The 522228-nt window shown below is 39.0% G+C and overlaps 1 protein-coding gene and 1 long non-coding RNA gene across 2 annotated transcripts; one reads left to right on the top strand and one right to left on the bottom strand.

Moving 5' to 3' along the window:
• Positions 1 to 43457: 43457 nt before the first annotated feature.
• Positions 43458 to 262835, bottom strand: LOC128657164 (alpha-1,4-N-acetylglucosaminyltransferase-like). The gene is made up of 2 exons (XM_053711405.1): positions 262404 to 262835; positions 43458 to 44045 (listed from the first exon to the last, which is right to left on the bottom strand). The coding sequence occupies exons 1-2, from the start codon at positions 262833 to 262835 to the stop codon at positions 43458 to 43460; spliced, it is 1020 nt and encodes a 339-aa protein (XP_053567380.1).
• On the top strand, positions 54925 to 56056 carry LOC128656089 (uncharacterized). Its single transcript, XR_008401970.1, has 2 exons — positions 54925 to 55849; positions 55941 to 56056. It is a non-coding gene; the product is annotated as an uncharacterized LOC128656089 (long non-coding RNA).
• Positions 262836 to 522228: the final 259393 nt, after the last annotated feature.

The raw sequence follows: 522228 nt of genomic DNA, 5'->3' as shown, positions 1-522228 counted from the left end.
GAGCGCAACAGAGAGGGGGAGAGAGAGCGTAAAAGAGAAGGGTGAGAGAGAGCGCAAAAGAGAGGAGGAGAGAGAGGGCAAAAGAGAGGAGGAGAGAGCGCGCAAAAGAGAGGGGGATAGAGAGAGTGCAAAAGAGGGGGGCAGAGAGCGCAAAAGAGGGGTGGAGAGAGAGAGCGCAAAAGAGGGGGGAGAGAGAGCGCAAAAGTGGGGGGGAGAGAGCGCAAAAGAGGGGGGAGAGAGAGCGCAAAAGAGAGGAGGAGAGAGAGAGCAAAAGAGAGGAGGAGAGAGCGCGCAAAAGAGAGGGGGAGAGAGAGAGTGCAAAAGAGGGGGGCAGAGAGCGCAAAAGAGGGGGGAGAGAGAGCACAAAAGAGGGGGGGGAGAGAGAGAGGGCAAAAGAGGGGGAGAGAGAGCACAAAAGAGGGGGGAGAGGGAGCGCAAAAGAGAGGGGGGAGAGAGAGAGCTCAAAAGAGAGGGGGAGAGAGAGAGTTTAAAAGAGAGGTGGAGAGAGAGAGCTCAAAAGAGTGGTGGAGAGAGAGAGCTCAAAAGAGAGGGGGAAAGAAAGCGCAAAAGAGAGGAGGAGAGGGAGAGAGCGCAAAAGAGGGGGGGAGAGAGAGAGAGCGCAAAAGGGGGGAGAGAAAGTGCAAAAGAGAGGGGGAGAGAGAGAGCTCAAAAGAGAGGGGGAGAGAAAGCGCAAAAGAGAGGGGGGAGAGAGAGCAAAAGAGAGGGGGAGGGAGAGAGCACAAGGGGTTGGACCGCTGTACCCTGCAAAAAATGGCCCATGTGAACGGGCTTTAGGACTTGTAATATATAATTGCATCTTAAAGGGACACTCAATCAAAATTAAACTTTCATTATTCAGATAGAGCATGCCATTTTTAACAACTTTCCAATGTACTTCCATTAACAAAATGTGCACAGTATTTTTATATTTAAACTTTTTGAGTCACCAGCTCCTATTGAGCATGTGCAAGAATAAGTGTGTATGCATTTGTGAATGGCTGATGGCTGTCACATGGTACGTGTATGCATTTGTGATTGGCTGATGACTGTCACATGGTACCGGGGGAGTGGAAAAAGACATAACTTTTAAAATTGTCAGAAAAAAATCTACTACTTATTTGAAGTTCAGACTAAGTGCTATTGCATTGTCTTGTTATCTTGCATTTGTTGATTATGCAAATCTACTGTGTTGACTGGTCCTTTAATATTAAAATAATTGTAAACAGAATAATAATAACATATTTTTGATGTTCCGGATGCCCTGCCCAAAAGAGAGCACAAAAGAGAGAAGGAGAGAGAGTGCAAAAGAGAGGAGGAGAGAGAGCGCAAAAGAGAGGGGGAGAGAGAGAGTGCAAAAGAGGGGGGCAGAGAGCGCAAAAGAGGGGGGAGAGAGAGAGCCAAAAAGAGGGGGGAGAGAGAGTGCAAAAGTGGGGGGGAGAGAGAGCGCAAAAGAGGGGGGAGAGAGAGCACAAAAGAGAGGATGAGAGAGAGCGCAAAAGAGAGGAGGAGAGAGCGCGCAAAAGAGAGGGGGAGAGAGAGTGCAAAAGAGGGGGGCAGAGAGCGCAAAAGAGGGCGGAGAGAGAGCGCAAAAGAGGGGGGGGAGAGCGCAAAAGAGGGGGGAGAGAGAGCGCAAAAGAGGGGGGAGAGAGAGCGCAAAAGAGAGGGGGAGAGAGAGAGCTCAAAAGAGAGGTGGAGAGAGAGAGCTCAAAATAGAGGTGGAGAGAGAGAGCTCAAAATAGAGGTGGAGAGAGAGAGCTCAAAAGAGAGGTGGAGAGAGAGAGCTCAAAAGAGAGGGGGAAAGAAAGCGCAAAAGAAAGGGGGAGAGGGAGAGAGCGCAAAAGAGGGGGGACAGAGAGAGCGCAAAAGGGGGGAGAGAGAGCGCAAAAGAGAGGGGGAGAGAGAGAGCTCAAAAGAGAGGTGGAGAGAGAGAGCTCAAAAGAGAGGGGGAAAGAAAGCGCAAAAGAGAGGGGGAGAGGGAGAAAGCGCAAAAGAGGGGGGGAGAGAGAGCGCAAAAGAGAGGGGGAGAGAGAAAGCTCAAAAGAGAGGGGGAGAGAATGCGCAAAAGAGAGGGGGGAGAGAGAGCAAAAGAGAGGGGGAGGGAGAGAGCACAAGGGGTGGGACCGCTGTACCCTGCAAAAAATGGCCCGTGTGAACGGGCTTTAGGACTTGTAATATATAATTGCATCTTACTATTAAAATAATTGTAAACAGAATAATAACAACATATTTTTGATGTTCCAGATGCCCCGCCCAAAACTTAGCTGATTGATGCTCATGTACTTCAAACATTGAGAATTAATGAAAACTCACGAAGTTCATGTCAGAGTGTGCAACCCGAACGGGCACACACGTGAGGGCACACGTCATTGCGAGTGGTTGCATTTTTCCCTATTTTTTACAAATCACAAAATCCATGCGAGTGAAGCAGCGGAAGGTGAAATTAATATTTCATGTTGGTTTTGCACATTTGAGAAAATTATCAAGTTTCTGCTAGAGAAGGGTGTTAGTTTTTTTTTCTCTCACTTTTTAAACTCCAATGAAGTCTATGGAGGAGTACATTAACGCTGTCGCAATATTCCAATTTCTGCTTTTTGCACACTTCTGGTTAGCGCTTGTGCAAACCTATTTACTTTCAACTTGTAATATGCATGCAAAAAGCTTACTTCTAGCAGAGTTAATGCATGAGCAGAAGCGATAAATAGTGCTTCACTCTAAATCCAGCCCTGAATGTGTATACAGTTTGGTAGAATTGTTCTAGCTTCCGCATTTGATAACTTTTAATTTTCTTCTGTGTCTGTGTACCAATTAATGTTCAAATCTAGATCTTAGTGTATTGCTTTATCACAAGAAGGAGTCTGACTCAGAAAAGAGCCAAATGCCTTGAGGAGCCAACTTCCGCATTCGGATCATCACTAATGATCAGGAATGCACATGCCTACTAATTAAGACTGCTTAAAGGGACATGAAACCCAAAATTTTTCTTTCATGATTTAGAAAGAGCATGTCATTTTAAACAATTTTCTAATTTACTTCTATTATATAATTTGCTCTATTCTCTTGATATCCTTTGCTTGAAAGCATATCTATATAGGCTCAGTAGCTGCTGATTGGTGGCTGCACATAGATGCCTCGTGTGATTGGCTCACTCATGTGCATTGCTATTTCTTCAACCAAGGATATCTAAAGAATGAATCAATTTAGATAATAGAAGTAAATTGAAATGTTGTTTAAAATTGTATTCTCTACCTGAATCCTGAAAGAAAAAATTTGGGTTTAGTGTCCCTTTAAGTGCTGCACGGGTCACACACTAAACTTTCTTTTTGTGCACCTGTTTTGTACGTTTGGTAAGTCTGAAGTCATAACCAGTTGTTCAGAAAAATTTCTGTAACCTAAATTATACCTCCCAACATTTATGGCTGAGAATGAGGGACACAGGAAGTTGATAGGAGCCCATCACCATTTTGTTGGTGGAGTTATGTTAGGAGAGGAGGGATCATGGATGGTTAGGGGGTGGAATTGTGGATGTTTTTAAGGGGTCTGTGGGCTAAGGGAAAATCTTTAAAGAGGGACATATGGCTGTCTCAGAGGGACAGAACTCAGAATCAGGGACTGCTCCTCTCAACTAGGGACAGTTGGGAGGTCTGAAAAGTGTTTCAATTGGTTTGTATTTCTATTTATGTTTAGATTATTTGTATCATTATCTTTGGATGCTGTATGTTTAAAAGTCCAAATTAATATTTCATGATTCAGATAGAGCATGCAATTTTTCAACAACTTTCCAATTTACTTCTGTTTTCAAATTTGCTTAATTCTCGTGCTATCCTTTATTGAAGAGTAAAACTAAGTAGTCTCTTAAGAGCTCAGTAGTGTGCATGTGTCTTTAGTTCTCTATGGCAGCAGTGTTTTGCAACATTATTTGTAGCTTTGTTATACATTGTTGCAAAACACTGTTGGCATGGCAGTTTAGTGATTATTAGAGTAGGGGCTTATGGTTATTCTAGTTAGCGCGAGAGTAGGTGATTTATTTTAACTTTTTTTGCTACACTGACTTCTATGGAGCAGTATGGTATTGCGCTAGCAATAAGTCATTTTTGCGAGTCGGGTTAGAACTAGAGCAATCATTTTTTACTTTCAACTTGTAATACCAGCACAATCGGACTTGCGAAAATGACTTAGCGGTAGTTACCGGTCTACTTTTGTGGTGCCTATTATACACAATTATTCATTTTAATATCAGTTTAAAATGTTTTTACTTTCCCTGCAAGCAAAAATATTATCAAATTATAATTGTTGTGAGCTCCAAATTGCCCCTTTATCTTGACTAATTTTGATAACAGGCCCAGAGGTAGAAAAAGTGTAATTCACTGGTTGAGACACCTTTAGCCTTTGTGGGGCCCTGGGAAAGACAAATTTGTGTGGCCTTATAGCCCAACACTCTTATTCCCCTCCCCCTGTATGCCCTGCCCTCTGTCCCAACATTCAGTTTTACCTTTGTATATATTAAACCTCCTTATACCATAAGCACTCCTTCATTAACTTAATACAGGATATACAGTTAACCTTCTCATACACTCACCCCTGAAAGTGTTGAGCCCCTCCAAAGTGGGGGGCCCTGGGCGGATGCCCCCCTCGCCCTGCCCGAGAAGCAGGTCTGTTCACTGGTCTAAAGCATTGGCAATTGTCATCAAATGTCTGCCCCATGTGTTTATAAAAAAAAAATCAAGAGAAACAACTGCATCTCATATATTTTGTTTCTGTCTATAAAGTCTGATTTTACTATATTCATGTTTTGAATGGTTTTCCCAAACTAGATCACTGAATAACCCGAAATGTCGCTATAGTGTACTTTGGATCCTATTTCTTCATAAAAAAAATTTTTTATTCTCTACATACAGTCAACATTATTATGTTGAAAATTACTTTCATAATGCGTTTTTTTCCTGAGAAATATAAGAATTATAATTTGTACTGTTTACATTAGAAACCACATGAAGACGTGTACAGCCACATTTCACTGTGATTACTAAAACCACTCAGTAAGTAAACATTATAACAAAAGACATCAGTGTCACATTCTATTTAATAGTTTAGTCAACCAAAGCAAACAGACTATAACCTGACCTCCGGGATTATTTGTTTTGCTTTCATATTTTTTTATTTCTATTTTTCACTTTGGTTAAAATAGGTCTCGTGAACAAAACTGAAAATAAAAATAACTTAGAGAATGAAATAAAAATAATATTCATATAAATAATTCAATTCAAGTATTTATTGTTTGTTTTGTTTATTTATGCTATATGTGAAAACAATTACTAGAAGCCAGGCTTTTATTTCTTAATGGACCAACAGTGATACAGGTTAAAAGACAGGGGTAGATAGATAGATAGATAGATAGATTGATAGATAGATAGATAGATAGATAGATAGATAGATGATAGATAGATAGATGGATAGATGGATAGATAGATAGATAGGTAGAGGCTGGGGGGCAACTTGAGGTATAGTTGATGTTTGCAGCGGTCGCCAGGGCAGCGACTTTAAGATAGCATATTAGTCTCTTCTAGGAGAAACCAGCATGAACCATGAGCTTTTACTGTGGTGCACTATGGAACATAAATAGCCTAAATGTGTCAGACAGAACATTTTCCTACTAATCTTGGGGTCTGACTGTATTGTCATTATTCCTAATTGTTTTAAATAACCCCCTAGTCTTGAGCAGCAGTTAAAGCTTGAAGATTACATTTTCTTCTAGAAAGAAGAAAGTTAACAGTATTCACACCCATTTATTCCTACCATACGGCTAGATTACGAGTTTTGCGTTATGAGTGAAAAAGCAGTGTTATGGGTTATAACGCTGCTTTTTCACTACCGCTGCTATTACGAGTCTTGTAGGTATAGCTGTACCACACACTTTTTTGGCCGTACCGCAAATTAACTTACGCTTTTTTCAGTGGGACTTCCATAGCGCCAATATTACAAGTGTTACGGTTACCCTTAGTCTCGCTGAGAGATGGACCGCTTAGTAGCCTGGATCCCTATTGCTAAAGAGGGGAGAAGCTGCTTTCCATAGTATTCTATATGAGTCTCGCAAATATAGAATAATCTCCCTTAGCTGTAGTACAGCTAGGATACCCTTCTGCCCACAAAAACGAGTCAACGCTGCGATTGAGGGTCAAACAAGAACTCAGGACTGGGATGCCCAGCCTGCTTTTTATTAAGGTTACATGCACACAGGGCACTCCCAGGGGGAGAGGGGGGGGGGAAGCACAAAATCCCCCATCACACATTTAGATAGAGAGCACTGTCCTTTGACAGGCCACAATAGGATTACAGTACTTAAGATAACAAGTTTACAAGTTCATCTTATCAATTAGCAGTCTGGCTCCAGAGGTCATTAGACAATGGGATTGGTTATCCCTAAACTTAGAGCTGAGGCCAGCAAAAATGTGTATTTAGGCAATAGTTTCTAAAAGCTGAAAAAAAAGAGTTAACTCTTTATGAAATGATACTTGTTACGGTTTTCTTGGAGCCCTTCTTAGGCGCTGGCTTGCTGGTTCAGGCATTGCTGCTGGGAAATAAGCTCTTCACAACAAAATAACTAATGCTTCTGTAACAGTGCTCCCTTTCTGTGGAACACTCTGGCAGACACGGTCTGACCCCTTTTCGGGGCAGACTAAGGCTGTCCAGACCGCTGGTTATGCGGGGCTGAGGTCTGTTTGTCTGGACAACCCGTCGGCGTTGCCATTCTGTTTCCCAGGTCTGTAAGTAATGGTGAAATTGAAGGGTTGCAACGATAAGCTCCAACGTAATAGCCTGCCGTTATCTCCAGAGACCCGGTTCAGCCACACCAACGGGTTATGGTCGGTGACCAGAGTGAACTCCTGACCATATAAATAGGGAGTCAATTTCTTTAATGCCCACACCAAAGCCAAACACTCCTTTTCGACCGCTGCATAGCTGACTTCGCGGGGCAGGAGCTTCCGGCTCATGTAGGCAACTGGATGCTCCCCTCCATCTTCGCCTACTTGGCTGAGGACAGCTCCCAGCCCGAACATGGAAGCGTCTGTATGGACGATAAAACGTTTGTTAAGGGCTGGGGCCGCCAAGACAGGAGCGTTAATTAGAGCATTTTTGAGAGCCTGGAAAGCCGTTTCACAGTGGGGAGACCACAGGACCTGTCGAGGTAAGTTCTTCTTGGTCAAGTCAGTCAGGGGTTTGGCAAGTGTGCTGTAGTCTGGTACGAACCGTCTATAGTACCCTGCCGTGCCCAGGAAGGCTAGGACCTGAGTCTTAGTGATGGGGGTGGGCCAATTGGCGACAGCTTCTATTTTGGCCGGCTCTGGTCGCTGCTTTCCACACCCCACCCGGTGACCCAGGTACTGTACCTCGGCCATCCCAAAGTGGCATTTTTCTGGCTTCAGAGTCAGGCCAGCAGCCCGGATCTGATCCAGAACCATTCCCACATGAGCTAAGTGGTCCTCCCAGGACTCACTGTGGATCGCTATGTCGTCCAGGTAGGCGCAAGCAAAACTCTGGAAGCCATCCAGGAGCCTATCCACCAAGCGCTGGAATGTAGCTGGGGCATTCTTCATCCCAAACGGCATTACCCTAAACTGATATAAGCCGAATGGGGTGACGAATGCCGACTTGGGGATAGCCTCCGGGGCCAGGGGAATCTGCCAGTAACCTTTGCAGAGGTCAATAGTGGTCAGGTAATTTCCCCTGGCTATACGATCGAGTAGCTCGTCTACCCTGGGCATAGGGTAAGCGTCCGTCACGGTATTTTCATTGAGCCTCCGATAGTCTACACAGAACCGGGTGGTCCCATCTTTCTTGGGCACCAAGACAACTGGGGAGGCCCATGGACTATCGGAGGGCTCAATTACCCTGAGCTGGAGCATCTCATCGATCTCCTTCTTCATTCCTGTCCTAACTGCTTCGGGGATTCGGTACGGAGCCTGGCGCAAGGGAGCTTGTCCCGGAGTATCTACCTGGTGGGTGGTTAAAGTAGTGTACCCTGGCTTCGGGGAGAAGGTGAGGTGTTTGGACTGGAGGAGTTGGTTGAGCTGCTCCCTTTCAGTGGGGCTAAGTCGGTCCCCTATCTGAACCTGCGCCACTATACCTGTGGGGAGACTCTTTTCTAATAGGTCTGGAATGGGTAAACTGTCGGGGTCTTCCTGAGGGGAACAACATACGGCCGTCACGTTCTCTGGTCGCTCAAAATATTCCTTGAGCATGTTTACATGGAATGTCTTTCTAAGATTGTTGTCATGGCAGCTAGCTATCACATAAGTGGTGTCTCCCCTTTTCTCTACGATCTGGTAGGGACCCTGCCAGGACGCCTGCAATTTGTCTGTCTTCACCGGCTTAAGTACTAACACCTTTTGTCCTATGGTGAAGATTCTCTTTCGGGCCCCCCGATCGTACCATACTTTCTGTCTTCTCTGGGCCAACTGGAGATTAGCCCGCACGGATTTGGCTAATTGCTCCATTCGGTCCCTGAGTTCCAGCACGTATGGCACAATGGGGACACCGTCAGCCTCCATCTCTCCCTCCCAGTGCTCCCGGATCAGGTTTAGGGGTCCCCGTACCTTTCTTCCGTAGAGCAACTCGAAGGGAGAGAACCCTGTCGTTTCCTGGGGCACCTCCCGATAAGCAAATAGGAGGTGTGGCAGGAAGCGTTCCCAGTCTCGGTATTCCTGAGTGAACGTCTTGAGCATTTGCTTGAGGGTCCCATTGAACCTCTCACACAGCCCGTTCGTCTGGGGGTGGTATGGGGAGCTCAGGAGGGACTTAATTTTGCAAACCTGCCAGAGTTGTTGGGTTAATTCAGCCGTAAATTGGGTGCCTCTGTCGGATAGGATTTCTTTTGGAAATCCTACCCGGGAGAACACCTGTACTAGTGCATTCGCTAGGTTGAGTTCGTGGGCTCGAGTCTCTCGTATATCCTCGTCCGCCTCCGCCATCAACTGCTGTACCAATTCCATGGAGGGGTTCGGCCCGTATAATGAGAGCCTTTCCCGAACAATCCTGGTTTTTTCGTCACTAATCGTGGTCGGTGTTTCCGCCATTGTGAAGCTCTGATCCAGTTCGTTCAATTCTGCGATCAGCTCTCTCCTCGGCCGGTTGCTGGCGTACCCCCCTCTGCTTTCAAGTATATCCTTTAGGGTTGTACGCTTCAATTTTTCGTAAGCGCTCTCCATCCGTTCTGTACCTCTCCTAGGAAATCCAGGAAAATCCCGCCGCTGCCGCCAAATGTTACGGTTACCCTTAGTCTCGCTGAGAGATGGACCGCTTAGTAGCCTGGATCCCTATTGCTAAAGAGGGGAGAAGCTGCTTTCCATAGTATTCTATATGAGTCTCGCAAATATAGAATAATCTCCCTTAGCTGTAGTACAGCTAGGATACCCTTCTGCCCACAAAAACGAGTCAACGCTGCGATTGAGGGTCAAACAAGAACTCAGGACTGGGATGCCCAGCCTGCTTTTTATTAAGGTTACATGCACACAGGGCACTCCCAGGGGGAGAGGGGGGGGGGAAGCACAAAATCCCCCATCACACATTTAGATAGAGAGCACTGTCCTTTGACAGGCCACAATAGGATTACAGTACTTAAGATAACAAGTTTACAAGTTCATCTTATCAATTAGCAGTCTGGCTCCAGAGGTCATTAGACAATGGGATTGGTTATCCCTAAACTTAGAGCTGAGGCCAGCAAAAATGTGTATTTAGGCAATAGTTTCTAAAAGCTGAAAAAAAAGAGTTAACTCTTTATGAAATGATACTTGTTACGGTTTTCTTGGAGCCCTTCTTAGGCGCTGGCTTGCTGGTTCAGGCATTGCTGCTGGGAAATAAGCTCTTCACAACAAAATAACTAATGCTTCTGTAACAACAAGCTTTTACTGGGAGGCCAAAAAGTGAGTGGTACAGCCTATCCCGCAAGATTTGTAACGCAATCTAAAGTCAGTAGTTATGAGTTTTACGCTACAAAGCTGTAAAATAAAACTCATAACTAAAGTGCTAAAAAGTACATTAACACCCATAAACTACCTATTAACCCCTAAACCGAGGCCCTCCCGCATCACAAACACTAAAATAAAATTATTAACCCCTAATCTGCCGTTCCGGACATTGCCGCCACTATAATAAACATATTAACCCCTAAGCCGCCATACTCCCACATTGCAAACACTAGTTAAATATTATTAACCCCTAATCTGCCGCCCCTAACATCACCGCCACTTTGCCTACATTTATTAACCCCTAATCTACTGCCCCCAAAGTCGCCATCACGATACTGAATTTATTAACCCCTAAACCTAAGTCTAACACTAACCCTAACACCCCCTAACATAAATATAATTAAAATAAATCTAAATAAAACCTACTGTCATTACCTAAATAATTCATATTTAAAACAAAATACTTACCTATAAAATAAACCCTAAGCTAGCTACAATATAACTAATAGTTACATTGTATCTATCTTAGGTTTTATTTTTTATTTCACAGGTAACTTTGTATTTATTTTAACTAGGTAGACTAGTTACTAAATAGTTATTAACTATTTACTAACTACCTAGCTAAAATAAATACAAATTTACCTGTAAAATAAAACCTAACCTGAGTTACACTAACATCTAACCTTACACTACAATTAAATAAATTACCTAAATTAAATAAAATTACCTAAATTACAAAAAAAACAAAACACTAAATTACACAAAATAAAAAAGAAATTATCAGATATTTAAACTAATTACACCTAATCTAATAGCCCTATCAAAATAAAAAAGCCCCCCCAAAATAAAAAAAAACCTTAGCCTAAACTAAACTACCAATAGCCATTAAAAGGGCCTTTTGCAGGGCATTGCCCCAAAGAAATCAGCTCTTTTACCTGTAAAAAAAATACAAACAACCCCCCAACAGTAAAACCCACCACCCACACAACCAACCCCCAAATAAAATCCTAACTAAAAAACCTAAGCTACCCACTGCACTGAAAAGGGCATTGCCTTTAAAATGGCATTTAGCTCTTTTTCAAAAGCCCAAACCCTAATCTAAAAATAAAACCCACAAAATAAACCCTTAAAAAAACCTAACACTATCCCCTGAAGATCCACTTACAGTTTTGAAGACCAGACATTCATCGTCAATGAAGCCGGGAGAAGTGTTCAACCAAGCAGCAAGAAGTCCTCAACGAAGCCGGGAGAAGTCTTCATCCAAGCCAGATGAAGTGGTCCTCCAAATGGGCAGATGCCAGATGGCATCTTCTATCTTCATCCATCCGGCGCGAAGTGGCTCCATCTTCAAGACATCTGGCGCGGAGCATCCACTTCCATCGACGTCTTCTTCCAGAATGAAGGTACCTTTAAATGACGTCATCCAAGATGGCGTCCCTTGAATTCCGATTGGCTAATAGAATTCTATCAGCCAATCAGAATTAAAGGTGAAAAAATCCTATTGGCTGATGCAATCAACCAATAGGATTGAGCTTCAATCCTATTGACTGATCCAATCAGCCAATAGATTTGAGCTCGCATTCTATTGGCTGTTCCAAGGTTTTATTTTACAGGTAAATTTGTATTTATTTTAGCTACGTAGTTAGTAAATAGTTAATAACTATTTAGTAACGATTCTACCTAGTTAAAATAAATACAAACTTGCCTGTAAAATAAATATAAACCCTAAGCTAGCTACAATGTAACTATTAGTTATATTGTAGCTAGCTTACGGCTAGATTACGAGTTGTGTGTTAGGCTGAAAAAGCAGCGTTAACAGGACCTAACGCTACTTTTTCCATACCGCTGCTATTACGAGTCTTGCAGGTTTAGGGGCACCGCACACTTCTTTGGCCTTACCGCAAAATGACTTACGTAAACTTCTTAAAGTCTTTTTTCTATGGGACTTCCATAGCACTGATATTACGACTCTGTCCTGGGAGGCCAAAAAGTGAGCGGTACACCCCCTCTACTTCCAAGATCCCTAACGCATTTAAAAGTCAGTAGTTAAGAGTTTTATGGTACAACGCCGTAACATAAAACTCATAACTAAAGTGCTAAAAATTACACTAACACTCATAAACTACCTATTAACCCCTAAACCGAGGCCCTCCCGCATTGCAAACACTAAAATAAAATGTTTAACCCCTAATCTGCCGCTCCGGACATCGCCACAACTATAATAAACATATTATTATGTTATTATTATCCCCTAATCTGCCGTCCGTAACATCACCGCCACTTACCTACATTTATTAACCCCTAATCTACCACCCCCAACGTCGCCGCCACTATATTAAATGTATTAACCCCTAAACCTAAGTCTAACCCTAACACCCCCTAACTTAAATATAATTACAATTAATCTAAATAAAAATGAATATTATTACCTAAATAATTCCTATTTAAAACTAAATACTTACCTATAAAATAAACCCTAAGCTAGCTACAATATAACTAATAGTTACATTGTATCTAGCTTAGGGTTTATTTTTATTTTACAGGCAAGTTTATATTTATTTTAACTAGGTAGAATAGTTATTAAATAGTTATTAACTATTTAATAACTACCTAGCTAAAATAAATACAAAAGTACCTGTAAAATAAAACCTAACCTAAGTTACAATAACACCTAACCTAACCCTACAATTAAATAAATGAACTAAATTAAAAACAATTAAATAAATTAAATTAAATTAGCTAAAGTACAAAACAAACAAACACTAAATTACAGAAAATAATAAACAAATGACATATATTTAAACTAATTACACCTAATCTAATATCCCTATAAAAAAAAAGCCCCCCCCAAAAAAAACAAAAAACCTAGCCTTAACTAAACAATCAATAGCCCTTAAAAGGGCCTTTTGCGGGGCATTGCCCCAATGAAATCAGCTCTTTTACCTTTACAAAAAAATACAAACAACTCCCACAACAGTAAAACCCACCACCCACACAACCATCCCCCCAAATAAAATACTATCTAAAAAAAAAACTAAGCTCCCCATTGCCCTGAAAAGGGCATTTGGATGGGCATTGCCCTTAAAATTTCAGTTAGCTCTTTTGCGGCCCAAACCATAATCTAAAAAATAAAACCCACCCAATACACCCTTAAAAAAACCTAACACTAACCCCCTGAAGATCGACTTACTGTTCTAAAGACCAGACATCCATCCTCAAGAAAGCGGCAGAAGTCTTCATCCAACCGGGCCGAAGTCCTCAACGAAGCCTGGAGAAGTCTTCATCACAGCCGGGCGAAGTGGTCCTCCAGACGGGCAGAAGTCTTCATCCAGACTTCATCTTCTATCTTCATCCATCCGACGCGGAGCGGGTCCATCTTCAAGACATTCGACGCAGAGCATCCTATTCAAACAAAGTCTTCTTACTGAATGACGGTTCCTTTAAGTGACGTCATCCAAGATGGCGTCCCTTAGATTCCGATTGGCTGATAGAATTCTATCAGCCAATCTTAATTAAGGTAGAAAAAATCCTATTGTCTGATGCAATCAGCCAATAGGATTGAAGTTCTGATTGGAACAGCCAATAGAATGCGAGCTCAATCCTATTGGCTGATTGGTTATATTGTAGCTAGCTTAGGGTTTATTTTACAGGTAAGTATTTAGTTTTAAATAGGAATTATTTAGTTAATAATATTATTTTTTTATTTAGATTTATTTTAATTATATTTAAGTTAGGGAGTGTTAGGGTTAGGGTTAATACATATAATATAGTGGCAGCGATGTTGGGGGCGGCAGATTAGGGGTTAATAAATTTAGGTAGGTGGCGGCGATGTTAGGAACGGCAGATTAGGGTTAATAATATTTTACTAATATTTGCAAGGCGGGAGTGCGGCAGTTTAGGGGTTAATATGTTTATTATAGTGGCGGCGATGTGGGAGCGGCAGATTAGGGGTTAATAAGTGTAGGTAGGTGGCAGCGACATTGGGGGTGGGAGATTAGGGGTTAATATATATAATGTAGGTGTCGGTGATGTTGGGGGCAGCAGATTAGGGGTTAATATTTATAATGTAGGTGGCGGTGATGTCCGGAGCAGCAGATTAGGGGTTAATAAGTATAATGTAGGTGTCGGCGATGTCGGGGGCAGCAGATTAGGGGTTAATAAGTGTAAGATTAAGGGTGTTTAGACTCGGGGTTCATGTTAGGGTGTTAGGTGTAAACATAAATTTTATTTCTCCATTAATTCAATCAATGGGGCTGCATTACTGAGTTTTACGCTGCTTTTTTTGCAGGTGTTAGACTTTTTCTCAGCCGGCTCTCCCCGTTGATTCCTATGGGGAAATCGTGCACGAGCATGTACAACCAGCTCACCGCTGACTTAAGCAGCGCTGGTATTGGAGTGCCGTAAGGAGCACAATTTTGCTCAACGCTCACTTCTTGCCTTTTAACGCCGGGTTTGCAAAAATCTATAATACCAGAGCTGTAGGTATGTGAGCGGTGAGAGAAAACTGCTTGTTAGCACCGCATAGCCTCTAACGCAAAACTCGTAATCTAGCCGTTAGCGTTTATTTTATAGATAAGTATTTAGTTTTAAATAGGAATTATTTAGGTAATGATAGTAAGTTTTATTTAGATTTATTTTAATTATGTTTAAGTTAGGGGGTGTTAAGGTTAGGGTTAGATTTAGGATTAGGGGTTAATAAATTTAGTATAGTGGCGGCGATGTTGGGGCGGCAGATTAGAGGTTAATAAATGTAGGTAGGTGGCGGCAATGTTATGGGCAGCAGATTAGGGGTAAATAGTATATAACTAGTGTTTGTGATGCGGGAGTGCGGCGGTTTAGGGGTTAATATGTTTATTATAGTGGTGGTGACGTTGGGGGTGGCAGATTAGTGGTTAATAAGTGTAGGTAGGTTGCGGCGACATTGGGGACGGGAGATTAGGGGTTAATAAGTATAATGTAGGTGTCGGCGATGTTGGGGGCAGCAGATTAGGGTTTAATAAGTGTAATGTAGGTGTCGGCGATGTAGGGGGCGGCAGATAAAGGGTTAATAAATATAATGTAGGTGTCGGCGATGTCGGGGACGGCAGATTAGGGGTTAATAAGTGTAAGATTAGGGGTGTTTAGACTCGGGGTTCATGTTAGGGTGTTAGGTGTAAACATAAATTTTGTTTCCCCATAGGAATCAATGGGGCTGCGTTACGGAGCTTTACACTGCTTTTTTGCAGGTGTTCGGCTTTTTTTCAGCCGGCTCTCCCCATTGATGTCTATGGGGAAATTGTGCACAAGCACGTAAAACTAGATCACTGCGGCTTTCAGCAGCGCTGGTATTGGAGTGCGGTATGGAGCACAATTTTGCTCTATGCTCACTTCTTGCCTAATAAAGCCGGGTTTATGAAAATCTGTAATACCAGCGCTGTAGGGAAGTGAGCTGTGACAATAACGTGCATGTTATTACCGCACAGCTCTTACCGCAAAACTCGTAATCTAGCCGATCGGCTGTAATATGCTTCTCAAAGCTTCCAAGCACAAGTGCCTAACCTACATGACACCAGATCTCCTGAGGGAAGTTGATGATATGGTGGAGGTGGGAAAGATGCACAATTAGTGTGCATTTCTGCTCCTCCTAACTTTGAATAGATGTAAAAGCCTGTGGATTATAGTATCTTCTAAGAGGAAGTAGATGGTCAGGAACCCATATTGCAATTGAGTAATACAAAATAATACCTGTACTCACATTTTCTATCATGCAAAAGTAAAAAAATAAATATATATTTTTAGTAGTCTAGAAACATATCTCTTAAACACATTTATCGTATTCCTTTTGCTGTGGCCAATCATGGTCAAATAAGGACAGCTAAATAAACTCCTGCACAGCTCAAGCAATCTGTATGTTATAAGTAGCAGGATGGTGGTTTGAATCTTGTAGGATGCATTCTCTCTGGGGTAGCAGAGTATCCAAAATTGAAAGTGTTACATTATAAAAAGCATGCAAAATAATGAGACATTACAAAAATATTATGGTGAATACATTTTAAATTTATGGTCACTTCAATATTGTAAAAATAAAAAGTGGATACACTTAAACACGAAGGCCCTGACATTCAAAGCATCCACTGACAGTTAGGAAACTGCTTCACTGACCTTGCATTCGGACAGTCCTTAACAAGATATTTTAAGAAAAGGGGCATGTCCTAGCAAAACCGGCAAGCAGCGATGTCTCTCCCATAGAAGTCAATGGGATTGTGATGGTCACCACCCGCATCGCTTACATTGCCGCTCGTCTGCATTTTGCTGCAGCCCTATTTGAAGTGCACCTACACGGCTCAGACACTGAGGCCCATTTATCAAGCTCAGTATGGAGCTTGAAGGGCCTTGTTTCTGGCGTGTCTGAAGAAGACTGCTGCTCCATAACCCTGTCCGCCTGCTCTGATGAGGCGGACAGGAATCACTGCAATTCAACCCGATCGAATATGATCGGGTTGATTGACACCTCCCTGCTGGCTGCCGATTGGCTGCGAGACAGCAGGGGGCGGCGTTGCACCAGCAGCTCTTGTGAGTTGCTGGTGCAATGCTGAAAATGGAGAGCGTATTGCTCTCCGCATTCAGTGAGGTCTTGAGGACCTGATCCGTACTGTCGGATCAGGTCCGCAAGAACTTTCACAAATCGGCCTTATTGTGCAAACTGAAACTAAAAATATTACAAATATTGCCACGGGGATCTAAATTTTACAACACCTACTCTAACTAGCTCAGGTGATGTAGTCTTGACAGCTGATAGCTGATGAGAAAATCATTGTGAATACCCTCCTCGCAATCTGTACTTTGCTGCTTCGAACATGTCGATCTTGTGTCGATGTGTCCGAATCAAAGTTTAGGCTACTCCCACTAGCACAAACCGCTAACTTCCCCTGAATGCCTCTAACTTTGGAGGGCCGGCAAAATCTCACCGGCCTAGCCGGGCTCCTTGAACTCAGTCCCGGGCCGGAATTGAGCCCCAGTCTGACACTTCTTAAAAGAGGTGCCTATCAAGCGGGGTACAGGGGATCAAGTTGCCCTTTTATTATGATGTCAGCACTTTGAGGAGGAACCTAGGGATACCACTTAGTTGGGGATCTACATACACACAGAGAGAAGCGCTCTCACATGAACGGACAACCAGCTTAATACAATTGTTAGCCTGTTCTATGGCAATTTACCACCTGGGTGCAGTTTCTTTTTAGCCCAGTAATGCTTTTCACTGAGTAGAACTTTCCTGTAGAATATCAGTCTGATCCCGCCTTTTACAGTCAGTCCAGCACCGGAATACCAATTTCTCTCTAAACAAGAAACACAGCAACCCCAGAGGATTGTTTCAGCCTTTATTGGGCCTCGTCAGTGAGGTGTAGCCATATTCCTCTAAGCACACGGAGGAATGAGTCAATGTCTAGTTGCCCACATACACAGAGAGAGAAGCACACTCACAGGAATGAAAAAACAGTTCAATATCATTTTTTGCCTGTTCTATGGTGATTTATCACCTTGGTGCAGCTTTTTTTTAGCCCAGTAATGCTATTCACAGAGTATAACTTTTCTGTAGTATATCAGAATGATCCTGCCTATTACAGTCAGCCCAGCGCCAAAATACCAGGCCATTCCTCTCTGAACAAGGAACTCAGCAACCCCAGACAATCGAAGGTAGCCCCCCAAACAAGTGGTATCCGTAGGAGCCTCATCAACTTGCAGACAACATACTATTAGGGTGACTTGATCTCCTGCACCCTAACTGACTGACACCCCTTTTAAGAAGCATTGGAAGGGGGCTCGATTCTGGTTCTGCGCTGAGTTCAAGGCATCCAGCTAGGCCGGGTGAAGTTTTGCCAGCCCTCCGGCAGTAACCACATCTCCTTGATAAAATATGCATTGTCATGTACAATGTCAATTATTTAAAGTATTGTAGATTACTTAAAATGGATTTAATAGCTGCATGCTATTATTTAAAACATAAATATGTATTTGAAAATATATGCTTTAAACAATGCAAACCTCATTTTCCTATAGGGTAATATAATAGTATGCAATATGTGTTAGTATATGAATGGTTTGGGTAGCTCAGCAGACAAGAGCTGCTCTGAATTGGGGGAGGGAGTTGGGGGGGGGAGCATGCGGTAATATGTGTAAATACTTAAAGAAGAGGCCAGTATTGAGCACACTTTGAAATCTATAGCCTGGATCCCTAAAGAGATGAGTAATGTGCCTATCTAATCAGAGTAAGTGCCGTGGGCATAATCAGCGCTTAAGTTTCATGTATAGTGCAGGTTATTATATATATTACAATACAAAGTACCCATCATTATTTGTAATAAAACATCTTTAACCTAGCTGAACAATATGCATGGTACATGTGAGTTTACTCCACATGAGGTCCCGGCTATAAGTTTATAAGAGGTGTATATCCATTGGTAATAAGAATACGTCTCACTTTTGCCTCAGTTCTGAGACAAAAGGTGCCAGGGTAATAATAAGTAAAGTACACAGTAATACCGTTAATTCAGGTAGGTTGTGGTTGAGTATAAAGCAATTATGCTAGTGAGTCTTAGCTTAAGGTTTATATGAGTGTCTCAAATATGCAAATAAATCTTAGCTTATGGATTATATGAGTAACATTATAACAAGTATAACATCAGGGACATGCAAAGCTTAGACACCTTTATCTCTGAGATTAAATGAGCATGTACTGTAAACCCAAGGGCCTTAGCATAAGAAAAATATAACCTGTCTGAAGATAATACATGGTACATGTGAGGGCAGATATATTTTTATAGATCTTCGCTTAAGGGTTATATGAGTAGTGCCAAATACATCAACAGAGATGTGTACTGTCTTCAGTAAGCTCAATGCTGGTTTGAGTCATATGGTATTGTAGGCTATGACACCAGTATAACCTATTGTTATATAGGCTATTATATAGTATTAAACAGATCAGATCTCCCAGCCTCTTAAGGATTAAACCATATTTAACCTGCCTGGAAATTGTGCATGAAACATATGATGAGATCTCAACTGCAAGCTTTTTACAGGTGCGTATCAGGGTACTAAGAAAAAGGCTATGTCTCACACTATCTCAGGTCGAAAATAATAGGTGTCAGGGTTGGATTAGGTATAGTACAATACTGTTACATCAGTTAGGTTGTGATAAAATAGAAAAGCAAATATGCTAATAAATCTTAGCTTAAGGGTCACATAAATAGTACTAAAAGCTTAAGGGTCACATAAATATTACTAAATATATCATCAGAAATATACAATATCTTCATAGAGCTCAGTATTAGTTTAAGACCCTTTATCTTGAAGTATTAGTAACCCTTATCTCTAAATTTAAATGAGCAGGTACAGGGGACACAAGGACATCAACTTTGAAACCCAGTTATCCTGCCTGAAAATTATACATAATACATGTGAGGATATAATAAGTGGGGTCTCATTTATATGCTTTCACAAGATGTATATCAGGACCCTGATAAGAAAAGATATGTCTCTCTGCATCTCAGTCCTAGGATAATAGGTGTTAAGGTAACATTATGTGAAATATAGCGCAACACTGTGACATCAAGTGAGTTATTGTAAAATAGAGGAACATATATGCAGTAAATCTTTATTTTAGATAAATGTGAGTGGACCAACGTATAACACCACAAATATGTAATAACTACTTTAGGATCCGTACTAGGTTGAGTCATGCGGAATGGTGTACTTTGAAATCCAAGTCTCTCAGTTGAAGTGAGTAGATACCGTAGACAAGAGGGAATGTTGTATTGGTAGGTAATACAGTCTCTGTCATTCCCATCCTCAATTTAGAAGATTAGCCGATACCAGTTCTCATGATGTGCTTGCAGAGGAGATCAAAGAGGAACCCACCCGGTGACCAGCAAGTTTCAGAATGTGGAGATCCGGACACATTTGCCGCAAGGAAGAAAGCAGTACTTACAGAACTATGACCTATCCCTCTCATGAAGCCTTCCATCCCGACAGGATCAGCAGGGCGCCTTGATGGAGCAATGTTCACTGTATTGAAATTGGCAGTTCCATAGAGCACAAGGACGGATGTATCGCTGGATGAAGATATGGTAACGGGTATGTCAGCTTCAAGCCCCGCCCCAATCGGCCGATTCAGAGCAAGGCCCGAGGTAGTAGCAATAATGTCGGGGACAGGATCAGGAGAGCTCTTTGGTCTAGGAACGGTGTCACTGTGAAAGTCTGTGCTGGTAGGCCACACCGCCATTTTTGGTGGGCCGTCATGTAAGTAGGGACGCGGGAGGGTCTCCTGTGAGCAAGTAACGGAGAAAGGCGGACTCCCAATACTGCACTCTGAGGTGAGTGCGCTATCCTCCTGGTCTAGGGATATGCAGTGGCAAAGTGTGTTAAAATAGGCATCCATTCGGGTCTCCAAAGCAGCAAGTGCGTCCAATATCTCCATGTCTATCTGCTTTAATTACCGGCTCAGGGGCTTGATTCTATTGTGAGTAATGGAGTTATTAATCACCTCAGCGAAGTGAGATCCACGTAGCTCGGGCAACCTGAGGAGGCCACCGTCTGAGTTCAATGTTAGGCAGATCAGGTTCCAGTGGTTCCAATGAGATTAGTTTGACATCTTTTGTATTTGCTAGCATTATAGTAGTTGGTATTTTTAAGGTTGGATGTCAGGGTATCATATAGATATTCGATAGATTAGTATAAAAATACCAGAAGCTTCAGATTTTACAACTTGTCATGGCCGAATCTTAGCCATGCCCCCCATTAATGTATTTTAAATGACTTGTTATACCAACTGCAGAGTATAAAATATTTGAGAAATTCCATTTTCATGCTTATTTGTTTATATGAAGTAGCTGATTTTGTGCTTTGAAACCACAGCCTATTACAATGGGTTGAACCTAAAGGTGATATCAGATCTCATTATGTTCTAAGTTTGTGTAAACAGTCTTGCTTCCTTATCTTTTATTTGGCTAGAACACCAAAGCTCAATACATAGAGAGAACAATGGAAAATTATCATTTTATTACTTAACTATCCTGCATCCCACTGAGAGTGTAATCTCTTCTGCTGGCTGCGTATACTTAAGCTATTCAATAGCCTATACTCCAGTATTAATTTGTTCAGTATAGGTGGCGATACCACAGGCTAAATCAGCTATTTCAAATGCTGAAATAGGAGTAAAGGAGCTACTTGTAACCAATGTAATACACTCTAGCAGGTTAAAAGGATCATTGGGAATAATTTAAAGGGGAGAACATTTTTGGGTGAACTGTCCATTTTTAAGGAGAAACCTGTAAGAGACAGAACAACATACTGGTTGTGAGTTGCCTAAAATAAAATGGGGCCTAAAAGTTTTACAATTTGCCTAATGTTTTGTTGGTGGTGGGTGGATTATCTTTCCAGCTTTCATTTTGTTATACTAACTACTGTTTAGTAATGGCTCAGTGGAGCAAGGATTCTGCTTTGTATATTTCTGTTTAAACACGAATGCTGCAAACTGCAAATGTCTGAAAGATACACAGACCAAAGCTTTTAAATCTAAACGAGTGTGAAGTTTTCTTATGCTTTGCAAAACCCTGTGTACTTTAAAGGACACTAAACCCTCTGAGATTGTTACTTTTCAGCTTTCTTAAAATTGTATACAACTACACTAATTTTAAAAATATGTCTGTATATTAATCTCAGGCTAATCTTTGCTTTGATGCATCATTATGTATAATTTAGTGTAAAAAGTAACATAAATCAGGTATGTTTGTGTTACAATTATGTGTCCAATAAGGGAGCATGGAAAATAAAGGGCCAGATTACAAATGGAGCATAAAGGTTTGCGCGAAAGTGATATTGAGTTTTTGCAATCGTTTGCGTGCAAGTTAAATTGTGCTGGTATTACTAGTTGAAAGGAAATGCGATCGCTTGAGCGTAATTCAAGTTAATGCTCGTTAAGGCTGTGACACACTGCAAGCGATTTGCGCGAGAGGCGAAGCAGCTGCTTTGCTTCGCGTCGCATTGCTTCTGAAGTTCAGGTATTTCATCTCTGATCGCTCAGCTACGCGACCTGACGCAGCAGAATGCTCAGAGATGAAATGGCAGGACACACTGAGCAAGCACAGTCGCATCTACATGCTGCGCGCCGCTCCGCTCCGCTTGCAGTGTGTCACAGCCTTTAGAGCATCCTCAGAGCTGGGGTTAACTCTTTCATGAAACAAAAAAGTGTCACAAAACACATAAAAATACATTACAAAGTAAAGATACACTAATAACAACACCATCTAATAAAAAATATTTTAAAAAAATTCACACAAAAGTTATATGGGCTCAAAGATATGATGTTTCAGTTGTTAGAAAAAACATCCGACTGTGACTGTAACCTCAGCAAAGTCTTGCAGTCTGCTAAATCTATTTTGGACCTAATAAATAAACAGCAGCAAAAAATCCTCTGCAAAGCATGCATGATCCAACTGCACCCCTTTAATAGCTACAGCAGTTCAAGGGCAAACTAAATCACCATTTAAAAAGGTCTCATGGAAAGCTAGAATGAATGCTACATTAAACAGGGAAACTTAATAGTCAGGCACACAAACTGCCTCAAACTCTGGCCAGCCTCTGTGCTGTGATGGGTTCACAGACATCCTGAACCTTAAAGGTCCATAATACCCAAATGCTTAAACACTTGAAAGTGATGCAGCATAGCTGTAAAAAGCTGACTAGAAAATATCACCTGAACATCTCTATGTAAAAAAGAAAGATATTTTTTATTATTTATTTTTATTTTTATTAGTATGTCTGTCCTAGGACAGCTGAAGGGATGAGCCTCGTGCACTCTTATATTATTTCACCAATCAGGTAAAGGAAGTTTACAATGAAATCTCATGAGAGTCAAGTCAAATCTCATGAGATCACAGTAAAAGTTCATGACCTCAGCACTGCTGATGCTGATTGGCTGCTGTTCATTTCTTCATTTTTATTTTTTTTTACCTGCAGTTGGGAGTAGGTGAGTATAACTTTTTACACAGAACTTACTCTGTGAGGTAAAATATCTTCCTTTTTTACATAGAGATGCACAGGTGATATTTTCTTGTCAGCTTTTTACAGTTATACTGCATCAGTTTCAAGTGATTTAGCATATGAGTATTATGTCCCTTTAACTTTAGATCTACCCCAGCCCTGGAGTGTTTATCTAACCACAAAGTGATTCGTTTTAGCAGACAAGCCATGCAACTTATAAAAGATGGATAAAGCACCTATGTGAGAATGAACAGCAAATTTTCTCAGCCCTCTAGAATGTCTAACTAATCAAGCAACTTTAGTTGAAATTATTTTTATTGCAAATCATATAAAAAGATTACATCACAGATTCGTCATATAGGTACAATCTCTTGCCCATCCCACCACTTCAAGAAGAGATTTTCAGTTCCTTGCTTAGTAGGCTTGAGTTCATGTGATGCCAGAATGAAAAGAAAAGAAAATAGAATTTTCACTTAGATTCAATCAAAATAGTCTGTATTCCTATATGTCCATAGATATCATTGTAGCGTTCAACAGAAAAGAGGAGTGGGTAACTTCTAAGAAGAAAAAATATAGACTTTGTGACAATACCACTATCCTCCTCTCCCATTAGCTCTCAGATACATAGATTGAATCCCTTTTCTCCCAACTACAACTAATAACAATAAATACTAAACAACCAAACAAAAATAAACATAAACTTTAACTGTAACTTGCCTGTCTCAGCCGTCCACCTGCTGCAAATCCAGGGGGGAAGCCCCCCCCATGTTGTACATGGGTCTTTCATAAACAGTCGGTGTCTTATGTCCCCTTGTAGCTGTTATTTACTTTCTAAGTTCAATAATGTTTGTGTACTATTGCCCTTCTACTGTTGTATATTAATATCCTTTCAGAATCCAGTAATTCCATATCTTTAAGAACTGGTCATGGTTCCCTTGTATAAAAGAGGCTGATTCAGCCATCTTATGTGTAGCTTTGATTTTCTCTAATATTTCTCCCCATGTGGGGGTCCCAGTCTTCCAGTATCTGGCCATACATATCCTGGTGGCTGTGCATAAGGTGCGTATGAATGTGTTTATAGCTTTGTTAAAGGGTTTGATGTATTCATTTAAAAGTGCTTGGGACATTGTCAAGTGTATATTTTCTGACAGGACCTCACTCAATAATGTAGATAGCTTGTACCATATCTGCTGTATCTGTGGGCACTCCCACCACATATGTATATATGTCCCCGTCGCTGTACACCCTCTATAGCAATGCTTGTTGCCCCTCTGATTATAGTGTGATGTGATTATTGGGGTGAGATACCACCTGAAGGTGGTCTTAATGCAGTTCTCTTTGAAATCTGCGCTAATCAGCCCCTTCCCTGCTGTATAAAAGGTTTCTTCCCATTCCTCTTTGGTCTGGACCTTGTTCGTGTCTATTTCCCATTTCTCCATTAACGAAGTCTTAGAACTGTTTGTAGCCGTCTGTATAGATATATATATGTGAGAAATAAGTTTTTTGTGTCTAATACTCGAACTGGAATAACGTTCTAGTATTGTCGGATTTTGAGTGGTAATGCGAGACATAGTTTTGGTAGTGGCTGATGCTACTTGTAAGTATAGAAACCAGTGCAGCTTTTCTGGGAGTATTTTCTCCTGTATTTGTTGAAACGTAGCTATTTTGCCTTTATAATCAAGCAACTTTAAAGGGACATTCCGGTCAAAATTGAAATGCGCATAGATGAATTACATCTTTGGATAGAAACATATTTGCAATATACCTGTATTTGCAAAAATGCTTCTAGTAAAAGTTATTACTGTTAACATTTTTCTCTGCACATGCATGTGAAGCATTGTTAGATAGCACCAGCATTTTAAATACTCCAACTGCTAAGGATGCCAGTGGGACTTGTATGATGTCAGCAATTAACAAATTGAGTCATTATTAGATGGTACAAGCAACTTAGGCTCTTTGAGCAAGTGATGTATATAAAATGCTGGTGCACAGTGCATACTTAAATACTCATTTGAAACAGCTATAACATGTATTAGAAGCATTTTTGCTAATACAAGTATATTACAAAAATGTTTTTATTCAAAACTGAAATGCATCCATGTGGATTCCAATTTAGCCTGAAATGTCCCTTTAACTGAGAGTTACCTACAAGCTTCTTCCCCCCTTGAAGTACACTCCATACCCTTGTAACCTTTCCACATCAATGAATAAATGAAGCAACTAGCTCAACAGTGGCTGGGACCTCCATGCCAGGACATAGATAAACTTCTGCATAAACCTCTACCATATTTTTAAGTCTGCTTACATCTCCTCTGTGATAAGGCATCTGCAAACATGCACTCTTTTAAATGACCCTTCAAACTCCAAATATACAACTGGCCCATGGGTATTACTCTACAGACAAAGTTTGACAGGCCCAACAGTGACTGGAGCTTGCACAATATCAACCAGCAGCTTCTGGAGACTATCCTCATGCAGGTTATTTAGAATCTTGACTGTATCTATCGCTATGCCCAGGAAAGTAAATTTAGTTCCACAACTGTAACTCCGAACACCCAAACTGGAGCTCTGAACCCCCGAATGAGGGAATGCATCACATTAGGAGCTATCAGCAGAAAGTCATCTAAGTAATGTACCACCATCATACTACCCGTCTCTGTGGTAGATTATGAGTGGTGTTCTAATTGTTGAGCACATGTGATAGGGGGTTTATTGCTGCTCTTTGCATGCATCGGAAGTAGCGTGCGTATTATAAGTTGAAAGTAAATGCGTTTGCTCAAGCAAATTAATTAATTAATTAATTTTTCACAATAAGTAACCAGCCATTAAAGGTGGCTGGTTATTGCTAACATGAGCTTGTGGTAGCAATTAGTGCTTATAAAATTAACCAGAGATACGATCTCTGGTTAATTTTATAAATGTCCACCAAATGCCCCCAAAATCAAGTATAATATACTTTATTTGAAAATAAAGAAAGTAGCATTTTTGTTTTTTAATAAAACAACTGCAAAAAATGAGGGTTTAACCCCTTAACGACCGAGGACATGCAGGGTACGTCCTCTAAAAGATGTTAGTTAACGACCGAGGACGTACCCTGCACGTCCTTGGTCTGGAAAGCAGCTGGAAGCGATCCTGCTCGCTTCCAGCTGCTTTACGGTTATTGCAGTGATGCCTCGATATCGAGGCATCCTGAAATAACACTTTCTGGCCATCCGATGCAGAGAGAGCCACTCTGTGGCCCTCTCTGCACCGGACATCGATGGCCGGTATCGTTGGTGGGTGGGAGCCGACTTGGGAGGCGGGTGGGCGGCCATCGATGGGTCCTGTAATGTGGAGGGGGGGGCGGGATCGGGGGCGGGGCTGATAGGTGTGCGCACGGGCGCACGCGCGTGCATGGGGGGGCGGCAGGCAGGCGCGTGCATGGGGCGGGAGTGGGCGGGAACCGCTACACTACAGAAAAAAAGTTAAGAGAAAAGTAAAAAAAAAAGTTTGTTTAGTTTTTTTTTTCAAAACATCTAAGGGATCTGGAAGGGGTAGGGGGTTGGTCTTGGGGGGGGGGGGGAAGCTACACTACAGAAAAGGGCCATTTAAAAAAAAAAAAAAAAGCTGCCAGTACCCAAGATGGCGCACATTAAGGCAGAGGGGGAGGGTTAGAGAGCTGTTTGGTGGGGGATCAGTGAGGTTGGGGGCTAAGGGGGGATCCTACACAGAAGCATATGGAAATATGCTAAAAAAACAACACAAAAAAGCCCAAATATACCTTTAATTTTAGTACTGTCAGAGTTTCTGCCAGTACTTAAGATGGCAGGGACATTTGTGGAGTAAGGGAGGGAAGAGAGCTGTTTTGGAGGGATCAGGGGGTCTGATGTTTCAGGTGGGAGGCTGATCTCTACACTAAAGCTAAAATTAACCCTGCAAGCTCCCTACAAGCTACCTAATTAACCCCTTCACTGCTAGCCTTAATACACGTGTGATGCGCAGCGGCATTTAGCAGCCTTCTAATTACCAAAAAGCAACGCCAAAGCCATATATGTCTGCTATTTCTGAACAAAGGGGATCCCAGAGAAGCATTTACAACCATTTGTGCGATAATGGCACAAGCTGTTTGTAAATAATTTCAGTGAGAAACCTAAAGTTTGTGAAAAAGGGAACATTTTTTTTTATTTGATCGCATTTGGCGGTGAAATGGTGGCATGAAATATACCAAAATGGGCCTAGATCAATACTTTGGGTTGTCTACTACACAACACTAAAGCTAAAATTAACCCTACAAGCTCCCTACAAGCTCCCTAATTAACCCCTTCACTGCTAGGCATAATACACGTGGGTGCGCAGTGGCATTTAGCGGCCCTCTAATTACCAAAAAGCAACGCCAAAGCCATATATGTCTGCTATTTCTGAACAAAGGGAATCCCAGAGAAGAATTTACAACCATTTATGCCATAATTGCAAAAGCTGTTTGTAAATAATTTCAGTGAGAAACTAAAAGTTTGTGAAAAAATGTGTGAAAAAGTGAGTGATTTTTTGTATTTGATCGCATTTGGCGGTGAAATGGTTGCATGAAATATACTAAAATGGGCCTAGATCAATACTTTGGGATGTCTTCTAAAAAAAATATATACATGTCAATGGATATTCAGGGATTTCTGAAAGATATTAGTGTTCGAATGTAACTAGCGTTAATTTAAAAAAAAAAAAAATGGTTTGGAAATAGCAAAGTGCTAATTGTATTTATGGCCCTATAACTTACAAAAAAAGCAAAGAACATTTAAACATTGGGTATTTCTAAACTCAGGACAAAATTTAGAAACTATTTAGCATGGGTGTTTTATGGTGGTTGTAGATGTGTAACAGATTTTGGGGGTCAAAGTTAGAAAAGTGTGGGTTTTTTTCCATTTTTCGTTATATTTTATAATTTTTTTATAGTAAATGATAAGATATGATGAAAATAATGATATCTTTAGAAAGTCCATTTAATAGCGAGAAAAATGGTATATAATATGTGTGGGTACAGTAAATGAGTTAAAGGAAAATAACAGCTAAACACAAACACTGCAAAAATGTAAAAATAGCCTTGGTCCCAAACGGACAGAAAATGGAAAAGTGCTGTGGTCATTAGGGGGTTAAAGTTGGCGGGTGTGGGGTGTTAGAAAAAAAACGGCATTAAAAAACATAATTTATGCTTACCTGATAAATTTATTTCTCTTGTGGTGTATCCAGTCCACGGATCATCCATTACTTGTGGGATATTCTCCTTCCCAACAGGAAGTTGCAAGAGGATCACCCACAGCAGAGCTGCTATATAGCTCCTCTCCTAACTGCCATATCCAGTCATTCGACCGAAACTAGCCGAGAAAGGAGAAACCATAGGGTGCAGTGGTGACTGTAGTTTAAAATTTAGACCTGCCTTAAAAGGACAGGGCGGGCCGTGGACTGGATACACCACAAGAGAAATAAATTTATCAAGTAAGCATAAATTATGTTTTCTCTTGTTAGGTGTATCCAGTCCACGGATCATCCATTACTTGTGGGATACCAATACCAAAGCTAAAGTACACGGATGAAGGGAGGGACAAGGCAGGTAATTAAACGGAAGGGACCACTGCCTGTAGAACCTTTCTCCCAAAAATAGCCTCTGAAGAAGCAAAAGTATCAAATTTGTAAAATTTTGAAAAGGTATGAAGCGAAGACCAAGTCGCCGCTTTGCAAATCTGTTCAACAGAAGCCTCATTTTTAAAGGCCCAGGTGGAAGCCACAGCTCTAGTAGAATGAGCTGTAATCCTTTCAGGGGGCTGCTGTCCAGCAGTCTCATAGGCTAAGCGTATCATGCTCCGAAGCCAAAAAGAAAGAGAGGTTGCCGAAGCCTTTTTACCTCTCCTCTGTCCAGAGTAAACAACAAACAGGGAAGATGTTTGACGAAAATCTTTAGTCGCTTGTAAGTAAAACTTTAAAGCATGGACTACGTCCAAATTATGTAAAAGACGTTCCTTCTTTGAAGAAGGATTAGGACACAATGATGGAACAACAATCTCTTGATTGATATTCTTGTTGGAAACTACCTTAGGTAAAAACCCAGGTTTTGTACGCAGAACTACTTTATCTGTATGGAAAATCAGATAAGGAGAATCACATTGTAAAGCTGATAACTCAGAGACTCTACGAGCCGAGGAAATAGCCATCAAAAACAGAACTTTCCAAGATAAAAGTTTGATATCAATGGAATGAAGGGGTTCAAACGGAACTCCTTGAAGAACCTTAAGAACCAAGTTTAAGCTCGATGGAGGAGCAACCGGTTTAAACACAGGCTTAATTCTAACCAAAGTCTGACAAAATGCCTGGACGTCTGGAACCTCTGCCAGACGCTTGTGCAAAAGGATAGACAGAGCATAAATCTGTCCCTTTAAAGAACTAGCTGATAATCCTTTATCCAAACCCTCTTGGAGAAAGGACAATATCCTAGGAATCCTAACTTTACTCCATGAGTAATTCTTGGATTCACACTAATGAAGATATTTGCTCCATATCTTATGGTAGATTTTCCTGGTTACAGGCTTTCGTGCCTGTATTAAGGTATCAATGACTGACTCGGAGAAGCCACGCCTTGATAAAATCAAGCGTTCAATCTCCAGGCAGTCAGTCTCAGATAAATTAGATTTGGATGATTGAAAGGACCTTGTAGTAGAAGGTCTTGTCTCAGAGGCAGAGGCCAAGGTGGAAAGGATGACATGTCCACCAGGTCTGCATACCAGGTCCTGCGTGGCCACGCAGGCGCGATCAAGATCACTGATGCTCTCTCCTGTTTGATTTTGGCAATCAGTCGAGGGAGCAGAGGAAATGGTGGAAACACATAAGCCAGGTTGAAGAACCACGGTGCTGCTAGAGCATCTATCAGCTTCGCTTCTGGGTCCCTGGACCTGGATCCGTAACAAGGAAGCTTGGCGTTCTGGCGAGACACCATGAGATCCAATTCTGGTGTGCCCCAATGATGAACCAATTGAGCAAACACCTCCGGATGGAGTTCCCACTCCCCCGGATGAAAAGTCTGACGACTTAGAAAATCCGCCTCCCAGTTCTCTACACCTGGGATATGGATCGCTGATAGATGGCAAGAGTGAGTCTCTGCCCAGCGAATTATCTTGGAGACTTCTAACATCGCTAGGGAGCTCCTGGTCCCCCCTTGATGGTTGATGTAAGCCACAGTCGTGATGTTGTCCGACTGAAATCTGATGAACCTCAGGGTTGCTAACTGAGGCCAAGCTAGAAGAGCAATGAATATTGCTCTTAACTCCAGAATATTTATTGGGAGGAGTTTCTCCTCCTGAGTCCACGATCCCTGAGCCTTCAGGGAATTCCAGACTGCACCCCAACCTAGAAGGCTGCCATCTGTTGTTACAATTGTCCAATCTGGCCTGCGAAAGGTCATACCTTTGGACAGATGGACCCGAGATAGCCACCAGAGAAGAGAATCTCTGGTCTATTGATCCAGATTTAGCAGAGGGGACAAATCTGTGTAATCCCCATTCCACTGACTGAGCATGCATAATTGCAGCGGTCTGAGATGTAGGCGCGCAAATGGCACTATGTCCATCGCCGCTACCATTAAGCCGATCACTTCCATGCACTGAGCCACCGAAGGGCGCGGAATGTAGTGAAGAACACGGCAGGAATTTAGAAGCTTTGATAACCTGGACTCCGTCAGGTAAATTTTCATTTCTACAGAATCTATCAGAGTTCCTAGGAAGGAAACCCTTGTGAGGGGTGATAGAGAACTCTTTCCCTCGTTCACTTTCCACCCATGCGACCTCAGAAATGCCAACACTATGTCCGTATGAGATTTGGCAATTTGGAAGTTTGACGCCTGTATCAGGATGTAGTCTAGATAAGGGGCCACTGCTATGCCCCGTGGTCTTAGGACCACCAGAAGAGACCCCAGAACCTTTGTAAAAATTCTTGGGGCTGTAGCTAACCTGAAGGGAAGAGCCACAAACTGGTAATGCCTGTCTAGAAAGGCAAACCTTAGGAAATGATGATGATCTTTGTGAATCGGTATGTGAAGGTAAGCATCCTTCAAATCCACTGTGGTCATGTACTGACCCTCCTGGATCATAGGTAGGATTGTCCGAATAGTTTCCATTTTGAACGATGGAACTCTGAGGAATTTGTTTAAGATCTTTAGATCCAAAATTGGTCTGAAGGTTCCCTCTTTTTTGGGAACCACAAACAGATTTGAATAAAATCCCTGTCCTTGTTCCATCTGTGGAACTGGATGGATCACTTCCATTATTAGGAGGTCTTGCACACAGCGTAAGAATGCCTCTTTCTTTATCTGGTTTACAGATAATCTCGAAAGGTGAAATCTCCCTTGTGGGGGGGGGAAGCTTTGAAGTCCAGAAGATATCCCTGCGATATGATCTCCAACGCCCAGGGATCCTGAACATCTCTTGCCCACGCCTGGGCGAAGAGAGAAAGTCTGCCCCCTACTAGATCCGTTGCCGGATAGGGGGCCATTCCTTCATGCTGTCTTAGAGGCAGCAGCAGGCTTTCTGGCCTGCTTGCCTTTGCTCCAGGTCTGGTTAGATTTCCAGGCCGGCTTGGATTGCGCAAAAGTTCCCTCTTGTTTTGTAGCAGAGGAAGTTGATGCTGCACCTGCCTTGAAGTTTCGAAAGGCACGAAAATTAGACTGTTTGGCCCTTGATTTGGCCCTGTCCTGAGGAAGGGTATGACCCTTACCTCCAGTAATGTCAGCAATAATTTCCTTCAAACCAGGCCCGAATAGGGTCTGCCCCTTGAAGGGAATGTTAAGTAATTTAGACTTTGAAGTCACGTCAGCTGACCAAGATTTAAGCCATAGCGCCCTACGCGCCTGGATGGCGAATCCAGAAATCTTAGCCGTTAGTTTAGTCAAATGAACAATGGCATCAGAAACAAAAGAATTAGCTAGCTTAAGTGTTCTAAGCTTGTCAAGTATTTCAGTCAATGGAGTAGCTGTCTGAAAGGCCTCTTCCAGAGACTGAAACCAGAACGCCGCAGTGACAGTCGCAATGCATGTAAGGGGCTGCAGAATAAAACGTTGTTGAATAAACATTTTCTTAAGGTAACCTTCTAATTTTTTATCCATTGGATCTGAAAAAGCACAACTGTCCTTGACAGGGATAGTGGTATGCTTTGCTAAAGTAGAAACTGCTCCCTCCACCTTAGGGACCGTCTGCCATAAGTCCCGTGTGGTGGAGTCTATTGGAAACATTTTTCTAAAAATAGGAGGGGGGGAAAACGGCACACTGGGTCTGTCCCATTCCTTAGTAATAATTTCTGTTACCCTTTTAGGTATTGGAAAAAACTTCAGTACACACCGGCACCGCATAATATTTATCCAGTCTACACAATTTCTCTGGCACTGCAATTGTGTCACAGTCATTCAGAGCAGCTAAAACCTCTCCAAGCAACACCCGGAGGTTCTCAAGCTTAAATTTAAAAGTAGACATATCTGAATCAGGTTTCCCTGAGTCAGAGACGTCACCCACAGACTGAAGCTCTTCCTCAGCTTCTGCATATTGTGACGCAGTATCAGACATGGGCCTTAAAACATCTGCGCGCTCTGTATTACGTCTAACCCCAGAGCTATCGCGCTTTCCTCTGAATTCAGGCAGTCTGGCTAATACCGCTGACAGGGTATTATCCATGATTGCCGCCATGTCCTGCAAAGTAATCGCTATGGGCGTCTTTGATGTACTTGGCGCCATTTTAGCGTGAGTCCCTTGAGCGGGAGTCAAAGGGTCCGACACGTGGGGAGAGTTAGTCGGCATAACTTCCCCCTCGTCAGAATCAGAATCCTCTGGTGATAATTCTTTTAAAGATAACAGCTGATCTTTATTGTTTAAAGTGAAATCAATACATTTAGGCCTAGATTTGGAGTTCGGCGGTAAAAGGGCTGTTAACGCTACGCAGGTTTTTTTCTGGCCGCACCATAAAATTAACTCTGGTATCGAGAGTTCAAACAAATGCTGCGTTAGGCTCCAAAAAAGGAGCGTAGAGCATATTTACCGCAAATGCAACTCTCGATACCAGAGTTGCTTACGGACGCGGCCGGCATCAAAAACGTGCTCGTGCACGATTCCCCCATAGAAAACAATGGGGCTGTTTGAGCTGAAAAAAAACCTAACACCTGCAAAAAAGCAGCGTTCAGCTCCTAACGCAGCCCCATTGTTTCCTATGGGGAAACACTTCCTACGTCTGCACCTAACACTCTAACATGTACCCCGAGTCTAAACACCCCTAACCTTACACTTATTAACCCCTAATCTGCCGCCCCCGCTATCGCTGACCCCTGCATTACACTTTTAACCCCTAATCTGCCGCTCCGTAAACCGCCGCCACCTACGTTATCCCTATGTACCCCTAATCTGCTGCCCTAACATCGCCGACCCCTATGTTATATTTATTAACCCCTAATCTGCCCCCCACAACGTCGCCGACACCTGCCTACACTTATTAACCCCTAATCTGCCGAGCGGACCTGAGCGCTACTATAATAAAGTTATTAACCCCTAATCCGCCTCACTAACCCTATCATAAATAGTATTAACCCCTAATCTGCCCTCCCTAACATCGCCGACACCTACCTTCAATTATTAACCCCTAATCTGCCGACCGGAGCTCACCGCTATTCTAATAAATGTATTAACCCCTAAAGCTAAGTCTAACCCTAACACTAACACCCCCCTAAGTTAAATATAATTTTTATCTAACGAAATAAATTAACTCTTATTAAATAAATGATTCCTATTTAAAGCTAAATACTTACCTGTAAAATAAATCCTAATATAGCTACAATATAAATTATAATTATATTATAGCTATTTTAGGATTAATATTTATTTTACAGGCAACTTTGTAATTATTTTAACCAGGTACAATAGCTATTAAATAGTTAAGAACTATTTAATAGTTACCTAGTTAAAATAATAACAAATTTACCTGTAAAATAAATCCTAACCTAAGATATAATTAAACCTAACACTACCCTATCAATAAAATAATTAAATAAACTACCTACAATTACCTACAATTAACCTAACACTACACTATCAATAAATTAATTAAACACAATTGCTACAAATAAATAAAATTAAATAAACTATCTAAAGTACAAAAAATAAAAAAGAACTAAGTTACAGAAAATAATAAAATATTTACAAACATAAGAAAAATATTACAACAATTTTAAACTAATTACACCTACTCTAAGCCCCCTAATAAAATAACAAAGCCCCCCAAAATAAAAAATTCCCTACCCTATTCTAAAATACAAATATTACAAGCTCTTTTACCTTACCAGCCCTGAACAGGGCCCTTTGCGGGGCATGCCCCAAGAATTTCAGCTCTTTTGCCTGTAAAAAAAAACATACAATACCCCCCCCCCAACATTACAACCCACCACCCACATACCCCTAATCTAACCCAAACCCCCCTTAAATAAACCTAACACTACCCCCCTGATGATCTTCCTACCTTGTCTTCACCATGCCAGGTTCACCGATCCGTCCTGGCTCCAAGATCTTCATCCAACCCAAGCGGGGGCTAGACATCCACTGAAGAAGTCCAGAAGAGGGTCCAAAGTCTTCCTCCTATCCGGCAAGAAGAGGACATCCGGACCGGCAAACATCTTCTCCAAGCGGCATCTTCTATCTTCTTCCATCCGATGACGACCGGCTCCATCTTGAAGACCTCCAGCGCGGATCCATCCTCTTCTTCCGACGACTAGACAACGAATGACGGTTCCTTTAAGGGACGTCATCCAAGATGGCGTCCCTCGAATTCCGATTGGCTGATAGGATTCTATCAGCCAATCGGAATTAAGGTAGGAATTTTCTGATTGGCTGATGGAATCAGCCAATCAGAATATAGTTCAATCCGATTGGCTGATCCAATCAGCCAATCAGATTGAGCTCGCATTCTATTGGCTGATCGGAACAGCCAATAGAATGTGAGCTCAATCTGATTGGCTGATTGGATCAGCCAATCGGATTGAACTATATTCTGATTGGCTGATTCCATCAGCCAATCAGAAAATTCCTACCTTAATTCCGATTGGCTGATAGAATCCTATCAGCCAATCGGAATTCGAGGGACGCCATCTTGGATGACGTCCCTTAAAGGAACCGTCATTCGTCGTCTAGTCGTCGGAAGAAGAGGATGGATCCGCGCTGGAGGTCTTCAAGATGGAGCCGGTCGTCATCGGATGGAAGAAGATAGAAGATGCCGCTTGGAGAAGATGTTTGCCGGTCCGGATGTCCTCTTCTTGCCGGATAGGAGGAAGACTTTGGACCCTCTTCTGGACTTCTTCAGTGGATGTCTAGCCCCCGCTTGGGTTGGATGAAGATCTTGGAGCCAGGACGGATCGGTGAACCTGGCATGGTGAAGACAAGGTAGGAAGATCATCAGGGGGGTAGTGTTAGGTTTATTTAAGGGGGGTTTGGGTTAGATTAGGGGTATGTGGGTGGTGGGTTGTAATGTTGGGGGGGGTATTGTATGTTTTTTTTTACAGGCAAAAGAGCTGAAATTCTTGGGGCATGCCCCGCAAAGGGCCCTGTTCAGGGCTGGTAAGGTAAAAGAGCTTGTAATATTTGTATTTTAGAATAGGGTAGGGAATTTTTTATTTTGGGGGGCTTTGTTATTTTATTAGGGGGCTTAGAGTAGGTGTAATTAGTTTAAAATTGTTGTAATATTTTTCTTATGTTTGTAAATATTTTATTATTTTCTGTAACTTAGTTCTTTTTTATTTTTTGTACTTTAGATAGTTTATTTAATTTTATTTATTTGTAGCAATTGTGTTTAATTAATTTATTGATAGTGTAGTGTTAGGTTAATTGTAGGTAATTGTAGGTAGTTTATTTAATTATTTTATTGATAGGGTAGTGTTAGGTTTAATTATATCTTAGGTTAGGATTTATTTTACAGGTAAATTTGTTATTATTTTAACTAGGTAACTATTAAATAGTTCTTAACTATTTAATAGCTATTGTACCTGGTTAAAATAATTACAAAGTTGCCTGTAAAATAAATATTAATCCTAAAATAGCTATAATATAATTATAATTTATATTTTAGCTATATTAGGATGTATTTTACAGGTAAGTATTTAGCTTTAAATAGGAATTATTTATTTAATAAGAGTTAATTTATTTCGTTAGATAAAAATTATATTTAACTTAGGGGGGTGTTAGTGTTAGGGTTAGACTTAGCTTTAGGGGTTAATACATTTATTAGAATAGCGGTGAGCTCCGGTCGGCAGATTAGGGGTTAATAATTGAAGGTAGGTGTCGGCGATGTTAGGGAGGGCAGATTAGGGGTTAATACTATTTATGATAGGGTTAGTGAGGCGGATTAGGGGTTAATAACTTTATTATAGTAGCGCTCAGGTCCGCTCGGCAGATTAGGGGTTAATAAGTGTAGGTAGGTGTCGGCGACGTTGTGGGGGGCAGATTAGGGGTTAATAAATATAACATAGGGGTCGGCGATGTTAGGGGTAGCAGATTAGGGGTACATAGGGATAACGTAGGTGGCGGCGATTTGCGGTCGGAAGATTAGTGGTTAATTATTTTAAGTAGCTTGCGGCGACGTTGTGGGGGGCAAGTTAGGGGTTAATAGATATAATACAGGGGTCGGCGGTGTTAGGGGCAGCAGATTAGGGGTACATAAGTATAACGTAGGTGGCGGTCGGCAGATTAGGGGTTAAAAAAAATTTAATCGAGTGGCGGCGATGTGGGGGGACCTCGGTTTAGGGGTACATAGGTAGTTTATGGGTGTTAGTGTACTTTAGGGTACAGTAGTTAAGAGCTTTATAAACCGGCGTTAGCCAGAAAGCTCTTAACTCCTGCTATTTTCAGGCGGCTGGAATTTTGTCGTTAGAGCTCTAACGCTCACTGCAGAAACGACTCTAAATACCGGCGTTAGGAAGATCCCATTGAAAAGATAGGCTACGCAAATGGCGTAGGGGGATCTGCGGTATGGAAAAGTCGCGGCTGTAAAGTGAGCGTTAGACCCTTTAATCACTGACTCCAAATACCAGCGGGCGGCCAAAACCAGCGTTAGGAGCCTCTAACGCTGGTTTTGACGGCTACCGCCGAACTCTAAATCTAGGCCTTAGTACACATTCTCCTATGGGGTTCCACCATGGCTTTTAAACATAATGAACAAGGAGTTTCCTCTATGTCAGACATGTTTATACAGACTAGCAATGAGACTAGAAAGCTTGGAAAACACTTTAAATCAAGTTAACAAGCAATATAAAACAATGTTACTGTGCCTTTAAGAGAAACAAATTTTGCCAAAATTTGAAATAACAGTGAAAAAAGGCAGTTAAACTAACGAAATTTTTACAGTGTATGTAACAAGTTAGCAGAGCATTGCACCCACTTGCAAATGGATGATTAACCCCTTAATACAAAAAACAGATTAATAAAACGAAAAATATGTTTTTTAAACAGTCATAACAACTGCCACAGCTCCTACTTTTGAAGCCTTTTGAGCCCTTCAGAGATGTCCTATAGCATGCAGGGGACTGCTGAGGGAAGCTGAATGTCACAGTTTGTAATTTTAACTGCACCAACTGTAACTTTTATACTATAACAGTGGAAAGCCTCAGGAAACTGTTTCTAAGCAAAAATAAAGCCAGCCATGTGGAAAAAACTAGGCCCCAATAAGTTTTATCACCAAAGCATATATAAAAATGATTAAACATGCCAGCAAACGTTTTATATTGCACATTAATCAGAGTATATACCTCTGATAGCAAGCCTGATACTAGTCGCTATTAAATCACTGTATTTAGGCTTTAGCTTACATTAATCCGGTATCAGCAGCATTTTCTAGCAAATTCCATCCCTAGAAAAACTTAACTGCACATACCTTATTGCAGGATACCCTGCACGCCATTCTCCCTCTGAAGTTACCTCACTCCTCAGACATATGTGAGAACGGCAGTGGATCTTAGTTACGTCTGCTAAGATCATAGAAAAACGCAGGCAGATTGTTCTTCTAAATGCTGCCTGAGATAAAATAGTACACTCCGGTACCATTTAAAAACAATAAACTTTTGATTGAAGAAAAAACTAACTATATTTTACCACTTTCCTCTAACTACCTCCAGCTATGTTGAGAGCTTGCAAGAGAATGACTGGATATGGCAGTTAGAGGAGGAGCTATATAGCAGCTCTGCTGTGGGTGATCCTCTTGCAACTTCCTGTTGGGAAGGAGAATATCCCACAAGTAATGGATGATCCGTGGACTGGATACACCTAACAAGAGAAAGTGCCTTTATATTGCGATCAATGCAGTGGCGTGACTAGGGTCGGTGTCACCCGGTGCGGTAACTTATGGTGTCACCCCCCGAGCATGACAACTGGGTACATACACAAACATACACATACACACACATACATTCAGACATACACACACATACAGACATACACACACATACAGACATACACACACATATATACAGACATATAATAACACAAGCCTGGAATTTATATAACATATTAAACACATTTATATATTAATCAAGTTAAAAAAAACATATTTTTTTAATGCTGAATGGATTGATATATTTTTTTAAAAGCTAAGCACACACTGACTGCCCTCAAAAAAGTAATTTTGAATTGAAAGCCATTTAAAAAGATAAAATTCAGTTTCCTATGGTCCTACCTTGAAAAACAACTTTTGACTGTCTGTGAGTGAGTGCACAGAGACTGTGACAGTCAGTGAGACATTGATTTCTTTTTAACTGTTAGTTCTTACTGTTAGTTCTTTCGTCGATGATGTCACTTTCTCTCTCTCACTCTGATCCACACGACCACTGTCAGTCACCAGCCGCCTGTTGTTTCTGCTCTCTGAATTTCCGCAGAACAGTTGCACAGCCGCAGTGTTCCTGCTCCTCCCTCCTAGCCTATTCGATCATCTCCGGTCACGTTCCTCACATGGTGGTGGTGTGCTACACCAGCAGTCTCAGCAATAGTTAAGCCTGTGAGGAACATAACTGGTCAACTAGAGGGGAGGGACAGACTGGTCTGGGAGGTGTGGGAGGCGTGCACTGGCGATCAATGGCTCATGTCATGGCTGGGATCTCAGATCTCTGAGATGGTGGGTGGTGCCAGACCAGTGGTAAGGGCCATGTCTGAAGAGAGTAGAGACTGTGCGTGAGCCAGCCAGCAGCTGCCAATCTGCCATGTGTGAGTGGGGGGCGGTGCTGTGCACAATATTTTAATAATAGTTAGTTTAGAAATGGAATAGATAACGAACGATTACAAATAAAAGTATATAATATTACTAAATATAGTAAAATACAACTTGATGGTGTGTGGTGTGGTGTTACCCTCTTAGTGGTGTCACCCGGGTACGGGCCGCACCCCCCCTAGTGACACCACTGGGTCTATGGGAACTTTGTGTTCCCTGTAAATATGTATGCATATGCTTATATACATATATATTTATGTGTTAATATGTGTACATATACAATTTACATGTACAAAGTCAAATACATATATATATTTACAATTTGCATGAGAATGAGGTTCCTATTGGAGCCTATGGAAGCACGCTATTGTGAGCGCAATGCTTCCCAGCAATACGAACCCGAGGTTGCATTTGCATTGCGCTCAACTTGTAATATCAGCTCATATTAGGGTGTGCTGGAATTACTCAGTGGAGCGCAAATATAGATTTTGCTAAATCAATATTTAGCGCTCCACTTATAATCTGGACCTGTATCAGCATATATGCATTTGTATTTAGAACATGCACATATTTGATTGCACATACACTAAAGACACAAGATACACTTTCACACAAATATAATCTTTCATGGAAGGGGAGGGAGAGAGAGAATGGTGAGGAGATGTAAGGAGAGAGATAGATTTAAGAATGAAAATAGAATTGAGAGGAAACAAAAAGGAGATATGATGAGGTGAAAATACTGAGAAGAGAGCGCATAGAGAGCTCCTAACTTCATTGAGTTTGACAGTATTTAAAATTCCTATAGATCCCCATAACATACTAAAATACTGCAGTATTTGTTTTAAAAGTTTATGGTGTTTAAAGGGACACTGACCCCAAATTTTCTTTCATGATTCAGATAGAGCGTTCAATTTTAAGCAACTTTCTAATTTACTCCTATTATCAATTTGTCTTCATTCTCTTGCTATCTTTATTTGAAAAGCAATAATGTAAGTTTAGAAGCCGGACCATTTTTGGTTCACAATCTGGGTTGTTCTTGCTGATTGGTGGATACATGCTTCCCAGGGTACTGAACCAAAAAGTGTCTGGCTCCTTAGCTTAGATGCCTTCTTTTTAAAAAAAATATAGCAAGAGAACAAAGAAAAATTGATAATAGGAGTAAATTAGACTGCTGCCTCTTAACTCTTGTTTCTGGTGAGCCAGAAACATCGGGGGTAGATTGCAGCATCTGCTGCTTGGTTAATCTAAGCCTATGATTGCTTTATAAATCTCCCGCTTGGTAGCAAATTAAAACTGGAACAAAGTATACACCCACAGCACATTACTCTTTAATAAGAAAGAGGATTTATTCCCAATACATTTTCTCATTGCTTCAATGTTCAGCTTAGTTAAACTTCAGCATGGACGTTTCTGGATTTTTAAATAGAAATATATATTTATGCTTTAGAAATATTTTTTGTTCTACCAGCATACTGTAATATGCATAAATATCAGGTTATAAGCTGTATTCAATATTTGAGTGACAGTTATACTGTTGAAGAAAGTGTAGTACCTATAATGGAATATTTAGACATGAAACATATCTGGAAAATAAACAAGTTGATGTGGCAAGGTCTTTGTTTTTGTTTTTTGTCCTATTTAGTGGTAGTATAAATAGCAAAATCATTTTAGGTCTTGAGAGCTTTTGACCTCAAAGCTAATGGAATGACATTCTTAATTATCTCTAAAAGACAATATAAACCTCATGGTACTCAAACAATATGGGGTTCAATAACAATCATTAGAAGAAAAAAAAATCTAATGAATTTTCTACAAAATGTACTATTAATGTTTATGGGGATTTCTATAAATAGGTCATTATCATTTGTTACATTTTTCTATTGGGTTGTAATCAACCCTTATATTGTAGAAAATGTATAATCTGGCAGATGAGCAAAAGACACACTACTAGTTTTTAGATTGCTTAGACCTTGCATGGGAGAAGCCTGGTTCTGCACAGAAGTTTATCCATAGAATCTCTGTACAAGTTTGCTAATATGTTTTTCAGATTCTATTTCACAAGACTTGGGTGTAGAGCAATTACACCTACAGGCTTATAATTTGACAGTTAATGGTATTCTTCATGTGAGGGGGTGTGTTGAATTGATGTATAAGATCATATTATTTTCAGTATATTTACTAAAAACAGAAGTCTCAATAAAGTTTTGTCTACATTATACTGTCACATATACTGTATATACAAATAATAGTTTTACAATAAAAATAAGTTAAAGTTTAATTAAATTGTTGTTGTTGTTCCAACAAGATCTTTGATGTTTTCAAATCATCATCATTTACATGGCATCTATAAAGCACTTTAAAAAAAAAAAAAAAAACATGTTGAAACTTAAGAGAATTGCAATCCAAATAGATTAGGCAAAGCGTCTACTAATCCATCATTATGAGTTCAAGGTGTAACCCAACAGCTTTGCCATATTACACACAGTTAACCTGAAGGTATAATAATGCTGATTGCTTATTATGTTTTAACTTTATGAAGAGTTTTTTATGATTAAAAGTGTATAACTTTACCTTTAAATTTACTTTTTAGATCACTTTTTTTTTACATCAATGTATTACATATTGGGCCAGATTATGAGTGGAGCACAAATTAGCGCTCCTGCTTGATTGCTAATTGCTCTATTAAGTAAGAATTTTGCCCTTGTCGGGTTCAAAGTATAAGTGGAAAGTAAACTGTTTTCACTCTCGCTGTAACTCGACTTGCGCAAAAATACCAAAGTTAGAATGTCACATGTGTTTTCACGTCAAAGAAAAACATAACCCCCCACTCTCGCGCAAACTCTATCGCATATTCTCATTTGCGCTAACACAACACGAAAATATGAATATTTCAAATTCCAATGTCCTTCACCTAACAGAATATGTTTTATGTATTCATAAGTACATATTTCTACATATATCTAATGTTTGTTTGGTATAAATTATATCTATACCTATATATATATATATATATATATATATATATATATATGTATATATATATATATATATATATATATATATATATACCTGATTATATATAGGTATAGGTATAGATATATATAGGTATATCTATTTAGAAATATATAGAACAGATTCTGCAATGTGCAGAACATTTGAATGTGAAATAATTACAGTAAATACATAGTTAAAATCTTTATTAAATATGAATATTGCATAAATATGCTTTTACATGTTTTCATCTACTTAACGACAAAGGGCTCCAATGCACTTATATGTTTGTCTATATATGTGTACATATGTATTTATGTGTTTATATATGTATATATGTCTGTAGATACATATATACACATTTAAATACTTAAATACATATGTAAACACACACATATATACAGTATCTCACAAAAGTGAGTACACCCCTCACATTTTTGTAAATATTTTATTATATCTTTTCATGTGACAACACTGAAGAAATGACACTTTGCTACCCTTTTATTAGTGTAACTGTACTGTGTAATGTATTTTTAATGTGTTTTGTGACTGTTTTATGTTTCATGAAACCGTTAACCAGAGCTCTGAAGTTGTGGTAATCTTTCTAGTGTAAACTGTGATTGAACTCAAGCGATCACATTTACTTTCAACTAGTAATAAGAGCTGTTAGCCCTAAGTTTGCAAATCCTGCAATAAATCCCTTATTGCTCAGGTGCAAACATTTGTACTCCACTCGTAATCTAGCCCATTGTATTTTATATAAATATATTACATATATGGGGCCTTATTTATCAAAGGTCTTGCGAACCTGATCCGACAGTGTGGATCAGGTCCGCAAGACCTTGCTAAATGCAGAGAGCAATACGCTCTCCGCATTTAACATTGCACCAGCAGCTCACAAGAGCTGCTGGTGCAACGCCACCCCTTGCTGACTCGCGGCCAATCGGCCTCCAGCAGGGAGGTATCAATCAACCCGATCGTACTCGATCGGGTTGAATTGCGGCAATCTTTGTCCGCCTGCTCAGAGCAGGCGGACAGGTTATGGAGCAGCGGTCTTTGTGACTGCTGCTTCATAACTGCTGTTTCTGGCGAGCCTGAAGGCTCGCCAGAAACATAGATAGGCCCCATGGGGTCTTACAAACAAATACAAATACATCTTGAGTCAGGCATGAATTACAAAATACACTTCAGATGTCTCGAACCAAAAATCATATTGTGTTTAGATTTGCAGGATAGTGTAAATAAAGGAAATATCTAACTAGTTTTGGTTTTATTTCCCTTAAGAGATTCATAGGTGTTTGGGCAATACTGCTGGTAAAGATGATCCACCAAAGTATTACTTCCTGGAATCACAGACATTTTTCCATGGTTCATATAGTTCCACAAGTGTAAAGCATATGAGTCATTAAATGTTGGCAGTTTTTCCCAGACTGAGTAATACAGTCTCCATGATGGATATGAAATAGGGTAAAAGCGTTGGGGGTTTAAGAAAGAGATGTTTCCACACATGATGTCCTCTAAAGACTTAAAGGCAGGCAAGGTGCAGTATTGTTTCAGAACTCGTGTGAACAGCCCTGGTCCTTGATGTCCCCATGCAGCTCCATTATAGTTCTGGACAAAGTTTTCCATGCTTTTCCAACAGAAGTCATGATCAACTGAAAGGCCAAAGACACCATTGCTAGAATACTGAGAAGACTGAGCAGCCAGAAAATCTTTATCTGGGATTTGTCGAATTGAGATGATGTCAGTGTCCATATAAATACCTCCATGTTTCCATATCAGGGCCAATCTGCACCCATCTGAGCTGACATGGACCCAGTGTCTTTCTAATTTAGGGTCAACCTACAAATATAATGAAAACAGTTAATTTTGTATTCAGAGAAGTAGGCTGTAAATAATTCTCATTTAATATGTAGCCTACAAATTGCATATACATTATTGTATTGAATTTTTTAATCATTTGAGACAAATCAAAAATACAAATCAAAATTTACATTTCATTTCCCAGTAAAGGGCCATTATAGTAAAACAAATTGCATCTTTTAATTTGTTAGAACATGTAATTTTAAGACTAGTGACCCTTTAATACGAAGGGGTAGATTTAACAAGCAGCGGATGCTGCTTTCTACATCCATTGTTTCCAGCTCACCGGAAACATAAGTTAAGAAGCAGCGGTCATAAGACACCTGCTCCTTAACTTGTCTAACACCTTTTAGGTGGCAGACTGCAATCCCCTGATCCAATACGACTGGGATGATTGACTCCCCCGGCCTGCATGGCCGCCAGTGAGCATGGGGCAACATTGCACAAGCATTTTCACTAGAAATGTTTGCGCAATGTTAAATGCTGACAATGTATGCTACAGCAAATCATGTCCGCCCGGCACTTGTTAAATTTACCCCATAGTATTTAACCCCGTCAAAGGAGTCCACTGTCTGACTATTGCTGCCGACTGGATCAGAGACAGTTTCTGATTTTTACCAGCAGTGCCCTTCTGGACTCGAGCAATATTTTCACAATGTTTTAACCCTTTAGCATGGGTTAAACTCATAGGGGCCAATTTATACAGCCTATGCTGTTGGCATTTAGCATTGCACGAGCAGTTCTGGTGAACTGCTTGTGCTATGCAGCCCCCTGCAGATTCACGGCCAATCCACCGCTAGCAGGAGGTGTCAATCAACCTGATCGTATCTGATCGTGTTGATTGCTGTCAGCCCCTCCGAGGTGGCAGACCAGTTAAGGAGCAGCACAGCTTCTTAACTGCTGTTTCCGGTGAGCCTGAAGGCTCGCGCGGAAGCAGATGTATTAGGCACCATACGGTGCTTAATAATTCAGCCCCAGAGTATTAAAGGGATGCTAGTTTTAAAATGACCTGCTCTAAACTCCTTCCATCACTTGCCTTATTTGGAGGAGCAAATCCAGACTTTTTTATTACTATACTAGACAAGGCTTGTTACTCTTATGTTGTTTGCAAAACTTGCATTATTTTGCTGTATGTTATAACTTTTGCTTAGGCAAATTAGGTCCATAAATGTATTCACATTCTGATTTAGGCTTATAAAATCTACAGTGTGCACTTTACAATCTCTGAATTTCAAAACACACAATTTTCCCAGTTAAATTAAAGGAGCAAATTAATTAAAGTATATTGCACTTTTTTAATTTTATTTAATTTTTTATTGAGGTTGCGAAAATGATACAGTATTAATAAAATGCCATGCAATAAAAATAACTGAATAAGTAACATACAGAAGGTAGTTGAATAATACAAAGACAATACATTAGAACTGTGTAGGCATCTACTTTAAACCTCTGTTTTTATATTATTCTCTGTAATGTGATCCTCTATGAATAGGAGGAGTTACTTTTGAACCCCAAAAAGCTTATGAACACAGGTAGAGGATATTGGCTTTTGAAGAGGCCGCTTTTGGGCCTAGTGGTTAGGATAGCAAGATAAGGAAGGTCAGCAGGACAAGGCTGCTTTAAAGAGATGAAAGGGAGGGAAGGGAAAAGGTGTGAAAAGGAAAAAGAAGAATTGGAGGGGGAAATGGGCTCTTGTTAGAGGCATGTATGTTCTAGTGCTGAGGAAGTGTCAGAGGAGTAGTAGTTTGGAGGCGTATTATTAAGAGAGAGAGTTATGAAAGGCACCTCTTATGGTTAATAAGTAGAGGAGTTGTGGTGTACGTGACCATTATAGAGAAGCTATTAGGCTTGTCTAGGGGGTTAGAACTTAAGTAGCTCGGCAAAGAGAGAGGAGTACTTCTTATATGAGTCTAAACAAGTAATACCTTAATTTTTTTTTTTTTTTTTTTTAAATATCTTTTTATTGAAGTTAAAAACCAGTACAGAGTATAAGGTATGTCACAAGACATTCACAAAACAATGTGTACAGAGCAAAATTAGGAGACAATGTATTCTAGTATCACAAACATTTCCGTACGATATGGGTCATCACATAAAGAGACTTCAGTTTTGTTTTAGAGTATAACAGATGTAGTATAAGCAAAAATGATCCTCTCCTAGTTATATACAAATACAAGTAAGGTAGCTAATCAGATGAGGGTAAAACTAGGGAGGGGGCGACTCAATAGTTATATGGGGAAGAGGGATGCAGCGGGCAAGAGCCGCTCAAAATGTAATAGGGGGGAAGGGGGGTGGTGGTGGAGGGCGGAGCCAGTTAGTGTGTTTACGCTAGGGACAAATTTAGGAGAGACCAGGGTGTTATTACTTAATATAAATACAATCACACTCATCTAAACCTTTATATTCCTATAGAGGGGGGCCTAAAGTCATATAATATATTGTCAAATTGAGGGGGGTCGTCAGATTAATTGGAGACTAGGGGGTTTGGGAGACTTCTGGGTGAGCCCCTCTCCTGGGGGAGTGCCACCTCTAGGCGATGTTGGAGAGGGAGAAGGGATATGACCCGCAGGCATAAGTACCGGCGGGAAAGGGAGGAGAGAGGCTCAATCAAGAAAACTATTATGTGCTAGAGATGTGAATAAGAGCTTAGATAAACTAGGAATTACAGTTGTATAGTCACAGAAAATTATAGTCAATAATACATATAAAAATAACACAACACTTAAGTAATAGAGAGATCACGTACACCCATATAGACAACAATAATTATTAAACACATTATAAAGAACCGGAGTAAACTAGGGAGAGTCTAAATTACATGTATTCTCACTGACACTACCACGGATAATATGACACCGTACATACTGTCAATTAGAGCCCAGATACTTTGAACCAATTTAGTTATTTTATCTTATAACTTGTAGCACAACATATGTCTAGCGCCTTGCAGTCAAAGATCACACGCCTTTATGAGTAAGGGATAAAAACTTATATGCTGGACCGTGTTTTCCCAGTAGACACGGCCCAGCAGAATCTATAAACGGACCTTATCATCATCAACCAATATACCCTGCTTACTAATAGGGATATGGGCACCTAACAAGCTGTGAGCTTTACTAGTACTATAGAAGTGATATGGCAGCCTTTGAACATACATATAAAAAGCTTCAGCATGAACATGGAAGGTAGTTAATAACACATGTAAAACAAACCAGGGATAATTCTGAGAGAGAATATAGATTATGAGAGACTTTTATGCTAAAAACTAAGTGGCTTCATGAATAAACAGCCTAAGCCTGGCTGAATATAATAGTAAGAAAAATGTTTTAAGGTCGGAAGAATCTATTATATGGGAGGCATGGGAGGTATTGTCTTTACTAAAGCATTAACAATATGAAAAGAGAAAAACGGCTCTAGCCGTCAAAGTTAAGTTAGAATTATATAGTATGGTATTAACAGTTATTATTAACAATAAATTAAACCTGCCCCTATGTCTAGTGGTGTCCAACCCAGAGAAACATAAGAGTAAGGGAAAAATAATTAGATATATATGTAGTAGTGCTCTTCTGCTCCATATACTTAAGAAGGTGAAATGTCAGTTATGAAAACAACATAAACTAAATAAGACCTAACTAATATTAGGTTATATAATAACCCCATAAACAGTCATGGGACCAAAGATAACAAATACATAACGTGTACTTAATAGCAAGGAAGCAGAAACATATTCCTGTGGGAGATGTACACAATAGGACCAAGCTATTAGTATCAATCAGACACTTGAGAGCAGTTAAGTATACTTACTGACATAGCAAACATAAGGGTTGGACTGCTTAAATAAGTAGTATTAAAGAAAAATAGGGGTAGTTGTATTACATTGCAGGGATTAGATATTTCTCACCTAATCACAACGAAAGTGTGTCTTAGGGCAGCGTGGTTATACTATATATAATGTAAGAGCTATCAGAGAGCATATATTAAGCCATTAAAGGTATATAAAGCATATTTATGCTTAAACAAGTGAGTCATGAGGGTTGCTTACAATACACCATGTATCTCTATACAGGACCTCTACATATATGCAGGCTGCATTGCTTTCTAACAGTTGTAAACCTATTAAGTTAAGGAGAGTCCAGGTGTAGTTCCTCCTATATGAAAAACCCATCAGATCAAATGTTAAGTGAACACTATTAGGATTACAGGAGGGTTAATAAAAAGAAAAAAGAAAAAAAGGAGTATTGATATACATATTACAAACAATACAACTCTGCAAAATCAAACAGGGTATGAGATTAACTCAGCCTATAAACAACTATGAACTTTTAAATTAGCCTGCATGGCCTCTACTATTTGTAGCATAATGGAGGCCTGTATAAACGGTGGAGTTCTTTTGCAGGAGTGGGCTGGCAATCATGGTGACCTCCTCAGCACAAAACTTTATCACGCTAGGGAGTGAGTCCAAAAGTATAAATAATTCAACCCACTCCTGTGTTAGGAACTGCAAGAGAAGGTATAAAATCTATTTGTGGCATGTCCTTGCAAATAAAAGAGCAGCGGATACTTGCTTGCTCAAACAGGCCAAATGTCCAGCCTGTAAGAGACAAAACTTTGCCAGCCGAAATGCGTTCCATGGAATCCGGAATGATAGCCTGTGTATGTGTAGCATCTCCTCTTGGCTAATGTAGGATCTGAGAGTGTAAGAGGTCAAAAATTTATCGGAGCCCAGTCCAGATTCCCTCCGGGTTGAGATGACTTCAGAAATGCTGTGATCAAATACAAATGATCTAATATCAGACAGTCGCCATCTTTCCTCTTCCACTGAACAAACAGCTTCCCCCATTGCATGCGAGATGAATTGTGAAATGGCTACTGGTGTCTGACATGACAGTGCCGGTGCTGCACCTTGTTGCGGATATGCTACAGTCATAGGTAGATGTACATGGGATTGAAGCTCCTCTTGCTTCACCAGTGTCTCAGCGAACGCCATGTTATAATCAGAGCCGCACCTAATGACGTTAGTCAGGCTATTGAAATGACTCATCATGCGGTGTCCCAATTCCACCAAGCAGGCTCTTATTTCAGAGTAGGAATCCCCCATTGTCAGTCGTAGAACTGATGGTCTCAGGCCGGTCAGGCTGACTTGTAAATGTGAGAGCAGCACAACGAATCAAGATGGCATTGATACCGCGTGGCTCCACTTCACTTAGAGGTGTATGGTAACGGCATGTCCGCAAAAATGATATGTTCCTATATGATAAATAGCAATAGGCATGTATCTAGGGTATTCAGCATAGAATAAATAAAGGTTTCAGGGTTTATACTTGTACATTATTCCATAAAAGTGCCTCAAAAGTCAGGAGCTGCATTAGAGCACGTCTTGCTCCAGCGGTGGTTGGCTCCGCCCCCCCCCCTACCTTAATTTTCTCATGTGAGAGAAATAAAAATATAACCCTTTGTGGAGTGGTCCCTTACTAGGTGGCATACAAGATAATGAATATGAGTGCTGAGGGGAATTTCCCCATAACATTGGGATAACACTTAGTGGAGATAAAACTATGCATAAACTCAGGTACAACCATAATACTCTCATTAAACAAGCTGGAGAAATGATTCAGCTCTGTGTGTCTTAACTGTTAACAGATCAAACCGGTGTGGGGTACAGTCTAATTGACCTACTAAATATGTATGTCTCCTCTTCACAGCATATACTAATCAGGCCAAGGAGAAGTACATGAGGAAGGAGCTGTCCCGTTTATCCGATCCCCAATCTGGGGGGCAGAAACATAGCAGCTATTAAAAGTTTCTGACTTAAAGAATTTCTGTCGCAGCTTGAGTGAGGTTTCTGGGGCTGTTGGATACAATCTTCGAGACCCTGCGATCTGTTCATGTACGGGTCATTCTCTCTGCCTTCTATCTTCCCCTGTACTTGAGAAAAGGAATTGGAGTAAGCGAGAGGTCGAGTGTCTGTAGTAAGATCCGGTACATACCAGGGGATGTTGAGCAGTCTGTGCTCGGGACCTAGCGGGAGCAGGGTAGTACAGTGAGACCTCCCTTCCGAAGGCCCAAGTGTTGGCTGCTGCATGATGGCAAGTTGCGGCGGTGTAAGCGGTGGTGCTGCGTCTAATAGAGATCCCTGGTAAGGGCTTGGCTTAGTAGAAGTGGTAGCTTTATCTGGCTGAATGGGGTCTCGAGGACCTGATATGCTGTGCTGGTTGTGCGGCTCAGCTTTCAGTGTCTCCACCGTAATAGTGGCGCTGGAGTTCTCCGGGTGTAAGGAGAGTAGTAGATTTTCGAAGCATCTGTCCATCTGCCGCATAAAGACTGCTAGCCGATCTGTAATTTCTGTGGGCAAAGGGTGTCTCACCATCATGTAAAGGTTACAAAGTCCCTAATGTTGCTGGTTGCGTTCAAAGTTGTTGCCGTAGGATGGCCTGCTCCTCAAAATGGCGCCTGAAATATAAGTACTGTGCTGTCCTCAGCGATGAAATGTCACAGAATATGGCACTGTAGCTGACTCTTATGCCTTTTTAGGTGACTTAGGTGTTTTACCTCTTGTGCTGTTCTCTGTCAGTGTGCAGTTACCTGTTCTGAGCGGTCAATGAAGTATAAATCTATAAGATATAGCCAGAGCTCATGGAGAGTGTGACCGCTCAGATACAGGGCTAACTCCGCCCCCGTATATTGCACTTTTTAATATGCTTCTCTGAATTAAATAGTTTGCATTACAATACTAAAGTCTTTCATAATCCTTTTAAATCATGAAGTAACTTGCTGACAAAATCCGGTGGGTATTGAAATGAATCACCCCCCTTGAAAATAATCACATTTTGTTGCTATGCAGCATGAACTAAAGACAGACACAGTTTTTTGTTTATCCAGTTGTAATTAATCAGTGCAACTTATAACATTTAAGTGAAAGATATAATACCAACATGTCAGGCAAAAATAAAAACAATTCAAAAACATAATCACTAAGTTGGAAAAAGGATCACCCCCTCCTAAAATTACTTGTAAACTCAATCAGGTGTAGCTAATCACCTTCTCAATGGCACACACAAAGCCATTTGACCTTCAACTGTGATCAGCTGTAGGCATATTGATTTTCTCAGCATTAAAAGAGCTTTCCTGGAGCATCTCAATCCCTGGTAGTGCAACTGAAGCAAACAATCAACTATGGGTTAAAAGGCACTGTCAAAAGATCTCTGGAATAATGTTGTGGTCATGCACAAGTCAGGAGATGGATACAAAAAAAATATCAAAGGCTTTATCAATGCCTAGATGCACAGTGAAGTCTATTATTAAGAATTGGAAAGTATTTCGTACAATACAGACCCTCTCTATATCAGGACATGGCTTCAAACTGAATGAAAGAGCCAGGAGGAAACTGGTCAGAGAAGCTACCAAGAGGGCCACCGCAACTCTGAAGCAGCTGCAGGAATTTATGACAAAGAGTAGTCATTGTGTGCATGTGACAACAATATCACAAATTCTCCACAAATGTGGCTTGTATTGGAGGGTTGCAAGAAAACCCCCATGCCTCAAGAAAAGCCACATGCGCTTTGTCAAACACCTAGGAGATTCTGAGGCCACATGGAAAAAGGTGTTATGGTCAAATGAGACTAAGGGGCAGATCTATCAAGGGCCGGATTTATCAAGGGCCCATGATGCCCTTGATAAGACTGCTGCTTCTTAACTGATCTGCTGCCTCTGAGGCTGCGTGCATCAATCCGCCTGATCCTATACGATCGGGTTGATTGACACCCACTACTAGCGGCCAATTGGCCGCAAATCTGCAGGGGGTGGCATTGCACAGTTTACCAGAACTGCTTGTGCAATGTTAAAAAGCGTATGCTGTCAGCATTCAGCGATATCTGCCGGACATTGTACACTACAGCGTATCATGTCGGACAGAGATTGATAAATCGGCCCCTTAAATTTAATTATTTGGCCTCAACACCAAAAGATATCCCTGGAGGAAATCCAATACAGCTTACCATCCAAATAACACCATACCTACAATAAAGCATGGAGGTCTTAATATCCTGTTATGGGGGTGTTTCTCTGCAGCAGGCACTGGAGCACTTGTCTGGATAGAAAGAATAATGGGTGGGCCAAAATACCTTCAAATTCTTGAGGAAAATCTGCTGCCCTCTGCCAGGAAGTTGTCAATGGGAAGAAGATGTACCTTCCAACATGACAATGATCCAAAGCACACAGCAAAAATGACCACACAGTGGTTGAAGGAGAAAATGGAGAATGTCCTTGCATGGCTTAGTCAGAGCCCAGACTTAAACTCCATTGAATATCTGTGGCATGACTTGAAGACTGCAGTCCACAAACGGTCACCATGTAATGGAACTGGAGCAGTTCTGCAAAGGAGAGTGGGCAAATATTGCACAGTCTAGATATGCAAAGTTAGTAGAGACATATCCCAACAGACTAAAGGCTGTAATTAAAGCAAAAGGTGGTTCAACAAAATACTGACACAAGGGGGTGATCCTTTTTTCAACTCAGTGATTCTGTTTTTGGATTGTCTTTATTTTTTTCTGACATGTTGGTGTTATATCTTTCACTTGGATGTTATAAGTTGCAACTGGATAAAGAAAAAATGTGTCTGTCTTTATTTCAGGCTGCATAGCAACAAAATATGATTATTTTTAAGGGGGTGATTCTTTTCAATACCCACTGTATGCTATATTGTATTTGTAATGAAAAGTAGTCCAAGACTAAAACATTTTTAGCTAGATTACGAGTTTTGAGCGCTATAGGGATATTAACGAATGCAAGAAAAGTGGCATTATTTAATCCCCTATAGCGCTGCCATTACAAGTTTTAAAAAAAACAGGCTTGTGTGGGTGATATGGGGTTTTTAAGCTCCATACCGCACCAAAAACAAGTGCTGATTTGACGTGCTCGTGCACGCTTTCCCCATAGACATCAATGGGGAGAGCGGGTCAGAAAAAGTATAACACCTGCGATCGCAGAAAGAAAATCTCCGTAACGCAGCCCCATTGATGTCTATGGGGAAAATAAAAATACTGTTTAAACCTAAAACCCTAACATAAACCCTACGTCTAAACACCCCTAATCTGCTGACCCCAACATCGCTGACGCCTGCCTACAGTTATTAACTCCTAATCTGCCTCTCCTGATATCGCGCCACCTAAATAAAGGTATTAACCCCTAATCTGCCGCTCCCGATATCGCCACCACTACACTAAAGTTATTAACCCCTATTCTGCTGCACCCCAACATCGCCCACACTATAATAAATCTATTAACCCCTATTCCACCGCTCCCCAACATTGCTGCAACGAAATAAAGCTATTAACCCCCAAACCTATGGCCTCCCACATCACTACCACTAAATAAACATATTAACCCCTAAACTGCCAGCCCCCCACATCACAACAACCTAAATTAAATTATTAACCCCTAAACCTAACCCTAACGTAACCCTAACACCACCTAACTTTAACAGAATTAAAATAGATCTAAATTAAACTTACAATTATTAACTAAATAAACCTATTAACTCCTAAACCGCCAGCCCCCCACATTTAAACAACCTAAATTAAACTATTAACCCCTACACCTACCCCTAAAACTAACCCTAACCCTACCCCTAAATCTAACCCTAACCCTAACACTCCCTAACTTTAAAAGGACAGTAAACACCAGAATTGTTGTTGTTTAAAAAGGTAGATAATCCCTTTATTACCCATTCCCCAATTTTGCATAACCAACACAGTTATAATAATATACTTTTTACCTCTGTGATTACCTTGTATCGATGCCTCTGCAAACTGCCCCCTTATTTCAGTTCTTTTGACAGACATGCATTTTTAGCCAATCAGTGCTTGCTCTTAGGAGCTTCACGTGCCGGAGCTCAATGTTATCTATATGAAACACATGAACTAACGCCCTCTAGTGGTGAAAAACTGTAAAAATGCTTTCCGATTAGAGGCAGTCTTCAAGGTCTAAGAAATTAGCACATGAACCTCCTAGATTTAGCTTTCAACTAAGAATACCAAGAGAACAAAGCAAAATTGGTAATAAAAGTAAATTGGAAAGTTGTTTAAAATGACATGCCCTATTTAACCCTTTAAGGACACAGCTTTCAGTTTGCTCAATGGTTTTATGACAGAAAAAATCCGTCATATGTAGGGCTCTATTTATCATCATAATTCTCCTACTTTTGCGCCTATAATTACTCTGTCGGATTTATTCTCCTATTTATCAACACATTTTACGCCCAAAATAAGCTGTAATACGACCTAAAATTACGACCAGTTTTTCGCTCTCGCCAAGGCGCACAGGTGCGCCAAATACAGCCAAAAAACAATGGATTTCAGTCGTATTTTTAGAAATACTCCCAACAAATCGCCGAAAATCATATTTATCATTATTTTGCGCCAAAGGAGAACCTATAATTCTCCTATAAATCCGACCGTGAAAATACTCCATAACCAAGTAGGAGAACTTACAATTTACTCCCAAATTTTATTCATAGAAGATGGAGTTTTTTTTATTTTGGCCGCTATTTCTCTTGCTCAGTCCCATGAAAATCAAGAAAATGATGGAAATATGTTCCGGAGACGGCAAAGAGTTCCTCGATTGTTTTTGCCCCGTTGTGGACTTGAGGCATTATCCGATCGTGAAATTAAGCGCAAATTCAGGATAAACCGAGAAAGCATTTTGAATCTATATTCTCTGATTAAAAATGACATTGATCCCCGAACCAGAAGAACAAGGGCAATACCTGGACTTCTGAAATTACTCGCAGTTTTACATTTTTTGGCAACCGGATCTTTTCAGGCTGTATCCAGTGATGTTGTGGGCATGAGTCAGCCTTCATTTTGCCGCCATTTAACAATTGTTTTAAAAGCAATTCTAAAACATCTTTCTACATTTATTTATGTTCCTAGGAATGTGCATGAATGGCATACAGTGAAGTCCAACTTTTACCAAGTAGCCGGTATGCCCAATGTTCTTGGTGCTATAGATTGCACCCATATTGCTCTTAGACCACCATCCCTAAGGGAGGAGCAATATAGGAACAGGAAAAGCTTTCATTCCCTAAACATACAGGCTGTGTGTGATGCAAACCTTAGAATTTGGGCTGTTCGATCTGGGTTTCCTGGATCATGTCATGATTTCCACATCCTAAAACAATCTGCACTATTTTCTGCTTTTGAACAGGGCAACATGCCACACGGTTGGCTATTAGGTAAATATGAACTTATTTCCATATAATCTAATTATAATGCAATCAGTTCTCTGTATTTTTTGTAAGTTTTTTTCTGATTTGCACTTTATACATGTCATTAATATATATAAGAATTATGATTAATTGTAATGTTTAAATTATTTATAATCTCTAATCAATTTTTCTTTTGAAAAAATAGGTGATAGTGGTTATCCGTGCCGAACTTGGCTGTTGACACCTGTCCCAATGCCACATACCAGAGGAGAAATTAAATTTAATGAATCCCACCGTAGCACAAGAAGTGCTATCGAAAGAACTTTTGGGGTTTTAAAAATGCGTTTCAGAGTTTTGGATAGGTCTGGAGGAGCACTTCAATATTCGCCTGAAAAATGTAATGATATAATTCTTGTTGCATGCATGTTGCACAACATTGCAATTTCCCAAGGCAATTTAGAGGAGGAGTGTCCCAATGATCCCACAGATGACACTTATATCCCTCAAGAAATTATAGGCAGACACACTACAAGGGCAGGTGTACAAAATAGATTGGAAATTATTGAAAGATATTTTTCATGTAAGTAATATTGCAAACTATTTAGAACTGTGTATTATTCTATTAAATTTTATGTATTTGAATTACTAATATTTCTTTTTTTTTTTTTCAGAATACATGTCATCACCCCGAGTTTTAATTATTTTATAAGAAATGTACACAATTCTTTGATATTGAAGTTAACTCCACCCATTTGAAAAAATAAAACTTTTGCTTATTTATCAAAAATGTTTCTTTTATTAAGGGATAAATATCTTTAATGAAAATATAACCAAAACAAACTATATATAAATATGAATAATACAAACTTTAAAACAAACAAAGCAAAAATAAATCTAAATCACAACAAAATTTTAAAAACCAGAAAATATATACACTTAATTTTTTGGATTCTGTGTATCAATTCTGAGATCTCCTATTCATAATTTCTATTTTTTTTTTATAATATTCACTTTTTATTTCTGAATCACGTTTTAGAATATTGTTCCTTTGTTTCTGTAATTCAATGAGTTCCTTAAAAAAAGCACTTTGTTCCTGTCTAAATGAGGATGCCATATCTGTCAGTGCCTGTATGTCATTTGTTCGCTCTGTGATTGGAGGTTGTCTGACTTCTTCTGCTGTTTCATCAATGTCAGATTCGTTGACCATTGGACTTGCAGCAGGTGTATTTAAATCAGGTGGTGTTGGTCCCTCCTGTGTGTGACCATGTATTTGTGTCTCATCATCATCATCATCGTCTTGATTGATGGTGTCCTCGACTAGTGGTTGCAGTGTCAATTCGACCTGTTCTTCTTCAAAAACAAAAATAAAATTAAAAAACAAATTAAATAAAATAAAAACAACCATATCTAACCTTTAAAATTTACCATTTACATACATACCATCATATAATGCAATTGAACTATCTTGCATTGTTTGAAGCAATGCTCTAACACCTGTTGAGAAATAAAAGGGTTAACAAACTATATTTTCAATTTTTGAGATTTCAATGTACACATGCGTTCAGTCAAAAATATTTTAAACATCGAAGAATTTCAATACCCATACAAACATTGTCTGCTTGATTACAAATTAAATTCCGTTACAAGGTTCATTATATTTATATAATTATGTTAAGAATATATATTTTGTTTGGTTATTTATTTGTGCTTAATATTGCTTTTTAATTATGCCCATTCAAAAGGGCAATTTATGGTATTACAGTAGTCACACCCATAGCTCTATACATCACCCACCCCTCTAACCCTATGTTTTGCGATCTCGATCTCCAAATACTGCAAAGTCTCTTTTTTCTCTCTATTTACCATTTTCTTTTTCTCTCCATCACCCACACCTCTCTTTTGACATCTCTATCTCTCTCACCTTCTATCTCTATCCCCTCCTTTCTATCTCTCTTCCCTCCTGTGTTATCCATCTTTCTATCTCAACAGCACTTTTTTGAAAAGCCTCTGACAAACTAACGATATGATATACACATATAATTTATTTTTTATATTGCTTACATGCGCTTTCTTCTCGATCTCTATTTGTTTGGGAAGTTGAAGCTTGAGGTTCCTGAGACGTAGTTTCATGGACAAAAGGTTGGTCCTCCTGTGCATTTACCTCCTCTTCCCCACAGACATCCTCATGTTGTTCTTAAATATAAATAAAAAAATTTCAATTCACAATATACCTACAAATGTAAGAACACCACCCAAAAAAAAAAAAAAAAAATTTTACCTCTAAAGTCCATTGTGTCTCCAGGAACATCCAGGCCGACCACAACTGCATCCCCCATCCTGGCATAGAGAATTTGTTCGAAATCAGTCAATTCCGCCCTGTATCCTGGTCCTCCACCTGTTGCTTTAGCCGATTGTTTTGCTTGGCATACCTTTTTTTTTATGTTCTTTCTAATGTCGTTAACCCTCTTACGACATGCCCTTACATCCTTCGGAAAGCTACCTTCTGAAGACACAGATGCGCTGATTTGGGTCCATATTGCCCGCTTTCTCTGTGGGTTAACAGTTCTTGCCTGGTAGCCGATTATCTCCTCATAATGTTCCACCACTTGTTCCACCAAAATACAATTTTGACGATGGGTGAACATCACACTTCTCCCACTTTTTGTCTTTCCTGCTTGCAATGATGCCATCTTAAAATTGAGTAGTTAAAGTGCGCAAAATGGTATCCACAATGTAACTAAACTTAAATTAAAGTTACAAGCTAATTTAAAGAATTTGTGCATAAAGGTTGCGAGAAAAGGGCGTGAACTTTATTTTTCTGGAAAGATCCCTATGTCGCATTAGTATTTATAAATAAAAATAAAATGAATAACGGTCATGTGTTTGGTTATGTGTAAATATTGTAATTTGAATAATATTTATATAAATTCTTATTACATGTTAGTTTAGTCTGTTAAAGTAACAATTGTTATATTTGATGGATACTAGCATAAAAAAATACATTTGTTGCAATACAGTAAAAAGTTAAGGTTTGCTTAGAAACTATTAGAGACAATTGATACAATAAAGATTATAAAGCTTCGGATGTAACTAAAAGTTAATAAATGTTTATAATACATATTGAAACATAGATTGAAACTTATAGAAATACCAATCTATATCAATATTGATTTAAAATATTGGATTATTTTATTACTTGTAATTGCGCATTTTTAAATAGAAATTAGTTCCGTTACTTGGCTACACCCTAGAAATAGAAATCAGCACAGCAAGATGGCAAGATCTAGGAAATTCTCTATAGGTGAACTATTGATAATTTCCTATACAATGGAAAAATATTTTCCAAAAAAAAGAAGGGGAATTTACACCTTGGACCAGGATAGGAGAAATAATATTCTCTGTGAAATGGTAAGAAGAGTGAGGCGTATATCTGGACAGAGGAGGACGAGAAAGCAATGCCTAAAACGCTACAATGATTTGTACAGGAGACAATCTAAATTGAGGACACTTATCCGGTGTTACCTGCGCAAATGTAAGACTTTGACATAATCAATATTTAATTTTTAGAATGTATGTTCGTCAGAAATGTATATATAACATTTTTTTTTTTTCAATTTCATAACATGTGCACTGGAAAACACATTTATTTTATAAAACTATCAAATTTAATTGTGTTATATAATTTTATTGTATCTCTAGAAATCACTTAGAGAAAAGAAATTCTAGATATGCTCAGAGTCTGGTGATTTATGGCTGCACATTTGTCTATTGTGATTGGCTAACACATTTTAATAGAATTTTACTTTCACAGTTATCTTGAGTGTTGTTTCTAAAGTTAATTAACTTACATTGTTTGTGTTCTCTACTTTACAAGTTTAAAAAGAGATAGTGATGTAAATCTTTGGATTCAACAGTAGACACTGTCTCCCTTGAAGAATGACACGGTTTTTATAATATGTCTGATTCTTTCTTTTATCTATTTATACTGAATTATAAGCCAACTTTGTTTTGATGTTTGTAAAATAAAAGAATGTGTGAAAGTATGTTGTGCACATACTAGTATTAAGGCGATTAGATAAAATAAAATAAAATTTTAGAAAGATTATCTAATCTATTTCTAACATTTGAAATATGGTCTTTTTCAAAAAGATATGTACAAATTAATAATTTTTCTTTTCTATTAAATTGTAGATTACATATGATTTTACATAAAAGTGCAACTAATTTGTTTACATTTTTAAATAGTTAAAAACCGTAGAGCACCGAGATATCTCTGTCCAATTGATGACAATTCCTCAAGTTCTGGTGGAGAATCTGACCCCTTGCCAAGGGTGTTTATGGACAGGGAGGGAAATGATATTCCAGGTATTTATAAATTGTAATAATTTATATATTTATAGATCCATACAATGTTGGCAATAAAATGAACATTTTTTGTGTTTAAGTAATAAGAAGGCAACAATGTAGGGCAAGGCCTATTATTGAAAATGAGTCAAATGAGGAAGAAGAACTTCAGAATCAGAATTTGGAAGGTTAAATTAATTTTATTACTTTTTATTGCATTTATAATAAAAAAATAATTTTATTTGAAATGTAAACCATTGTTTTGTTATACATAGATGATGCAGAAATTCAGGTTGAGAATTACCGTCAAGATGGAGAGGCAAATAATGAGGAGAGAGAAGAAGTGGTACAAGATTCTGAAATAGAACAAGTGCTTGTGCAGGAAGACGATTTCGAAGATAGTAAGTAATAATATATTAGAAAAATTCTAGTGATAACAGAATATTGTACTAACGAATATATATATATATATATATATATATATATATATATATATATATATATATATATATATGCAGCCAAAAGAAAATGCACTCTCAGGACTTTCAAAAACAAGTTACTTTTATTTCTGTAACGTTTTCGGAGCTCTTGCCTCCTTCATCAGCATGCTGATGAAGGAGGCAAGACCTCTGAAAACGTTACAGAAATAAAAGTAACTTGTTTTTGAAAGTCCTGAGAGTGCATTTTCTTTTGGCTGCATATCTTCTACAAATTTGCACCCAGGTAGTTTTCCTTTGTGGGCGAGTTCTGGTGTTTGGGATACCTATATATATATATATATATATATATATATATATATATATATATATATATATATATATATATATATATATATATATATATATAATAGAGAGAGAGAGATAGAGAGATAGATAGATAGATAGATAGATAGATAGATAGATAGAGAGAGAGAGAAATAAATAAAAAAAAAAAGGATAATGAATTATTTTTAATATATACAAGTGGAGTAAAATCTAAAATTTCATTTTATACAGTGATGCAAGAAGAAGAGGTGGACAGACAGGTGCATGATGAAAATAGTTCAAATGAATCCTCTGATACCATTAATTATGACTGGGGTGAGTATATCAGACATGTGTTTATATATGGATTTAAAAATACATAAGAATAACCTTATTCTTTATTTTATACAGTACCTGAAGATCAAAACATATTGATTAACAAGAAACAGTTATTGGAGATATTAAAGAAAGCTGAAAAAGGACTGAAAGAAAACTATTCAAGTTTGCATGGCATGCGCCTTAAAATAGAAAAAATGTAACAATACAATTTGATTTATCATAATTTATTTTTATTTTTGTGATAAAAAATAAATATTTATGTTTAACCGTGTATTGGTGTCCTTATAAATTATTATAAACATAACACGGAAATCAATATAACAATGTATGAGATTGAATAAGGGACAGTCTACAATCTTTTTTTTTATTTTTTGTAAAAGATTGATATTCACTTTATTTGTGAGTTTAATGTTTAGCATTAACAACTCATTTATATTAATACACTTTTTTTTTTTTATCTGTGGTTACCTTGGACTTCTTCCAGCTCACTGATGAAATGACTATCACTGATTATTATCTATTCTCTTGCATTAGCATTGTGTAGTAACCCCAGTGCCTGAACAGAGTGTTATCTATATGGCCAACGTGTAATTTCAAACTATTTTGAAAAGATATTTCAAAAGCCTGTGATAAGAGGCAGCCATGAAATTTGCATATGAAGTATGTTTAGTTTAAAATAAGATTATTTACAAAAAAGACATTTCACCAGAAAAGAAATGTGAAATTGTATTAATATTAATAAAGGTAGAATGGCAATAGTTTACTGTCCATAGAAACACTTTAGAAATAGTCATGTGGGTCATGCCAAGGGGGCTTGGATCATGTCAGCTATGAACTAAAAAAATATACATTCATATATATATATATATTTAAAAAATCAATATTTTACAAACACAATCTTGAATATTTGTCAATTCAAATAAATATTGAGGAAGTAAAATTGATGTAATGCAAGGCAGATTATATTAAAATGGATTTAAAATTTATAAAAAAAAAATAATAATAATCAAATGGATTAAAAAATTTAGAAAAGTATTATATTAGTTATTAAAAAAAAAAGGATAAAAATAAAATAAAAATAAATGATATTAACATTATTGGCTCGAAATAATCGACATTGAAAGCTGTTTTAATGATAAATAAGGCGCATTTTAAAAAATTGTGGCGAGATTTATCAATAATCCGCCGCATCTCGACAATGGAAATCAGCGATAAAATACTACTGGTTTAATGATAAATATTGGCGCACATGTGCGCCTTTGCAAGGGCGAGATGCGGCGAGTTCATAGGAGAATTGAAAGTCGTAATTCTAAAATGAATGATAAATAGAGCCCTAAGAGGTTAAATGATGAAAGATTTTTTTTTACTTTACTGTCCCTTTAACATAATTAAAATAGATCTAAATTAAATTTACAATTATTAACTAAATAATACCTATTTAAAACTAAATACATACTTACCTGTGGAATAAAACCTAAGCCAGCTACAATATAACTAATAGTTACATTGTAGCTAGCTTAGGTTTTATTTTTATTTCACAGGTAAGTTTGTATTTATTTTATCTAGGTAGACTAGTTAGTAAATAGCTATTAACTATTTACTAACTACCTAGTTAAAATAAATACAAACTTACCTGTGAAATAAAACCTAAGCTACCTTACACTAAAACCTAAAATGAAAAAAATTAAAAAACTACCATTACAAAAAATAAAAAAACTACCATTACAAAAAATAAAAAACCTAATAAACCTAAGAATTAGAGCTGCTTAAATCCTATTGGCTGATTTGAACAGCCAATAGGATTTAAACAGCTCTCATTCTATTGGCTGATTCATCATCCAATAGAATTAGAGCTGCTTAAATCCTATTGGCTGATTTGAACAGCTAATAGGATTTTAGCAGCTCTCATTCTATTGGCTGATTCAAATCTTTCAGCCAATAGGAATGCAAGGGACGCCATTTGGAATCGCGTACCTTGCATTGTAGATTCATTATACGAAGGCGACCATATGAAGAGGATGCTCCACTCCGGATGTCTTCAGGATGGACCCGCTCCACGCCACCAGGATCAAGATAGAAGATGCCACTTGGATGAAGATTGAAGAGGCCGCCTGGATGAAGACTTCTCGCCACTTGGATGAGGACTTCTCCTCCGGGATGAAGATTGAAGAGGCCACCTGAAAATAGACTTCTCGCCGCCTTGATAAGGACTTCTCCACCGGGATGAAGATCCCTCAAGCGGGACTTCAAAAACTGTAAGTGGATCATCGGGGGTTAGTGTTTTTTTTAAGGGTTTTTTGGGTGGGTTTTATTTTAAGATTAGGGTTTGGGCAGTAAAAGAGCTAAATGCTCTTTGGGCAATGCCCATACAAATGCCCTTTTCAGGGCAATGGGTTGCTTAGTTTTTTTATTTTTTTTATTTTGGAGGGATGGTTGAGTGGTGGGTTTTACTGTTGGGGGGTCTTTGCATTTTTTTTTACAGGTAAAAGAGATTATATCTTTGGGGCAATGCCCCACAAAAGGCCCTTTTTATGACCATTGGTAGTTTATTGTAGGCTATGTTTTTTTATTTTGGGTGGGCTTTTTTTTTTTCATAGGGCTATTAGATTAGGTTTAATTCCTTTTTATTTTTGATACTTTCATTTGTTATTTTCCGTAATTTAGTGTGGTTTTTTTTGTAATTTAGTGGAGGTTTTTTTGTAATTATATACTTTGTAATTTTTAGAGTAGTGTTAGGATTTTTTTAATGTGTAGTTTAGTTTATTTAATTGGTAGTTAGTTTAATTTTAGTTTAATAATAATGAGCCAGATTACAAGTTTTGCGTTATGAGTGAAAAAGCATTGTTATAGCAGAATAGCTGTACCGCACACATTTTTGACCGTCACACAATGTCAGTACCGCACTTTTAAAAAAGTCATTTTTCAATGGGACTCCCATAGCGCTGGTATTACGAGTTTTGCGGGGAGGCCAAAAAGTGAGTGGTACAGACTATACCGACAAGATCCGTGCCGCCATCTAAATTCAGTAGTTATGAGTGTTACGCTACAAAGCTGTAACATAACACTCATAACTAAAGTGTTAAAAAGTACACTAACACCCATAAACTACCTATTAACCCCTAAACCAAGGCATTCCTGCATCGCAAACACTAAAATAAAATAATTAACCCCTAATCTGCTGCTCTGGACATCGCAGCCACTTAAAAAATGTATTAGCCCTATTCCGCCATTCCCTGACATCGTTGCCACTATAATAAAATTAATAACCCCTAAACCGCCACCCTCCCGCATCAAAAACACTATTTAAATATAATTAACCCCTATTCTGCCATCCCCTCACTCCGCCGTTATAATAAACCTATTAACCACTAAACCTAACCGTTACCCTAACACCCCCTAACTTTAATATAATTAAAATAATTCTAAATAAAACTTACTATTAATAACTAAATAATTCCTATTTAAAACTAAATACTTACCTGTAAAATAAACCCTAAGCTAACTACAATATAACTAATAGTTACATTGTAGCTAGCTTAGGTTTAATTTTTATTTCACAGGTAAGTTTGTATTTATTTTAACTAGGTAGACTAGTTAATAAATAGTTAACTATTTACTAACTAGTTAAAAAAATACAAATTTACCTGTAAAATAAAACCTAACCTACCTTACACTAAAAACTAACATTACAATACAATTAAATAAATTAAATTAACAAAATACGTTTATCTAATGCGAGTTCAATCATATTGGCTGATCCAATTAGCCAATAGGATGAAAGCTCAATCCTAGTGGCTGATTGCAACAGCCAATAGGATTTTTCCCCCTTAATTAATTCCTATTTGCTGATAGAATTCAATCAGCCAACTGGAATGTAAGGGATGCCATCTTGGATGACGTCATTTAAAGGGAAACTTCATTCTTCAGCAGCCATCGGAAGAAGAGGATGCTCCATGCCGGATGTCGTGAAGATGGACCCGCTCCGCGCCGGATGGATGAAGATAGAAGATGCCGTCTGGATGAAGACTTCTTCCCGCTTGGATGAAGACTTCTGCCGGCTTTGATGAGGACTTCTGCCACCTGGATGAGAATGGATGTCCGGTCTTCAAAAACTGTAAGTGGATCGTCGGGGGTTAGTATTAAGTTTTTTTAAAGGTTTATTGGGTGGGTTTTGTTATGGAGTTATTATGCAAATACTGTGACTGTGTTTGTTTATGGTAATATTGCATTGCCTTATACTTCCTGTTTCCTGTTCCTAACTCTGACCTGGATGTAGTTCAACATGATTCCTCACACTAACAGCTTATAGTGTCTTTATTTCTATACATGAAACATGGTGTGAGAAGTAACTAGAACCAGGACTGAGCCTCTTGCTTGGAGCACAGCAGCTTTTGGATACAGCACAACTTTGTGAGTTACAGCCTTAAACGTTTTTTTTTTTTTTTTTCTTCTGATATCTGAGAGCTTAGAGACTTAAAGACAATATGACTGCCATGAATTGCATACCTCCCCCAGAGTGAATGAAAATCAGTGGGGATTGCAGCAGCAATTGGGAAACTTTCAGAGCTGAATTTGAAGAATATTCCTTGGCTACAGGGTTTAATGAGAAATCTGCAGCAGTGCAGGCAACAACTCTGAGAAGAGTCATGGGCAGTGAATGCAGGCATGTGTATAAGCATAATCTGAACCTCACAGCAAAGCAGGAAGAAAATGTTACAGCCATTTTAGATGCACTGGAAGCTTATTTTAAACCTGCTAAAAATGTCATTTATGAAAGATATCTGTTCAGATGCTGCAAACAAGAAGAGAGAGAATCTCTTGATAACTTTGTTACACGCTTGAGAAAAAAGGCAGCAACTTGTGAATATGGTACTCTAAGGGATGGATTAATAAGGGACACAATTGTTCTCAGTGTAGCTAGTGAGAACACACGCAGGTGACTACTAAGAGAACATGACTTAACTTTAAACACAGCCATTGAAATGTGCCATACAGCAGAGCTCACTGGCAGACGTCTGAAAGTTATGGAACAGGACAGACAGCAGACCTACAGCATAAACATTGCAATGCAGCAACAACACATAAGCAAACCGCAGCAACAACGCCGCCTGTTTAGCACAAATGCTGCAAACCCTAAAGCATGAAAATATTGTGGGACTGTGCATCAAAGAATTAAAGAGCAATGTCTAGCTTATGGGGAGTCTTGTAGGTCTTGAGGAAGAACAAATCACTTTGCTAACGTTTGTTTGTCAAGTAAAAGACAGCCATCACTAGGAAAGTTGCACATCATTGAGAACACATCTGCATATGAGGAATAGCCACACACCGCTGAAGTGATATACAGTAGTAAATTGATCAGCACTGTGCAAGCCAGAGGAAAGAAATGGTTTGTCACTTTAAATTTAAATAATAAGCCCCAATCTTGCCAGCTCGATTCAGGAGCAACATGTGATGTAATGTGCTTGAGAGACAAAATGATGTTAGCAGTGCACCAGAAGTACGTCTACTGCAAAGTGACACCAAACTAAAGTTATACTCAGGTGAGATTATGAAATCTCTAGGACTCTTCAGGACAGAATGTGTCATACGTGGAAGAACACACAAGCTAGAGTTTGAAATTGTGGAAGCCTGCCAAAAGCCACTATTATGTGGCTCAACCTGTGAACGTCTAGTGCTGATGCATTTCTATATCCCCACAGAGCTCAACATGATGGTCAATCAATTCAAAGGGCCCTTGACAAAACATTTGCAATTAAAAGAATTTAGTGATGTTTTTACTGGGCCAGTAGAAGTTAATTTTGACCTTGACATGAGTGTCCCTCTAGTACAATGCACTCCACACAATGTGCCAGTGTCCATAAAAAAGGCAGCTAAGTTGCAGTTTGACCAGTATGAGGCTGATGGACATTTAGCAACAGTGACTGAACCAACTGATTAGATAAGTAACATGGTGATTTTAAAGAAGCCTGATGAGCTAAGAATATGCATAGATACCAAATTCTTGAATCAGGCACTGAGGCGATATAACTACATCATGCCAACTCTTAAGGATGTTTTGTACAAGCTACCTAAGGCACATCTGTGCATGCTTGTTGATGCATTTTTACAATGTAAGTTGGATAATGCAAGTAGCTACATGACAACCTTCTGGACTCCCTGGGGCAGAAAAAGATGGCTCAAGTTGCCTTTTGGAGTATCAGGTGCACCAGAGGTGTATCAACGTAAACAACATAAACTATTGGCTGGACTCAGTGGTATTGAACCAATAGCTGATGACATCCTTGCGGTTGGCTGTGGGGATACAGATAGGGAAGCAGAGAAAGATCATGATGGCAAACTATTGGAACTAATGAATCGTTGTAGGCAGGTGAAACTAAGACTTGGCATGAAAAAACTGCAATTCAAGGTCAAAGAGGTCCGCTTCCATGGACACATATTATCCTTTGAGGGTTTAAAGGCTGACCCAGAAAAAATCAGAGCTATACTGGATATGCCACAGCCGGCGAATGTGAAATCCTTGCAGCGCTTCATAGGATTTGTTACCTACCTATCAAAATTCCTACCACACCTCTCAGAGGTTTGTGAGCCGTTGAGAAGGCTTCTGGACATGGATGCAGTTTGGCATTGGCTTCCTAAGCATGATAATGTGGTGCAGGACATCAAACGTTTGGTCACACATACAACTGTCCTGAAGTACTGTCCTGAAGGTGGACTAGGGTGTTGCCTATTGCAAGCTGACCAGCCTATTGCTTTTGCTTCAAGGGCACTGACCCTTACTGAGCAAAACTATGCACAAAAGGAATGCCTGAGTATTGTGTTTGCCTGCCAGCACTTTCATCACTACTTCTATGGTCGTGACGAGATCATGGCAGAAACTGACCATAAGCCTCTGATATCTATTTTCAAGAAACTACTTGTGTGCACCAAACATCTACAGAGCATGTTGCTCACGTTACACAATTATTGCCTAAATGTTGTCTATAAACCTGGACCTGAAATGTACATTAGTGACACTCTTAGCAGAGCTACAGCAGCAAGTGGTACACCTGAGAGTGTACAACACACAGTTTGCAATGTTCAACAGGACCTGGATGTCCTGTCGCAGATTAATCATTCAGACTAATTAAACGTCACAGACCAACGATTGCTTCAGATAAGACAGCACACAGAAATTGACGAGAGTTTGCAAGCACTTAAGTATGTTGTTCTGAATGGTTGGCCATTAATTGTAAGAGAATATTGGACTTTCCGAGATGAAATCGGCATTCAGGATAGTATACTGTACAAGGGGTCAAGGGTCATCATTCCTAATTCATTAAGATCGGAGATGCTGACGCGTATTCATGCCAGTCACATTGGTGGAGAAGCATGTTATAGAAAGGGACAAGATACCCTATATTGGCCTAACATGCAAAATGAGATTAGAGACTTTGTTAGCTGTTGTTCAGCATGCAATGAATATGCACAGGCACAACAGAAAGAACCCATGATGTCACATGGCAAATTGTAAGCATGGATTTACTGAATTATGCTGGGCAAGATTTTCTACTAATCGTTGATCATTGTTCTGACTTTTGGGAGATTGAGCTCCTTCCCGACCTGTCTGCTAAAACTACAATCAAGCGTTGTAAAGCACTGTTTGCATGTCATGGACAGCCAGACAGGGTAATCTCAGATAATTGACCGCAGTTTGCATTTGAGTAATTCAGACGGTTCTCTACAGATTGGGGGTTTGAGCATCTTACCTCTTCCCTGCGGCACCCTCAAGCTAATGGCAAAGCGGAATCAACTGTAAAAATAGTGAAGAATCTTTGCAAAAACGCCAAGTATGAAGGTAATGATCCATGGAAAGCCATTCTACATTGGAGGAACACCCCAACTGAAGGCATGGACAGCAGTCCTGCCCAGCGCTTGATGTATAGGAGGCTTAAGACTTCATTGCCAGTGGCAAATAAATTACTTGAACCTTGTGTGGTAACAAGGGTACTGGAGAAGCTGTAAAGGAAGAAACAGATCTCCAAACTGACATACGATGTGTCTGCCAAAGACTTACCTGAACTACGCATTGGAGAGCCATTCCGTATGAAGCCACTCCCTGGTGACAGGACTGGTCACTGGAGACTGGGTACCTGTGTTCAGAGAGTTGCTACTCGCTCATATCTTGTGGATGTGGAAGGCAGTCTCTACCGCCGCAATTGAGTGGACCTTCGAGTGGCAGAACATCTCACCACACAAGCCTATAAGAATCCGACACTTGAGCTTTTTGAGGCTCTCAATGCACCTAGTCCTACTGGACCACATAAGCAAGGAAGAGACAATACTGCTGTCATATCAGAAGGATACAATGAGGATGCCATAATGCAGCCTCTTATACCAGCAAGTTCTTTCGTGACAAACACACCAGCAGGGTAAGAGGGCAGCTCCTTAACACCTTCTAGAGCTGAACAGCTTCACCCAGACAAAATCCCTGTGGCCTTGCGTAGCGGTCGAGTTTCAAGACCACCAGATAGACTCAATCTGTAGTGTATCTACCAGTAATGTAGTATGCTATTTTAAAGACTGTTCAGGATCTGTTTAGGTAAATTGTTAGCAAATTGTGGATTGAATGTAAAAAGGGGAGATGTTATGGAGTTATATGCAAATACTGTGACTCTGTTTGTTTATGGAAATATTGCATTGCCTTATACTTACTGTTTCCTATTCCTACCTCTGACCTGGATTTAGTTCTAAAGTTCAACATGATTCCTCACACTAACAGCTTGTAGTGTCTTTATTTCTATAAATGAAACAGGTTTTATTTTTAGCTTAGGGTTTTGGGCAATGTAAAAGAGCTAAATGCCCTTTTAAGGGCAATGCCTATCCAAATGCCCTATTCAGGGCAATGAGGAGCTTAGGTTTATTTAGAAAGGAATTTATTTGGGGGGGTTGGTTGGTTGAGTGGTGGGTTTTACTGTTGGGGGTGTTTGTATTTTTTTTACAGGTACAAGAGCTCATTTCTTTGGGGCAATGCCCCGCAAAAGGCCCTTTTAAGGGCCATTGGCAGTTTATTGTAGGCTAGGGTTTTTTTATTTTGGGGTGGGGGCTTTTTTTTTTTTGATAAGGCTATTAAATTAGGAGTTATTGGTTTTTATTTTGTGTAATTATATTGTTTATTTTTTTTTGTAATTTAGATAAATGTATTTTGTTAATTTAATTGATTTAATTTTATTGTAATGTTAGGTTTTAATGTAAGGCAGGTTAAGTTTTATTTTACAGCTAAATTTGTATTTATTTTAACTAGGTAGCTATTAAATAGTTAATAACTTTTTATTAACTAGTCTACCTAGTTAAAATAAATACAAACTTACCTGTGAAATAAAAATATAACCTAAGATAAATACAATGGGGGGTAGTTATTAAGCCGTCAACCTCAAATACGCTGGAATTCCGCAGCGTATTTGTGGCGAGGCTGATTCACCTTAGTTATCAAAGGCTCGAGACCGGCAAAAGTAGAATTTTGTGACGTAAACTTCGATCCGCCGGACTCAGTCCGACACAGATCGATTCTTACGTCACTCCAGATGTTCCGCACACAAGTACGGCACAATTTGACTACTTTTGCTAGTTATCAAATGACTAGCAGGTACGCTCGGCACTTTTACGGCCCAGCGTACCTGGTTTTCAAACCGCCACCCCTGGAGGCGGCGGATCCCATAGGAATCAATGGGAGTCTGACCATAGCGAAAGTACAAGTTCGCTGCTGACAGACATCCCATTGATTCCTATGGGAGCTGTCTGCACCTAACACCCTAACATGTACCCCGAGTCTAAACACCCCTAATCTGTCCCCCCTACACCGCCGCAACTAAATAAAGTTATTACCCCCTAAACCACCGCTCCCGGAGCCCACCGCAACTATAATAAATGTATTAACCCCTAAACTGCCGCTCCCTGAACCCGCCGCAACCTATATTAAATGTATTAACCCCTAAACCGCCGCTCCCGGAGCCCACCGCAAGCTACTCTATACATATTAACCCCTAAACCGCCGCTCCCAGAGCCCACCGCAACCTATATTAAATTTATTAACCCCTAATCTGCCCCCCCTACACCGTCGCCATCTATAATACATTTATTAACCCCTATCCTGCCCCCCACTACGCCACCGCCACTGTAATAAAATTATTAACCCCTAAACCTAAGTCTAACACTAACCCTAATGCCCCCCTAACTTAAATATTAATTAAATAAATCTAAATAATATTTCTATTATTAACTAAATTAATCCTATTTAAAACTAAATACTTACCTTTAAAATAAACCCTAAGATAGCTACAATATAAATAATAATTATATTGTAGCTATCTTAGGATTTATATTTATTTTACAGGTAACTTTCAATGTATTTTAACTAGGTACAATAGCTATTAAATAGTTATTAACTATTTAATAGCTTACCTAGCTAAAATAAAGAGAAATTTACTTGTAAAATAAAACCTAACCTAAGTTACAATTACACCTAACACTACACTATACTTTAATAAATTATTCCTATTTAAAACTAAATACTTACCTGTAAAATAAACCCTAAGATAGCTGCAATATAATTAATAATTATATTGTAGCTATCTTAGGATTTATATTTATTTTACAGGTAACTTTGTATTTATTTTAGCTAGTTAGAATAGTTATTAGTTATTAACTATTTAATAACTACCTAGCTAAAAGAAATACAAAATTACCTGTAAAATAAAACCTAACCTGAGCTACACTAACACCTAACCTTACACTACAATTAAATTAATTACATTAATTAAATACAATTACCTAAATTACAAAAAATCCAACACTAAATTACACAAAATAAAAAAATAAATTATCAGATATTTAAACTAATTACACAATCTAATAGCCCTATCAAAATAAAAAAATCCCCCCCAAAATAAAAAAATACAACCCCCCCCCAACATTAAAACCCACCACCCACATACCCCTAATCTAACCCAAACCCCCCTTACAAAAACCTAACACTAATCCCCTGAAGATCATCCTACCTTGAGTCGTCTTCACTCAGCCGAGCAGCGATGGAACCGAAGTGGACATCCGGAGCGGAAGAAGTTAATCCTCCAAGCGGCGCTGAAGAAGTCTTCGATCCGGGCGATGTCATCTTCCAAGAGGCGCTGAAGAGGTCTTCTATCCGGGCGATGTCATCTTCCAAGCCGGGTCTTGAATCTTCCTCCCGCCGACACGGAACATCCTTCTTCACCGACGGACTACGACGAATGAAGGCTCCTTTAAGGGACGTCATCCAAGATGGCGTCCCCTCAATTCCAATTGGCTGATAGGATTCTATCAGCCAATCGGAATTAAGGTAGGAAAAATCTGATTGGCTGATGGAATCAGCCAATCAGATTGAGCTCGCATTCTATTGGCTGTTCCGATCAGCCAATCGGATTGAACTGGAATCTGATTGGCTGATTCCATCAGCCAATCAGATTTTTCCTACCTTAATTCCGATTGGCTGATAGAATCCTATCAGCCAATCGGAATTGAGGGGACGCCATCTTGGATGACGTCCCTTAAAGGAGCCTTCATTCGTAGTAGTCCGTTGGTGAAGAAGGATGTTCCGCGTCGGCGGGAGGAAGATTCAAGACCCGGCTTGGAAGATGACATCGCCCGGATAGAAGACCTCTTCAGCGCCTCTTGGAAGATGACATCGCCTGGATCGAAGACTTCTTCAGCGCCGCCTGGATGATGACTTCATCGGATGGAAGATTTCTTCAGCGCCGCTTGGAGGATTAACTTCTTCCGCTCCGGATGTCCACTTCGGTTCCATCGCTGCTCGGCTGAGTGAAGACGACTCAAGGTAGGATGATCTTCAGGGGATTAGTGTTAGGTTTTTGTAAGGGGGGTTTGGGTTAGATTAGGGGTATGTGGGTGGTGGGTTTTAATGTTGGGGGGGGTTGTATTTTTCTTTTACAGGCAAAAGAGCTGAACTTTTTGGGGCATGCCCCCACAAATGGCCCTTTTAAGGGCTGGTAAGGTAAAAGAGCTTTGAACTTTATTTAATTTAGAATAGGGTAGGGCATTTTTTTATTTTGGGGGGGTTTGTTATTTTATTAGGGGGCTTAGATTAGGTGTAAGTAGCTTAAAATTGTTGTAATATTTTTTAAATGTTTGTAACTTATTTTTTTATTTTTTGTAACTTAGCTTTTTTATTTTTTGTACTTTAGTTAGTTTATGTAATTGTATTTAATTGTAGTTATTTGTAGGTAGTTTATTTAATTAATTTAATGATAGTGTAGTGTTAGGTTTAATTGTAACTTAGGTTAGGATTTATTTTACAGGTAATTTTGTATTTCTTTTAGCTAGGTAGTTATTAAATAGTTAATAACTATTTAATAACTATTCTAACTAGCTAAAATAAATACAAAGTTATCTGTAAAATAAATATAAATCCTAAGATAACTTAGGTTAGTTTTTATTTTACAGGTAAATTTCAGTTTATTTTAGCTAGGTAGCTATTAAATAGTTAATAACTATTTAATAGCTATTGTACCTAGTTAAAATAAATTGAAAGTTACCTGTAAAATAAAAATAAATCCTAAGATAGCTATAATATAATTATTATTTATATTGTAGCTATATTAGGGTTTATTTTATAGGTAAGTATTTAGTTTTAAATAGGATTAACTTAGTTAATAATAGAAATATTATTTAGATGTATTTAATTAATATTTAAGTTAGGGGGGGCGTTAGGGTTAGGGTTAGACTTAGGTTTAGGGGTTAATAATTTTATTACAGTGGCGGCGGTGTAGTGGGGGGCAGGATAGGGGTTAATAAATTTATTATAGGTGGCGGCGGTGTAGTGGGGGGCAGGATAGGGGTTAATAAATTTATTATAGGTGACGACGGTGTAGGGGGGCAGGATAGGGGTTAATAGGTTTAATATAGGTTGCGGCGGGTTCAGGGAGCGGCGGTTTAGGGGTTAAACTATTTATTTAGTTGCGGCGAGGTGCGGGATCAGCAGGATAGGGGTTAATAATTTTATTATAGAGGGCGACGGTATAGGGGGGGCAGGATAGGGGTTACTAGGTATACTGTAGGTGGCAGCGGTGTCCGGGAGCGGCGGTTTAGGGGTTAATACATTTATAAGAGTTGTGGCAGGGTCTAGGAGCGGCGGTTTAGGGGTTAATACATTTATAAGAGTTGCGGCAGGGTCTAGGAGCGGCGGTTTAGGGGTTAATACATTTATAAGACTTGCGGCAGGGTCTAGGAGCGGCGGTTTAGGGGTTAGTAACTTTATTTAGTTGCGGGAGGCTCCGGGGGCGCCGGTATAGGGGGTAGAACAGTGTAGTTAGTGTGAGTGCTTAGTGACAGGCTAGCAATAAAGCTGGGAAAAAGCCGAAGAGCAGCGAGATCGGATGAGTGATAACTCTCACAGTCAGCTTTATTTAATAACTTAGGCGAACGTATTCAAGGTCCGCGGCGGCGAAGGTAGGCGAGCTTAGGCGGGCGTATTGGGCCGGCGAAAGCAGAAAAGTAGACGGCTTGATAACTACCCCCCATCATAACTATTAGTTATATTGTAGCTAGCTTAGGGTTTATTTTACAGATAAGTATTTAGTTTTAAATAGGAATTATTTAGTTATTAATAGTAAGTTTTATTTAGAATTATTTTAATTATATTAAAGTTTGGGGGTGTTAGGGTTACGTTAGGGTTAGGGTTATGTTAGTGGTTAATATATTTATTTAGTGTTAGTGATGTGGGAGGCCAGAGGTTTAGAGGTTAATAACTTTAGTATAGTGGCAGCGGCGACATTGGTGGAGGCAGATTAGGGGTTAATAAGTGTAGGTAGGTTGCGGCGACATTGGGGGCGGCAGATTAGGGGTTAATAAGTGTAATGTAGGTGTCGGTGATGTGGGGGGGCGGCAGATTAGGGGTGTTTAGACTTGGGGTTTATGTTAGGGTGTTAGATTTAAACATACATTTTTTCCCCCATAGACATCAATGGGGCTGCGTTACGGAGCTTTATGCTCAGCGATTGTAGGTGTTAGACTTTTTTTTATCCGGCTCTCCCCATTGATGTCTATGGGGAAATCATTCACAAGCACGTACAAACACAGCTTGTATTTGGGTAAGGTATGGAGCTCAACGTTACCATATCGCCGGCACAAGCTGTTTTTTTGCAAACCTGTAATAGCAGCGCTATGAAAGGTGAGCGGTGAAAATAACTCGCAAGTTATTAGCAAACCAGCCATAACGCAAAACTCGTAATCTGGCTGTATATTAGTTTAATTGTTAGTTTAAGCTTATTTTTTTTAGTATAACAGGTAAGTTTTATTTTAATTTAAGCTAGGGAAATTGTAATTTTAATATAACGTTAGGGGGGCGTTAGGTTTAGAGGTTACAAGTTTAAATTAGTTTATTGCGTTGTGGGGGGCTTCCGGTTTAGGGGTTACTAGTTTAATTTATTATATATTGTTCTGGGGGGCTTTCGGTTTAGGGGTTAATAGGTTTATTATAGTGGCGGCGGTGTAGGGTTTAAAGGGACACTGAACCCAAATTTTTTGTTTTGTGATTCAGATAGAGCATGCAATTTTAAGAAACTTTCTAATTTACTCCTATTATCAAATTTTCTTCATTCTCTTGGTATATTTATTTGAAATGCAAGAATGTTTAGATGCCGGCCCATTTTTGGTGAACAACCTGGGTTGTTCTTGATGATTGGTGGATAAATTCATCCACCAATGAACAAGTGCTTTCCAGGGTTCTCAACCAAACAAATAGCTTAGATGCCTTCTTTTTCAAATAAAGATAGCAAAAGAACGAAGAAAAATTGATAATAAGAGTAAATTAGAAAGTTGCATAAAATTGCATGCTCCATCTGAATCACTAAAGAAACAATTTGGGTTCAGTGTCCCTTTAATAACTTTAGTACAGTGGGGGCGATGTGGGCGGACATCAGAAAAGGGGATAATAATATTTAAATAGTGTTTGCGATGCGGAAGGGTGGTGGTTTAGGGGTTAATAACTTTAGTATAGTGGTGACGATGTTGTGGAGTGGCGAAATAGGGGTTAATTAAAAAAAATAGTTGTGGCGATGTCGGTACCGGCAGATTAGGAGTTAATAAATGCATTATAGTGTTTGCAATACGGGAGGGCCTCGGTTTAGGGGTTAATAGGTAGTTTATTGGTGTTAGTAAACTTTTTAACACATTAGTTATGAGTTTTATGTTACAGCTTTGTAGCGTAAAACTACTGACTTTAGTTGGCATTACAGATCTTGTCGTTTTAGGCTGTAACGCCGTTTTTTTAAGCCAGAAAGAAAAGTTCTGTAACATAGTCCCATTGATTTATATGGGGAAAAAAAACACCCCTAATCTGCCCTCCACCAACATCACCGCCACCTACATAATGTTATTAACCCCTAATCTGCCACCCCCGATATCGCCGGCAGCTAAATAAAACTATTGACCCGTAATCTGCTGCTCCCGATATCGCTGCCACTTTTTTAAAGTTATTAACCCCTATTCCCCTGTACCCCAATATCACCCACACTATAATAAATCTATTTACCCCTATTCCGCTGCTCCCCGACATTGCAGCAACTAAATAAAGCTATTAACCCCTAAACCTCTGGCCTCCCACATAACTACCACTAAATAAATATATTAACCCCTAAACCGCCAGCCCCCACATCGCAAAAATCTAAATTAAACTATTAACCCCTACACCTACCCCTAAACCTAACCCTAAACCTAACCCTAACCCTAACACCACCTAACTTTAACATAATTACAATAGAGATAAAATAAAGTTACAATTATTAACTAAATAATATCTAGTTAAAACTAAATACATAATTACCTGAAATTAAACCCAATGGCTAGATTACGAGTTTTGCGCTAGGCTGAAAAAGCATCTTTTTCACTACCACTGGTATTACGAGTCTTGAAGGTTTAGGGGCACCGCACACTTCCTTGGCCTTACCCCAAAACGACTTACATAAACTTTGTAAAGTCTTTTTTCTATGGGACTTCCATAGCGCTGATATTACAAGTCTATCATGGGAGGCCAAAAAGTGAGCGGTACACCCTACCCTGTCAAGAGTCCTAACGCATTTGAAAGTGAGTAGTTACGAGTCTTATGGTACAACGCCGTAACATAAAACTCATAACTAAAGTGCTAAAAAGTACACTAACACCCATAAACTACCTTTTAACCCCTAAACCGAGGCCCTCCCGCATCGCAAACACTAAAATTAAATTTTTAACCCCTAATCTGCTGCTCTGGACACCGCTGCCACCTACATTATATTTATGAACCCCTAATCTGCTGCCCCCAATATCGCCGACACCTACATTATATTTATTAACCCCTAATCTGCCACCCCCAATGTCGCCTTAACCTACCTACACTTATTAACCCCTAATCTGCTGCCCCCAACGTTGCCGCCACTATAATAAACATATTAACCCCTAAACCGCCGCACTCCCGCTTCACAAACATTAGTTAAATATTATTAACCCCTAATCTGCCGTCCCTAACATCGCCTCCACCTACCTACATTTATTAACCCCTAATATGCCGCCCCCAACGTCGCCGCCACTATACTAAATTTATTAGATGGCATCTTCTATCTTCATGATTGGAAAAGCCAATAGAATGCAAGCTCAATCCTATTGGCTGATTGCATCAGCCAATAGGATTTTTTATACCTTAATTCCGATTGGCTGATATAATTCTATCAGCCAATCGGAATCTAAGGGACGCCATCTTGGATGACGTCACTTAAAGGAACCTTTATTCGTCGGTTAGTCGTCGGATGAAGAGGACGCTCCGCGTCGGATGTCTTGAAAATGGACCCGCTCCGCGTCGGATGGATGAAGATAGAAGATGCCGTCTGGATGAAGACTCTGCCCGTCTGGAGGACCACTTCGCCCGGCTTGGATGAAAACTTCTCCCGGCTTCGTTGAGGACTTCGGCCCGGTTGGATGAAGACTTCTGCCGCTTCCTTGAGGATAGATGTCCGGTTTTCAGAACTACAAGTCGATCTTCAGGGGGTTAGTGTTAGGTTTTTTTTAAGGGTGTATTGGATGGGTTTTATTTTTAGGTTAGGGTTTGGGCCTGCAAAAGAGCTAACTGCCCTTTTAAGGCCAATGCCCATCCAAATGCCCTTGTCAGGGCAATGAGGAGCTTAGGTTTTTTTAGATAGTATTTTATTTGGGGGGTTGGTTGTGTGGGTGGTGGGTTTTACTGTTGGGGGGGTTGTTTGTATTTTTTTACAGGTAAAAGAGCTGATTACTTTGGGGCAATGCCCCGCAAATGGCCCTTTAAGGGCTATTTGGTAGTTTAGGCTAGGTTTTTTTTATTTCGGGGGTCTTTTTTTTATTTTGATAGGGCTATTAGATTAGGTGTAATTAGTTTAAATATATGTCATTTGTTTATTATTTTCTGTAATTTAATGTTTTTTTGTACTTAAGCTAATTTAATTTAATTTAGGTAATTGTATATAATTTACTAAATGTATTTAATTATAGTGTACTGTTAGGTGTTATTGTAACTTAGGTTAGGTTTTATTTTACAGGTACGTTTGTATTTATTTTAGCTAGGTAGATATTAAATAGTTAATAACTATTTAATAACTATTGTACCTGGTTAAAATAAATATAAACTTGCCTGTAAAATAAAAATAAACCCTAAGCTAGCTACACTATATCTATTAGTTATATCGTAGCTACCTTAGGGTTTATTTTATAGGTAAGTATTTAGTTTTAAATACGAATAATGCAGTTAATTATAGTAATTTTATTTTGGTTTATTTAAATTATATTTAAGTTAGGGGGTGTTAGGGTTGGGGTTAGACTTAGGGTTAGGGATTGATAAATTTAGTATAGTGGCGGGGACGTTGGGGGCAGACAGATTAGGGGTTAATAAGTGTAGGTAGGTGGCGGCGACATTGGGGCAGCAGATTAGGGGTTAATAAATATAATGTAGGTGTCGGCGATGTTGGGGGCAGCAGATTAGGGGTTCATAAGTGTAATGTAGGTGGCTGCGGTGTCCGGAGCAGCGGATTAGGGGTTAATAAATATAATGCAGGTGTCAACGATGTCGGGCGCGGCATATTAGGGTTTAATAAGTGTAAGATTAGGGGTGTTTAGACTCGGGGTTCATGTTAGGTGTAAACATAAATTTTATTTCCCTATAGGAATCAATGGGGCTGCGTTAAGGAGTTTTATGCTGCTTTTTTGCAGGTGTTAGACTTTTTCTCAGCCGGCTCTCCTCGTTGATTCCTATGGCGAAATCTTGCATGAGCACGTACGACCAGCTCACCGCTGACTTAAGCAGCGCTGGTATTGGAGTGAGGTAATGAGCAAAATTTTGCTCAACGCTCACTTCTTGTCTTTTAACGACGGGTTTGTAAAAACCTGTAATACCAGCGCTGCAGGTAAGTGAGCGGTGAGAGAAAACTGCTCGTTAGCACCGCATAGCCTCTAACGCAAAACCCGTAATCTAGCCACAATATAGCTACAATATAACTAATAGTTATATTGTAGCTAGCTTAGGTATAATTTTTATTTCACAGGTAAGTATTTAGTTTTAAATAGGAATTATTTAGCTAATAATTGCACATTTTATTTAGATATAATTTAATTATGTTAAAGTTAAGGGGGTGTTAGGGTTAGGTTTAGAGTTAGCGGTTAATATAGTTTAATTTAGGTTTTTGCGATGTGGGGGGCTGGAAGTTTAGGGGTTAATAGGTTTATTTAGTTAATAATTGTAAGTTTAATTTAGCTCTTTTTTAATTATGTTAAAGTTAGGGGGTGTTAGGTTTAGGGTTATGTTAGGGTTAGGGTGCAATTGTTTAATTTAGGTTGTTGAATGTGGGGGGCTGGCAGTTTAGGGGTTAATAGGTTTATATAATGGTAGTGATGTGGGAGGCCAGATGTTTAGGGGTTATTAACTTTAGTATAGTGGCGGCGATATCGGGAGCGGCAGATTAGGGGTTAATAATTTTATTTATGTGGCAGCGATATCGGGAGCGGCAGATTAATAACTGTGGGCAGGCATAAGTAATGTCAGGGGCAGCAGATTAGGAGTGTTTAGACGTGAGGTTTATTTTAGGGTTTAAACTGTATTTTCTTTTGCCCCATAGACATCAATGGGGCTGCGTTACAGAGCTTTTGTTTCCAGATCGCAGGTGTTAGACTTTTTTTTCCCTGTCTCTCCCCATTGATGTCTATGGGGAAAGTGTGCATGAGCACGTCAAAAAAGCGCTTGTTTTTGGTGCGGTATGGAGCTCTAAATCTCCATACCGCCCGCACAAGCCAGGTTTTTTTAAACTTGTAATGGCAGCGCTATGGGGGTAAAATAAGCCAACTTTTGTTGTTTTCTTTACTTTCCCTATAGCGTTCAAAACTCGTAATCTAGGTGATATTTTGTAATTTTTAGAGTAGGGTTAGGATTTTTTTATGTGTAATATAGTTTATTTAATTGATAGTTAGTTTAATTTTAGTTTAATAATTATCCGCTAGATTACAAGTTATGGCTCTTTTTCAGTACCGCTGGTATTACGAGTCTTGCAGGTAGAGCTGTACCACACACTTTTTTGGCCGTAACACAACGTAACTACCGCAGTTTTCCAAAAGTCCTTTTTCAATGGGACTTCCATAGCGCCGGTATTACGAGTTTGCCTGTACGGCCAAAAAGTGAGCGGTGCAGCCTATACCGTCAAGATCTGTGGAGTAAACTGAAAGTCAGTAGTTATGGGTTTTTCGCTACAAAGCTGTAGCATAAAACTCATAACTAAAGTGTTACAACGTACACTAATACCCATAAACTACCTATTAACCCCAAAACTGAGGCCCTCCCGCATCTCAAACACTAAAATAAAATTATTAACCCCTTATTGCCACCACTATAATAAACATATTAACCCCTAAACCACCACACTCCCGCATCGCAAACACTATTCAAATATTATTAACCCCTAATCTGCTGTCCCTAACATCGCCGCAACCTACATTACTGTTATTAACCCCTAATCTACTGTCCCCCAAATCGCCGCCACTATACTAAAGTTATTAACCCCTAAACCTAACCCTAAGTCTAACCCTAACACCCACTAATTTTAATATAATTAAAATAAATCTAAATAAAAATTACTATTATTAACTAAATAATTCCTGTTTAAAACTTAATACTTACCTGTAAAATAAACCCTAAGCTAGCTACAATATAACTAATAGTTACATTGTAGCTATCTTAGGTTTTATTTTTATTTCACAGGCAAGTTTGTATTTATTTTAACTAGGTAGAATAGTTACTAAATAGTTATTAGCTATTTACTAACTAGCTAGTTAAAATAAATGCGAACTTACCTGTAAAATAAAACCTAACCTGTCTTACACTAACACCTAACCTTACACTACAATTAAATAAATTACATTAATTAAACACAATTAACTAAATTACCAAAAAAAAACCCCACCAAATTACACAATATAAAAAGAAATTATCAAATAATTAAACTAATTACACCTAATCTAATAGCCCTATCAAAATAAAAAAGCCTCCCCAAAATAAAAAAACCCTAGCCTAAACTAAACTGCCAATAGCCCTTAAAAGGGCCTTTTGTGGGGCATTGCCCCAAAGAAATAAGCTGTTTTACCTGTAAAAAAATAATACAAACAACCCCCTAACAGTAAAACCCACCACCCACAAAACCAACCCCCCAAATAAAATCCTATCTAAAAAACCTAAGCTCCCCATTGCCCTGAAAATAGAATTTGGATGGGCATTGCCCTTAAAAGGGCACTTAGCTCTTTTTCAGCCCAAACCCTAAGCAAAAAATAAAACCCACCCAATAAACCCTTAAAAAAACCTAACACTAACCCCCGAATATCCACTTACAGTTTTTGAAGAAAGGACATCCATCCTCAGCGAAGCCGGGAGAAGTCTTCATCCAAGCGGCAAGAAGTGGTCCTCCAGACGGGCAGAAGTCTTCATCCAGACGGCATCTTCTATCTTCATCCTTCCAACGTGGAGCGGATCCATCTTCAAGACATCCGGCGCGGAGCATCCTCTTCTTCCAACAGCTCTTCAAGAATGAATTCTCCTTTAAATTGACATCATCCAAGATGGCGTCCCTTGAATTCAGATTGGCTGATAAAATTCTATCAGCCAATCGGAATTAAAGGTGAAAAAATCCTATTGGCTGATGCAATCAGCCAATAGGATTGAGCTTCAATCCTACTGGCTGATCAAATCAGCCAATAGGATTGAGCTTACATTCTATTGGCTGATTGGAACAGCCAATATAATGCTAGCTCAATCCTATTGGCTGATTGCATCAGTCAATAAGATTTTTTCACCTTTAATTCCGATTGGTGGGTGTTACGGTTAGTGGGTGTTAGGGTTAGACTTAAGGTTAGGTTTAGGGGTTAATAACTTTAGTATAGTGGTGGCGACATCGGGGGTGGCAGATTAGGGGTTAATAAGTGTAGGTAGGTGGCAGCGATGTCAGGGGTAGCAGATTAGGGGTTAATAAGTGTAGGTAGATAGCGATGACATTGGGAGTGGCAGATTAGGGGTTAATAAGTGTAATGTAGGGGGTGGGGATGTCGGGGGTGGCAGATTATTGGTTAATAAGTGTAGGTGTGTGGCGGAGATGTTAGGGGCAGCAGATTAGGGGTTAATAAGTGTAGGTAGGTGGCGGCTATGTCAGGGGCAGCAGACTAGGAGTTAATAAGTGTTGGTAGGTGGCGGCGATGTTAGGGGTGGCAGATTAGGGGCTAATAAGTGTAATGTAGGTGCCTGCAATGTCGGGGGTGGCAGGTTATGGGCGTTTAGACTCGGGGTTTATGTTAGGGTGTAAGGTGTAAACATAACTTTTCTTTCCCCATATTAATCAATGGGGCTGCGTTACAGAGCTTTACACTCCTTTATTGCAGGTGTTAGGCTTTTTTTTAGCTGGCTCTCCCCATTGATGTCTATGGGGAAATCGTGCACGAGCACGTAAAACACAAAGCAGCGCTGTTATTTGAGTGTGGTATGGAGCTCAACGCTCACATATTGCCTGCTAACACTGGGTTTATGAAAACCGGTAATAGCAGCGCTATGGGGAGGTGAGCGGTGACAATAACTTGCAAGTTAACACCGAGCCGCTCATAATGCAAAACTCATAATCTAGCCGTATATTAATTTAATTGTTAGTTTAAACTTAGTTTTTTTTAAATTTGACAGGTAAGTTTTAATTTAATTTAAGATATGGAAATTGTAATTTTAATATAAAGTTAGGGGGGCATTAGGTTTAGTGGTTGCTAGTTTAAATTAGTTTATTGCAATGTGGGGGCTTTCAGTTTAGGGGTTAATAGGGGTTAGTATATTTTGTTGTGGGTGGCTTTCGGTTTAGGGATTAATAGGTTTAATATAGTGGTGGCAGTGTAGGGCTTAATAACTTTAGTATAGCTGGGGCGATGTGGGTGGACGGCAGATTAGGGGTTAATAATATTTAACCCCTTAATGACCAAGGACGTACGCCACACGTCCTCAAAAAAAATACAGTTAATGACCGAGGACGTGTGGCGTACGTCCTTGGTCTGGAAAGCAGCTGGAAGCGATCCTGCTCGCTTCCAGCTGCTTTCCGGTTATTGCAGTGATGCCTCGATATGGAGGCATCCTGCAATAACCCCCCTTGGCCATCCGATGCAGAGAGAGCCACTCTGTGGCCCTCTCTGCACCGGACATCGGTGGCCGGTATCGTTGGTGGGTGGGAGCAAGTCTGGGAGGCGGGTGGGCGGCCATCGATGTGATCAATGAAGAGAAGGGGGGCGGGATCGGGGGTGGAAGCATCGGGAGCGCACACGGGAGCGCGCGCGTGCACGGGGGGCGTCGGGGGGGGCGCGTGCATGGGGCGGGAGCGGGAGGGAACCGCTACACTACGGAAAAGTTGTGTGTAAAATAAAAAATAAAAAAAATGCTACAAATAAACATCTAAGGGATCTGGAAGGGGTGGGGGGATGGTCTTGGGGGGGGGAAAGCTACACTACAGAAAAGGGATTTTTTTTTAAAAAAAAAAAAAGGCACATTTGTTACTAAACTGGGTACTGGCAGACAGCTGCCAGTACCCAAGATGGCGCCCATTAAGGCAGAGGGGGAGGGTTAGGGAGCTGTTTGGTGGGGGATCAGTGAGGTTGGGGACTAAGGGGGGATCCTACACAGCAGCATATGTAAATATGCCAAAAAAACCAAAAAAAAAAGCCCAAGTATAGCTTTTATTTTAGTACTGGCAGAGTTTCTGCCAGTACTTAAGATGGCGGGGACAATTGTGGGGTGGGGGAGGGAAGAGAGCTGTTTGGGAGGGATCAGGGGGTCTCATGTTTCAGGTGGGAGGCTGAGCTCTACACTAAAGCTAAAATTAACCCTGCAAGCTACATAATTAACCCCTTCACTGCTAGCCATAATACACGTGTGAAATGCAGCGGCATTTGGCGGCCTTCTAATTACCAAAAAGCAACGCCAAAGCCATATATGTCTGCTATTTCTGAACAAAGGGGATCCCAGAGAAGCATTTACAACCATTTGTGCCATAATTGCACAAGCTGTTTGTAAATGATTTCAGTGAGAAACCTAAAATTGTGAAAAATTTAACGTTTTTTTTAATTTGATCGCATTTGGCGGTGAAATGGTGGCATGAAATATACCAAAATTGGCCTAGATCAATACTTGGGGTTGTCTACTACACTACACTAAAGCTAAAAGTATCCCTAAAAGCTCCCTACATGCTCCATAATTAACCCCTTCACTGCTGGGCATGATACACGTGTAGTGCGCAGTGGCATTTAGCAGCCTTCTAATTACTAAAAAGCAACGCCAAAGCCATATATGTCTGCTATTTCTGAACAAAGGGGATCCCAGAGAAGCATTTACAACCATTTAAGCCATAATTGCACAAGCTGTTTGTAAATAATTTCAGTGAGAAACCAAAAGTTTGTGAAAAAATTAGTAAAAAAGTGAACGATTTTTTGTATTTAATCGCATTTGGCGGTGAAATGGTGGCATGAAATATACCAAAATGGGCCTAGATTAATACTTTGGGATGTCTACTAAAACAAAATATATACATGTCAATGGATATTCAGAGATTCCTGAAAGATATTAGTGTTCTAATGTAACTAGCGCTAATTTTGAAAAATAATGGTTTGGAAATAGCAAAGTGCTACTTGTATTTATGGCCCTATAACTTACAAAAAAAGCAAAGAACATGTAAACATTGGGTATTTCTAAACTCAGGACAAAATGTAGAAACTATTTAGCATGGGTGTTTTTTGGTGGTTGTAGATGTGTAACAGATTTTGGGGGTCAAAGTTAGAAAAAGTGTGTTTTTTTCAATTTTTTCCTCATATTTTATAATTTTTTTTATAGTAAATTATAAGATATGATGAAAATAATGGTATCTTTAGAAAGTCCATTTAATGTCGAGAAAAACGGTATATAATATGTGTGGGTACAGTAAATGAGTAAGAGTAAAATTACAGCTAAACACAAACACCGCAGAAATGTAAAAATAGCCTTGGTCCCAAACGGACAGAAAATGGAAAAGTGCTGTGGTCATTAAGGGGTTAAATAGTGTTTGCGATGCATGCAGGAGGGTGGTGGTTTAGGGGGTTAATAACTTTAGTATAGTGGTGACAATGTTGGGGAGCTGCGGAATAGGGGTTAATAAATGTTATTAGTGGCTGCAATGTAGGGAGCGACAGATTAGGGGTTAATAACTTTAATATAGTATTTGTGATGCGGGAGGGCCTCGGTTTAGGGTTTAATAGGTAGTTTATGGATGTTTAGTGTACTTTGTAGCAGTTTAGTTATGAGTTAACAGTTTTGTTGCGTAAAACTCATAACTACTGCTCTCAGATTGCAAAACGGATCTTGTCATTGTAGGATGGAACGCAAGCTATTTAGCCTCACCGAAAAACTCTTAATGGTAGCGCTATGGGAATCCCATGAAAAAACTTTATTTTTACGTGTGTGGGACTGACGTTGCATTACAGGCTAAAAGGATTGCAGTACAGCTATATCGACAAGACTTGCAATGACTGCGGTGCTGTTATAACGCTGAAATGGCCATTTTTTCAGCATCAAAACACGAACGCAAAACTCGTAATCTAGGTGTAAGTAAATAAATAAAGTTCTAGATCCTAAGCTTTCAACTGAAGCTTAGGCACAATGTTGTCCAGATTTTATCAGAAATTATTTTTCCAATAGCCTCATTAAAACAGCTCAAGTGTATTGCCAAAAACTACTACTTTCTTGACCTCTTCCTACAATATTTATATTTAACTTTACCCTCTCCCCCAGCATTCACCCACCACACAAGAGCCCTCTCTATATGACTGCCAAAAGCAGCGACCATAAAACCCAAGGTCCTACCCACTAACACACAGTGTCTCTTCCCTTGTACACAGAGATCTCTTTATCATTGAATTCATATTTATGCAGTTCCTAGTTGCTAAATACCCCCAAAAATAGCTTTTTTCAAAAAAGATCACTAATCACATGAGTGAGAGGACCCACTATTTTTTTTATATATATATATATATATATATATATATATATATATATATATATGTGTGTGTGTGTGTGTGTGTGTGCGTGCGTAGGTGTGTATATTATGGATAGCTTGAGGACACTCTCAGGTTCTTTTAAATGATTGTTAATTCATGTCATATCAAAACGTTTTCACATTAAAGTTGTCAACATGTTAGCTTTTTTTGTCAAGCCTTTTTCAAGACATCATATAGTACATTTATATCTGTAACAGTAGTGACAAATAACAACATAAATCCCCACACCAACTTTGTTAAACATGGTTAACAGTAATTTTCTAATTAAAATACTTTGGGCGCGATCCGATAAACGGCGTAGTTTGCGGCGCAAGCGAGGGAACCCGCGTCGCCCGCAGTTTCAGCTCGCAACTCGAGCTATCCCATATACGGCGCCGTCAGATGCTAACGTGCCGTAAGTCGGATAAACCAGCGATGTCCAGAAATCTGCGCAAGTACAAATTTCTGGCATCGCCAGTGACTTGCGCCCCGTTAGAAACTGCCGGCGCCTACAAAACCTGACTAAAGTCTAAATCACCCGCACTGTCTAACACGCCTCCCTAACATAGCCCGACACGTCTAACCCTCTATCCGCTATCCCCCCTCACTATCCTAATAATAAAATATGTATTAACCCCTAAACCGCCGCTCCCGGAGCGTGCCGCTACCTAATAAAGTTATTAACCCCTAAACCGCCGCCAGCTATATTAAATCTATAACCCCCTAAAGTGAGCCCCTAACACCGCCGCCATCTACCTTACCTACCCCCTAAAGTGAGCCCCTACCCCGCCGCTATCTATTTTAAAATTATTAACCCCTAATCTAATCCCCCTACCCCGCCGCCATCTATATTAAATTATTTAACCCCTAAAATACTAAACTATCCCTACCACTAAACCTAAGTCTAACCCTACAAATAGCCCTGAAAAGGGCTTTTTGCGTGGCATTGCCCCAAAGTAACAGCTCTTTTGCCAGCCCTTAAAAAGGCTTTTTGCGGGGCATGCCCCAACGAATTCAGCTCTTTTGCCAGCCCTTAAAAGGGCTTTTGGCGGGGCTTTGTCACAAAGTAAACTGCTCTTTTGCCTACAATCTACATCCCCCTACACCGCAGCCACCTATAATAAATGTATTAACCCCTAATCTAATCCCCCTACACCGCCGCCAGCTATATTAACTATATTAACCCTAATTATATTAGGGTTAATATAGTTAATATAGTTATTATATTATATATATTAACTATATTAACCCTAATTATATTAGGGTTAATATAGTTAATATCGTTATTATATTATATATATATAGATATATATTAAGTATAATAACCCTATCTAACTCTAACATCCTAACTAAACTCTTATTAAAATAAATCTAATATTAACATTATTAATTAAAATATTCCTATTTAAATCTAAATACTTACCTATAAAATAAACCCTAAGATAGCTACAATATAATTAATAATTACATTGTAGCTATGTTAGGGTTTATATTTATTTTACAGGTAAATTGTTAATTATTTTAACTAGGTATAATAGCTATTAAATAGTTATGAACTATTTAATAGCTACCTAGTTAAAATAATTACCCAATTACCTGTAAAATAAATCCTAACCTAAGTTACAAATACACCTACACTATCAATAAATTAAATAAACTACAAATATCTATCTAAAAATACAATTAAATAAACTAAACTAAATTACAAAAAAAAAACCCACTAAATTACAAAAAATAAAAAAAAGATTACAAGATTTTTAAGCTAATTACACATATTCTAAGCCCCCTAATAAAATATATTTAACCCCTAATCTGCCCTCCCTAACATCGCCGACACCTAACTTCAAACATTAACCCCTAATCTGCCGACTGGAGCTCACCGCTATTCTAATAAATGTATTAACCCCTAAAGCTAAGTCTAACCCTAACACTAACACCCCCCTAAGTTAAATATAATTTAAATCTAACGAAATTAATTAACTCTTATTAAATAAATTATTCCTATTTAAAGCTAAATACTTACCTGTAAAATACACCCTAATATAGCTACAATATAAATTATAATTATATTATAGCTATTTTAGGATTAATATTTATTTTACAGGTAACTTTGTATTTATTTTAACCAGGTACAATAGCTATTAAATAGTTAAGAACTATTTAATAGCTAAAATAGTTAAAATAATTACAAAATTACCTGTAAAATAAATCCTAACCTAAGTTACAATTAAACCTAACACTACACTATCAATAAATTAATTAAATAAACTACCTACTATTACCTACAATTAACCTAACACTACACTATCAATAAATTAATTAAATACAATTCCTACAAATAAATACAATTAAATAAACTAGCTAAAGTACAAAAAATAAAAAAGAACTAAGTTACAAAAAATAAAAAAATATTTACAAACATAAGAAAAATATTATAACAATTTTAAACTAATTACACCTACTCTAAGCCCCCTAATAAAATAACAAAGCCCCCCAAAATAAAAAAATGCCCTACCCTATTCTAAATTACTAAAGTTCAAAGCTCTTTTACCTTACCAGCCCTGAACAGGGCCCTTTGCGGGGCATGCCCCAAGAAATTCAGCTCTTTTGCCTGTAAAAAAAACATACAATACCCCCCCCAACATTACAACCCACCACCCACATACCCCTAATCTAACCCACACCCCCCTTAAATAAACCTAACACTAAGCCCCTGAAGATCATTCTACCTTGTCTTCACCTCACCGGGTATCACACCGATCCGTCCAGAAGAGCTCCTCCGATGTCCTGATCCAAGCCCAAGCAGGTGGCTGAAGAGGTCCATGATCCATCATCCAAGCGGGGCAGAAGAGGTCTTCCATCCGATTGAAGTCTTCATCCAAGCGGCATCCATCCGAAGCGAAGCGGCAGCATCCTGAAGACCTCCGACGCGGAACATCCATCCTGGCCGACGACTGAACGACGAATGACGGTTCCTTTAAATGACGTCATCCAAGATGGCGTCCCTCGAATTCCGATTGGCTGATAGGATTCTATCAGCCAATCGGAATTAAGGTAGGAATATTCTGATTGGCTGATGGAGTCAGCCAATCAGAATCAAGTTCAATCCGATTGGCTGATCCAATCAGCCAATCAGATTGAGCTCGCATTCTATTGGCTGATCGGAACAGCCAATAGAATGCGAGCTCAATCTGATTGGCTGATTGGATCAGCCAATCGGATTGAACTTGATTCTGATTGGCTGATTCCATCAGCCAATCAGAATATTCCTACCTTAATTCCGATTTGCTGATAGAATCCTATCAGCCAATCGGAATTCGAGGGACGCCATCTTGGATGACGTCATTTAAAGGAACCGTCATTCGTCGTTCAGTCGTCGGCCAGGATGGATGTTCCGCGTCGGAGGTCTTCAGGATGCTGCCGCTTCGCTCCGGATGGATGCCGATTGGATGAAGACTTCAATCGGATGGAAGACCTCTTCTGCCCCACTTGGATGAAGACTTCAGCCGGATCATGGACCTCTTCAGCCCCCCGCTTGGGCTTGGATCAGGACATCGGAGGAGCTCTTCTGGACGGATCGGTGTGATACCCGGTGAGGTGAAGACAAGGTAGGATGATCTTCAGGGGCTTAGTGTTAGGTTTATTTAAGGGGGGTTTGGGTTAGATTAGGGGTATGTGGGTGGTGGGTTGTAATGTTGGGGGGGGTATTGTATGTTTTTTTTTACAGGCAAAAGAGCTGAATTTCTTGGGGCATGCCCCGCAAAGGGCCCTGTTCAGGGCTGGTAAGGTAAAAGAGCTTTGAACTTTAGTAATTTAGAATAGGGTAGGGCATTTTTTTATTTTGGGGGGCTTTGTTATTTTATTAGGGGGCTTAGAGTAGGTGTAATTAGTTTAAAATTGTTGTAATATTTTTCTTATGTTTGTAAATATTTTTTTTATTTTTTGTAACTTAGTTCTTTTTTATTTTTTGTACTTTAGCTAGTTTATTTAATTGTATTTATTTGTAGGAATTGTATTTAATTAATGTATTGATAGTGTAGTGTTAGGTTAATTGTAGGTAATTGTAGGTAGTTTATTTAATTAATTTATTGATAGTGTAGTGTTAGGTTTAATTGTAACTTAGGTTAGGATTTATTTTACAGGTAATTTTGTAATTATTTTAACTATTTTAGCTATTAAATAGTTCTTAACTATTTAATAGCTATTGTACCTGGTTAAAATAAATACAAAGTTACCTGTAAAATAAATATTAATCCTAAAATAGCTATAATATAATTATAATTTATATTGTAGCTATATTAGGATTTATTTTACAGGTAAGTATTTAGCTTTAAATAGGAATAATTTATTTAATAAGAGTTAATTAATTTCGTTAGATTTAAATTATATTTAATTTAGGGGGGTGTTAGTGTTAGGGTTAGACTTAGCTTTAGGGGTTAATACATTTATTAGAATAGCGGTGAGCTCCAGTCGGCAGATTAGGGGTTAATGTTTGAAGTTAGGTGTCGGCGATGTTAGGGAGGGCAGATTAGGGGTTAATACTATTTATTATAGGGTTAGTGAGGCGGATTAGGGGTTAATAACTTTATAATAATAGCGGTGCGGTCCGCTCGGCAGATTAGGGGTTAATAAGTGTAGGCAGGTGGGGGCGACGTTGTGGGCGGCAGATTAGGGGTTAATAAATATAATATAGGGGTCGGCGGTGTTAGGGGCAGCAGATTAGGGGTACATAAGGATAATGTAAGTAGCGGCGGTTTACGGAGCGGCAGATTAGGGGTTAAAAATAAAATTCAGGTGTCAGCGATAGCGGGGGCGGCAGATTAGGGGTTAATAAGTGTAAGGTTATGGGTGTTTAGACTCGGGGTGCATGTTAGAGTGTTAGGTGCAGACGTAGGAAGTGTTTCCGCATAGCAAACAATGGGGCTGCGTTAGGAGCTGAACGCGGCTTTTTTGCAGGTGTTAGGTTTTTTTTCAGCTCAAACAGCCCCATTGTTTTCTATGGGAGAATCGTGCACGAGCACGTTTTTGAGGCTGGCCGCTTGAGTAAGCAACTCTGGTATCGAGAGTTGAAGCTGCGTTAAACATGCTCTACGCTCCTTTTTTGGAGCCTAACGCAGCCTTTATGTGGACTCTCAATACCAGAGTTATTTTTATGGTGCGGCCAGAAAAAAGCCGGCGTTAGATTTTCGGGTCGTTACCGACAAAACTCCAAATCTAGCCGCAAGGGTTTATTTTATAGGTAAGTATTTAGATTTAAATAGGAATATTTTAATTAATAATATGAATTAGATTTATTTAATAAGAATTTAGTTAGGGGTGTTAGGGTTAGATAGAGTTAATAAAGTTAATATAAATACTATAGTAACTATATTAACTATATTAACCCTAATATAATTAGGGTTAATATAGTTAATATATATAATGTAATAACTATATTAACTATAATATACTTAGGGTTAATATAGATAATATAGCTGGCGGCGGGGTAGGTAGATTAAATTAGGGGTTAATAATTTTAATATAGATGATGGCGGTGTAAGGGGCTTACATTAGGGGTTAATACTATTAATATAGGTGGCGGCGGTGTAGGGAGGGCAGGTTATAGGGCAAAATAGCTGTTTACTTTGGGGCAAAGCCCCGCAAAAGGCCCTTTTAACCCCTTAATGACAACTGACGTACGAGGTACGTCATGCATTAACTAACAGTTAATGACAATAGACGTACCTGGTACGTCAGTTGTCTAAGAGAGTGCTGGAAGCGATCGCAATCGCTTCCAGCAGCTCTCAGGGTATTGCAGTGATGCCTCCATATGGAGGCATCCTGCAATACCTTTTCAGAAGACTCCGATGCAGAGAGAGCCACTCTGTGGCCCTCTCTGCACCGGTAGCGATGGTGCCGGTTCGTTGGTGGGTGGGAGCACATCAGGGAGGCGGGTGGGCGGCCCATCGCTACCCGGCATCCGGTTCCTGTAAGTGCTATGTGCACGCCGGGTGCCGGGAGTGTGCGGAGGCGCGCGTGCGCGCGCGCGGGGGGCGCACGGGGGCGCGCGTGCGCGCCCGATTACATGGCCACTGACACCAATGAGAAAGGAAGAGGGGGGGAAAATTAATAAAAAATAAATAAATATATAAGGATCTGGGAGGGGGAGGGGGTTGGGGTATTGTGGGGGGCTGCTACACTACAGAAAACATTAAAAATGGCAAAAAATTGCAAAAAAAAACACTTGTTTTTGGGGCAAATTGGGTACTGGCAGACAGCTGCCAGTACCCAAGATGGCGGCAATTAGGTAGGGGAGAGGGTTAGAGAGCTGTGGGGGGGATCATGGAGGTTGGGGCTAAGACAGGGGTCCATCACAGCTAAAACATTTTAATTTTTTTTATTAAAAAAAAGAAAAACTCGTTTTATTTAGTACTGGCAGACTTTCTGCCAGTACTTAAGATGGCGGGGACAATTGTGGGGTGGGGGAGGGAAGAGAACTGTTTGGGAGGGATCAGGGGATGGGATGTGTCAGGTGGGAGGCTGATCTCTACCCTAAAGCTAAAATTAACCCTGCAAGCTCCCTACAACCTACCTAATTAACCCCTTCACTGCTGGGCATAATTTACGTGTGGTGCGCAGCAGCATTTAGTGGCCTTCTAATTACCAAAAAGCAATGCCAAAGCCATATAAGTCTGCTATTTCTGAACAAAGGGGATCCCAAAGAAGCATTTACAACCATGTGTGCCTTAATTGCACAAGCTGTTTGTAAATAATTTCAGTGGGAAACCTAAAGTTTGTGACAAAATTTGTGAAAAAGTGAACTTTTTTTTTTATTTGATGACATTTGGCGGTGAAATGGTGGCATGAAATATACCAAAATGGGCCTAGATCAATACTTTGGGTTGTCTTCTAAAAAAAAATATATACATGTCAAGGGATATTCAGGTATTCCTGACAGATATCATGGTTCCAATGTAACTAGCGCTAATTTTGAAAAAAAGTTGTTTGGAAATAGCAAAGTGCTACTTGTATTTATGGCCCTATAACTTGCAAAAAAAGCTAAGAACATGTAAACATTGGGTATTTCTAAACTCAGGACAAAATTTAGAAACTATTTAGCATAGGTGTTTTTTGGTGATTGTAGATGTGTAACAGATTTTGGGGGTCAAAGTTAGAAAAAGTGTGTTTTTTTCAATTTTTTCCTCATATTTTATATTTTTTTTATAGGAAATTATAAGATATGATGAAAATAATGGTATCTTTAGAAAGTCCATTTAATGGCGAGAAAAACGGTATATAATATGTGTGGGTACAGTAAACGAGTAAGAGGAAAATTACAGCTAAACACAAACACCGCAGAAATGTAAAAATAGCCATTGTCATTAAGGGTAAGAAAATTGAAAAATGGTCCGGTCATTAAGGGGTTAAGGGCTGGTAATAGAGATAATTATTTTAGGGGGATTAGATTAGGGGTTAATAATATTAATATAGCTGGCGGCGGTGTAGGGGGATTAGATTAGGGGTTAATATTTTTTATATAGGTGGCGGCGGTGTAAGGGGTCAGATTAGGTTATAGATAAGGTAGATGGCGGCGGTGTAAGGGGTTCACATTAGGGGATAGATCAGTTAGATGGTGGCGGTTTTAGGGGTTCACATTAGGGGATAGATCAGTTAGATGGTGGCGGTTTTAGGGGTTCACATTAGGGGATAGATCAGTTAGATGGTGGCGGTTTTAGGGGCTCACAGTAGGGGGTTAGTTTATGTAGATGGCGGCGGTTTAGGGGTTAAATACTTTATTAGGGATTGCGGCGGGAGATCGCGGTTGACAGGTAGATAGACATTGCGCATGCGTTAGGTGTTAGGTTTTATTTAGCAGATCGCGGTTGACAGCTAGATAGACATTGCGCATGCGTTAGGTGTTAGGTTTTATTTAGCAGATCGCGGTTGACAGGTAGATAGACATTGCGCATGCGTTAGGTGTTAGGTTTATTTAGCAGTTAGTTTAGGGAGTTACGGGGCTCCAATAGTCAGCGTAAGGCTTCTTACGGCTGCTTTTTGTGGCGAGGTGAAAATGGAGTAAGATTTCTCCATTTTCGCCACGTAAGTCCTTACGCTGTATATTGGATACCAAACGGCGCTGGTTTGGTATACCTGCCTATGGCCCAAAAAACTACGGGCGACGGCAGAAATATACACGCGTAACTTCTAGGTTACGCCATATATGTGATACCAAACCCGCGCAAATATTGGCGTCGCCGACTTTTGCGGGCGACGATTTTTATCGGATCGACCCCTTTAAGTGTAGAAATCTTGCATCCCCTATGCTGTAAGTATATGGAATGTATGTTAAATTTCAAACATGGTCAAGTTCAAATATTTAACCTGCAATTTTAAATGCAAACACTTGCAACTAGTTTCAGTATCCCCTCTGTTACGTAACAATAATATACTAACCACATCTCAACATTAATTAAACTCAATTGGTTATCGACATTAAAGTTGTCAAACGTTCGGCTTTTTTTGTCAAGCCTTATTAAGCCATTTTAGAGATACTATCTGAATGCAGGACATTTTAGACTTAGTTCAATTAGTTTGGTTGTAGATTTAGGTTGTCTTTAATTTCTTTTTCTGTCCAGGTGATCAGATACTGCCTATACTGCCAGATATAATATGAGGCAAGTCTATGACTGTCAGTGTTTTATCAGCTGTTTTTCTCTCCAAATATGCAGTGTGCTTGGGATCGTTATTATACTGAAAATTAAAACCATTCCCAATAAGGCGCTTTGCCAGAAGGAATGGCATGATGAATTAAAACCTCTCTGTACTTTTCAGTATTCATAATCCCTTCAATTCGGACAATATTGCCAACATCAATGGCAGAAATGCAGCCCCAAACCAGGACAGATCCTCCCTCATGTTTCACTGAAGGCTGCAAGCACTCATTCTTCCATCAACTCTTCTTCTCACATATTGTCGACACTTGTACCCAAAAATTAAAAACTTGGGTTCATCATTCCATAATACTCCTTTCTTTCCTAAGATATGGTGAGTCCATGGCTTGAGTAATTAATGTTGGGAATATCACTCCTGGCCAGGAGGAGGCAAAGAGCACCACCGTTAAACTGTGAAGTATTACTCCCAGTCCCTTACCCACAACCCCCAATTATTCTCTTTGCTTTCAGTGTATGGAAGAGGTTAGGTTTAGGTGTCTGAAGAAAAAATGTGGATTTTATCTACAAGCAAGTTTTGGGGTATAGCCGTATTCCACGTCATTCCTTGCAGTCAGGTAGTGGTGGCTTTAAAGCAGTTTGGAACTTGTAAAGAGGTACTCACTGAGTTTTCTTAACAATTGCTGCCCTAGTTTAGAAAGCCAGAGTTGGCTACTCTGTTCTTTCCTTTTCAGAAGTCTCTGTGAAGAACTGTGTCTTCTCATACCTTGTAACTGTCTACAAGCCAGACGACAGAACAGGTAAGTGCTTTTTCTTCCAGTTGGGGAGACCATGCACTTAAAGAGACAATCTACACCCTATCATGAGTTTTACTTACCTGTCTAATCATATTTAACAAGCGTCCTGCACCAGGTCCTTTGCACAGCTTATTAAAAACATTAGCTGTAATTGTTGAAAACAATTTGTTTGAAAGCAGCCTAAAATGGCCACTAAGCTCCGCCCACCGGTTCTTTCTTGACCAGCTTGCATTTATCCAGGGTGACAGTTTAGTCATGTCATGACAGTTTAGTTGTGCACTTTTTTTAATTTATTTTTTATTTTGCAGTCTGTTACTGCACATGCTCATTGGTTTTTCAACACCTGAATTGCAGAGGACTCCTTTTTTAGACGGACCGTCCTTTAATTATTCAGCTAATGTTGCTTTATTTGATTAATTTGAAATTTTGTTTGCTACTTGCAATGTTTATTTTTACAGCAACACTGTATTCTTATTATATATTAATTAATTATTGAATTATGTTCAAACACAGCATTCACTAGTCTTTGAAATGTCACCAATAGCAGCAAACAAATGGATTATAGGAGTGTCCTATTGTTTCAAATGAAAATCTTATTAAAGTAATAAAATAAGGGCTGGGTTGCTGTGCATGTTTGAAACAATTCTATAAAAAGTCAATATAGACACTGACCAAAAAAATGCACTTGTTAGCACTTTCTTCTCCTAGTTTAAATTATTGCCATATTCTAGAGACTGAGTTCCTTTGTGTTTAAACATAACTTTTATTAAAATCATTTAATTAAAATCAGAAAGTAAATTTTAAAAAAAAAATCAATGCTGCATTGCCAAAAGTAGGGTGTATTTGTCTTTCAAGACTTATGATTTATATATGTTTGCACTGAACATGAGTAGTACTTACATAGCTGATGAGACAATAGTAAATTATTTTGTAACCTAGGATATACTAATACATTGGTGATTACTGCTGAGATAGTCATACATAATTATTGTAATCTAAGATATATAACACGTTGGAGGCACAGCTGATGATCAATGATATTTTTCACAGCGATATTATTTTGTGTAGTAAATTAGTATTTTTAATAACAAAATTATATTGTGCAAACAGGGATTAATAGAAATTAAACAAGCATTTTTATCTTATTAAATACCATACTAAAATAGCTATGTCTTCAACAAAAAGCGACTCTGTACATGATGAAAATATGCCCTCCCCAAGATCCTCTGTTCATGAAATGGTTCAGACAGGAACTCTTAAAATAGAGGCCATGAACCACCTCAGGAACAGGCTTGATATTGGGGATGATGTATACACTTATATCAAGGGGTTTAAAGCTAAGGCCAAAGGTTTAGTTAAAGATATGTGGGTTGAAGATGGTGAATTATACCAAGTTTTACTGAAGCTTAGTCAATGCAAAGAATTAAAAGAGCGCAATGAGATAATTTTCAAAACTTGGCTAATCCTAATGTATTTGAGCTGTCTAGCCAAATGGCAGGACAGAACGTTCAATTGGAACAGCTAAGGGGTGAAAATTATTAATTGCGAGAATTAGAAGAAGACTTTTTTGACAGAAGCTAATAAAAATATTTCTGCCCTAAATTAATATAATAAGAAATTAGTGGCTAAATTAAAAGCTTTAAAAGAGGATTATGAAAAGTGCCAAAATGAAAATAAAACTGTAGGGCTCAAAAAGAACATGAACAGGAAATAAATGAATTAGAGAGACAAATCAGCAAAAATAAGGAGCCTTAAAATAATAACACTAGCGCTGAAATTATTAACTCAATTAAGGACTGGGTCAGAATTGAGTTTCAAAATATAAGGCAGGAGGATAAACAACAATCCTAATTCAGGCCCAGATATAAACTTCCCCCTTAGGCCATTATCTAACTCTAAAGGGCAAGATAAGTATTATGCCTCAGAGGAAGAAGGCAGATACTATAGCGGGTCAGAAGGGGGGGCTAGCTTCTCAGACAGCCCATATCAAAATACACTGATTAAATTTTATCATAGTACAGATAGGACAGATAGAGGACGCTCTAACCCAAACAATAAGGTCCAAATGAAATACGGTAATGTACTTAATAAAGTGTATGTCACCCCTACAATAATTTTTAATTTTTAATTAAGTTCCTAAGTAGAGCAGTACACCCATTTTCCAAAAGGGGGACCACTTCCATAATTGATCAATTAGAGGCTTATGAAAATGCTTTAGCTGTATTAAATATAAATGATGGGCAATCTAAAATTGATTTTTTGCTATGGGTATTCGATGCTAAGCACCATAAATACTTTGCTTCACTCAAAGACATGAATATTAATTCTTGGAGTGAAATAAAGCAACAGTGCAAAAGGGAGTTTGGGCCATATCACACCACAACCGTGGCTAAGAAGGCTGTATACAATTTGAAATTCCTTTCTGCACTAAAAGAAGCTTACAGTATGGCTGAAAATTATCCCAAATTTGAGAGCTCAGAATTTGTTAATTTATTTTATGAAGCCCTGCCCCCTCATATCAAAGTCAATTTGGTTAGAGACTTTGATGAAAACTGTTCATTAGATTGGCTGATTAGGGAAAGTACAAAATTATATGCCATACAGCAAACCAATGACCATGGGGATAAAAGAGAGAAAAAGCGAAACCCTAAAGTAGTGACCGAAACTAGGGTGTCACCTAGCCCCCTCAATTTAGAATCCAAAAAGAAGACTTATGCAGAAGTGGCAATAGAAAACAGGCCTAGCCCACAAAGCTTTGAATCTGCCCCTTTCCCATCAAGGACTGAGGCACAGAGGGAGTATACCCAAAATGGGGGGCATGATCAGATAAATAGGTACCCCAAAAAGGAGAATACCTTCAAGGCAAAAAGTATCTCCATAGAGGTAGATACAATAAGTGGTGCAGATATTCTCAGGATAACCAGTCACCCCAGTTAAATAGTGCACCCCAAGAAAGTAACATGAGACAAGCTGAACCCCAGGGGCAACCATGTCAGGATAGTAAACAGCGGCCCTGATTCTGAGGGGACCCAATGGTCCAGGAATCACTACTATGGGACATCAAGAGATAGGCCCAGGGGTAGGGGTAACTTGTACGATCAAGTAGATCAGCATAGTACCCAGTTAAAATTGGTTGAGCAAACAATTCGCTAATATGAATCAAGCGTTTACGGCTCAGCAACCGAATAATACTATTTTTAGTGGTACAGCCAGTGGTCAACAATAGGCCACAGACACAGTCATAAATACTCAGATATCATCTGAGGGGAGAGAAATACTGAATGAGATAATGAATTTTAAAAATGATACTAATCGACTTCTCTCCCTACAGCCCAGCAATGGAAGGCCTGAATGTGATGACAGGTGTACCCAGTCTGGGAGTATTAATGACTTTCCTATTTTTCAGTTGTCCCTAAGTATTATTCCCACAGTTGGACGTGCAGAACAATCCCCACAGGAGGAAGTATCCCCTAACTGCAGTGCAGTACGCAGGAAACCTGTTACCCCTATTACGGAGGAGGCGGTCGATAAGGATTGTGATGCGTCAGATTATGTAATGAATCCAAGTAAACCGCAGCAAAGTCCACAAGTGTTTAAACATGATAACTTTATGTGTGAAATGGTAGAATCTGAAGGGAGGTATTATGTATTGATAATAGGTATTGATCTTCTTAAGTAACTAAGGCCTAGATTTGGAGTTCGGCGGTAAAAGGGCTGTTAACGCTCCGCGGGCTTTTTTCTGGCCGCACCATAAATTTAACTCTGGTATCGAGAGTTAAAACAAATGCTGCGTTAGGCTCCAAAAAAGGAGCGTAGAGCATTTTTACCGCAAATGCAACTCTCGATACCAGAGTTGCTTACGGACGCGGCCGGCCTCAAAAACGTGCTCGTGCACGATTCTCCCATAGGAAACAATGGGACTGTTTGAGCTGAAAAAAAACCTAACACCTGCAAAAAAGCAGCGTTCAGCTCCTAACGCAGCCCCATTGTTTCCTATGGGGAAACACTTCCTACGTCTGCACCTAACACCCTAACATGTACCCCAAGTCTAAACACCCCTACCCTTACACTTATTAACCCCTAATCTGCCGCCCCCGCTATCGCTGACCCCTGCATTACACTTTTAACCCCTAATCTGCCGCTCCGTAAAACGCCGCCACCTACGTTATCCCTATGTACCCCTAATCTGCTGCCCTAACATCGCCGACCCCTATGTTATATTTATTAACCCCTAATCTGCCCCCCACAACGTCGCCGACACCTACCTACACTTATTAACCCCTAATCTGCCGAGCGGACCTGAGCGCTACTATAATAAAGTTATTAACCCCTAATCCGCCTCACTAACCCTATCATAAATAGTATTAACCCCTAATCTGCCCTCCCTAACATCGCCGACACCTAACTTCAATTATTAACCCCTAATCTGCCGACCGGAGCTCACCGCTATTCTAATAAATGTATTAACCCCTAAAGCTAAGTCTAACCCTAACACTAACACCCCCCTAAGTTAAATATAATTTTTATCTAACGAAATAAATTAACTCTTATTAAATAACTTATTCCTATTTAAAGCTAAATACTTACCTGTAAAATAAATCCTAATATAGCTACAATATAAATTATAATTATATTATAGCTATTTTAGGATTAATATTTATTTTACAGGCAACTTTGTAATTATTTTAACCAGGTACAATAGCTATTAAATAGTTAAGAACTATTTAATAGTTACCTAGTTAAAATAATAACAAATTTACCTGTAAAATAAATCCTAACCTAAGTTATAATTAAACCTAACACTACCCTATCAATAAAATAATTAAATAAACTACCTACAATTACCTACAATTAACCTAACACTACACTATCAATAAATTAATTAAACACAATTCCTACAAATAAATACAATTAAATAAACTAGCTAAAGTACAAAAAATAAAAAAGAACTAAGTTACAGAAAATAAAAAAATATTTACAAACATAAGAAAAATATTACAACAATTTTAAACTAATTACACCTACTCTAAGCCCCCTAATAAAATAACAAAGCCCCCCAAAATAAAAAATTCCCTACCCTATTCTAAATTAAAAAAGTTACAAGCTCTTTTACCTTACCAGCCCTGAACAGGGCCCTTTGCGGGGCATGCCCCAAGAATTTCAGCTCTTTTGCCTGTAAAAAAAACCATACAATACCCCCCCCCAACATTACAACCCACCACCCACATACCCCTAATCTAACCCAAACCCCCCTTAAATAAAGCTAACACTAATCCCCTGAAGATCTTCCTACCTTGTCTTCACCATCCAGGTATCACCGATCCGTCCTGGCTCCAAGATCTTCATCCAACCCAAGCGGGGGTTGGCGATCCATAATCCGGTGCTCCAAAGTCTTCCTCCTATCCGGCAAGAAGAGGACATCCGGACCGGCAAACATCTTCTCCAAGCGGCATCTTCGATCTTCTTCCATCCGGTGCGGAGCGGGTCCATCTTGAAGCAGGCGACGCGGATCCATCCTCTTCTTCCGATGTCTCCCGACTAATGACGGTTCCTTTAAGGGAGGTCATCCAAGATGGCGTCCCTCGAATTCCGATTGGCTGATAGGATTCTATCAGCCAATCGGAATTAAGGTAGGAATTTTCTGATTGGCTGATGGAATCAGCCAATCAGAATCAAGTTCAATCCGATTGGCTGATCCAATCAGCCAATCAGATTGAGCTCGCATTCTATTGGCTGTTCCATTGGCTGTTGAGGGGGGCAGATTAGGGGTTAATAAATATAATATAGGGGTCGGCGATGTTAGGGGCAGCAGATTAGGGGTACATAGGGATAACGTAGGTGGCGGCGATTTGCGGTCGGAAGATTAGGGGTTAATTATTTTAAGTAGCTTGCGGCGACGTTGTGGGGGGCAAGTTAGGGGTTAATAAATATAATATAGGGGTCGGCGATGTTAGGGGCAGCAGATTAGGGGTACATAGGGATAACGTAGGTGGCGGCGATTTGCGGTCGGAAGATTAGGGGTTAATTATTTTAAGTAGCTTGCGGCGACGTTGTGGGGGGCAAGTTAGGGGTTAAGAAATATAATATAGGGGTCGGCGGGGTTAGGGGCAGCAGATTAGGGGTACATAAGTATAACGTAGGTGGCGGTCGGCAGATTAGGGGTTAAAAATTTTAATCGAGTGGCGGCGATGTGGGGGGAGCTCGGTTTAGGGGTACATAGGTAGTTTATGGGTGTTAGTGTACTTTAGGGTACAGTAGTTAAGAGCTTTATAAACCGGCGTTAGCCAGAAAGCTCTTAACTCCTGCTATTTTCAGGCGGCTGGAAACTTGTCGTTAGAGCTCTAACGCTCACTGCAGAAACGACTCTAAATACCAGCGTTAGAAAGATCCCATTGAAAAGATAGGCTACGCAAATGGCGTAGGGGGATCTGCGGTATGGAAAAGTCGCGGCTGAAAAGTGAGCGTTAGACCCTTTAATCACTGACTCCAAATACCAGCGGGCGCCCAAAACCAGCGTTAGGAGCCTCTAACGCTGGTTTTGACGGCTACCGCCAAACTCCAAATCTAGGCCTAAAGTACCATAATTGATTGCATAAATAATGTAATCTGGTCACAAGTCAAAAGACCTATTAATTATGAGTGGTCCAGCATGCCTCACACCAGACATAACTGTCAGGTGGTGAAAGAAAGGAATAACTCCGTACCTGAAGTAACTATCCTGCAGATAGATGATAAGACTTCCCTAAGTGGCTCTGATAATTATACTTTTAAAATTCCACCTGAAAAATAGCCAATATTTCCCTAGATGGCGATGTATTAACCATATCTCTCCAAAAGGGGACCCTAAGTCCCCTAAAGGGGGAGATCACTCTCAATTCCTTGCAGAAATTGAGCAAGTTAAAGATGATCTATTTATCCATATGCAAGTGCATGACCTTGGAAATACCAAGTATGCTAAATTAAACTTAAAACAGGAAGCTAGCTATATAAGCAAAGACTTATTAGCATAGATACCTGAACCTAAAGTAATTACATATCTTTCTCCCCTAAATCACTGGGTCCATGACCTAGATGTATAACATTACAGCTAAGTGTTTATTATCTATCTACATAGGTAATAAATCAGCAAAGCACCTCTTTTTAGTTTTGGATAATCCCCATAATCAAATATATATTGGCAACGATCTCTTCCATAGATATGCCATTCAAATAGATTTGATTAACCTTTGCCTCTGGAGTAGATTGAAAGGGGACCCTGAAATAGTTTAGGATGAAAATGTAGCCCTGAAATCAAATCAGCAATTGGCATATACTATAAATAAGCAGCTATCTAACGGCTAGATTTGGAGTTTTGTCGGTAACGACCCGAAAAACTAACGCCGGCTTTTTTCTGGCCGCACCATAAAAATAACTCTGGTATTGAGAGTCCACATAAAGGCTGCGTTAGGCTCCAAAAAAGGAGCGTAGAGCATTTTTAACGCAGCTTCAACTCTCGATACCAGAGTTGCTTACGCAAGCGGCCAGCCGCAAAAACGTGCTCGTGCACGATTCCCCCATAGGAAACAATGGGGCTGTTTGAGATGAAAAAAAAACCTAACACCTGCAAAAAAGCTGCGTTCAGCTCCTAACGCAGCCCCATTGTTTGCTATGCGGAAACACTTCCTACGTCTGCACCTAACACTCTAACATGTACCCCGAGTCTAAACACCCCTAACCTTACACTTATTAACCCCTAATCTGCCGCCCCCGCTATCGCTGACCCCTGCATATTATTATTAACCCCTAATCTGCCGCTCCGTAAACCGCCGCTACTTACATTATCCCTATGTACCCCTAATCTGCTGCCCCTAACACCGCCAACCCCTATATTATATTTATTAACCCCTAATCTGCCCCCCACAACGTCGCCTCCACCTGCCTACACTTATTAACCCCTAATCTGCCGACCGGACCTGAGCGCTACTATAATAAAGTTATTAACCCCTAATCCGCCTCACTAACCCTATAATAAATAGTATTAACCCATAATCTGCCCTCCCTAACATCGCCGACACCTAACTTCAAACATTAACCCCTAATCTGCCGACTGGAGCTCACCGATATTCTAATAAATGTATTAACCCCTAAAGCTAAGTCTAACCCTAACACTAACACCCCCCCTAAGTTAAATATAATTTAAATCTAACAAAATTAATTAACTCTTATTAAATAACTTATTCCCACTTAAAGCTAAATACTTACCTGTAAAATAAATCCTAATATAGCTACAATATAAATTATAATTATATTATAGCTATTTTAGGATTAATATTTATTTTACAGGCAACTTTGTAATTATTTTAACCAGGTACAATAGCTATTAAATAGTTAAGAACTATTTAATAGCTACCTAGTTAAAATAATTACAAAATTACCTGTAAAATAAATCCTAACCTAAGTTACAATTAAACCTAACACTATACTATCATTAAATTAATTAAATAAAATATCTACAATTACCTACAATTAAACCTAACACTACACTATCAATAAATTAATTAAATACAATTCCTACAAATAAATACAATTAAATAAACTAGCTAAAGTACAAAAAATAAAAAAGAACTAAGTTACAAAAAATAAAAAAAATATTTACAAACATAAGAAAAATATTACAACAATTTTAAACTAATTACACCTACTCTAAGCCCCCTAATAAAATAACAAAGCCCCCCAAAATAAAAAAATGCCCTACCCTATTCTAAATTACTAAAGTTCAAAGCTCTTTTACCTTACCAGCCCTGAACAGGGCCCTTTGCGGGGCATGCCCCAAGAAATTCAGCTCTTTTGCCTGTAAAAAAAAACATACAATACCCCCCCCCAACATTACAACCCACCACCCACATACCCCTAATCTAACCCAAACCCCCCTTAAATAAACCTAACACTAAGCCCCTGAAGATCATTCTACCTTGTCTTCACCTCACCGGGTATCACACCGATCCGTCCAGAAGAGCTCCTCCGATGTCCTGATCCAAGCCCAAGCGGGGGGCTGAAGAGGTCCATGATCCGGCTGAAGTCTTCATCCAAGCGGGGCAGAAGAGGTCTTCCATCCGATTGAAGTCTTCATCCAAGCGGCATCCATCCGGAGCGAAGCGGCAGCATCCTGAAGACCTCCGACGCGGAACATCCATCCTGGCCGACGATTGAACGACGAATGACGGTTCCTTTAAATGACGTCATCCAAGATGGCGTCCCTCGAATTCCGATTGGCTGATAGGATTCTATCAGCCAATCGGAATTAAGGTAGGAATATTCTGATTGGCTGATGGAATCAGCCAATCAGAATCAAGTTCAATCCGATTGGCTGATCCAATCAGCCAATCAGATTGAGCTCGCATTCTATTGGCTGTTCCGATCAGCCAATAGAATGCGAGCTCAATCTGATTGGCTGATTGGATCAGCCAATCGGATTGAACTTGATTCTGATTGGCTGATTCCATCAGCCAATCAGAATATTCCTACCTTAATTCCGATTGGCTGATAGAATCCTATCAGCCAATCGGAATTCGAGGGACGCCATCTTGGATGACGTCCCTTAAAGGAACCGTCATTCGGCTAGTAGGCGTCGGGAGAAGAGGATGTTCCGCGTCGGATGGAAGATGATGGCTCCCGAAGAAAGAAGATTGAAGATGCCGTTGATAGAAGACTTCATCCGGATCATGGACCTCTTCAGCTCCCGCTTGGATGAAGACTTCATCCGGATAATGGACCTCTTCAGCTCCTGCTTGGATGAAGACTTCAGCCGGATCATGGACCTCTTCAGCCCCCTGCTTGGGCTTGGATCAGGACATCGGAGGAGCTCTTCAGGACGGATCGGTGAACCTGGTATGGTGAAGATAAGGTAGAGAGATCTTCACGGGCTTAGTGTTAGGTTTATTTAAGGGGGGTTTGGGTTAGATTAGGGGTATGTGGGTGGTGGGTTGTAATGTTGGGGGGGGGGTATTGTATGTTTTTTACAGGCAAAAGAGCTGAATTCTTTGGGGCATGCCCCGCAAAGGGCCCTGTTCAGGGCTGGTAAGGTAAAAGAGCTTTGAACTTTAGTAATTTAGAATAGGGTAGGGCATTTTTTTATTTTGGGGGGCTTTGTTATTTTATTAGGGGGCTTAGAGTAGGTGTAATTAGTTTAAAATTGTTGTAATATTTTTCTTATGTTTGTAAATATTTTTTTATTTTTTGTAACTTAGTTCTTTTTTATTTTTTGTACTTTAGCTAGTTTATTTAATTATATTTATTTGTAGCAATTGTATTTAATTAATTTATTGATAGTGTAGTGTTAGGTTAATTGTAGGTAATTGTAGGTAGTTTATTTAATTAATTTATTGATAGTGTAGTGTTAGGTTTAATTGTAACTTAGGTTAGGATTTATTTTACAGGTAATTTTGTAATTATTTTAACTATTTTAGCTATTAAATAGTTCTTAACTATTTAATAGCTATTGTACCTGGTTAAAATAAATACAAAGTTACCTGTAAAATAAATATAAATCCTAAAATAGCTATAATATAATTATAATTTATATTGTAGCTATATTAGGGTTTATTTTACAGGTAAGTATTTAGCTTTAAATAGGAATAATTTATTTAATAAGAGTTAATTAATTTTGTTAGATTTAAATTATATTTAACTTAGGGGGGTGTTAGTGTTAGGGTTAGACTTAGCTTTAGGGGTTAATACATTTATTAGAATAGCGGTGAGCTCCAGTCGGCAGATTAGGGGTTAATGTTTGAAGTTAGGTGTCGGCGATGTTAGGGAGGGCAGATTAGGGGTTAATACTATTTATTATAGGGTTAGTGAGGCGGATTAGGGGTTAATAACTTTATTATAGTAGCGCTCAGGTCTGGTCGGCAGATTAGGGGTTAATAAGTGTAGGCAGGTGAAGGCGACGTTGTGGGGGGCAGATTAGGGGTTAATAAATATAATATAGGGGTCGGCGGTGTTAGGGGCAGCAGACTAGGGGTACATAAGGATAACGTAGGTGGCGGCGCTTTGCGGTCGGCAGATTAGGGGTTAATAAATGTAGGTAGGTGGAGGCGACGTTGTGGGGGGCAGGTTAGGGGTTAATAAATATAATATAGGGGTCGGCGGTGTTAGGGGCAGCAGATTAGGGGTACATAAGTATAACGTAGGTGGCGGTCGGCAGATTAGGGGTTAAAAAAAATTAATCGAGTGGCGGCGATGTGGGGGGACCTCGGTTTAGGGGTACATAGGTAGTTTATGGGTGTTAGTGTACTTTAGAGCACAGTAGTTAAGAGCTTTATAAACCGGCGTTAGCCCAGAAAGCTCTTAACTACTGACTTTTTTCCTGCGGCTGGAGTTTTGTCGTTAGATGTCTAACGCTCACTTCAGACACGACTCTAAATACCGGAGTTAGAAAGATCCCATTGAAAAGATAGGATACGCAATTGACGTAAGGGGATCTGTGGTATGGAAAAGTCGCGGCTGAAAAGTGAGCGTTAGACCCTATTTTGAGTGACTCCAAATACCGGAGTTAGCCTAAAACCAGCGTTAGGAGCCTCTAACGCTGGTTTTCACGGCTAACGCCAAACTCCAAATCTAGGCCTAAGAATATTGTAATCCCTGTTGGGGATGATACATTTCTCTTACCCTTACATGTAAAAAGGGGTCAGAAATTAAAAACTTCTGAAACGCTAATAATGCATCTCCCATCAAACGCTAAATCTGGGTATAACAATGACCCATACTTCCATGGTAAATATTGGAAATATTTCAGTACATTGTGCATAACATAACCCTACAGGATATCACCTTATCCACCGGAACTACCATAGGATATGAACTGGAATCTAGTTACTACACTTTTGGATGCCAGAATAATGAAATTGGACTAATACCTGAAAGATACTTAACTGAAGAACAATTAATAGAACAATCCTTTGCATCCATGCCAGAAGGATTGTTTACAATTCAATCTATCCTTTCAGCTCAGAGGAAGGCATTTGTAAAATTGAAGAAGCTACCTGGTATTTGATCAGCCGATCAAAGAACAAGAATACCCCAATACCCAGAACCCTGGGGTAATGCAAACTATAATTAAGGGGAACTCACATCTAGGCTTGAAGAAGCCGATTAGATTGGACAGCCTGAAATCTTTCCAGGATTTCAGCAAATAGTTGATGAGCAAATATCCTTAGCTAATGGTTGTTCCGATGATGGAGAGCGCCAACAGCTACAAGAACTCCTGATGGAATACCAGGACATTTTTGCTAGGGTTTCTTATGACTGTGGGACTACAGACCTGCACATTGCAAGAATCCAAACCAATCCCAATGCACCACCTGTATTTGTTAAACAATACAGACTTCCTTTAGCCTCCTATGATGCTCTTGCAGAAATCATAAGGAACTAAGAAGAAAGGGTATCATCAGACAGGTGCATAGCTCTAATAACAATACTATTCTAGGTATTCATAAGCCCAATGGACAATGGCATTTGTGTGCTGACTTAAGACAGCTAAACAAACAAGTATATATGTCTGGCTGGCCTGTACCATACATTGACCAGTGCCTAGTGCAGATGCAGGGATCTAAAATATTCACTGCCATTGATTGCGCACAGGGATACTGGACCATAAAGGTGTATGAGGAAGACCAGTTTAAGCTTGCATTCTCCTTCCAAAAGGTCCAATATGCATTCCAAAGACTTCCTTTTGGATACATACATTCAGGACATGAATTTGCAGTATTCATGCATTAGGCTATGCCTGATGCACTGGAAAGGGGGATCTTATCTTATGTTAATGATGTGTTAATCAAAAGCACAGACTTTGAAAGACACATCACCGAGCTTAAACATGTCCTCAGCCAACTTAAAAGGGCAAAGGGCAGGTGTCAAATTATCCCTACAAAAAGCCAAATGGTGCCGTAACCTTGTGAAATTCTTGGGACATGAAGTTACTTCTAAGGGTTAAATCCTTCGAAGAAAAAGGTGGAAGCTATAATAAATTCTAAGAACCCAACTAACTTAAAATAATTAATATCATTCCTGGGTATGACAAATTATTCTCACAATGTATAATTATGCAGAAGTAGCTAAACAACTGTTACATCTTCTAAAAAAGGATGTGAAATGGCACTAGAGTGAGACCCAAGAGACAGCCATAAGAGATCAGAAGAGAAAATTAACTTAAGCACCTTCCTTAGCTTACCCTGAAGGTGGTAAAACTTTCTACTTAGAGACAGGTTACACCAATATAAGCATGAGTGCTGTTTTATACTAAAAACAGGATAATTTAAGCAAAGTCATTGCTTATGTGAGCAAAACCTTATCCCCAGTAGAAATAAGATTTAGTGACTGTGAAAAAGCCCTCTTATCTTCTGTATGGGCTCTACAAAATTTCTGCAGCTATATACAGAAAAACGGCCCACCAGTCTTTGCTATATCTGCTAAGTGAGAAAATAAGAGATGGGAACCTGTCCAATAGCCGCATAACAGCTTGGACTCTTTCCTTACAAGGCTAGCTTTTAGAAATTAGCTACAAACAAAATAAAAAGAATACAGTCGCACAGGGGCTTGCTGAGCTCCATAACTGTACTGCTAAGGATAATGGGGAAGAGTTCTTAGAAGATGATGAGGACCAGTGTCAAACATTACCTTGGGTATATGTTGATGGTTGTTCTTGCCATGCCACTATTGACAATGAGTGCAGATTAGTCACTGGCATTGGTATAACTTGGGCAAATGGATTCCCAAATATTTCTGTAGGTTTCAACATTGGACCAAGATCCAGTCAAGTTGCAGAACTCGCTGCTGTTCTATTGGCTATTAAACAAGGTATTCATGAATTTGTGATCATTATTGACTCAAATTATGTGCGTGACAGTTTTGTTGAATACCTGCCAGCTTGGAAAAGAAATGGCTTGCAGAAAACTAACAATAAACTAGTCAAACATGGCAAGTTGTTCTGCAACATTGATAAGCTAGTGGTGTCCAATGGTTTAACCATAAACTGGACAAAGACAAAGGGTCATCCTGATAAGGAAGGCAATTATCTTGCAGATTGATTAGCCAAGCAAGGAACTATAACTGGAGAGCTCCTCAATATTGACCACTTAATAGGTGAAATTCAGGTAGAGGCCATTACGAGAAACCAGGCCAAACAGCAAAATGAGCCTAAACTGGTACAATGGAGTCAGGATTCTCCTAGTGATAATCTGATCACTAGTTAAAGAGAAGACCCCATTATAGGTATTTTCTATAAACATATAGAAGACCCTGAAAACCACCCCATCTCAAAAGATTATTGTCTTAGTAAAGAATATCTTAGAATCTTGATGAAATCCAAATCACAATTCAAGTTACAGGATGGTTTGTTTATGAGAACTTCCAAAGCAGGTTTCCAACAATGGGTGGTACCTACCCAGTTCTGAGGTCTCATGCTTCAACATGCCCATGATGCTCCCACATCTGGTCATCATGGTGCCAAACTCACGTATGAAATATTGCGTGATTACACCTTTTGGCCACATACGTTGATGGATGTCCAAACCTACTGTCAAGGTTGTTTAATCTGTCCACTGTTCCAACCCACTGAAACAACGCATAGAATGCCATTGCAGAGAAGGGGGATGGTAATGCCTTGGTCAGATATACAAATTGATTTTATTAGTCCAGTAATTAGGTCATCAAGAGGTAACAGATACATGTTGACAGTAACATGCCTACCTTGTGTCTCCTATGGAAGACTGTTCCTAAATAAACTTTGTGTATCCACTGCAAGACTCGGCGCTTCTTTTTCCTCATTTAATATTAACTAAATGGGTAGAGTGCATAAGTGCACCTAACAATAGCGCTGAAACATGCGCAGCATTGCTCATCAACCATGTGTTTTCCAGATTTGGTTTAACCCAGAGAATCGAATACGATCGGGGAACCCACTTCACTAGTGAAGTGATGACCAAGATGTGAAAAATACTAGGGGTTAAAAGAAAGCTCCGCATTGCATATAGAGCTGCTTCTAGTGGTGGTGTAGAGTGTTACAACCAGTCCATTGTGAAAATACTCAAGAAGTTTGTGAGTGACTGGGACTGGGATGTAAAATTACCTCTAGTCCTAATGGCATTAAGAGCAACACCAAGTAGTGCTACTAAGATGTCATCTTTAGAATTGATGACTGGTAGAAGAATGGTTCTTCCTCAACATTTACTGTATCGCACCTCAGACCAGAATTTAATAAATGCCGCTACTACACATCAGTATGTTGAAAACTTAAGGAAGCATCTGCAGTATGCTTTTGCATTTGCTCAAAGGAACATAGAGAAGTCCGCAACTGCCGCTAAAACTTATTATGATCTCCAAACTTCCAAAGAGGAATATGAAATTAATGATAAAGTTTATCTTTATAACTTTGGAAGAAATCAGGTTAAGGAGAAGAAGTTTCTTCCATCATGGAAGGGACCTTTTGACATTACTGACAAAATATCTCCAATTGCCTATAAAATAAGGATTCCCACAAATGATAGTTTTATAGATAAATGGGTCCATATTAATCAGTTGCGAGTGTGCCATCCTAGGTCCCAATCACATGTCATAGGTGGATAAAATTATATACCTGTACCACAGTAGCGAAGTGTAGAAGATCCGATAGAAATAAAGTTTCTATCTCAGTGGGTAAAGAATTTAAATTCTTGATGATATGCTTGAAGGAAGAATTCCATATACTCGTCTCAGTTGTCTCTTCCTAGTAAGAACATGATCTGATCCAGATCTGATGATGATGAGAATGAGGCCATCAGAGGAGGAACAGACATTGTGAGCCCTGATTGAATGACTACCTCATGAGCACAGATGAGGACTACGCTTAAATCCAGAAATCTACAGGAAGACAACCCAGGTGACAGCAGGAGCCCACCAGATGACAGCAGGATCCCACCAGATGACAGCAGGATCCCACCAGATGACAGCAGGAACCCACCAGATGATAGCAGTGATCCCACCAGAGATGACCAGAAGAACACCAGATGACAGAGGAGGTCCTGCCAGTGACCAAACTTCAGGAGGAAGGGGATACCACCCCATAAAGAGTCCACAGGTCTGAAGATTGACAAATGCCACGTTTTAAGGCATTCTGATAAACCTCAAGAGAAAGTCAACATGCTTCCAATGGAAACAATAATTAAAGGAGTGCCATGGAATTGCATAAATATTTACCAATCTCAAAGGGGGTTATTATAGGATTACCCGTCCTGCACCAAATACACAATGGAGTTTCACTATCAAGCCTGGAGGTGAACTAAAATCCTAAGCTTGACAGTCATTTATTTGACCTATACCTGGTATGATCAGTTGAGATGAAGACTCAATGCAAATATTTTCAAAATTGTTGTTCTATCCAGATCCGATAACAGGTTGACCACACGCGATCCATCATCACTTACTATTCTACATCCTACTGCCAGTTCCACTATACAATTTCCAAACCTGTCTAGTATCTCAGCCAGAGATTCCTCTCCCCTGATGCTGCAGTGTGGCCAGGAATTGGAGAGGGGTTCCTGACGGAAGATACCAGATGACGAGTATATTGAGCCTGCACATTTAATTGCAAGGAACTAAAAGAACCTTACATCATCTGTTTGACAATAACATTCCTCCACAAATTACCTTGAAACTATGTATATTCCTCTGCATGTCTCTGACATCCAGAGAATTTGAAAAGGGGGAATATGTTACATCACTTGTGGAGAATTTCCTGTATCATAAACATTATTTTATCAAATTATAAGAAGGATTAATTTGATACAGAAAATAAATTTAAAATCATCTTGGATCTGGTATTTTAATTAAACAAACCAAAATGCTTTAAAAAGGAGCACTTGGCTAACATTTACAAAACCTCCATGACTCAAAAGATAACAAAAGCAGGTGACCAAGAGTTATGATTCAACAAGAAGTCACCTGGGGTATTTTATCAACAGAATGGAGACCTATTGTTTGAGAATAACTCAAAATATTGTGAACAGATTACAAACAAATGGGCCCTCAAACATATGCTATATAATAATAATAATAATAATAATAATAATAATTAGCAATTTATATAGTGCTTTTCTCCCTTTGAGACTCAAAGCACTTTACAAACATACCAACATAAAGACATGAAAGTTAGGAGTTTCTGAAGGTCAGATAAGTGGACTGAATTTCTGAATGTCTGTTGGAAGAGGTGGGTCTTTAGCTTTTTTAAAAGTCTGTAAGGACGGTGCCTCTCTGACTGCGCATGGTAAAGAGTTCCAGAAAGTAGGGGCAGCGTGGCCGAATGCTCTAGAGCCTGAGTTTGTCCTTATTCCTGACACTGAGAGAAGGGATGTGTTGGCTGACCTAAGTGAGCGGGATGGGATGTAGGGTGTCAAGAGCTCTTTCAGGTACTGTGGGTCTTGGTTGTTTAAACCTTTGAAGGTCAGCAGGCCAATTTTAAAATATGTTCACCATTTAATTGGAAGCCAATGCAGGGTGTGGAGAACAGGTATTCAGTGGCAGGAGTGAGTTTTATTGGTCAGTATTCTGGCTGCTGCATTTTGTACCATCTGTAGGTGATGGAGTTCTTTTTTGAGAGGCCCAAATAGAGTGCATTGCAGTAATCTAGGATACAAATGCATGGATTAATGTTGGCATATCATCCAGTAGAATAAAGTGTTGTATCCTGGCTATGTTTTTCAGATGAAATAAGCAGTTTTTATTACAGAAGAAATATGCTGTTTAAAAGATAGTCCAGCATCAATCAGCACTCAGAGGTTTCATACCTTTGCTGAACTAACGAGTTCAGAGCCTCCAAGCTCCAGGCCAATAAGCTGATAGTGGGATATTTTTGATACCCGGGGTCCCCTCACCAAGAGTAACTCTGTTTTGTCAGGGTTCACTTTGAGACAGCTAGCATTCATCCATTCTATGATGTCTGTTAAGCAACTGTTTATGCGGCATGCTGGGTCTGCAGTATCTGGATCAAAGGAGAAGAAGAGTTGTGTGTCATCAGCGTAACAATGATACCTTAGGCCATGTCGGTTAATGATGTCCCTCAGTGGTATTAAGTAAATTGTGAATAGCATGGGAGACAGGATGGATCCTTGTGGAACTCCGCAGGCCAGTTCTGTTGGTGCTGATGAGCTTGATCCTAATATTACTCTCTGTAATCTACCAGAGAGGAAAGATTTAAACCAGTTAAGGAATGGAGTAATCAGATTTGTCTCTTGCCATGAGGAGATCATTTAGCACTCAGACTAGCACTGTTTTAGTGCTGTGGCAACATCTGAAGGCTGACTGGAAAGGATCAAATATGTTCAGGCATGATAGATGGGCTTCCAGTTGAGTTGCCACTACTTTTTCAATTATTTTCTCCAGAAATGGGAGGTTGGATACTGGTCTATTAGTCATGCAGTCTGGGTCTAATAAAGGTTTCTTTAGGAATGGTTTTACCACAGCTTCTTTTAGAGGATCTGGGAAGTCTTCTCTTTTAGTGAACACTGCACTATTTTTGTGAGGGCTGGGGCGAGTGTTTCAATGCATCCAGATATGAGCTGAGTTGGAGCAGGGTCTATGTCATACGTAGTAGGGTGCAACTTTTGTATGGAGTTTTTAAACTCCTTTTATATCCACACTTGTAAAAGTGGACCATAAACTGGGGCAATCTGGCATTCCATTGTAGTGGTTCTGGTGTGTAACTGTTTGGCCTGCTGTGATAGCGGTTCGGATTGAGGAAATCTTGTCTCTGAAGAAGTTTGCAAATGCTTCACATTTATCCTGAGAAAGGTTGGTGGGGCATGCATGCTGGTTTGCAGAGCCTTTCTACTGTGCGAAACAGTTGTCTGGGTCTATTGTGGGAGAGTGCAATTTTGCGTGATAAAAATGATTTTTTCTGAGTTATCCTGGATTGATATTTATTTAGATGTTTGGTAAGAGCGGCTTTATCCTCTGGATCATGTGTTCTGTGCCACTTTCTCTCGACTTTACATCCTGTTCTTTTAATTTCTCTGATAGAGCTATCAAACCACGATGCATTGTTGTGGGTTTTGACAGTGTGTATGCGAGTTGGTGCAATGCTTTCTAGGGCTGTCTCTCATGGTTTTGTTGTAGAGTTGGACTAAGGAGCTGGGGTCTTTGCAGGTGCTCATTAGTTCAACAGGAAGGGGGAGACATTTTCATGGTCCTGGGCTTGATCCTTTGGTGCCAAATGTAACTGACTACCCCCAGTTTTAGTTTTAAACATTACTGTGAATCTGCTGGCAAGTGCCAGGTTTTCTGTGTGTTGATAATGTTTGTAATTCTTCACTGAGGACTTGTCACCCAGACTGCTCTGGGGTTAACTGCCTGTGTTGCTGGGAACTTTGCAGCTGTCTGTCAGTGTTCAGGGCTGTGGAGTTTGCTGTGGCTTAGGATGTGTACCCAGTCCAGTCTGTGAGTGCAGTCCATTCCTGTGTTTTCTATTTACATAGGGGAGGTTACAAAAGCCTATGTCATCCTGGGAGGTTCCCAGTTGGTTTATTTGGAAGTATGCATTGTGTGGGGGCTGGTTTAGGGTCCCAGGAAGGGGGAGACATTGTTGTGGTCCTGGGCTTGATCCTTTGGCGCCAAATGTAACTGACTTCCCCCATTTTTGCTTTTAAACATTACTGTGAATCTGCTGGTGAGTGCCAGGTTTTCTGTGAGTTATGTTGATAATGTTTGTAATGCTTCCCTGAGGAGCTGTCACCCAGGCTGCTCTGGTGTTAATTGCCTGGGTTGCTGGGAACTTTGCAGCAGTCTGTCAGTGTTCAAGGCTGTGGAGTTTGCTGTGGCTTAGGATGTGTACCCAGTCCAGTCTGTGAGTGTGGTCCATTCCTGTGTTTTGTATTTACATAGGATAGGTTACAAAAGCCTGTGTCACTGTGGGAGGTTTCCAGTTGGTTTGTTTGGAAGTATGCATTGTGTGGGTGCTGGTTTAGGGTCCCAGGAAGGGGGAGACCTTGTCATGGTCCTGGGCTTGATCCTTTGGCGCCAAATGTAACTGACTTCCCCCAGTTTTGCTTTTAAACATTACTGTGAATCTGCTGGTGAGTGCCAGGTGTTCTGTGTGTTGTGTTGATAATGTTTGTAATGCTTCCCTGAGGACCTGTCACCCAGGCTGCTCTGGGGTTAACTGCCTGGGTTGCTGGGAACTTTGCAGCTGTCTGTCAGTGTTCAGGGCTGTGGAGTTTGCTGTGGCTTAGGATTTGTCCCAGTCCAGTCTGTGAGTGTGGTCCATTCCTGTGTTTTGTATTTACATAGTGGAGGTTACAAAAGCCTGTATCACATTGGAAGGTTGCCAGTTGGTTTGTTTGGAAGTATGTATTGTGTGGGTGCTGGTTTAGGGTCCCAGGAAGGGGGAGACCTTGTCGTGGTCCTGGGCTTGATCCTTTGGCGCCAAATGTAACTGACTTCCCCCAGTTTTGGTTTTAAACATTTCTGTGAATCTGCTGGTGAGTGCAAGGTTTTCTGTGTGTTGTGTTGATAATGTTTGTAATGCTTCCCAAAGGACCTGTCACCCAGGCTGCTCTGGGGTTAACTGCCTGTGTTGTTGGGAACTTTGCAGATGTCTGTCAGTGTTCAGGGCTGTGGAGTTTGCTGTGGCTTATGATGTGTCCCAGTCCAGTCTGTGAGTGTGGTCCATTCCTGTGTTTTGTATTTACATAGGGGAGGTTACAAAAGCCTGTGTCACCCTGGGAGGTTCCCAGATGGTGTGTTTGGAAGTATGCATTGTGTGGGTGCTGGTTTAGGGTCCCAGGAAGGGGGAGACCTTGTCGTGGTCCTGGGCTTGATCCTTTGGCGCCAAATGTAACTGACTTCCCCCGGTTTTGCTTTTAAACATTACTGTGAATCTGCTGGTGAGTGCCAGGTTTTCTGTGTGTTGTGTTGATAATGTTTGTAATGCTTCCCTGAGGACCTGTCACCCAGGCTGTTCTGGGGTTAACTGCCTGGGTTGCTGGGAACTTTGCAGCTGTCTGTCAGTGTTCAGGGCTGTGGAGTTTGCTGTGGCTTAGGAATTGTCCCAGTCCAGTCTGTGAGTGTGGTCCATTCCTGTGTTTTGTATTTACATAGTGGAGGTTACAAAAGCCTGTATCACATTGGAAGGTTGCCAGTTGGTTTGTTTGGAAGTATGTATTGTGTGGGTGCTGGTTTAGGGTCCCAGGAAGGGGGAGACCTTGTTGTGGTCCTGAGCTTGATCCTTTGGCGCCAAATGTAAGTGATTTCCCCCAGTTTTGGTTTTAAACATTACTGTGAATCTGCTGGCGAGTGCAAGGTTTTCTGTGTGTTGTGTTGATAATGTTTGTAATGCTTTCCAAAGGACCTGTCACCCAGGCTGCTCTGGGGTTAACTGCCTGGGTTGCTGGGAACTTTGCAGCTGTCTGTCAGTGTTCAGGACTGTGGAGTTTGCTGTGTCTTAGGATGTGTACCCAGTCCAGTCTGTGAGTGCGGTCCATTCCGGTTTGTTCCGTGAGCTTCCATTGGTGCAACTGACACCATCATCAGCATAAACATCCTCGTAGGTGATCGTATCAGGGACATGGCTAATGAGCATATGTGATGCTGCGTGTGACAGGCTAGGAATCTGGGTATACCCTTATTGAGGACTACAGAGTCAATTAAAAATTAATGTAACAAAAAACTGTACGCAATGGACAAAAAAGAAGAAATATACATATATATATATATATATATATATATATATATATATATATATATATATATATATATATATATATATATATATATATATATATATATATATCAGCATTCAATTAATGCCAAATGTGATATTGTGTATTGTACAGGACAAGAGGGTACACTATTATGTTCCATCAGAGGTACATGATAGGGGAGTTGGCCTCGTCAACTTCGTCAATCCATTTTGTCTCCCAATGTAATAGGCATCTACCATGGTCACCACCTCTGACCAGGGGTGGTATGTGGTGAATAATCATAGTCCTTAGACTGGAGACACTATGTTTCTGCTGGAAAAAGTGGCATGCCACTGGCTGATCTGAGGATCCCTTCTTGATCGCCTCCCTAATGGCATTTCTATGGCTGGCCATCCTTTCACGATAGGTGGTAATGGTTTTCCCCACGTAAAATAGAGAACAAGGACATATTAAGATGTAAACCAGATAAGTACTATTGCAGGACAACCAGTGTTGAATCTTGTAACGTTTATTAGAATGTGGATGCCAAAATGTAGAGCCTATCTGCATCCCGTTGCATGTTATGCAATCCCCACATTTCAAACATTCCTTCTTTGTTAATGTGAGCCATGTGTCTTGATAGGACTCCATAGGGTCCGTCTTGACCAAAATGTCACAGATATTCCTGGCTCGTCTGTAGACCATTCAAGGAGGTTTCTGTCTCCAATTCGACAAGTTTCTGTCGGTCTGTAGTACATCCCATCGTTTATGAACTGCCTGAGTGATACGGGTGTGTTCAGGTGTGAATGTTGTAACAAAATTTAAAGTTGGGTTCAGAGCACTAGTTTGGTCCTTTGTTTTGTTTAACAACGAAACTTAAGAGTGCTTCTAGCCATCTCTATGTCTATCATTGAATAGCCTCTTGCCTGTAATTTCATGCACATGGTGTCTAACTGTTGATATATATATATATATATATATATACTTTGTATATGTATATATATATATATATATATATATATATATATATATATATATATATATATATACAAGGAGTGCAGAATTATTAGGCAAATTAGTATTTTGACCACATTATCCTCTTTATGCATGTTGTCTTACTCCAAGCTGTATAGGCTCGAAAGCCTACTACCAATTAAGCATATTAGGTGATGTGCATCTCTGTAATGAGAAGGGGTGTGGTCTAATGACATCAACACCCTATATCAGGTGTGCATAATTATTAGGCAACTTCCTTTCCTTTGGCAAAATGGGTCAAAAGAAGGACTTGACAGGCTCAGAAAAGTCAAAAATAGTGAGATATCTTGCAGAGGGATGCAGCACTCTTAAAATTGCAAAGCTTCTGAAGCGTGATCATCGAACAATCAAGCGTTTCACTCAAAATAGTCAACAGGGTCGCAAGAAGCGTGTGGAAAAACCAGGGCGCAAAATAACTGCCCATGAACTGAGAAAAGTCAAGCGTGCAGCTGCCAAGATGCCACTTGCCACCAGTTTGGCCATATTTCAGAGCTGCAACATCACTGGAGTGCCCAAAAGCACAAGGTGTGCAATACTCAGAGACATGGCCAAGGTAAGAAAGGCTGAAAGACGACCACCACTGAACAAGACACACAAGCTGAAACGTCAAGACTGGGCCAAGAAATATCTCAAGACTGATTTTTCTAAGGTTTTATGGACTGATGAAATGAAAGTGAGTCTTGATGGGCCAGATGGATGGGCCCGTGGCTGGATTGGTAAAGGGCAGAGAGCTCCAGTCCGACTCAGACGCCAGCAAGGTGGATGTGGAGTACTGGTTTGGGCTGGTATCATCAAAGATGAGCTTGTGGGGCCTTTTCGGGTTGAGGATGGAGTCAAGCTCAACTCCCAGTCCTACTGCCCGTTTCTGGAAGACACCTTCTTCAAGCAGTGGTACAGGAAGAAGTCTGCATCCTTCAAGAAAAACATGATTTTCATGCAGGACAATGCTCCATCACACGCGTCCAAGTACTCCACAGCGTGGCTGGCAAGAAAGGGTATAAAAGAAGAAAATCTAATGACATGGCCTCCTTGTTCACCTGATCTGAACCCCATTGAGAACCTGTGGTCCATCATCAAATGTGAGATTTACAAGGAGGGAAAACAGTACACCTCTCTGAACAGTGTCTGGGAGGCTGTGGTTGCTGCTGCACGCAATGTTGATGGTGAACAGATCAAAACACTGACAGAATCCATGGATGGCAGGCTTTTGAGTGTCCTTGCAAAGAAAGGTGGCTATATTGGTCACTGATTTGTTTTTGTTTTGTTTTTGAATGTCAGAAATGTATATTTGTGAATGTTGAGATGTTATATTGGTTTCACTGGTAAAAATAAATAATTGAAATGGGTATATATTTGTTTTTTGTTAAGTTGCCTAATAATAATGCACAGTAATAGTCACCTGCACACACAGATATCCCCCTAAAATAGCTATAACTAAAAACAAACTAAAAACTACTTCCAAAACTATTCAGCTTTGATATTAATGAGTTTTTTGGGTTCATTGAGAACATGGTTGTTGTTCAATAATAAAATTAATCCTCAAAAATACAACTTGCCTAATAATTCTGCACTCCCTGTATATATATATCAACAGTTAGACACCATGTGCATGAAATTACAGGCAAGAGGCTACAAACAAAAAGAACATCACGGCTGTGTTTAAGATCCCTGCCAAGACAAAGTGTCCCTGTGGAGTCCACTGTAGGTATGCCTGAGCTCAGTGAAAATACGGAAAGCAGAAAAGTTCATCAAGGTAGGTACTCACAAGATACTTAGCAGCTTCAGGAAGGAGGGGTAAGCAAACTGTTACCGGAATCTCAACCCAAACGGCACCGCCACCGCTGCACCTCTGGAAGATCGGTATACTTGAATCATCCACTGCATCTCCTCCTCACGACCCACCGCAACAAAACAGCATATCCGTGCTCGTCTATGATGTAGCTCCACCGCTCGGCCAATCCTTGAGGGGTAACTCCGGAATCAAGGTACAGGGGATATTGGATATTCCAAGGTATGACAACCTTAGGGGTAAAGTTCGTTCACAGACCAGGCTTGTTAAAGGGAAAAAATGGGTAAATGACAGAGCAAAAAAGCCATAATGGTCTTAAAACAAAGTCCAATTTTAATGGTCAATTTAAAAGTATTGACAGTACTCAGTGTGAAAAGTCTGACATGTTTCAGCCAATGGCCTTACTCCTAGAAATAATTTCAAAAGAACTACTGCCAATTTTTAAAAGCAGTACTGAGAATCCATTGGTTGTCATTAATTGTAAACGTTAAACACTTGTGATAGTTTGCCTAACATGAGAGATCTAACAACAGAACTTATAAACATACATATTAATGTTCAAACTGGTTTAAATACACCGTACAGCATCAAAAAAATAATGTTAAATAAGCTATGCATGAAAAACAAGAACCAATCCACAGCAAGTGATACATAGTAAAAAATACTTCAGAGGAAATTTACAATGAAAATACAGAGGTTGTAAATGACAATAAATCAAAATGAAATTATGTTCATTAGAAAACATGTGGTCCTATATCATAATAAGTACATCAACATGTAATATATTTTTACTTTTTACATTTCTTATAGTTTTTATTTTATTTTATACTGAACTTCACTCAAAATATACACACCTAATACTTATTATGAAGATTACCATAGAAACTTGTGTATCTAATTAAATTAAAAAAAGAGTGTAGACTAAAACATGATCTACAGTTAAACACATAGAAAAAGCTGTTTGCGAGAGATACAATTACAATTATCTCTGATATGTTGCTTATCAGACTGAGAGCATGATGGTGTGATCATCCCTTAGGATGATGAAAAGGGCACATGAGAGAAATAAATAAATGAATGAATGATATATTTATTCATTTTAATCATTTTAATTTTAGGGAAAATAATACTGCTTTATCCGAAAAGGAGTGGATAAAAGAGAGATGTCTCAGACATGCTAATTTACATTTGAAGATTACGTTACCCAGATAGTAAATACCTATGTGACTGTATAAACCAATGAAGTATAAAGACCCAAATTCATTATTCCCAAAAGTTTATAATATCATTGATGGAATTGTATCCATTAGGGATGCGTGATTCCAGAGTAAAAATACAGAATTCCTCTTGTTTTAATAGGGCTTTGTTACGATCACCTCCCCTACTGTGTGCCTGTACTTGATCAATGACCATCCATTAAAAAGTAGAATTGCTACTGTCATGTTTCTGAATTAAATGTTTGGCCATATCAGAGACTGGATCGGACCGTTTGATGTCAGATAGATGTTGTCTTATACGTTCTCTCACCTCCCTTGAGGTGCATCCCACGTATTGATTGGGGGTACAAGTACACCAAATAAAATAAACAACATACTTGGTGCAGCAATTGACACAAGTGTGTATCTTATATGTTTTGTTCGTGGTTGCAGAGGAGAAGACATTTCCTTTTTGAATAAAACTACATGGAATACAGGCGCTATATCCACACTTTGACAGTGGAGGGCCCTCTAGTGGGCCTGTAACAACATTAAGGGATTGCCAACTTGAAGTCTGGAGAAATGCTAAGTTGTGTTTGCTACAATGTTGCAAGTGGGGAGGAGGTGTTTGTGCTTACCTTTATAGGGTCCTGCAGCAGTGAGTTTAGCCTCTTTCGGTTTCCAGACTTCAAGGAGAAGGTTTTTTGAAAATGTTGCTGTGATTCCAGAAGTGTAGCATGGAGAGATCCAGGAGAAAATCTGTGCCTCCCAAACGATACAGGGAGGTGGTGGAGATGACTGCAAGGAAGAAAGGACCTGCAAAACAGAGACAGGAGCCTAAATCAGAGGATCTGGTACCCCCACACCCCAGAAATCCCCCCTACTAGGAGGTTTAATAAGGGGAAGGGCAAGGCAGGGGGAAGTTAAGGAGAAGTAGGCCCTAGTTTTGAGTCCCAGGCTGGTGTGGAGTCGGAGGTAGCCCCCAATTTAGGTCAGCAGGCCGGGGGGGCAGGTGCAGCTGTAAGTGGGAGCCAGGTGGGGGCTGTTCGCGGCCCGGAGGCCTTGCAGGGTTTGCCGGTCCCAGCTGACGTTGGGGCTGCTTTAGTGGGGCAATTTGCTGCTTTACCTCCGGCGGCCATGGCAGCGGTCCTGGCCCTAGCGCAGTCACTGTCATGTGTGACGGCCCCTGTGGGCCTTGCGCAGGGCTCGGTTGCTGTTAGGGCGGCCGGAGGTGGGGTGGCAGAGACTAGGCCCAGTGTTGCTGCAGAGTGCGCAGCGGAAAGTGCCCCATCCGATGGTGGCTTGTGCGAGATTTCCTCCTCCGAGAGTTCGGAGGGGGGGGGAGGATCGTGGCCGCCATTTTGGAGACAGACTACAGCAGAGAAGGACAGCCTCACGCGACCGGAGCCCCACAGGTAACTTGGGGAGGCTACCGGTCGCGGGAGGGGCATCGGAGGGGCAGGCAGTGACAGGGAGGGGGATCTTACCCCTTGGTAGCGTGGCGGTCGGTCCGGATGCAGGTCAGCATGTGTGTGGCACAGGAGAATTGCGGGCGGGTAGGCCTGTAACCAGTGCGCATGCACGCCAAGGCGTAGATCCTGGTCAGACAATTGAGACTGCAGACGAGGTGGAGAGAGACGGAGGAGCATCTGGGGGGCCATTGGAGCGGCCTTGCACTAGCGCGCAGGTGCATGCACAAGACCAGTATAGAGTGGGGCAGAGGCCCGCGGCTGGGGTGCTGAGAGTGAGTGAAGCAGCGGATGGACACACAGGTGGAATTGGCATAACGGCTCAGGATGGCATGAGTGCGGATGCTGGAAGGATGAATTGGCACACGGATACGGTAGTAGCTGGCAGGCTTGATGTTAGGCAAAATCATTTTGGGGCACGATCAATGTATGAACCACATAGGGGGTGGGATCATGCGGGGATAACGCATGGCTATGACAGGACAGATCAGTTTGTGTCTGGGGGCCATTTGAGACAAGGTGACAGGATGTGTGAGGAGCAGTATGATAGGTTTCAGACCCAGAAGGGTGTGAATGAGGATATTATTATGAGGGCAGTAGAGGCAGCGCTGCGTGACGTAAATACTGCGAGGCCCCAGTCTGGGTTTAGTGATCACGCCCGGGAAGGGGCATCGCAGGAGGATGTTATCAGAGGTGCTGTTGCAAACGTTTTTGGTATGACTGCTGGGGGGAGACAAGGGGTGAGAGGGAGGGGGCTTCTGTTGATGCACCTCCTGTAGACCGGAGTACTCCCCAAGTTGTTTTGTCCCAGCAGGTTCCTGGAAGGTCAGCAGCAGAGATGGCATCAGGTTCCACGAGTACCTTAGTGGTGGCTGGGCCCAGCAGTAGTCAGAGTGCGGCAGCAACGACAGTTCCTCCAGGAGCAGAGATGCAAGGAGATGGTGAGTGCCATGCAACAGACACAATGCACACTGACACAGGGTCTTCCACGAGTGGGTCAGGTTCTGATAGCAGGGAGGACCTTGGGTTAGTGGGAAAGGGGCAGCGCAGGATGTTTAAGTGGATAAAGAAGATGGTGGCGGCTCAGGCGAAGGACAGGGCAGGCATTAGGAATCAGGCAATTGAGGTGCAGGGGCCACAAGTTTTAGGGGGCGACATGGCCCCGGCGGGCCCAGTGCCGCGCAAAGTAGCGGCGCAAGGGGACACCTACCCCTGTTTGGTACACTCGCTTTACGGCCATCTTAAAATGAAGGTCGTTAAGAATATTCAGGAGGGTAAATACATTAATGTATTCAACCTTTCCCTGGATGCTTATAGGGCGAAGGAAAGGGCTGCTGATGGTTCAGGTCCGAAGAAAGTGCGCAGACCAGAGACGTATGAAGAATGGCTTAAATGCTTTCGGGTTCTGGCTGCGTGCTATGTGGACAGGTGGCCTTTGCAGGGGCACAACCTGTTTAAGTACCAGGATACCATTGAAGATATCCATACTAGGTTTAAGGAAGGCGCATGGCGGGAATATGACATGGCCTTTAGAAGAAAGATGGTGGGTAACCCTCTGTTACATTTCGGGACACAAGATATGCATTTGTGGTCCAAACTGGGTTTGGAGGGCGGTACACCCTCCCCCCTGGCGACGCGCCCGGCACCACCACGTCAGGGTGCACGGCTTGGCAGGCGTGGTAGGGAGTGTTGGAAGTTCCAGGATAAGCAGTGTGACAGGAGGAGCAGCTGCTCCTTTCGTCACATCTGAAAATTCTGTGCAGGGCCACACCCAGGATCAGAGTGCGGAAAGTGGAAGGAGCAAGCCCAGAATAAACTCACTCCTAAGTCGGGAGTTACTATCAAGGGCACCAACTCCGCTTAAGTTGCCGGCCATGTTGATATGGCTGGCAAACTATCCCGACAGGAGGTCAGCTGAGCTGCTCAGGTCGGGGTTGGAATGGGGGTTTTGTATCCCAACTACTGGGAGGGTGGTAGGATCACCGGTGCATCGGAATTTGAAAACGGCCTACGAATTCCCACATGTAGTGAGGGAGAAGTTGGCAAAGGAGGTGGCACTGGGCAGGGTGTCCGGCCCTTTCTTATCATGCCCGATGGAGGAGCTGGTGATCTCACCATTGGGTGTGGTGCCCAAGGAGGAAGGGAAGTTTAGGTTGAAACATCACCTGTCCTTCCCAAAAGGTGGGTCGGTTAATGACGCTATCGATCCAGAACTGAGTTCCGTGCACTATCAATCATTTGATATGGAGATGGACATGGTCAGGGCATGTGGCCCGGGTGCACAGCTATAACGAAGCTAGACATTGAGTCGTCTTTCTGGCTACTTCCGTTACACCCTTCAGCATTCAGGTTAATGGGAATGAAGTTTGAAGGGGCGTATTATGTGGACAGGTGCTTGTCGATGGGATGCTCGCTGTACTGTTCAATGTTTGAGTGTTTCAGCTCGTTCCTTCATTGGGTGGTATATAAGGCTTCAGGTGGGGGAGCGATGGCTCACTACCTGGACAATTTTCTTTTGGTAGGGAGAGATGGTTCCGCAGATTGCGAACAACTCATGGGCGTCATGCAGGATATGATGACGCGTTTTGGGGTTCCGCTGGCGGACGACAAGATTTAGGGTCCATGCACGTGCCTCACTTTCCTGGGGATAGAAATAGACACGGTGCTGGCAGAATGTAGGTTGCCTATGGATAAGGGATAAGGGGACTCGGATGTTGGCTGCAGTACGGAAGCTTAAGGGTGTGGACAAGGTGCCCATCCTGGAGGTGCAGTCGTTGTTGGGTCTGCTGAATTTTGCAGGGCGAGTTATCCCTATGGGAAGGGTTTTTAACCGTCGATTGGAGGGCTTTTTGAAGGGCCCTGTTGGTCATGTGAAATGGGCCCGCATAACATCTGAGGTCAGGGAGGACCTGGCAGTCTGGGAAAATTTCCTGGTGAATTTTAACAGTGTGTGCTTGTGGAGGGGTGATCCAGTAACGAACCAAGCCCTGAACCTGTTTACGGATGCAGCCGGTGGATATGGTTATGGGGCATACCTTGATGGCGAGTGGAGCGCAGCTCCATGGCCGCTAGAGTGGGTTGCTGGGGGTTGGACAAGAAACCTAACTCTGTTGGAACTATTCCCAATAGTGGTGGCCGTCGAAATTTGGGGAGACAGGTTGGCCAATCGTTCGGTGGTATTCTGGACGGACAACCTGAGTGTGGTGTACACCATTAACAGGCTTTCCGCGGCCTCACCTGCCGTCGTGTGTTACTTGAGGCATTTGGTGTTGCGCTGCTTACAGCGCAACATCCATTTCACCGCCAAACATGACCCGGGAGTGCAAAACGTTATTGCTGATGCACTCTCTCGATTTAAATGGGGGCAGTTTAGGGAAGCAGCACCCATGGCGGCGGAGGAGGGTCTAACATGCCCTTCTTCTCTTTGGCAGTTGTTGAAGATTGGGTGAGCATCCGACCCCTGGTTAAGGCATCTTTGGCGCTGAGGACATGCTCAGCGTACAGGAGTCACTGGAACAGCTGGGAGGCTTTCTGTCAACACAGGGGTGTGCAGGTACAAAGGGCTACAAGGGTGCAGGTGTTAGATTGGTTGGCGCAGCTGCGGCATGAAGGGGTCAGTAGGGCCGGTGCAGGCGGACGGCTATCGGCTTTAGCCTTCTTTAATAAAGCGTTGGGTTTCGTGGACCACTCCGGAACCTTCCTGGTGCGGAAGGTGTTGAAGGGGTGGGGTAGGCTGGCTCCCCGTCCGAAAGATCGGAGGGAGCCTATTACGCAGGAAAGACTGCGGTCGCTAGCAGTAGGTGTGGCATCGGTGTGCAAGTCCAAATATGAGCAGCTTCTCTTTAGGACAGCCTTCGCGGTGGCGTTCGCAGGAGCGGTCCGGGTGGGTGAGCTAGTTGCATCGGCTAATGGCTCTGAAGGAGTGCAGTTGGAGCATGTCCGAGTGACGGATGGTTGTCTCCTTTTGTTGGTGCCCAGGTCCAAGATGGACCAGGAGGGAGTAGGGGCATGGTTGCCCCTCGAGAGGCAGGAATGTGAGGCGTATTGTCCGGTGCGTTGTGTGGAACAGTACCTTAAAATAAGGCCGTCTGGGGGTAAACTGTTCCTTATACATGAGGATGGTTCGGCTTTGTCGGCTTTCCAATTCCGCAGGGTGCTTACTAAAACGGCAAAGCAGGCGGGGTTGGATCCGAGCAAGATTGCTCCGCATTCATTCAGGATAGGCGCAGCGACGAGTGCAGCGCAGAAAGGTATGCCGACAGCAGAGATTAAGCGCTTGGGTAGATGGAAGTCAACCCAGTATAAAACATATATTAGACCACCTAAAGGGCAATGTTAGGATGCATACGTTGGTATGGGGAATTGTTGCCGGGGTGGGTCGTTATCTTTAAACTGATCATGTAGTGAGGGGTTGATGCTTCATGATGGTGTACTCTGTTTTACCAGGTATTGTTAATGTGAATGTACCTCCGGTTCGTGTGTGGATTGTAGGGCATTCATACATCCACTGGGCTCACCTCAGGGCTTTGCGGTCGCCGGAAGGACAGCAACTTGGATTCCCAACGTCCAAGGCAAGCTTCCGGTGGTTAGGGCGCAGGGGATTGTTGTGGGCTGATTTGCCAGCGCTCTTGCAGGAGGCGCAAAGAAGGTGGGGAAGGCCTAATATTTTAATGCTGCACCTTGGCGGAAATGATTTGAGGGCTCTGCCCGCATTGGACCTAATCAAAAGAATGGCAGCAGACGTGCATTGGGTGCACACTTGGTTGAAGGATGTGACTTTGGGGTGGTCAAATGTAGTTGCTCGACTGCATTGGAGGCACATTGTCACACAGAGGGCTGCATATAATGTGCGCAAAAAGGTCAACAGGGAGATGGGAAGGACGGTCACGGGCCTGGGGGGCCTGATAAGGCACGAAAATATCACGGCCGACAAAAAGGACCTATTTAGGCCTGACGGATTCCACCTTACGGATGTTGGGCTGGATATGTTCCTAAAGGACGTCAGGGGAGCCTTGTTGAGGGTTATTTAACAAAGTTTGTGTTTGATAATATTTATTCTAATCTGTTCATTGTTATGGTTATGTTGTTTATTTGGTTAATAGGTTCTGGTTGGTTTAGGTGGCGGCAAGAGGTCGCCTGGCTCTTGTGGCGGGTGGTCAATGCCCTGGGGAGCGGGCACAAAGAGAGAAGAGTGACGGTCCTGAAAAAGGGACGGGTTATGCCCGCCAGGCGCCGGCCTGGGGGTCCTCTCCCTCGCGATTGGACCGAAGATCTCTCAACATCACAGCTCTCTCTGCGTGCCATGGGGCGTGACAGCCGGGTGTCACGCTGCAGGTATCGGAAGGGGCCTTGACCATCTGCTAGTAGGGGCTAGGTTAGGGTGAGATGCCGCACTAGTTAAAGCGTTTATTTAATAAACGTGAACCGTGACCGGTTCTTTCTCCCAAACAATTGTGTGTTGTCTTATTTATTTATAGATAATGTTTTAGACAGTAAGGAGGACGGAATAGATGGTTTATACCTTATGACAGTGGAGGGCCCTCTAGTGGGCCTGTAACAACATTAAGGGATTACCAACTTGAAGTCTGGAGAAATGCTAAGTTGTGTTTGCTACAATGTTGCAAGTGGGGAGGAGGTGTTTGTGCTTACCTTTATAGGGTCCTGCAGCAGTGAGCTCAGCCTCTTTCGGTTTCCAGACTTCAAGGAGAAGGTTTTCTCGCCCACCCGTCCCCTGGAAGAAGTGAATGGCGGCAACGATGCGGCTGAGTAGGGTGAGTTGGCTCGGCTGGGGTAGGTTTAATTGAGCTAGCCCTCAGTAAGACCGAGTCTTTAATGTAGCCATCCACCCCTGGCAGTTGGGTTGCACGATTCAGCTGACAGGGGTCGCCTTACTGGGTTGGTTGGATATGCCTCAGCAGGCGGGTGGTCAATGCCCTGGGGAGCGGGCACAAAGAGAGAAGAGTGATGGTCCTGAAAAAGGGAGGGGTTATGCCCGCCAGGCGCCGGCCTGGGGGTCCTCTCCCTCACGATTGGACCGAAGATCTCTCAACATCACAGCTCTCTCTGCGTGCCATGGGGCGTGACAGCCGGGTGTCACGCTGCAGGTATCGGAAGGGGCCTTGACCATCTGCTAGTAGGGGCTAGGTTAGGGTGAGATGCCGCCAATGTTTATGATGAGTACGAACTTGTTGCCAAGTTTAGTGGTTAGGTTGATTAAGTGCCTAAGGGTAATTAGAATAATGCTTAGGCACTAGTTAAAGCGTTTATTTAATAAACGTGAACCATGTCCAGTTCTTTCGCCCAAACAATTGTGTGTTGTCTTATTTATTTATAGATAAGGTTTTAGACAGTAAAGAGGATGGAATAGATGGTTTATACCTTAATGCATTCCCTTAGATTGTAGCCAGGAACTTGTGAGTGTATTTGTTTTGGGTAAAAAACTTGGAGAAATTAAGTTTCCTATAGTACATCCCCTTTTATAGGAGAATCTGCATTCAATTCAATTTGTTCTCCAAATAATATTTAACAGCAAGGATACCCATTGAATGTGGGATGGACGAATATAAAGCTACCACATCCACTGTAAGCCAAGAAAAATTATCTTGCCATGTAAAACCATCAAATATCTGTAATACATGCTTGGTGTCTTTGAGAAAGCTCGGTAATGTGGTAACCAGTGGCTGTAATATACTATCCAACCATTCGGATAAAGGCTCGCAAAGCGAGCCAATGCCAGACACTATAGGTCTGCCTTTAACGTTTTCAATGCTTTTATGAACCATTATCCACTGATAAAAAATCAAAAGTTTTGTCATCAATGTGGCCTTGCATGAGACCATCATCCAAAAGAGAAATGAGGTCTTTTTTGAATTTTTGTACTGGATTATAAGGTAAAACTTTATAGTCATTGGGGCTATTGAGCTGTCTCATAATCTCTCCTTTATAGGACTTAAGGTCCCAAATGACAACACTTCCTCCTTTGTCGGCATTCTTTATCACCAAGTCTGGGTTAGACTTTAATTAAGTTAAGGCAATTCTCTCTTGATTAGTTAGATTGGGCTTGCCCTTTGGATGTTTTTTTGCAAGTTCAGTAAGATCTCTTTCTATTCTTTTCTGAAAAGAAACTAAAATGTCTCCTCTTGATTGGAGGGGATAAAACATGGACTTGGGCTTAAAGCCAATGTGGGCATTTTGTACACCATAGTCTGAGTCAAGGTTCTTTTCATTTAGGCAAACTATCACAAGTGTTTAACTTTTGCAATTAATGACAACCAATGGATTCTCAGTACTGCTTTTAAAAATTGGCGGTAGTTCTTTTGAAATTATGTCTTGTAGTAAGGCCGTTGGCCGAAACATGTCAGACTTTTCACACTGAGTACTGTCAATACTTTTAAATTGACCATTAAAATTGGACTTTGTTTTAAGACCATTATGGCTTTTTTGCTCTGTCATTTATATATATATATATATATATATATATATATATATATATATATATATTGTAACATATATCAGCCTAATGTCACTATCCCTTTAAGACTTCCTTCTCTGACTGCTGCATTTGGGCAGTATTCACATTCAGCTTGCTTGCCTGCCTGATTAATCATTCATGCACCTGTTTACCTCAGCCTCTTTTTAAGCCTTCTCAGGTCTAATGTGCTTTGCATTAACATTGAAGTGTGATCCTGAACAGAGGCTTGTGTCAGTTTTCTGCTTGAACTTACCAACTATTCCAAGATACAGCATTTTCTATTACCTATGCTAAATATCATCAAACCGCAAGTATCAAAAATATCTCCATTCTGTTTCCTGGACACAGCTACTTAACAATCTCTGAACTTTATTATAAATCAACTATGCTTTTGCTTACCATCACTCTAATTACAATAACATCATCTTACTCAGAACTTTATAACTATTTCTGTGCTTCTAGTTGTCATTGCTGAAATAACCTGCAACAAACCTAGTTTGATCAAACAGTAATTAATGCCTGAGACTTGAAACTTAACTTTCACCTGTGCTGCTCTGCTAATTACTGACATACAGCTCTTTATAATATTATATACTGTGAACCTGCAACAAACCAAGTTTGCATCTAAATGCACAAACAGTAATTAATGCCTAAACTTGCAGCTTGTTTAAGTACCTGTGCAGCTGTGCTTAAACTCTGACATACAGCTTTATATAATATTATGTACTGTGAACCTGCAACAAACCTTAGTTTGCATCTAAGTGTCAATCTTTTTACTAGATTACTCTGAAGCCTGAACATTCCACATTGCTATATTTTTCCTCTCATGGAATCCTGCAGTTACTTCTATTAACTAACTATAAGTCACAGTGAAGTCAGAATATATTGTATACAAATGTTGCACTCTCCATTTATTCTACAATAACTTCTAGCAACTATGAATCACAGAATATCGTCTATCCACGTCCAGGATACTCTTCCCCGGGTCAGGGGTCGGTATCTTCAAATCCCTACCACTGCCCCGAGGGTCTGTGTCCTGAGCGCATGTACACCGGATCATGACAGAATGTTAATGCCTAAAAAAGGGATCCGCAGTGGTAGTGGATGCACCGACCCTCAAAGGAAAATAAAAAATTACAACATATCTCAGACCCAAGCAATCCCTAAAGGAAAAACAGAAGATTTTCATACTTTTAAAAATTTAAAGACACAGTACTCCTATTCTAGACTGTCCTCTACTCATGTTCGTGGTTACCATTTTGGTGAAACTGATCCTGAATCTGACTATGAAAATGAAGAGGATTTAACCATAGCTTCAGCAGAAAAAATTCAGATCTTTAAAGATTTAAAGAGACAGAACCACTTTTCTAAAATGTCATCTGTTCCTCATGTTCGTGATTACCATTTTGGTGAAACTGATTCTGAATCTGACTATGAAAATGAAGAGAATGTATCCATCGATTCAGCAGAAAAAATTCAGATCTTTAAAGATTTAAAGAGACAGAACCACTTTTCTAGAATTTCATCTGTTCCTCATGTTCGTGATTTCCATTTTGGTGAAACTGATTCTGAGTCTGACTATGTAACTGAAGAGGATACATTCATAGATTCAGCAGAAAAAATTCAGACCTTTAAAGATTTAAAGAGACAGGACTACTGTTCCAGAATACCATCTACTCCTCCTGTTTGTGATTCCTATCCTGATGATACTGATTCTGAGTCTGAATATGTCAACAAGGAGGATGACTTCACAGATCCAGCTGAATTGGCATTAGACTGGTATGAGCGCAACTTTAATTTGCCACAAACTCAGACAAAACCTCAACCTATTTGCTATAATGACATCCTTGGTTGTTATATTTACAATATGGATGATACAGACAGCTCCCATCATGAAACCTCTCATGGAAATATTGATCTTCCTATTTCTGATATTCCCATGGAATCGTTAGATTGGACAGATTCAGAGCCGGAAGAAAAGACATCTGGTTTACAGACTGCTGTTTGGAGAAAAGGTCCCCTAAACTACTATGCAGATTTATTACATCAGAATTATGCATCCAGTGATGAAGAGGATTTCTGTTCTCAACCTGATAGAAGGTACTACAAGCCACAATGGCAGCAACCTAAGAAGCCTCATAATGGGAAGAAATATCAGTTATCTAAGCTCTCTAAGAAAAAGAAGAATAAGAAGAAAGTCTTTCTGCCTACAGAAAATCAGAAGTGCAAAGAGGAAACTCAGCCTGAATCTCCTGTTTCAGTTTCTGTTGTACCAGACCCTCTCTTGCCTCATGACACTGTCAATACCAAGCTGGATGTTGTCTCTAGTCACCATCTGTCTGTTCTTAAAGCATCTAATGGTATCTCTTCTCAGACTCTACAACAACTACAAAAACTGTTTCCAACTATTGATTTCTTGCATCCCACTCATGCTGCCTCAATGTCTATAAATCCTGTGCTAGAAACAAAAGATAATTTTGTTCCAGATATACAATCTAACAGTTTACCAGAGATAGTCCCTGGAGAATTTAGCTCTGATATTCAAACTCAAATAAGTATGCCTGCTGAAGCCCAGACAACTTCTCAGTCAGAATCTTGTGTCACAATTCCTCTGCATCTACCTGAGTGTGGCATATTTCAGTACACTTCACCTTCTCAAAATTCTTCTGTTACTGCATCTAAGAAATTGTTTCCCTTGGGAGATACTTTGCACCAACCTACATTTTCTACTACATCAGTTTCCTGTACAGGAATTCCTGATACTCAATCCTGTGAGGACAACTTTGAACCAAGTTTGCAAGTGGACATTCTTGAACCTGAAACTTGTACAAAAGTTCTTCAAGAAGATTCCCCTGTGCCCATTCCTGTTCCTGTTTTCCATGATTATACTACTAAACCTGACATCAAGGTGGACTCTCCTGTTTTTGACCCTGGTATGGGTATCCCTTTGTTTAACCCAGAAATGGGTGTAATAATAATTGATCCTGAAGATAGCCATGCCCTCTACTCAGAAGCGAGTATGGTTCTTGGCTGTAAAGTGGGTCTTGTTAATTCTTCGTTTATGAACCCAGAAGAAAGCCTTGCCCTCTGCTCAGAAGAGAGTATGGTTCCTGGCTCTAAAGTGGGTTCTTTTCCTTTCTCTATAGTTGAACCTTGCACTGGCAAGGGCATTCCTTCACCCGATCCTACTGAGGATATTCCTGAACCTTGCCCAGATGTGGGTACTTCTGAACCTTGCCCTGGCATGGGCATTCCTACACTTGATCCTATTGAGGATATTCCTGAACCTTGCCCAGATGTGGGTATTCCTGAACCTGGCCCTGGTGTGGGCATTCATATACCTGTTCTTAGTGAGGACACTTTTGTTTCTGAATCCAGTAAGGAGACATTTCATATTGAATTAGAAGATGGCAAGAACTGGACAAATCTTGCACTCTACACTCCTATCTCCTACTTTGAAGAAAGCCCTGCTATTGCGTTAGAAGTGGCGATAGCTTTTTCTTTTGGAGTATATCTAATCCTCAGCCAAGAGGTTAATTCTGAGGATACTCAAATCTTTGACCCAAAGGTGGTTAATCTGGTTATCAATCCAGAATGCTGCATCTCTATTTCTGAAGCTGAGGAAAGCCTATTCATATATTTAGGACTGGCTGCCATTTCAATGGCTATGTACATGCTCATCTATCATGAAGAACATACGCCTATCTACCCTCAGGATGATTCTGTGGTAGGAACCTCATTGTATGTGGCGTTCATGCATTCTCACTATGACTACAAAAAAGTTGACTTCAAGTTTTGCTCTCATCATTTTCAAGATCTTTTGATACCTGAATTACATGGCCTTTACTTCGTCATTCAACTTTTTCAAGAGATCTCCAACCCTCCTTTCTTGATTTCCGATTGGACTCACTACCTCCATACACCTACTACCGGTTCTCCATATCATTTTTGTTCTCTCTCCTTTTGGATTGTGTTGGGCGCCCGGAGGTCGCCTTTAAGGAGGGCGATCTGTAACATATCTCAGCCTAATGTCACTATCCCTTTAAGACTTCCTTCTCTGACTGCTGCATTTGGGCAGTATTCACATTCAGCTTGCTTGCCTGCCTGATTAATCATTCATGCACCTGTTTACCTCAGCCTCTTTTTAAGCCTTCTCAGGTCTAATGTGCTTTGCATTAACATTGAAGTGTGATCCTGAACAGAGGCTTGTGTCAGTTTTCTGCTTGAACTTACCAACTATTCCAAGATACAGCATTTTCTATTACCTATGCTAAATATCATCAAACCGCAAGTATCAAAAATATCTCCATTCTGTTTCCTGGACACAGCTACTTAACAATCTCTGAACTTTATTATAAATCAACTATGCTTTTGCTTACCATCACTCTAATTACAATAACATCATCTTACTCAGAACTTTATAACTATTTCTGTGCTTCTAGTTGTCATTGCTGAAATAACCTGCAACAAACCTAGTTTGATCAAACAGTAATTAATGCCTGAGACTTGAAACTTAACTTTCACATGTGCTGCTCTGCTAATTACTGACATACAGCTGTTTATAATATTATATACTGTGAACCTGCAACAAACCAAGTTTGCATCTAAATGCACAAACAGTAATTAATGCCTAAACTTGCAGCTTGTCTAAGTACCTGTGCAGCTGTGCTTAAACTCTGACATACAGCTTTATATAATATTATGTACTGTGAACCTGCAACAAACCTTAGTTTGCATCTAAGTGTCAATCTTTTTACTAGATTACTCTGAAGCCTGAACATTCCACATTGCTATATTCTTCCTCTCATGGAATCCTGCAGTTACTTCTATTAACTAACTATAAGTCACAGTGAAGTCAGAATATATTGTATACAAATGTTGCACTCTCCATTTATTCTACAATAACTTCTAGCAACTATGAATCACAGAATATCGTCTATCCACGTCCAGGATACTCTTCCCCGGGTCAGGGGTCGGTGTCTTCAAATCCCTACCACTGCCCTGAGGGTCTGTGTCCTGAGCGCATGTACACCGGATCATGACATATATATATATATATATATATATATATATATATATATATATATATATATATATATATATATATATATATATTATATTCACAAAACCCTTAGTTGTTACATAAAAAAGAAATTATATACTCTAACAGGCTAAGACATACATTGCTTACACACATGAAACCCAAATTAATAATTGTCTTCAAATTACTGGAGAACTGCCCCTTCCAGTAATGCATAAAAAGATATTGATAAATATATTTGCATGCATATAAGCGGACATAGATGTATGTATGCATATGTATGTATGTATATATATATATATATATATATATATATATATATATATATATTCTTCCTTATCCTTCCTACTTAAATTATCTTTTTTAATTCTATAGGTTCTGCAATACTCATCGAACTCCTGACCCACCAGATTTTCAAAAACTGGGATATATTGTCCTTTTGAGGCAAGTGGATAAAAAATTAGAGGGTAATTTTAAGTTTGTAAATTGTTTATAAACTATTTCACCACTATTTTGTTCTATACCTCTTTCAAAGGCGTTCTGGCCACTATTACCCCCCAATTCCTAGAGGACCTGTACAGTTTCTAGGTCCTCTTTTTCAAGAGTAGTTATTTTACTGCTCTCAGCTCTTACTGATTGGTCTTTCTGTATTTTAGCATAATGTCTCTCCAAGGCCCTTTCTAAACAAGTTCAAAGCATTCTCCGAAAACGTTTTGTTAGTCAGATTAAATATTTTGACACTTTTTAGTAGTCCTATTCTATATTCAATCTGTTTCTTGTCCTTGTATTCTCAAGTCATTCCCTATATATTTAGTATGACTTATCTGTTTATTGGGTATCCGGTTGGATGGAATTCTACCCTTATTTGTAGTGGGGATCTTTTTGGGACTATTTTGGACTGCCCCCGATTTATCACTTTTATTTTTATTTTTATTTATGTTTTTAAAGGAAGCATTTTTAGGGTATTCAATGTTTGGATTATTTCCCCATACGGTATCATCTTCTTTATAATCCGGAGAATAAATATCTGTCCAATCCCAATTATATATATATATATATATATACATATATATGAAAAATAAATTCTAAGAAAGATAAAATGTAAGAGATTGTTCACTTTCATGGCACAACTCACAATCGCGATCTTGTGGCCAGTTTGTAAAATAACAACCAGCTATATTTAACATTGGGTGAATTATTCCCAAAAGTTAATTAGTATTCATCCAATCACAGCATTACAGATCTTCACACATCAGTGAATGGCTGTTATAGATGAGGGCAGAGTTATAATTCAGGATAAATTGGGACACTGGACACCCACAAGAGAGCTTACACTAATTGAAAGTGGGCTGGAAGCTTTGTGCAAAAGTTTCCTGAAAGAGAACTTTGAATCCTGGTGGCACCCATCTTATATGTTTGATATCCTTGGAAACTTATTGCCTGTTTTTCCTGTGGACTAAGAGATTTGGTGGGACCAGATACAGTGGGAACATACAGCTTTACTAGAGGCTTGGAGAGCAAATATTTGTGGGGAAGAATAAAAAGTCTTTACTTATATTTAAGCAGTTATTGCATTTAAAGTCTTTATTGAGATAGGCATGATATAAATTATAAGCCCATATATATATATATATATATATATGTATTACCCCTATAGTCTGGTTTATATTGTCTATGAATCTAATTCACATAACAATACAAGAAATCCTTTTATATTCATTTTTAGCTTGTTATAAGGAAAGCTCTGGGCGTTATATTTAAATATCTTTAGTTTAGTATTAATTGCATTGTATTGTTAAGTTATCAAGACATAAATGTAATGGTAATTTTTTGGCTAAGATTGTATTAAATAACCATTGTTAGTAACCCATTCTGCATAGTTGGTTCTCGCTGATGTATTTTACACTGTTTGATCTATACCTACAGGGTTAAAATGAAGTGTAATAGCATATTTTATTTCATAGTGTATCAGAGAGTTTGTTTTGTGTATAATTAAATTGTATATCGCTTGTTAGTATCTTGTTTAATGTTTGATAAATCTGTATATATTTTTCCAAACGGAATCCTCTTTACTCCACAAATATTATTCACCGTGTTTAAAAAGATATCACCTGAATAAAACTATGGAAAAATAATACAAATATATGGGAGGTTATTGATTAGACAATAGTAAATTATTTTGTAAACTAGGATATACTAATACGTTGGTGGTTACTGCTGAGATTGTGATAAATGATCTTGTATTCTAAGATATATAACAGTAATATTTACTTTATGTGCAGCCTTTTAAACTTTATATTTAAAGAAACAAAATAAACTATAATGAACGTATCTCTCCTTGCTGTAGTATATTTACAGATTAAATTCCTGTATAATATTATTAATATTATTTGTAGATCTTTATAGAAATAAAAATATTAAATTACACCACTGGCATTGCTTTACTCATTCAGCTTCATATTCTTTTGTAGTGCTTGTTCTTATATAATTGAACCATATTAAGTTCCAGATTACAAGTGGAATGGTAGAGTGCTTCTGCTAGAGTGCTAATTGCGCTAGAGGTAAACTTTTAAAGGAATAGTTTAGTCAAAATTAAACTTTCATGATTCAGATAGAGCATGCAATTTTAAGCAACTTTCTAATTTACTCCCGATTATCATTTTTTCTTCATTCTCTTGGAATCTTTATTTGAAAAAGCAAGAATTAGAGCCGGGTCAATGTTTGGTTCAGCACCTGGGTAGTGTTTGCTGATTGCCGTCTAAATGTAGCCACAAATAAGCAAGCGCTACCCAGGTGAATAAACAAAAATAGGCCAGCTCTTGTGCTTACATTCTTGCTTTTTCAAATAAAGATAAAGAGAACAATGAAAAATTGATATTAGGAGTAAATTAGAAAGTTCCTTAAAATTGCATGTTCTTTTCAAATCATACAAGTTTCATTTTGACTAGACTATCTCTTTAACGCGAGTCAGGTTGCGCTGGTATTATGATATTATGAATAGAAAGTGGGCAAACAGATTACTTCTAACACAATTAGACTGTCTCGCAAAAAATAATCTCTTCCCCAAAAGAAGTCAATGGAGAAAAAATAGTTGAAAAAAGACCTTACACCCAAGTCGCACGTTAACCTGAAATCATATTCTCATATGCGCTAACCAGACATGAAAATTCCAATGTTCCGCACATAGCATAATATGTTCTATTTATTTAACAACAAATATTCCTATATATATATGATGATATTTTGGTAGAATAAATATTTACACAGCTATAACACAAATTAAATTAGAATTTTAAGTTAGCACATTGATGTTATTGTGAGGGATAAAGGTTGTTAATAACAGCTGTGAGGATTAAAGTATGAAGGAAGCCTCCCAACAGATAATTTATGCTGACTGAAAAATACATTTTAGAACGAGACCACAAGAGATCCCTAACCCATCCACTAGTACCTCTGGTCCCCCCAGCTGCCCTCTGACAGCGAGACTGAGCTATAGGCAAGTGTTTATTCTGTAGTTAATGCACGCTCAGAGGATTCTTTAATTCCTGACCCAGTCTCTGACTCTGATCATCTGCTAAGCCACCGGTCAACCTCAGATCTAAACCACACACTCCTCCGGCAACCAGGATAGGAGAGTGTAGGTTTCTGTATTCTCTGCCCAAAAGGTCCCTACTCACCCTGGCCTCTCACCCTGGTAGAGAGAACAGAAAAAGTGACAGAGTCAAATACTATTGTGGTAGGTAGATGGTCCGGTGTTCTGTCAAGAACTCCAGTTCATCAAAAACTCCAATCTGACGTCACTTCCGGTGACTCTTTTATTTTAATATCTGTTTTGCCTCTGTCTGGGGGGCCACCGCAGACCCTTTGGCATACACCCCAAGTAAACCTTTGGGAATGATGTTTACAAGGGGGGCTTTGCCCCCCTTGAACCCTTCAGGCGGAAGCTAAATAGATAGTGAAGATAGGCGATTACAGGGCCTATCTGATTGGTTGTGAATCTTGTCACTCACAGGACACAGACCAATCAGATGTATGGAAATACCGGAAGTGACGTCAGATTGGAGTTTTCGACAGATTGGAGTTCTCGACACAACACAGGTTCTACCGTCTCTGCAGACTTCCTCCTGCTGCATACTGCTGAGCTGATGAAGCACTCTCCCACCCTACCCCCCAAAAAAATAAAAAATAAACATTCCTGTGTTTTAAATATAAATATGTATTTTTTTTAAAAAAAACATAGATAAAATTATGTAAAATAGCTCTAAACATTTATTTTTATTACCATTAAAAAAAAAAAAAAAAAAACATACCGCACTGCAAATTTAGTGCTATTCTAAGCAGTGCACAGTCAGCAGCTCTTCCGGAACAAAGGTTTAAAATTAAAACCTTAGGGACTGATTAGGCAGCAACACTTATCATAGTTTAACTGCACATCATGTGCAAGCACGAAAATCTTATTTATGAGTCGATCCTTATTAGAGCGTAACACATAGCCAACAATAAACTTAAGAGGTGGGAGGAGCCTGGTGGCCATTTTCTGATGATAAAAAAGAAATGTTTTCAACAATTTCAACTACTAGTTTCAAGCAGCAGTATAAGGACCATTTGCAGGATGCTTATTTTATGTGCTTCAAGAGATAAGTAAAACTTAACATAGGGTGTAGACTGTCCCTTTAACAAATTAAAAGACACTCACCTAGATTGCGAGTTTTGCGTTAGAGGCTGTGCGGTGCTAACGAGCAGTTTATGCTCACTGCTCACTTACAGACAGCGCTGGTATTACAGGTTTTTACAAACCAGACAAGAAGTGAGCGTTGAGCAAAATTTTGCTCATTACCGCACTCCAATACCAGCGCTGCTTACGTTAGCGGTGAGCTGGTGTAACGTGATCATGCACAATTTCCCCATAGGTATCAACGGGGAGAGCCGGCTGAAAAAAAGTCTAACACCTGCCAAAAAGCAGCGTAAATCTCAGTAATGCAGCCCCATTGATTCCTATGGGGGAAATAAAAGTTACGTTTACACTTAACACCCTAACATGAACCCCGAGTCTAAACACCCCTAATCTTACACTTATTAACCCCTAATCTGCCACCCCCCGACATCGCCGACACCTACATTATATTATTGACCCCTAATCTGCCTCTCCGGACACCGCCGCCACCTACATTATAGTTATGAACCCCTAATCTGCTGCCCTCAACATCGCCAACACCTACCTAATATTTATTAACCCCTAATCTGCTGCCCCCAATGTCGCTGCCACCTACCTACACTTATTAACCCCTAATCTGCTGCCCCCAACGTCGCTGCCACTATACTAAAGTTATTAACCCCTAAATCTAAGTCTAACCCTAACCCCCCTAACTTAAATATAATTACAATAAATCTAAATAAAATTCCTATCATTATCTAAATTATTTCTAATTAAAACTAAATACTTACCTATAAAATAAACCCTAAGCTAGCTACAATATAACTAATAGTTACATTGTATCTAGCTTAGGGTTTATTTTTATTTTACAGGCAAGTTTTTATTTATTTTAACTAGGTAGAATAGTTATTAAATAGTTATTAACTATTTAATAACTACCTTGCTAAAATAAATACAAAAGTACCTGTAAAATAAAACCTAATCTAAGTTTCAATTACACCTAACACTACACTATAATTAAATTATTTCCCTAAATTAAATACAATTAAATACAATTAAATAAAATTAGCTAAAGTACAAAAAACCCCCCACTAAATTACAGAAAATAATAAACAAAATACAAGATGTTTACAAAATAAAAAAGCCCCCCTAAAATAAAAAAATCCCTACCCTACACTAAATTACAAATAGCCCTTAAAAGGGCCTTTTGCGGGGCATTGCCCAAAAGTAATCAGCTCTTTTACCTGTAAAAAAAAATACAAATCCCCCCCAACATTAAAACCCACCACCCACACAACCAACCCTACTCTAAAACCCACCCAATCTCCCCTTAAAAAACCTAACCTAACCCCTTGAAGATCACCTTACTGGGAGAAGTCTTCCTCCAACCGGGCCAAAGTCCTTAACGAAGCCGGGAGAAGTGTTCATTCAAGCCGGGAAATTTGTAATTTAGTGTAGGGTAGGGCCTTTTTTTTATTTTGGGGGGGCTTTTTTATTTTGTTAGGGGGATTAGATTAGGTGTAATTAGTTTAAAAATCTTGTATATTGTTTATTATTTTCTGTAATTTAGTGGGTTTTTTTTTGTACTTTATCTAATTTTATTTAATTGTATTTAATTAAGGGAATTAATTTAATTAAAGTTTAGTGTTAGGTGTAATTTTAACTTAGGTTAGGTTTTATTTTACAGGTACTTTTGTATTTATTTTAGCTAGGTAGTTATTAAATAGTTAATAACTATTTAATAACTATTGTACCTAGTTAAAATAAATACAAACTTACCTGTAAAAAAAATAAACCCTAAGCTAGATACAATGTAACTGTTAGTTATATTGTAGCTAGCCTAGGGTTTATTTTATAGGTAAGTATTTAGTTTTAAATAGGAATAATTTAGTTAATGATAGGAATTTTATATAGATTTATTGTAATTATATTTAAGTTAGGGGGGGTTAGGGTTAGGGTTAGACTTAGATTTAGGGGTTAATAACTTTAATATAGTGGCAGCGACGTTTGTGGGCGGCAGATTAGGGGTTAATAAATATAGGTAGGTGACGGTGATGATAGGGACGGCAGATTAGGGGTTAATAATATTTAACTAATGTTTGCGAGGCGGGAGTGCGGCAGTTTAGGGGTTAATATATTTATTATAATGGCAGCGATGTCCGGTTCGGCAGATTAGGGGTTAGAAAATTAATTTTAGTGTTTGCAATGCGGGAGGTAGTTTATTAGTGTTAGTGTACTTTTTAGCACTTTAGTTAAGAGTTTTATGCTATGGCGTTGTACCATAAAACTCTTAACTACTGACTTTAAAATGCGGTACCAGTGTTGACAGGAGAGGGTCTACCGTTCACTTTTTGTCAGACTCGTAATACCGGCCCTATGCAAGTCCCATTGAAAAAATAGGACTCAATGGAGTCACATGCAATGTCCAAAATGCTGCCCAGGTATCTTCAGCGATATCTGCAACATTAGCTGCCTTTCCCAAATTACAGGGAAAATGCAAGAGGAAATCTATAAATTCAGAAAGTAAGGTGACTGTCCTCAGTTCTGCTTCCCAAGTTGCCCTTTCTCATAAATCTGATGAGGAAGATACATCGGGACTTTCTGAAGGTGAAATCTCAGATTCGGACAGTATAATTCCTTCTTCTGAGACTGAGGTGGTATCCTTCAGATTTAAGCTTGAATGCCTTTTTTTATTGTTAAAAGAGGTTTTAGCTACTTTAGATGACTCCGATACCCCTGTCGTTGTCACTCCTAGGAAATCTAGTAAACTTAATAGTTTATTTGATGAAACTTCCACTTCTGAGGATTTTCCTGTGCCGGACCGTGCTAGGGAGATTATCTCACAGGAATGGGAGAAACCAGGGGTGTCTTTTTCCCTGTCTCCTATTTTTTTAAAAATGTTTCCTTTCGAGGACTCCATTAAAGACCCTTGGTATACTGTACCCAAAGTTGAAGGGGCCATTTACACACTGGCTAAGAGAACCACTATTCCTATTGAGGATAGCTGCTCTTTAAAGGATCTGATGGATAAGAAGCTGATGGCTTATTTGAAAAACATAATTTATGCTTACCTGATAAATTTATTTCTCTTGTAGTGTATCCAGTCCACGGATCATCCATTACTTATGGAATATATTCTCCTTCCCAACAGGAAGCTGCAAGAGTCCACCCACAGCAAAGCTGCTATATAGCTCCTCCCCTAACTGCCATATTCAGTCATTCGACCGAAAACATGCAGAGAAAGGAAAAACCATAGGGTGCAGTGGTGACTGTAGTTCAAATGAAAAAATTACCTGCCTTAAAGTGACAGGGCGGGCCGTGGACTGGATACACTACAAGAGAAATAAATTTATCAGGTAAGCATAAATTATGTTTTCTCTTGTTAAGTGTATCCAGTCCACGGATCATCCATTACTTATGGAATACCAATACCAAAGCTAAAGTACACGGATGATGGGAGGGACAAGGCAGGTACTTAAACGGAAGTTACCACTGCCTGTAAAAAACCCTTTCTCCCAAAAATAGCCTCCAAAGAAGCAAGGTATCAAATTTGTTAAATTTGAAAAGTATGAAGCGCAGACCAAGACTCTGTCTTGTAAATCTGTTCAACAGAAGCCACATTTAAAAAAGGCCCAAGTGAAAACCACAGCTCTAGTAGAATGAGCTGTAATCCCTTCAGGAGGCTGCTGTCCAGCAGTCTCATAAGCTAAATGAATTATGCTTTTTAACCAAAAAGACAGAGAGGCTGCTGAAGTCTTTTGACCTCTCCTCTGTCCAGAATAGACAACAAACAAGGTGAACGTTTGATGAAAACTGTAGTAGCTTGTAAGTAAAACTTTAAAGCACAAACCACGTCCAATATTGTGTAATAGACGTTCCTTCTTTGAGGAAGGATTAGGATACAAGCATGGAACAACTATCTCTTGAGTGATGTACTTGTTAGATATCACCTTAGGAAAAAACCCAGGTTGGTACGCAGGACTACCTTATCCGTACGAAGGACCAGATAAGGAGAATCACATTGTAACACAGATAACTTGGAGACTCTACGAGTCGAGGAATTAGCTACCCAAAAGGAACTTTCCAAGATAAAGATTGATATCTATGGAACAAAAAAGGTTCAAACGGAACTTCTTGAAGAACCTTAAAAATCAGGTTTAAGCTCCATGGCGGAGCAACAGTTTTAAACACAGGCTTGGATCTAACCAAAGCCTGACCAAATGCCTGAACGTCTAGAATACCTGCCAGACGCTTGTGCAAAAAATAGACAGAGTAAAAATCTTTCCCCTTTTAAGGAATTAGCTGACAACCCTTTTCTCAAAAACATCTTGGAGAAAAGATAATATCCTGGGAATCCAGACTTTACTCCATGAGTAACCCTTGGATTCATAACAATCAGATATTTACACCATATCTATGTTCAATTTTCCTAGAGACAGGCTTTCATGTCTGTATTAAGGTATCAATGACTGACTCGGAGAAGCCATGCTTTGATAACATCAAGCGTTCAGTCTCCAGGCAGTCCATCTCAGATTGATTCTATTTAGATGGTTGAAAGGACCCTGAGGTAGAGGGACCTGTCTCAGAAGCAGAGACCGTGATGGAAAGGATGACATGTCCACCAGATCTGCATACCAGGTCCTGTGTGGCTACGCAGGCGCTGTCAAAAACACCAAAGCCCTCTCCTGCTTGGTCTTGACCTCCGGAGGAAATCCCACTCCCCCGGAAGAAAAGTCTGACGACTTAGAAAATCCACCTCCCAGTTCTCAACACCTGGGATATGGATAGCTGATAGACAAGAGTGAGTCTCTGTCCAGTGAATTATTGTAAGACTTCTAACATCGCTAGGGAACTTCTGTTCCCCCTTGATGGCTGATGTAAGCCACAGTCGTGTATATTGTCCGACTGAGTATGATGTACCTCAGAGTTGCTAACTGAGGCCAAGTCTGAAGAGCATGGAATATCACTCCCAGTTCCAGAATATTTATTAGAAGGAGGGTCTCCTCCTAAGTCCACTATCCCTGAGCCTTCAGGGAGTTCCAGACTGCATCCCAACCTAAAAGGCTGGCATCTATTGTAACAATTGTCCCATCTGACCTGCGGAAGGTCATACCCTTAGACAGATGGAGCCGACATAGTCACCAGAGAAGAGAATCTCTGGTCTCTTGGTCCAGGTTTAACAGGGGGACAAATCTGTGTAATCCCCGTTCCTCTGACTGAGCATGCATAGTTGCAGCGGTCTGAAATGTAGACGTGCAAACGGTACTATGTCCCTTGCCGCTACCATTAAGCCGATTTCATTCATGTACTGAGCAACCGAAGGGCGCGGATGGGATGAAAAAACACGGCAGAAATTTAGAAACTTTGACAACCTGGACTCCGTCAGGTAAATTTTCATTTCTACAGAATCTATCAGAGTCCCTAGGAGGGAAACCCTTGAGATTGGGGATAGAGAACTCTTTCCTTGTTCACTTTCCACCCATGTGATCTCAGAAATGCCAGTACTACGTCCGTATGAGACTGGGCAATTTGGATGTTTGACGCCTGTATCAGGATGTCATCTAAATAAGGGGCCACTTCTATGCCCCGCGGTCTAAGGACCGCCAAAGCGACCCCAGAACCTCCATAAAGATTCTTGGGGCTGTAGATATCCCAAAGGAAAGAGCTACAAACTGGTAATGCCTGTCTAGAAAGGCAAACCTGAAAAACGATGGTGATCTTTATGCATCACAATGTGAGGATAAGCATCCTTCAAATCCATTGTAGTCCTCTATTGACTCTCCTGGATCATAGTTAAGATGGTACGAATAGTTTCCATCTTAAATGACGGAATTCTGAGGAATTTGTTTAAGATCTTTAGATCCAAAATAGGTCTGAAGGTTCCCTCTCCTTGGGAACCACAAACAGATTTGAGTAAAAACTCTGTCCCTGTTCCTCTCTTGGAACTGGATGGATCTCGTACACAATGTAAGAATGCCTCCTTCTTTATCTGGTTTGCAGATAATTGTGAAAGGCGAAATCTCCCCTTTTTTGGGGGGGGGAATCTTTGAAATCCAGAAGATATCTCTGGGATATAAATTCCAATGCCTAGGGATCCTGGGCATCTCTTGCCCACGCCTGGGCGAAGAATGAAAGTCTGCCCCCTATAGGATCCGTTACCGGATAGGGGTCCGTTCCTTCATGCTGCCTTAGAGGCAGCAGCAGGCTCCTTTGCCTGCTTATCTTTGTTCCAGGTCCGATTGTCTCCAGACCGCCTTGGACTGAGCAAAAATTCCCTCTTGTTTTGCCTTAGAGGAAGAGGATGCCACACCTGCCCTGAAGTTTTTAAAAGGCACGAAAATTAGACTTTTTTTTTTTTTTTTTTTTTGGCCCTTGATTTGGACCTATCCTGAGGAAGGGCATGACCTTTTCCTCCAGTGATATAAGCAATAATCTCCTTCAAACCAGGCCTGAATAGGGTCTGCCCCTTGAAGGGAAGTTAAGTAGCTTATTTATTAAAGTCACGACAGCTGACCATGATATAAGCCATAGCGCTCTGCGCGCCAGTATAGTAAAAAAACAGAATACTTAGCCGTTAGTCTAGTCAAATGAACAAGGCATCAGAAAACAAAGGAATTGGCTAGCATAAGCTTGTCAAATATATTCATCCAATGGAGTCGCTTAACTGTAAAGCCTCATCAAGAGACTCAACCCAGAACGCCGCAGCAGCAGTGACAGAAGCAATGTATGCAAGGGGCTGCAGGATAAAACCCTGTTGAATAAACATTTTTTATCCATTGGATCTAAAAAGCACAACTGTCCTCGTCAGAGGTAGTGGTACGCTTAGCTAGAGTAGAAACTCTTCTCTCCACCTTAGGAACTGTCTGCCAGAAGTCCCGTGTGGTGGTAACTATTAGAAAACATTCTTCTAAAAAATAGGAGGGGAAGAGAACGGCACACCTGGTCTATCCCATTCCTTATTAAAAAATTTTTAGTAAACCTCTTTAGGTATTGGAAAAACATCAGTACACAACGGCACTGCATATTATTTATCCAGTCTACACAATTTCTCTGGCCCTGCGATTGTACACATTCATTCAGAGTAGCCAAAGCCTCCCTGAGCAACAAGTGGAGGTTCTCAAGCATAAATTTTAAATGTAGAAATATCAGAATCAGGTTAAATCATCTTCCCTGAGTCAAAAAAAAAATCACCCACAGACTAAGCATATTGTGAGGTAGTATCATACATGGTTCTTAAAGCGTCTGTATGCTCTGTATCTACCCCCAGAGCTAACTGCTTTCCTTTAATTTCAGGTAGTCTGACTAATACTGCTGCCAGAATATTATTCACCACCTTTGCCATGTCTTGTAAAATAAACGCTATGGGCGCCCTTGATGTACTTGGTGCCATTTGAGCGTGAGTCCCTGAAGCGGGAGTCGAAGGGTCTGACACGTGGGGAGAGTTAGTCGGCATAACTTTCCCCTCGACAGAATCCCCTGGTAAAAGAAACGCTATGGGTGCCCTTGATGTACTTGGCACCATTTGAGCGTGAGTCCCTAAAGCGGGAGTCAAAAGGTCTGACACGTGGGGAGAGTTAGTCGGCATAACTACCCCCACGACAGAATCCTCTGGTGATAATGTTTTTAAAGACAAAAAATGATCTTTATTGTTTAACATGAAATCAGTACATCTGGTACACATTCTAAGATGGGGTTCCACCATGGCTTTAAAACATAATGAACACAGAGCTTCCTCTATGTCAGACATGTTAGAACAGACTAATAATGAGACTAGTAAGCTTGGAAAACACTTTAAATCAAGTTAACAAGCAAATATATAAAACGTTACTGTGCCTTTAAGAGAAACAAATTTTGTCAAAATTTGAAAAACAGTGAAAAAAAGGCAGTAAAACAAACAAAATTTTTACAGTACATGTAATAAGGTAACAGAGCATTGCACCCACTTGCAAATGGATGATTAACCCCTTAATGCAAAAAACAAAAAAAAAGACATAGACGTTTTTAAAAACAGACACAACAAACTGCCACAGCCAACAGTGGGAAGCTTCAGTTAACTGTTTCTATGCAAAATTTAAGCCAGCCATGTGGAAAAAAACTTAGGCCCCAATAAGTTTTATCACCAAACATATGTTAAAAAACGATTAAACATGCCAGCAAACGTTTTAAAACACATTTTTACAAGAGTATGTATCTCTATTAATAAGCCTGATACCAGTCGCTATCGCTGCATTTAAGGCTTTACTTACATTACTTCGGTATCAGCAGTATTTTCTTAGTCAATTCCATTCCTAGAAAAATATTTTACTGCACATACCTTATCTGCAGGAAAACCTGCACGCCATTCCCCCTCTGAAGTACCTCACTCCTCAGAATGTGTGAGAACAGCAAATGGATCTTAGTTACGTCTGCTAAGATCATAGAAAAACGCAGGCAGATTCTTCTTCCAAATACTGCCTGAGATAAACAGCACACTCCGGTGCCATTTAAAAATAACAAACTTTTGATTGAAGAATAAACTAAGTAGAAAGCACCACAGACTCTCACGACCTCCTATCTATGTTGAGGCTTGCAAGAGAATGACTGAATATGGCAGTTAGGGGAGGAGCTATATAGCAGCTTTGCTGTGGGTGGACTCTTGCAGCTTCCTGTTGGGAAGGAGAATATATTCCATAAGTAATGGATGATCCGTGGACTGGATACACTTAACAAGAGAAAAAATTTATGTTCATCAAGGTCTCCAGTGTCAACCTGCTGTATTTATTGCCACAGTGACTAGTGTGGCATCTTAATGGTTTGACTCCTTGTCTAATTCTCTTCAAGTAGAGACTTCCTTGGATGAAATTCAAGATAGGCCAATTCCTTGCAGATGCCATTTTACAAGTTTTTAGACTAGGAGCTAAAACTTCTGTTGTCCTAGACCGCAGGTCGTTAGGGTTGAAATCCTGGTCTGCGGTTGTTTCCTCTAAAGTCAAGCTTCTGGTGATTCTTAAAAGGGCAAAACCCTGTTTGTACCCGATTTGGCAGAAATTATCTCTGATATTACAGGTGGAAAATGTTTTTTTTTTTCCTCAAGATAAGAAGAATAGGCCTAAAGGACATTAGAGTAATTGTCATTCCTTTTGTAACTTCAGCGGAAAGCCTTACCCTTCTTCTTCCAAGCAGGAACAATCCAAATATTCTTGGAAACCCAATCAGTCTTGGAACAAGGGGAAACAATCAAAGAAACCCACAGCTGATTCCAAATCAGCATGAATGGTTTTCCCCCAATCCAGGATCGGATCAGGTGTGGGGGGGGTTTCCCCCAATCCAGGATCGGATCAGGTGGGGGGGGGGCAGACTTTCTCAGTTATCTCAAGCCTGGATATGAGATATCCCAGATCCCTGGACTGTGGACATAGTATCACAGGGTTACAAATTGGAATTCAAGACTTTTCCTCCCAGAGGCAGATTTGTTCTCTCAAGATTATCTGCAAATAAAGAGAGAGGTGTTCTTGAAATGTTTACAATATCTTTCCTCACTGGGAGTGATAGTTCCAGTTTCAGTGCAGGAACAGGGTCTTGGTTTCTACTTCAACCTATTTGTGGTTCCCAAAAAGAGGGAACTTTCCGTCCCATTCTAGACTTGAAGTGTCTAAACAATTTTCTCAAAGTTCCATCCTCCAAGATAGAGACTATACGCTCCATTCTTCCTTTAGTACAAGAGGGTCAGTTCATGACAACCATAGACCTAATGGATGCATATCTTCATGTTCCTATTCACAGGGACCATCACAGATTCCTGAGATTTGCCTTCCTGTACAAACATTTCCAGTTTCGTGGCCCTTCAATTTGGTCTAGTCACGGCTCCCAGAATTTTTTCAAAGGTTCTGGGGTGCTCTTTTGGCAGTGATCTTGTGGAATTGCTGTGGCACCCTACCTGGACGACATATTGGTTCAGACGCCATCTTTTCAACTAGCAAAATCTCACACAGAGATATTGTTGTCTTTTCTTCGTTCCCACTGATGGAATGTGAATCTAGAAAGCAGCTTCTTTTCCCCTGCTACAAGAGTAGTGTTCTTAGGGGCCATAGGGACCATAAAGATTTTTCTGACAGAAGTCAGGAAAAACAATATAATTTGCCTCTCTCTTCAGGCTTCTGCTCATCCTTCAGTGGCTCAATGTATGGAGGTAATCGGTCTGATGGTGACTTCCATGGACATCATTCCTTTTGCTCAATTCCATTTGTGAGCAGTTGTGCATGCTCAGATGATGGAATGGCGACCATGCCGATCTATCTCCGAGAATAGAGTTAGATCAGTCCTCAAGGGATTCTCTCCTATGATAGATTTCTCAGTAACATCTGTCACAGGGCACATGCTTTCGGAGACCTTCCTGGGTGATCATGACCATGGATGCCAGCCTGCTGGGCTGAGGAGCAGCCTTTGGACTTGGGAGGAGTCTGCTCTTCCCATCAACATCTTGGAGTTGAAGGCGATTTACAATGCTCTTTTGGCTTGTCCTCACTCCTCAGCTGTCCTCGGCCAAGTTTATCAGGTTCCAGTCAGACAACATAACCTCTATGGCTTACATCAATCACCAGGAAGGAACTCGGAGTTCCTTAGCCATAAAAGAGGTTACTCGGATTCTTCAGTGGGCAGAGACCCACAATTACTGTCTTTCTGCCATCCACATTCCAGGAGTAATCAACTGGGAAGCGGATTTTCTGAGCAGACAGACTTTTCATCCTGGGGAGTGGGAACTGCATCTGGAAGTGTTTTCCAGCTTAATCCTCAAATGGGGGGGGTGGGTGCCTGAGTTAGATCTGATGGCGTTCCATCAGAACACCAAGCTTCCAAGGTACAGTTCAAGGTCAAGAGATCCTCAGGCCATTCTGATAGATGTTCTGGTGGTTCCTTGGATTTTCAGGTTGGCATACCTGTATACTCTGTTTGCTCTCCTTCCACAAGTCATTGCTCATATCAAACAGGAAAGGGCATCTGTGATTCTAATAGCCCCTGCGTGGGCTCGCAGGATCTGGTTTGCAGACCTAGTGGAGATGTCATCTCTCCCACCTTGGAGAATACCTCTGAGGAAGGATCTCATGATTCAGGGTCCCTTCCTTCATCAAAATCTGGTTTCTCTGAAGCTGTTTGGAGATTGAATGCTTAATTCTGTCTGTTCATTGAGACCATGATTCAGGCTCGCAAGCCAGTTACTAGAAAGATTTACTATAAACTATAGCGTAAATATCTTTATTGGTGTGAATCCAAGGGCTACTCTTGGAGTAGAATTAGAATTTCTAGAATTTTATCTTTTCTTCAGGAAGGCCTGGAGAGGGGATTGTCAGTCAGTACCCTGAAGGGTCAGATTTCTGCTTTAACAGTTTTACTACATAAACAATTGGCGGATGTGCCAGATGTGCAATCTTTATGTCAGGCCTTGGTCAAAATCAGGCCTGTCTTTAAGTCTGTTGCTCCTCCTTGGAGCCTAAACCTTGTTCTTAAAGTTTTACAGCTGGCTCCATTTGAGCCATTGCATTTCATAGACATTAAGTTGTTATCTTGGAAGATTTTGTTTCCTGTTGCTATCTCTTCTGCTGGAAGAGTCTCGGAACTCTTAGCTCTGCAGTGTAATTTCCCTTATCTTATTTTTCATGCTAATAAGGCAGTTATTCGTACTAAGTTAGGTTTCCTTCCTAAGGTTGTTTTTAATAGAAATATCAATCAGGAATTTGTTGTTCCCTCTCTGTGTCCTAATCCTTCTTCTTCTAAAGAACATTTGTTACACAATTTGGTTGTTGTACGTCCTCTGCCTTCTTTGTCTGTTTCTCTGGAAAACGTAAAGGTCAGAAAGCTACTGCTACTACTCTTTCTTTTTGGTTACAAAGTATAATTCATTTGGCTTATGCGACTGCTGGACAGCAGCCTCCTGAGAGAATTACAGCTCATTCTACAGAGCTGTTTCCTCTTCTTGGGCTTTCAAAAATGAAGCTTCTGGGGTACAAATTTGCAAGACTGTAACTTGGTCTTCTCTACATACTTTTATCAAAAGTTTACAAATTTGATACTTTTGCCTCGGCTGAGGCTTCTTTTGGAAAAAAGGTTCTTCAAGTGGTGGTGCCTTCTGTTTAGGACTGCCTGTCTTGTCCCTCCCTAGTTATCCATGTCGTCTAGCTTGAATATTGGTTCCCAACAGTAATTACTCAAGCCATAGACTCACCATATTTCAGAAAAGAAAAACAAAATGTATGCTTAACTGATAAATTTATTTATTTCCGGATATGGTGAGTCAACGGCCCCACCCTTTATTTTAAGACAGTTGTTCTTTTGACTATAATCTCAGGCACCTCTACACCTTGTGTTACTACTTTTTCTCCATTTCTTTTTAGTTGAATGAATGGGGGTTGTGGGTAATGAAGCAATACTTAACAGTTTAGCTGTGGTGCTCTTTGCCTCCTCCTGCGGGCCAGGAGTGATATTCCCAACAGTAATCACTGAAGCCGTTGACTCACCATATTCGGAAATAAATAAATGTATCAGGTAAGCATAAATTTTGTTTTTTAACTTGTTTTCATTCCAATCTTTGTAAGCTTTAGCATGTCAGTCTTTTCACCCTGTCCCCTTCCAAAAAAGTGTTTTTTTGGCTGCTACCTTTCCACAAACATCATTCCTGATCAAGCTTCTTTGTGCTGTAGAAGGGTCAACTTGGCATCCTGATGAAGCTGCTAGATGTCGAGCCAAAAGACACTCTGAAAAACTATTAATAAAATTTTAAAAGTTTTCTTGGCCTTCTAGTCCTTTCTTTATCCCTGTACTCTCATGATTCTTCAAATCTCTTTATAACAGCTTAAATATCACATCTTGAGTATCCAGTTTGTTTGCTGACTTCCCTTTGAGAGTTGCCTTGCTAATGCAAAAGTATGATTTTATGTCTGTCAAAGTCTGTGATCTTTGGCATTTTGAATGGAAGTATTGTCAGTGATAAAATGTCACCACAAGTATGTGATTGAAAATTAGCAAGCTTCCCATGAATTAAACTCATGCCACATGTGTATGTAATGCTCAAGCATGTCTTGCACAAACTTGGTGTAATATACCTTTTTCACAGCAGTCATTTTGACATGAAATAGTAAGACAAATACAGGTGTTAGAAATAACATTAATTAAGGGCCATTTCATTTAGGTATATGAGAGCCAGGTTCCTGCTATTGCTCAAATGTAAGGGCAGGTCACACTAATTTCTTTCCACTTTAGCCTATAGAAGCTCTTTTTATGTTTTGTATTACTGCATACAAATATATATATATATATATATATATATATATATATATATATATATATATATATATATATATATATATAAATATATATATATATATATATATATATATATATATATATATATAGTGGGAAAAAAGTATTTAGTCAGCCACCAATTGTGCAAGTTCTCCCACTTAAGAAGATGAGAGAGGCCTGTAATTTTCATCATAGGTATACCTCCACTATGAGAGACAAAATGTGGAAACAAATTCAGACAATCACATTGTCTGATTTGGAAATAATTTATTTGCATATTATGGTGGAAAATAAGTATTTGGTCACCTACGAACAAGCAAGATTTCTGGCTCTCACAGACCTGTATCTTCTTGATTAAGAGGCTCCTCTGTCCTCCACTAATTACCTGTATTAATAGCACCTGTTTGAACTTATATAACAGTATAAAAGACACCTGTCCACAACCTCAAACAGTCACACTCCAAACTCCACTATGGTGAAGACCAAAAAGCTTTCGAAGGACACCAGAAACAACATTGTAGACCTGCACCAGGCTGGGAAGACTGAATCTGCAATAGGCAAGCGGCTTGGTGTGAAGAAATCAACTGTGGGAGCAATAATTAGAAAATGGAAGACATATAAGTCCACTGAAAAGGGCATTTGTATGGGCATTGCCCTTAAAAGGGCATTTAGCTCTTTTTTCAAAAGCCCAAACCCTAATCTAAAATTAAAACCCACCCAATAAACCCTTAAAAAAAGCCTAACACTAACCCCCGAAGATCCACTTACAGTTTCTGAAGAGCCGACATCCATCCTCAATGAAGCGGCAGAAGTCCTCAGCGAAGCCGGCAGAAGTCTTCATCCAAGTGGCCGAAGTCTTCATCCAAGCCCGCAGAAGTCTTCATCCAAATGGCATCTTCTATCTTCATCCATCCGGCGCGGAGCAGCTCCATCTTCAAGAAATCCGTCACGGAGCATCCTCTTCTTCAGACATCTTCTTCCGAATGAAGGTTCCTTTAAATGGTTCCAATAGGATTGAGCTTTCATACTTTTTCAAAAGCCCAAACCCTAATCTAAAATTAAAACCCACCCAATAAACCCTTAAAAAAAGCCTAACACTAACCCCCGAAGATCCACTTACAGTTTCTGAAGAGCCGACATCCATCCTCAATGAATCGGCAGAAGTCCTCAGCGAAGCCGGCAGAAGTCTTCATCCAAGTGGCCGAAGTCTTCATCCAAGCCCGCAGAAGTCTTCATCCAAATGGCATCTTCTATCTTCATCCATCCGGCGCGGAGCGGCTCCATCTTCAAGAAATCCGTCACGGAGCATCCTCTTCTTAAGACGTCTTCTTCCAAATGAAGGTTCCTTTAAATGGTTCCAATAGGATTGAGCTTTCATCCTATTGGCTGATCCAATCAGCTAAAAGGATTGAGCTTGCATTCTATTGGCTGATTGGATCAGCCAATAGGATGAAAGCTCAATCCTATTGGCTGATTGCAACAGCCAATAGGAGTTTTTCAACCTTAATTCTGATTGGCTGATAGAATTCTATTAGCCAATCGGAATCTAAGGGACGCCATCTTGGATGACATCATTTAAAGGAACCTTCATTCAGAAAAAGACGTCGTAAGAAGAGGATGCTCAACGCCGAATGTCTTGAAGATGGAGCCGCTCCGCGCCGGATGGATGAAGATAGAAAATACCGTCTGGATGAAGACTTCTGCTGGCTTCAATGAGGACTTCTGCCGCTTCGTTGAGGCTGGATGTCGGCTCTTCAGAAACTGTAAGTGGATCTTCGGGGGTTAGTGTTAGACTTTTTTAAGGGTTTATTGGGTGGGTTTTAATTTTAGATTAGGGTTTGGGCTATTGAAAAAGAGCTAAATGCCCTTTTAAGGGCTATGCCCATCCAAATGTCCTTTTCAGGGCAATGGGGAGCTTAGGTTTTTATTTGGGGGGTTTGGTTGTGTGGGTGGTGGGTTTTACTGCTGGGGGGGTATTTGTATTTTTTATTTAAAGGTAAAAGAGCTGATTTCTTTGGGGCAATGCCCCGCAAAAGTCCATTTTAAGGGCCATTGGTAGTTTATTGTAGGCTAGGGTTTTTTTTTTATTTTGGGGGGCTTTTTTATTTCCATAGGGCTCTTAGATTAGGTGTAATTAGTTTAAATATTTGATAATTTATTTTTTATTTTATGTAACTAAGTGTTTATTCTTTTGTAACTTAGTGTTTGTTATTTTTGTAACTTAGTTGTTAGTTCTTTGTAACTTTGTAATTTTTAATTATAGATTTAAATTATTTGAGTAGGGTTAGGTGTTTAAATATGTAATATAGTTAATTTAATTTGTAGTTTAATGTAATTTTAGTATAACAGTTAGGGTAGATTAATTATTAATTTAATATAGTTTAATGCAATTTTAGTATAACAGTTAGGGTAGATTAATTATTAGTTTAATATAGTTTAATGTAATTTTAGTCTAATAGTTAGGTTAGGTTAATTATTAGTTTAATATAGTTTAATTTAAATCTAAAGGTAAGTTTTAATTTAGTATAAGATAGGGATGAGTTAATATTTAATATAAAGTTAGCGGGTTGTTAGGTTTAGGGGTTAATAGGTTAATTTAGTTTATGGCGATGTGGGGGGCTGGTGGTTTAGGGGTTAATAGGTTTAGTAAGTGCTAGTGATGTGGGAGGCCAGAGGTTTAGGGGTTAATACATTTAGTTAGTTGCGGCGGGGTCCGGGAGCGGCAGAATAGGGGTTAATAAGTTTATTAGAGTTGCGGTGGTGTCAGGGAGCAGCAGGATAGGGGTTAATAAATTTATTTAGTTGCGGTGGGCTCCGGGAGCGGAGGGATAGGGGTTAATACATTTAGTTAGTTGCGGCGGTGTCGGAGAGTGGCGGAATAGGGGTTAATACGTTTATTAGAGTTGTAGTGGGCTCCGGGAGTGGAGGGATAGGGTTTAATAACTTTATTAGAGTTGCGGCGGGGTCCGGGAGTGGCGGGATAGGGGTTAAACATTTTAGTATAGTGGCAGTGTTTAGTGACAGTATACAAATAAAGCTGGGAAAAAGCCGAAGAGCAGCGAGATCGATGACTGTTAGTTAACAACAGTCCACTGCTCATCGCACCGCACTTAGTGCGTGGCTTTTTCACAACTTTTTTGTTAAATATGGAGAGCGTACTCAGGTCCACGGCCGCGATGTTAGACGATCTTAGGCGAGCGTATTGGTGCTGTCGAATGCAAGTAAGTTGACGGCTTGATAAGTAGGCCTCTATATGTTGTGATAAATTTAGTTTTTTGTTTTTTATCATCATTTTCTTTATTCCTTTGTCTAGTTTTGTATTTCAATAGTTAATCTCTGGATAGAGTATCTACCTCTGTAGGGCTTTATTTAAGATATTTAAATCATATCCCCTATCCAGTAGACGCTCTGTGATAGTGTCTGCTTGTTTCACATAATTAACCATATTTGTACAATTTATTTTTGCCCTAATGTACTGACCTTTAGGGATACCATGTATAGTATGTCTTGGGTGATTAGAGTTAAATTCCAATATAGTGTTTCCAGAGGTTGGTTTCGTATATAAATCAGTTTCTATCCATCCTATGATCTCATTTCCTGAGATAATTATATCCAAAAAACAGATTTTATTTGCATTTTGCTCACCCACTAATTTGATTCCACTGTTGTTATGGTTCAGATATTCACAAAACTATTCTACGTTATACTCATCATTGTCTATGATAAAAATCAGATCATCAATAAATCTTGCATATAAGATAATCTTATCCTTCAGTGGAACCGCTCCCACCATCCCATAAAGAGATTGGTATAACAGGGCGCAAACTTTGCCCCCATATCGGTTCCACGCCTTTGGAGGTAGAAACCCCCCTCAAACATAAAAAAGTTGTTTGTGAGCAAATATTCAATAGATCTAATAATAAATAGTTTGACTTTTGACTCTGACTTTCAAGAAAAAACTCTACTGCTTGAAGTCCAATATTATGTGAAATAGATGTATACAGAGATGCCACGTCCACTACCAGGAATCTATAACTAGATTTCCACCTTATATTCTGCAATTTTAAAAGTAGATCTGTGGTATCTTGTATAAAACTAGGCAACTTATGGTTGTAAAAAGGTATCAATTAAGTTTGGCAGGGGTTCATTTAAGGAGTTAATGCCCGCTATTATGGGGCATCCTGGAGGGTTTGTCATGTCCTTATGGACCTTCAGAAAATAGTGAAATATCGGGGTGAAAGGATTGTCCGGCACTAGCATCTCTTCTGTTGTTCGTGTAATTACATTGTTGTATCTTGCCATTTTTACTATGTCACAAAAAATCATTTTATACTGCTTAGTGGGGTTTTCTCTTAGTTTAGTATAGACTTCAATATTGTGTAGCTGTCTAGATGCTTCTGTGATATATGCTATTCTATTTAATACTACAACATCGCCCTCCTTGTCAGAGGGCCTCACTACAATCCTGTTATCCTGAGTGATTTTAATCAAAGCTTCCTTTTCCTTGAGTGACATATTATGGGGGGGTTTTTTCCGATTTTTTTTTTTTTGCTTAAAGGGACATGAAACCCATTTTTTTTTGTTCATGATATAGAAAGAGCATGCAATTTTAAACAACTTTCTAGTGTACTCCATTTATCTATTTTGTTTTATTCTCTTGATTTTCTTTGCTGAAAAGCATATCTAGATAGGCTCAGTAGCTGCTGATTGGTTGCTGCAATTTGAAGCCTCATGTGATTGGCTCACCCATGTGCATTGTTTTTTCTTAAACTAAGGATATCTTAAATATGAAGCCAAATTAATAATAGAAGTAAATTGGATTGTTGTTTAAATTTGCATTCTCTTTCTGAATCATGGAAGATTTTTTTTGGGTGTAGTGTCCCTTTAACTCTCTTAATTTATCTTCTATCACTTTCTGAAAAGTTTTCACTGGATGTGTTCTAGAGCTAATGGGGCTAACGGGATAGAAATTACTCTTTTTCCTAAACTTGGTCAAGTCAATATCACTTTCTGTTACTAGATGTTCTACATCACTAACATTTTCATCCATTAGACCTTGTAAGTCTAATATTGAACACATTTCTGAAGATTTTAAATTCCCATCAACCTGAGTCTTATCAGTGATATATATATATACAGGCATACCTTGTTCAATTGCAATTCACTTTACTGCACTTTGCAGTTATTGCTCTTTTTACAAATTGAAGGTTTGTGGCAACCCAGTATACACATATAAACACTTAAAAACAATTGAATACACATATACACACACTAATATATGCACACCACCAGCAAAAATTATTATGATCAAATGAAGGTTCAGATGATGGCGAGCATTTGTTGCAATAAATACTTTTTTAATTAAGGTATGTACATTGATTTTTTAACACATAATGCCACTGCACACTCAATAGACTACAGTATAGTATATACACTGAGAAACAAAAACATTAGTATGACTAACTTTAGTACTATATTTGCTTTATTACGATGGTTTGGAACCAATCCCCCTATATTCAATGCAAGTTATTGAAATATTTATTATAAACTATTCAAAAATATTAATAAAAAATATTTAAAATTGTTATATATACTGTAGAATATTCTAAATAATTCAAAAGAATATAGATAGATTTACAGTATTATAATAATTGTAATTCATTTTTAAAAATATTTTTAATAGTTTATTTTTAATATTTCAATAAAGCGTATTGAAGTTAATAATTCTTCATGTGTAAGTTTCGAACCCTGATGCGCGTTATGCATATTATTCTGACTCAGATAGTTGTAATAATGATCTATCCCTTGCTGAGACCTCTATGCCTGGTCTGTATAAGAAGACACAATCACTGCAGACAATCCTTGTCAGATAGCTGAACTCACCAATACCTTGTTCATCCACAAAGTTGCTTTATTCTGAATATCAGGTTACAGCAGATAATGAATACAGCAGATGAATGAATGGTTAAAGTATTTTGCAGTCAAAAGATGATACTGATCGTAGCTTGCAATGAATTAACATGAGTGCTTTTTACATGAGGCCTGTTAGCTGTGGCCATGACACAGGAAAACATCATAAAACTACAAGGGCGGAGCAGTACACAAAGGAAATGCATAATAAGGTCAGGGGTAAGACATTCTAGAAAACAGGAGCATTACCAAAAAGGGTCAATAGATGGCAGTACAGAACAAACACAGGGAAGCCTAGAAAACAATGGCATAAAAATATATGATTTCTTAACTATAATAACATGAATATAACAGAGGCTATGTAATATTCTATGCCTCATTGAGCAGCACACATATTTACATCCCTATATTCTTTACATAGAAAAAAATGTACTTTTTTATTATTAAATATATATTGCTATATATGTTAGATACAGTTAATATAAAATGCATATCTATACATTTATATCTATAGGAAAAGATATATAGGTATAGGTATATATATATATAGATATATATATATATATATATATATATATATTCACCATAAAAAGTATATTATTCTGTAAGTGCAGAACACTGGAATGTGATTCATACATTTAAGGGACTTTAAGCAGCCAGTCAGGTTGCTTGTCCCAGGAATTGCAAGGGAGTGTTTATCTGGCATGTGCAGGCACAGTCATGTTATTTTCCTATACAGTTTAAGTAAGTTCTATGAAATCTCAAAGAGCTTTTTTCCATACCTAAAAAGTAGAGCAGGCCCCGGTAATGAATAATGGGAGGGGCATTTGACCCCGTAGCAGGGCAAGTGGAAAATTGGGTGTAGGGAGTGGGAGGAGGTTGTTTTAAGGTGTGATCAGGAAGTGCGGATCCTCTCCACATCCGGACCTGACGGTGAGAAGCTCTGTCACTTCTTATCACACCATCAAGTCCGGACGTTCAACTTAAGGGCTTCTTACTCGATATCGCAGATTGCCTAAGACATTCGCTAATTGGTCCAGGGCATTTTTTATATTTGCGAGTGTGATGACTGAGAAGTATGCTGAGCAAAGTTCAGCATTGTTCTGCTATTTGGATTAAATTTCTGCGGCTTATCGAACATATGGGAATATGGCTTGGTGGCAATATGATGAGCAGTTTCGACAGCGGACTACGGTTCGGCCTGACATGAGATGGCACGAGAGATATGGGGATATGGCTGGAGATCTTGACCCCTTTGCGGGGGCAGCCCTTCTGCTTTAGTGGGTCTGCCAGGGAGAAAGCGTTGGAAACGGCGCAGCCTTGGCCATTCGAAAAGGACTTTGCTTCCAGTTCAATGAGGGTCAGTGTCAATTCGGATCTTGTAAGTATAAACACGAATGTTCGGGTTGTGGAGGATTTCATCCATCCGCTAAGTGTTTTAGGAAGGGAAGAGGCAGAGTTAAGCCAGGGGAGGGGGGTGTTATGGGCCCAGATGCCGGTGGACATCAAAAAGATGGTCCCATGGCTAGAGCAGTACGCTAAGGTGATGGGTAAGCAGGGGGACGCAGAGTTGCTTTTAACAGGTTTTAGTTCAGGCTTTTAGATACCTTTTGTCCAACAGGTTGGGGATTCACCCTCTGGGAATTTGAAGTCTGCAAGGGACTTTCCATGGGTCTTGCGGGAAAAGTCGGCTAAGGAGATGAGGTTGGGTCAAATGGTGGGCCCTTTTCAGGAGTTACCAATACCTAACCTTAGGCTGTCCCCCCTTGGGGTGGTTCCCAAAAAGGTGTCAGGTCAGTTCCAGATGATCAATCATTTATCATATCCAAAGTGAGCTTCAGTAAATGATGGGATTGACCCGGACTTGGCTGCGGTGCAAAAGTGCTTCTTTTGATGATGCGGTTGAGTTGTTGAGAAGGGCTGGGCGAGGGGCCTCACTGGCCAACTTTGATATTGAATCCACATTCAGGTTGCTTCCAGTTCACCCGGGTTGTCACCATTTGTTAGGGCGTACGTTTGAGGGGGAGTATTTTGTGGATCTCTGCCTCCCAATGGGCTGTTCTATTTTCTGTTCTTATTTTGAAAAGTTTAATTGCTTTGTTGATTGGGTTATTAGGCAAATTTCTAATGTCAATTCTTTGGTCCATTATTTGGATGATTTTTTGTTTGTTGGTCCTCCAGAGTCTTGGGTTTGTGGGGAACTAATGGGTACTTTCGAAAGGGTGGCAGAGGATTTTGGAATCCCGGTGGCAAGAGACAAGACTGAGGGCCCGACAGTGTCATTGAGTTTCCTGGGTATTCAAATAGATTTGGTCAGGATGGAATGTAGCCTTCCGCTTGAAAAGGTGGTTGATTTGCGGGGGGTGCTTAGGCGGGCCTTGTCTAAGAAGAAGTTAACCTTGAAGGAGATGCAGTCGATTCTTAGTAAGTTGAATTTTGCTTGTAGAATCATCCCATTTGGGAGGGTTTTTTGTTGCAGATTATCTTTGGCGACTGTGGGTGTGACGGAATCATTCCATCAAATCCTTAATTCAGCAGGTAGTTGGGGGTCCTTCGGATCTTCAGCTTTTTACGGATGCTTCAGGGGCCTATGGTTTTGGAGCGTTCATTGCCGGTAAGTGGTATGCAGTTTCTTGGCCTGATATATGGCGGGAGGTGGGTTGACCAAAGAACTTGGTTTTCCTTTAACTGTTTCCATTGTTAGTAACCATGATTATTTGGCCGGTTGACTTACAGGATAAGAAGATTTCTTTAATACATATAGCATGGTAGTGGTAATGGCTATTAACAACCTGACTGCTTCTTCTCCACCAGTGGTTTGTCTCCTACGTTTGTTTTTATTGAAGTGTTTGAGGTGCAATGTGTTGTTTAGGGCGGTGCATATTCTGGGGTAGTTTAATGACATTGCTGACTCTCCCGTTTTCAGTGGGACAGATCTTGGGAGTTGGCACCAGGGGCAGAAGAATTGGGGGCGAGATGCCCGGAGGATCTGTGGAAGGCGGTCTTTCTGGTCTGTTGAGAATGGTGAGGTTGGCATTGTCTGAAAGCATGTGGAGGGCATAATTACAGGTATGTCTTGAGTGATTGGTGGTGGTACGCGGGAATGAGGGGCCTTTCACAGCCCGAGCTTGGCTAGATGTCTTGTTGAAATGGATGTTAGTTTGGGGGCAGGGTAGAGTTTCTAAGGTAATGGTGAGGCGTAGGTTGGCTTCCTTAGCTTTTTTATGCAAGTTTTTGGATTGGGAGGACATTACAAAGTTGTTTGTGGTCAGGATGATGGCTAGATGGCTCTGTAAGGTGGGGGGTTACAGGGATGTAATTTTTTCCTTGTTACAGAAGGTGGTAGAGGCGCTCCCTAGGGTATGTGTGGATGGTTATGAAGTGGTTCTTTTCCATTTGGCATTTGTTCTAGCGTGCTTTTTGAGTGTCAGAGGTGGTAGGTGCTACAAAGCGGGATGTGGTATCCAGGTTTGTTATGTTTGGATCCCGGATGGCAGGCTTTTTATTTGGTTGAAGAAGTCAAAGACGGATTAGGCTGGGGTTGGTAGCATGATACATTTGACTGCTATTGGGGGGGCATGTTGCCCGGTTGGATCTTTCATTAGTTTTATGGAAGTGCATTAGGGTGGTGGGGGACCATTGATGGTTCATGCCAATGGGTACACACTGTCTCGTTTTCAATTTGTGGCCGTGATGAGAAAGGTTCTAACGTTATTGGGGTTGCCTGCTGTCAAATTTTGTTCTCATGCCTTTACGTATTGGTGCTGCAACTGAAGCAAGAATGCTTGGAATGTCTGATGATAGGATTAATGCAATTAGTTGATGGGCTTTGAATAGGTTTAAGACGTATGCTAGACAGGAGCTAGTTTTGTAGGTTGTTATTTGTTTTCTCCATTTAGGTCCAATAGAGTGCTGGATCGTGGGTCATTCTTACATCTTCTGGGCCAGAAGGGCGGCAATAATGAAAGATACTGGAAGTCTGCTGGGCCTAGATAATTACTTGATTCATATCCAGTGGTTTGGTGTACATGGTTTAAGGTGGGATCAAGTGTTGTTTAAAGTTGTTAAGTATGCCAGATTATTCAAGCCTCCCAATATTTTGTTAATCCATGCGAAGGGGACGATTTGGGTTTTATTTCACAAAAAGAGCTGATTGATAGAATAAAGAGGTATCTGTCGAGATTATTAGAGCTGTTTCCAGGCTTAGTTTTAATATGGTCGGAGATAGAGCCTAGGGTGTCATGGAGGGCTGCATGGGATTCAGCTAAACTGGATGCTTCTTGAATAAAAGTGAATCGGATCATCAGTAATTTTGTGAGGGTTAGGTTTGGGGTGACCATACGGCACGTGGAGTTCAAGGGGGAATAGGGCAGTTGCTTTTTTCTGAGGGATGGGGTTCATTTGAATGAGGTGGGCCTCTATCTGTTTAATTTTAACTTAAAGGAAGGGGTTTTAAAGGCCTTGAGGGTTGGCGGTGTCCGGCTGTGAGCCATCCTTGTGGCAGGGGGCTTGCCTTGTTTGGTTGGTGGCTGGTGGCTGGGTACCTCCTGTGGAGACACAGGAGAGGTTAAAAAGTGGTGGTTTATGAATGAGTTAAAATAAAATGGAGAAGTGGAGTGGTAGTTAATTTAATCTAGTTGTATTTCTGATGTTTTTATTTATTGGTTCTGTTAAAATTGTTAATAAACAAGCTGCAGCCTTTATACCCCAAAGATGTTGTATGTGTATTATTTTAGATATAGGAACGTAGTACCTAATTACCTTACAAAGTACACTTACACCCATAAACTACACTATTTATCCCTAAACCGCCATCCCCCCATAAGACAAAAAATAAATAAAACTATTAACACCTAAACCACCATTCCTCAACAACGCAAACACTAAATAAAACTATTAACCCCTAAACCTCCATCCCCACAATGCAAAGTATCTAAGTATAAGTGTGCTATCCATGTAGGTATATGGTATTATCTATGCACATGTTGTACAAATATGTCTCACATTTATTGTAGATGAACGTTCATTTCTGTATATAATAAATGACAATATGAGGTTAAATAAATTTTTGGGAGCCATTTGGTCACATGGTTAGGGCTATCCAATTAGGAAACCGCTACAGGTATATATTTTAGATGTTTTTAATTATGTTTATGTCTATCACTAAGGCCTGACGGCCGAAACATGTCAGGCGATTCTACCTGATAAGCTGCTTAAATGCCATTTTTTAATATGTTTAACTAATAAAGGAACTTCGTTTTTACCACATTTGTGCTGGCTGAACTTCTGGGTTCTGCTTTTATATATATATATATATATATATATATATATATATATATATATATATATATATATATATATATATATGTGTGTGTGTGTATATAAAATAGAACAAAGGAATGCACTCTCTGGATTTGTACAAAATAAGTTCTTTAATGGCACATCAAACAAGTAATGTTTCAGGACTCAATCCCCCCTTCATCAGACCAAGAAGTGCTAAGGAAATGGCACACACCATCTAGTTAATACCCCGGTGCACTTCTAGCAAGCGTATACAAAGTTCTGAAGAGACCCAGGCCTGGCTCCAGCGTATTGAGGTCCAAAAAGCAGGCACAACAGGCAGGGATTTGTAGAAAAATGCCTTTTACGTGAATAAAGAGAAAAGGCCAAAAAAGGAAATAAATTGGCTACAGAGCAACTGTGCAAAAAAAAGTACTTTAATCCATTAAAACACAACAATACAATTCACAAAAGTAAGGGCTCAGCTGATCTTACGCGTTTCACGCCTGTAGGCGCTTACTCATAGATACTGAGCACAAGTAAAACCGTTGCTAAATTTAAGGGCTTAACAACCAATCATATACATTCTATGAATGACGTAAAACTATGTGTTAAACTGATCAATACATGTGCTTTTGTTTACAAACCCTTAAAGAAATAGCAACATCTAAAAACAAATTGACAATAACTTACAAGGATGGCAAAATGGTACATATTATATGATTAATACTAATGTGTTGGCAATTAATACCAATAGTGCAACAATATACTTTATATGATAGAAGTTCCAAAATGATATCTTACTCTACTATCTCTATAATTGCATTTCAATAGATTCAGCTATTTTTATGTATGTAACTTTTATACAGCTATTATTTTTATTTTTATTATAGTATTTGTTACTATCTTACCACTCTTCTATTATACGATGAACATATTTAATTAAAGAATAATATATATATACCCCAATTTTTTTTGTGCTGACCAATACTATTGGTCTAAGGATATTATTACAGGTAACACTCAGGGACTTAGTACTGTATTCAGAGATGTGGCTTATAAGTAACTTGTAATATTGTATAAATCGAAGGACTAATTTATCCTGACTGAGTTATATATAATACTATGCTATTATTGTTATTCTTATTATTCCACATAATACTGCATGTCCCATTCTAAATTCATGCCTAACGGTGATTTGGTTCTTAATTTATAGATCAAAAAAGTTCTTTCTTATAAAGTATTGTAACTAAATCACCTCCTCTCTGTGGGATTCTAGCTAGGTCAATGATTTTTATTTTAAATTAGGAACATTGGTAAAATGGAACAGATTAAAATGCTTAGCTACAGCTGAATCCTTATTGTAATTTTTTATGTCACTCAGATGTTCTCTGGCACGTGATCTAAGGGCCCTGGTTGATTGTCCTACATATTGTGCTCCACAGAGTTGGCAATCCAACAGATACACTATGTGATCCGTGAGACAGGTTTCATAGAAATCAATGTTAAAATTTTCCCCTGTAACTCTACTAAAAAATATACTAGTGAAGTCCATACATGTCTTGAAATTACTAGATCAGAGAGACTGGCACTAAGGGAACTTGCTGAGAACAACAGCATTGTCATTAGGAACTCTGACAAGGGTGGCAATGTTGTTGTTCTCAATAAGATAGATTACCTGACTGAAGCCAACAGACAATTATCGGATAATACTATATATTGCAAATTACAAAGTGATCCCACAATTATATTTACTAAACAGCTCAGTAAATTACTTGATGGAGCCGTCACCTTGGGAATTATGACCATGGAACAATTTAGACAACTTTTACCCACACATGTCCCTATTCCCATTTTTCTTTACCTGCCTAAAACACACAAGAGCCTTGTTTCTCCACCTGAGCAACCAATCGTTTTGGGCATAGGCTCACTTTTGGAGCCTGTATCTGAATGGATTGACAATCTTTTACAACCCATAGTGAAAAACTTATATAGCTATCTGAGAGATTTGAACTATCTGTTAGACATTTTGAAAGATTTTCAATGGCAGGAGGGATATAAATGGGTAGTGGTTGACACTGTTTTACTCTATTCCTCAATACCTCATGTGCATGGGTGTTGGGCCCTGGAGTTTTTTATGACTAACAAAACCTTATTTGGTGATGATATAAAACAACTCATCCTGGATGTGGTGGAGTTCTTACTTACCCACAATTATTTTATTTTTGATTCAGTGTTTTATTTACAAAACCAAGGTACAGCAATGGGGGCGAAATACGTCCCCTCTTATGCAAATTTGTTTGTGGGTGAGTGGGAGCTACGCCACATCTACAACATCGATGAAAACTTCAGGTCTGATATACTTATGTATATTGACAATCTAATTTTTATTGTGAAAGACACCTTTTCATTTGATAATTTTTTAATCTATATCAATAATAATGATATAAATCTTAGATTTACTGGTGAATCACATCATGATGAGGTCAATTTTCTGGATTTAAATCTACAGGGAGATCCCATCACGCATAAGATCATCTCTAGAACTTATAGAAAAAAAAACAGCTGACAACAGTATATTGCACGCCACTTCCTGCCACCTAAAGCACCTAGTCAGGTCATTCCCAAGAAGTCAATTCATTAGACTAAGGCGTAATGCAAGTACATTACAAAACTATATACAGGGGGGTCAAGAACTAATAGGTAGGCTTAAAGCCAGAGGCTATAGTGAGAGTGCTCTACAAATGACCTTTGAGGAAATAAAAGTGTGGGAAACCAAGGATGACACATTTAATAGGGTTAAGGCTAAAAAGTATCTTGATGAAAACAGCATTGTTTTTTCAACAGAATACTCCTTACACTACAACACAATTTGTAATATAATTAAGAAGCATCTATAAAATAAGAACCAAATCAGCGTTAGGCATTAATTTAGAATAGGACATGTGGTATTATGTGGAATAATAAGAATAACAATAATAGCATAGTATTATATATACCTCTGTCAGGATAAATTAGTCCTTCGATTTATACAATATTACAAGTTACTTATAAGCCACATCTCTAAATACAGTACTAAGTCCTTGAGTGTTACCTGTAATAATATTGTTAGACCAATAGTATTGGTCAGCACAAAAAGATTGGGGTATATATGTTATTCCTTAATTAAATATGTTCATCGTATAAGAGAAGAGTGGGAAAGATAGTAACAAATACTATAATAATAATAATAATAATAGCTGTTTACTAGTTACATACATAAAAATTGCTGAATCTATTGATACACAATTATAAAGATGGTAGAGTAAGAAATCATTTTGGAACTTCTATCATATAAAGTATATTGTTGCACTACTGGTATTAATTGCCAACACATTAGTATTAATCATATAATATGTACCATTTTGCCATTCTTGCAAGTAATTGTCACTTTTTTTTTTAGATGTTGCTATTTCTTTAAGGGTTTGTAAACAAAAGCACATGTATTGATCAGTTTCACACATATATTTACGTCATTCATAGAATGTATATGATTGGTTGTTAAGCCCTTAAATTTAGCAACGGTTTTACTTCTGCTCAGTATCTATGAGTAAGCGCCTATAGGCATGAAACGTGTAAGATCAGCTGAGCTCTTCCTTTTGTGAATTGTATTGTTGTGTTTTAATGGATTAAAGTACTTTTTTTGCACAGTAGCTCTATAGCCGACGTATTTCCTTTTTTGCACATTTGCGGATGTCCACCACTATTTTTTGTTGGCTCCACACCGCCCCTGTATATGGCTTGATTGGGACTGATCATCTGAATTTGTTGCTTACACGAGGTTTACTACAGCGGCACTTCCCCTCTTTTCTACAAAAAAAGAAAAGGCCCTTGTTTTCTCTTCTCCAAGTTTGTTTGATTGAGATCTTGCAATTGTATGGATTTATTAGAGACCCAGGTTTTGGGAGAGACCTTAACGTGGTACCTGGGCTTGTCCCATTTGGCCAGATGCCTTAACTAACTTTTCCAGTTTTGCTTTTAATCTTAGCTGAGAGCTTGCAAGTGAGTGCTGGACTTTCTCTGTGTGTGTATATATATATAGTTTTTTTGCTTCAAAATACTGTTTTAACACAGTGATTCGTTTGCATATCTAATTTGCATATCTTACCCAGAATTCTTTTGTGCATTGGTAACATTTTATATGAGGTATTTCTGGGAAAAAGAAAGCAGTGAATCTTGCCTAGATGTGCTAATTTCCTATGCAAATATTTACATTGATTTAATTTTGAGACATGGAGGATTTTAATTTCAGTTTTTTATCTCCCCCCCCCATAATTTTAATGAATTTTATATATATACATACATGCATACATACATATATGTACAGCTTAAATTCAGCACAAGGGTGAAAATGGCTAACAAGTTAAGGGGTTAAAACTCCACAAAGATCTCTTTACCAAGAAATGGTACATCCCTTCACAGACTACAAAAATCATGAAAAACAGAAATGAATGTTACAAATATTTATACAATATCTAGCTCATATACATAATAATGGTGCAAAATATTGTATGTGCCTCATCCTCTTAGGGTGCCTTGAGTACCACTCAAAATATCTTGCAAAATATGCCAAATACTGTATAGAAAAAACTTTTACAAAGTAGACGTGCCCTAGACTGACTGACAAACCCTTTGTTTGAAAGTGCCTATAATTTGATATCATTTCCAAGCCAGATATTACCCTCTTTGATTTATATAGAAGTGTCAAATGTTTCAAATCATCCCATAGCAGCTCATACAGAGCAAGAAGATTTAGATTATATGTCAAAATGGATATCACAAAAAACACTCTACCTCAATTGTTTTCTGTATGAGTCTTAAAGCTTATACATTTCTCTCTTTAGTTCTGGCCTACTGACTACTAGAGGCCGATTTTTCCATATGGAGCTTGATGCCCCTGTTTTCGCTCGAGCATTCAGACTCACCGGAAACAGAAGTATAAAGCAGCGGTCTAAAGCTCCATAACCTGTCCACCTGTTCTTAAGCCACGGACAGAAATCAACCCAATTGAATACGATCGGGTTGATTGACACCCCCTGCTAGTGGACTTGACTGTGGGTGAATTTGATAACATACAGGGAGCAATTTGTCACGAACAGTGCCTCATCACTAACTTATTTGTGTGTCAGTTATACCGAGCGCAAGTCCTTGAGACCACAGAGGGGAATTTTGTTTGGATTAGCATTGAGAATTTTGCATTACATCTCTCTGGGACTCGGACAGTTACTTTCCCCAGTGTACTTTTATCCATATGTTTGGCACATTCACTATAACTTTGTGTCCAATTAATGTTAAAATGGCAACAGGGTTGTTTTCACTGAAATCAATTTCCGATTTGGATTCAGAAAGATTAACCCTTGAGGATACTTTTGTCAAACAAACTGAACTATTATCCATTAGTGATGTATTTCTGGCTATGGAGCGCACCTTAATCAAAGAGTATAGGATATGGTGGGACCAAAGAGCATTGGAGAAATATTTGACCCTGGATTTGATTCCCAGAGGACTGAGGATGCATAAATTTCCCACTTTCCAGGTTGATGACCCTGACTTTTTGCAAGAATGGAACGACATTCTAAGTGACTGTTCTAAGAGACTTATGCAATTAATCATAAAATTTAAATAATGTCAATTGATTAAAATCAGGGAAGAATTGAATAAGATACAGGTGCAGTTAAATGAATTTTTAGAGCACCCCAAATATAAAGATTTTGACAAATTGTTAGGCGAAACCATTGTCAAGTTTAGAGGTGAAATTGATAACTTTAAACTAAGGAAATTTGTGAGGGATAACAATGATTATATCAGTAACAAAGTTTATACCTGGCAGATTAAATCTGGCTCTAGGACAAACAGGCCCAAGTTTAGGAGGAATAGGAGTACCCCTAAAATGGGATCAGGAGGGGAAGGTAAAAGAGTGACCTTTTCAGATAAAGACAGTACAGATGAGGATAATGAATACAAGTCAGATGAATATGGTGCAGGTGATTCTAGTGGGAACTCAGGTGATGAAGTGCAGGCATCAGTACCTAAGAGTGCCTTAAAGAGGACAGAGTCAGCACATGGCTTAGGCCAAAACAAGGCTGGTAATGATGGTAGGGTATATAGTACTAAGAAAAATAACAAAAGTATGAATGAGAGACAACAGGAGTTCCTCAGTGATAGTGAGGGGGATGTTAGACCATCAACATTCATACCCCAGACCATGGAGAATAGCCAGCAACAGGTTTTTCGGTTAGATCCGAAAGGAATAGAAGGAGGCGGAGACATAGATCAAGGAGGAAAGGGAAGGGCCAGGGCACAGCCAAAAAGAAATGCACGCAACAAATACAAAATATGACTGTCATTAATTTATCTGAAATTGTATTAACAGACCCACAGATTGAAGTACTCAGCCTGGGCTTGGGCTTTGTTCCAACCAATAAATTTGATTTATTTGAAACTATTGTTGACATAAATAGACTGGTTAGGGACTTGACCCTAAAAAAATTCTTTTGGGGATCTAGTAACCAAGAGGAAGGTTTGGAAAATCAAACTAGTAATGACTCACAGGTAACTAATGAGGCTCTCCCTAATATAACTGACATCATAGATTTCAAAGAAGGGATTGATTATTTGACCTTACATGAGTTAGGAGCTTCCAGTTCCCACTCAGAGTTCCCTGTTAAGAGGGAACATATAGGGTTTAGGCCCCAATCTATCTTTTACCCCACCAGAACCAGAGGACCCTTTATTGAAGCCTTCCATCGCAGGGTTGAGGAGGATCTGGTTAAACTCTCAGAACAGAGTAATAAGATAACACATAACCTGAGTCCAACCCAGAGAGTGGCATTAGAACAGCTAGGGAAGACTGAAGATATAGTCATCAAACAAGCGGACAAGGGGGTCTGCATAGTGGTGATGGGGAGGGATAAGTATGTTGAAGAGGCCTTGAGGCAGTTGACAGACACCCTGGTTTATAAAGAACTTAGCTTTAACCCAACGGAAAGATTTGGGATTGAATTGAGACATCTTTTGGATGATGGCTTGATGAGGGGGCATATTGACCAAGAGGCATTTGATTATTTGATGTTACTTAAACCTGTTATCCCTATTTTTCATCACCTCCCCAAGGTCCATAAGACCTTGGAGGAGGTGAAGGGTAGACCAATTGTCTCAGGCATAGGGTCACTTTTTGAAAGACTTTCAGGTTGGATTGAGTCCCTTTTGCAACCAGTCATTCACTTCTTGCCATCTTATCTGAAAGACACCACGCATCTCATAAATGCAATGGATAGTGTCGTATGGGAGAAAAATTGTACATGGTTAACAGTTGATGTGGTTGGCCTCTATTCAGCCATTCCCCATGAATTCGGCATTGAAGCCGTGAGGTATATGCTGCAGAATTTCAGCAATTACCATGAGGATTTAATCGAATTTATAGTTGAGGCCCTCACCTTTCTCCTGACACATAATTATTTTAAGTTTGAGCATACTTTTTATCTCCAAAGACGTGGGACAGCGATGGGAGCTAAATTTGCCCCATCATATGCCAACCTATTTATGGGTTGGTGGGAACTGTCCCACGTCTTTGGAGATAATAACCCATTCAGAGATAGGATTAGATCCTATAAACGTTTTATAGATGATCTCCTTTTTATCTGGGTGGGGGAGATTGCTGAGATGCAAGACTTTTTGATTTATCTCAATTCCAACAGAGTGGGCTTGGAATTCACTGCCCAAACAGGGAATAGTACTATACCATATCTTGATGTAGTACTTAGGGGGGATCCTTCAAATGGTAAGGTCTCTACATCCCTATATCGTAAGCCTATTACCTCAAACTCCTTGCTTCATGCGAGGAGTAATCATCCCCGTCACACGGGGTTTGGGGTGGCCAAGGGGCAGTTCATGAGACTTAAACGGAACTGCTCCTTGGAGGAAGACTTTGCAAAGGAGAGTGAGACACTAAGTTGTCTCCTCTCAGAGAGAGGTTACTCACGCAAAGTCATTAATAGAGCCCATTTGGAGGTAACTAGGATGAGTAGAAGTGAGATATTAAGGGGGAACACCAGGAAAAGGAATGGTTATGATTTAACCAGACCAACTCTGGTTACTACCTATAGCCCGCAGTTCAAGGACATTACCAGTATTGTCAGCAAACATCTACCTATACTGACAGCTGAGGACAGCTTAAGGGACTATGTGTCCAAAGGGTGCAATTTTGTCTCTAAGAGAGCATGCACAATTGGTAATTTAGTGGCACCAAGTGTACTAAGGGATAAAGAGAGGGCCAGCAGTAGTTGGCTAAGTGTGAAAGGGCATTTTAAATGCCACTTCTCTAAATGTATAGCCTGTAAGTACAGCAGAGTGACATCCACTTTCCAATCAGCAACAACTAATAGGATTTTCAATTTGTCAAATTGTACAAATTGTAGAACCCCTTTTGTAGTATATTTGGTAGATTGCTCCCAGCGTAACGGACAGTACATAGGGTGCACCACAAGGGAGGTGCGCTCCAGGATCAGAGAGCATCTAAATGATATCTCTCATGATAAAGACACCTCAGGCCTCTCACAACACTTTATCTCTGTGCATGGGGGTGATGTTACGTCACTCTCATGGCAGGTTATAGAATGTGTACGAACACCACCTAGAGGGGGGGACAGAGCAGCACGCCTAATGTTGCGTGAAGCCTTTTGGATCTTCAAAATGAAGACAAGAAGACCACAGGGCTTCAATATAGAGGGGGATATAATAAATTTTTGGAGGAGATAGTAGTTCTCCCTATTCCTTTATCAAAATTATAGGGTCCCCTATTTGATCAGTACAGTAGTGATTGCCATCTCACACAACAAATACATATATATAAATATGGTGCATAAACATGAAATCTTAGGATATTAGATACTAGAAATGTATATATTGCTAGTCAGGAAGGATAATTGATTTAGAATTATATATTAGTTGAAATAGGACAAATAAGTATTCAACAATGGGCTAATTATTATTAGCTCTTATGTTTTTTCAATTATACACAAAATTCAGAACTAGCAGAGAAAATATGCAACAGAGCACTATTTGTATATATCTATGTGTATTAAATAGATTCCTTTATTTAAACCAATTAATGGGATAGAGCAGACACATAAATAACAAGTAACTGACCTACTAGGGGTTAATCTCATTAGACTGAGGTACCAATAGGAGATTACCATCAGATTTAAAAGGCAGGAAGGAAGGGTAACAGGTCATGTTCATGATTAAGGGACTAACCGAAACATGTAGGACAGACCAGTTCCTGAAAATGTTCTGCCTATTTTTTTGATTTTAACTTCACTGTTGCCTATCAAGATATTTTTATCTACACTTGGATATTAAAAATAGTATGCTTACTTTGGAGGATCGCAGTGTATTTCTTTTTGCTTGAACCCCCTGCTAATGGCCAATTGGCCGCAAATCTGCAGGGGGCAGCATTGCACAGCAGTTCACCAGATATATGCAGACAGCGTATTCTGTCGGCATTAATCAATGTGCAGCAGACATGATACGCTACATCGTATCATGTCCGCTCGCATTTAGATAAATATACCCCCTAGACTCCACCTAATGTGCCTCCTATAGCCCTACAGTTTGCTCTTTTTAACTGTCCCATACTGTCTGGGTCATATACACACCTATCCACTCTCATTGTCACTGTCTGTGTAACACTTGACAAGAGCCTCAAAAAGTTATCACCTTGCTATTCTACAAAACTGCATAGAATTTTCTAACATATCAATTTTTATATGTTTTTTTTGTAGTGCTGTAATAAGTACAGTAGGTGTCAGGTGAGAAACTAACATATAGCAAAATGAAGGAACGGAGCACCAGCAATGGGAGATAAAAGTTCAATTAATTCAAACAAATTTAAAATCGAATATCAATGGTATACGAAGTTATAGCGGTCAAAACAAAATAGGACATCAGCCAGATGCAGCTGAAGCGTTTCGGCTCCAGGCCGTAATCAAAGCTGTTAAATCTTAAAATGTAGAAACACCATTTAAAGGTACAAACAGATGCCTATTGGATGACTAATTTCAATTAATTAACGACAAATGTTATACACAGACAGTTTAAACCTCAAACTGCTAGAAGGATAAATACATACAGGATTAAATAAATAGCCTCTGGAGGTAATATTATATATACACATGAGAACATATTGACAAACAAAGAGCCAGTCATAAATAATTATACTATATTTAAAAGGCTATCTTAACCATGACCTGTAAGCATTATTAACAAGTGCTAGTACTTTTCAAAATGAGACCTTTGATTTACATGCCTTGAATCAAGCAAAACCTATTTATATCTACTTGTATAAAAGGCAATACGTGGTACTGAACCTAGAGCCTACTGTTGTCATTATGTGAATACACCAACTATATATAATCAACAATATCTTCAGTTGACAGAATTCAAAGACATTTATATCTGATAGACTAAACTAATAGGGATTGGTTATACAGAAAGAAACTACTGCCAGAAATGTATCAGATCGTAGTCTGAATTTAGACCCTCTAGACATCTGGTCTTAAATTTAAAAATCCAGAACACCTCTTGTCTGGCCAGTAGTCTCTCCCTGTCACCTCCTCTATGTGGAAGCATTATCTTCTCAATGCACGTCCATCTTAGAGGCTCTGAGCTTTTCCAATGTAGTTGATTAAAATGTTGCACCAAGGGGGTACTTGCAGTGCCACTCTTTATACTGGACAGGTGTTCCCTAACCCTTGTTCTCACTTCACGTGTAGTTAGGCCCATGTACGGTTTGTCACATAATATACAAGTTAAAAGATAAATGACAAATGTGGACCTGCAATTCAAACATGATTGTTTTTGGAAAACCTGTCCTGTTACTGTAGATCGAAAACTATCGCCCATCTCTACTTTTTCACAGGCAACACAAGAAAAATTGTGACATTTGTACATGCCTCTAGATGATTCCCTATGAGATTTTGTGGGAAGCTTAGTGGGGGCTACTACATTTCCTATAGTTTTTTGTCGTTTGTAGGCAAAACGGCAATTTTTTTGTGGTCAATTACATTAATTTATCATTAACCCTTAAGGCAGGGAGATTTTTTTATCATGTCACAAATTTGGTTGTATTGATCAGAATAGTCAGTGATAAACAGAATATCATTTTTATCAATCTTCCTATTTTTTGGATCTTTAGTCTTTAGTAAATCAATTCTATTTAATTTTCTAACACACTTGGCCTTAACCCCTTTCCTCAAAACGTTTGGTTAGCTTTCTTGACTCCTCCTGAAATTTTGTCTCATCTGAGCAGTTACGCTTAATGTAAGAGTATAAGGCTTTTATATCCACAGCTAGCCATTTAAATTCCTCTTTCCATTCCACATTTGAAACCAGGCTTAAGTTATGTTTTGAATCCCTGACATAACTCCATAAATCTGCCACCATTGGTTGTAGAATAAAAATCCAACCATTCCAACAAATGTTAAGTAAAGACCCAATACCGCTAACGATTGGTCTCGCCATTATGTTAACCATAGATTTATGGACTTTGGGGAGGTGGTTAAATACTGGTATTATAGGATAAGTCGGGATAAGGTAAGTACCTGTATCATTTTCAATAAGGCCACAGTATATACCATCATCCACCAGGTCTTTTAACTTTTTTGCAAAAAAGGTTAGTGGGATCAGAGTTGAGAACCTTATAGTCATGTGTATTGGATAGTTAGTTGTCTTAATGCTTCTTCTACAAAGCTGGCTCTATCCATCACAACCACTTATCCGCCCTTGTCAGCGGTGCAGATTACAAGTTCTGTATTAGAGCCAAGTTTGTTTAAGGCTTCCCTTTCCTTTTTGTTGAAATTATTTTTACTTCTCTTTTGTTTGTAAAACAAATTAGTGAGATCTTTCTCTACCCTTTCCCAGAATTTTTTGATATGTGAACCCCTGCTCTGTATAGGGTAAAATTGGGATGGACACTTTAATTTGGGTGTCTGATATTGTATCGTTTGTTGAACATCTTCACCCTCCCTTTACAATGATTCCAATATAGCCAGGTTACAATGATCCTTGAAATCCAAGATAGTTGTATTCTGAAAAGTAGTTTCCATAGTAACCATATTTTCAATATGGGCTGTATTGGTTTTAATGGCAGTGCTGGAGAAATGTTTTTTTAACAGTTTTTCTAATAAACTTGTTCACATCCAGAAGGGTGTTAAATACGTTAAACAAACTAGTAGGTACAAAGCCTAAGCCTAAATTAAGGACCCTCAACTCGGTAGCGCTTAATTGATAACGTGGCCATCATCATCACTGGTTCCCCAGAGCTACCGTTTGGAGCAAGGAGAGGGAGAGGGGGTGGAGTTCGATAACCCATGGAGGCCAGGATACACAGAGCAGCGGGACAATGCACTCACCAAAGGGGATGGATTGATATAGGACCGGGATCCATAAGGTGCTTTCTATCCATTGAGCCTTGTGAGTTCCTCATATCGTTACCTCCTAGTATCAGGTGAGAAGCTTTGTTTATATCCCTGTGTTAGCCTTGAAAGTGGGTCTCTTCTATTTGTGACTATTAAGTTTTGCATGGCCCGTTCAGCTTTATAGTACGTAGTGACTTTCTAGTACTATATCTGGTCCATAACCATTCAATATTTGTACACCCCAGGACTGTTTGTGTTGCATTGGTATATTTATATACGGAGGTGTGGGTCAAGCCTCTATCCTTTGGTGGAATATAATTGGATGGTAATTTTGGATCAGGATCTTTTTTAAGGGAATATGGATATGGAGGATATCACAGCTGCTAGACCCTCAACTCATCATTACTTTTCTTTAAGAAATGCCCAAGAAAGGGATGTGTTTAATCAGGATGTGGACAATGTATTCACTTTGGACGAATCTAAGTTTGCACTTTCAGCTCTTTTTGATGAAATGGAAGAACTGATATTAAAAGAGAACAAACTCAAATGGGATATCTGGATATTAGAAAACTATTTGAAATTAAAACTAATTCCTAGGGGACTAAGATTAAATAAGTTTCCTACATTTACCACTGAGGACAAAATGTTTATTAATGCTTGGAATTGGAGTTCAAGATGTCACAGACACAGGAAGTTTCTTCCAAAATTATACTAGTACAGGAGGACTATCCAATATTTTATAAATTATTACATGATGCTATTACTGAGGCCAAAAAATTACTTCTAGAAATTAAAAACAATAAATTTGTAAGATACCAATCAGATAATACTAATAACACCATTTACATTTGGAATAGAAAAGAGAGATATCAGAAAAGAAAATAGTATAACCAAACAAATGAGAATGAGAGATGAGGGAGGGGGTTCAGGGCTAGATGGAGGGGAAGAGGTTGAGGGAGAAAGAATAGGAGAATACGTTTCTCCAAAAGTGAAGCTTACTCAACAGGAGACAGCTCAGTGTCAGGTGATGAAGAACCATTAAGAACAACATTAGACACACAAACCTACACTACAAAAGAAAAAGTTCCTAACCAAGTAACACAGGTTGTAAGACCAAAAGAAACCTCCACAGCCCCAGTTTCAATTATAAAGCCCCCTCCCCCTCTATCTAGATATGATAATCAAACTGTGACAAACCAACATTATAAATTAAAGAGACACCAAACAATTTTGAGCATCAGGAATTAAATCAAGTTTATTCCCTTCCCCCCGACAAGAGACGGCAGGAGGGGTCAAGGTGGAAAAGAAGTATACAAAGGGGGTTATCCACTAAGGACATGACAGACACGATACCAATGAATAATATCATTAATCTATCAAGTTATCAATTAAGCACCACCGAGTTGAGGGTCCTTAATTTAGGCTTAGGCTTTGTACCTACTAGTTTGTTTAACCTGTTTAACACCCTTCTGAAATCTGAATGTGAACAAGTTGATTAGAGAAATTACGTTAAAAAAAAACATTTCTCCAGCACTGCCATTGAAACCAATACAGCCCATATTGAAAATATGGTTACTATGGAAACTGCTTTTCAGAAAACAACTATCTTGGATTTCCAGGATCATTTTAACCTCGCTGTATTGAATCATTGGAAAGGGAGGGTGAAGATGATCAACACGTGATACAATATTAGCACCCAAATTAAAGTGTCCATCCCAATTTTACCCTATACAGAACAGGGGTTCACATATCGAAAAATTCCAGGAAAGGGTATAGAAAGATCTCACTAAATTGTTTTACAAACAAAAGAGAAGTAAAAATAATCTTAACAAAAAGGAAAGGGAAGCCTTAAACAAACTTGGCTCTAATACAGAACTTGTAATCCGTGCCACTGACAAGGGCGGATCAGTGGTCGTGATGGATATAGCCAACTTTGTAGAAGAAGCATTAAGACAACTATCCAATACACATGACTATAGGGTTCTCAACTCTGATCCCACTAAACTTTTTTGCAAAAAGTTAAATTCCCTGGTTGATGATGGTATATACTGTGGCCTTATTGACAATTATTCAGGTACTTACCTTATCCCGACTTACCCTATAATACCAGTATTTAACCACCTCCCCAAAGTCTATAAATCTTTGGTTAACGTAATGGGGAGACCGATCGTTATCGGTACTGGGTCTTTACTTGAACATTTGTCGGAATGGTTGGATTTGATTCTACAACCAATAGTGGCAGATTTATGGAGTTATGTCAGGGATTCAAAACATAACTTAAGCCTGGTTTCAAATGTGGAATGTAAAGAGGAATTTAAATGGCTAACTGTGGATGTAAAAGCCTTATACTCTTCCATACCACACGAAAAGGGCTTTTGGCCATGGCATGGATATGTACCATGGACAAAATATTGAACTTTGTGACTTTGTACTTAGAGAAACAGAATTCTTGCTGAAACATAATTACTTTGAATTTGAGGGGGTTTTCTATCTCCAGACTTGTGGGACTGCTATGGGGGCCAAGTTTTCCCCCTCCTATGCCAAACTTTTTATGGGTTGGTGGGAGCAGTCCCACATCTTTGGGGATGGAAACCCCTTTAGTTCGGAGGTGGTCATCTATAGGAGATTTATAGATGACCTTCTGTTCATTTGGAGGGGAGATGAAATAGGTATCCACCAGTTTCTTCAGTATTTAAATGCAAACAATGTGGGCATTGAGTTCACCTTTGAGTGGAACTAAAGTAATATCAATTATCTAGATCTTACCCTGATTGGTAAAAATGGTGAGACTATCTCAAGTACAGTATACAAAAAGCCCATCTCTGGCAATGCCCTTTTGCACGCTTCAAGCTGCCATCCCAGAAGTGTGTTCAAGGGCATAGCAAAAGGACAGTTCATACGCATTAAGCGTAACTGTTCAGATGAGACAAAATTTCAGGAGGAGTCAAGAAAGCTAACCAAACGTCTTGAGGAAAGGGGTTACCATAAAAAAAACTTAGACACGGCGGCCAAGTGTGTTAGCAAATTAAATAGAATTGATTTACTAAAGACTAAATATCCAAAATTGGGGAATAGGAAGATTGATAAAAATGATATTCTGTTTATCACTGACTATTCTGATCAATACAACCAAATTGGAAAGATGATAAAAAAACATCTCCCTGCCTTAAGGGCTGATGATAAATGAATGGAATTGACCACAAAAAAATTGTTGTTTTGCCTACAAATGACAAAAAACTATAGGGAATGTAGTAGCCCCCATTAAGCTTCCCACAAAATATCATAGGGAATAATCTTGGCTAACAGTCAAAGGCATGTACAAATGTCACAATATTTCTTGTGTTGCCTGTGAAAAAGTAGAGATGGGCGATAGTTTTCGATCTACAGTAACAGGACAGGTTTTTCCAAAAACAATCATGTTTGAATTGCAGGTCCACATTTGTCATTTATCTTTTAACTTGTATATTATGTGACAAACAGTACGTGGGCCTAACTACACGTGAAGTGAGAACAAGGGTAAGGGAACACCTGTCCAGTATAAAGAGTGGCACTGCAAGTACCCCCTTGGTGCAACATTTTAATCAACTACATGGGAAATGCTCAGAGTCTCTAAGATGGACGTGCATTGAGACGATAATGATTCCACATAGAAGAGGTGACAGGGAGAGACTACTGGCCAGACAAGAGGTGTTCTGGATTTTTAAATTGAAGACCAGATGTCCAGAGGGTCTAAATTCAGACTACGATCTGATAAATTTCTGGCAGTAGTTTCTTCCTGTATAACCAATCCCGATTAATTTAGTCTATCAGACATAAATGTCTTTAAATTGTGTCAACTGAAGATATTGTTGATTATTTATAGTTGGTGTATTCACATAATGACAACAGTAGGCTCTAGGTTCAGTAACATTGCATTCATTGCCTTTTTTACAAGTAGATATAAATAGGTTTTGCTTGATTCAAGGCATACAAATCAAAGGTCTCATTTTGAAAAGTACTAGCACTTGTTAATAATGCTTACAGGTCATGGTTAAGATAGCCTTTTAAATATAGTATAATTATTTATGACTGGCTCTTTGTTTGTCAATATGTTCTCATGTGTATATATAATATTAACCGCAGAGGCTACTGAATCCTGTATGTATTTATCCTTTTAGCAGTTTGAGGGTTAAACTGTATGTGTATAACATTTGTCATTAATTAATTGAAATTAGTCATCCAATAGGCATCTGTTTGTACCTTTAAATGGTGTTTCCACATTTTAAGATTTAACAGTTTCTATTACGGCATGGAGCCGAAATGCATCAGCTGCATTTGGCTGATGTCCTATTTTGTTTTGACCACTATAACTTTGTATACCATTGATATTAAATTTTAAATTTGTTTGAATAAATTGAACTTTTATCTCCCATTGCTGGTGCTCGGTTCCTTAATTTTGCTACATGCCTGGTTTGACCCTCTACAGTGTAGCAGGGCAATTAGGAGCATAAACTACTTGTTTCCCGAATTCAGCTCCAGAAAATTATTTCCAGGAGCCGATCCAGCAACGGACCAATTCACTGAGGAGCCGACTCCAGAACCTCTCCCCCCCCCCCCCCCGCTGATGCCGCTTGCATGTTTGCATCTATTTTCTGAAAGCCATTTGCCCTGGCTGACGTCATCACTGGTTCCCCAGAGCTACCTGTTGGAGCAAGGAGAGGGAGAGGGGGTGGAGTTTGATAACCCAAGGAGGCCAGGATACACAGAGCAGCGGGACAATGCACTCACCAAAGGAGATGGATTGAGATATGCCGAGGACCGGGATCCATAAGGTGCTTTCTATCCATTGAGCCTTGTGAGTTCCTCATATTGTACCTCCTAGTATCAGGTGAGAAGCTTTGTTTATATCCCTGTGTTAGCCTTGACAGTGGGTCTCTTCTATTTGTGACTACTAAGTTTTGCATGGACCATTTAGCTTTATAGTACGTAGTGACTTTCTAGTACTATATCTGGTCCATAACCATTCAATATTTGTACACCCCAGGACTGTTTGTGACTAACATAGTCAACATAAATTTCTGACACAGATATTTTAACATATTTTTGTTTATTAATTTTTTATGTATGGGTACTCTTACTATGTTTAAAGTTTTTTGATGTGTTTGATGTGTTTTAGTTTTTTTAATGTAGAACAAGAATTTGTTTGTGTCAAACAGCCCAAAATCCAGAATAAATGTTGGAAAAATGTTTTATGATTGATTAGAATAAAACTGCATATTAATCTTCATGCAAAATATTTTGAGCTATTACATGTAGAAAAGCCAAATCCTCAACTTTGTAAAGCCATAGAAATCCTATTTTTCTTAACAACCTTTTCTTACAGTTTTTGTGAAATAGAAAAGACTTACAATTTTGGAGACTTTCTCTAGCCTCACAGCTGACCGATTTTCATGGATATTGTAAGTCTTCACCAGGAGCTGAAATAAATACAAATGGTCTGCTTCTAGGCTGTTCAACATATGAGTTTAATGAACATCAAGAAAAATGTTTGTAGATTATCTATCATACTTTTATAGTCTACTTGTTCCTAATCATTTTCTCTTTATTTTTATCTCTTTCACAATACTTGCACTCAATTTCAAGTATAGCTAAGCACAGTTCATACTGGCAAATGTAATTTATCCCCCACAGCTTGGAAATATAGAATTTGTACATGTCACATTATACATGAGCATCTTATTAGTATATTTTTTAAAATACAATAACACATAGAAACAGTATCTTAATTCTGTTTTATGAATTAACTGTTTTATGTAATCAGAATAATATCATCAGCTCATACTGTTCAAAAAACAAAAGATAGTCAAGGATATTTTGCAAGTGAAAAAAAGCACATGCCAAGACAATTAAAAAAAACATAATTTATGCTTACCTGATAAATTTATTTCTCTTGTAGTGTATCCAGTCCACGGATCATCCATTACTTATGGGATATTAACTCCTCCCCAACAGGAAGTGCAAGAGGATTCACCCAGCAGAGCTGCTATATAGCTCCTCCCCTAACTGCCATTACCAGTCATTCGACCGAAAACATGCAGAGAAAGGAAAACCATAGGGTACAGTGGTGACTGTAGTTTAATGGAAAAATTACCTGCCTTAAAGTGACAGGGCGGGCCGTGGACTGGATACACTACAAGAGAAATAAATTTATCAGGTAAGCATAAATTATGTTTTCTCTTGTTAAGTGTATCCAGTCCACGGATCATCCATTACTTATGGGATACCAATACCAAAGCTAAAGTACACGGATGACGGGAGGGACAGGCAGGCTCTTTATACGGAAGGAACCACTGCCTGAAGAACCTTTCTCCCAAAAACAGCCTCCGAAGAAGCAAAAGTGTCAAATTTGTAAAATTTGGAAAAAGTAAGAAGAGAAGACCAAGTTGCAGCCTTGCAAATCTGTTCAACAGAAGCCTCATTCTTAAAGCCCAAGTGGAAGCCACAGCTCTAGTAGAATGTGCTGTAATTCTTTCAGGAGGCTGCTGTCCAGCAGTCTCATAGGCTAACCGTATAATGCTACGAAGCCAAAAGGAGAGAGAGGTAGCCGAAGCTTTTTGACCTCTCCTCTGACCAGAATAAACGACAAACAGGGAAGACGTTTGTCGAAAATCCTTAGTTGCCTGTAGATAAAATTTCAGGGCATGGACTACATCTAGATTGTGTAGCAGACGTTCCTTTTTCGAAGAAGGATTAGGACACAAAGATGGAACCACAATCTCTTGATTGATATTCTTGTTAGTGACCACCTTAGGTAGGAACCCAGGTTTAGTACGCAGAACTACCTTGTCTGAATGAAAAATCAGATAAGGAGAATCACAATGTAAGGCAGATAACTCAGAGACTCTTCGAGCCGAGGAAATCGCCATTAAAAACAGAACTTTCCAAGATAACAACTTGATATCAATGGAATGAAGGGGTTCAAACGGAACCCCCTGTAAAACATTAAGAATTTAGTTCAAACTCCATGGTGGAGCAACAGTTTTAAACACAGGCTTGATCCTAGCTAAAGCCTGACAAAAAGCTTGAACGTCCGGAACTTCTGACAGACGTTTGTGTAAAAGAATGGACAGAGCTGAAATCTGTCCCTTTAAGGAACTAGCGGATAAACCCTTTTCTAAACCTTCTTGTAGAAAAGACAATATCCTCGGAATCCTAACCTTACTCCATGAGTAACTCTTGGATTCGCACCAATATAAGTATTTGCGCCATATCTTATGGTAAATCTTTCTGGTAACAGGCTTCCTAGCCTGTATTAAGGTATCAATAACTGACTCAGAAAAACCACGTTTTGATAAAATCAAGCGTTCAATTTCCAAGCAGTCAGCTTCAGAGAAATTAGATTTTGATGTTTGAAGGGACCCTGGATCAGAAGGTCCTGTTTCAGAGGTAGCGACCAAGGTGGACAGGAAGACATGTCCACTAGATCTGCATACCAAGTCCTGCGTGGCCATGCAGGCGCTATTAGAATCACTGATGCTCTCTCCTGTTTGATTCTGGCAATCAATCGAGGAAGCATCAGGAAGGGTGGAAACACATAAGCCATCCCGAAGGTCCAAGGTGCTGTCAAAGCATCTATCAGAACCGCTCCCGGATCCCTGGATCTGGACCCGTAACGAGGAAGCTTGGCGTTCTGTCGAGACGCCATGAGATCTATCTCTGGTTTGCCCCAACGTCGAAGTATTTGGGCAAAGACCTCCGGATGAAGTTCCCACTCCCCCGGATGAAAAGTCTGACGACTTAAGAAATCCGCCTCCCAGTTCTCCACTCCCGGGATGTGGATTGCTGACAGGTGGCAAGAGTGAGACTCTGCCCAGCGAATTATCTTTGATACTTCCATCATTGCTAGGGAGCTTCTTGTCCCTCCCTGATGGTTGATGTAAGCTACAGTCGTGATGTTGTCCGACTGAAACCTGATGAACCCCCGAGTTGTTAACTGGGGCCAAGCCAGAAGGGCATTGAGAACTGCTCTCAATTCCAGAATGTTTATTGGTAGGAGACTCTCCTCCTGATTCCATTGTCCCTGAGCCTTCAGAGAATTCCAGACAGCGCCCCAACCTAGTAGGCTGGCGTCTGTTGTTACAATTGTCCAGTCCGGCCTGCTGAATGGCATCCCCCTGGACAGATGTGGCCGAGAAAGCCACCATAGAAGAGAATTTCTGGTCTCTTGATCCAGATTCAGAGTAGGGGACAAGTCTGAGTAATCCCCATTCCACTGACTTAGCATGCACAATTGCAGCGGTCTGAGATGTAGACGTGCAAAGGGTACTATGTCCATTGCTGCTACCATTAAGCCGATCACCTCCATGCATTGAGCTACTGACGGGTGTTGAATGGAATGAAGGACACGGCATGCATTTTGAAGCTTTGTTAACCTGTCTTCTGTCAGGTAAATCTTCATTTCTACAGAATCTATAAGAGTCCCCAAGAAGGGAACTCTTGTGAGTGGAAAGAGAGAACTCTTCTTTTCGTTCACCTTCCATCCATGCGACCTTAGAAATGCCAGTACTAACTCTGTATGAGACTTGGCAGTTTGAAAGCTTGAAGCTTGTATCAGAATGTCGTCTAGGTACGGAGCTACCGCAATTCCTCGCGGTCTTAGTACCGCCAGAAGAGCACCCAGAACCTTTGTGAAGATTCTCGGAGCCGTAGCCAATCCGAATGGAAGAGCTACAAACTGGTAATGCCTGTCTAGAAAGGCAAACCTTAGATACCGGTAATGATCTTTGTGAATCGGTATGTGAAGGTAAGCATCCTTTAAATCCACTGTGGTCATGTACTGACCCTTTTGGATCATGGGTAAAATTGTCCGAATAGTTTCCATTTTGAACGATGGAACTCTTAGGAATTTGTTTAGGATCTTTAAATCCAAGATTGGCCTGAAAGTTCCCTCTTTTTTGGGAACCACAAACAGATTTGAGTAAAACCCTTGTCCTTGTTCCGACCGCGGAACCGGATGGATCACTCCCATTAATAAAAGATCTTGTACGCAGCGTAGAAACGCCTCTTTCTTTATTTGGTTTGTTGACAACCTTGACAGATGAAATCTCCCTCTTGGGGGAGAGAATTTGAAGTCTAGAAGGTATCCCTGAGATATGATCTCTAACGCCCAGGGATCCTGGACATCTCTTGCCCAAGCCTGGGCGAAGAGAGAAAGTCTGCCCCCCACTAGATCCGTTCCCGGATCGGGGGCCCTCGATTCATGCTGTCTTAGGGGCAGCAGCAGGTTTCCTGGCCTGCTTGCCCTTGTTCCAGGACTGGTTAGGTCTCCAGCCTTGTCTGTAGCGAGCAACAGCTCCTTCCTGTTTTGGTGCAGAGGAAGTTGATGCTGCTCCTGCTTTGAAATTACGAAAGGAACGAAAATTAGACTGTGTAGCCTTAGGTTTGGCTCTGTCTTGAGGCAGGGCATGGCCTTTACCTCCTGTAATGTCAGCGATAATTTCTTTCAACCCGGGCCCGAATAAGGTCTGCCCTTTGAAAGGTATATTAAGCAATTTAGATTTAGAAGTAACGTCAGCTGACCAGGATTTTAGCCACAGTGCTCTGCATGCCTGAATGGCGAATCCGGAATTCTTAGCCGTAAGTTTAGTTAAATGTACTACGGCATCTGAAATAAATGAGTTAGCTAACTTAAGGGCTTTAAGCTTGTGTGTAATCTCATCTAATGGAGCTGATTCAAGTGTCTCTTCCAGAGACTCAAACCAAAATGCTGCTGCAGCCGTGACAGGCGCAATGCATGCAAGAGGTTGCAATATAAAACCTTGTTGAACAAACATTTTCTTAAGGTAACCTCTAACTTTTTATCCATTGGATCTGAAAAGGCACAGCTATCCTCCACCGGGATACTGGTACACTTAGCTAAAGTAGAAACTGCTCCCTCCACCTTAGGGACCGTTTGCCATAAGTCCCGTGTGGTGGCGTCTATTGGAAACATCTTTCTAAATATCGGAGGGGGTGAGAACGGCACACCGGGTCTATCCCACTCCTTAGTAACAATTTCAGTAAGTCTCTTAGGTATAGGAAAAACGTCAGTACTCGCCGGTACCGCAAAATATTTATCCAACCTACACATTTTCTCTGGTATTGCAACTGTGTTACAATCATTCAGAGCCGCTAACACCTCCCCTAGTAATACACGGAGGTTTTCCAGCTTAAATTTAAAATTTGAAATATCTGAATCCAGTTTGTTTGGATCAGAACCGTCACCCGCAGAATGAAGCTCTTCGTCCTCATGTTCTGCAAATTGTGACGCAGTGTCTGACATGGCCCTAATATTATCAGCGCACTCTGTTCTCACCCCAGAGTGATCACGCTTACCTCTTAGTTCTGGTAATTTAGCCAAAACTTCAGTCATAACAGTAGCCATATCCTGTAATGTGATTTGTAATGGCCGCCCAGATGTACTCGGCGCTACAATATCACGCACCTCCCGAGCGGGAGATGCAGGTACTGACACGTGAGGCGAGTTAGTCGGCATAACTCTCCCCTCGTTGTTTGGTGAAATATGTTCAATTTGTACAGATTGACTTTTATTTAAAGTAGCATCAATACAGTTAGTACATAAATTTCTATTGGGCTCCACTTTGGCTTTAGCACATATAGCACAGATATCTTCCTCTGAATCAGACATGTTTAACACACTAGCAAATAAACTAGCAACTTGGAAATACTTTTCAAGTAATTTACTATAATATGAAAACGTACTGTGCCTATAAGAAGCACAGAAAAAGTTATGACAGTTGAAAATTAATAAACTGAAAAGTTATAGCATCAAATCTTTGTAAAAAACACAATTTTAGCAAAGGATTGCTCCCATTAGCAAAGGATAACTAACCCTGATAGCAGAAAAAAAAAACAAAAAAAAACAGAAATAACCTTTTTTTTTTATCACAGTCAACTACAATCTCACAGCTCTGCTGTTTACCTCCCTCAAAACAAGTTTTGAAGACCCCTGAGTTCTGTAGAGATGAACCGGATCATGCAGGGAAGACAATAAACTTCTGACTGAATTTTTTGATGCGTAGCAAAAGCACCAAAAAAGCCCCCCCCCCCCTCACACATAACAGTGAGAGAGATCAGTAAACTGTCATAAATTAAATAAAACGACTGCCAAGTGGAAAAAAATAGTGCCCAAAACATTTTTTCACCCAGTACCTCAGAAAATTAAACGATTTTACATGCCAGCAAAAAACGTTTAACATTAATAAATTGAGTGTTATTAAAAAGCCTGTTGCTAGTCCCTGCAAATTAGGCTAAAGTTTTATGCATACAGTATAATTCCAGTGAAGTGCCATTCCCCAGAATACTGAAGTGTAAAATATACATACATGACAGCCTGATACCAGTTGCTGCTACTGCATTTAAGGCTGAGTTTACATTATATCGGTATGGCAGAATTTTCTCATCAATTCCATTGTCAGAAAATAATAAGCTGCTACATACCTCTTTGCAGATTAATCTGCCCGCTGTCCCCTGATCTGAAGTTTACCTCTCCTCAGATGGCCGAGAAACAGCAATATGATCTTAACTACTCCGGCTAAAATCATAGAAAAACTCAGGTAGATTCTTCAAATTCTACCAGAGAAGGAATAACACACTCCGGTGCTATTATAAAATAACAAACTTTTGATTGAAGGTATGAAACTAAGTATAATCACCACAGTCCTCTCACACATCCTATCTATTCGTTGGGTGCAAGAGAATGACTGGGAATGGCAGTTAGGGGAGGAGCTATATAGCAGCTCTGCTGGGTGAATCCTCTTGCACTTCCTGTTGGGGAGGAGTTAATATCCCATAAGTAATGGATGATCCGTGGACTGGATACACTTAACAAGAGAAATATACATTTAAATAATTAAAGGGCCATGATACCCAAATATTGAAACACTTGAAAGTGATGCAGCATAGCTGTAAAAAGCTAACTAGAAAATAACACCTGAATATCTCTATGTAAAAAAAGAAAGTTCCTCAGTAGCCACATCCCATTGTAAAGGACTTCTAAGCAGCAAATCAGTATGCCTGGACAGGCAAAGGAGCGAGCTTCGTGAACACTCATCACATTTCCCTATTCAGTTTAAGGAAGTTTACCATGAAATATCATCAGAGTTAAGTCAAATCTCATGAGTTCACAGTAAAAGAGTTCATGACCTCAGCACTGTTGATGCTGATTGGCTGCTGTTCATTTCTTCATTTTTTTTTACCTGCAGCTGGGCAGCAGCTGAGTATAACTTTTTACACAGAACTTACTCTGCTGAGCTGAGGAGATTGTGAGGTAAAATATCTTCCTTTTTTACATAGAGCTGCTCAGGTGATATTTTCCTGTCAGCTTTTTACAGTTATACTGCATTAGTTTCAAGTGATTTAGCATATGAGTATTATATGTCCCTTTAAATAAAAACAGACTACAAAATATAAATATCACTTCTTTGACAACTATGAAATTTGTGAAATATAATTGAAATATAATTACTGTTTACTTACTAAAATGATTAAAAATTGAAGGTATAAAATATTATAAATGCATGATGTTTATTGGTCTTCATGCTGTTTTCTATAAATCCAGGACAAAAAACAATCTCAGTTCTACTGCCATTACATGCAACAGTAAATTTGTCTCCATTTATAAATCAGCATAGGTTACTTTGGAGCTCTTGCAGTGCAGGCTTACTCATGGGAGGCTACTTACCGCCATTTAAGAAGCAGGGGGGGGGGGCGGTAGGGTGTGAGCAGTACCAGATCTTATCAGATCAGGATGATTTCAGTCTGCCGAAAAGTTAAGGAGCAGTGGTCTTATGACAGCGGCTTCTTAACTTACGTTTCTGGTGGACCGTAAATAATAGGGCATCGATGTAGCATCTGCTGCTTGTTAAATTGACCCCTGTGAGTTCACCATGGTAATAAATGTACTGGCCTCTGGTCTCTATACAAATGTGCACTGATAGATGGTCCCAAAAGAACACATCAGCTCAACAACATCAAAGAGCAATTGATTATATAATTCAGAGGATACTATCATGCATTAAAATAAGTTAAAGATTATGGGCTTTATAAGCTAAAGCTGTCTAGTTTGGGAACACTATCTAAAAAGTCTTATTAAAGTGAATGTAAATTTTGATGCTAAAGTGCCTGTTTTTTAAAAATTCGATTAAAAATAGGGGCACTTTAATTCATCAAAATTTACATTTCACTCCTGTTGTGAAAAAAATACTTACCTTTTAATCTTCACAGCAGCTGCAGCTTCCTCCACCTGTTGCAAAGCCTCTTCCTGGGTCTAAAATGAGGAATCCAGCTTCCTCCAATCAGAGCGTTGAATCAGACACTGATTCTCCGGGGAGGAAGCCGTGATTGCAGGATGACCTATCCATAATTTCTGACATCAGAAATGGCTTGTGACGACCGGAGGAAGCTGGAGCTACTGTCAAGTTTAAAAGGTAAGTATTTTTTCACAACAGGAGTGAAATGGAAATTTTGATGAATTAAATTGCCCCTGTTTTTAATCGAATTTTTAAAAACCGGGCACTTAAGCATAACAATTTACATTCACTTTAAGATATTGAGATGCCTCAAACTATTTTATAAAATCAAATTTTAGACTCAGTGCTGTTTTCTCTCTATGCTGGGTTCTGGATGTGAAGGAGACAAACCTACAATACAATAATAACACTATCTAATAACAAATATCAATTAAAAAAAAAGTTATAAGGGCTTAAAACTATGAGGTCTCAGGTGTTAGAAAAACAAGGCATGTAAAGGGATTTAACATAGAGATGCATACATACACATGTCTAAATATGTATATCTATATTTGTGTATATATATATATATATATATATATATACCCAAAACGTCTGTTCTCCACTTTCAATACTCTTCTCTGCCCTCCCATACCTCCTAATACAACTCCTCTGTCAGCTCAAGACTTGGCCACCCACTTCATTAACAAAACCGAGTCCATCAGAAACAAAATCAGCTCTCAACATAATTCCATTATCTCACCCCCTCAAATGCTCTCAATCAACCACAACCCACATAACCTTGAACTTAGCTCATTCTCCCCTGATACTGAGGAAGAAGTTTGGCACTTATACTGCGCTCTCACCTCACTACATGTCCCCTTGACCCTATCCCCTCACAGCTACTCCCCTCCCTCTCTGCTACCCTTACTCCTATACTCACACACATTTTAAACCTCTCTCTCAGCACCGGTATATTTCCCTCATCTCTGAAACATGCACTAGTATCCTCAAAAAACCTTACCTTGATCCTACCTCCCCATCTAACAACCACCCTATTTCCCTCCTACCTCTTGCCTCATAGTTTCTCGAAAAACTAGTATATGCAAGCCTATCCCACTTCCTTACATTAAACTCCCTCGTTGACCCACTTCAATCTAGATTTTGTCCCCATTACTCCGCAGAGACAGCAATTGTTAAGGTTACCAATTACCTACTTACATCAAAATCAAAAGGCCACTTCTCTCTGCTTATCCTCCTTGATCTGTCTGCAGCCTTTGACACTGTTGACCACCCTCTTTTGCTCCAAACCCTCCAATCCTTTGGCATCTGTGACACAGCCCTCTCATGGCTCTCTTCCTACCTGTCAAACCGTACCTTTAGTGTAGCCTTCTCTGGGGCCTCCTCTGCCCTGTCACCACTTTCAAGGCTCTGTCCTTGGTCCCCTTCTTCATCTCAATCTACACGTCATCACTAGGTTCCCTAATAAATTCCCATGGTTTCCAATATCATTTGTATGCCAACAACAACCAAATCTACTTCTCTGCACCATACTTGTCACTAACTCTCTTTCTCACATATCTTCCTGGATGTCCTCACACTACCTCAATCTAAATCTCTCCAAAACTGAGCTTCTTATTTTCCCCCCTTCTTCCAAAATCTCCACCCCCAATCTCTCTATAACTGTCGACAACTCCATCATTACCCCTACCCTGCATGCCCAATGTCTTAAGGTCACATTTGACTCAGATCTTTTTTTCACTCTGCACAATCAGTCCTTGGCTAAAGCCTGCCACTTCCACCTCAAAAATATCTCTGAAATTAGACATTTCCTTACACAAGACACAACTAAGATTTTAATCCACTCTCTCTCATCCTTTCCCGCCTCAATTACTGCAACTCTGTCCTCTCTGGTCTCCCCACTTGCCGCCTAGCTCCTGTACAATCCATAATGAATGCCTCTGCTAGGCTCATCTTCCTTACACGTCACTCTTCATCTGCTGCACCTCTCTGTCAATCCCTTCACTGGCTTCCTCTTGCCTCTACGATCAAACACAAAATTCTCACTCTGACATACAAAGCCCTCAAGGGCACTGCTCCCCCCTATATCTCAGATCTTGTCTACAGATACTCTCCCTCCCATCCCCTTCACTCTGCTCATGTCCTCCTACTCTCCTCCTCTCTTGTTACCTCATCACACTCCCATTTACAGGACTTCTCCAGACTGGCTCCCATCTTGTGGAACTCTCTGCCTCGCTTCACAGGACTCTCCCATAGTTTTGAAAGCTTCAAGCGCTCCCTAAAGACTCTACTGTTCAGGGATGCATACAACCTACGCTAACTTTTCTTTATACCAGTTCCTCTCCTCCATTGTTATCCCCTGAACCCAATTAGCATGTAAGCCTAAGAGTCCAGCTGTTTGTTTATCACCTTCTTAAGAGCTGACTACAACAGTGCCACTGTTGGCAGGGCCCTCTACCCATTTGATCCCTATAATTGTTTTGCTGTACTCCACCTTTGTTTATAGTGCTGCAGAATCTGTTGGCGCTCTACAAATAACCAATAATAATAATATATATATCTGAATACACACAATGATTTAAACTCTCACCTTCAATACAGCATGAAAGGGTGACAGGAGTGTAGACATTGCATACACCATAAAAGATCCGCACTCACTGGACTTTTCATTTGATTAATTTCTTTATCTGAGTAGTGATGTTTCGGGGAAGACATTCCACTTCCTCAGACCAAAATATCAAACACAAGCAAACAGACTTTTATACATTGTAACCACCACCCCCAGGGGAAATGACCCCATCTCACTCATAGCCATGTGTGACAAAAAATGTGAGCAATGCTGGAGTAAAAATAAAATAATCAGCACCTGTGTTTTTACTAATCAATATTACAAATAGGCCTCTATTCATCAAGCCGTCAACCACAAATACACTGGAATTCCACAGCGTAATTGTGGAGAGCTTGATTCGCCTCATTTATCAAAGGCTACAGACCGGCAAAAACAATAATATATTCTCCTTCCCAACAGGAAGCTGCAAGAGGATCACCCACAGCAGAGCTGTCTATATAGCTCCTCCCCTAACTGCCACTCCCAGTCATTTGACCGAAGACAAGCAAGAAAAAGGAGAAACTATAGGGTGCAGTGGTGACTGTAGTTTAAAAAATAAATAACACCTGCCTTAAAATGACAGGGCAGGCCGTGGGCTGGATACACCACAAGAGAAATACATTTATCAGGTAAGCATAAATTTTGTTTTCTCTTGTAAGGTGTATCCAGTCCACAGATTCATCCATTACTTGTGGGATACCAATACCAAAGCTATAGGACACGGATGAAGGGAGGGACAAGGCAGGCGCTTAAATGGAAGGCACCACTGCCTGTAAGACCTTTCTCCCAAAAACAGCCTCCGAAGAAGCAAAAGTATCAAATTTGTAGAATTTAGGAAAGGTATGAAGCGAAGACCAAGTCGCCGCCTTACAAATCTGTTCAACAGAAGCCTCATTTTTAAAAGCCCATGTGGAAGCTACTGCTCTAATGGAATGAGCTGTAATTCTCTCAGGAGGCTGCTGGCCGAAGCCTTTTGGCCTCTCCTCTGTCCAGAGTAATCCACAAACAAAGCAGATGTTTGACGAAAATCTTTAGTGGCTTGTAAATAGAATGTTAAAGCACGGACCACATCAAGATTGTGTAATAGACGTTCCTTCTTTGAATAAGGATTAGGACATAGTGAAGGAACAACAATCTCCTGATTGATATTCTTATTAGATATCACCTTAGGAAGAAACCCAGGTTTGGTACGCAACACTACCTTATCAGCATGGAAAATGAGATAAGGAGAATCACATTGTAAAGCCGATAACTCCAAAACTCGTTGAGCTGAGGAGATAGCTACCAAAAACAGAACTTTCCAAGACAACAGCTTGATATCTATGGAATGCAAAGGTTCAAACGGAACCCCTTGAAGAACTTTAAGAACTAAATTTAGACTCCATGGTGGAGCAACAGGTTTAAACACAGGCTTGATTCGAACTAAAGCCTGACAAAATGCCTGAACGTCTGTAGTATTAGCCAGACGCTTGTGCAAAAGAATAGACAGAGCAGAAATCTGTCCCTTTAAGGAACTAGCCGACAATCCCTTCTCCAATCCTTCTTGGAGAAGAGATAATATTCTAGGAATCCTGACCTTACACCATGAGTAACCCTTGGATTCACACCAATGAAGATATTTACACCATATCTTATGATAAATTTTCCTGTTAACCGGCTTTCGAGCCTGAATTAAGGTATCAATGACCAATTCAGAGAAACCACGCTATGATAAAATCAAGCGTTCAATCTCCAAGCAGTCAGACGCAGAGAAATTAGGTTTGGATGGTTGAAAGGACCCTGAAGTAGAAGGTCCTGCCTCAGCGGCAGGGTCCATGGTGGACAGGATGACATGTCAAAATGGTGCTATCAAAATCACCGAAGCTCTCTCCTGCCTGATCTTGGCAATTAGACGAGGGAGCAGAGGAAACGGTGGAAACACATAAGCCAGGTTGAAGGACCAAGGCGCTGCTAGAGCATCTATCAGCGTTGCCTTGGGGTCCCTGGACCTGGTCCCATAACAAGGAAGCTTGGCGATCTGGCGAGACGCCATGAGATCCAGTTCTGGTTTGCCCCAAAGTTGAATCAACTGAGCAAATACCTCCGGATGGAGTTCCCATTCTTCCGGATGAAAAGTCTGCCGACTTAGAAAATCCACCTCCCAGTTCTCGACACCTGGGATATGGATAGCTGATAGATGGCAGGAGTGAACCTCTGCCCATAGAATTATCTTTGAAACCTCCATCATTGCAAGGGAACTCCTTGTTCCCCCCTGATGGTTGATGTAGGCTACAGTCGTGATATTGTCCGACTGAAATCTGATGAACCTGACCGCAGCAAGCTGAGGCCAAGCCTGAAGAGCATTGAATATCGCTCTTAGTTCCAGAATATTTATCGGAAGGAGTGCCTCCTCCTGAGTCCACGAGCCCTGAGCCTTCAGGGAGTTCCAGACTGCACCCCAGCCCAGAAGACTGGCATCTGTCAATACTATAGTCCAATCTGGCCTGCTGAAGCTCATCCTCTTGGACAGATGGACCTGATATAGCCACCAGAGAAGAGAATCCCTGGTTTCTTGATCCAGATTTAGTAGAGGGGACAAATATGTGTAATCCCCATTCCACTGACTGAGCATGCAAAGTTGCAGCGGCCTGAGATGTAGGCGGGCAAACGGTACTATGTCCATTGCCGCTACCATTAAACCGATTACTTCCATACACTGAGCCACTGAAGGACGAGAAGTGGAATAAAGAACACTGCAAGAGTCTAGAAGTTTTGACAATCTGGCCTTCGTTAGGTAAATCTTCATTTCTACCGAATCTATCAGAGTCCCTAGGAATGAAACTCTTGTTAGAGGTGACAGAGAACTCTTTTCTTCATTCACCTTCCACCCATGGGACCTCAGAAATGCCAGAACAATGTCCGTATGGGACCTTGCGATTTGAAAAGTCGCCGTCTGTATTAGAATGTCATCTAAGTAAGGGGCTACTGCTATACCCCGCGGCCTTAGGACCGCTAGGAGGGACCCAAGAACCTTCGTAAAGATTCTTGGTGCCGTGGCCAACCCGAAGGGAAGAGCCACAAACTGGTAGTGCCTGTCTAGAAAGGCAAACCTGAGAAAACAATGATGATCTTTGTGTATCGGGATGTGAAGATAAGCATCCTTTAAGTCTACGGTAGACATATATTGACCCTCCTGGATCATATGAAGGATGGTTCAAATAGTCTCCATCTTGAAGGATGGGACTCTGAGAAATTTGTTTAAGATCTTGAGATCTAAGATTGGCCTGAATGTTCCCTCTTTCTTGGGAACCACAAACAGATTTGAATAAAAGCCCTGCCACTATTCCTCCTTTGGAACTGGGTGGATCACTCCCATAACTAGGAGGTCTCGAACACAATGTAAGAATGCCTCTCTCTTTATCTGGTTTACAGATAAATGTGAGAGATGAAATCTCCCTTTTGGGGGAGAGGTTTTGAATTCCAGAAGATAACCCTTGGACACACCACTCTTGAAGTTTCGAAAGGGCCGAAAACTAGACTGTTTGGTCCTTAATTTGTTGGACCTGTCTTGAGGAAGGGCGTGACCTTTTCCTCCAGTGATGTCAGAAATGATCTCCTTCAGTCCAGGCCCGAATAGGGTCTGTCCTTTGAAGGGAATGTTGAGAAGTTTAGACTTTGAAGTCACGTCAGCTGACCAGGATTTAAGCCATAGCGCCCTACGCGCCTGAATAGCAAAACCTGAATTTTTAGCCGTTAGTTTGGTTAATTGAACAACGGCGTCAGAAACAAATGAATTGGCTAGCTTAAGGGCCCTAAGCTTGTCAATAATATCTTCCAACAGGGTTTCAACCTGTAAAGCCTCCTCTAGAGACTCAAACCAGAAAGCCCCAGCAACAGTGACTGGGGCAATGCATGCAAGAGGCTGGAGAATAAAACCTTGTTGAATAAAATTTTTCTTAAGGTAACCCTCTAATTTTTTTATCCATTGGATCTAGAAAAGCACAACTGTCCTCGACAGGGATAGTGGTACGCTTGCTAGAGTAGAAACTGCTCCCTCCACCTTAGGGACCGTCTGCCACAAGTCCCGTGTAGCGGCGTCTATAGGAAACATCTTTTTAAAAACAGGAGGGGGAGAGAACGGTACACCTGGTCTATCCCATTCTTTAGTAATAATTTCAGAAAACCTCTTAGGGATTGGAAAAACATCAGTGTAAGTAGGTACTGCATAGTATTTATCCAATCTACATAATTTCTCTGGGACTACAATAGCATCACAGTCGTCCAGAGTTGCTAAGACCTCCCTGAGCAATATGCGGAGGTGCTCAAGCTTAAATTTAAATGTAGACATATCAGAATCAGGTTGAAGTATCTTCCCTGAATCAGAAAAATCACTCACAGATTGAAGCTCCCCTGCTTCAGCTTCAGTACATTGTGAGGGTGTATCAGACATAGCCACTAAAGCGCCAGAGAGCTCTGTATTTATTCTAGTCCCAGAGCTGTCTCGCTTTCCTTGCAATCCTGGCAGTTTAGATCAGGTGTGCTAGCTGGAGGCGCTGGTTCAGCTTGTATCAGTCGTTGGTATCTTCCTTTCCTTCCTAGTGGTGCTGAAATATCAGACAATACACCATACAAAGGTGAATATCTACTCACAGTGTATATTGCAGGTTACCGGCTCCTTCCCAATATGAAAAGACAAACCAAAGCATTGCTTTGGTTTGTAAAGCACTTTTATTGCTCTTGAGAAAGACGGCTGGGACCGTTGAAACGCTTTTGCGTTGAGCCAAATAAAGACAAACATTTTTACTGAATCTGTGATATTGTCTTTTCATATTGGGAAGGAGCCGGTAACCTGCAATATACACTGTGAGTAGATATTCACCTTTGTATGATGTATTGTCTGATATTTCAGCACCACTATTTTGCACCTAGAGTTATACAACCGAGGAAGGAAAGGAAGATACCAACAACTGATACAAGCTGAACCAGTGCCTCCAGCTAGCACACCTGATCTATTCACACAGACCTTGGGAGAGACTGTGGGGCGGCTGCGGTTCACCAGAAGGGGAAAGTATTAATACATATTATACACCAGTTTAGATAATACCTCTGTAAGGGTATGATTCATAACTGCCGCCATGTCTTGCAAGGTATACGCAATGGGCGCGCTAGATGTACTTGGCATCCCCTGAGCGGGATTTATAGGTTCTGACACGTGGGGAGAGTTAGACGGCATAACTTCCTCCTTGTCAATTTCTTCTGGTGATTTTTTTTAAAGCCAGAATATGGTCTTTGTAATCTCACAAGTAATGGATGAATCCGTGGACTGGATACACCTTACAAGAGAAAGTAAAATTATGTGACATAACATATGATCCGCCGGTCTCAGTCCAACACAGATCGATGCTTACGTCATTACAGATGTTTCAAATGCAAGTTCGGCACTATCTGACTACTTTTGCAAGTTTACAAAAATCTACCAGGTACGCTCGGCACTATTCCCGCCCAGCGTACCTGGTTTTCAATCCGCCGCCCTGGAGGCGGCGGATGCCATAGGAATCAATGGGAGTCTGAAAGAAGCGAAAGCTCATGTTCGCTGCTGCCTGATATTCCATTGATTCCTATGGGAGAATAAAAGTTATGTTTACATCTAACACCCTAACATGTACCCCGAGTCTAAACACCCCTAATCTGCAGCCCCGACACCACCACCACCTACATTATACTTATTAACCCCTAATCTGCTGCCCTGACACTGCCGCCACCTACATTATACTTATTAACCCCTAATCTGCCGCCCGCCACCGCCGCCACCTACATTATACTTATTAACCCCTAATCTGCCACTCCGACACCACCGACACCTACATTATACTTATTAACCCCTAATCTGCCGCCCCGACACCACCGCCACCTACGTTATACTTATTAACCCCTAATCTGCCACCCCTACACCGCTGCCACCTACATAATGTTATTAACCCCTAATCTGCCGCCCGCCACCGCCACCACCTAACCCCTAATCTGCCACCCCTAACATCGTCGCCACCTACCTAAATTTATTAACCCCTAATCTGTTGCCCCCAACGTCTCCGCCATTATATTAAAGTTATTAACCCCTAAAGTCTAAACCTAACCCTAACAACCCCTAACTTAAACTAAATAAAATTACTATCATTAACTAAATAATTCCTATTTAAAACTAAATACTTACCTGTAAAATAAACCCTAAACTAGCTACACTATAACTAATAGTTACATTGTATCTAGCTTAGGGTTTATTTTTATTTAACAGGCAAGTTTGTATTTATTTTAACTAGGTAGAATAGTTATTAAATAGTTATTAACTATTTAATAACTACCTAGCTAAAATAAATGCAAAAGTACCTGTAAAATAAAACCTAACCTAAGTTACACTAACACCTAACACTACACTATAATTAAATAAATTAACTAAATTAAATACAATTACCTAAATTAAATTAAATTAGCTAAAGTACAAAAAAAAACAGTAAATTACAGAAAATAAAAAACAAATTACAGAAATTTTAAATAATTACACCTGATCTAATAGCCCTATCAAAATAAAAAAAAGCCCCCCCAAAATAAAAAAAACCCTAGCCTAAACTAAACTAACAAAAAAGCTTAAAAGGGCCTTTTGCGGGGCATTGCCCCAAAGTAATCAGCTCTTTTACCTGTAAAAAAAATACAAACAACCCCCCCCCCAACAGTAAAACCCACCACTCACACAACCAACCCCCCAAATAAATTACTTACTAAAAAAACCTAAGCTCCCCATTGCCCTGAAAAGGGCATTTGGATGGTCATTGCCCTTAAAAGGGCATTTAGCTCTTTTACAGGCCCAAAGAACTAACCTAAAAAATCAACCCACCCAATACACCCTTAAAAAAATCCTAACACTAACCCCATGAAAATTCACTTACCAGGCATCAAGATGTCCTCAACGAATCCGGCAGAAGTGGTCCTCCAGACGGGCAGAAGTGGTCCTCCAGTCGGGCAGAAGTCTTCATACAGACGGCATCTTCTATCTTCATCTTGTTTGTATTTTTTTTTCCAGGTAAAAGAGCTGATTACTTTGGGGTAATGCCCCGCAAAAGGCCCTTTTAAGGGCTATTGGTAGTTTAGTATAGGCTAGGAGATTTTTTTATTTTGGGGGGGATTTTTTTTTTTTTGATAGGGCTATTACATTAGGTGTAATTAGTTTAAATATCTGTAATTTAGTGTTTTGTTTTTTTTGTACTTTAGCTAATTTAATTTAATGTATTTAATTGTTTTTAATTTAGTTAATTTATTTAATGAAAGTGTAGTGTTAGGTGATAGTGTAACTTAGGTTAGGTTTTATTTTAAAGGTACTTTTGTATTTATTTTAGCTAGGTAGTTATTAAATAGTTAATAACTGTTTAATAACTCTTCTACCTAGTTAAAATAAATATAAACTTGCCTGTAAAATAAAAATAAACCCTAAGCTAGCTGCAATGTTACTACAGTATTAGTTATATTGTAGCTATCTTAGGGTTTATTTTACAGGTAAGTATTTAGTTTTAAATAGGAATAATTTAGTTAATGATAGTAATTTTATTTAGAATTATTTAAATTATATTTAAGTTAGGGGGTGTTAGGGTTAGGGTTAGACTTAGGTTTAGGGGTTAATACATTTAGAATACTGGCGGCGACGCTGGGGGCGGCAGATTAGGGGTTAATAAATGTAATGTAGGTGGCGGCGATGTAGGGGACGGCAGATTAGGGGTTAATAACATAATGTAGGTGGTGGTGGGCTCCGGGAGTGACGGTTTAGAGGTTAATAAGTTTATTTTTTTGCGGTGGGGTCCAGGAGCCGCGGTTTAGGGGTTAATACGTTTATTTTGTTGCGGCGGGGTCCAGGAGCAACGGTTTAGGGGTTACTAACTTTATTTGAGCTGTGGTGGGCTCCTGGAACGGCGGTTTAGGGGTAAAACAGTATAGTATAGTGTGGGTGTTTAGTGACAGTATACCAATAAGGCAGGGAAAAAGCCGAAGAGCAACGAGATCGATGACTGTTAGTTAACAACAGTCCGCTGCTCATCGCCCCGTACTTGGTGCGCGGCTTTTTGACAGCTTTTTTGGTAACTTTGGAGAGCATATTCAGGTCCGCGGCAGCGATGTTAGGCAATCTTAGGCAAGCATATTGGTGCCGTCGAATGCTAGTAAGTTGACAGCTTGATAAATAGAGGCCATAGTGTGCATTTATAAGGCAATGCTCCTTTATGTGTGAAAAATTCAACCATTAAATGAGTGCTATGAAGCTAATTCCTACCATAATTGATATGCTGCATCATTAAAGGACTGTCATAGGGCTAGATTATGAGTTTTGCGTTATGAGCTGATCGGTGCTAACTTGTAAGTTAGTGCCACTGCTCACCTCCCTATAGTGCTGCTATTACAGGTTTGCAAAAACCCGGCGTTAGCAGGCAATTGAGCTCCATACCGCACTCAAATACCAGCGCTGCTTTGAGCTGGTTTTACGTGCTCGTGCACGATTTCCCCATAGACATCAACGGGGAGAGCCGGCTAAAAAAAAGGCTAACACCTGCAATAAAGGAGCGTAAAGCTCCGTAACGCAGCCCCATTGATTTCTATGTGGAAAGAAAAGTTATGTTTACACCTAACACCCTAACATAAACCCCGAGTCTTAACACCCCTAATCTGCCGCCCCTGACATCGCCGACACCTAAATTATGCTTATTAACCCCTAATCTGCCATCCTCGACATCGCCAACAGCTACCTACACTTATTAACCCCTAATCTGCTGCCCCTGACATTGCCGCCACCTACCTACACTTATTAACCCCTAATCTGCTGCCCCAATGTCGCCGCCACCTACCTACACTTATTAACCCCTAATATGCCGCCCCCAACTTCGTTGCCACTATCCTAAAGTTATTAACCCCTAAACCTTACCCTAAGTCTAACCCTAACACCCACTAACTTTAATATAATTAAAATAAATCTAAATAAAAATTACTATTATTAACTAAATAATTCCTATTTAAGACTAAATACTTACCTGTAAAATAAACCCTAAGCTAGCTACAATATAAATAATAGTTACATTGTAGCTATCTTAGGTTTTATTTTTATTTCACAGCTAAGTTTGTATTTATTTTAACTAGGTAGACTAGTTAGTAAATAGTTATTAACTATTTACTAACTACCTAGCGGCTAGATTACGAGTTTTGCGTTAAGAGGGGTGCAGTGCTAATTTGCACGTTATTGTCACCGCTCACTTACCTACAGCGCTGGTATTATAGGTTTTAATAAACCCGGCGTAATTAGGCAAGCAGTGAGCATAGAGCAAAATTGTGCTCCATACCGCACTCCAATACCAGCGCTGCGTAAGTCAGCGGTGAGCTAGTTTTACGTGCTTGTGTACCTGCAATAAAGCAGAGTAAAGCTCCGTAACGCAGCCCCATTGATTCCTATGGGGAAACTAAATTTATGTTTACAAACTAAATATAAAGGTGGTGGATGGGAAAAATAGCAAAAATTCAAGTGTTGAAGTGAAGAGATTGCTCAAACACTTCTCCAAATTTCTCTCTAAATTTATGTTTACACCTAACACCCTAACATAAACCCTGAGTCTAAACACCCCTAATCTTACAATTTTTAACTCCTAATCTGCCACCCCCGACATCGCCAACACCTACATTATACTTATTAGCCCCTAATCTGCTGCCCTCAACATCGCCAACACCAATCAGCCAATAGGATTGAGCTCACATTCTATTGGCTGATTGAACAGCCAATAGAATGCGAGCTCAATCCTATTGGCTGATTGGATCAGCCAATAGGATTGAACCTCAATCCTATTGTCTGATTGCATCAGCCAATAGGATTTTTTCACCTTTAATTCTGATTGGCTGATAGAATTCGCGCCAGATGGATGAAGATAGAAGATGCCGTCTGGATGACAACTTCTTCCCGTCTTGAGGACCACTTCTGCCAGCTTGGATGAAGACTTCTCCCGGCTTCGTTGAGGACTTCTTGCCACTTCCCTGAGGACTTCTTCCGGCTTTGTTTAGAATGGATGTCCGGTCTTCAAAACTGTAAGTGGACCTTCGGGGGTTAGTGTTAGGTTTTTTTAAGGGTTTATTGGGTGGGTTTTTAGTTAATGATAGGAATTTTTATTTAGATTTATTTGAATTATTTTTAAGTTAGGGGGTGTTAGGGTTAGACTTATGTTTAGGGGTTATTATGGTTATTATAGTGGCGGCGACGTCAGGAGCGGCAGATTAGGGATTAATAATTTTATTTTAGTGTTAAAAAAGAGTAAAACACAGAGGCGCCAACATGGCCTAATATCGCCAGAAAAATATAAAGCACAGCAACACAGATGAGTAGGATACTCACAAACAAAAAGCACCCAGCTGGTGCATATGTAGCAGGCTGAAACTTTTGCAGTGGTACAGCTCACTGTGTCCTTGGCACAAAGGCAGTTGGAAATCTTCAGAAGGCCCAGATATTATATACCTAAATGAGCAAGAGAAAACAAACCAACATGGCCAAATATCATCTGGACAAGGATAGTAGGACCCAGAGTGATTGAACTTACAAGATAGTCTGCACCTGAGGGTGCAAATTCAGCAAGCTGGAACCATAATGTCAACCTCAGTAAAAACCAGGAACAAATATGTAGTTTTCACATATAGTGATAAACCACACAATAGCAAGTGTATAAAATATTTTAAAACTTTATTAATTAAGCTGTATTAATAAAGTTTTTAAATATTTTATACACTTGCTATTGTGTGGTTTATCACTATATGTGAAAACTACATATTTGTTCCTGGTTTTTACTGAGGTTGACATTATGGTTCCAGCTTGCTGAATTTGCACCCTCAGGTGCAGACTATCTTGTAAGTTCAATCACTCTGGGTCCTACTATCCTTGTCCAGATGATATTTGGCCATGTTGGTTTGTTTTCTCTTGCTCATTTAGGTATATAATATCTGGGCCTTCTGAAGATTTCCAACTGCCTTTGTGCCAAGGACACAGTGAGCTGTACCACTGCAAAAGTTTCAGCCTGCTACATATTAGCCATAGTTAAAATAAATAAAGTTATCTGTAAAATATAGTCCAACCTGCCTTACACCGCAACCTAACTTTACACTACAATTAAATAAATTACATTAATTAAATAAATAATATTAACTAAATTACAAAAAAAACACTACATTACACAAAATAAAAAAGAAATGATCAAATATTTATAACTAATTACACCTAATCCAATAGCCCTATCAAAATAAAAAAGCCCCCCAAAACAAAAAAAAACCTAGCCTAAACTAAACTGCCAATAGCCCTTAAAAACATAATTTATGCTTACCTGATAAATTTATTTATCTTGTAGTGTATCCAGTCCACGGATCATCCATTACTTATGGAATATATTCTCCTTCCCAACAGGAAGCTGCAAGAGTCCACCCACAGCAAAGCTGCTATATAGCTCCTCCCCTAACTGCCATATTCAGTCATTCGACCGAAAACATGCAGAGAAAGGAAAAACCATAGGGTGCAGTGGTGACTGTAGTTCAAATGAAAAAATTACCTGCCTTAAAGTGACAGGGCGGGCCGTGGACTGGATACACTACAAGAGAAATAAATTTATCAGGTAAGCATAAATTATGTTTTCTCTTGTTAAGTGTATCCAGTCCACGGATCATCCATTACTTATGGAATACCAATACCAAAGCTAAAGTACACGGATGATGGGAGGGACAAGGCAGGTACTTAAACGGAAGTTACCACTGCCTGTAAAAAAACCTTTCTCCCAAAAATAGCCTCCGAAGAAGCAAGGTATCAAATTTGTTAAATTTGAAAAGTATGAAGCGCAGACCAAGACTCCGTCTTGTAAATCTGTTCAACAGAAGCCACATTTAAAAAAGGCCCAAGTGAAAACCACAGCTCTAGTAGAATGAGCTGTAATCCCTTCAGGAGGCTGCTGTCCAGCAGTCTCATAAGCTAAATGAATTATGCTTTTTAACCAAAAAGACAGAGAGGCTGCTGAAGTCTTTTGACCTCTCCTCTGTCCAGAATAGACAACAAACAAGGTGAACGTTTGATGAAAACTGTAGTAGCTTGTAAGTAAAACTTTAAAGCACAAACCACGTCCAATATTGTGTAATAGACGTTCCTTCTTTGAGGAAGGATTAGGATACAAGCATGGAACAACTACCTCTTGAATGATGTACTTGTTAGATACCACCTTAGGAAAAAACCCAGGTTGGTACGCAGGACTACCTTATCCATACGAAGGACCAGATAAGGAGAATCACATTGTAACACAGATAACTTGGAGACTCTACGAGTCGAGGAATTAGCTACCCAAAAGGAACTTTCCAAGATAAAGATTGATATCTATGGAACAAAAAAGGTTCAAACGGAACTTCTTGAAGAACCTTAAGAATCAGGTTTAAGCTCCATGGCGGAGCAACAGTTTTAAACACAGGCTTGGATCTAACCAAAGCCTGACCAAATGCCTGAACGTCTAGAATACCTGCCAGACGCTTGTGCAAAAAAATAGACAGAGTAAAAATCTGTCCCCTTTTAAGGAATTAGCTGACAACCCTTTTCTCAAAAACATCTTGGAGAAAAGATAATATCCTGGGAATCCAGACTTTACTCCATGAGTAACCCTTGGATTCATAACAATCAGATATTTACACCATATCTATGTTCAATTTTCCTAGAGACAGGCTTTCATGTCTGTATTAAGGTATCAATGACTGACTCGGAGAAGCCATGCTTTGATAACATCAAGCGTTCAGTCTCCAGGCAGTCCATCTCAGATTGATTCTATTTAGATGGTTGAAAGGACCCTGAGGTAGAGGGACCTGTCTCTGAAGCAGAGACTGTGATGGAAAGGATGACATGTCCACCAGATCTGCATACCAGGTCCTGCGTGGCTACGCAGGCGCTGTCAAAAACACCAAAGCCCTCTCCTGCTTGGTCTTGACCTCCGGAGGAAATCCCACTCCCCCGGAAGAAAAGTCTGACGACTTAGAAAATCCACCTCCCAGTTCTCAAAACCTGGGATATGGATAGCTGATAGACAAGAGTGAGTCTCTGTCCAGTGAATTATTGTAAGACTTCTAACATCGCTAGGGAACTTCTGTTCCCCCTTGATGGCTGATGTAAGCCACAGTCGTGTATATTGTCCGACTGAGTATGATGTACCTCAGAGTTGCTAACTGAGGCCAAGTCTGAAGAGCATGGAATATCACTCCCAGTTCCAGAATATTTATTAGAAGGAGGGTCTCCTCCTAAGTCCACTATCCCTGAGCCTTCAGGGAGTTCCAGACTGCATCCCAACCTAAAAGGCTGGCATCTATTGTAACAATTGTCCCATCTGACCTGCGGAAGGTCATACCCTTGGACAGATGGACCCGACATAGTCACCAGAGAAGAGAATCTCTGGTCTCTTGGTCCAGGTTTAACAGGGGGACAAATCTGTGTAATCCCCGTTCCTCTGACTGAGCATGCATAGTTGCAGCGGTCTGAAATGTAGACGTGCAAACGGTACTATGTCCCTTGCCGCTACCATTAAGCCGATTTCATTCATGTACTGAGCCACCGAAGGGCGCGGATGGGATAAAAAAAAAAAAAAAAAAAAAAAACACGGCAGAAATTTAGAAACTTTGACAACCTGGACTCCGTCAGGTAAATTTTCATTTCTACAGAATCTATCAGAGTCCCTAGGAGGGAAACCCTTGAGATTGGCGATAGAGAACTCTTTCCTTGTTCACTTTCCACCCATGTGATCTCAGAAATGCCAGTACTACGTCCGTATGAGACTGGGCAATTTGGATGTTTGACGCCTGTATCAGGATGTCATCTAAATAAGGGGCCACTTCTATGCCCCGCGGTCTAAGGACCGCCAAAGCGACCCCAGAACCTCTATAAAGATTCTTGGGGCTGTAGATATCCCAAAGGAAAGAGCTACAAACTGGTAATGCCTGTTTAGAAAGGCAAACCTGAAAAACGATGGTGATCTTTATGCATCACAATGTGAGGATAAGCATCCTTCAAATCCATTGTAGTCCTCTATTGACTCTCCTGGATCATAGTTAAGATGGTACGAATAGTTTCCATCTTAAATGACGGAATTCTGAGGAATTTGTTTAAGATCTTTAGATCCAAAATAGGTCTGAAGGTTCCCTCTCCTTGGGAACCACAAACAGATTTGAGTAAAAACTCTGTCCCTGTTCCTCTCTTGGAACTGGATGGATCTCGTACACAATGTAAGAATGCCTCCTTCTTTATCTGGTTTGCAGATAATTGTGAAAGGCGAAATCTCCCCTTTTTTGGGGGGGGAATCTTTGAAATCCAGAAGATATCTCTGGGATATAAATTCCAATGCCTAGGGATCCTGGGCATCTCTTGCCCACGCCTGGGCAAAGAATGAAAGTCTGCCCCCTATAGGATCCATTACCGGATAGGTGTCCGTTCCTTCATGCTGCCTTAGAGGCAGCAGCAGGCTCCTTGGCCTGCTTATCTTTGTTCCAGGTCCGATTGCCTCCAGACCGCCTTGGACTGAGCAAAAATTCCCTCTTGTTTTGCCTTAGAGGAAGAGGATGCCACACCTGCCCTGAAGTTTTTAAAAGGTACGAAAATTAGACTTTTTTTTTTTTTTTGCCCTTGATTTAGACCTATCCTGAGGAAGGGCATGACCTTTTCCTCCAGTGATATAAGCAATAATCTCCTTCAAACCAGGCCTGAATAGGGTCTGCCCCTTGAAGGGAAGTTAAGTAGCTTATTTATTAAAGTCACGACAGCTGACCATGATATAAGCCATAGCGCTCTGCGCGCCAGTATAGTAAAAAACAGAATTCTTAGCCGTTAGTCTAGTCAAATGAACAAGGCATCAGAAAACAAAGGAATTGGCTAGCATAAGCTTGTCAAATATATTCATCCAATGGAGTCGCTTAACTGTAAAGCCTCATCAAGAGACTCAACCCAGAACGCCGCAGCAGCAGTGACAGAAGCAATGTATGCAAGGGGCTGCAGGAAAAAACCCTGTTGAATAAACATTTTTTTATCCATTGGATCTAAAAAGCACAACTGTCCTCGTCAGAGGTAGTGGTACGCTTAGCTAGAGTAGAAACTCTTCTCTCCACCTTAGGAACTGTCTGCCAGAAGTCCCGTGTGGTGGTAACTATTAGAAAACATTCTTCTAAAAAATAGGAGGGGAAGAGAACGGCACACCTGGTCTATCCCATTCCTTATTAAAAAAAAATTTAGTAAACCTCTTTAGGTATTGGAAAAACATCAGTACACACCAGCACTGCATATTATTTATCCAGTCTACACAATTTCTCTGGCCCTGCGATTGTACACATTCATTCAGAGCAGCCAAAGCCTCCCTGAGCAACAAGTGGAGGTTCTCAAGCATAAATTTTAAATGTAGAAATATCAGAATCAGGTTAAATCATCTTCCCTGAGTCAAAAAAAAAAAAAAAAAATCACCCACAGACTAAGCATATTGTGAGGTAGTATCATACATGGTTCTTAAAGCGTCTGTATGCTCTGTATCTACCCCCAGAGCTAACTGCTTTCCTTTAATTTCAGGTAGTCTGACTAATACTGCTGCCAGAATATTATTCACCACCTTTGCCATGTCTTGTAAAATAAACGCTATGGGCGCCCTTGATGTACTTGGCGCCATTTGAGCGTGAGTACCTGAAGCGGGAGTCGAAGGGTCTGACACGTGGGGAGAGTTAGTCGGCATAACTTTCCCCTCGACAGAATCCCCTGGTAAAGAAACGCTATGGGTGCCCTTGATGTACTTGGCGCCATTTGAGCGTGAGTCCCTAAAGCGGGAGTCAAAAGGTCTGACACGTGGGGAGAGTTAGTCGGCATAACTACCCCCACGACAGAATCCTCTGGTGATAATGTTTTTAAAGACAAAAAATGATCTTTATTGTTTAACATGAAATCAGTACATCTGGTACACATTCTAAGATGGGGTTCCACCATGGCTTTAAAACATAATGAACACAGAGCTTCCTCTATGTCAGTCATGTTAGAACAGACTAATAATGAGACTAGTAAGCTTGGAAAACACTTTAAATCAAGTTAACAAGCAAATATATAAAACGTTACTGTGCCTTTAAGAGAAACAAATTTTGCCAAAATTTGAAATAACAGTGAAAAAAGGCAGTTAAACTAACAAATTTTTTACAGTGTATGTAACAAGTTAGCAGAGCATTGCACCCACTTGCAAATGGATGATTAACCCCTTAATACAAAAAACAGATTAACAAAACGAAAAATATGTTTTAAACAGTCATAACAGCTCCTACTTTTGAAGCCCTTTTGAGCCCTTCAGAGATGTCCTATAGCATGCAGGGGACTGCTGAGGGATGCTGAATGTCACTGTTTGTAATTTTAACTGCACCAACTGTAACTTTTATACTATAACAGTGGAAAGCCTCAGGAAACTGTTTCTATGCAAAATTTAAGCCAGCCATGTGGAAAAAACTTAGGCCCCAATAAGTTTTATCACCAAACATATGTTAAAAAACGATTAAACATGCCAGCAAACGTTTTAAAACACATTTTTACAAGAGTATGTATCTCTATTAATAAGCCTGATACCAGTCGCTATCGCTGCATTTAAGGCTTTACTTACATTACTTCGGTATCAGCAGTATTTTCTTAGTCAATTCCATTCCTAGAAAAATATTTTACTGCACATACCTTATCTGCAGGAAAACCTGCACGCCATTCCCCCTCTGAAGTACCTCACTCCTCAGAATGTGTGAGAACAGCAAATGGATCTTAGTTACGTCTGCTAAGATCATAGAAAAACGCAGGCAGATTCTTCTTCCAAATACTGCCTGAGATAAACAGCACACTCCGGTGCCATTTAAAAATAACAAACTTTTGATTGAAGAATAAACTAAGTAGAAAGCACCACAGACTCTCACAACCTCCTATCTATGTTGAGGCTTGCAAGAGAATGACTGAATATGGCAGTTAAGGGAGGAGCTATATAGCAGCTTTGCTGTGGGTGGACTCTTGCAGCTTCCTGTTGGGAAGGAGAATATATTCCATAAGTAATGGATGATCCGTGGACTGGATACACTTAACAAGAGAAAGGGCCTTTTGCGGAGCATTGCCCCAAAGAAATCAGCTCTTTTACCTGTAAAAAAAAATACAAACAACCCCCCCAACAGTAAAACCCACAACCCACACAACCAAACCCCCCAATTAAAATCCTATCTAAAAAAGATAAGATCCCCATCGCCCTGAAAAGGGCATTTGGATGGGCATTGTCCTTAAAAGGGAATTTAGCTCTTTTTCTGTGCCCAAAGTCCCTAATCTAAAAATAAAACCCACCCAATAAACCCTTTAAAAAACCTAACACTAACCCCTGAAGATCCACTTACAGTTTTTGAAGACCGGACATCCATCCTCAACGAAGCCGGGAGAAGTCTTCATCCAAGAAGTTGTCCTCCAAATGGGCAAAAGTCTTCATCCAGATGGCATCTTCTATCTTCATCCTTTCAAAGCAGAGCGGCTCCATCTTCAAGACATCCAGCACGGAGCATCCTCTTCTTTCGATGGATCTTCAAGAATGAATTCTCCTTTAAATTACGTCATCCAAGATGGCTTTCCTTGAATTCCGATTGGTTGATAGAATTCTATCAGCCAATGGGAATTAAAGGTGAAAAAATCCTACTGGCTGATACAATCAGCCAAAAGGATTGAACTTCAATCCTATTGGCTGATACAATCAGCCAATAGAATGCGGGTTTTATTGTTAGGGGGGGTTTTGTATTTTTTACAGATAAAAGAGCTGATTTCTTTGGGTCAATGCCCCGCAAAAGGCCCTTTTAAGGGCTATTGGCAGTTTAGTTTAGGCTAGAGTTTTTTGTTTTTTTTTTGGGGGGGGGGGGGTATTTTGATAGGGCTATTAGATTAGGTGTAATTAGTTTAAATATTTGATCATTTCTTTTTTATTTTGTGTAATTTAGTGTTTGTTTTTTGTAATTTAGTTAATTGTATTTAATTAATGAAATGTATGTAATTGTAGTGTAAGGTTAGGTGTTAGTGTAACTCAGGTTAGGTTTTATTTTACAGGTAAATTTGTATTTATTTTAGCTAGGTAGTTAGTAAATAGTTAATAACCATTTACTAACTATTCTACCTAGTTAAAATAAATACAAACTTGCCTGTAAAATAAAATAAACCCTAAGCTAGCTACAATGTAACTATAATTTATATTGTAGCTAGCTTAGGGTCTATTTTACAGGTAAGTATTTAGTTTTAAATAGGAATTATTTAGTTAATGATAGGATTTTTTATTTAGATTGTGTAATTTAGTGTGTTTTTTTGTAATTTAGGTAATTGTATTTAATTAATGTAATTAATTTAATTGTAGTGTAATGTTAGGTGTTAGTGTAAGGCAGGTTAGGTTTTATTTTACAGGTACATTTGTATTTATTTTAACTAGGTAGTTAGTAAATAGTTAATAACTAGTCTACATAAATACAAACTTAACTGTGAAATAAAAATAAAACCTAAGATAGCTACAATGTAACTATTAGTTACATTGTAGCTATCTTAGGGTTTATTTTACAGGTAAGTATTTAGTCTTGAATAGGAATTACTTACGGCTAGATTTAGAGTTTTGTCGGTAACGACCCGCGTACCTAACGCTGGCTTTTTTCTGGCCGCACCTTTAAAATAACTCTGGTATTGAGAGTCCACAGAATGGCTGCGTTAGGCTCCAAAAAAGGAGCGTATAGCATATTTACCGCAACTTCAACTCTCGATACCAGAGTTGCTTACGGACGCGGCCAGCCTCAAAAACGTGCTCGTGCACGATTCCCCCATAGAAAACAATGGGGCTGTTTGAGCTGAAAAAAACCTAACACCTGCAAAAAAGCCGCGTTCAGCTCCTAACGCAGCCCCATTGTTGTCTATGGGGAAACACTTCCTACGTCTGCACCTAACACCCTAACATGTACCCCGAGTCTAAACACCCCTAACCTTACACTTATTAACCCCTATTCTGCCGCCCCCGCTATCGCTGACCCCTGCATATTATTTTTAACCCCTAATCTGCCGCTCCGTAAACCGCCGCTACTTACATTATCCCTATGTACCCCTAATCTGCTGCCCCTAACACCGCCGACCCCTATATTATATTTATTAACCCCTAATCTGCCCCACACAACGTCGCCTCCACCTGCCTACACTTATTAACCCCTAATCTGCCGAGCGGACCACACCGCTATTATAATAAAGTTATTAACCCCTAATCCGCCTCACTAACCCTATAATAAATAGTATTAACCCCTAATCTGCCCTCCCTAACATCGCCGACACCTAACTTCAAACATTAACCCCTAATCTGCCGACTGGAGCTCACTGCTATTCTAATAAATTTATTAACCCCTAAAGCTAAGTCTAACCCTAACACTAACACCCCCTAAGTTAAATATAATTTAAATCTAACAAAATAAATTAACTCTTATTAAATAAATTATTCCTATTTAAAGCTAAATACTTACCTGTAAAATAAATCCTAATATAGCTACAATATAAATTATATTTATATTATAGCTATTTTAGGATTTATATTTATTTTACAGGTAACTTTGTATTTATTTTAGAAAAAATGGGGTTTATTTAGCAGCGCTAAAAAAAGCTAGGAAATGATGATACCAATCTAATTTATGTTTTATACAATCTATTTTATTTAAAAATTCTTATAACACATAAAAACAACAGCAAATGCTTTTCCTAATTAATAAAGGGACGTCTCCCTTATACAACACTTATAAAAACAGACTAGAACCATATCATCCTAGAATTTCAGGTATAAAGGAATTAATTCTATAGATAACATATGGCAAGCAACAAATTTCTAAGATAAATGGTGAATTAAATATTTAAAAGGCACAAATGTATCAATCCTAATAGCTTTACAGTTCTTCAGTAACAAATTCAGTTATAAAGTTACACAGTTACTTTCCTTGGACATATAATTGGCTCAGGTGTGCTGGATAGTTAAAAAGGCAAAAAACAGCCAATATTCTGATTTAGGTGCCAAAGCAATCGTGGTTAATGGAAATGGTTAATTTAACAGATGAATACCTTGATGTCTTTAAAGTTCAGTTTGCGTGTTTTAAAAAACGTAGTGCAAATTAGTGTAGAGGTACCTTAATCTGTCCTGGTTGCAACCGCTGATTATCTTCACTGTGAGGGATTCACAGACTGTTTGTTCCTGGTGCTTCTGATAAGTCACCTGATTCTTGATAAAGCCCAGAAGGGTGAAACGCGTTGAATGGGACCTGCTACACTCTACTAAACTTCATTTACTACTGTCACAAAGCTGTGTGACCCTGCAACTTTAAACTTTTCTCCTGACCCTGCAAGTTAAAATCTACCTTTGGTAACTTCAGGGAATACGGTGTTACTGCTAAACACTGACCAAAGATTTCTTCAAACCTTAAGAAGTCTGAGGGAACCCAGATGAAAACAATATTTGGGCTATAAGAAGAAAGGAAAACAAAAAAAAGGATAACTACATCACCAGAACGGATCATCACCCCTGACCTCTGAATCAAAGAGAAGGTCAGGTGACTTATCAGAAGCACCAGGAACAAACAGTCTGTGAATCCCTCACAGTGAAGATAATCAGCGGTTGCAACCAGGACAGATTAAGGTACCTCTACACTAATTTGCACTACGTTTTTTAAAACACGCAAACTGAACTTTAAAGACATCAAGGTATTCATCTGTTAAATTAACCATTTCCATTAACCACGATTGCTTTGGCACCTAAATCAGAATATTGGCTGTTTTTTGCCTTTTTAACTATCCAGCACACCTGAGCCAATTATATGTCCAAGGAAAGTAACTGTGTAACTTTATAACTGAATTTGTTACTGAAGAACTGTAAAGCTATTAGGATTGATACATTTGTGCCTTTTAAATATTTAATTCACCATTTATCTTAGAAATTTGTTGCTTGCCATATGTTATCTATAGAATTAATTCCTTTATACCTGAAATTCTAGGATTATATGGTTCTAGTCTGTTTTTATAAGTGTTGTATAAGGGAGACGTCCCTTTATTAATTAGGAAAAGCATTTGCTGTTGTTTTTATGTGTTATAAGAATTTTTAAATAAAATAGATTGTATAAAACATAAATTAGATTGGTATCATCATTTCCTAGCTTTTTTTAGCGCTGCTAAATAAACCCCATTTTTTCTTCTTATCCACCATTTAGTTCTCTTTGAGGGAAGAACTTTTTTAGCAGCAGGAATCCACCTTTAGGCGCTCCTATCACACTACACATAATTTGTATTTATTTTAACCAGGTACAACTGCTAAAATAGTTAAAATAATTACAAAATTACCTGTAAAATAAATCCTAACCTAAGTTACAATTAAACCTAACACTACACTATCAATAAATTAATTAAATAAAATACCTACAATTACCTACAATTAAACCTAACACTACACTATCAATACATTAATTAAATACAATATCTACAAATAAATACAATGAAATAAACTAACTAAAGTACAAAAAATAAAAAAGAACTAAGTTACAAAAAATAATAAAATATTTACAAACATCAGAAAAATATTACAACTATTTTAAACTAATTACACCTACTCTAAGCCCCCTAATAAAATAACAAAGACCCCCAAAATAAAAAAATGCCCTACCCTATTCTAAATTACTAAAGTTCAAAGCTCTTTTACCTTACCAGCCCTGAACAGGGCCCTTTGCGGGGCATGCCCCAAAGAATTCAGCTCTTTTGCCTGTAAAAAAAACACATACAATACCCCCCCCCCAACATTACAACCCACCACCCACATACCCCTAATCTAACCCAAACCCCCCTTAAATAAACCTAACACTAAGCCCCTGAAGATCTTCCTACCTTATCTTCACCATACCAGGTTCACCGATCGATCCAGAAGAGCTCCTCCGATGTCCTGATCCAAGCCCAAGCAGGGGGCTGAAGAGATCCATTATCCGGCTGAAGTCTTCATCCAAGCGGGAGCTGAAGAGGTCCATGATCCGGCTGAAGTCTTCTATCAACGGCATCTTCAATCTTCTTTCTTCGGGAGCCATCATCTTCCAGCCGACGCGGAACATCCTCTTCTCCCGACGCCTACTCGCCGAATGACGGTTCCTTTAAATGACGTCATCCAAGATGGCGTCCCTCGAATTCCAATTGGCTGATAGGATTCTATCAGCCAATCGGAATTAAGGTAGGAATATTCTGATTGGCTGATGGAATCAGCCAATCAAAATCAAGTTCAATCCGATTGGCTGATCCAATCAGCCAATCAGATTGAGCTTGCATTCTATTGGCTGATCGGAACAGCCAATAGAATGCGAGCTCAATCTGATTGGCTGATTGGATCAGCCAATCGGATTGAACTTGATTTTGATTGGCTGATTCCATCAGCCAATCAGAATATTCCTACCTTAATTCCGATTGGCTGATAGAATCCTATCAGCCAATTGGAATTCGAGGGACGCCATCTTGGATGACGTCATTTAAAGGAACCGTCATTCGGCGAGTAGGCGTCGGGAGAAGAGGATGTTCCACGTCGGCTGGAAGATGATGGCTCCCGAAGAAAGAAGATTGAAGATGCCGTTGATAGAAGACTTCAGCCGGATCATGGACCTCTTCAGCTCCCGCCTGGATGAAGACTTCAGCCGGATCATGGACCTCTTCAGCCCCCTGCTTGGGCTTGGATCAGGACATCGGAGGAGCTCTTCTGGATCGATCGGTGAACCTGGTATGGTGAAGATAAGGTAGGAAGATCTTCAGGGGCTTAGTGTTAGGTTTATTTAAGGGGGGTTTGGGTTAGATTAGGGGTATGTGGGTGGTGGGTTGTAATGTTGGGCGGGGGTATTGTATGTGTTTTTTTTTACAGGCAAAAGAGCTGAATTCTTTGGGGCATGCCCCGCAAAGGGCCCTGTTCAGGGCTGGTAAGGTAAAAGAGCTTTGAACTTTAGTAATTTAGAATAGGGTAGGGCATTTTTTTATTTTGGGGGTCTTTGTTATTTTATTAGGGGGCTTAGCGTAGGTGTAATTAGTTTAAAATTGTTGTAATATTTTTCTGATGTTTGTAAATATTTTATTATTTTTTGTAACTTAGTTCTTTTTTATTTTTTGTACTTTAGTTAGTTTATTTCATTGTATTTATTTGTAGGTATTGTATTTAATTAATGTATTGATAGTGTAGTGTTAGGTTTAATTGTAGGTAATTGTAGGTATTTTATTTAATTAATTTATTGATAGTGTAGTGTTAGGTTTAATTGTAACTTAGGTTAGGATTTATTTTACAGGTAATTTTGTAATTATTTTAACTATTTTAGCTATTGTACCTGGTTAAAATAAATACAAAGTTACCTGTAAAATAAATATAAATCCTAAAATAGCTATAATATAAATATAATTTATATTGTAGCTATATTAGGATTTATTTTACAGGTAAGTATTTAGCTTTAAATAGGAATAATTTATTTAATAAGAGTTAATTTATTTAGTTAGATTTAAATTATATTTAATTTAGGGGGGTGTTAGTGTTAGGGTTAGACTTAGCTTTAGGGGTTAATAAATTTATTAGAATAGCGTCGAGCTCCAGTCGGCAGATTAGGGGTTAATGTTTGAAGTTAGGTGTCGGCGATGTTAGGGAGGGCAGATTAGGGGTTAATACTATTTATTATAGGGTTAGTGAGGTGGATTAGGGGTTAATAAGTGTAGGCAGGTGGAGGCGACGTTGTGGGGGGCAGATTACGGGTTAATAAATATAATATAGGGGTCGGCGATGTTAGGGGCAGCAGATTAGGGGTACATAAGGATAACGTAAGTAGCGGCGCTTTGCGGTTGGCAGATTAGGGGTTAATTATTGTAGGTAGCTGGCGGCGACGTTGTGGGGGGCAGGTTAGGGGTTAATAAATATAATATAGGGGTCGCGGTGTTAGGGGCAGCAAATTAGGGGTACATAAGTATAACGTAGGTGGCGGACGGCAGATTAGGGGTTAAAAATATTTAATCGAGTGGCGGCGATGTGGGGGGACCTCGGTTTAGGGATACATAGGTAGTTTATGGGTGTTAGTGTACTTTAGAGCACAGTAGTTAAGAGCTTTATGAACCGGCGTTAGTCCAAAAAGCTCTTAACTACTGACTTTTTTCTGCGGCTGGAGTTTTGTCGTTAGATTTCTAACGCTCACTTCAGACACGACTCTAAATTCCAGAGTTAGGAAGATCCCATTGAAAAGATAGGATACGCAATTGACGTAAGGGGATCTGCGGTATGGAAAAGTCGCGGCTGAAAAGTGAGCGTTAGACCCTTTTTTGACTGACTCCAAATACCGGAGGTAGCCTAAAACCAGCGTTAGGAGCCTCTAACGCTGGTTTTCACGGCTACCGCCAAACTCCAAATCTAGGCCTATGCTAATAATAGTAATTTTTATTTAGATTTATTTTAATTATATTAAAGTTAGTGGGTGTTAGGGTTAGATATAGGGTTAGGTTTAGGGGTTAATAACTTTAGTATAGTGGCGGCAGATTGGGGTTAATAACAGTAATGTAGGTTGCAGTGATGTTAGGGACAGCAGATTAGGGGTTAATAATATTTAAATAGTGTTTGCGATGCGGGAGTGCGGCGGTTTAGGGGTTAATATGTTTATTATAGTGGTGGTGATGTCCGGAGCGGCAGATTAGGGGTTAATAATTTTATTTTAGTGTTTGCGATGCGGGAGGGCCTCAGTTTAGGGGTTAATAGGTAGTTTATGGGTGTTAGTGTACTTTTTAGCACTTTAGTTATAAGTTTTATGTTACAGCTTTGTAGCGTAAAACCCATAACTACTGACTTTCAGTTTATGGTATGGATCTTGACGGTATAGGCTGTACCGCTTACTTTTTGGCCGGACAGGCAAACTCGTAATACCGGCACTATGGAAGTCCCATTGAAAAAGGTCTTTTTGATTGCTGCGGTAGTTACGTTGCGTTACGGCCAAAAAAGTGTGCGGTACAGATATACCTGCAAGACTTGTAATACCAGCGGTAGTGAAAAAAGAGGAGTATACAAAACAGAGAGGGAATGGGATATTCTTTTATTAGGGACCCCAAATAATTCAAATTCGAATATACAGTTCAAATAATTAACCATATATTCATAGGGTATATAAACCTATGTCATTACAAGTTTCATGGGGGGTGCTCATTATCCGTATGTATAGGCTAAACAAAGACAAGAAAAATGGATAATCCAGAGCACTCTTTTAGCATATCAAATAATAAGTGAGTTTACAGTGAGGTAATACACAGAGGAAAAATAATAAAACTTAACATTTATTAAATTACGGAATTAAAAAGGTAGTGAATTACTACCACTGTGGTGTATTAAAAACTCTATTAAAATACAGCAGAGCTGGCAAGCCCAGGAAAGTATCCTTGAGGATGTAACTGCACAAAGTAAAACACCAATATACTCAATTAACAGAGAGGAAAAAATCTGCTATATAAACACCCAAAAATGCTCGCGGATTGCACACAGGCTAAAACTAAATAAAGAGGACACGCCTCACACAAATTAAGCTAATCTAGTGCAATACTGGAGCGGTGTGTAATATAGCAGGAATTCCAATCAGTATACAATGGAAGTCAAATCATATTATCTAGCTTTAGAGTGCGAGAAACATCTAGTTAGGCTGCAGAGCTCCTAGTACAAGCGCCTGATGCGCATTTCGCCATATGCTGGCTTTGTCAAAGGCTGGCATTTTTGGGTGTTTATATAGCAGATTTTTTCCTCTCTGTTAATTGAGTATATTGGTGTTTCACTTTGTGCAGTTACATCCTCAAGGATACTTTCCTGGGCTTGCCAGCTCTGCTGTATTTGAATACAGTTTTTAATACACCACACTGGTAGTAATTCACTACCTTTTTATTTCTGTAATTTAATAAATGTTAAGTTTTATTATTTTTCCTCTGTGTATTACCTCACTGTAAACTCACTTATTATTTGATATGCTAAAAGAGTGCTCTTGATTATCCATTTTTCTTGTCTTTGTAGTGAAAAAAGAGCCATAACGTTGCTTTTTCACTCATAACGCAAAACTCGTAATCTAGCCGAGTGTTTGTAACGTGAAGATCTATTATTGATCACTGTCTCCACTATTGGTTATCAAGATTATCATAACAACATAAGCCCTCTATGCTAATGATCGCATAACTATAATCTTAACTCACGCTAAGGATCTGCAGTCTAATATATGTTCCCCAAAATTATCGAACATCACTTCGGCCCATCACGGGGGCATGTATGCAACATACTGCGTCAGTCCATTCGTGACAGCCAAGCTGTTGCCATAGTGACTGCAGCTTGTCAACAAACCTCTGTGATGTGTATATATATATATATATATATATATATATATGTATGTGTGTGTATATATATATATATATATATATATATATATATATATACAATATATATATATATATATATATATATATATATATATATAAAGTATATTTATATATATATGTGTTTATATGTGTGTTCATATGTATTTATGTATTTTTACGTGTATATATGTATTTACAGATATATATACACATATAAAGACGTATACATACATATACATTTAAAAGTACAGTTTTAATCATAATAACATTGTCAGATAAAAAATATTTATTACTTTTGCATAAAAATTTGTAACGGATCAAAGATATGAAGTCTCAGATGTTAGAAAAAAAAAAAGGCTTGCAAAGGGCTTTATAGGGAAATTAAAGGGACAGTATACACCAATTTTCATATAACTGCATGTAATAGACACTACTATAAAGACTAATATGTACAGACACTGATCTAAAAATTCAGTATAAAACATTTTAAAAACTTACTTAGAAACTCCCAGTTTAGCACTGTTGAAAAGTTTCCGTTGGGACACCAACTGAAAGTGGTGGAAAGCAAAAAGAGCAGAATCCCCCCTCCCCCCTTCCTCTGCATATGAAAAGACCATTTACATGAACAGGAACAAGCTGGAGTAGGTAGACATTTAACAGTCTTCTTCTAAAACTTTGGAGCTTAGTTAGGAGTCTGAAAATCGGTGCATTGTTATTTAAAAATGCGGCAGATGAGTTAAGGAGCAGCGGTCATTCGGCCCTTGTTAAATCAGCCCCCATAACTTTACGCTTATTTTGTCAATATTTAAAGCGCTTATGAAAATTTTTAAATAATACATCTACATGTTATTCTCAGACTAATCTTTTCATTAAATGCATCATTTTATGTAGCATGCATTTAGTGTTTAAAGGGATAGGAAACCCCAAATTTTCTTTCATGATTTGGATAGAACTTACAATTTTAAACAACTTTCCAATTTACTTCCGTTTTCAAATTAGCTTTTTACTCTTGTTACCCTTTGCTGAAAGAACAGCATTGCACTACTGGCAGCCAATCACAAAAGACAAATGTGTGCAGGCACCAATTAGCAGCAGCTCCCACTAGTGTAGGATTTGTGCGTATTCATTTTTCAACAAGGGATACCAAGAGAACAAGCTACATTTAAAAATAGAAGTGAAATGGGGGCGTAGCCAACTGCCAAAGGAGACAGACGTACCTTAGCTTTGCTCCTGTAGCTTGAAAGTTAAAACTTTAATATATTGAAGTTTAAGAACCTATCCTGTCGCCTTACATTACCCCTAAGATGGAAGACATTTCTGTACATCTAACTACACTGCTGGCGGGCTTATTGGACAAAGCTGACAGTCATTTCAGTAATCTACGGTCCGTCTTTACGGAGCTACGAACCCAAGATGGTGCTACCTGCCTACCTCACTATGAGGCCCACATGGCGGGCCTGACAGAGGATCCGTTGCTTGCCCAGCCTTACCCCACACGATCACAGGCGGAGCAGCCCGGAGAAGACCCGATCTGTATCTTAGGCGGCTATGAAGGAGGTGACCCGACGCAACTGGAAATGGATAACGCACTTCATATGACAGCTAGTCTGACGGGTATAGTGGAAACTCCCCAGAACAAAGTTCTGCAGTACCAGATATCCGGTGTACTCCCTCATCTAAGCATGCACATGTCCCCAAGCCCTAACACTACTAAGGCACCGTGCGGTGTAGAAGGTTCCTGTGTGCAGAGGTCAGAGCGCATATATCGACCGCTCACAGCACTTTGCGATATTATCTTAGATGGGACAGAAGAACCGGCAAAGATTTCAGTGAGGCAGCTCATCAAGGATAAGCAGAGGTGGGAACCGCTATTGACCCATGCCCGCAGAGATCGATCTCTCCCAAAAAGGCTGTCTACTCATGATCTGCCCATATGGTAACTTTTTGCCTTTTACCCCACAACGGAGGGACCCTGTGCGGGTTCTCCCACGTTGCATTTACACCAGAAGAGCCAGTATAGGCTAGTGAGACAGATCTGTTTTTGTCTTCATATATCGTGCAGCTTATATTAAAGACTTTGCGTGCTCCAAACATTATATGCACACCTAGTGATCTACAGTAGGTTGCTTGATTCTACATGCGACCATGGACAAAATAGACAAGGTTTAAATGACTGGGCTGCAGAGATATATTGGCTCTGGGAACTCTCTAAGATGGCGGCTAAATGTTTTGTGTTCTTCTACTCTCACGGCCCTGTAATTAGGAAGGGTTGGGCATCAGATTGAGAAATGTTTGTTTTATAGTCATTAGATATAACTGTTCACTATTAGTGATGTCGCAAACCTAAAATTTTCCACCATTGACTTCAATAGGCAGGCAAACTTTAAAACCTACATGGACTCTTTCTGGCCACAATAGTGATGGAAAAGTTGTTTCAAGGGTACTAACACCTGGACTGTGGCATGCTGGAGGGGGATCCATGGCAAAACTCCCATGGAAAATTACATAGTTTATGCAGAGTCTGCTTTTAACCCACAAAGGGCCTAAATCAACTAACATTCCCAATTGTTTGCAGTAACGTGCTTTAAAACATCAGTTATGATGTTGTATCTATCAGGTAGTGTAAGGGTTACGGTAATTTTGTTGTGTTAAGTAAAACTTTTTGGTTAGTTAAATTTAAACTAATGTTGTTAGGGAGATATCAGTGGTGGCAGTAATCACAGCATATGCTGTGAGCCTTAAACACACAGGCTGAAAGCCAGGCAAATGCTAATAAAAAAAATAGGAAAAAAAAAAACGGCACGAAATATAGCCCTAAAAAGGGCTTTTTGGGGTGCTTTCCTTGCAGCAGAGATGAGTGGAGTCCTTCTGGACTGTAGTGGACACTAAATAAACTAGCCTAGCTATGTTTTTCCTATTAATGTCAGGAGCAAAAACACAACACGTCCTCTCATTAAGAAAGCAAGGTCGGGGGCGTGTCCGGGCTATGGCCTAAGATGGCTGCTAAATTGGGAGCTCTGCTACTCAGAGTTACATTCCGCCTGTAATCTGTGGACCATATAGCCATCCAGCAATAATTTTTATGTTATATCATAGAGGACACTTAGCTGAATGGCTCTATATAAAAAATTTTCTTTACTAAGCACACCAGGACTTCCCAACCGGACCGCTGAGTGTCTCTGGCGTCCTCCAAGGAGAGAGATCCCAGCTCCCCCCCCGGGATACCGGGTGAACAGAGTATACTGACATCCTCTGTCATGAAGGAGATGCTTACCCTAATACAGGCTCTATTAAAGGAGCGAGAAAGGCAGATATGCGAGAAGATTGATCGCATTGCAACCATTTCTGCAGTGCAGCATGGCAACAATTGGGAGACTGCTAATGCCGCAATGGGCAAATGGCGCTCGGATCTTGAATGGTCCGAGATCAAGGAGGAGAGCACAGAGGCGCTGCAAAACCTGTCTCAAGAATTCCACCCTAACCCAGATCTCGAAGAGTGTGGAGCAGAATGCCCGCTAACGGATGTGGCAGAAACGGCTGATACAGAGTGCGCAGAGGGTCGTCGGGCTGGTGTCCCTTGTGGGGGCGAGGTGGGGAGAGCGGCCGGCTCCCTGACGCATGGCCCTGCCGGGGGACAAAAGCCGCAGACGAGTGGTCGCTGCACTATTGTCTATACAGCCTCCTCAGAAAGCTCCCGGTATCTGGACTCCCAGGGCCATATGGCTCTATATGTTCTGAAGGAGGTGAGAGCTGGGGTCGGTTAAACTGTGGACAGCGTGATCAGGGACAGATAAAAATCCCCAAGCATATCAGTCAATGTAAACTGTACCGGAATGATGCCTGTAATGGTTGAGTTTTACTTATATGAAGTCTGGTAGTGCCTTTGTGTTTGTGGAGTGGGATATGTCGGACATTTTATTTTATTGGCATGATGGGATTTTTTTATTTCTCTTCTTTCTCCTAGACTGAATAATATGATATGTGTTGACAGTCCTATTAACCAAGTTCTCCCTTTATATTCAGTTATAACATGTTATGATATTGTGCTGTCTGATTAACTGTATTACATTGATATAAAACATGAGGGTTATGTTATGCTATATTTATGTATGGGGTTGTAATAACTGCTGCATATATCACATTAAGGTGCAGGCCTGATGGAGGCCTGCATTGTCCAAAACCCCTCAGACTAGAAAGTTATTGGTTCTATGTGAATCTGAGGCCCTGGAAAGGCCTATAGTAATTTAATGGATGCACTGAGAAGTATATCACTACACCATACTAGGGTATCCCCCAGCATTTTCTATTATTTGTATCTATCGCCTAAGGTCCAAATGAGGCCATCATTGTTTAAGTGGGGTATAATATATCTTAATTTCTATGTATTTAGGGGAACTTCTTGCATGTCATTAGTTCTGCTTAAGGTAGAGATAACATTATTACAGCATTGGGTCAAAGTGTGGCCCTATTAACATTCTTTCCATTCTCTACCCATCACCTATATATTCTTCTTTTGTCTTTTGAATATGTCATGGACAAGTACAAGCCTGCATATGTTGCAAATTGTTCACTGAAGTTAGGCTTAGACTACGTTGGTTGTTTTGTTCTATGATATTTGTCCTTTTGAAAATGCACTTAAGATAAAATGAGGTAATATACATGGCTAGAAAATGTACCTTTGCGTAAAGGTATACTTAGATTTTACAGATATGAAGCCATGCTTGTTTAGTCCATCATGTAAGTTCTGATGTCTGTCAAATGGGCATGTTGCCATGATGTTTTTCCTGTGTAATTTTATTTTTGTTTGAAATATTACCTCAATAAAAAAATTATTTATAAAAAAAAAAAAAAAAGAAAGCAAGGTCGTTATGAGTCTAAAATGGCAGATTCCGAGTAGCTGGGAGGGTCTGTGAGGGAGTGTTTGATGTTGATTGGCTCTAATGTGTCAGACGGCTGTGACATACAGGGTCAAAGTTTCCTCAATGATGACACATAGCGGCGGATCGAACATCGCCATGTTTTCGCCCGCAGACGCGAACGCGAACAAGCTATGTTCGCTGGGAACCGTTCGCGGGCGAACAGTTCGGGACATCACTATTCACTATCTTCTTAAGTGTTTTATGATACTGTATATTTTTTGTCATACTCCATCTCTACTAGTAGACAAGTTTGATAAGTAATATTTGGATAAGTTCATATACTGCTTGTTTTTTTAATTGTTAGGTCAGTCCTGGATACCTATGTGAATTGCTATTACTGTGACATATCTTTTTATTTATATAGTTAATACTCGTAACGTCTTAGCTCCCCTGGCTGCTCCTTATAACCTATCACCCACCAAGATCTTCACATGTATATATAGCTATAAGGCTCAATATACCCTAATGATACAGTCCTATTCTTTAAGCCTCAGTACTACTCTAGTATGAGAACCCAATGATAGGAGAGGTATTCCTATGTAAATATTTATACAGGTGGGTTTTGTCCTGCAATGTTCGACTCCTGGCATCGAGCCTTATGCAGAGCAGCATGCTCTTCTAAGTATTAGTGCAAATATAGAAGGGGATTAACTAAGGATGGCACAGATGATACGCTTCACTTCACATAAATTATTTGGGATCATGTGTTCTATTCTGGCTTTCACTTCCTCCAGATAAGAGCTACACAAATAATTAGCTTACTTATGTTTAAATATGAAACGCTATATAACATGGCTCTGTCTCTGCAGTTAAAACATTTCACCTTGTAATTTAGCAAAGCATATGATAATAGACCATGTACTCTCACCATGCTGGGACTGCCTATTACCCTACACCTGGGTTATTATACTGTTGGTGCTTAGCCTCTTCCTGCACAATAGTAGTTTTCCATATGACAAATAGTCTCCAAAAGTTATATATATGCCAAGAGTATGTAGGGATAAGCTAGACTAAGGAGATCCAGCTGGATACTATTATCTTTTCTTAATATGGTCTGCCTTTTCCTCACTTATCAATGTATATCGCTATATTGCTTCACGGCTTAAATATCTGTATGACAATATTTAGCGCTATGGGGCATATATGTATTTGTGACCCTACTTGAGGTTGCGCACATCGCCGCAAACACTAATGTATAGTCTCTTTATATAAGGAAGTCTATATGTGTAATTGCATAGACTTATGGAGATGAGTAAGTAGATCTGTGGATATGAGCGCATATACCATAGTGATGTTTCATGCTAACTACCTTTAACACATCACATTTAAGCCCGCTTACCACTCCATGGCCTCATAGCATCATAACTTTGGTCATTACTATATCAGATTGCCGCATATTTTTAATGTTCGTGTATAGTGTTACAAAATTAGCACCTAATCCCCTCTAAGTATGAGGCTAGGGAACCGCTAAATATTAAGCATTTCGATTTTTAGATAACTTTTTCAAGTCATCCTAGTACAGCGTGATCCTAATATATATCCCTTCTATCTAAGAAGCTCGCTGTTGTTTAGATAATGCGTTAGTGCTATGTTTTGCATCTGTATGATGAATGTTTAACTAACTCTCGCTCTCAGGGGGAAGGGACTCTCCTTCTCACAGAGTTCGCTATGACTATCTGCCTGCATAGAGAATATGCTCTACATTTAATGTTTATGTTTATCACTTACTTGTTTGCATTTTATATTTGGCATGGCTACATCAACACCTTAGGTACATAAGGGTATCACACATCAGACTAAACCTTATTCACTGTTATACACCCTATATATCAGTTTTGGCCTGTTACAAGCTCAAGTCTTATATAAACCTGCATGATTGCCCTAAAATTCCACGTAGACTGTTGTCATTTAAGTTCCTGTAAATATTAAAGGGACAGTATACTGTAAAATAGTTTTTCCCTTAATGTGTTTACAATTGGTTTTTTTACCAACTGCAGAGTAAAAAATTTATGAAAATTAGCTTTTTAAGGCTTATTTGTGTATATTAAAGCTCTGATTTTGTGTTTTGAAGCCACAACCTAATACAATGGGTTGAGCTTGTAGATATAATCACATCTCATTACTGTATCACATTGTGCACATATACCTGCTTCTTTATCTTATATCTGTCCTTAAAACAATCACCAGTAACTTGAGAGAACAATGGAAAATCAACATTTTATTACCTTATCTCTGCTATATCCAACTGGGAGTGTAATTTCTTCTGCTGGCTGTGTTTACAAAGCTTATCTATAGCTGGTACGCGCGGCCACAAACTTTCAGAATAGGTGGGGATACCACATGCTAAATCAACCATTTCAAATGCCAATATAAGGGTAAAGGAGCTACTTGTAAACAATTTAATACACTCCAGCAGGTAAAGTGGATCATTGGGAACAAATTAAAGGGGAGAAATTTTTTGAGTAAACTGTCCCTTTAAGCATCTCAATGCCATAGAATCCTCACTGATATTTTGCCCTATACACGCGGCTTAGATAATCAGACCTAATATTTAATCCATTCTATTTTTTTTCTCTCTTAAGAGTTTATTCTATTTGGCTCCGACCCTCCATTTATCCCCCCTATTTAACAAGTGGTGCTTACCCGCTGAAATTCCTCCCCCACCCATAATATTTTTACTATAAGCTACACTTAGGCCCAGCAGAGGCCGCAAATCTGACTATTCTATACTATTTCATTTCTACGTAACTAATGGGCCCATGAGAGGCCTTTTCACTAGTCAGCCAGTTTTGCTAATGTATATAAAAAACTAGAGGTTTGAGAAACTAATTTGCTGTTGGACATTGTTGCAATTTTTGTTGTTTTTGATCGCTATTGTCATTCTACGGCCGATAATGTCTATTCACAAATGACTGAAACGTTTTTACTATTTCACGCATATTAATGTATGATGTTTATTGTATTGTCGCATAACCTCAATAAAAAAATTATTTAAAAAAAAAAAAAAATAGAAGTGAAATTATAAGTGTCTTAAAATAACATGCTCTATCTGACTCATGCAAGTTTAATTTTGACTTTCCTATCCCTTTAATGTTGCTTGAAAATAGAGTTACATACATATACATATTTAAATATTTATATGTATATATACAATATATGTGTGCGTGTGTTTATACGTGTGAACACATCTATATATATATATATATATATATATATATATATATATATATATATATATGGGCATTGGAACCCTTTGCAAGTTGCTGAAAACATGTAAAAGCATATTTATGCAATATTCATATTTAATAAAGTGTTTGTGTTGTTGTTCTAAAAATTTCCAACCCCACTGTTCTTCACACAAGGTAATATGTTCTATGTATTTTTCTATCTCTATAGATCTATACCTTTCCAAAAAAAACTTTATTTACAATAAAATTGTTATACATGACATAGGGTAATTGAACAAAACATGTAATAGTTCGTTATGGTGTCTACTCAATAACACATCTCATATTTTGTCTAGTATCTCTGCAGCACGTCAGTCTTAATCTGCTCTGGGAGTCGAGCAAAACATTTACAGAACAATACATATCTCAGGACAATATAAGATCATTATATTCCAACTACACACTAAGGATGTACATAGCGATAATATTTAAACTATTGTGAATTCCAGTATTTGTGCCATCCAGTACGAAAGTTCAGTTTGAGTTTGCTGGGCACTGAGCATCTGTCAATTAAATATCTCAGATGATTATTAGGTATCTCACAGCGCTCACGGGTAGTTCCTACTGGCTCCTGGGTACAAAATCCATTCTATTTTTTTTCTCTCTTAAGAGTTTATTCTATTTGGCTCCGCCCCTCCATTTATCCCCCCTATTTAACAAGTGGTGCTTACCCGCTGAAATTCCTCCCCCACCCATAATATTTTTACTATAAGCTACACTTAGGCCCAGCAGAGGCCGCAAATCTGACTATTCTATACTATTTAATTTCTACGTAACTAATGGGCCCATGAGAGGCCTTTTCACTAGTCAGCCAGTTTTGCTAATGTATATAAAAAACTAGAGGTTTGAGAAACTAATTTGCTGTTGGACATTGTTGCAATTTTTGTTGTTTTTGATCGCTATTGTCATTCAACGGCCGATAATGTCTATTCACAAATGACTGAAACGTTTTTACTATTTCACGCATATTAATGTATGATGTTTATTGTATTGTCGCATAACCTCAATAAAAAAATTATTTAAAAAAAAAAAAAAATAGAAGTGAAATTATAAGTGTCTTAAAATAACATGCTCTATCTGACTCATGCAAGTTTAATTTTGACTTTCCTATCCCTTTAATGTTGCTTGAAAATAGAGTTACATACATATACATATTTAAATATTTATATGTATATATACAATATATGTGTGCGTGTGTTTATACGTGTGAACACATCTATATATATATATATATATATATATATATATATATATGGGCATTGGAACCCTTTGCAAGTTGCTGAAAACATGTAAAAGCATATTTATGCAATATTCATATTTAATAAAATGTTTGTGTTGTTGTTCTAAAAATTTCCAACCCCACTGTTCTTCACACAAGGTAATATGTTCTATGTATTTTTCTATCTCTATAGATCTATACCTTTCCAAAAAAAACTTTATTTACAATAAAATTGTTATACATGACATAGGGTAATTGAACAAAACATGTAATAATTCGTTATGGTGTCTACTCAATAACACATCTCATATTTTGTCTAGTATCTCTGCAGCACGTCAGTCTTAATCTGCTCTGGGAGTCGAGCAAAACATTTACAGAACAATACATATCTCAGGACAATATAAGATCATTATATTCCAACTACACACTAAGGATGTACATAGCGATAATATTTAAACTATTGTGAATTCCAGTATTTGTGCCATCCAGTACGAGAGTTCAGTTTGAGTTTGCTGGGCACTGAGCATCTGTCATTTAAATATCTCAGATGATTATTAGGTATCTCACAGCGCTCACGGGTAGTTCCTACTGGCTCCTGGGTACAAAAGGGGACCTAGCTCACCCTTAGAAAAAGTAATTATAATATGGGAAGACCTAGGAGCGCCTAGCACAGGCCGAGGAAGTGGTATAGGATGCTAACTAGTATCTCTGCAGGTTAGCCAAGGTTAAATAATTAAGAATAATGGATAAACGTTCTAGGACGTCTCAAATAATCCTATTGACTAAATAGGATATAAATTTAATACAGTTAAAAGTACAGATTTAGTACAATAAAACACAATATGGGTTAAAATCATGGATCCATGTTACATAACATGCAAATTGCATAAGTCAATAACATATGATTAATAGGATAAAACAATGGTAATGCAATAATAATGCAATAATAAATGTAATAATGGATGAAAAAACAATGGTAATGTAATAATAAATCAGAATCGTTGGGAAAACAAAGGGAAATAGTTTTCCCTGCTAGTGAGATATACAAAGGTGAAAGAGAATATGTATCTCTCAAAATATGACCAATGTGGAAATTAAAAAGTGATCTTAGATGCAAGACATCAAAAAATATCAAAAAATATCGAAAAAATAAAAAATTTACAAAAAATTATGTGTTCGTGGTAAAGTTAGTTGTGAAAAGTTCCAATAAAAAACTCCAATAAAAAATTGTGTTAGTTAATTCCAATGAAAAGGTGTGTGTCTGTGATTAAAACTTCCTTAAGTGTCCTCAAAAAATCCAACAAATATTGATGTGGTGGGTAAGGGGATGTCCGGTAAATCCTGGATTCAAACCTTATATCCAACCTGTAAAAGAAATCTAAAATAGTGCAATAATGCTAACAAATGAACATATAATGTAAGAAAAGTGCTCACCAATTTCTGCCAACGCGTTTCGGCCCTAATCTTTTTTTATATATATTTATATATATATATATATATATATATATATAGTCTTGAAAAAGGCCCAGATTAGGGCCGAAACGCATTGGCAGAAATTGGTGAGCACTTTTCTTACATTATATGTTCATTTGTTAGCATTATTGCACTATTTTAGATTTCTTTTACAGGTTGGATATAAGGTTTGAATCCAGGATTTACCGGACATCCCCTTACCCACCACATCAATATTTGTTGGATTTTTTGAGGACACTTAAGGAAGTTTTAATCACAGACACACACCTTTTCATTGGAATTAACTAACACAATTTTTTATTGGAGTTTTTTATTGGAACTTTTCACAACTAACTTTACCACGAACACATAATTTTTTGTAAATTTTTTATTTTTTCGATATTTTTTGATATTTTTTGATGTCTTGCATCTAAGATCACTTTTTAATTTCCACATTGGTCATATTTTGAGAGATACATATTCTCTTTCACCTTTGTATATCTCACTAGCAGGGAAAACTATTTCCCTTTGTTTTCCCAACGATTCTGATTTATTATTACATTACCATTGTTTTTTCATCCATTATTACATTTATTATTGCATTATTATTGCATTACCATTGTTTTATCCTATTAATCATATGTTATCGACTTATGCAATTTGCGTGTTATGTAACATGGATCCATGATTTTAACCTATTGTTTTTTACTGTATTAACATATTGTGTTTTATTGTACTAAATCTGTACTTTTAACTGTATTAAATTTATATCCTATTTAGTCAATAGGATTATTTGAGACGTCCTAGAACGTGTATCCATTATTCTTAATTATTTAACCTTGGCTAACCTGCAGAGATACTAGTTAACATCCTATACCACTTCCTCTGCCTGTGCTAGGCGCTCCTAGGTCTTCCCATATTATAATTAAATATCCCACACTCATTACACAATAAGCTAGGTCCAAGACATGAATACACCAGAAAGTGAGAGAAGTAAGAGTCTATTAACTATGCCTAACCTCTATATATTATGTGTCTAAAGTGTATTTGAACTGGGCTTCCATTCAATGGGGTATAGAAGCATATTGCTTGCACATGTCTATCATTAACTCATGTGTTTCTGTGGTTTCTGACTGTAATTGGTGGTATCTCTCCAACTGTAGAAGATTTTCTATCTGCACTCTCCACTCTGCGACTGTAAGCACTGTTTGATTTCCAGTACCTCAGGATAAGGGTTTTAGGACTATTAATCATCAGGGTTAGTAAGAGTTTGGCAATATTGTTACTGAGTTTAGGGAGGGATAAATAAAAGAGGATTAGTGGGTCATTTGGCATTTGTTCCTTTATTATGTCAGACATCTGCCTGAGCACCTTTATCCAGAATGTGTCTAGTTTATCAGAACTCCACCATATGTGTGTTGGACTTCCCTCTTCCCCACATCCCCTCCAACATTTATTGTTCGATATTTTGTAAAATTTATGTAATCTGGTGGGGGTGAGATACCACCTTGTGAGAAATTTGTAGTTTGTCTCCAATACTTTTACAGAGATTGATGATTTTTTGGTCGCAAGTAAAGTATTTTGCTAATCCTCCGCGTCTATGTTAATTCCCAATTCCCTCTACCATACTCTAGTATATGTGGGCAACCTTTGTGTATCTGCTAGCATAAATGTTTGTAAAGTATAGATATTGCATGTCTGGGAGTATTGTTCATTAAACAAACGTCTAGATCACGAGTTTGGCGTTAGCCTTAAAAAGCATTGTTGAGAGGTCCCAATGCTGCTTTTTAACGCCCGCTGGTATTACAAGTCTGACAAGTAAGGGTGTACCGCTCACTTTTCTTCCGTGACTCGAAGCTACTGCAAATCCGCTTACGTCAATTGCGTATCCTATCTTTTCTATGGGATTTGCCTAATGCCGGTATTACGAGTCTTGGAAGAAGTGAGCGGTAGACCCTCTCCTGTCCAGACTCCTAACGCATTTAAAAGTCAGTAGTTAAGAGTTTTATGGACTAACGCCGGAACATAAAGCTCTTAACTAAAGTGCTAAAAAGTACACTAACACCCATAAACTACCTATTAACCCCTAAACTGATCCCCCCCCCCACATCGCAAACACTAAAATAAAAAAATTGAACCCCTAATCTGCCGACCGGACATCGCCGCCACCTACATTATACCTATGAACCCCTAATCTGCTGCCCCTAACATTGCGAACACCTACATTATATTTATTAACCCCTAATTTGCCGCCCCCAACATCGCCGCCACCTAACTACTATTATTAACTCCTAATCTGCCGACCGGACATCATCGCCACTTTAATAAATGTATTAACCCCTAAACCGCCGCACTCCCGCCTCGCAAACACTAGTTACATTTTATTAACCCCTATTCTGCCCCCCCCAAGGTCGCCGACACCTACCTACATTAATTAACCCCTAATCTTCCGACCCCAATGTCGCCGCTACTATAATACATTTATTAACCCCTAAACCTAAGTCTAACCCTAACCCTAACCCCCACCTAATTTAAATATAATTTAAATTATATGAAATTAATTAAACATAATTAAATAAATTATTCCTATTTAAAACTAAATACCGATAAAATAAACCATAAGCTAGCTACAATATAACTAATAGTTACATTGTAGCTAGATTAGGGTTTATATTTATTTTACAGGCAAATTTGTATTTATTTTAACTAGGTACAATAGTTACTAAATAGTTATTAACTATTTAATAACTACCTAGCTAAAATAAGTGCAAAATTACCTGTAAAATAAAACCTAACCTAAGTTATAATTACACCTAACACTACACTATTATTAAACTAATTACCTAAACTACCTACAATTAATTACAATTAAATTAAATAAACTAAATTACGAAAAAAAAACCTGCATTAAATTACAGAAAATAAAAAAAGGAATACAAGAATTTTAAACTAATTACACCTAATCTAATCCCCCTAATAAAATAAAAAAGCCCCCAAAAATAATAGAATTTCCCTACCTTATTAAAAATTACAAATATCCCTTAAAAGGGCCTTTTGCGGGGCATTGCCCCAAAGTAATCAGCTCTTTTACCTGTAAAATAAAAATACAATACCCCCCCAACATTACAACCCACCACCCACACACCCCTACTCTAAAACCCACCCAATCCCCCCTTAAAAAAACCTAACACTAACCCCCTGAAGATCTCCCTACCTTGAGCCGTCTTCACCCAGCCGGGCACAAGTGGTCCTCCAGAGGGTCCGAAGTCTTCATCCGATCTGGGCAGAAAAGGTCCTCCAGAAGGTTTCATCCAGGCTGCATCTTTTATCTTCATCCTTCCGGAGCGGAGCAGGTCCATCTTTAATACAGCCGACGCAGAGCATCCTCTTCAAACGAAGTCCTAACGAAGAATGAAGGTTCCTTTAAATGACGTCATCCAAGATGGCGTCCCTTGAATTCTGATTGGCTGATAGAATCCTATCAGCCAATCGGAATTAAGGTAGGAAAAATCCTATTGGCTGATGTAATCAGCCAATCGGATTGAAGTTCAATCCAATTGGCTGATCCAATCAGCTAATAGGATTGACCTCGCATTCTATTGGCTGTTCCAATCAGCCAATAGAATGCGAGGTCAATCCTATTGGCTGATAGGCAATACAGAACATAAGAATGCTATCTGTATACCTGTAATTTGTGTGTTATTCCTGATTTTTTGTGCCAACGCCTCTATGGATAACACAAAAAGTACCCGAGAAAGGGGACACCCCTGTCTGGTTCCATTTTTTATATAGAATTTGTCGGATAAAAGGCCATTTACTTTGACTTTTGCTATGGGGGATGTATACAGGGAGAAAGCAAGATTAATACATTTGTCGCCAAATTTCATTTTGTGCATAACAGCTTTTAAAAATTGCCAATTTACCCCATCAAATGCTTTCTCTGCATCAGTGGAGATCAAGACTGCTGGTATTCCATTATTTTTTGCATGGGATATACGTTGTAGAACTTTCAAGGTGTTATACCTTGCCTCTCACCCTGGTATAAATCCTACTTGATCTGTGTTTATTAATTTGGGTAGAAATTGGTTTATTTTGTTTGCTAGAATTTTGGCAAAAATCTTGATGTCCGAATTAAGTAATGAGATTGGGCAAAAATGTTCAGGTCTATCTGGTTCTTTCCCTGGCTTTGGTAGGATGGTGATGTGGGCTTCCAACATATTCTCTGAGAAACCCTTTGTGTCTAGGAGAGAATTGAACATATTTGCTAGGGGAGATATTAGATATTGTGGGTATGTTTTGTAATACTTTATACTAAGTCCGTCCGGGCCTGGGCTTTTACCGCTGGGCATAAGTTTTATCGCTATTTTAATTTCTTTCAAAGTTATAGGGAGGTCTAGATTTTCTGTTTCCTCTTTATCTTGGGTAGGTAGGTCTAAATCTGAAAGGTAAGTCTCAATGCTCTGTGGTGTGGTTGTGTCTTTTATGTTGTATAGGGACATATAATATTGTTGGAATGTCTCTGCAATGTGTTTACTATCTCTGTGTATGTCTCCTTGTGAGTCTTTAATATAGTGAGTATGGGCGTTAAGCTGGCATTGTTGCAAAGCCTTTGCTAGTATTGAACCCGCTTTATCTTTTACCTCAAAGTACTTTTGTTTTAGAAGGGAAGATTTTCTTTGAAATTATTTTGTGAGATAATTTTTAGAGATTGTCTGGTTCTTGTTAAGGAGGCTAATATGGCAGTAGATTGTGGGTTTCATTTGTGCTCCTTTTCCTAATATCCTATCTGTGCCAAAGTAGAATTTAAAAACTGTCTATTCTCTTTCTTTTCTCTGGCCTTGTGCACCATAAATTCTCCTCTAACTACACATTTGTGTGCTTCCCATATAGTCATTGGTGTTAGCTCTACTGAGTCATTTTCCTTAAAGTAATTCCCTAGATTATTTTCTATTGCTTGTTTGGTTAAAGTGTTTCCTAACATATATTCATCCAGTCTCCATATGTAGGGCTGTGTGGTATGTCTGGCCAATCCACTGCATACTGTACAGGTGCATGATCTGACCAAGTGATAGGCAAGATCTTGGTTTCTGTGACCATGGAAAGTCCTGTTTGGTCAGCGAGGATATAATCTATTCTAGTAAACGTATCATGTGGGTTTGAGTAGAACATGTTGTCTTTCGCATGTGGATTTATTGTTCTTCACACATCATGTAATTTTAGTTGGTGTACATAGTTTTTGATTTGACTTAATCACTTGTTTGGGTGTGCTGTTGGTCCCTGTGGATGTGTCCAATGGTATATTGAAATCCCTTCCAAGAATCAATGTCCCTTTAGCATGTACCAGTAGTGAGTGTAATATGGTTTTAAAAAGGTGGTGTTGTTTTTTGTTTGGCAGGTATACATTTGTCAGTGTAACTGGTCTATTATATAGGAGGCCTACTAGAATTATATATCTACCATTTATGTCCTTTTCTATGTAAGTGACCTGAAATTGAACAGAGTTTTTAAACAATATACCCACTCCTCCTTTATTGGAGGTGCCGGAGGTTAAGTATCTGGCTCTATATATGTTTCTTATAACTCTATAGAGTTGGCATGTTTCTTGATAAGCTCATATTTACGTGTGTGAGTTGAGTAGTTGTGTACCAGAAGTGTTTGTTATCCTAAGTGTCAGTGTTACAGATTAGAACTATTAACCGGAAGCAAAACACCAATGCAATAGATCTATGCAAAAGTGATAGGACAATCTATTGCTATATCGATTAGCTAACAGCAAACAATTTCAAAAATTATAACAATAAACGCAATTATAAGGGTAGTATTCCCACTCCCAAACATATTGTAAAACATTGTTTAACATTAGGTAAATAGGGCTTTGTTGATTCTATCTGTGACACCCCAGACATGAGGCTTTCTGGTTGTTGTTTTTTCTCTCTTGTGCAAAGCTGTTCTCCTTCTGGAGGTGAAATGTTGATCTGGAAAACTTTATTAAAGTGAGAAAGGTCATCCAAATTTTTAAATATGGCAGTATTGTTCCTTTTGGTAGCAATAATGCTGACGGGAAAGCACCATATGTAAGACATTTTCTGCTCTCTCAATACTGATGTGATAAAGTATAGTTCCCTTTTCTTCTGGAGTGTAGTTGGGCAGAGGTCCACAAATATCTGTATGTGGTTGCCTGAATGGGTGATCCTCTGCTTCTGTCTTGCATGGCTGAAAATCTCTTCTTTATCCTTGTAGTTGAGGAGTTTTAAAATTATATCCCTGGGTGGTGCTTTTGGTGGTGGTCTTGCTCTCAGAGCTCTATGGGCTCTTTTAATGCAAATATCAGGAGAGATACTCGTTCCCTTAAGGGTTCTGAACAAATCCTGGAGGCATCCTTCTATGGCGGCTTGTTGAACTGATTCTGGAACCTCGCAAATGTGGAGGTTGTTCCCACTACCTCTATTGTCCAGATCTTCAACTCTTTCCATAAAATGGTGAATGGTTTCTTCCTGCTCATATGCCAGTTTTGAGATATGTTGTATGTCATTAGAGGTGGCATTATGGTTTTCTTCTAGAGCTGAAACTCTGTTGGAAACCTTTGACAAATCTTTTTTAAGCTCTCCATGCCAACTTTTAACTTCTCCAATGGTTTCTTTTATATCTTCCTTTGTACATAGGTCCCTCAGATCATCTTTGGTTAAAGAGGCGTTATTTGCAGAGGCAGGAGGCGATTGTTGTAGAATTGCATTCTCTATATTAGTTGCTCGATCCATTGCTTGAGGTGTGGAGAGTGAGTCTTGTGGTTTTAGGTACTGTTGTATTCATTTAGGTTTGTTGTGCTTTTCTGGTTTATTCACCCTGCGGCCAGGCATGACCACAGAGTGGCAAAAGGTAAATTGTAATGATGTAGTTAACCACTAAAAACACAGCAGCAAATCTGTACCAGGGAGTTGGAGTGTACAAATTCAATTAGGTACTGGTTGAATATTTCTATGGAGCGGTTGTTCTGTTTCCACTCTCTACTGTCTGCGGTTTGAACTGCTAGTGTTGTATTAAGCAGCTTTGTTATTTTTCAAAAGATATATTTTCCTCTACAAACTCTACAAGTTATGTACTGGAAGGCAGCTGACTCTGTAATTTCTGCTTGAATACTGATCGTTCCCCACACTTCAACTTTGAACCCAATTGTGCTGTGTACCCTTTTATTATATCTCTAGTTGGCAGGGCAATGAGACCGGATCCCCTACTTAAACTGTTGTGGTGCAGTTCCCTTATGTTTTAGTAGCATGCTGTTAGTCTGCAAGTTGGTAATGGCCCTGCCTGTGGATCACCGTTTGTGTGGGGGGAGAGGTACCCTACTCGCTTTGCTTTCTTCACTGTCAGCTTGGGCGTCCAGTCGGGTCCTGCTCTCACCACCTCCTGATTCTCTTTGCGCTGGGGACCTCTTACTGTTTCACTCACCACTTCCTGTCTGCCATGTGAGGTCCTCACTTCAGGCGGCTCCAAAGTGCGACAGTCCTCTAGCGGTCCACTCCTGGGTGTATAAAAGGCTTCTTTTCAGCTGTTTCTAGCGGCCATGTAGCTACTTTTATAACGTTTGGGCAGTGGGGTCTAGGAGCTAGTGTCTTATGTGGCCATTACCCTGCACGGCCAAGCTCTGCCCCCCCTACCTACAGTATATATAATCATATAGATATATAGGTATATACATATACAGTATATTCTACCAAAATATCATTATATACATATATATTTATAGATTGTCAACACAATCACAAAGGGTGTGTTAACAGTAATGTTGTTAACTGCAGGATGACTTTTTCCAGGATTGAGCTCACATTCTATTGGCTGATTTGAAGAAGAGGATGCTCTGCGCGGATGTCTTGAAGATGGAGCAGCTCTGTGCTGGATGGATGAAGATAGAAGATGCCCCCTGGATGAAGACTTCTGCTGGCTTGGATGAAGACTTCGGCCCGCTTGGATGCTGAGGACTTCTGCCCCTTCGTTGGGAATGGATGTCGGGTCTTCAAAAACTATAAGTGGATCTTCGGGGGTTAGTGTTAGGTTTTTTTTAAGGGTTTATTGGGTGGGTTTTATTTTTATCTTAGGGACTTTGGGCGGAAAAAGAGCTAATTGCCCTTTTAAGGGCAATGCCCATCCAAATGCAGTTTTTAGGGCAATGGGGAGCTTAGGTTTTTTAGATAGGTTTTTATTTGGGGGGTTTGGTTGTGTGGGTGGTGGGTTTTACTGTTGGGGGTTGTTTGTATTTTTTATACAGGTTAAAGAGCTGATTTCTTTGGGGCGATGCCCCGCAAAAGGCCCTTTTAAGGGCTATTGGTAGTTTAGTTTATGCTAGGTTTTTTTATTTTGATAGGTCTATTAGATTAGGTGTAATTAGTTTAAATATTTGATAATTTCTTTTTTATTTTGTCCAATTTACACCTAGATTAACAGGGGTGCGGTGCTAAAGAGCAGTTTTCCCTCACTGCTCACCTACTGACAACGCTGGTATTACGGGCTTTTAGAAACCAGGCGTCAGCCGCAGAAAAGTGAGTGGAGAGCAAAATTTTGCTCCACATCTAACCTCAATACCAGCGCTGCTTATGGTAGCAGTGAGCTGGCATAACGTGCTTGTGCACAATTTCCCCATAGGACTCAATGGGGCAGAGCCGGCTGAAAAGAAACCTAACACCTGCAAAAAAGCAGCGTAAAGCCCCATTGATTCCTATGGGGAAATACTTTTAATGTCTACATCTAACACCCTAACATGAACCCCGAGTCTAAACACCCCTAATCTTACACTTATTAACCCCTAATCCACCGCCCCTGACATCTCCGATACCTGCATAATAATAATAATGTAATTAATTACCTTAACTAAATACAATTAAATACAATTTAAAAAAAATATCTAAAGTACGAAAAAAAACTAATTACACTTAAACTAATCCCCCTAATAAAATAAAAAAAGCCCCCAAAATAATAAAAAGCCCTACCCTACACTAAATTACAAATAGTCCTTAAAAGGGCCTTTTGCTGGGCATTGCCCCAAAGTAATCAGCTCCTTTACCTGTAAAAAAAAAATACAATACCCCCCCAACATTAAAACCCACCACCCAACCCTACTCTAAAACCCACCCAATACCCCCTTAATAAAACCTAACAATAACCCCTTGAAGATCACCCTACCTTGAGAAGTCTTCACCCAACCAGGCCGAAGTCCTCAACAAAGCCAGCAGAAGTGGTCCTCCAGACAGGCAGAACTCTTCATCCAAGCCGAGAAGAAGAGGTCCTCCAGACGGGCAGAAGTCTTCATCCAGGCGGCATCTTCTATCTTCATCCATCCGGCGCGGAGTGGCTCCATCTTCAAGACATCCGACGTGGAGCATCCTCTTTAACTGAAGAATGAAGGTTCCTTTAAATGACGTCATCCAAGATGGTGTCCCTTGAATTCCGATTGGCTGGTAGCCAATCGGAATTAAGGTAGAAAAAATCCTATTGGCTGATGCAATCAGCCAATAGGATTGAAGTTCAATCCTATTGGCTGATCCAATCAGCCAATAGAATGCCAGCTCAATCCTATTGGCTGATTGGATCAGTCAATAGGATTGAACTTCAATTCTATTGGCTGATTGCATCAGCCAATAGGATTTTTTTCTACCTTAATTCCGATTGGCTGAAAGAATTCTATCAGCCAATTGGAATTCAAGGTACGCCATCTTGGATGACGTCATTTAAAGGAACCTTCATTCTTCAGTTGGACTTCGTTTGAAGAGGATGCTCCGAGTCGGATGTCTTGAAGTTGGAGCCGCTCCGCATCGGATGGATGAAGATAGAAGATGCCGCCTGGATGAAGACTTCTGCCCGTCTGGAGGACCACTTCTCCCGGCTTCGTTGAGGACTTCGGCCCGGTTGGGTGAAGATTTCTCAAGGTAGGGTGATTTTCAATGGGTTAGTGTTAGCTTTTATTAAAGGGGTATTGGGTGGGTTTTAGAGTAGGTTTGGCTGTGTGAGTGGTGGTTTTTAAAATTGGGGGTATTGTATTTTTTTTTACAGGTAAAAGAGCTGATTACTTTGGGGCAATTCCCCAGCAAAAGGTTCTTTTAAGGGCTATTTGTAATTTAGTATAGGGTAGGACTTCTTATTATTTTGGGGGCCTTTTTTATTTTATTAGGGGGATTAGATTAGGTGTAATTAGTTTAAAAAACTTGTAATTATTTTATTATTTTCTGTAATTTAGTGGGGTTTTTTTTTTTCATACTTTAGATCATTTTTTTTAAATTGTATTTAATTGTATTTAGTTAAAGTGAAGGTAAAGTTAGCCTAATCTCTATAAACTATAGCATTATGTGTGCAAATTAAATTTAAGTTTCATTCATCATTTTTTATATTTTTGATTAAAAATACAGTTATTACCTTTCTAAACTTCGTTACACGCGTTCCCTAAATTCAGCCCCAGAAAAAAAAAAAAAATCCATCACAGTAGGTCACGTTTTTTTTTTTGACCAATTGATATTCTGGCCGTTAGGCGGCCGTCAGCCGACGTCATCCGCACATTGAGAACAATGCACGCTCCCGTTTCACACTTGAAGCAGGCTCGCCGATTATCGCATGCGCAGTGGAAAGAACAAACACTCTCCCGTTTCACACTTGAAGCAGGCTCGCCGATTATTGCATGCGCAGTGGAAAGAACAAACTCGAGGAGCGCATAACCCACTAGAGTAATGCATGCGCAACTGAATTTCTTAATCGTGAACGCGCATATGAGAAACGCGGAGAGCGGTCCTACCCGGTCTCCACGTCTCTCATATGCGCGTTCACAACTTTAACATGGAAGAAGGGCTTGGGAGGAGTTAGGTACCAAAACGGTAGGGAATTTAAAATTAAAAAAAAAAGATAAAATATGGGATTAATTGATAACCTATATAACCTAGCGACTAGATTAAAGTTAATAGGATATACACTCGGTTACCTTCTATAGGAAATAACTTTACCTTCACTTTAAGGTAATTAATTTAATTGTAGTGTAGTGTTAGGTGTAATTGTAACTTAGGTTAGGATTTATTTTATAGGTAACTTTGACTTTATTTAAACTAGGTAGCTATTAAATAGTTAATAACTATTTAATAACAATTGTACCTAGTTAACATAAATACAAAGTTGCCTGTAAAATTAAAATAATAATAATGTTAGGGTTAGACTTAGTTTTAGGGGTTAATACATTTAATATAGTTGCGGCGACGTTGGGGGCGGCAGATTAGGGGTTAATAAATGTAGGTAGGTGTCGGCGATGTTAGGGACGGCAGATTATGGGTTAATAAAAAACTAGTGTTTGCGATGCGGGAGGGGGGCGGTTTGAGGTTAATATATTTTTTTATAGTGACAGCGATGTCTGGTTCGGCAGATTAGGGGTTAAACATTTTTATTTAGTGTTTGCGATGTGGGGGGGGCTCGGTTTAGGGGTTAATAGGTAGTTTATAGGTGTTAGTGTACTTTTTAGCACTTTAGTTAAGAGTTTTATGCTACAGCGTTAACCCATTAAACTCTTATCTTAACAACTGACTTTTAAATGCGATATCAGTCTTGACAGGAGAGGTTGTACCGCTCACTTTTGGTTAGACTCATAATACCGGCGTTATGCAAGTCCCATTGAAAATATAGGATACACAATTGACATAAGTGGATTTGCGGTATTTTCGACCAAAAAAGTGAGCGGTGAGCCTGTCATTTCAAGACTCGTAATACCAGCAGGCGTTAAAAAGCAGCGTTGGGACCTCTCAACGCTGCTTTTTAACCCTAACGCACAACTTGTAATCTAGCCGTTAGTGTTTGTTTGTTTTTGTAATTTAGTTAATTGTATTTAATTAATATAATTTATTTAATTGTAGTGTAAGGTTAGGTGTTAGTGTAAGACAGGTTAGGTTTTATTTTACAGGTAAATTTGTATTTATTTTAACTAGGTAGTTAGTAAATAGTTAATAACTATTTACTAACTAGTCTACCTAGTTAAAATAAATACAAACTTGCCTGTAAAATAAAAATAAAACCTAAGCTAGCTACAATGTAACTATTAGTTATATTGTAGCTAGCTTAGGGTTTATTTTACAGGTATTTCCTTTTAAATAGGAATTATTTAGTAAATTATAGTAATTTGTATTTAGATTTATTTTAATTATATTAAAGTTAGTGGTGTTGGGTTAGACTTATGGTTAGGTTTAGGGGTTAATAATAATAGTATAGTGGCGGGGATGTTAGGGACAGCAGATAAGGGGTTAATTACAGTAATGTAGGTTGCGGCGATAGGGACAGCAAATTAGGTTTAATAAGTGTATGTAGGTGGCAATGACATTAGGACAGCAGATTAGGGGTTAATAATATTAACTAGTGTTTTTACGATGCGGGAGTGCGGCAGTTTAGGGGTTTACATGTTTATTCTAGTGGTGGCGATGTCCGGAGCGGCAGATTAGGGGTTAATATTTTTATTATAGTGTTTGCGATGCGCAAGGGCCTCGGTTTAGAGGTTAATAGGTAGTTTATGTGTGTTAGTTTACTTTTTAGCACTTTAGTTATGAGTTTTATGTTATGGCGTTGTAACATAAAACCCATAACTACTGACTTTCAGGTGGCGGTACGAGTCTTGACGGTATAGGGTGTACCGCTCACTATTTGGCCTCCCAGGCAAACTCGTAATACCGGTGCAAAGTAAGTCCCATTGAAAAAGGACTTTTTGAAAGCTGCGGTAGTAACATTGCGTTACGGCTAAAAAAGTGTGCGGTGCAGCTAAACCTGCAAGACTCGTAATACCAGCGGTAGTGAAAAAGAGCCTTAACGCTGCTTTTTCATTCATACTGCAAATCTCTTAATCTAGCCGATTGTGTTTGGATGGTGAAGATGGCTTCTCTGCTGTAAAAAGAGGCTAGAAAAAAATCTAACACAAATGTCAGCTAATGGCTTATTCAGGAAATGGTCAACAAACTTGCAGTTGACTGCTTTAAAAATGGGCCTGATAGCCCATCTGAATATTTAAGAAAATCCTTATATATTGTTACGTGTAATAATGCAAGTTTAAAAATCAGTTCTACCATTCATATTGTTATGATAAAGAGTTATGGGTGTATTTTGGCCTAGGCAAACAAGGCTCTTGCCTAGGGCAGCAGATTGGAGGGAGGCAGCCCTTTTTTGTGGCTATATTTTTTAGAAGCTTACATTTATTTTAGAAGTATTATACAGGTATATAATCATCAATTTGCTTAAGGAGCTTGCATTCTATGGGGGTATAATAGCACACTGCCCATGCAGCTTACTTTTGAGAGGTAACTCTGAACCTTTAATTTATTTAGCTGGCTATTGCCTTTCGTTTTGTTGCCTTTCAGCACATTGTATTGTGTTTGGGGAAGTATTGAAGCAATAAATCTGTGTTTGGGGGTTTATATATATTGCAGCAATAGATATATATGTGTGTGTGTGTGTGTTTGTATTTGTGTATGCAAGTGTTTTGCTAGTTTGTTTGAACATTTACTTTGGAAATTCCATGGAAAATATAAATTCACATTACTCCCTGCTCAAAAAAGAAACAAAAGTCAAAAAAAGTCTAAAACCTTGGGGTTGGGTGTGGTGGAGGACAGAAGAATTTTAAGTGCTTACTGCAGCACAAAACTTAAATACGCCACTGTATAGAGTAATTGATTATTTTTAATATACCTATATATAAGGTTAAACATTTTTTTCCTAATATTACAAATACAGATATTACTACTCAGATAATCCAACAGCTGTTATTAAAGACAACAATCAAAACAAATTTGACTCAGTGTTAAACAAATAAATGTATTTAACTTGCCTAGTTCAACTTGAAAATATATTTATATAGAAATACCACCTATTTTACAAATTAAAAATTGAATAATAAGTTTAAATAACAACAAAAAAGTATGAACATATATTTCAATGGTTCAGTAATTGTATTCCAAACATAATGAACTCAATCCAATTGAAAATCCATTGTCCATTATACAATATTAAACATAGATTATGTTAGTAGCAAGTTCTGTTAAAAATAAAATAATAGCAGTGTTTGATTATCATATTAATTTCTCCTTAAAGGAACACTGAACCCACAAATGTTTCTTTTGTGATTCAGATAGAGCATGCAATTTTAAGTAACTTTCTATTTTACTACTATTATATTTTTTTCTTTGTTCTCTTGCTATCTTTATTTGAACTCTGGAAAGCACTTTTTTATTGGTGGATTAATTCATCCACCAATCGGCAAGGACAACCCAGTCACCAAAAATGAGCCGGCATCTAAACTTGCATTTCAAATTAAGATACCAAGAGAATGAAGAACATGTGATAATAGGAGTAAGCTAGAAAGTTGCTTAAAATTACATGCTCTATCTGAATCACAAAAGAAAAAATTTGGGTTCAGTGTCCCTTTAATAACACTCAAATATAGGAAATTATCAGTAACATCACTTTGGTTAGGTCTGCAAAACAACTTGTCAAAAAACAGTCATTTATAAATCCCTCTGTGTGGTGCAGGGGACAATATATGGGCTATACAAAAACCTCTCCCACATGGTAATCATTGAGCAAATGTTTCTGCTTGTTAGACACATATTAGGGTCAAAAAGTCTGAGTCAAACTTTGCTATCTGGTTTTATTAGAAAATGTATTTAACACAAAACATTGTAAACTCAAAAAAATCAATATACTGTATGTCATTTATGTGGTATTGTCATTTATTTAAATATTCTATTCCTTTGTGTATTAAACTGTTATGACACAATATATTTAATTCACAGGGTAACATCCTAGCACACATGTATTTTGTATTTAATGATTACCAACTCATTTTAATTAATATGGTCATGTAAGTGCTCCTGTTTAGCTAAAGAAGAAGGCCATTAGATGAAATGCCCTGAATTCTTAAAAACTCAGCACCAAACAGCAGCTAAATTGAATATTTCTAGGGGGCTAAACAATTGAAACTGAAGAGATTTTCTGAAACCAAATCATTTTCATCCAAAATAAGACCAGGAAAACCAAAAATTACCACAACTTCAAAGGACAATGGGGCCACTTTATTAAGGCCCAAATGCTGGTATATGCCGCTGTTTCCGCTGCTCCTTAACTCATCCGCTACCTCAAAGACGGCGGACAGCAATCTGTCCGATCGCATACGATCGGGTTGATTGACACCCCCGGCTAGAGGCCAATTGGCCGCAAATCTACAGGGGGCTGCATTGCACAAGCATTTCACAAGGAATAATTGTGCAATAATAAATGCCGACAGCGTATGCTGTCTGCATTTATCAATATCTGGTGGACATGATCCGCTACAGCAGATCATAAACACCAGACATGATAAATCACCCCAATGTATCAAGCTAACATGGTTACAGTATAAAACAGCATCAGCATCCACAATTCAAGCCCAGTTTAACCAGGAACCTCCAACCTTAGCAAAAGCACAGCCAAAAAATAATTGTGGGGTCTTCGTGGGAGAGTAACAATCTCTAAACCACTTATTTGTAGCAAAAATACAGAATGCAAACATTTTGACTGCAGCACAAAGTGAGGAGATGACAGCATGATAGGCTAATATCACAGTGACAGTTTGGAAAATTCCTTTATTACCCATTCCCCAGTTTTGCATAGCCAACGCAATAATATTAATATAATTTTTAAATTTGTGATTGAGAGGCGGGTTTCAATGGCATAGAAATTAGCATATGAGGCTACCTAGGTTTAGCTTTCAACAAAGAGAACAAAGCAAAGTTGATGATAAAAGTAAATTTGAAAGTTTAAAATTGACTGTCTCTTTAAACACATTTGAATATGGAAAAAGTGTAACACACTCTTATCTTTAAACACTCTCTAGGATAATCTAAAGCAATGCTGCAATAATATGGATTGCAAAGTTCTCAAAATCTTGTAGATACAAATCCATACAATGTAAAAGTAGTCATTAAAAGGACAGTTTGCTCAAAATAAAACTTTCATGATTTTATATAGGGCATACTATTTTAAACAACTTTCCAATTTACTTATATCATCAAATTTACCTTGTTCTATTATTAGTTGAAAGCTAAACCTAGGTCAGCTCATATGCTAATTTATAAGCCCTTGACGATCGCCTCTTATCTGAATACATTTCCCAGCTAGAGGGTATTAGTTCATGTTTGCCATATAGATAACATTGTATTATATACCCATGGCGTTACCTAGGAGTCAGCACTGATTAACTAAAATCCAAATCTGCCAAAAGAACTGAAATAAGGGGCAGTCTGCAGAGGCTTAGATACAAGGTAATTATAGAGGTAAAATGTATATTAATATAACAGTGTTGGTTATGCAAAACTGGGGAATTGGTAATAAAGGCATTATCTATCTTTTTAAACAATAACAAATCTGGAGTAGACTGTCCCTTTAAAGGGTCAGAAAACCCCAACAATGTATTTTATGATTCAGATAGAGAATACAACTTTCTAATTTACTTCTATTATCTAATTTGTTTCATTCTCTTGGTATCATTTGTTGAAGGAGCAGCAATGCATTAATGGTTTCTAACTGAACACAAGGGTGAGCCAATCACAATATATATATATATATATATATATATATATATATATTTGCAGCCACCATTCAACTGCTAGAACCTAGGTTCTCTACTGCCCCTAAGCTTGCCTAGATAAACCTTTTAGCAAGGATAACAAGAGAAGGAAGCAAATTAAATAATCAAAGTAAATTGGAAAGTTGTTTAAAATTGTATTTTCTATCTGATTCATGAAAGAAACATTTTGGGTTTCCTGTCCCTTTAAGGCAAACAGTCTTACCAATTATTAAGACTTATTTTATTTTCAGTATTTAATTACAAACATACGGCTAGATTACGAATTTTTAGCTCTATAGGGAAATTAACGAATGCAGCAAAAGCGGCATTATTTAATCCCCTATAGCGCTGCCATTACAAGTTTTAAAAAAAAAAACTAACGTAACTCTAACCCTAACACCCCCTAACTTTAACATATTTAAAATAGAGCTAAATAAAACTTCAATTATTAACTAAATAAACCTATTAACACCTTATCCCCAGCCCCCCACTTCGCAACAACCTAAATTAACCCCTTAATGACAACTGACGTACCAGGTACGTCATGCATTAACAAGCAGTTAATGACAATGGACGTACCTGGTACGTCAGTTGTCTAACAGAGTGCTGGAAGCGATCGCAATTGCTTCCAGCAGCTCTCAGGGTATTGCAGTGATGCCTCCATATGGAGGCATCCTGCAATACCTTTTTAGAAGACTCCGATGCAGAGAGAGCCACTCTGTGGCCCTCTCTGCACCGGTAGCGATGGTGCCGGTTCATTGGTGGGTGGGAGCGTAACAGGGAGGCAGGTGGGCGGCCCATCGCTACCCGTCATCCGGTTCCTAGAAGTGCAATGTGCACGCCGGGAGCATGCGGGGGGCGCGCGTGCACGCGCATTAGCTGGCCACTGACACCAATGAGGAGGGAAGAGGGGGGGGAAAGATTTAAAAAAAAAAAATAATATAAAAGGATCTGGGAGGGGGAGGGGGATAGGGGTATTGTGGGGGGCTGCTACACTACAGAAAACATAAAAAATTCCAAAAGAGGAAAAAATACTTTTGTTTTTGGGGCAAATTGGGTACTGGCAGACAGCTGCCAGTACCCAAGATGGCCGCAATTAGATAGGGGAGAGGGTTAGAGAGCTGGGGGGGGGGATCATGGAGGTTGGGGCTAAGGCAGGAGTCCATCACAGCTAAAATATTTTATTTTTTTTATAAAAAAAAAAAAAAAACTCCTTTTATTTAGTACTGGCAGACTTTCTGCCAGTACTTAAGATGGCGGGGACATTTGTGGGGTGGGGGAGGGAAGAGAGCTGTTTGGGAGGGATCAGGGGGTGGGATGTGTCAGGTGGGAGGCTGATCTCTACCCTAAAGCTAAAATTAACCCTGCAAGCTCCCTACAACCTACCTAATTAACCCCTTCACTGCTGGGCATAATTTACGTGTGGTGCGCAGCAGCATTTAGCGGCCTTCTAATTACCAAAAAGCAATGCCAAAGCCATATAAGTCTGCTATTTCTGAACAAAGGGGATCCCAAAGAAGCTTTTACAACAATTTGTGCCATAATAGCACAAGCTGTTTGTAAATAATTTCAGTGAGAAACCTAAAATTGTGAAAAATGTAAAGTTTTTTTTTTATTTGCTCGCATTTGCCAGTGAAATGGTGGCATAAAATATACCAAAATGTGCCTAGATCAATACTTTGGGTTGTCTTCTAACAAAAAATATATACATGTCAAGGGATATTCAGGTATTCCTGACAGATATCAGGGTTCCAATGTAACTAGCGCTAATTTTGAAAAAAAGTGGTTTGGAAATAGCGAAGTGCTACTTTTATTTAGTGCCCTATAACTTGCAAAAAAAGCAAAGAAGATGTAAACATTGGGTATTTCTAAACTCAGGACAAAATTTAGAAACTATTTAGCATGGGTGTTTTTTGGTGATTGTAGATGTGTAACAGATTTTGGGGGTCAAAGTTAGAAAAAGTGTGTTTTTTTCCATTTTTTCCTCATATTTTTTTTTTTTTTTGTAGTAAATTATAAGACATGATGAAAATAATGGTATCTTTCGAAAGTCCATTTAATGGCGAGAAAAACGGTATATAATATGTGTGGGTACAGTAAATGAGTAAGAGGAAAATTACAGCTAAACACAAACACCGCAGAAATGTAAAAATAGCCATTGTCATTAAGGGTAAGAAAATTGAAAAATGGTCCGGTCATTAAGGGGTTAAACTATTAACCCCTAAACTTGCCCCTAAACCTAACACTACCCCTACCCCTAAAACTAACCCTAGCCCTACCCCTAACCCTAACACCCCCTAACTTTAACATAATTAAAATAGATCTAAATTAAATTTACAATTATTAAATAAATAATACCTAGTTAAAAGTAAATACATACTTACCTGCAAAATAAAACCTAAGCTAGCTACAATATAACTAATAGTTATATTGTATATATGCTAAAAGGGGTAGGAAGCGATAAAAAAGCTATGAGGATGGATCTGATTATCTCTATTTATATCGATATATGGTTGTATATTCTATACATAAGACTAGATTGTCTCTAAACAGATTGTCTCTTGTTTCCAAAATCACTACATCTTAGACATATGTCTCAAGTTAAATCTAATGAGCTTTGCCTAAAAGATCCAATTTCCTTATTCAATTCAATACTGCTCGTCAATGAAGATTAGAATCAAATACAACTAATCATTGTACAAGTATGTTTGTGCATATCAATGAATACAAATACAAAATTATTATATAACAATCTTTACTATTGTAATCACAAACTATCCATTTGTTCATAAAATTAAAATGTGTATATAGGGGAGTGTCTAAGTCGTGGCCAAGTATGGACGTGTTTTCAACAGCTCCGTTTCTAATCTAAACAATCTCCAAATGATCTCTAACATACTAAATAGAGATCTACTACTTCCCATAGCACATATGCTAAAGAAAAGATTGGGAATCAAATGATGCCAGTTTTCTCAATCTCACAAAAATAGATGATACTAAACTACTGAGGTTGCGACTTGCGGCCTATGTCACCTTTTCCCCATCCCCCCGGTTGGATATTTGGCCGGGTGGAGCGGATTTCCTCTGCTGAATTTATACCTAATCTGGAGGCTCTTCCTTGAGGCAGAAGGGTAAGCTGTTTCAGTCATTACTGAGAGCTGCTGATAATAGGCGTTTAGGTTCTTCTGTGCTTCTGTGTGACGTTTCATCTGAGTCGGTGCAGTGCCCCTGGAGTCTTCAATGGTGTGGGAGCTATATTTCTTGGAGCAAGTGTTTCTCTTCTTGCTACCACAAACCTATTGGAATCGGTTAAAATAGCTCAATAACCATCAGTGAGCTGGATGCACACTTCCAGTACTTAGGGGACTGACTCTTACCAAACCCCATGCTATAGACGTTTGATATTAACACTTTTGTTTTACAGATCTTAATGATAACCTTGCTGTTTGATACACTGGAACAAAAGGACACTCAAACATAGATACGAAGATATGATATTCAATCCATAGACCCACTTATTCACCTATCTCAGAAACCTGCTTTCCTCTTGTACCCCGGTCCCCTACACCCCAGTAACGAACACACATGGTCAGCCAGCGGAAAATTCTCCTTTTAGTGGCACTAGCTCTCCCATATTACTTTATAAGCTGGCATTTATATACTCATAGAAATCAACAATTAGGAGCTTCGATGGATATAATACTTGCCTGACTGTAAATTATGCCTACCATGTCAATATTTTACATAATAGATTATATGGATCTCTACATTTAGGAGCCAATCATCTTATGCATATTAGCGCTCTTTGATCTAGTTATTTACCCTATATAGCTAACTGTGTACCTTTCTGTAACCAATGCTCCTAAAGGAAGGTTTTATTCTAATAGCAAACACATATGTTTTGAGTAAAGATGGGCCCCCTCTTTGTGGCATTATCTAGCTTTTAATAGTTTAGAAACAAGCATTTATATAATAACAGAAACCAACATCTAGGAACCTAGTTATATATTCTTACCTGTCATGAATGAATAAAGCTACTGCTCTTGTCTTCACTCTGCATATTAGAGAGAGCTGTGCTGTTTTGATTAGTGCTAATCATTCGCATATGACTACACTTGAACTTATATTGTGTACCTTACTACTATGCTGTGTATATTGTAGAGACCTAGGACTTTGTCCCATATTTCTTGAAGTTTATTATCTTACATTTTATTTCCCAGATATACCTAAATACTAACTGCACCTTACATCCCCATCATGCTTACTGTACGGTCCCTGTTGAGTCAACTACAAAATTGTCATAGTTTTGCAAATACCATGTAAGCTACAACATTTGTCCCTGTATTTTACCTTGCAACTAGACAGGCAGTTGGCAACCCGCAGATATATCTCAGTCACTGGGACTCATTTGTCAAACTATACCATGACATCCTAAGCACATATATCGGATCATCACTACATTATGGGCTCCTCATAATACCCCTTTTTGTTATCTATAATAATACCTGTCCCAAAAAAGTCTGAAATACTAAAGGCTGAGTTAAGATATACTTTATATTAGCCAGATTCAGGGGGTCTACATAGGAGATACATTCCATTACCTCTAATATAGGTGCCTATACGAGAGAATATTAAAAACCTCCTACTTATCTTACAGCGCTCTTACCTCATCCTACTATACATAGCCATAAACTAGAATTTAAACAGGAAGGTGGGGAACTAACTTAGGTTGACTATTGTTCATGCTATAGGCTTGTTATATATATTTAATAGTTTTCTCACTTTGCCTATAACTGATAATGCTGGCTAACTGCTCACATTATTTTCTAGGAGGTACTGAAAAGTCACTTACAATTGAGACAAAACCTATTGTAAAACTTGATAGTTCACTATACTTTTATTTATCCACACAGTATTTGCTCTATCCATCTCATAGTTTTGCCATCATGTTTCTCATTATTCGCCAAGTCTGGTTGGTGCCTTATATTACCCCTTGAAAGTGTACAGTAGAGGTTAAAGAGCCCATCTTTTTTCAGGCTTATTTGTTCTCACTTTTGTTCAGAACCTTATTTAATGTTGGTTTAAGAATATGTTTTATTCCTGTCACCTGATGTACAGAGTAGCTTGACAATCCTAGTTAGTGGCCATAAGACTGATCCAGTTCTATCTCTCATATGCTGGTTAACAGATAATGGCTCAGTATATTTTTCTATAACCCTAGAATTATTTTAGGTGAATTTACCAAACAGTTACCCCTCCTTCTACACACATCACTGGTCCTATAATGAGTCCAATTGAGGCCGGTTCCTCATGAGCCACATAATAACACTATTGCTTTATTAAACCTCCGGACACGCCCCCTCCCCTCCCTCCCCCTTCATAAACTACTACTTATTTAATTATAACCCCATCAAAATGAGATTTCATTATCCTTAGCCCATTTACTCACTCAATGGTGGAGACCTGAGATTATTAATAGATACGAGATTAGAAATTTTATAATGGAAATTTTTTTATTATTACATTTATGTTCCAAGAAAATATTTCTCGCTCGTATTGTGTTTATAATCGGTTACAAACTTATTGTATAATCAGTTATGTTTCATGTTCACCCTTAAAGATTATGTATATTTCATTTTACAATGAATGGTCATATACCAATTGTATATATATTCTCTGTTGCAGTAAATGGACAAAAGTCATATATTGTATTTGCCAAAAATCTCAATAAAAATCAAAGTTTAAAAAAAAAAAAAAAAAATGTGTATATATTCTAAAAATTGTGGCCACAATTGTACCACAAATTAAAGGTGTTTACAGTTCCAAAAATGTGAGGATTAAAAAATTCTCTTTGTATTCAAGTTAAAATATTAAAATACTATCACCGATAGTCTGTTTCAAGAGTGCAGTGAGAGTCAGTTTCAGTTGTGTTATTCCTGATAACTGTAAATGGATTATGGTACAGTTTCTGCAAAATTTCCTTTGATTATATTGTAAATTGTGGTGTTCCCCTTACCGGACCTCCAGTGGCTTGTTACCTCCTCTCCCTGGGTTATGGAAAGGTTGCATTCTGATGGCGCTGGAGCTAACAGACTGGTACGGTACCTGTCTTGTCTTTCGGCGTCCTTGCTTCCTAGCGTTTGGAGTTCCCGGCAACTTCCTTCTACCCAGTCACGTGTCTTGCTAGCCCTGCGTGACTTCGGAGGGCCAATCGGGAAACCGGTAAAAAAAAAGTGGAAAGTCGGGGGCTTGTCCAAGGCACGGCCATGCTCAGACGCTAATAGCTGTAGCTCTTATGGAATGCTAAATAATCTATAGGCCATCGCACAACCACTTAGCCATCCTTTAATAATATACTAACTATTCAACTGGAGGGACAACCTGGAGTCGGATGATACTACTATCTTTACAATTTGACTGCTAGAAGTTCCAAACCGACCAGGATCGCACCCAAAGGTCTGAATAACCTCGCTAACATCACCCCCCCCAGTCTTACATCTGGCCGGGTGAATTTATTTCCATGCTGCAGCATAATGGAGGAGCCCAAGCTATTGGAGGAGCTTGAAAGCAAGGTGTAGGGGAGCTTCATTGATCTTCGGTCCACTATTAGATCTGCGTGTGCTCAAAATGGCGCCCGGCAACCAGCAAGCTGCAGCACTGGCATTTTGGAGCAGACTAGGAGCCTGTTTTCTGCAAGGCATTCTTCGGCATTGAAGGAGGAGAGCTTTGGCGGAGCTCTGGAATATCCCACAAGTATCAGCACAGCCTGTAGAAGAGAGGGCCTTCGCGCTACCAGCTAATACCCTACAATGAATCCATGGTGAAGAAGAATTGGGTGAATGCTGTTTCAGATCGGCAAAGTTTGCAGTCCTGGACCCCTCCCAGCCCGTACCCCTGAACAGTAAAAACTCTAGAGCTTCTACATCTGGGCCAGAGTTGGGGAGGTGCGGCCAACTCCAGCTTTCGTGCTCCGGAGTTTACATCCCATGCAGTTAGGGGATATGTGGTTTCGGGGATAACAGTTTTGCTGACTGAACTTTCTTTTCCAAATAAACTGGGTATCACTTTTGCAAATACTGAATCGGTAGCTGGACTTTTACATTTGTGTGAACTGTGCACCTCACTTAAAGGTACAGCCACACGCTGTCGCATCCAGATTACCTTTAGATCTGGTGTGCGTTAAAGAAACTCTGTTACTTATTGTGAAGGGCCTCTCCCCACACACCTGAACTTGAGCTGCTGTACATATTTCAGACCTTCCCTACTGTTTACCAATGCATGTTATGAGTTCATACCTATTTAGAATATTGCTTGTCATGAGGTAGTTTGGCGATACTACATGGTTTTTATTTGAGAGTCAAATTGAAGTGATCAGTTTTAGAACCTGACTGACTCTCTGTGTTATGAACTCCCACTATACTAGACAACCAACCCCTATTCTACTATATGAGTGTGTCTAGTTTTCTACTCTGGCTACTTACATACCAAGTTTAGACTAAATTATACTGTATTACTCATGATGGTTCCCCTCTGGGAATATAGATTTCTCTTGTTAAGTGTAGTCAGTCCACGGGTCATCCATTACTTATGGAATATATCTTTTCCTAACAGGAAGCTGCAAGAGGATCACCCAGCAGAGCTTGCTACATAGCTCCTCCCCTCACATGTCATATTCAGTCATTCTCTTGCAGCCTAACTAGATAGGTCGCTGTGAGAGGTCTGTGGTGTTTTTTAACTTAGTTTATTCTACAATCAAAAGTTTGTTATTTTAAATGGCACCGGAGTGTGCTGTTTATTCTCTGGCAGCATTAGAAGAAGAATCTGCCTGCATTTTCTATGATCTTAGCAGACGTAACTAAGATCCACTGGCTGTTCTCATCTGAGGAGTGAGGTAACTTCAGAGAAGGGGAATAGCATGCAGGGCCCCCCTGCAAATGAGGTATGTGCAGTAATTATTTTTCTGAGGAATGGAATTGACTGAGAAAATACTGCTGATACCAATGTAAAGTAAGTTCAGCCTTAAATGCAGTGATAGCGACTGGTATTAGGTTGATGAGTGTGTGTACACTGAATGTATTTTTCTAAGGAATGGAATTGACTCTGAAAATACTGTTAATACTGAAATAATGTATGAGCCTTAACTGCAGTAAAAGCGACTGGTAGCAGGCTTATTAATAACAATTCATAACTTTTCAAATGTATGTTTAAAACGTTTACTGGCATGTTAATCGTTTTTTGTGAGGTACTTGGTGATAAAACTTATTGGGGCATGATTTTTACCACATGGCCATCTTTGTTTTCTGCATAGAAACAGTTTTCTGAGCTTCCCCACTGTTGTAATATGAGTGGGAGGGGCCTATTTTAGCGCTTTTTTGCGCAGTAAAAATTCAGTCACAATCGGTCTACTTCATCCTCCATGATCCAGATCATCTCTAGAGAGCTCAGGGGTCTTCAAAATTCATTTTGAGGGAGGTAATCAGTCACAGAGACCTGTGACAGTGTGTTTTGACTGTGAGAAAAACGTTAATTATAAAATTGTTAATCCGTTTTTGGGTATTAAGGGGTTAATCATCCATTTGCTGGTGGGTGCAATCCTTTGCTAACTTAATACATTTACTGTGAAAAATTGGTTGCTATAACTATTTTGGTTCATTGTTATTTCAACTGTGACAGCTTTTTGTGCTTCTTAAAGGCACAGTAGCGTTTTTTATATTGCTTGTAAATTTATTTAGAAAAGTATTTCCAAGCTTGCTAGTCTCATTGCTAGTCTGTTTAAACATGTCTGACACAGATGAATCTCTTTGTTCACTATGTTTAAAGGCCAATGTGGAGCCCAATAGAAATTTATGTACTAATTGCATTGATGCTACTTTAAATAAAAGTCAATCTTTACACGTAAAGAAATTATCACCAGACAACGAGGGGGAAGTTATGCCGACTAACTCTCCTCACGTGTCAGTACCTTCGCCTCCCGCTCAGGAGGTGCATGATTTTGTGGCGCCAAGTACATCAGGGAGGCCCTTACAAATCACTTTGCAAGACATGGCTACTGTTATGACAGAAGTATTATCTAAATTGCCAGAATTAAGAGGCAAGCGCGATAGCTCTGGGTTAAGGACAGAGCACGCTGATGAGGTGAGAGCCATGTCAGATACTGCGTCACAGTTTGCAGAACATGAAGACGGAGAGCTTCATTCTGTGGGTGACGGATCTGATCCAGGGAGACTGGATTCAGAGATTTCTAATTTTAAATTTAAGCTTGAGAACCTCCGCATATTGCTAGGGGAGGTATTAGCGGCTCTGAATGATTGTAACACGGTTGCAATTCCAGAAAAATTATGTAGGTTGGATAGATACTATGCGGTACCGGTGTGTACTGATGTGTTTCCTATACCTAAAAGGCTTACAGAGATTATTAGCAAGGAGTGGGATAGACCTGGTGTGCCCTTTTCCCCTCCTCCCATATTTAGGAAAATGTTTCCTATAGACTCCACCACACGAGACTTATGGCAGACGGTCCCTAAGGTGGAGGGAGCAGTTTCTACTTTAGCTAAGCGTACCACTATCCCGGTGGAGGATAGTTGTGCCTTTTCAGATCCAATGGATAAGAAATTAGAGGGTTACCTTAAGAAAATGTTTGTTCAACAAGGTTTTATCTTACAGCCCCTTGCATGCATTGCGCCTGTCACTGCTGCGGCGGCATTCTGGTTTGAGTCTCTGGAAGAGGCCATTCGCAAAGCTCCATTGGATGAAATTATGAACAAGCTTAAAGCACTTAAGCTAGCTAATGCATTTGTTTCTGGTGCCGTCGTACATTTAACCAAACTTACGGCTAAGAACTCCGGATTCGCCATCCAAGCACGCAGAGCGCTATGGCTCAAATCCTGGTCAGCTGACGTGACTTCTAAATCTAAATTGCTTAATATTCCTTTCAAAGGGCAGACCTTATTCGGGCCCGACTTGAAAGAAATTATAGCTGACATTACGGGAGGTAAGGGCCATGCTCTACCTTAGGACAGGGCCAAATCAAAGGTCAAACAGTCTAATTTTCGTGCCTTTCGTAACTTCAAGGCTGGAGCAGCATCAACTTCCTCCGCTCCAAAACAGGAAGGAGCTGTTGCTCGTTACAGGCAGGGCTGGAAAGTTAACCAGTCCTGGAACAAGGGCAAGCAGGCCAAGAAACCTGCTGCTGCCCCCAAGACAGCATGAAGAGAGGGCCCCCTATCCGGAAACGGATCTAGTGGGGGGCAGACTTTCTCTCTTCACCCAGGCTTGGGCAAGAGATGTCCAGGATCCCTGGGCGTTGGAGATCATATCTCAGGGATATCTCCTGGACTTCAAAACTTCTCCTCCACGAGGGAGATTTCATCTTTCAAGGTTATCAGCAAACCAAATAAAGAAAGAGACATTTCTACGCTGTGTACAAGACCTTTTACTAATGGGGGTGATCCACCCAGTTCCGCGGACGGAACACGGGCAGGGATTCTATTCAAATCTTTTTGTGGTTCCCAAGAAAGAGGGAACCTTCAGACCAATCTTGGACTTAAAAATCCTAAACAAATTTCTAAGAGTTCCATCATTCAAAATGGAAACTATTCGAACCATCCTTCCCATGATCCAAGAGGGTCAGTACATGACCACAGTGGATTTAAAGGATGCCTACCTTCACATACCGATTCACAAGGATCATTATCGGTACCTAAGATTTGCTTTCCTAGACAGGCATTACCAGTTTGTAGCTCTTCCCTTCGGATTAGCTACGGCTCCAAGAATCTTTACAAAAGTTCTGGGCTCACTTCTGGCGGTACTAAGACCGCGAGGCATAGCGGTGACTCCGTACCTAGATGACATTCTGATACAAGCGTCAAGTTTTCAAACTGCCAAGTCTCATACAGAGATAGTTCTGGCATTTCTGAGGTCGCATGGGTGGAAGGTGAACGTGGAAAAGAGTTCTCTATTACCACTTACAAGAGTTCCCTTTCTAGGGACTCTTATAGATTCTGTAGAGATGAAAATTTACCTGACAGAGGCCAGGTTATCAAAACTTCTAAATGCTTGCCGTGTCCTTCATTCCATTCCACACCCGTCAGTAGCTCAGTGCATGGAAGTAATCGGCTTAATGGTAGCGGCAATGGACATAGTACCATTTGCGCGCCTGCATCTCAGACCGCTGCAATTGTGCATGCTAAGTCAGTGGAACGGGGATTACTCAGATTTGTCCCCCCTACTAAGTCTGGATCAAGAGACCAGAGATTCTCTTCTATGGTGGCTCTCTCGGCCACATCTGTCCAAGGGGATGACCTTTCGCAGGCCAGATTGGACGATTGTAACAACAGACGCCCGCCTTCTAGGCTGGGGCGCAGTCTGGAACTCCCTGAAAGCTCAGGGATTATGGACTCAGGAGGAGAAACTCCTCCCAATAAATATTTTGGAATTAAGAGCAATATTCAATGCTCTCCTAGCTTGGCCTCAGTTAGCAACTCTGAGGTTCATCAGATTTCAGTCGGACAACATCACGACTGTGGCTTACATCAACCATCAAGGGGGAACCAGAAGTTCCCTAGCGATGTTGGAAGTCTCAAAGATAATTCGCTGGGCAGAGTCTCACTCTTGACACCTGTCAGCGATTTACATCCCAGGCATAGAGAACTGGGAGGCGGATTTTCTAAGTCGCCAGACTTTTCATCCGGGGGAGTGGGAACTTCATCCGGAGGTCTTTGCTCAACTGATTCTTCTGGATCTCATGGCGTCTCGCCAGAACGCCAAGCTTCCTTGTTACGGATCCAGGTCCAGGGACCCGGGAGCGGTGCTGATAGATGCTCTGACAGCCCCTTGGGTCTTCAACATGGCTTATGTGTTTCCACCATTCCTGATGCTTCCTCGTTTGATTGCCAAGATCAAACAGGAGAGAGCTTCGGTGATTCTGATAGCGCCTGCGTGGCCATGCAGGACCTGGTATGCAGACCTAGTGGACATGTCGTCCTGTCCACCGTGGTCTCTACCTCTGAGACAGGACCTTCTAATTCAGGGTCCTTTCAAACATCCAAATCTAATTTCTCTGAGGCTGACTGCATGGAGATTGAACGCTTGATTCTATCAAAGCGTGGCTTCTCGGAGTCGGTTATTGATACCTTAATACAGGCTAGGAAGCCTGTTACCAGAAAAATTTACCATAAGATATGGCGTAAATATTTATATTGGTGCGAATCCAAGAGTTACTCATGGAGTAAGGTTAGGATTCCTAGGATATTGTCCTTTCTACAAGAGGGTTTAGAAAATGGCTTATCTGCTAGTTTGTTAAAGGGACAGATTTCTGCTCTGTCTATTCTTCTAAACAAACGTCTGGCTGAAGTTCCAGACGTTCAGGTTTTTTGTCAGGCTTTAACTAGGATTAAGCCTGTGTTTAAAACTGTTGCTCCGCCGTGGAGCTTAAACTTAGTTCTTAATGTTCTTCAAGGCGTTCCATTTGAACCCCTTCATTCCATTGATATCAAGCTGTTATCCTGGAAGGTTTTGTTTTTGATGGCTATTTCCTCGGCTCAAAGAGTCTCTGAGTTATCTGCCTTACATTGTGATTCTCCTTATCTGATTTTTCATTCAGACAAGGTAGTTCTGCGTACTAAACCTGGGTGCTTACCTAAGGTAGTTACTAACAGGAATATCAATCAAGAGATTGTTGTTCCATCACTGTGTCCAAACCCTTCTTCAAAGAAGGAACGACTTTTGCATAATTTGGACGTAGTCCGTGCCCTGAAGTTCTATTTGCAGGCAACTAAAGATTTTCGTCAAACTTCTTCCCTGTTTGTCGTTTACTCTGGACAGAGAAGAGGTCAAAAGGCTTCGGCTACCTCTCTCTCTTTTTGGCTTCGTAGCATAATACATTTAGCCTATGAGACTGCTGGACAGCAGCCTCCTGAAAGGATTACAGCTCATTCTACTAGAGCTGTGGCTTCCACCTGGGCCTTTAAAAATGAGGCCTCTGTTGAACAGATTTGCAAGGCTGCGACTTGGTCTTCGCTTCACACCTTTTCAAAATTTTACAAATTTGACACTTTTGCTTCTTCGGAGGCTATTTTTGGGAGAAAGGTACTTCAGGCAGTGGTTCCTTCTGTTTAATGTTCCTGCCTTGTCCCTCCCTTCATCCGTGTACTTTAGCTTTGGTATTGGTATTCCATAAGTAATGGATGACCCGTGGACTGACTACACTTAACAAGAGAAAACATAATTTATGCTTACCTGATAAATTTATTTCTCTTGTAGTGTAGTCAGTCCACGGCCCGCCCTGTCTTTAAGGCAGACCTAAATTTTAATTAAACTCCAGTCACCACTGCACCCTATGGTTTCACCTTTCTCGTCTGCTTTGGTCGAATGACTGAATATGACATGTGAGGGGAGGAGCTATGTAGCAAGCTCTGCTGGGTGATCCTCTTGCAGCTTCCTGTTAGGAAGAGATATATTCCATAAGTAATGGATGACCCGTGGACTGACTACACTACAAGAGAAATAAATTTATCAGGTAAGCATAAATTATGTTTTTTTATTTGATCGCATTTGGTGGTGAAATGGTGGCATGAAATATACCAAAATGGGCCTAGATCAATACTTTAGGATGTCTTCTAAAATATATATATATATACATGTCAATGGCTATTCAGGGATTCCTGACAGATATCAGTGTTCCAATGTAACTAGCGCTAATTTTGAAAAAAAATTGTTTGGAAATAGCAAAGTGCTACTTGTATTTATGGCCCTATAACTTGCAAAAAAGCAAAGAACATGTAAACATTGGGTATTTCTAAACTCAGGACAAAATTTAGAAACTATTTAGCATGGGTGTTTTTTTGGTGGTTGTAGATGAGTAACAGATTTTGGGGGTCAAAGTTAGAAAAAGTGTGTTTTTTCAATTTTTTCCTCATATTTTATAAAAAAATTTATAGTAAATTATAGGATATGAGGAAAATAATGGTATCTTTAGAAAGTCCATTTAATGGCGAGAAAAACGGTATATAATATGTGTGGGTACAGTAAACGAGTAAGAGGAAAACTACAGCTAAACACAAACACCGCAGAAATGTAAAAATAGCCCTGGTCCCAAACGGATAGAAAATGGAAAAGTGCTGTGGTCATTAAGGGGTTAATGTACACTACTGTTACACCAGATATGAGTTGCACTGGTGTGACACTGTGCCCTGGCAGGCCCTGAAACGCACACGTGTGAAGGAAACTGACTGCTATTATTTCACAGTCAAAAAAGTGTTATTTTTTTTAAATGTACACTACTGTTACACCAGATATGAGTTGCACTAGTGTGACACTGTGCCTTGGCAGGCCCTGAAATGCACACGAGTGAAGGAAACTGACTGCTATTATTTCACAGTCAAAAAAGTTTTTTTTTTTTTTTTTAAATGTACACTACTGTTACACCAGATGTGAGTGATGGCACTGGGCAAGTGGGCACAGTATACGCTGTAAGCCTGACACACACGCTGGCAGGCAGGCAACTGCTAATAGATTACACAGGGAAAAAAAAAAGCAGACTGATGTTCTAGCCCTAAAAAAGGCTTTTTGGGGTGCTGTCCTTACAGCAGAGATCTGATGAGTCCTCCAGGACTGTAGTGGACACTGAATACACTAGCCTAGCTATCGATTTCCCTATTAAATAATCAGCAGCAGCTACACTGTCTTGTCCAGGAGGTGGGAGGGTCTGGGAGGGAGGGTCTGCTGCTGATTGGCTGGAATGTGTCTGCTGACTGTGAGGTACAGGGTCAAAGTTTACTCAATGATGAATAGGGGGCGGACCAAACATCGCATATGTTCGCCTTTCGCGGCGAACGCGAACATGCTTTGTTTGCCGGGAACTATTCGCCGGCTAACTATTCGTGACATCACTAGATAGTAATTTTATTTAGATTTATTTAAATTATATTTAAGTTAGGGGGTGTTAGGTATAGGATTAGACTTAGGTTTAGGGGTTAATAAATTTAGAATATTGGCGGCAACGTTGGGGGCGGCAGATTAGGGGTAATAAGTATAATGTAGGTGGCAGCGATGTTAGGGACGGCAGATTAGGGGTTAATAATATTTAACTAGTGTTTGCGAGGCAGGAGTGCGGTTGTTTAGTGGTTAATATGTTTATTTTATGGTGGCGGCGATGTCTGGAGCTGCAGATTAAGGGTTAAAATTTTTATTTTAGTGTTTGCGATACAAGAGTGCCTCGGTTTAGGGGTTAGTAGGTAGTTTATGGGTGTTAGTGTACTTTTTAGCACTTTAGTTATGAGTTTTATGTTACGGCGTTGTACCATAAAACTCTTAACTAATAACTTTAAAATGCATTAGGGATCTTAGAGGTAGAGGGTGTACTTCTCACTTTTTGGCCTCCCAGGACAGACTCGTAATACCGGCGCTATGGAAGTCCCATAGAAAAAAGACTTTACAAAGTTTACGTAAGTCGTTTTGCGGTAAGGCCAAAGAAGTGTGCGGGACCCCTTAACCTGCAAGACTCGTAATACCAGCAGTAGTGAAAAAGCAGCGTTAGGACCTGTTAACACTGCTTTTTCAGCCTAACGCACAACTCGTAATCTAGCCGTATGTTAGTTCATATTAGTTAATATGTTCAAATTTATCTGCAAAAAAAGGCATTGTATAAATAAATTATAAATAATTTTACCTTTAAATACCAGGGGAGCAGCGGTGTATCATTAAACACTTCCTCCATTTTTAGAGGGAAGAAGTAGACATTTTCATAGGCTGAAAGTGTTGAGAAATTCTTCCGAATTCTGTTCTCATCCTCTTCTGTTGTTACATTGCTCAAACCTTTCATGAAAAAAGCTACAGGTCTATCATTGTACACACGTGCTGCTGACTCGATAGCACAAAGAACTATTGGAGATGGATTCAACTTGTCAGTAGTCTCTATAAATATGATGCCATTTCCTTGACTTAGAATGTCTTTAGGACTTATTGTTCTGGAGATACTGATTTGATTAAAAAAGAATGGTATGTACGAATCAAAGGTTTGTGTATAAATTAATCTGTACATAAAGCCAAAAACAGACATGAGAAGTAGGAAGAAAGCAAGTATTCGCAAGTAGTTTACCATGGTTTCTGTATCAGATGATAACCCTATAAGAAAAAAGAAGAAAAGAAAAAAAATGTATTTAAATAAAATAATTTACTAGTGTCATTCAAGTTTTTTAACCCTATCTTTAAAGGGACACTGAACCCCAATTTTTTATTTCATGATTCAGATAGAGCATGACATTTTAAGCAACTTTCTAATTTACTCCAATTATCAAATTTTCTTTGTTCTCTTGCTATCTTTATTTGAAAAAGAAGGCATCTAAGCTTTTTTTTTTTTTGGTTCAGACATCTGGACAGCACTTTTTGCTGGTGGATGAATGTATCCACCAATCAGCAAGAACAACCCAGGTTGTTCACCAAAAATGGTTCGGCATCTAAACTTACATTCTTGCATTTCAAATAAAGATAATAAGAGAATGAAGAAAATTTGATAATAGGAGTAAATTAGAAAGTTGCTTAAAATGTCATGCTCTATCTGATTCACAAAAGAAAAAAATTGGGTTCAGTGTCCATTTAAATAAAAAAAAATATATATATATATTTTATCTGATTAGTGACTATAAGCATTTTTCTACTTAGATTCTAGAATGGTTACAAATTACTCTAATTTCATTGGAGCTCATTAATTCACTATTAATTTAGGCTCCTGATATGCTAGGCATAAGGAGTGATATAACCAAGAAAAATACTGCACAAAAATATAAATATTTTAAACAGTTTTTATTTCAACCTGAATTATTTTGGAATGCACAAAATGTTTGGAAAATTGTTTTTATAGTATTGTCTCTAATGCAAAAAAGCTATGGAATTCAGGACTTTAATCCCTCATAGGGATTTGAACACATTAAAGAGCATTAACATATAAGTACTGATAAATATAAAAATCATATTATTCAACTTGGATCATTTTGGCTTCTTTTTTAAAGTCATTCCAATCCATTATCGCTGGCACCCAAAATCCAATACTGTGCCAGACCAACTGCGCTTAAGCTAAAGGTGCGTTGCAAATAATTAAAATTCCCATGTTCTTTACATAGAAGAAAATGTTCTTTTGATTTAAAAAAAAAACTATATATTTATATATATATACTGTATATACAGGTATATATATATATATATATATATATATATATATATATATTAATATATATCTATACCTATGTATCTATATGAATATCTACAGATATAGCTATATGTAGATATACAGATATACACAGCAATTATATATATATATATATACGCATACACACACATATTTATTTTAAAATAAAAATTGTATTGCATGTTTCATGGTATTTGACATAGAAGGGATCCAAAGTATGTGTGTGTAAATATATATATATATATATACACTGTCTGATAAGCGTGTGAGTATAGTTGTTAGTTAGGTTGATGTCTGGACCAAACCAGATGGGTGATAAATTTAAAGTGAGGGGTTATCCCACTGAATTAGTTAACAAAGAGATTGAAGAAGTGGCAACATTGTCACGTAACAGTTTGCTTGAAACAACAAAACCTAAAGTTAAGATGAAGCAGAATCGTGTTGTTTTTGTTACAAAATTTAATTCATTAAGTAGCAACATTAACTCTATTCTTAGGAGACACTGGCATATATTGAGCCAATGTAATCCCCATGTGACTGAGTTTCAGTCAGGCTTTATGCCGGCCTATAAGAGAAGTAAGAACCTTAGAGATAGGTTGATTAAGGCTGATATAGGTACTTCAAAAACTAAAGTTCAGAGTTACATTTCAGATATAAATATGGGGTGCTACCCATCTTTAGGCTGTGTTAGTTGCAATAGTATGGTAAAGGGTAAATTTTTCTATCATCCACGCACAGGCAAGAAATATAACATCAGGGGTCTTTTAACATTTAACACCACTTTTGCCATTTACATGATTAAATGCCCATGTGGGCGGAGTTACATCGGAGAGACCACCAGGATGGTCCGCGAGAGAATATGTGAACATAGGTCTGATATCAGAAATGGTAAAATAAAAAATCCAGTAGCAGAACACTTTATTCAGGCAGGCCACAGGGTATGTCAACTTAGGTTTCAAATAATTGATCACATTAGTTTACCAAGAAGGGGAGGTAATAGAGAGCTCTTTTTAAAACAGAAGGAGGTATTTTGGATTAACAAATTGGAAACCATGGCTCCTATTGGTATGAATAAAGAATATGATCTATCTGTTTTTCTTTAAACTTTATAAGATTCGTTTCTGTATCTAATATTCTGTAATGTTGCTATTTTTTGCAACAATGTGTGATAGTTATTTTTAACATGTATTATTGTATGCTTGTCACTAGATGGCGCATCCTCTTTCAGGACAGGTTACACTGTAGGAATGTTTGTGTATTCACAGTTAAATTGTTAATTAGTAGGTGTGGTTTCTTTACCCCCTTCCCTATATCAAGGTGTGTTACCTGCACTTATGTATTGACATGACTAAGGACTAGAGGTCCGAAACGTTGTCTTTTCTTCTTTGAAAATCCTAATAAAGATGGAACTTTTTGCATAAGTGGTGAGTGCTGCTGCGTTCTTTGGACTGTGTTACAAGTTTAGGGGTTTTTGTGTGGTACCCCTTCAGCCTGCACCACCCTCCTATCTCTGTGCTGCACCACCTGGATTGTGTCCAAATCAATACTTTGTAATTTGAAAAAATAAATAAAACATTCTAGGCATTAATGGCTCTGGAAATAGAAGACTGGATAAGTAAAAATGTCTTTCTAATGTTTCATCCTGGATGTCCCCTCACAACCTTAAGCTAAATCTCTCCAAAACTGAGCTTCTTATGTTCCCTCCTTCTTCCAAAATCCCTACTCCCCAACTCTCTCTAACTGTTGATAATAACATCTATACCCCAACCCTGTATGCCCGATGTCTTGGGGTCACACTTGACTCAGATCTCTCTTTCACTCCCCACATCCAGTCTTTGGCCAATTCTTGCTGCCTCCACCTTAACAACATCTCCAACATGTGCCACTTCCTCACACAAGACACAACTAAGACTTTAATCCACTCTCTCATCATTTCCCCAATTGAGTATTGCAAATCTTTCCTCCCCGGCCTCCCTAGCTGCCGTCTATCTCCCTTACAATCGATAATAAATGCCTCTGCCAGGCTGATCTTCCTTACACGTCACCCCTCGTCTGATGCACCTCTCCATTCACTGGCTTCCTCTAACCCCCAGAATAAAACATACAATTTTGACTCTAACTTTAAAAGCTCTCAATAACACTGCTCCACCCTATATCTCCAACCAAGTCTCCAGGTACTTGCCCTCCTAACCCCTTCGCTCTGTTCATGACCTCCTTATCGACTCCTCTCTTGTTACCGTTTAACATTCCCATCTACAAGACTTCTCCAGACTGGCCCCTATTTTCTTGAACTCTCTGCTTCACTATATGCAACTCTTCCCTAGCTTTCAAACTTTCAAGCGCTTCTTAAAGACTCTACTGCTCAGGGATACATATAATATACAATAACATTTTCCTATCTTAGTCCCTATACTCCTTTAGCTATCCCCTTGAACGACCTTAGCATGTAAGGATATGAACCTTGCTGCTTTGTAGATCACCTTTATGAGATATGATTTACAATAGTGAAACTCTTGGCAGGGCCCTCTATCCCTTTGTTTCCCATAACTGTCACCTTGTATATTAGAGCCATGTCTTCAGCAATGAGGAACCTGCTGGCACACTACAAATAACTGATAATAATAATGAAATAATGTAGAGCAAATTAGATGTAAAAATTGTACAGTCTTGCAAAAGTTATGGATAACAACATCTTTGTTGCTAGAGGGTGCTGCAAGAGTTATTTGGAATAACACACCTAAAATAAGACTTCATGCCATTTGCCAAATGATGTTGGATCCATTGACCCTCCCAGTATCATTTCTTACAATGCTTTGCACTTTTGTGCTATTATTATTATTATTATTATTATTATTATTATTATTATTAATAATAATAATAATAATAATAATATTAGTTTTATTATTATTTAGTAAATAGATGATAGATAGATAGATAGATAGATAGATATAGATAGATATAGATAGATAGATAATGAATGGATAGATAGATACATAGATAGTGCTGAAGACTGAGAAGCACAGCACCATGCCCATGTGTGGTGATGTCATCAGCATCACCTGATAGCAGAGGCAATGCAGTGAGAAAGGTTGATAGGGTAATTTGTCATCCACATCACTTAAATAGAACAGTTTTCTGTCTTCCAGGGGTTTGTGTTAGGCATATTGTTGAGCATATTGACACATTGTTAGCAGGATCTGGGTCTAATCCCACAGTCATGAGTCAACGAGAGTTGAAGTGTCCTATAAAATTACTTCAAAGAGTTAGGTAGCAAGCTTAAAGCAAGGACCTCAAATGTAGTATTTTCTATGATATTACAAGTGCATGTGCTATCCAGTAAAGAAGAAGAAGATAAGGGCAGTACATTTCAGATTAAAAAAGGGTGTAAACATGAGGAGTTTTACTTTTTAGAGCACTGAGTTGACTTTTTGCTTGGGTATCATTTGTACAGTGAGGATGGATTACACCTAAATGACATGGATACAGGTGTTTTGGGAGAGAGGATGGTAGCACATTTAGAGAATCTTTTAAATAAGGGAAGGGGGAGTGTTAGACCAAACATAATAGAACAGATAGATCAGTCTGTGAATATGACACACCTAGACTATACAGAAGGGTACATATACGAAATGTCACATTTGTCACAAATTTTGGAAGAAAGTGCACCATGTAGCAGCATAAAAAACATGAAAATTGAATGTATGACAGCAAATGCAAACATGCATGACAGGTAAATTGGGGGAGCTGAATCTCTTAGCACCAGAAGAGGATTATGATATTTTCAGTATAACTGAAACCTAGTGGGATAATTCACGTGACTGAGCGGTTAACTTAGAGGGTTATACTTTATTTAGGAGGGACAGGAGTAATAAAAGGGGAGGAGGAATTTGCATGTATAGTAAACCTGACTTTAAACCTACAACAAGGAAAGATATAAAATATTAGAGAACAGAGAGGGTGCATACACTAAATGATATGTGCAGTTTTTGTACAATAACAGCTGATATAGTATGATACAGTAGTGTCAATCTACATACAATTGCATATAAGTCCCAAAGTAGCATATGAGTCCCAAAAAATGAGGTCAATGTGGAAGTTCTATACACAAATTGTATTGGTATATCCTCAGAAGGACAGTGGCTGCACTCCTCCTTACAGAAGATACTGGAAATGCTGTAAGATAGAAGAAAAAACAGAGGGGCGACAGAGGGGCAATGTTACTTTTTAAATATTTATATTTGATATTTGTTTTTAAATAAAGAGACCATTTTTAATACAACTCAAGTTTAGTGGTATCACCTTACCTCTCAGGGTCCACCTTTGGACGTTTATCCATACATCCTGTGTATGAACCAACCTGCTGGGAACACCTGGAGTGGGTGAGCTGATGCGCCCCTACACAAATGTATCAGTCTGCATCTACCAGCACATAGGTGTGCTATTTGGAAGTGTGAGTACCAATTTGGCATACCTTATACTTTTATACCACTGGTTTGGTTGATCTGCACATCTGTCGTCCGTTTGTTGTCTTATTTTTTTTACTAGAGACATACATGGCCGGGAGTACCTGGAGTGGGTGAACTGACACGCCCTACTATGTCAGTCTGCGTCTATTAGCACATTAGGGGGCTTACACAAAATGTGAGTACCCATTTGGCTAATTTATACTAACTGTGCTAATATGGTTTGGTGGTTCTACACATGAGGCGCCCCTCTGTTCTTTCTTCTATCTTACAACAAGGGAATATATGTATAAGGATACAGGTGATAATGTAGAGACACTTTGGGTTGAAATAAAGAGTGGGGGGAAATCCTAAAAATTATTAATAGGGGTATGCAACAAGCTCCCCAAAATTACTGACATAGAAGAAGAGACTTAACTGCTTATGCAAATAGGAATGGCTGCTAATAATAAAATTGTAGTAATTATGGGAGATTTTAACAACCAAAAATAAATGTGGCCAATTAAACTAGCAATACAGCTAAGGAAGATAGATTTATAATGTTCTCAAAGATAACTTCATGTCACAATTAATAGAGGTGCAAACTAGGAATAAAGCTATATTGGATTTAGTGCTTTCAATCAATGCAGAAATAATACCTAACATAGGCCTAGATTTAGAGTTCGGCGGTAGCCGTCAAAACCAGCGTTAGAGGCTCCTAACGCTGGTTTTGGCCGCCCGCTGGTATTTGGAGTCAGTGATTAAAGGGTCTAACGCTCACTTTACAGCCGCGACTTTTCCATACCGCAGATCCCCCTACGCCATTTGCGTAGCCTATCTTTTCAATGGGATCTTTCTAACGCCGGTATTTAGAGTCGTTTCTGCAGTGAGCGTTAGAGCTCTAACGACAAGATTCCAGCCGCCTGAAAATAGCAGGAGTTAAGAGCTTTCTGGCTAACGCCGGTTTATAAAGCTCTTAACTACTGTACCCTAAAGTACACTAACACCCATAAACTACCTATGTACCCCTAAACCGAGGTCCCCCCACATCGCCGCCACTCGATTAAAAATTTTAACCCCTAATCTTCCGACCGCCACCTACGTTATACTTATGTACCCCTAATCTGCTGCCCCTAACCCCGCCGACCCCTATATTACATTTATTAACCCCTAATCTGCCCCCCACAACATCGCCGCCAGCTACTTAAAATAATTAACCCCTAATCTTCCGACCGCAAAGCGCCGCCACCTACGTTATCCCTATGTACCCCTAATCTGCTACCCCTAACACCGCCGACCCCTATATTATATTTATTATCCCCTAATCTGCCCCCCTCAACGTCGCCGACACCTGCCTACACTTATTAACCCCTAATCTGCCGAGCGGACCGCACCGCTACTATAATAAAGTTATTAACCCCTAACCCGCCTCACTAACCCTATCATAAATAGTATTAACCCCTAATCTGCCCTCCCTAACATCGCCGACACCTACCTTCAATTATTAACCCCTAATCTTCCGATCGGAGCTCACCGCTATTCTAATAAATGTATTAACCCCTAAAGCTAAGTCTAACCCTAACACTAACACCCCCCTAACTTAAATATAATTTTTATCTAACGAAATAAATTAACTCTTATTAAATAAATTATTCCTATTTAAAGCTAAATACTTACCTGTAAAATAAATCCTAATATAGCTACAATATAAATTATAATTATATTATAGCTATTTTAGGATTAATATTTATTTTACAGGCAACTTGGTATTTATTTTAACCAGGTACAATAGCTATTAAATAGTTAAGAACTATTTAATAGTTACCTAGTTAAAATAATAACAAATTTACCTGTAAAATAAATCCTAACCTAAGATATAATTAAACCTAACACTACCCTATCAATAAAATAATTAAATAAACTACCTACAATTACCTACAATTAACCTAACACTACACTATCAATAAATAAATTAAACACAATTGCTACAAATAAATACAATTAAATAAACTAGCTAAAGTACAAAAAATAAAAAAGAACTAAGTTACAGAAAATAAAAAAATATTTACAAACATAAGAAAAATATTACAACAATTTTAAACTAATTACACCTACTCTAAGCCCCCTAATAAAATAACAAAGCCCCCCAAAATAATAAATTCCCTACCCTATTCTAAATTAAAAAAGTTACAAGCTCTTTTACCTTACCAGCCCTGAACAGGGCCCTTTGCGGGGCATGCCCCAAGAAGTTCAGCTCTTTTGCCTGTAAAAGAAAACATACAATACCCCCCCCCAACATTACAACCCACCACCCACATACCCCTAATCTAACCCAAACCACCCTTAAATAAACCTAGCACTAAGCCCCTGAAGATCTTCCTACCTTGTCTTCACCATACCAGGTTCACCGATCCGTCCTGGCTCCGATATCTTCATCCAACCCAAGCGGGGGCTAGACATCCACTGAAGAAGTCCAGAAGAGGGTCCAAAGTCTTCCTCCTATCCGGCAAGAAGAGGACATCCGGACCGGCAAACATCTTCTCCAAGCGGCATCTTCTATCTTCTTCCATCCGGTGCGGAGCGGGTCCATCTTGAAGCAGGCGACGCGGATCCATCCTCTTCTTCCGATGTCTCCCGACGAATGACGGTTCCTTTAAGGGACGTCATCCAAGATGGCGTCCCTCGAATTCCGATTGGCTGATAGGATTCTATCAGCCAATCGGAATTAAGGTAGGAATTTTCTGATTGGCTGATGGAATCAGCCAATCAGAATCTAGTTCAATCCGATTGGCCGATCCAATCAGCCAATCAGATTGAGCTCGCATTCTATTGGCTGATCGGAACAGCCAATAGAATGCGAGATCAATCTGATTGGCTGATTGGATCGGCCAATCGGATTGAACTAGATTCTGATTGGCTGATTCCATCAGCCAATCAGAAAATTCCTACCTTAATTCCGATTGGCTGATAGAATCCTATCAGCCAATCGGAATTCGAGGGACGCCATCTTGGATGACGTCCCTTAAAGGAACCGTCATTCGTCGGGAGACATCGGAAGAAGAGGATGGATCCGCGTCGCCTGCTTCAAGATGGACCCGCTCCGCACCGGATGGAAGAAGATAGAAGATGCCGCTTGGAGAAGATGTTTGCCGGTCCGGATGTCCTCTTCTTGCCGGATAGGAGGAAGACTTTGGACCCTCTTCTGGACTTCTTCAGTGGATGTCTAGCCCCCGCTTGGGTTGGATGAAGATATCGGAGCCAGGACGGATCGGTGAACCTGGTATGGTGAAGACAAGGTAGGAAGATCTTCAGGGGCTTAGTGTTAGGTTTATTTAAGGGTGGTTTGGGTTAGATTAGGGGTATGTGGGTGGTGGGTTGTAATGTTGGGGGGGGGGGTATTGTATGTTTTCTTTTACAGGCAAAAGAGCTGAAATTCTTGGGGCATGCCCCGCAAAGGGCCCTGTTCAGGGCTGGTAAGGTAAAAGAGCTTGTAACTTTTTTAATTTAGAATAGGGTAGGGAATTTATTATTTTGGGGGGCTTTGTTATTTTATTAGGGGGCTTAGAGTAGGTGTAATTAGTTTAAAATTGTTGTAATATTTTTCTTATGTTTGTAAATATTTTTTTATTTTCTGTAACTTAGTTCTTTTTTATTTTTTGTACTTTAGCTAGTTTATTTAATTGTATTTATTTGTAGCAATTGTGTTTAATTTATTTATTGATAGTGTAGTGTTAGGTTAATTGTAGGTAATTGTAGGTAGTTTATTTAATTATTTTATTGATAGGGTAGTGTTAGGTTTAATTATATCTTAGGTTAGGATTTATTTTACAGTTAAATTTGTTATTATTTTAACTAGGTAACTATTAAATAGTTCTTAACTATTTAATAGCTATTGTACCTGGTTAAAATAAATACCAAGTTGCCTGTAAAATAAATATTAATCCTAAAATAGCTATAATATAATTATAATTTATATTGTAGCTATATTAGGATTTATTTTACAGGTAAGTATTTAGCTTTAAATAGGAATAATTTATTTAATAAGAGTTAATTTATTTCGTTAGATAAAAATTATATTTAAGTTAGGGGGGTGTTAGTGTTAGGGTTAGACTTAGCTTTAGGGGTTAATACATTTATTAGAATAGCGGTGAGCTCCGATCGGAAGATTAGGGGTTAATAATTGAAGGTAGGTGTCGGCGATGTTAGGGAGGGCAGATTAGGGGTTAATACTATTTATGATAGGGTTAGTGAGACGGATTAGGGGTTAATAACTTTATTATAGTAGCGCTCAGGTCCGCTCGGCAGATTAGGGGTTAATAAGTGTAGGCAGGTGTCGGCGACGTTGTGGGGGGCAGATTAGGGGTTAATAAATATAACATAGGGGTCGGCGATGTTAGGGCAGCAGATTAGGGGTACATAGGGATAACGTAGGTTGCGGCGGTTTACGGAGCGGAAGATTAGGGGTTAAAACTGTAATGCAGGGGTCAGCGATAGCGGGGGCGGCAGATTAGGGGTTAATAAGTGTAAGGTTAGGGGTGTTTAGACTCGGGGTACATGTTAGAGTGTTAGGTGCAGACGTAGGAAGTGTTTCCCCATAGGAAACAATGGGGCTGCGTTAGGAGCTGAACGCTGCTTTTTTGCAGGTGTTAGGTTTTTTTTCAGCTCAAACAGCCCCATTGTTTCCTATGGGAGAATCGTGCACGAGCACGTTTTTGAGGCTGGCCGCGTCCGTAAGCAACTCTGGTATCGAGAGTTGCATTTGCGGTAAAAATGCCCTACGCTCCTTTTTTGGAGCCTAACGCAGCATTTGTTTTAACTCTCGATACCAGAGTTAAATTTATGGTGCGGCCAGAAAAAAGCCCGCGGAGCGTTAACAGCCCTTTTACCGCCGAACTCTAAATCTAGGCCATAGAAGGCAAAGAACATTTGGGAAACAGTGATCATAACATGGTCATGTTTAAAATAACTTTCCAAAAGCAGTGTTACAAGAGTTCATCCAAGACTTTTAATTTTAAGATAGCAAAATTAAATGATTTCAGGAAATAGCACAAAGTATTCTCAAATAAAAACACAGATGATATATGGATAACATTTAAAATGTTGTTAAACAAATATACACATAACGTGGTTATAAAGTAAAATAAATAAATCCAAGTCAAAGTGATTAAATGAAAATGAGAAAGGAAAAAATCAATCCAAAAATTGCAAAAATTGAAAAATAAATATTAATTGCAACAAATTATAAATCAAACCCTAAAAGGTTTTTTTTAAGTACATAAACTGCAAAAAAAATCTAAGAAGGAAAATATAGTTACACTAAAATGTGAGAAGGGTAGCATAGTGACAGGGAAAAGACGGGGGTACTTTTCTTCAATATACCAATGCCCATAACAATAACTGGATTATATCTAGAGGATATCCAGAAAAAAACTGTATAATATTAAGTAAGGTAAATTAATCTCTAATTCAAGATGGAATACACCAAGGGTTTTAACGGAATTTAGCACTGTAATTAGATAAACATTTACGCTTAATTTTTAAAGACTCATTATCCTCAGGCATATAACCCCAGGACTGTCATAAAGCTGATGTGGTACCACTTTTTAAATAGGGAAACAGGGCTGTAGACCTGTTACTCTGACATCAGTAGGGGTAAAATACTTGAAGGGATTTTAAGGGATTATATTGATGAGTATATTTGGGTAAACAAAATTAAGTTCAATTCAGCATGGTTTTATAAGAAATAGATCATTTCATAATAATCTAATTAGATTCTATGAGGAAGTAAGTAAAACTATAGATAAAGGGGAATTGGTTGATGTGATATACTTATATTTTGCAAAGGCTTTTGATACAGTACGTGAGAGATTATTGTACACAAATTAAGGGACTTGGAGTTGCTATAAATATTAGCTAATTGATAATTAAATGGATATAAGACAGAGAACAATGAGTAGCAGTTGATGTCTAATACTCACATTAGAGTAATGGACCCTGTTCTTTTTAATATTTGTATTAATGACTGCAGATGATATGAAGTTATTTAAGGTAATTAGGTAAGTGAAATTGCTTTGAAAGTGATATACAACAATTGGAAGAGTTGGTTGGCAAATGGAAAATTCTTTTGAATATGCCTTTATTGAGTTCTCTTTTCAAAGATTGTCATGAGGTATTTTTTATTTATATGTACCCTAACCTCATTTTTCCATGATCTTCCCAAAAATTAGAAAAAAAAAGGATTGGGTCTACATTGAGCCACACAAATGAACATGAAACTGCTGAACTTCTAACATCACATTTTTAAAATCAACACTATTTAATCAGCTTTATCACCATATTATCTTAATATTTATATTTTTGTTACAGCATGTTATACTTTTACCATCACCTAGCACATTAACTCTAAATACTATAAAACGTAATACCAGTTACAGTTATACATTAACAACAAGAACATATGTATACAGCACACAACAACTTTGATGTTGGGAAATGTTGGGTACTGCAGTAGTTGCGCTATCATGCTTGCCTTGCAGAACCTTGATTAAGTCCCTGACAACTGGATCCACATTTACTTTTAGTCACCCACCATGTTCTCTTTTCACCAGTTAAGGACCAAAGCATTGGACATTTCTGTCTTCACATATGCCCATGCCATCTCTATACATGCATTTTCACTCAGAATCATCCTACTGTTAGTTTGTGTGGGTCCATAGCATGAGGTAAACACCAAGACGGAAGAAAATATGTTGCTGCTTCTCCTACTATGCCATTGAAAGCATAAGATGCTGCATTCTCTTGTTCTATAGTGTCCTCCACAGGATCCTTGTAGTCAGGAGGAGCTTTTGATTTCTCTGGCAATTGTAGTTTTGATGGTGAAGTAGGATTTGACTTGGTTGAATGACTCTCTTGTCATTGCAAAAGCAACTTACATGCCTGATTTTAAAGGGCCCTTCTACAAAGGTTTACTTTGCTGTGTATACATTTTGACTATTGTTCACTGCATATACAACAAGCTAGATTTGATGCATACTGCTGTCTAGAGAAGGACAGAGTGGAGGGCTACAAATGAGATGCATGGGTAATGTAAACGTGTGTGACAGATCCTTTTTGATGCCCAAATCATAGATGAACAGGTTCCTTGGCGGGGAACATTATGTGCTGATTGTTAAATGTGAACTATAGAGAGCCAATAAACAAAATTTTAAAAGGAAGGTATATTATTTTAGTCTCTCGGTGCTACTGAAATTTTACAGCATATTTAAATAAATTGCATTGCCATTTTCATGAACCCTTTACCTCAGGTATTTCTCTAAGAAAGGGTAAGCCTACCCAAGTAAAACTTTCCACAAAGTCTAAATTTGACTTACAAATTTGCATTATTATTCTCATATAAATCAAACCTGCTGGTTAAGTATGTATCTGTCTAGTTTTAATAACTCAGTAAATAGTGTTTTCCACAAATGGTTACAAGTTATATCCTGGAACCTGTGAACTAAGAACACACAAAGGAAAATTAAACAAGGCACACAAGTCTGAACATTTGGTCTCCTCTGTTATAATTAAAAATTTGACAAACTTTGCTTTTGACTTTTGTCAAAAAGTGTGTAAACGTTCTATGTACATTAGACTATTTAGAAGGAATTGTTTAAGCATTGTATGTAATATAAAATGTAGCTGGTGTTTTAAATCTTATATGATTTTTTTATTAAAATATTAGATCAGAGTTTCAGAGTCAGTTAACAAGATACACTATTGGTACAGATTTTTAGAATTGTAAATTACATGGAAATGTTCCTTACTTGATATATATGTTGAGGTATGCCTCATCCCCAAAAATATCTCAAACTGCTATAAAATACATACATGCTTAACAAGTTTAATTTGGGTTTCCAGCATAATGTGCTGATTTTAACTCTGCACATTTCACAGAATAAATTAACTTTAAATGCAAAATATCCTGGTCACGCTAGAAATAAGTAGTCAGTGTGCTCTCACTGAAAACTTTATATCATTTCTTAAATAAATCTAGAGGCTACAAATAGTTTAATTATAGAAGCTGCTAAAGCTGAAATGTGTGTGCATATATATATATATATATATATATATATATATATATACTGTATATATATATATATATATATATATATATATATATATACTGTATCTATCTATCTATCTATCTATCTATCTATCTATCTATCTATCTATATCCTCACCTTAAAGTATACACACAAATCACAATTCAAAGTAATTAAATCCCCATAGAAAATATGCTAAGATGAGCAAATTTTATTTGTGAGTGATAGATTCACAATATTTTTTTGTGAGTCAGGGGCGCGATCCGATATACGGCGCAGGTTTCGACGCAACATGGAAACCTGCGCCACCCGTAGTTTCAGCTCGCACAGCGAGCTATCACATATACGGCGCCGGCAGTTGCTAAAGTGCCGTAAGTCGGACAAACTAGCGACGTCCAGAAATCAGCGTAAAGTACAAATTTCTGGAGTCGCCAGTGACTTATGGCACATTAGAAACTGCCGCTGCCTAAAAAACTGACTAAAATTTTAAATCTCCCGTTACTGTCTAACACGCCTCCCAAACATAGCCCGACACGTATACCCCTCTATCAGCAATCCCCCCTCTCATTCCTAACAATAAATGTATTAACCCCTAAACCGCCACTCCTGGACCCCGCCGCCACCTATATTATATGTATTACCCCCTAATCTGAGCCCCTTACACTGCCGCCACCAATATTATATATATTAACCCCTAATCTGAGCCCCCTACCCCGCTGCCACCTATATTAACTGTATTACCCCCTAATCTGAGCCCCCTACCCCGCCGCCACCTATATTAACTGTATTACCCCCTAATCTGAGCCCCCTACCCCGCCGCCACCTATATTAACTGTATTACCTATTAATCTGAGCCCCCTACCCCGCCGCCACCTATATTAACTGTATTACTCCCTAATCTGAGCCCCCTACACCGCCACCACCTATATTATATATATATATTAACCCCTAATCTGAGCCTCCTACCCCGCCACCACCTATATTAACTGTATTACCCCCTAATCTGAACCCCCTACCCCGCCGCCACCTATATTAACTGTATTACCCCCTAATCTGAGCCCCCTACCCCGCCGCCACCTATATTAAATATATTACTCCCTAATCTGAGCCCCCTACCAATGCCGCCACCTATATTAACTGTATTACCCACTAATCTGAGCCCCCTACACTGCCGCCACCTATTTTAAATGTATTAACCCCTAATCTAATCCCTCTACACCGCCGCCAACTATTTTAAATATATTAACCCCTAATATGATCCCCCTACATCGCCGCCAGCTACATTAAATATATTAACCCCTAATCTAATCACCCTACACCGCCGTCACTTATATTAACCCCTAATTTGAGCCCCCTACACCGCCGCCACCTATTTTACCCCCTAAACCTAAGTCTAACCCTAACACCCCCTAACTTAATTATTATTGAAATAAATCTAAATAATATTAATATTAACTAAATTATTCCTATTTAAACTAAATACTTACCTATAAAATAAACCCTAAAATGGCTACAATCTAATTAATAATTACATTGTAGCTATTTTAGGGTTTATATTTATTTTACAGGTAACTTTGTATTTATTTTAACTAGGTACAATAGCTATTAAATAGTTAATAACTATTTAATAGCTACCTAGTTAAAATAATTACAAAATTACCTGTAAAATAAATCCTAACCTAAGTTACAAATACACCTACACTATCAATAAATTAATTAAATAAACTACAACTATCTAAACTAAAATATAATTAAATACACTAAACTATATTACAAAAAATCAAACACTAAATTACAAAAAATAAATAAAGATTACAAAAATTTTAAGATAATTACACCTAATCTAAGCCCCCTAATAAAATAAAAAAGCCTCCCAAAATAATAAAATGTCCCTACAAAAGTAATCAGCTCTATTACCAGCCCTTAAAAGGTGCAGAAAAAATGTGTAACAGGAGCACCAGGTGAAGTGATAAAAATATAAATTTTTATTAAATGCAAAAGGGTATATACCCCGGGTAAGAACACACAAAAAAGAAAAAAGTAACAAACAGATGAACAATGATTGACCGGTTTCGGCTGTTGCCTTACTTCTAGCCTGCTTAAAACAGATTGACAGTTACTGCCTTAAAAACCCTCATCTGAGTTACCATTGGTTCAGGGGCACACGCCCCAAAATCTCAGCTTCATTCAATTAAATGATCATTAAATGACACCTGAATCTCTACGGTACATGGTTCACAAAAAGCATGCAAATATACAAAACCAAAACTATTACACCTTAACACTCTGAGAGTTTCGAATAATGTTGATCTTTGTTCTGTTATTGTGTCTGAATATGAATTTATGCATGCTGTGATTGTGTGCATGCTAAAACATATACCTGTGTACAAGTAGTTGTTAAACTTGCCGATCGCTCCGGCTGTGTGTGAAAGAGCTTAATGTTTTATTCATTTAGGAGGGACACTTTAGTCCGTATCATATGCTTTAGTGAATGATAGATTTTTTAAAGTATACCTTAAAATTTGTGCATTTAGCCTCGTTTGTTATCGTCCGCTCACTGCTGTGTGGCTTGCAAAGGGTGGCCGCCCATGTCATTGTTCAAAACATTCTGATAGGTTGAAAATCGTAAGATTTGGCCAATCACCCTGCAAGTCTCACTGCACAAGTCTGGAACGGAGAAACACAGTTTCATATTGGGTCCCTACGCTTGCAGTATCCTCCTATTTGTGACATATGCATGTTTGTTAGCAACCGGCTGTGGGTAAAATCTGCAATTAGCTTTTCATTCCATGTGGAAAAATAAGTTTAATGGGGTGAAAATATGACAAACAATGAATAGATAGAGAACTAAAGTCTAGGATCTACACGTTCCTAATACAAGATAATGCTGCCAGTTTAAGGAGATATTAAGGTATGATGTAAATAGCTTGTAATGTAATATCTAGATTGTAACTATCTAGCTTATAGTGTAATGAGTGGCCCCCATACAGTGTGCCTATTATCTAAGGAAAGATAGTTACCAAATAAAGAATTTAGACCTGAATTATAATTAGAATATTTAATGGAGGAATAAACTGCATTGTGCAGTGGTTTAATTAAGGAATGATACTAAAAAGGAACAATTCAACTAGGGAAATCAAAAGATACCAGGTATGGCATTTTTTTATTTGCTATGTGTGGTGTGAACTAGCCTAGGTTACCAAAAATTAATTAAATCAAATTCTGAGTTGAGGCCTTCTGGAACTCTCATTTTTAAACGAAATATCCAGAAGGCCTCTCTTTCACCCAATTTACGAGTCCTATCTCCCCCTTTGGTCTGGATAGGTACTCTCTCAATGATTGTCCACGTAAAGAATCTCTTATCTTTATTGTGAACATTCGAAAAGTGATTGATTAATGGAGTGGTGAGAGCACCTTCTTTTATATCCAGCAAGTGTTCTTTAATCCTGACTCTAGCTTCCCTCGTTGTGAGTCCTACATATTGGAGCGCACAATGTGTACATGAGATCAGATACACCACGAAGGTTGACCTGCAATTCAGGCATAGCTTCTTTTGAAAATTCTGACCTGTGACCAGGGAACAAAAAGTATCCCCTGTAGTAACCCTTTCACAGGCCTTGCAGGCATGATGGTTGCACCTAAAGGTGCCATTAAGTCTCAACCAAGAAGACCCATCCGTCTGTTCTTGTTTTAGTCTCGTAGGTGCAACCATGTTGCCTATAGTCTCGTTCTTCTATAGGTGCATCTGATACCCTCTGACACAGTTTCTTTAAGAGCATCAACAGCTAGCAATAGCTGGTAATTGTTCTTAATGATCTGGCATATCTGGGTATACTGCTGAGAGTAATCCGTCGAGAATTTGATTTTCTTCTCGATTTTCCTTTCGGTCTCTTTTCTATTCTGTTTTAGAAGGTCAGTTCTACTGATCTTGGTGACAGAATTCCTCTCTTTCGAAATAATTGACCTGGGGTATCCTCTTTCTAACAGTCTGTCCGACAGTTTATCCGCTTGTTGCTCATATGTACTGTAACTCGTACAATTTCTTTTTAAGCGGATGAACTGCCCTCTTGCTACACCCCTGAACACTCTCCTGGGGTGGCAACTTGAGGCATGCAATAGAGAGTTCCCTGTGATTGGTTTTCGATAGGTCTCTGTAATTATCTTGTGGCCTGCTACTCCTTTGAGCGTAATATCTAGAAAATTTACTTTGTGTTGTTGAATCTCTGAGGTAAAGCTGATTCCCACAGTATTGTTATTTAATCCCTTCACAAATTCCTCCAAATCCTGAAGAGGACCTTGCCAGATGAAAAGAAGGTCATCTATAAAGCGCCTGTACCACACTATCCCCTTCCTGAAGGGATTCCTCTCTCCAAAGACGTGGGAGAGCTCCCACCACCCCATGAAGAGGTTGGCATAGGAGGGGGCAAACTTGGCCCCCATTGCCGTCCCACGCCTCTGGAGAAAGAATTTCCCCTCAAACAGGAAATAATTGTGAGTCAGGAGGAATTTGGTAACCCTCAGTACGTAATCTATAAAATCCTGATCATGTGTATATTTTCTAGATAGAAAAAATTCCAGGGCCTCAAGGCCTTTCTCATGGGGTATGGTGGAGTACAGGGATCTTACATCCACTGTCAACCATTTGAAGTTGCTCTGCCAGGTGATTTCAGAGAGTAAGTTTAGTACATGCTTCGTGTCTGACAGGTAACTCCAAAGGGTGCTTACCATGGGTTGTAGGATACCGTCCAGCCATTCTGACAAGTGCTCTAGGAGGGAACCAATTCCGCTTACAATTGGTCTCCCTTGAACATTCTCTATAGACTTGTGAATCTTGGGTAGGTGATTAAACACAGGAATGCCAGGATTTTGTATCAGAAGATAATTCTTAGTTTCCTGATCCATATAACCCATCTCTACCCCATCGTCCACAAGGGAGACCAATTGTCACTGGAATTGGCGTGTTGGATCTTGTGACAATATTATGTAATCCTGTTCTATACTTAATTGCCTAAGGGCCTCTTTAATGAAATCCTCCCTATCTAGGACCACTATAGCTCCGCCCTTATCAGCAGTTCTAATTACAAGGTTTTTATTATTCCTTAATAACTATTTAATAGCTACCTAGTTAAAATAATTACAAAATTACCTGCAAAATAAATCCTAACCTAAGTTACAAATGCACCTACACTATCAATAAATTAATTAAATAAACTACAACTATCTAAACTAAAATATAATTAAATACACTAAACTATATTACAAAAAATCAAACACTAAATTACAAAAAATAAATAAAGATTACAAAAATTTTAAGATAATTACACCTAATCTAAGCCCCCTAATAAAATAAAAAAGCCTCCCAAAATAATAAAATGTCCCTACAAAAGTAATCAGCTCTATTACCAGCCCTTAAAAGGGCCTTTTGTGGGGCATTGCCCCAAAGTAATCAGCTCTTTTACCTGTAAAAAAAAGAACACCCCCCCATTACAACCCACCACCCACACACCCCTACTCTAAAACCCACCCGATCCCCCCCTTAAAAAAACCTAAGTCTAACACCCAAGTGCTCCTTACCTGTCCTGAAGACCAGCGGAGAAGGTCCTGTTCCAGGCGGTGAAGTCTTCTTCCAGCGGCTACCTCTTCTTCATCCAGGAACCAGCCGGCGCGGAGTGGAGGAGTTGAAGACCAATCACCGCAGAGCTGAAGACCGTCCATTCTGGAACTGAAGACCGACCATGCTGGAACTGAAGATCGGCGATGCTGGAACTGAAGACCGCGGAGCCATGGAGCGTGGAGGATCCTCTTCATACGGTCTCCGCCGTATACTGAATAGGAATTCAAGGTACGCAATTAAAAATGGCGTCCCTTGAATTCCTATTGGCTGATTTGAGCCTTCAAATTCAAATCAGCCAATCGGATGAGAGCTACTTTAATTCTATTGGCTGATTTGAGTAGCCAATAGAATAAGAGCTACTGTAATTCTATTGGCTATTCTAATCAGAACAGGACCTTCTCCGCTGGTCTTCAGGACAGGTAAGGACCACTTGGGGGTTAGACTTAGGTTTTTTTAAGGGGGGATCGGGTGGGTTTTAGAGTAGGGGTGTGTGGGTGATGGGTTGTAATGGGGGTGTGTGCTTTTTTTTACAGGTAAAAGAGCTGATTACTTTGGGGCAATGCCCCACAAAAGGCCCTTTTAAGGGCTGGTAATAGAGCTGATTACTTTTATAGGGACATTTTATTATTTTGGGGGACTTTTTTATTTTATTAGGGGGCTTGGATTAGGTGTAATTAGCTTAAAATTCATGTAATCTTTTTTTTATTTTTTGTAATTTAGTTTAGTGTATTTAATTGTATTTTAGTTTAGATATTTGTAGTTTATTTAATTAATTTATTGATAGGGTAGTGTTAGGTGTAATGGTAACTTATTTTAGGATTTATTTTACAGGTAATTTTGTAATTATTTTAACTAGGTAGTTATTAAATAGTTAACTATTTAATAGCTATTGTACCTAGTTAAAATAAATACAAAGTTACCTGTAACTTGACAGGAAAATATCACCTGAGCATCTCTATATAAAAAGGAAGATATTTTACTTCAATATTTCCTCAGCTCACCAGAGTAAGTGCTCTGTAAACAGTTATCTTTCAGTTACAGCCCAGCTGCCGGTAAAAAAATAAATAAAAAAGGAAGAAATTAACAGCAGCCAATCGGTATCAGCAGTGCTGAGGTCATGAACTATTTTACTGTGATCTCATGAGATTTCACGTAACCCTCATGAGATTTCATAGTAAGCTTCCCTAAACTGAATAGGGAAATAACTCCGCAGGGAGTGGGGAATGGGTGTCAAATGGCAATATTTTGACTGGCCAGTTAGCAGCCTTGCTGCAGTGTTTTGTACCAACTGAAGGTGATGAAGTAGTTTTGCTGGGAGACCATAAAAAGTGAATGGCAGAAGTCCAAACGTGATGTTGCCAAAGCATGCATGATCTTGGGAAGATCTTCTGTAGAAATGTAGGTGATTGATCCTGGCTATATTCTTTAAATGAAAAAATGAAGCTTGTACTATGGATAATATATGACATTTCATGGAAATTTCACTGTCAAGCATAACACCAAGATTTCTTGCAAGATTTGAGATTTGTAATTTTGATCCTTTAAATTCTAGAACAATTTGTTGATATTGTTGCTTCTTAGTTATCATAATATATCTACCTATCATAAGTACTTTTGTTTTTTATGGTTTTAGTTTTAACAAACTGGTATTCATCTATTTCAAGAGAACAGCAAGAAAATTATTGTTGTTTTCTAACGTGACATTTGAGTTTGACTTGAGATGTATATTTGTGTGTCACGTGCATGAAATTGTAAAAGCTGTGCAATAAATATAAAAATACATTTCACCTTTATCTACCTTCCAAAAATAAAACACATATGATATTATGTATTATAATATATAAAATTAGACTATCTACATCTAACTAAATCAAACAAGTATATTTATTAACCACAATGAAAACAAGTCTTATCCCAGATAATGTCCACTTGTCTGTGTTCCATAAGAGTTCTCGCTTAACATTGTAAGTTTTTCAATGCGATATAAAAGCGCAACAAAAGTGTAGATCACTGATAACATATTATCATATTTATACAATAGTACATATGGCCAAATCTAATATATTTATACAGATGTTAATAACGTCATGTAATTAAATAAAAGGAAAACTCAGTTAGGAAATAATATATATATAGTTATCCTATATTATCATATTTATATATAGGTAAATGTATATATAAATAAAGGCTGCTACTCTGATATCTTTGTTTAATCCATGGTGTCCACAGGTTTTTAGTGTGTGAATCCACCATAGTTCTCTTTTATCCAATTCCTTTTCCATCTCCGCTCCACTCCAATGTAGGGATACTTTTTCTATACCAATCCAAAATATATGATTTTTATTATTATAACAGGGACAATTATTATAGTGTATGGGAACTCCATGATTATCTTTATTTTTCTCAATTTTATTTAGATGTTCAAGTATTCTTGTTTTTACAAAACGTGACATTTGACCCAAATATTGTACCTTACATTCACACTGTAATAAATAAATCACATTTTTTGGCCAATTATTAGCGGGATAGATTCCCTAACTTGTAATCTATCAGCTTTTAAAGATCATCTATTACAACCTTAAGCACAAACAGCCAAATCTTATCTTAAGGACACTAAACAAGTATTACATTTACTCAATGATACCAAATGGGAACCAGGTTATTCTTGGCTCACAATGGATGTGACTTCACTTTATTCTATTATTGACCATCAAAAAGGCATAGAAGCTATAAAGTGGAAATTAAAACAGGATTCAAATGTGTCATCTTCACTTCTAGAGTTTATCATTATATTAATAGAATTTATTTTGGAACATAATTTATTTTGGTTTGATGGGAACCACTATTTACAAGTATGTGGAACCGCCATGGGCACCAGGTTCGCCCCAAGTTATGCATGTATTTACATGGACCACTATGAACACACTTATGTATGGTCCAATGATGCAATTGGGGCGAGCCTGGTGTCCTGGCGGAGATACATAGATGATATTTTGTGCATTTGGCATGATAGTGAGGATGCATTAAACATCTTAATTTCTCATTTAAATAATAATGATATGAACATAATATTAACACCGGAGATGAATAAAACTGAGATCACCGGGGGGCGTGTCTAACCAGCGCCATGATCAGTAGCAAAGCAGGAAAGCTCCTCATAAAGAAAAATGACAATATCATAATTATCTTCTCTGAATTCTGTTCTATTGCTCTATATCTCAACACATTTACTACGGAGAAGTTAAGGAGCTGAACGATACACTCTTCTTTATGATAGCACCAGCAGAACTCAAACTACTCAAGTCTGAAGGTGGTGGCTGGTACATACAGGCATAATTTTCCCCCCTTGGTTTCATTTATAACCGAGTAATGCAGTTTTCATCTGCAGTCAACTTTAAGCAACTAAACGATTCTTTCAATATGGGGGAGCAGCAAGTGAATCTATGGGCCCTATTGGAAGAATGTGCACGGAAGATGGATGATGGGTTTGATGACATTATGAGCACCATCAGGGATATTCGAAAAAAAGATGGCGACGGGCAACCTTGGCGCCAAGGAAGAGCTGATCATACGCTGTCAGAGGTATCGTTAGATGACAGACAGATTGCAGATTCCTCAATAAAAGAGGTTGCCATGATTGCGCAAGAGACCACTTACCCTGGAGTCGAGCCATATGCACCAGATAACTTACTTCATTTAGACCTGGGTGAGTTGGGCGCTAAGAGGTTGAGTATGATTCAGGCTTGTGATAGCTTGAGAACCCTGATCACAGTGGACCGAGCATACCAGCGACTACCGGTCTCATTATTGATTGGAGACCCAGGAGCAGACACTGTCTCTCAGTTATCTCACGCGGGAGGTACGGCTGACTCCCATAGAGGACATTTGGCTGTTATTTATCATACACCCACATTGGAGAGATGTATGTCGGCGGAGCCGCTTGTGTTTCCACTCCGGAGCCTAGCAAGGCATCAAGTAAGAGGGTCTATGCAGGAGGTTATACCGGTTATCAAGAAATCCATAAACTGGGGCTGGGATCCTCACCATTATGTACACAACTGGATCCGTATGGGAGTGGGCTAGGGTGGAAGTCTTGGTGTGTGCCCTAGCAGGACTTAGGCAAATGCAGAAATAACTTTTTTCCTAATTCTAGACTGCCCTCCTATTGCAGGAATGTGGATGCATGTTTTTGTGACTTTGGGGGACCTTATATCTGGACTTACGTTTCAAATGTCGCTACGTTTCATAGTGGACAGCATTATTCAGATTATTCAGTAGATTGTCTTAATGTTATGTATTTTAGAAGCTTATATTTGTACATTGATTGATTAAGCTGTTTCAACATGATACCTATCTTCTTTATATATATCTTGTATTCTAAGTTCCTGTAAACACATATGATATAACATGCCAGTATTTTCCTAAGTTTCCTTTTCCAGTTCGGTGGGGAATTAAAACCCCTATAACTTTGGAGAAATGTATGGTGCTGGGCCTGGGATCTGATTAATTCCCACATAAGGCACCTCTAGTTACATAGGTGGCCGATTTCATCAGCATATGGAGCTTATATTCAACCCTTGCTTTTGAGTCATTGGATCGTTTTCCTTATATTTAATGCCTCAGTGGATTATTTTGCTTATGTAATTGAAACATGCATTGGGTTACCTAATTGTATTTCCACTCTGGTGATACAGGATCTTAGGTTCACACTTGACAGGTTAAAATTCCAGCTCAGCACAGTTGGCCTATTTAATTTATTGAAGAAGAGAGGAGGTAAAAGTGTTCAGTAATCACCTCAGAATATATTTTAGGAGCCTCAATGTTATTAAGAAGGTGGGAATATTTTAAGAAGCCTAGCTAGTCGATGATAGTGTATTGTGTTCTCTTTCAATGGGAGCCCTATTGATCTTCTCATATATATTTAAGTAATGGGTGGCAGGTTTATTGTCCTATAGGTAGTTCATAATAATGCAATACTAAATGTCTTATTTTTATAAATATTTATGCATTTAGCACTGACATGTGAATTATCCTATTATTATTGTATAAACCCTCCATACTGAGATCATGAGGCTAGGCAACATCTAGGTGTCGAAAGCTGAATAGTAAGTTTTATACTGCAACATCTTATGTTCCCTCAATTATCAGTTAAAGGGCCACTAAACCCTAATTTTTTTTCATTATTCAGATAGAGAATACAAATTTAAACCACATTACAATTTACTTCTATTGTTTATTTTGCTTTATTTTTTAGATATTCATAGTTGAAGAAAAAGCAATGCACATGGGTGAGCCAATCACCCCAGGCTTCTATGTGCAGGAACCAATCAGCAGCTACTGAGCCTATCTAGATATGCTTTTCATCAAAGAATATCAAGAGAATAAAACAAATTATACTATTAGGCGAACTAGTCTGCTTGAGAGGATTGCTTATTTAATTATATAAAACTAAAAATCAGGTATCATAGCCCAGCAGAAATATTTTATATATGTACATCAAGCATGATTTGTTGGGACTTTAAAGTAACGTTTAGCTTGGTTGTCTTTATGTGATTAAGTTATGTCACCTTTGAGGATGTCTGTATTCTATGACATTGTTTTCATTTATATTGTATATTTATAGGTTGTCACATATCAGTGATGTTATGTTATTACAGTAATCTTATTGTCATACTAAATACCTGAATAAAAATCTATGATTTAAAAAAAAACTGAGATCACCTTTATAGATCTCTCTATATACATATCAGAAGGTAACATACACACTAAAACCTATTTTAAAAATTCTGATACAAACACATATATTAGGAAGGATAGTGACCACCACCCAATATGGTTAAAGGCAGTTCCTAAAGGCCAATTCCTCCGTATCAGAGGGAACTGCGATACAATAGAAGATTTCAACATACAGTCAAAAAATATTAAAGAGAGATTTGAACAAAAAGGATATGAAAGCAACATATTAGAACAAGACAGAATTGAAGTTGGTAGGAGAGATAGAACTTCTCTAATATCCAGTACAAATAAATGTAACTCTCAAAGTACATACTTCCCCAGATTTATTACCACTTTTAATTGTGGACATAAGCAAATTAAACACATTATAAATCAACACTGGAACATCCTAAAAAATGATGAATATCTAAATACTATCATTCCAGATAGCCAACAATAACTTTTAGGAAGGGTATGAATTTTAAGCAAAAACTGGCACCATCCCTCATAAAAGGAATGAATCCCCCCAAACCAATTCAAATTTCAAATCTAACCGGATTTTACACTTGTGGACATTGCAAAGCCTGCAATAGCACACAAAAAAATATAAAACATTTACTTCAACTGTAACACAAAAAACATACCCAATCAAATAATTTATTACTTGCAAAACAAAAAAATGTATTTATTTATTACAGTGTGAATGTAAGGTACAATATTTGGGTCAAATGACACGTTTTGTAAAAACAAGAATACTTGAACATCTAAATAAAAAGAAAGATAATCATGGAGTTCCCATACACTATAATAATTGTCCCTGTTATAATAATAAAAATCATATATGTTGGATTGGTATAGAAAAGGTATCCCTACAATGGAGTGGAGGGGAGATGGAAAAGGAATTGGATAAGAGAGACCTATGGTGGATTCACACACTAAAAACCTATGGAAACCATGGATTAAACAAAGATATCAGAGTAGCAGCCTTTATCTAAACATTTACCTATATATAAATATGATAATATAGGATAACTATATTTAGTATTTCCTAAGATCAGGTTAACATTACTAAACATAATAACTGAGTTTTCCTTTTATTTAATTACATTTGGTCATGTAGTGAACTATCTAGAATAGTGACGTTATAAACATCTGTAAAAATATATTAGATTTGGCCATATAGCAAATATATACTATTGTATAAATATGATGATATGTTATCAGTGATCTAAACTTTTATTGCGCTTTTAGATTGCATTGAAAAACTTACAATGTTAAGCGAGAACTCTTAGCTATCGGATATATGAAAACACAGACAAGCGGACATTATCTGGGATTGGTCCAATTTGAACATGTGGTCACAATACAGAAGCGGACTTGATTTGGAACTGATGACACAACAAACTCAAAAGGGAACTTCCTCAAAACTCAACTTGATTGGCTGAGATATAGGTTATGTAATACAGCATATACTTATCCGATTTATAAGTAGTAAAGTTTTAAAAATTGACTGTTAACGCAATTGTGCATACAAAATTCGATATACTAAAAGCATTTATTGACACAAAAATTGGATGAGGATAACATAGGATATTGAATACATTGTGATTATTTTTATTTTTGTAAGACTGATTCTGGTGAAACCGGAAAAAGAACACCCTGCACCTGTATATTCCAATGGCGGTCAAATTTTTACTGCTCTTGAGAAAGACGATTGTATCGTTGAAATGCGTAAAGCTATTTATGAGAGCTTTTATGTTTGTCCATAGTGACATATTTTAAATAAATGTTTGTTTCTCCTGTTAAGTGTAGTCAGTCCACGGGTCATCCATTACTTATGGGATTATATCTCCTCCCTAACAGGAAGTGCAAGAGGATCACCCAAGCAGAGCTGCTATATAGCTCCTCCCCTCTACGTCATACCCAGTCATTCTCTTGCACCTAACTAATAGATAGGACGTGTGAGAGGACTGTGGTTGTTAAACTTAGTTTTTATTTCTTCAATCAAAAGTTTGTTATTTTAAACAGCACCGGAGTGTGTTGTTTTTTCTCAGGCAGCATTAGAAGAAGAATCTACCTGAGTTTGTGTATGATCTTAACTAAGATCCACTTGCTGTTCTCGGCCATTCTGAGGAGTGAGGTAACTTCAGAACAGGGGACAGCAGGCAGGGTTCACCTGCAAGGAGGTATGTTGCAGTATATTATTTTCGAAGGAATGGAATTGACTGAGAAAATACTGCTAATACCGATGTAAAGTAAGTGCAGCCTTAAATGCAGTAGTAGCGACTGGTATCAGGCTGATATGTATGTATGTTTACACTGAGGTATTTCTGGGGAATGGAACTTCATTAAGAAAATACTGTATACATTTAAGTAATATTTGAGCCTCCACTGCAGTGAAAGCGACTAGCAGCAGGCTTATTAATAACATTTCATAATTTTATTTTTAAAACGTTTACTGGCATGTTAATCGTTTTTTTCTGAGGTACTTGGTGATAAAACTTTATGGGCATGATTTTTACCACATGGCTGTCGTTTGTTTCTGAATAAAATCAGTTTACTGAGCTTCCCCACTGTTGTATTATGAGTGGGAGGGGCCTATTTTAGCGCTTTATTGCGCAGTAAAAATTCAGTCACAGTCTTCCTATTTCTTCCTCCATGATCCAGGACGTCTCTACAGAGCCCAGGGGTCTCCAAAACTAGTTTTGAGGGAGGTAATCACTCACAGCAGACCTGTGAGAGTGTGTTTTGACTGTGATAAAAACGTTTATATTAAATTGTTATCCGTTTTTGGGTACTAAGGGGTTAATCATCCATTTGCTGGTGGGTGCAATCCTTTGCTAACTTAATGCATTTACTGTGAAAATTTGGTTGCTATAACTAATTTGGTTCATTGTTATTTCAACTGTGACAGTTTTTTGTGCTTCTTAAAGGCACAGTAACGTTTTTTATATTGCTTGTAAATTTATTTGAAAGGTATTTTCCAAGCTTGCTAGTCTCATTGCTAGTTTGTTTAAACATGTCTGACACAGATGAATCGCTTTGTTTAATATGTTTAAAGGCCAATGTGGAGCCCAATAGAAATTTGTGTACTAATTGCATTGATGCTACTTTAAATAAAAGCCAATCTGTACATGTAAAGAAAATTTCACCAGACAACGAGGGGGAAGTTATGCCGACTAACTCTCCACACGTGTCAGTACCTTCGCCTCCCGCTCAGGAGGTGCGTGATATTGTGGCGCCAAGTACATCAGGGCGGCCCATACAAATCACTTTGCAAGACATGGCTAATGTTATGACTGAAGTACTATCTAAATTGCCAGAATTTAGGGGTAAATGCGATCACTCTGGGGTAAGAACAGAGTGTGCTAATAATAATAGAGCCATGTCTGATACTGCGTCACAATTTGCAGAACATGAGGACGGAGAGCTTCATTCTGTGGGTGACGGATCTGATCCAAGTAAACTGGACTCAGACATTTCAAATTTTAAATTTAAGCTTGAGAACCTCCGTGTATTACTAGGGGAGGTATTAGCGGCTCTGAATGATTGTAACACGGTTGCAATTCCAGAGAAATTATGTAGGCTGGATAGATACTATGCGGTACCGGTGTGTACTGACGTTTTTCCTATACCTAAGAGGCTTACAGAGATTATTAGCAAGGAGTGGGATAGGCCCGGTGTGCCCTTTTCCCCCCCTCCTATATTTAGAAAAATGTTTCCAATAGACGCCACCACACGGGACTTATGGCAGACGGTCCCTAAGGTGGAGGGAGCAGTTTCTACTCTGGCTAAGCGCACCACTATCCCAGTGGAGGATAGCTGTGCTTTTTCAGATCCAATGGATAAAAAGTTAGAGGGTTACCTTAAGAAAATGTTTGTTCAACAAGGTTTTATATTACAACCCCTTGCATGCATTGCGCCTGTCACAGCTGCGGCGGCATTCTGGTTTGAGTCTCTGGAAGAGACCCTTAGCTCAGCTCCATTGGATGAGATTATAGACAAGCTTAAAGTCCTTAAGCTAGCTAATTCATTTATTTCTGATGCCATAGTAAACTTAACTAAGCTTACGGCTAAGAACTCCGGATTCGCCATTCAAGCGCGTAGAGCGCTGTGGCTTAAATCCTGGTCAGCCGATGTGACTTCTAAATCTAAATTGCTTAACATACCTTTCAAAGGGCAGACATTATTCGGGCCTGGTTTGAAAGAAATTATCGCTGACATTACTGGAGGTAAGGGCCATGCCCTGCCTCAAGACAGGGCCAAACCAAGGGCTAAACAGTCTAATTTTCGTGCCTTTCGTAACTTCAAGGCAGGAGCAGCATCAACTTCCTCCGCTCCAAGACAGGAAGGAACTGTTGCTCGCTACAGACAGGGCTGGAAACCTAACCAGTCCTGGAACAAGGGCAAGCAGGCCAGAAAGCCTGCTGCTGCCCCTAAGACAGCATGAAGTGAGGGCCCCCGATCCGGAAACAGATCTAGTGGGGGGCAGACTTTCTCTCTTCGCCCAGGCTTGGGCAAGAGATGTCCAGGATCCCTGGGCGTTAGAGATCATATCTCAGGGATATCTTCTGGACTTCAAAGCTTCTCCTCCAAAAGGGAGATTTCATCTTTCAAGGTTGTCAGCAAACCAGATAAAGAAAGAGGCAATTCTACGCTGTGTACAAGACCTTTTACTAATGGGAGTGATCCACCCAGTTCCGCGGTCGGAACACGGACAAGGGTTTTACTCAAATCTGTTTGTGGTTCCCAAAATAGAGGGAACCTTCAGACCAATCTTGGACTTAAAGATCCTAAACAAATTCCTAAGAGTTCCATCGTTCAAAATGGAAACTATTCGGACCATCTTACCTATGATCCAAAAAGGTCAGTACATGACCACAGTGGATTTAAAGGATGCCTACCTTCACATACCAATTCACAAGGATCATTACCGGTATCTAAGGTTTGCCTTCCTAAACAGGCATTACCAGTTTGTAGCTCTTCCCTTCGGGTTAGCTACAGCTCCAAGAATCTTTACAAAGGTTCTGGGCTCTCTTCTGGCGGTACTAAGACCGCGAGGAATAGCGGTAGCTCCGTACCTAGACGACATTCTGATACAAGCGTCAAGTTTCCAAACTGCCAAGTCTCATACAGAGTTAGTTCTGGCATTTCTAAGGTCGCATGGGTGGAAGGTGAACGTAGAAAAGAGTTCTCTATTGCCACTCACAAGAGTTCCCTTCTTGGGGACTCTTATAGATTCTGTAGAAATGAAAATTTACCTGACAGAGGACAGGTTATCAAAACTTCTAAATGCTTGCCGTGTCCTTCATTCCATTCAACACCCGTCAGTGGCTCAATGCATGGAGGTAATCGGCTTAATGGTAGCGGCAATGGACATAGTACCTTTTGCACGCCTGCATCTCAGACCACTGCAATTGTGCATGCTAAGTCAGTGGAATGGGGATTACTCAGATTTGTCCCCTATGCTAAATCTGGATCAAGAGACCAGAGATTCTCTTCTATGGTGGCTTTCTCGGCCACATCTGTCCAGGGGGAGGCCCTTCAGCAGGCCAGATTGGATGATTGTAACAATAGACGCAAGCCTGCTAGGTTGGTGCGCTGTCTGGAATTCCCTTCTAGGCTCAGGGATCATGGACTCAGGAGGAGAGACTCCTTCCAATAAACATTTTGGAATTAAGAGCAGTTTTCAATGCCCTTCTGGCTTGGCCTCAGTTAGCAACTCTGAGGTTCATCAGGTTTCAGTCGGACAACATCACGACTGTGGCTTACATCAACCATCAGGGAGGGACAAGGAGTTCCCTAGCGATGATGGAAGTCTCAAAGATAATTCGCTGGGCAGAGTCTCACTCTTGCCACCTGTCAGCGATCCACATCCCAGGCTTGGAGAACTGGGAGGCGGATTTCCTAAGTCGCCAGACTTTTCATCCGGGGGAGTGGGAACTTCATCCGGAGGTGTTTGCCCAACTGCTTCAGCATTGGGGCAAACCAGATCTGGATCTCATGGCGTCTCACCAGAACGCCAAGCTTCCTTGTTACGGATCCAGGTCCAGGGACCCGGGAGCGGTACTGATAGATGCTCTGACAGCACCTTGGGTTTTCAACATGGCTTATGTGTTTCCACCCTTCCCGATGCTTCCTCGATTGATTGCCAGGATCAAACAGGAGAGAGCATCGATAATTCTAATAGCGCCTGCGTGGCCACGCAGGACCTGGTATGCAGATCTAGTGGACATGTCGTCCTGTCCACCTTGGTCTCTGCCTCTGAGACAGGACCTTCTGATTCAGGGTCCTTTCAAACATCCAAATCTAATTTCTCTGAGGCTGACTGCATGGAGATTGAACGCTTGATTCTATCAAAGCGGGGATTCTCGGAGTCAGTGATTGATACCTTAATACAGGCTAGGAAACCTGTTACCAGGAAAATTTACCATAAAATATGGCGTAAATACTTACATTGGTGCGAATCCAAGAGTTACTCATGGAGTAAGGTTAGGATTCCTAGGATATTGTCTTTTCTACAAGAAGGTTTAGAAAAGGGTTTATCTGCTAGTTCGTTAAAGGGACAGATCTCAGCTCTGTCTATCCTTTTACACAAACGTCTGTCAGAAGTTCCAGACGTTCAGGCTTTTTGTCAGGCTTTGGCTAGGATTAAGCCTGTGTTTAAGACTGTTGCTCCGCCGTGGAGCTTAAACTTAGTTCTTAACGTTCTGCAAGGTGTTCCGTTTGAACCCCTTCATTCCATTGATATCAAGCTGTTATCTTGGAAAGTTCTGTTTTTAATGGCTATTTCCTCGGCTCGAAGAGTCTCTGAGTTATCGGCCTTACATTGTGATTCTCCTTATCTGATTTTTCATTCAGACAAGGTAGTTCTGCGTACTAAACCTGGGTTCTTACCTAAGGTAGTCACTAACAGGAATATCAATCAAGAGATTGTTGTTCCATCATTGTGCCCTAACCCTTCTTCAAAGAAGGAACGACTTCTGCACAATCTAGACGTCGTCCGTGCCCTGAAATTTTATTTGCAGGCAACTAAGGATTTTCGTCAATCTTCTTCCCTGTTTGTTGTTTATTCTGGACAAAGGAGAGGTCAAAAAGCTTCGGCTACCTCTCTCTCTTTTTGGCTTCGTAGCATAATACGTTTAGCATATGAGACTGCTGGACAGCAGCCTCCTGAAAGGATTACAGCTCATTCTACTAGAGCTGTGGCTTCCACTTGGGCCTTTAAGAATGAGGTCTCTGTTGAACAGATTTGCAAGGCTGCAACTTGGTCTTCACTTCATACTTTTTCAAAATTTTACAAATTTGACACTTTTGCTTCTTCGGAGGCTGTTTTTGGGAGAAAGGTTCTACAGGCAGTGGTTCCTTCCGTGTAAAGATCCTGCCTTTCCCTCCCTTCATCCGTGTACTTTTAGCTTTGGTATTGGTATCCCATAAGTAATGGATGACCCGTGGACTGACTACACTTAACAGGAGAAAACATAATTTATGCTTACCTGATAAATTCCTTTCTCCTGTAGTGTAGTCAGTCCACGGCCCGCCCTGTTGTTTACGGCAGGTCTAAAAAAATTTAACTTAAACTCCAGTCACCACTGCACCCTATAGTTTCTCCTTTCTCGTTTGGTTTCGGTCGAATGACTGGGTATGACGTAGAGGGGAGGAGCTATATAGCAGCTCTGCTTGGGTGATCCTCTTGCACTTCCTGTTAGGGAGGAGATATAATCCCATAAGTAATGGATGACCTGTGGACTGACTACACTACAGGAGAAAGGAATTTATCAGGTAAGCATAAATTATGTTTTTTATGAATATTTGCTTTCTGCCTATTGGAATTATTACATTATAACCAGAAACATCACAGGAGGAGCCGGATTTCCGATTATTTCGGATTATATTGGAACTAAGAGATCTTATTCAGTATACCAGCTATACTTAAATGAAGAAGCCGGACTCAGAATTATTTCAGAGTGAGTATACTGCACTAATTATATGGTGTTGATCTATACATATAAAAGCAAAGTCCTTTTATTCTCAGGCTCATATCGGAGCACCAGACAAGACCAAACCTACGCCTCTATATTCCATATCCACTATTCCATAGCAGTCTTTAGGGAGAGACTGATAGAAGGCAGCAGTACACATAGGGGAGAGGGGAGTATTCTAGCCATTTCTGTACTAATATTTGCTGTAACATCTAGCATATTTTGTATAAATATTTTTGTGTAACTTAGGTATTAATAATGATATCCAAAAAAAGCTAATGTATTTATATACAAATATGTATATTGTCTCAAGAGCCACACACAATAGAACAAATGCTGTGAGCTAAATCCAATTGTTTTCACAAACACTTGGTAACTTGATAGACACAGAACCATTGGCTGGTAAGGTTATTTCCTTATTCATACTGTACAACTAATATAAATTTTTGCTATGGTTTTTATTTGTTCTCAGTAACATTTTTGGCTTTCATATTCTTATAATGAGCAAGATTACAAGTGGAGCACAACCTACAACACAGGGAGCGTTATTCTTAGTGTGACCCTGAGCTAAGAATAGCGTAAAAGTGGTATAGTAAAATAGATTTACCAGAGGATCTTAACGCACACAGTGCTAGCACACGGTGTCCTGTTATCACTCATATTACAATTAGTTGCAACTAATCTCAATAAACATAGCGCTGGGAAATGTTGCGCTTTTGTAGGCCTGAAGTAAAGTGTTAACATTTCAATATATTCACAAAACGCATGTGTAATATATTAAAATAAAATATTTAACTCACAAATATATATTACATGACAAAGGAGCTAAAGTAAAATGTACTTTATTGTCCCCAATTTTTTTATATTTTTCATAACCTTTGCCTCCAAACCCTCTAATACTATCTGTAACAAAGCCCTATTGTGGTTCTTATTTTATCTCTCTAATGGTAACTTCATCATATACACCTATAACACATTTTCGGACTCTTTTATTAATAGTTGTTGGGTTACCACAACGTTTAGTTATTGGTCTCCTTTTTTCAGTCTGCACATAACATGTTGAGTTTTCTTAGGGTGGGGTTATTGGTCATGGTCACTTTCTCTTCTTAATTTACACATGATAATTAAGCTCCTTAAGTATGTACAGTGGCCTTGATTGCAAGTGGAGCAATACATTTTTATCGCTAATGAGCACTAACTGCGCTCAAGGCCAAACATTAGTGCTCCCATGTTAGCACTGATATTAACAGGTAAAAGTTAGAGCGTGAGTGAAAAATTCAGGCGCGCTAACTTTAGCTCTCTGGATATCATGAACGCGCTAACTCCATCTCCCATTAGCTTTCCATGGGGTACTCTAAAAATCTTTTCAATGTATCTCTTACATGCTAACCCATATCTGGGCTAGACCAACTACGCTAAAGCCAAGGTGCGTTAGGAATACTTTAAATTCCTATGTTCTTCACTTAGAAGAAAATGTTCTTTTTTTAAAAATATATATTTCTCTCTCTCTCTTTCGCTCTCTTTCTCTCTCTCTCTCTTTCTATATATATATATATATATATATATATATATATATATATATATATATATATATATATTTGTGTGTTTATATGTATGCATGTGTGCTTGGCTAATGACATAGGGACAGAGAAATGAAAGGAAAGTCTGAAATTTGTCAAAAAAAAATATTGCTCATTTGAAATTCAAAGTAAGTGTTTATATTTAGTGATCCTTTACGTTTATAATTTATTAGCTCCAAAATGTGAAAGGAGAGTGAAAAAGATAAAAAGCAGAAAACAAAAGAAATGCAGAGTCACAGATATATTATCACCAAAATAATTTTGTTTTATGCTCCATTTTATGAGATATGGAAATGTCAGTATGAGGAGAGGCTCGACTGCCATTATATAGATAACCCATAACAAGAATACAAATAATGAAAAACAGGGAAATCTTTTTGAACACATTGTGATATAAAGTTTATCTGAAATGCATACTAGTTCTTGTGTCAGTTCTAAAAACTTTAAAGTTTGTTGTATAAAACTAAACCTACATAAAACTGCTGCTGCCAATTGAGCTTGCCAAATACATTTTTCAATATGGAACATCAGGCTAGCCTGGGTCATCAGTTATATTCATAGTTGACTAAAAGATTAATTATACCTTAATTGTTCACAAACTCCTGCTAATCTTAAACAAATACACAGCCAATTCATAGAGAACAGACGTAAATAAATGTATACTAAGTTTATTAGTCTGGAACATTAAACAGAAATGATTTAATAAAATAGGATGGTTTGATGGTGCCAGTATAGATAAAGAGGCCCATTTATCAAGCTCTGTATGGAGCTTGTTGGCCGTGTTTCTGGCGAGTCTTCATACTCACCAGAAACAGCAGTTATGAAGCAGCAGTCTAAAGACCGCTACTCCATAACCCTGTCCGCCTGCTCTGAGCAGGCGGACAGGAATCGCCACAATTCAACCTGATCGAGTACGATCAGGTTGATTGACACCTCCCTGCTGGCGGCCCATTGGCCGAGAGTCTGCAGGGGGCGGCGTTGCACCAGCAGCTCTTGTGAGCTGCTGGTGCAATGCTGAATACGGAGAGTGTATTGCTCTCCGCATTCAGCGAGGTCTTACGGACCTGATCCGCACTGTTGGGTCAGGTCCGCAAGATCTTTGATACATAGGCCCCAAAGTCTTTAAAATTGAAGAATCAAAGGATTTGTATTAATTCTATGTAATGAAACTGAAAAGAGTACAAGGCCTTAGAACCTTACCAATCTTCGGAGCATTGGTAGCTGTGGTACATTTTGGTAGTGTCTCCAAAGTCTAAAAGGTACATGAAACAAAAACATTTTCTTTTATGATTCAGAGAGAGCATACTATTAAAAAAAACTTTAGAATTTACTTCTTTTATCTAATTTGCTTTGTTCTCTTGTAATACTTAGTTGAAATCAAACTTAAGTAGGCTCAGGAGCTGGGAGTTAGCAGCTAAATGATGACTGTACATATATACCTGTTATTATTAGCTTCCTGATGTGTTCAGCTAGCTCCCAGCAGCGTTACTTCTCCTTCAATAAAGGATACCAAGAGAATAAAGCAAAATTGATTATAGTGGTACACTGAGAAGATATTTAAAATTGTTTGCTCCATCTGAATCATGAAAGAGAACTTTTGGATTTCATGTCCCTTGAGGTGAACTTTTCCAGAAGTTATTTTCAAAAGTTAGAAAAAAGCAAAAAAAAAAAAAAAATCAGGATTCTACCTTTTAGTTCATAATTAAAGAAGGTAGAGATAGTAAAATGCGTATGGATTTCAAAAACATTTTGGGCCGTATTGTATCAGATCGGGATGATTTCAGTCCACCACCGTTGCTTCTTTACTTCAATTTCAGACGAGCCTGCATTGATGGGCATAGAAAGTAGCATCCGCTGCTTAATAAATCTATTACTAAATCTTTATCATATCTATATTTGATTGCAGGTGAGAAGACTGAATCAAAAATTGTTAAAACAATCTATATGTATGTTAATATTTTATTAAATAACATTGAAAATAGTTAGGTGACCACTGTTGCTGCTTTGATAACGTTACTACAATTTTACCAGTGGTATACAATTTTAAAAAAGGGGCCCATACAGTCTTTTGGAAATTGTAATAAAAACTAGAGGGGTGCTTTGTGCCACAGTAGAAATTAAAGTTTAAAATATAAAATATTGGGTGTCTATAAACATTTTAGATTTGTATTATGAGTGCATAAACAAAGCCTTCACAATAAAACCTCATGTTGTGTATTTTTAACATTTTGCTTATATATAGTTTAGGGCACTGGGTGCATTTCCAGATCAGGTTATTTACTTTCAAACAAGGATTGTTGATCATCTATAACTGAGAAGGAAGCTGAGATTGAGTGATTTTAAAAAAACTACCCCAACCAGTTCCTTTGAAGCTACTCTGACTCCAGTCATTTGTGACCTCACTACACATTTGTGATGATTTCACCAACACTCCCACTGACAGCTTGGGAGTGCTCTCCACTAGGCCACTAACAATATCCAGCCTGTAAAAGCTGTAACGACATCCAATGGGTGCTCCCCTTACATGATATGAATGGCTTATTATGCACACACATTCACCAATGTGGATGATGAGAACATCTCATTAGGTTAAACATTGTATGGAAAATAATATTTTAAGTTAAGTACGCCTTTATTCTAGGGGCACAAACCTATAGCACCAATGTCCAACCTGACACAATTTGTATCTTTTAGCCTGTAAACTGTTAAGACTATATAAGTTGCAGACACTTTTTCCTATTAAAAGTAATTTACAAAACTGTTCGTCTTGATTAAAGATAATTATCTCGTAAAATCAGTTAAAATCTGAAAAAGAATGGCGGCGATGTCTCCCTTCAGAATTCTTGCTCCATTCAAGGCTTTCACCTTCAGGGTCTCCATTAACTGTTCTCGATCAACAGAACATCAACGAAGAGAAAACCAATATACTGCAATACCATCAGATTAAGAAGAGCACTAAACAGAATGAACTCATAAGATGGTGTATAAAAGTTGCGCCTTTATTAAAAAGCAGCCGGAATCTTCTTCACATCCAAAGAAACTCCAGTTTAGTCGCATCTACAGTAAAAAAGCTCAACACTGATAAAAACACTCAACTGGTTTCGGTGAACAAAACACATTTTTAAGAGTTCTTAAAATATCGTTAAATGAGCTACATCAATGCAAAATGTAAAATAATTAATTCAACTTTCTTGATCAGACAATCCTATAAGACCTATGCACAGACAAAAAATAATAGTTACCAACAACTCTAAAATGTACTTCTTTTATTAATTTTGCTTTGTTGAAGTTTAGGTAGGCTCAAAGAAGCTAAGGAATATTCATATGTGTTTAGCACACTATCAGGTAGATTATGAGTTGTGCATTCATCTTTTAACGCTGAAGAAATGGCCATTTCAGCGTTAAAACAGAATTGCAGCCATTACACGTTTTGTATAGCTGTACCGCAAGCCTTTTAGCCTGTAATGCAACGTCAATTCTGCACTCGTAAAAATTAAGTTTTTTCATGGGACTTCAATAGCACTGCCATTACGAGTTTTGCAGTGAGGCTAAAAAGCTTGTGTTACACCCTATAACGACCGTACCGCCATATGAGAGCAGTAGTTATTATCACGCTGTGCCGCTCTAGCCGTTGCTAGGGACACAGCGTCTCCTTCCCTGCTCGTTGCCAGGGGCTGTGTCGGGTCCGTAGGCGTGCGGCACTGACGTCATCGCCGCACGCTCCTTTCCGGTCCTAATGCCTAGGCGCAGATCCTGTACCTATTTTAATTAATTCCTCATGATCTATCACTGCTCAAGTATAGGTGTTACTTTGTGTACTCCTGGGAGTGATAGATCGTTTTTTGTAGTGCCTTGCTGTGTATGAACCCTGCCTGTCTAACTACTCTGCCTGCTATACCTCTGAACTACTGGATCAATACGCTGATGCTGAACTATTCCTCTCTGACTACTCTACCTGTTTAACCCCTAAATTGCTGGACTGATATACTGCTACTGAACCCTGCCTATCTGACTACTCTGCTTATTAACCCCTGTTATTCTGGATTGCCTCTTGTTGCCGAACCCTGCCTACCTGACCATTCTAGTTGTATGCCCTTAAACTATTTTACCTTTGCCAAACTCTGCCTGCCTGACCATTCTAGTGGTTTGTCCTTGGACTGCTTTACTGTTGCCGAATCCTGCTAGTCTGACCATTCCAGTGATTTCAAAAAATGGTTAACTGCAAGGAAAACAGAAACAGAGGCGCCACATGTGTAGATCAATCAAAACTGACAAAATCCAAGCAAGATGAGATACAGGATACTCACAAACGTGAAGGCACTCTCTTGTGCCTGTAGGGGCAGGCTGGTATTTTAACAGCAAACCAGCTGGCTGTACCAAGGGATCCCCGTCAGGATATCCTACAGTTGTGGTGGATCTCACAACAGCAACCCTTAACTAGGTTACTTCCAGCAAAAAGGAAAATATGTCCAGAGGGGAGGAAGGCTAAACAGCCTTATGGTTACTGGCAAGGGAAATGCCACACGAACACCAGATTTGTTAAAAAGGTTTCAAGTATTTTATTTTTCAAAAGATAAAAAAATACCATCAGTAACAAATTACAGCTGGGTGTGTTATATGGCAAGTCTCCTTGTATATGCAGAGATAATAGCGACGCGTTTCTCAGGGAAGACCCTGTTTCATCAGGCTTGTATACTCTAAAACAGTTTAAATCCCCTTTATATAGGGATCAGTAACCATATGTTTGCAATAAACCCTCCCCTTCCTTAACATCAACCAATAAAACCTTTCCTTTCCAAAAACTCCCACTTGTTGCCTTAATTAGAAGTTTATTATAATTTTTTCTTTTGTACTAATAGGATAATAACATATTACATCATTACACCTATTATACAAAATGGCATTCACATAGCCGTATACGTTGAGATTACTTGACGTGGTGACACAACCACTTTATCATCATTATATATTGCAATAGGCATTCACTTATTAGAGATAATCACATCAACACTTTATCACAACAGTAGGGTATAGCTTAGACGATGTGGCAGTCTAAAACATTATTATGAATTCACTATTAACTTCACACTATTTGTAACTGTCTTCACACACACTTATGTTGCATTAGCCACCAGTGTCCTAAACATGACCATTCACTTTTATTCTTTACAACATATTTAGTATAATATATAACACCTCACACAGTACATCCTTCACTCTCACCATTATTACTATTACTATCATAATGGTGGGGATTAATATATCTCATAAGGTGAAAAGGGAAAGTCACTTCTATTACAAATCAATGCGCACTGACAGTATATATTCATGTCAAAAATCTGTGAGAGTTTTCAGTTACAATTATATAGGGTGAGCATAGTATAGTTTAGTTATCATTAGCACTTTTTATTTATTTTATTTGTCACCACATTAACATAAGAGAGAATATTGAGTTTTACAGTAACTATTTTTTTGTTTATATATACAATTCTTTATCTCTTTTGGTGCCCCCACTATCATATTGGGGAGCGCAATATGTTCATCTGCAAAAGTATTATAAGTTGACCCAATACGCTTTCGTGGGGAAACTTTAAGTGAATGTCTAATAGACAATTAGAGAGTGTTTTTGATATGACACACAGAAGCATGATGGTAATTGTAGTCAATCAGAGCAAGATGGCAGCTACAGGTCATTGTAACGTGACACTAACCAATTAAATGGATAAATAAGTACAAGCCCCCTCCAGGAACAAAAGGACTACAAAGTAACAGTCACGCGAACACATTATCCGGGTACTTCCGGTATAGAATATAGAAGCATGATGGTACTTGTAGTCATTTAGATTAGCCGGTTAGAGAACAACATGCAATCACGCAGACACATTTTCCTTGTAGTTCCGGCACAGAGGCATGATGGTACTTGCAGTCATCAGACTAGGAGCACATAAACCAATTAGATGCCTCAAATTATACAAGCCCCCTTAAGATGGCTTGCAATTGGTCAAGGAACGATTACCTACAGAGTTTGTTTACATTTACACACTTATAACGATCTCATAATCGACACATTATTATTTAGATCTAATTTCACAGACAACCACATTAGGGTTATATCTCATTGATTCTTTATCAAGTGAGCATAGTACAAAAGAAAAAATTATAATAAACTTCTAATTAAGGCAACAAGTGGGAGTTTTTGGAAAGGAAAGGTTTTATTGGTTGATGTTAAGGAAGGGGAGGGTTTATTGCAAACATATGGTTACTGATCCCTATATAAAGGGGATTTAAACTGTTTTAGAGTATACAAGCCTGATGAAACAGGGTCTTCCCTGAGAAACACGTCGCCATTATCTCTGCATATACAAGGAGACTTGCCATATAACACACCCAGCTGTAATTTGTTACTGATGGTATTTTTTTATCTTTTGAAAAATAAAATACTTGAAACCTTTTTAACAAATCTGGTGTTCGTGTGGCATTTCCCTTGCCAGTAACCATAAGGCTGTTTAGCCTTCCTCCCCTCTGGACATATTTTCCTTTTTGCTGGAAGTAACCTAGTTAAGGGTTGCTGTTGTGAGATCCACCACAACTGTAGGATATCCTGACGGGGATCCCTTGGTACAGCCAGCTGGTTTGCTGTTAAAATACCAGCCTGCCCCTACAGGCACAAGAGAGTGCCTTCACGTTTGTGAGTATCCTGTATCTCATCTTGCTTGGATTTTGTCAGTTTTGATTGATCTACACATGTGGCGCCTCTGTTTCTGTTTTCCTTGCAGTTAACCATTTTTTGAAGATACACCATCGTTTGGGTGAAGACCGAGAGCTGCCTTATCTATCTATTTCTGGACTCATTTGGACTTCATTTGAACTTTTCCATTTGACCATTTGATACGTCTGTATATATATATATTTTAACCATTTTTTAATATATATTTTTTATTATTATTATTTTTTAATTATTACTGATTTTTAGATTTATAATTCTATTCACATATATGGTATTACCAGGGGCATATTGATTGTATTACCATTCCAGTACTATACTCTGCCCCTAGTCATTAGCGCCTCCTATAGGGGATTTGTGGTATTACATCAGTACCACAAATATCCCTGATAATATACATTCCAGTGATTTCACTTGCTCTGTTCTGCCGTTTCCACTGGGGACTGTCCTGCCTGTGGTGAGTGCCGCACTCCTCATCTTACTAACTTTCTCTGCCCTGGGATATTCCCTATCATTCTGGCTCAACGCTGGGATAACAAGACTACTGGCCGAGTTCGGTCTGATAGAGGGGTATCCCACGAGCATTACAGTTATGAGTTTTACACAACAAAACTGTTACATAAAACTTCCACTATAATAAACCTATTAACCCCTAAACCAAGCCCCCCACATCGCAATAAACTAATAAAAACTAGTTACCCCTAAACCTAAAGCCCCCTAACTTTATATTAAAATTGCAATTTCCCTTAAATTAAAACTTATCTGTCAAATAAAAAAAAAAAAAATAAGTTTAAACTAACAATTAAACTAACATAACTAATATAGGATTTCAGTAGCTATCATCTGATTGGCTGATTTGAATTTGAAGGCTCAAATCAGCCAATAGGAATTCAAGGGACGCCATTTTTAATTGCGTACCTTGAATTCCTATTCAGTGTACGGCGGAGATCGTATGAAGAGGATCCTCCACGCTCCATGGCTCTGGGGTCACCGGTCTTCAGTTCCAGAGTTGCCGGTCTTCAGCTCCGCGGTCATCAGTCTTCAACTCCGCCCTCCGCTCCACGACGGCTGGTTCCAGGAAGAAGAAAGAAGAGGTCGCCGCTTGGAAGAAGACTGCACCGCCTGGAACAGGACCTTCTCCGCTGAACTTCAGGACAGGTAAGGACCACTTGGGGGTTAGACTTAGGGTTTTTTAAAGGGTTTTTGGGGGGATTTAGTTTATTTAGATAGGGTGAGCAGCAAAAGAGCTGAAAGCCCTTTTAAGGGCAATGCCCAACAAATACCTTTTTCAGGGCAATGGGTAGTTTAGGGTTTTTATTGTTAGTTTTTTTGGGGGGGTTTGGTGGGTGAAGGGGTTTACTGTTAGGGGGGGCTTTGTGTGTTTTTTTGGCAAAAGAGCTGATAATCTTGGAGCAATGCCCTGCAAAAAGTCCTTTTAAGGGCTACTGGTAGTTTTTTAGATTAGGGGGTGTTTTTATTTTGGGGGGGCTTTTTATTTTCATAGGGATTAGGTGTAATTTATTTAAAATTTAGAAAATTTTGTATATTATTTTCTGTAATCTTAGATTTTTTTATTTTCTGTAATTCTTGCTTAAAGGGACAGTCTACTCCTGAATTTTGATCAGACTGCCCCTTTAATTTATACTTAGTTTATTTGTATTTTAAAAGTAGTGTTTTTTTTTTTAATTTAATAGTAATTTAAGTGTTTTGTAAATTAGGTAATTTTAGTTTATTTAGGGGGGGTTAGTTAGGGGTTAGGTTTATTGCATTGTGGGCTATGGCGGTTTAGGGGTTAATAGACTTTATTAGTTATTGAAGTGGGGGATTGTGGTAGACAGGTATATAGACATTGCGCACGCACAAGCCGGCCTGTAATGGCAGCGCTATGGAGTGTGAAATAACGCAACTTTTGTTGCATTCGTTTCGCACCCCGTTACACCCATAACTTGTAATCTACATGTATGGCAGCACGATTTGTATTAAAGGGACAGCAAAGTCAAAACTAAACTTTCATGATTCAGATAGGGCATGACATTTTAAACAACTTTCCAATTTACTTTTATCATCAAATTTGCTTTGTTCCCTTGGTGGTATTTTTGAAAAGCTAAACCTAGCTAGGCTCAAACTGATTTCTAAACCGTTGAAAACCGCCTCCTAGCTCAGAGCATTTTGAAAGTTTTTCACAGTTAGACTGTGCTAGTTCACATGTGTCATATAGATAACATTGTGCTCACTCCCATGAAGTTATTTAGGAGTCTTCACTGATTGACTACACTGCATGTCTGTCAAAGGCACTTAGATAAGGAGGCTGTCTGCAAAGGCTTAGATACTAGGTAATCACAGAGGTAAAAAGCATATTAATATAACTGTGTTGGTTATGCAAAAACGGGGAATGGGTAATAAAAGGATTATCTATCTTTTTAAATAAGAAACATTTTGGTGTAGACTGTCCCTTTAATGTTAAAATGTGGCGAACATTACTGTCATGGAATACTAAAGACACATGCATACTCTTACACTCTACACTATAAGTCTACTGCCCTATATAGGTTTACTTTTCAACAAAGGATACCAAAGAACAAAGAAAATTTGATATTCAAAGTAAATTTTAACATTTCAACTGAATCATGGAAGTTTAATTTTGACTTTGCTGTCTCTTTAAGGTTATTTTTAAAAGGATATGAAGCCTATGCATTTTCCTTTGTGATACTATTTTAAAAAAAAAATCCAATTTGCTTCTATTATCAAATTAGCTTTGTTTCCATGATATTCAGTGTTGAAGAGATACCTAGGTAGGCATTTGAACCACTATATGGCAGGAGATAGCACAGCCATCTAGTGCTCTTGCAAATGGATAACATTCTTGCAAAACTGCTGCCATATAGTGATCCCGAAATGGGCTGACTCCTACGCGTACATCCCTGCTTTTCAAAAAAATATACCAAAAGAATGAAGACAAATTAGACAAATAGAAGTAAATTAGAAAGTTGTTTAAAATTGCATGCTCTGGGAGGAGGAAGCTGGTGGGAGGAGCACAAGTGCAAGGACATGCAACACTTGTTCTCTGGCAGGAAACCCTGTGCTTCAAACCCTGGTCCTAGGGTGGCTCTTTCTAAGTAGTTACCACATACTTCCAGCACTCCAATAGTGGTATTCCATCTCACTAAGCTGCTATTAGCAGCAATTCAAGGGACTGACCAAAAAATCTGCTCCTTATCCCCCCCCTGTATCTTACCTGTTCCCCCCCTTCCCACCGGTGCTGCGTGAAGGGGAGAGCAGCAGTGGCTTGAGTCACATGCTGAAGCATTATTCAGTGGAGCAAGGGGAGAGGAATTTTTGAGACCTGACTTTACCTATTACGGCGCTGCCTAGGCAAGTTCTGCTCCGGTGATTGGTGTTGCTCCCTGGTCGCTCCTGCGGAACATCGTTGGTATTGGCTCTGAGACTGGGAGCCTCCACGTGACCGAGACGGGCGGTCCTCCCCGGTTTGGACGGAGGCTGCGTGTGAGTCCTAATGGCGCTGCTGGCGGCCCTTTGCTGAGTGGATCCTTGCTGTGCAGGACCGGCGTTATCTGCCGGAATCAGAAGAGGCTTGATCTTGTCTCGCTCCCCCCCACCGATGCTGCGTGGGGGAGCCCTGGCTTCAAATTGAATATTACCCTCCAGCAGAATCGGCTTCTAGGGAACAAGAGGTCCTGTGAACTGGGACAGGTACTAATTCGGAATCCAGGCTCCTTGGGTAACCTCTTACATATTTTTTTCAGTAGCCGGACTGATTTAGGCTTCCATTTCTTACTATATAAGTGACTCTGAACTTATTGCTGGCTCATAAGCTGGGGAATACTAAAGGATCTATGTGAAGTTTAAAATAAACTCTCTTAAGACACGGTTTCCCCATAAATGAACATAAATGACTAAGTGAGCTTAAAGGAAAAAAATGTTTATGATTAATAATATATGATTCATAAGTGTCTTAGTGAATCTTAACTAAGTTCAGTAACAGTTTGGCCAGTGGCTGTTCTTTTTCTTTGATTGTATGTTTTTTTTTTCCGTTTTTTTTTCCTTTTTTTTTTACTTATCCTATGTGTGTGAGACTGATACATACTTTTTAAAGCAACAGTTGCTGAATATAAAAAGAGAAATTGTATTTTTGCTATACTAGGAGATGCTTGTTACTAATATTAGATCTTTAACTACTAATTTCCTAGGTGTATAGAACTCAATGAATAATAGGCAAAAATGATATATCAGAATCCTATTTTTGTTATATCTGGTTAATTGAGCAAAAATAATTGAAGTATGTATAATTGAGCCAAGGACTCACTGATTTAAACTGCTAAATCTAAGGGTTAATATCACCTCTTATATATATTTTTTTTTTGTATTTTTTGCTTTTTTTTTTTTTTTTATAAGTTTTTTGTTACATAGTGAGACAGAAATACAGGTGTATAAACTGATTTAATTATACGAGATCCTTTTTAAACATAGTGGCAAAGGGAATAGTATTGCATGCACACCTAATGGAATAAAATCAAAATTGTATAGCCTTATTGACTACGCCCTAGTTAAAGTGAAAAATATACTAAAAAAGGCTGAAAATTAACATTAGGCCGTCGTATAAATATATTCTTGTCTTCTTTATTTATTACATTTAAATACACTTTCTCTGTATGCTTCTGATCTTAATTAGTTTTGATTCATAATAGAAAGTGCTGGGGCAGTATATATTTTGAGTATTAATTATACCTAAGCTCAAAATCTTAATTTTGCACTTTGGTGTTAAAATTAAAGAGCACATTAATATATTGCCAGGTTGAAAAATTGCCTAAGGGAATCTATAAATTTAAAAAAAAAAAAAAAAATCTTTTTTTTTTTTTTCCTTTTATTTTTTTAAAAGGCAGGGTGGAGGGACAGGAAAAGAAAGAAAGAGAAATTCCACCAGGAATTCCTAATTAATTAAAAGTGCTTACAAAGACTAGGTCTAACAGAAATTGAGCAGATAACAGCTTAGTACAGTGATTATCAGGATTGACTGAAGCAGTTCTCTGCTCTATAGAGGTAAATTGTTAATAGTATTTCTTACAAGTTTCTTATAAATATTCCGAAAATATACTAAATTGGGTACTCCTTAAGTGAATATATTGCATAGCCTAACTAGATCTCTGCAGGATTTTGGAAGGACATAGAAAGAAAGAAGGGGAAAAAGGGCAATTCTGCTACCACCACATATTCAAAAAAAATAAGAGTAAGGAAAGGGAAAGAAAGGGAAACAAGGGGAAAAAGAAAAAGATAATAATATATCTTGATTTAGAAATATCCCCAATTAACATGAAAATTGCATAACTGAGATGTTCTGAAATACACGGATTGATTCCTAATACCCCCCCTTTTTTTTTGTTTGTTTCCTCCCTTGATTTCCTTTCCTCTTTAATTCTTCATTGCAATTCTTCACACAATACAACACAGCACTATACTCACTGTCACTTATTCACGTGATATTCTCCTCCCCTCACTCACTCTCCCCTTTTTTTCCTTTTTTTTTTTTTTTTCTTCTTCTCCCTCACTTACACATGGGGATTGGAAAATTCCTTTCCTTCCCCCTTTATTAAACCCTATCACTTAATCCACGACACAGATACAGAATTTTACACAATCTATGGATAAATATATCACTGCACAAGCCAGAACTTCTCCCTCAGCCATGGCAACAAAACAAAGAGAGAGGAAAAATAAGAACATGCAAGATATGGTAGCAGAATCTCGCCCAATTAGTCCACTAAATGTAAATGAACAATTAGATATACAGACATTAGTTACCAAAATTTCAGAAGCCCTCTCCCCTAAGTTTGAGCAGTTGAAAGAAGAAATTAAGCATGATATCAATTCCTTAACTAAAGAAGTACAACAGTTCTCTAGAAGAATCTCTGAGGCAGAGCAGAGAATCTCTGACTTAGAACATACCACCCTGAACCAGAACTCTAGTCTAAACGAAATAAACGCTAAAGTCCTGAAAATGCAATTAAAAATAGAAGATCTAGAAAACCAGGCAAGAAGAAATAATATTAGAATAATAGGTATTCCTGAAAATAAACAGTATGAGGATTTAAATAAATTAATTACAGAAACTATTCCACAACTTTTGCAGATGCCCCAACCATATCCACGTATAATAGTTGAAAGAGCTCACAGGTTAGGATGGTATAATTCGGAAAGAGGTAAAGATCGACCTAGACCCATTATAGCTAAACTACTCAATTACCAAGATAAACTTACCCTGCTCCAACACTTTAGACAAAAGCAACCCATTATGCTGGGCAGAACCAAAATTATGCTTTTCCAGGACTTTTCAGCGGAAACTACAGCTAAAAGGCGAGAATTAGCACCAATCTGTACACGCTTGATAAACCAGGGATATCAAGCTACTCTAATATATCCAACTAAACTTAAAATAACAATAAACAACGAAGTGCAATTTTTTGAGACAGCTAAAGAAGCTGAGAAATATATAAAACAAATTGCTCCCCAAGCACAAGGTAAAAGCTGAAAACAAACTGTTCCCTAAGTATAAGGTAAAAACTGAAATAGTAACTAAAATTATAAGTAAAACATTAACGCGAACAATTGTTATATAAGATGTATAATGAATATCCAGTCTGTAAATAGGGTAGATACCGTGATAAGAGATACCTTGGTTATTAGGTTATCTTATAGAGGTCTAGCTTGCAGGAAACCAATTACGACAGGGTTGGGGGGGATTGGGGGGGGGGGCCCGGGGGGGAGGGAGTCAAGAGGGGTGTATGTGTTTTTTTGTTGTTTTTTTTCTCCCTCCCTTGTTGGTCTTGTTTTTATTTTTTGGGTATTATGCCTGTTTTAATTAAAAATGATAGTAAATGACTGTAAAATGATTTATTGGAATATTGGTGGCCTTACGTCCCCAATAAAAAGGAATACAATTATCTCACATCTTAAAAAGATGAAGGTAGATATTGCTCTTCTTCAAGAAACCCATATAAAATTAGAAGAAGTTCATAAATTAAAAAAATCGTGGGTGAAAGAAGTTATAGCTACTCCAGCACTAGGAAGGAAACGGGGGGTAGCAATTTTAATAGGTAAAAAAATAAAGGCAACAACTACGGTTATTGAATCTGATCCAGAGGGAAGGTTTTTAATTGTAAAAATAAAACATGGTAATTCTGTGTATACACTTTGTAATTTGTATGCTCCAAATATTATTGATTATGCTTTTTGGGAGACTTTACAAAATAAGATTCTTTCCAAGATAGAAGGGATGTTAATTATTGGAGGAGACTTTAATATGTCACCTAATTATGCCTTAGACAAACTTAGACACAATCTTAGAAGCCAAAATTTTTAATAAATTATTTAATAATCTAAGAATAAAAGATATATGGAGATCCCAAAACCCAGAGAGTAGAAACTTTACCTGTCTATCAAAGGCTCACAAATCTCTTACGAGAATTGACTTATTCTTAGTAGATGAGAAATTATTGAACTTACAAATTAAGGCCAGTATCTTGCCAATTACTATCTCGGATCATGCCCCAATAAAACTTGAAATATATTCACAAAATGCTAATTTTAGAAATAATCAATTTTTTTTCCCTCAACATCTTGCTTCAGACCCAGAATTTAAAACGATAGTAAACTTAAAATTTGAAGAATATGCTCATTTTAATAGGGAATATGAAGATCGCCCAATGCTATTCTGGGAAACTGCAAAGGCAGTTATGAGGGGAGAGATACTGGCTTATAATATTAACAGAACTAAGTTGTACAAAAAAAAGAGAAGAAATCATTATGAAATCCTTATCAAATGCTTACAATAATTATATAGTCAATAAAACAGCTCGAACCTGGAATATATACGCACAAGCAAAAAAAGATAGAGATTCTCTTCTATTACATAAAGCCACACAACAGGAATTAAGACTTCAATCACAATTATATAAATACGGGAATAAGGCAGGAAAATTACTTTCCAGATTAGTTAAACAAGACAAAGAGAATACTCCAATTGAATTTATTCAGAATAATGATAAATTAGTCTCAGAGTCAGAAGAGATCTTAAACATAATGGTAAAATATTATCAAGACCTTTACTCTTCAAACCCGTCAAATAATTCTGAAAGAGAAGACTTTTGGAAAAAAATTTACTTAAAAATTTCAGAAGAAATGAATGAATTAATCAACCTTCCCATTACAGAACTAGAAGTTAAGAAGGGTATAGAGGATCTGCCTATCAACAAAGCGTCAGGCCCAGATGCCTTGCACGGCGAATTTTACAAACTATTGTCGCCGGCTATAGTTCCATACTTAACAAAACTATTTAATGATTTGTATAAAGAGGGCAGCCCACCACCAGCCAGTTTTTCAGCTTCTTATACAACTCTTATCTTAAAACCTGGCAAAGATAAATCTCAAAAAGAATCATATAGACCTATTGCTCTACTAAATGTAGATTATAAACTGTTGACATCCATACTAGCACAGAGATTACAAGCTCCTCTTTCACACATAATACACAAAAGTCAAGCAGGATTTCTGACAAATAGAAATTCTTCAGCTAAAATCCGCGAATTATTTCTTACTATTGACTATTTTAAAATAGAGCCGACCCAAGCCCAAGGTGGTGAACAAAATGACTCAGACAAAGCAATAATCTCAGTCGATGCCGAAAAGGCATGACAATTTACTACATACACTATCTCAATTCGGGTTCAAAGGACAATTTCCTAAATGTATTGATAATCTCTATAAGAAAGCACACACAAAGCTATTAGTTAATACAAGGCAATCAATAGATATACATCTTGCGAAGGGCACAAGGCAAGGCTGCCCTCTTTCCCCATTGCTTTTCAATATGGCAATTGAACCACTAGCAATCTTAATTAGGCAGGACATTGAAGGAATTAAAATAAGGAAAAAGGAATTGAAAATCTCATTATATGCGGATGACATCCTAATATATATGAGTAATATCCAGAGAAATATCCCCAAATTATTGTCTATTATATCACAGTTTAGCTCATTCTCGGGATATAGGATAAATACTAATAAGTCTGAGCTGTATTGGTTAACTCACCCGAAACAACCTATAGAAAATATTCCGCTTAAGATTGCAACTGATTCATTTAAATACCTAGGTATTATAATTTCCTCAAATCCAGAACAGTGGTATTCTCTCAACATTTCTCCAATCTTAGAAACTACTAGAAATACATTGAAGAATTGGCAGAACCTTCCCATCTCTCTTTCTGGCCGAATTGCTTTATACAAAATGATACTATTGCCAAAAATCCTTTACATATGTCAGAATATACCGATCCTATTAAAGCAAAAAGATTTAAGACTCTTAAACATATCACTCAGAAAATTTGTATGGCATGGCAAGAAACCTAGAATTGCTCTTGAAAAATTGTCCCTTCCTATAAAATATGGAGGATGTGCCTTACCTGATCTATGTTTATATAATCTTGTCTTTTTAGCCCGTATAGTAACAGATTGGATTCATTGTAAAGATTACGTAACAGACAATGACTTAGAGAGGAGTATAACCTTCCCCTATCTCCCTACAGCGTTAATTCATAATAAAATCACTGATATACCAAGAGAGATTAAGAAATTTCACTCTATTATTGTTCCAATAAAAGCGTGGCTAAAGATCTGCAACCTATTAAAAGTTAATGAAAAAATCTCAAATTACTTACCCCTAATGGGTAACCCGCAGTTTGAATTAGGATTACAAATATCACCCCTCCAAAGATGGCAGACAAAAGGACTCAAAAGGGTAGAACAATTAATAGATACAACAGGGAACTGCATTAAATCATTTAATGATCTTAGGAGTGAATTTAATATCCCACAAAAAGATTTTTTTATCTACCTTCAGTTAAGACATTATACTTGGAAGTTAACTAGTACATCAGGCTGGAATTGGTCGTTAGGATCATTAGAGAAATGGTTATTGCTGGTTAAAAAAGGCCAGATGTCTATCTCTCCTTGCTATCAATTACTCAATGCAAATAAAGGACCAACTAATATAACAAAAATAGAACTGAAATGGAATTCAATTATAGACCCACTTCGACTAGATGAGGGATTCTCCCAAGTATCCATATCAATCGTTAAACAGACAACACTTTCCTCTACATGGAGGGAGTGACACCTGAAACTACTATATATGACATATATTACCCCGGAAAAGGGATATAGATGGGGGAATATTCAATTTAATAAATGTTCAAAATGCTCACTTGTTGCAGCTAATCTTAAGCATATGCTATGGGAATGCCCAAAGGTTAGAGCAATGTGGAAGAAGGTGGAATTTTGGTTTGATAGGAGAATAGGTATTACCCATGTTGCGCTCTCATATATAAAAATAATATTTCTTAGAACAGAAGAAGGACCTTCTTTAGATAAAGAATTTATTGTTAATATTACTATATTAGCAGCAAGATATTTACTTTTTAAAAAATGGAAGGAAACTTCAACCCCTAGCATATCAGAAATTATAAATTGCATAAAAAAGCAATGCATCTTAGAACAGTATGACTCAAAACTATTTGAACCACAAGATATCAATAGATTTTTCCAAAAATGGGCAGCATTTATAAAGACCCTTCCAAAAGAAGAAATAGATCATTTAATTTATCCATTTAGGAACTCAGATATAGTTCTCATAGGAATTTGGTAAAGACACTGAAAATGAAGATGTGAAGAGAAAGTAACAACTAAACTATCCTCTCTCTTCCAAGAATCATTTTTCCTTTTTTTTTTTTTTTTTTTTTCCTTTTTCTCTCCCTCTCGTCCCCTTCCCCCTTCCCCCGTGCCCCTCCCTGGGTTGCCCATCCCCCCCTCCTTCCGGTTTATACTAATCATAATTAATTTTCCGAGCGCCCGCAAGGGAGTAGCTGAATTGCAAATGTAACCAAATAATAGTTAAGTAACAGATTACGGAATTATATAGGTAAAATTACTCAGAATATAACAACGGGCCAAGATAAGATAGTTGAAATAGAGGACCCACAAGGGTCAAAAGGTTATTATTTAGTTTAAATTCTTGTAAATGGTATTATCAGAATTAGTCTACAGATTGTTCTTAGATATAGGGCCCTTATTAGATCCAATTTATAACCCCTTCTCAGAAATCAATAACATTGTCGCTCCTAATATTAGGAGAGCTCCCACAACAGTAGAGGGATAATAGGAGAGGCAGTGGGGAAGAATCATAATTATCAAGCAGTATATTATCGGTGGGGCTGGTGGGGAGCAAGAGCTCAGGGGAGAGGGGTTATCTATTTTTTTTTATTTATATATGTTCTGGTTCATTATGGTTATAGAGGTAGCTAGTTATAAAAGTCAAATGTAAATATAGAATAAGACATTACACTGATCAAGTTATGTTCAGAAATTGTTTATTTTCAAATTTGGAGCTGTGTCTCCAAGACAATGACAGAACAAACTGGAGCTGCGTCTCTACAATTTATGTCTATTTTGCTAATTATTTTCTTTTCTGTATGTATTGACTGAAAATGTGAAAAATAAATATTAAAAAAAAAAATTGCATGCTCTGTCTGAATCATAAAAGAAAATGTGGGGTTGTATATATCTTTAAGTTAAAATACTAGTTTAATTAATCAATTATTATTATTATTTTTTTTATTGAGGTTGTGAAAAATGCTACAAACAAGAATCATCTTTAAACAATAATAACATGGTGATAATAAGACATACATTATTAAAACATTTGTATAGTTGAGTAGCTGAGAGGTAAGAATTCTAGACAAAGAGTCTGAGCATTTCTGGAGGGATTTAAGTACTATAACCATGGGGTATATAGCTATGTCCAACATTTCAACTATCTATGTGGTAATAAAGGAATCTATAATATGAATATGGAAGTGAAAAATCCAAACATGGTTAGTTTGTATGTCAATAAAAAGTAGATGAGTTTTATAGTGTAACCTCAGTTTTATATTATATAAGTAGGATAAGTTATCCCTTCCTTGCCAGAAAGAGTTTTCATGAAGTTATCTATTCAAATAAGATTGGGGCAAGTGGAGAGTTAGCTTTTTGTTTTGGTCACTCTTGGACCATAGTATACGAGGAAAGGGGAAAGGAGTGCAGCGGGCAAGAGCCGCTCTAATTGAAGAAAAAAAAGGGGGAGGGGAGATGGGATGGGTGGGCAGAGCTGTTTAGAATGTCAGAGTAGTAAAGTGGAGGGAATAAATGTAGGTCATATTACATGGTTAGGAAAGTGGGTCCCAGATGGAGTGCTATACTGTGTATGTGGCTAAATAAGAAGGGCAGGATTATTTTAAGAATTATAGGACTTATCTGTTACATATGATAAAGGTAAAAGAGCCCTAAATATGATAGGGGAATTCCAGCGTCAATTATGTGTTGTGAGTTATGCTTTATATAATATGCAGTAATGAAAACATTTCACTATTAATGGTGTCCAACATCAAGCCATATATGATGAATAAAGTAACTCCGAGGTCCCGGCTGCAGACCCAGCAGTGTATTACTGTGAATGTTCGGCATGATGGACTTAATGGGTTATCTGTTACAGCAGGTCTTGAGCTTATACAGACCTGTATACTGCCACACTGGGAGATCACACTATACATATTTACACTCTAGGGCCCAACTTCTTACAGGTATGGGGAGTATGTCTCCCTTACCAAGCAAATTCTATGAAGATTAGTACGGGTAAATGAAAAGTACCACACTTGGGTCTGATGTCTATGTGCTCCAATACAAGTAGGCCTATATAAAAGGAACTGGTCAGTCTCTTAAGTAGGAGGCTACAAGGAAGATAAGAATATGGTAATTGTGGAGTGAGAGGTTGTGTGCAATATATGTAAGAACCTGGACCTGTGTTGAGAACAGAGCTGGCTGATAAGTTAGAGATATATTCTAAATATTCTAAATGGTAATAATAGCCCTGGGGAAATATATGGGTCTGTTACTACATTTGTAAGACCAGAGTATCCTAAGATCTGCATTAGCTCTAGGTTAATTGTGAGCGAAGCAGCGCAAAAGAATAACATAGCGAGGGATGAGATTACTCTTTCAAATCACCATTATCTGGGTTATCACCAAGTGTAATACTATGGCCATTTAGGGGGTTATGAAGAAGCATCTGGACAATCTCATGCCGCAACAACAGTGACACAATGGACCCCGCTTAACGCATTGTAGAGCAAGACGGGAGTAAGTAATTAATCTCTGTGTAAATATACTCTGTGTACTCATGAGACACAGTCATATGTGTGAGTTTATATAGAATGTTAATAGTTGTTAAAAGGAGGCCTCTTGATATAATGATAAGCGTATATGACCTGGACCGGGCTGCATGCATAGTGATATGACCACCCAGATGTAGTGACCTACCTTTAAAACTTAAAATATAGGGTCTAGAGAAGGCTGAATGGGGTGCCCAAGGGAGGAGGCAAAGTAATGAGTTGCTGAAGTGACTAGAGTAATGTGAACCACATATGTAACAATGTTAACTTATATCTCAGGCTAAAGAGGAAGTTATAAAGAGTCAGGGACATATCACCTTATATTACATTAAGTGTGAACATCTTACTATGGTGGGGTCACATTTGGTATATCTTTTAACTCAAAAACACAAATAGCTATATATACGTACCAACTATATAACACAGACAGCCAATAACTACATGATTGATAAGATATTATACAGAGGTTACATGTAGAAGTACTCCTGCCTCATGTACTTAGGTAGCCAGACGCAAGCATCAGCATCATAACATAGACAATTAATAGGAGAATAAGTGGCTAGTTTTCTGTAAGTTTAGCAACGTGGTGAATAACAGTCAACTTTACTTTTGTCACACTAGCCTATCCGCTCTATTAAATAAAGGTCACAGATGAGATGGGTTTTCCAGAAATTGCAGTAAATGAGACATAACGCTGAGTCCTGTACTCCATAAACCAGGACCGGCATCATAAAAGTTGAATTAGAAAACATCTTAGAGTAAAAGCTGTTAATTTTGTGTTGAATTAGGGCTGTCAAAGACTCATTCCAGAGCAAGTGTGGAAGTACACGTAAGGTCTGGAACCCGCTGCCAAGGCGAGCAGTCGCAAGGCACTGAACAGTCTGAAAACTAGCCAGGACAATGGCTATATGTTTAAAATCTCCCTGGACTGTGAGATAGATTTTTGAGAATGTTAAGTCCGGCCTCATAAGAAACCTCAGGTCTGTATGACCGGGTTCCTGCAAGATCTCGACCACGTCAAGCAGCATCTGCAGATTACCATTTATCTCTGTCAGACATACCGCTCCTCTAACATCAGCGGCAGAGTCCGCAGCAGCTGAGGCCATCTCAGAGCTGAAGATCCTGCTCTCTGTATGATGGTGTGAACCACTTGTAAGCGGCACGGTGCTGACTAACTGCAGGGTTTCGTCTTTGAAACTCTTCTCTTTTCTAGGCGAATCTGATAGGTTGTAGCTCCTCTCCTCTGCAAAACTTGCCCCTGTGTTTAACGAGATATCATGTGGAGAAGACTCCGTGGAAGGTTGTGGCATTTCTAATGCTGATTATGTTAATCTGAGGCTAAGATGGGAGGTCTCGTCATTCTTAGTGAGATTTAGAGGAGCCGCCTTTTTGGGTATTGGGATGACCTCTTCTCCCCCGCTGATCTCTTACTATAAGCTGTAGGTCGTGAAAGCAGCGATCCATCTTCTCCTCCAAACTATCAAGCGATGCTTGCAGCAGCACATAAAAGTCTGCCATTTTTAGTTGGGTAGTAGTCACTTCTGCCTCGTGGTTATACCAGTCGGCGTATCTCAATGCGGGCTTTATAGCAGATGTTTAAGGCTTCGTTAGATAAGTCTTTTAAGAAGTTTCTTTCCCTCTTACATGAGTGTAAAGCTAGGTCAAAGTTGAAAAGTGCATATTTTACGCTCCATAAAGCTTTATGTTTATAAATTTAGCAGGAGCTCCTGAGTTGTACGTCTTGTCTCTTCTGCTGTTAGCTCCGCCCCCCCTCAATTAATTATTTTACTTTATATGTTATGGATGCAGCATGTTTCTTGTGCAGTAGTAACGGTGTATGAAGAGTTTGCCACAGTATATGGGTGAGTGTGTAAATGAGAATGAGGGAAAATAAAAGAGGGTGAGTATGGGTTAGTATATGAGTGAGTGTAAATGAGAATGAGGGAAAATAAAAGAGGGTGAGTATGGGTTAGTATATGAGTGAGTGTGTATAAATGAGAATGAGGGAAAATAAAAGAGGGTGAGTATAGGTTAGTATATGAGTGAGTGTGTGTAAATGAGAATGAGGGAAAATAAAAGAGGGAGAGTATGGGTTAGTATATGAGTGAATGTGTGTAAATGAGAATGAGGGAAAATAAAAGAGGGTGAGTATAGGTTAGTATATGAGTGAGTGTTTGTAAATGAGAATGAGGGAAAATAAAAGAGGGTGAGTATGGGTTAGTATATGAGTGAATGTGTGTAAATGAGAATGAGGGAAAATAAAAGAGGGTGAGTATGAGTTAGTATATGAGTGAGTGTGTGTAAATGAGAATGAGGGAAAATAAAAGAGCGTGAGTATGGGTTAGTATATGAGTGAGTGTGTGTAAATGAGAATGATGGAAAATAAAAGAGGGTGAGTATGGGTTAGTATATGGGTGAGTGTGTGTAAATGAGAATGAGGGAAAATAAAAGAGGGTGAGTATGGGTTAGTATATGGGTGAGTGAGTGTAAATGAGAATGAGGGAAAATAAAAGAGGTATGGGTTAGGGTGAGTAACTGTGATTAGCAAGAAGTATAAATGATTTACAGGGTAAAGGTGAAATATAATTTTAGACCAATAAATGAGTGAAATATGGAAACCACAATATTAAGCTTACAATATAAAAAATAAAAAAGATACAAGTGACATAATGGGTTACCAACACTCATTCATAAAGTAAAACATTTGCAATATACTGTTATATTCCCATTTAGCAACAATAAATATATTTTTCCTGAGCATTAAATAAGCACAAAAACACAATATAATATAATTACTTTTAAAATATAATTCCAGTGGGTCTAAGTTAAAAGGACATGAAACCCAATTCTTTTTCATTCAAGATTCAGATACAGCATACAATAAAAAAAAACAAAAAAACTTTTCAATTAACTTCTGTTTTTTATTTTGCTCCAATTTCTTGGTATTGTTTATTGAAAAAGCAGCAATGCATTATTGGGAGCTAACTGAAGACATCCGTAAGCCAATAGCAATAGGCATATATAAGCAGCCACCAATCAGCAGCTAGCTTCCAGCTCCTCAGCCTACCAAGGTATTCTTTTCAACAAATGTTACCAAGGGAATGCAACAGATTAGATACCAGAAAGTTATTTAAAATTGTATGCTCTATCTGAATAATTAAATAAAAAATTATATAGGTATAGATATATATTTTACAAAAAAAATAATCAAATATATATACAGTATATATTAAAATAAAGGAAAATATTTCTTCTACTTGAAGAACATTGGAATGGGAAACATTCATAACTAACTTCGGGTTTAAGCGAAGTTGGTCTAACCCAGCACAGTGTCTCATTAGCTTGCGAGCAATGTGTTAGTTTTTTTCAAATAGCGCACTCCATTGAAGTCCCTGTTGAAAGTTTACTCTCAGTAGAGTTATAGTGCCAGCAAAATAAATATTTAATGCGCCACTTGTAACCTGGCCCTATGTCAGTTGCATCCACTTTCTTCTTATAGAAAATAATTACTGCACTGCTCTTCTTGATGTCAGATTCAAATTTGTAAACTGTGTTGAATTTTTTTATAATGCTTTTAGAAAATTAACAGTTAAAAAATTAATTGCACAGTACATGCCCATTGCAGCCATCATGCCCATATCCAAGTGGCATTCAGATTATTTGACACTTGTCAGAATAGTTTTGTTAACGCATCTAAATAGTTTTTTTAACCCTGTAAAAATGGGTCAGTCCAAGCACAGCTTTGTTTTTAATACTTTTGCTAGAAAAAAATTCACACAACTTAGCCCAATATTTGTGTCTTATAATCCTTTTTTGTGAGACATACATTTTGGGGAAATTCAGCGTTGGTACAATAATTTGTACAGTGTATGTGTATTGCCACAAGGTATGCCTAAAGTGCCAATATTTATAATCCAAAAAGTTGTGTACCTAGCAAGTGCCCATGCCAAAGCTGACACGCTTGAGTATATTTTTTTCCATTTTTTATATTCCAAAACAAGCTGTAAATCAACTGAAGAATTACAACTGAAGAATTACAAAGAATTAATATTGCATGACTCCATGTTAACCTCTACCTCATAAACCCTCATGTGCAATGGCTACTTTTCTACCCTGGTGAAAGGAGTGCCCACATGGCCTCCCGTACACTTGTGCTGCTGCTTTTTCAACTCCAAGTTTATAAAATGTACAAGATATACCACCATGTACCAAAGCAGTGCTCTAGGTGCCTGGACTGCCCAAGCTGTAGGATTCTACTTTTAATACTACCATGTACCATAGCTCCTATGCTGCCTGGGTGTCTTGACCTGCCCTTTTGCTTCTTTACTGATATGGGTCCCTGTTTGTGCTGCTGTGCAACTGTTCCTATGATGCTGTGAAGCCATTCTTCATAGGAAATAAAAGTAGAATGAATTTTGTTCCGCCCTGAAGCTTTTATTTGATGTGCAACAATTTTTTATGGACAGTGTCACACATGTATTTTAGATTGTGTTTCTATTGTCTATATATATTTTTATTTATTTATACAGATAATTTTATCCTCACCAATGGGGATTTGTGTATATGAACTTTAAATTTTAAATGAAAAACCTTTTACAAACCAGCTATTAATTTAGCGTGTTTACCTCATTGTCAGATCTGCATAGAGCTAAATGAATGTGTTGACTACAAACAAATAGTGTAGTAAGTAAGAAATATTTTTCTGGAACAAAATATCATGCACATGTCTATACTTAAAGATACAGTCAAGTCCAAAATAAAGTTTCATGGTTCAAATAGGGCATGTAATTTTAAACAACTCACTTTTCTCACCAATTTTGCTTTGTTCTTTTGGTATTCTTAGTTGAAAGTTAAACCTAGGTAGGCACATATGCTAATTTCTTAGACCTTGAAGGCCACCTATAATCCGAATGCATTTTGACAGTTTTTCACCGCTAGAGGGCATTAGTTCATGTATGTAATATAGATAACATTAAGCTCACGCAAGTGAAGTTACATAGGAGTCAGCACTGGTTGGCTAAAATACAAGTCTGTTAAAAAAAATGAAATAAGGGGGCAATATGCAGAGGCATAGATACATGGTAATTACAGAGGTAAAACGTGTATTATTATAACTCTGCTGGTTATGTCAAACTGGGGAATAGGTAATAAAGTGATTATCTATATTTTTAAACAACAAAAATTCTGGTGTTGACTATCACTTTAAATAATTGCCAACAGGGTACACCAGGTCAGATGTGTAGCAATAAGCCTACGTGACTGATAGCTGTATACCGACAGCCCTTTCAATTGGCAAAATGCTCATAGTCAAAACATAGGGCTCTGGGACCAAAATGTATAGATATAGACATTTTGTCTGTATTATAGCTGAAAACTGTAAAGATTTAATCAATAAATAAGAAGAAAATGCACAGGCAATTAATTCATTGTGTCCTTAAACTTTGTTGCTGCAAATAAATTCCAATATATATATGTATGTGTATATATATATATATATATATATATATATATATATACGTTTAGCAAAGATGTGCACTCTCACTTATTTGCAACAACCAGGGTGCTAGTGAAATTAAATACAATATCAGAAAAAGACCTTGCACTCGCTGGATTTTTGAACAAACTTTTTTACTTGGCAAAATTAGTGACGTTTCGGGGACAGTGTATCCCCTTCCTCAGACAGTGAATGCTTCAAACATTAGTGAATTTATACAAACAAACAAATAACCCCTCCCCCCAATTAGCAAAAAAAACCCGCCAAAAGTGTTGCTATGGTGACCATATGTCACAAAGTGAACATCATATATAGGCTGTAATATAAGCGATCAATGCTGTGACAGTGGAAATATTCATATTAAAAGACCTATAGCAGTATAAACATGGTAAAAAATTAACATTCCACAGTAATGGTAATCATAACGTACCCCTTATAACCGTTATTATCTGGGGAGCCAACCAATATTAAAAGCCTCATGTGTTGTTACCTAGGTGGTCAGGCATAAAGTACATATATGTGTACAAACTCACAACCTACCATGATTGCAAAACAAACAAAGTTCTAATGCCGATCGCCGTGTACCACGCCACCGCAACTGCACCCGCACTAGGAAAGACAGACAAACCCGGAAGTGCATCGGCCGATCACGTGTGTGGCGATGCACCAATCACCCGGGTTGCGGTTGGGGTTGCCATGGCGATGGGTCACAACGATCCAAATAGCAACACAGAAACAAGTCAACAATATTTTATAGCAAATTAGCTACTAAGCGTAATTAACAGCACCAGGACACTGAACCCTATCATTGTTATAACACATATCAATCAATACTTACAATGCGCGCTGCTACAGTGACTATACCACTACTATAAAGATAATCAATAAACAATATATACAGCATAACAATCCTGCCGTACTATGATAGGGGTATATTAATATCATACACTGAACCCTAAAGCGCATATCTATCAACACTCATAGTGGGCGCTGCTACAGGGACTATACCACTACTGTACAGTTACTATCCAATATATACAGTGTACCATGATGGGAGGTATATACAAATCTGATACACGGTAGCACCACCCATTAGAAGAAGGTGATCTGAGATGGGAGACCCCACAACCCATGAACCATCCCAAGAGGGAGTACCCAAACACCCCAAAGAGAAAAATAATAAACCAGATGGTAAATGAAAAACACAAACTATAAATATAGTGATAAAAGATAAATAAAACAAACAAAAAATGGGATAAAACATAATCAGAAAAGAATAAAAATAAGAATAGACACTGAAGACAAAAAAAGACAATAGGACAAAAATAGGAGAAACAAGAAGGGAAAGAGAGAAAGCAAGAAGAAAGAAAAAAAGAGAGAAAAAAAGGGAAGAGAAAAACAAAAGAAGAAAAACAAGAAAAAAAGAAAAATTAGAGAACAAGATAGTAAAAAAAAAAAAAAAAAGTATCAACAACCCACAAGTGAGGCAGAATAGAAAGTTAACAGCAAGAAGGGAATAAAAGGTAAGCTAGTAACCAACAAAACATCGAATAGAGTGTGGACTCTCAGGTAGATAAGTCAGGATAACATGGACTCTCATGGTCAGTAAGGCAGATCTCCATAAGGGCTGGATCTAATTTACAAGAAACAATGCCAGTCAAACATAGTATTGAGTCCATGTGGTTGCAGGGTATTTAAACGAAAGATCCATTTAGCCTCAACTTGTAGGAGAAGTGTATCCCTATCACCCCCCCGCTTTAATGGGGGGACATGATCAATTAGGGTGAATCTCAGATCATGGAGTCCATGGCCTTTCTCCACGAAATGCCGGGCCACAGGTTGATCACTAGAGCCCTTCTTAAGAGCCGTTCTGATGGATGACCTGTGGTTAGCGAACCTGGTCCGGGCATCGTCAGTTGTTTTTCCCACATAGAACCGCCCACAGCTGCAATTAAGTAGGTATACCACATGAGAGGTGGTACACGTCAGCACATGCCTAATCTTGAACCTCTGGTTGCGGTGGGGATGTCCAAACGTTGGTCCTGGAATCATGGCGTTACAGGTGGTACATCCCACGCATCTATAGCATCCTGGTTTCTTTCTCTGTGTCAACCATGTCTCAGGGTTGTAGCAATGGGTGGGATCCGTGAGCATCAACAGATCTTTTAAATTTTTATCACGTTTGTAACCCACTCTCGGAGGTTGCCACTTGTTGAATGGAAGAGAGGGGTCACCTTGTACGATGTGCCAGTGTTCTCTTAGTGTTACACCTAAGGCTCTAGTTGAAGGACTATATACCGTGGTAAAAGTAATCCGCTGCTCATCTTTAGGATCGGTTCGGGTAGACATCGTGGTATCATTTTCCACTCCCGTTCTACTCTGTTTAACAAGGTGCGGATTATATCCTTGTTGTACAAATCGTTGCTGCATCTCATCAAGTTGCTGGTGTCTTCTGGTCTCATCACTATTATTTCTTGCGGCCTGCTGCAGTTGGGCTTTCGGAATAGCCCTGAGGAGTGCAGTCGGATGGTTACTTGTGGCGTGTAGGATAGAGTTCCTGTCCGTGGGTTTCCTAAACAACGAGGTGCCCAAATAACCACTCTCAGTTTTGAAGATGTTTAAATCCAGGAACTCAATACTTTCCAAATCGTGTTTGAGTTTCACTGGATTATTGAGTGAATTCAGTTCTTCAAACCATCCTTCCAGCTCTGTAGCTGTACCCCTCCAAATAATTAGCAGGTCGTCTATATACCGTTTGTAGTATATTATTCCTGGATTCTGGTATATCTTCATCACATGTAGTTCGTAGTGCTCCATGTATAAATTGGCCAGTGAGGGGGCCACGTTTGATCCCATGGCCGTACCTGATATTTGTTGATGGTACTTTCCCTCGAACCTGAAATAGTTGAGACGTAAGCTCAGGTCTAGCAGTTTTATCAGGAAGTCTCTAGGGGGACCAATATAGGGATGTTTGTCCAAAGCATCAGCCACATACTGTTTCCCAGTCTCATGTGGAATAATTGTATATAAACTATTTACATCTGCTGTGGCCAAGATATATGGCTCCTCGAACTTGATAGTTTTCAGTTCTGCAATCAGCTGTGACGAATCCCTAAGGTATGACCTCATATTTCTCACGAGGGGCTGAAGAAAATGGTCCACATAGATAGCTAACCTAGAGGTGATAGAATTCCGGGCAGAGACAATTGGCCTCCCCGGAGGCTTCTCCAAAACCTTGTGGATTTTGGGAAGTGTGTACAGTATGGGACAGACTGGAAGTTTAATCCTCAAGAAACCAGCTATGTCTTCATCAATCCACCCTTCATTCAATCCTTCTTGGACCGCCTGATGTATCAGAATTTGGAAATTAGTCACTGTAGCAGCGCGCATTGTAAGTATTGATTGATATGTGTTATAACAATGATAGGGTTCAGTGTCCTGGTGCTGTTAATTACGCTTAGTAGCTAATTTGCTATAAAATATCGTTGACTTGTTTCTGTGTTTCTATTTGGATCGTTGTGACCCATCGCCATGGCAACCCCAACCGCAACCCGGGTGATTGGTGCATCGCCACACACGTGATCGGCCGATGCACTTCCGGGTTTGTCTGTCTTTCCTAGTGCGGGTGCAGTTGCGGTGGCGTGGTACACGGCGATCGGCATTAGAACTTTGTTTGTTTTGCAATCATGGTAGGTTGTGAGTTTGTACACATATATGTACTTTATGCCTGACCACCTAGGTAACAACACATGAGGCTTTTAATATTGGTTGGCTCCCCAGATAATAACGGTTATAAGGGGTACGTTATGATTACCATTACTGTGGAATGTTAATTTTTTACCATGTTTATACTGCTATAGGTCTTTTAATATGAATATTTCCACTGTCACAGCATTGATCGCTTATATTACAGCCTATATATGATGTTCACTTTGTGACATATGGTCACCATAGCAACACTTTTGGCGGGTTTTTTTTGCTAATTGGGGGGAGGGGTTATTTGTTTGTTTGTATAAATTCACTAATGTTTGAAGCATTCACTGTCTGAGGAAGGGGATACACTGTCCCCGAAACGTCACTAATTTTGCCAAGTAAAAAGGTTTGTTAAAAAATCCAGCGAGTGCAAGGTCTTTTTCTGATTTTATATATATATATATATATATATATATATATATATATATATATATATATATATATATATACAGTATACTCTATACTCTATATGCATAATATGAAAAAAAAACATTTTCTGATTTATTTTGCTTTTATAAAAAAAAAGTTAAGGGTTAGGAGTCTACATACTAATCTACGTAAGAATACCAGCCTGCTTCTACTGGCACAATTGAGGGCCATCTCACTTGTGAGTACCCTGTATCTTTCCATTACTGGATTATTAGTTCTTGATTATTCTACACATGTGGCGCCTTTGTCCTTCTTGTTTTTTTGATGCAGAGTTTCATCATCTTATCGGGTGAAGTCAGAGTGCTGCCTACTATGTCCTTTGCCACTTTAGGATATTCATTGGACATTTACATTTTATCCAAGGACTGGTTACACTATTTTGTTGGTTTGTTGGTCATATATATAATTTATATATCTAATTTGTTATATATTGTGGTCATATTTTTGATCACTATAGATCCTGTCGTTCATATTTCATCCTTAACGCCTCCTATAGGAGTTGGTGGTGTAGAGGTATTGTGCTCTATACCGTCCTATACCACTATTCCCCTATGTATTTACGTACTAATCTGATGTGTTTTTTGTGGATGTCAGTTGGTCCATAGGGAGATATGACTCTCAGAGAGGCTCCAGACCAAGGGAATATTATTCTTTGTGTAGCTATAGGGCTGACAAAAGCAAATCATGTTAATTTGAGTGTGATATGAGTTTTTTTTAGAAAGTGCAGAAATCATACAGGTTCAATTAGAGAATATCATCACTGAAAAAGAGCTTTGAGTCGCACTGGGACTAAGGCGCTATATAAATACTAGTTATTATTATTCTTATTATTATTATTATTGAAAAGTATAAAAATGGAAAACGAGAGGAATAAATTGAGCTTTTTAGCAGTTATAGGGTTACTTAAGAAAATGTTGTGTTTGACTGGGTTGTGTAAAGTGTACTTAGGTGACTTAACAGGAAGAAATAGTACAGAGAAAAATGAAGAGGAAAGTCTATAAAAAAAGTGTGAACAGAGCCACAGAATAGAGCAGTACTAGTAAAAAGTCCAGTGACACGTGATATTCAGGGTGACCAGTAGGTGGACTAAGTCCACCTACTGGTCACCCTGAATATCACGTGTCTCAATACTAATAATTAAAGGAACATGAAACCTAAAAAAATTCTTTCATGATTTAGGTAGAACATGCAATTTTTTTTTTATTTTTATTGCTTTCAAAAATCAATTTTACAATAAACTTAACTTAGGTGTCTCACATCATAGACCAACACATACGCCAAATCTGGATTCCTTTACAACCAAATAAACTTTACAGATCATATTACAACCTGTAGATCAGGGATGTCCAAACTTTGCTCTCCAGAGGTTTTGGAACCACATTTCCCATGATGCTCAGCTAGATAAAATGCTGGCTGAGCATCATCGGAAATGTAGTTCCAAAACCTCTGGAGAGCAAAGTTTGGACACCCCTGCTGTAGATAATTTTGAGGTAGTCTAACCCTTAACCTTAATTTATAGATTTTAAACTGTTCCTAATTGTGTCTAGTGACTAAATAAACATAAAAAAAATTCCGAACCTAAACCTAAAAAAAAAAAAAAAAAAAAAAAAAGATTATAGTACGACAAGTTACCATAAGCCCAACAATACCAATTCTGTGTTTCTAAAAGGGTAAATTAGGTGTTCAATCTCACTAGAAGGAAGCGCTTTGATGAACTCCGACCATTTAAAAAGAAACCCTTTATGTCCTGGTCATTTTGTAAGTTGATATCAAATTGTTCAATGATACATTGTTTCTTCATACAATTCTTTACTTCTAAAATACTGGGAATTGCTCTTGTTTTTAATTTTTTAAATATTAGATATCTAGCAGCTAAAATCACCAGATTGATGAATTTGTAATTGTGCTTGTGTTTCCCTATATCAAAGCAGTGAAAAACTACATTTCTCAACATCAAGATCAGGGAGGAGGCACCTAGCAAATTAGTGAGCCAGTATTGTAACTTAGACCAGAAATTTCTGATTTTTGGACAGTCCCAAAGCATATGGAGAAGATTAACTGATGGAAATGAGCATTTTGGGCATGTGTTGAAGTTGGTATTCCCAGATTTAAACCCTTTATCTGGAGTAAAATAGGTGATATAAAGGAATTTAATATGTGACTCCCTCCAAGAGGCAGAGAGGGTTACACAAATGACTAGCTGTTCAATCTCACTAGAAGGAAGCGCTTTGATGAACTCCGACCATTTAAAAAGAAAGCCTTTATGTCCTGGTCATTTTGTAAGTTGATATCAAATTGTTTGATGATACATTGTTTCTTCAGACAATTCTTTACTTCTAAAATACTGGGAATTGCACTTGTGCTGCTGCTGCTTTTTCAACTCCAAGTTTATAAAATGTACAAGATATACCACCATGTACCAAAGCAGTGCTCTTGGTGCCTGGACTGCCCAAGCTGTAGGATTCTACTTTTAATACTACCATGTACCATAGCTCCTATGCTGCCTGGGTGTCTGGACCTGCCCTTTTGGACCTGTCATTGCAGCCCATTTAGAGTGAATTTTTACTAGGTTACTAGGACCCTTCAAAATTTGATAAATATAAGAAACTGACATATGGCCATTTTTAGTTAGAAGAAGCAAATTCTCGATACTCCCCAAAGACCAATTCCAGCCATAGTCAGTAACAAGTTTAAGTACAAAGTGTTTCACTTGTAGATAAGCAAAAATGTTTCTGTGTGAGAGGTGAAATTCCTGCTTAAGAGAATTAAATGTTTTAATACATCTTCTCTCAAAATCTAATAATTGGTAAGTATTAGCAAGACCTAGGGACTTCCATTTAAGTGTTGAATGTAACCCTGCTTGGAACTGAGGGTTACCCCAAAGTAGGATAAAATTTGAGACCCTAGATTCAATGACCAAGGAATTACAGATCATCTTCCATGCCTGTATTGGATTATAAATAGTTCTTATTTTGTTTATTTCAGGAGGAATTACACTGTTATTACAATGTATTAAAGCTGTCAGGTAAGGATAGATTATATTGTTTTCAAGCTCATTGTTTGTTACATAGTCCCTAGCAAATATCCAGTCTGTTACTACGCGTGTAAGAAATGCTTGATTATAAGGGTGGAGGTCAGGGAGGGCGAGCCCTCCAAATTTCATAGGTAAAGATACGTTAGAGAGTGAGATTCTAGACTTTTTATTTTGCCAGATGAAAGATCATAGTGCCGAGTTGAAAAGGGTGATATCCTTTGTCTTGAGGATCAGTGGGGTGTTCTGGAGGATATAGAGGATTTTGGGGAGGAGGATCATCTTATAGAGAGCTATGCGCCCAGAGAGAGAGAGAGAGGAAGATTCTCTCAGTTTTTGAGAGTTTCTCTTATTCTATTGAGGACTGGCAAAATATTCAAAATATACCAATTATCGGGATTAGAGGATATCCTGATACCTAAATACTTAAATGAATCCTGGACTATACTGAAAGGTAAAACTGGAGGTGAATCTTTGGTCTGTTTGATCCAGAGGAACTCTGACTTTGTGGTATTAACCCTATATCCAGATAAAGATCCAAACTGTTCTATTATTAGAAGAAGCTTTGGGATATTTGTAGAAGTATTCGACATATATAATAAAATATCATCAGCATGGAGTGCTATTTTAGGCTCCTTTCTCTCTATCTTAATTCCATCAAATTGCTGCCTAATTAGAATAGCAAGGAGTTCAATAGAAAGATCAAAGATGATTGGAGAGAGTGGACACCCCTGCCTGGTTCCCCTCACCAGGACTATGTCCTGAGACATGGAACCTTTCACTAGCATTCTCGTAGAGGCATTTTTATAAAGATTGTTGATGAATTGAAGAAAATTACCTCTAAGACCAAACTGATGTAAGGTAAATAAAAGATGGTCATAGTGTTCCGAGTCGAAAGCTTTTTCAGCGTCTATTGAAATAGTTGCCATATCAGGGGTGTCCCCTCCCCCCACCTGTCCCATACTCTCCATTGTTTTGAAGTAATCTATCATGAGAAAAACTTCACCTATCTTAGCCGAAGGCATTACGTTTCAGCAGAAACCCGGCTTGGTCTTTGTGGATGATAGTGGAGAGGAGAGGTTGAAGCCTTTGCACTAAAATAACAGTAAGTAGTTTGTAATCCATGTTAAGGAGCGCAATGGGTCTATAGGACTCTTTCTTGACTGGGTCTTTCCGTTGCTTTAATATTAAGGCAGTATGTGAGGCAGCAGAATTAGCTGTGTGCTCAGTGCCTTTTATATATATATATATATATTGTTAAATAAAATAGTTTGATGTGTTATTGAAGAGGATAATATTTTATAGAATTCATTTGGGATGGCATCAGGGCCCGGGGGTTTATTAGGAGAAAGATTCTGGATTGCAGTAGCAACTTCTAAATTAGAAATAGGGGAATAGAGGGTGTTAAGTAAGTCGGGGGTTAGAGACAGAAAGGATATTTTGTGCCAAAAGTCATCACGTTCAAGGTTATCTGAGACCTTGGAAGAATATAAATCCTTATAGTAATCCAAGAATACCTTCAGCAGTTCTTCTGGTGAGTTAAGATGTTTACCTTCAGTATATATAGAATCGATCAAAGAAGGGCCTTTATCTCATTTAACCAGATTTGCCAGAAGTTTCCCTGTTTTATTTTCGTAATGATATAGCTTAGCTTGAAATCTAAGGTCCCTCTGGGTAGCCCTATATAAGAAGACAGAATCTCTTTCCCTTAATACAGAGATGTATCTAGTCCAATTTTCTGGAGTTTTCGCAAAAATGTATCAATTGTATACATTCGTGACTGCTCTCAGTAGTTCCCTTTCCCTTGCTTTAAGTTTTTTAGACCTAAAAAGGCTATATGCTAATATTTCCACCCTGAGAACCACTTTCGCTGTTTCCCAAAACAGTGCAGGGCGAGCAATATGTTCCTGATTGAATAAAGTGAACTCACGAAATTTGGCATTGAGACCGTTTTTAAATTTGAGATCAGAAGCTAAATACAACGGGAAAGAGAAGCGAACATTCCTATGAGCAGAGTGATCTGACTGAAAATCTCCCCCCTCTCTTTTGCTCTCTCCCTCCTCTCTTTTGCACTCTCTCTCTCCCCTCTCTCTTTTTTATGCTCTCTTTTGTGCTCTCTCTCCCCCTCTCACTTTTGCGCTCTCTCCACCCTCTCTTTTGCGCTCTCTCTCCCCCTCTCTTTTACACTCTCTCTCTCCCCTCTCTCTTTTTTGTGCTCTCTCCCCCTCTCTTTGGCGCTCTCTCTCTTCCCCTGTCTTCTGCGCTCTCTCTCCCTCTCTTTTGCCCTCTCTCTCTCCTCCTCTCTTTTGCACTCTCTCTCACCCTCTCTCTTTTGCGCTCTCTCTCTCCACCTTCTCTTTTGCGCTCTCTCTCCCACTCTCTTTTGTGCTCTCTCTCCCCTTCTCTTTTGCACTCTCTCTTCCCCCTCTCTTTTGTGCTCTTTCTCCCCCTCTTTTGCGCTCTCTCCCTCTCTTTTGCGTGCTCTCTCTCTCCCCCTCTCTTTTGTGCTCTCTCCCCCCTCTATTTTGCTCTGTCTCTCTCCCCTCTCTTTTGCTCTCTTTCTCCATCCCTCTCTTTTGCTCTCTCTTGTCCCTCTCTCCCCTCTCCCCCCCTCTTTTGCTCTCTCTACCCCCTCTTTCTCTATCCTCTCTTCTTTTGCTCCCTCTCTCTTCCCCTCTCTTTTTCTCTCTCTCTTTCCCACTCTTATTTTCTCTATCTCCCTCTCTTTTTCTCTCTCTCCCCTCTCTCTTCCCTCTCTCCCCCCTCTTTTTTTATCTTTCCCCTCTCTTTTGCTCTCTCTTACCCTCTCTTTAGCTCTTTCCCATCTCTTTTGCTCTCTCCCCCTCTCTTTCTATCTCCTTCCACTCTCTTTAGCGCGCACATGAGTGTGCCCGGCCATGCCCACTGCCGCCCTCCGTCACTGTGCCTCAGCAGATCAGGTAGACTCTAAGGCCAGGTGTGTTTGTCCTCGTGCTGTCTCTACTGCGCATGACAGCTTCGGACAAACACACTTGGCTTTTTATATTATAGGACTAGTCTTAAAGCCCATTTACACGGGCCATTTTTGCAGTACAGCAGTCCCACCCCTTGATCTCTCTCCCTCCCCCTTCCTTTTGCTCTCTCTCTCCCCCTCTCTTTTGCTTTCTCTCCCCCCTCTCTTTTGCTCTCTCTCCCCCTCTCTTTTGCACTCTCTCCTCCATCTCTTTTGTTCTCTCTCCCCCCTCTCTTTTGTGCTCTCTCTCTCCCCCCTCTCTTTTGTGCTCACTCTCTCCTCTCTCTCTTTTGTGCTCTCCCCACCTCTCTTTTGCGCTCTCTCTCCCCCTCTCTTTTGCTCTGTCTCCCTCCCCTCTCTTTTGCACTCTCTCTCTCCCCCTCTCTTTTGCGCTCTCTCCCCCCTCTCTTTTGCGCTCTCTCTCTCCCCCCTTTCTTTTGCGCTCTCTCTCCCCCCCTCTTTTGCACTCTCCCCCGCTCTTTTGCGCTCTCTCTCCCCCCTCTTTTGCGCTCTCCCCCCCTCTCTTTTTCACTCTCCCCCCCTCTTTTGCGCTCTCCTCCCTCTTTTTTTTGCTCTCTCCCCTCTCTTTTTTTGCTCTCTCTCCCCCTATCTTTTGTGCTCTCTCCCCCTCTCTTTTGCTCTGTCTCTTTCCCCTCTCTTTTTCTCTCTCCATTACTTCTTTTTTGCTCTTTCTCTCCATCCCTCTCTTTTGCTCTCTCCATTCCTTCTTTTTTGCTCTTTCTCTCCATCCCTTTCTTTTGCTCTCTCTTTTCCCCTTTCTTTTGCTCTCTCTCCTCCCCTCTCTTTAGCTCTCTCTTCCCTCTCTTTTGCTCTCTCCCCTCTATTTTGCTCTCTCTCTCCCCCTCTCTTTTGCTCTGTCTCTCTCCCCTCTCTTTTGCTCTTTCTCTCCATCCCTCTGTTTTGCACTCTCTCTCCCCCCCTCTCTTTTGCACTCTCTCCACCCCTCTCTTTTACACTGTCTCTCTCTCCCCCTCTCCTTTGCTCTGTCTCTTTCCCCTCTTTTGCTTTTTCTCTCCATCCCTCTCTTTTGTTCTCTCTCTTTTGCTCTCTCTCCCCCTTCTCTTTCTCTCTCTCTCTCCCCTCTCTTTTGCTCTCTCCCTCCCCTCTCTTTTGCTCTCTCTCTCCCCCTCTCTTTTGCTCTCTCTCCCCTCTCTCTATTGCTCTATCTCCCCCCTCTCTATTGCTCTCTCTCCCCCCCACTCTTTTGCTCTTTCCCCCCTCTCTCTCTCCCCATTTCTCCCCTCTCTTCTTTTGTTCTCTCTCTCCCCCCTCTCTTTTGCTTTCTGTCTTCCCCTCTCTTTTGTTCTCTATTTCCCCCTCTTATTTTCTCTCTCCCGCTCTCTTTTGCTCTCTCTCTCCCCCCCTCTTTTTCTCTCTCTTCCCTCTAGTTTGCTCTTTCCCCTCTCTTTTGCGCTTTCACCTCTATTTTGCTCTCTCTCCCCCCTCTCTTATGTCTCTCCCCCTCTCTTTCTATCTCTCTCCCCTCTCTCTCGGCCCCGCCTATGTCACACCCCCACCATGCACGGTCACGCCCACGCCCATGCTCTCCATGTAGCTAACAGCAGATCAGGTAAGGTCGGGTGTGTTTGTCCTCGTACTGCGCATGACAGCTTCGGACAAACACACTTGGCCTTTTATATTATAGGATATGTGGGTCAGGGTTTCAAGCTGCATACATTAAACTTTATGAGAGTATAATTTATTAAAAGGACAATCTACACCTAAGTCATAATAAAGTCTTACTTTAGATTAAGCTGTAAATATCCTCCTGCACCCGTTTTATATCATGCAGCAGTAAAAGTAAAAAAGCTATTATAAAATGACTATTGTTTCTAGTAACTTTGAAATGGCTGTCAAGCGCTGCCCACTGATGGCATTATGATCTGGGCTGCATCTATGCACTCTGCTGAATAGCATTGACAGTCTGTGGAATCCAATTAGTTAGTCTTTTGTAACTAGTGAAGCTTTTAAAAGGATACTGAACCCAATTTTTTCTTTCATTATTCGGATAGAGCATGCAATTTTATGAAACTTTCTAATTTACTCATATTATCATTTTTTCTCTCTTTGTATCTTTATTTGAAATATGAGGAATGTAAGCTTAGAAACCAGCCAATTTTGGTTCAGCACCTAGGTAGCACTTGTTGATTGGTGGCTATATGTACCCACCAATCAGCAAGCGCTACCCAGGGTGCTGAACCAAAAATGGTCCGGCTTGTAAGCTAAAATTCCTGCTTTGTCAAATAAAAATACCAAGAGAATGAAGAAGAATTAATAATAGGAGTAAATTAGAAAGATGCTTACAATTGCATGCTCTATTTGAATCATGAAAGAAAAGACAAATCAGTAGGCAGAGCTAATGAGAAAGATATTGAAACAATCTAGAACATACAAGCCCATACCAATAACTGGGTTATTATTATTATCATTTTTTATTATTTATATTATTATCTGTTATTTGTAGAGTGCCAACAGATTCCGCAGAGCTATAAATATAGGCGGTATACAAGGTAACATTTAAAGGTATCATTTGGGTAGATGGCCCTACCGAGAGTCGCACTGTTGTAGACAGCTCTTATGAAGGTGATCTGCAAACAGTTGGTCTCTTAGGCTTACATGCTAAGGGGGTTCATGATGGATAGTAATGGAGGAGAGGAACAGTAGAATATTTAAGGAGCGCTTGAAGCTTTCAAAACTAGGGGAGAGTCTTGTGGAGTGAGGCAGAGAATTCCACAAGATTGGATCAAGTCTGGAGAAGTCCTGTAAATGGGAATGTGAGGAGGTAGCACGAGAGGTGGAGAGTAGGAGATCATGAGCAGAGCGAAGGGGATGGGAGGGAGAGTATCTGGAGACAAGGTCTGAGATATAGGGGGAGCAGTGCAGTTGAGATACTTGTATGTCAGAGTCAGAATTTTGTGTTTAATCCAAGAGAAAGCCAGTGAAGGGATTGGCAGAGAGGTGCAGCAGATGAAAAGCGACGTGTAAGGAAGATGAGCCAGGCAGAGGCATTCATTATGGATTATAAAGGAGCTAGGAGGCAACTAGGGAGAGTAGAAAGGACAGAGTTGCAGTAGTTGAGGTGGGAAAAGACGAGAGAGTGGAGTAAAATCTTAGTTGTGTCTTGTGTAAGGAAATGTCTTATTTTGGAGATGTTTTTTTTTTTTTTTGAAAATAATTTTTATTGAGACAATAATGTTACAGGAACATTTTGATGATAAAATCATTGAATAAACAGATAGAGAGTTAACAAAGTTTGACAAGATCATTACGAATTTGCATACAGTGAGTAGTTATAAGTATCATCAGAGTTTCACATTTATGGCAATATTGTGGAGAGATAATGATTTGGTTAGTAACTCTAAAACCGTCTCAATTCTTTTTATTTAAAGGGAAGGGTGTTTACATGTTGTACAGCTAAAATGCGTAGTTATTTCCACGATATAGCTGTAGCTATATAATATGAGATGTGGAATGTATATATCAGATAGGGGTGTGAGAGCGAAGTAGTGCATGATCCGGGGGGGGGGGGGTAAGAGGAGGAGAAAAAAAAAAGGGGGGGGGGGGGTTTGACAATGTAAGGGGTAGTTCAGGAGAGTCATGTTTTGGGAGAGGTCAGTGCGCACAACTAGATTAATGACAAAGAAAGAGAAAAGGGGCCTAGGTATCAGGATTTGTATTTCGGGTAGTGCCCCAATTAGGAAATTGCATAAGCCACAGTGCCCAGATCTCAACAAATGCATCGACTTTTTCTAGCACTTTATATGAGTACTGTTCCATTTGGCCAATATGTTGGATTACTGCTAGGGTCTGGGAGAGTGATGGGGGGCTCTCCCTCTTCCATGATCTGACTATAGTTAATTTCGTGGCCATGAGAACATAAATCGCTAGCGTTTCCTTTGAAGGATTAAGGTTGACATCTGGAAGTGACGCAGGGCTGTCTCTGGGGCGTAGTGCAAAATGATTCCTAAGGTGTGGAGAAGGTCAGAAACCTTTTTCCACAATGGTTGGATAACTGGACAAGACTACCAAATATGTTGTGCTGTGCCTACGTGATTACATCGTCTCCAGCATTCAGGTGAGTGGGTACTATAGATTCTATGTAGTGTAGCCGGGACTAAGTGCCAGCGAATAAGGATTTTATAGTGCAGCTCCCAAAGAGTAGTGGAGTGTAACAATTTTTTAGTTATTCTAATTATGGACTGCCAGATATCAATGTCTACAGAGAAACCAAGCTCCCTTTCCCAAGCAATATGTTGTGAGATTTTATGTGGAGTGTGTGAATTGTTAAGCAGATTGTAGTGTGTTGATAGGGGATGTGAGATGCTGGCTGCTTGTTGCCACATAGATTCCCATGGTGTACATTGTCTGAGCTTTATCTTTGGGTATCCCCAGGTACGTAAGCATGTGCTTAGGCGATATGCCTCAAAACTAAGGTTAGTTGGGATTTGATATTTAGCACACAGAGTAGGGTGCGGGAGCCACCTGTTGTTGTCATAAAAGTCTGTCGCAAACTGTATCTGTCTGTTGCGCCATGCTTCAGGATGGGAATCTGGTAGACAAAAGAGTGCTCCTGGTATAGTGAGCACGAGCGACGGGTGAGGGGATATTGCTGGATTGTGTCTGATTTGATCCCATAGCTGGAATGCATGTTTAAATACCTGGAGTGTAATATTCAGACATTGTCTATGATGGGATGGGATCCAGAGGAGATCTGCTAAAGTGATTGTGGGCGGGAGAAGTTCCGATTCGATCGTACGCCATCTCGAGGGGTGTTCTGAATTATTCCAGGCTAGCAAGTGGGAAAGCCTGGCATCATAATAATAGTTTATGAGATTTGGGAGAGCAAGGCCTCCTTGTTCAATTGGTTTCTCCAGAGTCCGTCTGGATGTTCTGGATCTCTTATCTTTCCAAACGTAAGCCGTTATCAGGCTCTGCAATTTATTCAAAATAGGTCTCAGTATATTATATGGTATAGATCAAAAGAGGTAAGAGATTTTAGGGAGGAAGGTCATCTTTATCGCAGCAATGCGACCAGTCCAAGAAATTTCGCGGAATTCCCAGGAATCTAACAGTTTCCTAAATTCTGGGAGCCTGTCTGAGTAGTTTTGGGTTATTGTGGTAGAAGGGTCTGAACTAAGGGATATTCCCAAGATCTTAAGGGAAGATTTATTCCAATGAAAGTGATATTTCCTTTGTAGCCGATTGAGGATCTCAGGTGGTATATGTATGGGTAGTGCCTCTGTCTTTGAAATGTTAAGCTTATAATAACATAGATTACCAAACTTTTCAATAATCTCAAAGACAGAGGGTAATGATTCGCTGTGTGAAGTTAGCATGAGGGTGATGTCATCTGCATATAGTGAAATGGTATGTATCTGTAACCCAACACAGAGTCCTGTTACTCGTGGGTCTTCCCTAATGTATTGTGCAAGGGGCTCAATAGCTAAGGCAGGAGGGGCGACAATGGGCAACCGTACCTGGTGCCATTGGTTATGGGGAATGGGGTGGACTGAAATCCAACTCCTCGTACTCTAGCTGGGGGGTTGGAGTAAAGAGCTTTGACCGCTAGGATAAAGGGCTCTGGGATTCGAAAAGATTCCATAACTTTTCAGAAGTATTCCCATCTGACCCTGTCGAATGCTTTTTCTGCATCTAAAGACAGGCCAGAAGGGGGACCCCCTATGCTGAGGCAAAGTGTAGGAGATCCAGGATACACCTTGTCGCGTCAGGACCCTCTCTATGTGGGATAAAGCCCACCTGGTCCCAGGCTATAAGAGATGGGATGACTCTAGAGAGTCTGTTGGCTAGTAATTTGGCATAGATCTTAGTGTCGATATTCAGTAGGGAAATTGGGCGATAGCTGGCGCAATGCTCTGGGGGTTTACCCGGTTTTAAAATTGTTACTATCGTGGCTTCCTGAAATTCTGGATTAAAAGAACCATTGTTCATGGCATCCTGGCAAAGTCTACAAAGAAGGGGAGCTAAGAGGTGTTGGAAACTTTTATAAAATCTAGCTGTGAAACCATCTGGGCCAGGGGATTTCCCGAGTTTTATGGATTGTATAACTTTATGTATTTCGTTTAAAGTAACCGGGGCTGACAGAGTCTGAGCGTCGTCTGGGTCTAGTGCAGGGAGAGAAAGGTTCTCCAGGGAAGAAGTGATGTCCCCTAAAGAACAGGCTTGTATGTCTTCTGTGTCTCTAATGTTTTATAGGGTATGGTAAAATTGTCTAAAGGAGTTCCCTATGTCTGAGGGACAGTAGACTAGCTTACCGCGTGAGTCCTGAATGGCCATAATTTGTGATTGAACAGTTTGGTGTTTGAGTTTAGTCGCTAGTAGGGTGGTGGCTTTATTGCTTTGATGATAATACATTTTTTTGAACCTTTCTAGCATATTATGAGTTTTTTGGATTTCTAAAGTTTGGATTTGTTTTGTAATCTCTGCAAATTTATTGTTCACTGATGTAGAGTACTGGGAGATCAGTGAAGCTCTTAATTTTCTTAACTGAATGTTTAAGGTCGACAGTGTTGCGCCACTCCTCGAGCGTGCAGCTGACTCAGCTTGGATAAAATGTCCTCTCATGACTGCTTTGAGCGCAGCCCAGAGGTTCTGGACTGAGGTTTGATTATCATCATTTAGACTGAGGTAGTCAGTAATTTTGGATTGTAGCTCTAACTTCAAAGTCGAGTCAGTGATGGTCCAATCTTGCAAGCGCCAGAAAGGGGGGGGGGGAGGGGGATGAAAGAATTGGGCCTAGTCGCAGGTGGAGAGCATCGTGGTCAGACCAAGATATTATAGTAATCTTAACATAGGATACCTGATCTAATAATTTAGCATTTGTGAAAAAATAATCTATGCGGGAGTGGGATTTGTGAAGTGTGGAATAGAACGTGAAGTCCTTCTCTTGTGGGTGAAACGATCTATATATGTCATATAGGTCATATTGTACCATGAGTGTCTGAAATGCTTTGGAGAGTGATTGTGAGTTTCTGTCGTTATGACTGTTTCCTGTACCAATTCTATTGAGATGGACATCCCAGAGTAAGTTATTATGTAAGTATGTTTAACTCCTGAGACTGATCTGAGTAGTGACCTCAGGAATCTAACTTGTCTAGAGTTGGGAGCATACAAATTAACTAAGGTAACTAATTGCTTATTGAGTTTGCAGACTAGAATAATGAATCTAGCGGCAGAGTCACACTCCACATAAATGGGCTCATAGAGGACATTCTTGCTAATATATATCGCTACTCCCCTAGACTTTAAAGAATGCGTGGCCTCAATAACTATGGGTATCTGCGTGTAATATGTGTGATTCCAGAGTTGGAGGTCCAATGCATCTCCTGTATAAAGGCTATATCTATTTTGTTTTTATAAAGATAACTGTTGAGTAGGCTATGCTTCGTGGGAGAGTTAAGTCCCCTGGTATTAAGTGTAACAAGCCGAATGCTATCGATGATCGTGGGGAAAGGTAGGGAAAGGTAATATAGGAGAAAAAAAAAAGGGGGGGTAAGTATGCTTAAAAAGGAAGGAGGGAAGAGTCGTGTAGGTGTCCCCCGGACCAGCTATTCTGTGAATGGATAGATCCAGAAGGTTAGAATAGTGCTACAGGTGTTGCATGTTTTGTGTATAACTAACTTGTAAGAAATGTGGGGAGATTCGGGGTAATCAGCGGTCCAGAGCCACTTCAATTAGATGAAATAAGGGAGGTATATCATCCTAGGGGGGGGGGGGAGAGGGGAAGGAGCCCTTAAATAATGATTGTCACTATAACAAGTATTTTTATGGGCTACTGAGCGGTCTAGTGGGGTGGGGGTTTATGGGAGTAGAACCAAGAGAAAAAGTAAAGGGTAATGCGGGTAGCTAATATGTGGAGGTAGAAGGTCTAGAGAGGGTGAGAGGTGCCATTTGTAAGAGCACCCCCCAGGTTATAGGGAGTAATGTGTATGTAGGCAGTTGATCATGTATTTAACTTGTAAGAAGGCTCCAAGATAATAATTGGAACTCCAATATTTCGTGAGATTGTGTTAGTACAAATACCATTTATAATTTAAAACAAGAAAAAGTGAGCAAGAAGATACATAACATATATTATTTAACATAACTATCAGAAGACACAATATAAGTTCTAAAGCAATCCAGTCTCTTAACTATGCTAGTCATGAGCAAAGGGGGTATGCAGGCTTTAAGACTTGACAGCTTCTCAAGCTTTCAAAGCTAGTAAAGAAAGGGGGAAGGGGGAGAGTATCTAGTCCTCATATGTAAACTTAGTTTAAATAAATGACAGGTGACATATCTCTAAGAGTCCTGAGTTAACTTTTGAATTATTAATTCAAGAAGGAATGAAAAAAACAAAGACAGTGGAGGGATATAAGGTACAGTATTTAACATAGGACTGTAATACATTATTATCCTGCTCGGATAGTTCAAGCGCCTTCCAACGTATGAGTTATATAAGGTATATTTCTCTTGTAAGGTGTATCCAGTCCACGGATCATCCATTACTTGTGGGATATTCTCCTTCCCAACAGGAAGCTGCAAGAGGATCACCCACAGCAGAGCTGTCTATATAGCTCCTCCCCTAACTGCCACTACCAGTCATTCTCTTGCAGCTCTCGACAAGAAAGGAAGTAGCTAGAGAGATGTGGTGTTTTTATTTAGTTTATCTTCAATTAAAAAGTTTGTTATTTTCAAATGGTACCGGAGTTGTACTATTTTAGCCTCAGGCAGAAAGTAGAAGAAGAGTCTGCCTGTGGTTTTTGATGATCTTAGCAGGTTGTAACTAAGATCCATTGCTGTTCTCACACATAACTGAAGAGAGAGGTAACTTCAGCTGGGGGAATGGCGTGCAGGGTCTCCTGCTATGAGGTATGTGCAGTTTACATTTTTCTAGAGAAATGAATATGCTAGAAAATGCTGTTAATACCGGATTTATTTAAGGTAAGCCTGATTACAGTGATTTAATAATGACTAGTATCATGCTTGCTGTAAAAGGTAATATTCTTATTACTTTCTCACATTACTGAAAAATAAAACGTTTGCTGGAAGTGTTTAAACGTTTTATTATACATATTGGTGATAAAACTTTATTGGGGCCCAGTTTTTTCCACATGGCTGGCTAGATTTTGCCTAGGGATAGTTTTGTTAGGCACTCTCACTGTGAATACAGGTTGGGAGGGGCCTATTTTCGTGCCTAAATGCGCATTAAGTTTTGCAGCTTGAGACATCCAGTTTCCCTGAAGGAGTCCCCTGAACACTTAGGACCTCTCTAAAGGGTTTTTGTGCCTTTCAAAGTCGTTATATGGGCAGGTAGGGCCACAGCAGAGCTGTGGCAGTTTGTTGTGACTGTTGAAAAACTTTTATATCGTTTTTGTGATCCGGTTTTGAAACTAAGGGGTTAATCATCCATTTGCAAGTGGGTGCAATGCTCTGTTAGTCTATTATACACACTGTAAAAATTTCGTAAGATTTACTGCTTTTTATCACTGTTTTTCAATTTCTGACAAAATTTGTTTCTTTTAAAGGCACAGTACCGTTTTTATTTTTTGCTTGTTTACATTTATCAAAGTGTTTTCCAAGCTTGCTGGTCTCATTGCTAGTCTGTTTAAACATGTCTGACATAGAGGAAACTCCTTGTTCATTATGTTTAGAAGCCATTGTGGAACCCCTCTTAGAATGTGTACCAAATGTACTGATTTTACTTTAAGTTATAAAGATCATATTCTGTCTTTAAAAGATTTATCACCAGAGGAAACTGACAAGGGGGAAGTTATGCCGACTAACTCGCCCCACGTGTCAGAACCTTTGACTCCCGCTCAAGGGACTCCCACTCAAGAGGTGCCAAGTACATCTAGCGCGCCCATGGCGTTTACTTTACAAGACATGGTGGCAGTTATGGATCATACCCTTACAGCGGTATTGTCCAAACTACCAGGGTTAAAAGGAAAGCGAGACAGTTCTGGGGCTAGAAAAAATACAGAGCACTCTGATGCTTTAGTAGCTATGTCTGATATCCCCTCACAATATGCAGAAGCTGAGGCAGGAGAGCTTCTTTCTGTGGGTGATTTTTCTGACTCAGGGAAGATGCTTCAACCTGATTCTGATATGTCAACATTTAAATATAAGCTTGAACACCTCTGCGTGTTGCTCAGGGAGGTTTTAGCTACTCTGGATGACTGTGACACCATTATAGTGCCAGAGAAATTGTGTAGATTGGATAAATACTATGCTGTGCCTGTTTACACTGATGTTTTTCCAATACCTAAAAGGTTTTCAGAAATTATTACTAAGGAATGGGATAGACCAGGTGTACCGTTCTCTCCCCCTCCTAATTTTAAGAAAATGTTTCCAATAGATGCCGCTACACAGGACTTATGGCAAACGGTCCCTAAGGTGGAGGGAGCAGTTTCTACCCTAGCTAAGCGTACAACTATCCCCGTCGAGGATAGTTGCGCTTTCCTAGATCCAATGGATAAAAAGTTAGAGGGTTACCTTAAGAAAATGTTTATTCAACAAGGTTTTATTCTTCAGCCTCTTGCATGCATTGCCCCAGTCACTGCTGCTGCGGCCTTCTGGTTTGAGTCTCTGGAAGAGGCCTTACAGGTAGAAACTCCATTGGATGATATACTTGACAAGCTTAAAGCGCTTAAGCTAGCCAATTCATTTGTTTCTGACGCCGTTGTTCATTTAACTAAACTAACAGCTAAGAACTCAGGTTTTGCTATTCAGGCGCGTAGGGCGCTATGGCTTAAATCCTGGTCAGCTGACATTACTTCAAAGTCTAAGCTTCTCAATATTCCCTTCAAGGGACAGACCCTATTCGGGCCTGGACTGAAGGAGATCATTTCTGATATTACTGGAGGAAAAGGTCATGCCCTTCCTCAGGATAGGTCTAGCAAATTAAGGACCAAACAAACAAATTTTCGTGCCTTTCAAAACTTTAAGATGAACGCGGCATCAACTTCCTCTAATACAAAACAAGAGGGAAATTTTTCCCAGTCCAAGCCGGTCTGGAGACCTAACCAGGCTTGGAACAAAGGTAAACAGGCCAAGAAGCCTGCTGCTGCCTCTAAGACAGCATGAAAGATTGGCCCCCGATACGGTAACGGATCTAGTAGGGGGCAGACTTTCTCTCTTTGCCCAGGCTTGGGCAAGAGATGTCCAGGATCCCTGGGCGTTGGAAATTGTGTCCCAGGGATATCTTCTGGACTTCAAAGCTTCTTCCCCAAAAGGAAGATTTCACCTTTCACAATTATCTGCAGACCAGATAAAGAGAGAGGCATTCTTACATTGTGTTCAAGACCTCCTAGTTATGGGAGTGATCCACCCAGTTCCAAAGGAGGAAAAGGGGCAAGGATTCTATTCAAATCTATTTGTGGTTCCCAAGACAGAGGGAACCTTCAGACCAATCTTAGATCTCAAGATCCTAAACAAATTTCTCAGGGTCCCATCTTTCAAGATGGAGACTATTCAAACCATCCTACCTATGATCCAGGAGGGTCAATACATGACTACAGTGGACTTAAAGGATGCTTATCTTCACATTCCAATACACAAAGATCATCATCGGTTTCTCAGGTTCGCCTTCCTAGACAGGCATTACCAGTTTGTGGCTCTCCCCTTTGGGTTAGCTACGGCACCAAGAATCTTTACGAAGGTTCTGGGGTCACTTCTGGTGGTCCTAAGGCCACGGGGCATAACAGTAGCCCCTTACTTAGACGACATTCTGATACAGGCATTGAATTTCCAAATTGCCAAGTCCCATACGGACATTGTTCTGGCATTCCTGAGGTCTCATGAGTGGAAAGTGAACGAAAAGAAGAGTTCTCTATCCCCTCTCACAAGAGTTTCCTTCCTGGGAACTCTGATAGATTCTGTAGAAATTAGGATTTACCTGACAGAGGCCAGGTTGTCAAAACTTCTTAATTCCTGCCGTGTTCTTTATTCTACTTCTCGCCCTTCGGTGGCTCAGTGTATGGAAGTAATCGGCTTAATGGTAGCGGCAATGGACATATTTCCGTTTGCCCGCCTACATCTCAGACTGCTGCAACTCTGCATGCTCAGTCAGTGGAATGGGGATTACACAGATTTGTCCCCTCTACTAAATCTGGATCAAGAGACCAGGGATTCTCTTCTCTGGTGGCTATCTCGAGTCCATCTGTCCAAAGGTATGACCTTCCGCAGGCCAGATTGGACAATAGTAACAACAGATGCCAGCCTTCTGGGCTGGGGGGCAGTCTGGAACTCTCTGAAGGCTCAGGGGTCATGGACTCAGGAGGAGGCTCTCCTTCCGATAAACATTCTGGAACTAAGAGCGATATTCAATGCTCTTCAGACTTGGTCTCAGCTAGTGGCAGTGAGGTTCATCATATTTCAGTTGGATAACATCACGACTGTAGCTTACATCAACCATCAAGGGGGAACAAGGAGTTCCCTAGCGATGTTGGAGGTTTAAAAGATAATTCATTGGACAGAGATTCACTCTTGCCACCTATCAGCTATCCATATCCCAGGAGTAGAGAACTGGGAGGCAGATTTTCTAAGTCGACAGACTTTTCATCCGGGGGAGTGGGAGCTCCATCCGGAGGTGTTTGCACAGTTGATTCAACGTTGGGGCAAACCAGAACTGGATCTGATGGCGTCTCGCCAGAACGCCAAGCTTCCTTGTTACGGATCCAGGTCCAGGGATCCCAAGGCAGCACTGATAGATGCTCTAGCAGCGCCTTGGTCCTTCAACCTGGCTTATGTGTTTCCACCGTTTCCTCTGCTCCCTCGTCTGATTGCCAAGGTCAAGCAGGAGAGAGCATCAGTGATTTTGATAGCACCTGCGTGGCCACGCAGGACTTGGTATGCAGATCTGGTGGACATGTCATCCTTTCCACCATAGACTCTGCCTCTGAGATAGGACCTTCTACTTCAGGGTCTTTTCAACTATCCAAATCTAATTTCTCTGCGGCTGATTGCTTGGAGATTGAATGCTTTATTTTATCAAAGCGTGGTTTCTCCGAGTCAGTCATTGATACCTTAATACAGACACGAAAGCCTGTCACCAGGAAAATCTATCATAAGATATGGTGTAAATATCTTCATTGGTGTGAATCCAAGGGTTACTCATGGAGTAAGGTCAGGATTCCTAGGATATTATCTTTTCTCCAAGATGGATTGGAGAAGGGTTTGTCAGCAAGTTCCTTAAAGGGACGGATTTCTGCTCTGTCTATTCTTTTGCACAAACGTCTGGCTGAGGTTCCAGACGTGCAGGCGTTTTGTCAGGCTTTAGTCAGAATTAAGCCTGTGTTTAAACCTGTTGCTCCGCCTTGGAGTTTAAATTTAGTTCTTAAGGTTCTTCAAGGGGTTCCATTTGAACCTTTGCATTCCATAGATATTAAGCTCTTATCTTGGAAAGTTTTGTTTTTAGTAGCTATCTCCTCGGCTCGAAGAGTTTCGGAGGTATCTGCTTTACAATGTGATTCTCCTTATCTCATTTTTCATTCCGATAAGGTAGTGTTACGTACCAACCCTGGTTTTCTACCTAAGGTGGTATCTAATAAAAATATCAATCAGGAGATTGTTGTACCATCACTGTGTCCTAAACCTTCTTCAAAGAAGGAACGTCTTTTACACAATCTTGACATGGTTCATGCTTTAAAGTTTTATTTACAAGCTACTAAAGATTTTCGTCAAACATCTGCATTGTTTGTTGTCTACTCTGGACAGAGGAGAGGCCAAAAGGCTTTGGCAACTTCTCTTTCTTTTTGGCTAAGGAGTATAATACGCTTAGCTTATGAGACTGCTGGCCAGCAGCCTCCTGAAAGGATTACAGCTCATTCTACTAGAGCGGTAGCTTCCACATGGGCTTTTAAGAATGAGGGTTCTGTTGAACAGATTTGTAAGGCGGCGACTTGGTCTTCACTTCATACTTTTTCAAAATTCTATAAATTTGATACTTTTGCTTCTTCGGAGGCTATTTTAGGGAGAAAGGTTTTGCAGGCAGTGGTGCCTTCCATTTAAGCACCTGCCTTGTCCCTCCCTTCATCCGTGTCCTATAGCTTTGGTATTGGTATCCCACAAGTAATGGATGATCCGTGGACTGGATACACCTTACAAGAGAAAACAAAATTTATGCTTACCTGATAAATTTATTTCTCTTGTGGTGTATCCAGTCCATGGCCCGCCCTGTCATTTTAAGGCAGGTGTGTTTTATTTTTAAACTACAGTCACCACTGCACCCTATGGTTTCTCCTTTCTCTTGTCTTCAGTCAAATGACTGGTAGTGGCAGTTAGGGGAGGAGCTATATAGACAGCTCTGCTGTGGGTGATCCTCTTGCAGCTTCTTGTTGGGAAGGAGAATATCCCACAAGTAATGGATGATCCGTGGACTGGATACACCACAAGAGAAATAAATTTATCAGGTAAGCATAAATTTTGTTTTTCCTCTTATGAGGGGACCCAAATCTCTCCCACCCCGAAAAGGACAAGGGGAGAGAGAGGTGACCCCTATCGATTAAGCTAAGCAATCTATAATTCAACAGTGAATAATGAACGGGACAATAACACAAAATCGAAAACAAAATTACAACATATTATATAATGTGAAACCAAGAGCTAAAGGAGAGTAAGGCTTGTACCCGTGTGTGAGCTCTTGGGTTTACCTGAGTGAATCCTCTTGTTGGAGTGAGTCTTATCAGCTAGTTCTGAGCAGTCAGAGCAAAGTTAGAGTAAGTTATGTACCCGTGTGTATGCTCTGAAGGTGTTTAGTGCTTCGCCAAAGCGAATATAGCACAGGTATTTTAAGGTGTAAATCAAGGACTTGAGCAGTTTGATTATCCGTGTAGGTATTCTTCTTCTCGGAGAGGAGGTCCCTCACTTGGGGGGTGCCATTCCGGTGCTGAGGTGCTAAGTTCCTTGGAGTTGTTTTTCCGTCTATCTCTAGACTCCCGGGTGGGGGTAAGTTTCAAGTTGTGTAGCACTTTCAGGCCCTACTCGAGAGTTGAGATAGCATAGGATTGTTCCTCATGTCTGAAGAAAATCTTGACCGGGAACCCCCACCTGTATTTTATATTGTGATGCCTCAGGGTTTGTGTCGCCTGTTGAAAGGATCTTCTCTTTGCTAAGGTGTGAGGAGATAAGTCCGGAAAAATTTGTAAGTTGTGGTAAGGTTTATTGAGGGGTTTGTTAGCAAAAGATGCTCTGAGGATCTTCTCTTTCGTTGTGTAGTAATAAAGTCTCAGGATAACATCCCTTGGGGCGTCTGAAGGTGAGTTACGAGGACGTAATGCCCTGTGGGCTCTGTCCATCAGAAGGTCTGAATCAGAAGTAGCGCCTAAGAGATCCCTGAATAGGTCAAGCAAGTAGTTGTTAAGTTCAGTGGGTGTTATTTCTTCTGCAATTCCCCTGATCCTCAGGTTGTTCCGGTGTGATCTGTCCTCGAGGTCTGCCAATTTATCCTCTAAGTCAGAGACTTGCTCTGCTAGGCTCTGAGTGTACGCGAGAACATTTGAATGATCTACAGCCAGTTCTTCATGTTTCTTTTCTAGTGCTTCCGTTCTTTCGCCTAGTGTGGAGATATCCCGTTTCAATTCACTAACTGATTGGCGTAAGTCCTGTCTTATAGATGAGTAGTGGGTGTCCATTTTATCTGACAAGGTCTTGATAGTCTCGAAGAAGGTAGCCTGTGATAGAGCTGTTCTGTCTTTAGATAGATTATGCCCTTTTAGGCATCTGTGTAGAGAGAAGTTGGAGTCCCTTGAATCCTCCTCTGAGAGGTCTGGGTCAGACACATTTTTACTGTGGAAGTGGTCCGTTAAGGTTCTTTTGGGGATTTCTTGGTGCTTTGGTTTCCTCTTTCCAGATTGTGCCATGTTGGGTAGAGAGTTACCGCTTATAATCTGGGCGTAAAAAGAATTTCTGCACTAAGAATGAATCCTGGGGGGGCTCAAACTGGCACCTCACTTATGGTGGGCCTAGCCCTGCATCATTTATTGAAGTTGTTTAGGTAGAAGAAGGGATAACAGATGAAGTTGTGTGCCAGCTGTGTCTCCTGAGCGTTTATTTCCACCCAAGGGAGTTGTAATGGGTATTCTGAGGGAGTGGATAAAGACCCTTTGTAAGGCTAAACTCTTAGAAGTTTCCCCCCTCCAGGGATAGTGCCACCTCTGGGAGAGTTCGGAAAAAGGAGAGTGGGTATGACCAACAGCCTGCAGTGGCTGTGGGAAAGGGGGGAGGGGGAATTTAGTATAATTGGTAGCAAGTAATGTGGTAGACCGTTTAATGGGAGCAAATTAACAGTCTTTTGTGAGGGCTCTCCGTGTATAAGGGAGATAGGGTTTCTCTTCCCAGAGACTCTGGGCCTTGAGGTGGGAGTGATGAAGCAGATCACCTCAGTTAAGGTAGCAAGAGAGGCAGGGATTAACTGCAGCTAGAGTCTCTAATAATTGGTGTCTCTGAACAGTGGATTGCCTTCAGGAATTTGAGGCTTAACTTTTTAGTTATGGCTATGCAGCCTTTCTTTTGTTGAAAGCTGTAGGAATGCTTGGACTAGGGTATTACGTGTTGTAGGAATACCTGATGAATTGCTTGAACCATAAGGGGATGCAGCCAAAAAGAGCAGAGACAAGGTGGTGTTGTATAGGCAGCACTGGGAAGTAAAGTTCTCTGTATCTGCCTCTTACACACTTAATAGACAATCTTCCTCCCATGCACTCCTTGTTTAGAGTACTATAAGGATATTGATATCGGAAGCTCCCTTTAGCAGCCTGGTATGTCAGTGAGGTGACTTTCCTGCCGCACTTTATCTCAGAAATAGGCAATTTCTTTTTGCGAGCAGAAGGGCCTTTCCTTAACCGGTGTGAGAGTGCTTAAGAAAAAAATGGCATCTATTCGCGCCAAAAGTCTGTTACTGCTCCCGGTATGTATTTGATGTCCTGTCTCCAATGCTAGGGCCAATCTAGTGTGGGCTCCGATCTATCCTCCCAACCACCAGAACCCAGGCTGAGGTATGTGGTGTGTGTGTTTGTATCTTACCCGCAAATGTGGTGGGCAATGATGCGAGAGCTCCTCTCTTCAGCGTGTGTCACTGAGTGCCGGGAGATATAGCCCAATATGCGCCGCTGTATCAGGGGCCCCGCGGGAAGCCCATAGTGTGTGACTGGATGCTCGATGTTAGAGCGGTAGCCGAGGATAACCGACAGGTTCAGGGCAGCCGGTCAGAGTGCAGCTCCGTAGTTTGGCGGTGTTCCGCTGTATGTCTTGCAGGCTGGAAGTTTTAAGAGGCACTGGAGGCAACTCTGGGATGATAAACTAAGGGGCTTAGGTGCTAGGTGACATTATCTATGTCCCCAAGGCTAAGGCACCTAGTTATATATGGATTAAAGAGGTTTTGTTAAGGAGAGCTCCTGCAGTACACGACCGCTCAGTGTAGCTGTTGGCTCTGCCCCCTTGGAGATGTTTTTAAGGTGAAAGCATCGGGATTTAGTGCCAAGAAAAAAGCTGGATAATATCAAGGTACATAAAACTCCAGGTCCAGTTGGAATACACCCAAGAATTCAAAGGAAACTTATCACTTTCATAGCCAAACCTCTGCTCTTAATTTTTTAATATTCATTATCCTCAGGCACAGTACCCCAGGATCGGCGTAAAGCTGATGTGGTGCGTCTTGTATGAACTGATTTGCAATGCCGCCCCTTGCAGATTCATGGCCAATCGTCAGCTAGAGAGGAGTGTCAATCAGCCCGATCGTATGAGATTGTGCTGATTGATGTCCGCAGCTTCAGAGCAGGCAGACCAGTTAAGGAGCAGTGATCTTAAGACCGCTGCTTCATAACTGCTGTTTCCAGCTAGTCTAAAGGCTTGCGCGAAACAGGGGCATCAGGGGCCATTTGGTACGTGATAAATCGGTCCCATTATGTGCACAATGTAAGAGGCATAGATGCTAGGGAAGAAAACATAATTATGTTGCTAAATAAATCCCAGTTAAGACCTCACCTTAAAGGACAGTCCGGCCAAAATTGGAATCCACATGGATGTATTCCAGTTTTGAAAAGAAAGGTTTTAGTAATATGCATTTATTAGCAAAAATGCTTCTCATAAAGCTATAACTGTTTAAAATGTGTATTTATGTATGCACTGTGTACAAGCTTAAAATGTTTGTACCATGTGGTAATGACTCAATTTGCTATTTGCTGACATGATACAAGCCCCAATGGTGCTCTGAGTAGCTGCAGTATTTAAAATACTGGTGCACTGAGGATATCTAGCTATGCTTCACATGCATGTTCAGAGAAAAATGTTAACACTAAAACCGTGATAACTTTTACTAGAAGCATTTTGTCAATACATGTACTGTATATTGTAAACATGATTCTTATTAAATATGTAATTAATCTATGTGCAATTGAGTTTTGACTGCAATGTCTCATTGAGCATGTAGTATAATTCTGTGGAATAATTTTTAAAAAGGACATCACAGATTTAAAAAAAGTTCATAGAGGGTTACAAAACAATAAGGTGGTTGGAGGATTTAAACTATTTAGAGAGTATAACCAAATTGGCACATGAGAGGGGATATTACTTATATTTAGGCCAATATACAGACATGGAAGAAACTCTCACCGAGATAACGAGTTTTGCGGTAACAGGGGTGCGTTGCTAACGAGCATTTTTTTTTCACCGCTCCCTTAAGACAACGCTGGTATTACAGGTTTATTTAAACCTGGCGTTAGCCGCAAAAAGGTGAGCGTAGAGCAAAATTTAGCTCCACATCTCACCTCAATACCAGCGCTGCTTACAGTAGCGGTAAGCTGGCCAAACGTGCTTGTGCACGATTTCCCCATAGGAATCAATGGGGCAGAATCGGCTGAAAAAAAACCTAACACCCGCAAAAAAGCAGCGTTCAGCTCCTAATGCAGCCCCATTGATTCCTATGGGTAAACAAAAGTTATGTCTACACCTAACACCCTAACATGAACCCCAAGTCTAAACACCCCTAATCTTACACTTAATAACCCCTAATCTGCCACCCCGACATTGCCGATACCTACATTATATTATTAACCCCTAATATTCGGCTCCGGACACCGCCGCCACCTACATTATCCCATTATAGTTATTAACCCCTAATCTGCCCCCCAACATCGCTGCAACCTACCTACAATTATTGACCCCTAATCTGCTGCCCCCATCATCACCGCTACTATATTAAATTTATTAACCCCTAAAGCTAAGTTTAAACCTAAGTATAAAACCTCCCTAACTTAAATATAATTTAAATAAATCTAAATAAAATAACTACAATTAACTAAATTATTCATATTTAAAACTAAATACTTACCTATAAAATAAACCATAAGATAGCTACAATATAACTAATAGTTACATTGTAGCTAGCTTAGGGTTTATATTTAATTTACAGGCAACTTTGTATTTATTTTAACTAGGTAGAATAGTTATTAAATAGTTATTAACTATTTAATAACTTCCTAGTTAAAATAAAGACAAATCTACCTGTAAAATAAATCCCAACCTAAATTGCAATTACACCTAACACTACACTATAATTAAATTAATTACCTATGCTAACTACAATTAAATACAATTAAATTAAATAAACTAAAGTACAAAAAAACACTAAATTACAGAAAATAAAAAAATAATTACAAGAATTGTAAACTAATTACACCTAATCTAATCCCCCTAATAAAATAAAAAGTCCCCCAAAATAATAAAATTCCCTACCCTATACTAAATTACAAATAGCCCTTAAAAGGGCCTTTTGCGGGGCATTGCCCCAAAGTAATCAGCTCTTTTACCTATAAAAAAAATACAATATCCCCCCCAACATTAAAAAACAACAAGGAAGAGGCGCCAATGGTGCAGATCAATGGAGATTCTTACAGTGTGCCAATAGTGTGTGGACACAGGGTACTCACAATTGGTAAAGGCAATCAATTATGCCAGGAGGAGCAGGCTGGATTTCAACAGCAATCCAGCTGGCTGTTCGTAAAGGCAGCTCTCTACCGGCGTCCAACAGGAGAAAATCTAAAAGTGCAAACAATAGATAGAGGCGCCAATGGTGCAGATCAATGATGATTCAGTAACACTAGTAACCAATGATATACAGGATACTCACTTGTGTTGAAGGCAATCACTTATGCCTGTAGAGACGGGCTGGATTTTAACAGCAATCCAGCTGGCTGATCCAAGGTGTAATGGAAGTACAGTGGGTGTCAGAACAGTAGCATAGCAAAGAGGATACCATACATAACACTGATAGTGGATATGTATAAAAACAGGTTTATTAAAACATATAAAAAAGGTTACCACTCATCTTAGTGTTAAATTGTATGTGGTATATAAGGAAAACTATGTGACGCGTTTCTCAGGTATACTGTTTCCTCAGGCATGTTTTCTAAGCAAATCTTTGGCTCCTTATATAGGGCTATGCTACTAGAGAGACACCCATATCCCACCCCTAACAATTATCAAATGTAAGACCAATCAAAAACCATCATTTGAAAACAACACCCCCCCTGCTGCAATATCATACTATATATTTCTATGGGAAATACTGTTATAAATAAAATTTGTGCATACACTTAATGTTTCTTATATTGTGTGTGTACCCTTTAAGACTTAACAGTGACATGATAGTTTTTGTAGTGAAAATTTGGTGATTTAGGTGTTCGTGATTCCTATAATCTAATTGGATGTTTTAGCAATCAATCAAGATGTATTGGGGCAGCTCATATTGACGGCTCAGTGATACGTCTATTCAGGCATCAATCACAAAGTTTTTGCGCGGTAAATCACCTACGATCCTTCTAACTACTAGTGAGACCATAGCTGTCACTCAAAAAAGAAAGCTTCCAATAGAAGTACTAATACAGGCTCACGCCTCTGTTTCTGCTATATCTCGGAACATATATTAGTCCTGAATCGGAGTAAACAAAGACTCCCATTGGTCCTATAGCAAGCATTGTTATTGGTCCGTGGTGGATGTAAACCAAGGCCACCATTGGTCACACCTTCGGATAACACTGATACTATTGTTGCGATCAGCATATGTTTTTGACAGTACGGTCGCTATCGAAAATGATACCACTCATAACCAATTTTGAAAATTATACAATTGGAGTGGAAAATTGGTTGCTATTTGTGGGAAAAAGTCATTATTTTAATTATGCAAAAAAACTAAAATTGCATTAATCGTGCTTTCTATCTATGGCCTAGATTTGGAGTTCGGCGGTAAAAGGGCTGCTAACGCTCCGCGGGCTTTTTTCTGGCCGCACCATAAATTTAACTCTGGTATCGAGAGTTTAATCAAATGCTGCGTTAGGCTCCAAAAAAGGAGCGTAGAGCATTTTTACCGCAAATGCAACTCTCGATACCAGAGTTGCTTACGGACGCGGCCGGCCTCAAAAACGTGCTCGTGCACGATTCCCCCATAGGAAACAATGGGGCTGTTTGAGCTGAAAAAAAACCTAACACCTGCAAAAAAGCAGCGTTCAGCTCCTAACACAGCCCCATTGTTTCCTATGGGGAAACACTTCCTACGTCTGCACCTAACACTCTAACATGTACCCCGAGTCTAAACACCCCTAACCTTACACTTATTAACCCCTAATCTGCCGCCCCCGCTATCGCTGACCCCTGCATATTTTGTTTAACCCCTAATCTGCCGCTCCGTAAACCGCCGCAACCTACGTTCTCCCTATGTACCCCTAATCTGCTACCCCTAACACCGCCGACCCCTATATTATATTTATTAACCCCTAATCTGCCCCCCACAACGTCGCCGACACCTGCCTACACTTATTAACCCCTAATCTGCCGAGCGGACCTGAGCGCTACTATAATAAAGTTATTAACCCCTAATCCGCCTCACTAACCCTATCATAAATAGTATTAACCCCTAATCTGCCCTCCCTAACATCGCCGACACCTAACTTCAATTATTAACCCCTAATCTGCCGACCGGAGCTCACCGCTATTCTAATAAATGTATTAACCCCTAAAGCTAAGTCTAACCCTAACACTAACACCCCCCTAAGTTAAATATAATTTTTATCTAACGAAATAAATTAACTCTTATTAAATAAATGATTCCTATTTAAAGCTAAATACTTACCTGTAAAATACATCCTAATATAGCTACAATATAAATTATAATTATATTATAGCTATTTTAGGATTAATATTTATTTTACAGGTAACTTTGTAATTATTTTAACCAGGTACAATAGCTATTAAATAGTTAAGAACTATTTAATAGTTACCTAGTTAAAATAATAACAAAATTACCTGTAAAATAAGTCCTAACCTAAGATATAATTAAACCTAACACTACCCTATCAATAAAATAATTAAATAAACTACCTACAATTACCTACAATTAACCTAACACTACACTATCAATAAATTAATTAAATACAATTCCTACAAATAAATACAATTAAATAAACTAGCTAAAGTACAAAAAATAAAAAAGATCTAAGTTACAGAAAATAAAAAAATATTTACAAACATAATAAAAATATTACAACAATTTTAAACTAATTACACCTACTCTAAGCCCCCTAATAAAATAACAAAGCCCCCCAAAATAAAAAATTCCCTACCCTATTCTAAATTTAAAAAGTTACAAGCTCTTTTACCTTACCAGCCCTGAACAGGGCCCTTTGCGGGGCATGCCCCAAGAATTTCAGCTCTTTTGCCTGTAAAAGAATAAATACAATACCCCCCCCCAACATTACAACCCACCACCCACATACCCCAAATCTAACCCAAACCCCCCTTAAATAAACCTAACACAAAGCCCCTGAAGATCTTCCTACCTTGTCTTCACCATACCAGGTTCACCGATCCGTCCTGAAGAGCTCCTCCGATGTCCTGATCCAAGCCCAAGCGGGGGCTGAAGAGGTCCATGATCCGGTCAAAGTCTTCATCCAAGCGGGGCAGAAGAGGATCTTCCATCCGATTGAAGTCATCATCCAAGCGGCATCTTCGATCTTCTTCCATCCGGAGCGAAGCGGCAGGATCCTGAAGACATCCAGCGCGGAACATCCATCCGGACCGACGACTGAACGACGAATGACTGTTCTTTTAAGGGACGTCATCCAAGATGGCGTCCCTCGAATTCCGATTGGCTGATAGGATTCTATCAGCCAATCGGAATTAAGGTAGGAATTTTCTGATTGGCTGATGGAATCAGCCAATCAGAATCTAGTTCAATCCGATTGGCCGATCCAATCAGCCAATCAGATTGAGCTCGCATTCTATTGGCTGATCGGAACAGCCAATAGAATGCGAGCTCAATCTGATTGGCTGATTGGATCAGCCAATCGGATTGAACTTGATTCTGATTGGCTAATTCCATCAGCCAATCAGAAAATTCCTACCTTAATTCCGATTGGCTGATAGAATCCTATCAGCCAATCGGAATTCGAGGGACGCCATCTTGGATGACGTCCCTTAAAGGAACAGTCATTCGTCGTTCAGTCGTCGGTCCGGATGGATGTTCCGCGCTGGATGTCTTCAGGATCCTGCCGCTTCGCTCCGGATGGAAGAAGATCGAAGATGCCGCTTGGATGATGACTTCAATCGGATGGAAGATCCTCTTCTGCCCCGCTTGGATGAAGACTTTGACCGGATCATGGACCTCTTCAGCCCCCGCTTGGGCTTGGATCAGGACATCGGAGGAGCTCTTCAGGACGGATCGGTGAACCTGGTATGGTGAAGACAAGGTAGGAAGATCTTCAGGGGCTTAGTGTTAGGTTTATTTAAGGGGGGTTTGGGTTAGATTAGGGGTATGTGGGTGGTGGGTTGTAATGTTGGGGGGCGGGGGTATTGTATTTATTCTTTTACAGGCAAAAGAGCTGAAATTCTTGGGGCATGCCCCGCAAAGGGCCCTGTTCAGGGCTGGTAAGGTAAAAGAGCTTGTAACTTTTTTAATTTAGAATAGGGTAGGGAATTTTTTATTTTGGGGGGCTTTGTTATTTTATTAGGGGGCTTAGAGTAGGTGTAATTAGTTTAAAATTGTTGTAATATTTTTATTATGTTTGTAAATATTTTTTTATTTTCTGTAACTTAGATCTTTTTTATTTTTTGTACTTTAGCTAGTTTATTTAATTGTATTTATTTGTAGGAATTGTATTTAATTAATTTATTGATAGTGTAGTGTTAGGTTAATTGTAGGTAATTGTAGGTAGTTTATTTAATTATTTTATTGATAGGGTAGTGTTAGGTTTAATTATATCTTAGGTTAGGACTTATTTTACAGGTAATTTTGTTATTATTTTAACTAGGTAACTATTAAATAGTTCTTAACTATTTAATAGCTATTGTACCTGGTTAAAATAATTACAAAGTTACCTGTAAAATAAATATTAATCCTAAAATAGCTATAATATAATTATAATTTATATTGTAGCTATATTAGGATTTATTTTACAGGTAAGTATTTAGCTTTAAATAGGAATCATTTATTTAATAAGAGTTAATTTATTTCGTTAGATAAAAATTATATTTAACTTAGGGGGGTGTTAGTGTTAGGGTTAGACTTAGCTTTAGCGGTTAATACATTTATTAGAATAGCGGTGAGCTCCGGTCGGCAGATTAGGGGTTAATAATTGAAGTTAGGTGTCGGCGATGTTAGGGAGGGCAGATTAGGGGTTAATACTATTTATGATAGGGTTAGTGAGGCGGGTTAGGGGTTCATAACTTTATTATAGTAGCGCTCAGGTCCGCTCGGCAGATTAGGGGTTAATAAGTGTAGGCAGGTGTCGGCGACGTTGAGGGGGGCAGATTAGGGGTTAATAAATATAATATAGGGGTCGGCGATGTTAGGGGTAGCAGATTAGGGGTACATAGGGATAACGTAGGTGGCGGCGATTTGCGGTCGGAAGATTAGGGGTTAATTATTTTAAGTAGCTTGCGGCGACGTTGTGGGGGGCAAGTTAGGGGTTAAGAAATATAATATAGGGGTCGGCGGGGTTAGGGGCAGCAGATTAGGGGTACATAAGTATAACGTAGGTGGCGGTCGGCAGATTAGGGGTTAAAAATTTAAATCGAGTGGCGGCGATGTGGGGGGACCTCGGTTTAGGGGTACATAGGTAGTTTATGGGTGTTAGTGTACTTTAGGGTACAGTAGTTAAGAGCTTTATAAACCGGCGTTAGCCAGAAAGCTCTTAACTCCTGCTATTTTCAGGTGGCTGGAATCTTGTCGTTAGAGCTCTAACGCTCACTTCAGAAACGACTCTAAATACCAGCGTTAGAAAGATCCCATTGAAAAGATAGGCTACGCAAATGGCGTAGGGGGATCTGCGGTATGGAAAAGTCGCGGCTGAAAAGTGAGCGTTAGACCCTTTAATCACTGACTCCAAATACCAGCGGGCGGCCAAAACCAGCGTTAGGAGCCTCTAACGCTGGTTTTGACGGCTACCGCCGAACTCCAAATCTAGGCCTATGAATGGCCAATGTGTATATGCAGTGATATAGGTGACAAATAAACTTACTAGTAATGGGTGCATACACTGTCAATCATACTGCAATGTAAGGGATTGTCTAATATATATAAAATTGTTAGGGGTGGGATATGGGTGTCTCTCTAGTAGCATAGCCCTATATAAGGAGGCAAAGATTTGCTTAGAAAACATGCCTGAGGAAACAGTATACCTGAGAAACGCGTTGCATAGTTTTCCTTATATACCACATACAATTTAACACTAAGATGAGTGGTAACCTTTTTTATATGTTTTAATAAACCTGTTTTTATACATATCCACTCTCAGTGTTATGTATGGTATCCTCTTTGCTATGCTACTGTTCTAACACCCACTGTACTTCCACTACACCTTGGATCAGCCAGCTGGATTGCTGTTAAAATCCAGCCCGTCTCTACAGGCATAAGTGATTGCCTTCAACACAAGTGAGTATCCTGTATATCATTGGTTACTAGTGTTACTGAATCATCATTGATCTGCACCATTGGCGCCTCTATCTATTGTTTGCACTTTTAGATTTTCCCCCAACATTAAAACCCACCACCCACACACCTAACCCTACTCTAAAACCCACCCAATCCCCCCTTAATAAAACCTAACACTACCCCCTTGAAGATCACCCTAATTTGAGCTGATGATCTTCAAGGGGGTAGTGTTAGGTTTTATTAAGGGGGGATTGGGTGAGTTTTAGAGTAGGGTTGGGTGTGTGGGTGGTGGGTTTTAATGTTGGGTGGGTATTGTATTTTATTTTTACAGGTAAAAGAGCTGATTACTTTGGGACAATGCCCTGCAAAATGCCTTTTTAAGGGCTATTTGCAATTTAGTATAGGGTAGGGAATTTTATTATTTTGGGGGGCTTTTTTATTTTATTAGGGGGATTAGATTAGGTGTAATTAGTTTAAAATTCTTGTAATTATTTTTTATTTTCTGTAATTTAGTGGGGGTTTTTTCCGTACTTTAGTTTATTTCATTTAATTGTAGTTAGTTTAGGTAATTAATTTAATGATAGTGTAATGTTAGGTGTAATTGTAACTTAGGTTAGGATTTATTTTACAGGTAAATTTGTCTTTATTTTAACTAGGAAGTTATTAAATAGTTGATAACTATGTAATAACTTTTCTACCTAGTTAAAATAAATACAAAGTTGCCTGTAAAATAAATATAAACCCTAAGATAGATACAAATGTAACTATTAGTTATATTGTAACTAGTTTAGGGTTTATTTTATAGGTAAGTATTTAGTTTTAAATAGGAATAATTTATTTAATTGTAGTAATTTTATTTCATTTTATTTAAATTATATTCAAGTTAGGGGGGTTAGACTTAGGTTAAGACTTAGGTTTAGGGGATAATAAATTTAATATAGTAGCGTTGACGTTGTTTGCGGCAGATTAGGGGTTAATAAATATAGGTAGGTGTTGGCGATATTAGGCACGGCAGATTAGGGGTTAATAAATTTTAACTAGTGTTTGCGAGGTTGGAGTGCGGCGGTTTAGGGGTTATTATATTTATTAAAGTGGCGGCGATGTCTGCTCGGCAGATTAGGGGTTAAACACTTTAGTTAACTGTTTGCGATGTGGGGGGCGGGCTCGGTTTAGGGGTAATAGGTAGTTTATGGGTGTTAGTGTACTTTTTATCACTTTAGTTAAGAGTTTTATGTTACGGCATTAGCCCATAAAACTCTTAACTACTGACTTTTAAATGCGGTAGGAGTCTTGACAGGAGAGGGTCTACCGGTCACTTCTTCCAAGACTCGTAATACCGTCGTTAGGCAAATCCCATTAAAAAGATAGGATATGCAATTTACGTAAGGGGATTTGCGGTAGGCTCGAGTCACTGAAGAAAAGTGAGCGGTACACCTGTACCTGCCAGACTCGTAATACCAGCGGGTATTAAAAAGCAGAGTTGGGACCGCTCACTGCTGCTTTTTAAGGCTAACGCAAGACTCGTAATCTAGCCGTCTGTTATTTGGAAGGCAATTGTTTGTGAAAAGAGGTCACTTTTTAAGGCTAGAGGAAAGGAGATTTAAAATTCAGTAACATAAACGTTTTTTTCACAATCATCCTTTCCTAATGTGGTAGTGAATGCCAATACCTTAGATAAATTTATTTTGAGTTAAATGGGTCAGCTTTTAATTGTACTAATGTAAGTTTAATTGGCAGCTTCTTTACGTTTAAATCAGGATCTGAATTGGTTTAACTCAATGGAATTTTGTATTCTTTCAGCCACATCTACTATGTTACTGTGTATGTTAGGAAGCATGTATACCTGCTGCCACACATCAATGATTCCCAGGTTTATGTCTTGCTGTAGGTACAGATTTGCTATTTTTGCATCTTTAATTATTGGGACAGCTATGGAAATCCATGCCAAAACAAAAGACAAACATTCTCCAATTGGTTGCTGGTGAACACTATAACAGGAAATGGGAACAGGATATGATGTAGAATTAGAAGTATTGATATTTTTAAAGCTGACTCCCTCTTGAGTTGTTAAATGGCAAACAAGGATAAATACAGATTACAAGTAGGTCCTTACCAGAGTTTAACCCTATAACCACAATGCACTTTAAACCTAGTAATAAAGGTGTCATATAGATACTGTAGATATATATATATATATATATATATATATAGATAGATAGATAGATAGATAGATAGATAGATAGATAGATAGATGGTATATAGATAGATAGATAAATAGATAGCTATAGTTAGATGGATATTCAAAACTCTTTATTTTCACAAATAAGGAAATATTTTACTATTGTATTAAACCCTGCAAAGCAATACACTGCAGATTAATAGAGTACATACTAAACCAATTTAAGTCATGGAAAAACCCTGTGTGAAATCCTCTCCTTGCCCTTGCTCAATCTCCATTCTATATATGAGGTCAGATTGGGGAAGGGTGTGTACTACTTTGGGGAGTGTTTTTTTTAACATCTGAGTGGTTAACTGGCTTTTGAAAACACTCTAGGGGGTTGCAATCTAATGTAATCTAATCATATTCAATGCACTTGTACTGTCCATGTGGGTTACAAATCTTGGTTGAATCACTTTTTAAATACCTAGCAAAATGTGCGTTATTGAACAATATTCTTGAACTTCAGCAGTGGCTCTATTTAAATCTTGTTTTAAGTATTATAATGATTTTGTTTAAATATATATTTAATGCAAACTTTGCTAACAATACAAATAAATGAGAAAAACACAAGACGGCAACATTTGTATCAATATCTATACAAACAGAATCACAGCATTAATAGGAGAGGATTAAAATTGTGTCACTTAATCAGACAAAAATCTACCTATAAAATCTACCTATATATTTAGGTAAATGCAAATGTTGATGCAACACAAAATTCATATGATTATGTGATAACAATAAATAAGTTTGGATAAACAGAGTAGAAAACCGCTTAAAAAATAAAAATAAAAAAACAAAACTAGAAACAAAATAACCATCATGAACATTAACAATAAGATAATGATAACTATTAATAATATAAAATCAGAAATTCCATCAAGGTATAAGACAAAGCTTCGGCTGCAATGGGGAAAAATGACACAGTAAATTAGAAAAGACATTAATTATACAATATCATTTAAGGTCTAGAACAATATAAGGATTTTTAATAACCTTTACAAACAGGACCAGATTACAAGTGGAGCAGTATTTAACCCTCCCATTTGTGCACTAACTCTGCAAGAAGTAAGCTTTTGAAAGTATGCTAACCGATGAGCACAAAATACCAAAGTTAGAATACCACAAAAGCATTAAAATATTTCCCCTAAGTCAATGGAGCAAAAAAAACCACACACCCTAATCTAATGCAAAACTGATTGCCCTAACCCAAAATGAAAATATTCATATTTCACATTCCAATGTTCTTCACATATCAGAAAATACTCTATTTATTCATTAATGCACATATATATATATATATATATATATATATATATATATATATAATGTTTTTGCACAAATATATATTTATCCTATATAGAGTATATAGATGATTATTTATAGGTATAGATACATGTAATATATATATATATATATATATATATATATATATATATATATATATATATAGGGATTTCTATATATCAAATAATAAAAAAAAGTTAACTTTTTAACAATTTTATGTTCCTCACTGAAATTATTTACAAACAGCTTGTGCTATCATGGCACACAAAGTTGCAAATTTTTCTCTGGGATCCCCTTTGTTCGGAAATAGCAGACATATATGGCTTTGCATTGCTTTTTTGTAATTAGAAGACCACTAAATGCCGGTGCGCACCACACTTGTATTCTGCCCAGAAGTGAAGGGGTTAATTAGGTAGCTTGTAGGGTAAATTTTAGCTTTAGTGTAGAGATCAGCCTCCCACTTAATAGTGACTAAAATGTGTGCATGTTTGCTGCTGAAGGAGTACCGGAACTGTATGCCACTCACGGTAGAGGAGGTAAGTGGATACTGGTTTCTGTTACTCTCCGGGAAGCAATGGGTAATATTCAGCTATTGTCATGATGACTACCAGATGATTACCCACAGCTACACAATCATGTTCAATGCTTGAATAGGGTGAAATCCAAGGAACCAATGCGGGAATCAAAACCTGATTAAGGGGTTGGGGACCCCCAAATGAATGAATCTGTGCCTCTCTTGTGCATTAAATCCCCTGCATAGAGGAGGAAGGGCTGACCCAGCAAGAAACCACAACTCAATCCTAAGACAGGAAAATATACTAGCAGAGCACACTGAGGCCTAGCTACTAGGTTCTAACCTGGTCCTTATGTCTCTTTGGAGCTTCTCATAACCTACAGACATCACACATTCAGTATGAAGCCCCATTTTTCTTCAAAGATTTGTAATATTTTGTTTAAGTTATTAAAATTTTGTTTGTCTACTGTTTATTCAATCAAATTTAACAGCTTTTCCTTCTGATATGTCTCTTTCTATTTTTCTTTATGAAGTTTGACAGCCTAGGATAGGAAAGTCAAATAAACGAAGCTAGGCTTACCTGAGCTAATGACAGCCGGTCGTCACGAACTTAGACTGACTAAGAGACTCTTTCACACTCCACCGTGCCCGGGTCAACTGACTCCACTTCACTCCACCCACGTGGCTGAGCTCCATGTCCGCTCCTGTCCTCCACTCCTCGGCTCCTCCTGGCCTGGCCCCTGGGTCACTCTTCTCCACGCCGCCTGGCAGTGCTGGCATACAGTACTCCAGGCTCCTCCAGGAACTCCTCTTTCCTTCAGCCACAACAACTGCAGCTGCTGTCTGACACTGACTCACTGAGCACTTTTGAATTTGGGCACGCAGTTGCAGCAGAAGATCACCTCCCTCTCTTCTTCTTCTTCCCACCTGGACAACACTGTAAGACAAGCCAGGCTCGACGTCACGTGACCAACATGTCACTCACTCTGTCAATCAGCAGGAACGCCTCCCCGCAGTGCTGAATGATGATTGGCTGAGTGACGTAGCTCATCATGGAGGCGGTTTTGAGAACCGCCTCCATTGGAGCTACTATGAGGGCCTGGTGAGTCACTAGTGGGTGGCGCAGCTCTAAGTAAGAGGAGGATTGTAATTTAGGTCCATGTTGCGCAATTATTGGAGGGCAGCAGACTGGCTCACTGCCTCCTAATTGCGCAACAATGGATGCTAACTGAATTTGACTGCTGCGCAAGTGCAGTAAAATAAAATAATATTGATGTGTGGGTAAAATCTCCATCTGGGGGTGGGGGGTGTACCCTTAGTGCGGGGTTGGGTGTGGCCAAAAAAAAAAATAAAAAAAAAAATACTTTTTTTATTTTTAATAAATATTATTTAAAAAAAAAAATTCCCTGATTGGACAGGGGAGGCACTGCCGCCCCTGCCTCCTATTACTGCACGTCCCTGCGAGTTTTCCAACTTGGAATTTTCACATCTGTGATCATGCACCCATGTCCTATTTGGTACATTTCTGAATCCGGCCAATGTAATTTTCCCTTCAAACCATATATTTTTGAGAAGTAGGCACACTAGGGCAGGGTTCTTCAAACCACTTGTCGGGACCCATTACTGGGTCTCAACATCCTGTTTACTGGGTCTTGATTTGTGTGTGTTGGGGGAAAGTTTGTTGTGTGAGTTATATGAGAGTGTGTATGTTGTAGGAGAGTGTGTGTGTATGTTGTATGAGTGTGTGTGGTGTATGTGGTCTGTGTGTGTTGTTTGAGAGAGTGTGATCTGTGTGTGTAGTATGAGAGTGTGTGGTTTGTGTGTTGTATAAAAGTGTGTGTGGTCTATGCGTGTTGTATGAGAGTGTGTTGTCTGTCTGTGTTGTAAGAGAAAATGTGATCTCTGTGTGTTTTATGAGAGTGTGGTCTGTGTGTGTTGTATGAGAGTGTGGTCTGTGTGTTGTATGAAATAATGTATGGTCTGTGTGTGCTGTATGAGAGTGTGTGTGGTCTGTGTGTGTTGTATGAGAGTGTGGTCTGTGTGTTGTATGAAAGAATATGTGGTCTGTTTGTGTTGTATGAGAGTATGTGTGGTATGTGTTGTATGAGAGTGTGTTGTGTGTGTGTTGTATAAGAGTGTGTGTGGTCTGTGTGTGTTATTACCTTTTACAAGTTTGACTACAATCAGGAATAAAAGTATGCACACATTTTAGTCACTATTAAAAAAAAAAAAATTACAGCTATCTTTATATATTACTTCAGAAATTTTCAGATCAAGCATAAAAATAGGGTCCTAAAGTTAAATGATATCATGGCACTGTGTCTTGGGCTAAAAAGTTTGAAGAACCCTGCTATAAGGTATTTGAAATGCTGGTATTTTAACACTTTCCATGCACTAATTCAACCACCAGTCTTTGTCAAACTTTTGGGTAGTCATTTTTTGTTTGTTATTTTGCACACACATTGTACTTTAGGCGTGGATTCACAGTTCCTGTTATGTGTTACCTACAAAAAAACACTTCAATACGTGTTCAACAACATCTCCTGAGTACAGTGATACCATCCATGAATAGGTTTGTCGGGTTCTCAGTAGGCTAAAAGGCCTTATTTTTAGGGGGCGCATTCCAGTTTTCCAACTTGTAATTTTCACATCTGTCATTATGCACCCATGTCCTATTTGGGACATTTCTGAAGCTGGCCAATATAATTTACCTCCATCAAACCATATATTTTTGAAAAGTAGACACCCTATGGTATATGAAATGCTGGTATTTTAACACTTTCCATGCACTAATTCAACCACCAGTCTTTGTCAAACTTTTGGGTAGTCATTTTTTTGTGTTATTTTTCACACACATACGGCTAGATTACGAGTCTTGCGTTATGAGTAAAAAAGCAGCGTTAAGGCTCATAACGCTTTTTTTTACTACCGCTGGTATTATGAGTCTTGCAGATTTAGGGGCACCGTACACATTTTTTGCCTTACCGCAAATCAACATACGCAATTTGTGTATAATCTATTTTCAATGGGACTTCCATAGCGCTGGTATTACAAGCTTGTCCTGGGAGGCCAAAAAGTGAACGGTACAGCCTATCCCGTCAAGATTTGTAAAGCATTCTAAAGTCAGTAGTTATGAGTTTTACACTACAACCCTGTAGCATAAAACTCATAACTAAAGTGCTAAAAAAGTACATTAACACCCATAAACTATCTATTAATTAGCACTTTCCATACACTAATTCAACCACCAGTCTTTGTCAAACTATTTCATACCCAGTTTTATTTATTGCCATGAAAGTGTATATATTTGAAACGTTGACACCCCAAGGTATTGTATATGGAGTGCTTTGATGCCTTTGATGCAACCATTTTAGCCAAAGAAATTGGAGAAAGTGCATGGTGGTAATTTATCAATTTTCATTTGTACACACACATTGCTTTTTGACTATGATTTAGGAGAGTTTAGGAGAGTTTGTTGTAAGTTATTGCAAGAAAACTCCCCAGTTTGTTTTCTGCAAGACCCCCTGAGTACACCCATGCCCCCCATGCATAGGTTTGACAGGGGTTTTGGTAAAACACAGCACCAATTTTTTAACTTATAAAAAATAGAACAGTGAAATGTAAAACTCTGGCACAGTAAAAGTAAAAAACAAAAACAAACAAACTCAGTAACAGTAAACATAACCAAACCTCCAACCCAAAAAAAAATAAAACACAACGGCAAATGTAAAAAAAAAAAAAATGTACCAGTGTGTGATACCACTTGAAACAGTCCCCAATGCAGAGTCCAGGCTGTCCAGGGCAATCAGGACAGTAAAAGGTGGTGTCCCTTCTCTGCCCCCTCTTGGTACAGACTCTACATTTTTTTTTAGGTTTATGCTTTGTGGCAGTAGGGGGGATTTTAAAAATAAAATGAGTAGCCCCAACTCTGCTCTCTCCCATCACCACCTTTGGAGCAGGTGCATCTTGGTACAAAATACCCAAAATGATCTAGAGCTGAAAGTGTAAAAAAGTCAGTTTCATTCCGGGGTTTGCTTTTTTGAACAACAAAAAAGTGTTGTGGGTTGCAATCTGTATTAAGTAAATTGCAACCTTTTTGTACCAGGCCCCACCCATATGCAGGTTATAAGCCTTGATGCACACTGGCTTTCTTATGCTCTCAGCTCTGCCACGCACAGAGACCTCCACAGCCCTCTCATTGTGGATGGTGGTAATAAGGTACACATCCTTCTTGTCTCTGTACTTAACTGTCAAAAGCTCCTCTTGGCGCAGAGCTGAGGTCTCCCCCTTTGTAGCCAGGTGTGTGCAAGTTGTCCTGGGAAACCTACGTGGTTCTTTTTAATTGTACCGCAAGCTACTGTATCAAAGCAATTAAGTAGCTTGAACAAAAGGACACTTGTATAAAAAATGAACTAAATACAAGTAGTACCCTTTGTTCATTAGGGGTAATATCAGGTCCCAGACAATCTTGCCAGTGGTTCTCATATGTTCTGGGCAACCTAGAGGGTGAAGGTGGCTAACCTTTCCCTCATACCTCTGGAAGTTCCGAATATACCCTGTCTTGCTCTCACAGAGATTATACACCTTTGCTCCGTATCTGGAGCACTTGGAAGGAATATACTGCTTGAATCTCAGCCTTCCCTTATACTTCATCAGGGATTCATCCACACATATATTCCTTCCATGTGTATAAGCCTCTGCAAACCTGGCAGCAAAGTGGGTAATCAGTGGGTGGATTTTATACCGCCTGTCAAACTGGGGATGCTCCCTAGGGGGGCACAGGCTGTTGTCACAAAAGTGCATGAAATGTAGAATAATTTCATACGTCTTCCTCGACATACTCTGGGAGAAAATGGGAGTAGAGCAAATGGAGCTACTGCTACAGTAGGAGCACATGGATGGTTTCTTTATGATTCCCATCAGCATAGTCAATGCCCAGAATTTTAAAAATTCTGGCGCATCGATGGGGGCCCATTGCTGCTTTACCAAAAAAGTTTCAGGCTTTACAGCACGGAACTGATGGGCATATAAATTAGTTTGGATGACAATGTTCCCCAATACATCATCGCCCAGAAACACCACCATAAACTGCTGGGGACTAAATCCTGCCACATCCACATTGATGCCAGGATTTACTGTGAAAGGTGGGATATCTGGCCTCTAGAGATGAGACATTAACCACTCTTCAGCAGCAATGGCATCGGTGGGTAAAAAAGGTATTGTAGTGATGCAATAATATCGAGGAATCACTGCAATATCTCTTCCACCACTTGAAACCCCAGAGGGCGTGCCAGGAACGTCCTTGGTCGTTAAGATTATTTTTTTGTAGGACGTTCTTGGCACGTCCTTGGTCGTGAAGGGGTTAAAGGGACACTGAACCCAATTTTTTTCTTTTGTGATTCAGATAGAGCATGCAATTTTAAGCAACTTTCTAATTACTCCTATCATCAATTTTTCTTCATTCTCTTGCTATCTTTATTTGAAAAAGAAGGCATCTAAGCTAAGGAGCCAGACAATGTTTGGTTCAGATCCCTGGACAGCATTTGTTTATTGGTGGGTGAATGTATCTACCAATCAACAAGAACAACCCTGGTTGTTCACCAAAAAATGGGCCAGCATCTAAAATTACATTCTTGATTTTCAAATAAAGATACCAAGAGAATGAAGAAAATTTGAAAATAGGAGTAAATTAGAAGTGACGTAAAATTGCATGATCTATCTGAATAGCAAAATAAAAAAAATTGGGCATAACGACCAGCGTCGTACAGGGTACAATGCTGGTCATTAAAGGGTTAAATATGAATATTGCATTAATATGCTTTTTCATGTTTTTCTCTACTTGACTGCAAAGGGCTCCAAAGCACTAATATATATATATATATATATATATATATATATATATATATATATATATATATTTATATGTGTATATATGTTTATATGTGTATATGTGTATATGTCTGTAAATACATATATGCACATATAAATACATACAGTATGTACACACATATAAGCATATATATATCAGAAGAGAGAGAACAGCACTCCTGAGATAGAACAAAAGATAGAATAACTTCCATGCCTGTTCATTTTTATTACAACTCAGGGTTTGCGTTCTGCTCTCCTGATATTTATGCAAATTACTCTTGGGTCTCCCTAAGAGTAATGAGGGAAACCACATGCCTTTAGAGAGATACAACTGTACCTCACAGACGAGGCCCACAGAAGGCCAAAATGATTTTTTTGGGTTGTTGTTTCTCTTGTTCAGAGAAGAATTGCCTGATATTTCGGTGCTGGACTGTCATTGGGCAGGGTCAGACTGATATGCTACAGGATATTTTTTCTCTGTGAAAAGGCATACGCCTAGATTACGAGTTTTTGTCGGTAAGGCTGTGCGGGGCTAACAAGCCTTTTTTTCTTACCGCTCACTTAAGCCAACGCTGGTATTACAAATTCTCTTCAAGCCGGCGTCAGCCTCAGAAAAGTGAGCGTTGAGCAAAATTTAGCTCCACATCTCACTGTAATACCAGCAATGCTTACGGTAGCGGTAAGCTGGCAAAACGTGATCATGCACAATTTCATCATAGGAAACAATGGGGCTGAGTCGGCTGAAAAAAAACCTAACACCTGCAAAAAAGCAGCGTTCAGCTCCTAACGCAGCCCCATTGTTTCCTATGGGGAAATTAATTTTATGTCTGCACCTAACACCCTAACATGAACCTGAGTCTAAACACCCCTAATATTACACTTATTAACCCCTAATCTGCCTCCCCAGCTATCACTGACACCTACATTCTATTATTAACCCCTAATCTGCCGCTCCGGACACCACCGCAACCTACATTATACTTATGAACCCCTAATCTACTGCCCCCAACATCGCCGACACCTACATTATAGTTATTAACCCCTAATCTGCCCCCCAAAGTCGCTGCAACTATATTAAATTTATTAACCCCTAATCTGCTGCAGCCAACGTCGCCGCCACTATAATAAATGTATTAACCCCTAAACCTAAGTCTAACTCTAACCCTAAGACCCCCTAATTTATATATAATTTAAAATAATCTAAATACATTTACTACAATTAAATACATTATTCCTATTTAAAACTAAATACTTACCTATAAAATAAACCCTAAGATAGCTACAATATAACTAATAGTTACATTGTAGCTATCTTAGGATTTATATTTATTTTACAGGCAAGTTTGTATTTATTTTCACTAGGTAGAATAGTTATTAAATAGTTATTAACTATTTAATAACTACCTGTAAAATAAACCCTAACCTAAGTTACAATTACAACTAACACTACACTATAATTAAACTAATTACCTAAACTACCTACAATTAATTGCAATTAAATTAAATAAACTAAATTACGAAAAAAAACACTAAATTACAGAAAATAAAAAAAGAATTACAAGAATTTTAAATGAATTACACCTAATCTAATCCCCCTAATAAAATAAAAAAGACCCCAAAATAATAACATTCCCTACCCTATACTAAATTACAAATAGCCCTTAAAAGGGCCTTTTGCTGGGCATTGCCCCAAAGTAATCAGCTCTTTCACCTGTAAAAAAAAATACAATACCCCCCAACATTAAAACCTACCACCCTCACACCCAACCCTACTCTAAAACCCACCCAATCCCCCCTTAAAAAAACCTAACACTACCCCATTGAAGATCACCCTATCTTGAGACGGCTTCACCCAGCCGGGCACAAGTGGTGTTCCAGAGGGTCCGAAGTCTTCATCCTATCCGGCCAGAAGAGGACCTCCAGACCGGCTGAAGTCTTCATCCAGACGGCATCTTCTATCTTCATCCTTCTGGAGCGGAGCAGGTCCATCTTCAAGACATCCGATGCGGAGCATCCTCTTCATCTGACAACTGAATGACTGGTCCTTTAAGTGACGTCATCCAGGTTTGGCGTCCCTTCAATTCCGATTGGCTGATAGAATCCTATCAGCCAATCGGAATTAAGGTAGGAAAAATCATATTGGTTGATGCAATCAGCCAATAGGATTGACCTCACATTCTATTGGCTGAATGGAAGATCCAATAGAATGCAAGCTCAATCCTATTGGCTGATTGGATCCTATTGGCTAATTGCATCAGCCAATAGGATTTTTCCTACCTTAATTTTAATAGGATTCTATCAGCCAATCGGAATTGAAGGGACGCCATCTTGGATGACTTCACTTAAAGGACCAGTCATTCAGTCATTGGCCGTCGGATGAAGAGGATGCTCCGTGTCGGATGTCTTGAAGATGGACCAACTCCAGGAGGGAGGATGATAGAAAGAAGATGCCGCCTGGATGAAGACTTCGGCCGGTCTGGAGGTCCTCTTCTGGCCGGATAGGATGAAGACTTCGGACCCTCTGGAGGACCACTTGTACCCGGCTGGGTGAAGACGTCTCAATGTAGGGTGATCTTTAAGGGGGTAGTGTTAGGTTTTTTAAGGGGGGATTGGGTGGGTTTTAGAGTAGGGTTGGGTATGATTAAGGGGGGATTATTTTACAGGTACTTTTGTACTTATTTTAGCTAGGTAGTTATTAAATAGTTAATAACTATTTAATAACTATTCTTCCTAGTTAAAATAAATACAAAGTTGCCTGTAAAATAAATATAAATCCTAAGCTAGCTACAATGTAACTATTAGTTACATTGTAGCTAGCTTAGGGTTTATTTTATAGGTAAGTATTTAGTTTTAAATAGGATTAATTTATTTAATTGTAGTAATATAATTTTGTTTTATTTCAATTATATTTAAGTTAGGGGGGTTAGGGTTAGATTTAGATTTAGGGGTTAATAAATTTAATATACTAGCGGCTACATTGGGGTTGGCAGATTAGGGGTTAATAAATGTAGGTAGGTGTTGGCGATGTTAGGGATGGGAGATTAGGGGTTAATAAAATGTAACTAGTGTTTGTGAGGTGGGAGTGCGGCAGTTTAGGGGTTAACACATTTATTAAAGTGGCAGCGACGGAGATGTCCGGTCGGCAGATTAGGGGTTAAACATTTTAGTTAAGTGTTTCCGATGTGGGGGAGCTCGGTTTAGGGGTTAATAGGTAGTTTATGGGTGTTAGTGTACTTTTTAGCACTTTATTTAAGAGTTTTATGTTACGTGGTTAGCCCATAAAACTCTTAACTACTGACTTTTATATGCGGTAGGAGTCTTGCCAGGAGAGGGTCTACCGCTCACTTTTTCAGGTGATCATAATACCGCGTTAGGCAAATCCCATTAAAAAGATAGGATACACAATTGACGTAAGGGGATTTGCGGTAAGCTAAAATCACGGAAAAAAGTGAGCGGTAGACCCTCTCCTGCCAGACTTGTAATACCAGCAGGCATTAAAAAGCAGCATTGGGACCCCTCAACGCTGCTTTTTAAGGCTAACGCAAGACTCGTAATCTAGCCGATAGTGTGCTAAAAGAGCGTGCACCCTGAGTTGCAATGAAAATGAACAGGTATGGAAGTTATTCTAGCTTTTGTTCTATCTAAGGAGTGCTTTTCTCTCTCTTCTGACTTTAATTGTGCTCAAGTGATCACATTTACTTTCAACGTACAAAACGAGCGATACATCTGAAGCGTGCCAACAGAAGTGATAAACCACTTTTCGCTTGCACATAACTGTTGGCGCGCCACTTGTAATCTGGCCTAAAATATGTTTTAGGAGGGGCAGTGTCCCTTTGAAGAAAAAAAAATTATGAAAGTTTTTGTTAAGATCAAAGAAGAATTAACTTTATCTAGCATTTTAATGCTAATTATTTATGCCCCTTTCTGGTAACAATATCACTCACATTTGTTTTTTAAGAAAGTTCACATTAAAATGTGTGAGAACAAACAACTTATATAAATATATCAAAAGTACTATTATGATCTGATTTATTTTTACTGTTTGCATGAGTCTCAAACATAGGGATGACATTTTGTTTGTTCAATTTTTCATAGGCATTTCTATATTTTCATAAGCAAAAATGCATGCAAATATAGTATTTGACATGACATTTTGATGTAAAACATACTAAAAGTTTTGTCTTTTTAACTAGACAGCTTTATAAATGTATATTGACACTGTGGAGGAAGTCCACAGATGATACATAGGTATTGAATGTTTACTAGATGATATTCTGCTATGTGCAGAACATTGGAATGTGCAATATTTAAAATAAATATACAATTTAACACTTTATTAACCCCTTAAGGACCGGGGCAGTCTAATTATTTTTTAAACTACTTGTTCTAAAATATTGTATACTATTGAGCTACTTATGTAGCAACCAACTTTTTTTTAAATACTTCAGCTTTTAAAAAAAAAGCTTTATAATTATATTTATTATTCTGTTATTAAGCTTTCTATGAAGCTTATGAGGTAAAATATTTCAAATTTCTCTGGGGTTTTTTATACAACTTAAAGCTGTTTAATATAAAAAAAACAGGCTTATCTTTAGCTTTAAAAAAAGCTTTTGGATAGAATAGCTAATAATAATAAAGAATTAAACTAAATATGATGTTCCAATATTAATCTAACTGATCTCTCTCTACAACAACTCTCCTCACAGACTACTTTTTTCTAACTGCGTCAAATACTGTTTTAACATATTATTTAAATTAACTAACCGGCGTAGTCGAGAGCGACACACGCGATTTGCCGCGAGAGGCGTGGCTTTCCACAAACGTGCAGTGTTTGATTGACACTGAAATTGCCCTGAAAAGGGCATTTGTTTGGGCATAGCCCTTAAAAGGGCATTTAGCTCTTTTACTGCCCATCCCTAATCTAAATAAAACAAACCTCCCCAAAAAAAACTTAAAAAATCCTAAATCTAACCCCCAGATTGGTACTCACGGTTCCTGAAGACCGGCGGAGAAGGTCCTGTTCCAGGCAGTGAAGTCTTCTTCCAAGGGCAACCTCCTCTTCTTCCATTAACATCTGGCACGGAGCGGTGCTGAAGACTGAAGACCGCAGAGCTGAAGACCGGTGACCCTGGAACTGCAGACCGGCGACTGCGGAGCCATGGAGCGTGGAGGATCCTCTTCGTACGATCTCCACCATGCACTGAATAGTGAATTCAAGGTACGCAATTAAAGATGGCGTCCCTTGAATTCCTATTGGCTGATTTAATTATTCTAATTCAAATCATCCAATATGATGAAAGCTACTCAAATCCTATTGGCTGTTTAAATCAGCCAATAGGATGAAAGCAAGTGAAATTTCATTGGCTATTCAAATCAGTCACTAGAATTTCACTTGCTCTCATCCTATTGGCTAATTTAAACAGCCAATAGGATTTGAGTAGCTTTCATCCTATTGGCTGATTTGAATTGGAAGAATCAAATCAGCCAATAGGAATTCAATTGACGCCATCTTTAATCGCATACCTTGAATTCACTATTCAGTGTACGGCAGAGATCATACGAAGAGGATACCCCACGCTCCATGACTCTGTGGTTGACGGTCTGTAGTTCCAGGGTCGCCGGTCTTCAGCTCCGCAGTCTTCAGTTCCGCTCCGAGCAGGATGTTCCTGGAAGAAGAGGTTGCGCTTGGAAGAAGACTTCACCGCCTGAAACAGGACCTTCTCTGCTGGACTTCAGGGACCGTGAGTACCAACCTGGGGGTTAGACTTAGGATTTTTTGTTTTTTTTTTGGGGGGGGGGTGTTTTATTTAGATTAGGGATGGGCTGTAAAAGAGCTAAATGCCCTTTTAAGGGAAATGCCTAAACAAATGCCCTTTCAGGGCAATGGGTGGTTTAGGTTTTTTAGTGTTAGGTTCTTTTATTTTGGAGGGTGGGGGGGTTTAATGTTAGGTGGGGCTTTGTATATTTTTTTGTAAAAGAGCTGATTATCTTGAGACAATGCCCTGCAAAAAGCCCTTCTAAGGGCTACTGGCAGTTTATTCTTAGAGTAGGGGGTGTTTTTATTTTGGGGGGACTTTTTCATTTTCGTAGATAGAATTCTATCAGCCAATCGGAATGTAAGGGACGCCATCTTGGATGATGTCATTTAAAGGGAAAATTCATTCTTCAGAAGACGTCGTAAGAAGAGGATGCTCCGCACTAGATGTCTTGAAGAAGGAGCCGCTCCACGCCGGATGGATGAAGATAGAAGATGCCGTCTGGATGAAGACTTCAGCCGGCTTCGCCGAGGACTTCTGACGCTTCGTTGAGGATGGATGTCCGGTCTTCAAAAACTGTAAGTGGTTAATAGCCACAATAGGCTATTGTGTCTGATTGGTCTGATTGGTTAATATTGAACCTATAGTCATCTGAGGCTACTCCCACCACAAGTGTGGTCAATTATTTTAATTGTTTTTTTAGGTATATATAGCAAGTGTTTTAAAACCATTTTATTAAGCCTGATGAAACAGCCATTGGCTGAGAAACGCGTTGCCTGTTTTCACTTTGTTTTTAATAAAGTAAGTTTACTATATCCAACACTTGCTGCTTATCTTTACATCATTTTGGGCCATTTTTTAGCCTCCTGGTACATTTGGATTCCTGCAGTTTCATGCATTGCCTGATAAGTCTGGTGGGTGACTGAATTGATCCCATCCTGCCCTACTAGCATCATTGGGGATGCTTCAACAAATGTGAGTGCAGCTAATAATTACTGTTTGCATTTATTCTGGCTAAACTGTACTAGGCCATATAGACACCTTTGTGTCTTTTCCTATTACAGATCACACATTTATCACAAGAGGTCGGTCTTCTGGGTGACTGTTATAGATCCCAGACTGCTCCTACTGCACTATCTGGAGTGCTTTCATATATGTGAGTGTAATCATACACACTATTTGTACACCTTCAGATCAAACAATATTGGGATATGTGGCGCATCTGTATCTTCTTGTTTTATTTGGGGGGTTGGTTGTGTGGGTGGTGGGTTTTACTGTTGCAGGGTATTTCTATTTATTTTGCAGGTAAAAGAGCTGATTTATTTGGGACAATGCCCCGCAAAATGCCCTTTTAAGGGCCATTGGTAGTTTAATGTAGGCTAGGTTTTTTTTTTATTTTGTGGGGGCTTTTTTATTTTCATAGGGCTATTAGATAAGGCGTAATTAGTTTAAATATTTGATAAATATTTTTTTATTTTGTGTAACTTAGTGTTTTTTATTTTGTGTAACAGTGTTTTTTATTTTGTCTAACTTAGCTGTTATTTTTTTGTAACTTAGTAATTTTTAATAGTAGATTTAAAACATTTGAGTATGGTTAGGTGTTTAAATATGTAATATAGTTAATGTAATTGTTAGTTTAATGTAATTTTAGTATAATAGGGTAGGTTAATGAATAGTCTAATATAGTTTAATGTAATTTTAGTATAATAGTTAGGGTAGGTTAAATAATAGTTTAAAATATTTTATTTTAATTTGAAAGGTAAGTTTAAATTTATTATAAGATAGGGATGAGTAATGGCGATGTGGGGGGCTGGCGGTTTAGGGGTTAATAGGTTTAGTAAGTGGTACTGATGTGGGAGGCCAGGGGTTTAAGGGTTAATACATTTATTTAGTTGCGGCGGGGTATAGGGGCTAATAACTTTATTTAGTTGCGGTGGGCTTGGGGAGCGGCGGTATAAGGGTTAATATATTTATTTAGTTGCGGTGGTGTCCAGGAGTGAAGGAATAGGGGTTAATATATTTATTTAGTTGCAGCGGTGTCAGGGGCGGCGGATTAGGCGTGTTTAGACTCGGGGCTTATGCTAGGGTGTTAGGTGTAAACGTAACTTTTATTCTAGCATAGAAATCAATGGGATATCTGGCAGCATCGAACATAAGCTTTCGCTGCTTTCAGACTCCAATTGATTCTTATGGCATTCACAGCGTCCAGGGTGGCAGATTGAAAACCAGCTATGCAGTGCCGGAATAGCTGCAAGCGTACCTGTTAGAAATTTGATAAATGGCAAAAGTTGTCAGATAGTGCCAAATTCGTATTCGGAACATCTGTAATGACGTAAGCATCGATCTGTGTCGGATTGAGACCGGTGGATTGTATGTTACGTCACAAATTTCAGCTTTTGCCAGTCTGTAGGCTTTGATAAATGGGGCAAATCAGGCTCGCCACAATTACGCTGCGGAATTCCAGCGTATTTGCGGTTGACGGCTTGATAAATATCCATCACAGTATGTACATACACACATATAAACATATATATATATATATATATAATATCAAACGATGAACGGCACTCACTGGGTCTTATAAATAACAATTTATTGCAGCTTTAACGTTTTGGGGTCTCCCCCTTTCTCAAAAAAAGGGTATTTTTTTGAGAAAGGGGGAGACCCCGAAACGTTAATTAGATAGTGGTATTATGAATGTAACTGTACTTTTACATGCATTTTTTATGTGTTTTGTGACACTTTCTTGTCTTGAGAAACATTTAACCAGAGCTCTGAGGACACGCTATACCGACACTAGTTAACTTTAATTGCGCTCAAGTGATCACATTTACTTTCAACGTACAATACAAGCAAAACATCTGAAGCGTGTAAACAGCAGCGATAAACCACTTTTTGCTTGCACATAACTGTTGGCGCGCCACTTGTAATCTGGCCTAAAATATGTTTTAGGAGGGGCAGTGTCCCTTTGAAAAAAAAAATATGAAAGTTTTTGTTAAAATCAAAAAAGAATTAACTGTATCTAGCATTATAAAGCTAATTCTTATTCTCATTAAAATGTGTGAGAACAAACAACTTAAATAAATATATCAAAAGTACTATTATGATCTGATTTATTGTTACTGTTTTCATGAGTCTCAAACATAGGAATGACATTTTGTTTGTTCATTTTTTCATAGGCATTTCTATATTTTCATAAGCAAAAATGCATGCAAATATAGTATTTGACATGACATTTTTAAGTAAAACATACTAAAAGTTTTGTCTTTTTAACTAGACACCTTTATAAATTTATATTGAAACTGTGGAGGAAGTCCACAGATAATACATAGGAATTGAATGTTTACTAGGGAAACCTCCTATAGATATTAAAAGTTATTAATGTTCTTTTGAACTGCTGGTGCAATGTTGCCCCCTGCAGATTTGCGGCCAATCGGCTGCTAGCAGGGGGTGTCAATCAACCCGATCGTATTCGATCAGGTTGATTTCTGTCCGCTGCCTCAGAGCAGGCGAACAAGTTATGGAGCAGCGGTTTTTAGACCGCTATTTCATATCTTCTGTTTCCGGTGAGTCTGAAGGCTCGCCGGAAACGAGGGGCATCAAGCTCCATTCGGAGCTTGATAATTCGGCCCCATAGTATTGATATACAGTGTACTAATATATGTTTAAAAAAAATACTTCCCTTTAATATTCATTCATTTCTTTCTTTGGTAGCTAATTGAATTAAGAGATATAATACATTTTGTGACAAAATATAAACAAATATTTTAGGTTTCAAAATACCATAACAATTTAACAAATATTCTATTAAATAAGATGCCTGTGCAATGAAATACAAAACCTAGTTTAGTGTAAGAAAGTATTTTAGTTAGCCTAGGTAAAGTTGTGAGAAATATTTTAAGATTAAGATATTATTAAGAAAAATTAAAAATATAAATACTATACCACATACTAAAGGTGATACAGAAACTTCTTTTAAACATTACTGTTTAAGACTTGGTTCAGAAGGTTGCTCAAAAAATTTGTTTGGGAGAAAATACAATAAATTAGTTTAAATGAAGAAATCATATTTGTAATTTTTACATCAAAATACTGAGAAATATGAAATAAAATTTAAAATAGAATCTGTTTCAACGAACAGAAACATTTAAACAATAATGTAAAAATAATGAGAAATAAAAGACCTAGAAAATGTAAACATCCATATAAATAATATAATTGAAATAACACTGGAGCACCATACCTTTAATTTGCAGAGACTATCTGGTCCTTGCTCTAGCCAAGCAACTGTTGAAATGTGTTGTTCCAAGTGCTGAACTTTCTATTAACTCATTCTCTCGTACCTGCTGGTTTGCTGATACTGACATATCTGCTAGTTGTTGTAACTTCTAAATCCTTGTTTACCTACAAGCTGCACTCAACCTTGTATTTATTTTATTAAGAATATTAAATCAAAAATGATCATAATATATTGCATTATATAGTAAAGCTAACAAAGAAAAAGTCTTCATATTTCTAATTTCATCCAAAGGTGATTTTTTTCTCCCTATTTTTTTTTTTTTTTTCATGAAGTAAATAATGAATCTAGTATTACCAATTTATTTTCTTCATCTAAAAATGTCTTAAATATGAAAAAGAAGACTAAAGGAAAAAGTATGAGAAAAAGCCATTCTATATCAACATCAGTAAATGCAAAGATGTCTAGCAGTAATGAAACCAGTTGTGAATGGCTAGGTATTTCATTTAAAAAAAAAAGTGTATAAACATTAAACAACGTTATGACTTGAATATGCTTTCTGTTTACTTAACACAGAAAATACTACAAAGAAAGTTCTCCAATACTAATATTTCTTCTTCACTAATATTTCTTTGTAGATTTTTTTCCTGCGGTCTTGTTTAATGAAAAGAAAGTTGAATATCTAAATTTGAAAATAAAACTCTGATATTTACCTTACTACGCTCAGCTGCATGCAAGTAAAAGTATGTCAGCCTATTCCAGAAGATCCTCATGCATCAGCGCTTGCATTTAGTTTATTTTTCCAATTAAAGGGACAGTCTACACCAGAATTTTTTATTGTTTTTAAAGATAGATTATCTCTTTACAGGGAGTGCAGAATTATTAGGCAAATGAGTATTTTGACCACAATATCCTCTTTATGCATGTTGTCTTACTCCAAGCTGTATAGGCTTGAAAGCCTACTACCAATTAAGCATATTAGGTGATGTGCATCTCTGTAATGAGAAGGGGTGTGGTCTAATGACATCAACACCCTATATCAGGTGTGCATAATTATTAGGCAACTTCCTTTCCTTTGGCAAAATGGGTCAAAAGAAGGACTTGACAGGCTCAGAAAAGTCAAAAATAGTGAGATATCTTGCAGAGGGATGCAGCACTCTTAAAATTGCAAAGCTTCTGAAGCGTGATCATCGAACAATCAAGCGTTTCATTCAAAATAGTCAACAGGGTCGCAAGAAGCGTGTGGAAAAACCAAGGCGCAAAATAACTGCCCATGAACTGAGAAAAGTCAAGCGTGCAGCTGTCAAGATGCCACTTGCCACCAGTTTGGCCATATTTCAGAGCTGCAACATCACTGGAGTGCCCAAAAGCACAAGGTGTGCAATACTCAGAGACATGGCCAAGGTAAGAAAGGCTGAAAGACGACCACCACTGAACAAGACACACAAGCTGAAACGTCAAGACTGGGCCAAGAAATATATCAAGACTGATTTTTCTAAGGTTTTATGGACTGATGAAATGAGAGTGAGTCTTGATGGGCCAGATGGATGGGCCCGTGGCTGGATTGGTAAAGGGCAGAGAGCTCCAGTCCGACTCAGACGCCAGCAAGGTGGAGGTGGAGTACTGGTTTGGGCTGGTATCATCAAAGATGAGCTTGTGGGGCCTTTTCGGGTTGAGGATGGAGTCAAGCTCAACTCCCAGTCCTACTCCCCGTTTCTGGAAGACACCTTCTTCAAGCAGTGGTACAGGAAGAAGTCTGCATCCTTCAAGAAAAACATGATTTTCATGCAGGACAATGCTCCATCACACGCGTCCAAGTACTCCACAGCGTGGCTGGCAAGAAAGGGTATAAAAGAAGAAAATCTAATGACATGGCCTCCTTGTTCCCCTGATCTGAACCCCATTGAGAACCTGTGGTCCATCATCAAATGTGAGATTTACAAGGAGGGAAAACAGTACACCTCTCTGAACAGTGTCTGGGAGGCTGTGGTTGCTGCTGCACACAATGTTGATGGTGAACAGATCAAAACACTGACAGAATCCATGGATGGCAGGCTTTTGAGTGTCCTTGCAAAGAAAGGTGGCTATATTGGTCACTGATTTGTTTTTGTTTTGTTTTTGAATGTCAGAAATGTATATTTGTGAATGTTGAGATGTTATATTGGTTTCACTGGTAAAAATAAATAATTGAAATGGGTATATATTTGTTTTTTGTTAAGTTGTCTAATAATTATGCACAGTAATAGTCACCTGCACACACAGATATCCCCCTAAAATAGCTATAACTAAAAACAAACTAAAAACTACTTCCAAAACTATTCAGCTTTGATATTAATGAGTTTTTTGGGTTCATTGAGAACATGGTTGTTGTTCAATAATAAAATTAATCCTCAAAAATACAACTTGCCTAATAATTCTGCACTCCCTGTATTACCCATTCCCTAGTTTTGCATAACCAGTTATAATAATACACGTTTCACCTCTGTAATTACCTTGTATCTATGCTTTTTTTCTGAAAAACTTGCATTTTAGCCAATCAGTGCTGACTTCTAGGTAACTTCACTTGTGTGAGCTTAATGTTATCTATATGACACATATGAACTAACACCCTCTAGTGGTGAAAAACTGTCAACATGCATTCAGATTAGAGGCAGCCATCAAGGTCTAAAAAATTAGCATATTAACTATTATATTATTCTAAAAGAAATCCAAAATCATTTTATGTTTTTTTTCCCCGAAAGGATAACATGCAGCTAAACATATTACTATCATGATACTGAGAATCTAATGTGATGATGTAACACAGCTATCAAATGTACAGCAAGTTAGGGGGAACTTCCAGTTAGCGTCCATGTTCAGACACATAAATGCACGCTGCTTCAGCTTTTCAACAATAATCGTAAAATATCAACATTTAAAGGAATCATCCATGAGAGAAATTCACAGAACTTAAATCTCCTATAGAAGACGCTCCAAACAAGCTTAGTAATACAGGAATTCCTGCTGGCATTAGTGCTCGCAGCCACTGTAACATCAAGGCCACCACTATACCCCCACCCCTCCGTGCAGAGTGTACCTGGGCCCTGTTGTTACACAGCACTCTGTGTGCCTTACTCTTAACTTTATATTATATTACCTGTGGTGATGGGAGATCGTATTTTATTCATATTAACAAACTGTTGACTCCACTATATGCATTTGCTGAGACTTTCGGGTTGCTTCCTGTTCCTTGCAGCAAGATGTTCATCTTAACTTTTTGTCTGTGCATGCTAGAGATCACCATGCTGGGGGACTAAGGCAACAGCCATCCCTCTCTATGAGTGACAAAGCATACTTTGAAGCTGACAGCTGAGCTCTGATTGTGACATGTGCGGTTTTTAAGTTTACAACTAGTGGCAACAGAAGAGTAACAGAACTCTTGGATCCTCTGAAAGAGCCACATGAGACAGCTCCTATTTTAGCCATGGGGGTCATTGAATCAGATGTCAAGCTATTGAGTTTACCAGAGAGTGAGGCTCCATACCATCGGCCCCCCAACTTACTTACCTACCCACTGCTTCCTCAGAACCCTGCCAATGTGCACCAAAGCAAGTAAACACTGATGACAAACAGAAAAGCTACAATGCCTACACAAAGTCTCTGATAGTAAAGACTCCTGGCATCAACCCTTCAGAACCACAAGATTTCTTTGCACATCCTCATAGTGAAGAGACCTGGTTTTCTACAGTTTCCCTGACACTCCAAACGAAATTAAGTGGGACATTTTAAAGACAGTTATTCTGTGTGCCTGCTACCAAAAAATGAGTAGTTTGGTCAGGCTTAGAAGCAGAATGGGAGTGGAGAAAGCTGGGGAGATCATTTTACCGCCCATCGCCATGCCAGTGATATTTTTACAGTTAGAGTTTTCAGTATACAGTATTCAAGTTTGACACTGGTTAACTTTAATTGTGCTCAAGTGATCACATTTACTTTCAACGTACAATACGAGCAATACATCTGAAGCGTGTAAACAGCAGTGATAAACCACTTTTCGCTTGCACATAACTGTTAGTGCGCCACTTGTAATCTGGACTAAAATATGTTTTAGGAGGTGTAGTGTCCCTTTGAAAAAATAAAAAAAATGAAAGTTTTTGTTAAAATCAAAGAAGAATTAACTGTATCTAGCATTATAAAGCTAATTATTTATGCCCCTTTCTAGTAACAGCATCACTCACATTTGTTTTTTTAAGAAAGTTCACATTAAAATGTGTGAGAACAAACAACTTAAATAAATATATCAAAAGTACTATTATGATCTGATTTATTGTTACTGTTTTCATGAGTCTCAAACATAGGAATGACATTTTGTTTGTTCATTTTTTTAAAGGCATTTCTATATTTTCATAAGCAAAAATGCATGCAAATATAGTATTTGACATGACATTTTGATGTAAAACATACTAAAAGTTTTGTCTTTTTAACTAGACACCTTTATAAATTTATATTGAAACTGTGGAGGATGTCCACAGATTATACATTGGTATTGAATGTTTACTAGGGAAACCTCCTATAGATATTAAAAGTTATTAATGTTCTTGTGAACTGCTGGTGCAATGCCGCCCCTGCAGATTTGCGGCCAATCGGCTGCTAGCAGGGAGTGCGGCCAATCGGCTGCTAGCAGGGAGTGTCAATCAACCCGTCAATCAGTGCTCGCAGCCACTGTAACATCAAGGCCACCACTATACCCCCCTGGGCAGGGTGTACCTGGGCCCTGTTGTTACACAGCACTCTGTGTGCCTTACTCTAAACTTTATATTATATTACCTGTGGTGATGGGAGATCGTATTTTATTGATATTAACGAACTGTTGACTCCACTATATGCATTTGCTGAGACTTTCGGGTTGCTTCCTGTTCCTTGCAGCAAGATGTTCATCTTAACTTTTTGTCTGTGCATGCTAGAGATCACCATGCTGGGGGACTGAGGCAACAGCCATCCCTCTCTATGAGTGACAAAGCATACTTTGAAGCTGACAGCTGAGCTCTGATTGTGACACGTGCGGTTTTTAAGTTAACGACTAGTGGCAACAGAAGAGTAACAGAACTCTTGGATCCTCTGAAAGAGCCACATGAGACAGCTCCTATTTTAGCCATGGGGGTCATTGAATCAGATGTTAAGCTATTGAGTTTACCAGAGAGTGAGGCTCCATACCATCGGCCCCCCCAACTTACTTACCTACCCACTGCTTCCTCAGAACCCTGCCAATGTTCACCAAAGCAAGTAAACACTGATGACCAACAGAAAAGCTACAATGCCTACACAAAGTCTCTGATAGTAAAGACTCCTGGCATCAACCCTTCAGAACCACAAGATTTCTTTGCACATCCTCATAGTGAAGAGACCTGGTTTTATACTGCTCTTGAGGCACAGTTTCCCTGACACTCCAAATGAAATTCAGTGGGACATTGCAAATACAGTTATTCTGTGTGCCTGCTACCAAAAAATGAGTAGTTTGGTCAGGCTTAGAAGCAGAATGGGAGTGGAGAAAGCTGGGGAGATCATTTTACCGCCCATCGCCATGCCAGTGATTTTTTTACAGTTAGAATTTTCAGTATACAGTATTCAAGTTTGTCTCTTTCTACAGCTATACCCTCTAGGTGTTATATTTGCACATATGCTTTAAAATATGTTTTGTACACTAAACGTGTGTTTCATAATTGCATTGTATTGAGAGAAATTAGATTACCAGAGAGTTTATATTTTTGCCCTTATCATTTGTCTAATAACTCTGCCATAGTTAATCTGTCTCATAATTCAGCTTATTCATGGCTCTATAATTAGATATGGAATAAGAGCCTGCTAACCTCATTCCAATTTAATTTAGCAGAGCCTTTTCTTTGTTTGCTATAATCTATGCCTCTCAGTCTGCGGCCGGTCAGCATGGCTTGTCTATAGATACATTTATGTTTTAGTAACTTAAACCACCTTAGGTTACCATATTTAATGGTAATACCATTCTTCAATAGGCCCCTTATACTTTTGTATTATAGGCTCTGTCACAACTAATCAAAGGATATGTTTCCCTCTACCATATTATACTCCCACAGTTTAGCCCCTTTTAGTGCACTCCCAATGAGATATTTTCTATCTATATTTTTTTCTTTTATAGGACCTTTTAAGATCTTGCCACGTTATGACTATGAGGCACATTTTAGTTAACAATGCCTATTCTAGTTTCAATTTCACTTTATTAGAGAACTTAAACATGATTCACTATGTCACTCTAAAGATCTTTCAAAGTTATGTCTATGATGCACATTTTAGTTAGTAGCAGATACCCTAGTTTAATATATTCCACACTTGTTCTGTGTCTCTGTTTATTTTGCTATAAGAATATAATACAATAAAATAGAGGTTTAACATCTAAGACCCATGAGTGGTCTTCTCACATCAAGATAACTTCTGCTATAATATTTACTCTCTAAGTATGAGGTCCAAGAGTGGCCTCCTGAGCTTTCTCAGAAGGTTTACAGGTGCACTGGCATGCTATGTAAATGTTGGATATTAGAATATTGTCCAAAGCACCTATTTTTGGTAATATCACTAGCTATGTTACTCTTTCTTTGATATTGACTATTGTGAAGTGTATTATGCTTTGAGCTGTATTGTTGCTATCTTTTATTGCTGTGCATTGTCTGTATGCCTGACTTAAACCAAAGTAAAAAATTAAAAATGTACAGTAAGTAAATGAAAAATAAAAGTCTTAACGATCCATGCAATGATATCCTTACAATGCTTATACTTTGTTTCAGCACTGTATGGTTCTAACATTAAACATAGTACAATACAGTGATTTGTTTTTAATAATGGAGTGGCTGACATAAGGAGTTTTGTTTTCTTTGTTTTTATCATAATGAACTTGGATCAGCCAGCTTGTAGACTGCCCATCCTATCTGCAGTTTGGTAGTGCATTTCCTTTATGAGTAATGCTTCATATATAAGTGTTGTGTGTCACATATGGGATTTATATACTGTACCAAGGAGGTGCTCTTTTTATCTGCGTTTTCTACATTACGTGTCCACAGAAGAACAAACCCCTGTGGTTTAAAGGAGCAGCTCCTATTTTGTTTATCAAATTTAAGGACAATCACACATTTGACATTCAATTTAGATATTTAACAACAATTTAACTTTACTTTCTTGGGAATGTTGTGCACCCTTTGGGGTACTCTGCTTGAATATCTCAATAACTTATTACATATTGTCTTAAGTGTCATTTTAGTTTATTTATTTCCTTCAGTTACCAGCCATGGAATGTTAGAATACATTTTAATCTTGGACTTCATATGCCTGACTATCATCCTTATTAGATGAAAGGTAAGCAGAGAGAAAATGTTTTTGCTTTTAATTATGATGCAATACAGACATGAAAATGTAATTATAATTGTAACAAGTCTGTGTAAAATATAGGCAAAGTAATGCTCAGGATCAGTACTGGGTCCTGTTCTTTTTAATATTTGTATTAATGACTTGGCGCAAGGATTAAATAGCAACATCTCAATTTTTGCAGATGATACAAAGCTGTGTAAGGTCATTACGACAAAGCAGGATGAATTAGCGTTACAAGGAGATCTGCAAAAATTAGAAGTATGGGCAGGTAAATGGAAAATGGATTTAATATGGAAAAAATGCAAGGTTCTACATTTTGGAAGTAAATATAAGCAGGCAATGTATTATTTAAATGGGACTAGAATTAAAAAGATATTGCAGACCTTGAAAAGATTCAGAGAAGAGCCACAAAGCTAATAAGGGGAATGGAGAGTTTAAGCTATGAGGAGAGGTTGACCAAACCTGATCTGTTTTCTCTAGAAAAACGGTGCTTGAGAAGTGACATGATTACTTTATATAAATATATTCAAGGCCCATATACAGAGATGGCAGAAGCTCAGTTTATTCCAAGAAAATTGTTTGTGGCTCGAGGTCACAATTTAAAGCTGGAGGAAAGGAGATTTAATCTCCTGCAATAGAATAATTATAATTTTTTCACTGTAAGAGCAATAAATTTGTGTAACTCGGGGCGTGTCTCTGGGCAGCACCTTGAATGGTTGCAATATTGGCTGTGCTAGGTAGATCACAGATAATATGCCTATTATCGATGAATAGAAAGATCATCTAAGCTACAACATTGAACATCTAAAGCCAGTTACCCATACTGAACCTAATGATATGCTCATTGTGGAATTTCTACTATTGTAAGCCGATCTGGAGCATTGAGGCCTAAGGAATACTCCTTAGGGAGAGGCACTCAACACCCCCTGGTATCTTGTAAGCCGGGTATGCAGTGCACAGACACGGTGTCGCTAGAAGGTATAGTTACCACTTGGGGGCCTTGTAAGCACAAGTATTCATGGGCTGCCACAAATAGTTGTGTATAGGCATATGTAGTCAAATTGTTAAGAACCACACATCCCTAAATTGGGATGAAAAAAGGGAATGCCTCTGAACACAAAAGACTGTAAGAAAAAGTGAGAAAATAATCTTAAAATGTAACTTATATTGTTGCAAGATATAAAAAGACCGAATAATACAGATGTACACACTGTTAGCTGCCCAAACACAAAACAATTTTAAAACACTTCAACACTGGTGAAAAATAGAGATGCTTGAACTTCTATTAGTTTGGGTTTTCATTAGTGGTCAAATAGTCACAGGTGTGTTAAAGATTGCTCTGTTTGTATTGTTTGGGTTGATCTCTTAGTGGAATCAATAAACTTAGTTTAACAACTGCGTCTTTTATTTCCATAAAAAAAAATTATATAGAGGGAAGCTCGTTTTTGAGATTTCAGATTTGTTAATCAAAAGCATGAACACACTGCTCTGGCTACGTGTCAGAAAATTGATCCAAAATTATGCTCTGATTAAAAGTGTTGAGCTCATTAACAATAGATTGAATTTAGAATTTACTTTATTTGTGGTCTACAGGCAATTGCCTAAGGATACTCATATATTTGCTATCGTACTGAATTGTGCTACCTACTTTATATTTGTATAACCTTCCTTTACTTAGAACTGACAGCATGTAAAAGGTGCTACCGTACAAATAGATTAGATACTGGCGGTGGTTAAATAGCTGGTATGCGAATTGTGCTACCAGACATATAGACTTAAATCAGTACCGCTAAGTACATACAGTAACAATAACTTTTATAGGCAATGGGTTATTATTCAGTTACAAAATTGGAGAGAATCTAACTGGGAGGAGCGGATTCATTTTAAGATCAATAACATATATTTGGTGGAAAATAATCAGTTACAAATCATTTCCATAATACGGTACTTACCTTAAATTATAAGAATTATGTCCAGTAGGTTTACAAAACTATATACTATATAGGTTTTGCTGGATTGTGAATCCGCCTGTTTAGCATCAATATAGAAACCTTTAATCAGAGCATAAGTTTGGATCAATTTTCTGACACGTAGCTAGAGCAATGTGTTCATGCTTTTGATTAACAAATTTGAAATCTCAAAAACGAGCTATCCTCTATATAAATTTTTTTTTATGGAAATAAAAGACACAGTTGCTAAACTAAGTTTATTAATTCCACTAGGAGATCGACCCAAATAATACAAACAGAGCAATCTCTAACATACCTGTGACTATTTGACCACTAACGAAAACCCAAACTAATAGAAATTCAAGCATCTCTAATTTTCACCAATGTTGAAGTATTTTTAAATAGTTTTGTGTGTGGGCAGCTAACAGTGTGTACATCTGCTTTAGGCTGTCTTTTTATATCTTGCAACAATAAAAGTTACATTTTAAGATTATTTTCTCACTTTTTCTTACACTCTTAGTTTTGTGTTCAGAGGCATTGCCTTTTTTTTATCCCAATCTAGGGATGTGTGGTTCTTAAAAAAAAGTATTCCATTAACTGTTTACTCATTTAATCTAAACTGTTATTTATGCTGTTACTTTCACCAATTTAAATGTAAGTAGGGCATGTTTTATCTTACACAGAATGTTTAATCAGAAGTTGGGACCTGCTCCTCACCTAATCTCCTGTCCATCTACATATACAGAGCGACATTTAATACTGCTCATAGTAGATTACCAGAATAGATTTATACAGAGTACATAATCTGTCAGTTTTCACCACCCTACTCCTGATGAAACTGCATTGATACCTCTAAAATTATTAGGTTGTGTGGTAAGTACCTATATATGCATTAATGCACATATCCCTTATGTTAATATGGGACATTTTTACACTAAAGAATATAGTCTGCTCCTTTCTCAGAGCCTTCTCATCTACTGCTATTAACTTAATATTAAGGGTCAAATATAATACATTAACTCATATATTCTGATTTTTTTTTCAATTTTATTGAGGAATTATTAGAAGATACAAGGTACAAGATCGACAAAATAAAATTGTACACACAACGTTTACATATTTAAAGGTATATGAAAGATATATGATCATATTGCATGAAACTAGCAAAATGAATTCACAGTCATTGTTTAACTCGATACAGAGGACAATAATGATTTCTTCTAGAGTATCACAAATATATACACACCTTCATAGTCTGTGCTTACTATAATGCTAAGTCATATATTATTATAAGCATTTTATGAGTCTAAAACATCTGATCCTCCTCTTTTAAACAGTTTGTAAGCTATACCTCCATATAATTATGAAACAATAAGCAAGAGAAATAATAATATACATGAAACGCGAGCTTATAAACATCTCTCGGATAACATACTAATTGTAGGTGGTATAACTGCACAGTACAAATCTAAAGAAAAAGACTATACATTACTGATATTAAACAGTGTCTTTTTCACATGGAGTTGCAACATGTCTGAGAACATAAAGACACTGTGACGGTCCCTTAGTTAGTATTTTTAGAACAACAGCGGGCCAAAGCCGCTCAAAAATTAGAACAGTTACTCTGGGATAACAGTAAGTAACATATGATTTAGAAAACATATAAATATCTGATGAAATAGCAACTGCTGTATTGATAAGGGTAGATTAGCATAGAATGCACTGTAACTACAGGGAAGGTCTCTCTTGGACCTTAACATGCATATCACTAGAGGCTATTTCTGTTAGTAGTTACCATTAAACCACTTGAAAAAATTAAACCTAATCCTGGGGACATATGGTAATTAGTTTTAAACTATTTATGGAAGATATCAGGCCTTAGAATATAAAGATCTTATTATGGACAGGAGTATAAGCTTAACCTAGGGAAGATAGTGTGATATCTAAATACTAGTCCAGTAGTATATTAGTTCACTTAAAGGGAAAACTGGTATATAATCATAGATATTATGAAAAAGGGACTAACATAGTTGAGGAGGCAATCCGCTTTTATAATGTAGCTCTAAAAGCATCTAATTAATAATATTAGCTTGTTCACAATGGTAAAATCTTATATCTGGTAAACCATTAGCTTCATTATATATACAGAGCAATTTGCTAGAACACATATCACCCCTGTAGTATAAGTCATGATCTGCCCCATAGACTCAGCCGCTGTCCACAGTACATATACTATCTTCTATCTTATGTACTGTTAGGGGTGTTCAAGAATTGTAAATCAAAGGCAATGGCCAACCGGCCACAACATAGTTTGGAACAAGCTATTGGTTCATAATACATCTGACAGACAATGTTTACATGAATTCCTTACTACACCTGTTATCGAAATAAAATGCTGTGCTAGCTTGGTTTAAGAAAGCTAATTAGTCGCTGTCTGACCGTTATAGTATTGCCCCAATACTGTCACATAATAGTTCCAAACTATAATAGCTGAAGTAGCAGTGCATGTACTTACAATATAAAGTAAACCAGAACATATAGATTTAAACATTACTATGAACTGTTTGAAATGTTAACAAATCGGAGCCAAAACTGTGAGTTTTCTCCCTAGAGTCAGGATTATAGTTGCATTGCTTATAAAAACAACATATAGTGCAGTTCAATGAGTAGTAATACATAACTCAAAGTGGGTTTAGTGTGAAGGATCTCATGCTAACCTTCCAATAGGGTTACTGTAAGATGTGGCATAAAGATACAATAATATATGTTACGAGAACATTTTCCTAAACATATAAAGGTTAAGATTCAAAATGCAATCTATCTGATAACTAGCCAGAAGTTTTTATATTAATAAACAGTGAGTAGAGCAATGTCCAGTGACTGGTCGCATCACTAAAGGGTCCGATATTTGAGGGGTAGTTGGAGCTTGCCGGTAATTCTGTAAATGTACCAGGTTCAGGATCTCAGCTCCGCTAAAGAAAGTGGAATAAGTTAGCCTACTCCAGACCTAAATAGGCAGTGGCAATGTCGTGGGTAGATCTTCCACCACCACATTTGGCTGTAAAGCAGTTGAATCTCAAAACGCCCCAGTAATAGTTCACCCCAGTGTTCTATAAGTGATCGCTTGCCCCATCTTTGTCTCAGAGAGGAGCCAAAAGCAAGCCCAGTAAAGATAGGGCAATGTTGTTTGTTACCAAGCTGATCATTCAATGGTGTTGCATTAACCTCAGTCGCTGTAACTCCTTGTTCAGGATATTCTATAGGGAGCGGAGAATGGGCAGAGTATTAAGAGTCCTCCGTTGGCTCCAAGTCCCTCATGTGATTTGTCTCGATATTCTCTGAACCAGTACCCTCCATCTTGCACCATTTACCCATATTCTATTGCTCTAGGGTGTGAGATTCAGGTTTTAAAGAGCACATGGCTGTTTCGAGTAACTTACAAATTTCCAGCTCTAACACGCTAAAGTGATCTTCAAGTATCTGCATGACCTCTGTTTCCCATTTATGTAGGCATTTCATTGTGAGGATAAGTTGGTCTTAGGTAGATTCAGGTAGTCCGCAGTATTAGAATAAAGTCTCTTGTCACAAGTGGGCTATTGAGGAAAGGAAAAACAGTCCGTACTCGACTGCGCTACCCAGCTAAGTTGCGAGGGGGGGTCTGAAACCACATGTTAGGACGCCGCCTAAGGCCTCAGTAGTCCAGATCAGGGCTCTGTAGTCATGATGAATATATTGGGATTTAGATCAATCACATCCACACAGTGGTCCAAATCTCCAATTTTGTACAAGTATAGCCCAATGTAGCAACAAAAATCGTCGGCTTTGTTAAATCTTGCAGGAGCTCAAGATATTGTGACTGGTCATGACTAACTCATATATTCTAATTGGTTGTTTAAGGTAATACTTTCACCAGCTTACATGTTTTATCTTGTACAAAATGTTCAGTCAGAAGTTGAGACGTGCTCTCCACTCAATCTCCTAACCATGTATCTCTATAACGTGACACTTCCCGCTGCACACAGTAGACTAATGAAATAGATTCATTCAGCAGAAATATCCTGGCAGTTTTTCACCACCTTACTCTTAATAGAATTGCACAGTTCGCTATGAAATTATTAAGATATATGGTCTGTACCTACATAATCATGAACAAACAGATCCTTTATTGTAATATGGGAATTAACTGCATTAAAATATCCAGTCTGCTCATTTATCAGAGCCCTGCTAATACTGAGGTTATGATGATCCTGTATTATCACTGATAGCATAGCATACATAATCAAATTAACCTGAGAGATTGAACCCACAAAGTTTAACTTATGGCTCAGTTTAGCAACATAGCTATTATACACTTAGAGACAATTCATGTAAGATATTCTTTATGGCGGGTCTTACTTCCAATATGTTTAAGTTTACTAAATGTAACTTGACATGCTGTATATATACAAATATATCCATATTATTCAAGAGAATATGTATCATGAGCTAGTAGTCTCCATCTGGGGTCCAAAAGTAGCCTATTTTGTTATTTTACTTTTCCCCCTAAAATTCCCCATTTTGACTGAAACTCTTCTTTAGGGGGGCCCAAGAGAGGCCTCTATTTATCATGAAGGGAAATCACTTTGTTTGATTTTACATCTTATCTTATATTGGGGGATATTCATTAAATGAAAATCTGAAGTTTACTTTTATCTGTATAACTGGGCAATTATTTGTATTTCTTACTTTGACATTTAATATGCATATTTTTATTGTGATTTTTCTTTGTACCTGGAACTGTGATGGTATTTGTCTGTTTTGTTTCTTTACAACCTCAATAAAAATTATTATTAAAAATATAAAATTTGGAACTCATTACCAAAGGAGGTAGTGAATGCCAATACCTTAGATACATTTAAAAATGGTTTGGATACATTTCTGGCTAGAAACAGAATTCATGGCTATGATTGCTTGTGTTAAATGGGTCACCTTTTAATGGGATTCATTTAAGCTCAACTGGAGCTTTTTTGTAAGTATATTAGATATGTATAGGTTGAACTCGATGGACTTCAGTCTTTTTTTCAACCTCATCTACTATGTTATTATGTAAATCAGGCCGTATCTTATGCTGTTGCTGGATACCTGCATGTCAGTTTATCCAGCAACTGTCCAGTCATAATTAAGCATGAATGTCACTGTGTATACCATTTTTCTACTGCCAGTCACTGTGATTATATACTTTAATGGACAAGATACTGGAATGCTAGTTTCAGACTCACTGGGCTATCACTGGATGCGTTATGAGTGAAGCAGACCAGTCCAGGATGCCCAATTAAGTTCCCCATGATTATATGATCATTGTGACAAAGCCTATGTGCACATCAAAGTTCTATAACTATAAACAAACACCCTTTATATACATATATATACATATATACACACACACACACACATATATATATATATATATATATATATATATATTTCCACTGTGTATCTGCACTCACAATTCATAGATAGTCAGCAACCAGGGTGCTCAGTCAAAATTTCAATAAGTATCAACAAGTAGGGACTGCACTCACTGGATTCAGTTCAAATAATAACTTATTTATTCAATGGAGACGTTTCGGGGTACGCAAACCCCTTTCTCAGACCAAAACCTTTTGGTCTGAGGAAGGGGTTTGCATACCCCGAAACGTCACCATTGAATAAATAAGTTATTATTTGAACTGAATCCAGTGAGTGCAGTCCCTACTTGTTGATATATATATATATATATATATATATATATATATACATACATACATACATACATACATACATACATACATACATACATACATACACACATACACACACACAGGCATACCTCATTTTATCGCACTTCGCTTTATTGTGCTTCGCCGATATTTCTCTTTTTACAAATTGAAGGTTTGTAGCAACCTTGCCTCGAGCAATTCTATCGGCACCATTTTTTCAAAATATATACACCTATAAACACATAAATACATATGAATACACATAAATACACATGTATACACACATATACACATGTATACACACATATATACACACCACCAACAAAAAGATTATGACTCGCTGAAGGCTCAGATGATGGTTAGTATATTTTTTAGCAATAAAGTATTTTTTAAATAAGTCATGTACATGTTTTTTTTAGACATAATGCTATTGCACATTTAATAGAATACATTTAAGGGTAAATATAACTTTTATATGCACTGGGAGACAAATAAATTAGTGTGACTCAGTTTATTGCTATATTCGCTTTATTGCGGTGGTCCGGAACCAAACCTGCAATATCTCTGAGATATGCCTGTATATAATGGGGCCTATTTATTATGGTACGAGTGGACATGATCCGATATTGCGGATCATGTCCGCTGCACATCGATAAATGCCAACATTATACGCTGTCAGCATTTATCATTGCACCAGCAGTTCTGGTGAACTTCTGGTGCAATGCCGCCCCCTGCAGATTTGTGGCCAATCGCAGCTAGCAGGGGGTGTCAATGAACCCGATCGTATTCGATCGAGTTGATTTCTTTCTGCCACCTCAAAGTAGGCGGACAAGTTATGGAGCAGCGGTCTTTAGACCGCTGCTTCATAACTCCTGTTTCCGGCGAGCCTGAAGGCTCCATATGGAACTTGTTAAATATGCCCCATAGTCTCCAATAAAGAAAGCACTCTCTGGCTTAGGTATAGAAGTAAAACTTAGCTTTTATTTAAAAAAAATCACTTAGATGATGAAATGTCCATGACATTTTGATGCCTAACTGGCATCTTTATCAAGTGGTCTCAATTTCAATGCAAAGGGAAATATCAATGCATGATAGCCCCAAGAACTTTTTTGGGGGGCTATCATGCATTGATATTTCCCTTTAGATTAAACTTGAGATCATTTGATAAAGATGCCAGTTAGGCATCTAAACTTCATGGACATCTCATCTTTTAAAGGGACATTATACACTAAATTTTTCTTTGCATAAATGTGTTGTAGATGATCCATTTATATAGCCCATACAGGTTTTTTTTTTTTTTTTTAAATGTATAGTTTGGCCTATTTTTAAATAACATTGTGCTGATTTTCAGACTCCTAAACAAGCCCCAAAGTTTTAGCTGAATACAGATGAATACCTACTCCAGCTTGCACCTGTTTGTGTAAAGGGTCTTTTCATATGCAGAGGAAGGGGGAGTGGGGAGTGTCTGCTTTCACTGGATGTTCCAGTCAACCTAATCAAAAGTACTTAACTGGGAGCTTATATGTAGTTTTTAAAAGGTTTTATGTTGGATGTTTAGATCAACATTTGTGCATATTATTAATAGTGTCTATTACATGCAGTTATATGAAAATTGGTGTATACTGTCCCTTTAAGTGATTTTTTCAATAAAAGCTAAGTTTTTCTTGTATACCTAAGCCAGAGAGTGCTTTCTTAATTGGAGACTACATCTAACTGTACTGATTAGTACCCTGGTAGCTGCTGCTTTTGAGGTATCCTGATTGGGACTTATAAAGATATATATATATATATATATATATATATATATATATATATATATATATATATATATATATATATATATATATATATATATATATATATATATATCCCTTTTACTTTTGACTAAAGCATTTAGGGAAAAAAAGACACACATACACAAACTGATGTATTATTTTCTTAATAAAAATATAAATTTTTTGGAAACATTTTATTGAACAGTACTTACATGTCATGATATATCTATCAACTAGTGGTACCGTTTAATCTGCTGGGTCTTCTGAAAAACAAACGATATACAATATGCATGTGTTTCTTTACTGTAAAATGGCAAACAGTAGGGCTTAAAGGGATAAGAGAATCAGAATTAAAATTAAGCATGAAGTTTTAAGACTCTTTTTGTTCACTTCTATTTTCAAATGTGCTTCATTCTTTTTATATCCCTTGTTGCAAAATAATACACACATATCCTATAATAATAGGAGATAGTTGCTGATTGGTGACTGCACACATTTGTCTCTTGTGATTGGCTAACTAGATGTGTTCATCTAGCTGCCAGTAGTGCAATGCTGTTCTTTCAGCAAAGGATAACAAGAGAATGAAGCAAATTTTAAAATAGTAAATTGGAAAATTGTTTAAAATTATATGTTCTATCCAATTCATGAAATAAATATATTGAGGTTTGCTATCCATTTAAAGATGAGCAGCATCTTCAATCACAAAACAGCTCAGTACAGTGGTGACTATATAATTTAAGCACAGCAACTCTCCATAAGGGGTTAATAACAAGCACAGCATTGTATTTATTAACATTATATTTGTGTTATTTTATTGTTTATAACCCTTAAACATGTTTTTACTCATTGATGAAAATGTTCATTAACTGTGAATCATTAAAAAATAATGTAAAGGGGGTATACTTCAAACACTAAAACACCTTTCTTCTCTTTCACTCTTGATAGTATTTGCCATTTGTATGCTTTCTATCCTGCTCATATATCCCACTCCTTAGTGTTTACTTGAGAGCAATACATCACCAGGACAATATATTTAAGTAAATAGAGATATAAAGATAAATATAATCAATATTAAATCTCTGTTGTTACACTATAAATGAGACAAAACCATTAAAGTGAAGAGAAATACAAAGACACCAACATATACACATAAATCTAGTCACACCCATGTAGGTCTAGAGAATTATATGCTCCATATACAAAATACAAATGTGCTTTTTTATATATATATATATATATATATATATATATATATATATATATATATATATATATATATAATATGTTTATATTCACTTTATACAATATTTTTTATTTATCTTTTTATACATTTAATATATCTTTAAAATGCATTTAGGAAAATGTTTAATGTCTAAGCACTAGTTTTCCTGATTTCTGTAAAGCAGTATTACATCCTAGTATAAAATTGAAAATTATATATGTCAGATAATTTTATGTTTAAATAAATTCCCATATTATACTATTTGTTTATCATCTTCATCAAGGTTAAATGGACTTACAAGTGCAAAACCACATTTTCCTTTGTATTAAAGCATTTTATTATTTTACTTTTGCTGGCATATAACTGTGTTTAACCCATTCAGGAGTTAAACACATAGTTTAATTAATTTCCAGAGCAGCAATGCATTACTAGGAGCTACCTGGTGATTGAGCCAATGACAAGAGGCATATGTACATAGTCAACAATCAACAGCTAGAACCAAGTAGATCATCACTGCTTTTTGGCCTACATAAGTATGCTTTTCAACAAAGGATGCCAAAGTAAAGCAAATTTGCTAATAAAGGTAAATTTAAAATGTATCTTATATTTGCATGGTCTACCTGAGTCATAAAAACTTAATTTTAACTTATTTATCAAACTGCATATACCCCATAATGCCAGTGGATACCTGGAGCATGGTTATTTATTGCGTGCCTGCAAATGGGCATATTTTCCCGTTTGCTGGTGCGCAATAAATGAGCACTCCACTTGTAATCTAGCCCTACATTTGTATTCTGATGTAAGTGGCGCAGTATTAAATAACTACATGCAAATCACTTGATTCTTTTCTCTAGAAGCTGAATTCTATATTTGTTGCTCTCACATTTCCAAAGATTTGCTGCATTTGCATTCATTAAAACTGGATTTTAAAATAAATGCCTTTACAACAGTATGTGATGATTTGTACCAATTTGTCACTTAATTTGTGTGATGGATACCCCGGCTACCCCGACTGGGTAGCTCTGCCAAACGGGTCCTGCTTCCTCCCTGCCGACTGCAGCTATGCAGCTGGCAAGTGACCACAGCCTGTAGCCACCCCTGATGCCTGAAAGCACCAGTATTCGAGGTCCCACCCTGTTGCAGACTCCTGCTACCCAGACTAGGTAGCTCTGCCAGAGGGTCCTTCCTCTTCCAGACAAGGGCTGCTATGTAGCGGAGAAGAAGTGATTTAGCAGGAGCCCACCCAAATAACTAGACATACTAGCATTCAGGTAAAACAAGAACTAACTTTATTGGAAAACACACACTCCTTTATTACACCAAGCTCATCTTGATAAGATACTGGACAATCCCATGATTTTCCCATTATTCCCGCCCCTCCAGACAGGCTGGCGCCTCCATAGCAGCCAGTGTCCTACAGAATACCAGTACCCAGGGGTAGCAGTTTTGGGGTGATCCCGGTGAAATGGTGGCACTTCCAGGGTGTCTTTTTAAAGCTCTCGGTCACCAGATACCACAGTCCAAAAAACTCTGTGATTCATTGCTGGGGACCAGAAATACAGTCCTTTGAATTTATGGGGGTAGGGTGTCCAAAACCCCCGGTTCCCAAAGGAGCTTCCCTCAGGTAATTCCCCCACCTCTTGTCCACCCTAGGGGCTACCAGTCCCCAAAAGAGCGGTTCTCTGGGGCAAAGGTCCACTGGAGCGACCAGGGGTAAAGTTAGCGGGTGTCCTGCTGTTCTGTGGCCGATTGGGAATTCCAAGAGCCCGGCCAGCCTAGGAGACCAGCTCTTCTCTGACAAGGTACTCATCACTAAATAAAGGAAAAGCTCTGGGAGATCGCGGTTGCTCTCCGGAGTCCAAATCCGCTGAGAAACAGGAGGGGGTGAGGTGGTAGGGGTTAAACTCTTGCGGCCTGGCACAGCATGGCAAAACAGTAGATTCCAAGGGACAGCAAGATCCTGCTAGTCATGAAAGGGCCATATCTGGTGTGATAAGGAGTCAGGCAGCAGTAGGGGGAGGGGTGGGGGCAGCCTTGGCTGTCTGGTATCTGTGACATCTCGCCCTCTCCAGTTCCGCAGACCCGGCTAGACCCTTAACGGGTCGGCCTGGGGCCCTTCGATGGTGGCCATCCACTTCTCGGTTTCTTGGGGGGTTATCCCATCTCTCCTGAAATTTGGTGCAGGGATAGTCACACGATGCAAAGTCCCAAACAAGTTTGCCAAGGCCAGCTCCCAAACAGTTGCTCTCCCAAGAGTTCCAGTGTCTTTAAGTTCTATGGCCACACTGCCTCCCTCTGTGACACTCAGTTGAGGTACCGGCTGACCCTACCACAAACAAAGCCATTGCCGGTTTCCTGGCTGTATTCCCACTCCAGACTGGAGGGTGAGGTTGCTCCTTGTTGGGGCAGGCAAGACTCGGGTGCCCAAACGTGTGGCACCATCTGTAGGGCCGTGTCTCCCCCTGGCCCAATGTCATGTCTGTCCCCTATGGAAAATCCTCCTCGGCAGAAAAAGGGTAGTGATCATGCCCAGCTACTGGGAAGAGAGACTGGCTGTCTCATCTCCAGGGTAGGGTTTCTGCCACTGGGGAGGGAGGCCGGCTACCTCCGCTCCCTGAGAAACTGTGCTGCCGTTGGGGAGGGGGACTGGCTGTTTCTGCTCCCTTGAAGGGGTGCGGCTGCTGGGGAGAGAGGTCTGCCACCTCTGCTCCCTGGAAGGGGTGCTGCTGCTGAGGAGGCCGCTGGGGAGGGAGACCAGCAGTCTACACTCCCTGCAAGGGGTTCTGCTTCTGGGGAGGGAGACCGACTGGCTCTGCTCCCTGGAAGGGGTCCTGCCGCTGGGAAGAGATACCGACATCCGTCTTTCCCTGTAAGAGGTTCTTTCGCCGGGGAGAGAGACCATCTGTCTCCTCTTCCAGGAAGGGATTCTGCTGCTGGGGAGAGTTATGGACGCAAGGGTTTCTGCTTACGGGAAGGGAGGATGACTACCTCCACTCCCAGGGTATTGCTCTGCCACTGGGGAGAGAGACCAGTTATCTCCTCTCCCTGTACCTGGCTCTGCCGCTGGGGAGAGAGATCGACTGCCTCCTCTCCTGGGAAAGGGTTCTGCTGCTGGGGAGAGAGATCGACTGTCTCCTCTTCCAGGAAGGGGTTCTGCTGCTGGGGAGAGATATTGATATCCGTCTCCCTCCCTGCAAGGGGTGCTGCCACTGGGGAGAGAGACAAACTGTCTCCTCTCCCAGGAAGGGGTTCTGCTACTAGGGAGAGATATCGATATCCATCTATCCCTGCAAGGGGTGCTGCCGCTGTAGAGAGAGACCAACTGTCTCCTCTCCCTGCAAGGGGTTTTGCTTCTGGGGGGAGATATAAACATACGTCTCTATATGCAAGGGGGGCTGCCGCTGGGGAGAGAGACCAACTGTCTCCTCTCCATGCAAGGGGTTCTGCCACTGGGGAGAGAGACCGAATGTCTCCTCTCCCTACAAGGGGTTCTTTTGGTGGGGAGAGAGGTCGGCGACCTCTGCTCCCTTGTTTCTTGGAGCTGCTACAGGTGCTGGACAGAGGCCAATGACTTTCTGTCATGTTGCCAGTGCTTCTGCTGGGGTGGCCCCCTTGTCCAGGACCATAAGCTCAGTGCCAGGCTGCTGATTGGGATCTAGCAGCTCTGGGTCGCTTAATCCTCGGAGACCACCTCTCATGACTCCCCGATTGATGCACCACAGCTCCACACATAATCCGTGGCATGCTGCTGAATGAGGTGTAGCAGCCTCTTGTAGTCCTTTACCAGTGCCCATTCCTGGGCAGCTAGGTACTCCAGATTGGCACATAGCCAGGGTACCCCAGAGAGATCGAAATCCAGCACTCTCTCTTGGTACTCGCAAATGTCCTCCAGTGTTTGTTTCATTTTGCTGCCAAAGTCTGGGTCAGTTGCCATCTTTTGACTTAATAATCCAGGGCCGCGGTAGCCAAAACCCTCTGTAGGAGCATCAGTCTCCATCTCCAGGCATACCTGGGCCGCATACCAATGCAGTGTCCGGTACCCGTCCTCTAACCCCATCTCTACCTTAACCAATCCATGAAATGCAGACAACCATTCCATCCTGGGCTGCTTTCCCAGGACAACAGACTCCTGTGAATTCAGCTGGAGCTGTTACCTTTCCTGGAGAGTGGAGAGGTGCTTTCCATCAAAGTCCTGTTCTTGCTGAAAAGTCCACCACCAGAAATCCAGATGGACAGAGTTCCTTTCTGCCAGCAGGTCCTGATATGAACTAGGACCGTCCAGCTGGGCCAGCACCTCCTGTACTCTCCTTTGGAGCTCAGCTTCCATAGTTACCAGCTACTGTGGCACTTCTCTGTCAGCAGGAACCTTGTGTTAGAAGCAGATCCCACCGTGGCCAACCAATGTGACGGATACCCTGGCTACCCTAATTGGGTAGCTCTGACAAACAGGTCCTGCTTCCTCCCTGCCAACTGCAGCTATGTAGCTGGCAATTGACCACAGCCTGTAGCCACCCTGACAGCACCAGTATTCAGGGTCACACCCTGTGGCAGACTTCGGCAACCCAGACTAGGTAGCTCTGCCAGAGGGTCCTTCCTCTCCCAGACAAGGGGCTGCTATGTAGCGAAGAAGTGATTTAGCAGGAGCTCACCCAAATTAGTAGACATACTAGCATTTAGGTGAAACAAGAACTAACTTTATTGGAAAACACACACTCCTTTTATACACAAAGCTCATCTTAATAAGACACTGGACAATCCCACAATTTCTCTGCCATTCCCACCCCTCCAGACTGGCGCCTCCATAGCAGTCACAGTCCCACAGAATCCCAGTACCCAGGGGTGGCAGTTTCAGGTGGTCATTTTAAAGCTCCTGGTCCCCAGATGCCGCAGTCCAAAAAGTGGTGTGATTCGTTACTAGGGACCGGAAATACAGTCCATTGAAGTTATGGGGGTAGGGGTGTCCAAAACCCCCGGTTCCCAAAGGCGCTCCCCTCAGGTAATTCCCTCACCTCTTGTCCACCCAAGGGGCTACCAATCCCCAAAATAGTGGCAATCTGGGGAAAAAGGCCTCTGGAGTGACCAGGGGTAAAGTTAGCGGGTGTCCTGCTGTTCTGTGGCTGACTGGGAGTTCCAAGAGCCCGGCCAGCCTGAAAGGGGTTAGGAGGGTGTCCGTTGTCATGGCAGCCAACCAGGAGTTCCAGGAGCCCGGCCAGCCTAGGAGGGTTTTTCTGGCCAGAGGCCAGCTCTTCTCTGACATGGTACTCATCACCAGACAAAAGGTCTGGGAGATCGCAGTTGCTCTCTGGAGCCCAAATCCGCTGAGAAACAGGAGGGGGTGAGGTGGTAGGGGTTCAACTCTTGTGGCCTGGCACAGCATAGCAAAACAATAGATTGCAAGAGACAGCAAGATCCCGCTAGCCATGAAAGGGCCAAATCTGGTGTGACATGAAGTCAGACAGACAGTAGGGGGAGGGCAGCCTTGGCTGTCTTGTATCTATGACACTGGGGTTTGCACATTTGCCTTATATATTTTTTCTTACCAAATAATATTTATGTGTTTTAATTGGAGTCTTAGGGCAAAATTATATGCCTGTAGGAATACTTCCTGCAAAAAAGTTGAGAAACATTGGTATATATGATTATTATACAAAATGTTCTATACAAATAATATGTGTAATAAAAACCACATACACACGTGGAAAGCTCCATGTTACAATAATTAACAAACAATAGTCCATTTAAATGTAATTAAGATATGAAATCTAGCAAATTGAATTAACTCACTAACCAAACATTCTAACAAAAGATATTGGTAAAACATCCTAGTTCATAGTTTAACCAGGAACCTCACTCTGATTCATAAATGCCAAAATAAATAAAAGATAATCTGCCTTCTAGTATCAACATTATAGTTTAAAATCCCTTGAAAAAAATGGAATATGTAAATAAGCTTTAATGCAGCTTAATAATGTGGCTAGATCTAAAAAGAACTACAGTACATTTTTTTTTTAAGTATTTAAGGGACATGAAGCCCAATTTTTTCTTTCATGATTCAGATAGAGAATACAATTTTAAACAACATTCCAATGTACTTCTTTTATTTAATTTGCTTCATTATCTTGGTATCATTTGTTACAGAAGCAGCAATGCACTACTGGGAGCTAGCTTAACAGATAGGGTGACCTAATTGGATAAGACCATCAGCAGCTGGCCCCCACTAGTGCATTGCTGCTCCTGAGCCTACCTATGTATGCTTTTCAACAAAGGATACCAAGAGAAAAATAGATAATAGAAGTATATTGGAAAGTTGTTTAAAATCACATACTTTATCTGATTCATGAAATAAAATGTTAGGGTTTCATGTTCCTTTAACTTTGTAAGATTATAATGATCAAAGTAATCATTTATTATTATTATCACTTACCTTTAAAGTGCTACAAAATTTAGTAGCACAGATAAATTTTTGAAATGCCATTTGCCTGTATATTGTTTATAAGAATATAAACTATATATTTTATATACATTACATATATTGGGCTAGATTACGAGTGTAGTGCAAACTTTTGAGCCTGAGCAATAAGGGGTATATCGTGAAGGTTTGCACTCATTGGGCTTGCTGCTCGTATTATGAGTTGAAAGTTAACGCAATCACGTGAGAGCAATCGCAATTTATGCTAGAATGATTACCGCGACTGCAGAGCTCTGGTTGATTGTTTTGCAGAACTAAAAAGTGTCACAAAACACATCAAAATGCATTACAAAGTTCAGTTACACTCATAATAACATTATCTAATAAAAATATTGAAAGAAAATTGCATTCAAAAGTTATAAAGGCTCAAAGATAGAAGATCTCAGGTGTTCGGGAAAAAAAGGCAGACAAAGGGCTTTAACACTACGATACATACATAAACAATGCTAAAGATGGCTATATAAATATATATATATATACATATATATACATATATATATATATATATATATATATATATATATATATATATATATATATATATATATTTATAAAGAAAAAGAAAACACAGAACATTTGTATCCAGCACCCAGCAATTTACTCAAATTCACTGTGCATAGTCAGGTGAGATATATAGTACATGGTGTAGAAAAATAAATCACACTTTAACATTTAAAGCAACATACCAGCCTCAAAATGTTAGACGAATGAGCATGTAAATACACAAACAATTGTATTTCCCGGACTGACTACTTAGGCACTAAGATATTACTCACAGTAACGTGCCATATATATATTGTCCTAGAATAGTTTCAGGAGTTTGTTGTTCCTGGGGGTGAAACAATAAAGTATGTGGAAACAATTATCATCTAATAAGATGAGCATAAAGTTCTATACTGCAATTGTAATCCAATGCGTGTATAGGCAATTAAGAGAAAAGTGATCTGTTACCTTAAATCCAGGGTTTAAAGGCAAGGTCCAGTGCTTGCCGGTGATTACCAGTCATACATATCCTTAGTACTTCTTAATACACCTCAGATAATATAGGTATATCCTTCGCCTTTAATTTCCCCATTAGACATAAACGAAACTTATCAATCCTCTTCTATTGCCATACAGACACGCTTAGTTTGGTGTGCATCACTGAGGCTCACAGGTTACTTGCATGCCTCCAATATTCACCCTCTATGGATCACTTACGACACTCCTGTTTATGCAAGAAGGCCAGCACGCCTTCTCAAAACAACTTGCTCATTTCCATAGCAGATCAAGACAGAGTTAGCAGCCTCCAGCTGACAAAGCAGCTAACTACAAAACACACAGCTACACGCATTTCACCCCTTTCCATTGAGGGCTTCTTCTGTCTCAAGTATTGCAACCCAGGATGTACACCAAACTAAGCGTGTCTGTATGGCAATAGAAGAGGATTGATACATTTCCTTTATGCCTATTGGAGAAAATTAAGGCAAAGGATATGCCTATATTATCTGAGGTGTATTAAGAAGTACTAAGGATATGTATGACCGGTAACCAGGATAACCAGGACGATATATACTATATGTGGCACATTACTGTGACTAATATCTTAGTGTCTAATTAGTCAGTCCGGGAAATACAATTTTCAGTTTAGTAAAAAACACTATCACCTAGATTTAGAGTTTTGCGTTAGAAGGGGTGCGTTAGCTACGCGTTTTTTTCCCCCCACACCTTCTAAATAACGCTGGTATTTAGAGTTCTCTGAAGGGCTGCGTTAGGCTCCAAAAAGGGAGCGTACAGGAATATTTACCGCCACTTCAACTCTCAATACCAACGTTGCTTACGGACGCGGCCAGCTTAAAAAACGTGCTCGTGCATGATTCCCCCATAGGAAACAATGGGGCAGTTTGAGCTAAAAAAAACCTAACACCTTCAAAAAAGCAGCGTTCAGCTCCTAACGCAGCCCCATTGTTTCCTATGGGGAAACACTTCCTAAGTCGGCACCTAACACCCTAACATGTACCCCGAGTCTAAACAGCCCTAACCTTACACTTATTAACCCCTAATCTTCCGCCCCCGCTATCGCTGACCCCTGCATATTATTTTTAACCCCTAATCTGCCGCTCCGTACACCGCCGCAACCTACATTATCCATATGTACCCCTAATCTGCTGCCCCTAACATCGCTGACCCCTATATTATATTTATTAACCCCTAATCTGCCCCCCCCAACGTCGCCGCTAGCTACCTACACTTATTAACCCCTAATCTGCCAACCGGACCTCGCCGCCACTATACTAAATGTATTAACCCCTAAACCGCCTCACTCCCGCCTCAAAAACCCTATAATAAATTTTATTAACCCCTAATCTGCCCTCCCTAACATCGCTCACATCTAACTTCAAGTATTTACCCCTAATCTGCCGACCGGACCTCACCGCTACTATAAAAAATGTATTAACCCCTAAAGCTAAGTCTAACCCTAACCCTAACACCCCCCTAAGTTAAATATAATTTAAATCTAACGAAATAAAATAAATCTTATTACATAAATTAATCCTATTTAAAGCTAAATACTTACCTGTAAAATAAACCCTAATGTAACTACAATATAACGAATAATTATATTGTAGCTATTTTAGGATTTATATTTATTTTACAGGCAACTTTGTATTTATTTTAACCAGGTACAATAGCTATTAAATAGTTAATAACTATTTAATAGCTACCTAGTTAAAATAATTACAAAATTACCTGTAAAATAAATCCTAATAAATTAATCCTATTTAAAGCTAAATACTTACCTGTAAAATAAACCCTAATATAGCTACAATATAACGAATAATTATATTGTAGCTATTTTAGGATTTATATTTATTTTACAGGCAACTTTGTATTTATTTTAACTAGGTACAATAGCTATTAAATAGTTAATAACTATTTAATAGCTACCTAGTTAAAATAATTACAAAATTACCTGTAAAATAAATCCTAACCTAAGTTACAATTAAACCTAACACTACACTATCAATAAATTAATTAAATAAACTACCTACAATTATCTACAATTAAATCAACTAAACTAAATTACAAAAAAAGACCCCCACTAAATTACAAAAAATAAAAAAACATTACAAGAATTTTAAACTAATTACACATACTCTAAGCCCCCTAAAATAAAAAAATGCCCGACTTTATTCTAAAATAAAAAGTTAACAGCTCTTTTACCTTACAAGCCCTTAAAAGGGCCTTTTGCGGGGCATGCCCCAAAGAAAACAGCTCTCTTGCATTTAAAAAAAAATACAATACCCCCCAACATTACAACCCACCACCCACATACCCCTAATCTAACCCAAACCCCCCTTAAAAAACCTAACACTAAGCCCCTGAAGATCTCCCTACCTTATCTTCACCACGCCGGGTATCACCGATCCGTCCAGAAGAGGGTCCAAAATCTTCATCCTATCCGGCAAGAAGAGGTCCAGAAGAGGCTCCGAAGTCTTCATCCTATCCGGCAAGAAGAGGACATCCGGACCGGTAGACATCTTCATCCAGGCGGCGTCTTCTATCTTCATCCATCCGGCGTGGAGCGGGACCATCTTAAAACAGCCAACGCGGATCCATCCTCTTCTTCGGCCGACTCCCGACGAATGAAGGTTCCTATAAGGGACGTCATCCAAGATGGTGTCCCTCGAATTCCGATTGGCTGATAGGATTCTATCAGCCAATCAGAATTAAGGTAGGAAAAATTTGATTGGCTGATTGAATTAGCCAATCAGATTCAAGTTCAATCCGATTGGCTGATCCAATCAGCCAATCAGATTGAGCTCGCATTCTATTGGCTGTTCCGATCAATCAGCCAATCAGATTTTTCCTACCTTAATTCCGATTGGCTGATAGAATCCTATCAGCCAATCGGAATTCAAGGGACGCCATCTTGGATGACGTCCCTTAAAGGAACCTTCATTCGTCGAGAGTCGCCGGAAGAAGAAGATGGATCCGCGTCGGCTGCTTCAAAATGGTCCTGCTGCGCGCCGGATGGATGAAGATAGAAGACGCCGCCTGGATGAACATGTCTACTGGTCCAGATGTCCTCTTCTTGCCGGATAGGATGAAGACTTCAGAGCCTCTTCTGGACCTCTTCTTGCCGGATAGGATGAAGACTTCGGACTCTCTTTTGGACGGATCGGTGATACCCGGCGTGGTGAAGATAAGGTAGGGAGATCTTCAGGGGCTTAGTGTTAGGTTTTTAAGGGGGGTTTGGGTTAGATTAGGGGTATGTGGGTGGTGGGCTGTAATGTTGGGGGGGGGTATGGTATTTGTTTTTAATATGCAAAAGAGCTGTTTACTTTGGGGCATGCCCCGCAAAAGGCCCTTTTAACTTTTTATTTTAGAATAGGGTAGGGCATTTTTTTATTTTGGGGGGCTTTGTTATTTTTTTAGGGGGCTTAGAGTAGGTGTAATTAGTTTAAAATTCTTGTAATCTTTTTTTTTATTTTTTGTAATTTAGTGGGGTTTTTTTTGTAATTTAGTTTAGTTGATTTAATTGTAGATAATTGTAGGTAGTTTATTTAATTAATTTATTGATAGTGTAGTGTTAGGTTTAATTGTAACTTAGGTTAGGATTTATTTTACAGGTAATTTAGTAATTATTTTAACTAGGTAGCTATTAAATAGTTATTAACTATTTAATAGCTATTGTACCTGGTTAAAATAAATACAAAGTTGCCTGTAAAATAAATATAAATCCTAAAACAGCTACAATATAATTATTCATTATATTGTAGCTATATTAGGGTTTATTTTACAGGTAAGTATTTAGCTTTAAATAGGATTAATTTATTTAATAAGATTTATTTTATTTTGTTAGATTTAAATTATATTTAACTTAGGGGGGTGTTAGGGTTAGGGTTAGACTGAGCTTTAGGGGTAAAAACATTTATTATAGTAGCGGTGAGGTCCGGTCGGCAGATTATGGGTTAATACTTGAAGTTAGGTGTTGCAGATGTTAGGGAGGGCAGATTAGGGGTTAATAAAATTTACTATAGGGTTTTTGAGGCGGGAGTGAGGCGGTTTAGGGGTTAATACATTTATTATAGTGGCGGCGAGGTCCGGTCGGCAGATTAGGGGTTAATAAGTGTAGGTAGGTAGCGGCGACGTTGGGGGGGCAGATTATGGGTTAATAAATATTATGTAGGTGTCGGCGATGTTAGGGGCAGCAGATTAGGGGTTCATAGGGATAATGTAGGTTGCGGCAATGTGCGGTCGGCAGATTAGGGGTTAAAAAATTAAATTATAGTGGTGGCGATGTGGGGGGACCTCGGTTTAGGCGTGCATAGGTAGTTTATGGGAGTTAGTGTACTTTAGAGCACAGTAGTTAAGAGCTTTATGAACCGGCGTTAGCCCATAAAGCTCTTAACTCCTGACTTTTTTCTGCGGCTGGAGTTTTGTCGTTGGAGTTCTAACGTTCACTTCAGCCAAGACTCTAAATACCAGCGTTAGAAAGATTCCATTGAAAAGATAGGATACGCAATTGAAGTAAGGGGATCTGCGGTATGGAAAAGTTGCGGCTGGAAAGTGAGTGTTAGACCCTTTCCTGACTGACTCTAAATACCAGTGGGCGGCCAAAACCAGCGTTAGGACCCCCTAACGCTGGTTTGGACGGCTAACCCAGAACTCTAAATCTAGGCGTATGGGAATTAGACTAGGAAGAATGCACTTAAATAGCACTTCTAACACGCCTCAAATAAAGGACATCTTACTGAACGAGAAAGCAAGAGATGGTGGAGTTCTTAAAATAAAACATAACTTTTATTAACTTTAAATTTCCATAAAAATCATTGTATGTATGTGAAATGCAGATTAAAAACACAAAGAGACTCAAAATTTCATTAAACATATTTTAGTGGGCATAGGTCAATATGAGGTGTAGTAGGAAATGTCACTAGAGTATTCACACTAATAGGTTGGTAAGTGTGTTAAGTTTGTATGCGTGATGTAAGATAAAGATCTCAGCATAAGGTGAAATAATGTCAACCTATCATAGGTAATGCTACTGAATTATTGAATTAATTAATGTAGTGGACTCAACATGTTTTTTATGCAAATAAAATAATAATATCAGGATTGAATAGAATTGTTTGTGTATTTACATGCTCATTCATCTAGCATGTTGAGACTGGTATGCTGCTTTAAATGTTAAAGTGTGATTTATTTTTCTGCACCGTGTACTATATAGCTATGTACAATGAATTTAAGTAAATTGCTGGGTGATGGATATGAGTGTTCTTTGTTTTGTTTTTCTTTATAATATCATGCCATTAACACTCATACGGCTAGATTTGGAGTTCGGCGGTAGATGGGTTGCTAACGCCACGCGTGTTTTATGTCTAACGCACGGCATTGTTTGACTCCGGTATTTAGAGTACAAAAAAGACCATCTAACGATGCTCCTAACGCGTGTATGTCACACGCGGAATACTGGCCGCGTTAGACAGTCTCCCATAGAGATCAATGGAAATGCAAAAAAAATAGCTTTTTTCACCTAACACTCGATCTCGCGAGAAATACGCACACCTCTGTCATATGACGCATACCACATCATGCACAACAATAACACGCCGCAAATGTCACAACAACAATCAATCAACAAAGCACACAAGCATTACACATTCACAAACGGGGGGATTTTTAATAAAATTTAATACAGAGAATACGCATATACTTTAAGATGCGGAAATTCGCAAAATAACAACAAGGAATAAAAAATATATACATACACTAGAAAAATAATCGCATTCAATATCACTATATATTAGGACAAACATACATATACACCACTTCACTAATAACACACCATCGCAAATTCACATTTAAAAAGAATACTATTGGACAATGTTAGAGAAAACGAGCACTATGACATCATCGCATTCTACACATTCCACAAATACTAACTCAAAATGAGCATGCGCAAATTCACACAACTAATACACATTGCACTAATATTAATTGCTAATAAAGCACACCTGAACACAATTTACAACGGAAATTGGTACATCATTAAAGATTTACACAGGGTATATAAGCACCACACAAGCAGGGCTTCTTTGACTGTGTTGCTGGTGGGTCTTTGGAGATTGGAGGTTTAAGATTAGAGAGTTGGTGCATTATTGTGAGTGAGTTAGTGTTAGCGTGAGAGAGTCAGTTGTTAGTGTTATCGTGAGTGAGTTAGTGGGAGTTAGTGGGAGTGGGAGAGAGTCTGTTAGTGGGAGCGTGAGTGAGTTAGTGGGAGTGGGAGTTGTTAGTGAGAGTTGTTAGTGGGAGCGTGAGTTAGTGGTAGTTAGTGAGAGTTAGTGGGAGTGTTTGTTAGTGAGAATTAGTAGTAGTGTGTTAGTGAGAATTAGTAGTAGTGTGAGTTAGCGAGCGAGTGATTTTTCTGTACACGTAACACATTTACACGCAAACACATTCAATACATACATACACTTATCAATAACACTACATACACTCCATACCCCCTACCCCCTCATACTACACTCCATACCCCATTCCCTGTAGTCCCATTCCCTTTCATCCTATTTACTCTTATCCCATACCCCATACCCATCCCATACCCATCCCCTATTTACATTTAGTTTACATATCCTCCTTTTAGTCTTCTTCTTCTTTTGGTTTATTTAAATACTCCTTACCCTCTTTGTTTTTTTACATCCCTCTCACACTTTCAGCACTTTTTTTTGTCTTTTTAGTTCTTTATTTTGACCCCCTTTCATTTCATCACACTCAATTTTTGTTTGATTATTTGGGGTTTAGTTTAGGGAACAGATGGAGGCCAGGCAGGGAAGAGGTAGAGGGGGGAGGAGAGGGAGGGGGAGAGGAACAGGGCAGGAAGGGGGGCAGGAAGCCGGGGTGGAAGCGGTGGGTGGACCCAGCCACTTGGTTCAAGATGAACAAGTGGCTGGGCCCAGTGGCGGACAGAGTAGGGCTTCACAGTCCGGGAAACAGAGGGCATCGTCACAGGGGAAGGCCAAGGCGACTAGGGAGGCGAGGTTTTCGATGGAGGAGAAGGAGGCCCTCGTAGAGGCCTATATGGCCAGGTATAGGAGACTGCAGCACCAGAAGACTACCCCGACTGACAAGAGGAGGCTCTGGAATGAGAAAAGAAATGCAGTCAATGCAGTGGGTGGCCGGAATAGAGATCTGGATTCGATAAAACATCGCTACCGGGACTGTAAGATGGATCTCAAGAAAAAGTTAAGCCTGGAGGCCCGACATGCCGCAGGAACCGGTGGCGGACCTGCCCTGGAAATAGAGTACTGCCGATGGGAGGAAATGTTGCGGCCCAGCATCTCCGAGGTGGATATAGTCGGTATCGGAGGAATTGATACGGGGAACCTGCTACTCTCATCTGACGGTAAGCTCATTGAACAATAAATTCACATACGAATGTATTTCAAGGGACACTATACGCAAACCTTTACTTTCATGATTGAGGTAGCGAATACAATTTGACAAAACATTCAAATGTACTTATATTACCTAATTTGAATCATTCTTGAGATATATTTTAATGAAGAAATAGCCATGCACACGGTGAAACAATCACAGGAGGCAGCTATATTCAGCTAACAATCAGCATCTTATAAGCATATTTAGATATGCTTTTCAGCAAAGAATATCCAGAGAATGAAGCTAATTAGATAAGAAAAGTACATTAGAAAGTTGATTATAAATGTATGCTTCTAAATCATGAAAGATAAAACATTGGGTTTCATGTCCCTTTAAGGATCAGATTAATGCTATAACGTTGTTTACACGCATTCACAATTACTTTGCGGTTACATCAGTATCTAGGCTATAGGTTAGGTGTGCATTTAAACAGACTGAAAACAAACGCGAAAACATTCAGATTGACCAGAGATATCACAAACACGGTTTAGAAAATGCGGAAATCGTATTGATTGTTAGATTTCAAAGTGGATTAATGATTCTGCATTTGTAATTGTATCGTAAGCTAAGTCATTTAAAGCTTGATTTGCAAATATGCTAATATATACATTTTTTTTTTAAATATACAGAGTCTGGGGAGGAGGCAGCACAAGAAACACAGCCTCATCCATCTCCCCGGGATGAGAGTGGTGGGGAGGAATTTCCACTTTGGAGGGAAGAGGCCCCCCGTGACGAAGAGCGCACGGAAGCTGATCAAGAGGCCCCGGAAGCAGAGGAGGAGCAGAGGACCCTCAATGACCCGCACACAGCCGTGCACGGGCACCCCGCCGTGCACGGGTACCCCGCCAAGCACAACAAGAGGAAATAGCGGAGGTGCGGGTTCTACTGGACTACATAGACCAGATGCGTAACTCCCGGATACAAAATATTGAAGGCCGAACTCGAATTATTGATGGACAAAATCAAATAATTGAAGGCCAAAACCAAATAATAAACATACTTAATAGAATCGAACAAGGCCAAAACAGAATCATTAATCTGCACCAAGAGATGTTCAATTTTTTCCGGGAGGCGCATGCTGGTCTGCCTCCTGGTCCGCCTCCTGCTGCTGGGCCTCCTGCTGCTGGGCCTCCTGCTGCTGGGCCTCTTGCTGCTGGGCCTCCTGCTGCTGGCACATCTCCTCCTGCCGGGCCAATCTCCTCCTCTTCAGCCATCTCCTCCTCTTCAGCCATCTCCTCCTCTTCAGCCATCTCCTCCTCTTCAGCCATCTTCTCCTCCTCAGCTATCTTCTCCTCCTCAGCCATCTTCTCCTCCTCAGCCATCTTCTCCTCCTCACCTTGGTCGTCCCAGTACTCTTCCTTCCACTCTTCCCACAACATCTCCAAGGAGACATATGACAATAGCCCCATTGGAGACATATGACAAGGTAACAGAGTGCATCACAGTCCATGAAGAGAGTTGCCAAGGGCCACCATAGCCCCATTGGAGACATATGACAAGGTAACAGAGTGCATCACAGTCCATGAAGAGAGTTGCCAAGGGCCACCATAGCCCCATTGGAGACATATGACAAGGTAACAGAGTGCATCACAGTCCATGAAGAGAGTTGCCAAGGGCCACCATAGCCCCATTGGAGACATATGACAAGGTAACAGAGTGCATCACAGTCCATGAAGAGAGTTGCCAAGGGCCACCATAGCCCCATTGGAGACATATGACAAGGTAACAGAGTGCATCACAGTCCATGAAGAGAGTTGCCAAGGGCCACCATAGCCCCATTGGAGACATATGACAAGGTAACAGAGTGCATCACAGTCCATGAAGAGAGTTGCCAAGGGCCACCATAGCCCCATTGGAGACATATGACAAGGTAACAGAGTGCATCACAGTCCATGAAGAGAGTTGCCAAGGGCCACCATAGCCCCTTTGGAGACATATGACAAGGTAACAGAGTGCATCACAGTCCATGAAGAGAGTTGCCAAGGGCCACCATAGCCCCATTGGAGACATATGACAAGGTAACAGAGTGCATCACAGTCAATGAAGAGAGTTGCCAAGGGCCACCATAGCCCCATTGGAGACATATGACAAGGTAAAAGAGTGCAACAGACACAACAATAAACTTTGAAAAAAAGGCCAAATGGCAAAAATAAAAAAAACATCAACATGTGGACAGAGGATTCTTATCTGTGACCTTGGAGCATCTCCAGATCCTCCACTTACTGGTCATCCTCTTCATCATCCTGTGCATGTCCAGCTCCAGATTCAGGCCTTGAAGTTAATCGCATGATTTCACGCAGAGTCAAGTCCTGAACCCGGAGCTGGGCCTGCATGGTGTCGTTCATCCCTCTCAGGACAGCTGCGTTCCTCAACACGGCCTGCTCTACTCGTGCTATACCTTCTAGCATGAGCCATGCTGAGTCACATCCTAAAATAAAGAATAAATTAAATATTAAGGATAATTACACAACAGACGAAAAAATAAGCAAAGATACATTGTCATCATAAAGACAAATCATTCTTTACATCAATTAGTTTAAATTGATTCTTTACACATGAAATATGTTATTCAGACAGACCAAAATCATTAAAGGGACAGTTTACTCAAACATGTTGTCCCCTTTAATTGGTTTTAGATGATCCACTTATACAGCTTGAGTGTATAAAATCTTGTTAAAGGATTTACATTGTACTTACATTAGCAATTTAAATATTTTAATTATACTGTGGTAGGCACACCTATCCTTAAACATGTTGGCGTTGAGGACAAGCTGTGTAAACATAGCAACCTGAAGAAATTACATTCCCACTGGGTTAGACAAGAGATAATGTATCAACATTTGTACATAAATTGTTGGATCCAAGTAGTGGTGATTGGTATATGTAGTGATATCAAATTAAAGGGACACTGAACCTAAATATTTAATTGACTGATTCAGATAGAGCATGACATTACAAATATGAAAAAATTACACATATTCTTTAAATGTTAGAATTCTCTAGCTAGATTTTGAATGCAAGAATGTCGGTTTTTAGGGCAGGCCATATTTGTTTATCAACTTTGTTTGTCCCTGCTGGTTGATGGATACATTCATCCAACAATAAAGAAATGATGTCCACAATTATTTTCTATTTAAAATTAATTCTAGGCATTTCTTTGTTTCAATAAAGATAGCAAGAGAATGAAGAATAATTCATAAGAGTAGTAAATTATAAATTTGATTAACATTGCATGCTCTATTTGAATCACAATAGAAAATATTTACCTTCAGTGTACCTTTAAGTATCTTATAATGTTGATTTTGAATGATACTTACAGCTGTGCCTGGGAAGGACAATCCGACACCCAGGACAATGAAGGTTGAGACAGGGGGGAGGGATGGGATTGGGTTGGGGAGGGATTGGCTTGGGGAGGGATCAGCTGCTGCTCCGGGGTAGGCTGTACAGCTGGGGAGTGGTGAGTTGGGGTCTGGGCAGCTGTACAGCCCATAATACGGGGAGAGCAGCGAAGGGGGGTGTAGGTGCGTTTTTTGGGAGGGACAGGTAATGACAAATGGGAAGGGCCGGCAGGGGTCTGGGCATGGGCAGGAGTCTGGGCCTGGGCAGGGGTCTGGGCCTGGGCAGGGGTCTGGGCCTGGGCAGTGGTCTGGGCATGGGCAGGGGTCTGGGTCTGGTCAGTGGTCTGGGCATGGGCAGGGGTCTGGGCATGGGCATGGGCAGGGGTCTGGGCATGGGCAGGGGTCTGTGACTGGTCAGGGGACTGGGCAGGGGCGGAAACCAGATGACCAGAAGTGGCGGATCCATCTGAAAAAAAAAATATATATATGTTAACATCTCATACATCATGAAATCAAATCAACGCATTTCAAATTGATTATGTTTTCAATATACTTCGAAGTGTGTTTGAATTTGTAAACAATTATGAAATGAGGATATGGTATGCATATAGGCACTCAGATGAATATCAATTACTGTCTGTACAATTATAACATTATTATTGTGTTTTGGCCTGGAATATGCATGTGACATAATGATGGCATGAATTATACATTTTTAAAAAAAACATTTTTTTCATGCTGCCTGATATAGAAAGGGGGCAGTAGGGGGGCGGAGCTAACCGCCAGAGCAGGAAGACGTGTTGAAAGGAAGCTCCTCTCTATCTTTAATTTAAAGCCTTAATAACTATCGGAAAAACCTAAATCCTACAATCCTAAAGTGGATAATCTAACACCGGGACTATCTGAGTCACCTGGGGAAACAAACTAGGTGTCATTGACTATCTCCAACTGCGGGGACACAGGTTTGGCGTGTGTGAGCCAAGTAGCCGGGAAGGAGAGTTGCCGCCAGACAGATCACCAGCGCCGCCGAAAGCTGCACGACTAAGTGGCTGACACTCCGGAGGGTCGGGGATCCGCTCCGGAGTGTTTTGCTTGATTACAAGCTTGCCAGATAAAGGGATAGACAGCTCCGGAGGCCCGCTAGTCATCTAACACCGAGGCGCGCACTGACAACACCGGGTGTTTCTCGGACCAGCACACAAGCCTCGAAGCTGTACATCGAACAGTGGCCCACGTAAAGTCAGCTAGAAAGCTGAAGCGCAGCCTGTTCAGGAGTGGGTCCTGAGTAGTTTCTCCCAGCGCCATCAAAGATTTGGCGCGAACGCCCGCCATCTTCCTAGCGAGACTACGCAGCAGCAAGGGCACATATATCTCCGCTCCGGAGGGGAATCCTCAACTCCAGCTCAAGTCACTTCATAGAAGGTGAGATTGCCTAAGAATAAAACCTATTAGCAGCAATATCAATCAGCTTGATGGTCTATGCCCTCCCTTTACCTACCCTTTGCAGTCTGGATATAACGGCAAAAGACAACTGCATTATACCTATCTGCCCAGACGGTTCCTGCCTAATACCTTAATACCTTGACAGGAATCGCTAGAGACTATGCACAGTATTACTGAGAGGGGATACATATTCCTAGTGTAACCTTTACATAGTTCAAAGACTGTGAGACACACTAGCAAACCCCCAAACTTTATTACTGGGACAGAGATACCAAAGAGGCTCCTTTGCACAGTCACACAGTGTTTCTTGCAAGCTAGTAATTTTAATGTTTAAGACAGAAGCAATAATGTCAATCTGCCGGATTTCTGTGGTCCCTGGGGACCAACTACGATCCTTCTCCAGCAGGCCCTAAGAAAAGGCGCGAAGACCCGCCATCTTGGGGCCCTCTCACCTTTACAGCTTCTCTGCAGAGAGCCCAGTTGTTTACACGGCCCTGAGATACATCAAGAACCCATCAGCTTTCCACATCATAAGTGCCCCACTGCAAGACCGGGTAAGAGCCAGTTTGTTCAGCTGATATCCTTCTCTATCTCCTCTGACCCCGGTGAGTAGCCTGCATACATGTAACTTTGTCACACGACTGCAGGTACAATAAGAAGCACCTGCTATAGAGACTTTTTCTCTCAACCATACCTTCCTAAAGAAAGTAACTTTATTGGGATTTACTCATTACCCATGTTAAACGGGCCTTACATCTGCCACACATTTAATACTGATTGCTTGACTGGGAAAAGTTGTACTCTCACATATACCTAAGGCCACACTTTATACAGAAGAATTTCCAACTATAAGTGTACTGTTGGTGTCCATTTATTGCTGCTGCGTCAGCACAGGTGTCCTTGAGCATCAGCTTGAGGTGGAGTGTCATTTTAATCTGTCTAACAACCTTATTCCTTTTCAGGCCCTCAGATACTGTAGATATACTGGACACACAAAATTACAATTAATCACTGCTCTGTTTTACTGCTTGCCTAACTGCTATTTGTCTCTACAGGTTACTCTCTTCATTATTAATGTGTATTGTGTTTAGATATATACGTGTAGCTGAGCTAGAGTAATCCCTCAAGACTCACCCTTTCCGGCCTGGCTTGTCCAGGCTGGTCACTTCCACTTCCCTTTTCCCCTTCCCTCGGGTCGTATCCCTCTACCCCGAGTCGAGAGGGAATATTGGTCTCTGGTGCAGTTAGCCCCACAATATTGCTGATGGAGTAGTGTGTACTAACTACCCCTTATAGTGGCACAGGCAAAAACAATTCTGTCTTGATGTAATATACCCTTTAACTATGTAGGTAGCTCCTTGAAGCCGTGACCCCAGTCAGCCTGATTTAAGCAGCCCACTATAGTGCTATCATTATCCTCAATTTTGCTGAGTGTCCATGCAGAGCCGAAAAATGCCCCAAACTTTCAAAAGAAAACAAAATCCCTCTAATACACCTAAACGTACAGTGGTGGACCATTTCAGTAAACCCCTCTCTAGATCCCTAGCTGGTACAGATGAAGAGCTCACAGATGTCAGTGATTCTGCTGAAACCCCTAATGAGTCTGCCCTGCTCCAATCAATGGGGCGATCCCTACACGCCGGCCATGAGGTTAACAACAACCTTATGGATTCTATTACAAAACTCTTGGCCTCTCACCATGACTCTCTCTCAAAGAAATTCGAGAAGAGCCATACAGATCTGAAACGTGATATAGCTTCTATTGGAGAACGCACTGACACCATTGAACGTAAGCAAGAAGATCTAATGATCGACCACACCAATCTGCTTGGCTACTCTCAGTGCCTAGCTGAACAAATCTCTGATCTAGAGGTCAAGCTAGCCGACCTCGAGGACCGCACCCGACGCAACAACATCCGAGTGAAGGGTATTCCGGAGTCTGTCCTCCCTCAGGACCTAGACAAGTACCTACGAGAGTTTTTCACCACTATTGTTGGCCCAGAGGAAGGTCAGGAAATGCTGATTGATAGGGCACACAGGGCACTGAGACCCAGGTCAGCAGAGGGAGATAAGCCGAGAGACGTTGTAGCACGGCTACACTATTACACCTTTAGAGATAAACTACTCCGAGCATTAGTAGGTGGCAGAAACCTCCCGGAACAGTACTCTGACCTACAAGTCTATCAAGACCTCTCCCCACACACTCTCCAACTAAGTCGCCACTATCAGCCCTACACTAGATTGTTGAGAGACAAAGCTATAAAATATAGATGGGGATTTCCTGTGAAGCTTCACGTCACTAAGGATGGCCACCAATACACAGTATCCACCCCACAACAAGCTAGAGAACTCATGCAGAGGTGGGATTTGTTACCTCCAGATCCGCCTGGTGATCACCACGACAAAGATCCCACCAGAGGACTGAGAGCCTCGGCCCCTGAGTGGCGGCCCCTTCCCCAGAGACTAAGCAACACCCAGAAGAAACATCAACAGCGATCGGGCCAGACCCCGTCTACCAGTAATGCCACTGATGAGCCTCACACAACTTAAGATCCCCTTTGCTAGGCTCTTCCTCCTGCACCCTGTGTAGGGAATTACTGTACTTTTCTTTGAGAGTTTAGATATCCCCTCTAGGGGCTATCTTCCCCCTCTAAAGCCACCTTCACGACTGCTCATGGATAATTTCATCAAAGTTCTGTCTATCAGGTTTCTCTACCTTCATATTACAATTACTACCTTAGAGTGTCAAAATGATATCATTACTATTGATTGTGGTCTGTTCCCTATTTTGATAACATACTCAAACATGCTGACATTCTAGAGAGTTTGCTTTCCCTAAGCTTTGCTCCATCCGCAAGTTGACTGCCACACATCATAGGCGATGAGGAGTCTGGGGTACAATTAGACGAAGCTTGACTATATTTTAGTCGTACCACTACCTAACTTTGTCCTCCCCATGCTCCCCTCGCCACGCTGAAGTGGCACTCAAGTGTTGAACTGTTGGGATACTACCCCTTCTTTGATTGTTATGTATTTACAGTTTTACCAGCCGATTCAGAAAATGTTAGTATTGTTTGTTTTCCCTTTTTCTTATTTTATGTTCTTTTCTCTAGGAATTTTGCTCTTGTTATATGAGGGCTGCCACACACTATGGGTGGTGGGGAATGCGGGGTGTGACCAGACGAATTTGGACTGTGGTCCACTGTTTGTTACTATCTGACTTCGTCCTCCCCGCCCTCCCTTCACCACGTTATAGGGTCTTGCATGTGCTTCATTCTTACCATATTACCTTTACCAATGATTGTTATTTGTTTATAGTTGGACTGCCATGTTAAGGTATATTGAATTTTACCAATGCTCGACCTATCTTGAGATATGTATTTATTATGCTTGAGCCATCACACACTCCAAGTAATAAGATATATCTGACACCTGTAGAAGAACCCCAATGCTAGTTTAGATCAGAAGCACGAGCCAAAAATGGCTGACTGGGGTTAGGCCTCACACTTGGCCTCCCCCCCCACCTTGATAGTTGTGTTCTCTTGCTATCACTAGCAAGAGCACTCATTGAGATAGTGTAATTTACACATCACACTAAGTCTTGACAGTCCTTGTGACACTATACATTACCCTTAAGTGGAAGAGCGAAGCTTATCTACATTCCAACACCTTATCTACTTCCTTCCCCTCAACTACTCCCCCCCCTGCAACCTGCTTTTCCCCTCTTACCCCCTCTCCCCTCTCCTCTACCCAAAAGAGACCTCTACTCTGCGAACCCTATGGCTCCTATTACTGTAGCCACCCTGAATGTCCAGGGTTTAAATTCCCCTACTAAGCGAAGTCTCCTGTCCAATTTTTTGAATGCCCATAGATTACACATTGTTTTTCTCCAAGAGACACACTGGAATAAAGAACTTAGACCCTTTCGTAACCCAGCCCACTATCCCATATGTGAAACTGCATCTTTTACTGAAAAAAAGAGAGGAGTAGCGATCCTGCTTCACAGAGATGTCTGCTGTACTACAGAGTACATAGAACGTGACCCCGAAGGCAGATATCTGATTTTGATCTGTACCCTCAACGGTATCTTATATACCCTGGCTTCAATCTATACCCCAAACGTTAAGCAGATACCCTTTTTGAGAAAGTTTCTAAGGAGACTGAGTGAAGTTAGGAGAGGCCACCTGTTGATGGGAGGAGACCTGAATCTGGTTTGGGACCCCATCTTAGACAAAAAGACTCCTAAAGCTTATCCCACTGACCGCAACCTTAATACTCAATCCAATGCACTACGCAAGCTCATGTACCAACATGGTCTTTACGACATCTGGCGCTGCCTCGCCCCAACTGACAGGGACTACACCCATCACTCCAAACCACATAACTCCTACTCCAGGATTGATTACTTGCTTTGTGACTCCTGGACGTTGGACCAATTCTGCACCCCACGTATACGACCGTGCCCATGGTCTGACCATGATTTGGTAAGTGTTGGATGCTTGGAGTTGCGTCCCCCCGACAGTAGGCCCTCCTGGAAACTCCCAGACCACTTTCTCTCTGAAACAGAAATTCCCCAAATTATTGAGACCATCTCAGACTTTCTAAGACTCAACGACACGGGCGACACAAGCCAGGAAATATTGTGGGCCTCTTTTAAAGCCTATCTTAGGGGTCACTTTATTAAAATGAGCTCAATCCAGAAAGCTAAAAACAAACTCCCCCTTGCAAAATTATACGCTGAATTGAGGCTTGCCGAATTGAGTAACAAAAATGCTCCATTGCCTACCCTAGCTGAACGGATAGGTTCCATCAGAGAACAAATCAACAGGAGAGAGCAGCTTCGGGTCCAAGCCAATTTAGTGAGACTTAAACAGTTATATTTCTACAAAGGGAACAGAGCTGACAGGTTGCTTGCCCGTAAACTTAGAGACCGCGCGGTTCAAGCTAGAATCCCCCGGATAACTACACCTGCGGGCGTAGTTCGTTCTCCAAAAGCCATAGGGAAGGCATTTGCTGCCTATTACACCTCCCTATACAATCTGAAAGATGAATCCTCAGGGACTGAGGTAGACAGACTAGCTATCCAGCAGTTCCTGGCAAAATTAAACCTCCCTTCTTTGAGTGTAGAATCAGTTGATGATCTACTTGTCCCGTTTGACATAGAGGAAGTAAAGGCGGCTATCCTCGCTTTGAAGCCTCATAAGGCACCTGGCCCTGATGGGTTCACGGGTCTATTCTACCGTAATCTTGTCCACCTCTTATCCCCTGTCCTACTACGCCTCTACCAGGAAGTTGCAGAAACTGGAACTTTCCTTCCCGAATACCTAGAGGCTAGCATTCTGACCATTCCCAAAGAAGGGAAAGATCCCTCGCTTTGCGAGAGCTACAGACCAATCTTGCTAATTAACGTGGATGTCAAGGTCTATGCCAAAGTCTTGGCAACTAGACTTGGAAAACATCTACCCTCACTTATCCATTTGGACCAAGTGGGATTTATCCAGGGCAGGCAAGGTACTGACAACACCCGTAGACTCCTAAATATATTCATGGAAGCGGCTGATATGGAATTGCCCCTCCTCGCCCTGTCCCTGGACGCAGAAAAAGCGTTCGACAGGGTGAGGTGGGAATACATGTTCTGCACTATGGAGCGTTTTGGGCTCCCCAGAGTGTTCCAGACTGCTGTTGCAGCCCTCTACGCCTGCCCGACGGCAGTGGTTAAGGGATTGGGTTTTTGTTCACCTAAATTTCCCATCAGCAATGGGACCAGGCAGGGGTGCCCCCTGTCCCCGCTTCTTTTCGCCCTGGTTATGGAGCCACTAGCTGAGGCTATTAGGGAAAATATAGGAGTCCAAGGCCTTCAGATACATGATACCCTACAGAAGGTAGCGCTTTTCGCCGATGATCTCACCCTCTTCTTAACAAATCCGCTAGAATCTTTGCCCCCTCTCCTTGAAATTATTGATGCCTTTGGCAAAATATCAAACTACAAAATTAATGTCACTAAAACAGAGGCCTACACGATATTTGTTGGGGAGAAGGAACAGAGACATCTCAGGAGGTCTTATTCCTTTAAGTGGTCTACGATTGGTATCAGACACCTAGGGATATTTCTATCCCATGTAAAGGACACAGTGATACAGGAGAACTATGCAACTCTACTGAAAAGGTTGGACCCTAAGCTGAAGTCTAAGAAATACGAGGAAATCTCATGGATGGGCAGAATAGCTGCCCTTAAAATGATGATCCTCCCCAAATTAACCTATATTATGAGGTGCATCCCCATCCCAGTCCCAGAACGGATCTTACGCGGTTTCCAAACCTTATTCAACTCATATGTTTGGGAAGGCAAGAGACCGAGAGTAGCGGCAGCCACGTTGCAGGCCCCAGTAACCAGAGGTGGACTGGGCCTACCTAACGTTCAGCTATATCATCAGGCGGCCATGCTTACGCATGTCTCAGCGTGGGGACCTAGCTTACCTCCTACTAGGTGGAGGGAACTAGAACAAGCTTCCCTCCCGGCATACATTGATCTTTCAGACCTACTATGGGTCCCCCAACATTTAGCTGCTCGAATACCAATCTCAAACCAGCTTATCAAAGGTTGCCAAACAACTTGGTTCCAACTGAGACACAACCAGTTGATAGCTCCGCATCCGTCCCCCATTCATCCTATCTTGTCACTCCTACGGGAACTACCTAATGTCAAGCTAGCTCTCTGGAAGACCCATGAGATTGCCTCCCTGGGTGATTTTTACCAGAATGAAAACCTCCTCACAAACCAAGATATGATAGCCAGGTTTGGCATACCTCGTCAGCTAGACTTTGACCTCACGAGACTCAGATCCCTTATGAAGGCTTGGGGATTCCTGACTGACAAGATCAGGGCCCCCACCATCTGGGAGATAAGATGGAAAACTAACCAACAACTGTACAAACCCCTGACTGCTCACTATCAATCTCTTCTGGAGCTCCCTACCCTTGTAAAGACAAGGCATATGATCTCCTGGGAAACTGAAATGGGATCGACCTTCACTCCGTTGGACTGGTCTAGGGCTATACAACTAACCAAAGCTGCTCTCCATTGTGTCACTCTATACGAACTTTACTTCAAGATCATTACAAGATGGCACCTGGTGCCGACCAAGCTTCGCACTATATACCCTAGCCACTCTCCCCTGTGTTGGAGAGAATGTGGCGAGATCGGCACACCACTACATGTGTGGTGGTCATGCGATAGACTGAGACCGCTCTGGTCTAAGACCTCTGCGATTTGCGCAGCGCTGGAGCTCCCGACTCCTGACGCCCCGAGCCTAGCCCTTCTGCATATAGGGGTAAAAAAGATTCCGAAATATAAGAGATATTTGTTGGTCTACCTGCTGACATCTGTAAAAATGCTGATAGCCAGAAACTGGAAGAAACAACAGCCCCCACGATGGCAAGCAGTGGTTGACCATTTGCACTACATCAAATCAATGGAAGACTATGTCTTCCGCATACACAACCAATCTGCTATCTTTAGCCAGATATGGGAACCTTGGGAATCACTCCTTAAATTGGCTACGTAACCCCCCCTTCCCTTGGCCATTGTTGGCCTGCTCTGGCTGGGTCCCTGGTCGTCCTAGGAGCTGTGCCCCGCTGTTACTGAGCTGAGATACCGAGACATAAAATTCTCCCCCCCCCCTCCCACCTCTGATTCCTTCCCTTTCCTCTCCCCCCCCTTTTTTTTTTTCATGTGAGGATATATAGAGTAGAATCTCGCACTCCACCTATCATACATGTTTAGTATGAACACCTATTAGTTTCCGCGCATGGCTGTCAGACATATTAAGTATGGCATACACTGCGATACTTTAATTAAAATATAAAACTTTAATGGTTCCTTAGAATGACCAAAACATCACAACAGATATTTTCAGCACGCATTGGGCACTATCTTTATTATGCTTATGAGTTTTATCCTAGATGCACTGTTCCTGATTGTAACTCATTCCTCCTCCACTTGACTGCGTGTAACCTCATTTTGATTTATGCCAAATACTATTTGTGTTGTTTTCTGGTTTATGTACCATATTTATTAATAAAAACTTATTATGAAAAAAAAAAGAAAGGGGGCAGTAGTGTATTTGAACAGACAAATAATATTCCTTTTTAAAGTGCAAAAGCTGTAGACTTTGAATGTCTTCAATAAAATGATTTCAAATAAAGCAACATGTTGGAAACATGATAGATATATTTCACATACCATCAGACTCCAAGGCAGCCTCCTCCATCACACATGTTAAATCAATCTCTGTAAAACATAACATGTTGTGTACACGTTAAGATCAGATATTATAACATATGTTACTGTTGTTCAAAGACACACATCAATGTTGCATTAAAGATATACACACCCAAAGTTATGATTTACATCATTTTGATGGAGCATACAAATTACATTAGATTTGTTATTCTCAATGATTCAGATTTTCGATGTATTGTTTGTATTAATTTAAAAATCATAAAAGCATAGTACATAGAACATTTAAGATTTCTCATGTGTGTATCACTTGATGACTGTTGTAAAAAATGAATATGGAAACAAACATATGCTATACATCTTCTGAATAACAAATGTGTAGACTAATAAAGTTGTAATTATTAATCTTTCAATATTCAAAAAAAATTAATATATAATCAGAAGAGAAAATTATATGTTTGTTTCAAATGTTATGCTTCATCAGAATCATGCTCATAATATTGATTAACAATACACCTTCAATGACATATAAATGAGTCAATGGACTTACCAGGAGACTGCAAAGGCGGCTCTGTGTCACTGCTGGATTCCTGTTGGCTCCCCACACCAACTCTCTCTATGAATGATATAGATATATATTAGTAAACACATTTGGGATATCACTAAATCACATCTGTATCAAATTTTAAGATTAATCAACTTGAAAATGTGAAGAATAGAGCAGTCATTAAACCAAAAAATGCTTGATTGAATCAAGGGGATTCTGTTAAAAATGATGTATTGAACATATGTTTAATTTCTTACTATATTAGACATCAAACTCATCTCATACGATGCTATTGCATATCTAAATATACCCATTGATCAATGTTCTTAAAAGAATACACACAAACCACATTTTGAAGAACAGCTGTTGACAAATATAAACAAAGACATGTGGCACATCGAGCCATTTGTGCAATGTACAGTAATCTTGTTTAGGACACAACACATATTTATCACAATACAAAACCAAATTGATTAGTACAAATATGTAATCATGGTGCTGTTAGAGTATGCTGATATCTACAAAGTAACTCCAACAGTGAATATGTGAATTATATATCAATATTGTTTAATCCAAAGAATGTAAAGATGAATGAATCTATTGTTTATTAAAGGGACACTGACATGATTTATTTAAATCATTGATTTCACTGTTCAAACTGTTCAAAATTATTTAACATTGACTCCTATTATAATTTTAATGTTGCTACATTTTAATCTTAAAGGCAGATAAGCAATATTGGATTCAATAAATATTGTTTGTTGAAGGTATCCATCCACAAAATTGAGATGCAGATAAACGTACATTCTTGATTTTAAAATACATTTAGCAATAGAATATTTCACATATGATTATAGTATTATATTTAAATGTTTATTAATATTGCATACTCTATCTGAATGACAACATTAATAATTTTAGCTCAGTATCCCTTTAATATAAAATTATATTGATTTGACAATGTTGGTGTTAATGAATTCTCTACTCCATATGTTGATGTAATGAATGGGATTGAGCATGCAATTCAAATCTAATATGTTATTTTAAGGATATCCGAAGAATTATTTAATTTTCATCTATTAAAGGGACATTACATATAAATATTGAACAATGTGGATTTAGTATGTAATGTTCTGTCCATGTTTCTAAGACAAATGTCAATTAAAATGAGACATACCATACTGTGACAAGCCCTGCCTTAAGGATCCAGCAGCAACATCCATATCTGTAATATATTAAATGAGGATTGCATATCATTAATACAAATCATGCCATGTTTAAAATCTTTACATTATTAGCAAATCAATTTAAAACTATTAATCCTTTGGTAGTCCCATGAGTTAATTGTTTCCTCAATTCAATTCATGATAAATATATCCTGTACTCTTATTTTCAATCAGTTGTGTTGTTTACTGTAGCTTTAATTATTTTTTGGTGTTATTTCATTCTCATCAATTGATGGGCATATGTTATAATTTTTTTGGATTCTTCTTTTTTTATTATGTATAATATTGAAAATAAGAATACTGTATTCTTCACATATATAATAATTCACATTTCATTTTGACCAACATGTATAAAGCAATGCCACTTACAGCAAACCCATGTTAACGTGTATGCGCAATTCCATTTTCGCGATCATTGCGCAATGATTCAAAGCGGAATTACGCATCCGTCATTTGACCAACATGTGTAAAGCAATGCCACTTACAGCAAACCCATGTTAACGTGTATGCGAAATTCCATTTTCGCGATCATTGAGCAATGATTCAAAGCGGAATTACGCATCCGTCATTTGACCAACATGTGTAAAGCAATGCCACTTACAGCAAACCCATGTTAACGTGTATGCGAAATTCTATTTTCGCAATCATTGCGCAATGATTCAAAGCGGAATTACGCATCCGTCATTTGACCAACATGTATAAAGCAATGCCACTTACAGCAAACCCATGTTAACGTGTATGCGAAATTCCATTTTCGCTCTGTGACACATATTCTGTAGAGCGCAAGACACATCATTCCTATTTCATGTGTCACTAATCTAAAATCAGATATCTAAACATCATATGTAGTGTATGTTGTGAGATCTGTATAGGTTTAGTATCTGACTATATACACATTTTTTGTTAAAAAATCAAATATTAAGATATTATATGAAGTTGGATAATTACCTGGTTCAGATTCTTCATTTCCTCCCAGGCCACCGGACGGAGAAGCAGCTGCCCTGGCCCCCGCGTCAGGACTTTCAGATCCCGCAGCTGGGAGGGAAGAAGAGGAGGCTGAGGATGGCGAGGATCTAAATCTTTTGGGGACCCGGAGATTGAGGAGCTCACATAAAGTCACCTCATAAGGGAGTAGGTACAGTTTCCGCGGGGCCTCTCTTTTGCCACCTCTTTTACGGGCTTGTACCCAGTCCCTTATGAGGTTGACTTTTTTTGTTAACCGCAACCTCATATCTCCGAATCTCCTCATGATCTGATCCTGGGTCCTATGGACATAACACACCAATCTAACCGCATTGGTGATAGACTCCCAGAGGGCCTTCTTAACGTGCGCATCTGTCAACCTCCTCTTGTTCCCAAACAGCTGGGGATAAAAGTCCTTGACGGCGTGGACCAGTGCAGCGCTCTCCTCCTTGGTGAACCTGGGAGCTGACATGCCTGCTGGGTTGTAGATTTTTAAAAAAAAAAAATCAGATATACTGCCTGCAGGCATTAGAGAACTGACAAAGATGGCAACGTGTAATGGACTTTTATATGGTGAAGTAAACATGAGATGCACCATGGGACAAGTTATCTGTACATCTGATTGGATAAAAGTTTGAAATATTGTTAGAATGTCTGTGAGACCATCCTGACTCAAGTTGTGTTTGTGTGATGAACTCTGATTGGCCGTTCCTTAATGTTTCATATCTTATTAACTTCCTTACACATACCTCATGGTGGTGCTGTTACTTCATTTTTCATGTAGACTTATTAGTAACTCATGGGCCTGTCATGCGGATATGTGTGACGCAGATTTAATATCTGTGATCCGTTAAATATTAATGATTAAATTCTCTTTAAAATCTAATACTGTCACATTATTAAATGTTGTAGACATTTCTCGGTTTAATAACGGTCTGTTTCTTTAATACAAATACACATTTAATATTGTATGTCTTTATTGTTCATAAAATCCATTTATTGACTTATTGTGAAGTATTGATATTGCTCTATTAAATGTATTTCATAATGCACATGGATTGTGTGCTATTGCGTGACATTAGACTCTAATGTTTAAAGATGCTAATCTGGTGTTTCAAGATGCGTTTCCCACGCAATATTTCTGCATGTTCAAATTCAGGTTATAAGGTCAGTAACTTGGATAATCTGTTTATAAATGTTAAACTACAGGTTTGTTTGTTATTAGCAAATAAACCTCGAGCTTGTATTTGTCTGAAGTGCTCATATATGTTATTGTGCAATGGCGTCTTTATTTTTAAATAGACATTACAAACAAACAATTGTATCAAATGATCTGTAGAGATAGAAAATTGTTTAGACTTTAAAATGTAAATCAATTTATCTTAGTATTTAGATATCCTCAACAGAAGAAATTTAAATGCACATGGTTGAGACAATCACATAAGGCATCTCTGTGCATCCACCAATCTTCATCTACTGAGCCTATCTCGATATGCTTTTCAAGCAAAGTATGTCAAGATAGGAAGAGAAGTAAATACACTATTTAAATCTCTTAAAGGGACACTGTCCAAACAAATTTAGCGTTGGTGATTCAGATTGAGCATGAAATGTTAATCAACTTTATAATTTAATCCGATTCTCAAATGTTAACAATTATCTTGTTATCTTTCTTTGCAAATCAATAATGATATTTGAGATTACGGACAATTGTTGCAAAAAACCTGGGTTGTCCTTGATGATTGTTGGATAAATTAATCCACCACAAAAAACCAAGTTCAGTCCAGAGTACTGAAGCAAATAAATTATCTATTTAATGCCTTATTTTTAAAGTAATGATAGCAACATCACAAGGAGCATTCATAATATGAGACAATTTTTAAAATTGCTTAAAATAGAATACTCATTCAGAATGTATAAATCATTAATTTTTTAACTGTCTCCCTTTAAGTATATTTTTAGTTCATGTCCCTTTAAAAAAACATTTCACAATAATGCTTGAAATATCAGAAACCTAGGCACCTTCCTTTTGATAAATTAGTATAACATATGAGTAAATAAAATTTAGATTAACTTCTGGATTGTTTTACACACTGACTGAAATATATATTGTAAAGGAGGTATTTCGGAGTCTTCAGCTTAGAGGGACATTAAGCTATATGTTATGTATGCATTTTGGATAAGATTATAATATTTGAACAACTTAATATGTTTTGGTATTCAATCATTAGATTGTAATTATATATTCTTGGATTAAATACATATCTACATAGGCTATTTTGATGCTGATTGTTGGTTGCACATAGATACCTTATGTAATTGACTAAGATATGTGCATTGATGTTTTTTTTTCAAAGTATATTTAAAGACTGAATGTAATTCTATAGTACTTTCTAAATATGTTTAAATTCTTTTATGAATTATTTAAAAATCAATACACAATATACTTTGTGAATGTCCCTTTAAGGACAAAAACATTTGTAATGTTGATTTAACATTGTCAAAATAAACTAAAGGGGAATGAAAATTATATATAGATATGTGATGTCTAACCCAAGAGGTAAGATTTTAAAAACTACATAATATTAATAACTATAGTTAAATGACTCCACTAGAAAATAAAATCGATTAACCTGGCATCCAATAACTAGCTTGTGAAAAATATCAAGTTAAATGACCTACCATTTATAAATGGAAAAATTTAAATAATTTAGCAAATAATGTTTTGAGATACCTAAGGAAGATACAAGATCTTCTAAAATTAATTTTACATTCAACAACACTGTCACTTTAATGTATTTGAACCACTTCCCCTTCTTAAAAGTGAAAACAAATAATTTATGAGAAATTTACTACATATCCGAAATTATTTTAACATCTAAGAATTTCAAAAGAAAAGCATCGATGGATCTCACTCCCCAATGAATGTTAAAAAAGATAGTTTAATGTAATATTCTCGGAATCAGTGGATTTTCTACAATTAATGCCTTATTTGATCTTATGCATGTGCTTGTCAAATAGACAACTACCAGTCATGGGAGTCAAATTGTTTTTTATTGACAGATTATATGGATATTTATTATAATCTGTTCCAAATAGTGTTTTTAATACTAAAATGTTTATTATTACCATTTAAAAAATTAATAGTTTCTGAACCAAAAACAAAAAAATATTCCTGGAAGTCATCAGATGCCAAGCTGAAATTAAAAAACAAAATTTTAACAAAGTTAATACACACGTAGTCAAAGATTCATAAAATACATTTACAATCATCTTGTGTCTATGCTCTAACTTTGTTCAACATTTTTTAAAGATATTTATTAATTAAATTTAAAAAATAAAAATAAAAAACCCCCATTATATTGTGTAATAAAAAATAAATTAAAATATCTGATTTTCTAATTATACATAATAATGTATATCACATTTCAATAATATATATGTTGAACATAAATGTCATATTACATGTCCATTCAAATACCTCTATATCAACTATAATATGTATTCCTTTTTCTGATTGTGATCCCTAAATATCTAATGATGAAATATGTATGACTAATGTACGTAAGCTACCAATAATCAACATTCTTCCTGTGATTCTTAACTAGCATGCATTGGTACACCAACCTGGATAATGCATGGTCTTTGAAAGTCAATTCAGGGGTAAACAGTTGATCTTCAATAGGTGTCTTATTCATCATTTCAAAAATAGAGGACTGTGAAATTCCATCTAAAAATTTGAAAATCATCTAAGTGTCTCCAATAGGATGCCTCAACAGCCTTATTCTATCAAATAGTTGGCACTTACCATGTGAACATGTCTTTGTATGGTTTTCAAGGTCAGCAGATTTGAAAGATAATGCCAGACATGATCCCATTGGTATACTTCAATTTCAATCTTGGCTTTTTCCACTGTCAGTCTGGGCAATCTTCACTGTCAGGCTTCGAATTCTTCCCTTTCAGTCTTTAGATTAAGTCAGCTCCCTAATGGCATAAAAAGTTTATTCAAAATTACTACAAGTGTGTGAATCATTTCTGTAGCCCTCTCCCACCCCCCATTTCATAAGAAATTTCTGTCACTAGCTTACTGTGTAGCATCTTGTGTTATGTTCTATCAAGTGTGAAGATGAGTCATATTGAGCAGAACAAACCTCTAATGTGTGACATTGAACCATAGTCATGCTAGAGGATCCCTTTCTGAGTATTTACAATTTAAGTAATGTGTAAACTAAATACTAGTTTATAAAATGTATGCCATATGATGTATTTGTATACAATTCATGCCAGCAACAGTCCAGACATTTATACTTACCAGATGATGTCCTCTTTAAAAACCAGGTGGCAAAGACTCGCTACAGGACCCAATGGCCAGAGCATCACCTATATTAATAAATGAAACACATTTTTAGCATTTGATGAACAATCCTAACATGTTTGCACAATTCTCTACTTGTCATTTCCCTAGAGTTCACATCTATTGATAATACTCCAGTCTAACTTCTATTCTTTACCGTCTAAAGTTGCGGTTGATGATGTCTGCTCTGACATTGAGCCCCTCATCCCGGAATGGCCCCTCTAGAACAGGATCATCCTCCTCATCTCTGAGGAGGTTTCTGTCCGGCCGGACGGCCTGCAGCATCCCAGCCCGCTGTGCAATATTATGCAGGACGCTACAGGCTACAACGATCTTAGCCACCTTCTTTGGGTTGTACTGGAGGGCTCCTCCCGACCTGTCCAGGCACCTGGACCTCATCTTCAGGAGCCCGAACATCCGTTCAACCACCGCCCTGGTTCTCTTATGAGCCCTATTGTAGCGCTCCTCAGACACATCAGTCGGGCTACGCAAGGGGGTAATGAGCCAAGGCCGGCTCATGTACCCAGAATCACCTATAAATTATGAACAGAACATAATTCTAACAGAATCCTCAAAATAGTATTTGTAGTACAATAAAAAGTTTTGTACACGATAATCCAGTAACAAATGTTTATTTTAAATTTAAAAAATCTAGTTCAATATTATTCTCTACTTCCCATTTCATCTAAGACATGCTACATATGCGTATTTCTCCTAAATCAAGCCTTGTGTAAAATGCAAACTACATGGTTACATTGCATTCTCTATCTGAGCATTTAAGTTAAGACATGCTACATATCTGCATTGAACTAAAAGACCTTAGCGGAAAGAGACAATGACATGGTTAAATTGCATTAGCTAATATCTTCCCATTTCATCTAAGACATGCTACATATGCATATTTCTCCATATTCAAACCTTGTGTAAAATGCAAACTACATGGTTACATTGCATTCTCTATCTGAGCATTTAAGTTAAGACATGCTACATATCTGCATTGAACTAAAAGACATTAGCGGAAAGAGACAATGACATGGTTAAATTGCATTAGCTAATATCTTCCCATTTCAGCTAAGACATGCTATATATGCGTATTTCTCCTAAATCAAGCCTTGTGTAAAATGCTAACTACATAGTTACATTGCATTCTCTATCTGAGCATTTAAGGTAAGACATGCTACATATCTGCATTGAACTAAAAGACATTAGCGGAAAGAGACAATGACATGGTTAAATTGCATTAGCTAATATCTTCCCATTTCATCTAAGACATGCTACATATGCGTATTTCTCCATATTCAAACCTTGTGTAAAATGCTAACTACATGGTTACATTGCATTCTCTATCTGAGCATTTAAGGTAAGACATGCTACATATCTGCATTGAACTAAAAGACATTAGCGGAAAGAGACAATGACATGGTTAAATCGCATTAGCTAATATCTTCCCATTTCAGCTAAGACATGCTACATATGCGTATTTCTCCTAAATCAAGCCTTGTGTAAAATGCTAACTACATGGTTACATTGCATTCTCTATCTGAGCATTTAAGGTAAGACATGCTACATATCTGCATTGAACTAAACGACATTAGCGGAAAGAGACAATGACATGGTTAAATTGCATTAGCTAATATCTTCCCATTTCATCTAAGACATGCTACATATGCGTATTTCTCCTAAATCAAGCCTTGTGTAAAATGCTAACTACATGGTTACATTGCATTCTCTATCTGAGCATTTAAGTTAAGACATGCTACATATCTGCATTGAACTAAAAGACATTAGCGGAAAGATACAATGACATGGTTAAATTGCATTAGCTAATATCTTCCCATTTCATCTAAGACATGCTACATATGCGTATTTCTCCATATTCAAACCTTGTGTAAAATGCAAACTACATGGTTACATTGCATTCTCTATCTGAGCATTTAAGTTAAGACATGCTACATATCTGCATTGAACTAAAAGACATTAGCGGAAAGAGACAATGACATGGTTAAATTGCATTAGCTAATATCTTCCCATTTCAGCTAAGACATGCCACATATGCGTATTTCTCCTAAATCAAGCCTTGTGTAAAATGCTAACTACATGGTTACATTGCATTCTCTATCTGAGCATTTAAGGTAAGACATGCTACATATCTGCATTGAACTAAAAGACATTAGCGGAAAGAGACAATGACATGGTTAAATTGCATTAGCTAATATCTTCCCATTTCATCTAAGACATGCTACATATGCGTATTTCTCCATATTCAAACCTTGTAACTAACTACATGGTTACATTGCATTCTCTATCTGAGCATTTAAGGTAAGACATGCTACATATCTGCATTGAACTAAAAGACATTAGCGGAAAGAGACAATGACATGGTTAAATCGCATTAGCTAATATCTTCCCATTTCAGCTAAGACATGCTACATATGCGTATTTCTCCTAAATCAAGCCTTGTGTAAAATGCTAACTACATGGTTACATTGCATTCTCTATCTGAGCATTTAAGGTAAGACATGCTACATATCTGCATTGAACTAAAAGACATTAGCGGAAAGAGACAATGACATGGTTAAATTGCATTAGCTAATATCTTCCCATTTCATCTAAGATATGCTACATATGCGTATTTCTCCTAAATCAAGCCTTGTGTAAAATGCTAACTACATGGTTACATTGCATTCTCTATCTGAGCATTTAAGTTAAGACATGCTACATATCTGCATTGAACTAAAAGACATTAGCGGAAAGAGACAATGACATGGTTAAATTGCATTAGCTAATATCTTCCCATTTCATCTAAGACATGCTACATATGCGTATTTCTCCATATTCAAACCTTGTGTAAAATGCAAACTACATGGTTACATTGCATTCTCTATCTGAGCATTTAAGTTAAGACATGCTACATATCTGCATTGAACTAAAAGACATTAGCGGAAAGAGACAATGACATGGTTAAATTGCATTAGCTAATATCTTCCCATTTCAGCTAAGACATGCTACATATGCGTATTTCTCCTAAATCAAGCCTTGTGTAAAATGCTAACTACATGGTTACATTGCATTCTCTATCTGAGCATTTAAGGTAAGACATGCTACATATCTGCATTGAACTAAAAGACATTAGCGGAAAGAGACAATGACATGGTTAAATTGCATTAGCTAATATCTTCCCATTTCATCTAAGACATGCTACATATGCGTATTTCTCCATATTCAAACCTTGTGTAAAATGCTAACTACATGTTTACATTGCATTCTCTATCTGAGCATTTAAGGTAAGACATGCTACATATCTGCATTGAACTAAAAGACATTAGCGGAAAGAGACAATGACATGGTTAAATCGCATTAGCTAATATCTTCCCATTTCAGCTAAGACATGCTACATATGCGTATTTCTCCTAAATCAAGCCTTGTGTAAAATGCTAACTACATGGTTACATTGCATTCTCTATCTGAGCATTTAAGGTAAGACATGCTACATATCTGCATTGAACTAAAATACATTAGCGGAAAGAGACAATGACATGGTTAAATTGCATTAGCTAATATCTTCCCATTTCATCTAAGACATGCTACATATGCGTATTTCTCCTAAATCAAGCCTTGTGTAAAATGCTAACTACATGGTTACATTGCATTCTCTATCTGAGCATTTAAGTTAAGACATGCTACATATCTGCATTGAACTAAAAGACATTAGCGGAAAGAGACAATGACATGGTTAAATTGCATTAGCTAATATCTTCCCATTTCATCTAAGACATGCTACATATGCGTATTTCTCCATATTCAAACCTTGTGTAAAATTCAAACTACATGGTTACATTGCATTCTCTATCTGAGCATTTAAGTTAAGACATGCTACATATCTGCATTGAACTAAAAGACATTAGCGGAAAGAGACAATGACATGGTTAAATTGCATTAGCTAATATCTTCCCATTTCAGCTAAGACATGCTACATATGCGTATTTCTCCTAAATCAAGCCTTGTGTAAAATGCTAACTACATGGTTACATTACATTCTCTATCTGAGCATTTAAGGTAAGACATGCTACATATCTGCATTGAACTAAAAGTAGACATTAGCGGGGGGGGAAATATATGGTTAAATTGCATCCTATAGCTGAACATTACGCTAACATTTTAAAAATACAGTGGCAATTGTCAAACTAATTAACCATGTTGTGCACAAATACTCACCAACGAGATAACCAGGGGGCATTTGTCTTTCCTCAAACGGTCTCCACAGGGACGACAGAGAGAGGATGCGGGCATCATGACAAGCCCCTCCAAAATTCGCACACACATGCATAATCCTCATCTGTGCGTCACAAACATACTGCACGTTGAGGCTATGAAAATGTTTGCGATTTCTGAAGGGCGAGTCATCAATTGGAGCACGCAGCGCAATGTGGGTACAATCTATGGCTCCCAAGACATTGGGCAATTGAGCAATATCAAAGAATTCCCGCTTCAGGCGCCTCCAATCACCATCATTCTGTGGGAATCCTATGTATTGCTTACTGATACGTACCATGGCGTCCAGAAAGTTATCAAACACCATAGAGAATGTACCTTGAGCCAGGCCATGCATGTACAGTTCTCCGGATTGAAAACTCCCAGAGGCCAGGACGTATAGACAGCTTAGCATCTTACTCATGGCGGGAACAGCAGTCCTTATTCTTATACGTGGCTCCAAATGAGGTTTAAGAAGATCGTAAAGGCCAATGAGCTGTTCGCGATTGAGCCGATACTTATCATAAACCTCAAAGTCGCTCATGTTTTCCAAGGTGGGTCTCACCCTGTAGACACGAGGACCTCGAACCAGACGACCCCTTCGTCTCAGTCTGAGCCACCGAGGCTGCCTGATTCGACCAACAGCTAGTTCGCCAATAGCAGCTCCAGCAGCGTCTACCATGTCATCGTCATCCATCTTTCAAAACAGCGTAACAAGGTAAGCACTTGATCTGATGTAGATCACAAGTGATGCATTGGCCATGTTGTTTGGGGGATTTATAGTACAATTAGTCCAATGGTAGTGAGTTTGTAATGATTGCTGATTGTATTCACTTGTTTGTATGTGAGCGGCGCGAATGCTTTCACAGTGGGCGTTTATTTGTTGTTTGCTGAAATGTTATTTTGCAACAATGAATCTCAATGTGAAAGTGTCAAATATCACACATACAGTGCATGTTTGTAATGTTTGATCATATGCGTAATCAATATTTCTTAAACGCGATGTTATAGTAACAAGCACACGTCCAGGCTAACATGAATGAAAGTGCATAGTTGTGTATAATGTGCATCGAATGTGATCGATCAATGTTGCTGCAATATTGTTTGTAAACGATAAAGTAACAGTTGCCATCTGTAGTATTGTATATATAAGTGATTGGTGAGATGTCAATATTGTACGCGTCCCTTTCAAATCGCAATAATAATTCAGAACTTCCCGTCTGCCATCTGTAGTATTGTATATATAAGTGATTGCCGAGATGTCAATATTGTATGTGTCCCTTTCAAATCGCAATAATAATTCCGAACTTCACGTCTGCCATCTGTAGTATTGTATATATAAGTGATTGCAGAGATGTCAATATTGTATGTGTCCCTTTCAAATCGCAATAATAATTCCGAACTTCACGTCTGCCATCTGTAGTATTGTATATGTAAGTGATTGCCGAGATGTCAATATTGTATGCGTCCCATTCAAATGGCACTAATACTGAATAACTTCCGGCTGTCATCTGTAGTATTGTATATATAAGTGATTGCCGAGCTGTCAATATTGTACACGTCCCTTTAAAATCGCACTAATACTGAATAACTTCCCGTCTGCCATCTGTAGTATTGTATATATAAGTGATTGCCGAGCTGTCAATATTGTATGCGTCCCTTTCAAATCGCACTAATACTGAATAACTTCCGGCTGTCATTTGTAGTATTGTATATATAAGTGATTGCCGAGCTGTCAATATTGTATGCGTCCCTTTCAAATCGCACTAATGCTGAATAACTTCCGGCTGTCATCTGTAGTATTATATATATATATATATATAAGTGATTTGCGATCTGACAATATTTATTAATTGTCCCATTGAAATCGCCCTAATAATGCTGTTCCAAACTGTTGTTTATGTATATGTTGTATTGTAGTATTGAGTGTTAAAGTTCCGAAAGGGGCGGTACAGTCGTGAATCTGTGATGTGTATGGTTGAATCTTCTAATGACGTCATGATATTATTAACCTGCCTATGTAGTTCTGAAATCCTCATTGTGTTGTTGTATTTGACTACATTGTTATTGTGTGCTGAATAAAATCTAAATGTGTGCTTTGTGGTTGCGTGATGGGTGATGCGTGTTATGTACATGTACGTATATATTGTGATTGTGTCCCACATATGCTGACTTCTATATAGCGGTCTGGCATTGTTGTTCCTTCCCATAAAGTGACATCTGTAATCTGGTGTACTGATGTTCTTGTTGTACGTAATTCCTAATGGTTTCTGGTGATGGAATCATGATGTTAAAAGTACAGTAAAATCCATATGTTCTGTTTTGTGATTCCTATAGAGAATGTAATGTGTTTTTCCCCCATCATTTGAATGCACATGTATGAGTGAATGTTAAAAGTAATGTATGTGCATCCATGAGTGATCATGTGTTAAGCCTATGTAGATATGCTGTTGCTGCAAGCATATGAGTTGAATAACTGAAATGCAATAATAAAGGTAAATGAGAATTGTTTCCCATTGTGTAGTGTTTGTGAATCCTGAAAAGTTGACATTATTTTTGTGTCCGTTTAAATGTAATATTTTTAAAACTAAAATTTTGTTACTAGTGATGTTGATTTGTAGTTGATGTAATATAAAAGTATGAAACAATTTAATGGTGTTGTGAATATTCAAACAGTAAAATCCATAAATCCACCATAGGGAAATAGTCATTTCTTGATCTATTTATCATAGCTGGGTCTAACGCATGAAATCATGTCTTTTCTAGCGCTGGTATTTGGAGTTTTTCTGTCTACACTATTTGCGTGCGTTAGGGAAATAAGGGTTTCGCGTGCACGAGCACGTCTTCCCAATAGAAGTCAATGGAGGCTCTAAAAATTGGTTATTTTTTTTTTTCTAAGACTGGTTTTCCTCGTAAAGTGAATGACATCATGAGCTTGTGTGAAAAAGTAACTAAATCGTGTTCTTTTTGTGATAAATAAATATTTTGGGTATGTCATGTGGTGTATATTGTTTGTATGCATCGATGAGTGTATGTTTGTGATAATGTTATTAGTTAGATGTAGGTATATGAGGGTCTTTTCCCGTGTGTCAATGTAAGTTAATGCAAAAATGGATTTGTGTTGTTTTTTTTCTAACACCCGAGATCTCGCAACTTTAATCCTTTGTATTTTGATGAAAAATTATTAAATATTAAAAATAAACATAGTGTAGTGTTTGTATGAGTTTAAGTGTACTTTGTGTAATATTTGTTTTGTGATTCGTGGATGTTTTTTTTGTCGGTATATGTTTACTACTGGTTCTGAGGTGTCGGTAGAAATTTGAGCGTTAGGTGTTTTTTGAGTGTCGGTAACTGAACTCTAAATACCAGAGTCCGTAAGAAACCAGCGTTAGGGGCCTCTAACGCTGGTTTTCACGGCTAACGCCAAACTCCAAATCTAGGCCATAGTGCACTGTATAGGGCATATCTAATGTGGAACTCTGCTATATAAATAGCATTCTCATTCTATTAATCTTGTGGAGCTGATAAATGTTTATTTATATATATATATATATATATATATATATACATAAATATTTATGTATTTAGATGTGTATATATGTATTTAAAGACATATAAACATGTAAATACATATGCATACATGTATAGACTTATATAGAAGTACATTGGAGCCCTTTGTCGTTACAGAGACAGTCAACACCAGAATTTTTGTTGATTAAAAAGATAGATTATCCCTTTATTACCCATTCCCCAGTTTTGCATAACCTAACACAGATATCATAATACACTTTTTACCCCTGTGATTACCTTGTATCTAAGCCTCAGCAAACTGCCCCCTTATTTCAGTTATTTTGACAGACTTGTATTTTAGCCAATCAGTGCTTACTCCTACGTAACTTCACATGTGGGAGCTCAATGTTATCTATATGACACACATGAACTAAAGTCCTCTAGTGTTGAAAAACTGTCAAAATTCATTCACATTAGAGGTGGCATTCAAGATCTAAGAAATTAGCATATGAGCTTACCTAGGTTTAGCTTTCAACTAAGAATACCAAGAGAACAAAACAAAATTGTTGATAAAAGTAAATTGGAAAGCAGTTTAAAATTGCATGCCCTATTTGAATCATGAATGTTTATTTTGGACTTTACTGTTCCTTTAAGTAGATGAAAATTGTAAAAGCATATGTATGCAATATTCATATTTAATACATTTTGTAACTATGTATTTACTGTAAACATTATACATTCCAAAGTTCTTTACATTGCAGAATATGTGTAGAGTATTTCTGAAATATATATATATATATATATATATATATATATGTATATAGCTATACCTACTGTACATATAATTGCCTATACATATAGGGATGAATATATATTGTACCAAAAAAACATCAGATATATGTAGAAATATTTATTTATGAATAAAAAGAAAATATTCTATTACGGGCAAAATATGGAATATGAAATATTAATATTTTCATGCCAGGTTAGCGCAAATGATAATATGCAATTGTGTTTGCGCAAAAGTGGGGTGTTAGTTTTTTTTCTTTTTTAAGACACGATGAGTCCATGGATCATCTTAATTACTAATGAGATATTCACCTCCTGGTCAGCAGGAGGAGGCAAAGAGCACCACAGCAGAGCTGTTAAATAGCTCCTCCCTTCCCTCCCACTCCAGTTATTCTCTTTGCCTACGTTAGTGATAGGAAGAGGTAAAGTGAGGTGTTAGATTAGATTCTTCAATCAAGAGTTTATTATTTTTAAAGTAGTGCCAGAGTGTGCTACTTTGTCCTAGGGTGTAGCCGTAGTCCATATCAGTCTGTACAGTAGAGCTTTGGTGGCTTTAGAGCAATGGGAAGTTGTGGGACATAATTTACTTGCTGCCCTTTCCTTTAGTCTGAGATATTTTGGTCACTCAGCTGTTTTATTTCCTCAGGTCGATGTGAGGGACAGCACCCCTCAAGCCTGAGAGCTGCCTTTACTGCCAGGCAGAAGACAAGGTAAGTGCTGCCTAATTTTCTGGGGACAAGGACTCAGAAATTTTGAATAGCACATCATACACATAAGGGGCTCTTTTTATCTAATTAGTGCTTTATGTGGGGATATCGTTTCTTTCCTATGAGAAAGATATTAGGGTCAGTGTTTGGAACAGGACACTGGGGCTGGAGAAAGTGGTTGTTTACTCTGAGGAGCGTTATTAATGGCTCCGGTGGTTTCACAGTAAGGGATTGCGGTGTAGTAGGACATGCCCATGATGGGCGGTCTTCCAGTTTTTTGGCGAAATTCAGTAACGCTTCAGTTTCTATGTCAGTGCCAGATAGCCGGTCGGTTCTAGAGTTGCATGAGAGACATGTGTTTCTAGTGCAGACACAGAGTGTTCCCTGTATCAATTTGTTGGCTGGCATTTTCAAACAGTATCTCTGGAAGGAGAAAGATTGTGTTGAATAGAAAGACCGTTTTGAACAGATCCTAACAATATTCTGTCAGGTAGGAGCACTTCAGCAGAGTGCTGAGGTGCTGAGGTGCTGAGGTTTGGGGGCAAGTTAATCATTTTTTTGAGTACATAGGATAATGTTAATTTGTCATTCTGCAGCAACAAAGAAAAAAAGAACCATTTTTAAATTTAATGTGACAGTAACGGTTATTTACATTTAATTTTTCCAATCTAGTTTGATAATTTGTATTGACTATTTGGTAAATTGTGTGCAAGCATGGACCAAGGGGACTTACAAGATGTCACCTGTGCTTTATGTTTTGATGCTAATGTGGAACCACCAATTCCTTTGTGTCCTTCATGTATTCAAAGGACTTTAAGTTGTAGGGATAAGATTTTTTCAGAGCCAGTGTCCTCTAAGGCAGATGTTGTCCAAGAGTCTAATGTTGAAGGTCAATTTATGCTGCAGCTTTCTCTTCAAACATCCCAAATTTTACCGCCCTCACAAGTAGTGCCCTGCGCTACCACTATAGTCCCTTCAGGGATTTCGTTACAAGACATAGCTTCCCTTATGTCTTGAACTATTTATGATGCCTTGTCTGCCTTTCCAATGTTGCACTGAGAAAAGACAGACATTCAGTAAGCAAGGTATCAGACGCAATTGTCGCAATTTCAGAAGTATCCTCCCAACAACCTGAAGAGGAGGGTACTGCAGTAGCTTCTGAAGGAGAAATTTCAGATTCAGAGGGTTTGTTACACCTGACAGACTCGGAGGTGGTATCTTTCAAATTTAATATAAAAAGGACACTGAACTATATCCCAAAAGATAACTTGAATGATGGGAATGAATGATGTGTTTTACTTTTCTTCAAATCAGGGTAGCTGTTTTTATTCAGAGGTTAAACAGGTGTAGTACATGTGTACAAAAGAATATAAAGTTCCAATAGCTCCTGTAACCCCTATTTCTTCACAGCCCCTGTGTTTTTCAATCAGTATAAATAAGTCCCACTAAGTATATATGTGGCAACAAAATCTAGTATTGGAAGTCCAAACAAACACATCAAAAACAAGTCACTCACTCACCCTTCTTCTTGAATATGGGAGCCGAGTTATCTTACTTTCAGCAGTCACTGGTGTATTGCAATGCTGTGAATCACAGCGAATGTTGGAAATACCTCCGTTAGTATAAACGCTATGTAGTGCGTCCAGTGAGAGAGAGTGCTTGTGTAGCTGCTGGAAGCAGTTTGAAGCCAGGACAAACCGCCAAAAAAATATTACAATCCAGGTACTTCCACACAGGTGGAAAAGTTCCAGCAGAAAATGGATTGAGATTGAGAGTTTAAAAGTTTCTTTATTGATATCCGTAAAAAGAGTACTGTGAAAGGTCACAGAATAGAGATTCAATATCACAGCCTATAAGCTTGTCAGCCCAATAGCTCTACATCAAACAGACCAACATGTTTCGTGCTGGTACATGTTGGTCTGTTTGATATAGAGCTATTGAGCTGACAAGCTTATAGGCTGTGATATTGAATCTCTATTCTGTGACCTTTCACAGTACTCTTTTTACGGATATCAATAAAGAAACTTTTAAACTCTCAATCTCGATCCATTTTCTGCTGGAACTTTTCCACCTGTGTGGAAGTACCTGGATTGTAATCTTTCAGATTTAAACTTGATCACCTTCATCTGTTACTCAGGGAGGTTTTGATTACCTTGGATGATAGTGACTCCACAGTGTTGCTTGTCCCTCAGTAGTCTAGTAAACTGGACATATATTTTGAGGTTCCTTCCTTTACAGATGTGTTTCCAGGCCCTAAGAGAGCTACTGAAATTATTACTAAGGAGTGGGAGAGACCGGGCATCCCTTTTTCTCCCTCTCCTATTTTAAAGAAAATGTTTCCAATAACCGACTCTGTTAAGGAGGCTTGGCAAACTGTTCCTAAGGTAGAAAGAGCAGTTTCTACTCTAGCTAAAAGAACGACTATTCCCATAGAGGATAGTTGTGCTTTCAAGGACTCAATGGATAAGAAGTTAGAGGGGTTACTCAAGAAGATTTATGTACACCAGGGTCTGCAGTGGCAACCGGCTGTGTGCATTGCCACCGTTACTACTGCGGTGGCATATTGGTTTGATGCACTGTCTGAGGCCCTCAGGACTGAGACTTCTTTGGATGAGATCCAAGATAGGATAAAGGCTCTTAAGCTAGATAATGCCTTTATTTCGGACAGTTCCCTTCAAGTTATCAAATTGGGAGTGAAGATTTCGAGTTTTTCTATCTTGGCCTGCAGAGCCTTATGGTTAAAGCCTTGGTCTGCGGATATGTCATCTAAGTCTAAACTTCTAGCCATTCCTTACAAGGGGAAGACTTTGTTCGGACCCGATCTGAAGGAGATTATTTCTGATATCACGGGAGGTAAGGGTCATCTTCTCCCGCAAGACAAGAGAAATAATCAAAAAGGACAACAAAGCAATTTTCGTTCCTTTCAAAATTTCAAGGGAAACTCTTCTTCTTCCTCCTCTAAGCAGGAACAGTCTAAACCTACATGGAGACCCAGCCAGTCTTGGAACAAAGGAAAGCAGTCTAAGAAGCTGGTCAGTGATTCCAAGACAGCATGAAGGGCATGCCCCCGATCCAGGACTGGATCCGGTAGGGGGCAGACTTCCCTTCTTCATTCAAGCCTGGGTTCGGGATGTCCAGTGTCTCAGGGATACAAACTGGAGTTCAAGGTTTTTCTTCCCAGAGGCAGATTTCTAATTTCAAGATTATCTGCAGACCAGACAAAGAGAGAGGCGTTCTTGCACTGTGTAGGAGACCTATCCGCTCTGGGAGTGATTGTTCCGGTTCCAATTCAGGAACAGCGACTGGGGTTTTATTCCAATCTATTTGTGGTTCCCAAAAAATAGGGTACCTTCAGATCAATTCTAAACCTCAATAGTTTAAACAAGTTTCTCAGGGTACTGTCCTTCAAGATGGAAACGATTTGTTCCATTCTTCCATTGATCCAAGAGGGTCAATTTATGACAACAGTGGATTTAAAGGATGTGTATCTACATGTTCCCATTCACAGGGATCATCACAAGATCTTAAGGTTTGCCTTTCTGGATAAAAACTACCAGTTTGTGGCTCTTCCTTTCGGTCTTGCTACAGCCCCCAGAATCTTCACAAAGGTTCTGGGATCTCTGTTGGTGGTACATCGATCAAAAGACATTGCACTGGTGCCTTATCTGGATGACATTCTAGTTCAGGCGCCGTCCTGACAGCTCGCAAGATCTCACACGGACTTGCTGTTGTCCTTCCTAAGATCCCACGGCTGGAAGGTGAATTTAGGAAAGAGTTTGTTAGTTCCACACACAAGAGTGACTTTCCTAGGAACCATAATAGACTCTCTGTCTATGAAGATATTTCTGACAGAAGTCAGGAAATCAAAGATTATCGATACTTGTCTAGCCCTTCAGTCCACTCCTCATCCATCAGTGGCTCAGTGCATGGAGTTAATCGGACTGATGGTAGCGGCAATGGACATCATCCCGTTTACTCACTTTCATCTCAGAGCTCTGCAGTTGAACATGTTGAGACAATGGAACAGAGATTATTTGGACTTGTCCGCTCGGCTTCCATTGGAGCAGAAGACAAGGGATTCTCTTTGATGGTGGTTGTCTCTGGATCATCTCTCCCAGGGAAGATGATTTCGCTGACCATCTTGGGTGATTGTGATTCTAGGGTGGGGAGCAGTCTGGGGCTCTCTAAAAGTTTATGGAATATGGACTATGGATATGGCAGAGTCCGTTTTGCCCATAAACATTCTGGAACTGAGAGCGATCTACAATGCTCTCCTGGCCTGGCCCCAGTTAGCCTCGGTTCAGTTTATTAGGTTCCAGACTACATAACATCAGTGGCCTACATTAATCATCAGGGAGGAACAAGGAGTTCCTTGGCGATGACAGAGGTTTCCAAAATAATTCAGTGGGCGGAGACCCATTCTTGCTGTCTGTTGGCAATCTACATCCCAGGGGTGGACAACTGGGAGGCGGATTTTTTGAGCAGGCCGACCTTTCATCCGAGGGAGTGGGAAGTGTTCTCCAGTCTGATCCTCAAGTGGGGTCAGCCGGAGTTAGATCTCATGGCATTGAGGCAGAATGCCAAGTTACCGAGATACGGGTCGAGATCCAGGGACCCCAGGCAGAACTGATAGATGCTCTGCAGGACCCTTGGACCTTCAATCTAGCATACCTGTTTCCTCCATTTGCTCTTCTTCCTTGAGTAATTGCTTGAATCAAACAGAAAAGGGTCTCCGTTATCCTCATAGCACCAGCTTGGCCTCGCAGGATATGGTATGCAGATCTCGTGGATATGACATCTCTTCCACCTTGGAGACTTCCGTTGCGGAAGGACCTTCAGATTCAGGGGCCCTTCCTTCACCCAAATCTAGTTTCTCTGAAGCTGACTGCTAGAAGATTGAACACTTGATTTTATCCAAGTGGGGGTTTTCTGATTCGGTCATAGAGACCATGATTCAGGCTTGTAAATCTGTAACTAGAAGGATTTACCATAAGATTTGGCGTAAATATCTGTAAGGATGCTGTACCTTTAAGTCTCTCTCCACCCCTTTCTCTCCTGAGCTACTTAACCTCACTTCCTTTGAGCAGACATTGCTTGAGTATTTTGTTAATAGTCTAGCTGTATCTTACTCTGGATTTAACAACCTCAAATCAGGCTACCTTTTCATAAGAATTTTGGAACATTTATTCAGTATCCTTTTTGTTTCAAACAGTGATTTATTTGCTGTTTTCCTCAATTCATTCCTGAGTGATTTCCTGTGCCTATCAGCCTCATTAATGGCTTCTGACTTCCTGTCAGCTTGATAGGAATCCTGCTTACAAGGAACTTTGTGAATCTACACACATTTCTGAAGCAGCTGGGATATTTGGATAACAAACCTCAATTTAACAGACTGCAATCCTCTTCATTTCAGCTCTCTGTTGTGCATCTATTTGCAAGCCTGAAATCGCAAGTATAACTTTTGTATAAGGAATTACCTGACATTGTTTGTTTGCTTGCTCAAACTTTTACTACTATATTTCTGTGCTTTGCTTTAAACAAACATCATGTTCTCACATTCAGATACATTTGTATACATGTTCCTGAAATATTATTCAAAGTGTCTATTGCTGGCTGGGCATATATTTATATTACTTGCTTGTCTCTGCACAGTTTGTTTTCATGTTAAATGAGAACCCTTGCAACACTTAATTAAATCTGCTGATTTTGTTCATTGCTAAGGTTAATAACATTTTTCCTTAGAAGCAAATCTCAGCTACAAAACTACAATTTATAAACACAAGATTTTAACACACATACTGTTAAAACCTTACATAATACTCAAGCCTATAAAAAAGAAAAAATATATATTAAAATGGATCCTAAAGAAATCAGTTCTCAATTTGAAACACTTAATCACAAAATTGATTACTTAGCAAGTGGTTTAACTGAGCTCCAGGCAGAAAATGCAGCACTAAAGAGTGTTCTTAAAGACATAGTAACACCAAAATCAAGTAACCCTCCAGAACCTCACATAAATCCCCCACCCTTGTTCTCTGGCAAGAGGTCTAAATTTAGGGATTTTAAAAATGTCTGTCTGCTTTTTTTTTTACAATGAAATCTCGCACATATCCTTCTGAGAAATTGAAAGTTTATACCACAATATCTTATTTAACTGGTAAACCCAGGGCCTGGGCCAACAGGTTTTTTGAATCAAATAGCTCAATACTTGATTCTTTAGATCAATTTTTTACTGCCATGGCAGCACTGTATGAGGACACAAATAAACAAATAAATGCTGAGACTAAATTGCGCTCCCTAAAACAGGGGACACACCCAGTTGAGGAGTTTATTACAGACTTTCAAATGTGGGCTGCTGATTCATTATGGAATGACATAAGTTTAAAAAACCAATTTAGACTTGGTCTAATTGAATCATTAAAGGATGAGCTATCTAGAGTTGGAATGCCAGATACCCTTGATGACCTGATAAAGCTATCGATTACACTGGACCGCAGGCTGAGGGAACGTTGTGCTGAAAAATATTCCACAGATGTGTTTCCTAAAAGACCAGTAAGTCATGTAACTGAAAGATATGCTAACCAGAGTACCCCCATGGAAATTGGCACACTTAAGGGACCTCTGACACAAGAGGAGAAATTAAGGAGGAAATTATCTAACTTATGTCTATATTGTGCCAATAAAGAGCACACAGTCGCCACATGTCCTATATTGAATCGACACAAGAAGGGTAAGGAAAAAATTATAAATGCAATTACTCCCAATGAAATTGAATCTAAACTGACTTTGTCCCTATCTTTACAGTGGGATCACCTACAGGTCAAGTCTAATGCTATTATAGACTCAGGAGCTTTTGGTTGTTTCATTGAGGCTGAGTTTGTTAAAAATAATAAAATTCCTTCCATTGCAAAACAAATCCCAATTTTTGTAAAGGTTATTGATGGTACTTTAATTCACAATGGGCCAATAACACACCACACTATACCTCTACTCATATCAACACCTAAAGGACATACTGAATATATAAGTTTTGACATAATACCCAAATCTATACACACAGTTATACTAGGATACCCCTGGCATACCAAACACAATCCTACAATTGACTGGTCTAAGAATGATATCCAATTTTTATCCCCATTCTGTAGCACTACCTGTTATCCACATCAGGTTATAGGTAATGTAAACATTGACATCCCATCTGACTACCAAGATCTAAGAGACGTATTTGATATTAAAGAAGCAGAGACTTTACCTCTGCATAGGATATATGACTGTCCCATTGACATTAAACCAGGCTCAGAAATCCCTTATGGTAAAATATATCCTCTATCTCAAAAAGAATTACAACATCTTAGAGAGTATTTAGATGAAAACCTAAAGAAAGGATTTATAGTACCTTCTACCTCACCTGCTGCTGCAGGGATTTTTTTTTGTCAGGAATAAGGATCAATCCATAAGAGCAATAATAGATTACAGAGCCCTTAATGCAATAACAATTAAGAACCGTTACCCTCTACCACTCATCCCCGAACTTCTTGAACGTCTGAATGGCGCTAATATCTATACCAAATTGGATTTAAAAGGCACATACAATTTGATCAGAATCAAGGAAGGGGATGAGTGGAAAACAGCCTTTAGGACCAGATATGGTCTGTTCGAGTATATTTGGGCTCTGCAACGCCCCCGGTACATTTCAGCATTTTATAAATGATATTTTTAGGGATCTTACAGATATTTGTGTAGTCATATATCTTGATGACATTTTGATATACTCAAAGAACAAACAAGAACATATAAAACATGTTAGATGAGTACTAACACGTTTACGTGATCATAGATTATTTGCTAAGTTAGAAAAATGCCAATTTCACGTTGATAAAATAAAATTTTTAGGATATATCATCACCCCTGACAAAATACAAATGGACCCAGACAAACTAACAGCAATCACAAATTGGCCAAGACCCTCAACTGTTAAGTCTCTTCAAAGATTTTTGGGTTTCACTAACTTCTACAGAAAATGTATCTTTAATTTCTCAGCTATTATAAAGCCATTGACTAATTTGACAAGAAAGAACATGAGATTTAAATGGACACCTGAAGCAGAACAAGCCTTCGAATTTCTGAAAAAGAAATTTGTAACTGCACCAATTTTAAATCTCCCAGATCATTCTTGCCAATTTATTGTAGAAGTAGATGCATTGGATTCAGGAATAGGTGCAGTATTGTCTCAAAGAAAAGATGAAAAATCTAGACCACATCCTGTAGCTTTCTATTCTAGAACCCTGTCACCTGCTGAAGTCAACTACTCAATTGGTGACAAAGAATTGTTGGCCGTCAAATCAGCTCTAGAAACTTGGAGGCACATATTAGAAGGAACCTACAAACCATTTGTAATTTATACTGATCATAAAAATCTTCAGTATTTAAGAAATAACAAAACACTTTCCTCCAGACAAGTCAGATGGGCACTATTTCTTGACAGGTTTGACTTCATAATCACCTACAGACCAGGATCCCAAAACGTTAAGGCAGACGCATTATCACAAATTAATGACAATACACAAAGAATAGAAAATACTATAGACCTCATACCGCCAAACAAAATAATAGGAACTTTAGGCTCACTTGAACAAGAGATATTAAAAGAATTACAAACTGAAGTTCCACTTGATAATGAACATTTGGTAAAGAATATCTCAGGATTATACTATTACCATGATAAACTCTACATTCCACAATCACTTCGCCATGCCATTTTACACCAGTTCCATGATGCACCTATCTCTGGACATTTGGGGGTCACAAAGACCAAAGAATTAATTAAAAGACATTTCTGGTGGCCTAAAATAGACCATACAATCCATGAATATGTCACCACCTGTGATATATGCGCAAGAAATAAGATTGAAACTAGAAAACCAGTCGGTTATCTAAACCCACTGCCCATACCCGAACAACCATGGACAACAGTATCAATGGATTTTATTGTTGAATTACCAGATTCAGAAGCACACAACACTATTTTAGTGGTAGTGGATCATCTGACAAAATTGGCACATTTCATCCCTCTAAAATCCCTACCAAACGCTACAGAAACAGCTGATTCATTTATAAATCAAATAGTACGACTACATGGTATACCCAGTTCAATCATAACAGATTGAGGAACTCAATTTACCTCCCATTTTTGGAGAGCCCTCTGTCACAAACTTAAGATTAACCCTAAATTCTCAACTTCATACCACCCTCAGACAAATGGTCTTACCGAGAGAGTGAACCAGATACTAGAGCAGTATCTTAGATGCTACATCTCCCACCTGCAAGATGATTAGTTAAAATATTTACCTATGGCAGAGTTCTCTTATAATAACTCTATATCTAGTTCAACTAATACAACTCCTTTCTTTGCCACTTATGGTTACCACCCACAAATTATATCTATATCTCAAGCAAACACCAATTCACCTGCAGCAACAAATTATTCAGACAATCTCAAGGAGGGTTTAATTCTTCTAAAGAAACATTTACAGGATGCCAAAAGAAACCAGAAATATTACTATGACTTAAGGCATAGATCCAGTCCTGATTATAAAATTGGAGATAAGGTTTGGCTCTCAACTAAATATCTGAAACTAGCTATACCATCTAAAAAACTTGGAAATCAATTTATTGGTCCGTTTTCCATCAAACGGATTGTGAACACATCAACTGTTGTATTGGATCTCCCTGTTAAGTATAAAGTCCATCTGACTTTTCATGTATCCCTTTTGAAGCCATATCACCCAAACACTAATCCACATCGTGCTAAGATACCTCCACCTCCGGTTCATTTCGAGGATCATGATGAGTTTGAAGTAGAAGCAATTCTTGATTCTCGTATCAACAGAAGAAGAATCGAATACTTAATTAGATGGGAAGGTTATGGACCAGAAGAGGACTCGTGGATCCCCGGAGATCAGATTAACGCCCCTGATTTACTCACAGCTTTCCATGAAAGGTACCCTCACAAACCTCGGGTCGAATCCTCGGAGAGGATTCCTTAAGGAGGGGGATCTGTAAGGATGCTGTACCTTTAAGTCTCTCTCCACCCCTTTCTCTCCTGAGCTACTTAACCTCACTTCCTTTGAGCAGACATTGCTTGAGTATTTTGTTAATAGTCTAGCTGTATCTTACTCTGGATTTAACAACCTCAAATCAGGCTACCTTTTCATAAGAATTTTGGAACATTTATTCAGTTTCCTTTTTGTTTCAAACAGTGATTTATTTGCTGTTTTCCTCAATTCATTCCTGAGTGATTTCCTGTGCCTATCAGCCTCATTAATGGCTTCTGACCTCCTGTCAGCTTGCTAGGAATCCTGCTTACAAGGAACTTTGTGAATCTACACACATCTCTGAAGCAGCTGGGATATTTGGATAACAAACCTCAATTTAACAGACTGCAATCCTCTTCATTTCAGCTCTCTGTTGTGCATCTATTTGCAAGCCTGAAATCGCAAGTATAACTTTTGTATAAGGAATTACCTGACATTGTTTGTTTGCTTGCTCAAACTTTTACTACTATATTTCTGTGCTTTGCTTGAAACAAACATCTTGTTCTCACATTCAGATACATTTGTATACATGTTCCTGAAATATTATTCAAAGTGTCTATTGCTGGCTGGGCATATATTTATATTACTTGCTTGTCTCTGCACAGTTTGTTTTCATGTTAAATGAGAACCCTTGCAACACTTAATTAAATCTGCTGATTTTGTTCATTGCTAAGGTTAATAACATTTTTCCTTAGAAGCAAATCTCAGCTACAAAACTACAATTTATAAACACAAGATTTTAACACACATACTGTTACAACCTTACAATATCTTAATTGGTGTGAATACAAGGGCTACTCATGGAGTAGAGTTAGGATTCCTAGGATTTTGTCTTTTCTCCAGGAAGGTTTGGAGAAAGTTTTATCGACGAGTTCCCTAAAGGGTCAAATCTCAGCTTTGTCTATCTTGTTACACAAACGTCTGGCGGATGTCCAAGATGTTCAGTCTTTTTGTCAGGCCTTGGTCAGGATCAGGCCTGTGTTCAAACCAGTTACTCCATGGAGTCTTAATTTAGTTCTCAATGTTCTTCAAGGGGCTCCGTTTGAGCCTATGCATTCCTTAGATATTAAGTTGTTATCTTAGAAGGTTTTATTTCTGGTGGTTATTTCTTCTGCTCAGAGAGTGTCGGAAATCTCGGCATTACAGTATGAGTCTCCTTATCTTATTCTCCATGCAGATAAGGTAGTTTTGCGTACCAAATTAGGATTTCATCCTAAGGTTGTTTTTTATCAGAACATTAATCAAGAGATTGTTGTGCCTTCTTTGTGTCCTAATCTTTCTTCTAAGAAGGAAAGACTTTTGCACAATTTGGACGTGGTCCATGCTTTAAAGTTTTACCTGCAGGCAACTAAGGACTTTCGTCAGTCTTCTTCTTTGTGGTTTTCTTGGGAAACACAAGGGACAGAAAGCTACAGTTACTTCTCTTTCTTTTTGGCTGAGGAGCATCATACGTTTTGCATATGAGACTGCTAGACAGCAGTCTCCTAAGAGAATTACGGCTCATTCCACAAGGGCTGTTGCTTCCTCATGGGCATTCAAAAGTGAAGCTTCTGTGGAACAGATTTGCAACGCTGCGACTTGGTCCTCTCTTCACACTTTTTCTAAGTTTTACAAATTTTACACTTTTGCTTCGGCTGAGGCTGTTTTTGAGAGAAAGGTTCTTCAAGTAGTGGTGCCTTCCATTTAAGTTCCCTGTCTTGTCCCTCCCATATCATCTGCGTACTCTAGCTTGGGTATTGAATCCCATTAGTAATTAAGATGATCCGTGGAAAATGTATGCTTACCTGATAAATTTATTTATTTTTCGACACAATGAGTCCACGGCCCGCCCTGTTCTTTTAGACAGGTTGTGGGTTATGTAAACTTCAGACACCTCTGCACCTTGGCTTTTCCTTTCTCTTCCTAACTTTGGTTGAATGATTGAAGTGGGAGGGAAGGGAGGAGCTATTTAACAGTTCTGCTGTGGTGCTCTTTGCCTCCTCCTGCTGACCAGGAGGTGAATATCCCATTAGTAATTAAGATGATCCATGGACTCATCGTGTCAAAAAAGAAATACATTTATCAGGTAAGCATACATATTCTTTTTCCCCCATTTTTTTTTCTCCTTTGGCTTCTATGGGGGAATATGTGAACATGCCCGCAATATTATAACTTCAGATTTTTTCCCTCGTCAGGTTACCGCTAGAGCGAAAACAGTTTACTTGCAACTCATAATATGAGCGCAGCCCGGCAAGGGCAAAAATCTTTATTCTCAAGCAATTGGCTCAGCCAATGTGTTAAGTAGTTTCCAGTAGTACATTGCTACTTCTTCAAAAAAGAATAACAAAGAGAATGAAGCAAATTAGATAATAGAAATAAATTGGAAAGTTGTTTAAAATAGGGTTCTTTATCTAAGGGCCAGATTACGAGTGAACTGGTATTTTGTGCTTCTGCTTGCTTGCTAACTCCCCTTGAAGTAAGCTTTTTGAATGTGTCGGATAGCGCTTGTATTTCAAGTTGAAAGTAAAAAGCCGTACTTCAAATTTCGCAACCACATTAACCTATTCCCCCATAGACCTCAAAGGAGAGCAAAAAGTTGAAAAAAACCCACTCTACTTGAGCACAAACCCGATCGCATTTTCTTAAGTGCACTTCAGACATGTAAATATTAATATTTCACATTCCAATGTTCTTCACATACCAGAATATGTTCTATATGGATTGAGATCTGGTGACTGTGGAGGCCATTGGAGTACAGTGAACTCATTGTAATGTTCACAAAACCAGTTTGAGATGATTTGAGCTTTGTGACATGGTGCATTATCCTGCTCGAAGTAACCATCAGAAGATGTGTACACTGTAGTCATAATTGAATTGACATGGTCAGCAACAACACTCAGGTAAGTTGTGGCGTTTAAACAATGCTCAATTGGTACCATAGGGCTCAAAATGTGTGCAGTGAAATTATCCCCCACACCATTACACCATCACCACCAGCCGGGACCGTTGATACAAGGCAGGATGGATCAATTCTTTCATGTTGTTTATGCTAAATTCTGACCCTACCATCTGAATGTAGCAGCTGAAATCAAGACTTATCAGACTAGGCAACTTTTTTCCAATCTTCTATTGTCCCATTTTTGGTGAGCCTGTGTGAATTGTAGCCTCAGTTTCCTGTTCTTCACTGACAGGAGTGGCACCCAGTGTGGTCTTCTGCTGCTGTAGCCCATCTGCTTCAAGGTTTGATGTGTTGTGCGTTCAGAGATGGTATTCTGCATATCTTGGTTGTAACAAGTGGTTATTTGAGTTACTGTTGCCTTTCTATCATCTCAAACCAGTCTGCCCATTCTCCTCTGAACTCTGACATCAACAAGGAATTGCCGTTCGCACAACTGCTGCTCACTGGATATTTTCACTTTTTTTTGCTTGTAAACCCTAGAGATGGTTGTGCGTAAAAATCCCAGTAGATAAGCAGTTTTTTAAATACTCAGACGAGTCCGTCTGGCACCAAGATCCATGCCATGTTCAAAGTCACTTTTATCCCCTTTCTTCCCCATTCTGATGCTCGGTTTGAACTTTAGCAAGTCATCTTCACCACATCTAGATGCCTAAATGCATTGAGTTACTGCTATGTGATTGGCTGATTACCAATTTGTGTTACAAAGCAATTGAACAGGTATACCTAATAAAGTGGCCGGTGGAAGTGTATATATATATATAGTACAGTATCTATAACAATATATATTAATTATTAATATTTTATATGTAATATTTCAACAATGCGCCTTAAAATAACTAAGTTGTTATGTGTGCAAAACTGATAATGCGTTAGAATTAAAATGCGAAACAATGCAATGTGTATGCTCCTAATAAAGAAGACCCGATATTCTGGGGGAGGTTAAGAACAAAACTTATGAGCTTTAATGGGAAAAAAAAAATAGTTATTTATAAAAGGAAGGTAGAGAGGAGGACTAAAGAGGGGGTTGTTAAGCACTCTTGCACCTAAGTTGTAAATATTGCTGCATCAAAGCAGCATAAATTCATAGCTGGTCTGCATAGGTATATATTAAAAATAAACTCTTTATTAAATAAATCACATAAAAGGTGATAATATTCACCAAATTACCCCACACCAAATAAAACTCTCACATATAACCGATCAAGCTGTAGGCTGAAGGAAAGCTACCTACCTGTATTTCTGGCCGATAACCGGAAACATCGGCATCAGGTGTCAGAGGAAGCTAGTAGAGACAACAGCCCGCTGCGTATACGGTTAGTGAGAGTGAAATATTATAAGTTAAAATTAGCACAAATGCATTTCGGCCGCTGTACGGACTTTCTCAATGTGGTTGAAGTTAGTAAAGCTGACAAGCCGAACCTCCATTATGCGAGCCTATTTAAACCCTAAACCTGAGCAGTAAAAGGCCAATCAACACGGCCTATTAGGCAACCAATCCCAATCAGCTATTGTGTCTCTGCCCATTCAGACCGCAAATTCAGTCATGTCATTGGACCAAATAGCTGAGGGCACAAGAAAATAATACTGACAAGGATTGCATGTCCTTTTACATCTATTGGCATAAATATATAAAGTCATAAGTGAGATCACATTACGCTTGTATTACTTTCATAGTCTAAAGGAGGAGGAGAGCTATATGTGAATCGGGGACCAAAGTGTATTACGATCCTACTTATGTATGCTTCTCCGTGACCAAATAGTGTGCCTAAACAGTTAACCCACTAAAAGCACTGATCATTTCTCATGACATATACTATTGTTCAATAGTGAGTCTTAACTTGCACATTATGTAATCCTACGTCATAGAGTTCGGTCCGTATACATATATATCCGAAACTCAGTGAGACTGAAACAGTGTATTGCCATATTAGGGCACCATTGAGGCATATAGTAGGCAATTATACATATTGGTTATTACATGTTTGGCATATGAGTACAGTCTAATTTAATGTGATACTACGTGAGTTCTGAGACTTGTTAATATTGCGCCAATGAATTAAGCTCCCATAATAGGGTTAAAAATTGTATAAAGAAAATATGTGTTGGACATGCACACTTCAAAATATTATCAAACAGACTTATAATAGTCTATAAGTTTCTAGTAGTCTAGGTAATACAACACAGGTAGACCTTAAAGACATATTAATAAAAAAATTATTTTTTATATTACGTCTGATGGGCGGTTTCATTTACCTTTGTTAAATAAAAAGTAGGCAGGTTCATTGATACTCAGTTTATCGCTGTCATACTGTCTCTTAATGATTATATTATACATGATACCCCATTCTGGGTGCACATCCCACATAGTGTAGGTTTATTATTATAGCTGATTATTAAACATTAGGTAATGATCTTTAGATCTTACTGTGTGTAACAGTATGAACACCAATCTTGATCATACCATTTGTATATGAGCATATGTATATTAATAAGTATGAGATAACTCTAGTGGACTTTTATTAGTGGTCAAATATTAGCCATAATGTAGTTATTCATTTCTGATGTTATCAACATTAGGAATATTCTGTAGTGTTCCACTATACATATGATGAAAATTCAGCAACATTTATAAATAAACCCAAAAATTATTATTTTCATTCATGCCATATGGCATAACAGAGTTTAATCTAAAAATCCATCTGGCTTCTTTTTTCAGTAAAGCCTGTTCCGTTTCTCCACCCCTAACTCCAGGTCTTATACATTCCAATACCCAGCATTTAAAAGATTTGGTATTACAATTATGTTTTTGCAAAAAATGTCTAGCCACACTGGTAAGTTTTTTGCCTCTCTCTAGGGTCTTATTGGGATTCCTAATATTACTGAGATGTTCTGTCATCCTTGTACCAATGGACCTTGTAGTCATTCCAACATAGATAAGGTGACATTCACATGACACACAGTATATTATGTTCATACTTTTACAATTAATATGACTGTTAATTGTCCATTTCTTATGGAATCTGTCGAAGATTAATTTTTTCTTTATCATTCATGGACATACACTACAGTCCTCATATCAAATTGATCCTCTATATAGTGTTTTTTTTAGCTTTTCTATTAAAGTGACTAGTGGTCAAAACGTCACTCAGATTGCTTGCCCTTCTATATGTAAATAGTGGTTGTTCAGGAATGACAGTGTCTAGTATATTATCAGCTTTTAAAATATGCCAGTGTTTATGGATAATGCTGGAGATGGTTTACTTTGATTAGTATAAGTGGAGATAAACCTAAGGGGGTTCGTGGAATCTTTGTTTTTAGGTTTCAAAAGATCAGTTCTATCTCTACATAGGGCTCTATTGTATGCTTTAGCTAAAGCTTTCTTTTTATAACTTCTTTGTAATAGCCTTGTTCTCAGGTCCTTTGCTGCTTGTATAAAGGATTTTACTGTAGAACAATTCCTGCGAATCCTCAAGTATTCCCCTATTGGCTGACTCTTTATGGTGTTAGGATGATGATAACTATCAGCACTTAATATATTGTTAGTCGAAGTGGGTTTTCTATAAATATCTGTTTCCAGACCATTCCCATTCTTCCTGATAGTTATATCTAGAAATTCCACCTTATGTTTATCATTATTCATGGTGAGAAATAAACCCAGAGGATTCGTGTTCAAAGTGGTAATGAACTCAGACAGACGTTCCAATGTCCCCTCCAATACAAAAAAGATGTCATCTATATACCTGGACCAGTGGGTGCTGTATTTGGTGAACTGATTCATAGTATCATGAAATACTACGGTCTCCTCCCACCAGCCCAGGTATAAGTTTGCATAAGTTGGGGCGCAGGACGTCCCCATCGCTGTCCTGCATATTTGTAGATAAAACTTGTTATCAAAAACAAAAAAATTATGTCTAAGGACAAATTCCAAAAGCTCTATAAGGAATTCTTTAGTTTCATTAGACAAATTTTATCTTTCAACAAGTAGAATGATACAGCCTTGCATCCCCATTTGGTGTAAATGCTGGTGTATAGGGATTCAACATCACAGGTCACTAACGTGGATGTTGAAGTTATTGCAATCTGTTCTATTTTGTTGAGCGTATGCATTGTATCTCTGGTATGAGATGGGAGGGACTCTACTGCATATCGTAGTCTAACATCAATATATTTGCTGGCCTTTTCCGTTAGGGAACCAATACCAGACACTATTGGTCTTCCCGGCGGACATATTATGTCCTTATGTACTTTAGGGAGCAAGTATAGAGTCGCCACTTTTGGATTCTTCATCTCCAGAAAGCTAAATTCTTTCTTATCAATAGTGCCTGCTGATAGAGCTGAGCTTTTGAGTTTATTGTATTGCCTAAGAAAATCCTCTGTAGGATTGCCAAAAAGAATTTTGTAATTTTTACTGTTGTTAAGTTGTCTTTTGGCTTCATTGATATACATATTAATCGGCCAAAGGACAATATTACCACCCTTATCACTCTGCTTAATTAGGATATCTGACCATTGTGTTAACTCTTTCAGAGCCTGTTTCTCATCAAATGTTAAGTTGTCATCATTACGTTCATTAACATCAGAGAGACAGAGAATTTCTTCATATACAAGGTCTAAGAATGATATCGCATTGTGTGAGATATTATTAGGTGGTACAAATTGTGATTTGAGCTTAAGTATTGTTCTCCAATTCATGTCCCTTGTATGACCTGTATATCATCTGCATTGGATTCATCTAATAATGCAATTAAATCAGAGATAGCAGTCATATCTGCTTTGTCCAATGATTCATTGTCATTATTCTTAGAGAAATATTTCTTAAGGAGTATCTTACGTACAAAAAGATGCACATCTTTGATTGCTTCGAATTTGTCAGTAATAGGTGCGGGAACAAATGTGAGGCTTTTTTTAGTACAGAAATTTGAGTGTTTGTTAGTGGTTTGTCTGTAAGTTTTATTACATTCAATTCTGACTGCTTGATTTGTTCATTTTGATTTGTGTTTTCGAATGGAACTTGACTTGTTTTCTGGTTCTTGGTCTTTTTTCTTTTTCCCCTGTGGGTTCTCCGCCTAAAGGGACACATTGTGTGCTACCATGGGTTGTTATTCTATTTCTTAGGATTGGTCTGGGTCTAACTTCTTCATCGGATAGGTCTATCTCAGTTTCCCCTTCCCTATCAGATATATCTGAGTCGCTGCCTGTGATTTTACTCTGATTCCACAATACACTTTATTATTGGCATAATCATTGACATCCCTATCAATTTTCATTTCCTTTTTTTTCGGATATAAATTTAGCAAATTTTTCTACATCACCCTTAATTTTTGCATATGATTTTTGGAAATCCTCTCTAGCTTCATATACTTTGAGTTCCTCACTAATTACAGTGATTTGATCTCCTGTAATTTCTCCATTTCATGTTCTATGATGTACCCAATTAATTTAAGAGAACATTCTGTCAAAGCTTCTTCCCATTTGGATTTGAGCTCAGGTTTTAGATTTTGAAATGTGGGAAATATTTTGAGGCGTAAGCCTCTAGGGATTACTTTACTATCCGTATAGAATTTGAACATTCCAATGTTACATTGTCTCTTAATTTCTTTCTTTTTAATTTTCTTTAGACTATTAAGAGATTGTGACCATTCCCCAGAATTCTCGTGTTCTTTAGTACTTTTAATTTTTAAATCAGCAGTCAGATTTTTTATGTCTTCAGACCATTTTAACATCTCAATACCCAAATTAAATGTCGCCATTATTATATTATACAGACGTCTAGCAAAGTTTAAATACGTGCTCCAATATTTAAATGAATGTGGTTTACTAAAGTGCAAAAGAAAATATAGGCACAGTATTATCAGTTAGGTTTGTAGAGGTAATGAAAACTTCGGTGCTACCACTTTAAATAACTATTTATAAAAGAAAGGGAGAGAGGAGGACTAAAGAGGGGTTTGTTAAGCACTCTTGCACCTAAGGTGTAAATATTGCTGCATCAAAGCAGCATAAATTCATAGCTGGTCTGCATAGGTATATATTAAAAATAAACTCTTTATTAAATAAATCACATAAAAGGTGATAATATTCACCAAATTACCCCATACCAAATAAAATTCTCACATATAACCGATCAAGCTGTAGGCTGAGGGAAAGCTACCTCCCTGTATTCCTGGCCGATAACCGGAAACATCTGCATCAGTTGTCAGAGGTAGCTAGTAGAGACAACAGCCCGCTGCGTATACGGTTAGTGAGATTGAAATAATATAAGTTAAAATTAGCACAAATGCATTTTGGCCGCTGTACGGCCTCTCTCAATGTGGTAGAAGTTAGTAAAGCTGACAAGCCGAAACCTCCATTATGCGTGCCTTTTGAAAACCCTAAACATGAGCAGTAAAAGGCCAATCAACACGGCCATACTGGACACACCTTTTAGGCAACCAATCCCAATAAGCTATTGTGTCTCTGCCCTTTCAGACCGCAAATTCAGTCATATCATTGGACCAAATAGCTGAGGGCACAAGAAAATAATACTGACAAGGATCGCATGTCCTTTTACATCTATTGGCATAAATATATAAAGTCATAAGTGAGATCACATTACACTTGTATCACTTTCATAGTCTAAAGGAGGAGGAGAGCTATATGTGAATCGGGGACTAAAGTTTATTACGATCCTACTTATGTATGCTTCTCCGTGACCAAATAGTGTACCTAAACAGTTAAACCACTAAAAGCACTCTTCATTTCCCATGACATATACTATTGTTCAATAGCGAGTCTTAACTCGCACATTATGTAATCCTACGTCATAGAGTTCGATCCGTATACATATATATCCGAAACTGAGTGAGACTGAAAAAGTGTATTGCCGTATTAGGGCACCATTGAGGCATATAGTAGGGAATGATACATATTGGTTATTACATGTTTGGCATATGAGTACAGTCTAATTTAATGTGATACTACGTGAGTTCTGAGACTTGTTAATATTGTGCCAATGAATTAAGCTCCAATAATAGGGTTTAAAATTGTATAAAGAAAATAATATGTGTTGGACATGCACATTTCAAAATATTATCAAACAGACGTATAATAGTCTATAAGTTTCTAGTAGTCTAGGTAATACAACCCAGGTAGACCTTAAAGGCATATTAATAAAATAATTATTTTTTATATTACGTCTGATGGGTGGTTTCATTTATCTTTGTTAAATCAAAAGTAGGCAGGTTCATTGATACTCAGTTTATCGCTGTCATATTGTCTCTTATCGAAACTTATCGAAAGCCCATAGCAAAGCCGAAACTTATCGAAAGCCCATAGCAGGGAATACTATTCTCAGGGCAAATTCACATCATCCCGAACATCTTAAAAGGGGAATCCCTAAGGGCCAGTACATGCGCCTTCGTAGGAATTGTACCAATATAATACAGTACAAACAACAGGCTGAAGACCTCACGCAAAGATTATCAGCCAGAGGTTATAAAAAGAATATATTGATGAATATATCAAATGAAGTCCTATCCATGGACAGACATGAACTACTAACAGATAAGATAACACAAAAAAATGATTACTCAGGTTCAAGTGTAGTCTTTTCAACTAAATATAGCAGCCAATACCAACAAATTTGTGCAGTGATAAAGAAAAATCTAGTTATATTAGAAAAAGACAAACTTCTTGATAGTGACATCTTAAACAACATAAAATTTGTATCTACGAAGGCGAGGAATATTGGCAATAACCTAAAAAGACACTTTGACAAAAAAATCAACCATGTTCAGAGAACCTGGTTAGAACCAAAATTGGTTTTTTTTAAATGTGGCACCACTCCATGTAAATCATGTGAATACGCTGAAGTTGATTCTTCGTTCTCATCACATCATACTGGTGAAACATTTAAATTAAAACACAATTTGACATGTAATTCGATCTTTGTGGTATACTTAATCACCTGTAAACTATGTAAGAAACAATATACAGGCCGTACCTCTCGTATGCTCAAAGACCGAATAAGGGAGCATCTCTTATCTCTATCAGATAAGGAGCCTAAGACTCCGGTGGCCAAGCATTTTAGGTCACATTGTGAAAAACCACATAAATACTTCTCATTCAAGGCTATTGATTATGTTCCCAAATTAAACACTGGAGGAAATAGACATGATAAACTAAATAAAAGTGAAACCTTTTGGATATTCAGATTACAAACAGGAGCTCCAATAGGTATTAATGAAAAATCAGATTTAAAATTATTCATAGGATAAACAACTATCACAACCTTTACACAATTATTTCAGGTTTTTCACAAGTTTAGTTGGTTTAAATTAAATTCACTCGTCAAAAATATGGGGCCCACTCAGGATTTACACAGTTAAGATCCGACAATGACACATAAAGGTGTCATTATCTTTATCACCAAATTTCCATTTTATCACAATGGAAATATATTTTTTCACTTTTTTCTCACCTTTTTTAATTATAAGATTTTAAGTTCACTTGTTTCTTTTGTTTCCTTTTTTTATCTCCATCATGGAAATATATAAGATAGAATACACATTACTATGGATATTAACAAGAATAATATATATGAAATTCACTTTTCCTCTCGGTCTAAATAGTTGTTTAACGATAAAAATATGAAATGACACTTTTTTAGTTCCTTCCAGCAGATATATAGTTAACAAGCATCTTGCTGCCAATAGGGATTTCAATATAGAAACAAATTAAATTGTCAAACTTATTCACACTCTAGGGATTCTATTCTAACAACTTAGCTGCATTTAGCTTTTTTGTACGTAACGGATTATATCCCTTCACAGGTCAGATCAATAAGGATAGCTAGAAGTTGAATAATATCCAGTATACTTCTTTAAAAGATACATGCATATACATGCACCTAGCTCGCTTAATGTACAACGGATTAGGTCCCTTTACAGATCAGACTAATAAGGATAACTAGAAACTAAAAAATAAAAAATACAAAAAATATTTTGGATACTTCCTTAAAAGACTTAACTCTGCAGGTTTATAGTTTATAGTATATTCTACATACCCATGTAAGGCAGTTTATGTATCTACCACTATATTAAATTGATACCTTTCAGCTACTTAGCTGATACATAATATAATATAACATAAATTGTTGCATTCATATTTTGTATACAAATGTATAGTTAAGTTTGTTTGCTGCTATAGCGCAGCATATGTCGGCTGCAATACTAAGGTGCTTTTAATTCCATGTGGATATTCAATCGTGCTGTTTTTAATTTCATTCCCATTGAGAACTTATTTACATCATTGAGCTCTATATCTTCTGTTATTTTTTATATGTACAACTAATGATTAGTCTTATATTGAACACCTGTTGCTGCAACTTTGGTCCAAGTTAAACATGCAAACGAAGCATTGCATGATACACAATTTGAATTCAGTATCTTGTTCCTTATTGGACAGAGCAAAGCTGCTGAGTTTTGATTGGACCGGATATGCATTTAACAGGTGAACAGTTAACCCTTCACTATCCCTGACGAAGTGCTGTACCAGCACGAAACATGTTGGTCTGTTAGATATAGAGCTTTTGGGCTGACTAGCTTACTGGCTGTGATATTGTAAGTTTTTTCTGTGAAATCTACACAGTACACTTTTTACGGATACTAATAAAGGATACATTTTTAAACTTTCAATCTCGATCCATTTACTGCTGGAACTTTTTCACCTGTGTGGAAGTATTTTGGTTAAATCAAAAGTAGGCAGGTTCATTGATATTCAGTTTATCGCTGTCATACTGTCTCTTAATGATTATATTATACATGATACCCCATTCTGGGTGCACATCCCACATAGTGTAGGTTTAATATTATAGCTGATTATTAAACATTAGGTAATGATCTTTAGATCTTACTGTGTGTATGAACACCAATCTTGATCATACCATTTGTATATGAGCATATGTATATTAATGAGTATGAGATAACTCTAGTGGACTTTTATTAGTGGTCAAATATTAGCCATTATGTAGTTATTCATTTCTGATGTTATCAACATTAGGAATATTCTGTAGTGTTCCACTATACATATGATGAAAATTCAGCAACATTTATAAATAAACCAAAAAATTATTATTTTCATTCATGCCATATGGCATAACGGAGTTTAATCTAAAAATCCATCTGGCTTCTTTTTTCAGTAAAGCCTGTTCCGTTTCTCCACCCCTAATTCCAGGTCTTATATACTCCGATCCCCAGCATTTAAAAGACTTGGTATTACAATTATGTTTTTGCAAAAAATGTCTAGCCAGACTGGTAAGTTTTTTGCCTCTCTCTAGGGTCTTATTGGCATTCCTAATATTACTGATATTTATAGAAAACCCACTTTGACTAACATAATATTACGTGTTGATAGTTATCATCATCCTAACACCATAAAGAGTATGCCAATAGGGGAATACTTGAGGATTCGCAGGAATTGTTCTACCGTAAAATCCTTTATACAAGCAGCAAAAGACCTGAGAACAAGGCTATTACAAAGAGGTTATACCAAGAAAGCTTTAGCTAAAGCATACAATAGAGCCCTATGTAGAGATAGAACTGATCTTTTGAAACAAAAAGAAGAGAAGTTAATACAGGCGCTGCCAACAATGCAAATTAAAGCATAGTAACTCTGTCATACATATATATCCTGTGTCCCAGTGTATAAATATGTAAATTGAGGTGATGCCCCTCCTGTTTACAGGCCTATTAAATGTGTATACAATGGTCTTTCTAAGATACTATAACACACATAGATATAAAGCATAGACCAGAAGTATATAAAAAATGTCTTACAATTCCTTTAGCTGAACTGTGACAGGAAATGTTCGAAATTATATGCTGAATAAAAGTTCTCTGTGATCTTTTGAAACTTAAAAACAAAGATTACACGAATTCCCTTAGGTTTATCTCCACTTATACTATTCAAAGTAAAACCATCTCCAGCAAATGCTAAAAAACCCACTATATAAAGGATCAATTGGATGTGGGGACTGTAGTGTATGTCCACATATGATAAAGAAAAAATTCATTTTTGACAGATTCCATAAGAAATGGACAAATAACAGTCATATTAATTATAAAAGTATGAACATAATATACTGTGTGTCATGTGAATGTGACCTTATCTATGTTGGAATGACTACAAGGTCCCTTGGTACAAGGATGACAGAACATCTCAGTAGTGATGTCGCGAATAGTTTGCCGGCGAATAGTTCCCGGCGAACATAGCATGTTCGCGTTTGCTGCAGCCGGCGAACATATGCGATGTTCGATCCGCCCCCTATTCTTCATCATTGAGTAAACTTTGACCCTTTACCTCACAGTCAGAAGACACATTACAGCCAATCAGCAGCAGACACTCCCTCCCAGACCCTCCCACCTCCTGGACAGCATCCATTTAAGATGCATTTGGAAGCTGCATTCTTAGTGAGAGGAGGGACAGTGTAGCTGCTGCTGATTTAATAGGGAAAGCTAGGCTAGTGTATTCAGTGTCCACTACAGTCCTGAAGGACTCATCTGATCTCTGCTGTAAGGACAGCACCCCTAAAAGCCCTTTTTAGAGCTAGAACATCAGTCTGTTGTTTTTTTTTTCCTGTGTAATCTAATTGCAGTTGCCTGCCTGCCAAGCCACTTGCCCAGTGCCACCACTCATATCTGGTGTAACAGTAGTGTAAATTTAAAAAAAAAACTTTTTTGACTGTGAAACATCAGTCTGCTTGTGTAATCTAATTGCAGTTGCCTGCCTGCCAGCGTGTGTGCCAGGCCCACTTGCCCAGTGCCACCACTCATATCTGGTGTAACAGTAGTGTAAATTTAAAAAAAAACTTGTTTGACTGTGAAACATCAGTCTGCTAGTGTAATCTAATTGCAGTTGCCTGCCTGCCTGCCAGCATGTGTGCCAGGCCCACTTGCCAACTAGTACCACCACTCATATCTGGTGTAACAGTAGTGTAAATTTAAAAAAAAAATAAACTTTTTTGACTGTGAAACATCAGTCTGCTAGTGTAATCTAATTGCAGTTGCCTGTCTGCCAGCGTGTGTGCCAGGCTCACAGCGTATACTGTGCCCACACAGTAGTGTAAATTTAAAAAAAAAAACTTTTTTGACTGTGAAACATCAGTCTGCTTGTGTAATCTAAATGCAGTTCCCTGCCTGCCAGCATGTGTGCCAGGCCCACTTGCCCAGTGCCACCACTCATATCTGGTGTAACAGTAGTGTAAATTTAAAAATACAAACTTTTTTGACTGTAAAACATCAGTCTGCTTGTGTAATCTAATTGCAGTTGCCTGCCTGTCAGCGTCTGTGCCAGGCCCACTTGCCCAGTGCCACCACTCATATATGGTGTAACAGTAGTGTAAATTTAAAAAAAAAACAAAAAAAAACTTTTTTGACTGTGAAACATCAGTCTGCTAGTGTAATCTAATTGCAGTTGCCTGCCTGCCAGTGTGTGTGCCAGGCCCACTTGCCCAGTGCCACCACTCATATCTGGTGTAACAGTAGTATAAATTTAAAAAAAAACTTTTTTGAGTGTGAAACATCAGTCTGCTAGTGTAATCTAATTGCAGTTGCCTGCCTGCCAGCATGTGTGCCAGGCTCACAGCGTATACTGTGCCCACTTGCCCAGTGCCATCACTCATACCTGGTGTAACAGTAGTGTAAATTTAAAAAAAAACTAACTTTTTTGACTGTGAAACATCAGTCTGCTTGTGTAATCTAATTGCAGTTGCCTGCCTGCCAGCGTGTGTGCCAGGCCCACTTGCCCAGTGCCACCATTCATATCTGGTGTAACAGTAGTGTAAATTTAAAAAAAAAAAAAATTGACTGTGAAACATCAGTCAGCTTGTGTAATCTAATTGCAGTTGCCTGCCTGCCAGCGTGTGTGCCAGGCCCACTTGCCCAGTGCCACCACTCATATCTGGTGTAACAGTAGTGTAAATTAAAAAAAAAAAAAACTTTTTTGGCTGTGAAACATCAGTCTTCTTGTGTAATCTAATTGCAGTTGCCTTCCTGCCAGCGTGTGTGCCAGGCTCACAGCGTATACTGTGCCCACTTGCCCAGTGCCACCACTCATATCTTGTTTAATAGTAGTGTAAGTGTACATTTAAAAAAAAAAAAACTTTTTGGACTGTGAAACATCAGTCTGCTTTTTTGTCTCAGGCTCACAGAGTATACTGTGCCCACTTGCCCAGTGGCACCACTCATATCTTGTTTAATAGTAGTGTAAGTGTACATTTAAAAAAAAACTTTTTGGACTGTGAAACATCAGTCTGCTTTTTTGTGTCAGGCTCACTGTGTATACTGTGCCCACTTGCCCAGTGCCACCTCTCATATCTTGTTTAATAGTAGTGTAAGTGTACATTTAAAAAAAAAAAAACTTTTTGGACTGTAAAACATCAGTCTGCTTTTTTTGTGTCAGGCTCACAGCCTATACTGTGCCCACTTGCCCAGTGCAACCACTCATATCTTTTTTAATAGTAGTGTAAATGTACATTAAAAAAAACAAAAAACTTTTTGGACTGTGAAACATCAGTCTGCTTTTTTGTGTCAGGCTCACAGCGTATACTGTGCCCACTTGCCCAGTGCCACCACTCATATCTTGTTTAATAGTAGTGTAAGTATACATTTAAAAAAATAAAAACTTTTTGGACTGTGAAACATCAGTCTGCTTTTTTGTGTCAGGCTCACAGCGTATACTGTGCCCACTTGCTCAGTGCCACCACTCATATCTTGTTTACTAGTAGTGTAAGTGTACATTTAAAAAAAAAAAAAAAATTGGACTTTTATAACATCAGTCTGCTTTTTTGTGTCAGGCTCACAGCGTATACTGTGCCCACTTGCCCAGTGCCACCACTCATATCTTGTTTAATAATAGTGTAAGTGTACATTTAAAAAATAAAAACTTTTTGGACTGTGAAACATCAGTCTGCTAGTGTAATCTAATTGCAGTTGCCTGCCTGTCAGCTTGTGTGCCAGGCCCACTTGCCTAGTGCCACCACTCATATCTGGTGTAACAGTAGTGTAAATTTTTTAAAAAAACTTTTTTTGACTGTGAAACATCAGTCTGCTAGTGTAATCTAATTGCAGTTGCCTGCCTGCCAGCATGTGTGCCAGGCTCACAGCGTATACTGTGCCCACTTGACCAGTGCCACCACTCATATCTGGTGTAACAGTAGTGTAAATTTAAAAAAAAAAAAATTTGACTTTGAAACACCAGTCTGGTTGTGTAATCTAATTGCAGTTGCCTGCCTGCCAGCGTGTGTGCCAGGCCCACTTGCCCAGTGCCACCACTCATATCTTGTTTAATAGTAGTGTAAGTGTACATTTAAAAAAAAAAAAAAATTTTTGGACTGTGAAACATCAGTCTGCTTTTTTGTGTCAGGCTCACAGCCTATACTGTGCCCACTTGCCCAGTGCCACCACTCATATCTTGTTTAATAGTAGTGTAAGTGTACATTTAAAAAAAAATTGACAGGCAGAGGCAGGCCACTCCACAGGTGCCGTCGTGGTCGTGGTGCTGTGATTCCCTTTGGCCCTAGAATAATGCCCAGTGTTCAGAGGCCACGTACCATGAACTCGAAAAATTCTGAGGACATAGTTGACTTTTTAAAACAGGACACCCAATCTTCTATAGCTTCCGCTCCAAACCGTGACGCACCATCCTCCTCCAGTTTAGCTTCAGGCAGCACCTCTCAAGTTACCACTCGCCCGCCTGCCGCCACCACCAACACTAGCACCACAGCCGCTTCACTTGATCTGTCATAGGAGTTATTTACACATCAGTTGGAAGAAATGAGTGACGCGCAACCATTATTGCCAGAGGATGTAGATAACAGGGATATGTCTCAGTCAGGCAGCATTACAGTCATGGACGTACGGTGTGATGATGATGTTGTACAACTGCGGGAGTTTGGTCTTTCAATGTGAAGCGGGCATAACCCTTACACTACCTGATCAATACAACATCATACCTGATGTTTTAAAGCACGTTATTCCAAACAATTTAGGAATGTTAGGTGATTTATGCCCTTTATGGATTAAAACCAGACTCTGAATGAACTATGTAATTTTCCATGGGAGTTTTGCCATGGATCCCCCTCCGGCACGACACAGTCTAGGTGTTAGTACCCTTGAAACAACTTTCCCATCAGTATTGTGGCCAGAAAGAGTCCCTGTGGGTTTTAAAATTTTGAAGTCAATGGGGGTTTGCCCGGTTCACCGGTTCGCAAAATTTTGTGGAGTTCGCGTTCACAGTTCGCGAACCCAAATTTTTAGGTTCGCGATATCACTAGTCTTCAATCTTTATCCATCCGGAGCGGAGCTGAGCCATCTTCAAAGGAGCTGACGTGGAGCCATCCTCTTCAACCGATGACTTCCCGACAAATGAAGGTTCCTTTAAGGGACGTCATCCAAGATGGCGTCCCTTCAATTCCGATTGGCTGATAGGATTCTATCAGCCAATCGGAATTAAGGTAGGAAAAATCTGATTGTCTGATGTTATCAGCTAATCAGATTGAAGTTCAATCCAATTGGCTGATGCAATCAGCCAATCGTATTGAGCTTGCATTCTTTTGGCTGATTGGAACAGCCAATAGAATGCAAGCTCAATACGATTGGCTGATTGCATCAGCCAATCGGATTGAACTTCAATCTGATTAGCTGATAGCATCAGACAATCAGATTTTTCCTACCTTAATTCCGATTGGCTGATAGAATCCTATCAGCCAATCGGAATTGAAGGGACGCCATCTTGGATGACGTCCCTTAAAGGAACCTTAATTTGTCGGGAAGTCGTCGGTTGAAAAAGATGGCTCTGCGTCGGCTCCTTTGAAGATGGCTCCACTCCACTCCGGATGGATGAAGATTGAAGACGCCGCCTGGATAAAGACTTCTACCGGATGAAGGACTTCTTCTTGCCCCGCTTGGACGAAGACTTCTACCGGATGAAAGACCTCCTCTGCACACCTTTGATGAAGAATTTGGCTCAGATGGGTGAAGACAACTCAAGGTAGGATGATCTTCAGGGGGTTAGCGATAGGTTTTTTTAAGGGGGGTTTGGGTGGGTTAGAGTAGGGGTATGTGGGTGGTGGGTTTGTAATGTTGGGGGGGTATTGCATTTTTATTTTCAGGTAAAAGAGCTGATTACTTTGGGGCAATAAAAAAAAGCCATTTTAAGGGCTGGTAAAAGAGCTGATTACTTTTGTAATTTAGGATAGGGTAGGGCATTTTTTTTTTGGGGGGGGGGGGTTATTTTATTAGGGAGCTTAGATTAGGTGTAATTAGTTTAAACTTCCTGTATTTTTTATTTATTTATTTGTAATTTAGTGTTTGTTTTTGTATTATAGTTTAGTTTATTTAATTGTATTTTAGTTTAGCTAATGGTAGTTTATTTATTTAATTAATTTAATGATAGTGTAGTGTTAGGTGTATTTATTTTACAGGTAATTTTGTACTTATTTTAACCTAGGTAGCTATTAAATAGTTATTAACTATTTAATAGCTATTGTACCTAGTTAAAATAAATACAAAGTTGCCTGTAAAATAAATATAAATCCTAAAATAGATACAATGTAATTATTGTAGCTATATTAGGGTTTATTTTCTAGGTAAGTATTTAGTTTTAAATAGGATTCATTTATGTAATAATAAGAATATTATTTAGTTTAATTTAAATTATATTTATGTTAGGTGGGTATTAGAGTTAGGGTTAAACTTAGATTTAGGGGTTAACAACTTTATTATAGTAGGGGCGACGTTGTGGGCGGGAGATTAGGGGTTAATAATTGTAGGTAGGTGTTGGCGATGTTAGGGAGGGCAGATTAGGGGTTAATAATATTTATTATAGTGTTTGCGAGGCTGGAGTGCAGTGGTTTAGGGGTTATTACATTTATTATAGTGCCGGCAAGGTCCGGTCGGCATATTAGGGGTTAATAAGTGTAGGTGAGGTAGCAGCGACGTTGGAGGGGCAGATTAGGAGGTAATACATATAATATAGGTGGTGGTGATGTTAGGGGCAGCAGATTAGGGGTTCATAGGGATAATGTAGGTTGCGGCGGTGTGTATGGAGCAGCAGATTAGGGGTTAATATTAAAATGCAGGTGTCAGCGATAGCGGGGTCGGCAGATTAGGGGTTAATAAGTGTAAGGTTAGGGGTGTTTAGACTCGGGGTTCATGTTAGGGTGTTAGGTGCAGACTTAGAGAGTGTTTCCCCATAGAAAACAATGGGGCTGTTTTAGGAGCTGAACGCTGCTTTTTTGCGGGACATCCTAAAACATTTAATGTGAAAATGGCTTAATGTAGCTTAATAAGTAAAAAAGTGGCGAAATGTTAATCAATTGCTGCATAATTTTGCACAATCCAAGATTTCCACTATCCAAGCCTATCCTAGAAGTTTCATGGATTTTGGAATTCCACAAGGGAAATGAGTGACATTAAGCTTGTTTTTTGGGGAGCTTAATGTGGTTTAATGTACAAAATTGAACTTAGATGTTAACCAATTTCACCCAAACTTACCACAATACATTAATCTATCGATTCAAACATACAGGGAGTGCAGAATTATTAGGCAAGTTGTATTTTTGAGGATTAATTTTATTATTGAACAACAACCATGTTCTCAATGAACCCAAAAAACTCATTAATATGAAAGCTGAATAGTTTTGGAAGTAGTTTTTAGTTTGTTTTTAGTTATAGCTATTTTAGGGGGATATCTGTGTGTGCAGGTGACTATTACTGTGCATAATTATTAGGCAACTTAACAAAAAACAAATATATACCCATTTCAATTATTTATTTTTACCAGTGAAACCAATATAACATCTCAACATTCACAAATATACATTTCTGACATTCAAAAACAAAACAAAAACAAATCAGTGACCAATATAGCCACCTTTCTTTGCAAGGACACTCAAAAGCCTGCCATCCATGGATTCTGTCAGTGTTTTGATCTGTTCACCATCAACATTGTGTGCAGCAGCAACCACAGCCTCCCAGACACTGTTCAGAGAGGTGTACTGTTTTCCCTCCTTGTAAATCTCACATTTGATGATGGACCACAGGTTCTCAATGGGGTTCAGATCAGGTGAACAAGGAGGCCATGTCATTAGATTTTCTTCTTTTATACCCTTTCTTGCCAGCCACGCTGTGGAGTACTTGGACACGTGTGATGGAGCATTGTCCTGCATGAAAATCATGTTTTTCTTGAAGGATGCAGGCTTCTTCCTGTACCACTGCTTGAAGAAGGTGTCTTCCAGAAACTGGCAGTAGGACTGGGAGTTGAGCTTGACTCCATCCTCAAAAAAAAAAAAAGCCCCACAAGCTCATCTTTGATGATACCAGCCCAAACCAGTACTCCACCTCCACCTTGCTGGCGTCTGAGTCGGACTGGAGCTCTCTGCCCTTTACCAATCCAGCCACGGGCCCATCCATCTGGCCCATCAAGACTCACTCTCATTTCATCAGTCCATAAAACCTTAGAAAAATCAGTCTTGAGATATTTCTTGGCCCAGTCTTGACGTTTCAGCTTGTGTGTCTTGTTCAGTGGTGGTCGTCTTTCAGCCTTTCTTACCTTGGCCATGTCTCTGAGTATTGCACACCTTGTGCTTTTGGGCACTCCAGTGATGTTGCAGCTCTGAAATATGGCCAAACTGGTGGCAAGTGGCATCTTGGCAGCTGCACGCTTGACTTTTCTCAGTTCATGGGCAGTTATTTTGCGCCTTGGTTTTTCCACACGCTTCTTGCGACACTGTTGACTATTTTGAATGAAACGCTTGATTGTTCGATGATCACGCTTCAGAAGCTTTGCAATTTAAAGAGTGCTGCATCCCTTTGCAAGATATCTCACTATTTTTTACTTTTCTGAGCCTGTAAAGTCCTTCTTTTGACCCATTTTGCCAAAGGAAAGGAAGTTGCCTAATAATTATGCACACCTGATATAGGGTGTTGATGTCATTAGACCACACCCCTTCTCATTACAGAGATGCACATCACCTAATATGCTTAATTGGTAGTAGGCTTTCGAGGCTATACAGCTTGGAATAAGACAACATGCATAAAGAGGATGATGTGGTCAAAATACTCATTTGCCTAATAATTCTGCACTCCCTGTATTCTGAAAATTTCAGGACATTTGATAAAACATACCAAAAGTTATTCACTTTTAACTATTTTTTTACAATCCTAAAACATTTAGGCCTCTAGTTATGAAGCTCCGTACTTACCTGCCTTCGCCGGACCCAATACGCTCGCCTAAGCTCGCCTCACATCGCCGCCGTGGACCTGAATATGCTCGCCAAAGTTATCAATAAATCTGTCATAAAGCTGCGCACCAAGTACTGGGCGATGAGCAGCGGACTGTGATAGTTATCAATCATCTATCTCGCTGCTCTTCTGCTTTTTTACAGCTTTATTGATACCCCTGTTACTAAGCACTCACACTATACTATACTGTTCTACCCCCTATACCGGTGCCCCCGGAGCCCCCCGCAACTAAATAAATGTATTAACCCCTAAACAGCCTCTCCTAGACCCCTCCGCAACTATAATAAATATATTAACCCCTAAACTGCCGCTCCCGGACCCCGCCGCAACTATAATAAATATATTAACCCCTAAACCGCCACTCCCGGACCGCACCGCAACTATAATAAATATTTTAACCCCTAAACTGCCGCTCCTGGACCCCGCCACCACCTACATAATACCTATTAACCCCTATCCTGCCCCCCTATACAGCCGCCACCTATAATAAATTTATTAACCCCTATCCTGCCCCCCCTATACCGCCGCTACCTATAATAAATTTATTAACCCCTATCCTGCCCCCCCACACCGCCGCCTCTATAATAAAATTATTAACTCCTAAACCTAAGTCTAACACTAACCCTAACACCCCCCTAACTTAAATATTAATTAATAAATCTAAATAATATTACTCTTATTAACTAAATTATTCCTATTTAAAACTAAATACTTACCTATAAAATAAACCCTAAGATAGCTACAATATAACTAATAACTACATTGTAACTATTTTAAGATTTATTTTTATTTAACAGGCAAGTTTGTATATATTTTAACTAGGTACAATAGCTATTAAATAGTTATTAACTATTTAACAGCTACCTAGTTAAAATAAATACAAAATTACCTGTAAAATAAAAACTAACCTAAGTTACAATTACACCTAACACTACACTATCATTAAATAAATTATTCCAATTTAAAACAAAATACTTACCTGTAAAATAAACCCTAAGATAGCTACAATGTAATTAATAATTAAATTGTAGCTATCTTAGGATTTATATTTATTTTATAGGCAACTTTGTATTTATTTTAACTAGGTACAATAGTTATTAAATAGTTATTAACTATTTAATAACTACCTAAATACAAGAAATACAAACATACCTATAAAATAAATCCTAACCTAAGTTACAATTAAACCTAACACTACACTATCATTAAATTAATTAAATAAATTAGCTACCAATACCTACAATTAAATACAATTAAATAAACTAAACTTAAAAAAAAAATCAACACTAAATTACAAAAAATAAAAAAATATTAAAAGAATTTTAAACTAATTACACCTAATCTAAGCCCCCTAATAAAATAAAAAAAACAAAATAATAAAAGTCCCTACCCTATTCTACATTACCAAGTAACCAGCTCTTTTACCAGCCCTTAAAAGGGCTTTTTGTGGGGCATTGCCCCAAAGTAATCAGCTCTTTTGCCTGTAAAAAAAAATACAACCCACCAAACATTAAAACCCACCACCCACATACCCCTATTCTAAGCCACCCAAACCCCCCTTAAATAAACCTAACACTACCCCCCTGAAGATCTCCCTACCTTGAGTCGTCTTCACCCAGCCGGGCCGAAGTCTTCATCCGATGGGGCAGAAGAGGACATCCAGACCGGCAGAAGTCTTCATCCTATCCGGGCAGAAGAGGACATCCGGACCGGCAGACATCTTCATCCAAGCGGCATCTTCTATCTTCATCCATCCGACGAGGAACGGCACCATCTTCAAGACCTCCGGTGTGGAACATCCTTCCTGCATGACGACTACCCAATGAATGGTTGGTCCTTTAAATTACGTCATCCAAGATGGCGTCCATCGAATTCCGATTGGCTGATAGCATTCTATCAGCCAATCGGAATTAAGGTAGGAAAAATCTGATTGGCTGATGCTAGCTGATGAAGTTCAATCCGATTGGCTCATTGGATCAGCCAATCGGTTTAATTGTAACTTAGGTTAGGATTTTTTTACAGGTAATTTTGTATTTATTTTAGCTAGGTAGTTATTAAATAGTTAATAACTATTTAATAACTATGGTACCTAGTTAAAATAAATACAAAGTTGCCTGTAAAATAAATATAAATCCTAAGATAGCTACAATGTAATTATTAATTACATTGTAGCTATCTTAGTATTTATTTTACAGGTATGATAGATCAAGGGATAGCGCCTAACTAGATACGTTATAGCCTGAGGGCGGTGTTTGCCTAGTAACCACCAATAGATAACAATGAGGAAATGTGTAATAACCTCAGACGCCTTACCAAACCGAGGCAAAGGAGCTGAACAAAAAGAAATATAGAAATTTAAATATATAAATAAAATAGATTTATTAATACAAACAATAATCATGGATCCATGAACAATACGAATAATTGGAGTAGAAAACTACACACAGTAAATATAATTAACAATTAAAAAATAAAAAAATTAAAAATACATACATACACAATGTAAATGTTAGAAAATGTAAAATAAAATCTCTTGATACTTCTATAGTGACACTCGCTAGGGAGTAGCAGCAAGGATCTCTGCTAAAACCCCAGGGAGGTGACCTAAGAAATGAGGGGACCTTTGTAGAGGGATGCTAACCTCTAAAATAGAGAAGTGATGAGTGGTGGAATAAACTAATATTGGTAAGCCTAACTCTAATTATTCTCACGGTTTAACAACTGTCTGCACTATTTGTTTTTATTTTCTTTACAGGAGGATTTCGTTATATATTTCTGTCACTTCGCTTCCAACCTAAACCTACCGTTGGGGATCTGTCTTATTTTGTTTTTTGTTTGTCTGCTTTTTCAAATTCAGAATTATAGTTGATTGTACTGATTTTATTCACCACTTTGAGGGACTGTCTCGCATATATCGTTGTTTTTTTCTTTTCACTTGTACACTATCATTATGCATTGATTATATTTTACCACATTTTTTTGTCATTTTTTAACTTTGGATCAAAATATTTTTGTTGAACACTCTTTGGAGCACCCAAGATTGTATATTGACATTTTTTTCAATATTTGTATCAAGTTGGCCTGCACTTGTTTGCATTATTTTTGCATTTTCTGGACTATATTTTTGGATTTGATACACCCCTAATCAAGTTTATTTGAATACACACTCAACCAAGCACGTTGTGACCGTTCACACCACCTATCATTATCATTTCAGAGGTGGTTTATTAGTCTATTCCATCACTCATCACTTCTCTATTTTAGAGGTTAGCATCCCTCTACAAAGGTCCCCTCATTTCTTAGGTCACCTCCCTGGGGTTTTAGCAGAGATCCTTGCTGCTACTCCCTAGTGAGTGTCACTATAGAAGTATCAAGAGATTTTATTTTACATTTACTAACATTTACATTGTGTATGTATTTATTTCTCCAACATTGGTGTGTCCGGTCCACGGCGTCATCCATTACTTGTGGGAAATGTTCTCCCCCACAGGGAAAGGCAAGGAGAGCACACAGCAAGAGCTGTCCATATAGCTCCCCCTCTGGCTCCGCCCCCCAGTCATTCTCCTTGCCGCTCTGAACAAGTAGCATCTACCACGGGGATGGCAAGGAGTTTGTGGTGTTAGTTGTAGTTTTTTATTCTTCTATCAAGAGTTTGTTATTTTAAAATAGTGCTGGCTTGTACTATTTACTCTATAACAGAAAAGTGATGAAGATTTCTGTTTAAGAGGGCTATGATTTTAGCACAAGTAACTAAAATCCATTACTGTTACCATGCAGGACTGTTGAAACAAGAGAACTTCAGTTGGGGGTAACAGTTTGCAGACTCATCTGCTTCAGGTATGACTAGCTCCTTCTAACAACACAGGCTAATGCTAGATGACAGTCATTTTTCCCCTCAGGGGAAAAGGTAAGCCATTTTTCTTTCACCTCAGCAAAAAAGATAACAGGCTTCCCCTTTTTGTTTTTTATGCTGGTAGACACTGTTAGGGGCTAAATCGATTGGTTTTTATTACAATATTATACCATTTGAAATATTTTATAAGCTCACATACACTTGGGAACGTTTTTTATTGATCTGGCTTGTTTTAGACACCTAAATCTAGTCAGGAAGGCCCCTTCACTCTAGTGTGCTGAGGGAGGAAGCCTCATTTTGGCACTTCAGCTGTGCAGTTGAATTTCAAGGCAGTGCATGCAGATTCATGTGAGAGGGTCCTGTGGTTCAGAAAGTGACTCCAAAAGGCTTTTTTCTGTGAATGGTGACCCCTAAGGAAGGCAAAAAGCTGCAGCAAGGCTGTAGCTTGGATTGTGGTGTGTAAAAACAGTTAAATCCAACAATTAGCTCCGGTTTGCTTGTTTTAAGAGCTAGAGTCTCCATATTTGCTGTGCAATACTTTCTAAGCATTAAGACACTGGGGTCCAAATTTCAGAAAAATCGGATATTGCCTTCATAGTTTTTTGAACATTCAGAAATAAATGTGTCATTTTATTATTTAAAGAGACAGTAACGTTTTTGTTTAAAATCGTTTTTATTGCATTGTTTGCCTGCCTAAATCTGTTTAACATGTCTGTTCCATCAGATAACCTATGTTCTGTGTGTATAGAGACAAATGTGGTTCCCCCTTCGAGTGTTTGTGATAATTGCGCCATAGCGTCCAAACAAAATCAGGACAGCTCTGTTATTTTTCATAATGTTGCCCAAGATGATTTATCTAATGAAGGTAGTGGGGATAGCTCTACATCCTCTCCTTCTGTGTCTACACCAGCTTTGCCCGCGCAGGTGACATCTAGCACGCCAGTGCTTATTTCTATGCAACAATTATCAGCAGTAGTGGATAATTCTATAGCAAATCTTTTATCCAAACTGCCAGTTTTTCAGAGAAAGCGTGATTGTTCAGTTTTAAATACAGATAAAAAGGATGAACAATCAGACGCTGACGATGCCTTATCTATTTTACCCTCACATCAATCGGAATTGGCTGTGAGGGAAGGGCTGTCTGAGGGTGAAATTTCAGACTCGACCTGATCTAGTGGCATTTAAGTTTAAGCTAGAACATCTCCGCGCTTTGCTTAAGGAGGTATTAGCTACTCTGGATGACTGTGATTCCATGGTAGTACCAGAGAAGTTGTGCAAATTGGACACATTTTTAGAGGTCCCAGTGCACGACGACGCTTTTCCAATACCTAAGAGGGTAGCGAACATAGTGGAAAAGGAGTGGGAGAAGCCAGGTGTACCCTTTGCCCCACCTCCTATATTTAAGAAAATGTTTCCCATAGTAGACCCTAGAAGGGATGCATGGCAAACGGTCCCGAAGGTTGAGGGAGCTGTTTCAACACTAGCGAAGGGCACAACTATTCCTATAGAAGACAGCTGCGCTTTCAAAGATCCTATGGATAAAAAATTGAAAGGATTGCTTAAAAAGATTAAAGTTAGCTAATTCCTTTATATTGGATGCCGCCTTTCAAATAACGAAATTGGCGGCGAAAAACTCAGGTTTTGCTATAGTAGCGCGGAGGGCGCTTTGGCTAAAATCCTGGTCGGCAGACGTGTCATCCAAGACTAAGTTACTGAATATTCCTTTCAAGGGTAAGACCCTTTTTGGGCCGGAATTGAAGGAAATTATTTCAGACATCACTGGGGGTAAGGGCCATGCCCTCCCACAGGATAGGCCTTTTAAGGCTAAGAACAAGTCTAATTTTCGTTCCTTTCGCAATTTCAGGAACGGACCGGCTAATAACTCCACTGCCGCTAGACAAGAAGGTAACACGGCCCAGCCCAAACCCGCTTGGAAGCCCATGCAAGGCTGGAACAAGGGTAAACAAACCAAGAAACCTGCTGCTGCTACCAAGACAGCATGAAGGGGTAGCCCCCGATCCGGGACCGGATCTGGTAGGGGGCAGACTATCTCTCTTTGCTCAGGCTTGGGCAAGAGATGTTCTGGATCCCTGGGCACTAGAGATAGTTTCCAAGGGATACCTTTTAGAATTCAAGGCACTTCCTCCAAAGGGAAGGTTCCACCTGTCTCGCTTATCTTCAGACCAGATAAAGAAACAGGCATTCTTACATTGTGTAAGAGACCTATCAAAGATGGGAGTGATAAACCCAGTCCCCTCCGGGGAACAAGGTCTAGGGTTTTACTCAAACCTGTTTGTGGTTCCCAAAAAAGAGGGAACTTTCAGGCCAATTCTGGATTTAAAGATATTAAACAAGTTCCTCAGAGTTCCATCCTTCAAGATGGAAACCATTCGGACAATCTTACCAACAATACAGCTGGGTCAATTTTTGACTACCGTGGATCTGAAGGATGCGTATTTGCATATCCCAATCCACAAATCTCATCATCAGTTCCTGAGGTTCGCCTTTCTGGACAAACATTACCAGTTTGTGGCTCTTCCATTCGGTTTAGCCACCGCTCCCAGAATTTTCACAAAGCTGCTAGGGTCCCTTCTAGCGGTCCTAAGACCGAGGGGCATCGCTGTAGCACCTTATCTAGACGACATCCTAATCCAAGCGTCGTCTCTTTCCAAAGCGAGGGCTCATACAGACATTGTGTTGGCTTTTCTCAGATCTCACGGGTGGAAAGTGAACATAGAAAGAAGTTCACTGTCACCGTCCACAAGGGTTCCTTTTCTGGGAACAATAATAGATTCTGTGGAAATGAAGATCTTTCTCACAGACGTCAGAAAGACAAAGCTTCTAAAAGCTTGTCGAGTTCTTCACTCTATTCCTCAACCCTCCATAGCTCAATGCATGGAAGTAATAGGACTAATGGTCGCAGCAATGGATGTGGTTCCTTTTGCTCAAATTCATCTAAGACCATTACAGCTGTGCATGCTCAATCAGTGGAATGGGGACTATACAGACTTGTCTCCCCAAATTCAAGTAGACCAGGTAACCAGGGACTCACTTCTCTGGTGGTTGACCCAGGATCACCTGTCTCAGGGAATGAGTTTCCGCAGACCGGAGTGGGTCATCGTCACGACCGACGCCAGCCTCTTGGGGTGGGGCACGGTCTGGGACTCTCTGAAAGCTCAGGGCCTATGGTCGCGGGATGAGTCGCTTCTCCCGATAAACATTTTGGAACTAAGAGCTATATTCAATGCGCTCCTGGCTTGGCCTCAGCTAGCGGAAGCCAGGTTCATAAGTTTTCAGTCGGACAACATAACGACTGTTGCGTACATCAATCATCAGGGGGGAACAAAGAGTTCCCTAGCGATGAAGGAAGTAACCAAGATAATCCAATGGGCAGAGAATCACTCCTGCCATCTATCTGCTATTCACATCCCAGGAGTAGACAACTGGGAGGCGGACTATTTGAGTCGTCAGACTTTCCATCCGGGGGAGTGGGAACTCCATCCGGAGGTCTTTGCTCAGTTAACCCAATTATGGGGCATTCCAGACATGGATCTAATGGCGTCCCGTCAGAACTTCAAGATTCCTTGTTACGGGTCCAGATCCAGGGATCCCAAGGCGACTCTAGTGGATGCATTAGTGGCGCCTTGGTCGTTCAACCTAACATATGTGTTTCCACCGTTTCCTCTCCTCCCCAGGCTCATAGCCAGGATCAAACAGGAGAATGCCTCGGTGATTCTGATAGCTCCTGCGTGGCCACGCAGGACTTGGTATGCAGACCTGGTGAATATGTCATCGGCTCCACCATGGAAGATACCTTTGAGACAGGACCTTCTAGTACAAGGTCCATTCGAACATCCCAATCTAGTTTCTCTGCAGCTGACTGCTTGGAAATTGAACGCTTGATTTTATCCAAGCGTGGGTTTTCAAATTCTGTGATTGATACTCTGGTCCAAGCCAGAAAACCTGTGACTAGAAGGATTTACCATAAAATATGGAAAAAATATATCTGTTGGTGTGAATACAAAGGATTCTCCTGGAGTAAGATTAAAATTCCAAAGATTCACTCCTTTCTCCAAGAAGGTTTGGATAAAGGATTGTCAGCTAGTTCTCTAAAAGGACAGATTTCTGCATTATCCGTCTTGTTGCACAAATGACTGGCAGCTTTGCCAGATGTACAAGCTTTTGTTCAGGCTTTGGTTAGAATCAAGCCTGTTTACAGACCCATGACTCCTCCTTGGAGTCTAAATTTAGTTCTTTCAGTTCTTCAAGGGGTTCCGTTTGAACCTTTACATTCCATAGATATTAAGTTACTATCTTGGAAAGTTCTGTTTTTGGTTGCTATTTCTTCTGCTAGAAGAGTTTCTGAATTATCTGCTTTGCAGTGTGATCCACCCTATCTGGTGTTCCATTCAGATAAGGTTGTTTTGCGTACTAAGCCTGGTTTTCTTCCAAAAGCTGTTTCCAACGAGAACATCAACCAGGAAATAGTTGTTCCTTCTTTGTGTCCGAATCCAGTTTCAAAGAAGGAACGTTTATTACACAATTTAGATGTTGTTCGTGCTTTAAAGTTCTATTTAGAAGCAACAAAAGATTTTAGACAAACCTCATCCTTGTTTGTCGTTTACTCTGGTAAGAGGAGAGGTCAAAAAGCTACTGCTACCTCTCTCTCTTTCTGGCTGAAAAGCATTATCCGCTTGGCTTATGAGACTGCCGGACGGCAGCCTCCTGACCGTATCACAGCTCACTCTACTAGGGCTGTGGCTTCCACATGGGCCTATAAGAACGAGGCTTCTGTTGACCAGATATGTAAGGCAGCGACTTGGTCTTCTCTGCACACTTTTGCCAAATTCTACAAATTTGATATTTTTGCTTCTTCGGAGGCTGTTTTTGGGAGAAAGGTTTTGCAAGCCGTGGTGCCTTCTGTTTAGGTAACCTGATTTGCTCCCTCCCTTCATCCGTGTCCTAAAGCTTTGGTGATGGTTCCCACAAGTAATGGATGACGCCGTGGACCGGACACACCAATGTTGGAGAAAACAGAATTTATGCATACCTGATAAATTACTTTCTCCAACGGTGTGTCCGGTCCACGGCCCGCCCTGGTTTTTTTTAATCAGGTTGAAAAAAATTTTCTTTATACACTACAGTCACCACGGCACCCTATAGTTTCTCCTTTTTCTCCTAACCGTCGGTCGAATGACTGGGGGGCGGAGCCAGAGGGGGAGCTATATGGACAGCTCTTGCTGTGTGCTCTCCTTGCCTTTCCCTGTGGGGGAGAACATTTCCCACAAGTAATGGATGACGCCGTGGACCGGACACACCGTTGGAGAAAGTAATTTATCAGGTAAGCATAAATTCTGTTTTTTAATTTTTTAATTTTATAATTGTTAATTATATTTACTGTGTATAGTTTTCTACTCCGATTATTCGTATTGCTCATGGATCCATGATTATTGTTTGTATTAATAAATCTATTTTATTTATATATTTAAATTTCTATATTTCTTTTTGTTCACCTCCTTTGCCTCCGTTTGGTAAGGCGTCTGAGGTTATTACTCATTTCCTCGGTTTATTTTACAGGTAAGTATTTAGTTTTAAATTGGAATAATTTATTTAATGATAGTGTAGTGTTAATTGTAACTTAGGTTAGTTTTTATTTTACAGGTAATTTTGTATTTATTTTAGCTAGGTAGCTGTTAAATAGTTATTAACTATTTAATATCTATTGTACCTAGTTAAAATATATACAAACTTGCCTGTAAAATAAAAATAAATCCTAGAATAGTTACAATGTAACTATTAGTTATATTGTAGCTATCTTAGGGTTTATTTTATAGGTAAGTATTTAGTTTTAAATAGGAATAATTTAGTTAATAAGTGTAATATTATTTAGATTTATTTAATTAATATTTAAGTTAGGGGGGTGTTAAGGTTAGTGTTAGACTTAGGTTTAGGGGTTAATAATTTTATTATAGTTGTGGCGGTGTGGGGGGGCAGGATAGGGGTTAATAAATTTATTATAGGTGGCGGCAGTATAGGGGGGCAGGATAGGGGTTAATACATTTATTATAGGTGGCGGCGGTATAGGGGGGCAGGATCAGGGTTAATAGGTATTATGTAGGTGGCAGCATGGTCCGGGAGTGGCGTTTTAGGGGGGAATAACTTTATTTAGTTGCGGCAGTGTAGGGGGTGGAAGATTAGTGGTTAATATGTATAATGTAGGTTGTGGTGGGGTCCGGGAGCGGCGGTTTAGGGGGTAATACATTTATTTAGTTGCGGCGGTATAGGGGGGGGCATATTAGGGGTGTTTAGACTCGGGGTACATGTTAGGGTGTTAGGTGCAGACGTTTCCCATAGGAATCAATATGATATCGGGCAGCAGCGAACATGAGCTTTCGCTATGGTCAGACTCCCATGGATTCCTATGGGATTCGCCGCCTCCAGGGCGGCGGATTGAAATCCAGGTACGCTGGCCTGGAATAGTGGTTTGATAACTACCAAAAGTAGTCAGATTGTGCCGAACTTGCGTTCGGAACATCTGGAGTGACGTAAGCATTGATCTGTGTCGGACTGAGTCCAGCAGATCGAAGCTTACATCACTATATTCTACTTTTGCCGGGCAGTAGAGCTTGATAACTAAGGTGAATCAGCCTCGCCACAAATACGCTGCGGAATTCCAGCGTATTTGCGGTTGACGGCTTGATAACTAGAGGCCATAATGTGAGCAGCTTAATGTAAAAAGAGCTTAATGTACCAAAATTTACCTAAACATCAATCAATTGCCTTGAAACTTGGCACAACCTCAGTTTGTCACTTTCCAAACCTATCCTAGAAGTTTCATGGTATTTGGTTTCCCACAAGGCAAATGAGTGACATTAAGCTTGTTTTTTGGGGAGCTTAATGTGGCTTAACGTACAAAATTGAACTTAGATCTTAACCAATTTCCCCCAAACTTCTCACAATACATTAATCTATCTATTCAAATATATTCTGAAAATTTCAGGAAATTTACAATCCTAAAACATTTAATGTGAGCAGCTTAATGTAAAAAGAGCTTAATGTACCAAAATTCACCAAAACTTCAATCAATTGCCTTGAAACTTGGCACAAACTCAGTTTTTCACTTTCCAAACTTATCCTAGAAGTTTCATGGATTTTGGTTTCCCACAAGGCAAATGAGTGACATTAAGCTTGCTTTTTGGGGAGCTTAATGTGGCTTAACGTACAAAATTGAACTTAGATGTTAACCAATTTCCCCCAAATTTACCACAATACATTAATCTATCAATTCAAACATATTCTGAAAATTTCAGGATATTTGATAAAACATACCAAAAGTTATTCACATTTAACAATTTTTTTACAATCCTAAAACATTTTCACCTAGATTTAGAGTTCTGCGTTAGCCGTCAAAAGCAGCGTTAAGGGCTCCTAATGCTGCTTTTGGCCGCCCGCTGGTATTTAGAGTCAGGCAGGAAAGGGTCTAACGCTCACTTTCAAGCAGTGACTTTTCCATACTGCAGATCCCCTTACGCCAATTGTGTATCCTATCTTTTCAATGGGATCTTCCTAACGCTGGTATTTAGAGTCTTGGCTGAAGTGAGCGGTACACCCTCTACCGACAAGACTCCTACCTCCCATGGAAACGCTGTAGTTAAGAGCTTCATGGGCTAACGCCAGTTTATAAAGATCTTAACTACAGTGCTCTAAAGTACACTAACACCCATAAACTACCTATGTACCCCTAAACCGAGGTCCCCCCACATCGCCACCACTCTAATAAATATTTTTAAATCCTAATCTGCCGACCGCACATCGCCGCCACCTACATTATCCCTATGAACACCTAATCTGCTGCCCCTAACATCGCCGACACCTACATAATATTTATTAACCCCTAATATGCCCCCCCCAATGTCGCTGCCACCTAACTACAAGTATTAACCCCTAATCTGCTGTTCGGACCTCACCGCTACTATAATAAAGTTATTAACTCCTAAACCGCCACACTCCCGCCTCGCAAACCCTATAATAAATAGTATTAACCCCTAATCTGCCCCCCCAACGTCGCCTCCACCTAACTTCAAGTTTTAACCCCTAATATGCCGACCGGACCTTGCAGCTACTCTAATAAATGTAATAACCCCTAAAGCTAAGTCTAACCCTAACCCTAACACCCCCCTAAATTAAATATTATTTTAATCTAACAAAATAAATTAAATCTTATTAACTAAAGTATTCATATTTAAAACTAAATACTTACCTGTAAAATAAACCCTAAACTAGCTACAATATAACGAATAATTATATTGTAGCTATTTTAGGATTTATATTTATTTTACAGGCAACTTTGTATTTATTTTAACTAGGTACAATAGCTATTAAATAGTTATTTACTATTTAATAGCTACCTAGTTAAAATAATTACAAAATTACCTGTAAAATAAATCCTAACCTAAGTTACAATTAAACCTAATACTACGGAATTGATTGATTGGAACAGCCAATAGAATGCAAGCTCAATACGATTGGCTGATTGGATCAGCCAATCGGATTGAACTTCAATCGGATTGGCTGATTGAATCAGCCAATCAGATTTTTCCTACCTTAATTCCGATTGGCTGATAGAATCCTATCAGCCAATCGGAAATTGAAGGGACGGCATCTTGGATGACGTCACTTAAAGGTACCGTCATTGTGTTAGAAGACTCCGGATGAAGAGGAAGATGGCTCCACTCTGCTCTGGATGGATGAAGATTAAAGACGCCGCCTGGATGAAGACTTCTACCGGATGAAGGACCTCCTCTGGGCACCTTGGATGAAGATTTCGGCTTGGTTGGGTGAAGACGACTCAAGGTAGGGAGATCTTCAGGGGGTTAGTGTTAGGTTTTTTTAAGGGGGGTTTGGGTGGGTTACAGTAGGGGTATGTGGGTGGTGGGTTTTAATGTTGGGGGGTTGTATTTTTTTTTTACAGGTAAAAGAGCTGATTACTTTGGGGCAATGCCCTGCAAAAAGCCTTTTTAAGGGCTGGTAAAAGAGCTGATTACTTTTGTAATTTAGAATAGGGTAGGGCATTTTTTTTTTATTTTGGGAGGCTTTTTTATGTTATTAGGGGGCTTAGATTAGGTGTAATTAGTTTAAACTTCTTGTAATTTTTTTTTTATTTTCTGTAATTTAGTGTTTGTTTTTTGTATTATAGATTAGTTTATTTAATTAAATTTAATTGTAGGTAATTACTTTAATTAATTTAATGATACTGTAGTGTTAGGTTTAATTGTAACTTAGGTTAGGATTTATTTTACTGGTAATTTTGTAATTATTTTAATTAGGTAGCTATTAAATAGTTAGGATACTTAATTCACGTAAGGGGATCTGCGTTAGCCTGGAGTTGCGGAAAGAAAGTGAGCGGTAGACCTTTTCCTCCATGACTCTAAATACCAGTGGGCGGTAAAAAGCAGCGTTAGGACCCCTTAACGCTGCTTTTGACGGCTAACGCCAAACTCTAAATCTAGCCGATAAAATACATAATAGTAGATGTATTGATACTGTTTGTATTAAACCTCTATGAGTTTGTGATTGGGTTATATGTATATTCCCAAACTCTTATAAGTTAGGCTCAATAGTATTTATATGGAACCTCTGTGAATTTATAATTGTATGTATTCTCTCAAACTCATATAATTTAGACTGTTGTATACTGCAACATCTTAGAAGATATTAGTCAGTATTTATTATTCAGCTTGTATAAGTAGTAAGTTATGTTGCACTTAAATTATTAAACACTAGGGGAACTTCCGGGCAACGGCCATGACTGGTCGCATAGCTGTGTGCTGCTACAGCTTTCTTGTGATAAATGCAGAAATTTTCCTTACAGCCATTTGATCTACTAAATATTTTGTTGGAGCCAACTTGTATAATAGACGCTGCATCTATCCTACCTTGTGCTTCAAGAAATGCTGCTGGCATCAGCGCCTGGAGCCGTTTTACAATCTCGGCCTGCACTATACCCCCCGGCAGGGCGCCCTGGGCCCTGTCGTTACGTGGCACTCCCAGTGCTCTAATTTGCAGCAGACTACCTGGGTCTCTACACCCATACTAACTACCCATACCCTTGCCAGCATTTACTATGGATACCGCTAAGGGAATTATGGAGGATATCTACTACCTGCTAGAGGACTATTTCCAGGCATATGAAGCATCGCTTAATAAAGTTACCACGTGGGGTAAAGTTGGAGCTTTGGAACAGCCCGAATCTAATGACTTACCCTCATCTTTCAAAAGACCCCTAACAGGCACTACAGATGGTCTGGAAGAGCTGGAGCCGCGCTGTCAAGAGAACATGGCCGCAACTTCCGCGCATACTACCGAGCGCCAAATGTGCCTGATGCCTGAGCACACTGAATGCCCAGCTTTGAGCAGCTCCCCTCGCATGCTGGCAGCAGAAATCTGGGCGCTTAGTCCTAATTATACCTCCGCCGGACCCCTCGATAACACTCCACAATGGCTGATGGCCGCTCCGAGACCTGTGCCCATACAGCCTGATGGCTTCTTCCTTACAGCACCATCCAGTGTTCAGCTGCAGGCGGCGAAAAGGACACTGAAAGGGAGTCTCTGCGGTCCATCTTTGAGAGGTTCTATTTGTTTATCTATTGCTATAGATGGGCGAAAGGAGAGAGCTGGAATAGGCTGATTTCTGCTGTACTTTCCAGATATTAACTTTCCGGTTTGCTGACATCGATATCTGGGACTCTTCATATTGGGGTAAATCTCTCTATGTACTGTATTTATGTACTATATCTTAGCAGCAATTGAGGCCTCTCTGTCATACCTCTGTGGTCAGTGTTTTTCAATAACCCTAGACTGAATCAGGACTACTGAAGAAAGAAGAGACGTTTAGGCTCTTACCCTGGCGTCTTGTTTGCTGTTTTTTTTTTCTGCTATCTACATTTTCATCTTATTTGTTGGACCTTTGCAACGACCTACTCATGTTTATCTAATATAGTTCATGGTCTGTTTATAGAGGGAAAACATAATGCACAATGTTGTTCTATGAGGACTTCTGCCATCTTTTTGCCTGCGGCCGGGGCAAGAGGTTTGGCTCATATTATAGTAGGCAACATTATACTGTTATTGATTACCTTTACTTGACTAGTTCCCCTGTTTCTGCGATGGGCAGCTCCATGTTACCACCATTCCCTATTATAGAGTATTATATCTGCATATTTATGTTTTCCAAATTTTAATATTCTTGTTACTGATTGCTAGCTACAGGCACCAAGATTGACCAAACTCAGTTTCTATATCCTAGTATTTAGCATGATGCCTGTACCCATTAATGACCACTTAATGTTCCTGTCTTGGGCTCTCTATATAATTATTAGTTCCTTTATAGGATGTGGCCCAATCAAAAAGTAAAGTAATCTGACTACATTGTGTGGTGGCCAAATTTCTATCTTGTTTAGAGGTCCCCAACATTTAGTTGAATGTCTTCATTTAGTCATAATAGATTTGGCTTTCATGCCTCTCAAGATAAATTAAGTTGGCCCACCTATTAGCATTACCAGACCTCATAGTGTGCCATGGGTTACAATCTCTTATATTACGCTTTAAGACAGCATACAATTCCAATAAGATCCTTCTATGGGCCTCCTTTATGTAATACATAAATGGCTGGTTGGCTATAAGCCTTGGCAGGGTAACCTTTTGAGGGTTATGGGTTTCTTATGGCTAGTTTACTTTACTGAGGTATAGTTCCCCAACACTCATCCCAACAATTATTTATTCAACCAGACCCTGATTGTTGAAAATTTTTATATGGTTCTATGAAAGAAGTTTTCAGCATAAGACCTTGTTAAACCTATAAAAATGTTATAAGCCTTAGCAGGGTAACCTTTTGAAAATTATGGGTTTCTTATGGCAAGCTCACTTCACTGATGTGTAGTCTCCCAACATTCATCCCAATAATTTGTTATTCAACTAAACCCTGATTGTAGAAAATGTTTATATGGCTCTATGAAAGAAGTTTTCAGTATAAGACCTTGTTAAACCTATAAAAAATTTAAAACCTGAGGTAAATAGAACAAGACCCATGAGTGGTCTTTCTAATACAGGCAGCCTCCTGTGCCATAAAAAAAACCTATTTGATTAAGGGTCCAAGAGTGGCCCCTTAAATAAAAGGGGAAGCTTACTTATTGTTGGCATTTCTGACAACTATTATTACATAACGCTACGAGCACTCTCTATTTTTCCTTATTACAGTTATATTATTAGTGGAACTTATCAGCAACACTTGTATTTACATTTTATGTATTGCATACTCAGCTTTGTATTGTCTTTCTTCTGATGGTATTATTGAAGTGTTTTAATGCCATATATGTATGCCAAATTTTACCTCAATAAAAATTATAAAAAAAAAAAAAAAAAATTATTAAACACTAGAGGGTAGTGTTGTATAACTAATTGTAAAAGAGAAGGGAACAAAAATATGTATCTCTTTGTAACGATCACATGTTAGAATTTTTAGAAACAAGATTGTTTGGATTGGTTCACTGTAAATAGTGTAAGTCTGTATCTCTTAGTAACAACCACTTGTTGGAATTATTACCTTTCCAGTTGTGATTTTATCTTAGCTGTGAGCTAGCTGGTGAGTGCTGGGTGTCTCTATGTGTTGTGTTACATTTTGTTTGTAATCACCCTTGTTTTTTGCACCCATTCCGGACTGGGGTTAACTGCCTGTGGCTCTGGTGACATCACAGCTTTTTTGAGTGCTATTTAGCACCCAGGGCTGGGATGTTGCTGAGTCACAGGATGTGTACCTGGTCTGGTCTTGGAGTGCAGTTCCCTTCTATGTTTTATATATATATATACATATATATATATATATATATATATATATATATACATATATATACAGTATATATAGATATAAATATATATTGTACCAAATATACCATCATATATAAATATGCATTTATGAATAAATAGAACATATGATTCTATGTAAAGAATATTGGAATGTAAAATATTCATAATTTCATGTTGCGTTAGTGCACTTGAAAACATGTGATCGAGTTTGCATGCGCGTTGGGTTTTCATTGTCTTTTTTACACTTTTCTTGCTCCATTGACTTGGGGGAGTAGGTTATCGTGTGCACAATATTCTACATTTGGCTTTTTGCGCTCATCGGGTTTGCACTTGACCGAAAACAGTTTACTTTCAACTAATAATATAAGCGCAAACCGACGTGCGCAAAAAACTTACTCTAATGCAGTTAGTACTCAAGTAGGAGCATTAACGCGATAATCTAGCCCTATATTATTTTGCTCTAGAAGATCATGTTATATTATCAGACCATGCCTATTTGTGAGAGAGTTTGGAGCACTCTGGAACAGCTTAAAGCGACAGTCTAGTCTATCTATATCTATCTATTGGGTACTTATAGAGCGCAATCTAATCAACTGTGGGGGTCTTAAGGTGCTAAACTTTCATGATTCAGATAGGGCAAGCAATTTTAAATAACTTTCCAATTACTTTTATCATCAAATTTGCTTTGTTTTTTGGAATTCTTTGTTGAAAGCTGAACCTAGGTAGGCTCATATGCTAATTTATAAGTCCTTGAAGGCCGCCTCTTATCTCAGTGCTGTTTGACTGTTTTTCACTAGACAGTGCTAATTAACGTGTGCCACATTGATAACATATTGCTCACTCCCACTGAGTTATTTATGAGTCAGCACTAATTGGCTAAATTTCAAGTCTGTCAAAAGAACTAAGGGGGCAGTCTGCAGAGGCTTAGATACAAGGTGATCACAGAGGTAAAAAGTATATTAATATAACCATGTTGGCAGGGCTGGACTGAGTATAAAAAGCAGCCCTGAAAACTATAAAAACCATCACAAAATTTTCAGTAAAATGTGCAGTCCCATTTTACTTAAAGGGAATTATTGGGATACTCCTTCCCCCAATATTTTTTTTTCAGAATTATAATATATTAGTTTGTATTAAAACAAAGTGCCAGGTTGTTATATAAACAGTCCTACAACCCAATTGCATCTACTAATAACCCCTTTAAACTGTAACTTTCCAGCACCAGCTGCTGCAGCCCACTGGGAAATCTCTTGGTATCCTGGTAGGCCAATCCAGCCTTGCATGTTGGTTTTGCAAAACTGAGGAATGAATAATAAAGGGATTATTTATCTTTTAAATAATTCAAATTCTGGATTAGACTGTCCCTTTACTGCTCTAAAAAGGAAAAAAGGCACGCGTCACATTTTGTTTTCTCTTTCATGGTTTTTTTTTGTCTGTGAGGACCTCTTGTGTTCAATTAAAGTATAGCTTCACTGACAGCAAAATATTTGTTACAAAGCACTATTTTTTTTTAATTTTTTTTTTTTAAAGATAGTAAAAAAAAATAAAAAATTACTCCACTCAAATTTAAAACGGTTTATTTTGCTTTTATGCCAACCTGTGTCTTCTCAATTTAAATAATTTGAAGAGAAAAAAAAAAAAAAGAAAGAGAGAAAGAAGGAAAGAAGGAAAGATAGAAAGAAAGAAATGATGTTCTTAAACAAAGGAGCTCCATAGAAACATTAACCCTTATTTTGTTGCACACGGAACAATCTTCTGGTTTTGTGTAATTTAATGGTTATTTTTATTAGTTTGTTTGTTTGTTAAAGTTATAAAAACGAGCAGATCAGTCAATCATATAAGTGGGATTTCTGTCTGCGGCCTCAGAGCAGGCAGACAAGTTATGGAAAAGCGGTCTTTAGAAGGCTCGCCGGAAACAAGGGGCATCAAGCGCCATACAGAGCTTGATAAATATGCTCCATAAAATGTGATGATCAGTCTGCAGGAGAAAAAGAAAGAAAAAAGGTTTGAATGAAGTTACTTGATTACAATTTAAAAATAATAGGGTTAGAGTAATTTAAGGGAAAACTAGAGCAAATGAGATGTTTTACGTCCTATTTTAGTTTAAGCAAATTCTGAAATTTTCAAGGGTTTTGCAGCTTTTGACTGAACCTTAATTGGGGAACCAATTAGAAGTAATGCTATGGTAGATATCATATAATACAGAAATAATATCTCACATAGAAATTAAAGAATATTTAGATAACATAGTCAATTTGAAAACAACTTTTCATAATCAGTGTAAGGGATTCAACCAAGACCTTTAATTGAAGGGAAAAAAAATGTAATGAAATAATCAAATAGCAAAAATTGGAACAAAGTATTTTCAAATAAAAACAGAGAGGATAAATGGAGAACATTTAAAATAGTATTAAATAAATATAACCATCAACATATACCATATGGTTATAAAAAAGAAAAAAATTCAAGTTCATGTGGCTAAATACAAATGTGTTGATAGAAATAGAAAAAAAAAACTTTTCAGTGCAGACTCGTCATTCCAGATATATATGGATTGTAACAAAGCATGTAAAAGAGCAATCAGATTAGCTGAAATAGAAAATAAAATATTAAAGGGACAATATAAACCAAATTGCATTTAATTGCATGTAATATACACTACAATAAAGAATAATATGCACAAATACTGATTTAAAAATCCAGTATAAAACTGTTTAAAAACTTGGAAGCTCACAGTTTAGCACTGTTAATAAGGTTAGCTGGAACACCCACTAAAAGTGGTTCTATAGCAAAAAAAAGCAGACACTCTCCCCCCTCCCCTTCCTCTGCATATGAAAAGACTCTACACAAAAAGGAGCAATCTGGAGAAGATATACATCAGTATTCTCCTAAAACTTTGGGTCTTGGTTAGGAGTCTGAAAATCAGTGCAATGTTATTTAAAAATAAGCAAAACTATACATTTAAAAAAAACAAAAAAAAACCTATATGGCTATATGGGCTGTATAAATGGATCATCTACAAAACATTTATGCAAAGAAAAATCTAGTCTATAATGTCCCTTTAATTTTAAGTGATTCTAAGACAAAACTGAAATTCTTTTTTTGAGCATATAAATGGCAAAAAATCTAAGAAAGAAATTATAGGTATATTAAAATATGAGCAAGGTGGCATGATTAAGAGCGACAAGGGGGAATGCTGAGGTACTAAATCATTTATTTTCTTTAGTATACACAAGAGAGGAATCAATGGGAGAGACATAGAAATAAACTGTAATATACAAGCCCTTAACAATAGCTGGGTTATCTCTAGATGATATCAGGAAAAAACTGGATAATATCAAAATAACTAAAACTCCTGGTCCTGATGGAATACACCCAAGAGTTCAAAGGGAACTGTTAAAGCCAAACCTCCCTTTCTTAATTTTTCAAGACTTAGGGCTCCATGTACTAAGCAGTCAGCGAGCTACCCGCAACAAATCTCGCGTCAAAACTCGCAAACTGATATGTACAAAGCCGTCAATTATGTAAAAACTCGCATCTTTAAAATTGCGAGCGTACTTATCCGCCAAACCTCGCTAGCTCTCCATTTTTTACTGTAATTAGACACATTTGACCACCAACTCGCCAAAAACGAATGTACTAAAAAATCTATTTGTCCGCTCGCGTCAATCTCCGCCCCCACCCCGTTATTTTTGCCTCGCCACCTTTTAGGTGGCGGGCAAGGTACAAAACAATAGGAAAGCCACTCTAGACGCCAGTCTATACATATATAAAAGGCAGTAATATCAGCATTGTACTTACATTGTTCATTTCAGCAGCTATGGAGAGAATTCTGTTTTTGTTTATTCTCCGTTTGATGCAAATCCGGGCTAGAAGACAGAATACTGGAAATGTAGCTAATCGTATCGTTAGAAGAAGGAGAGTTCGAGTCCCCCGTGTATTCCTTCCACGGGTTGGTTTGCACGGCCTTTCTGACCGAGAGATCATACAAAGATTCCGGCTTGATCGTGAATCAATATTACACCTGTATCGAGAGATTGAAGATCATTTGGAGCCGATGACTGCTCGTTCACAAGCTATTCCGGGACTTCTGAAACTATTAGCTACATTGCATTTTTTTGCAACAGGCTCCTTTCAGGCAGTTTCTAGCGTCATTATTGGAATGAGTCAATCTGCTTTTTCACGCCACTTATCCAAAGTAATAGGGGCTATGATGGTTATTTTTCATCGATATGTTTGTTTGCCATCTACCCCTGAAGAATGGCAATCTATCAAGTCAAATTTCTATAGGATGGCTGGGATGCCCAATGTCCTAGGTGCCATAGACTGTACCCATGTTGCTGTAAGACCACTTCAAGCTCGTGAGGAGATCTATAGGAATAGAAAGCATTTCCATTCCTTGAATGTCCAGATGGTCTGTGACCCAAACATGAGGATTATCAGTGTCCGTTCTAACTTTCCTGGCTCCTGTCATGATTCTTACATTTTAAGGCAGACTGGGTTATACCGGAAGTTCGAGGACGGAAATATGCCTGACGGATGGCTTCTAGGTAAGCATAACTGGCGTCTAATTTGTCTCTCATTTCAATGTACAAAAATTGCGCCCAATTTGTCGACTGTAATCTGTTTAGTTTAAATTTGTATTGTATAGTTCTGAATCTTTATAATTATTCTTATATTAATATTTATATTTATTATATCTTTTATTAGGAGATGGAGGGTACTCATGTACAGAATGGCTGTTGACTCCCTATAACAACCCACAGACCAGAAGTCAAGTACGTTTCAATGAAGCTCACCGATCTACCAGGGGGATTATTGAGAGGACTTTCGGTATTTTGAAAATGCGGTTTCGATGTCTTGATCGTTCTGGTGGTGCTATGCAGTATGCACCAGAGAAAGTTGCAAAAATTATATTGGTTTGCTGCATACTGAACAATATTGCAATTAAAAGAGGCTGTCCATTAGAAGATGAAGATCCAATAGATGCTGATGATTTACCAGAAGAAATATGTGTAGAACAAGCTAATAGGCGTGGAAATGCAACAAGGGACATGGTTTCAGAACAATATTTTGAAGATTAAAGTTTCAGTTGATCAATAAAAAACTTTCTTTATTAACTTGTCTCCATTTTTTTTTAAGAATTAAGGTTATTAAAAATCACTCATGATAAACAGTTAAATACATAACAGTTGTTGCTCTTCAATTATCAAAGGTTTCAAATAAATAAAGTTTATGATCAAAGTTATCACAGACAATATATTATAGGTAATACATTGTCTTTGTGACATCACACTAGTGTCTACAGCTGCTCTCACTCTTTTACATAATGTGATTAGTGTAATGTAATCCCTCCATAGCTGATGCTAATTCATTGTATTGTGTCATTGAATTGTAGCTGTAACAAGCGACAGTATATTCAACAGTGCTTTATGTTATCAGATAGGATTTTTGAGTTAAAAAAGACTTGCTAATTTGATTTGTTTTATTCTAACCTCAATTTTTAACAGCTACTAGGTTTTCCCATATTCAAATAAATACCTTAAGGGCTTACTATTAACACTTATTTTCTTAACCTTTATAATATATTTTTCCATTAAAGATTTGTTAAAAGAATAGTGGCATATAGAAAATAATGGCAACTAAATTATTTTATTACAAAATTACAATCTTTAAACATTATATATTAACAATTGTAAACCAAAGTAACTTGTAATACATATAAACACATCTGAAAAAAAGAAAGTGTTTAGAAACAAAATAACAATTGTAAACCAAAATAAATTCTAATACATATAAACACATATGAAACAAAGAAAATGTTTAGAAACAAAATAACAATTGTAAACCAAAGTACATTTTAATACATATAAACACATCTTAAAAAAATTAAATGTTTAGAAACAAAATAAAAATTGTAAACCAAAATAAATTTGAATACATAAAAACACATCTGAAACAAATAAAATGTTTAGAAACAAAATAACAATTGTAAACCAAAGTAAATTTTAATACATATCAACACATCTGAAACAAAGAAAATGTATAGAAACCAAATATCATTTGTAATAACTATAAACATCGATATTTACAAACCTTCATAAAATACATTAATCTACATATACATTATATTTTTTTCTATTTTTCGGGGATACATATCTATATCAATGCGCTAATGATTGACATAACGATTAATCACGTCATCGTCTAACATGTCGCGTCCTGAACCTTTTGGTGCTGGAGAATTGGTGATATTAGTTTATGCCATGGATAAATATTTCCCTAAACGGATTGGTGGTGTGAGGGGAGTGAGACAGGAATGCAGAGACAAAATTATATACGAGATGCTGAGAAGAATGCATCGTATTTCAAAAATTAAAAGAACAAGACGACAGTGTCTTAGAAAATATAGTGATTTGAAGAGAAGAGAACCGAAGTACTATAAATCGATTTGAAGATTGATAAGGATATGTAAGTTTCAAAATTATATATGAAATAATTTTTTATAATATAAAAAAGGGTTTATTTTTGAACTGCGTCATCATTGACGAATCCAGGACAATATTATTTTCTGAGTGTTACTTTGACTATATTAGTATATACAAATGCAAAAAGTTACAAAAGTAAGCATGCAGAACTGAGTTAGTAGATTAAAATTTAACTATATTACTATATACACTTAAAAGGTTAGAAAACTTAGCATACAAAAATGAGTTAGTAGAGTAAAATATAACTATATTAGTATATACCATTGAAACATGCAGAACTGAGTTAGTAGAATAAAATATAAATATATTACTATATACCATTGAAACATGTTAGAAAAGTAAGCATGCAGAACTGAATGTTTTGAAAACAAAAAATTACTTGGAAAAATTAAAAAAAAAATTTATTCCAAATTTTTTTTATATATATGTTTATAGATATGAGAAGTAGGAGAATGAAGTGTGCACACCCACCACGCTACCTAAGGTCAATGTTGGTGCAAACACCCAGAAGTGAAGCTCTTTCTCCACCTTTGCCAATAACACTATTGGATATTGAATTATCTCCAAATCCATATGAAATTTTTCATAAAAAGACACAGACAGGTAATGACTTATTATTTAAATTTTAAATCATATATTTTAGGTTTTGGCTTAAAAAGTTTTAGCATGCAATATTAATCAAGTTGCTAATTTACTTCTATTATCATTTTTTTCCTCATTATCTTTCTATCTTTATTTGAAAAAGAAGGCATCTAAGCTAAGGAGCCAGCCAATTTTTGGTTGAGCACCATGGACAGCACTCTTTGATTGGTTCTGTCCAATTAGCAAGTACAACACAGTTGGTTCACCAAAATGGGCTGGCATCTAAACTTACATTCTTGCTTTTCAAATAAAGATACAAAAAGAATGAAGTAAAATAGAAAGTTTATTTAAATTGCATGCACTATCTGAATCATGAAACTTAGAAATTGGGTTCTATGTCCCTTTTAATGATTATTATTATTGTTTTAACTAATATATCCTAGGTTTTTGATTTAATAGTTTTCTATCTTTATCTTTGTAATTACGTTCATAGATATTACCATGGAAGACATGGAAAATAGTATGGAAATGGAAGAATTTCAAAATCCTGATAGTGTGACAATATTTGAAGCATTGACTTCAGATGATACTCAACCAAGGATAGAAGTTTTACCAACAATGATGGTAGATAAAGGTATGTTTCATACTCAGTAATCTTAAATCTAAGAAAATCAAAGTTTTAACTAATACATATTGTATATTTCAAATAGGAGTTGGCTCAGATGAAAGCTTTAAAGGAGTGGACATAAGTGTAGAAGCTAATATAGTAGATAACGTAGATAACAGCACATCAGGAGGTAATATTTGTGATGAAAAACCCTATCATACATTGAATATGTATATGAAAATTGAATTAAAATTTGCTTTGCATTTATTTTTCTACAGATTTATCTTCAACATCAACTATTGAAACTGCGACAAAAGTACTCAGAGTTGTCTTGAAGATCATGTTAAACAAAAAATTTCTAAAATTAGGGCAACTTTGGGAATGTTAATGGAGCAAGTAGATTTTTTATACCGTAAATATGTTATTTGATTTCATTTTTTGTTTTGTCATGATGATTGTCAGAAGAATGACAATAACTGAGAAAAACTTTTGTGTTGAAGAATCAAAAGTGAGTTTGAATTTATGTAAATAAACTTTTTTTTTGGGCATAAAAAAATTTGTCTTTATTAAATAATAACATTTTAAACTTAAAGTACACAAAAAATAACTTATTAAACAATATATCGATGAAAAAAAATGAACAGTGACTAATATAGTGTTATAAATAATAAATTAAATGTTCACTCCAGACGTGGCCTCTTTGGGTCTGTTGTACCCTCCCTTTCACTGACAATAGCCAACAGAGATTGTAATGTCCTTTCACTGATGGTTAAAGCTCTGTTAATTTGCTGGTTTTTCTCTTCATCCATCCGCCTCTGCCACTGGAACATTTCTCTTTGCAGCTGTAATTTCTGCATTTCAATCTCATTCCTTCAATCTCATTCCTTTGCATTTCTATTTCAACATTTTTTTCTGACAGAGCAGCCCAGCGGTCAATATTAGTGTTAATAATATTTTGCATTTCTCTGTGGTCCTCTCTGTATTGCCTTGCAAGTGTCAACATTTCCCTCAATCCAACATCGCCCAATAGTCCTTCTGCCGGTGTATTGTCAATATTTAGACCACCTGTTTGCAGTGCAATTGGTGGTGCCTGTGTTTCAACAGGTTCCTCAAGGTTTTCCGGTGTGTGAATTTCATCTGGTTGCGCATCTCCAAAATCTTCAAGAATATCTGGAGTCTCGCTTCCATCATGCCCTCCTGGTGGTTCATCTTGAATGGGATTTTCCACTATCGGCATGAGATTGATAGTGATCTCCCTTGATGAGTTTTCTTCTTCTAGATCAAGACATAACAAATTGTTAGTAAATAAAAATAAAATGTTCTAAAAACACTTGCAGAAATAAAATAGAAGGAGAGAGCAGATACAACCGTCATACACCAATTTAAGTTATATTATATATATATACATATGTGATACATACAATCAAATAATGGAGATGAATGTCCAGTCAATCGCTGGAAAAGACGTCCCAAATCACCTATAAAAAAATAAATAACATAAAAATAAATAAATAAATAAAATTAAAAGGTTTTTTAGTCAATGTAACTATATATTCAAACGCTATTACATTCAGTGAAATTTCTATTTTGAAAATTATTAATGGAAATGTACTTTGCAATTAACTGGACACTGAAGCAAAACTAATATTTTTGAGAATAAGATATATAGCATGGAATTTCAATCAACTTTCTTATGTAATACTATGATCAATTCTCAAAAAGAAAATAATGATAAATTTTAAAACCATTAGAAAGTTGCTTAAAATTGCATGCATGCTCTACACGAATCCTCATTTAAAAAAATTTGTACAGTGTCCCTTTCATGAAAATCTATGATCATTGCTATTTGTCCTTCAAATTACATTCCATCTGTAAAAGATCTCGAACTAGAATATGTCAATAATGACATTTGACATTTAAAAAAAAAAAAAAAAAAAAAAAAAATTGAGAGATAAAAGAGATAAAACACACAACATTGAAATTATTCATTTGTAAAGTACTTACCAGTTGCTCTACCAACACCAGTTTCTGGAGTGCTGGTCCTTAGATCAGGAAGTGTGTCCGTCGAGGAAGTTGTGTGTGTAACATTAGATGTGGAGCGTATTAATTGTCCATGTGTAAAACTGGCCGAAGGTCTGGAAACAGCTGAACTGGGTGGTCTGTAAACCGCAGAAGATGAAGTAGAACAAGTGGGCACTTCGTTACTCCTCACAGGCTCTGCTTGTGTTGTTGGCGTCGCTTTAAAAAAAAAAAAAAAAATACGTTAGGTTTATTTTTATTTCTAGTTGAAACTGAAAGCTAAAAGTGTTAATAATAATAATTACAGCAGTGAATGCAGGCTCAATCATTAAAGGGACATGCCAACCACCTTTTTTATGATTTGGAAAGAGAATGCAGTTATAAACATCTTTATAATTTACTTATATTATCTAATTTGTTTTATTCTCTTGATATTCTTTGTTGAAAAGCATTTGATTGCTGCACAAAGAAGCCTCGTGTGATTGGCTCAACATGTGTATTTATTTTTCTTCAACTAAGAATATCTAGAAAATGAAGCCAAAGAAATAATGGAAGTAATTTGTAATGTTGTTTAAATTTCAATTCTCTATCTGAATCATTAAAAAAAGATTTTGGGTTTAGTGGCCCTTTAAAGGGACATGAACAAATATAATTTCCTTTACAAATTGCATAAGAAAATGCTTTTTCAAAAATATTTAATTGTATTATGTTTTTGCCTTCATTGGATTTTTATACTTTGATGAAAAGCAAATCTATACAGGCACAGTAAATGATCATTGGTTGATGCACATAGATGGTTCATGTGACTGCGTCAACTATGTGCATAGCTATATCTGAAAAAAGTATATGTTTATAAAGCGGAGAACAATTTTGAAAGATGTTAACAATAATATTCTATAGTCAAATAACGCAACATGGAAGTCAATAGATCAGAAATTTAAGAAGGCATGTGATCTGGGGTTAGTCTCATGATTAATGTCGAACATACAATATTATTTTAATAGTTTCAAATTACATTATTTCTATTGTCATTATCTCTTTAAGGTTTCTATGCAATACTGGTTTGAAAATAAACACATGGGTGTTATCTTTAGGGATCACTATATTAATAATCAACAAATCTTTAGTTCCGTTAGACCTTTAAAAAAAAGGCAGTATAACAACCCTATTATTGTACAATCCCTTATACATATATGCGACATAAATGATTACAGTATTTGGGGCCTAAATGGCTTGTACAATCCCTTATACATATATGCGACATAAATGATTACAGTATTTGGGGCCTAAATGGCCTATATAGATTCGGATACTGAAGCGTAAGAAGTCAGATAATGTTATTTTAAAGAAATATATATTGGAGACAATGACCTATCATAATTTTAAAAAAAACATTTACGTCAACTATGTTGTACATTTACCTCTTAAATCACTGTCACAATCATCCGTTATGCCAGTGATGATCTCTGGTCCCAGACGCTGAACAAGCTTCTGCTCATAATCATTGAGGTCTGCCACATATGCTGGTCCACCTCCGGTAGCACGTGCCGAATTTTTTTCTCTGGCCAATTTAGCTTTGGCGAAGCGTTTAATGTCGTTGTAACGCTTCTTCAGCTGATCGACATCCTTTTTTCCTGGACCCTGGGCACTAACAGCGTCGCTGATCCTTTGCCAGATCTGCTTCCTCCTAGAAAAATGTGTCTGTTTGACACGACATCCAAACAAATAATCATAAGAGTCAATAATCATGTCAATCAAAACGACGTTTTGCTGATGAGAAAAGTGAGGATTCTTGGATTTTGAAGCGGTTTCAGATCCAGATGAAGCCATATCGAATTTGTAAATAAAGATCACAAAAAAGAGCGCTCTGTAATTACTCTCCAAAAATTTTGGAACAATAATAAAGTTGTTTAGAAAAGTTGTACATTTATAGGAGCAAAATTCTATTCCCGCGACTACTATGACGTTCATGACACCTTACATGTCACGTGTTAACAATTGGCCAGACAATTCAACTGAAAGTTAAGTACATCAGCTTAGTCGCGGCGAGCGAGGCGTCAAATTTATCAATATTCCGCCACTGCTTGCGGCGGGCTAGACGTGTCTATTTATTGTGGGATTATTAGTACATAGCTACAGCGGACACCATTTCGCCCGCGGCGAGTAACGGCGAGTTTAGCCGCGTCTAAAATGACGGATGAATTGACGGCTTAGTACATGGAGCCCTTATACTCAGACATAGTAATCCAGGACTGGCGTAAAGCTGATGTGGTACCACTTTTTAAAAAAGTGAAACAGGGCTGATCCAGTAAGCTGTAGACCAGTAAGCCTGACAGCGGTAGTCATGAAGATACTGGAAGGGAAAATAAGAAATATATTCAAGATTATAGTCATGCAAACATGATTATAAGTTCAAATCAGCATGATTTTATGAGAAATAGATCATGTCAAACTAATCTAATTATGTCCTTGATCACAATCTATTGAGTAATGACTTTTCAGCTCTTTTTATGGCCGAAAAGTCTGCTTTTTAACGATTTAACTTGATCACAATAGCTGGTTTCAGCATTTTCCTATTTTTTCTATGGGGCCAAAAAATACTTGATGATCACAGTCTCGATTTAGGCTAGAATGATTACTGAGTCCTCAAAGCTCTGGCTAACTGTTTTGCAAAACAAAAACGGTCACAAAACACATCAAAAATACATTTAAAAGTACAGTTACACTCATAATAACACTATGTGATAAAAATATATACAGGTGGCCCTAGTTTTACAACGGTTCAATTTACACCGTTTCAGAATAACAACCTTTTTTTCCAGTCATGTGACTGCTATTGAAAAGCATTCAGAAGCAGTGCATTTATTAAAATAGCCAGTAGGTGGAGCTTTCCGCTTGTTTTTCAGCAAAGCCAAGCAAGCTGAAATTAATCAGTTTAACCAGACATGAGCTATCAAGCAGATTTCAAAGGAACAAGATCTTCCTGTCTATAAATCAGTCCAGATTGGAATGCATAGAAAGAACTGTTTGCAGAAAAATGCAAGTAACGTCTGTGTTGTGTGATTATTTTATTAGGTTTATAATGCTGTTTAGCAAATGTTTTAGTTCATTTAACTTAGTTTAATTATATATTCTGTGTTGTGTGATTATTTTATTAGGTTTATAATGCTGTTTAGCATTTAAAGTCTTCATTTCAAAGCTTTAAAAATAATGTATTAGATGTCACTTATGACAATTTTGAGAGGGGCCTGGAACCTATCTCCCTCACTTCCCATTGACTTACATTATAAACTGGGTTTCAATTTACAACGGTTTCGATTTACAACCATTCCTTCTGGAACCTAACCCCGGCGTAAACTGAGGGCTACCTGTATTGTTTTAAATTGCACAGTAAAGTTATAAGGGCTCAAAGATATGAGGTCTCAGGTGTTGGGGGGGGGGGATCAGGCAAATGACTTTAATATAGAGATACATAAATATACGGTGCTCTGACAAAATGCCGAGGAAAATTTGTCCGACAGCATTCTGTCTGACAGACATTTGGCCGACGGACAGAATGCCGAAGCATGTTCTGAGTTCAGCCGAGGGTAGATATGCTCCGGAGTGCTCTGTTCTAATCAGAGCCTCAGGTGCCGCAACCACCTCTGGGAACCTAACGATGGGTCCCGGGCCGCATGCCTTGTAATTCTCTGTCTGGGAAATTATCTTTCTATCTATCCATCTATCAAATCTATCTATTTATATATCTATCTATTGAATCTATCTATCTATTGAATTGATCTATCTATTGCATCTATTTATCTATATATCTATCTATCTATCAAATCTATCTATCTATCTACCTTTCTCGTGGCCGGACTGTTATCTGACAGCCACTTGTGTGTTGGACTATTATCCGTCTGCCAAATATCTGTCGGCCAAATGTCCGTCGGCTAACAGTCCGGCCACATACATATACATGTCTATATATATATATATATATATATATATATATATATATAAATATATATATATCTTTGTTTATATCTGTGTACTTACGTATTTATGTATTTATATGTGTAGTTACACATATAAACACATATATATATATATATATATATATATATATATATATATATATATATATATAAAAATAAGTGCATTGCAGCTCTTTGCAGTCAAGTAGATGAAAACAAAAAAAAATCACATTTATGCAATATTCATATTTAAAGTGTTATACTGTATACTTACATATCCGGTTTGAACACCATTGAAAAAGGCTCCTGTTAGAGCCGAAACGTCTGTTTTTTTTCTCTGCAATTAAAACGGATTGTTTGTTAAAACCTGTGGTGCCTGCTGTGTTTTTGGATCCTTGCTACAATACGGAGGCCGTCCGTAGGATTCTACTCATCACACTACTGTATGTATTGCTGTTGCAGAGCACCAGGTGGATGCACTGATAAAGTGTGTGCCGTATTCCCCTGCTTGCTTATATATATATATATATATATATATATATATATATATATATATACAGTAGAGCTGGAGAGGAAATGGTTTATAAATGACTGATTAAGGAAGGCAATTGCCACATCAATATGAGCTTAGAAAGGTCCCAGGTAAACACAAATTAGCAAGTCTCATGCACACAGACAATGCCTGATGTACATGAGACTTGCTAATTTGTGTTTACCTGGGACCTTTCTAAGCTCATATTGATGTGGCAATTGCCTTCCTTAATCAGTCATTTATAAACCGTTTCCTCTCCTGCTCTAGATACCAGTATTACTCAGATTAGGTAATGTTGTTGGGGTCAATCCCCTTTTTAGATTAGCTTTAGAGCAATCCGTGTATTCTCTGAGCCCTGAGGGTTACGGTGTATTTGAACTATTACCCAGGGAAGTAATTCTGTTTTTGAAGTCTCACACACAGTCCTGATCTGTTTCTTAATCTAAGTTTTAAATGTATGTCTCACATATTTATGTTATACATTTGGTACTATTTACCACCCTTTTTATTCTATCATTAGTAAAAGTTACGTTTTAATAACCAGTTCTTGACACAATCCGGTTTTCAATGCATACTGTTACTATATAGTGTTTTGTGAGTGCTGGGTACTGTCAAACTTCTCTCTCTTTTTTGTACCTACTTTCAACTTATACTTTGAACCCGACAAGAGCAAAATTCTTACTTCTAGAGCAATTAGCAATCAAGCAGGAGCGCTAATTTGTGCTCTACTCATAATCTGGCCCAATATGTAATATATTGATGTAAAAATAAAAGGTGATCTGGGGGCGGAGCCAGCTACTGGAGCATTAAGTCGCACTATTACAAAGCTCCTGAAGTTCAATTGCTTAAACGTTGTTTTTTTGCTTTTTGAAAGCCTATGTATACCCTTCCTGCATTGTCCTTAAGATGGAGAGGTCTCCTATACACTTTGCATCCTTCTTAGAGGGTCTGATTGTGAAAGCAGACAGCCAGTTCTACAGCTTGAGGTCTACCATAGCGGAGATGCGCAACAAAGATGGCGTCTCTGACCTCCCCAGCTCTGAATTCCGCATGGTAAGCCGAGCAACAGACTCATTGCTAGCCCTACAGTCCCCTAAACTATTCCTGGAACAGCAATCTAGACAGGGCTCAACTAGCACTCTCACTGAAAAGGCAGGAAATGACCCGATGCAGCCAAGCACAGTTGATCTGACACACATCACTACTGCCGTACCGAGAGCTGCACGCTCTACTCAGACCGTCTCCGGCCAAGATCCCCAGCTTATTATCCCACCATACCTAAGGTTGAATTTGACCCCCGCATCTAACCTTCTTCAAGCAGTGGTACAGGAAGAAGTCTGCATCCTTCAAGAAAAACATGATTTTCATGCAGGACAATGCTCCATCACACGCGTCCAAGTACTCCACAGTGTGGCTGGCAAGAAAGGGTATAAAAGAAGAAAATCTAATGACATGGCCTCCTTGTTCACCTGATCTGAACCCCATTGAGAACCTGTGGTCCATCATCAAATGTGAGATTTACAAGGCGGGAAAACACCTCTCTGAACAGTGTCTGGGAGGATGTGGTTGCTGCTGCACGCAATGTTGATGGTGAACAGATCAAAACACTGACAGAATCCATGGATGGCAGGCTTTTGAGTGTCCTTGCAAAGAAAGTTGGCTATATTGGTCACTGATTTGTTTTGTTTTTGAATGTCAGAAATGTATATTTGTGAATGTTGAGATGTGATATTGGTTTCACTGGTAAAAATAAATAATTGAAATGGGTATATATTTGTTTTTTGTTAAGTTGCCTAATAATTATGCACAGTAATAGTCACCTGCACACACAGATATCCCCCTAAAATAGCTATAACTAAAAACAAACTAAAAACTACTTCCAAAACTATTCAGCTTTGATATTAATGAGTTTTTTGGGTTCATTGAGAACATGGTTGTTGTTCAATAATAAAATTAATCCTCAAAAATACAACTTGCCTAATAATTCTGCACTCCCTGTATATATATATATATATATATATATATATATATATATATATATATATATATATATATATATATATATATAAATATATATATCTATATATATATATATATATATATATATATATATATATATATATATATATATATATGCATTAAGAACAGAACTGTTAGCAGATGAATTAGGCAAGTAAAATCAGCTTAATGGAAAGTTCCATAGTATAACTAGAGTCGTGCTGAGTATTCATATGCAGGATGGTAACTCCGACTGGTGACTTGGAATAAGTCCCGCAAATAGATGCTGAGCAATGTTTAAATCAGCAAGTAATCAACTGAGTCCATAAAGTATGTCCAAAAAAAGTTACTGTGAAGCAATAAATAAAGTCGATACTTATCTTGTCCCTGCTGCTTTCCAAAAGAGCCACAGATAACCAAGTGTAGAAAGTTATCACAAAAACTTCTCTTAGGCCGTGGACTGGACCGCTCTGTGTGTGTGTCAGATACGGACAACCTCCGCCGATGTTCCTGGGCAGGTAGGTAACCCGCCAGTCCCGTCAGCAGGAAATGGCCGTGTCGTCACCACATGCCGTTCTCAATGGCAAGTTTGTGCTCTCTGTCGTCAGAGGTCTGGGCACTGTCGCACAGAAGGTCCACAGGTACCCAAAGCAGGATAAGTGTAAGTGGCTCTTTGCTTTAGCAGAGGCAGGGCTCCAAACTCAGGACAGCCGATAGCGGTATCCCATACGCTGTGTGTAGAGAAATAGGATCCCCAGAGGGGAAAAAAAGGAGGCAAGTCCGAAGTTTTGAAAACCTTGGTCAATTGTGTAGTTTATTCAGCAATATTGCAGTACACAGGTGAATAGGCAGATGAACACCTGACGTGTTTCGCACATGCGCACATGCGCTTCATCAGAGGTGTTGAATTCAAGGTGTGTTAAGACCTATATGCGGTCGGGCAGCCAATCAGTAACCCAGGAATATATCAGGGAAAACCCCTATATAGGGTACAATTGTCAGCTGCACTATCACTATCACACACAAATTCATATTTAATACATATGACAATTAGTAATATACAAAACAATTGTGATATACAAAAGAGATAAATGACTGGAAGGTGGGAGAAAATATGTATAAATATTCCTGGAGTTGGATAAAGCAATAATCATAATATCAAGGTAATACATGTCAGAAGTAATCCAATTTACGTCCAAAAATAAAAATAATGAATTAAGATAGAAATAAAAATAACATAAATAATAATAAAAATCAAATTTATGCAATAATTATATTTAAAGTGTTATACTGTATATTTACTGTAAATATTTCACATTCAAATGTTCTGAACATAGCAGAGTATGTTCAAAGCATTTTTAAATAGATTTCCTATATATATGTATATATATATATATATATATATATATATATATATATATATATATATATCCGGAGTGGAGCGGGTCCATCTTGAAGCCAGCTGACGCGGAGCATCCATCCAGATCGACGACTATCCAGCGAATGACGGTTCCTTTAAATGACGTCATCCAAGATGGCGTCCATTGAATTCCTATTGGCTGATAGGATTCTATCAGCCAATCGGAATTAAGGTAGGAAGAATACTATTGGCTGATGTAATCAGCCAATAGAATTGAACTTCAATCCTATTGGCTGATCCAATCAGCCAATAGGATTGAGCTTGCATTCTATTGGCTGATTGGATCAATCAATAGAATGCAAGCTTAATTCTATTGGCTGATTGCATCAGTCAATAGAATTTTTCCTACCTTAATTCTGATTGGCTGATAGAATCCTATCAGCCAATCGGAATTCAAGGGATGCCATCTTGGATGACGTCATTTAAAGGAACCTTCATTCGTCCGCTAGTCGTTGGTCTGGATGGATGCTCTGAGTCGGCAGGCTTCAAGATGGACCCGCTCTGCTCCGGATGGATGAAGATAGAAGATGCCGCCTGGATGAAAACTTCTGCCCATCTGGAGGTCCTCTTCTGCTTGGATCGGATGAAGACTTCTACCCCTCTGGAGGACCACTTGTGCCCGGCTGGGTGAAAACGTCTCAAGGTTGGGTGATCTTCAAGGGTTTAGTGTTTTATTAAGGGGGGATTGGGTGGGTTTTAGAGTAGGGTTGGGTGTGTAGGTGGTGGGTTTTAATGTTGATGGGGTATTGTAATTTTTTTACAGGTAAAAGAGCTGATTACTTTGGGGCAATGCCCTGCTAAAGGCCCTTTTTAAGGGCTATTTGTAATTTAGTATAGGGTAGGGATTTTTTTTATTTTATTAGGGGGATTAGATTAGGTGTATGTAATTAGTTTAAAAATTTTTAATTATTTTTTTATTTTCTGTAATTTAGTGTTTTTTTTTCCGTAATTTAGTTTATTTAATTTAATTGTAATTAATTGTAGTTAGTTTAGGTAATTAATTTAATTATAGTGTAGTGTTAGGTGTAATTGTAACTTAGGTTAGGGTTTATTTTACAGGTACATTTGTATTTATTTTAGCTAGGTAGTTATTAAATAGTTAATAACTATTTAAGAACTATTGTACCTATTTAAAATAAATACAAAGTTGCCTTCAAAATAAAAATAAACCCTGAGATAGCTACAATGTAACTATTAGTTATATTGTAGCTAGCTTAGGGTTTATTTTATAGGTAAGTATTTAGTTTTAAATAGGAATAATTTAGTTAATACTAGTAAATTTATTTAGATATATTTAAATTATATTTAAGTTAGGGGGGTGTTAGGGTTAGACTTAGGTTTAGGGGTTAATAAATGTATTATAGTGGCGGTGACGTTGGCGGCGGCAGATTAGGGGTTAATAAATTTAATATAGTTGAGGCGACGTTGGGGGGTCAGATTAGGGGTTAATAAATATAATGTAGGTGTCGGTAATGTTGGGGCAGCAGATTAGGGGTTCATAAGTATAATGTAGGTGGTGGCGGTGTCCGGAGCGGCAGATTAGGGGTTAATAATATAATGCAGATATCGGCGCTGTCGGGGGCGGAAGATTAGGGGTTAATAAGTGTAAGATTAGGGGTGTTTAGACTCGGGGTTCATGTTAGGGTGTTAGGTGTTAGGTTAGGTTTTTTTTCAGCCGATTCTGCCCCATTGATTCCTATGGGGAAATCGTGCACGAGCACGTTTAGCCAGCTCACCGCTATCGTAAGCAATGCTGGTATTGAGGTGAGATGTGGAGATAAATTTTGCTTTCCGCTCACTTTTTAGAGGCTAACGCCGGGTTGAAAAAAACCTGTAATACCAGCGTTGTTTGTATTTGAGCGGTGAGCATATACTGAGCATTAGAACCGCACGGCTTTACCGACAAAACTCGTAATCTAGCCGATAGTCTTTATAGGTTATCTTACTACATAAGCATATACAAGTTATGCTTTTGTAAGATATAATCTTGAAAGTTGTCATATTACACGAGCATACGAAAGCTATCTCATAAGCTTTCATCTAACATGAACATATGCATATTATGTCTTTGCAAGATAGCTTTCCACATTGGCATATTCAAGTTAAATGAGCATAATTTTTTTTTATGTATAGTTATATAAGCTGTGTTTTTGCAAGTTATCTTTCTACATGATCATTTGTAGGCTATATTTTTGTGAGCCTTCAAACTTCATAAGCATATGTATGGTTTATCCTTGTAAGCTTTATACTTACATGAAGATATGAAAGTTTTATCTTTGCAAGCTTTCAGACTTTCCGGCCCATCACTCAGAAGGGCAGCCCTCATGGAATTTTATAAAAAAGGAGCTGTCCCTGGGAGTGGCACGATGTCTCCCACAGAAATAATGAGTACTCACTGTTATGTAAAAGTTTGCAATGAAGAATGAAGTACACAGGGAGAACCCATAGTATATTTAAACTTTAATATTAAGCCTTATACAAATAAAATTGATGTTGTTTTCAGTGCATTGTGCCTTAAATTGCTGTTATTTTTATATGCATAGGTTTTCCTTTTTGAGTAATTAGTGTTTTGAGAATTTTGATGAAAGCTCACCACCTTTCAATATGCAAGAAAAAACAGTGAGTGCTGTAGGGCACAAATGTTTACAGAATTACTCTGGGATTTGAGAGACAATCTAATATAATTCCATGGATCCCCCATGTTCAGCCCATTTTACAAAAAAAAAAAAAAACATGTTTTGTATTTTGTACTTAAAATTATGAAGTTCTATGTGTTTTTGCACATTTGGTGTACTTTAAACTAGGATTTAAACTGGGAACATTTAATACAATTTATTTCTGTGTAATTTAAATACATTTTAAAAAAAACAAAAAAAAAAAACAAGCTTTATTAAACAAAATATTCCAATATACAAAATACAGAAATGTCCTTTCGGTTACAGAGAATAAAAGTACAATCTCGTATAAGACAATATTAGAAACTGAAAGGAGATTTGAACGAATCCAGATATAAACTATATTGTCGGGAAGGACAATCTCCTGTAACTAACAGCAATTGAGGATATAAATATCTTAAAGTATCTTCATACATACTTTATAGCTTCTAGCTTGAAGTTTTAACAGTTTTTCAAGAACAATTATGCAAATTTGTATAAGCATAACAGTTATTCTCTAGATGCCAAAGTGCACCGGAGGTGAGCAAGAAAGAAGGAAGAGTTCAGAATGAAGAATTCAGAGATGCGAGGGGAGAGAGGGTCAGGGGGAGAGAAAAAAAAAAAAAATTCCATTCCCTGTCCTGTCTCCCAAGGGTTCCCTTCAACACCTGCTATAAGTGAGGTTCAAAGGTGGCTGATTGCGGCTGCAGGGGGGCTTGGGAGAACAGCATTCCAAATGGCCATCATCATTTCGTATATAGCTAATTGGTTGCTTTTAATATAATGTAGTCTTTCCAATATTAACAACTCCTCTACTGATGGAATCTCTAGCTTTCCACTTTTTAGGAATAAGCCTCTTAGCTCCTGTAAGCATGATCAGGAGAAGGGCCCGAGTGTGAACCATTTTAGTATTAGGGAGATGTACGCATAAAATTGTTTCTGGTGTATTTGGAATTTGTAAATTTAATCTGTTCGATATGTCCACTAGAACTGCTGTCCAGTAATTTGTCCGCTTCGGACATGACCACTATATGTGCAAGAGTGAGCCTATCTCACCACATCCTCTCCAGCACATGGCGTTAGCTGATGGAAAAAGCTGATGTAATCTTGCTGGGGTGTAGTACCACCTAGTCAGTAATTTGAGTTGTATTTCCTGTACTCTAGCTGAAACAGAGGAGCGTCTCATTAGTCTAAATGACTTGAGCCACTCCTCTTTGTTGATTGTACTGGTAAGGTCCCTGTGCCAAGCCCTAGTGTATGAGGGTAATGGTATGTCTGGAGGCGTGAGAAGCAGTTTATATATATTTGAAATCAGTCTTTTTGGGGGGTGTGTCCCTGTGCATTGTAGTTCAAATGGTGTGAGATCCCTATTGAAATTGCTTCTATTGTTATGATGTGTCAAAAAATGTGCTAGCTGATGGTATTGTAACCAGGAGGAGAAAATTTCCCCATGGTGTTCCGACATGCTTTGTTGCGTGCGCAGCCTACCGTTCGCTAGTGCAAAATGTAAAATACCTGTTCTCAGATTATATGGCGCACATATGCGTATACTAATCACGTGATAAGGTAATTCGGGTTTTTCAATAATTGGTATCATTACTGAGGTTGTTAAAGAAATATGTGTGCTGGTGGCTATGAGTCTATCCCACTCATGTAATGTTTCTAACGCTAAGTGATATTTATTGAGCAATTCCGGGCGCTTCTGTTCAGGCACCCAAGGCAGGGTTCCGACATTGTGAGTCTGAAGGATTTGTCTGTCTAGCCTAACCCATTGCTTCTGTGTGTTATTATGTGACCATTCAGTCAGTCTCTGCAACAGTATTGCCCGTCTATATAAAGCCAGGTCTGGAAATCCCAGACCTCCTCTGTCACGAGGAAGGTATAATATCTTTCTTGGTATTCTTGGTTTTATTCCTGACCATATAAACTGCTCCAAAGTCCTTTGCAAGTGAGGCAGAAAATCTTTTGGTAAGGAAATTGGGACAGTCTATAACACATATAGAATGCGGGGCAGGATGTTTATTTTAATTATTCCTATTTTCCTCAGCCAGGACAGCAATTTATTTTTCCATGAGGATAAATCATTAATTATTTCTTTCTTCAAGGCCAGATAATTATTTGTATAAAAGTCTAGGGGGTTCGCCGATAGGTATATACCTATATATTTTAGTTTAGAAGCCGCTATAGGGACTTTGTGTTCTGTTGCCAATAATTGGACATGTTCTAGTGGGGGATTGATATTGAGTAATTCTGATTTAGTAAGATTTAAATGAAAGTTAGAAAGCGTGCCATACTCTGCAATTTCTCTCAAAAGCTCAGGGACCGTGGTGTCAATATTCGTGAGGGTATAGAGGAAATTGTCAGCATAAAGTGCCTGTTTATATTCCGAATTTCCAATCTGTATCTCTGTAATGTTTGGATTTTTTCTAACTTTGTGGGCTAATGCTTCTATCGATAAGGCAAAAAGTAACGGGGAGAGGGGACAACCTTGCCTAGTATCATTTGATATAGTGAAAGCGTCTGATAAGGTACTATTTATTCTAACGCTTGCGTTTGGGGCCGAATAAAGTGCAAAGGTCATATTAATGAAGGATTCTCCGAAATTCATTGCTTTCATAATCTACCGAAGAAAAAGCCAATCCACGCGATCAAAAGCTTTCTCCGCATCAGTCGCGAAGAGCACCATGGGCACTCTTTTTACCTGTGCGTAGTTAATTAATTGGATTACTTTATTGGTGTTGTCTCGTGCCTCTTGGCCCGGTACAAAACCTTCTTGGTCCGTGGAAATCAGACTCGGGAGGTATTTGTTAAGACGGTTCACTAATATTTTGGCTAGTATTTTAATGTCCGTATTCAGTAAGGAAATGGGTCTAAAGTTCGCTGGGGATGTAGGAGGCTTTCCCGGCTTGGAAATAACTGCAATATGAGCTTCTAGCATCGTACTTTCTAATGCAGGGTTTGTCACTAAACTATTAAAGAGTTGAAGCATCATAGGGCCTAGGGTTTTGATAAAAAAAATGTATAATATTTAGGGGAAACCCCATCTGGGCCAGGGCTCTTACCATTAGGGAAATCTTTTATAGCCTGGGATAATTCCTCCGCTGAAATGGGCGCGTCAAGGCTATCTCTGTGTTCGGGATCTAGTTGTGGCAGCCCCAGAGCAGTCAAGTACTGAGCTCTCTTTTGTTGTCTATTCGAAGTGTCCTGTGTCTGAGCATTGGTATTGGTTATGTGTGTTATGTTGTACAATGCTTTACTGTATAGTAGGAGTGAAATGAGTTTGCTATTTGTTTACTTCCCTTTAATGTTGTTCCATCAGGTTCCTGGATTAAATGTATATGTGTTTTTAATTGTTTTCTACGTATTGTTCTTGCAAGCAATTTCCCTGGTTTATTACCCCCTTCATAATGTTGTTGTTTTGTGGCTAATTGCTTACGTTGGTAAGCTTTCATTAAGAGATCATTAAATTCTTTCCTAGGGTTCTCTAAGTTTTTTTTTTAATTTCCATGTCTGAAGGGGTATTTTTATGCAGTCCCTCCAGGTGTGCAATTGTTTTTGTCAGTTGGGTATATTGTAGTCTGTGTTGCTTATTGAGGCATGCTTTGTGCTTGAGGAACTCACCCCGTATCACACATTTGTGTGCTTCCCAAAAATTCGTAGGAGAGGTCTGTGAAGGATCATTATGCATTAAATAATCTGACAGAGATTTCTGTATTTCTATCTTTATCAAGTGATCTTCTAATAACAAGTCATCTAATCTCCAAATGTATACTGTTGGAGGCAAGTCAGGCCACTGAATAGTACATGTGACGGGTGCGTGGTCCGACCAAGTTATAGGTCCAATAGAGCAAGATGTGATCATGTCAAGGCCAGTTGTGTCAGTAAAGAAATAGTCAATACGAGAATATTTATTATGTGGAGGTGAGTAGTATGTGAAATCTTTACTTGTGGGGTGTAATGATCTCCAAGCATCATGTAGCATTAGGTTTGAGAGCGTGCTCCTAACTGATTTTATTATCTTGGGATGAGTACTGGTAGTTCCATTGAATGTATCAAGCTGTGCATCCATAGTCAGATTTAAATTGCCAGAAATAAATATCGGGCCCTTTGCTAGATCTAGAAGGAGTTTTGAAATTTTGGCGATACATAAGTGCTGGTCAGTGTTGGCTATATATAGTAGCCAGTGTTATTTGGTGCTCATATAAAGTGCCCGTCAGGATTAGATAGCGGTGGATCAATATTCCAACTCCACTTCTTTTGACCGTGCTCAAGGCAAAAAGGGCTGTTGAACGATTTTGGTTATTTACCTCTACGGAAGTGTGTTTCTTGGAAGAAGAGTACATGATTATGTAAGTTTTTAGGTGCTCTAAAGGTTATCGATCTCTTACCTGGGCTATTTAATCCTTTTGCATTGACGGTGGTGAAGGTAAGTCCATGGGATCCAAACCTACTATTACGAGAATTCATTTTGAAAAAAAAAAAAGGGGAAAGAAAAAGGATGTAGAGTTCTAGGAAATGAGAATGTAGATTCAGTGAGGCTGTTATAAGAGGTTCAGGACAGAAAGAGAGAAAGAAAAAGATTCTGGTACACAGTGGTAATCAGAAAATACACTACAGATAAGATGATATCCTATATATACAATTGTATATTAGTTGTAGTATAACAACAAACAAATAGAGCAGGGGTAGTAACCCTTGGACTAAGATAGTGTAAGATAAACTTAATGCTCTTGGTGATCCGAGGGTCTCTGTCCCAAGAGATAACCATTTTAATGGCATAAGGGGTAATATGGAACTTTGGAGTGAGGGAGGGAGAGCGGGGTGGGTGCACTAGTTATAACATATGGAATGGATGGGAAGGAAGGGAACTGAGAGTAGTGCGGTGGGGGGAAAGGGGGATGGCATAATGGGGAAGATGTATGGGAGGAGGGGGGGTTTGACTGAGTTATTTAAGGACAGTACACTAGACCTCTTCTCTTGAGCAGACGTTGATTCATTCAGTCTGCCATACACACATTTGAAAGTGGTCACACATCGTAAGAGGGGTATGGGATTAAGGTCACTTAGCAGGATTAAAATATGTGAAATAACAAGTTTCCCCAGAGACTCTGATCTATTATATTGTCATTTCCTTCATGGACTCAAAGGGAGCTTTAATTGCTAAGAGAACAGAACCCTGTTAACAGTGCATTTCCCTAAAGTGTCCAACATTAGCAATAGTAGACTTATTCAGAACGGTGCTATAATAATAACATTTAAGGCAAAACATTGTATCAGAACCCTAAAACGTAACAATAAGAAAAGGATACAGCTTCAGGATGTCCAGAAGTAGTTAGCAAATCTCTCACTAGGCGGAACGATCCGCAAGTGCAATATGGTTGGTGTTTGATGTTCAGAGTCATTGAGGTAAAGTTATTTAAGCACAATACACTAAACTTCCTCCCTTGAGCAAATGGTTACTCATTCAAGCTGCCGCACCTGTCACCGAGAGTGGTCACTTATTGTATGTAGGGCATTGGGTTACCTATAATAACATAGCTATCCTAAAATGTATGAAAGATCAAGTTACCACAAACATTCCTATCTACCATATAGTCATCTCCTTCATGTACTCCAGGGGTGCATTAAATACCATTAAACAAGGTCACCTTTAACAGTGTATATCCCCATGGAGACTAACAGTGGCGGTGGCAGATCCATTCAAATCAGTATGCTTCAGGAGGTTTTAGAATAGACATCAAATTTCTCTCCAGAAGGAGCGATCCGCGAGTGCATTTGAGTCTGTGTTTAATGTTCCGAATCTGTGAGGTCAGGGATATTATCTTGCTGATGTTGGTGGTTGTCCGCTATAGAAAGACTCGCATAGAAAGCTTGAGTGTCTGAACCAGGCCTGTATACTGCGGTTTTGTTGTGATGAGTAGCCACTAAAGACACTGGGAAGCCCCATCTATATTGGACTTTATGTGATCTCAGATTTGCTGTAATATGGCCTAATTCCCTTCTCTTTTGTAGAGTGGTTGGAGACAGGTCCGAGACAATTTGTAGATCTTCGCCTGCGTATTGTACCGGATGTTGAGTATGTACACATCAAAGTATTTTTTCTTTGTCCTTAAAGCTAAGAAAGCACACAATAATGTCCCTAGAGGGTGCTTTTGGAGGGGGCCTCACCATGTGAGCCCGTTCTAGTGCGATTTCCGGGGAAGACAGTGTTCCCTTCCATGTACAAAACAGGCTCTGCAGATAGCCTTCAATGGCCGATGGGTGAATCGTTTCTGAGACTCCTCTGATACATAGGTTGTTCCTACGGCCTCTGTTGTCGAGGTCTTGCAGCTTGTCAGATAGTTGTTGTATTACCTCTGACTGCCCCTGAATTTCTTTTGCCATTTGTTGAATAGAGGTGGTGTTTGCACTTTGAGTTGTTTCAACCTGTGTGACTCTCTAGGGAGCTGATATCCTTTCTGAGGTCATTAAATAAATCTTGCAAGCATTAATAAATATGTAGATATGGAACTGCAGAGTCCAATTATGTGTTTAATTCACTATTATTATGTCCTTTAAATAAAGAACGTGAACAGCCTGGGTCAGGTCCCGTTATTCCAGTGGGTTTGCAAACCCTGTCAGGGGCGTAGAGCTCACATATGCTGGGCAATATTCACTTGTGTCTCAGAATGCCTAAGCACTCTAGCATAGGTTTGGATGATGCAATGTTAATGATAAGTGCTGCTTGCAGCTCATGTTAATCCGGGTTAACAGGCTGACCAAGACCGTTGTTCAGGTCTTATATACTGCCGAATGTGGGAAGCCCAGGCTATCTCTTACTATGTGTGACAAGCCAGCTCCCATGGAGCAGTGAGGCCTAATACTCTCTGTTAGAGTGCCGCAGTGCGCGTAAGTCTTTTTGTTCCCCTGACTGGACTTACAAGCACCTGCAGTGTAGATGAGCCTGGCAAGTGGTGTGCGGTTCTCTTTTACAGTTTTACAGAAGATTTTGGAGGGAGTACCCTCTAATGTATCAGTTTCCTCCATAGCTTGAACTTTTAAGATGGACTATAGAAAAAAGATAAATGGCACCTTTATACCCCCAATGGCTTGGGCACTCACCACCTCCTATGACCCAGGCTCCACAGAGAAACCGCTTTGTCTCCTGTAAACCGCACAGTCAGGAAAGAGGAAATCAGTGTGACCACCCCCGGTCACATGGTGCACCATGCAGGACCGCCCTTACTCCTGGAAGAAGCACGCCAAATCTAAAAGACCGTGCAGCTATCCAAAACAAAAATAAAACCTGAATGTTCCACCATCTGCCTGAGCCTCATCTCACACATGTCACACGATAAAACATAATAAAGCATACGCTGTCGGCATTTATCGTTGCACAAGCATTTCTGGCAGCTAGCAGGGGGTGTCAATCATCCGATTGTATTGGATCGGGATGATTGCAGTCTGCCACCTCAGAGCTGGTGGATGACTTAAGGAGCAGTGATCGTACAACCGCTGCCTCTTAACTCTTGTTTCTGGTGAGCCAGAAATATCGGGGGTAGATTGCAGCATTCGCTGCTTGGTTAATCTACACCTATGACTGCTTTATAACGCTCCCGCTTGGTGGCAAATTAAAACTGGAACAAAGTATAAACACACAGCACATTACCAGAGGCGTAACTAGAAACTACAGGGCCCAGGTGCTAGAATCTAAGAAGGGCCCCCCAACCACTCCCCACAAAAAAGTGAATTTGATACATATATATATATATATTTTTAACATTTAACACAGAAAAAAATGTGAATCAGATTACATGTCTGCAAAATGAGGTACCCTGTGCCCACAGTCTGTGAGATGTTCTGACCCCCCTATTACTGTATATAGTGACACTGTTTAACCCATCAGTACTGTATATAGTGAGTCAGTGACACAGTCTGTAATCTGCCGGTGAGATGGCTGGCCTGACCCTACCCACCTCAGTACTTTATAAAGTGACCACAGTAGTCTGTGACATACTGTAGTCCAGCCCCCCATACTGTATAGTTACACTGTTTACCCCCTCCCCCCATGCTGTAGTTACAAGGTCTGTAATTTGCTGGTTCCAAAAACATACACACACACATACATGCATAAATACACACATAGTCACATACATACACATATACACACACATAAACACCAGTGGGTAAAACAGAAAGACTAACCCCTGTAGTCAGAGACACTAGTGAAGCATCATGTCACACTCACATGATATCAGTGCAGGAAGTGGCAGGTCAACGTTTTTTATTAAAAAAAAATTTTTTGAAGCTGGGCCCCCACCCTTGGGTGCCCAGTCACAATTGCGACCTCTGCACCCCCTGTAGTTTCGCCCCTGCACATTACTCTTCAATAAGAGAGAGGATTTATTCCCAATACACTATCTCATTGCTTCAATGTTCAGCTTAGTTAAACTTCAGCATGGATGTTTCTGGATTTTTAAAATATAAATATATATATATATATATATATATATATATGCTTTAGAAATCTTTTTTGTTCTACCAGCAAACTGTAATATGCATAAATATCAGGTAATAAGCTGTTTTCAATATTTTGAGTGACAGATATACTGTTGAATAAAGTGTAGTACATATAATGGAATATTTAGACATGAAACACATCTGGAAAATAAACAAGTTTATGTGGCAAAGTATTTTTTGACCTATTTAGTGGTAATATAAATAGCAAAATAATTTTAGGTCTTGATAGCTTTTGACCTCAAAGCTAATGTAATGACATTCTTAATTATCTCTAAAAGACAATATAAACCTCATAGTACTCAAAAAATATGGGGTTCAATAACAATCATTAGAAGTCGACTTAGAAGATATGGTATTTGGCATCTAGGGGTACCAGCGTACATAAAAGATTTTATGTGTTAGGGGAAATCCGGGGTATAAATTAATATTGTACATAAAGGGTGAGTAATCTATTGAGAGATAATAGAAGTAGCTTATACTGACTGCCAAGCTTAGAAGGGGTAGGAAGGTATGTTAAAAACATTCATTTGAAATTAAAGAGAGATGTCGTGAAGAGTGGGCTAGAGATAACTTTTATATAGTAAGTTAGTACTTTGCAAACTGTAATATTGGGGGGTAATCTAGGGCAGAAATAGGAATTAAACATTTGGGGTATGCATTATGATAGATAGAAGTAGGCCCTCAGCTGTAATAATTGCAACTCTACTAGACTAATATGAACATATACAGATATGTTTTTAGCAAATATCATTCACTCTGAGTAAACATAGTGCGTAGGAATTTTTTTTTTTTGTAAATAAAGCGTGCATGTTTCCTCACCCACGAAGGAGAGGCAGATATAGTAAGTCTTTAAATAAAACATTGCCATAACATGGGTAATATCAACAGTAAACTTTGCAATGCTAGCTATCTCAGTTTGGCAATATCCAGATATTGTCAGGATAGGTTAAGTCCAGAGTTAGACCCAAATGCTAGAATGAAGTTTGAATAAAACTCTAGCACTGTGAGTATATTCCAGGACCTGACCCTGCGGCAGCTGCAATAATATACTCACTGAAATAAACTGGAAGTTGGTACAGCAGGGTCAGGAGAAGAAACTTCGGGTAGATAGGGTTAACCAAAAGAGTAATCCATCAAGCAATAACCGGCAACTTGGAATCAGGCAGGTAGGGGTTAACCAGAAGAATTTGTCAAACAAGCAAAGTCCAGCAACGTGTTTTCAAGCAGATTGGGGTTAAACAGTAGAATTGTCAAACAAGCAAAGTCCAGCAACGTGTTATCAGGCAGTTTGGGGTTAAACAGTAGAATGGTCTAGTGAGCAAAGTTCCAGCAGCGTGTAATCAGGCAGTTTGGGGTTAACCAGTAGAATAGTCAAACAAGCAAAGTCCAGATAACAGGAATCAGGCAGGTAGGGTTAAGCAGGGTAAGAGAAAAACAAGCCAGCAATTCTAATCAAACTAGGGATTCAGAAAGTATTCACAAGCCAGGAATTAGAACAAACAGGCACCGAGGAGAGGAGACGCCGGAATAAGAAAACCTTCTGACGTCATCAGAAGGGGCCAGAGAGAAACAGGGTTGCTAGGCAACCAAGGAAGCTCTACCGCGCTGACAGAAGAAAAGAAGAAAGCGATCAGCAGCAGAGCGATCGCGACAGTGCCCCCTCCTCAAGGACCCTTCCGGGGAACATGAATAGGCTTTGAAGGATTCTGGGCGTGGAACTGTTTGATCAAAGCAGAGGTGTGGACATGAGAAGCAGGTTCCCAGGAACGTTCAGTGATGGGATATCCCTTCCAATGGACCAAATAATATAAACGGTTACTCCGTAATCTGGAATCAAGGATTTGACTGATCACAAATTCTGAAGTACCATCCACAAGAAATGGAGAAGGAACTTTACATTTGATGGAAAACCGGTTAGAAACTGCTGGTTTAAGAAGAGATACGTGAAATACAGGATGAACCTTCAAGTTGTCTGGTAAAGCCATCCTGTACGCAGTAGAACATACCTTGGAAACAATCCTAAATGGTCCAATGTATTTAGGACCCAATTTAGCACAAGGTTGTTGGAGTCGGATGAATTTGGTGGAAATCCAAACCTTGTCTCCAGTCCGAAATGAGGGTGCCTTACGGCGTTTGCGATCAGCAAATCGTTTATACTTTTGAGAAGAGAGGAGAAGAATTTCCCTAATCTTCTTCCAGTGTTTACAGAGATTCTTCACAGTACGATCTGCTCCAGGAACTCCAGAACCCCCAGAAGACATAGGAAAAGTTCTAGGTACAAATCCATAAGCTGCCTTGAAAGGAGAAGTCTGTAAAGAAGAATTGAAACGGGAATTGTAGGCAAGTTCAGCTAAGGGAAGAAGTTGAGATCAATTAGAATGCTGATGATTGACATAGTGCCTGAGATAGGATTCAAGAGATTGATTAACCCGCTCAGTTTGACCATTGGATTGAGGATGATGGGCAGTAGAAAGAGATATGGTAATTCCAAACTGTTTGCACAGAGATTTCCAAAATCTTGAGACAAATTGAACTCCTCGATCAGAAACAATGTCCAAAGGAAAACCATGTAATCTGGTGATATGTAGTATAAACAATTCAGCGAGTTTCTGGGCAGATGGTAATCCAGGTAATGGAACAAAATGAGCTGCCTTAGAAAATCTGTCTACCACAACCCATATGGTCTTGTTTCCGGCAGAATTAGGAAGATCAGTAATAAAGTCCATGGAAACATGAGACCAGGGATAATACGGAACAGGCAGAGGTTGTAAGAGTCCAAGAGGTAAAGAAGAAGACTGTTTATTAGAGGTACAGGAATGACAAGCTGCAACATAGTCCTTAACATCTTTGACCATGGAAGGCCACCAGACATGTTGTTTGAGTCTCCACAAAGTATTACATACTCCTGGATGTCCAGACAGAACATTATCATGAGCCCAACGAAGAAGTTTGAGGCAGAATTCTGTAGGTACAAAAAAGATCCCAGGAGGTATGTTAAAGGATGAAGGAACAGAGTCTTGAGCAGACTGTAATGCTTGGAAAGGAAAAGTAGATAACTGAGCTAGAACTTTAGCAGGGCGGAGAATGGGTTCAGAATCCATAAATGTAGAATCAGAGGCCAGAAATTGTCTAGATAAAGCGTCTGCTTTTGTATTCTTAGAACCAGGAATATAAGAGAGGACAAAATTAAATCTGGAAAAGAACAGAGCCCATCGGGCTTGAGGTGAGTTGAGGCGTTTGGCAGTGTGAAGATACAGAAGATTTTTATGATCCGTGAGAATAAGAAATGG

The sequence above is a fragment of the Bombina bombina genome, chromosome 4 (genome assembly GCF_027579735.1).
Source record: "Bombina bombina isolate aBomBom1 chromosome 4, aBomBom1.pri, whole genome shotgun sequence".
Taxonomy (NCBI): Eukaryota; Metazoa; Chordata; class Amphibia; order Anura; family Bombinatoridae; genus Bombina; species Bombina bombina.
The sequence above is the reverse complement of the archived record's forward strand: the minus strand, read 5'-3'. Positions and strand labels throughout refer to the sequence as shown.

What these genes read in the sequence shown, in the direction of transcription:
- LOC128657164 (XM_053711405.1), bottom strand. Translation starts at nt 262,835, where the DNA reads ATGGTAAACTACTTGCGAATACTTGCTTTCTTCCTACTTCTCATGTCT. An exon ending in TGCTCCCCTGGTATTTAAAG is followed by an intron (nt 44,046 to 262,403) that starts GTAAAATTATTT and finishes TTATATTTGTAG; the next exon opens with GTTGACCCTAAATTAGAAAG.